Source organism: Ambystoma mexicanum, chromosome 10 (genome assembly GCF_040938575.1).
Source record: "Ambystoma mexicanum isolate Mex_15411 chromosome 10, UKY_AmexF1_1, whole genome shotgun sequence".
Taxonomy (NCBI): domain Eukaryota; kingdom Metazoa; phylum Chordata; class Amphibia; order Caudata; family Ambystomatidae; genus Ambystoma; species Ambystoma mexicanum.
In genome coordinates this window covers 1,651,574,059-1,652,150,774 of record NC_090932.1, presented here as the reverse complement: position 1 = coordinate 1,652,150,774, position 576,716 = coordinate 1,651,574,059, and the positions used below count along the sequence as shown (strand labels likewise).

The window sequence follows — 576,716 nt, the reverse complement described above, 5'->3', positions numbered from 1 at the left end:
TGTGGCACCACCGTAGGTTCAGAACCTTTATTTTGTACCCTGGCGTGCCAGTCTGTGTATCTGAAGAGATCTGGGGTAGGTGCCCCTCCTGCACTGGAGCAGGCTGGGCATTGGGCCTACGAAGCGCCGGGTGGAGCCAAGGGACACCACCCCTCGACAGACATCCCCACCCATTGTTGGCAGCCATTACTTGGCGCTACTCGCGTTATCGGAACAGTGAGGGCACCACGACTGGAATGGTTCTTTCTGACCTTTGCCTTGGACACTTTGTTCTTTTCCTCGCACTGTTTCCCAAGTTCTAGCAATTGTTGAATGTTTGCGCGTATGTCTCTAGAGGCAGTGTTGTAAACAAGTACAACTAAAGCTGGTGTTCTAATGTCTCGCCTGGACTTTGGTCATCTCCTAAAGCGATCAGGCCACAGGTGTGCTGGGGAGCCCCAAGGAGACTGTGTTCCCTAACCGGCCCAAATCCCCCAGGATCCACTCGAACGCTCCCGATCTTACAAGAAATGCCAGCGAAGCTATGGGCCTCATTACACGGATGGCGGTGAACCATGGCGCAATTAGCGCCATGGTTCATGCCGGTAAAATACCGGCACCGCCTTGGTGCAAAGGGGAATTACCGCCCCATTCCAAGGTTGGAGGGGCGGTAATTCCCCCTTCCACCATTACCCTTCCCCATTCTCATTTTTGCCCCTCCCCATTCCCATTTTTGCCCCATAGGGCATAATGGGAATGGGGAAGGCGCTAATTACGGCACCGCAAATTGCGGTACCGTAATTAGCTCCCTGGGTCCCTTTGCGGGTTGGTTTTTAATGCCTGCAAAAAGCAGGCGTTAAAATCCCCCAACCCGCAAAGGGTCCTCGTAGTAAGGCGGTAAGGATTTACCGGTACCGGTAAAATACCGGTACCGGTAAACCCTTACCGCGTAATGAGGCCCTATATGTCGAAAAGGATAGTCGCGATCGTGCCCCTGTCTCCTGAGAATCCTGACGAGGCGTTTGATGGGCACTCCTCTAAATAGTACAGGGGCGAAGCAGGGCCGCCTCCCAAGCAAGGCACAATGTCTATACGGTCAGCTGATAACACCTTCAATTATAGGTCATTCTTGGCATCCAGAGAGACCAACTGGAAGGGGGCAAATAGTCAAGCGTGAGGGGGATCTGTACTCTGGAAGGCATGGGGTTGGAGGAAGTGCGGGTGTTCCCCAGCTTCCTTTGAGTTATATAGTGCCAACCCCCCGCAGGCATGCCATGGGTTGAGAACGCAGGAGCCATTGATCCATTGGCCTATCGCGCCCTTACCTCCACACCCCACAGTTCCCCTCTGGATTATTAGAAACTGAACTACACTGTTAACTCTTTAAAACCTTCTAAGAGCCAATTTGATGGGGAAGTTAATGGAAGTCCTGGGTGTGCTTCAGCTCCACATATGCCCCTAATTAAACCCATTTATCCCAGTGGACTTCAGATTTTTTAGGGACCCATCAGCCATCACCATGGCATGCGAGGCCCCCAAGAAGAAGGGGTTCAGGTCTGCCACACCCAGAGAACCAGAGGGAAAAAAAGATTATAATGGTACAAAATAAGAAAAGATGGGCAAGAGACAGAACAAAGAGAAAAGAAAGAGCGGGAAATGAAGGGAATGAGACGGTGGAATAGATCCTGACACTCCTAGAGAAAGAAAGGGACACAAGAAAGAACCTGTACAGCAAAGCGAGACAGACACAAGACCAGAAAAGCCTGGAAACCAAGGGTGTGGGCGAAGAAAGTGCAAGAGAACCTGAGAAAAGAAAGTGAACTAAGCACGAAGAGAGGAGAGCAACTGCAAGAAGATGTCGCGATGGCTATAGAGAGAAATCAAGTATGGAAGAGAACAAGAAACGAAAAAAGATGAGTAAGAATGCGACAGCCCTGGTAGACAAGAATAAAATAAAGCCAGGTAGAGAAATTCGGGCGGAATTGACGGTAGAGCACGAAAAGCCCACTTCCTCCCCCCAAACGTAGGAGAGGGATCTGCTCTCATGGAGGTGCAATGTGGATTGGCAGAATAGGAGGAGCTGAGAGATGGAGGGGGTTGGGGGTAGAAAGGGTGGCAAGGGACGGAGCATGGAGTGGAAAGACTATCTAAGTGTGTCCTTAATGAGAGAGCTGGGGGTGGGCGGGAGAGGAGATGCGCAGCAAGGTACAGGGCAGGATCTAGGGAAGGAGGAGGGCCTTGAGAGTGAGGGCTGGCAGGGACAAGTACCTTAGCAGATGGAGAAATAGATGTTTGGAACGTGGGGACTATAGAGTGAGAGAGGCTGAGACAAACAGGGATGGAGATTAGGTGGAACCTGGGAGGGCTGGATGTGAGAGGGAGGGAACTCTGCTTAAAGCTCAGCTAGCACTTCACTTGCTTGCTAAAGAAGTAGCTGCCCTCCCCTCCCCACTTAAACCCTCCAGTGGTGCTTAATAATGTCATCTTGTATATTTAAATAGTACTCCTCTTTACTTGGAAGGACTTGCCCCCTTAGGTTAAAGAAACCTTTTGTAAGTCACCTGCTTTCCTTTCTATATTCAGAAAAGACAAAATGTGTTTGTGGGTTTGTGGCTTGCCAAAGCGTCGTTCCTTATAAATATTCCACACCATTTCACCAATCTGCACCAAATCTTGCATAGTTATCAGTTAGGACCCTCTGGGCATTACTGACTGCATGGCATTTGGCCACACCGCCCTTTCCCCCAGAGTTCAGCACCTTCACACATGACACGGTTGCCTGAAATCGGCGAAGCATCAATGTGGTCGTAGATGGACCGGTCTCGACACGAGGAACACAATTCGAGGTCCCTGCAGGACATCAAAAACCACGTTTCGTTTCAAGGCCCTAGGATGCGCAGTTTCCGAGATTTTTGCACTGCAACAAACTGCTCAACGCCAGGGTGAGGCGACAGGTCGGGAGAGAGCACATAAGGTCCCAGTATGCAGCAGCACACCAACTCTTACCTCCCACCAACTTCTGCTCCGGGTTATGTCAGCCAGCCACAAGCGCCCATTCTCAGTGCAGTTTACTTCAGAGTGCAAAGCTCTTCAAGCCTTAAGCGAATTGGAACAGCGACCTACAGGATCATTGATTTTCAACAATTGATGAGTGTTATCATGTCTTGTACTTTTTGATATATATTTCTGTTTGGTTTGTTTTGTCCCTGGTGTATGTCCCACTTGTTTACCATAACACACTGGCTTGCCGCTTCTTCTCATCTTTGGGCTATTGTACAGGCCCTCTTCGTGGGAATTCTTCTGCTGCCTGTAAATGTGTTGTTGTAAGTGATTTCTAATGAAAATTGACATCCCTGTTCTTCAACTAAATGAAAATGCAAACTGCAGGAATGAAGATAAGCTAGATCTGATAGGAGCATTGGTAGAGATGCAAGGGAGATGAGATAGAAGCTGGGAAGGTTGGATGCAAGAGAGAGCTACTGGAATGAAGAGTGAGGTCCAAGTGATGGGGACATGGGTAGAGACAGGACTAAGCAAGGCTTCTAGAGATGGGGATGAGATCGAAGCTGGGAGGTTTGGATGCAAGAGGGAACTACAGGAATGAAGAGTGAGGTCCAAGTGATGGGGACACGGGTAGAGACAGGACTAAGCAAGGCTTCTAGAAATGGGAATGAGATGGAAGCTGGGAGGGTTGGATGCATGAGGGCACTACAGGAATGAAGAGTGAGGTCCAAGTGATGGGGACACGGGTAGAGACAGGACTAAGCAAGGCTTCTAGAAATGGGGATGAGATGGAAGCTGGGAGGGTTGGATGCATGAGGGAACTACAGGAATGAAGAGTGAGGTCCAAGTGATGGGGACATGGGTAGAGACAGTACTAAGCAAGGCTTCTAGAGATGGGGAAGAGATGGAAGTTGCGCGGGTTGAATGCATGAGGGAACGACAGGAATGACGAGTGAGGTCCAAGTGATGGGGACACGGGTAGAGACAGGACTAAGCAAGGCACGTAGAGAAGGAGATGAGATGGAAGCTGGGAGGGTTGGTTGCATGAGGGAACTACAGGAATGAAGAGTGAGGTCCAAGTGATGGGGACACGGGTAGAGACAGGACTAAGCAAGGCACGTAGAGAAGGAGATGAGATGGAAGCTGGGAGGGTTGGATGCATGAGGGAACTACAGGAATGAAGAGTGAGGTCCAAGTGATGGGGACACGGGTAGAGACAGGACTAAGCAAGGCTTCTAGAGAAGGAGATGAGATGGAAGCTGGGAGGGTTGGATGCATGAGGGAACTACAGGAATGAAGAGTGAGGTCCAAGTGATGGGGACACGGGTAGAGACAGGACTAAGCAAGGCTTCTAGAGAAGGAGATGAGATGGAAGCTGGGAGGGTTGGATGCATGAGGGAACTACAGGAATGAAAGTGAGGTCCAAGTGATGGGGACACGGGTAGAGACAGGACTAAGCAAGGCACGTAGAGAAGGAGATGAGATGGAAGCTGGGAGGGTTGGATGCATGAGGGAACTACACGAATGAAGAGTGAGGTCCAAGTGATGGGGACACGGGTAGAGACAGGACTAAGCAAGGCACGCAGAGAAGGAGATGAGATGGAAGCTGGGAGGGTTGGATGCATGAGGGAACTACAGGAATGAAGAGTGAGGTCCAAGTGATGGGGACACGGGTAGAGACAGGACTAAGCAAGGCTTCTAGAGAAGGAGATGAGATGGAAGCTGGGAGGGTTGGATGCATGAGGGAACTACAGGAATGAAGAGTGAGGTCCAAGTGATGGGGACACGGGTAGAGACAGGACTAAGCAAGGCTTCTAGAGAAGGAGATGAGATGGAAGCTGGGAGGGTTGGATGCACGAGGGAACTACAGGAATGAAGAGTGAGGTCCAAGTGATGGGGACACGGGTAGAGACAGGACTAAGCAAGGCACGCAGAGAAGGAGATGAGATGGAAGCTGGGAGGGTTGGATGCACGAGGGAACTACAGGAATGAAGAGTGAGGTCCAAGTGATGGGGACACGGGTAGAGACAGGACTAAGCAAGGCTTCTAGAGAAGGAGATGAGATGGAAGATGGGAGGGTTGGATGCATGAGGGAACTACAGGAATGAAGAGTGAGGTCCAAGTGATGGGGACACGGGTAGAGACAGGACTAAGCAAGGCTTCTAGAGATGGGGATGAGATGGAAGCTGGCAGGGTTGGATGCACGAGGGACTACGGGAATGAAGAGTGAGGTCCAAGTGATGGGGACACGGGTAGAGACAGGACTAAGCAAGGCTTCTAGAGATGGGGATGAGATGGAAGCTGGGAGGGTTGGATGCACGAGGGAACTACAGGAATGAAGAGTGAGGTCCAAGTGATGGGGACACGGGTAGAGACAGGACTAAGCAAGGCTTCTAGAGATGGGGATGAGATGGAAGCTGGGAGGGTTGGATGCACGAGGGAACTACAGGAATGAAGAGTGAGGTCCAAGTGATGGGGACACGGGTAGAGACAGGACTAAGCAAGGCTTCTAGAGATGGGGATGAGATGGAAGCTGGGAGGGTTGGATGCACGAGGGAACTACAGGAGTGAAGAGTGAGGTCCAAGTGATGGGGACACGGGCAGAGACAGGACTAAGCAAGGCTTCTAGAGATGGGGATGAGATGGAAGCTGGGAGGGTTGGATGCACGAGGGAACTACAGGAATGAAGAGTGAGGTCCAAGTGATGGGGGCACGGGTCATGGCCGAGCAAGGCTGGTAGAGAAAGAGATGGAGAATACAGCGGAGGAGCATATGAACTGATCTGTAATTTGTCAGCCGTGGGGGTTCTTGTTTAATACTAGATCAATGTATTGCTCTGCCTTGGTTTGTCCTTCTTGAATGTATAGCGACCTATTGGCTATGTTAAACCAGGTATGCGCATCATAGATACTTTGAATAACATAAATATGCGTGAGAGAATAAGAGGGGATGTGAAGGAACTTGCTGAGTGGGGTAGCGATGGAGACCGATTGGAAAGGCGAGGTGGAGGTGAGGCGTAAACTGGGGGTGGAGGAGAAATGTGATCAAGAGCCAGAGAGAGCGAGTGAGGGAGGACCAGAGCTAGAGCTGGAGAAGGCGTACATACTGTGTGGTAAGTGGAACACCTAAGATTAAGAGTTAGGCAACAGCTAGGGGATGGACTGGGAGAGATGGAGGTGGGAACCAGTTTGCCGCCTTTGGAAGTATGGGTTCCAAGCCACCTTCGATCATTGTGGCTGACTCCAGTCCTGGGTAGGAGGGTCTGCTATGAAAAATGCTCCAAGACATGGGAGGCACAACCTGAATCCGCGCACTAGACAGAAGTACACATTTACACTGGTCCACGGCCCTCACCCCCCTCCCCCCGCCGCCTTTGCCTCAGCAAGCCCTTCAAATCACGGATGGAAGTGGAGGCAGAATGCTGGCGGGATAGGGAGCGGGTGCATGGCCCTCCCCACCGCCAATTAAAGGTTTATTTAACACGTGTAATTTTTTAAAGCATTTTTGATTAAACTCGGTTCTTTGTTCTATCTTTTCAGGAGCTGTCGAACTCGGTCTACCTGGTCATGGAGGTGAGATTCTAGCCCTGCTTGCTCCCTTGTTGGTGCTGGTTTGGTTTGATCCTTCCTCAGCCACGTGGTGATGAACTGGAGCTAAATGTGGTGTTCTCCGTGGGGCAGAATGTGGTCTGAAGTGGTTGGGTTCCGCGTGGTGATGAACTGGAGCTAAATGTGCTGTTCTCCGTGGGGCAGAATGTGGTCTGGAGTGTTTGGGTTCCGCGTGGTGATGAAATGGAGCTAAATGTGGTGTTCTCCATGGGGAGGAATGTGGTCTGGAGTGGTTGGGTTCCGCGTGGTGATGAACTGGAGCTAAATTGTTCTCAGTGTGGGGCAGAATGTGGTCTGGAGTGTTTGGGTTCTGCGTGGTGATGAAATGGAGCTAAATGTGGTGTTCTCCATGGGGAGGAATGTGGTCTGGAGTGGTTGGGTTCCGCGTGGTGATGAACTGGTGCTAAATGTGGTGTTCTCCGTGGGGCAGAATGTGGTCTGGAGTGGTTGGGTTCTGCATGGTGATGAACTGGAGCTAAATGTGTTGTTCTCCTTGGGGCAGAATGTGGTCTGGAGGGGTTGGGTTCCGCGTGGTGATGAACTGGAGCTAAATGTGTTGTTCTCCTTGGGGCAGAATGTGGTCTGGAGGGGTTGGGTTCCGCATGGTGATAAACTGGAGCTACATGTGGTGTTCTCCATGGGGCAGAATGTGGTCTGGAGTGGTTGGGTTCCGCGTGGTGATGAACTGGAGCTAAATGTGGTGTTCTCCGTGGGGCAGAATGTGGTCTGGAGTGGTTGGGTTCCGCGTGGTGATGAACTGGAGCTAAATATGGTGTTCTCCTTGGGGCAGAATGTGGTCTGGAGGGGTTGGGTTCCGCATGGTGATGAACTGGAGCTAAATGTGCTGTTCTCCTTGGGGCAGAATGTGGTCTGGAGGGGTTGGGTTCCGCGTGGTGATGAACTGGAGCTAAATGTGGTATTCTCCGTGGGGCAGAATGTGGTCTGGAGTGGTTTGGTTCCGCGTGGTGATGAACTGGAGCTAAATGTGGTGTTCTCCACGGGGCAGAATTTGGTCTGGAGTGGTTGGGTTCTGCATGGTGATGAACTGGAGCTAAATGTGTTGTTCTCCTTGGGGCAGAATGTGGTCTGGAGTGGTTGGGTTCCGCGTGGTGATGAACTGGAGCTAAATGTGGTGTTCTCCTTGGGGCAGAATGTGGTCTGGAGTGGTTGGGTTCCGCGTGGTGATGAACTGGAGCTAAATGTGGTGTTCTCCTTGGGGCAGAATGTGGTCTGGAGGGGTTGGGTTCCGCATGGTGATAAACTGGAGCTACATGTGGTGTTCTCCATGGGGCAGAATGTGGTCTGGAGTGGTTGGGTTCCACGTGGTGATGAACTGGAGCTAAATGTGGTGTTCTCCGTGGGGCAGAATGTGGTCTGGAGTGGTTGGGTTCCGCGTGGTGATGAACTGGAGCTAAATGTGGTGTTCTCCTTGGGGCAGAATGTGGTCTGGAGGGGTTGGGTTCCGCATGGTGATGAACTGGAGCTAAATGTGTTGTTCTCCTTGGGGCAGAATGTGGTCTGGAGGGGTTGGGTTCCGCGTGGTGATGAACTGGAGCTAAATGTGTTGTTCTCCGTGGGGCAGAATGTGGTCTGGAGTGGTTGGGTTCCGCATGGTGATAAACTGGAGCTAAATGTGGTGTTCTCCATGGGGCAGAATGTGGTCTGGAGTGGTTGGGTTCCGCGTGGTGATGAACTGGAGCTAAATGTGGTGTTCTCCGTGGGGCAGAATGTGGTCTGGAGTGGTTGGGTTCCGCGTGGTGATGAACTGGAGATAAATGTGGTGTTCTCCGTGGGGCAGAATGTGGTCTGGAGTGGTTGGGTTCCGCGTGGTGATAAACTGCAGCTAAATGTGGTGTTCTCCTTGGGGCAGAATGTGGTCTGGAGGGGTTGGGTTCTGCGTGTTTGGCCCCTTGGACTTCCATGTTTACTGCTCCAGTCTAGTGCAGCTAGGCCAGAATATCCTGAAGAAGCAGGAAACCATGCGTAGGGCGTGCCCCAAACTTCTGCTGGGTCTTGGGGGGGGGGGGGGCAGGGGGGCAGCCTCAAAGTTTGAAGTCCACTGCCATAGAGCGTGGCCCTACTAGTCCCCAGACCGCCCATGCCAGCTCCACCAGCGTGCTGTATTGTCCATGCTGCTGTATGTTTGAGCTTTCCCCTTACAGGTCAGAGGGTAGTTAGGGGATACAGCAGACGGCACAATATCCACGTGTTTAGTTTCAGCTATTGGGTGGTGCTTAGGCTCCACCCATAATCCAAAATCAGTGTATTGGGGAATAGCTAGGAAGGAAGATATGTGATGAGGGATACACTGCTTTTGGGTTTCTTGTTATTCGCCTGCCCATGGTCATTCTAATCCCTATGACCATTCCCAACTTCTACTTCACCATCCTGGGATCTCTTAGAGCTAGCTCTGTCAAGCAGTAACATCGCGTGTTGGCCTGCCGGTGTTATTTCTAAGCAGTCCAATGAGGGTTCATGGCTTAATTGCAGCTGTACATGCACTATCAGTGTAATAGCAATGTCTCAGCCGAGTGTGTCTTCTACCGCGTGATTTATACCTGTTGCTTAGACTGAAGTCCTGGTAAAAAGAAGCATTGCTAAAGCTGGCAGTGTTGGCCTGCGTATAGGTATTGGCGGGGATTTGCCAGGCCCTACTGTCATATGCCCATGTAATAACACGATTTTCCAGCTGGTGCCATATTGTGGCTAGGCTGTACCAGTGCCTGGCAAATGACTATCCCATGCCTATACAAAAACCGACACTGATGGCTTTGCTAATGCTTATCTTTTTAAGTGTACGTTTTTGTTATCCAGTGAACCATTATCCGTATTAGCGGGGTGCACTGCAAATCCATAAACCTGTTCTTGGAGGTCATGCAGAAAAATGCTCTGTGGAGCAAATGTGGTGTTCTTTTCAGACGCCTCCGGTTACAGTGAACCCCTCATCCTGATTCCGGATCCACTACGGTGTCCACCATGGGGTGCATTAGGGCCTTTGGACCCCTTACTTCTCCAACCCAGAAACTCTAACTGTAGCCGGTGTTCATGTAGTGTGCCCCTCCGCTCTCGATTTAGTTACTAGGGTAGCTCAGCAGGTTAACTTCAGGCAGCGTATTGAGTCCTGGCCATCCACCACAGCCTGTGAGTTGGGTAATAGTAACCATGTGCTGCATCGCAATGTATTCTTCTTTTGCTTTTGTTTGATGCCTCATTACCATGCTGTTGGATGGTTTTAATTCCATTGTTTTCTGCCATTTCAGTACTGCAATGGGGGAGACCTGGCCGACTACCTGCATAGTAAGTACACAAGGTCAAGCGGGGGAGGGAGTGTAAGGGTGTGCGCCTGGGAGTCTGAGATGTGCAGTTGGTATATGTCACCAAGCGACCTAGGCCACCACCTGCTGGCATCATGAAATACCCCAGTCCACATGAGACTAGGCTGTAGGGGCCTGCCTGCTGCTGTGTTACCAAATATAGGGACAGTATGAGAACTGATCTCTAGAGGGTCTGGATTCTGGGGTATAAAATGTCCAGTCCACAAGAGACTAGGCTGTAGGGGTCTGCCTGCTGCTGTGTTACCAAATATAGGGACAGTGTGAGAACTGATCTCTAAGGGGTCTGTATTCTGGGAGTATGAAATACCATAGGGACAGCATGAGAACTGATCTTGAAAGGGTCTGCTTCTGGGAGTATGAAATACCATAGGGACAGTATGAGAACTGATCTCTAGAGGGTCTGGATTCTGGGAGTATGCAATACCACATGGACAGCATGAGAACCGATCTCTAGAGGGTCTGGATTCTGGAAGCATGAAATACCATATGGACAGCATGAGAACTGATCTTGAGAGGGTCTGGCCTCTGGAAGTATGAAATACCATAGGACAGCATGAGAACTGATCTTGAGAGGGTCTGGCTTCTGGGAGTATGAAATACCCAGTCGTCCTGAGACAAGGCTGTAGGGGCCTGCCTGCTGGCGAGAGTAATAATAATTGTTCTTTTATAACGTGCCTAATACCAACGAGTGGTCCGGGATCGGGATTCGAACCTTTGTTGCGCTGCGTTTTCTTGCTTCCAAGACAAACACGTTGTCCCTGATCCATCCTTCTCACCAAACTACCAAATATAGGGACAGTATGAGAATTGATCTTGAAAGGAACTTGCTGCTCGGAGTATAACATGTTCAGCCAGAAGGAGACCAAAGAGAGGTTCCCACCGCTGAGTGAACAGAATGTACAGACAGATTTCAACCCAGAATGAGTCAAAAGGTTCTACGCCAAAGCTCACTGTGGCCTTGTAATCGAAAGGCACTCTGATACTTTGTCAAAGACTTGACTCTCGCACACACTCCCTCTTTAATTGCCCCTCTGTCTCACTCTGCCTTTCTCTCTCACTCTGTCTCTTTCTTTTTGTCTCACCCACTCTTTCTCTCTTTCCCTTGCTCTTTCTGTCTCTCACGGCCTGTCTCTCTGCCTTTCTCTCTCCCTCTGTCTCCTTTCTTTTTGTCTCACCCACTCTTTCTCTCTTTCCCTTTGCATTTTCTGTCTCTCACGGTCTGTCTCTCTGCCTTTCTCTCTCCCTCTGTCTCTTTCTTTTTGTCTCAACCTCTCTTTCTCTCTTTCCCTCGCTCTTTCTGTCTCTCACGGTCTCTCTCTCTGCCTTTCTCTCTCCCTCTGTCTCTTTCTTTTTGTCTCACCCACTCTCTTTCTCTCTGTATCTCTTACTGTCTCTCGGGGCCTGCCTACCTGCCTGTCTGTCTGTCTCTCGATCATTCTCTGATCTGGATAAACCCTTGTTCGTGTAGAGGTACTGCTTACCTCTTGGTGCCCTGCACTGCCTTCACTCTGAAGAATGGGTGATAAAGCATTACTTGGGTGTGCCTGGAACGGATAGTACCCACCTTCTGCTTGAAGCTTTTCCTGGACCCCACCTAGACTGCCTCCTCTCCAGAGGCACTGGCGCCCCCCCCCCCCCCCACTCTCACCCAGAAGACTGCGGCCTCGTGTTGTGGAGCGCAGGACACGGGCGGCCATTCATGTCAGGGCATTCATTGAAGCGACAGTGGCAGTCTTCCTGTTGCCCCTGGCTCTACGTTCTACTTGCTGTGCTAGCTTAATTCCCGGGCCGTTTCCCTCGCAGTTTGCTGCCACTGCTCATTAGTGGGGTGAAGGGGAACGTGAGGACTGGAGTAGCAGTAGCACAAGCAGGCCTGGCCGAGGACTCTTCTCCACTGCACCCCTGACTGACACAGAAAAAGTAAGACCAAATGGTTATGTGACAGACTCCACAAAATAAGTGACTCACTGGGGGCAAACTTACCAAACCTTTCAAGAAAATCTGTTTTTAAAAGAGTGTTATGGTTGTCAGGGGCAGTCCTTGGAATCTGGGATGATCCTTCACTGTTGCTCCTGGACTAGATGGGACTCCTGTGTCCGTCATACAATAGAATGTTATCAAAAGTCTCTTCTAAAATGGTCTCGGAGATGTGCACTACGTCTATAGCGCCTATTTCAAAGGTTATCTCGGCTCCCAGTCGACAGCGTCTCAATGAAGCTTGGCTTTCTCAGGTTGATCTGGCGAATAGGACGTGACATCCCAGCCTGCAGTGTTTCTGGTCATGCTTCATTTTTAGTTTGCACTAGGATTTCGAACTTGCTATCCAATCGGTGTTACAATCAGAATTTGCTTTGCTTATAATTTCGGACTTGGCTTCCCAGTAGTCGGGAGTACATTTCTTAGTCGGGGATTCAGGACTTGATACCGCAGTGCGCATCTTTTTAGTCCAGACTTACTTTCTCAGTCTGCTCTGGGATTTAGAACTCTGTATCCCAGCATTCAGTACTGCAATCAGGATTTGCTTCTGAGTTTGCTCTGGAATTTTGGACTTGATTTTCTAGTCATCGGCATTCCATTTCTCAGTTTGCTATAGGATTCTGTGCTTTATACCCCAGTAATGAGGATTGTATTCCTCAGTCCACTCTGGGATTCCGGAACTGCTATCCCACAGGTCTTGCAAATTCTTTAAATTCCCACTAGATCTGCAGATCGTGTCACTTAGCTTACCTACTCGACCTAAGAGAAATGCACTTGCCCCATGGTGTCGGGTGCCAACAGTTTAACAGTGCTTTCTGTTAAATGGTGCATGCCACCATAAGCCCACGTCCATGTTTGGCACCGAAGCTACCATCCAGAGGCCTGCCATGCTCAGCAAAACTTTTATTTAACCTTTGCTGCAAAAATAAATCTTTGCAGTAAATATCAAATAAGTTTTTAAAATATCCCAGAATGTCATTGTATTCGCCAGGAAGGTCGAGTAGTCGAGTACCATCCAGATGGTACTCGACCTTCAAAAAAACGACTTGACTATGCGAGTGGGTGAGTAGGTTTGCAGGCATGTCCCAGTAATGAATAATTTGCTCTGGGATTCATTACTTGATACCCACTGGGATGTAAGACTTGGTATCCCAATGACCGGGATTGCTTCAGAACTCTGTATCCCAGTAATTGGGTTCGCATTTCTCGGTTCACTGTAGGATTCTGAGGACTCCCTATCCCAATATGAACTTTTCATTCCCACTTTCTGTCTTCCCTAGGTGCTTTGGGCCACCTCCAGCCCAAAAGGGCAGCTTTGCTCCTTAAGTTGCAATGTCTCACTCGGGCCCGGCTCTCATTTCTTTTCATTCCCAGGTGCTTCTTACCTCTTCCATAAAATGCTGTTGGGCAGCTTTGCACCTTGGACTTGCAACATTTCACTCGAGCTCTTTTCTCCCAAGTGTGAGAATTCTGAGAGCATTCTCACAGTTACCTCCCATAGGACCCCCTCTCAGATGACCGAGAAAATGTAATTTCCTGTTGTTTTCCCTGATGTCCCCCAAAGTACTGTGAAGAAGGAGAGAGTGCCAAGAATAATGCATACTGCCTTTGGAAAACACTGCTATAGTACTCTGGCAAAGACGAAGGAGTTGGGTGGAATACAGACTTCCTATGTGAAATACCACAATGGTATCGGGATGAAGAAGATGCAAACAGAGGCACACCAGCCTACTCAATGGAGATGTCCCAATAACAAGGCCAGGCATGGTCAGGCAATGAAAACTAAGTATGCCCACCTGCAACCCATTAACCAGTCACAGGTGTATAAAAGAGAGAGGGAGAAAGCAGAAACAGCAGTAGCAGTCCTACGGTCCCGGCTAAGAGAGAGTGTGCAGCTGTTTTCTTTATACTCTGGCAATGCTAGTGTCCCGGCTGAGAGTGTGCAGCTGTTTTCTTTATTCTCTGGCAATGCTAGTGTCCTGGCTAAGTGGGTGTGTAGGTGTTTTCTTTATTCTCTTTCAATGCTAGTGGCCTGGCTAAGAGAGAGTGTGCAGCTGTTTCCTTATTGTCTGGCAATGCAGTGTCCTGGCCAAGTGAGAGTGTGCAGCTGTTTTCCTTATTGTCTGGCAACGCTACGGTCCTGGCTTGGAGTGTGTGCAGCTGTTTTCCTTATTTTCTGGCAATGCTACTGTCCTGGCTAAGAGATTGTGCAGCTGTTTTCTTTATACTCTGGCCATGCTAGTGTCCTGGCCAAGAGAGTGTGCAGCTGTTTTCCTTATTCTCTGGCAATGCTAGTGTCCTGGCTAAGTGGATGTGTAGGTGTTTTCTTTATTCTCTTTCAATGCTAGTGGCCTGGCTAAGAGAGAGTGTGCAGCTGTTTCCTTATTGTCTGGCAATGCAGTGTCCTGGCCAAGTGAGAGTGTGCAGTTGTTTTCCTTATTGTCTGGCAACGCTACGGTCCTGGCTTGGAGTGTGTGCAGCTGTTTTCCTTATTCTCTGGCATGCTAGTGTCCTGGCTAAGAGATTGTGCAGCTGTTTTCTTTATTCTCTGGCAATGCTGCAGCCCTAGCTAAGAGATTGGGCAACTGTTTTCTTTATTCTCTGGCAATACTACTGTCCTGGCTAAGCGTAAGAGTGTGTGCAACTGTTTTCCTTATTCTCGGGCAATGCTACGGTCCTGGCTAAGAGATTGTCCAGCTGTTTTCCTTATTCCCTGGCAATGCTACGGTGTGCAGCTGTTTTCCTTATTCTCTGGCAATGCTACAGTCCTGGCCAAGAGATTGCTCAGCTGTTTTCTTTATTCTCTGGCAATGCTAGTGTCCTGGCTAAGAGATTGCTCAGCTGTTTTATTTATTCTCTGGCAATGCTAGTGTCCTGGCTAAGAGAGAGTGTGCAACGGTTTTCCTCATTCTCTGGCAATGCTAGGGTCCTGGCTAAGAGATTGTGCAGCCGTTTTCTTTATTCTCTGGCAATTGTAGTGTCCTGGCTAAGAGATTGCGCAGCTGTTTTCTTTATTCTCTGGCAGTGCTGATGTCCTGGCTAAGAGATTGCGCAGCTGTTTTCTTTCTTCTCTGGCAGTGCTGGTGTCCTGGCTAAGAGATTGCGCAGCTGTTTTCTTTATTCTTGGGCAGTGCTGGTGTCCTGGCTAAGAGATTGCGCAGCTGTTTTCTTTATTCTCTGGCAGTGCTGGTGTCCTGGCTAAGAGATTGTGCAGCTGTTTTCTTTATTCTCTGGCAGTGCTGGTGTCCTGGCTAAGAGATTGCGCAGCTGTTTTCTTTATTCTCTGGCAGTCCTGGTGTCCTGGCTAAGAGATTGAGCTGCAGTTTTCTTTATTCTCTGGCAATGCTAGGGTCCTGGCTAAGGGATAGCGAAGCTGTTTGCTTTATTCTCTGGCAATGCTAGTGTTCTGGCTAAGAGATTGCGCGGCAGGGAATCGGTCTGCAGGGGTAAGGCCGTCTGATGGGAGACGCACTCGCAGTGTGCTCCGTTACTTGGAGTGAATCCGCTATTGGCTAGTAGGCCTGTATGAATGTGTGGCTGGCTGATTCATGGCGCACATCATGCATGAGTCCGTTTAGACTGAACCCCAGATTTGGAAGAAGGTTGCAGTTGGTGTTTGGTAACTCCCTCGCACGTGAAGTGCAGTCTCCACCCAGTTCTCTTTTGCTTAATCGGTGATCCTCTGGCGTCGAGTCATGGAGGGCGGGCTTTTCCAAATGCCTTCTTTTTTAAAGGGACCAACAGGGCTGGATTTGGGCCGGACGTTCCCGTATCCGGGATCCGGGTCCACAATCCGGGGAATCTATTTGCACTCTACATTTTTTTAGAGTGTTCGCATTGCTTTAAACTATGCCAAGTTTCTGTCATCTGCAATCGCTACCGCGGTTGGCGGCTCCTTCCACGTTGGAGACTGCGAACCGGCAGATAGGGATTGCAGTCCCTTCTTTGTTTCTGGGCTAGGCCTATTGGCCGGGTGCAGGTCTGCCAGGAGTTATATTCTCCTTCCTCCCGGCAGTCGCTGCCTTTCAACCTTGCTGGTTCTCGCTCCAGCTACCCTGGTTCCTTCGCTCTGTTTTGTGGCCCCTCCTGTCATCCTCTGCCCGCTTCGGCTCCTGCAGCGGATCTTGGTGCCGGCTTGTTTTTCGCTCTTCTAGCGGAACTGTTTTCTACTTTTCTTCTTTCTCTCTGCCATCACCTCCGGCAGTGGATCTCCCCTCTTCCTTTTTCTCTCGCTGATCCTGCGGCTATCTCTGTGTTCTCACCTTCCCCCTCTCGGTCGCTGCTTCGGCGGCAGGCTTTGTCTTTCCCCTTTGCCGCTTCCCTCTCCGGTAGCGGTCCTCCAGTTTTTCCTTTCGTACTTTCTCTTTCTCTCTGGGCCGTGTTCTCCGGGGCCCAGTGATTCTGCGGCTGCCTGTTCCCTACCTCGTAGGGATTCCTCAACTCACCCGCAGTAATCTCTTCAGCTACCGGAGATTTTTTTCCTCGTCGGATATTCCTTGGTGGTTATCCTTCCGGCGGACTTCTGCACATCTTCCTGCCTGCAAGTTCTGCCTTGGACTTTTGCCTGCTTACCTGCTTACGATCTCCTTACTAAGGGTTTTTTCCCCCGTGTCGGTTTTTCCGTTTTCCGGCTTGCTCCTGGAAGAGGAGCCCCGGGACGGCTGTCCAGTCAGCGGTCACTGTGGCTTCGCTCCGAGACAGGCAAGTGCCACCAAAAAAGGGAAGAGACTACCTAAGCCGGCAGAATCTACTAGACACAGACAACTCGGGAAGTTTAGGTGAGGAGAGTGTGGAGGTACGGGAGGACAAGGGGGTTCAAAAGCACAAACAGTCACAGATTTGCCCATATTTGTGTACAGCTTTTTAGGTTTAAAAGGTTAAAAGGTGTGCACCTGTTATACTTTGCGTGGAACATTATACAACAACGGGGCTATTGTCCAGGTGTTCATGATTAATCGCCTGAGGGGCTGAGAGTCGGGTGGATGTATGCCTTGCACTGGGGGGTTTCCAGCGGTGTGCCCTGTTACTTCAGTACTCTGGTCTGCAGGGGGTCTGTGTACCTGGACGCCACCGAACTCACACTGAAAGAGTTAAAAGGACTTGATTTACAGCCGCGGTGAGAGCTGAGCAGGGCAGTTTCTAGCACACATGGCGCCCAGGGCGAAACCCCAGAATATGACACCTCCCGCCCTGCACTGGGGCCCCAAATCACTGCAACTTAAATAACGTTAGTTGACATATGCAACAATAGTGCAAACAGGAATTCCTTTTCATTGTGCCCGACTTATGCTCCCTGTCTCAATGAACAAAAAGAGGCTGGATTGCCGCTAGAGGCCGAATCTGCAGACGTGGTGTGCTGGAGGGGCGTGGCCCCCACCTCATGTATTGCCTGGTAAGGAGAAGACCCCAGACACCGAAATAACAGGGGTTTCCTAAGGTTCCCGCTAAAAGATGTAATTAACAGTTTGAGTTGGTCACCCAGGCAGACCGATATCAAGGCTAAATAGTTGAGGGGTTCCCACAGTTAGTGGGTGAGTTGGAATGCTCTTACAAAAGGAAAGCAATGGGGAAAGGGCCGAACCCTGCGGATCCCTGCATGGAACAGGCAGAGGACACGTTCTGCAGGAGGCAAGAGAAGCCATTTGCACACGAGATGTCAGAATGGCATGGGGCCATTCCAAAACTGGCCCAGTCATGCCAGCGCACTCTAGCCTGGATAAAAGAAGCGTGTGGTCGATGCCAAGAAAATAAGGGCCGCCCTGGTCCCAGATAACAGTAAGATCATCCAGTACCGAGACCAGAACTGATCACAGTAAAATCATCCAGTACCGAGATCAGAACCGATTCCTCCCCGCCAGACGGACCCTGTTCTTAACCGTGACCTACCTGATCATAGTAAGATCATCCAGTACCTAGACCAGAACTGATTCTTCCCCGCCAGACGGACCCTGTTCTTTACCGTGACCTACCTGATCACAGTAAGATCATCCAGTACCGAGAATAGAACCGATTCCTCCCCGGCAGCCGGACCCTGTTCTTAACCGTGACCTACCTGATCACAGTAAGATCATCCAGTAGCGAGACTAGAACTGATTATGCCCCCGCCAGCCGGACCCTGTTCTTAACCGTGACCTACCTGATCATAGTAAGATCATCCAGTACCGAGACCACAACTGATTCCGCCCCCGCCAGCCGGACCGTGTTCTTAACCGTGACCTACCTGATCACAGTAAGATCATCCAGTAGCGAGACTAGAACTGATTATGCCCCCGCCAGCCGGACCCTGTTCTTAACCGTGACCTACCTGATCATAGTAAGATCATCCAGTACCGAGACCACAACTGATTCCGCCCCCGCCAGCCGGACCGTGTTCTTAACCGTGACCTACCTGATCACAGTAAGATCATCCAGTAGCGAGACTAGAACCGATTCCTCCCCGCCAGCCGGACCCTGTTCTTAACCGTGACCTACCTGATCACAGTAAGATCATCCAGTAGCGAGACTAGAACTGATTCTGCCCCCGCCAGCCGGACCCTGTTCTTAACCGTGACCTACCTGATCACAGTAAGATCATCCAGTAGCGAGACTAGAACTGATTATGCCCCCGCCAGCCGGACCCTGTTCTTAACTGTGACCTACCTGATCATAGTAAGATCATCCAGTACCGAGACCACAACTGATTCTGCCCCCGCCAGCCGGACCCTGTTCTTAACCGTGACCTACCTGATCATAGTAAGATCATCCAGTAGCGAAACTAGAACCGATTCTGCCCCCGCCAGCCGGACCCTGTTCTTAACCGTGACCTACCTGATCATAGTAAGATCATCCAGTACCGAGACCACAACTGATTCTGCCCCCGCCAGCCGGACCCTGTTCTTAACCGTGACCTACCTGATCATAGTAAGATCATCCAGTACCGAGACCACAACTGATTCTGCCCCCGCCAGCCGGACCCTGTTCTTAACCGTGACCTACCTGATCATAGTAAGATCATCCAGTAGCGAAACTAGAACCGATTCTGCCCCCGCCAGCCGGACCCTGTTCTTAACCGTGACCTACCTGATCATAGTAAGATCATCCAGTAGCGAGACTAGAACTGACCGTGAGCTAGTGCAGGATACAAGGCCAGGGGAAATATGGCCCTTTTTCCCCACTTTTGAAAAGACGTCTCAGCACTGAATTGTGGCCTCTTTGTGATCACCTCACCACCCTCCACAGGAGCCTGAGGTGGAGGCGGGACGACCGCCATAACCCCAGGACCAGGGTAGAATCCAGCGGGTGTTAAGCTGAAGAGGGAGCTCAGCTGGCCCTGCGGTGGAAGGGTCGGGGGCGGCGGATGGACAGCAGCAGGATGGGTGGGTCTTAAGGGAATGCGGGCAGGTCAAGGAATCGAGGCTAGAGCAGCCTCAGCATAGGGTGACCAATGGGTGCCCATCCTCACGGCAGTGGGCACGAAAGGAGAAGAACCAGGGGTGTGCGGGTCCTAGGATGATGAATGGGTGCCCATCCTCACGGCTGTGCACCAGGAGTGTGCAGTGCCTAGGATGACCAATGGGTGCCCATCTTCACGGCTGTGCACAGTGCCTAGTATGATGAATGAGGGCCCATCCTCACGGCTGTGCACCAAGATATGGAAAGGACCTGTGGGTCGGTGCTCTGCATTTTGGGAAACCCCAATGGATTGGTGCAGTGTTCATATCATGCCCCCAGCGTCTTTGGCATCTACAGGGGAACACATTAGATGTAGCACCGCGATCGAAGCCCTCCTTTGACCCTCTGTAGCGACAGCAAACATGATCCACGTAGGAATAAAATGGATAAAGGCGCTATCTAAGCTTTGTAAAATAAATAAATAGGCAGCTTTCCATGTGGCCTTTCAGCCGTGCGCCGCTTCGGCCTAACACCCCTGAAGTCAATAGTGCCAAGAAGCCGCTACAGTGCACTCTACAAGAAGCATTTTACCCTAGCTTGCCAAGTTGACCGGTTTGCGTTGTTTGTGAGGAGAGTGTGAAAAATCTATTCCATTAAATATTTTCATTTTTATTTTGGGGGAAGTAAAGGGAGCAAAGGGGCTGGTTTCGAGGGGTGGTGGAAGAGCGCTGTGGGGTTTTAAAGAAGTATGCGTTTGATGCTCACTGCTGTTTTGAAGCAAGAGGGGTATTTATCGGTGAAGCAAGGCCATCGGAGGCCCAGCATAGGCCGCTGGGTGCTAGGGGGGATTTTGGGGGGGGAGGGGAGGTTGATGTTTTGGGATGGAAGGAGTTTGTAATGAAGCAGATATGAGGGAAATAATTGAGGGATCAAAGGAGTGCGGCGTTGACTTGGGAGGCAAGGGTTGGTCTAGGCTTTCCAGATGTGTTGGGCTAGGACACCCATGAGCTCTCACCTTTTGACTGTGCTGGCTAGGGCTGATGGGACTTGTAGTCCAAACATCTGGGGAGCGAAAGGTTGTAGACCCATGGTCTAAAAATGCAAGGACCTGGAACCTTTGGTTCGCCAGATGTGCTGGACTTTAACCCCCATCAGCCATAGCCAGCACAGTCAATGGTACGGGGGCCGGAGTCCAACACATCTGGACAGACCTGGGTCTGTGGGGTTTGGTCCTGTATGACTGGCAGGAGTTCACGTGGAGGGAGGACAGGAATAGGGACTGAAGGGGTCTGGGGTCCCTGGAATGGGGAAGGGGGAAGGGCGTGCGGGGTAGCTTGCTTGTTTTGCCTTGGGGTCCATAAGAAACTGGCCTGAAGTTCTAGTGACTTCTGCGACCCTGCAAGGCTCCCCACCTGCGCCTCCTTACACCATTCTCCATCCTGTGGGAGTCAGCCTCTGTGTCCCACTGCAGTCGAGTGCTGTGGCCCGGGGGCAGGTATATATATATATACACATTTGTTTTTTTCTAAAGCAGTGCTGCACACTTGGCAGCTGCGTTCAATCCGGGAGGCCCACAGAATACTGTCCTTGCTGATCACTTGCTGATCACGGCGGGCGCATTCGACCACCTCCCTCCGCCTGCTGCGCCTGGCCCCGGCTCCAGTTTCCATGCCCGTGTTCTGATGCCCTTCTCACGCCATGGCCAGTGCGTTGCCCATCCTAGCTCAGCCAGCCCTGTGCGTGGGTGCTGCTGCCAGCACAGAGGATGTGGCAAGGTCTGCGGCAGGCCCAGGGACTAGGGCCTGACTGCACCGCACCCCCTTCCATTAAACATCCGCTTGTGCTCAGCTGCCTGTCTCGGATCTAATCCAGCCATTCTTTCCCAGGGTTTCTCCTCCACCCCAGCGCTGGCTGTGTATTCTTAGTGCCTAGAGGCGTTTCCCACCGGATTACATGCTACTTACAGGCCAGATCGAAATGATACAGATCCTCCTCTCGCGATGCTGAAGGGGCTGGCTTTATTTTGAGCTGCGGTTCACAGCGGGTGCTTCAGCATTGCTGGAGTGCGTGGAAAGAGGCACGCAATGGCGAGGCAGAAAGCATCTGCGCCTGCCCCTAGGTGGCATGGCCTTGACTCGTAGGGTACACATGATTGGCACCACACATGGAGCCTACATAGCTTGCCTTAGTTCCATCATTACTTTGGTTTACCAGTCCAGTCAAACCGTTTTGGGATCAGCTTTCGCCAATCAGGTTACATGGCACTGGGCCCCCCTTATTGTTATAAAAAACGAATCGTACACCAATATTAAGGTCATTGGAAATAATGAAGAAAGGAAAAGCTAAGTATCGAAAGTTTCTCTAAAACTTAAATTTAAAATGTGTATTGATGTAAAAATCCTTATGAGTGAAAAAGGGAACCTATCTTTTGCCAGCAACTCTATTTATTTAAATGGGGAGCAGGCACCGTACACCCAGCACAAGAGAGGTGTAGCTTAAATAACTAGTGATACTGTACAAGGTGTCCCGGAATAGGCTACTGCTATGTCCACATAATCCACAGGACCGTTCTCTTTTCTCCCGTTTTAGTTTTTGCTATTGGGTGGTGCTAAAGCGCCACTTCCAAGCTGCAACCGCTGCTTGGTTTTACAGCAAGAAGGGCAATGGGATGTGAGGAAGGGCGCACAGCTTTTGGGTGGTATTTACCCACCTATTGACTGGCCTTGGCCATGCTTATCCCCACGATAATTCCCACCCGCTACCGGCCCCTCCCTGCCCAGACGCTTCCTCCTAGTATGTCCTTGAGCTAACATTGTCAAGCTGTAACATCAAACTTTAGCCTGTCAATGTTCTTTTTTAAACCGTTTTTGAGCGTCAACAGCTTAATGTGGCATTGACACCCGACCCGGCGAGCCGGATCCGGTGTTAAGGCCATTAGCACCCTGTGTTACCAAAGCGGCAACCCGGGGTGTTAAAACAACATTTTTGTTTGTTCAAAGGGACGCCGCGCGCGTCCTGTTGAACGAAGGAAAATCCTTTTTCCAAGATGGCTGCAACAGAAAGGGAAGGCGGGGCTTCGTACAGAGCCCCTCTTCCCTTTCCATGGCAACCAACCGGAGCGCTCAGGAAGGCAGGGAGCCTGTTAAAATTGAGTATTGTTAAAGCTTACAGTATAGGCTTGTGCATAGATATTAGATAGGCATTTGCCAGGTACTGCTGTCTTTTCCCCAGGTACCCACACCATTTCCAGCTGTTCCAATCTTATGGCCAGTTGGTACCATTATGGCAGTACCTGACAAATGCCTGTCTCGGGCATACATAAAAGCCAAAACGGCTGGCTTTGCCAGCGCTTGTTTTGAGATGTACTTGGTGGTCTCCTTTAAATTGCCCCCTTTCTCTCTTCTCAGGGCCTGATTCTGATGTGAAGGCAAAAATAGAAAAGTGGTGTTCCAATCTGGGCCAACACTTAGCACAGTTTTTTAAAGTGATAAAAGCAGCAAAGCCTGGACATTTGCATGTGACTGATTTGCAGCCTGACAACAGCCCTAGCCACCATCAGGAATGCAGGGCAAGCACTGGAGGAGATTCTCCGGGAAAACCCTGCTTTTGCCTGGAAAGAAAGACATCAATGACATTGCCTGGGAGATGGTGGTAACTCAATGGCGCTGAGGTTTCTTTGGGGTTCAAGGCATTTTCCAGACAGCAGCACAACTTTTCTAGTTCACTGAAGGCTCGAGGACACTTTTTGGGAATGCTGCAGTGGCACAGGTGCACGCGTTGTCCCCTCAACCATAGGTTGGAGCAGATTTTGCTGCTGGAATGCCTGACCGCTCCCCTCCCATCCTTCCACCCACTCCAGAAAGGTGTTGAAATGGAGAATGTGGGGTTTCCCCACTACTTTTCCCCCCAGCTCCCTGGGTCAAAATCGGGCCGGAAGTAAACCTATGTCTTAACCCTATGATTTTTGGTTCTTACAATTTTCCATATGTCAAATTGAAAATACTTTTATTCATGACCTTTTCAAATTATTTTTTATCTCATTATGGTGGTGTTTTTTAAAAAGTCTATTTCAATAGAAAATGTCACAGATGGCTTAGAAATCACACTAAGTCTTGGGAGGCAATACAAAGGCGTGCCCCCTCTCTCCCTTTCTCTCCCCCTCTATCTGACCCTCCTCCCTAACCCAGGTGTCCGTGACTCAGCTTATTGCTATCGAATGTCGACCCCTACTGTCTAAAGACTGTCTTCTTCTAATGGTGCTTCCTTAGAAGGGACTTCCTAGCCCCCACTCATACTCTCACCCAAGGTAATGGCCAGGCCTCTGGAGATTTCCCTGTGGGCCTCTGCATCATGGGCCTCTTGTGTGTGGATACCCATGTTCCCATAATTGTGTTGTAGGAGAATCCGGTTGGACTTGCTCACACTGAGTAACAGAGGGACTCTTTGAGAACCTTGCCATGGGCACTTGTGCTTCCATGTCCACCCATACTGATTGGGCGTGTGCCTTGCACTTACTCAGTTGGTCTCAGTCACGTCCAGCCACCTCCTCTGGTCTGCTCTGTGCTACCACCTTCTCGCGTAAAATCCCCCCCCCGCCCTCCAGTCCTCCTATTCCAGTCCTCCTATTCCTCACCTCCACCCACTGAAGTCACTTCTCCCAATCCACGTCACTACTGCTCTCCTCCTCTCCCTACCACTTTATTCCTCCCCGCTACTACTTGCCTACTCCCACTTCTTTCACTGGGGGCCGCCATCTGCTTCAAACACTCCTAGAGTAACCCTCTTAACCAACTTTCCAAACACGTCGTAGACACTCCCTGCAGAACCCTTACACTCACTAAGCAATACCTCGCATTCGCTCCTTTCTTTCTTCGGCCTGCTGCTCTCGTGATCCCCTACCTTCAGCTCCTCTGGCCTCACCTTATTGCCCCTCCTCTGCCGGGAGTGGTCTCCTATCTCTGTCTGTCTTCCTTGCCTAAAGAGCGAACTAAGCGCCATCTATTTCCTTTGAGCGTAAGTGCAGCGGAATGGAAGGGCCCGTGATCACGTTTTCTGGTTGGGTCCATGTCTTGGGGTTCCCGTAGGTAAGTCTCTCTGTGTTGAGGGTCCCTGTGCACTCGCAGGGTCTGTTTTCTCCTCCTTATATAGCGCTGCATACTCGTTCACCTCTGTGCGGACTTAGCTGATATGACTTCTAAGCGAGGACCCGGGGATCGAACCCGTGCTCCCTCGTGTCGTCTTTCTTCCAAGGCGAGCACGTCGCCCTGAGCTATCCTCCCGGGACAGTGTGAGGTGATGACGGAAGCGTCCAGCCTATTTGAGCTCAGGATGCTGGAGTGGTGACGCAGTCTCTGGCTTTCCCATGGGGACAGGATGGGGCACGGGAAGGTCACTCTGGCTGGGCTGATCCTCTTGTTGGTTGTTTCTGGAAAAGAACAGAATGGTTCTGGTGGACATTGCTGGTTTGGGGCATGGTGTGAGACACATGGTGACTGCTAAGATGCAAGCAGACACAAAGGAACGGGGTACAGATTGGGTCCCCACCAGCTGTCTTCTCCCTCAGGGACTGGACTAGCCCTGGAGACTCCCCCTCGCCCCGTCTCTCAGCCAGTGCCCCACAGAGCCCGTCTTCAGCTTGGCCTCCCCCTAGCCTCTTGTGATGATGTTTGATGTGGTATTGAGTTGGAAACCTGGTTTCTTGGGTATCGGGTAATAAAATCGCAGTACAAATGTCACCGGAAAATAAAATTGTGGCTACCATGGTTTGACCCAGTAAAGGTGTACCCCGCTCCCCTTGAATGGTATAATGGGTCTGGAGATTGCGGGGCTGTCCCCTGCATCCTTCACATGATTGTGGCAGCAAAACCACTTAATTTTTGCCGTGATATTTTGTAAAAACTGCCATTTTTGCCTCGATTTTAAGACACAGAACCGTTTCTTGCAGATCAGAGTGTGTCCAGTTCTGAGCGGAGTGCGTGTTGTATGTGAACTCCCTGCCCTTTCTCCTTGTCCCCAGCGCTCACGTGTGCCTCTTCTCTACCCTGCAGCTATGAGGACGCTCAGCGAGGACACCATTCGGCTCTTCCTGCAGCAGATCGCAGGCGCCATGAGGGTCCTGCACAGCAAAGGCATCATCCATCGTGACCTGAAACCTCAGAACATCCTGCTCGCCTCCACTGGGGGTCGCAAGTCCAACCCCAACAACATCCGCATCAAGATTGGTGAGCAACCCTCCAGCGCACCGGCCGGCGTGTACCCTCCGAGTGTGTCTCTGCTCTGTGCACCCTCAGGGTGATACAGCGTCAGCCCCTCTGGTCTGTGCACCCTCGGGGTGATGCACCGTCAGCCCCTCTGGTCTGTGCACCCTCAGGGTGATGCAGCAACAGCCCCTCTGGTCTGTGCACCCTCGGGGTGATGCACCGTCAGCCACTCTGGTCTGTGCACCCTCGGGGTGATGCACCGTCAGCCCCAGTGGTGTGTAGAGGAGATGCACCGTGAACCACTCTGGTACATGCACTGTTCTCTAGTCCCTGCCCCTCTGTACTCTGAACTAAAGACCTGCAGGGCACAGGTTCAGCCCTGCAGACTAACATCCCTTAAAGGGTTTAGACTGGCAAAAGAGGGTGTAGGTAGCGCTGCGCCGGGTGCACCCCGCAGCTCCAAGGCGCATACCAGTAACCTGTGCCCCATGGTAGGCAAGCAAGGGAGAGGGGGCAGAACACCTCTGCTCTGTGCAACCCCCCCCCGACCCCCCCCACCCCTCCTCACTCGCTTTGTTGTCAGGAAAGATTCCTGGAGACAAGCAGGAGGAAGGGCAAGGTTGAGGTAACACCTTGGCCCATAAGCCAAGGAGGTGCTAAGCACCTAGGGCAGGGCAGGCAGGACCCACAACTAAAGAAACACTTCCGGGTGCAACTTGGGGGCAGGGGGTGAGTGGAGCTGGATAACACAGCCCCCACACAGGCAGAACAAAGCCCAGGGCCAGCCCCAGGGACAATGTAAGGGGCTGCTGCAAGAAAGCACAATTCAGTTTGGGACCCTGCACGGGGACCAAAACAACGAGTACCTTGCTTATGCGGAGTACTTTTTCTTTTCCCAAAACCCTCCCATCCAAGAAAAAGGGAGAGGAGAAGAAAAACAGGGCACCGTCGTGGCAAAAGGAAGGCGGCACGGGCCAGAGGGCGCCACCTCAGGAGCTCGTGCCCAAAAGTACTCTTTATGTGTATGGGTTTTCTGATTATGACTGTTTGTTTACTATTATATAATGATGTCAATAAAACCCCACAGCCTTTTATTGCCAACACTCACCCAATGTTTCAATGTTTCATGTGGTACATGGGGGATGGGGGGCAGGGGGAATTGTTTGCAACCGTCTAACTCTGGGTGCACCAATCCCTGCCCCCTCTGCACTCTGCATCAGAGACCTGCCGGGCATACCCTGCAGACTGTCACTCTACCCAAGGCTACATGTGGTGCCACCGCTTATCAGTGGCCTGTGCGCTAGAAATCGTTCTTGCTATTGTCGTGAATGTGCTGCACGTCTGATGCCCCCCCTCTCTGCCTTCTCTTGCAGCGGATTTCGGGTTTGCCAGATACCTGCAGAGCAATATGATGGCTGCCACACTGTGCGGCTCCCCCATGTACATGGTAAGTGCAGCGACCACACATGCCTGCTTGGTCCCCTCCCCTTATGCCGTGAGAGGGCTGCTAGCCTTTCCTGCCACCGAGGACATGCTTCCATAGACCGAGCAATGGCAGTCCCAGGAAAGGATGGCCCTGGCCCTCCCCTAGTCCGCACTCCCTTCAGGTCGCCCTTTGCCTGGTAGCTGTACTGCTTCTCTGAGTAGGTACGTGGCAAAGAGGGGTAGAATGAGTTGGCATCAAGTGACCTGCTAATAGTCTAACAATGCCACGGAATGCCCCAGTTCAGGCTCGCCCGCCACCTTCCCGTGGCTACCTGGGCAGGGACGGTGTTTGACCGATTGGCAAGTTTCATGTTACATTTGTTGCATATTCTGTTGTTTGGTTGTATAGTGCTTTGCACCACTCCGTGGCTGTCTCGGAGCGCTAAAGATGATGAGGAGGAGGAGGAGGAGGAGTGGAGGGAGCAGGGAAGTACGGAGGGAAGGAGGCCGCACCATGTTGTGTTGGCTCACTTAATGAGCGTTTCATACTCTGTGTATCAGGGTTAAAGCCACGAAGGTGAAGAGGAGCTAGAGGGATTAGGGTATAGTAGAGGCGCTATTACAGGAGTAGACACCTGCGCATCAAAGGGCCAAGAACCTGTGCCAGCATCGACCTTGTATTCATAGTCTTCCTAGGACTATCAGCCTGCACTGCTGCCAGCCACCGCGCAAGTATAACTACGACCTTACTTATTCGCCCATCAACCATGCTCTACCATCCCGAGCCTCTATTGAACCCTTACCACAATGACCCAGCCCTCTGGCTCAAGCACTTCGCTACCAAACCCACTCCAAACATCCCGTGTACTCTACAACAAAGGAATAGCAGACTTGGAACTAGACTGCCTAGACCACCTTGTATTCTGCGCAATCGCTCTGCCCTTCCACTGCCCAACCCTACCGCAACGCCTAGTCCTCTACCGTCCACCTTACCCATCGCAGCACTCAAGGGAGCCCTTATCAATGCTAGATCCCTCACGGCGCACGCCCTTGACATCGCTGACCTCATCACGGTCCAGAACCTTGACTTCCTAGCTATTACCGAAACCTGGTTACATGACGCCTCTGGCCCACTCCTCGCTCTATCCCTACCCAAGGGTTATACCATTATCAGAAACGACCGCCATTCCAACTTGTCGAAAGGAGGTGGAGTCGCTTTTATTCACAGCAACAAAATCGTTATGAGAGTTGCTCCCCTCATACAACTTAGTTCTGCAGAATCTCTCTCAGTGAAACTATCGCTCTCTCCTACCAATACAGCAACACTCCACCTTATATACAGACCTCCAGGCCCATTGGGTTCATTCACAGATGAGGTTGCATCCACCTTGTCGACTAACACCAAGCCCAACTCTCAGATACTGCTACTAGGAGACCTCAACCTAGGTCTCTCAGATCCCAAGGACCACATGGCCACTGAAGTAGACATCACCCTCTCCTACCTAGGCTTCCAGCAGCGTATTCGTGATCCTACACACATCAAAGTAAGAACGCTCGACTGGATCGCCGACCTTAACTGTAACACCAATGTCACCTCTAATGATGCATGCGCCTGGTCGGACCATCATGTTATTACCTTCCTCCTGCCAGCCACCAACCCCCAGCCCATACCTACCATAGCCCCCGCTATACCTACCAGAAATAAAAAAGATATCACCAGGGAGAAACTGCTTCCTCTTATCCTCCCTTGCTTGAACACTCTTGCTGCACAGCAGAAGGATAAGGACCCCACTGTCCTAGTAGACATTTATAACAGCCTAATGACCAACGCCATTGAGAGCCTAGCTCCACTAAAAATCCGTAAAGCCAAACGACAGTCCCACCTGAACACCTGGTTCACCCCGCAGCTCAACGCGCTGCACAAAGAAAAGCGCAAGGCTGAAGCCCTTTGGAAAAGCCACCCCAGTGCTGCCAATAAAGCCTCCCTTCTAATCACCTCTCTTAACTACAAGGAGGCCATATTACAAGCCAAAAAGGAGACATACAACACACAAATATCCCAGGCAGAATCGAACACTAGAGAATTATTCAAAATCCTTAAAGAGCTAGAATCTTCCTCACTTGCCCCGGACACGTGCACCAAGGACAGCACCTGGTGCAACAATATACAAAATGCCCTTCTCAACAAAATATCCACCTTGCAATCCAAAATCAACGCCAAACAAAATACCCTCCACACCCCTACATTTAGCAATACCAGGCCACCTAAAATAACAACCCTTGACTCCCCGGTGCCGTTCAGCTTCACACCACTCACCGTTCTGGAGGTTGAAAAAATCATCTGCAATTTAAAACCCTCAAACTGCCAAGGGGACACCTGTCCAGCCCCGATCATTAAGGAGTCGGCTCATGACCTCGCTCCTTTTATCACCTCTTTCATCAACGCCTCCTTTCAATCGGGAGTGGTCCCCAATAACCTAAAGGATGCTTGGGTTATCCCTCTCCTAAAAAAACCCACCTTAGACCCGGAGGTTCCAACCAATTATAGACCTATCACAACGGTCCCATTTCTGCTAAAGATCTTAGATAGAGCAGCCTATCTTCAGATACAGAACTATCTGGAATCAAACAACCTACTAGGCACGAGACAATCCGGCTTCAGACCGAAGCACGGTACGGAGACAGCCCTCCTCGATCTCAAGACCCAAATTGAGGATCTCAAAGACAAAGGTAAACTAGCCCTGTTACTACTATTAGACTTATCTGCTGCCTTTGATCTGGTTAATCACCAAATCCTCTGTCACCACCTGAAAACTGCAGCTCACTTCTCCGACATGGCCACAAACTGGATTCAATCCTTCCTGGATAACAGACAGATGAGGGTATTCTCGCCCGCCTCCGCGGCTGACCCTGCACCAGTCCCGTGCGGAGTCCCCCAAGGATCGTGTGTATCCCCTACCCTTTACAATGTATTTACTAAACACTTATTTGATGTGCTTGACTATCTGGGTGTCACCTACACAAATTATGCTGATGACACCCAGATACTCATCCCCATCACGGGTGATTACACATTAGACTCAAAAGCCCTAAATGACGTTTACCATGTCATTCAAACATGGATGGCCCAACATGAGCTCTGTCTCAATGACGACAAGACAGAGCTCCTCATCCTAGGTACTCAGCAAAGACTAAACAAGCTGAACCCTATGTTCAGTTCCTTTAACATCGATGGAAATATAATAAGTCTCCAAAGACACAAAAACGCTTGGAATCTACCTCGACTCCACCCTCTCCCTTCACAGACAAACTAATGCAGTTGCGGCCGCCTATACTGTACTACCCTCGCTAGGACCCTGGTCATGTCCAAACTGGACTACTGTAATGCATTGTACCAGGGCACTAATCAGGGTAACCTAGACAAGCTCCAAATCATACAAAATAACGCCATCAGGGCAGCCCTCAATATCCCCAGATCTGCACACATTTCGGATACCAGGAAGATCCTTCATTGGTTGTCAGTCACCCAAAGGATCTCACTAAAATCGCTTGCCCTTACCTACAAATGCATGAACAATCTGGCCCCCACTTATCTCTCCTCACGATTCACGCTGTACACTCCAGTTCGCTCACTTAGATCTACCCTGAACCAGAGCCTACTGATACCTAGATACAAGCTCCAAACAGCTGGTGGTTCTAGCTTCCCAGTCCTGGCAGCCAAACTGTGGAATGCTGTCCCCTTGACCATCAGAAACCTCCCCTCCCTCAACCTTTTCAAACATAGAGCCAAATGTTGGCTCGCCTCCTCCAATGCCTAAGCTACATTCTGAAAACGTGTTGCAATAACCTATGTAGGGATGTACTACTTGACAATCCATGTATCGTTGTACTACCTACCTGTGTCTATTTCTAAGCCATATTTATTGTTTGATATATTATCACTGTATGCAACTTATGTAACCATTGCCTTAAGGAATGCGCCCGGTAGCCTCTGGGCCTGGTCTGCGCTATACAAATAAAATAAATACAAATTTATGGTTTAACAATGCGGCTAACTGGGTGAACCGGCTGCTGAATGCTGTGATGGTGAGATTGGGAACCCTGACCAGAGGAAAGGGAGACTATTGCATTGTGGGAAGTGCAGTTCCCATCATTCCAATCCCTCGAGGGACGGATTGCGAATCCTGGAGGGAGGCATTGTGGGAATTGCAGTCCATGGCCCTTATACATTTCATGGAGAGGAAGTGAATGCCAAAGTGAGGGAAGTGAAACACTATTGCATTTTGGGGATTGAATCTTCTGTTGCCTATTGCTCGGAAGTAGAACTTGTGAACCCCTGAAGTGAGGAGAGTGAAAGACGTTTGTATTGTGGAATTGAATCCTACATATTTAAGATCTCTGTAGGGAGAGTTTCTGGATCCTGTCGTAAGCAAAGTGACAGAATCTGGCACTGTGGGTGCTGACCTCCATGCAGCCCCCACCTCTGAGGGAGGGGCTGGGAATGCAGGAGCAAAGCAAAGTGACAGAATCTGACACTGTGGGTGCTGGCCTCCCTGCAGCCCACGCCTCTGAGGGAGGGGCTGGGAATCCACGAGCAAAGCAAAGTGACAGAATCTGGCACTGTGGGTGCTGACCTCCATGCAGCCCCCCCTCTGAGGGAGGGGTTGGGAATTCAGGATCAAAGCAAAGTGACAGAATCTGACACTGTGGGTGCTGACCTCCATGCAGCCCACCCCTCCGAGGGAGGGGCTGGGAATCCAGGAGCAAAGCAAAGTGACAGAATCTGACACTGTGGGTGCTGACCTCCATGCAGCCCGCAACTCTGAGGGAGGGGCTGGGAATCTAGGAGAAAAGCAAAGTGACAGAATCTGGCACTGTGGGTGCTGACCTCCATGCAGCCCCCCTCTGAGGGAGGGGTTGGGAATTCAGGATCAAAGCAAAGTGACAGAATCTGACACTGTGGGTGCTGACCTCCATGCAGCCCGCCCCTATCAGGGAGGGTTTGGGAATCCTGGAGTAAAGCAAAGTGACAGAATCTGGCACTGTGAGTGCTGACCTCCATGCAGCCCGCCCCTCTGAGGGAGGGGCTGGGAATCCAGGATCAAAGCAAAGGGACAGAATCTGGCCCTGGGTGATGACCTCCATGCAGCCCATGCCTCCGAGGGATGGGCTGGGAATCATGGAGTAAAGCAAAGTGACAGAATCTGGCCTTGTGGGTGCTGAACTCCATGCAGCCCATGCCTCCGAGGGAGGGGTTGGAAATCCTGGAGTAAAGTAAAGTGACAGAATCTGGCCTTGTGGGTGCGGACCCCCATGCAGCCCGCCCCTCCGAGGGAGGGGTTGGAAATCCTGGAGCAAATCAAAGTGACAGAATCTGGCACTCTGGGTGCTGACCTCCATGCAGCCTACACCTCTGAATGAGGGTTGGGAATCCAGGAGCAAAGCAAAGTTACAGAATCTGGCTGCTGACCTATAGGCAGCCCGGCCCTCTGAGGGAGGGGCTGGGAATCCTGGAGTAAAGCAAATTGACAGAATCTGGCCTTGTGGGTGCTGACCTCCATGCAGCCCGCCCCTCTGAGGGAGGGGTTGGGAATCCTGGAGTAAAGCAAAGTGAAAAAATCTGGCACTGCGGGTGCTGACCTCCATGCAGCCCGCCCCTCTGAGGGAGGGGCTGGGAATCCACGAGCAAAGCAAAGTGACAGAATCTGACACTGTGGGCACTGACCTCCATGCAGCCCGCCCCTCTGAGGGAGGGGCTGGGAATCCAGGATCAAAACAAAGTGACAGAATTTGGCACTCTGGGTGCTGACCTCCATGCAGCCCACCCCTCTGAGGGAGGGGCTGGGAATCTAGGAGACAAGCAAAGTGACAGAATCTGGCACTGTGGGTGCTGACCTCCATGCAGCCCCCCTCTGAGGGAGGGGTTGGGAATCCAGGATCAAAGCAAAGGGACAGAATCTGGCCCTGGGTGATGACCTCCATGCAGCCCATGCCTCCGAGGGATGGGCTGGGAATCATGGAGTAAAGCAAAGTGACAGAATCTGGCCTTGTGGGTGCTGACCTCCATGCAGCCCATGCCTCCGAGGGAGGGGTTGGAAATCCTGGAGTAAAGTAAAGTGACAGAATCTGGCCTTGTGGGTGCTGACCTCCATGCAGCCCGCCCCTCCGAGGGAGGGTCTGGGAATCCAGGAGCAAAGCAAAGTGACAGAATCCGGCACTGTGAGGGCTGACCTCCATGCAGCCCGCCCCTCTGAGGGAGGGGTTGGGAATCCTGGAGTAAAGCAAAGTGAAGGAATCTGGCACTGTGGGTGCTGACCTCCATGCAGCCCGCCCCTCTGAGGGAGGAGCTGGGAATCCAGAAAGAAAGCAAAGTGACACAATATGGCACTGTGGGTGCTGGCCTCCATGCAGCCTACACCTCTGAGGGAGGGGCTGGGAATCCAGGATCAAAGCAAAGTGTCAGAATCTGGCACTGTGGGTGCTGCTGACCTCCATGCAGCCCACCCTTCTGAGGGAGGGGTTGGAAATGCAGGAGCAAAGCAAAGGGAACTTATCTGGCACTGCGGGTGCTGACCTCTAGGCAGCCCACCCCTCTGAGGGAGGGGCTGGGAATCCTGGAGTAAAGCAAAGTGACAGAATCTGGCACTGTGGGTGCTGACCTCCATGCAGCCAACCCCTCTGTGCGATGGGTTGGGAATCCTGGAGTCAAGCAAAGTGACAGAATCTGGTACTGTGTGTGCTGACCTCCATGCAGCCCCCCTCTGAGGGAGGGGCTGGGAATCCAGGATCAAAGCAAAGTTACAGAATCTGGCACTGTGGGTGCTGACCTCCATGCAGCCCCACTCTGAGGGAGGGGCTGGGAATCCAGGATCAAAGCAAGTGACAGAATCTGGCCCTGGGTGATGACCTCCATGCAGCCCATGCCTCCGAGGGATGGGCTGGGTATCATGGAGCAAAGCAAAGTGACAGAATCTGACCCTGTGGGTGCTGACCTCCATGCAGCCTACACCTCTGAGGGAGGGGCTGGGAATCCAGGATCAAAGCAAAGTGTCAGAATCTGGCACTGTGGGTGCTGCTGACCTCCATGCAGTCCGCCCTTCTGAGGGAGGGGTTGGGAATGCAGGAGCAAAGCAAAGGGAACTTATCTGGCACTGTGGGTGCTGACCTCTAGGCAGCCCGGCCCTCTGAGGGAGGGGCTGGGAATCCTGGAGTAAAGCAAATTGACAGAATCTGGCCTTGTGGGTGCTGACCTCCATGCAGCCCGCCCCTCTGAGGGAGTGGTTGGGAATCAAGGAGCAAAGCAAAGTGGCAGAATCTGGCACTGTGGGTGCTGACCTCCCTGCAGCCCACGCCTCTGAGGGAGGGGCTGGGAATCCAGGAGCAAAGCAAAGTGACAGAATCTGGCACTCTGGGTGCTGACCCCCCTGCAGTGCTCACCTCGGGTACAGGAAATCCAGGATCCCAATATCTTGCAGAGAGAAGGAGCGAATAAAATATCCCAATAAAGTGAGGAACTACTGTGAGAAGTGGAGGCACAAGTTCTAGAGCCCGGAAATGAGCAGATTGTGAAAAAAACATCCGTCCCCCGGCAACAGAGCCTCCTTGCGAGGAGGTTCCCTCACAAGAGACTTTAACAGCTCCGGCCAGAGGCTAACACTTTGTGACCACAAGTATATGCCACATCACCATATTTAAATGTTTGCATTGGTAATGTATTATGCACGTGTGCGTGAAGGCGCAACTAGGCAGGGTGGGATGGGGGAGGGGGTGGAACTCTCCTACTCGGCCGTGTACATTCAATCGTGCAAGTGCAGCGCGTGCTTCCAAGCGCGGATCCGGGATTCGAGCCTGTGCTGCTCAGCGTGGCCTTGCTTCCAAGACCCGCGCCTTGGCACAGAGGGCCGGTTAGCTGGTTTAATGCTTTATTGTGTGAATTGGCGTTTTTATAGTGCAGGTCTGCACCTGGTATGCACTTTTAGCTCTAGTTATGTCTGCTGTTATGGCGCATGTATGACTGACTGGCACATGGCTAAGGCAAGTTGGGTAGGAGTCCAGTCTTTTGCAGACACGCCCGCCTTCGATGGACCTCACCCCAGCCCTTCTAAAGGGTTCACCGAGGTCCGTCGGCCGCGGACACGCGGCCTTTTCACTTTTGACATTGGCACAGCCACAGCCCGGCTCTTTAACCCTAGTAGGGATTAGTGTCACGTTTAGCTGCTTGGAACAGGGCACCCGAGGCCAGCTAGGAGAACGTGAGGGAATAGGAGCAGCCTGTCCTGGAAGGAAGGAGGTCAGGCGAGTTGAGGCAGTCTTGATTCTGCATGTGCGTCCCTCGGATGTGTGCAGAATTGTCAGGATGGAAGCCTTGCTGGAATGTGCCATTTTAAGCAGAGTTACAGTCAGTACACATTGATCCCAGTTTCACTTAAGTGTGCACACATTCCATGCGGTGTTTTTACGGCGCTGTTGTGTCTTTACAAAAGCTTAGTCCAACCACTTTTTAAGCGTGAAGTCTCTCCCTCTTAATTCTAAGTCCTATTTTTTGCCACTTGGGGTCTGTTTTGCCGCTGCTCAGAGAAGTGAGAATATGTTTACTTGTACAGTGCTTACTCAGCCCTGACCCTGATATGTCTTTCCTGCAGGCCCCGGAAGTGATCATGTCCCAGCATTATGATGCCAAGGCCGACTTATGGAGCATAGGGACCATCATCTACCAGTGCCTGACCGGGAAGGCTCCGTTCCAGGTGCGTGCTCCACTTTCAGAGGCGCCTTCTCTTCCTGCCTCAGATGCTGTGGAAGCTCCTGTCTCAGATACTATAACGCTTGGCTCATAACCTTTATCAGTTCCTGGCTCGCATGCTATGCCATTTCCTATCTCATGTGCTTTGTCAAGTGTTGCCTCTTTTGCTGTATCACTTTCTGTTTTAGATGCTTTGTGAGTTTCTGTTTTTGTTGCCCAGGCAATTTTTCTTTAGTAGCCTTCGTCAGTTTCTGGTACACTTGTCAGTTTCTGACTCCTTTCTTCTCTGGTGCGCATGTTAGTTCCTGTTTTTTTCTTGTGTGCTTGTCAAGTTCTGTGTCTGATGCGCCTGTTAGTTCCTTTTTCACTGGTGAGCTTGTCAGTTCCCGTCTCTGGTGTGCTTGTCAGTTCCTGTCTCTGGTGTGCTTGTCAGTTCCCTTCTCTGGTGTGCTTGTCAGTCCTCGTCTCTGGTGTGTTTGTCAGTCCTTGTCTCTGGTGCGATTGTCAGTTTTCCATCTCTGATGCGCTTTTCAGTTCCCATCTCTGGTGTGCTTGTCAGTTCTCGTCCCAGGTGTGCTTGTCAGGTTCCATGTCTGGTGCGCTGGTCAGTTCCCGTCTCTGATCTGCTTGTCAGTTGCCGTCTCTGGCGCGCTTGTCAGTTGCCGTCTCTGGTGCGCTTGTCAGTTGCCGTCTCTGGCGCGCTTGTCAGTTGCCGTCTCTGGCGCGCTTGTCAGTGACCGTCTCTGGTGCGCTTGCCAGTTCTCGTCTCTGGTGCGATTGTCAGGTTCCATGTCTGGTGCGCTTGTCAGTTCCTGTCTCTGATGTCAGTTGCCGCCTGTGATGCGCTCGTCAGTTGCCGTCTCTGGTGTGCTTGTCAGTTACTGTTATTTCCTTTCTCTGCTACATTTGTCGGTTCCTGTCTCTGGGGCTTCATGACTTGCTGATTATGGCGCTGCATCGTTTTCTTTTTCAATAAAGCGTCACTAGCATTATAAAGAGAAACAATAAAATAATATAGTGATATTCAGTTCAATGGCATGCAATAATCAATAATGAAGATAGAAAGTCAGAGACATGCACCTTTTGTTACAAACTCATGCACACTTGCTACATACATCATTTTATATGAAAAAATTGCAATTTCTAACGTTTTATGGCAAACTGCTTGAGTACCACGTGAAGGGGCGTTTGAGGTTCCATTTGTTGCAAACAGTCATGGCATGTCTTGTGTGCCTCACACTGAAAGGTGAGGTTGTGTATCTGTATTGCTGTGCAGTTGTATGGGGGAAGATCACTAAGAGAGCATTGAGGAGCTGGATTGCGGCCTAGTGTTTGGGACCAAAGCAGCAGACTGGACTATTCTTCTATCCGGCTGCCGCATGACATGTGAACGGCTCCACTTTGGTTCCATGCACCTATTTCTGGGCCTCGGGCCTGCAAGGAATTCCATGGATTGCCTACTTCTCCAGTCCAATCTAAGGAGCCAGTAGAATACACAGGCCGGTGCTAGAACAGGATAGTAGTGTCTAGGAGGGAACAATTCTGCTTCAACGCCTCAAGACGGCCTCCCTGGAGGGCAGCAGTCTTGTACATTGTGCATGTGACAGTTCAACTAAGGAATAATCAACCACACTCCAATGCAGCACGTGGAATCCTGTAATCCAGTCCGTAGGTCAGGGTGACATTTCGGGAACAAGCCTCACAAGATGATGCTTTGTTCCACATAGAATGAAGCATTTCCGGCGTGATGTTCCCGATGAAGGATGTGTTCCGAAACATGTATTTGGGCAGTGCTGTACATGAAAATAAAGACCTGACTAATAAAGTCAGGAATTGGAAAAAAAGTATGTAGAAAAGTTATGTTTGAAAAATAACAGGCTACAGAAAAGGTTAGCGATGCTGCATGTGCCTTGATTCTTGGAGCTCATGACCCTGCCCGAGTTGATCACCTAAATCTATGAATGTCTTGCTCATGCGATCCTCTGATCCGGCCTCCACGTTTAACCCATTGAGCCACTCTCTCTTATGTGACCATGTTCTTCCCCATGTAATCCTCTGGACCACAGCTGATTCCCCTTGTGTGATCCTCTGGTCTGGTCTCCCCCGTGACACACCACAGCCAATCTCTCTTATGTGATCGTCTGGTCTGGTCTCCCTCGTGTCACACCAGAGCCGATCTCTCTCGTAGCAGAATTACAGCAGTCTGTCAAAAAAATAACGGCCAAGAATGAAGATCTAGAGGGACAATCGAGACAGAACAATATTGGGATCCTGGGGGTTCTAGAGTCAACTCCGATCGACAACATGGATATGTTTGTGGAAACCCTACTTGTTGAAACCCTAGGTAAACCACCACCCCCTCACGGCTATATTTATGGTGGAGCGGGCACACCGATCGCTAGCGGCCAAACCCCTCGCCCCCCCCCGCCCCGAGGCGCTCCAGAACGCCCAATCATAGCTAAAATATTCAGCTACAGAGACAGAGATATTCTGCTTCATACAGCTACAGCGAAAGGGGAGCTGCGATGTGGATCCTCGACGATTCGGTGGTTCCCAGACTTTAGCCCATCGTTTCAGGAGTAACGTAAAACCTTCCAAGCGGTCAAGACTATTCTGCGAAAAAAAGAAATACAATATGCAATGCTATATCCAGCCAAGCTTGGAGTGCAGCACAATGGTACCACCATCTTCTTTATTTCACCGGAGTCAGAGCGATTTGCGGTGAACATCCCCTATCCCAGGGGCTCGCCGAGACATTTCCCCCCGACAGCCCTAACAAATAGTTGCTTCAAGATGTAATAAGACACTGGGCCTCATTCCGAGTTTGGAGGTAACCACGCTGCTATTTGCGGCATGGCTGCCTCCAAACTCGTTCCGATTCCGGCCTGGTGAATGGAGCAATTACCGGTCCATTCCAAGGTTGGCGGGACCTGTAATTCCCCATTCACCAGGGCCCTTCCCCATTCCCATTTGAGCCCCCATAGGGCTCAATGGGAATGGGGAAGGTGCTAATAACGGTACTGTAAATTACGGTACCGTTATTAGCTCTAAAGTCCCTTTGCGGGTCCCGTCCAGGACCCGCAAAGGGAACTCGTAGTAAGGCTGTAAGGGTTTAACGGCACCAGTCTCGTTACCGGTGACCGTTAACCCTTACCGCCCTACTTGTAATGAGGCCTACTGGGTCCCAACCAAAAATGTTGACTAAGCTCCCGAGGTGCGGGACGGGGTCAAGGCGTGGTACACAATGGCCGTAGCCAATTGAAGTGTACTAGTCGTCCTTAGCCGCCCGCTTCTCACAGACACTGCGGGGTTGTTATGTTCTGTTTCGAATGGGAAGTTCTGGAATAGGGAGAGTTTGGCAGCCGGTAGGTTTTTGTTTCTGGTGTGGGAAGGTGTGGGAGGGTTTGGGGGTACGACAATGGTTATATACGCCAATGTCAACAGTTGCAAAAGATTACAGGGTAGTTTGGGGGGCTCCCATATGGTACTCACTCCAATTGTACATGGTAAAACAGAACTTCACACAACCAGGGTCCATCTACAGGTTACGGACAGACATCCCAAATGCTGACATGAGGGCACATATAAAACACACAGTATGGGATGCCCGGTGTAGGAGAGAAGCCAGATAGGGTGCTGTCAATACTGTCCTAGAACATACAGGGTCTCACCAACCAAAAGAAATCTCGCTTAATAGCAAATTACGGTCAAAAACCACAGGCTAAACATGCTAAGCTTACAGGAGACTCACCTGGCCTGGGGTGCTTCCCTCCCCAAGCTGGCCGGATGGGGAGTCCTTAGATATGACTTCTCTTATACCTCGCACTCCTGTGGAGTGGCTATTTACATGCACTTAACCCTGCAGTATAAACTACAGGAGCAGATTAAGGACGAGGAGGGGCGGTACATCATACTAGCGGGAGAGATACATGGCCCAATGCTCCTACTCATAAACATTTACGCACCCCAGAGTTGTTCCTACAATGTGCTAACCATATTCATAAATATCCTGATTATGAAATCAAATGGGTAGGAGATTTCAACATGGCCCTCATGCTGGACCTGGATAGATCCACAACCTCTCAAAAGACCCCACCCCAGGCAGTCAAAACATGGACTTCCAACGCCAAATGCCACAGGCTGCATGACCTATGACGTGGGGTACATAGCAGCTCCTCCAGGATAGATTATATCATGACCACTGACCCCATTAACAGGAAGGTCTCGGAAACTACCATACTTCCTCTGACCTTATCCAACCATTCACCAGTGCTGGTCCTCATCTCTGACCTTGCGAGACCCCAGGGGCAACTCCGATGGTGGTCCAGAGCCTCAGCCCTGGAGGACGTAGCTTTCGGTCCGAGATCAGTCAGGACAGACAGACCTTTTTTCCGGTCAAGGTAGGGTCGGTACCTGACCCAGGCATGATATGGGAAGCATTTAAAGTTTATGTGAGAGGGTGTTGCATCTCTAAAGAGGGCAGAGTACTGAAGGCACTGAGAAGGTCCATGCAGTCACTAGAAGAGTCCATCCAGAACCTAAAGAACGAACAGGGAACCCAAGACATACCTGAATTGCGCCGTGACCTGAGGGGTCATAGAGAAGAACTGCTCCAGCTGGCAAATAGGGAGGAGAGATTCCTAGCTGATTCAATAATATCAGCTTGGGACCGCCCAAGCAAAACACTAGCCTGGGCCATTAGGCGGGAACATCAGCCCACAACCATAATGGAGATTGAGGACCCCAACAGGGACCCAATTAAAGACCTGGAGGGGATCAATACTACATTCCGAGAATGCTATAACAAACTCTATGCATCGAGACCCAGCACGGGACATGATGCTCTGACACACTACCTTGATGGGATTGCCCTTGGTTTGCTGGACCAGGAACAGGGGGGTGCATTAAATGTCCCTATTTCTGAAGAAGAGGTTTGCAAGGCAATACTGTCCCTCCCCAATGGTAAAGCCCCCGGGCTGGTCGGAATAACAGCAGAATTCTACAAGTCCTTTATAGACCTACTAATCCCCAACCTCCTGAGCATTTATGAGAACGCACTGTCAGGGGCGCCCTTCCAGAATCCACTAGGTCCGCACTGGTAAAAGTGCTACTAAAACCCGAGAAGAACCCCCAGAAATTGTCATCATATAGGCTGCTGTCATTGATCAACACCGACAATAAAATACTCTACAAGATATTGGCAAACTGTATCCTTCCGCACATGCCTACATTAATCCTACCGGACCAGGCTGGATTCATCCCAGGCCGGTCAACCCAGAACAACCTGAGACGCTTGTTCACCCTGATGCACAATGTAGACCCGGGGTGCCGATGGCAGGCGCGGCCCTTGGCGCACAGAAGGCCTTTGAGTCCGTTGAGTGGTCCTTCCTTTTCGAGGTCCTTCGAAGCTTAGGATTTGGCCTCACATATATGCGCTGGGTTAAACTACTATTTACAGCTCCCAGAGCGGTGGTGTACACAAACAGAGTAGTCTCTGAGTATATTTACCACTCCAGGGGAACACGCCAGGGCTGCCCCTTCTCCCCAATCCTTGGCTTGCCACATCCGTGAACTACATGCACACCGCGGGATCCGAGTTCATTCACACCTCTCCATTGTGTCGTTATATGCTGACGATATTTCGCTGTATGTCAGACATCCCAGACAGAACCTTCCCCCCCGTGACGCAAGAGATTGTCGGATTCAGGGAATTATCAGGATTGAGAATTAATTGGTCAAAATCCGAGGAACTTCCCCTGACCCCTGGGGTTCTGCAGGCAGATGTAGGTGACTAGTTCCGCTGGTGTCCCCAAGGGATACGCTATCTGGGCATTATCGTTTCCACAAGGGTGGGCGACCTATATGGAGACAACTACATGAAAGTCCTAGACACGTTAGAGCAAAAAGTGGAATCGTGGATCGTATTACCCATATCCCAAGCCGCCCGCATTGCCCTAGCCAAAATGGTAATTTTACCTAAACTACTATACATTTTCTATAACTTACCATTAGGGGGCCCAGTACACTACCGGTCTCGGGTCAGGAGTATGATGACTCGACTAGTTTGGGCAGGGAGACAAGCTAGAGTAGACACTCTCACAAGATCCTATGAACAGGGCGGGCTAGAATACCCTGACATGTACCTATACTACCTGGCAGCACAGGCTCAATATATAGCAGAATGGAAGTCTGCCACGGCGGACTCCCCGCATTCTCTCCTGGCCAAAGCAATTCAGAACCCGAATAATCTGATGGGAATGATCTGGGGAAAGGGAGGGGCGGTACCCCGTCGCGAGATTCAACCTGTAGCTGTGACATGCAAGGCCTGGAAACAGATCGGCCGACATGCTATCCCCCCTCCTACCAGTATATAAAGTAATTGGAATCCCACTCACACATAAAAGATCCTTCCAGACCAACTTTCAGTCCCTTGGGGTTCAGGTCCTGGGGGACTTGGTACATGATGGTAATTAATAAAATGTGAGATACTCCGGACGAAGGGGGAACACAATGCTGTGACATTACTTCTGTACTACAGACTCGGGGAGATACTGAAAACCACATGGCCCAATTTCCCACGTGCTCCCACACCACACCCCGCACAATACGTGATTAACCCACTATCCACCAAGAAACTAGTCTCGACCATCGACAGGCTGGTTAGAAGGGGGAAAGCGGTGAAGGGAAAAACCATACCAAAGGGCTTGGCAGGACACACTGCGAACATCATTGCGTGAAGTCCCGGCGACTATCCCCAAATGGCCGATTCAGACTAATCCATTACAAGTTCCTACATCAGGCCTACTATACTCCCCTTAAGCGTAACGGGTTATTCCCGGAGAGAGCACCCTGAACCAGCAGCCTTTTCCCATGTAGCATGGTCCTGTCCAAACATCGGAACCTTCTGGGGGAAGATAGACAGGGCTATGACTGCAATGCTCTCCACAACACTGAGCTATTCCCCAAAACTGTGGCTCCTGGCACTGATCCCAGAGGGATCCCGCACTGAAAAGACTACTGGGAATGCGAAATCCTGGTGGGGAAACTACCGCTCCCACATTCTCGAGATGGTTGGAGACTATGAACACAGTGCAGCAAAGGGAAACCAGATCCGCTTCTACGCTCCCAGAAAGTAGCCGCCCGTTTGACCACTGGCCTCCTTTTCGTCAATGCTTCTCGGGAGCTCAGCAGGAGGCACAATCCCCCGAAGCGACTGGGCCTAGAAAGCGTCCTGCCAATGACAACCTGGAGAGATGTGCCCTCTGCCCGCGGCACGTGATACAAAAGGTGCCCACGATCGTAGGCCATGCACACCTGTGAAATGGGCATCCTCCCCGCCGTAGGAAGTCCTGGTGCGCGGAGGAAGGGGCGCTTGCAACTTCTGCTCAGTACGGCAGAAACGGACAAAAGTATCAATAGAACGCCATGAGCCGGAGGGGTGGCATATATTGGGGAAGAGACTGAGAGTTGTGGTTGTTGTAAAAAAAAATCTATAAAGTTTTAAAAAATTGAATTGCACGTGTAAACACCCCCCCCCCCCCCGGCCGGCCTCTTGACTGTTTTGCAAGATGCTACTTTCTTTCTTGTAGTTTGGCATGTGAACTGCGCCCGCTGGCTAAGCGTGATGTGCCAGTGTGTTTCCGAGGCCCAGCTTGGAGGCCTGAGCCATTTCCGGGCTGGAAACCCACGGTCCCAGACGAGGAACTTTCCATGGGGCTGTTCACGAGATGCCTTCATTAATGTTGATGTATCTGTCCATTATGCGGGCAATGTTTGTGTAGGAGAAAAGGGCCCCTGTGGGCCAAACGCTCTGTGCGCACCGCAGCCCGGGCGGCACCGTTAGCGAACTTCATTATGCGCACGTATCAGTGTGACTTCTACAGGTCCGCGTGGCTGGAGAGGGCGGGAAATAAACAGATCAGACCTGCAAGCAACTACCTGCCTGCCCCCACACTCCTTTTCTTCTGGAGGCAAGGCCTGGCTGAGGCAAACACTTTGCAAGCTCTGTGTCCAGGGCAGGTATGTTTATTATGCAGAGTAGCTGGATAGCTCAGCAAGTCCTCCCATGGTATGTGCCCTGGCCAGTCTTCGATGCCTCTCTACACTGTGCTCATACGGGGCAAGGTGTGATACTTGCGGCTAATCTTTTGCACAAGTTCCGAAGACATGTCAGCAACTCTGGAATCATTGCCCTAACCCCCAGAATGGCCATCCTCTGGTTGCCCACCTGTGTACCAATCTGATTACCATCCGATTGCAGCCATAAGGGCCCCTGTCCTGCACCCTTTGGGGTTCACCTGCCTTGGCCTCTAGAGAGTGGCTTCACACCGTAAGCGCACACAAAGCGGGGTCCTCTCTTGACCTACCAGAAACCCTCCCCATTGAACACAAAGTTTTCTTTTTGCATCCCGAATTCTGCCCTTCTCTGCTGACCAGAGTCTTTTGGCATACAAAGAGGATCCGCTTACCACCCACAGGAGCTTCACAGTCCTGTATTGTATGGCCAGCTGTCCATGATGCTGGTGTTCTGATGGACTTTGATGTAGCGTTCCTTGACGTTTGCCCGTACAGGGAAAATACTGCATGTGGGGTTCCTTGACGTGTGCCTGTACATGGAGAATACTGCATGTAAGGTTCCTTGAGGATTTGCCTGTACAGGGAGAATACTGCATGTAGGGTTCCTTGAGGATTTGACTGTACATGGGGAATACTGCATGTAAGGTTCCTTGAGGATTTGACTGTACAGGGGGAATGCTGCATGTGGGGGTTCCTTAAGGATTTGACTGCACATGGGGAATACTCCATGTAGGGTTCCTTGAGGATTTGACTGTAAATGGGGAATACTGCATCTAGGGTTCCTTGAGGATTTGACTGTAAATGGGGAATCCTGCATGTAGGGTTCCTTGAGGATTTGACTGTATTTGGGGAATACTGCATCTAGGGTTCCTTGAGGATTTGACTGTACAGGGAAAATACTGCATGTAAGGTTCCTTGAGGATTTGCCTGTACAGGGAAAATACTGCATGTAAGGTTCCTTGAGGATTTGCCTGTACAGGGAGAATACTGCATGTAAGGTTCCTTGAGGATTTGCCTGTACAGGGAGAATACTGCATGTAAGGTTCCTTGAGGATTTGCCTGTATAGGGAGAATATTGCATGTAAGGTTCCTTGAGGATTTGACTGTACGGGGGGATTACTGCATGTAGGGTTCCTTGAGGAAATCCTCAAGGCAAATGCCTGTACAGGGAGAATACTGCATGTAAGGTTCCTTGAGGATTTGCCTGTACAGGGAGAATACTGCATGTAAGGTTCCTTGAGGATTTGCCTGTATAGGGAGAATACTGCATGTAAGGTTCCTTGAGGATATGCCTGTACGGGGGGAATACTGCATGGAGGGTTCCTTGACGATTTGACTGTACATGGGGAATACTCCATCTAGGGTTCCTTGAGGATTTGACTATACATGGGGAATCCTGCATGTAGGGTTCCTTGAGGATTTGACTATACATGGAGAATACTGCATGTAGGGTTCCTTGAGGATTTGCCTGTACAGGGAGAATACTGCATGTAAGGTTCCTTGAGGATTTGCCTGTATAGGGAGAATACTGCATGTAAGGTTCCTTGAGGATATGCCTGTACGGGGGGAATACTGCATGGAGGGTTCCTTGAGGATTTGACTGTACATGGGGAATACTCCATCTAGGGTTCCTTGAGGATTTGACTGTAAATGGGGAATACTGCATTTAGGGTTCCTTGAGGATTTGACTGTACATGGGGAATCCTGCATGTAGGGTTCCTTGAGGATTTGACTGTGCATGGGGAATACTGCATGTAGGGTTCCTTGAGGATTTGACTGTGCATGGGGAATACTGCATCTAGGGTTCCTTGAAGATTTGACTGTACAGGGAAAATACTGCATGTAAGGTTCCTTGAGGATTTGCCTGTACAGGGAGAATACTGCGTGGAGGGTTCCTTGAGGATTTGCCTGTACAGGGAGATACTGCATGTAAGGTTCCTTGAGGATTTGCCTGTGCAGGGAGAATACTCCATCTAGGGTTCCTTGAGGATTTGACTGTAAATGGGGAATGCTGCATGTAGGGTTCCTTGAGGATTTGACTGTACATGGGGAATCCTGCATGTAGGGTTCCTTGAGGATATGACTGTACATGGGGAATACTGCATGTAGGGTTCCTTGAGGATTTGCCTGTACAGGGAGAATACTGCATGTAAGGTTCCTTGAGGATTTGCCTGTACAGGGAGAATACTGCATGTAAGGTTCCTTGAGGATATGCCTGTACGGGGGGAATACTGCATGGAGGGTTCCTTGAGGATTTGACTGTACATGGGGAATACTGCATGTGGGGTTCCTTGGGGATTTGCCTGTACATGGGGAATCCTGCATGTAGGGTTCCTTGAGGATTTGCCTGTACAGGGGGAATACTGCATCTAGGGTTCCTTGAGGATTTGCCTGTACAGGGGGAATACTGCATGTGGGGTTCCTTGAGGAAATGCCTGTACAGGGGGAATTCTGCGCGGAGGGTTCCTTGAGGATTTGCCTGCACAGGGAGAATACTGCATGGGGGGTTCCTTGAGGATTTGCCTGCACAGTGGGAATACTGCATGTGGGGTTACTTGAGGAAATGCCTGTACAGGGGGAATTCTGCGCGGAGGGTTCCTTGAGGATTTGCCTGTACAGGGAGAATACTGCATGTGGGGTTCCTTGGGGATTTGCCTGTACAGGGGGAATACTGCATGGAGGGTTCCTTGTGGATTTGCCTGTACAGCGGGGATACTGCATCTAGGGTTCCTTGAGGATTTGCCTGTACAGGGGGAATTCTGCGCGGAGGGTTCCTTGAGGATTTGCCTGTACAGGGAGATACTGCGTGGAGGGTTCCTTGAGGATTTGCCTGTACAGGGAGATACTGCGTGGAGGGTTCCTTGAGGATTTGCCTGTACAGGGAGATACTGCGTGGGGGGTTCCTTGAGGATTTGCCTGTACAGGGAGAATACTGCAGCAGGGATCTGTACCTCTCAGTCCATCCACTCTTCACCCTGTGAGGCTCGTCTTCCTTCCAGGGATCCAGTGGGCCCAAGACTCTCGCAGGACAATACTCACTCTCACGCGCTTTTCACTGGAGCCAGGCTCTTCAACCCGCTTGGGGTGAAGGTGAAAGGGAAGTGACTCCTTGTCCCGTACAGTGAGTGGCTTTTGGATCGTGTCTGTGGACTCTCTGGCCGCCCTGGTGAAACGTGTCTCTTGGCCGTGGGTGTTGTACATTTGAAACGTGGAACCAGAGTTACCGGGTGAAAACGCCAAGGTCTGAAGTCCAACTGATGGGAAAATAACAGCAAACATCTGGCGTAGTCTCCACAGGATGTTTGCACATCTTTGAGCCATGACAGCTCTAAATATACTCAAAGTGATCGTTTGTACTAATCCGCTGCAGCCAGATTTAAATAAAGTTGGTAAAAAAAAGTGAAGGGCTTTTGCTTATAACTTGACTTGTAATTTGAATGGACTGGGTATTGTGCAGCTCACAAGGGGGGGGGGGCCTCTGTGTCTTCTGTTGATACCATTTCACGTAGTTTTGCACCCATCTACTTAACCACTCACCCACCTTATGAGAAAATGTGGGTGCCGGGGTGAGAATTCTCCAGGTAAGACCAACTCCATAGGTCCTGAAAACAGGCATGAGAGACAGCAAAATGTTTCAGTTTGGAGACAGCTGGAAGGTTAAATGAAGAGAAATGGCATGAGATGAATTGACCGCAGGCATTTGGCAAATGTAAGCATACACTGCAGCAGCAGCATGGCGTCAGTAAGTAGCATGCAGAAGCCTCATCATGAGCATGCAGAAGCCCGCATCATCCGGCGCGGCCGGCACGAGCATGCAGCATCCTCATCATGAGCATGCAGAAGCCTGCATCATCCGGCACGGCCGGCACAAGCATGCAGCATCCTCATCATGAGCATGCAGAAGCCCGCATCATCCTGCGCGGCCGGCACGAGCATGCAGCATCCTCATCATGAGCATGCAGAAGCCTGCATCAACCTGCGCGGCCGGCACGAGCATGCAGCATCCTCATCATGAGCATGCAGAAGCCCGCATCATCCTGCATCCAGGCACAAGCATGCAGCATCCTCATCATGAGCATGCAGAAGCCTGCATCATCCGGCGCGGCCGGCACAAGCATGCAGCATCCTCATCATGAGCATGCAGAAGCCCGCATCATCCTGCGCGGCCGGCACGAGCATGCAGCATCCTCATCATGAGCATGCAGAAGCCCGCATCAACCTGCGCGGCCGGCACGAGCATGCAGCATCCTCATCATGAGCATGCAGAAGCCCGCATCATCCTGCATCCAGGCACAAGCATGCAGCATCCTCATCATGAGCATGCAGAAGCCTGCATCATCCGGCGCGGCCGGCACGAGCATGCAGCATCCTCATCATGAGCATGCAGAAGCCCGCATCATCCTGCGCGGCCGGCACGAGCATGCAGCATCCTCATCATGAGCATGCAGAAGCCCGCATCATCCGGCGCGGCCGGCACGAGCATGCAGCATCCTCATCATGAGCATGCAGAAGCCCGCATCATCCTGCGCGGCCGGCACGAGCATGCAGCATCCTCATCATGAGCATGCAGAAGCCCGCATCATCCTGCGCGGCCGGCACGAGCATGCAGCATCCTCATCATGAGCATGCAGAAGCCCGCATCATCCTGCGCGGCCGGCACGAGCATGCAGCATCCTCATCATGAGCATGCAGAAGCCCGCATCATCCTGCGCGGCCGGCACGAGCATCTAGCATCCTCATCATGAGCATGCAGAAGCCAGCATCATCCTGCGCGGCCGGCACGAGCATGCAGCATCCTCATCATGAGCATGCAGAAGCCCGCATCATCCTGCGCGGCCGGCACGAGCATGCAGCATCCTCATCATGTGCATGCAGAAGCCCGCATCATCCTGCGCGGCCGGCACGAGCATGCAGCATCCTCATCATGAGCATGCAGAAGCCCGCATCATCCTGCGCGGCCGGCACGAGCATCTAGCAACCTCATCATGAGCATGCAGAAGCCCGCATCATCCTGCGCGGCCGGCACGAGCATGCAGCATCCTCATCATGAGCATGCAGAAGCCCGCATCATGCTGCGCGGCCGGCACGAGCATGCAGCATCCTCATGAGCATGCAGAAGCCCGCATCATCCTGCGCGGCCGGCACGAGCATGCAGCATCCTCATCATGTGCATGCAGAAGCCCGCATCATCCTGCGCGGCCGGCATGAGCATCTAGCATCCTCATCATGAGCATGCAGAAGCCCGCATCATCCTGCGCGGCCGGCACAAGCATCTAGCATCCTCATCATGAGCATGCAGAAGCCTGCATCATCCTGCATTCAGGCACGAGCATGCAGAAGCCCGCATCATCCTGCATCCAGGCACGAGCATGCAGCATCCTCATCATGAGCATGCAGAAGCCTGCATCATCCTGCATCCAGGCACGAGCATGCAGCATCCTCATCATGAGCATGCAGAAGCCCGCATCATCCTGCGTGGCCGGCACGAGCATGCAGCATCCTCATCATGTGCATGCAGAAGCCCGCATCATCCTGCGCGGCCGGCACGAGCATGCAGCATCCTCATCATGAGCATGCAGAAGCCTGCATCATCCTGCATCCAGGCACGAGCATGCAGCATCCTCATCATGAGCATGCAGAAGCCTGCATCATCCTGCATGGCCGGCACGAGCATGCAGCATCCTCATCATGTGCATGCAGAAGCCTGCATCATCCTGCGCAGCCGGCACGAGCATGCAGCATCCTCACCATGAGCATGCAGAAGCCAGCATCATCCTGCGCGGCCGGCATGAGCATCTAGCATCCTCATCATGAGCATGCAGAAGCCTGCATCATCCTGCGCGGCCGGCACGAGCATGCAGCATCCTCATCATGAGCATGCAGAAGCGCGCATCATCCTGCGCGGCCAGCACGAGCATGCAGCATCCTCATGAGCATGCAGCATCCTCATGAGCATGCAGAAGCCCGCATCATCCTGCGTGGCCGGCACGAGCATGCAGCATCCTCATCATGTGCATGCAGAAGCCCGCATCATCCTGCGCGGCCGGCACGAGCATGCAGCATCCTCATCATGAGCATGCAGAAGCCCGCATCATCCTGCATCCAGGCACGAGCATGCAGCATCCTCATCATGAGCATGCAGAAGCCTGCATCATCCTGCATTCAGGCACGAGCATGCAGAAGCCAGCATCATCCTGCATCCAGGCACGAGCATGCAGCAACCTCATCATGAGCATGCAGAAGCCAGCATCATCCTGCGCGGCAGGCACGAGCATGCAGCATCCTCATCATGAGAATGCATCCCCCTTCAGTAGCGAGCAACATTATCTTGGGCAGCTGGCATCACCAGTAGCAGCAGCCAGGGCTAACAGAAATATCATCAGCATGCAACATCCCCAGCAGCAAACATCCTTATCTTGAGCAGCCTGCATCATCAGCAGTCTACATAAAATTCAGCATCACCTTGAGCAACCGGCATCAACAGTAGGCGGCATTCGCTGAATCTGGCATCGTCATTGGCAGCAGCCGACATTCATAGACTCTGGCATCATCAAGCAACATCATTATGAGCATGCAACATCCTCAGCAGCAGCCACCATCATCACAATGAGCAGCCGACATCCGCGTAATCTGGCATCAGCAGGCAGCAGCCTCATGAGCAGCCAACATCCTCTTGAGCAGCCAGCATTCACAGCATGTGGCATAAGCAAGCAGCATCATTATGAGCATGCAACATCCTCAGCAGCAGCCACCATCGCGCTGAGCAGCCGACATCCACGTAATCTGGCATCAGCAAACAGCAGCCTCGTGAGAAGCCAGCATCATCAGCAGCCAACATTCACAGCATCTGACATGAGCAAGCAGCAGCCTCTTGAGCAGCCAACATCCTCTTGAGCAGCCAGCATTCAAAGCACGTGGCATCATTATGACCATGCAACATGTTCCGCAGCAACCAGCATCACGTTGAGCAGCCAACATTCACAGAATCTGGCATCAGCCGCAGCCTCTTGAGCAGCCATCATCATCAGCAGCCAACATTCACAGCATCTGACATCAGCAAGCAGCAAACTCATGAGCAGCCAGCAGCAGCCTCTTGAGCAGCCAACATCATCTTGAGCAGCCAGCATTCACAGCACGTGGAATCATTATGTGCCTGCAACATCGTCCGCAGCATCCATCACGTTGAGCAGCCGACATGCACAGAATCTAGCACCAGCAAGCAGCCTCTTGAGCACCTAGCATCATCATCAGCAGCCAGCATTCACAGCACCTGACATCCGCAAGCAGCAGCCTCATGAGCAGCCAGCAGCAGCCTCTTGGGCAGCCAGCATCATCAACAGCTAGCATTCACAGCATCTGACATCAGCAAGCAGCCACTCATAAGCAGCCAGCAGCAGCCTTTTGAGCAGTCGGCATCATCAGCAGCCTGCATTCACAGCACGTGACATCCGCAAGCAGCAGCCTCATGAGCAGCCAGCAGCAGCCTCTTGGGCAGCCAGCATCATCAACAGCTAGCATTCACAGCACGTGACATCCGCAAGCAGCAGCCCCATGAGCAGCCAGCAGCAGCCTCATGAGCAGCCAGCAGCAGCCTCTTGGGCAGCCAGCATGATCAACAGCTAGCATTCACAGCATCTGACATCAGCAAGCAGCCCCTCATAAGCAGCCAGCAGCAGCCTTTTGAGCAGTCGGCATCATCAGCAGCCAGCATTCACAGCACGTGACATCCGCAAGCAGCGGCCTCCGAGCAGCCAACAGCAGCCTCTTGGACAGCCAGCATTCAGAAGATCTGACATCAGCAAACAGCCCCTCATAAGCAGCCAGCAGCAGCCTTTTGAGCAGTCGGCATCATCAGCAGCCTGCATTCACAGCACGTGACATCCGCTAGCAGCAGCCTCATGAGCAGCCAGCAGCAGCCTCTTGGGCAGCCAGCATCATCAACAGCTAGCATTCACAGCACGTGACATCCGCAAGCAGCAGCCCCATGAGCAGCCAGCAGCAGCCTCATGAGCAGCCAGCAGCAGCCTCTTGGGCAGCCAGCATCATCAACAGCTAGCATTCACAGCATCTGACATCAGCAAGCAGCCCCTCATAAGCAGCCAGCAGCAGCCTTTTGAGCAGTCGGCATCATCAGCAGCCAGCATTCACAGCACGTGACATCCGCAAGCAGCGGCCTCATGAGCAGCCAACAGCAGCCTCTTGGACAGCCAGCATTCAGAAGATCTGACATCAGCAAGCAGCCCCTCATAAGCAGCCAGCAGCAGCCTTTTGAGCAGTCGGCATCATCAGCAGCCAGCATTCACAGCACGTGACATCTGCAAGCAGCATCATTATGAGCATGTAAGATCCTCAGCAGCAGCGACCATCACGATGACCAGCTGAGATTCACAGAATCTGCCATTAACGAGCTGCATCCTCATGAGCAACCAAATTCTTCTTGAGCAGCCAGCATTCATAGCATCTGGAATCTGCAAGCATCATCATGAGCATGCAACATCCTCCTCAGCAGCCACCATCACGTTAAACGGTCATTATTCACAGAATCTGGCAGCAGCGTTTTGAGCAGCCAGCAGCAGCCTCGCGAGCAGCCAGCATCATCATCATCAGCAGCAGTCAGCCTTCACAGCATCTGACATCAGCAAGCAGCAGCCTCGTAAGTGGCCAACATCCTCTTGAGCAGCCAGCATTCACAGCATGTGGCATCATTATGAGCATGCAACATGTTCCGCAGCAGCCACCATCACGTTGAGCAGCCGACATGCACAGAATCTAACACCAGCAAGAAGCAGCCTCTTGAGCAGCTAGCATCATCATCAGCAGCCAGCATTCACAGCACCTGATATCCGCAAGCAGCAGCCTCATGAGCAGCCAGCAGCAGCCTCTTGGACAGCCAGCATCATCAGCAGCCAGCATTCACAGCACCCGATATCCGCAAGCAGAAGCCTCATGAGCAGCCAGCAGCATCCTCTTGAGCAGCCAGCATTCACAGCACTCTGACATCAGCAAGCAGCAAACTCATGAGCAGCCAGCAGCATCCTCTTGAGCAGCCAGCATTCACAGCACCTGACATCAGCAAGCAGCAAACTCATGAGCAGCCAGCAGAATCCTCTTGAGCAGCCAGCATTCAGAGCACGTGGCATCATTATGTGCATGTAACATCCTCCTCCGCAGCCATCATGTTAAGCAGCCGACATGCACAGAATCTAACACCAGCAAGCAGCAGCCTCTTGAGCAGCTAGCATCATCAGCAGCCAGCATTCACAGCACCTGACATCCGCAAGCAGCAGCCTCTTGAGCAGCTAGCATCATCATCAGCAGCCAGCATTCACAGCACCTGATATCGGCCAGCAGCAGCCTCATGAGCAGCCAGCTTATAACTGGAGGGACAGCCCTTGTAATGGACAGGATATAGTGGGCTGAGGTTTCAAAATATATGTATACAGTGGGTGGTCCTGTCCGCTAAAGTTGAGGGTACTGCACGTGTTTAGTGGGCAGTAAATTCTTTAAAACCTTCCTGGGTTTCAACTCAAAGATTCGAAAAAAAATAGGCATGTCAAGGCGCAGGAGGTTCTGCGGACTACAGCCCAGACAACACGAGCACGGCATACGCAGTCGAACCGTGCATTGACCCCAAACCACACAGGGTACACCTCCAGGCACCCGGATCATTTTGAGGCTGCCCACTAAAACCAGCATTTACACTGGACCCCCAGAACTCTCACGAGGTTCATTGGACCCCCACTCACCTCTGGAGCCACAGGAGGTTCCACACTGCTCCAGGGTGCAGGGAACAGGGAGACCTGAATATACTAAGGCCCCAGATGAAGATTGTAACCTTTTATCAATCGAAACGTCAGTGCTCCTAAGGGCAGCTTGTTGTAAGACCACAGCTCAGGAACACACAGAACTTTCTTTATTTGATTAACAGACGTCGGACCAGTCTCTCTCGGTCTCGGATCAGCACTAGCTGGCCATCACTATCACTTTTGTATCTTTTTCATACAGAAAATGTCAATTAATTTGAAAAAAAAGTATTGTATGTTAAGAAATTGTATTCTAAACATGATGCTACTAAGAGGCATGTAGATTGAAATATGAAAATGCTAAATCCTGTTTCCCCATTGCGCACTCCTGCGCCTTGACATGCCTATTTTTTTTCGAATCTTTGAGTTGAAATGTCTTCTCTATATGATTTCTTTTCGAATCTTTGAGTTGAAATGTCTTCTCTATATGTTTGAAAAAATTGCAAAACAAGCCACTTAAAAAATAAAAAAGGCTACCTTTACTAAAACCTATTTAACTGTCTAAGGTTGTTTTCTCACCTTATGTTAGGGATCTACTGAGCCTGATATAAGAAACCCAGGAAGGTTTTAAAGAATTTACTGCCCACTAAACACGTGCAGTACCCTCAACTTTAGCGGACAGGACCACCCACTGTATACATATATCATGAGCAGCCAGCAGCAGCCTCTTGGACAGCCAGCATCATCATCAGCCAGCATTCACAGCACCTGATATCCGCAAGCAGCAGCCTCATGAGCAGCCAGCAGCAGCCTCTTGGACAGCCAGCATCATCAGCAGCCAGCATTCACAGCACCTGATATCCGCAAGCAGCAGCCTCATGAGCAGCCAGCAGCAGCCTCTTGGACAGCCAGCATCATCAGCAGCCAGCATTCACAGCACCTGATATCCGCAAGCAGAAGCCTCATGAGCAGCCAGCAGCAGCCTCTTGGACAGCCAGCATCATCATCAGCAGCCAGCATTCACAGCACCTGATATCCGCAAGCAGAAGCCTCATGAGCAGCCAGCAGCATCCTCTTGAGCAGCCAGCATCATCAGCAGCCAGCATTCACAGCACCTGATATCCGCAAGCAGAAGCCTCATGAGCAGCCAGCAGCATCCTCTTGAGCAGCAAACATCATCAGCAGCCAGCATTCACAGCACCCGATATCCGCAAGCAGAAGCCTCATGAGCAGCCAGCAGCATCCTCTTGAGCAGCCAGCATTCAGAGCAAGCGCAATCATAATGTGCATGCAACATCCTCCCCCGCAGCAGCCATCATGTTAAGCAGCCGACATGCACAGAATCTAACATCAGCGGCATGCACCCTCCTCAGCGGCTGGCCTCATCATCTGCAGCTGCCAGCACTACCTTAATCATTAGGAGGAACCGGCCTCATCTGCGCCTGGTCTGATCGTTAACCGATGAGCAGCTGCCCTACACGTGCTACTCACCTTTTCAGACTGGGGAACCGAATTATAGCCTTGACCTCCTTAGACAGCTGGACCGTGGATACCGGCGGTGGGCCGCACCCAACCGAGGCGCCCAACTCGCCGCACTTTTCAAACTATGGACACAATTCCCCTTCAGACGATCCCAGAATCACAGCAGCTAAGCTTCCACCTGGCACCGCCGTCAAGTGCCTAGGAGTGGCCATCTGTTTATTTATTGACCTTTTATAGAGCGCACATCAGCCCAGAGGCATTGTGGCGCTGTGACAGACAAGAGGAAGTCGTTGCTGGTTACAGGAGAAAGCTTAGTTACACAAAGTGAGGCAGAATAGTCACAACATAGTTACACGGAGGAACAGTAGTATGCAGTGAGTAGGGGCAGGGGAAAGGGCAGGCAGGGGAAAGTGTTAGTTAAAGAGAATGGTTTTGAGGCCTTTGCGGAAGCAGTGAGGGAGGTCTCCGCTTTTAGGACTTTGGGTAGGGCGTTCCAGAGTTTGGGAACTAAGTGGGGAAAACCAATCCCACCTGCTTTGGCTGTTTTGATGGGTGGGATGCAGTGTTGGTTGGCGTAATGGCTTCTTTTGGGGCGCGCAGAGGACTCTCTAATGATAGTTTCTGACAGGTAAGGGGGTGGAAAGGCTTAAGCATTTATGCGTGAGGGTGAGGGTCTCGAAAGTGATTGTTCTCTCACTTGCCATGCCATGTAGTGCTCTACAAAACAAACTGTATTCCGGGGTCGGGCAGGGAGATAATTCGTTTTATGTACTAAAAAAGGAGCCTATAATGAAAGTCGGACTTTGATACTTTTCACAACAAATTAAGTAGCAACTGGGAGTGCAATTTGGCAAAATTGTGTGTGAAAACGGTGAATTTTCAAGCAGACCAGGCCAGTTACAGCAGACAGTGCACTGTCTAATCAAGCTGCCCATTTTCAAGCAGACCAGGCCAGTTACAGCAGACAGTGCACTGTCTAATCAAGCTGCCCACACTGGCCTGTCGTTGCCCCATAGGCAGCGCTGGTCATTGGACCGGCTCTTGTCAGATTCGCGATCCGGCACCAGAGGAATAGCTGGATCTCGATGGCACAGGGTGGGGGGGCGGAGCAGCTCATTGCCACCATGAGGCTCTGCCCCCCCCCCCGTCCACCAACGTGTACACAACATGACGTTCTTACAGGTCACAACTGCTGGAAAAGCAAACTAACTTCCTCTGGTGACTCGTGCAAAGGGTCACCAGAGGAAGTTACAGTCCTCAGCTACAACCCGTTTATTTATTCATGCAATATTTGTCGGATACTTGTATCCGACCAACATTGCATAAAAACATAAATATACAGGTATCCACAAACATTGCATGAATAAATAAATACCCCTACTAACATTGAAACTAACAGCCGGACAAAGTGTTTTTGGTGAAAGTACTCCCACCCCCCATCTCTTGATTGAACGCCTAGCTTTGATGCTGCTGCTCTGGCCCAATGGCCCCCGATAGCAGTGGCCCGGGCTCAGCGTACACGTGTAGCTATTGGGTAATAGTAATACCGTGGGTTTAGTGCACGGTGCCATTCCACAGCCGATGGGGCAGCTGTGGGTGGGTTTGGATGCATTTTGAGTCTGTCTGGAGTCAGGCACTGTGCGCCTAGTAAGGGGCCAGAGCCTGTGTGGGTTGCCTCTGTGGAAGGCTTGCTAACGCGTTTGTTGATCATGCATTTCAAAGGGTATGCATGTGCTTTGTAGCCTGTGCGTGCCCCAGGTGTGGGGAATCCTGGTGTGCGGCACAGAGATGGCGGTACATTTGGGGTCACCTGTATGTTGTGTTGGGGGCCTTGGATCAGGCGGGCTGCACGGGGTGCAAGGTCTGCCGGCCGCCTCGTAGGAGGCCAGGGATTGGCCTTTAGTTCTGTACTTTCAGTCTGGGTTTCCCGCCAACATGGATGGGTCCAGTTACCGCCAGGTGTGATAGTGTGAAGATGGTGACCTTGGGATTAGTGAGTGCTCCAGCTACCAGCTGGGGGCCTAGGTTGGGTTCTGAAGCAGTGTCCATGATTGCTCTAGTTCCTTGTTCTACACTACTATGCGCTATGTGGGGGGTGATTCCAGTTACCGCCAGGTGTGATAGTGAGAAGATGGCGACCTTGGGATTAGTGAGTGCTCCAGCTACTAGCTGGAGGCCTAGGTTGGGGTCTGAAGCAGTGTCCATGATTGCTCTAGTTCCTTGTTCTACACTTCTGTACGCTATGTGGGGCTTCTGCACCGAGATGGAATGTCTTATGTGGTGGTAACATGGCTTTCCTCTGTCTTCTCCAGGCCAGCACGCCTCAAGATCTCCGGCTGTTCTACGAGAAAAACAAGAGCCTGACGCCCAAGTAAGCATCCCCTGCACTCTGCTGTATTGTGTCTGTCCGCGTGTTTCTGCTGCACACCTTTTTCAGGACCACTGGCTTTTTCGGGAAAATCAAGGGTATTCCCAAGGGATCGCTGTCTCTGAAATGGTGGTCGGGCCGCAAGCCGCAATCCCTCCCGTCTTTCAGAGGCACCGGCCTCGCTAGAACATCCAATAGCCCCCCAGCCCTCCTTAGTAGAGCAGGGCATCCCAAGGGCACTGGAGCGCCCGGGCATGCTGCCCTTATGGGCTTTTTACCTGCCTGAAAAACAGGGGCATTTGCACCGAATTGATCCTCTAGTTTGTGGAAAGGATGTCTGCTGGCTGCCTTAGTAGCCGACCAGCGTCTCCTCCGTCAAATCCGCCTGAAGGCCAGGGCTTCGTTCCTCTCCCACTGCACCTTTCATTTCACACCCGAGCTTTCTGTATTCATTTACTGTTAACCCTTGGGAGGAGATACAGCGAGCAAAGATATGAGGATGGTCTTATGCATTGGATCGGGATTTATAAAGCGCAAAACTAGCTGGCATACGGCCAGGGCATCGCGTAATGCGGATGGGCTTAAAGGTAGGGGTGCAAAGGATTGGCGGCAGGGGATCCCGCTCGGGGAGGGGAAGGCAGAGCCAGCCTGGATCCAGGGGAAGATGGCCTGTTGACCTCACTGGCCATCTGGATATTGAATTGTGTATTGGTCCCGCCCCATGTTCAGGAAACGGAAGGAAAGGGCAGCGACACGTGGGCAATACGAATGGCCACATCACAGAGAGCTTCAGAAAAGTATGGGAAGCTGGAAGCATGGGTAGGCATGGGGTCAGACCAGCATGTGCCTTTAAATGCATTGAATGTGCGCCGTAGACGTGCAACTCCGCAGGTGAAATCCATAATGGTATGTTATAGGGCTTGTGTAGAGCGCCTACTGCCTATGGACTCAAAGCGCTGTGGGCTGGAAGGACCGAGGTGTGGGATGTGGAGGAGGGTTCTAGAATGCGTGGGTGCATTGTAGCCAGCACAGCACAAAGGTAGCCAGGGGTGGCTAAGTCCCTGAGAGCCACCCGTAGAGATCTGGATAGTGGCTGGGATTGTCAGGAGAGTAGACGAGTCAGGGTGAAGGGTTATATGCTCAGCTGGACCCAATCAAAGAATGACTTGAATGTTAGGGTAACCATCAGTGCTTTGGTGAGGCTAAGGTATTGTTGGAACTTGGCAGGGTCAGCAACTGAAACACCCCAGCCCCATCTGCGCTTCTCTAAACAAGGCTCCACCCTGAGAAGACCCCGAAACTCGAGGCACTTCACATCATAAGCACCAGTGATCCTGGCTGCCTCTCATATGGGGCTTATTTTCCAGCGATCCTGGCTGCCTCTCATATGGGGCTTATTTTCCAGTGATCCTGGCTGCCTCTCATATGGGGCTTATTTTCCAGTGATCCTGGCTTCCTATCATATGACGCCGATATTCCAGCGATCCTGGCTTCCTCTCATAAAACGCCGATACTCCAGTGATCCTGGCTTCCTCTCATGTGGGGCTTATTTTCCAGTGATCCTGGCTGCCTCTCATATGGGGCTTATTTTCCAGCGATCCTGGCTTCCTCTCATATGATGCTTATATTCGAGTGATCCTGGCTGCCTCTCGTATGAGGCTTATTTTCCAGTGATCCTGGCTTCCTCTCATATTGGGCTTATTTTCCAGTGATCCTGGTTTCCTCTCATATGGGGCTTATTTTCCAGTGATCCTGGCTTCCTCTCATATGACGCTTATATTCCAGCGATCCTGGCTGCCTCTCATGAGGCTTATATTCCAGTGATCCTGGCTTCCTCTCATCTGAGGCTTATTTTCCAGCGAACCCAGCTTCCTCCCATCTGAGGCTTATTTTCCACCAATCCTGGCTTCCTAGCATATGAGGCTTATTTTCCAGCGATCTTGGCGTCCTCTCATCTGAGGCTTATTTTCCAGCAACCCTGGCTGCCTCTCATCTGAGACTTATTTTCCAGCGATTCCAGCTTCCTATTTTCCAGCGATCTTGGCGTCCTCTAATCTAAGGCTTATTTTCCAGCTATCCTGGCGTCCTCTCATCTGAGGCTTATTTTTCATTGATCCTGACTTCCTCTCATATGACGCTTCTATTCCAGCAATCCTGGCTTCCTCTCATGTGAGTCTTATTTTCATTGATCCTGGCTTCCTAGCATATGAGGCTTATTTTCCAGTGATCCTGGCTTCCTCTCATATGAGGCTTATTTTCAGGTGATCCTGGCTTCCTCTCATATGGGGCTTATTTTCCAGTGATCATGGCTTCCTCTCATATGGGGTTTATTTTCCAGCGATCCTGGCTTCCTCTCATATGAGGCTTTTATTCCAGCGATCCTGGTTTCCTCTCATCTGGGGCTTCTTTTCCAGCGATCCTGGCTTCCTCTCATATGAGGCTTATTTTCCAACGATCCTGGCTTCCTCTCATATGACTCTTATTTTCTAGTAATCCTGGCTGCCTCTCATCTGGGGCTTATTTTCCAGTGATCCTGGCTGCCTATCATCTGGGGCTTATTTTCTAGCGATCCTGGCTTCCTAGCATATGAGGCTTATTTTCCAGCGATCTTGGCTTCCTCTCATATGATGCTTATTTTCCAGTGATCCTGGCTTCCTCTCATATGAGGTTTATATTCCAGTGATCCTGGCTTCTTCTCATATGAGGCTTATTTTCCAGTGATCCTTGCTTCCTCTCATATGACGCTTATATTCCTGCGATCCTGGCTTCCTCTCATCTGGGGCTTATTTTCCAGAGATCCTGGCTCCCTATCATCTGGGGCTTATTTGCCAGCGATCCTGGCTTCCTCTCATATGATGCTTATATTCCTGCGATTCTGGGTGCCTCTCATCTGGGGCTTATTTTCCAGCGATCTTGGCTTCCTAGCATATGAGGCTTATTTTCCAGCGATCTTTGCGTCTCTCATATGAGGCTTATTTTCCAGCGATCCTAGCTTACTCTTATATGAGGCTTATTTTCAGCGATCTTGGCTTCCTCCCATGTGATGCTTATTTTCCAGTGATCCTGGCTTCCTCTCATATGAGGGTTATTTTCTGCGATCTTGGCTTCCTCCCATGTGAAGCTTATTTTCTAGCTATCCTGGCTTCCTCTCATGTGAGGCTTATTTTCCAGCAATCCTGGCTTTCTCGCATATGAGGCTTATTTTCCAGCGATCTTGGCTTCCTCTCATCTGAGGCTTATTTTCCAGCGATCATGGCTTCCTCTTATCTGAGGCTTATTTTCCAGCTTTCCTGGCTTCCTAGCATATGAGGCTTATTTTTCAGTGTTCTTGGTTTACTCTCGTCTGAGGCTTATTTCCCAGCAATCCTTCCATTCCTCTCATATGAGGCTTATTTTCCAGCGATCTTGGCTTCCTTTCATATGAGGCTTATTTCCAGTGATCCTGGCTTCCTCTCAGGAGGCTTATTTTCAGCGATCTTGGCTTCCTCCCATATGAGGCTTATTTTCCAGAAATCCTGGCTGCCTCTCGTATGAGGCTTATTTTCCAGCGATCCCGGCTTCCTCCCATCTGAGGCTTATTTTCCAGCGATCTTGGTGTCCTCATCTGAGGCTTATTTTCCAGCGATCATGGCTTCCGCTTATCTGAGGCTTATTTTCCAACGATCTTGGCATCCTCTCATCTGAGGCTTATTTTCCCGCGATCTTGGAATCCTCTCATCTGAGGCTTATTTTCCAGCGATCCTGGATTACTAGCATATGAGGCTTATTTTCCAGTGATCCTGGCTTCCTAGCATATGAGGCTTAATTCCAGTGATCCTGGCTTCCTCTCATATGGGGCTTATTTTCCAGTGATCCTGGCTTCCTCTCATATGGGGCTTATATTCCTGCGATCCTGGCTTCCTCTCATCTAGGGCTTATTTTCCAGCAATCTTTGCGTCCTCTCATATGAGGCTTATTTTCCAGTGATCCTAGCTTCCTCTCATATGACGCTTATATTCCAGCGATCCTGGCTTCCTCTCATATGACGCTTATTTTCCAGCGATCCTGGCTGCCTCTCACCTGGGGCTTATTTTCCAGCGATCCTGGCTTCCTCTCATAGGAGGCTTATTTTCAGCGATCTTGGCTGCCTCTCATATGAGGCTTATTTTCTGCGATCTTGGCTTCTTCCCATGTGAAGCTTATTTTCTAGCTATCCTGGCTTCCTCTCATTTGAGGCTTATTTTCCAGCTATCCTGGCTTCCTATCATACGAGGCTTATTCTTCAGTGCTCTTGGCTTACTCTCATCTGAGGCTTATTTTCCAGCGATCCTTCCATTCCTCTCATATGAGGCTTATATTCCCGCGATCCTGGCTTCCTGTTATGAGGCTTATTTTCCAGCGATCTTGGCTTCCTCCCATGTGATGCTTATTTTCCAGCGATCCTGGCATCCTCTTATATGAGGCTTATTTTCAGAGATCTTGGTTTCCTCCGATGTGAGGCTTATGTTCCAGCGATCCTGGCATCCTCTTATATGAGGCTTATTTTCAGAGATCTTGGTTTCCTCCGATGTGAGGCTTATGTTCCAGCGATCCTGGCTTCCTGTTATGAGGCTTATTTTCCAGCGATCTTGGTGTCCTCTCATCTGAGGCTTATTTTCCTGCGATCATGGCTTCCTCTTATCTGAGGCTTATTTTCCAGCGATCCTGGCTTCCTAGCATATGAGGCTTATTTTTCAGTGTTCTTGGCTTACTCTCGTCTGAGGCTTATTTTCCAGCGATCCTTCCATTCCTCCCATCTGAGGCATATTTTCCTGCGATCATGGCTTCCTCTTATCTGAGGCTTACTTTCCAGCTAACCTGGCTTCCTAGCATATGACGCTTTTTTTCCAGTGATCCTGGCTTTCTCTCATATGGGGCTTATTTTCCAGTGATCCTGGCTTCCTCTCATATGGGGCTTATTTTCCAGTGATCCTGGCTTCCTCTCATATGAGGCTTATTATTTTGAGCTTACCCACAGCGGCCCTGGTTCGAGGAGTTGAATGCGGCCATGGACCCAGTAGACGCAAGCATCATAAAAACATGTGTTGTACATAGTGTTGTGCCCCTGGTACTCTGGGAAGTGTGTGCACCGTGTTGTGAATCTCTGGGCTTAAGCTCCCTCTGAGGCGTCCTGTCATGTCTGTTGCCGCCAGCCAGTGGCACACCCCTGGAAGTGTACGTCGCAGGCCTGGGCATAAAGGGTTGGGTGTACCTCGCAGGCCTGGGCATCCAAGAGTTGCCGCCAGCAAGTGGCACACCCCTGGAAGTGTACCTCGCAGGCCTGGGCATCACGGGTTGCCGCTAGCCAGTGGTACACCTCTGGAAGTGTACCTCGCAGGCCTGGGCATCAAGGATGCCGCCAGCCAGTGGCACAGCTCTGGAAGTGTACCTCGCAGGCCTGGGCATCACAGGTTGCCGCTAGCCAGTGGCACACATCTGGAAGTGTACCTCGCAGGCCTGGGCATCACAGGATGCCGCCAGCCAGTGGCACAGGCCTGGAAGTGTACCTCGCAGGCCTGGGCATCAAGGGTTGCCGCCAGTCAGTGGCACACACCTGGAAGTGTACCTCGCAGGCCTGGGCATCTCAGGTTGCCGCCAGCCAGTGGCACACCCCTGGAAGTGTACCTCACAGGCCTGGGCATCTAGGGTTGCCGCCAGCCAGTGGCACACCCCTGGAAGTGTACCTCGCAGGCCTGGGCATCACAGGTAGCCGCCAACCAGTGGCACACCCCTGGAAGTGTACCTCGCAGGCCTGGCCATCACAGGTTGCTGCCAGCCAGTGGCACACCTCTGGAATTGTATCTGGCAGGCCTGGGCATCACAGGTAGCCGCCAACCAGTGGCACACCCCTGGAAGTGTACCTCGCAGGCCTGGGCATCACAGGTTGCCGCCAGCCAGTGGCACACCGTCTGGAAGTGTACCTCGCAGGCCTGGGCATCACAGGTTGCCGCCAGCCAGTGGCACACCCCTGGAAGTGTACCTCGCAGGCCTGGGCATCACAGGTTGCCGCCAGCCAGTGGCACCCCTCTGGAACGGGCCTCGTGCGAGATATACGTGGCCCCGCACGTATGTATTTCTCTATCTGGGCCTGATTACGAGATTGAAATGCTGCAAACCATGCATGCATGCATCCAGTAACTTTTAGGGTCCGCATAATTCCGAGAAATGTGGACCCGGACCTGTTGGCTAGCCCTGCACTGGACCAGAAATGACTGGGGGCCCATCTATTAACCGCATTTTAATTTGACTGCCTGGAGGGGTTTTACTGCAGAGCGCTTTCCAGGGAGCCAGTAGAAGGCAGTGTCTAGTGTGGGGAAGCCAGTGGTAACGGGCTCAGAGTGGGACTGTAGAATTCGACCACCTGCAGGGTTGTTGTGCACTCGTCTGTATGTTTAAATTTTATTTGAAATTGAATGATGGTAGATCAACCTCTGGAAAATATGTGGGGCTTATCCGCACACATTTTCCTATGCTCACTGCACGACATGCACATAGACCCGTGTACTCTGGGTGGACACCGCCTACAGGGGCTGTCCCTGCTGTCATATTGCGTTGGGATAGGACAGCCAAGAGTACACTGTGTTATCTCAGAAGGGGGAGGGCAAAATCTTCCTCCTACCATGGCCAGCCTTATTAACTATCAAAAGCTGCATGGATCTGCCCTGTGCTTTTGTTGGGCCCTGCAGAATGGTGGCAGTGATCAACATAAATGGCATACTACTAGAGTATACTTGAAACAGGCCCTCTCGGGATCTGGCTGCACAGCTTAACAACCTTTGATATGCACTGTTTCAACCAGAAGCCAGCTCCCGCCCTTAGTATCAATGGACAGTGAAAGGTCATGTCTGGGACTGCATGTTTACGGTGGTCATCCCCAGAGGGGGACCTCATTCAGAAGGTACGAGTATGTGGTTTGGTGGAGACAGAAAGTCTGTTCTCGCTGCAGCTTCATGGGAGACTTGCTGCTTTTATCGGGACCCTCAGAGAGCTTCATTAACTAGAGAGACCCTTTCATCCACAACAGACAGGAAGATGGGTGGGACTTAGCATTACATGTTTCACCCCTTCACCTTTTCTATTGCAAAGCACTCTGGTTATGACCTCATGCATACAGGAGATTGTTGGTGGGGACCCAGGATTGGTTCATTAAGGTAGGCTTGCTTAGCCGACACCAATCACTGTGGCCCACTTGGCTTTAAAAGAGGGTTGCACCCCTCTTTTGGCAGATCATCTGAAGACTTTTCAAGAAGTAGAAAGAAGAACTCAGCATTGGACCCTGGCTGAAGGTACAGTCTGCCTTGCGTCTTCCGCCAGTGAATGAAGGCCAGGACCTCCAAGAGGGAAGCAAGTTCCCTCCCCTAAGCATCTCCCAGGGAACAGAGGGAGATACTGAATCCAGAGGACCCTCAGGCAGCACCAGAAACGGTAGCCAGCCAGCACACAGCGTGCGCCGCTAGTCTCTGCAGCAAACGTCCTAGGTGGGAAGTACCAGAGAGTCTCGGAATCAAACCAAGGACAAAGCAGCTGCCTGCAACACTCTCCTCAGCTTTGGGCCGTCCGCCTAAAAGGACGACACAATCGCACTGAAGAAGCTATGAGGGGTGCATCGACAAACATCTACCAACGTCTGTAGAGGACAATTTTTTTGAGTCATTCGATCCCCTCGAGCTGCAACCGACTGCACCACTGACTGTAGTTGCGCGGCAGTCGCTAATGCCGTCCGAGACACCATGACCAATGCTTCAGACCTGCCGACCAGCACTTAGACGATTCCTGACCCCGAGCCGCAGTGTAGGCCAGCCTGCAGCCGTCCATCCAGCCTCGCTCGCCGAACTGCCTGCCGCCTGATACCTGCAGCTGTCTCCCGTCTGTCGCAGAAGCTGCAAAACGCCCTGAAACCAACTTGACCCTGTTGAGCACTAAAAACGTCTACAAGCACAAGGTACATTGTGGTTCTGTCCCCCTGGTCCTTCGCTGAAGGACCCTGACATTTACGGAACCCATACTCCCTTTGTGTTGAAACCAAGTATCCTTGAATTATTGTGATTAATTTCTTTACCGACAGCCCTCCTGTCAGTATCCAGAGTGCACCCCTTTTCCTTCTTGAACCTATCAATACTCTGCATCCCTTCACAGTGTGGGTTGTAATTGTAGTGTGCTAGAACTGTCTGTTGAATAATAATAAAGTAAATCTGTTTAAACTTGACTGGACAGTCCCTTTTCTCATTGGGTAATAATTGTATTTTCGCTGCGTTGCAACTAACCAATGCTCCACAACCTTGCAGAGATAAGCCTGCCATCCGTCCACGTTACCAAAATTGGGCAAGAAGGTTTATAATTTGCTTGCGTTTCCAATCTGTTCGGATCCCTTCTGGTTTACTAGAGGTGTGGGGCTGATTGGCTTTAGAAACATGTATTCATCCCATGACCACTGGTTCCCCGGAAGTTGATTCGTCACAGGGACCCCACATGGTCGTGTGTCTTTCAGGCGTGCTTGCGATATGGCTGCAGGCAGGCTTCCATTGCTGGAAGGGAGGGTATTTCAGGAAGTAGTGTTGATAGATAATCCCCTCATCGTGCCCCCCCCCCGCCCCCATACCCTCAGCCAGGGCAGGGCTCTGGGCATTCGCACAATACTTGCAGGCATTCAGGAGTGGGTCAACCGAGGCCTGAAAAGGGCCTGCACGGCCAGCTCGGCTCCCCTTAAAATAACACATGTTTTCAAAGTAGCATGTTGATGTTTCTGCAGCAATGCAATACTTGTGCAAGAATCTCCAGGAGAAAGGAGCTGCCAGATTCCTAGAAAAATAGCTGGTGAGTCTGAAGTCTTTAAATATAGCGCCCGTGGTGGCAGCGCTCTCACTTTCAGCTCCTAAGGCGGCCATGTGCTGAGCGCTCAGCACTTTCCATATCCGCCGAGAAGCACCTCCGTTGCCACCTCCCAGACTATCCTAGGCCTGAGAGCTTGGCACTTTCCATATCCGCCCAGAAGCACCTCCGGTGCCACCTTCCAGACTGTCCTGGGCCTGAGAGCTCAGCACTTTCCATATACGCCGAGAAGCGCCTCCGGTGCCACCACCCAGACTATCCTAGGCCCGAGAGCTCAGCACTTTCCATAACCGCCCAGAAGCGCCTTCTCCCAGGCTGTCCTGGGCCTGAGAGCTCAGTACTTTCCATATCCGCCGAGAAGCGCCTCCGGTGCCACCACCCAGACTATCCTAGGCCCGAGAGCTCAGCACTTTCCATATCCGCCCAGAAGCACCTCCTCCCAGACTGTCCTGGGCCTGAGAGCTCAGCACTTTACATATCCGCCAAGAAGCTCCTTCTCCCAGGCTGTCCTGGGCCTGAGAGCTCAGCACTTTCCATAACCGCCCAGAAGCGCCTTCTCCCAGGCTGTCCTGGGCCTGAGAGCTCAGCACTTTCCATAACCGCCCAGAAGCGCCTTCTCCCAGGCTGTCCTGGGCCTGAGAGCTCAGCACTTTCCATAACCGCCCAGAAGCGCCTTCTCCCAGGCTGTCCTGGGCCTGAGAGCTCAGCACTTTCCATAACCGCCCAGAAGCGCCTTCTCCCAGGCTGTCCTGGGCCTGAGAGCTCAGCACTTCCCATATCCGCCCAGAAGCGCCTCTGGTGCCACCTCCCAGACTGCCCTGGGCCTGAGAGCTCAGCACTTTCCATAACCGCCGAGAAGCGCCTTCTCCCAGGCTGTCCTGGGCCTGAGAGCTCAGCACTTTCCATAACCGCCCAGAAGCGCCTTCTCCCAGGCTGTCCTGGGCCTGAGAGCTCAGCACTTCCCATATCCGCCCAGAAGCGCCTCTGGTGCCACCTCCCAGACTGTCCTGGGCCTGAGAGCTCAGTACTTTGAATATCGCCCAGAAGGGTCTCCAGTGCCACCTCCCAGACTGCCCTTGGCCTGAGAGCTCAGTGCTTTCTCTCAGGGTCGGACTGGGACATAAGCCTGGGCCCTCAATCTCAAATGGCGATTAGTTACACGAGCAGTAACTGAGGTTTGTTTTTGGTAACCTGTGTTGCAAATTGTGCATTTAAAGCGAATTAGTCGATCAGTAATAATGGCGACAGCAGCGCCCTGGACAGCGGAGTAACTTAAACTAGCTAACGAGCATGAGTTTCTGAGCCTGGATGGTATATTCCACCCCCACGCCCCTCCCGGAGCAGTTTATAAATAACTCAAGCAATTCACTTTGGCCCCTGAACGCTGGCCAGCACTTGCTGACTGCCCCATACACTAGTCGCAAGTACCGGCTGGCGGCGGGTGTTCGTCGCCCCCTGCAGTGACCCCCTGCCTGCCCTGTAGCCCGGCTAGGCCCAGGCTGCGGGCGTCTCTTGAGTCTGGCTGAGATGAAGGGATGGTTCAGCCGGCAGCCTTGACTTCTTTATCCGGCTGGTTGGAACCACGAGCACGCCAATGGCTGGACTCAATAGGGGGGCTGGTTCAGCACTTCGGCTTAGGCCGGGTGAAAGATCCTGTCTGACCACAGCCCTCACGGGCCTCCCCGTTGCCATCACAGCTGTAGGGCCATGATTGTGTGGGCACTGCCAGCGAGCGTTGTGGCATGGCGGGGGCAGCAGGAGTGACCCAGGCCCCGGGCCGCATGAAATGCGGAACGATAGAGGGTCTGGGAGTTTAGGCGCGGGGGGAAAATGGCGCGAAAGCGTAGGGAGGGGCGTCCGAATGGCGCCACAAGAAACAAAGGCCCAGGAAGGGCAGGAAGCAGCACCTGGGTAGGTGGGAAATATAAGAACAGGAGGTCAGGGGGTAACCCGGCCGCCCCCAGGAAGGAACAAAAGGCCGGGGGGGTATAAGTAAGCCTAGGAAAGGAGAGGCGGCACAAACCAGGTAAGAGCTCACCTCTCTCGGGTAGGCTCTTGGTACCTGGAGAAGGGAAAAGAAAAAATGTTTGCTCTTGCGGGCTCATGCGCTTTGGACCCTTCAATAAACGGAGCTTTTGCGGGTGCACGCATTTTATACAGCATTCGTCGCTTGAGACTAACGCGACAACCGAGACATAACCAGAGCGAGCGAGAGGGAGAGTCGTTGCAGTTGCCAGAACCGGCAGGATTCAGACGAGAAAGATGGCGGATGGGAGAGCGAAGAGGGCCCGGGAATTCTCAGATTGGGCAGGAAAAGCAGAGGAGTATGGAGCCCAATGGGTGCTGGAAGTAATGCAGAAAGAAGAAAGGGCGAAGGCAGCATCACCCCTACTGTTCATCGAACACAGCAGCAGTGAGGGCGAGGAAGAGGTGCCACAAGGACAGAAGAGGGAGAGAACGGAGACAGGAAGAACGGAGGAGGAGACGGAGACGATGGTCAAGAAAAAGAGAAAAGATAAAAAGAAAGGTACTGTGAATAATAATGTTGGGAATAAAATAGTAAAGATGTTAAAAAAATGCGTCACGGCTTCGGGTAAGTCGCCCAGAACCAACGACAGGAAAGGCAGACGGGGGAAGAAGAGCAAGGAAGAATGGTTGGTTAATTCGTCAGAGGAAACCAGCAGTGAGGATGAAGAAAGGGATCATCTAAAAGCTTGGGTAAAGTGGAAAGGAGTGGTGAGCAAGGAAAAGCGGAGTGGGGTAGGGGGGGCAGGGATAGAACCCAAAGAGGCCCCGGTCCCTACCCCACAGGGGGCACCAGTTGAGCCCAAGGAAGTTCCGGTCCCGACACCGCAAGGGACACCAGTAGTCCCAGTGCCACAAGGAGCGCCAATTATAGCGACGCTGCAAAGCACGACGGCAGGCCCAGACATAGGGGCAACAACAACGGCGGTAACGGTAGAGAACGGGGCACCGCTCATGACGAAGTATGGCAGGCCAACCATGGGTAAAGATGCACAGGGCAAGTCAATGAAAGCGATGGCTTGGTACATAAATGTCAAAGTAAAGGAAAAAATTTGGAGAAAGGAGTTGATCGATATATTTACATTATTAGATTGTCAAAAAAGGGGGATGAATGTGGCAGTCGAAGACATGAAAGAGGATGAAAAGAGTTTACTCAGAAAGGGGCCAGTAGTTAGGAACTTCGATAATTAGATGTCGGCCTTTACCATAATGTCGACAATCATATTACAGAAATTCCCGGAGGATGGGGTAGCGTTAGTTGCTTATCAACAGAGGGTGCTGAAGGTCCACCCAGCGTTTGGGGGGGGACGCATGGCCAGAGTACGACCATGAGTTCCGAAAGGAGATGGACTGCTTCCCGGACATGGGCTGGGACGAAGAAGATTTCAACCTTTACATCTTTAACGTGCTGAAAGAAAAATGGGATTCCAAGGAGCGGAATACAGGTGGTCAGCAGAGAAGGCAGTACTGGCAGAGCGATTACAAGACAGATTACAGATCTAGTAACCGAAGATACGACTCCAGTTACGACAGATACAGGGAACAGAGTTTTCGGAGCGGAAATTTCGGGCCACAGAGAGGATGGCAGAGCAGCCTGCCCCCAACAACACAAGGGGGGGGGGCAGTGGGAGCCCGGGTACGGCTCGGACAGAACCAGGGCAATGCAGGAGCTTTGAAAAAGGGGTACCATGCAGCTGGGGTTGGAAGTGCAAATTCAGCCACAAATGCGAGAAATGCAAGGGAGACCACAGCAGTTCCAAGTGCACAAGGGCTGCAGCTCCGAGCGGCAGAAGAGACGAGACACGGAAATAAGAACTGGAGCAGGAAAGGGGCCACGCCGGTAAAGATCGAGAGAATGGAAAAGTGGCTCCGAGATTACCCCGACCAAGAAGCGGCAGAGCAGATTAGGCGAGGTTTTAGTGAGGGGTTCAACATCCCGTTCACCGGCCAAGGAGCGCAAGACATTCCCAGGAATCTGAAATCAGCAAGGGAAAACATAGAGATTGTGACCAAGAAGATCATGAAGGAAGTGGAACTAGGGAGGGTGGAGGGCCCATTCTTGGCCCTACCCTTTGTAGAATTATTGTGCTCTCCACTAGGGCTGGTGCCAAAGAAAGAGGAAGGGGAGTACAGGTTGATACACCACCTATCCTACCCCCCGGGGGCCTCAGTGAACGACGGCATCGCGCAGAGCGAAGCAACAGTAACGTATTCAGATTTCGAAGACGCAGTGGAATTGGTCAGAAAAGCAGGGGAAGGGGCATGGATGGCGAAAGCAGACATTAAATCGGCATTTCGCCTGTGGATCACAAAAATGGCTATGTATGCACTGGGAGGGGGAATACTTCATAAACAAGTGCCTCCCAATGGGTTGTGCCATCTCGTGCGCATATTTCGAGAGGGTGAGTTCATTCTCACAATGGGCAGTGGCACAAGAGATGAGGGAGTCCATGATGGTGCATTACCTAGATGATTTTTTATTAGTCGGCCCCAAAGGGGCAGACATGTGCAAGGCAACACTGGACAAATTTGTAGAAATAACGAGTGAGTGAGGCATTCCTCTGGCAGATGAGAAAACGACGGGGCCAACACAGGTGATCCAGTTTCTAGGTATAGAGATCGACTCAAACAAGGGGAGGTGCCGGATCCCAGAGGACAAAGTGACGGAGCTAATCAAAACAATACAGGAGCTACCAGGAAGAAACGAGGCAACCGTGAAGGAGTTATAAGCACTGGCAGGGAAACTGAACTTCGCAGGGAGAGTCATACCGCAGGGAAAAGTGTTCCAGAGAAGGATCGAGCTGAAGACAAGAGGTCCTACCAAAGGGCACCACAGGGTCAGGCTAGGAAGAGGAATCAAGAAAGACTTAGAAGTCTGGGCTGAATTTTTGGTGAACTTCAGGGGTACAGTGATATGGCGCTCTCCAGTGAATGAGGAAGGTAGAAGAGTGTTATTCACTGACGCAGCCGGTGGTTTTGGTTTTGGAGCAATACTGGGGAGAAAATGGTGTGCAGATGAGTGGCCGGAATCATGGCAGGTGGCGGAATGGACAAAGAACATAACGCTACTAGAGCTCTTCCAGATATGGGTCGCGTTATGTACATGGGGGAAGGAGCTAAGCAATAAGGAGTTGGCGGTATGGTCGGACAACATGGCGGTAGTGCATGTGTTAAACAAGGGAAGTGCATCATGTAGTGTAGTGTTGGAATTGATGAGGGCAATCACATTGGAAAGCCTGATGTTAAATACATGCATAAGGGCGAGGCATATCGCAGGAGAGGAAAATGTGGTGGCTGATGCAATCTCTCGTTTTCAGTGGGAGAGATTCAGAGAGCAGAGACCGGACGCCGACAAGGAAAAGACGCCCACGCCACGAAAGGCATGGGTCCCGTTGAAGGCACTAGAAAGGAAAGCACGGTTGGCCTCAAGGTCGACTCAATAGTGGTGGAAAAAGAGTGGAAAAAAGAAAGGGTCATCGACAAGCTGACCAGGAATGCCCTGACATACAAATTGGGTAAGCGGTACGCAAAGATGGTAAAAGATGTGTTGTTGGAAACAGGTGTAAAAGTGGTGGATGAAATATCAACGGAAAGAATTCCTGTGAATTCCTGGAAGGGGCATTTGCCAATGGTAAAAAGAAAAGCTGGGCAGCAGCACATCTGGCGGCGGTGGCATATACCGCAAAAGTGGCGGGCATACCGGACCCGACTGACAACGATAAGATAAAATATGTGATGAGGGGATGGGCTAAGCTAGAGGGGAAGAAGCCAGATAGCAGAAGGCCGGTCAATTTTGGGAAGTTGATAATTTTACTGAAAGTGCTACCTAATATATGCAGCAGCACATACGAAACTGCGCTGTTCAGGGCAGCATTCGCGCTAGCGTACTACGGGGCTTTCAGAATAGGGGAACTGGTGGCCAGGAATACGATGGCAGGAGACGGCCTGGCAAGGAAAGATATCAGTATGGGCGACAAAGGTATGTCAATAATGCTAAGGAAATCTAAGCCAGACCAAACAGGGAAGGGGAGAGCGATAGATCTCAATTGCATCAGAGAGAAGGAGCACTGTCCCAGATGCATCACCAGGGAATTTTTAGAGCTGCGACCAGAAACTGACGGGCAGCTATTGATACATAGGGACGGCCGCGCGCTCAGCAGGTATCAGTTTCAAGCGCTATTGAAGCAGGCAGTGGCAAAGGCGGGATGGGATCCAGCCGAGTTTGGGACACACTCCTTCCGGATAGGGGCAGCAACCTCTGCGTGGGCGGGGGGCCTGGGGACAGAGGGGGTGAAACGAATTGGGGGATGGAAATCGCAATGTTTTAAGAGATACATAAGGGAGGAACTGATATATTTATCTCCCCCGTTTCCACAGAGGTCGGACCCTACAAATCAGCCTGGATAGTGGGGCACTCTTTTGTGACCCGGGCAGGCAGGTGGCTGGAAGAGGTGAATCAAGGATTACATTTCAGGAACACAATCACGTCATGGTGGGGCCTCCCGGGGATGCACTGGGCGGACATCCACGACAGGCTATCGGACTTAATAGGTTACAGGGAACCCCCCTGAGTACCTGGTTATACATTTAGGGGGGAACGATCTGGTGAGCACGAGCAGGGGCAAATTGCAAAGAGAGATCTGCGAGTCACTGCATAGCTTGGCTCGCAGCTGGTGGAAGACAGGGATTTTTATGTCAGAAATAATACCTAGAAGGATCTGGCATGGGGCACAAAAGAGACATGCGATCGAGACAGCGAGGAAAAAGCTAAACAAATCAGTAGAGAAGTACTGCAAGAGTACAGGTCTACATTTCATAAGACATGGTTTACACCGGAGCAACCCGGACATGTTCCACCAAGATGGAGTGCACCTATCAAAGGTTGGGATGGGGTTTTTTTCCGACAACATTTTTAGGGCACTCCAAGCAAGAGGCTGTGGGTAGGGGGCTTTTGGGGGGGACCTGAGTGGGTGTAAAGGACACCCACTCAGGTGTGGCGGCATGTGCCCAGGAACGAAGGCTCAGGGGTAACAAAGACTCAGAAGGAGCCTTGAGCGGCTTCGGAACTGGACACAATGTGCCCAAAAGCATATGTATATGTAATGTTTTGTTATAATGGATTTTCTGTAAGAAAAATAAAATGCCTATGGCCTACAAATTTTCCATACACACAAAGTTGTCTGTAACTTATTATTAGGTAGGGATCTGGTAAGAGCAGCAAGGTGAACCCACACTACTCAGCCTATGACCCAGGCCCCGGGCCGCATGAAATGCAGAACGATAGAGGGTCTGGGAGTTTAGGCGCGGGGTGGGGGGAAAATGGCGCGAAAGCGTAGGGAGGGGTGTCTGAATGGCGCCACAAGAAACAAAGGCCCAGGAAGGGCAGGAAGCAGCACCTGGGTAGGTGCGAAATATAACAGGAGGTCAGGGGGTAACCCGGCCGCCCCCAGGACGGAACAAAAGGCTGGGGGGTATAAGTAAGCCTGGGAAAGGAGAGGCGGCACAAACCAGGTAAGAGCTCACCTCTCTCGGGTAGGCTCTTGGTACCTGGAGAAGGGAAAAGAAAAAACGTTGCCACCCAACCCACCCTGCAAAAAGAAACGCAAGAGGTGGGGGTGTGCAGGCAGGAGGCAGGACGCCGAGTACTCCTTCGTTACACGGTACAAGATGGTGCAAAAGTGGAAGAAAGAACGCCGAGTACTCTTTCGGTACACGGTTCAAGAAACGTCGTAGGCGGCATGTGCCCAGGAACGAAGGCTCAGGGGTAACAAAGACTCAGAAGGAGCCTTGAGCGGCTTCGGAACTGGACACAATGTGCCCAAAAGCATATGTATATGTAATGTTTTGTTATAATGGATTTTCTGTAAGAAAAATAAAATGCCTACGGCCTACACAAAGTTGTCTGTAACTTATTATTAGGTAGGGATCTGGTAAGAGCAGCAAGGTGAACCCACACTACTCAGCCTATGAGCTGTTGCTTGTTTTTGACTCTGTTAATAGTATCCCGTTTTAGCCCCATTAGAATCCATCCCAGATTCCGCCCGCTTCTAAGCGCTCTAGATTAGCTGTCAGTATCACCCCATTTCTTTTCTATGCGGAGTGAGTTCTGAATTCCTAATGCTGTGCTCATGTGCTCATTAACAGCTTTTCGCAACATGGTGTCATTGGGATGAATCGGTGATGAATGATGGGAATAGTTTTAAGCAAGATTTTAAAGGATTTGGTACTTAAACTGGGTTTTAGTGAATTCATAATTCATTATTGATGCACATCGATCGGATCTGAATGCTTATTGTCTGATAAAGAATTGTAAGATTTGCTTTGTAAGTTTTAATACATGATTTAAATTGTTTGAAATGTAAGATGTGTTTTGTATGTCTTAATGTATAAAGGTTTGATCCAAATACCCAATTGAAAGGCTGACTGGATCGATTGGCCCTTCCGGGATGCCAACCTGTGATGGTTTCATCCTTGGAAGGTTGACGGGTTGAATTGGCCCTGCTGGGATGCCAACCTGTGATGGTTTCATCCTTGGAAGGTTGACGGGTTGAATTGGCCCTGCCGGGACGCCAAACTGTGATGGTTTCATCCTTGGAAGGTTGACGGGTTGGATTGGCCCTGCCGGGATGCCAACCTGTGATGGTATTGTCCTTGGAAGATGGCGGGTTGAATTGGCCCTGCCGGGATGCCAACATCCTAGGAAGGCTGACGGGTTGGATTGGCCCTGCTGGGATGCCAACCTGTGATGATTTCATCCTTGGAAGGCTGACGGGTTGTATTGGCCCTGCCGGGATGCCAACCTGTGATGCCTTGGATTGGCCCTGCCGGGATGCCAACCTGTGATGGTTTCATCCTTGGAAGGTTGACGGGTTGGATTGGCCCTACTGGGATGCCAACCTGTGATGGTATCACCCTTGGAAGGCTGGCGGTTGGATTGGCCCTGCCGGGATGCCAACCTGTGATGGTTTCATCCTTGGAAGGTTGACGGGTTGGATTGGCACTGCCGGGATGCCAACCTATGATGGTATCATTCTTGGAAGGCTGACGGGTTGGATTGGCCCTGCCGGGATGCCAACCTGTGATGCTTTCATCCTTGGAAGGTTGACGGGTTGGATTGGCCCTATTGGGATGCCAACCTGTGATGGTATCACCCTTGGAAGGCTGACAGGTTGGATTGGCCCCGCCGGGATGCCAACCTGTGATGGTTTCATCTTAGGAAGGTTGACGGGTTGGATTGTCCCTGCCGGGATGCCAACATCCTTGGAAGGCTGATGGGTTGGATTGGCCCTGCCGGGATGCCAACCTGTGATGGTTTCATCCTTGGAAGGTTGACGGGTTGGATTGTCCCTGCCGGGATGCCAACCTGTGATGGTATCGTCCTTGGAAGGCTGACAGGTTGGATTGGCCCTGCCGGGATGCCAACATCTGACGGGTTGGATTGGCCCTGCCGGGATTCCAACCTGTGATGGTTTCATCCTTGGAAGGCTGACTGGTTGGATAGGCCCTGCCGGGATGCCAACCTGTGATGATTTCATCCTTGGAAGGCTGACGGGTTGGATTGGCCCTGCCGGGATGCCAACCTGTGATGGTTTCATCCTTGGAAGGCTGACGGGTTGGATTGGCCCTGCTGGGATGCCAGCCTGTGATGGTTTCATTCTTGGAAGGCTGACGGGTCAGATTGGCCCTGCCGGGATGCCAACCTGTGATAGTTTCATCCTTGGAAGGCTGACGGGTTGGATTGGCCCTGCCGGGATGCCAACCTGTGATGGTAGCATCCTTGGAAGGCTGACGGGTTGGATTGGCCCTGCCGGGATGCCATCATCCTTGGAAGGATGACGGGTTGGATTGGCCCTGCCGGGATGCCAACCTGTGATGGTTTCATCCTTGGAAGGCTGACAGGTTGGATTGGCCCTGCCGGGATGCCAACCTGTGATGCTTTCATCCTTGGAAGGTTGACGGGTTGGATTGGCCCTATTGGGATGCCAACCTGTGATGGTATCACCCTTGGAAGGCTGACAGGTTGGATTGGCCCCGCCGGGATGCCAACCTGTGATGGTTTCATCCTAGGAAGGTTGACGGGTTGGATTGGCCTTGCCGGGATGCCAACCTGCGATGGCATCATCCTTGGAAGGCTGATGAGTTGGATTGGCCCTGCCGGGATGCCAACATCCTTGGAAGGCTGATGGGTTGGATTGGCCCTGCCGGGATGCCAACCTTTGATAGTTTCATCCTTGGAAGGTTGACGGGTTGGATTGTCCCTGCCGGGATGCCAACCTGTGATGGTATCGTCCTTGGAAGGCTGACAGGTTGGATTGGCCCTGCCGGGATGCCAACATCTGACGGGTTGGATTGGCCCTGCCGGGATTCCAACCTGTGATGGTTTCATCCTTGGAAGGCTGACTGGTTGGATAGGCCCTGCCGGGATGCCAACCTGTGATGATTTCATCCTTGGAAGGCTGACGGGTTGGATTGGCCCTGCCGGGATGCCAACCTGTGATGGTTTCATCCTTGGAAGGCTGACGGGTTGGATTGGCCCTGCTGGGATGCCAGCCTGTGATGGTTTCATTCTTGGAAGGCTGACGGGTCAGATTGGCCCTGCCGGGATGCCAACCTGTGATAGTTTCATCCTTGGAAGGCTGACGGGTTGGATTGGCCCTGCCGGGATGCCAACCTGTGATGCCATCATCCTTGGAAGGATGACGGGTTGGATTGGCCCTGCCGGGATGCCAACCTGTGATGGTTTCATCCTTGGAAGGCTGACAGGTTGGATTGGCCCTGCCGGGATGTCAACCTGTGATGGTATCAGTCTTGGAAGGCTGACGGGTTGGATTGGCCCTGCCAGGATGCCATCCTGTGATGGTATCATTGAATTGATGGTTTCATCCTAGGAAGCCTGATGAGTTGGATGTGATGGTTTCATCCTTGGAAGGCTGACTGGTTGGATTGGCTCTGCCGGGATGCCAACCCGTGATGGTTTGGGATGCCAACCTGTGATGGTATCATCCTTGGGAGGCTGACTGGTTGGATGTGATGGTTTCATTCTTGGAAGGCTGATGGGTTGGATGTGATGGTTTCATCCTTCGAAGGCTGACTGGTTCGATTGGCCCTGCCGGGGTGCCAACCTGTGATGGTATCATCCTTGGAAGGCTGACTGGTTGGATTGGCCCTGCCGGGATGCCAACCTGTGATGGTTTCATTCTTGGAAGGCTGACGGGTTGGATTGGCCCTGCCGGGATGCCAACCTGTGATGGTATCATCCTTGGAAGGCTGAGCCAACCTGTGATGGTATCATCCTTGGAAGGCTGACCGGTTGGATTGGCCCTGCCGGAATGCCAACCTGTGATGGTCTCATCCTTGGAAGGCTGAGCCAACCTGTGATGGTATCATCCTTGGAAGGCTGACCGGTAGGATTGGCCCTGCCGGAATGCCAATCTGTGATGGTCTCATCCTTGGAAGGCTGAAGGGTTGGAGTGGCCCTGCCGGAATGCCAACCTGTGATGTCTCATCCTTGGAAGGCTGAAGGGTTGGAGTGGCCCTGCCGGGATGCCAACGTGTAATGGTTTCATCCTTGGAAGGCTGACTGGTTGGATTGGCCCTGCCGGAATGCCAATCTGTGATGGTCTCATCCTTGGAAGGCTGAAGGGTTGGAGTGGCCCTGCCGGAATGCCAACCTGTGATGTCTCATCCTTGGAAGGCTGAAGGGTTGGAGTGGCCCTGCCGGGATGCCAACGTGTAATGGTTTCATCCTTGGAAGGCTGACTGGTTGGATTGGCCCTGCCGGGATGCCAGCCTGTGATGGTATCATCCTTGGAAGGCTGACCGGTTCGATTGGCCCTACCGGAATGCCAACCACCAACCTGTGATGGTTTCATCCTTGGAAGGCTGACAGGTTGGATTGGCCCTGCTGGGATGCCAACCTGTGACTCTTAAATTGCACCCAGATCTCGTAGTTTAGTTAACCTGAAGTCACCTACTGTGGGCCTCGTGGACTAACTGGAACCTCTGTGAACTGGACCCCTCCCCTGATGGCTCCACACATGACGCTGTCATGGTGGTGTGGTCTCAGTGTAGTCCCGCCCAGTCCTGCGCTAGTGCCTCTTTTCCTTGGATGTCGCCCACTCTAGTGTAGGTATGGCAGTGGCACTGGGGCACCTGTTCTCTGTGGCGCAGGGCACGGTGTGCGAGTGAGCATCAGTCCCCATTGGCTTGCAATGGTCAGCTGATCAGAGGGTACCGCTCTGGTACACACGTCTTTGCAGGGCGTATGGGGGAGGAGAGGGTGTACTATTGGCATCCTGCCACTCTTCCAAGGGATGACACAGCAGTTTGCAGGGTGTCCTTCATGTATCGCCTGTAGGGTGCACCTTATTCGGTTCTCCTCTGGACTGCCTCACTCTGAGTCCCTTTTAGCTACTTCCCTTCGGGTTCCTCCTACCCACCTAACATACTATTGAATATGAGACGGCACTGGCGTCTCACCCCAAACCATGCCCTGCCTGGTGACCCCAAGTGTGAGCCTTTCTCGGGTTGCCATGAAGCACCACCCGCCTCTGCCAATGGAGAATGAACCCCAGAGGGAGCTGAAGCCCGATGAGACTGTGTGATCAGAAATTCAGCTGGGGGTGGCCTGGAAGTCCTAAGCCGCCGCTTCCTTGGTAAGAATTCTCAGGTGGCAGCACTAGGACAGGCTCGGATTGCAGCTGCCAGGACTGCCATGGGTGCCAGAGGGGCTTCCTTCATACTAATGCCCTCATCCTGAATCGTGGTATTTGGGAGAGAGCCTCTTTTCCCTACGCCTGGTCATGGGTCATGAGGCAGTGTTTCGGGGAATAAGCCATTCAATAAATAGAGTATTCCTTCAAATTCCAAATCCACATATTTTAGCTCTGCCTAAAACAAAGCGGGGAAACAAAAAGCCACATTCAAAACATGCTTGGGAGCCCCCTAAAGAAAGAGAGAAAGTGCCATTAGAGTCCCGCTAGGGAGAAATGGCATAGGAGGAGGGACACACAGCTAGTACGTGTCCTTTATTTGTTTTGTTGACCACTAATTGACAGCACCTGGCCATGCTAATCCCCATAGCCAATCCTACCCTTTTCCTACCCCTCCATGTCCAAAACGCCTCCTCGTCAGAAATCTTCGATCTCTTTATTCAAGCCTTGAGGTGCCTGCCACTGTTTTTCCAAAGCAGTCTTCTGAGAGTTAATGACTTATTGGAGTTGTAAACACGTTACTGGTGTAATGAAAATGTCTTAACCAGGTCTGCCTAGAGCCACTTGATTTATAAGCACTGTGCATGCCCTTCGCTGTCATCCTGTTAAAAACAAGCATTGGCAAAGCCAACAGTTGTGGCTTGTGTATAAGTATTGGGCATTTCCCGGGCACTGTTATCATATGCCCAGGCACTCACACCATTTTGCAGCTGCTACCATCGACAGGAGTTAATACCACTATGGCAGTGCCAGACAAATTCCTTTCCCATGCCTACACTAAAGCCAAAGCCGCTGGCATTGCCAATGCTCGTTTATTGATACAGTCCATCAGAGAACGTGTGCTTTATTGTTGTCAGTTGTGCGAGTTGTTAAATGGAATCTCATTGTGTTCTCAGTATCCCCAGGGAGACGTCCAGCCGCCTGAGGGAGCTGCTCATCGGACTCCTGCAGCGCAACCAGAAGGACCGCATGGACTTCGGTAAGGGCGCTCGCTCGGCCAGCGGCGGGCAAGACCAGTAGAGCATTGCCCTGCCGCCGGCCAGTACCCTGGCATCCCCCCGCTATCCCTCCCGGCAAGTCTGCTTCAGGCGCACAGGATGGCGCCCCTTGGGGATGGAACTCCTGCCAATACAGGTGATGCTGGGGGGAGAGTGGCGCCCCTTGGGGGTGGAACTCCGGTCAATACAGGTGATGCTGGGGGGAGAGTGGTGCCCCTTGGGGATGGAACTCCGGCCAATACAGGTGATGCTGGGGGGGGGAGAATGGTGCCCCTTGAGGATGGAACTCTGGCCAATACAGGTGATTCTGGGGGGAGAGTGGCGCCCATTGGGGATGGAACTCTGGCCAATACAGGTGATTCTGGGGGGAGACGGGTGATGCTGGGGGGACAATGGCACCCCTTGGGGATGGAACTCCGGCTAATACAGGTGATGCTGGGGGGAGAATGGCGCCCCTTGGGGATGGAACTCTGGCTAATACAGGTGATGCTGGGGGGAGACAGGTGGTGCTGGGGGGAGAGTGGCGCCCCTTAGGGATGGAACTCCGGCCAATACAGGGGGTGCTGGGGGGAGAATTGCGCCCCTTGGGGATGGAACTCCGGCTAATACAGGTGATGCGGGGGATGGAACTCTGGCCAATACAGGTGATGCTGCGGGGAGACAGGTGGTGCTGGGGGGAGAGTGGCACCCCTTAGGGATGGAACTCAGGCCAATACAGGGGGTGCTGGGGGGGGGAGAGTGGTGCCCCCTTGGGGATGGAACTCCGGTCAGTACAGGGGATGCTGGGGGGAGACAGGTGATGCTGGGGGGAGAGTGGCGCCCCTTGGGGATGGAACTCCGGCTAATAGATGATGCTGGGGGGAGAGTGGTGCCCCCTTGGGGATGGAACTCCGGTCAGTACAGGGGATGCTGGGGGGAGACGGGTGATGCTGGGGGGAGAGTGGCGCCCCTTGGGGATGGAACTCCGGCCAATACAGGTGATGCTGGGGGGAGACAGGTGATGCTGGGGGGAGAGTGGCGCCCCTTAGGGATGGAACTCCTGCCAATACAGGGGATGCTGGAGGGAGAATGGCGCCCCTTGGGGATTGAACTCCGGCTAATACAGGTGATGCTGGGGGGAGACAGGTGATGCTTGGGGGAGAGTTGCGCCCCTTGGGGATGGAACTCCGGCCAATACAGGTGATACTGGGGGGAGACTGGTGATGCTGGGGGGACAATGGCACCCCTTGGGGATGGAACTCCGGCCAATACAGGTGATGCGGGGGGTAGAAAAGCGACACTTTGGGATGGAACTCCGGCCAATACAGGGGGTGCTGGGGTGGAGAGTGGTCCCCCCTTGGAGATGGAACTCCGGTCAGTACAGGGGATGCTGGGGGGAGACAGGTGATGCTGGGGGGAGAGTGGCGCCCCTCGGGGATGGAACTCCGGCTAATACAGGTGATGCTGGGGGGAGAGTGGTGCCCCTTGGGGATGGAACTCCGGCCAATACAGGTGATGCTGGGGGGAGAATGGCGCCACTTGGGGATGGAACTCCGGCTAATACAGGTGATGCTGGGGGGAGAATGGCGCCCCTTAGGGATGGAACTCCGGCCAATACAGGTGATGCTGGGGGGAGAGTGGCGCCCCTTGGGGATGGAACTCCGGCCAATACAGGTGATGCTGGGGGGAGAGTGGCACCCCTTGGGGATGGAACTCCCGCCAATACAGGTGATGCTAGGGGGAGAATGGTGCCACTTGGGGATGGAACTCCGGCTAATACAGGTGATGCTGGGGATGGAACTCTGGCCAATACATGTGATGCTGGGGGGAGACTGGTGATGCTGGGGGGACAATGGCGCCCCTTGGGGATGGAACTCCGGTTAATACAGGTGATGCTGGGGGGAGAGTGGCGCCCCTTGGGGATGGAACCCCGGCTAATACAGGTGATGCTGGGGGGACAATGGCGCCCCTTGGGGATGGAACTCCGGCCAATACAGGTGATGCTGGGGGGAGAATGGCGCCCCTTGGGGATGGAACTCCGGCCAATACAGGTGATGCTGGGGGGACAATGGCGCCCCTTGGGGATGGAACTCCGGTTAATACAGGTGATGCTGGGGGGAGAGTGGCGCCCCTTGGGGATGGAACCCCGGCTAATACAGGTGATGCTGGGGGGACAATGGCGCCCCTTGGGGATGGAACTCCGGCCAATACAGGTGATGCTGGGGGGACAATGGCGCCCCTTGGGGATGGAACTCCGGTTAATACAGGTGATGCTTGGGGGAGAATGGCGCCCCTTGGGGATGGAACTCCGGCCAATACAGGTGATGCTGGGGGGACAATGGCGCCCCTTGGGGATGGAACTCCGGCTAATACAGGTGATGCTGGGGGGAAGAGTGGCGCCCCTTGGGGATGGAACTCCGGCCAATACAGGTGATGCTGGGGGGACAATGGCGCCCCTTGGGGATGGAACTCTGGCTAATACAGGTGATGCTGGGGGGAGAGTGGCGCCCCTTAGGGATGGAACTCCGGCCAATACAGGTGATGCTGGGGGGAGACAGGTGGTGCTGGGGGGGACAAGTGGCGCCCCTTGGGGGTGGAACTCCGGTTAATACAGGTGATGCTGGGGGGAGAGTGGCGCCCCTTGGGGATGGAACCCCGGCTAATACAGGTGATGCTGGGGGGACAATGGCGCCCCTTGGGGATGGAACTCCGGCCAATACAGGTGATGCTGGGGGGACAATGGCGCCCCTTGGGGATGGAACTCCGGTTAATACAGTTGATGCTGGGGGGAGAATGGCGCCCCTTGGGGATGGAACTCCGGCCAATACAGGTGATGCTGGGGGGACAATGGCGCCCCTTGGGGATGGAACTCCGGCTAATACAGGTGATGCTGGGGGGAAGAGTGGCGCCCCTTGGGGATGGAACTCCGGCCAATACAGGTGATGCTGGGGGGACAATGGCGCCCCTTGGGGATGAAACTCCGGCTAATACAGGTGATGCTGGGGGGAGAGTGGCGCCCCTTAGGGATGGAACTCCGGCCAATACAGGTGATGCTGGGGGGAGATAGATGTTGCTGGGGGGAGAGTGGCGCCCCTTAGGGATGGAACTCCGGCCAATACAGGTGATGCAGGGGGGACAATGGCGCCCCTTGGGGATGGAACTCCGGCTTATACAGGTGATGCTGGGGGGAGACAGGTGGTGCTGGGTGGAGAGTGGCGCCCCTTATGGATGGAACTCCGGCCAATACAGGTGATGCTGGGGGGACAATGGCGCCCCTTGGGGATGGAACTCCGGCCAATACAGGTGATGCTGGGGGAGAGTGGCGCCCGTTGCATCGCTTTAGAGCAGTGGCTGGAGGATGTGGCGTTGGTTGTGTGGTTAAGGCCATAATCACATACAGTCCTTTGTAGCCAGCAGAGCAGAAGCGGTGGAAGGAAGTGGGGCCAACAAGGATGGAGTCCTTTTGTTAAAGGGGAGCTGGATCTCCAGAATATATTTTAGGGAGACCTAACTAGCCATCTGTGTGGGCCCAACAGCCCACTGCGGTAACACTGCAGCCAGGGGTCACTCGGGCAGTAGCCTCTCTTCCGGTCCGAGTTTCTTTATCAGAGCTGCACATTGTGAGTCTGACGCCCAAAGCCCCCACGCCCGCCTGTATCATGTGGAACTTGAGCCTCTCTCTATCGCTGTCTCAGTCTCTCACTCCAAGTCTCAATCGCAGTGCCTCGGTCGCTACCAGTCTTTGCTTCTCTCAGGCCTTCTCTCCCCTGTATTGCTTCTTCTGCCGCGTCTCTTCTCCCCTCTCCGTATGCTCCCCCTTTGGTGTCTTTCTGCCTCTTTCTCTCCCCTGTATTGCTTCTTCTGCCGCGTCTCTTCTCCCCTCTCCTTATGCTCCCCCTTTGGTGTCTTTCTGCCTCTTTCTCTCCCCTGTATTGCTTCTTCTGCCGCGTCTCTTCTCCCCTCTCCGTATGCTCCCCCTTTGGTGTATTTCTGCCTTTTTCTCTCCCCTGTATTGCTTCTTCTGCCGCGTCTCTTCTCCCCTCTCCTTATGCTCCCCCTTTGGTGTCCTTCTGTCTCTTTCTCTCCCCTGTATTGCTTCTTCTGCCGCGTCTCTTCTCCCCTCTCCGTATGCTCCCCCTTTGGTGTCCTTCTGCCTCTTTCTCTCCCCTGTATTGCTTCTTCTGCCGCGTCTCTTCTCCCCTCTCCGTATGCTCCCCCTTTGGTGTCTTTCTGCCTCTTTCTCTCCCCTGTATTGCTTCTTCTGCCGCGTCTCTTCTCCCCTCTCCGTATGCTCCCCCTTTGGTGTCTTTCTGCCTCTTTCTCTCCCCTGTATTGCTTCTTCTGCCGCGTCTCTTCTCCCCTCTCCGTATGCTCCCCCGTTGGTGTCTTTCTGCCTCTTTCTCTCTCTTTTGTGTCCCCTTTCTTTCTTCCTGGTGGAATGGTGCAGTGAAAGGCGACGAAAGCATCAAACACTGCACAGAGACTTTGTAATGAGCTGGCCTTTGAGTGCATAACATGCTATGCAATCCATGATAATTTCACTATTGTTTAGCTGAAGCAATCACCCTAATCTTCCATTAGTACTCGTGTGTAGTATCAGTGCAACATGGAGCCTCACTTAGTTGGAGGCTATTAACTATGCATTGAAGTTAAACTCAGTTATACAGCATTAAACCTGTAGGCAAGCACTGAGTAGAGTTATGTGAGCTGTTCCCCTGCCAGGGCCTCGCCCACTCGCCCCCCTCGAGTCCTGCGTGTTTCCCAACGTTTCCCTGCCCATGCTCGCGCTCCCCCCTCAAACCTGCCCCACTGCAACTGTTGTACTGCTCCATCTTGCCTCTAGAAACTGTGGATGTTTCCCGGCCCATGCCCACATGCCTCCCCTAGAACCTGCCCCACTGCAGCTGTTGCACTGCCCTATCTTCCCTCTAGAAACTGTGGATGTTTCCATGCCCACATGCCCACATGCCTCCCCTAGAACCTGCCCCACTGCAGCTGTTGCACTGCCCTATCTTCCCTCTAGAAACTGCGGATGTTTCCATGCCCACATGCCTCCCCTAGAACCTGCCCCATGGAAGCTGTTCCCCTGCCCCATCTTCCCTCTAGAAACTGCAGATGTTTCCATGCACTCGCCCTCCCCTAGAACCTGCCGCACAAATCTATTCCCCTGCCCCCTCTTCTCTCTAAAAATGCAATAAACAAGGGGGGTCCTGGGAATCCCTCTGCTAGACATTAGGCCTGGTTACGAGAGACTTACCCAGAGTCTTTAGCTCACTATCTTTCACAGAGAAGAAATATCCCAAACATATCAGTCTTTGTCCTGCCCGGGGGCAGTCCAGCACCGAAATGCTAGGCAATTCTCCTCTGAACAAGAGTACCAACAGCAACCCCAGACACGCGTTTCAGCCTGGTTGGACCTCATCAGGAGGGTGGAGCTGTGCCTCTCTAAGAAAAGTGAGCAAGGGGTCCACGTCTGGATTCCCCTAGTAACTTAGGGTGAGACCCAAATTTAATTAAATATGCAAAACACAAGGGGGATCCTGGGAGTACCTCTGCCGGATATTAGTCTTGGTTAGGAGAGACTTCCCAGAGTCTTTAGCTCACTATCTTTCACAGAGAAGAAATATCTAAAACGCATCAGTCTTTGTCCTGCCCTGGGGCAGTCCAGCACCGAAATGCTAGGCAATTCTCCTCTGAGCAAGAGTGCCAACAGCAACCCCAGACACACACGTGTTTCCGTCTGGTTGGACCTCATTGGTAGGGTGGAGCTGTGCCACTCTAGAAACTGCGGGCTTTCCCTGCCCACGCGCCTCCCTCTACAACCTGCCCCACTGAAGCTGTTCCCCTGCCCCCTCTTCCCTCTAGAAACTGCAGTTGGTCCACTGCCCATGCCCACGCGCTTACCTCTAGAACCTGCCCCACTGCAGCTGTTCCTCTGCCTCGCTTCGCTGTAGAAACTGCGGGTGTTTCCCTGTCCATGTGCTACCCTATAGAACTTTCCCAGTGCAGCTGTTCCCCTGCCGCTCTTCCCTCTAGAAACTGCGGGTGTTTCTCTGCCCATGACCATGTGCTTGCATCTAGAACCTGCCCCACTGCAGCTGTTGCCCTGCCCCTCTTCCCTCTAGAAACTGCGGGTGTTTCCCTTTCCGTGCCCTGCGCCTCCCTCTAGAACCTGCCCCATTGCAGTTGTTCCCCTGCCCCTCTTCCCTCTTGCAACTACTGGGGTTCCCCTGCCCATGTGCCTCCTTCTGGAACCTGCCCCACTGCAGCTGTTCCCACGCCCCATCTTCCCTCTGGAAACTGCGGGTGTCCCTGCCCATGCCCTCATGCCTCCCTTTGGAGGCTGCTCCTCTGCCGCGGCTTTACTGCCCATGCCCACTCTCTACCCTCCAAAACCTGTTCTTATGTAGCCTGCCTTTGCCTCCCCTTCCTCCAACCCGCCCGTTTTTTATAATAGGACTAAAACCTGCCGCTCTCCACCCTTGTCTTGGGCACACCCAATGCCCTTATCCTGGCTTCCTCTGATAGCAGAAGGTCGCAGGCTGCTTCGGGAGATTGCTCTCAGAAAGGCTACTACTCGCGTCCTTATGGAAAGGCCTTTCCTGGCTGCACTGGCCTCCTCCTGGCAGGGCTTGCAGGCTGGTGGTCGCTTCTTGCAACATGTTAGATGCTCTGTGCTCCTTGACTTGCTTCCCAACCAGCCTCCAAAGTTCAAACCCCTTCCGATCCATATGGGGTGGCGGCGCCGGTTCAAGGCGCACCCACAATAAAGGGCGCCTTGCCGCCAGCTCAGTATCATGTAAACAGCGCCTATTTTTGAATCACGTCGTGATTCTTTAATAGACGCTATTTACATGGCACTGAGCGGAATATTAGCCGAACAACGGAACTGGGCCCCCTGATGTCCTGAATTTGTGGTGGGCGGGACCGGGTTCGGGGGGCGCAGAAATCTCACAGAGCGTTGTGCCCGCCCCAGATGAGCATGTATTCCTGTGCCCCTTCCTTGAGTGCACAGCATTCTGACAAGATAACTGAAGTCCTGCCCCCCACCCCCAGGCCCTCCGTACACTGATGCTCCCGTGTGGAGTGCACGGTGTGGGTTACTGTTTTAATTAAGGCCGGAGCTGTACAAGGAAAGAAATGTGGATTTGTATAATGTATCGTCTTCCTACCAACTGTTTCCCACGTGATGGGCAGCAGCAGTCGCTGTGCCCGCTCTGACGCGCAGTGCCCACGAGCAGGGCATGTGCTCTCAGGTCTGCCCAGCTGCCTCCGCCAAGGCTTGCGTCTCTTTCTTTGACCTTATTTGAATCTTTGTCTCATCCTCTAAACGGGTAAGGTAGCACAGTGGGGTAACTCTCCTGCTGCAGGGAGGGATGTGTGTGTGTGTGTGTGCGCGTGCGTAGCTGGAAGTAGCTGATTCGTAACCCGACTCATCGTTTCATCCTCCCAAGGCAAATGAAATGAGTACCAGGCAGTTGATTAACTAGCACCTGTTGTTTACTGTGCTGAGGCGCGGGGGATTTGGCAGGTATAAATAAACGGCCATTATTACACCCTCGGGCTGGATTTTGCCCTGGGTTTGTTGGGGGCCTTCTCCAAGGGGTGGGGCAGAATGGACTTTCTCTGCCTTTCCGGATGTGCAGCTTTTTTAGACAGGGAAAAGAAGGTGTCCATGGAAGGAAAAGGGCAGGCAGCTGCTAGAAATATGTTGAGCGGAAATCCCATTAAAAAAAGAGAGAAAAAAAACTTTTCTTAGTCCCAAAACAACAGCACTCTTCTGGGGGAGGGGGGTCTATGGGCGCAACCTTGGCCCCCTTCACTGGCACCCATGACATTTAGGTTTCAAGCCTCAGCTACTTGCCCAGTGCTGTCATTTTCTACGTGCTGGTAGGTGCTTTGCCCATGACGGCCAGGACTGGAATCCGGATGCCATCTCGGCCACACACCCTGGGTGACACTTTTAGTTGCATGGTCTTTCCGGTTGTGTGTAGTGAGGGGGCCGGCGTTGTGCCGCCTGGTTGTACTTGCTTGACTTTTCCTTTCCGCAGTGCCAGGATGGCAAAGCTCTGACCGCAGTGTCTCTGTCCCGCTTCCTTTGCAGAGGAGTTCTTCCACCACCCGTACCTGGACGTGAGCGCCTCCATGAAGAAGTGTAAGTACAGGCCTGGCGCGGACTGCTGCTGCCGCTGGGGCTGGTCGCAGTCCAGGAGCCCTGGGTCCAGGGCCTCGGGGGAGGGAGGGTCCTGTGCAGTGGGTCCCCACCACCCCCCCCCTTACCCACACTGATTTGCCAGGCATGTGGGAGTCCCTCTACTGAGAATGAATAATGCCCAATAATGTGCTCTGTTGGATGGCTCCCAGGGTGGGGGGGGGGGGGGGCAGGTGAGGGGCAATGCTCCGAACCCATCATCCTGGCTTTTATATCCCATTGGATGTTTGAAATGGTTGTGTGTGCAGAAGCGCTCCTGACCTGTCCAAGCAGCTCTTACGAGTCACTGACGTGTCAAGTAATCCCAGGACAATCCCAGGACAATCCATCTGTGACCCGACCCCATTCATCGCGCCACCTCTCCCCTATGAACCTGCAAATGGATCTGCAACTAGCTGACTGCATTACTGTGTTACCAATGTGCCTCCCTGTAACTAAGCTCCCTGCAAGGAACAGCGCCGCCGTGCCCAAGGGCTGTTTTGTGCGCTATACAAATATAAAAATAAATAAATAGGAGGGAGACAGATGATGACGGACACACTCCTTCCGTTTCCTTTGTGGCTGGATCCCGCCTTCCAATGAGATGCCCCGTAATAGTCCAGGCCGGTTACCTCTCCCACCTTCCGGTGCTAATCTTCCTCTCCCCTCTTCTTGCCACCGGGCATCCGCGCTCCGTCACGCAAGCGTTGCAGACTTGGGGTCCTCTTCGGCAGTGACCTGAGACCCCAGCAAGAGTCAATCTCCTTAACACCAGAGATATTGACTCACCACTCGACCAACATTGCTCTCTTCCCGTCTTTAAATCCATCCAGGGTCTTGGACCCCGGCTAGCCCCCACGCCACCTCGCCACTGCATCTCCCTAGACCTTCCCCTCTCTCCTTAACCGCCCTCCCCCCAGTCCTTCCTTGCCCCCCTTCACTGGAGTGCACCCCCCGCAATCGAAACTATCCCATCATCGCTTGAACATTTCAAGACCAGGCTCAAGTTCATGCCAACCCCCCCAGTCCACACCCGACTCAGTACTCCGCCACCATACCCATTTCCTGTGTTGAGTTGTACATGTATGAATGGGGTTCATTCTATGGGTCATGCCTCTCGGCGTAAGTGCGCCAGCGCCATGTGTTGCTTCTTTATCCATCTGCCAGGTTTCTGTAGTCAGCGACCAGCTAGCGATCCCCAGGGAACCCCAATCTATTGTTTAGGTACCCTATCTCTGGACTGCCTCGCTCTTCCATATTGAGTTACTGGGCATGTTATTTCTGGTTGAAATGATACCCCAACTTTCAATAAATACAAACACATACTTCTGCACCATTTGGAGACTGTGCTCCAGTTCCCTTGATGGGTCCCACACGTGCCGAGCACAGTGAACCCCTTTCCAACTTTCAATAAATACAAACACATACTTCTGCACCATTTGGAGACTGTGGTCCAGTTCCCTTGATGGGTCCAACACGTGCCGAGCACAGTGAACCCCTTTCCTCTACTAGAACCATCGATCTGGAATTTCTTGGGGAATGAGAGACTGATCCAATTTAACCAAGCCTCATCCAAAGCAGGGAGATTAGGTTCCACCCAGAGGGAGGGTGAGTGACTCCAACCCAGAAGCAGGTCATGCCAAGCCCAGGGCATTGCCTATTAGATGAAGCCCTTGGCCTCTGTAGGTGGCCTCCTCTGGCAGTCCGATGTTGAACTCCTGTCTTCTTCTGTCTGTGTTACCAGCTGCTCCTGTGCCCATGCCCTCGTACCCCAGCTCTGGCTCCGGCAGCTCCTGCAGCAGCTCCTCCACGTCGCACTTGGCCTCGCCGCCGGTGAGTACCCATGCGGACACAGTGCATGCTCTCTTTTCTCTCTTTGGTTCAAGGGTCCTCTGGTGAGGGTTTCCACATAGCAACCCGGAGAGTTGGGCAGGGCACGGGGGCTGTGGCAGGGGCGAGGGACGATGCTAAGATCCAGCGGGTCACAGGTAAGCATGCCATAAAGGCAAGTCCATCCAATAACTTTGCTGGAGATCTAGAAAGTCAAGTATTGAGGATCATTCACACAAGAGTTAGTCCTTTATACAGTACAGGTGTTGGGGCAACGTTCTATGTTTGGAGGTCTCTTAGCCCCTTTTGGGGCCCCTAAGCGTTTTGCTTTTTACTGCTGGCTTTGCTGACATTTGGGCGTAAGTGAGTCCTTTTTAGCTTCACTCACATGTTGCACTGTCATGTTTTGTGGTCACCGGTCAGTCCCTTAGTCTGCCAGTGCAGGAAGACTGGTTCTCCGTGTGTGTTTGCTTTGTACCGCACACCATCTTGAATGGTGTATTGCAGGGGCACTTTATGTCCCTTTTTGCTTTTTATCTGGGCACATTGCTATGCCTTTCTGATGTGCCAAGGACAGGTTGGTGGCACTGAACTACCTTGCATACCTTTTCCGGTGCACAACCCCGCAGCATCTTTTTTACCCTGATAATGCCTTTTTGACTATCATATACTCTGAATCACTTTCCCTCATGGTAGAGCCCTGTCATACCGCCATCTTGCTTTTTGTCCAACTGCCTGGCCTCCCTGGCCAGAAACCATAAAATCAGGGCTCCAGGTCCGTGCTTGGTGTGACTGGAAATGGCTGAAACTATGGTTGCGGCCGTCTCATCCTCGTCGTGAGAAGGTACTTGACATGCCTTTCGACGGCGATAACCTTTTCGGGAAGGTCGTCAACGAGTCCCTTCAGGCCATCAAGTCGGATACAGAGACAGGCCGTTCCATGGGCACCCTTCAGCAGCACCGCTCTTCTTTTCGCTCCTCCAAAGGAAAGTCAAGCAGGTCTCCGAAAGGTTTCTCGTCATCGTACCATCAGCCTTCCAGGTCCACGACTCAGGAAGCCTACAGAGGCCGTTGCCAGGCCTACTGTGGCAGAGGACAGCGTCGCTGTCGCCCGCAGGGCAGGACGCCTGCACCAAAGCAAGCCTGGACTTGGGGCCCCCACCCGTGCACCCGGTGGGAGGCCGGCTGACAAGGTTCATCAGGGAGTGGAAAAAGATCACCACCGACAGATGGGTGCTGGACACTCTCGCCCCTGGACATACCCTGGAGTTTCAGCACAGGTGTCCGCTGATCCCTCCGGTGGCCCGTCAGGAACAGCACATCCCTTAGCTCTTGGAAAGGTACGGGCCATACTGTGAAAAGGGGCCATAGAGCTAGTTCCCCAGCGACTCCAGGGCTCTGGAGTCTATTCCAGATACTTTTTGGTCAGACAGAAGAGGGGGCTGGAGGCACATTCTAGACCTACGACATCTGAACAAATACCTCAAGTCCCAAAAGTTAATTATGGTCACGTTGCAACATGTGCTCGGCCAACTGGAAAAAGGAGACTTCTTGACGTCACTGGACCTGGAGGACGCCTACTTCCATGTCCCCATTCACAGGAAACATTAAACGTTTCTACCCTTTCGTAGTGCACGGACAGCACTACCAGTTCAAGATCCTAACCTTTCGGCTTGAAGTCGGCCCCCAGAGTGTTCACAAAGTGCATGGCTACGGTGGAGGTCCATCTACATCTACGGGGTATACAGGTATACCCGTACCTCGACGACAGGCTCATCCGGGCCCGCTCGCAGGGGGTTGGCCCTTGGACACACACGCAGGCGACCGTCCAGCTGCTGACAGAGCTTGGATTCTCCATCAACTGTCCAAAGTCCTGCTTGACACCATCGCAGAACGTGTTGTTCCTGGGAGCCAGACTCAATACGGTGTCCTGCCTGGCGTCACCCTCGGAGGAGAGGGTAGTGGCCATTCAAGAGAAGGTGCAGCGGCTGGTGTCGATGAAGACCCGCACGGTGCAAACCATCAAGTCGTTGCTCGGCATGATGTTGTCCTACATCTACCTCATCCGGCTCTGTAGGTTACAGATGCAACCTCTTCAGGAGTTCCTGGACGCTCGCTGGATACAGGTGTCTGGAAGCTTTGCAGAAAAGATCCTGCTCGACGAGGAGTTCCGTCGGGCGATAAGGTGGTGGGGCATCATCTCCAACATCCCTCGGGGTACAGGATTTCAAAACCCTCCATACCAGGAGACGGTCACCACAGGAAGGCTGGGGAGCCTACACTGGACTTCTGCACGCCAGAGGCCTGTGGCTGCCCAGAGAAGGATCTCCATATCAACATCCTGGAGCTACGGGCAGTGTTCTGGGCCCTCAAGTCGGTCCTTCCTTCTCTGAAGGGCAAGGTGGTGAGGATCTTCATGGACAACACCACCACAATGTTCTACATCAGGAAACGGGGGCACTCGATCCCCAGCGCTCTCCAAGGAAGCACAGTACTTCTGGCGCTGGGCCGTCAGACAATAGATGTTCCTCATTCCTATTCACCTAGCAGGAGTGAAGAACACCATTGCAGACTCCCTCTGCAGGGAGTTGTGCTCCTGCCACTTGTGGGATCTTTGGCCGGTCCAGTTGGACCGCATCTTCGTCAAGTGGGGCACGCCCCAAATCGATCTGTTTGAAACAGCGGTAGACTCCAATGGCCAGACGTTTGCCAGCAGATTCCACCAACCAAGGAGCATGGGGACGCATTCTCCTTCCCATGGGAACGCCTATTCCTGTATGCGTGTCCGCCTTTGGTGTTACCTGTTTTTTTCCCGAAACCTCTGTCGCCTGCTGAAAGGGCCTTGCACTCGGTGGACGTTGCTCGTGCCTTTAAAGTTCTACGTGACACACACAGAGTTTTCAGAAGACTTCACAACTGTTCGTGAACTTTGGTCCTCTGAACCATGGGAAGGCCTTGTCCCAGGCTTCCATTTCAAGGTGGCTCTCCGGCTGCATCATGCACTGTCATCGGTTGGCGAGCTGACCGCTGCCTGGCCGTGCGAGAGCACACTCCACCAGAGTGATCGCTGGGACAATGGCGTTCCTGTCTGGTGTGCCCCTGCTGGACATCTGCAGAGCTGCTACTTGGACGTCCACGCACACCTCCACATAGTTCTACTGCATCTACAGGGATTCCAGGGACGAGTCCAGAGTCGGCCAAGCAGTGCTACGCAACCTGTTTGCTTGAGATGAGTCTGTTCCAGAGGTAAGAGTTATTGCTTCTGTTGAACCTTGCCACCTCCTGTGGTTGTGTAATGTTGTACTGCTATGTATTCTTTGTTCATGAGCATGTGAGTCCATGCCAGCCCCCATGCTGGAGAATAAACAAGTTACTTACCCGTAACTGTTGTTCTCCAGCATGGGTCTGACATGGATTCACATGTGAACGTTCCTGCCGTCCCCTCTGCAGCTCTTCTGGTGATACTGCCACTTTACGTGCTTACCAAATCTGAAGATGGCTGCCAGAGGAGGGGCTTAGGGAGAGGACTGTCATTGGATGGGGGCAGTATGACCCAGAGGACGCCAATTGGTTTAAAGCAGAAATACAGTTTGTAAGTGGAAGTGAAACTGTGTTTTCTTTTACCGAGGATTCCAGCCTGACGACTGGGAATATTCATGAGCATGTGAATCCATGCCAGACTCATGCTGTAAAACAGTTACATGTAAATAACTTGTTCCTTCATCCATTTTATGTTTGAAACACTTAGAATCCCCCTAATACCCAGTTCTATCTCAAGAGGCTTGGTTCCCAATGGTGTCTTTTTTCACATGAATTAGGGAAAATGAGAGAAAACAACTTAACTCATCAATTGTCCATTTATCGTGAAGATTTAGACCTTTTCCCCAGGGAACTTCATTTGCACCAGAGAGCACAGGTGATTGTGACCTGTTTTCGCAAGGGACATTATCGATGCAAATATTTTGCGAGTGGCAGCAGTGGACCAGTGTCTCTTGCTCTCTATCGTCATAATGTTTGACTCTTCAGTGGAGCGGAGTCAAGGTTGGCAGTCTGGCAGTGAGCAGCTTACAGAACTTGTGGCTACACTGGTAACTGGTGGCTACCAGGAGGCTGGAGTGCACCTGCCCTTCATCTTGCGATTTAGCAGAGAAGTCGTGTGTCCTGTGTTCCGCAAAGCAGACCCTGCTGTGTTCAGGAGTAATCACATTCCCGTGACTCTTCAGGGGGGGCCCAGGTGGGGCCCAGGACATGAAACATCCTGATTTGCTCAGACGGCTCCCTTGATGGTGGAGGCCGGTCTAGCATAGAGAGAAGTCTGACATGTTGTGCACATATTAAAGCAGACCCTGCTGTGTTCTGGCGTAATCGCTTTCCTGTGACTCTCCAGTGGGGCCCAGGACCTGAAACATCATGATTTGCTGATGGTGGAGGCCGGTCTAGCGCAGAGAGCGGTCTGACATGTTGTGCACATGCACTCTTGACTGCGGGTAGTCAAGTCCTCAGACGCTGGCTATGATTTTAGCTGCATTCCTCCTGTTCACTGGACTGTACATATATGTTCCAAAGAGTGTGGGTCAGAGAGCAGAGGAAAGTATTTGCGAATGCCGGAGCCAGGGGCTCTTTTCTTCCCTTTTGACTTGACTTTCCAAGCCTTTGTCCTTTCCACATCGTGTCCGCTTCTAAAGCGTGCACCTGAATGCCAGAGAGCACTGTGATCGCAGAGAGCGTGTGGCCAGTGGGCAGTGGTCCTTCCACCCCTGCCGTGTTCACTACACTATGGACGGTTGTGGAGTTTTTAACGTTAATATGATTCTTGTGGCCTTTGTCGAGCAGTGGTCCATGACACTTCCGTGTTTCAGCTGTTATATTTGATCTTGCCTTCATCAGGACCAATAACTTTAAGAATACCAACCTTATATCAGCCATACATTTAAATATATGACTTGCCATGATCTACACATGTCAATTCGACATTGGATTGAGAGGACACCATGAATGCTCTACTTTTTGTTATGAGCTGTAAGCAGAGAACCCATCATGTGTACAGCATGGAACACGTAGTGTGCTGAACTGCAACATAGCTCCTCTGCAGGGAAGCATATGTAGTCGTGCAGAGGATAGAAACACCCTGGCAAGTAGTAATCCTCCTAGTGTGTCCAATCCAGGGAATAAGGACCCTCCTGGGATTTATTAGGACAGTATTTGACTTATTCGCATGTTCGCTTTCCATTCGCTCAGAGCTCGCCCTTTATGTGACTGTCCTTCTTTGAGTCCCTAGAAGTTATTCAGAAAGAGCAAAGCATAGGAAGGGAAGAGGACAATAGGAAGGGAGGGAAGAGGACAATAGGAAGGGAGGGAAGAGGACAATAGGAAGGGAGGGAAGAGGACAATAGGAAGGGAAGAGGACCGTAGGAAGGTAGGGAAGAGGACCATAGGAAGGGAGGGAAGAGGACAATAGGAAGGGAGGGAAGAGGACAATAGGAAGGGAGGGAAGAGGACAATAGGAAGGGAGGGAAGAGGACAATAGGAAGGGAGGGAAGGGGAAAATAGGAAGGGAAGAGGACCATAGGAAGGGAAGAGGACAATAGAAAGGGAGGGAAGAAGACAATAGGAAGGGAAGAGGACCATAGGAAGGTACGGAAGAGGACAATAGGAAGGGAAGAGGACCATAGGAAGGGAGGGAAGAGGACAATATGAAGAGAAGAGGATCATAGGAAGGGAGGGAAGAGGAAAATGGGAAGGGAGGGAAGAGGACCATACATAGGAAGGTAGGGAAGAGGACAATAGGAAGGGAAGAGGACCATAGGAAGGGAGGGAAGAGGAAAATAGGAAGGTAAGAGGACCATAGGAAGGTAGGGAAGAGGACAAGAGGAAGGGAAGAGGACCATAGGAAGGTAGGGAAGAGGACCATAGGAAGGTAAGGAAGAGGACAATAGGAAGGGAAGAGGACCATAGGAAGGTAGGGAAGAGGACAATAGAAAGGGAGGGAAGAGGACAATAGGAAGGGAAGAGGACCATAGGAAGGTAGGGAAGAGGACAATAGGAAGGGAAGAGGACCATGGGAAGGGAAGAGGACCATAGGAAGGTAGGGAAGAGGACAATGGGAGGGGAAGAGGACCACAGGAAGGTAGGGAAGAGGACAATGGGAGGGGAAGAGGACCACAGGAAGGTAGGGAAGAGGACAATAGGAAGGTAGGGAAGAGGACAAGAGGAAGGGAAGAGGACCACAGGAAGGTAGGGAAGAGGACAATAGAAATAGAGGGAAGAGGACAAGAGGAAGGTAGGGAAGAGGACAAGAGGAAGGGAAGAGGACCACAGGAAGGTAGGGAAGAGGACAATAGGAAGGTAGGGAAGAGGACAAGAGGAAGGGAAGAGGACCACAGGAAGGTAGGGAAGAGGACAATAGAAAGGGAGGGAAGAGGACAAGTAGTTTGTATCATATTCCTAAACAAACTCAGTAGTGTTGAATGGGTTAAAAGTAGCGTTTTAAGGGTTTTCCAGATGACGTGGGTCAGCAACACGTAGGTCTCTTACGTGCTTTGGCTGAAGAGCTTGAGCTAGAAAAGGGCGTGACTTTGAATGTTGGGCAACCCAGATATTGGTTGCTTGGTTTTGAGGGACCATGCTTGGGGTTAAACATGATCTATCCTGCAGGTGGCAGGGCTCTCTCCGTACAGCCCTCCTCGAATGGGATGGGTGACCGCAGATTTATACATGCTCTATCCTGCAGCTGGAAAGGCACGTAAAGCCCTCCTTGAATGGCTGCGTGTGTGCTGCCCCCTTGGCTGCGTGTGTGCTGCCCCTTTGGCTGCGTGTATGCTTCCCCTTTGGCTGCGTGTGTGCTTCCCCTTTGGCTGCCCCCTTGGCTGCGTGTGTGCTGCCCCCTTGGCTGCGTGTGTACTTCCCCTTTGGCTGCCCCTTGGCTGCGCGTGTGCTGCCCCCTTGGCTGCGCGTGTGCTGCCCCCTTGGCTGCGTGTGTGTGCTCCCCCCTTGGCTGCGTGTGTGCTCCCCCCTTGGGCTGCGTGTGTGCTGCCCCCTTGGGCTGCGTGTGTGCTGCCCTCTTGGCTGCGCGTGTGCTACCCTCTACGGCTCCAGATGTGCTGACTCTGGATCTGCTTCCCACTTGTGGGCATAGCTATGCACCCATTTCTGGGTCTTGGAGCCCTTGTTTGTGGGATCCAGGCGTTCCCCACTCACTCCCCGGGAATGGTAGCTCCCTCTGGCCTCCTTTTGGGGGACAACATTCCTAGCATTAGCACAGGCAGTGGAGTAACTTTGCTGAAATTGTTGGGGGGGAGGGGGCATGACATCAAAAGGAAATGGGCCCCTGTCAAATGAGGGGGACAAAATGGTGTGCCACGAATGTTGGGCGGGACAAACACCGCCCCCCCTTAAAATGACCCCATAAGCGCAGGCCTCCATGGCCTCTGGTGTCACACACTCTTAGCCCCAAGGAGTGCTCTCCTGGTTCCGCACAGGTAGGTCCCGCTCTCTGGCGTGGGGTCTGGCACTGCTGCATAGCAATGAAGGGTTCTTTCCTTAGACAGCTTATTGCAGGAGTGGTGATGCGAGGGGTCAGGTTATCAAGAACCCAATCAATAGATCGTTTCCCAATACAAGGCAGGCCATATGTCCCTACTCATCCCCTATAATCAACATCACCCCATGTCCCATTGAATTCTGGGATGTGTATGGTTCTTGTTCTCGTAGGGAATGTGTTATCTGAGAAAGTATTTCAAGGGGGACATTAATATGAATGAATACGTCAATGGGGTTAAATAAATGGAGCACAGTGTGGCATCTTGGCTCAGTTGCTGCACAGGAAATGGAACTTGTATTTTTCTGTTCATATGTTTGCATTTTCGTGGACTATTTTTCCTGAAATGTCTGGGTCTGGCAATGGCTGCGTTTATTGACATCTGAGCAATGCATAGGTTCGGAAGCGGCCTGCTTTAACCCCTTGTTTCCCCTCTGTCAGTCACTGGGCGACATTCAGCAGCTCCAGGAGAAGACCCTGACCTCCCCTCTGCAGGACAGGCCGGGATTTCTCCATGGATCCAAGGACTCTGCTGGAAGCAGCAGCAAGAACTCGTCCTGCGACACAGACGACTTTGTCATGGTGCCTGCGCAGTTCCCAAGTAAGGCCGTGATCCGCGGGGGTCCAGCTTGAAGGTCCATCTGAATGGCATGTCTTGTGCATCCTTGAGGCGAAGTGTTTTCCAGACCTATGAATCCGCGGGGGTGTGGGAGGGAATAGTGCACGTGTTGTGATGAATTGCCGCGAGGCCATGTCTAGTGTATCAGACTGATAATCGCTCCTGAGTGGGGGTGGGGCATTGGGCTGCAGAAGAGAAATCCCTCCTAACACGGAGAAGTGGGTGCTTATATTGTCAGGTGCAGATTGTTGGGGTAACAGTGGAGGACATGTGGAGAAGGAATGAGTGCGGGGCAGGGTTCTCTTTGCGCCATGGTGGAACAGTAGTGCCCGTGTGCAGAGATGTGGAAGGCTAAGCAAGCTGCACCTCACTCATGAGGCCCAACACGGCCAACATATTCATGGAACCCATCACTTTTTGGGTTATGGGATGTCTACAACAAGCTAAATATTTATTGTGAAATATCTGTGGCAAAGGGATCAAAGAGGGCAAATCCAAAAGCAGTATCTAGCCCACATTAAAGTGCATGGCACATGTTGCCCTGGGGCTCCAGGGGCAGCCGCAGTAGAGGGAATCGGCGCCCTCTGTTGCTCAGGTGAGGGCTCTGTTCAGGAGCAGGGTAAGGGGCATGAGCAGTAGAGGGGATCGGCGCCCTCTGTTGCTCAGGTGAGGGCATCTGTTCAGGAGCAGGGTAAGGGGCATGAGCAGTAGAGGGAATCGGCGCCCTCTGTTGCTCAGGTGAGGGCATCTAGTCAGGAGCAGGGTAAGGGGCATGAGCAGTAGAGGGAATCGGCACCCTCCGTTGCTCAGGGGAGGGCTCTGTTCAGGAGCAGGGTAAGGGGCATGAGCAGTAGAGGGAATCTGCACCCTCTGTTGCTCAGGTGAGAGCTCTGTTCAGGAGCAGGGTAAGGGGCATGAGCAGTAGAGGGGATCGGCGCCCTCTGTTGCTCAGGTGAGGGCTCTGTTCAGGAGCAGGGTAAGGGGCATGAGCAGTAGAGGGGATCGGCGCCCTCTGTTGCTCAGGTGAGGGCATCTGTTCAGGAGCAGGGTAAGGGGCATGAGCAGTAGAGGGAATCGGCGCCCTCTGTTGCTCAGGTGAGGGCATCTAGTCAGGAGCAGGGTAAGGGGCATGAGCAGTAGAGGGAATCGGCACCCTCCGTTGCTCAGGGGAGGGCTCTGTTCAGGAGCAGGGTAAGGGGCATGAGCAGTAGAGGGAATCTGCACCCTCTGTTGCTCAGGTGAGGGCTCTGTTCAGGAGCAGGGTAAGGGGCATGAGCAGTAGAGGGAATCGGCGCCCTCTGTTGCTCAGGTGAGGGCTCTGTTCAGGAGCAGGGTAAGGGGCATGAGCAGTAGAGGGGATCGGCGCCCTCTGTTGCTCAGGTGAGGGCATCTGTTCAGGAGCAGGGTAAGGGGCATGAGCAGTAGAGGGAATCGGCGCCCTCTGTTGCTCAGGTGAGGGCATCTGTTCAGGAGCAGGGTAAGGGGCATGAGCAGTAGAGGGAATCGGCGCCCTCTGTTGCTCAGGTGAGGGCTCTGTTCAGGAGCAGGGTAAGGGGCATGAGCAGTAGAGGGGATCGGCGCCCTCTGTTGCTCAGGTGAGGGCTCTGTTCAGGAGCAGGGTAAGGGGCATGAGCAGTAGAGGGGATCGGCGCCCTCTGTTGCTCAGGTGAGGGCATCTGTTCAGGAGCAGGGTAAGGGGCATGAGCAGTAGAGGGAATGGGCACCCTCTGTTGCTCAGGTGAGGGCATCTGTTCAGGAGCAGGGTAAGGGGCATGAGCAGTAGAGGGAATCGGCGCCCTCTGTTGCTCAGGTGAGGGCTCTGTTCAGGAGCAGGGTAAGGGGCATGAGCAGTAGAGGGGATCGGCGCCCTCTGTTGCTCTGTTCAGGAGCAGGGTAAGGGGCATGAGCAGTAGAGGGAATCGGCGCCCTCTGTTGCTCAGGTGAGGGCACTGTTCAGGAGCAGGGTAAGGGGCATGAGCAGTAGAGGGAATCGGCGCCCTCTGTTGGTCAGGTGAGGGCTCTGTTCAGGAGCAGGGTAAGGGGCATGAGCAGTAGAGGGAATCGGCGCCCTCTGTTGCTCAGGTGAGGGCTCTGTTCAGGAGCAGGGTAAGGGGCATGAGCAGTAGAGGGAATCGGCGCCCTCTGTTGCTCCGGTGAGGGCATCTGTTCAGGAGCAGGGTAAGGGGCATGAGTAGTAGAGGGAATCGGCACCCTCTGTTGCTCAGGTGTGGGCTCTGTTCAGGAGCAGGGTAAGGGGCATGAGTAGTAGAGGGAATCTGCGCCCTCTGTTGGTCAGGTGAGGGCTCTGTTCAGGAGCAGGGTAAGGGGCATGAGCAGTAGAGGGAATCGGCGCCCTCTGTTGCTCAGGTGAGGGCTCTGTTCAGGAGCAGGGTAAGGGGCATGAGCAGTAGAGGGAATCGGCACCCTCTGTTGCTCAGGTGTGGGCTCTGTTCAGGAGCAGGGTAAGGGGCATGAGTAGTAGAGGGAATCGGCACCCTCTGTTGCTCAGGTGTGGGCTCTGTTCAGGAGCAGGGTAAGGGGCATGAGTAGTAGAGGGAATCGGCACCCTCTGTTGCTCAGGTGAGGGCTCTGTTCAGGAGCAGGAAAAGGGGCATGAGCAGTAGAGGGGATCAGCACCCTCTGTTGCTAAGGGGAGGGCTCTGTTCAGGATCAGCGTAAGGGGCAGAGGCAGTAGAGGGTATCGGCACCCTCTGTTGCTCAGGTGAGGGCATCTGTTCAGGAGCAGGGTAAGGGGAATGAGCAGTAGAGGGAATCGGCACCCTCTGTTACTCGGGTGAGGGCTCTGTTCAGGAGCAGGGTAAGGGGAATGAGCAGTAGAGGGAATCGGCACCCTCTGTTACTCGGGTGAGGGCTCTGTTCAGGAGCAGGGTAAGGGGAATGAGCAGTAGAGGGAATCAGCGCCCTTTGTTGCTCAGGTGAGGGCATCTGTTCAGGAGCAGGGTAAGGGGCATGAGCAGTAGAGGGAATTGGCACCCTCTGTTGCTCAGGTGAGGGCATCTGTTCAGGAGCAGGGTAAGGGGCATGAGCAGTAGAGGGAATGGGCACCCTCTGTTGCTCAGGTGAGGGCATCTGTTCAGGAGCAGGGTAAGGGGCATGAGCAGTAGAGGGTATCGGCGCCCTCTGTTGCTCAGGTGAGGGCTCTGTTCAGGAGCAGGGTAAGGGGAATGAGCAGTAGAGGGAATCAGCCCCCTTTGTTGCTCAGGTGAGGGCTCTGTTCAGGAGCAGGGTAAGGGGCAGCCGCAATAGAGGGAATGGGCACCCTCTGTTGCTCAGGTGAGGGCATCTGTTCAGGAGCAGGGTAAGGGGCATGAGCAGTAGAGGGAATCTGCACCCTCTGTTGCTCAGGTGAGGGCATCTGTTCAGGAGCAGGGTAAGGGGCATGAGCAGTAGAGGGAATCGGCACCTTCTGTTGCTCAGGTGTGGGCTCTGTTCAGGAGCAGGGTAAGGGGCATGAGCAGTAGAGGGAATCTGCACCCTCTGTTGCTCAGGTGAGGGCATCTGTTCAGGAGCAGGGTAAGGGGCATGAGCAGTAGAGGGAATCGGCACCTTCTGTTGCTCAGGGGAGGGCTCTGTTCAGGAGCAGGGTAAGGGGCATGAGCAGTAGAGGGAATCTGCACCCTCTGTTGCTCAGGTGTGGGCTCTGTTCAGGAGCAGGGTAAGGGGCATGAGCAGTAGAGGGAATCGGCGCCCTCTGCTGCTCAGGGGAGGGCTCTGTTCAGGAGCAGAGTAAGGGGCATGAGCAGTAGAGGGAATCGGCGCCCTCTGTTGCTCAGGTGAGGGCATCTGTTCAGGAGCAGGGTAAGGGGCATGAGCAGTAGAGGGAATCGGCGCCCTCTGTTGCTCAGGTGAGGGCTCTGTTCAGGAGCAGAGTAAGGGGCATGAGCAGGTTAATCCATTGGAAGTGTCTGCCTTTAATGCTGGGCGGAACGTGCTATTTTTGCCAGCCACTGCTCGCTGAGTTCCTGGCCTTTCCTTCAATGAGAGGGGCATCCCTATTCCAGCCACCGCTGGTCCTCCCGGGGAGAGGTCTGCATCTATACATTGCGATGCCTTCCCACTCCTCGGGGCACTTTCAGCACACCACTACCAGCACACGGGTGGTGGAGGGGGGGCAAGCACCTCGGAGTGGGCCTGGCCACTCGTGCCAAACAGTCCATCCCAGGTGATATGCTAAACCTTATCCACCTCCTGATGGTTCTGGCAGATTTCACATGGTTTTACAATATGTCAAAACCAGGGGTGGTAGCACCAGTGCCACAGTCCCCCCCCCCCCTAAAGTGCCAAGAGGCCTTCCCTGCAAGGCCCCATTTAAGCGGACCCCTTTGAGGCAGGGGATTGGAAAAACCGACCTGTGTGTTAGTCCGGTAAAGCCAACCACACTTAGATATTCGGCGTAACGAGCTGTTTGCTTTAACTTGAGTAGTGAACAAGTTGTTCAGAGATCTGCGGGGCAAAAGTCTTGGTTAGAGTAGGATTGTGTTATCCAAGGACTCTGACCCAAACGCGCAAGGATATGGCCTTAGTCCGTAGCAAATCTAGTTGTAAAGTTGTGCTGGTCCTCGCTTTGGGAAAGAAGAAAGTCTGTTACGTTGGGATTAGATTGGGGGCCCCTGAGGAGGTGTTCTAGGGAGCTACAATCACGGAAGTTGCAGAAAGCCCTTTGCAGGCTCAAAGTGGTCTTTTTTGCGAATCATCTTGCATGAAGACTCGAAGGCACTTTAGAAAGGTTGCTAGGCAGCAGCCCATTGAGTTCGACCTTCTCTGTGCTCCCACTGGGTGTAGAAGATGCCTCTGCTGACTGATGATCTTTGCTGGCCTATTGCATTGGGTCGCGAGTAGAGAACTTGGCTTCACCCTCCCTCTCCCAGAGAACTCCAGTGCTACGCTTGAGTTCTTCCCAACTGAGCCCTGCGTGACTGCTTGCGGTTTCTTTGACTCGCTCCCACTCACTTTCCTTGGTACCCATGTTCTGTTTGCAAGGATGAGACCATCCACCAGTTCCGTAGAATTGACCCAGTGTGGCAGGTGAGCATTGATCCCGATCAGTCCCTTGGCCCGCAGAGCAGCTTTCCTGGAGGCCAGAGCATGATGGGAGTTGGGTGGTCACCAATCTGTCGCGTCGGTGGTTAGACCAACCTGTTTTAAAGAGCATTGGAGGAGCTGAGAAAGATCAACTGGACAGCACATTGGGTCAATAACCGTGTACAGTGTCCGCCGATCTCTACCTTGGTGCCGCATGTCCATCTTAAAGCTGAGGCCACAGGTTTAACCTCAAGCATAGCTCGCTTGCATTCACAGCCAGCGCTATGAGTCAAACTAAACGATCCGTGAGGTCCGGGGGCCCACCTATTGCACCCAAGGTGACCTGAACAGGGCCCCTCGGGTGAGGACAAATGAAATGCGGCTTAAAACGTGAACTCTGAAGTGCCTTCATGCATGTATTCTGAGTGAGTCATATACTCTGACAATGTGCTCATAAAGAGGGAGGGGTCCGAGGAGGTCGAGTTGCTGCCACACGAGGTCAGCGGTGTTTGGTGAAAGAGGGAGGGGTCCGAGGAGGTCGAGCTGCTGCCACACGAGGTCAGCGGTGTTTGGTGAAAGAGGGAGGGGTCCGAGGAGGTCGAGCTGCTGCCACACGAGGTCAGCGTTGTTTGGTGAAAGAAGGAGGGGTCCGAGGAGGTCGAGCTGCTGCCACACGAGGTCAGCGGTGTTTGGTGAAAGAGGGAGGGGTCCGAGGAGGTCGAGCTGCTGCCACACGAGGTCAGCGGTGTTTGTTGATGATGTCACTACTATTGCTCTTCCAAAAGGAACAGCTGAACATCTAAGAGTGATCAACTCAATAGCCCTTTACGGTCATGGGTGCCTTGTATGAATTGTCCGCGTGTGATTCCGTGAATGGGATTGCAGGTGGTCACATGGCCACTCCCATGCGCATAGTGCGCGTTTGCACCCATCTAGTAATTGAAGCATTTAAGGTTTTGCTAAATGCATTATTGAGTACTTCTTTCAGCAATGATGCGAGCCTTGTGTCTGGCTAATGTGTCCTCGTTTGAAATGAATTCCAGGTGAAATGACGGCGGAGGCAGGCGCAGTGAAACTGACCCACGACTGTCTGATGTACAGCGGGTAAGTGGCAGTGCTGCGTCATTTCACAATCTGCCAGAGTCCCCATTTGCATGGGCCTGTCCTTGCCAGATTATACACTATCGGGAGGGGCTGCTTTCTCTCTTAAACTCCCAAGTGAACGCTATGTGGCCCTGACATGGCATGTCCGAGAGGGAGTCTTAATGTAGAACAATACAAGCTTTTTGTATGTAAAAACGCATTTGTGAAGTTGCCAGCAGTGATGTAGTAGTTTCATTAATACATTGTCTGCTTCCTCTTTCAAATGAGTATTGGGAGTCCTCTGTGCCAGGGCCCGCCACCTCTGGCCCTCCAGATGTTTTAGTAGGCCACACCATCTGGTGAGCCACAGGTGTAAACCCCTAGACTAGGTAAAGATGGCCTAGAGCATGGACCAGCAGGGCCTGGGCAGGGAGGGGAATGTCCCAGCACATCACAATATATTGCAGTACAATGTGTATGCAAAACCCTCTCCAGGGAATGCACATTACAGGCTGTGAAGTGTAAACCAATAGCTGTAAAGCATTTACTCGTCATAATGAGCCTGGAGGGGTTCCAGGGAACACTCTCCCTAGAAAGGCATCTGCAAAGGCCATTCAGACCCGGTTCTGGCTGCTACAATGCCCAGCCCAGAGATGGGCATCACATCAGCACATGCTTGTCTCTGGGCGGTCTCTATCATTGTGTGTGCCTCTCTGTTTCTCTCTCCCTCTCTCCCCCTCCCCCCTCTGTCTCTCTCCCTCTATCCCTCCCTCTCTCTCTTCCCCCTTCCTCTCCCTCCGCCTCTCCCCCTCTTTACCCCCCTCTCTCTCACTCCCTCTCTCTGTCACTTTGTCCTATCTCTCTCTCCCCCCTCCCTCTCTCTCGGCTCTCTACCTCCCCCTCTATCCCTCCTTGTCTCTTCCCCCTTCCTCTCCCTCCCTCTGCCTCTCCCCCTCTCTACCCACATCTCTCTCTCTCTCTCTCCCTCTGTGTGTCTGTGTCTCTCTCCCTCTCTTCCCCTCTCCCTCTCCCTCTGCCTCTCCTATCTCTGTCATTATATCCTTCTCCTGGAGGAGTGGGTCAAATCGGATCCTATTGTCTAGCTAGGATCCTAGCTAGACAAAATGTTTCCACACAGAGACCAATAGGCGCAAAGGACTAGCTGCAGCTGGTAAAATGAGGACTTTGCTCCCAGCACCCAGCTCTCCCTCCTCCCCCAGTGACTTGAACTGATTTTACTTAAGATACCCTCCCTTGGTCCAAGTGCAAGGCATCTTTAAATTTAAAAGTGCGTGTGCTGCCTCTGCCCATGAGAGTAGCAACACTTTGTAGTCCCTGTCAACATGACACTACTATACTTTATTCGGCCACATACTACCTAGCATTTCCCCCACGCCCCAGCAAGCACTTGCTTACCAAACCCCCCTGAACTAGAGTTATCTTATACCCCACCTCCCCAGCCCACAAAAAGCTGGTGACCTTGCATGAGTCTGACAATAACACGCGTTTCTTTTTCCCCCAGCAGCAGCTCCATGGTCACGTCTGCCGGCTTGGATATCCAGGCCCGTACCCCATCGCCATCGCCCCCTTACAGCAGCACGTCCAGCCCGTCGGGGTAAGAAAACGAGCCTGATTCAGGCTGAAACAAGGCCTCTGAGAAGGCCACACCAGCACCTGTGCATAGCATCCTCCTTTCTTTGACGAAGCCTCCCTCTCTGACCTCTCCCTTTCCCAAAGAATGAGTTTGATGCAAAGTTACCAGTTGTTTTATAGCTTTGTTTCCAGGTTATGCAGCTCAAATACTCCTCCAAACCATGGAGCGTGTGTAAGCCATGGCAGAGCCTACACAGAGACATTGAAAGATCTATAGCCCCTGCTGTCTGTGAATCTCAGACATTAAGCCACTGAGCGCTTGGACACCATTCTGATTCAGCAAAGCCTGCCAGAAGAGGGGCCGAAGAATTCGGTAAAAGCGCAGGTTATGTGCAGAAGATCTAAAGAGAAGAGGATTTCAGGTACTCCGCCTGCCAGAAGAGGGGCCGAAGAATTCAGTAAAAGTGCAGGTTATGTGCAGAAGATCTAAAGAGAAGAGGATTTCAGGTACTCCGCCTGCCAGAAGACTGGGGGCGAAGAATTCTGTAAAAGCGCAGGTTATGTGCAGTAGATCTAAAGAGAAGAGGATTTCAGGTACTTCGCCTGCCAGATGACGGGGCGAAGAATTCGGTAAAAGCGCAGGTTATGTGCAGAAGATCTAAAGAGAAGAGGATTTCAGGTACTCCGCCTGCCAGAAGACTGGGGGCGAAGAATTCTGTAAAAGCGCAGGTTATGTGCAGTAGATCTAAAGAGAAGAGGATTTCAGATACTCCGCCTGCCAGAAGACTGGGGAGAAGAATTCTGTAAAAGAGCAGGTTATGTGCAGTAGATCTAAAGAGAAGAGGATTTCAGGTACTCCGCCTGCCAGAAGAGGGGCCTAAGAATTCGGTAAAAGCGCAGGTTATGTGCAGTAGATCTAAAGAGAAGAGGATTTGAGTTACTCCAGGAGATAACTGTTATGAGCGCGTGGGTAGAAAAGGGCAATGTGGACAGATTTGGAGTTAAGTATTTTTATCATGAAACGGTGCTGTGAGAGCCCGTAAGGCTTCAAATCCCAGAGATCAGAGGAGGTCTTCGGCAGTTGAGGATGGATTCCCAGAGAAATGGATCATTGTTGGCTATTGGTTTAATTCTAATGTGAAGGAAGAATGACGAGTAAGCTGTTAGATGCTGGCATCCAGGGATAGAAAGGATGACCTGTGCAGAGCTGTGCTGTGCTTAACTGCTGCGCTTATCTACCAGAGATCGATATTTCCAAGGCTTTCGTGAGCCACCTGTTACCCCTTGGAGTCTGAATTGGAGCGCTTGATTTCAACTCAAGTTTCTTTCTTTTTCTTTTCACAGCAGGGCAAGCCACCTGTCAGGCAGCAAATCCAGCCAATCGGTGCCCATCCCCGTCCCAACCCAGATTCAAAACTACAGGCGGATAGAGGAGAACCTTCAGTCTCCAAACCAGTACACACCACCCCGGTAAGTGCTCAGGAGGGTGGGCCGTAACATGATTACCAGTCTCCAAACCACTACACACCACCCCTGTAAGTGCTCAGGAACATGGGCCGTAACATGATTACCAGTCTCCAAACCACTACACACCACCCCGGTAAGTGCTCAGGAGGGTGGGCCGTAACATGATTACCAGTCTCCAAACCACTACACACCACCCCTGTAAGTGCTCAGGAACATGGGCCGTAAAAAGTGCTCAGGAGGGTGGGCCGTAACATGATTACCAGTCTCCAAACCACTACACACCACCCCGGTAAGTGCTCAGGAGCATGGGCCGTAACATGATTACCAGTCTCCAAACCACTACACACCACCCCGGTAAGTGCTCAGGAACATGGGCCGTAACATGATTACCAGTCTCCAAACCACTACACACCACCCCGGTAAGTGCTCAGGAGCATGGGCCGTAACATGGTAACCAGTCTCCAAACCAGTACACACTACCCCGGTAAGTGCTCAGGAGGGTGGGCCGTAACATGATTACCAGTCTCCAAACCACTACACACCACCCCGGTAAGTGCTCAGGAGCATGGGCCGTAACATGGTAACCAGTCTCCAAACCAGTACACACCACCCCGGTAAGTGCTCAGGAGGGTGGGCCGTAACATGATTACCAGTCCCCAAACCACTACACACCACCCCGGTAAGTGCTCAGGAGCATGAGCCGTAACATGGTAACCAGTCTCCAAACCACTACACACCACCCCTGTAAGTGCTCAGGAACATGGGCCGTAACATGATTACCAGTCTCCAAACCACTACACACCACCCCGGTAAGTGCTCAGGAGCATGGGCCGTAACATGATAACCAGTCTCCAAACCAGTACACACCACCCCGGTAAGTGCTCAGGAGGGTGGGCCGTAACATGATTACCAGTCTCCAAACCACTACACACCACCCCGGTAAGTGCTCAGGAGCATGGGCCGTAACATGGTAACCAGTCTCCAAACCAGTACACACCACCCCGGTAAGTGCTCAGGAGGGTGGGCCGTAACATGATTACCAGTCTCCAAACCACTACACACCACCCCGGTAAGTGCTCAGGAGCATGGGCCGTAACATGGTAACCAGTCTCCAAACCACTACACACCACCCCGGTAAGTGCTCAGGAGCATGGGCCGTAACATGATTACTCCACTCTCTCCTTTATCCACAGCTGGTGGAACATAAGCAAGTGTGAAGATCTAGATTATCGCCAAACATATTGGGTTCCACCATTATTACCCGATGTTGGGGGATAGGCATTGTCCTCTCTCACAGACCATTAGTACAGCGGGCACCCTTGAGGTCATAAGCATCAGACAGTGGTATTCTCCATCATCTAAGTTCTAACAGTGGCCATGGAGCCAGTGCGTGCAAGGCCTACAGAGGGCCTGCCTCTAAGACTTTGCCACGCTGTGATTGGATGGGTGGCTGGACATGCCGCTGAGCAAAAGAGATGGAAAGGGATGCGCGTGGCTCTGTTAGTAGTCTCACACCTGTCGCTGATCGGAGAAGGCATTTGGTAAGATGTTATTCATTATTTTAGTTTTTCAGAGCGATTGTGGTTCACGTCTGAGAATTACAGTGCAGCCCAGGCTATTTGGATCTGTGTGACATACACACGGCACGCCTTTAATGCGGTGTGTTGTTATGCATATAGAAGACAAGCTATGGTATCCTGAGACAGTCGTTGAGTGTCCCACAAAGGTTTGAGGCATTAAGTGCACTCCTTTAGGCTGTGTTATTGAGTGTGTGAGACAATGAGTATCCAGTGAATTCGAACCACTGTGTGGGCTTCTTGAGAGTTGCATGAAAGGATGTGTTTTCAGAAGTTGAGTCATTGGGTGTTTGCCTAATAATTTGAGTCGATGTATGAATTAATATGAATATGTAAATGTTAATACCGGCACGTTAATTCCGCACCGGCCAACTCGTTGTGAGCCCCATTGTGTCTTGTGATGTAGGTGGAGTGGATGTGTGCCCCCTTAGCTTGTCATTGAGGCTGTTCCATGTGTTAAGGCATTGAGTGCGTTTCCAGAGGTTAAGACACTGGGTGTATCCTTTGATTGTATCCTCTGAGTTGAGTGTTTCCCAGGAGGTTGAATGGTTGAATAATTGAGTGTGTCCTCTGAGGCTGGGCCATTGAGTATGTCCTCTGAGGCTGGGCCATTGAGTGTGTCCTCTGAGGCTGGGTCATTGAGTGTATCCTCCGAGGCTGGGTTATTGAGTGTGTCCTCTCTGAGGCTGGGTCATTGAGTGTGCCCTCTCTGAGGCTGGGTCATTGAGTGTGTCCTCTGAGGCTGGGTCATTGAGTGTGTCCTCTGAGGCTGGGTCATTGAGTGTGTCCTCTGAGGCTGGGTCATTGAGTGTGTCCTCTCTGAGGCTGGGTCATTGAGTTTGTCCTCTGAGGCTGGGTCATTGAGTGTGTCCTCTCTGAGGCTGGGTCATTGAGTGTGTCCTCTGAGGCTGGGTCATTGAGTGTGTCCTCTGAGGCTGGGCCATTGAGTGTGTCCTCTGAGGCTGGGTCATTGAGTGTATCCTCCGAGGCTGGGTTATTGAGTGTGTCCTCTCTGCGGCTGGGTCATTGAGTGTGCCCTCTCTGAGGCTGGGTCATTGAGTGTGCCCTCTCTGAGGCTGGGTCATTGAGTGTGTCCTCTGAGGCTGGGTCATTGAGTGTGTCCTCTGAGGCTGGGTCATTGAGTGTGTCCTCTGAGGCTGGGTCATTGAGTGTGTCCTCTCTGAGGCTGGGTCATTGAGTTTGTCCTCTGAGGCTGGGTCATTGAGTGTGTCCTCTCTGAGGCTGGGTCATTGAGTGTGTCCTCTCTGAGGCTGGGTCATTGAGTGTGTCCTCTGAGGCTGGGTCATTGAGTAAATATTTTCCAGGGGGTTGAGTTACTGTGTTTGTTGCCACGTTCAAATCAAGCTGGAGGATTGCTGGGTACCCTGGGTTAGCTAGGCTGTCCAAACAGTGCTCTTCATTATCTGTTTGGACAGGAGAGGCCTTGACGTTCCAAGTTCAATAGTCTGGCAGGATAGCTGTCCAGTTCAGGCTCCTGTAGGCTTTGCTTTAACATGAATTTGGGTTCTTCTTCTTTGACTCTTCTATGTCGACTTATTTTTTACTTTTTATATTGTTGGGCTAGTATGGGGGTTTGAGTGGCAGTGCGGTGTGGTGCGGGGCAGGGAGAAGCAGATGTATGGGGGACCCCATTAAAAGGAAAAAGTGAACATAGAAGTGTCAAAGTAGAAGACCACCAAGGAAATGTAGTTGATGGAATGCCATAGAACCCCTGCCAAGTGGCGGGGACCGCAGGAGAGCAACTCGGGGAACTCCCCCTCCCCCATTTATCCCCTGGCCAATCATCAACTGGCTACAGGAGGTATGCAGCCCACCGAGTGACCCTCCATGTGGCACACAGAGCCAGGGAGCCATGCTTGGTCAGGCACAGGGCATTGTGACTGTCTGAGGTGCTAGAGTATAGACGCTGCCACTTGCAATGATTGCACGAGCCAATGGCCTTCTTTGCATGGTCAGATGTAGGTGACTTCTGTATTGCTTGTATTCCTCCTTAGATCTGCTGTGGTTCGGAGATCAAGCAGCACAAGTCCCCTGGGTTTCGGGAAGGCCGGTGCCTCCCCGCCCTTCCATGCTGAGCCTGCTGCACCTACCTCAAGGCGCCTGTCGTTTGGAGGTGCAAAGCCTTTCGTGCCATCTCCTCAAGGTAAGACCCCCGGGTGATGAACTGAGCGCCGAGCAGTCGGAGAGGCCCTCTCTGAGTCCCTGCTACACATCCCAAGCCAGCTCTGAGCCAAGCTTCAGCACAGTTTGTAAACATCCCTGGCAGTGCTATCTATGCTATTGTGCAAGCCACAGTGAGCTCTGGGATCACCGTGATGGTGTTCAGGCGTGAACACTGTGGCCACTAGGACAGTTCCTGAAAATAATATCATAGAACTTGTCACCAGCCTATTCACCTGCTTTCTCTATGGGCGTGAGCCAGGCAGGCTCGGCGATATCTAGGCCGTGAGCCACAACACAACATCCCTTCCGGATGTTGTGCAGGCAGCTCTTCAAGGCGCTTTTTGTGAGTGTTTCAAACCTAAACCGATCTTTGAATAATGCCTCACGTTGGGGGTCACCATGAGCTCATGGCAGGTGGGGAACCTTTAGTGGGGGACGAGTAGGGCTAGCAGAAAGCCAAATCTGAGATTCTTCGTAGTCACTTTACACTACGGGAGGGGTTGGCGGTAGGGCGTTGGGGCAAGCACCGTATGTTGGGCAGCAGCCCAGACAGCTCTCAGTGGCTGGCATTTAACACTCCTAAGCCTGAGTGGCTGTGCCTATGGCTCTATGGGCCCACACAGGAGGCTTGAGTCCACTGGAGTCTGGGCTTGTGATAGGGCAGTGCCACCCTGCTCCAAGGATCGCTCTTGTGGCACTGTCCCTACAACCCGGATATGGCAGTGCCACCCTGCTCCAAGGATCGGTCTTGCAGCACTGTACCTACCACCGGGATATGGTAGTGCCACCCTGCTCCAAGGATCGGTATTGCAGCACTGTACCTACCGCCCGGATATGGCAGTGCCACCCTGCTCCAAGGATCGGTCTTGCAGCACTGTACCTACCACCCAAGCAGACTCCTCTGTGCATGCCTCTGGGGGAGCCCATTCAGATGAAATGATAATACCGCCATGGGTGTGTGCGCATGCGCCTCTTTGTCTCCGGAAGGACATCTGAAACCAAACTCAGCCTGATGCTCAATGGATAGCTGGCCACTTACAAGACCTCCGAGACCCTTTACGCTGTCAATGGGGCTCCTGCCTAGTTCCCAATCCCCCCTGTGTTAATAGAGATGGCTGACCTAGACGGGAAAGCAGAGCTACTACACAAGTGGATTGCTGATACAATTGAAAACATCGCCCCAGAAAAACCATTCACTCCCTCGAGAAAAAGAGCAATGGCAAAATGGTTCACCCCGCTACTAAGAACGATGAAAAAGAACAAGAAGAAGATAGAACTGGAATGGAGAAAAGAATACAACCATAACAAGAAAGAGAGAAAGAAATGGAAAAAGCGAAGAGGAGGCATTATGACAGAATCACCAATGCCAGCAACACACAGAAAGAAATGTTCAACATCATTAAGGAAATAAGAAACCCACCTGGCTGCGACAAAATTCCAATCCCCTCAGAGAAACTCTGCAACAAACTTGCAGGCCATTTCAAGAACAAAATCAACGATATCTGACAAATCATCCAAAACAAACCAACCAATCATCATAACACTCAACCAACTGGACCTAAAGAAGAGCCACAACACAAACTCAAAAAATGTCCTGAAATATCTGCCGAGGCATTCGCAAAGCTCGTAAAACAGAGCAAGAAAGCAGGATCACCCATGGATCCCTGCCCCCCTGACATCGACAAAGCAATCCTTACACAAGGAACACCATCAGAATATTTCAGAAACCTCCTAAACCTCTCCCTCGCAACAGGGACAGTACCAAGATCCTTCAAATCAGCATATACCAAACCACTTTTAAATAACACAAGTGGTGATGTGGAAGACCTCTCCAACTACAGACCAATTTCAAACATTCCCTACCCGACGAAACTCCTAGAAACCTACGTATACAAAGTAACCCAAGAATATGTAGAAGAACACCACCTGCTGGACCAAGCACAAGTCGGTTTCAGACCCGCAAGAGGAACAGAATCATCACTACTGTCCATCTGATACGACCTCAAGACAAACACAGATTCAAACACAACCTCTGTCCTGATCCTGCTCGACCTCTCCGCAGCATTTGACACAGTCAGCCATGACACCCTAACCAAAAGACTGGAAGATATAGGCATAACAGACCTGGCACTAGTCTGGACTAAATCATTCCTAACAGACAGAACAGAAACAGTATGGCTTAAACCCTACAAATCGACTCCACGAGTTAACGACTGTGGAGTACCACAAGGATCCTCACTATCACCGCTATATTTCAACATATACTAGACTCCAGTAATCGGAATCTTCAAAAAACACAAAATCACATGCTACAACTACGCAGACGACACCCAAATTATCTACAAAATCGAAGATAATCAAACCGACCACTCAACCCTAATCGAATGTCTAAAAGAAGTCTTTAACTGGATGAGCGCCAACAGCTTGAAAATCAACCCAGGAAAGACAGAAATCAAGATCATATCCAATAATCAAGAGAACACCACCTGCATTCCATGGCCGACAGAAGTAGGAACCGCGCCAACGCCATATAAGGTAGTAAAAAAACTTGGGAGTCCTAATGGACAACAACCTAACCTTAGAACCACAAATAAATGCAATAGTTAAGAAATGCTTCTTCCTCCTTCACACAACAAGAAGAATCCTACCTTTCCTCTCCTTCACCCACAAAACGCTCACAATGGTCGCCCTCATCATGTCAAGAATTGACTACACAAACAGCCTCTACTTCGGGATGCCAGAATACCTCATGAACTACAATGCATCCAAAATACAGCAGCCAGACTCCTCCTCAAACTGTCCAGAAGAGACCACATCACTCCAGCGCTAAAAATACTACACTTGCTCCAAATCAAACAACGCATCGCCTTCAAAACAATGTGCATAACGCACAGGGCAATCAGCGGACAGGGAGCTGAATTTCTGCAAAAGAAAGTAACAATCTACAAGCCAACGAGACCTCTCAGATCAAGCAACGAAACTAAAACCATACCTTAAGAAAAAAACTTGGAGGATCCTCCTTCTACCACCTGGCTGCAAAAACCTGGACCACCATCCCTAAAGAAATAAGAAACACCGAAGACCACCTACAGTTCAGAAAACTACTAAAAACCTGTCTCTTCAATACCACTGACACAACCTAAACAATTATAAAACGACAAACAGGAAAGACACAGAACAGGATGACAGAAACTAGGATGAGAAAGGCAACACCAGAACCGACCAAGGAAAACCCCACATTAACGAGAGACCAGAAATATCTCATAAAACACAGACTGCCACCGCGAGGACAAGTATAAAACCCCATGCTAATGCCACCAAATTAGATTGAGACTGAACCACAAACTCATGCTTACCATGGTAACAGACAGATCGGACCAAGATGGGCAGGACCAAACTCTAACATGGTCTATGATTATGGGTGGGCAACTAGTGGGAAGGCTTCAGGGGTGTCGATAGGTCACAGATCTAGATGAAGAGCTGGAAATGCTTGCGCACCCCACCTTGAGAAATACAAGCCTAGCGCCTTGCTCCCAAGCAGCCAGGCCAAGTCTACCAACCCGCTAACAATTTCACCCCTCTGCATACACCTCTCAAACTCTAAACTAATACAACCAAAACCTATAAGCACAACAACCCGCACAAACTTCACTACACAGCAACAACAAAACAAACCACACATAGACTCACACAACAGCACATGACGTCTGCCGACCAGGAAACACCCCAAGCCCAAGCCAACAGGCTGCGGCTGCCAACAGGACATCACTGCTCCCTTGCACTTTTCCCACTTATCCCCACTAACTCTTCCCCCGCATCCCCCTGCCCTCTTTATTTCAGATCCGCCAGAGAACCAGGGGACCATTCCGGTGGTGATAGTGCTCGGTATAAATATCCTTTAACATTAACATTTTTACTCAACATGTTTTTTCTTCTTCCCATTACTATGTATTTCTTTTTCTTATCCAGTCCCTGATTTATTTAATGGGTCTCGACTGTAAGGTGCTCAAACACATTGTGTTGCCCTGTTTGCATCCTATAAAAATGAATAGTAAGAAAAAAAGGAGGAGCGCAAAGGCCCCACAACCAGAACCTAAAATTAAGACCCTGTTCAGAATAGTAACCTGTGCTCATCTTTAAATTCCAAAGGCATTCAATGACAATTAGACACACAGGCATCATGCCTGGGGCATTACCATCCTGCCCTGTTCTTTTGCCACCTCCTCGTAGGTAAGCGGGTAGTTGGCTGTCATGGGTGACATCTGAAAGCGTACGCCACAATGTCGTTTGGGGCATTTGTAGGCAATATTGGTAGTGTAGCCGTCTCCAGGCTGCATAGAGCTTGTTGCCAATCCTATGAAAAGGCCTTTTCCAAACCTTCTGTAGAATAGACGTTTGGTGGGTGGTGGGGGGGTGCTCTGCTTCCCCACTGTTGCGTGTGCTACGTGTAGAAGAGCAATCTGTAACGTTGTGCTTTTTTGCTTTTGTCTCCCTTCCAGTGGGCACCATTCCGGAGCGTCCTGGCCCGTCTCTCAGCACCTCCCCAGGGGGCGCAGAATCTAGAAATAGGAACCCCGTGCCTGGTATGCACCTCACACCCTGGGATATAGAATGATCCCCTACCTTCTGCAGATGACGCCCCATAACACTGTGGTGGAGGGGGGCACACTGGACCATTGATACATGCTGGAATGCTTGGTGCACTTGCTGGAGAGCTTGCAGGCAGCCTGGATGAAGGCGAGGGCTGAGGGCAACCAGCACAGGGGTCGCTGCATGGAGGAGAGATGGTGGGGAGTGATAGAAACTCACCAGGGCGGGAACTCGCAGTGCATGCATAGAGATAAGGAGTAGCGCAGAGAGGGATCTCCAAGCAGTTGCATAAGAATGAGTGTACAGAGGACGCTCAGGTTATGGTATGGTAATGTTTATTTGTAAAGCGCCTATACACAAGGCAAGTGTTTTAAAGCCCTCAAAGAGGGAGGGAACAAGGAGAAAAAACAACAGTCATTCAGAGCCCTTGAGTTTCTGAACAATACAAGTCTGCACAGGCAGAGTAAGTGCATATAATACAATTGACAGTGTAGACAGCAGTAAATGGGCCTGACGACGATTCTGCAGTTTTCGAGGTGCATTGAGGCATAGACAATCTTCAAGGCATGGTACGTTCCGATTGTGCAAGTGCGCAAATGTGATGGAGGATAAGTGTACCTTGCAGTGTGCATGGTGGGCCCCAGGGCGGCTGCAGCATAAGTGTGAGACCGCGCTCACTGGGTGCATGCCGCGGGTAGCACAGAGAGGGCGCTCGGAGCAGGAGGTCACAGGATGCATCCAGGAGGGAGCAGTTAAGAGAGGGAGCTCCAAGCAAACTGCTAACTGAAGGAGCAGTGCAAGGAGGGAGCATAAAGGGGGGGCAAAGACGTGCAGCAATGAGGAGAGCTGCGGTGAGGGGTGTCATAAGGTGCAAGGGGAGAGGGAGGTTTTGCCGCAGCACATTTCATCGTGGAAGAAATCATTAAATGTATTCACCACAAATGTCTATGCAAATATATGGGGGTGGGGGGATTAGGTGAATCATTAATGTAGGTGGGGGCTCTCCCCCTACATATATTTATATCCAGTAAAAAACTAAATTTGGATGAATTCTACTGCGATAAAATCGATTTGACAAATTCAACTAGAAGCTGTGCAAGCCGGAGTCCTGGCGGGAGGATGAAGAGGCTTGGCAATTCTTTCCAACTACTGCTGTCTTTCTCTTTCCAGGAGCCTCCGTGCTGGAATACTCTCCCCATGACTCTCCCCATGGGATGGGCAGCCGCCTGCACAGTGCGCCCAACCTGTCTGACTTGCAGTCCGGCCGACAGTCCATCAGGAAGCAGTACTCGGACCCGGTGGTGCGGCCGGCGATGCCAACCCAGGCCAGCCAGCCCCTGCAGATTCATGGCGTGCAGTCCGGCCGGCCCATGCGCTCCTCCCCCAAGCTGTCCGAGTTCATGCAGAGAAGCCCGCTCCCCACTATAGTGGGCTCCCCAACCAAGGTAACTCGCCTATAGACTCAGTCTTCCCCTTTCCTAGGTCTCTGATAACTCTGAGCCATTCACTGGAGTCCTGGTCACCAGAACATACTCTGCGCATGAGTGGAAGCCTGTGTTGGCCAATTCCCAATGCTGATGCTAAAGTGGTTTCCCAATCCGTGTCCAGCCATTGAGTGCAGATACTGGACCAGCCCCAGGCTGACCGGGGATTAACAAGCCTGTTCCTTCTTTCCCTAAAATCCACCAGAGCTGTGTTTCCACCAGTTCAACAGAGCTGGCGGATGCTGTTTGTTCCCTTTTTGCCCTTTGTCTTGCCTGTAGGTGCAGTTACTCCTTCCTCAAGTCACCCTTGCTCCAGGCTCTTGGCTTTTCCCAACCAATAAAGACAGAGCATTTGTAAGGGTCGCCCATGTTCTCACACATCATGGCCCAGATCCTGCCTCCCTCCCTCCTTCTGTGCCCTCTTCTTCCATTTCCCGTTCTCCCTACTTCTGCTAAAGGGGATTGGACATCTTTTTAAGGGGCGTGTGAGTGAAATCTCTCTAGACCTTTCTGACTTGTGGCCTTGGCTTGGATAGTTTTAATAATATTAGGGTTTTATATAGTGATGCGTGCTGGATTCCCTGATGTTTCTAAATGCTGTCATAGTACCTGTTATTATTATTGCTGGGAACGGCAGTGTGTTGCAACACGGTCATGCTGAGAACCTGGTGTCTGCAGAAGCTGCTGAACCCCCGACAATCCACCCAAAATGTGGCACTCTGAGCTGACATATATATAACTGCTCAGGGGAAAGCGGGAAGGGACAAAGAAACAAACACCAGGCTGGAAGCTATCAACTCGCTGGTTCTTCACCTGTAGTTAAAACATAAACATGCAATACACCTCATTACTCAATGGGTTACTATACTAACCTTAAACTCTATATCCTTCACCAAAATAGTCAAAAAACCATACCTGGTACTTCTCTTCAGTATGCCCAGAGAAGTGATAAGCAGACAAGACTTCCTTACTTGTGGACCAGAATCTTATAGATCATTCAGCCTTCTCAGTAGGTCCATGAATGTAATATTTAACTTTGTAGTTCGTCTGCTCAACCCTAAGATTCTTGAACAAGGTCTAAAGTTCTTCAAATAAGTTTAAGGAAGTTCTTTTAAGTTCTTGTATTTGTTTTTATATTTTCTTTGTAGAGTGTCTTTTACTCAGGAACGAATTTTAAATTTGCGATGAAATCTTCACGTGGAAAGCCAGCACACGCGCTAAAATCCAAACCGCGGGTAAACGCAAACGCGCTGAAAATCCAAACCGCGGGATAAAACACACGCGCTTTAATCCAAGTCGCGGGAAATACGCACACGCGCTGTAAATCCAAACCGTGGGAATAAACACTGTCAGGTACTGTCAGGTTGGAGTGACATATTCTTTACATACAGTATCATATACTCATTTACATTGGGTCAGGGGAGACACATATTTAGTATAGAAAGGTTTTAGAAAGTTATTATGGGTTATATTTTTAAACAGCCAATTTTGCCCTTAACCTTCATTGCAGTCTATGGAGATTGCCCCAAGCCAAGATGGAGGTTCTCAGTCTAAATTCTGATTGGCTGGAGATTGTTTATAGGGAGGACGATGAACATTCTAAACTGCTTTTCATCGTCCTTGCCCAGCTTAGAGGTCGTGTGCCTTGTTGCTCCTGCTTAACTTTGTCAAGGGTGACAAGTTTCTAGCAGTTGAGCGGAAGATCTGAAAGTATAACAGGAGTCGTGTTTGGAGTTTGGTGGAGACACAGGACAGGAGTCAGAAACTTCCATATTTTCTGAGAAAAGAAGTTTTCAAGTCTCATTCACAAGATAAGTGACTTTTCAGTTTTGTTGAACTCTGTTAAAAGGTTATATTTATCAAAGGGATTGAAATCGCAAATCTGTAACTAAATAGATTGAAGCGCGTACGTTTGTTTTTATCGCTACGTGTCAAATCAAATTAGCGCGTGAGTTTTTTGTCCGTTACTTTGAGCCCACACGTGTGTCTCTGCGCGTGAGAGTGAAGCGCGAGCGTGTACTTTGGACTCGCGTTTACTGTTCGTTTACGCAAGGGTTTTTTCCTGTGTGATAAAATAAGCGTGTGTGTTATTTGCGCGTGTACGTATTTATTCGTGAGTTGGACTTTAGCGCAAGTGCGTTTTACCCGCGAATTGAATTGTCAGCGCGTGTAATTTTTATTGCGTCTTGGACTTTAGCGCGAGTGCGTTTTACCCGCAAATTGAATTGTCAGCGCGTGTGCGTATTCCCGCGACCTGGAGGAAAGCGTGTGTAATTTTTATCGCGTCTTGGACTTTAGCGCGAGTGCGTTTTTTCCCGCGAACTTGATTGTTAGCGCGTGTGCGTTTTTCCCGCGACTTGGAGGAAAGCGCGTGTGATTTTTCTTCCCGCGGTTTCTGGCTTTCCACGTGAAGATTCCATCGCAAGTAAAATTCGTTCCTGAGAAAAAGACACTCTACAAAGAAAATAGTAAAAACAAATACAAGAACTTAAAAGAACTTCCTAAATCTTACTTGAAGACCTTGTTCAAGAATCTTAGAGTTGAGCAGACTAACTACAAAGTTAAATTACATTCATGGACCTACTGAGAAGGCTGAATTATCTATAAGATTCTGGTCCACAAGTAAGGAAGTCTTGTCTGCTTTTCACTTCTCTGGGCATTCTGAAGAGAAGTACCAGGTATGGTTTTTAAACTATTTTGGTAAAGGATTTAGAGTTTAAGGTTAGTATAGTAACCCATGAGTAATGAGGTATATTGCATGTTTATGTTTTAACTACAGGTGAAGAACCAGCGAGTTGATAGCTTCCAGCCTGGTGTTTGTTTCTTTGTCCCTTCCCCCTTTCCCCTGAAAGTGAGGTAAACTGAGCAGTTATATTTATGTCAGTTCAGAGTGCCACATTTTGGGTGGATTGTCGGGTGTTCATCAGCTTCTGCAGACACCAGGTTATCAGCATGACAAACACACGCGCTTTACTCCAAGGCGCGGGAAAAACGCACATGCGCTGAAAATCCAAACCGCGGGAAAAATAAACACACGTGCTTTTCTCCCAAGTCGCGGGAAATACGTACACGCGCTGAAAGTCCAAGACGCGATATAAACTCACTCGCGCTAAAGTCCAACCCACAAAAAAATACGCATACGCGCAAAAACCAATTCGCGGGAAAAAGCACACGCGCTTTTATTTTATCACGTAGAAAAAACCCTCGCGTATATGAACAGTAAACGCGAGTCCAAAGTTCACGCTCGCGCTTCACTCTCACGCGCAGAGACACACGCGCGGCCTCAAAGTAACGGGAAAAAGCTCACGCGCTAGTTTGAAATGACACGTAGGGATGAAAACAAACGTACGCGCTTCAATTTTTTAGATACAGATTTGCGATTTCAATCCCTTTAAATTAATATAACCTTTTTACAAAGTTCATCAAAAATGGAAAGTCACTTATCTTGTGATTGAGACTTGAAAACTTCTTTTCTCAGAAAATTGGAAATTTCTAACTCCTGTCCTGTGTCTCCACCAAACTCCATACACGACTCCTGTTATACTTTCAGAAATTCCGCTCAACTGCTTGAAACTTGTCACCCTTGAACAAGTTAAGCAGGAGCTGCAGGGCACACGACCTCTTAGCTGGGCAAGGACGATGAAAGGCAGTTTAGAATGTTCATTGTCCTCCCTATAAACAATCTCCAGCCAATTAGAATTTAGACTGAGAACCTCCATCTTGGCTTGGGGCATTTTCCATAGACTGCAATGAAGGTTAAGGGCAAAATTGGCTGTTTTAAAAATATAACCCATAATCACTTCCCAAAACCTTTCTATACTAAATATGTGTCTCCCCTGACCCAATGTAAATGAGTATAAGATACTGTATGTAAAGAATATGTCGCTCCAACCTGACAGTACCTGACAAATCCAAAGGATTTTGGCGGTGGAAAGCGTCGCACTTTGGTGGATTCTTGGGGGTAGAAAGGTGTCGCGTGTAGCTGTATTTTTGGGTTGGGGAATGATATGATATGATAGTTTATTTATAGCGCGCCTATACAGAAGTGTTTCATGGCGCGACGAGGCAGGGGAAGGGAACAAGGGGGGGACAAGACAACGATCTTACTAGGCCCAGGGACATTGAGATTGCGCAAGTGCAGGGGAGAGGAAAGGGGAGAAGTGCCGGGGGAAGAGGAGGAGGAACAAGTGCAGGACATAGGATCGAAACATCGAGCAAAAAAAGAAGTGTGGCCAGCAGGTGGCAGTGCAGGGGTTAAGTGCAGACATCAAGTGTTAGATAGTGAAGGTAGGGGGGCTGTAGGGTTGCAGATACAGTCCCAAGTGCAGGGTTGCCAGGAGGCAGTGCAGGTGTACAACTGGGAGGGCAGGCACCTAGGCCCATGGGTCAGAGGGTAGCCAGTGCAGTATCAGACAGCAGATCTTCATGCTTTCTTTGGTCTTGCCAAGTCCACCCACTCTGGATCCTGAGCCCGAGGACTACGTGGGACCCATTCATCACTGGCAAAAAAGCTGCCTCACAAATGTATCCTGTCCACTCCTCTGGCTCCGACGCGTTACCTAGAAATCTCCAATTCTCAAATTATTGTCCTTCCCATGGGTCTGGCGGTCCCTTCTGCATTGGCATGCCATCGCTGGCTCCCTGGATGGTGGCTGAAAAACACTGACCGCATTCTGCAGAGCTGCCTGTCCAGTCACAAGGTATCGCTCGCTCTCTCCATCACCTGCAGGATCTCGCTGGAGCACAAAGACTGCATCTTTCACCAGCTGCATTTCTCAGATCCCTCTACTTCGGTGCTCCAGATAAGATTTACCAGTGGGAGTCTTTTACTCCCTATTTTTTACAGTTGGGTTGTAAAACAATTTTTTAGGGAGTAAAAAAAGTAAGTCTCTTTCCCAGTGGGGGCGGGGGGAGCACAACCATCAGAAAAGGGAGTGAGCAGTGGACAAGGTACGAATGAGGAGAGGGAGAGAAACGAGGAGGTGGACACAGAAGGAAAGGTAGGGAAGAGACATCAAGGTGAGAGGGAGAAGAGGTGAACGGCAACACATTTCTGTAGTAAGTATTAGAGGAGGTGCAGGAAGGATATGGGATGGGAGCAGGCGCATGCAGGAAAAACGAGGACGAGAAAGGAGGAAAAGCCCCAAGAAGGGGAGAGAGGGAGCAAACCTGGAAGGAAGAGCCAGACATGGGAGCTTCCCAAGAACTGGGTTTGGTGAGCGGAGAAGGAGTCCAACCGCATGCCAGAGTTAAGCCTTACACCCAACCACAGAGGAAGGTTGGCCAATAAAAAGGGATGCACAGGTACTGACTAGGAGGGGAAAGTCTCTGTTTGAATCTTGTCAGGCGCCTTATCCCGGTTGGACGATCTAGGGTAGCTAGTGAGCGCGCCTGGTAGCAGCGTCATGGGGGCCACACGGAAAGCTAGCTAACACCTGCACCATCTAAGACCGACACAGAGTAAAGGGAGACTTGTGATTTTGGGTGGGTGCTAAAGTGTCTTTTGTCCCATTAACCTCAGACAAACCTACCCCTTTGTATGAAGAGAGATAAATAATCTAAAGAACTCCCAATTGCTTTCATGTCCTCTGTTGATCCTTGGCCCCCCCACCCGCCTCCGGTGGTACTGCGGCAGTACTGTGCGGGAGAAGGCCTGAGGGCCTTTTCACCGACTTCAAGCAAGTTCAGAAATGGCAAAATGGGTGAAGCAACAATGGGAGAGGTTCATCGCCCCACTACTGTCCAGCGAAATCCACATGTTCATGGTACAAGGAATACATTACCAGAGAACAGTCCTCAGCACTAAATGTCCCAGACTTGGGCGTAGTCATAACTACTATCTGCTGACACTCACACAACCACATCCCTGCCAACGGTACACATAGTGTTCCCTGATGCTACTCACATGTGCATAGTTCTGATTTACATACGGCACCTCCATGTGCTGGAGCATAATTCCAGAGACTACTTCCTGGGGCAGTGGGCCATTCCCTAGTCACTCCCTAGACCATTCCGTAGAATGGCCCCCGCACTGCTCACTCTCAGCCCAGAACTACAGCGTAAGGGACATCAGCCATGATGTGACCCTAGTTGCACCAGCAATAGAACCAGTAGTGCCCCGGTAGAGCCTCACACTTGCACGCCCGGCTCATACTATTCGCACTGCACACATGCATTCTTCAACATTTGGGAACGTAAGGGAAACGTGTTTAATGTTGCAGGATAAGACCTGCCGTTCCCATTGATTGCGTTCCTCTTTCCTCCATTGCAGGGACACGTTTTACTGGACTGGTTTTATCTGCGTTCAGTTCTCCAGGCTACAGCATGATGCCATGCTCTGCCGGGGCTTCCTTAGGCTCAGTCTAGAAGCCTGATTTACCATAGATGCTTCGTTTGCCCAGGACCACCCATGCTTCTCTAGTGATTGGATATCTGGTCTCTGCGACCTTCTTCTCCTAGACGCACTATGTAGGGCTGAATTCACATTAACGGTAATGCAGCAGGTCTCCAGTCTCCCATGCCCCTTGTAGACTGGCATCCCTTTTACTATAGCCCACCCCAGGTCCTCCCCAGCGTGGTGCTAAAGCACAGTGTCCTCTCCCGCCAGTAGGCGGTGCAAGACTCCCAGGAGCTAGTAATATGGCAGACCTTGCTAATCATCTGAAGCAGAGCAGCCCCAGGTGAGTCGCAAATATTGGTCAGTTACTGCTACATCTGAGGCTCCCTCCTCCATAGGAGCACAGGCATGAGATCGGAAGCGCTTCAAAAGAGGGGAATGGAATATTTCACATGGATGTTGTTTGTGGGGAAAGGACAGCAGTGCCACCCAGGACAGGAGAGTTTGGCACGACTGATCCCTTCCTGGCTCTTACAGGATCTCCCAGGTTGCTTGGAAATTGAATTCCATATGCGTTACCCGCATTAAAGTCTGATGGCTGTTGGGTTGTGCGATGATCCCATGTGCTTCGTGCCAGGTGGCCTTCTCCGCCACTCCTAGTCAGTTCATCTCTTGGCTTCCATTGTCGTTTGCAGGTGGTGTCTCAGTTTGAGTTCCCCAAAACCAACAGTTCGCAGAACCTGATCACCTTGCTGGCCCACCAGGGGATGAGACTCACGCCAACTCGGAACAAGACGCTGCCCGACTTCAAGGACATGCCCTTCCACTGCCAACAGACGGGGCTGAGGGCAGTGGAGGACAGCAAGGGCCCCTGCGGCAGGTGAGAGAGAAGCTGGCACTCTGCCATTTCACTTGAGGGGGACATTTAGAAAACTCTACACTTCCAAATGTAAGCCTGCTTGACATCCATTTCCTGGCCAGCAAAATGAAAACCTGCATTCTGAGTCTACCGAATGACACAGGGGTTGCAAAAAGTCCAGTGAATGCATTGTTGCCCTGTTCCCATAGGTAAAATGCGGCACCTACTTGCCAGTAAACACAGTGCCATATTCAAAGGAGTTATGATGAGATTGTGTCCACGTTCTAGTATGAAATGTTAGCCTAGATTGCTGGTTCAAATCAAGTTCATTCTAAAATGTCATTGACAGCTGGTCAGAATTTCCAATGATTGTGTGGTTTTTCCTGTGAACTAGTCTTTGGAGAGGGACTAGAGTGTGGACTTTGGATGTGCAGAGAGCATAGAAAAGTGAAGTTTACTACTTCAGAAAGGAAAGAAGTAGACTTGCCTGAACCCTGAGCCTCTATTTTTCAGATCTTTGAGCACAGGCCGGCTCACAGACCTGCTGCTGAAGGCTGCGTTTGGCACACCGGTGTCCGAGACTGGAAGTAATGACAGCTTGAACGCAGAGAGGCCCATGGAGATAACAGGTGACTCGATCTTCCTTGATATCTTCTGCCGTCCCTGTGTGGCGCCTTCATAGCCATGAGGAGGTGACTAGACCAGACTTCACTGTGCCAGGATCCCACACTCACTGCGGCGGTAGTCTGCTGGATCTAAGGAGGGCACCGCAGGCATAAAGCAGTGTTCTGCTCCTTTAAATGGACTACTATTCAATATGTTTAACCAGGTGCAGAGGGGGTCTTAGCATTGGGCTGTCCATAGCTGCCTGCATTGTGTTGAACCTCAGTCTGGTGTCCTTAAGGATCCTGTTTCATGTGAAACCCAGTCCCCAAATTCAGGGTCTTAACCGTCATGATGATAACACTAGCTCAGACACCTTTATATTATATTATAGAGGTGTGCAGAGGCTCTCTGAAAACCTAAATATATGTTTAGTAATTTTTTTTACTTGGGGTATTGTTAAGAAAATGTGGGCACTGGATCATTCAAGCATTTGACCTGCTTTGGCCTCCTTCTATCTATGGCAATAGTGACTACTACCTCTGTGGACATGGTGGGCACCTCTATTGCCATGGTGGCTCCATTGTTTATATTGATGTTTGTGGGCATATATTGTTGCATACAGAAATTAACTGACCTCACTATTTGTGCTTCAGCACCCTTCATGGCTTACGGCGGGGGGATCCTGCCCCCTGGGATGCAGGCAGTGAGCACCATTAGTCCTGCCCCCGTCACTTTTACAGTGGGCTCCCCTCCAAGCGGAACAACGCCCCCACAACCAACCAGGACTAGGATGTTCTCAGGTAAGTGACGCCCCCTGCCTTACATGATTACTCTGTTAAGATTTTGTTGGAGGCACCATATGTCTGTGCATTGTTGTCAGAAGCATGCACGTGTGTCTGCCTTTGTGTGCAGTGTGTGTACCTTGTATGTACAGGTACTCATGTAATGTAACTGGCAGCATTGCCGCTCTTAGTTTGACAGTGCGCAATTCTAAGAATCCTTGTCTCGCTTTCTCACCTAATGCCCAGTGGGCTCCTCTAGCTCCCAAAGTTCCTGTGGGTCCTACAACGGCAGACACTTCCTGATTGGCACCGGCGGGGATCTTTTGGAAGCTCAGTCCACCCTGCGTTGCCCCTTTGCCGAAAGTTCGTCAGACGCGGTGGTGATGTTTGAAGTACCCGAGTTGCCAGAAGAGACGCTGATGGAGGTGGGTGACTCTGAAATATCTAAAATGTGTTTTAATGCTAGGAAAGTTCACCTCATGCACTGACATGGTTTGTCACACAGGCGATTGCTGGTCATTACTGCACCGTGTCAGTCTAAGCTATCTCCTCCCCTCCCAGGCCCCCATAACAACACCATCTGTGTCCACCAGTGTCCGTCTCTTTTCACAACGGTATCCATGTTAGGGGAGTTTTTCCTAAAGTCCACTTGAGGTAAGACTTAATAATACTATCCCTTGGCATACGTTATTATTATTTACACAAGCAAGGTAGATAAATATTGAATTCACTAACCAACACACAGTAATTCTTAATAATACTTTTCAGAGGCAATTCCTTCAATGGCAGTTGCTCGCTGTTAAAATTGTTACAGTTTGACACTAATGCCAGTTCTACCGTATTAACGGTACCACTGCGCACTCACGTTACTTCACAGATATACAGTGTATTTAGTTAGCAAAACCACATGAAATAAAGTCTCTAGGAAGGAAAAAGTTTGGTTATACACACTGCAGCAGAGCTTAACATTCTAGAGACACTTTTCCTAGCTTCTAATGCTTTAAAAGTCCAATCCCTAACTATACAAAAAAGTCAGTATAGCAGTGGAGGCAAAGTCTTTCGAAGTAGCTGAAATAGCTCCACGGGATACTTTCAGTCTCTATGATAAGAAGCTTAAGGATATAACACAATTTAGGAGGACCTGGCGAAAGGACTCTATAAAGGGGCACAAGCTGGCAAGCTTCGGTCAGAGGTAGAGTGGACACCTCTTCACACACTCCAGTCACTCTGGATCCACTTCTTCAGTTCAAGGTAAGTTATACCTTTCACCCCACAGTACCTTGAGTTAGAAGAAATACAAGTATTTGGATTCTCTTCTGTGCAGCAGTGACAGACCCGGTCTCCTGATTCCTCGGTCTGGTGATGAAAGGAAGGACTCTGAATGGGATGTCTTAGCAGCAGTCTCGAGAGAGCACCTTTGGCACAGATTTCTTCAGTGTCCTTGGTCAGTCTGCGGTTTTGGCACCTTTCTCTCGGCACCAACAAAGGACGGTATTTGCCTGGTCGATCTTCACATCTGAAGTCCTGCACTCTGCTGATCGGACTTAGATGAGTCGGATCGTGCTTCTGGAGTTCCAGCTGGAGCTAACCAAAGTTCTGGACAGATTCAGCCTTGCAAAGACGTTGCACTGCAAATGGATCGGCGTTCTCCTGGTATTCGCGGTCTGCTGCTCTGGAAAGGCACAGCACCTCAGGAGACGGCGCAGTTTGTAATTCGTCTCAGGGCTGGTTGGTCACACCAGCCAAAGGGAAGGAGTCATCCTCTTCAGAGCTCCTCTGTCGATTAGAAAACAGAATCTGGACAGAAGTGGGCACCTCACTGTGATTGGCAGGGTCTGCAGGCGTCTCTGGATGTCTTCAGCTTCTTCTGTTCCAGTAGTCGACTTGCCTTTCAGCTCATGAACCTCACCTTTTATTCGGTTTTCCCTCACACTCCTCTGCAAACTCTTTCAGCATTTTACAGAAAGGGGGCATGTGGCTGTCCAATCAGGACAGCCAGCTCCGCAGTGGAAACTGGTTCCATTCAGGCCAGGCACTCTGGCAGACAACGGGCAGGGGAGTGAATAACTCCTCCCCCACTTCCTGCCTGCCCAGGCACACTGGAGCCTAGGCTGGGACACCCAAGGGTTCCCGCCAAAGGCAAACCACTCGCACAGACCTCCCCCTCCCAGAATGGTAGAAGGGCTAACAAAGAACAACCACGATAGAAATGGCGAAAGAAGAAAGGAGCCACCATGTTAGAACATAGGTGGCCCTATTGTGCACAACCGAGACTGTGAAAACAGTCTCTGGTACAAAATAGCACAATAGTTGGTGGAACACGTCCACTGCCACCAGCCAAAAGTATAGGGGTTGTCTATCTGACTAAAAAGTCACAGGAGCAGAGAGAAGGGAGGGGTGCTAGCACTCCACATAAGGTGGTGTGTGCCAATCTCTCATGGTATAAAGTTTTAGGAAGGATACAAAGTATCACTCTATCCTTAAGAACTGGAGTTAGTAAGGATAAGGAAAGAGTCTCAAAGGAGAACCAAAGGGTTCCCAGCAACACAGCACAAAGGGTGCTGTGTGCTGCAAAAGTTAAACACAGATGCCTTTTAAAGAGATAGTGAGGAAGCAGACTCCATAGATAAAACACAGAGAACAGAGTTCCAAAAGTCACAGCAAATAGGGCCTACCACAAGGTAGTTGTTTTACAATACCTGATAGGACTTGGTTGGTTCCAGCTGACCATTACTGTACTGTTATTATACGTGCACTATTATTTGCTGTGTATTTTGACCTAATAGAGATTCTATCTGTGATCTTATCATTAAAGTGTATATTTTCCAGTGTACCAGTGTGTAGTGTGTAGTGTATTTGTGGGGTGGGGAGGGGTGTGACTTTTGGGAATAGCTGTACTTCACTGCCGGCCTTCCTCCCTGTCTGCTCTACTACAGCTACAATTAGACAAACTCGTCTACCCTTTGGTTGGAACCCTGTCGTACCATTACATTAGATCAGAGGTCTTCAAACTGTGGGGCGCTCCCCCCTAGGGGGGCGCGGCCGCATGCCAGGGGGGCGCCAGAGCCCAGCATGAAATGTAAATAAAAAGAATATATATATTTTTTTTTTTTACATTGGAGGAAATGGGAAGGGGCAGCTCACATGGTCAGACTGGACCATAAAACGGTTTTAGGCACCAATGAAAAATTGGCCAGCAGTTGCAAATGGATATTCAGTCCTTTAGTCACAGACTGTTTGAATATTACCCAGGGGGTTGTTTTTTGTGCAAATGTAAACAAATTGTGATTTTTAAAGAATATTTATTCAGCAACAATGGTCAAAACTACTAGCTGCATAGTGAAGTAACTCATCAAACTGGCCAGAAAAGTGGCCCATTTTCACTGGCCTACACTAGCATTTTGCATTTTTGGTACGGTCATCTCCCTATTAGACTACAGGGCAGTCCAAGCCTGCCTGCTCATCCATAATGGGTGAGGGGGCGTCCACCCACTGGCCACCTCACCCATTATGGAAGAGCCGAGGAGCCAGCCCATTGAAACACTGAGCACTCCCTCAACTGCTTTTTCTAGCTGAGAGAGTGCTCCTGGGCTGGCTGAACTGTCAAAGGCAACCATTTTTTGCCTTTGACAGTTAATTTCCCCAGCCGCATATAATCGCTGAGCCATGCAACACTGGGGGTGTTTTGCTTCGCCAGCCTTGCATAGCTCATTGGAAATGCTGGCTGGGGCACTGCATGTATGTATGTGCGAGGGGGTGCTCCAGCACCTCCTCGCACATACGGGCAGAGCAACCTGGAGCAGGGCATTTTAGCAACCACGCGCAGGCCCCTGCAGAAGGTAGGTGTATTGCTATTTATTTTTTATTTTAAATGTGTATGGATGTGTGTATGCTTGTGTTATGAGACTGAGGTGGGAGCAGGATGGGCGGCAGCACTGGGATAGTGATGGGAGTAGGGTGGGGAGAGCCAGGGTCTTTACTGGGAGTAGGGTGTAGTGATGGCATGCAAAAGTTCATAGCGATTTCTACATACTGTCCATCTGGCACTTTTGGGGGGACCCGGCCTGCCCAAACTTTGCTCGGGGGGCCCAGGCCAAAACAGTTTGAAGACCACTGCATTAGATGGTTTCACAGCCCTGCTCGGGGGATGGTTCGATCCCCGGGTCCACACTTAGAAACCTCCGGATATTAAGCGCGTTATAAATAACCAAACATAATCATCATTACAGCCTGTCCCCAAAGAAGAATGGAAACTGGTACTGAGTTTTATTTTCAGACACTTGAACCTCGCTTTTACGGTCATCGGTGGTGCATTTCTATAGTGTTGAAGGGTCATCCACACACTCGGACAGTGAAGGAATATTTTTCAAATGGCAAAACGCCTTCCTATAACACTGGTAGTTTAGTTAATTTGCTTATATAGCGCACCTAACCCATAGGTATCTGGGCGCTTTGACTTATAAATACAACTCATGTTACAGTGCCAGAGGTAGAACGGTAAAGACAACGAGAGGTAAACGAAAAATGCAAGGAGAGGTAGGCAGATAACTTGTGTTACAGATCAAGAAAGCCTTCCTTGCCTGGCAAGAGAGTAATAATTAAGACCATTGAGATGATTGTGAAAGCAATGAACTTAGGATGGTGAAAACCTAGAGATGCATATCTAGGCACAGATAATCAAATGGAATAGCAAGCGCTTAGTGTTACAGATCTAGGCGCAGGCAATCGCTGGATGCAGGCGATTGGCCGGTATAGTTGGTGATCATTAATTTAGCTGGGAGAAGAGCCACGTTTTTACTTTATTTCTGAATGACCAGAAAGAGGAAACGACTTTTAGTGCCGGGGGTTCAGGTCTTGGCTGCTAGCACTGGGAAGCTGGACCCGCCAGCTTTTAAAAGTTTGTATTTAGGGACTTTCAGGCGTGAGACTAGTTGGATCTGGTAGGTCTGGATGATTGTTTCCTGGTTAATGTATCGACCAGGTATTTAGGGGCTGAATTTGAGATGCATTTATGGGTGACCATTAGTGTCCTGAATGTTATCCTATCTTGTATAGGGAGCCAGTTAGAGTTGCGTCTTATTTGTGAGCTGTGGTTGGAGCGCGGGAGGTTTAGAGCAGTTCTGAGGGCATTGTTTTGTAACACTTGTAATTTGTTCAGGTTACGTTTACTAGTCCCTAGTAGAGGGTGTTGCAATAGTGTAACTTTGAGAGTATCAGTGCTCTAGCCAGCGTGATGTAGCTGTGAGTGGACAGGAAGGGGCTGCACACGTTTATAAGTATGGAGGTGTAAGCTGTGGTGGATTCTGTCGCATTGACTTGTCTGGAGAGGGAGAGGGTGGAGTCCAGATACACTCCTAAGGTTTTGACATCATTTGATACTGTGATGTTGTTCCCGTCCATATTGAATGACTTGTATTGGGGCCCTAGTTTATTGAGACGTGACTTGGTAGAAATATATGCTACCCCTGCAATCTCACGCCCCCCTGACCACCCATCAGTCAGTGGGTTGGTGGTGAGTATGGTCACAGAAAATACAGACTGTGTTCGACATCTGGGACCGAGGGAGTACAAGATATTTCAAACGCAAATATCCCTTATTGCCTGGCGGCTGGCTAGAAAATAAAACCAATGTTGCTTACGCTGTAAGGTGTGACTCTAAAACCCTTTCTCAGTAGTCTCATCCAGGCAGATTTTGAGATGACCCGCCAACATGTCCGAGTCAGGAAATGCCCTTAGAAGGCTACATCCGGGGCTGCTTTCTTTTCCTACCTGACAACAGTCAAGTCCTGTGAGGAAAGCCCCTTTCATGGCGTAATGCCGTTCGCATTCACCCACATGTAGGCAAACCAGGTCTTACTCTAGTGCAGCATTCTGGATTTTATCAGTGTGCTCTGTAGAGGCACCCCCAGTACTGCCTGTACCCCACATATAATTAGCTAATTGCCACAAGACAGTCAGTTGATTGAGATCACTTGCATGACAAAATAGGGTGCTGTTGTACGCCACCAGAGTGACCTAGGGTCTCAAGGGCCCATTGCCAACATTCAGGTCCTTGATACGGCCTCAGATTAGGACTAATCTAGGAAAATGACCTGGGCCCCTTGCATGGTACACACTTTAGACTTTAGTGGGTGGGAACGCGCAGCAGAGTTGCACAGTTGTATCCATGGGGCCCTAATACAGTAGTACAGCAATGGCTTGTGGACCATTTCAGAGAATTGGCTGAATCGCCGGCTGGGTTGATGTACTTAGTACTACTTACTGCAAGTAATGTCAGAGTTAATTCACATGCAAATCATTTTCTTTCAGCAAGAACACACAGACATGCTGCGCAGCCTGCGCTTTACACTGGCGTTCGTCCACTACGTCATGGAAATCGCAGCAGTGAAGGGGAGCACGAGCGAGATGGGCTCCTCCGTAGCATCAGAGTACCAACTCCAGGAGAGTGTGGTGGCTGACCAGATCAGCCTTCTTAGCAGAGAATGGAGGTATGTGTCTCTGTGGTGGTGGTGGTGTTGGGTATTCTCAGAGCACAGGCAAAATTATGCATGCAGCGGGTGTCGGAGTACACTCTGAGAAAAGTGGAGGTGCTGTAACGTACTCCACATAAAGTAGCAGCACATGTCTGTAGTGGTATGTGAGTTGCTGTACGTTGTTGTAGTTCTGGGCAGAAGTAGCAGTGTGTGTATTGGGTAGTGTGTCATAGTGTATCAGACTTTTTTCGGTATGAACCTATTATGGATTTGTGTTCTATGCGTAATCCATGCTTCTGGTGAGGGAGTCCGAGATTGCGTTTTAGTTTCAAAATTATTGACATTGATTATGGAAATTTCTGGAATGGCAGCCAGTTTCAGACCAAGGAGTAGAGCCCAGTCACAAAGCCATACGTAAATGCAGAATTGTGCCGCTGTCCAAGAAAGTCGTTTGCAATTCCCTTGTTAAGAAAGGAGAATTTAGTTTTATGCCCCGCTAGTGGAGGAACCTTTGATGTATTGTAATACGTGGGGTGAATGAAGACACCCATTCCTTACTAAACTGCTGTCACTACTTAATTTTAATAAAATAGTCAAATTGGCAGCAAATGCCAAAGATCCTGAGTCTGTGGGTGGCTGAAAGATCATGATATGCTTCACGTGTATTCACGTGTGGGGCCAGTAATGCAAGGCGGACAACTGCTTGTCGTTTTCTCATATCTTTTTAAAAATAAAGATTTTCAAACAAAGATTTGCTGGCCCTGGTCTACCGAGGAATTCCCTACTAGTTTAAAGGCTAACGGAAACATTTCTAGCATGGATACTCTGGCCCTCACTCTAAACAACAAAACATACAAAGGAAATGATATAGCAGCACAATATAACAAACTGTATTAAACAATATCTGAATGGCCTTTACCTGTCCTGGGTAAGATCCCTCCCCCAGGCTTTAAAGTCAACTTGAACATCTTGAACCAATTGTTGTCATTTCCAAATTAAAGCAAAAGGTTCATCCAACAAAAATCCACTGGTAACAACGCTTTGTTCCTGGATGGAAAGATTACTTTCCATTTTCCAGCAAAGAAAATAGCACCAATGGTAATCCTGGTTAGGATGATAAATTCTCTTCTTCAAGATAATTTGTCACAGATCAAAAGAAGAAAAGAAGGTGCAATATTTCCTCAATTGCAATAATACACAATTCTTTAGGACTTCTTCAGTTACAACTTTACATTTGGTTAGGACTTCTTCAGTACATTTGGGATATTTGTCAGGATGCCTTTCTTTGGGCTGCTGCTTCCCTTTCAACAACCACCCTTCTGTTGTTACTATGAGTACAGTCACTTTTGTCCCACAGTACAGTCACCTGTGTCCCGCAGTACGTTGCTACTTCAAACCACTTCAATGTGACATCAGCTGACAACTTAGTATACCACCACAGCATTACTACCACTGCTTCATACATTTGAGGTATTGGGCAAAATCTGACATGACACTTTTACCTCTTCAGATGGGCAAGGCGCTCTTCCTTTTAATGACTTTCTCAAAAGGGGCAGCCTGCTTGCCTCTTCCATATGTCTGACTGCCACAAGAACAACCTGCTTCAGCCCACACGACTTACTTCTCTCCATCTCCAGTAGTCTTTAGCACCACAGATTGTTATTTACTTCTGAATATTCTTCACAAGCATTTAGCTCCCCTCCCCAGCTTTACTCACACCATTTTCCCAAGGAATTACCCAGAAGCCGTAGTGCCACTCTTTCAGCTTCAGGTAACAATGCCACACTTGTATCTTAAGCCACTTGACTGTTGACTACCTCACAGTGGATAGCTCTTTAACTCTTCGCAAGACTGGTTTCACCATGAAAAGGTGTTGCCCCTTGACTTGTGTAATGCTTGTTATTCTCATCAGTATTTAGACTCTTTACATCTTGGAATTAGAAAGAATGTCAATTCTGGATACAGTATAGGATGTAGTCTTTTAAGTGAAAACACAATTGGGCACGCGCAACCACTCTTTAAGGTAGATTTTCATGTTTAAAGTTGGGACGCATGACCTTTCTTTGATATAGTTGTCACTCTGTGTTACTTCACTTGTAACTTGTATAACATCAATGTTAGGTATTCGGAAATGGTTTAGCAAGCACTGGTTCTTTTCAATTAAGGACACGCGACCACTCCGTTAATCAAAAAGGAGTTCAACAGTGGATTTAATTGCCTTTCGCTTCTCACGCCAGTGTTAAAGCTTTCACGATAAGCACGAGTGTTACAGTTCAATTGTTAACCAAATTTCAAGTATGCCAACAGCCTTTACTCGCTTAAAACAGTACGCAAGTTACTTAGGAGCTGTCTACGGTTACCGGCAAGGCTCACGGAGTGTATCTGAATGCCGTGCTTCGCTCGCCGGCTTCAGGGGCACTGCATTTGCAAGTTGCTCTGCTTCCCAGACTTCCTCGTCCACTGCTACTCCTTCTGGCCCTCTTGTGACCCACACCCTTATCCAACACGGATGTCTCCGGTCCTGCTACTTCAGTTGGGAGTTCATTTTCCTCCAGAGACCCTTGGCTTGCCTTCTGCTTCTGCCTTAGTCTCCTGCATGGTCACAGCTCTGCAATCACAGCAACTCGGCTCACATGGGGAAATCTCAGTTTCCAGCACGTCTTCCTCTGCGCAGCCTCTGCAGTTCAGGTTTTGGAAGAACAAGACCCTCTCAGAACTTGCCGGAGAAATATGCTGTCTCCACATTCCGGCATCCCTTCTGTGCTGCCACTTCCTCGTGACTTGCCAGCCTCGTGCTTCTCCTCTGCTACTACTACTGCCAACCTTCCAACACACGTTCCAGCTCCTTCTACTCCTGATTTCCTGTGGAGGCCTTTTATGCCTCACAGGTTTACTGATTGTTTTCCGGTGTGGGCGATTAGCCTCAATTGCATGACTGCTACATCTGCATTTCTCTTCAGCCCTCTCCCTCATCTCTGTCCCTCTAGGATTCTAGGACTTGTAGTTTGTTCAATCAAAGCTCGTTTTTTCTACTTCTGCAGTTTGGCAAAGAGCCATCAAATGGATGGGATTATGGGGAAAGTTAAATAGGGGGTTATCCCAGTCTTACTGGTCTGTCCCCCTCACCCCTATGTGATCCTCCAGCAGTACACCACCCCAGGGTCGGGTTCAGGAAGCATCTGCCTTTCGCTGGCCACATGAGGAGGGTCTCTGACCAGGTTCCTGGGGAGAATCCTCTCTGATTCCTCACAGTATGGAGAACACGATTGTATTAGAGACAAAACTAAAAACTTTCAAAAGATTCAATAGGTCTTTGTAGCTTTCAAATTTCCTGTTAGGGAGAGTTTTACACAACCCTCTATAGTGGGTTTGAGAACATATCAGACAGGATACCCTCAAAATCCCTCTCTGGGGTAGTAATGATAGAGCAGTCTTGTCTTCACTCATGGGAGGGCAGAAGGGTGAGAGGTAGTTCATCCCAGTAGATAACCCCTGAAATCACACTACACAGGTATGCGGAAAAATAAACACACTTATTATAGAATTGCACAATAAAGAACAATAAGTTCCAATAAGTACTGCAAGTAACACAACCCACAGTAAAAACAGTCTGGGGCTCTTATTCTATGGGGACATAATGTTAATTGAAAGCATAAGCGCAAGGATTTTACGTGTTGCATTATCTTTACCCCCATTCATTTGTATGATATGATATGATATGATAGGTTATTTATAACGTGCTTAATACCCAGAAGTTTCTAAGTGTGGATCCGGGGATCGAACCTGTGTTGCTCCGCGTTGCATTGCTTTCAAGGCAAGCGCATTTCCCCTGAGCTATCTTCCTGAGAGGAGGGTCGAAACGCAACTTGTGTTTCCACCGCCTCCCTTCCTCTCCGCCATACAAATGCTCCCGCATTGCTGGTGAGTCCTATGGCGTCTGCCAGCTTAATGGACTAGCATAAAGCGGGCAGACCCCATCGGGATCCATTGTACACGCTGCCCATCATGCTTGCATGGCAGGCAGCGTGTACTATTATTAATTAAACCCTACCAGACTTGCAAGCATGACGGGCAGGGTTTATTATATGGCAAGCAGCGCTCACCATTTAAAATAAATGCTGCCTGGCATGCTAGCAAACCAGACCGTGTTTACTCCCTTTGCAATCCGGGGTGCAAAAGCCTAGGGCCTTTTGCCATGCACTTTTACACTCCGCTGTACAAATGATAAAAATTTGGCAGATGGAAGTCTTTTACAATGCAGTGCAAATGTAGCGGCTCTTTGCTGCCAAATTACTAACTTTTATAAAATGAGCTCTTCGATGTATAAAAACAGGAAAAAGACCATTAGACCAAAGCCTTCCCTTTTCTACTGGTAATGTAACATCTTTCACTGGTGGCACAGTCTACATGTTAAAATGGTAAGGGGTGGGGAGAAAGCAATTCCTAAACACAGGTAAGCACATGCACCTATCTTGGAACCACAATGCCAGGTCATGGGTTGGAGAATCGTTCCCCGCAACCTAGAAAAGAGAAGGTGTAAGGCACAAATCATACAGGTTGGTCGAGAGTGGTTTCATCAGAGAGCATGGGGTCCTACCCCAGAATAATATGTGTGTGTAAAAAAAAAAAGGGGGCTGAGACAAAAGGTTTGAGCCAAGGCTTCTTAACCACTTGAAATACCCTTGGGAAAGCAGCCATGCTATAATTTGGTAGCAGATCTGAGCCCAGCGGGTAAAGACTCCCTGCCAGCCTGCACTGTAATGGGAAGGTCCCCTCTGAAAGCAACCCTAGGCTTGGGAGTCAGTGCTGAGGTGCAGCTTGATTACCTTAGCACAGCAAGCAGGGGACCTCAGTCTGGGCACACCCACCCCCACTTAGAGAGGCCCACTCAAAGAGTATTATGTTTGGAAATGCTGGATCCAGAGCTTTTTATCCTCTGCTAATCTCTTTTGAGTAGATTCCATTCTGTTGATTTGTAGTCCATCTGTCTGGTTACTGAAGTATAGCATCCATATGCAAGTCAGGTAGTCCATCTAGAATGGCGTGTCCATGCCCACTCTGTACAGGGGAACAAGCAACTTCAGATGTGTTCCTGCCTGAAAATGAATTCCATGTAATGCTACCTGGATGCATTGCCTGGGGCAAAAACGATTGGCGCAAGCATTTCCATCATTCGATTTTTGATTTTGCTGGTGACCTGCGGTAAATGCAGTGTGGTGGCCAGATAATTAGACTGGCTCAGTGAAGAGGATACAGTACAGACCTACAATGAGTTGTTTGCTGTGTTAAGTGCACCAGGTACCAACCAGGAGTAAAGGCTCACTCACAAGGCAACAGATTGTGCTAGTAATGTGTCCCACCGGCGCACACCAAAGTGTGCCAACCAAACGTGCGCCACACTCTGGAGGGAGCGCTGTGGGCTTGCTGAGAGCAAGCAGCCTAGTATCCTAGCCTAAAGGGATGTCTTGCTCTGCCTCGAGCACCATGCTAGCCCAAAGTAATGTGTGTCCCCTCTACCGCCGGCTCAGTGTGCCAGGCCAGAGTAATGTGCCCAACACCGCAGAGAGTACAGTGCACTTACCCAAAGTAATGTGCCCAACACCGCAGAGAGTACAGTGCACTTACCCAAAGTAATGTGCCCAACACCGCAGGTAGTACGGTACACTTACCCAGAGTAATGTGTCCCTCTCTGTAGGTGGCACAGTGGGTCAGGCAGGGAACACAGTATGCTAACCCAGAGTAATGTGCCCAACACAGCAGGGAGTACAGTGCCCTTACCCAAAGTAATGTGTCCCTCTCTGTAGGTGGCACAGTGTGTCAGGCAGGCAGCACAGTGTGCTAACCCAGAGTAATGTGCCCAACACAGCAGGGACTACAGTGCCCTTACCCAAAGTAATGTGTACCTCTCTGTAGGTGGGTCAGGCAGGGAACACAGTATGCTAACCCAGAGTAATGTGCCCAACACAGCAGGGAGTACAGTGCCCTTACCCAAAGTAATGTGCCCCTCTCTGTAGGTGGCACAGTGGGTCAGGCAGGGAACACAGTGTGCTAACCCAAAGTAATGTGCCCAACACAGCAGGGAGTACAGTGCCCTTACCCAATGTAATGTGTCCCTCTCTGTAGGCGGCACAGTGTGTCAGGCAGGCAGCACAGTATGCTAACCCAGAGTAATGTGCCCAACACAGCAGGGAGTACAGTACCCTTACCCAAAGTAATGTGTACCTCTCTGTAGGCGGCACAGTGTGTCAGGCAGGGAACACAGTATGCTAACCTAGAGTAATGTGCCCAACACAGTGGGGAGTACAGTGCCCTTACCCAAAGTAATGTGTCCCTCTCTGTAGGCGGCACAGTGTGTCAGGCAGGGAGCACAGTATGCTAACCCAGAGTAATGTGCCCAACATAGCAGGGAGTACAGTGCCCTTACCCAAAGTAACGTGTCCCTCTCTGTAGGCGGCACAGTGCATCAGGCAGGGAGCACAGTGTGTCTGTAGGTGGCACAGTGCGTCAGGCAGGGAGCACAGTGTGCTAACCGAGAGTAATGTGCCCAACACAGCAGGGAGTACAGTGCCCTTACCCAAAGTAATGTGTCCCTCTCTGTAGGTGGCACAGTGTGTCAGGCAGGCAGCACAGTTTGCTAACCCAGAGTAATGTGCCCAACACAGCAGGGAGTACAGTGCCCTTACCCAAAGTAATGTGTCCCCTCTGTAGGTGGCACAGTGTGTCAGGCAGGGAGCACAGTATGCTAACCCAGGGTAATGTGCCCAACACAGCAGGGAGTACGGTGCCCTTACCCAAAGTAATGTGTCCCTCTCTGTAGGCGGCACAGTGTGTCAGGCAGGCAGCACAGTGTGCTAACCCAGAGTAATGTGCCCAACACAGCAGGGAGTACAGTGCCCTTACCCAAAGTAATGTGTCCCTCTCTGTAGGTGGCACAGTGTGTCAGGCAGGGAGCACAGTGTGCTAACCCAGAGTAATGTGCCCAACACAGCAGGGAGTACAGTGCCCTTACCCGAAGTAATGTGTACCTCTCTGTAGGTGGCACAGTGTGTCAGGCAGGGAACACAATATGCTAACCCAGAGTAATGTGCCCAACACAGCAGGGAGTACAGTGCCCTTACCCAAAGTAATGTGTCCCTCTCTGTAGGCGGCACAGTGTGTCAGGCAGGCAGCACAGTATGCTAACCCAGAGTAATGTGTTCCTCTCGGCCAGGAGCACAGTGTATTAAATGGTAATGCGTCCCCCCTGACAGAGAACACAATGTGCTTCCCCATAGTGTTGTCTAGCAGAGCACCCATAGTAATCCCTTAGTGTGTGTGTGTGTGTGTGTGTGTGAGTGAGTGTCAGTGGGCCGTTTGTATAGTGCACACTGCAAACTCACCTGCCACCTTGTTCTCCTTTAGCTACGCTGAACAGCTGGTGCTGTACCTCAAGGCTGCAGAACTTCTGTCCACTGGCCTGCAGACCTCCATGGAACAGGTGAAATCCGGCAAGCTGTGCCTCTCTTCCACTGTCAAGCAAGGTAAGGACCAACCCATTCTCTGCAGACGCCTAGAGTGGTGCTTGCTCTTTTGCAGTCACTTTGCTCAGAGCGCGCTGGTGTCCCTTCACCATTGTTAACTAACTATGTGATGTGCGTCTGGTTAGAGCACAGGACGCAGCTAGAGTGTAGAAAATATATCCCCTGATGGTGGCAGCAGTTTTGTTTTATTTGTAGGGTATGCATAGCTAAACGCCACCACCAGGTTGAAAGTGAAGTTGAAAAGGGCGATAAGTTGAGGGGAAAGGTTCAGGAGAGTGTTTGAGGTCGATAAGCACTGATGTATAGATGAAGTTCAGGCGGTGAGGTTCGAGGGTGAATCTTCATGATGTGGGAACCTTTCTCCATGAAGTTGTTCGTCCGGCATGTTATGGGAAGCTGGCCTTCGGCGCCTGGTAGGGCAGTAGAACTTTGGTGAAGTAATGGAGCGCATGGCAGCTGCTGGCCTTGCAAGTCAGTCATGGTATCTTAAAGGGAATGTGTTGTTTCTTCTCGAGCCATTGTTGTGATTTCAAGGCCCAAGTTATATGATCAGTTCTTTTCAGGCCAAAAATGAAGTGAGGGGAGAAATCCGTCACCCAAAACATTGAATACAGTGCTTTGGAATCGCAAGATTGAATATTCATGCCATGAAGTAACTGCTGTAGTGCTGAGGGTAATTCTCTGAGGCATCAGTAGAAAATGGAGAATCGTTCTCAGTGGACAGTGAATTTTGTGACTGCAGTCATTTGACAGACTTGAAAGACAAGTCGGTCCACGTTCATTCACAGGTTCCAGACCGGAGGATTATGAGTGCACCAAAATCTGCTGGCCAATGGAAAAGTAGAGGGGCCGGATCTACATGCCCCAAAAATAGAATCTCGGGATTGTTCCTTTATCCCCTTAACCCACATATCTCCATTTCTGTAGTGTGAGTACTGTAGTGTGAGTAAAGGTTACATAAATGTCTGGATCATATGTAAAAGGCCCACAATGTTGACCAGTGGGAAAGGCCATAGCCTACAGACAGACCTGCAACCCTGTCTGTCAATGTATGTATACTAGATGCATCCTACTTGCCTGCTGCCCCTGTCCCTACTGACCCGGCAGAGGTTTTAAACCCTGCAGGAATCATTTGTATGAAGAGGTGGGCATATCCTGAGGACACATGCTCAATATGGCAAAGTTATTTACGATTTCTCTGCAGAGAACAAGCATGGAAAGTAGTAATTTCTGGGATTTAGCAGACAATTCACCAAGCATCGGCTTTCATGCCTACGTCTGCTGGGCCTCTTTCCGAAAGCTCTGACTCATTGTAGCCTTTTAGTGGCTCTGTAATGTATAATCCATGGCGATGCCCGAGTCTAGTTGTAAGTCTAGTCTGTCTCGGAAGGATAGCTCAGCTGCAACGTGCTTGCCTTGGAAGCAAGACGACGTGGAACAAAGGTTCGATCCCCGGGTCCGCGCTTAGAAACCTCTGGGTATTAAGTGCATTATAAATAACCTATCATATCACATCAAAGGTGAGGCTCTCCATCATGGTTGCTCAATATGTGGCCTACAACTAGCATGATCCTACATCACTGACTGGGCTGGCTAGAGCTGATGTTTAAAGCCCAGTAAATATGGTGGCCCACATAATGAGTCCTGTGCTGAATTGCAGGTATTTGTCCCTTCTCCCCAAGGGCAGGCATCACCCTGTGATGCTAGGGAGGTGATCCCACTGCACAAGACACTCCTTAGGGGTCGAGGCAAGTGGGACATCACTGGGAGAGGCTCCCCACTTGGGTACAAGGACTCCCGTTCCTATAAGGAACTCCCTAGACCATCTACTATAACCGTACACATGGGACGGTCTCTTATAAAGGATACTGTGGCATCTTTACAAGTGGCTGAAGGCAATGCAAAAATAAAGGAAGATGTCTCTTTAACAATAAATGTATACCTAACTGGTAGGAGTCAGAGCCGAGGAGGAGAAAGAGAGTGCTGTGCTCAGAGGAAGCCCCTGACATCATCACGCCTTGTGGAGGTAGCGAGAAGGTTAGTCTCGGAGCACACAACTTTCAACAAGCAGCAGGATGCCTTGTGTAAGACACTTGAGCACTGGCTTGAGCAACTGCGAATGAGTGTTTTGAGGAGGAAGAGAGGACCGAGGAACCAGGTGGTGGTGTGACCACACTTGCAGCGTGGTGGGGAGGCACCTGAACAATGACTACCGAACCTTGAAGCGTGAATACCTTCCGATCGACAGTGCGCAAGCACGTCAGGAACCCGGCAAGGAACCGAGAGTGGCGAGTCAATGAGCGAAAGAAGTGACTGTTGAGACTGGTTAACTGGTGTCTGCAGGAGCTGATGCTGATCCCACAGAAATTCACCGGGTGTTTCCTACTCAACCCCAGACTTTACAGCTGAGTCAGAAAGCCGAGGAAAGGGAAAGAGGTAGTGGATAAAATAACAAATGACAGACACTGCTCTCTTCAGTTTCCTGGAATCTGGTATCTGCAGAAAAATAAAGGCACTTGGTTAGTTATTAAACTGTACTAAATTGTTAACCTCAATATTTCCTATAATACAATGTGTTTCAGTTTTACCAGTCTACCTCTGCATATTGCTGAGAGGTGAATTGTGTAGTTCCTTATACTTCTTCTTGCTCCTAAGTCTTTGCTTTTGAACTAATCTATCTACTATTCCTAACTAACTGTATGTTTGTCTTATAACCTTTATACACAATTGTATTTAAGTCGTTTTCTCCTTTGCTTATATACTTGAATTTCCTTTATTGCAACTTCCAGGTTGCAGTTTTTCAATTCTTGGTAGAAACCTCCTGGGCTCAGTTTAAAATGCTGCCTGAAGTTCGTTACTTCCTGAAAAACCCTTCCAGGTGTGCGCATGTGCACTAGGTTTAAAGTCTTTTTGTTTCTTTTGCTGTAATGCGCATGCGCACGTATTGTGCCTTTCTTTTTCCCTTCTAGCGTTAGCTTCTCTTCCTGTCCTCTTACTGTCTTTATTGCCGCAATGGAATTTACATTTACGGCCCCTCTTGATGCTGTTGCGTCGCTGGGCCTAATGGAAATGGCTGGGACGCTGAGGATTTAGAAACCTGCACTTCCGATGCCTTTTGGAACAAGGCATGCTGTTGCCCACTAGTTTCGCTACTGGTGCGTGCCTCCAACTATCCGACACTGACTTTTGTTTTCCTGGATATAAGAATGAGTGATTCTACCTCACGCGTGCCACTCGTGCACCACGTAACATGGAATCTTCACGGTAAGAAGCTTGATTCCTCACAACAGTCTTTCGGAAATCTTTTAAACCAACTAGTGAGCAATGCTTTCCTTTTCCTAAGAACTTAGTATTTACAAATCCTCTGGTACACGCTGCGCTCGCTGCCTTCAGTGTCATTCAATACTATATCACAATGTCTCTCAATTCGCTGCGTTCCCACCTGGGACCTTCTTATACCACGAAGCTAATGCTTGAGGTCTGCTTCTTTCTTCTGCTGCTGCTCCTCTTTAGAAATCTAGTTTAGGCCTTGGTTACAGAGCTGAACATAAATGTGAACTGCTACGAAAAGTACTAAAGATGAAAGGCAGTCATAGAACCCTAGAGGAGTCACCCCTTGACACTTCTGCCATTGTTCTCCCAAGCAATCCGATCAATACACTATTCCTCCATCTTAGCTTGGAAGATCTACACTGACTGTAATGAAGGGATAAAAGAATCTGAACCCTTCTAACACCTCACTCTGTGTCTATGTTCAAAGCACCGACCAACCCTATGTGTTACCACTGGCCAACTGCTATACTTGATAGACCCGACAGCAACAAACCACACCCGAGCGAGAGCAGAGTCCTGCACCCGTCCCCTGCACACAAAGGGGTACCGGTGAAATTCAGTTGGGAAAGGAGGGTATCTTATGAAGAGAAAGGCATCCCATTCCTGAGGTAAGATATCATTAACGAGAACAGTTAAAAGAGAGGTGAAACACCTATAAAAGAGAGATTGGACCAACCCAGGTGGGGTAGCCAACAGAAACTAGAAACAAATCCCATGGGAGGAAGGGAAGATACCTTCAGACTTGAAGGCTGAAGAAAGTACAACATAGAAATAAGTAATGAAAGACAAGAAAGACAGTTGTCAAGTGAACAAGATAAAAATAAAAGAGAAGACAGCCTAAGAAGTAGAATCTTTGACAAGAACAGTCTAAAAGAGAATTAAGATATATCCAAATCAGGAGAGCCTGAAGTAAAATACTGGCAAGAGGGCGAGGGACTATTTGAAGGAAAGGTATTCCAAATATAGGACCACAGAAAGCATGAAACCCAAGAGTATTCTTGAAGAACTACCAGAGCTGATTACAGATATATATATATATATATTTTTTTATTGTATATGGTTTATTTAAACCTTTACAAAATACACTTTATAAGAACAGAATAAAAAAATTACAGATATTACCAGAGGAAGGTTACGTTGGAGATATCTGTAACAAAGAGAAAACATATAAACAAAGAGACTATTGGAAGAGAAGAAGAGACCTCAAGAAGAAAAGACATTCTCTTAGCCTATTTAATTTAGTAATTTCTGATGTTTGTGAATCTGCTTACATCACGTGCTGTCCATATAGTCCTACATCTAGTGGTAATCGTGGAGTATTGCATCTTTGTTTTGAAGATCGAAAAGGGACATCGACATGGGCATGACTGTAACCACTCCCACACATGACTCTGACCCAGTAAACATTTTTCTAGACGCTCCTCCTACTTTTCAGACCAGGGACTCGCGTATTGGCTGCCAAATGATGTTCAATAACCTCCTAAAGTTGGCTGCTGACCCCTCCCAAATTACCACACAAGAAGCCGTGCTTGATTCGGACTTCATGGAAAACATCCTTAAGGAAAATACCCCCGTCAGCGAAGCCATCAGTTTGTTGAACTCAATCAAGAAGCGTCTGCCCCTCTCATTGTACACACCATCGCTCACACGTGTGGTTAATCCCTGTGTGGAGAAAATGTTCTGCCTGGCTCCTTTGGGTTCGCTGTACATGAGGGGCTTGCCATCCCGGACTCCCTGACAATCACTACTACATGGAAGAGGGCTGTGGTACCACTGTCCTCATCAGAATCCCCTCCCGACAAGGACTGCAAGAAATTGTACGCCTTATCAAGCGTGTCACCACCTCTGCCCCCTTCTCCACCAGATTAGCCAACAACACCACGCTCCTAGTGACCTATAGTGACGTTCAGTGGGGTCTCGTCCAAGAAGGCCTCCAAGAGGTCCAAGAACCTGCTCGCGCATGCCTTCTGGCCCTGGTTTCAGAAAGATGGCAAATCACCCAGAATATTCTTAAAAATACCTTGGACTCTGCCGAAACTGCGGGGCATGTCCTTACCCAGGGCACCCTTCTCAAATGCCATGCCTGATTAAAAAATTCAGGCTTTGAACCGGAGACCCAAGCCACCCTCATCAACAAAGTGGAGGAAGTCAACCTTTTCGGGAAAAAGTGGTTGATGAGGCTCTGGAGACCGCGTAGAAAGAGCACAAGATTTTAAAATGGCTCTATCAAATATCAGGGCGAAGCGAATTTCAACCCCCGCCGGCCCTTTCACGGGAAGTCCTTCTCCTGCTCTTCCCAGGGATAATATGGGTCGGGGCTCCAACTGGACCTTAGGACAGGGTGTCATGATCTCTGCTTCCAAAAGGTCAGGGTTTTCCCAACTCCCTTGGAAGCAGATCCATAACCCAGGTTCCGAGTGCCAACCAGTCCCAATTGGGACCTTTTGGACCCAGTCCTGGCGCCAGTGGCACCAGGCTCATAAATATGCCCAGTCCCAGCGCTGGAAGCGCCGGGCTCATAATGCTTGGGTGGACTTACCTTCAGCAGACCATGCTGCTTACTTGCCTGCCAGTTGAGCCTCTGATCCTCTTCTGTTTGGAACTACTTTTCCTGTTGGGTGGGGCTGGAGCCACTCCCTAGATTCAGAACACTGGAACTCTTCTGGAAGGCAGGAACTCTTTTCTTACCAGGAACTCTTTTCTTACTTGGGCGTGGCTGTGGAAGGAGACACCTAAGCACTACAGGAGGCTATTTAAACCACACCCGGTGGATGAATCTTGCTTTGCGTTATTCTGCAACCTCTGCAGCAGAACGCTCATCGTGTCTTCTGCATCCGGTCCTGGGCCTAAGGAAAAAGGCTTACCATCCTGAATCCAGTCTTCAGCAACACCTATAAAGACAAGAAAGAACAGGTTAGCATTCCGGCATCTGAAAGGCAAAGGCTTACCATCCTGAATCCAGTCTTCAGCAACACCTATAAAGACAAGAAAGAACAGGTTAGCATTCCGGCATCTGAAAGGCAAAGGCTTACCTACTCTTCGTGCGCTCCGGAGGTCTTCACACTGCATTCCGGCATCTGAAAGACAAAAGTTTACCAACTCTTTGCACGCTCCGGAGGCCTTCGGCGCTGCATCCCACATCTGAAAGACAAAACAAGGTGCGTTTAAAGAGATTGGGGAACTTTAATACTCACGTGCCATTACTCCTTTCCACATCTAATCCAGTGGGTATTCCGGCACCCTGCAGCCGCTCCGAACTCGTACCTGCAAAATAAAAAGACAGTTAGAGCGCATAGTGAAGCAGGCAACAAGCGCTTACTTACGTGCTTCCAGGCGCTTCTATTCATCACACGGGCTCCATCTTCAACTCACTTCAGCCCGTCATCCGCCATCGCCGGAACCCTGCAAAACAAGAGACATCATTACTAAAGACTTTTAAAGACATTTGAATGACTCGAAACTTACCGTTCGTGCAGTAAACGACGGACAGCAGTCCTCTGAAGTCAAGAGGCCTGCGCTACCTATCCAGTGAAGAAACTGGTTACAGCACCCTGCCCTGAGGCAGATGGAGAGCTCGGCATTCACTTACCTAAGGTGAGAGCGTTAACCTTTGGGGGTCTACAGGAGAGGAGAAGAGGAAAGAGATAGGGACACCCCAATAACCCCAGTTCATTAACCCCATATTTTCTATCTGCAGACATCTTACTCTACACGTCAGGCATACAGTGCACAGAGGTCCAGCCCAAAGAGCCAACCGGATGCTACACATCACCTTTAAAGATACGGTAGTCGCCCAGTCAAGACCGGCGCCTCTGCGAGAATCAGGTGAGCGTTACACAGGGCTCCCCCCACTGGTTTCCAATCCCCTCAACAAAGAGGATTTTGTCCGGGGGAAACTACTTCCGGAGGCTTCCCGGCCTCTGCCTCCAAGTGACTTGGTGGTACAGGTCCCTTCCCACACTTCCTCGTTTGGGGGACGTCTAACAGTGTGGGAGGGGATTGGATCAGTGGGTACTCAAGACCATCGCTCACAGGTACTGCATCAAATTCCTCCCTACACCACGCTACCATCCACCCAGAAGTAGAAGACGGTCGTCAGATCATCTGCGCATCCTGTTGGACGAGGTCCAGGTCCGGCTGGAAAGAGCACCATCGAAGTCGTCCCTCATCTCCAGGTAAAAGAGGGTATTTATTCGATATACTTTCTTGTACCCAAAAACGATCTAACCATGCACCCTGTTTTAGATCTGGGCTCTGCAAACGTGTGTCAAACCTCAGGAATTCAGGAGGACAACTCTTCAGGAAATATTCCCGTTGCTGCGGCAGGGGGTTACGCGGCCGCATTGGACATGCCAGATGCATACTTTCATATTACAATGTTTCCAGCACACAGAAAGCACCTCTGGTTCAAGAAAGAAGACATGCACTATCGGTTCAAGGTTCTCCCTTCGGCATTGCCTCAGCCTGAGGGTCTTTACAAAGATACTAGCGGTAGTGGCGGCTCAGCTGCTCAGGCAGTCCCTTCCTGTGTACCCTGACAACTGACTCATGGCCGTAGACTCGAACGGAACTGCCCTGTGTACCCTTACCTCGATGACTGGCTCATAACCGTAGACTCATACAGAACATGCCTGGGAAATACCCAGAAGACTGTAGACCTCCTATTCAATCTAGGATCTACAAAAAGTCAAGTCAGGTCCCCAGCCAAGTCAAACAGTTTTTGGGGGACCTTATTCAGACAGAAAACGGGCTTGTTTTCCCCTCCAATGAGAGGGTTCAAAGCATGCTGTTCCCGATCCTTCATTATGTAGCCAGTTACCGGGTAACAGTTTTTCAAGTCCATGCAGCTGCTGGGGTGATGGCTTCCTGCATCTTCCTAGTTTCTCACACTCGTTTGCGCATGCGCCTCATGCAGGAGTGGCTCTCAAGTGTCAGCTCAACGCCCAGTGGGACGATCTAGTGGTTGTCTCGATAGACCTCGTTCAGTCTCAGCAGTGGTGGTCAAGGGAAAACCTTCTGCAGGGAAGCCCTTCACCACCCCTGCAGTAGATGCCACTCCCACCACGGACGCATCTGTCGGGTGGAGGGACCACATCCTCAAGAGACAGCGCTTAGTGTATGGTGCACATCAGTAGCATCCAATCACATCAGTCTGTTGGAACTGCTTGCAGGTTCAAAGCACTGAAAGCCTTCCAGGCTCACCTTTAGGGAAAAACAGTTCTTGTCCTTACAGACAGCACCAAGGCCATGTACTACCTGAACAAACGGGGCACTCATTCTCTAAGGCTAGCCAAGCTATCCCGGAACATCTGGAAATGGGCACTCAAACACGACATCCTTCTATCGCAGCATGTTCCAGAGGAACACAATCTTCTGGCAGACGTTCTCAGTTGAGACTTTGCCCTACCCGTAGAGCAATGGTGGTGCTTGCAACAGCACGTTCTATTCAACGTCTTTGCAGAGTGGGTTTTTTCCAGATATCGATCTGTTTGCGACTCTGTAGAATGCCCAATGCCCAGATTACGCCTCCAGGTACCCTCAGAAGGGCTCCATAGGGAACGGTCTCAGAATAACATGGTCCGGGATATTTGCCTACACTTTTCCCCCCTGATTCTCCTTCTCAACAAGATAGTGCACAAGATGCACCAGAAACCAGTCACAATGATCCTGGTGGCACCCCTGTGGTCCCAGCAGCTGTGGTTCTCCCATTTCATGAGGATGTGAGTCGCCCCCACCCCCCCTTGGAACTGCCATGCCTGTACAACATGCTATCGCAAGACTAAGGGGAAACACTGCACCGTGCCCGAAACACTCAATTTAGCAGTTTGGCTCCTGAAGTCAGAGTTTGAGCACCGCCAACTCCCTCAGAGATGTATGGGCATACCCTGGGAAGCACGAAAACCTAACACCAGGCATTGCTATGCTAAGGTCATTACATTGTCTAGCAAGCCACACCTCGTAGTGCGGGGGGGCTACAACATATATGCAAGGATCATTCGGGTAATTACAAAGTCTGGCGAGTAACTCCTCATGGTGCGGGGCCTATGAACATATATGCATAGGTCAGCCAGGTAGATACATTGTCAAGCCTCGCCTCATGGTTCTGGGGGTACAACGTATGTGCAGGGGTCAATCTGGTACGTGAGTAGGTGGCAGATTATGGTGCTGGATTACTGGTTTAGTGCAGATTAGGCTTGGAGAGAACGGAAGCTGAGCTATTTTGGTAGGAGTGCCAAGATGAGAGCATCTGGTGGCTGATGCCGGTAGTGGAGCCGTCGATGAGGCTTACCTTCCAAGACCGGGATTGCAAGCTGCCACAAGCCTCCTGGCTTGTCATGGAAGCAGTGGATGAGGTGGCAGCTGGGCAGAAGTGGAGATGATCCTATAGCAGGTTTGGATGCAGCCAGGTCACAGGTGGGTGCGGTGGCGTAGGGCGTAGCGACCGGTGAAGCAAGGACAGGCACAGACAGGCAGTAGGCCTTACCCAGCGACCTTCCCCGGTGGAGAGAACCGGCTTCTCCTGCCGGCAGTAGCATGCCCTGGATAAGGGAGCATGCAGCTAATCATCTTGCAGGTCGAGGGGCACAAATTCAGGCACACGGGCAATGCTTGGAGATTGGCCATCTTTAGAAGAGCTTACAATGCAGTACTCTTGGTCTGTATGTAGGTGTATGTCGGTGGAGGAAAGGCCTCTCCCCCTCACTCCTAGATGGTATGGAGGAGGGGGACAGGCACAGACCTGCAGTAAGCCTTACCCAGCTGCCTTCCCTGGTAGAAATGACAGATTCCTGTCATTAAGGTTTTTATGGAAGAGGTTAAAAGACTTCACCCCCCACCCCTATTTCCAACCCAACTCCCGGATGGGACTTGAATGTTGTCCTCACAAGATGAATGGGACCTCCTTTCGAACCAATGCACAAGGCTAGCCTTAAGGCCCTCACTAAGATTGCTTTCTTATTGGCCATCACCTCGATGTAGAGGGTGAGTGAACTGCAGGCCCTCTCAGTTCAGGACCCATATGTAACTATTTACAAAGACAAGGTGGTTTTTCGCACTCGCCCACGTTTTGCGATGAAATTCATCTTGAAGTTCCATGTGAACCAATCAATCGAACTTTTCATTTTCTTTCAAAACCCCACTAACCTGGCAGAAATATGTCTCCATACAGTAGATGGGGAGAGCTGTAATATACTACTTTCAAAAGACTAAGCCACTAAAAGGCAATCCATTGTTTTGTCTCTGTGGCAGCTGGTAGAGAAGGAGACCCTGTCTCTAAATAGCTATTTCAAAATGGATTGTAAATTGCATCACACTATGTTACTCTTGCCAAAAGAGATCTACCCTTTACGCCTAGAGCTCACTCTACTCTGGGCACAAGGGCTACCATAGCATTAATTGCTAATGTTCCTCTAGATTCCATTTGTAAAGCAGCAACCTTGAGTTCTGTTCATACTTTCACCCAATACTACTGCAAAAACACACACTCTTAAGTCTGGTTCTCGTTAGGGACAAGCTGTACTAAGATATCTCTTTGCTACTGTTCCTTCACACATCCCACCACCAGCTCCTGGTACTGGTCGCTAGTCTATGCATAGCATGTGATCTAAGCAGATTCACAAACATCAGAAGACTTACATTACTCACCATAGTTGTATTTCTGATGATTGTATCTGCTTAGATTCACATGCACCCTCCCTTCCTCCCCTCTTGGAGTAGAAGGAACATAGACATCTTACACCTACTGTCTTCTGTACTCACTCACGCCTCTGTGAGGCTTCTTTACGGCAGAACAAAGATAACCGGTGGGACCTCCACGACTGAAGGATTTGGAGTACACTACACATTTATTTTATTTGTTTGCTTTTTAGGCGCTTATACAATTAGAAAATACTGTTTCAAAGCGCCCACAGGGCAGGGAGGGAGCAACAGTGGGAAATACATTAAAAACACAACATTTAAGAGCCGGGGTGGGAGGTTGTAGAAGGGAAGAACCTACTATGCTTTGTGAGTATTCAGAACCTGCAAGTGCAGCAAGAGGTGCAGCAAGAGGGAAGAAGGGTAAAGTGCTGAGGAGTCCAAGCTCATGGGTGAGCCACAGATGAAGTACTAGGAAAGTTGAGTGCTACACGGACCAGGGCCGCGGGAGGGATAGTGTTACAGTCACACCCATGTCGACATCCCTTTTCGAGTTTCGAAAAAAAGATGCAATACTCTTTCATTGCCACTAGATGTCAGACTATATGCACAGCATGTGAATCTAAGCAGATACAACCATCAGATATATGATTATGGTGAGTAATGGATGTCATATAGTGGTAGGGGCAGGTAGAGTTTGGACTGAGAACTACCACATTTAGTTCCTTTAGATAGGTAGGGTTTTCCCTCTAGCAATAAGGGAAAGTTAGGCCTTAGTTTTTATAATTTCAGTAAAGATACTCCATAATGTCCTCAGCTTGTGCGACCCCTTCAGACTCGACAAAATGTCCATACTTTATCCCATAGTCAGAATGGCCATTCTTCACCCAGATTGTACAGGATTTAGAGATCTTTAAGCCAAAATTTAAATATCTGTCTAGATGCTCAAAAGCAGGTCAAGGTTACCAAGAATTGAATATAATTGCATAACACTGGTGAAAGAATCTTCCTTCTAGGCTTCTTTCACAGGGAGTCTGCAGGACCTTGAAAATAATTGGCTGTCCGTCGTCCTTTCTTTGACTGAAACCTGCTTGGCTCTTTGGAGCTGAAAGCACACAGTGATGGGGGCTTTTACAATGTGACTACTTGTTGTGATGAAAGGTGGATGGTGTGTCTGGATTGTGAGAATTGAGAAAGTTCCAGAGTCCAGTGATGCAGCCACCTGGCCTTTATTCTCTCCACAGTGGTGAAGAAGCTGAACGAGCTGTACAAGTCCAGCGTGGCATCCTGCCACTGCCTCAACATGAGGCTACAACGCTTCTTTGTAGATAAGCAGAAGCTGATGGATCGAATAAACAGTATCACTGCAGAGAAGCTAATCTTCAGCCACGCCGTCCAGATGGTAAGAGTATCAGATGATTTACAAAAATATATTGCCCTGGAATAACTTTAAAGTATTTTTTAAATTTTTTTATTTATTTTGCGCGCCAGATCCGAGGGTATAAGGGCGCCGGAGCAGCAAGGTTATTCTCAGCTTGGTTACATTGCTGTACAATAGTTACAGTGTGTACATGGTTAAGGCAGTTACGACAGATGCAGTGATAAACATTTTACGGTTGAGCATATTTACATAGTATACATAGGGTAGGCAGATAAGTTATCGGTCGTTGTCCTTTATCCACTGAACGTAGTTGCGTCTAAAGTGGGGGTAGGTTTGAGGTGTCCTTAAGGAAGTTGGCAGGGAGTTCGAATGTTGGGCTGCTTTCACCTGGAAGCTGTTACCACCTGTTTTGGTTCGTTTAAACCTGGGAACTGAGAGCAAGTTGCCATTGGCGGTTCTGGTGGGACGGTTAGGGGTATGTCTTTTTATTCTGTCGACTAAGTAGCGGGGGCTGCATTGTTAAGACATTTATGAGTTAAGGAAGCTACTTTGAGTAGGATTTTGTCGGTGGTGGTGAGCCAATTATGGGCTCTTCTAATGTTAGAAATGTGTTCTCTCTTAGGGATGCCGAGTGCTGCTCTAAGAGCATTGTTTTGCAGAGTCTGGATTTTATTAGCAACATATTTATTGGCTCCTTCGTATAGGGTGTTACAATAGTCCAGTTTTGATAGTACAAGGGCTCTGGCTAGGGTAATGCAGCTCTGGGTGGATAGGAAAGGTTTGGCTGCTCTTATTAGCGTACATTTGTAGTCTGTGGAGGAGGCCATGGAACTAACCTGTTTGTGGAAGGAGAGGGAAGAGTCTAGATAGATTCCTGGGGTTTTCACTTCCTTGGCTACCTTGATAGAGTTGCCATCTACTAGAGTTCAGTCTTGTCATCATTCAGGCATAGACTGTAGGAGGCCATCCATGCCTGGATGATGAGGTACACCCTGTTCACCAAGGCCAAATCCTTGTTGTTATCTCCTGTCAGCGGGATGATCATCAGCTATCATCGGCATACTTGGTGTAGGTGATACCCAGACCGTCGAGATCATCAAACGGGGGCTTCCTGAACACGTTGTACAATGTGGGGGAGACGCAAGACCCCTGAGGTACCCCGCAAGTGATAAGGATGGGGTCAGCAGATGCTGAGGCAGAAAAGACACGCATAGACCTGTTGTTCAGGAAGGGTTCAATCCAACCAATGGCTTCTTGGGAGAAGTGGGCTGCTGAGTCTAAGTGGTTGCAGAGAATTTTGTGGTCTACTAAATCAAATGCTGCAGAGAGGTCAAGTAGAAGTAGTAGAGCAGTTTTCCCATTATCTCTAAGGGTATCAGTTTGAGCCTTAAGATCGATGAGGGCAGTCCTTGTCCCGTGTTGGGGTCTAAAGCCTGATTGCCGGATTCCTAGGAGATGGTTTAGTTCGAGGCATTGTTGGATTTGTAGGTACGCTGTCTTGTCTAGTATTTTGAGCAAGAAAGGGACGTTAGTGATGGGTCTGTAGTTAGTAGGTGTGGACGGGTCTAGGGAGGGTTTTTGAGTAGAGGGAGAACCCAAGACTCTTTGAGATTGTTGGGGATGATGCCTGAGGAGATGGAGGAGTTAATAAGTTTGGTAATAAATGGAGAGAGGTCTCTTGCCGCATCTTTAATAATTTGTGATGTGCACGGGTCGCCTTGGCAGTTGTAAGATTTGAGGATAATTTTTTCCACTTCTAACGTGGAGACTTTGGAGAAGCTGAAGCGGGGAGGTGGGTTTGGTGTAGGGATATGGGATGTAGGGCGGGGGCGGGTGGTGCTGGTGGAATTGATCGCATTAGTTAGGTATTCTTTCTTGTTGTTAATTTTGATTTGCAGGCCTGCGACTTTGTTGGAGAGGCCGTTTTGGACACTGGTGCACCATTGTTTATCTTTCACACATGGTCACCGGGATAGGGACAGGTGTTTCTAGCTCTTTGATGATGTTAAACAATTCTTTGGTACTGGAGTTAGCTTGTACTATTCTCTGGTTATAAGAATTTTGTTTAGCGATTGTGATTTCTTTTTTGTATGTGGAGGCTATTTTATTGAGGATCAACTTGTTGTCTGTGGGTGATTGTCTCCAAGCTTGTTCCTTTTTGCATTTCTCTAATCTAAAAGCTTTTAAGTAGGGGGAGAACCAAGAGTTTTAAGTGTTTTATGGGTTTACTTTTTCTCAATTGCAGCGGTGAAATAGAGTCCAAGGCTGCACGCATGATTTTGTTGTAACCTAAGAGGTGATGAGGATTGGAGGTAGCTGAAAGTTGGTTCAGAGTAGGGAGAATGAGGGGGATGAGTTTTTCCTCTGTGATGTTTTTCTTGTTTCTCGTGGGAATAGCTGTGGCTAGTAGTTTATTGGAAGTTGGGCGGCAGGCTTCGAGGGCGAAGGTGAGGAGGTGGTGGTCGGACCACGGTTGAGGGGAGTTGGCAGTGATGGAAACCACACAGTTATAGTCTGCTACCCAGTCAAGGGTTCTCCCTTTATTGTGGGTAGGAGTGTACACTCTTTGGGTAAAGCCTAATTCTGACAAGGTGTTGTCAATGAGGGTAGCCTGGAGGTCTTTGGGGTCTTTAAGGCCTAGGTTAAAATCACCTAAGATGAGACTTTGTGAAGTATTGTTTAGGCTATTGGTGAGGATAGTGGTGAAGTCTTCCTCGAAGGAGCCTAAGGGTCCGGGAGGTCTGTAGAATAAATGTATGGTGATAGTTTGAGAATTGGCAGTAGGCAGCCTAGCTGTGAGCGATTCGCAAGATGTGAGGTTGTTTGTGGTGTCAAGTCTAAAGTTGAGGTGTGTTTTGGCAATTATGGCGAGGCCTCCGCCTCTGGATTCTATTCTGTCCGCTCGGAGGATAGTATAGTCATCAGGGATAGCTAGTGAAAGGGTTGGGCCAGCGACTGCATGGAGCCAGGACTCGATGATGGCTAGAAAGTCTAGATTTTCCTCTAGGATGAGATCTACTATATCCGTAGCATGGGCTACTACAGATCGCGCATTAATGAAGGCGCCTCTAATGGGCGGGCGGTAGTTTTTCGTACTTGAAGGTGTGGTGGCTGTATTGTGAGCCTTATATTTGGTCATATTATTGGTTAGATTGTGCTTGGGTTGGTTCGAGGGAGGGTTGGTGGGAGTGTCCTTGTACAAAGGAAGGGTTTGGTTAGTCAGTTTAGACTGGGTTGAATCCCTGGCACGAGGCTCATATATTTTGGGTAATCTGGCTCGTAATCTGATATTTCTGGTGGATAGACTGCATGGCATGGAGAGGTGGGGCAGAGTGGGTATACTGGAGAGTGTAGTCGGTGGAAGGTGAGCATAAGGCATGATGGTATGGGGGGTGATGCCTGTGGCGGCAAGGCTTGAGGTGAGACTTGGAACTCTGGATGAGTGAATGAGGTGGAGAATTACTCTCAGCAGTGCTGAGAAGATGCGTGGTAGGTACATTCTGTTGGGTATAGGTGGAATGCAACAGTCAAATGTCAGGGCATGGAGAGGCTGAATGCAACATAGATATTGATTGCCGCAATCAGATGGCAGTGCAGCTAGATACTAGGAGCAACAATCAAAAGGCTGTGCAGCTAGGTACTAAATGCAATAATCAGATGGCAGTGCAGCTAGGTGCTAAATGCAATAATCAGATGGCAGTGCAGCTAGGTGCTAAATGCAATAGTCAAATGGCAGTGCAGCTAGGTGCTAAACGCTACAGTCAAATGGCAGTGCAGCTAGGTGCTAAATGCAATAATCAAATGGCAGTACAGGTAGGTGCTAAACGCTGCAGTCAAATGGCAGTGCAGCTAGGTGCTAAATGCAATAATCAAATGGTAGTGCAGCTAGGTGCTAAATGCAACAATCAAATGGCAGTACAGGTAGGTGCTAAATGCAACAATCAAATGGCAGTACAGGTAGGTGCTAGACGCTGCAATCAAATGGCAATACAGGTAGGTGCTAAATGCAACAATCAAATGGCAGTACAGGTAGGTGCTAGACGCTGCAATCAAATGGCAGGGCCAGTGGATAAGGAATGCCGCATAGGTGTTAGATGCTACCAAAAATGCAAGCAATAGTCAATTTTACCGTAGGCTAAATGCGGTATGACTAGGGTACACTAAGTTGCTCTTGGTGAGGGGCTGGTTACAGCATAGCTAGCAGCATGTTAGATCAATGTAGCCACTGTGCGAGATGTCTTCTCTGGAGTTATAGCAGCACAGCCAATCATAGGCCACTGGGGCAGAGTAGGCATAATTAAAAGCATAGTCAAGTACAAGCAGAAGCAATTACTGGTTAGTGGCATGTAACAGACAGGATGGTTGGGCAATGTTGTTAGGGCACAGTCCGGTGAAAGTGATGATCACAAAGTCGGGTAAAGAGTAGGATGAGTAACCGTTTTGTGATTCCAATCGGTGCAGGGGAGCAATGCGTGGAGGCACGTGAACCGGAATGATTGTGCAGCGGGCCTTGCACTACAGGCAGTGCATATGGGAAGGAGGACAAGAGGACAGTTTAAGTCCGTGGTTTAGGTGCTTGTATGTGTGCAGAGCGCGGTGCACTCGTGGGGCCATTGCCAGTAAGGGATGTGGGCAGAGATCAAGAAGGCGGGCCTTGCGCGTGTTAGGGGACAAGGAGGCCAATCGTATAAAGCGGGATGTGTGCACACTACAGTAAATGGGGGGCTTACCCATTGACTCTCGGAGCTGGATACAGATGTCGGGTGAGCCACGGACAACGGCTCTTCCGGCTCCTGACTGGCTCACGACAGGGGTCCTAGCCTTAGAGGTGTGCCTTTGCTGGTGGGCTGGCGCTCGCCTGCCGGCGATATGATAGGCTACAAATGCTGGGTGAGGGCCAGTCACATTGTGTTCCTCGCAGCATGAGGAACTAGGCTTGCAGAACGAAGACAAAATCATGGGCGGCCATTTTGGAATGGCTAAGCCTCGCGGGAGACAATGGAGAAAGGCCTGATATAGTTGCTGAAGTGGCGTTAGGGTCGCCAGATGCTCGCAGGGACAGCTTCTCACGGCGATATGCGCATTTGCCTTAATTTCGGCGGCAGTGTGGATATTTTTCAAATTTTATGCATTTTTAAAATAAAAATGCTCGGGATGCAGCTGGTAAGCCTAGTGGCCTACCTTAGAAGGATGGTTGCCCCCATCTGATACTATATAAGAGTATCAGATGGCCATGAGCGCTACTAAGAAAATGTCTTGCAGCTTTGCCTACCCAGATAGCAGGAGCCCCTGGAAGTAGTGTTCCTGTCAGCTCGGCCCTGCAAAGTGCCAACACTTTCATTATATAGTGTTCTCTTTTTCCAACCGTGACCTTTATCAGTATTCTGAAAAGATGCACACATGCTTGAAGGATCAATTCTGCCTATGGCTTCCTGCAGTGAAGTAGGGCCACTTTAAAATCCCTCGCTCAGTATCATTTGCTAACACTTCCGAAATGTGGGACGGTGGCACCAGTGCTTTGTATAAGTCTAGTTCAGTGGAGATCCACATTTGAGCCCTCATGGACCAGCGCTACATATCAGTATAAAGTTGGTTCAAGGAGTGGGAGTTCACATGTGCGATTTATGAACCTTCAGATGTTTATTGCTCAAACAAAAAAAAACCTTGAAAATCATGGCAGTATTACTAAATATAAACATTTCAGTCTCATTTGGAAAAACCTGTCATATCTGCAGATGGCACCAGTCTCCCCAGCCAGCTACAGTCCCATTACAGCAGAGTAGTCCGTTCCCATGGGATAAGGAGCACCACAATGGACTGACTTACTACCTCGTGAGCAATGGAAAGAAATTCCTTCCCATTACCTTCTTCCCCCTCAAGCTCCTGCGGTTCCCTATATGGCTCATTGCTTATATATGAAAACAAATTCCCAAATGGTGCAAACCAGCTGTGCAATTCTGCCGAAAATCCCACTAAAGTGTATTTAAATACTATGTTTCAGCGAGTGGATTGTGTCCAGTGATCAGCTGGTACACTGGGCAAATTATGGGATGTTTTTACATGTTCACACCTTTTTAGCTTGCACACTTAACATATTCAAAGGGATGTGGAGTGTACCCCACTCGGGACTTTCCCTATTGCAGCCGCCTTTTCCCTACTGCCTACAGAAAGCTGCTTTCTGTGGTGCAGGTGTTTGAGACACGCATGCACAGTCGGTGCAAAACAATTCTTCTTTCCGCTGCGGCACTAACCCAGGTGCTGTGGTCTATAACTAAGCTAGGACACTAACCCAAATGCTGTGGTCTATAACTAAGCTGGGACACTAACCCAGATGCTGTGGTCTATAACTAGGCTGGGACACTAACCCAGATGCTGTGGTCTATAACTAAGCTGGGACACTAACCCAGATGCTGTGGTCTAGAACCAAGTTGGGACACTAACCCAGATGCTGTGGTCTTTAACTAAGCTGGGACACTAACCCAGATGCTGCGGTCTATAACTAAGCTGGGACACTAACCCAGATGCTGTGGTCTATAACTAGGCTGGGACACTAACCCAGATGCTGTGGTCTATAACTAAGCTGGGACACTAACCCAGATGCTGTGGTCTATAACTAGGCTGGGACACCAAAACCCAGATGCTGTGGTCTATAACTAGGCTGGGACACTAACCCAGATGCTGTGGTCTATAACTAAGCTGGGACACTAACCCAGATGCTGTGGTCTATAACTAAACTGGGACACTAACCCAGATGCTGTGGTCTATAACTAAGCTGGGCCACTAACCCAGATGCTGTGGTCTATAACTAAGCTGGGCCACTAACCCAGATGCTGTGGTCTATAACTAAGCTGGGACACTAACCCAGATGCTGTGGTCTATAACTAGGCTGGGACACTAACCCAGATCCTGTGGTCTATAACTAGGCTGGGACACTAACCCAGATGCTGTGGTCTATAACTAGGCTGGGACACTAACCCAGATGCTGTGGTCTATAACTAGGCTGTGACACTAACCCAAATGCTGTGGGACACTAACCCAGATGCTGTGGTCTATAGCTAGGCTGGGACACTAACCCAGATGCTGTGGTCTATAGCTAGGCTGGGAAACTAACCCAGATGCTGGGTCTATAACTAAGCTGGGACACTAACCCAGATGCTGTGGGACACTAACCCAGATGCTGTGGTCTATAGCTAGGCTGGGACACTAACCCAGATGCTGTGGTCTATAACTAGGCTGTGACACTAACACAAATGCTGTGGGACACTAACCCAGATGCTGTGGTCTATATCTAAGCTGGGACACTAACCCAGATGCTGTGGGACACTAACCCAGATGCTGTGGGACACTAACCCAGATGCTGTGGTCTATATCTAAGCTGGGACACTAACCCAGATGCTGTGGGACACTAACCCAGATGCTGTGGTCTATAACTAAATCCTGTGTTTTAGGCAACAGGATGGGACTGATGAAGCCAGGGTGGCCGTGGACCTGCACATGGTACGTGAACCATGCTCGTGAGGAGGTCATTGGCTCATCCCCCAGTCCATACCCAGCCTACAAAGACCCCTCCTACCAGTTCATATGAAAACTGTCAGTAGTTCTATGGAGGTTACTGGCATGCTGCTTGAAGTGTGCATTCAGAGGTCCTTAAAAGGCCGGCTGACCCGTTATCTCAGAGAAGATGCCTTTGACGTGGAGGAAAATGCTTGTGGACAAAGAGACTTTAAGACGGCATTGGCTCGGGGACCATTGCAGAGCATCCTCGCAAGTGGGACAATCTATCCAGGACTTGGTTTGCCAGAAGACAGTCGGCATTTAGCACAGTCGTCGGAAGCTGATGAAGACCTCCCCATCCGGGAGGGCAAACACTCACCCTGAGCAAGGAAGCAAGAAGGCGAGCAGTGTGAATGACAGACAGCAAACCAAAGATAGCAGCCCGACATATTGAAACCTCAGACTGCGGGGCTGCGCCGCATTAGTATGGAAAGTATAATAAGCTAAGAAAGGGGCTAAATGTGTTGGGAAGCTCTGCCGCCAGGGGTTGGAAGTTGGAAGCAGGAGAGTTCGTGGCCGTGCAGCAAGGAGACTTGAGGCAGAAATGAGGTGTCTGAGAAGGGGAAGGAAGAGGTGAAGTTTTAAGACATTGGGATGGAGGGTATGAGGTATAATGACAATGAGAGAACAGTAACGGGGAAGGAGGAGGTGAAGACCAAGCCATTTGGTGTGGAGGCAAAAGAGGGTGAGGGGCAACATTACAAGGAGGATAGACTATCGGGGGAGGCAATGGAGAAGTATAGGCAGTGGAAAAAGGGAGGAGGCAGAGAGACTTAAGGAGGAGGCACATATGGCAGCAAAGGAGGTGAAGGACAACATCAAGGAGGTGGTGAACCAGTGGTGGTAACCAGAAGAATTAAGGAGAGGGGAAGAGTACAGTCAGGTGGGTGGTGGACGGGACAGAGCCTGGCGGTGCATCGAGGAGGATGTGAAGGAGCAGACTAGAGATGAGTATGGATTCCTGTCTTAGGAGGAGGAGTTGCGAAAGTCCTTGGTTAGAAAAGAAGCTGAATGGTTGGGACGCAAGTGCTGGGAAAGTCTGCGACAGGGTGTGCAGCCAGTACTATCATGGTTTAAGGGCTTCTGGTATCTTGGTGACTTACTGGCACACGTCCAGGAGGCCCAAGGCACCAGGGATGGTGGCACCAGTTGCACATGAGGAGGAGAGCGGTATCATGCCAAGCTCCCCAAAAGTGAAGTGTCCAACCGTAGGAACCAAGAAAGAAGTGCAGGGGCACTTAAACCTAGAAATACAGTGAAGAGAGAGGGAAGGAATGACGGGCTACGGTTCTCCGGAAAGCCTCATTCGTTTATATTCTCTTAAGTAGCCCCTAAGCATTTCCCTTGGTTAAAGGCCCTTGAACCTTGAAACTTCAGCTTTCAGCTATCTGCCAATCAGCTTTGACAGGTCCCAGACAGAAATTAGCCCCTCCTTTCACTTGTGGACATATTAATAGGTGGCAGCTGTACCACGTTTATCGAATTAAAAAAGGAGGCTTTTAAAAGAAACAAATATTAATTCCCAACACAGGACAGGAATGTTTTGCTCCATAATGAAATAAAGACGATTAGGCAAAACGGTACGAACGAAAGAACATTCTTAATATTTCCCTTGTGAGCTTTAAGACTTTTTAGAAACCTAGTACAGGTTACAAAGTACATTTTCAGTCCAGCTTTCTGTATTTAAGATGTGTAGTCCTAATGCTGATCACTAGTGAGCCTGTGTCCAATGTTTCTGCTTGAAACTATTTAAAACTGTGCTCACTTTGTAGTTAACAGAAGCCACTGAGGTGCTTTTAAGTGTCCAGCGAGGGGCCTTCATGTTGTGATCTTATAGCACTTAGGATAGCAAAGCACACCACTGCGTCTCGGGAGGATAGCTCAGGGGCAACGTGCTCACCTTGGAAGCAAGATGACACGGAGCAAAACAGGGTTGATCCCAGGGTCCGCACTTAGAAACCTTTGTGTATTAAGCGCGTTAGAAATAACCTATCATATCATATCACTGCCATTTACATGATCACAAGGTGCTGCCCAGGAAGGGGCCCCGTTATATCTTGATGAGAATACGACAATGAGGCCTGGGCATTTCATATACTGGCAACGTTTGTTTGCTATTTCTCATGCATGCATGTCCCCCACAGGTGCAATCTGCAGCTCTGGATGAGATGTTCCACCACAGAGAGGACTGTGTCCAGCGCTACCACAAGGCACTGCTGCTGATGGAGGGGCTGCTGAATTTCATGACCGAGCAGGGGGACATCGATAACATCCGTAAATGTAAGCACACCCTCACGTATGGTCTTAAATTCTTGGCCAGCCTTTCTGCTTTCCTGGATGCTGCTGGATGGATGAGGAGACATATACACTGTTTGTGCTCGTGGTTGATCGATCGATTCATTTGTGTTTGAGCACACAGTTTTCAAAGCTTTGAAGTACTTGGAGATCATATTTACTGAACAAAAAGCATGACTTACAAACTGTAATTGAAATTAACTGAAATATATATTTCTGATGCTGGTGAATCTGCTTAGAATCGCATGCTGTGCATATTCCAACATCTAGTAGTAACCGCATAGTATTGCATCATTCTTTCGAAGATCAAAATGGGGGCGTCGACATTGGCGTGACCGTAACACTATCCCTAATGTGACGTGTAGTGTACCCAAATTCCCTCATGCGTCAAGGTCCCTCAGATTGTTTTTTTCCCCCAACTAGTTGGTCGCCTTATGCGGAGCTCGCGAGATAAAATATTACTTCCATTGTCCCACGACCTACGGTCATCTAGTCTCCCGAATACTTCTTTTCGATGACTGCCTCATGGGCTTCCTGCTGCCGAAGACATCCGCAACTGCTCGGCAACTGGTGAACTGATCGACATCTGTCGACCGCCTAGCCTCAGCCCTCGGGCCAGGCCCTTACAGTAGGGAGAGTGGGGCCATGGGTTATTCTTTTTCAAGAATTAATTTCCTTTTCCTTCTTCCCTATTTGGTCTGGCTGCCATCTCCCTCTGCTATGGAGAGGACACCCTTTACGTTTTGTCCGTCGTGTAACTGCAAATTCCAGTGGAAGCACACCCATCGCTGTTGCAATAGGTGTCTACCTCGAGACCACGACGAGCGTTCTTGTATGTCCTGCAAGTGCTTTCATCACCAAGACATTAAAGGACAGGCAGGCGATATTTGCCGAATGTTATTCCCCCTTTGGCGCCGTTGCTTTGGATGACGAGGATTCCAGCTGCAGCCAGGCCCCCCACCTGTAAGCCATCGACCTTTCGCCGGAACCCTCAGGTTCCCAGATTCCCAACCCCGACAGACAGGCCACCGGCTCCGTTATGGGGAGTTCACACCCCGGTGACAAGGGCACACACGCACCACCTAAGCCCAAACACACAACCCCTAAGGCCTCCTCGATGGACACGTCGAAGAAGCATGTAACGCCAACCGGCCCGCCGAAAACTTCGACCAACGACATCTTCCGATCCACGCTGTTCGGCGCCCTATGCGCAACCGTCTTCTTGGCATGCAACTGGGCTTTCCTCTCACAAGGGCGTTCCCCCCCCCAAAAAACACACGGTTGCCGACACGCTGTCCGAGGGTGCACAAGCACCTAAGGCTTCGGTAGAGCTGTCAACCGCGACGGCGACACAAGGCGCGTCGAAACCTAGTATTCAGCTGCCGAAAATACGCAAGGGTCTCGCAGCTATTTTCTCGGCAGCAGGAGAACAAAGTTGCACCTCCTCTTGTCGAGAGGAGTTTTCTGACGCCCCAGCCTCTCTCAAAGGCATTATCAGGGAAATCTCCCCCTTCTGACCAGCCTTTTCCACCTCCAGACCCCTCTGCATCTTCCCTGTGGACTAGGCAGAGATTTGAGAATTATATGGACAAAATGACCCATTTTATAGATTTTTCTGATAAATAGATTACTCCCAAGAGACCTAGGGAAGAAGACTCCTGCCCCATTCCACAAAATTTGCAGAAGCTCCTCATTCCTACACAAGTCCACCAAGAGAGGTCTTTGATTACTCAGAACAGGAGGATACATACGAGGACAATCCTTTTGATCAGGACACAGCTGACCAGCAGTATCAGTCAGCAGATCAGGGGCCTCGGCTTTCACCCACACATACCCATGACCGGGACATTATTTGTCTAGACCCATCTTCTTCACCTCAACAAAGACCGTCTTCACCTGTGGATGACCAAATGTTATTTAATGCCATTCTAAAGCGAGCCGCAGATCATTTTGAGATCGCTACACAGGAGACTGCTCCTGATGCCGACTTTGGTGAAAATATTCTCAAGGAGAAGCCGCCCACTAATCAGATTATTCCACTACTCAGATAAAGAAATGCCTAGCTCCTTCTTTATTGTCACCCTCCCTCACAAGGACAGTCAACCCTTGAGTTGAGAAATTGTTCCACCCCTCTCCATCTGACCCTATGTATATACGAGGCCATGCCACACCGGACTTCGAGGTTGTTAAAACTACTAGAAAGAGAGCAGGGGTTCCATTGTCCACTGCGGAGCTCCCCCATGTATTTGCCTCTGTTCCTTCTATCTACCCATAATCACCTGGTATTGCTTGCTAGTGTATGAAAAGCATGTGACTCTTAACAGATCGACAAGCCTCAGAAGACAAACATTTCATACCTGTAATCGTCTTTCTGATGTGTGTATCTGCTTAGATTCCCAGCCTCCTCCCCTCTTTGGAAGTAGAAGGGAACATATACGACATATCTCCACATGCATTATTCACTATGCACTACATGCAACCTCAGGTCAGAAATGAAACAATCTTGAGGGCCTCGACACGTGAAGGGCTATGGGTACTGTACATGTCACAGTATGATATGATATGGTATTTGTAACGCGCCTATACACAGGTGTTTCAAGGCGCGACGAGGCAGGGAGGGGAGGAACAAGGGGAGACAAAACAAACGATCCTACTAGGCCAGGTGTCATTCAGATCGCGCAAGTGCAGGGGTGGGGGAGGGGGGAAAAGTGCAAGGGGAAGGGGAGGGGGGGAAGTGCAGTAAAGGTAAGTGGCGTAAGTAATAAATAAAAAAGGGCCAGCTAGTGGCAAGTGCAAGGTAAGTGCAGAGCAAGTGCTGGGGGAGGGGGGGAGGGGCTGTAGGGATACAGAGACTGTCCCGTAGTGCAGAGGGGTTCCAGGGGATCAGTGACTGGGACCAGGACCGAAGGCAGTTTAGAGTGGTCAAGTTGCAGGATCAGTGCAGTTTAGTGAAGAATTTAATTAGCTGTTCAGCAGGGGAGAGGGAGAGAGAAAGCAGAAGCAAAGAGGAAGGTTTTGAGGTGCTTCCGGAACCGGAGGTGGTTCTCCTCAAGTTTCAGGGAGGCAGGAAGGCTGTTCCAGAGGGAGGCCCCTGCCGCGGAGAGAGATCTACCCCCAGCTCGTTGCTTCGAGAAGCGGCTGACCATGAGGGAGTTGGAGGCGGGACAGTAGAGCTAGTATTACATACACGCCCTGTCGACGTCCCTTTTCTAAATTGAAAATAAGTCCTGTAATACTCTGCACCAACCACTAGATATCAGTCTATGCAATGCATGTAAATCCAAGCAGATACAAGCATCAGAAAGACGATTACAGGCATGTCATGTTTGTCATATGTACCAATCATTCATGGGCATGGTCTGACTGTGAAAGGTTGAAGATATCAATGAAGCTTATGGATAGATGCTTCATTTGAACGAGGTTTAATTAAGCTCACTTTTACATTATTATATGAGCTTATGTGTGCACATAGTTACATGCGGTACAGATGGCATGGCAGTGGGTGGCAGAGACATGAATGCCTAGTCCTGGTTGAAGCGCCCCATGGGCTGGGTGATTTCCTGGTATCTTTCCAGTCTTAAGTTCGTTTTATTTTAAGAAAGTTTTTGATGATGTAGTTGCGTGGTTTTGCCCTGAGATTTAAGGGGCTAGCGGGGGGCTGCAGTGTATTCCAATTTTGGGGTTCAAGGAAGAAGAACGAGCAGGATGTAGTTGGCCCACAGGCATGGGAGTAAACGGTGTCATGTCGGGGAACTGACACAGCCACTGGGTTCTTGACATAAGATGGGGCACCGCGGATGGGGGGTGATCGGGACATGATATATAGACCATTGTGGATATGTTGCAGCTCCAGTGGATCATAAAAATGGCGGTAAAAGTGGCCGGATTTTGGACATTTAGTCAGGCGGGCTTGGGGAGCAGGGTGGACTTCACTGGTCCTCCTGCTGGTCCCGGTCCATCTGGGAAATGCGGGTGCGTTTCCGCCCGCATGTATTTTCATGCCAGTAATGCAATGAATTTGCCAGCTGGTAAAAGGAGGTGTGGATGCCATCACATCTGTGTATATCCCTCCCACAGCCGCGCATTGCAGGCGGCATGTACGCTTTTACACAAACATGGTGCAAAGTAAAGCGCAAAAGCGATGTTTGCCTCCGCTTTAAAGAATTGCGTAGGAGGGTACCTTTTGCCTGTAAGTACAAATATGTGGTCTCCCCCATGAAATTTAGGTTTTACATTAAAATGACACTCTATTAGATTGTATCAATTTATGAAAGGTATTAGCAATTTGCATTACCACGAATAACAAAATAAAAGCAAAAAAACACACCTGTCATAATTGCCATTATAATTTCAGTGTTGGAAATGGAGCGGCAAGAGGGGGCTGTTCTGTGAATGCGATTTCTAATGCGGCTTCTTTTCGCAGGTAAAATGACCATTGAAAGAAGACTCTCGGCCCTGCAGACGGGGATCTCCGCCTGATGGAGGTGTGGCCTGCAGGGACGTGAGCAAGCAGCAGGGGACTGGACCTCTTCCCGACAGGAGACATGTGGGCACGGCCCCTCCCTCGCCCGATACTAGTCCCAAGACGTTTCACGCGCTGACTAGATGGCACCGTGTCCTGCGGTGTGCAGAATTGTGCACTATATTAGTGTGGCTTCTACAGAACGCTGTGCGTGGATGGGGGTGTCGCTTCCATACACCCTCCTTCCCTCTCCACGTCGAGACCTTGAGAGCAAGCCCCGAGGGTCTGCTTCGGAGAGCTCCACAGGGGTGAAATCATTTAAACTATTTGCGAACTTAAATTATTTCTTTTATTATTTCCTTTTCCTCAAGATAAGGATCTGGCCTGTCCCAGTCCTGCAGGGGCTGACTGATGACTGCTGTTTGCACCCGGAGGCCCTGCTCGAAGTCTTGCAAAGGCCACTGCTCTTCCAGCTCGTTCCAGCTGACGCAAGCCCGCCCCTCCCACTGCTAAACTGCCAAATAAGGAACAGAGAAGTGCCTGCACTTCGAGCAGTCCCATGTCCCACTCTTCTCACCCAAGCTCCTCCCACACTCGAGATCCCTGCACTTTGTACATTCACTGTGAGTAAAGGAATCGCCATACTTCTGAACGAGCATCTACACACAACAGCAGTGCTTCTGGAGTGAAGGGGCCTGGCCATGTGTGCATTTTACGAGAAGTAAGTGTGAACATTCAGTCCATTCCAAGTGTTTCCTTGAGCGGATGCAAGGCCATCCCTGAAGTACTTCCAGTACTTCCAGTACTAGCTGGGGGTCGTGGATGTTCACAGGCAGTCCATTTCCGCGTCGTCCTTGTCTCTTGATTGTTGTTTTTCTTTCTTGACACTAACTTATCAGACGTTGCCTTGGAGCAGTTGCTTCGCTCCTCTTTTGGGAATGAAGTTTAACCTTTTGCTGAGTTAAGACTTGGAAGACCTGGCCATCTTTTGCATGGTCCTGGGAAAGGGCACCCCCTTTGCTGCCAAGCCCCAGAACTCTGTGTTTCTGAAATCATGGTGTCCGCATGGAACTGCTTAGTGATCGCCGACCACTGATGGTGCAGGAAAACCGAAGGCGTGAGAAGAGGCATCGACTTGTTGTCATCCAAAGGTCCATCGTGTGCATTTCCCGCTGCATCCAGTCTTTCAAACAGTGTCGATTTTAGGAAATCATTTTCATCAGCAAAGATTGCCTTCAGACATTGCTAGGAGTTGAAGTTTTATTTGTTCTGAAAATAAGTTTAATCACACACACACACACGCACACACACGCTCATACTCTGTTGGTGAATTGCAGGAGCACTTTACTCATGGTGTAGACTTGAAAAGCCGATGTGCATCATGGGAATGTTATTGTTAAAGATGCTGTTATTTTATGGCCTGTTTCCCCAGTTTGCTGGTTATTTTTATTGCACTACTAATGTACAGATCTGTGTATGTCGTATATTTTCCTGTACTGTATCCCTTCCCCATGATTCCTGTCGCGTTCACCGGGGCGGTGCGGCCCCTCCCTTTGCCATTGACGGTCGCAGAACGAGAATGTTTACTTGAGTGCTCTTTCTAGAGCAGGCAGTACCACTCTCTGAATGATCAATAGCAGTACATGCAGTTCAGACCGAAAATCCATTTTTTAAAGTTCTTTTTTACAAATGTTTTTTAAGTGTTTGTTCTGTTTAGTTGGGAGCGTGTTTGGTTTGCTTCCAGGAGACCTTGCATCTGACGGATGTCCAGGCACAAGAATGGTGTTGTTCAGGTTTGAGTGATTTTTGTGAGTAAGTGATAAAGCCAAGTAGACCGTGTGGGTGAGTGAAAAAATTGGCTTTCAATGTTTTTCTTGTGTTTTTGTTCCTTGTTTGAAGGCTTGATCGGCGTTACGTTGGCACCTCAAGTTGGCAAAAAGAAATCCAGCTCCATGCAATCCTGCTCTATTCTCTGTGAGGAGGAGCCACGCTAATTGGCAGAGGAGAACTGGGAGTTGGCACCTCACCGTTTTCATATGCAGTAGTACTCCAGCTCCGTACATCATAAGCTCTCCTTGGGGTCCCCCAATGTTTTTCAAAAAGTGGAAACCCATATCCCTGCTTTTTGACTGCGGTTTCCGACCACTGTCGTCCTTGCTTCCCTTACCAAATACATACTGGAGTGATTTTAACGACAGTTTCTCTGAGTTATAGGTTTGTAGAGTTGGTTGCATTCATTAGCATTGCCATAGCGGACTAAATGCCTCTAGGGTATTAAAGACTCAATATTCACATCCTGTGGTGTTCACAAAAGGCACACCAGGCTCTCATTTACTTTTGTAGATGGTGAGTGACAGTTGTTATATAGTGCGAGAACAGGTTTGCCTGACGTATGGGTGCCACCTTTATGGAACATTGTCTCTTTTCTGACAGCATTGTTTACATGTAAAAGATGAGCAAGATTACATACGCTGAGTTACAGGTAACAGACGAGCGAGATGGTATACGTTGAGTTACAGGTAACAGACGAGCGAGATGGTATACGTTGAGTTACAGGTAACAGACGAGCGAGGTTGTATACGCTGAGTTACAGGTAACTGATGAGCGAGATGGTATACGTTGAGTTACAGGTAACAGACGAGCGAAATGGTATACGTTGAGTTACAGGTAACAGACGAGCGAGATGGTATACGTTGAGTTACAGGTAACAGACGAGCGAGGTTGTATACGCTGAGTTACAGGTAACAGACGAGCGAGATGGTATACGTTGAGTTACAGGTAACAGACGAGCGAGATGGTATACGTTGAGTTACAGGTAACAGACGAGCGAGGTTGTATACGCTGAGTTACAGGTAACTGATGAGCGAGATGGTATACGTTGAGTTACAGGTAACAGACGAGCGAAATGGTATACGTTGAGTTACAGGTAACAGACGAGCGAGATTGTATACGCTGAGTTACAGGTAACAGACGAGCGAGATTGTATACGCTGAGTTAGCTTTTTAGGGGTATTCTTAATCTCCTCCCAGTCTTAGGGCTTACCCATGTGGAGGGACGGGCCTGCTCATTTCTTGTAGTTGTTATATGTGTCTGTTCCCCAAGAACAGTGGGACATATCGCAGATCACACTAAACTCAGTCATATTTGGTTTGTGGACATTTTCAAAAGCATACCTGTCCTTTAGCCGGATGACCCAGTTATCTTGCTCCAAGATCTTCACTACCATTAAACCTCATAACACACTTGGTCTGCTACCAGAACTAAGCTATTATTTAACAGGATAACACCAGTAGCCTGCTCCCTGACCAAAGCTACTATTAAACTTGAGAACACAACTTGGCTGCTCCCAGGTCTAGGCTACTGTACAACTAGCGTGCTTCCAGATCTAGGCTATTATGAAATAGGATTTCAGAACTGGCCTGCTCCCAGATCTAGGCTACTGTTAAATGAGATAACACAACTGGCCTGCCTCCAGATCCAAGCTATTATTAAATGGGATCGCAAAACTGGCCTGCCTCCAGATCCAAGCTATTATTCAGGAAGATTGCAGAATTAGCCTGCTCCAAAGGCTAAGCTATTCTTAAATGGGATAACTCAACTGGCCTGTACCCAGGCCTACGCTGTTATTTAGCACTATAAATGAACTGGCCTGCTCCCAAATGTAAGCTATTATTTAGCATGATGCTACAACCCCCCCCCCTGCGGCGCACGTATCTCTAATTCTTCTATTGTGCTCCCTCGCTGATTTGTAGCTTAAATTTGGCATTGAGAGCTCTTGAACCTTGTTTCTGCTTCATTTAATGCTTTGTGGTGCAGTCATATCCTTTTTAAGGATACCGTTAGCATGCTTAGTGTGCCAGTTCTCAAGGAATAATTTGTTGTTGTTTCTTGTAATCCTCCCAATTGTTTAAATTAGCTCCCGTGATCCCTAGTGACATTTTCTTGTAGTCCTAGAAGAGATCAAGCTGTTCAGACTGACTTAAGGGTGCCTCCAACTGTTTGAAAGGTGTAACGGGGCCACCGCTAGTTAATTTGTGTGCTTTCATGTTTTAATTTCCCCTTGAGTAGAAGGGGAGACTTCTAAAGAAAAGGCAAGAATTTGATGAAAAGTGTGGGGAAGTACATCTGGCCCAAAGTAGGGTGATCCGTTCGCAAGTCCCTGGTTCTCAGAAGCCCAAACTCTCGTCCTACCCTGTCCCCAGTGTCAGCAAATGGTTTTCCGTTGGTTGAAATGTTGAGTAGTTCATGTGAAAGATCTCACCCCCAGTTATTGCTTCCGTTTTGCGCCACATTGTTGTGCTCGTTGGCGTGCAATATTAGGGATGGCTCTTGCATCGACATGGTCAACTTGAGCGACTCAGCATTGGAGCACAGTCGCCCATTCATAGCACACGGAATCCTCTCTTAGAAAGAGCCCTGTCAGGTGCAGGCACTGGTGAAGATATCTAGAGCTTGACTGCCATCAGACAGATCCAGAGATGTGCTGTCTGAGCACGCGTTTCCTTTTGCATACAGTCTTCTTTCTCTTCGCTTCCAAATTCTAACTTGTCAAGACACGTACATCCACACAGACTGGCAGGAAGCCCTTTCTGGTGGAAGGAGGAGGCGCGCGCGCTGAGAATGCAGAATGTTTGAGGTTAGACTTGCTCTGAACATTTGACAGAGCCTGCTTCTAGGTGTTGTCTTCCATCTTTCGCAGTTTGTGTGAGGAGAGTCCCAGGACAAAATCGCAGATGGCAATAAAGCTACCATTGGACCAAAGATCTTGGTTACCATGGATTACGCAAAACAAGAATACCATTAAGCCCCAAACTGCAGACCATTCTAAACCCAGCCTGCGCAGTGATGTTTGCTGCTCTGGGCAACCTAACATGTTGCTGTTCAACACCCTTTCACAACCTCCCCCACCTCCAAACCTTCATTTTCCCTCAAAGCGCAGAAGTCGTCTTTTGCCTTTTCTTAGGTTTTTCTTAAAAATATATGCTTAAGAACCCCAGCATCAGCATGTTCTTTGAGGCTGGTCTGCTGAGAGGGTCCTGCTTAAGAGCATTTCATATTCTGCCTGGCGAGGTGTTCTGCAGCCTCGTTGCCTCATCGGCCGCTTTTGCCAGAAGCCCTTCATTGTCACAGTTAAACCTTTAGATTTGTCTGTAACTGCCCCCGCGAGAGTCTTCTTGTCTTCTGCCTAATTTGTGGCTACTGTTCCAAGATTGCACAAACCTTGCTGCAAAGTGCTTAGAGCCACAGATAGTCATCATTATGCGCTGCTCATTTACAATTTGCGGCAAAATCTTCTCTAGGCTCTTTCCTGGTTGAGGGTTGAATCCCAAATGTGCATCACCTCGATACACTTTATGGCCGACTGTCCGGCACTCTCTAGACCCTCTGACTGTAACTAAGGCGCAGCATATAAAGCGCTGCAGGGCGGCAGTCCCGAGTATATCCAGATTTTGTTATAAAGGTAGAATGAGTACACTGGACGGCTGTATATTGGCTCCGAATATTATATGTGTTGCTTGAGTTACTTAATCCTCATTTGGGAATGTATTAAAGACCAGCAAGCCCCGATCGTGCCCTTGGCGGGCAGATTCCACCCATGCGATCACGCTGACTTGGTTGGTGATTGTCTTGTTGAACGGGGTGCAGAGTAAGGGATTGCCTCAGATTTGTGTAGGCACAATTGAGTGCCCTTGAAGGCTGCACTCTGGAAGAGTTTGCCATTTTATAAACTCAGTATTAAGACTATTGCCAGCCACTGTTTCTCTGCCCACTCTCTATCCTCTATGCCCTTGCTCTCCAGCTGGTGTGCCAGCAGCAAAAGGGATGACCCATCCCATGATGGCAAGCCTCCTGCTAAATGCTGAGGCGTCTTCTGTATGTGGCCGAAAAAAGCTTGCTGTGTATCTTGCATTAGTAATCGCCTGTCTTATGCAGTCTAAAATAGTGCGCTGTTCACCGGGAATTTTAATGCCTTCGAAAAACTGAAGACAATTCAGACTATCACAAGCACCCAATTCTTGGAGGAGCACCTTCTAAAATGTGATGCTCATTTTTGTAGAAAGGAGGTATAGACTTTGGACAAATTCCTTCACTCAAGGAAAAGATCTAAACTCTTGAAGCAGGCTGGAATAATGTGTTTTGCAAAGTGACTTGTATCCTTCCCTCTTCTCGTGGCATAGTATGCTCTCAATAGCCGGACTCTCTCCTTGAGGCACTGCTGGCTGGTGCCCATTTAAAAGAGAACGGGGGGCATAAGAGAGTGCTTGTGTGAGGCTCAGGGTGCAGCTTTAGCAGATGAGGCCAGATCCAGCAGCAGAACTTGATCGGGGCTTTCCATGTTGCGAGATCCTGAAGCCGCTCAGCCTGTAGCCTGAACTTCTTCATGGTCAGACATTGAGTTTAACCGCTGAACTCCAGCTAATCTAGACGAAGAGTCCCTGGACATCCCTTACCGCCCCTTCCACACTGTCCCAATCTCCAGTCTAAGTGCTACAGGCCTGTCCCAAATCAAACCCGCAATCCACAGGTCCCCAGTGACCGGTTTCCTTTGCAATACTTGAAAGTTGACAGCTCTGCTTCTCCTAAACATGGACAGGATTTCTTTTTGCCATTTCTGCTGCGGTTTGTGTTCGGTTGCTTGGCGTGCAAGCGTGTATATAAAATGTCTGTGCAAGTGCTGTATTTATTGCTTTGTAGCCAGAGGAATGCAAAATAAAACCTTTATTAACTTAAAAAAATAAACTAAAGCAACCAAAAAGAAAAAAATGTTTTCTGTTTTCAGCTGCTGCGAGGCGCAGCCGATCTGTTACCGTTCTAGCCTTTCTATGTAGCGATTTCAAGCCGAGCGCCCTCGCCGCGTCGGTTCTGTGTGTGGGGTGGCGAGGGGGATGGACGTACGTGTGCTGCCTCACTTTTATAAGGTAATGCGGGATAATGTGTCCGATTTCTTTTTTTGTATTCTTTTTTTGTGCGCGTGAAGTAATTTATATATTTTTTTTGTTTTTAAGTTGTGTAACAGATAAGAAGGAAAATAAAAGGATTTGAAATGTTCTCACTCTTTCTTTGTGTGTAATGTTCTTGCAGTTGATTTGTAGGCCATATGCCGGTTTGGTTGCCTCATTCCGCTAGCCCCCATGCTCCCCCCCACTCTCAAAATTCCCAAACCCTCAAACGTCAGCCTTTTGTCCCATAGTTTTACACAATGAGAACGTCTCAGCCAAACCCTTGAGTGGTAGGAAAGCTTGTTTAAGGGGTCATTCAACTCTACCCGGAGTTGTTGTACATCTGAGGCAGAATTTGGCCGCTTTGCTCTTTAACTACCGACCACCAGGAAACCACATCTACTCTACGAGAGGGGCAGAAGGGTCTTCTACCCTGGAGTAGTGGCTACTACCTTGTGGCCATTTTAGCCATCTAGTAGCAAGTACCTTTGCATTGCTGGTGCTTTACACAAGGGTCAGAATTGGCAGACTGGGTTTTATTTCTCCTGGTTTGGAAGACACCCTCCTAGTTTCTTAAAGGTCGCTGATCCTACTTTAAATGTACTATAATGTACACAACAACTTTTGACTCTCTCACTTCTATTCCCTTATTCACTCTACCTTTCATTGCTTTGAACGGCCTAAACCTTTCTAGAAGTTGCACAAGTAACCAGGATTCTACCAGGATGTGCTGGTCTGTTCCAGTGAATGCCCTCCGACTGCTCCCCTCCACATGTTGCACTCTCCGGCCTCGGGCATTTGACAGCTAGCCATCCTCACCTTAGCCGTGAGCATGAGTTTCTCATGTACTCTCCTTCACTCGCTAAGGACAACACGGAGCAGCACCTTGGCATGAAAGGTAGAGCCTCTGCCGTAGGCTTGGAGGCAAATGTTGGATTGGGTGTGTGGGTGGGAGCATCAAGCGGGTAAGAGGAGAGGGCTTCTGTCTGCTCCACCCCTCCACCAGTACACAGCAGACTGCATGCTACTCCTGGCTCTCTTCTAGAAACCCCCTAAAGGAAAGGGGGATTTAGAAAGAGTTTGAATACATGAACTGAAATACACTTCTCGTGCTGCCTGGAAATGTTGTGTCGTGTGGTTGCTCAGTGTTGTTGAAAACGAATCTGTTTCCACACGTTTTTAAAGTATTTCCTCTTGGGTTTTCAACGTGTTTTTTTGAGGATTTCTCAGTTCACCTACGGCCCAAACTGCCATTTATCCTGCTGCTTTGCTCCCTGTAAAGGGCCTGTGTCATTTGTGTTGTGGCCGGTTTTAATGACAGCCTGCCTGTTGCATTTAAGGTATTTCCCGGTGTGTAAACTCCCCAGGTTACCATTTCCCTTGGCCAGGTTCTGTTATTGGAGCAAATGTATGTGCGTTTCCAGGGCCATTCTCCATTCTGGGCTTGAAGATTGTCCTGATCCTCTGCAATGCCACCTATTCGCCTAACTAGGCAACTGTGGCTCAGGTAATGGGTTTGAATAGGGGTGGTTTATTTGAAGATTATTACGGGAGGAGCCCGGCAAGGGAGGATAGCACAGGGGCAACGCGCTGGTCTTGGAAGCAAGACCACGCAGAGCAACAGAGGTTCGAATCCCCTCAGGTAGAGTATTAGGCGCATTATAAAAAAAAAATATATATATATATATAAAATAAATATAAATAGAGGTATAAATATAAGCAACCCCAAAGAGGGGCCCATTCTCTGCAACAACCCCAGAATCCTTAAAATATTTTGCAGGGCAAAAGGACTGCCTCAGGGCTGTATCCACAGCAGGGAACCTCCATACCGAAAGAGCGAAAGCCACCTTGACCTGGGAGGGTCTTCAGGGTCACCCTCATCCATACTATAGCACTGGCCGTTCGTTGCCATTCAGGGCTGAGGGGACTCTTGGTGCACACTGGTGTGAACCCTTAAGGCCCTTTAAGTGTAGTAGCGCTCTATTGGATGGATGGAGATGCAGAAGTTACTCTCGCACCAAATAATAAGACCGACTCAGGAAGTTAGCAAAACAAAACTGTTTTAATCTCAATTGTCTAAAACGGGGAGTACAACGGACATCAACGGACAACTTACAGCATAATCTCAACATTGTACATGAAAGAACATACTTTATAGCATAGACTCATCATCATTGACATCGTACTACGTGGCAAACTAAGAAAACTAAATTGGGATTGTTGGATTACAGGGAACATCTAGGACTTTCTATAAGGGATAGGATTGCGATTGGGTCTCTAGAGTCAGGTGGACTACTACGCCCACCCCTAATGCAGGTCATCTTCGTTGTCCTCAAATACACAACGTTAAATTGGTTCTCAAACTATAGCGCTCTTTGCTACGTGGACCTCTGTAATTGGTTGGCACGCTTGCACCCTTCTGGAATATTCCACTCGCTAGCAGCATGCAAGCTGGTACACCAGATGTCAGCGGGTGGACATGACCATGTCTCACCACCCAATTAGCCTCACATCCATCAACACTTATGCCTTCTGCCAATTTGAATTATCTTTGAACTGGGCCTTGCAAAGTATCACTGCTCCTGTGAAAAGAAGGGAGTGTGAGCACGATCTTATCTTTAAGTCTCGGTGTAGTTTGCCCATCTCCAGACCATGTGACAGGAGACCGTGTTTGAGCTTCTTCTGTCATATTTAATGGTATTAAATGAATAAAACTTGGCACCCATGGTATCTTTCCTTTGCACCTGAACAGGGGCTCATCTCGCTTCTCACATCTTTTATATCTTTCTATGATAGATAACTAGTTCTGGACTGCCTTAACTCTTGACACTGGGCCAGGCATCCTTCTCGATTCTTCCTTGATCGTCAGCTGTTTTCCTTTGCAACTGTGCCACACTTCCAGCCCTTCAGTACATGGGGTCCTGGTTTACTAAAATGCGATGTGTAACATCCAGATTCTATATAAAGGCAGCACCCCCTGAGTCAATTCACTACGTATAGCCAGCCTTCACAATTACTTAGTCTACTTGCGTTACGGCATCTGTACAGTTTATAAACAGGTTGCATTTTCTTCAATGCTCTCCACAAGTGCAATCTTCATTCCGAGTACTAAAGTCTTCGTATTTCTTCACCTCTTCATCAGATTCTATATGGTCTATTCATTATCTCTCTTGGCATCTCTTCTTGGTGCGTCATCTTTACTTCATATGACATCACCAATCTTCTCTTTCATTCACCCGTACTTCTTGAGGGATCTCTCCTAAGAGACTGTCGGCTCTCCTAGGTTACATGAAAAAGGCGTTCTGCATGGATATCTTGTCTTAAATGCTTTTCGTGATATAGGCATCATTATTGGTGTTTTGCTTGTCACAATTTCCGGTTCTCTACATACAGGCAAAATGGGGGCGGGACCTCTGGTAGAGGCATTTGGCTCCTCCTCTACACTCCCCCCTCTGGTTAATTCATCGACCACTCCTCCATCAATCTTCATTTTTAGACATCCTTTCTTGAAGAAGTGCTTCTTTGGAGTCCATATTTTCATCACTCCTTTCAAAGATCCTGCTGATTTTACATGGTCATCAATGTTCTAGGTCATGTGGCTACATTGTCCATTTGGGTTACAGTAAACCCATCTTCCCACATATTTATTGTGGTTCCTCAGGTATAGGAACTTCGGTCCCTCAGGTGCCTGAATGCTGGCTTCTATGTATTTTCAGATTTCTTCGTCTGTCAATTCCTTGGGTCCAAATCCAGATTCACCATCGATCATGATCTTCATTCCTAATGCCTTCCTCACTGTCTTTTTACACTGTGTGATTATTATCCTAATCATACAGAATCCAAACATGATCCTCACCAATAGTGCTCCAAGAAACTTGAAGATATTCGCCATCCATTGTGGAAGCCATGAGAAAATCGATGCAAACCACCTGTGCTCTGCAATGTCTTCCACTTCATCTTCCATTTTGTCCTGCAAGTTCATCAGCAACGTTATGGCCTCTGTCAAGGTCCCATTCCCGTCATTGTGAGAGGGTATGAATGTGCAAAATGATGGCTCAATTTTGGCGCAAACGCCTCCATCCATTGCTGTGATCATGTCCAAGACATACCTATTCTGGAGAGTCATTAATCCTATGGCTCTCAATTCTTCCTTGATTGCGTTGAATCCCTTTATCGTTGTGTTAATGGTCTGCAGGAGCTCCCATCTCGTTTTTGGTAACCATTTTGCATTCGCCATCGTCTGGATTCAAGGCATAAAGATAGTCATGAATATCGCTGAAGACTGATTGAACAACCTGTGTTCATACGGGATGGCATGAAAAGCTTCTATTGATTTGGCTGAGAAATAGTTCTCCTTTTTGTCCTTTTTTTCCGGTTGAGAAATCCAAACGATCTCTTCTTTCTCATGTGAGCATCTACTTTTGGAAACTCTGCAATGTTCAGGTCACTATTTGGAATCACTAATGCTGGAACATCAATGAATACTAGAGAGCATGTCCCTCCCCAATTCTTGGGTAGCTACATGTAGGCCCTGGATCCACAGGCCCAGTAGTGATCCAGTAACACTACTGTTCCATTCTTCATGCCTGGTACATTGAAAATTCGGTCACACTGTTGATTCATTCCCAATTTCCTTGGGCCGTTTCTGAAACACGGGGATGCACTGGCTAAAGGTACTATCTGCAACCGTCCTCCTTTGTCATCGACCCATGTCAGCAACTTCACAATCTTCCACCAGTGATGCTTGCATTCATTCTCTGCAGTATTTATAACTGGCTCATAACAGCTTGTCAATGCCAATGCTGTGCACACAATCAGGCCTTCAGTCCATCCCCCTGGAGTCAGCACTGTTCCCTTGATTTGCAGCTGACCTCTTCCTTTACACCTCTGTATTTCTTCGTTATTCTTTCCTTGACAATTTAGCATCTTGTTTTCTTCTCTTCTGGTTCCTTCTCTGGTTGTTCCTTGTTGTTCATATCTTATCACTAGATTTCTTGTTTCTGTATTTTCTCTTGTTTTTAAATCTTGCACATAGTTATCTTCTCTTGGAGATGTCTTTTCAGTCACCCATCTCAAGGATGCTGTTTGACTCTGGAACTGTCCTCTTGTTTGGCAGAGTGCAAGGTGAGTCAGGCAATGAGCTTTTTGTACTGCTACCTCTATAGCTATAAATATCATTGAGGTTCCCATAGCATAAGGAATGAGAGCACAAACATAGCAGCTATGCTTGGATGTTCTCTCTCCCACCTATTTAATGTGCTGTTACCACGTGTAATTTCCCAAATGTGCTGTACTGTCTAAATATGTGTTTATTCCATTTTTATCTTCCTCTAAACTCCTCTTATGCCTGCCTTGTATAAAGTATGTGTTTGCATAGTAGTCGAGAAGTATGTCAAAAATAGGTTTCCCTATGGGGGGAACCATAGGAAAGAACATGTGCCCTATCAGTAGGCAACCCTACATGAGCTACTGCCATGGGGGAAATCGCAAATGGCCTTGGCCTTTTAGTAAGAAGCAATTCTGTATGAGTCACTGGAGTGGGGAGAATCAAAGAGACTTCTGTTTTGTTTGGACCTGTAAAGTAAAGAGTGTGGAGCACGAGAACCATAAAAACGAGGACAAATGCTGAGCATGCATATATTATACACCAGTACATTAACCTACACCATTTACGACTTTCTGGACCTCGTTGAGCTTGCACCTTTTCCAAAACTGTACCACTTTCAACATTCCTCATTTTGCCTGTGTGCTGCTTTAAGGAAGGAAAAAACATTTTTAATCAGGCAACTCTGTTAAATCGGGTAACTGCTGGGTCTGTTCGATTATCGCCACAAGTATCCTTATTGCAGGACCATTTTTAGAATCATGCAGAAATGTGCGTATATCAACACTACGCCCAACAATAGAAGGATCAACCCGAAGAATAAAAATAAAAACAGCGAGCAGGAGCCTATGACCGTCAACATCTGTCAGAACCATTAATTCAATCAAATAAAAACTTAGTGTGAAACGAGTCTGGAAACTGCTTGCGCTTCCAGTCGTCAAATTCAAACTCCAAGTTTGGCATATTTGTAGCACGTCAACACTCAATTCCAAAGATTTCTGTGACTCTCGGCACAAACTGCACGCCTGGTATAATATCTATAAGGAGTGTCCAAGGTGAGTCACAATCCAAGTGCAAACTTGCATTTATTTAATCAACAATCTTAGCGTCCTTCTTCCTCATCATCGATTGAGTCTGCACATGCTGACGTTCTTCTTGTCTTGCTTCTGAATCGATAGTCGGGGGTCCTGCGGCCTCGCCATTATAGATGTTCACGTCATTCAGATGTATCCAAGCTCTCCTTTCTTGGACTTTCAATGCTGATGGAGTAACATTCTCCACGAGGTAAGGTCCAGAAAACCGTGGCTCATGCCACTTTCGCGTAAAGTTTAGAATCAAAATTGCGTCACCAGAATAAAGTCTGAGTACAGGTAGTAGTTCCTTAGCTCCGGTTGCTGAACAGTCTTATTTGTGTTCTGAGACCGACCCCCCCCCTGATGTTTGAGTTGATCTGAAATTAAAGAGATACTAGTGGTCATACATGTCAAATAATCACGTAACTCAATTCCTAACATTTCTGCAGTCTTCTGGGCATCACTTCTGCTCCTCGATGGAGGAGACAAAGGCATTCTCATTCGCCTCCCTGTCACTAGCTCATGGGGCGTGAGTTGGGTCCGACCTGGACTGATTCTTTAATGCATACAAGGCTAGAGGCAGGCAATATAGCCATCCCTTCTTCAGTGTTAACTTCAATTTTGCAATCTTCTCTTTAAGAAGACTGTTGAGTCACTCACATTTCCTGTTTGCTTGCGGGTGATAAGCAGAAGAAAACTTGTGCTTAATATTCAATAATAGGCTAATCTGTTCAAATACTTTATTACCAAAATGGAGCCCATTGACGGATCTCAGCACCTCACATACTCCTCACCATGGAAAGATTTCTTGCACTAAAAACTTTGCTGCGTAAGTGGCATCAGGGTGTGTACATGGACCTGCTTTGATCCATCTCGATAAGGGACACACCACCATCATCATATACCTATATCCACTACATACTTGCAGCATGTCAACATAATCGATATGTAAATGCTGAAAAGGACAATTTGAGTCGCAGAATCACTCCTCTGATTGTTCGCAGTGTATGCCCAGTGGTAAACTTTTGACATATGATGCAGTTTACTACATAAAATTCAACGTGTTCTAACAGGTCCGGTACAAACCAGTCTTCTGCAATAGTTGCAGCCAGACTCTACCTAGTTATATGCGCAGGGTAGTGCAGCTGTTTAAGCGCTACCTTTTAATAATGCTACTGGCATCACTGGCTTTCCAGTGCTGTCTTGTCACCATAATGCTTCTGTGGGGGATAAGGAGCACCCCCTTCGTTTCCACAAATCCTGCTCTTCCTGTGGTACACTGAGTTGAACTTCCATCAACTGTGTTCTTGATAAATGACTGCACCCTTCATTTACTACCATAATCGTAACTACTTTCTCATTAACATCTGGAGTATCAAAACTTGAAATATCTGGAGAATATGCAACCCTTTTGGCTTCTTCGTCTGCTGCTTCATTTCTGCGTGAGATAGTCAGTTCTCTTAGTATGTGGTGCGCCTTTAACCAATTGCAATGGCTACGTGGAGTTGTAGTGCCTTAATAAGTCTGTCCAATAATGCTGGATGTTGCACTCGAGTGCTGTCCGCTCGGAGGTAGCCCCCCCCTTTTCCAACGTGCTAGCCCTGCGTGCACCGGTGACGTCACATAGGCGGAGTCACTGTACACTGTCTCTTCTCGTTCTGCATGATCATGAAGCGCAACAATAAGTGTTACCAATTCTGCTGCTATTGCTGAAAAGTGAGACGGTAGTCTCACACTTGCTACAACCTCAAATTCCCCATTTTCTCTATGCCTCATTACAGCTGCACCAGAATGCCTTTCCCCAACTGTTTGATTGATTTTTGAAGACCCATCAATAAAGAGAATTCCCCCCCCCGATTTGTGTGTGAAAACAAAAAGAACTCCAGCATAATTGTCAATCCCTAAAATGGGAGCTGTAGAAATTGCTCTCTTTAGTTCTTCAAACCCTTCCTCCATTTCCTCAGTCCATTCTATTTCCTACTTATTCATTTGTGCTTTCTTTAGAGCCTGCAAAAGGGGTCTTGTGTATGAACTATAATCAAACACCCACGCTCTAACATAATTGTATAAACCCAAAAACTGCTGCATTTGCTTTATTGTATGCGGTTTTGCTGTTTTCATAATCGCCTCAGCTCTTTCAGGTGTAACCCTCTTTCCGTCATGACAACTGGCCTATGTACAGCACCTCGTTTTGGCAATATTGTAACTTCTCGTTGTCTACTTTGAATCCCTTGTTTGCTAGGATAGTTATTAACTGGGTCGAGTTTTGCCTGCACTCATCCTCTGTTGTGCTATAAACCAAAATGTCATCTACAAACTGTTTAACAACGCTTTTCAAATCTATATTGCCTAGGTCTATCTGGTGGACCCTATTAAAGATCGATGGAGACTCACAGTAACCTTGGGGTAAACAAGTGCTCTTCAGGTGGGTCGGGCTAAACATGAATGACGTCAAGTCTTGGGAATCCTTATTCAACAGGATTGAGAAAAATGCATTTTTCAAGTCAATCACTGTGTAATATCGTGCCTCTGCCGGAATGCTACATAGTACCGTTGCTGAATTAGGAACTAAAGGAAACTCTGCCTCTACAATCTGGTTTATAGGTCTCATGTCCTGAATTAAACAGTCTCCTCTTCAATTATTTCACAGGGTACACCGCGGTATTGCACAGTGACTCTGATGTCACAAGAATGCCCTGATCCATTAGTGCTGAAATAGTCTTAAAAATACCTTCATCCGCCTCTCGAACCATGGGGTACTGCTTTGCTTGAGGTAAAATTGCTCCTGGCTTCAGCTTTATCTTAACCTCCCCTACCTCCTTAAATAGGCCTACATCACAGGGGCCTGAAGTCCATAAAGTGCTTGGCACTTTTTCTAAATCTTTGTCAAAAAATCCTGGACGCTGCCGCACTACCATTCTTCACGGTGGGATCTTTCTTTTCTCTATCTTGATCCAATATGTTATATCCATCTCAAGTATCACTTCATCATCTGCTAGGTCATCTCTAAACATTTCATCGTCAGGGACGTAGTCAGTCTACACCCTTACCCAATAGCAATAACTGTTTTCCATGACCTGCCCTCGTCATCTGTATGGCCGAACATGGCCATTTCCTTTCGTACTATGGCTGCATCTAACTCTAAATTAATAGTCTGTCCCCCCTCTTCGTCCATAGGTATCTATGGCCAGAACAAGAATTTGTCAGGTATTCTCATAGTCTTTCCTACTAGGCCGGGTAGCCATGTCAACAGAATTCGTACCCCATAAAGAAAAACATCTGGTTTGAGTGGCACCCCTCGCAGAGCCACTTGCCCTGTAAATGCCTATATAAATTCGCCCACATTCATATAATGTATCCCTGGAGTAGAACACACTATGCCTTTGTCATTAAAAGAAATCGTCATGTTAAAGCTTTGTCATTAAATCGCGCCTCAGAATGTTAACTGGTGTCTGCTGTGAATACAATAGTGGAACAGACTGTCACACTCTCCTATAGAGACAGGTAATTCATCAGTAAAAGGAACTCGACTCGTAGCTCCAGAGAATCCCTGAGCATTCATGGCAATTCCCGACATTGGGTATTTTCCCTCTCGTATACATGAGCGTTGCACCAGTGTCTACTAAAAAGAAAAATATTTGCCTCCTATCGTTACATCAATCCTTGGTTCCTCTTGAGGGTCAGATGTCACTGATAGTACTGAACACATCAAGTCGCCATGTGAGCTGTCCTATTGTGGATACATGCTTGTTAGGCAAGATTTGGAGCAGTACCCTTTGGGTGCACTACAACAACCTTAACCACAGGGCAATAGGAACCCAACCTTTGTTATAAGTCTGTACTATACGAATAACGATCCCTTGGGCCCAGCTGTTAAGTGAATTGTGCAGAGACAATGATTATGGCCTCCGTGAATCAGCAGGGGTGAATATGGAGGGGAGAGGGGGGAGATGGAGACAGAGGTTTTAGCTTGGGGAATTGACACTGGTGTCGGACACCGGAAGTATGGAGCCTGTTGGATCGGACCGGACTCTGGGGGGGAGGGGAGGCGGGGTTGGGGTGTTGTTGCTAATATGAAAGTTTGACTGTGCGGGGTGGAGTGGGGGGTGGGAGGAGGTTGGTACTTTGGGGTGTTAGCCAAAATGTTAATAAAGAGTTTAAAAAAAAGTCTGTACTACACAGGTTGGTAGTGTGGCTGAGCAGCCAGGCTTATCTCAAGAGGGGTCAATGTGAGCAGTAGGGGAGTTACAAAGAGATTCACAGTGACTAGTATCCAAATAAACACTTACACTCAAGGTTTCTTGGTTAATCCTTTATTAATTTATTTAACAGTCAGTTTGAATAAGCCTTCTTCAGAAAGGGCAATATAATAGTAACACAAATACACTCCAAAATACACACTGTTAGTTTCTCTAAGTCAGAGCAATACTGAAAGGGATGTCAAAGAAAAGGGTTATAGAATAAAACTAGAGATCACACAATAATTCTGAAGCAGGTAAGTACTTTAAAAACCCCCAATGCAAAGTACATTAACCCTTTCCTGGAGGGAAGGCAAAACGCAAGCAGAGAAGAGAAGTCATTTAGGGAGCCAAGTCAGTCAATGTCAATTGGGCAAAAGTCTAGGTGAGCTGAAGCACTTCTTGCAGGTAAGTAAAAGTCTTGCACAATGTTTTAGAAGTCCTTGTAGGAAAAAAAAGAATCCATGTAGGTTCACACGGTGGGAGGCTTGTGAGAGGTAGAAGATGCAAGCCACTCTACAGAAGTAACCAAGACAAGTCTCAACTGAGATCACGTAAGGCTACAAGACAAGAGGTAAATTCTCTCAGACTGTACAGTACCTTTGGTTAGAATAATTGTTCCTGCTGGCTTCTGTTCCTGTGTGGCTCTGTAGATCCTGTTGTTCCTGGGCCTCATTCGTGGGTACAAGAGGGAGGACTTCTGGGGCCTCCTACAACACAACGAGATGGTCAACGGCAGAAAAGGACCAACTTCTATTTAGCTGCACTTCGCGGTTTCAGCTCCTCGCGTCTCAGCAAATAGCACCACCGCGGTCTCACGGATACCACTCTGGAGTTTCCTCTCATCTCGGGTCCAGCACTCTGTTGAGGTGGCTCAGGCTTGGTCAGTCCTGCTTACTGGGAGTCCGGAGGATCTTCCAGCAGCTCGGGTGCATCTTAAAAGTGATGCACTCCGTTTGGTGTTCCTGTCCCTGGCACTTCGGTTCCAGCAGCAGTGGAAGTACAGCCAGCTCTGTGAGGATGTCCTAAAGAGTTCACTTTGGAGTGGATTGGTCCCACCAACTGAAGGGGAGAAGTCGTCCTTGCAGGGCTTCTCTAGTGGAGGCAAATTCTGAGCTTCAGCACAGCAGCAGGGCTTCACTGGGCAAAACAACGGTCCAGGAGTTACAGCAGGCGTCTCTTCCAAGTTCTTCAGATTCCTTCGTCCAGTGGTCGACTCTGCCTTCCAATCCAAAAAGCCTTGCCTTTTATGCAGGTTTCTCCCATTCATTCCAGTCTAGCTGTCAATCACACAGCAGGGTGGATGTCCTTGTCGGACAGCCAGCCGACCAATCACCTTTGGGTGCATTCCTGTAACCAAGGAGATTAAGCACAGGGAGTTTTGGGCACCTCCCTCACTTCCTGCCCCTGCCACACATACTGGAGCCAGAGGCGGGCTTGACTCATGAATCCCGCCAAAGACAAAATGAACAAAGGGACCAAACCTGGTTTGGCGCACAGAGTAAATCTCAAGAAGGACCTTTCCAGCAAGAAATGGCGAAAAAAGATGACCTGGGCAATTTTGACAAAATGGGCACCCATGGGTGCTTTACTGCAGCTGCGAACGCAATCCCCGGTACAAACTCCCAATGGTAGTTAAATGTAAACGACTGCCAACAGCCATTAATTGTAGAAAGGGTAACATAAAAATGTTACATGATAAACTAGACAAAGGGGATACTAAGTAACCCCTCCAGCACCCTATTGTAAGATAGTGTGTGCTTGGTTTAGAAAATTACAGTTGTAAGTAAGGTCAATTTCACTTTACTGTTCTTGGAAACAGTAGTTTATCCAAGAGGAGGTATTTAAACCTTTGGGAAATCTAAGCGACTTCCCTGTGCCACTGCACTGAAGGTGCTGTGTGTCATAATGCAAAGATGATTACTATGGAGTTTGTCAGACTCCAAAACCAAAAAGAAACACAGTTTTGAATCACAGAAAAATACATGAGAGAGTGAGAAAAAAAGGTCTCACTCTCTCCAGGTTAAAAATAAAAAAAAGTACTAGAGTCCAGCAGATATGCTGGGGCTCTCTAAGGTAGAGATGAATTGGCACATATCTGAGAATTCTCCCTAACAATGCTCATCCCCATGTCTGTGGAAGGACTTTCTCCCACCGCAGTGACACCCCCTACTCTAGGTGTCAATAATTGTCTCATGTTTGCGTTCTGTTGCATCTGCATATGTGCGTGCTGTGACTGTCCTTGTGGTGGATTCAATGGTGCTTGCTGTGATTGCTGTGCCTGTTGTTTTTGTGGTGCTTGTGTCTGATACACTGTCTGATCTTGGGCAAACCCATCCCGAGCTTGTGAGCTCTATGCTGGAGGATAAGCTATCTCCCCTCTTGAGAATTGCCCATTTTGTACATACCCTTGGCTCCCACACATGCATGCAATGTGGCTGGTCATTCCACATGTCCAACATATAGCAGGAGCCCTTCTGACTATCCCCCCCCCCACCTGATTAAATCCTCCTTGCACATTCTGATTATCGTTCTGCACATTTTGAAATCCACCTTGGTTATTCTGAAAACCACCCCTTCCTCTATATCCCATTCCTCTACCTTGTGGCATGAACCCATTCCCTCCTTGGTCCATCTGGCATTGATTATTCGCCTGCGATGTACCCATTGCTTGTTGTATTCCCAATCCTTTTCCGCTTATCAATACTTCCCCTCAATGACATATTTTGACAATTTCTTCTGAACTAACTTAGCTGCCTCAAGTTTCCTAGCATCTTCCCTCTTCCTGTTTTTCTCTAGCAACAGCGATGCACTATGGTCCACTATATTACTCTTACGTCCTGTCCCCTTTCCTCCATACTGCATGGGCGTTCCTCCCTAGGGATAACAGACGGAACCTTTTTCACCAGAAAAAAACCTCTTCCCCTTTAAATTTAGAGGCACGTGGGGGTGCAGCCTTGGGAGCATACGCTACCCTGACTCCGCCCACCAGTGCCACTCCCCAGTCCCCTTTTCGGCGTCAACGGGAATGGGCCGATTTCACCAGCGCTCCTGGGTTTGGCCTTGCCATGTACTACCCGGATTCTTCTTTTTTGTCTTTTATTTGTCATCTAGGTTCTTGGTCCTCCGGCGTCACGCTCCTCCCGGGCGCATGTCGACTTTGGGTTGTTTCAGCAGGTGTCTAGCCTGCGAGGGGCTCTTCCTCACGTCCGACCCCCACGCTCTTTGCCTCTGCTGCCTTGGCCCCGACCACGGCTGGGAAGGTTGTACCGCGTGCAACGCATTGACTCCACGCGCAGTCGAGAACAGGAAGAGCGCCTCCAGAGGACCTGAAGAACTTCCTCGAGCAGAAATCGAGGCCCAAGGGAGGGCCACTATTTTCCATCGCACCCCGTAAGGGTGACTCCTTCCCGAGCAAATGCCAGAGCGGGAGGAACCCCTCGGGTCTAGTACCAGCACACACACTGAGGCTAGGCCGGCTAGCCTCAACTCAGCCCCCAGGGTATTCACCAGACTCATGAATGCGGTGGCAGCCCTCCTCAGGGCCCAGGGCCACCATGTCTACCCATGCCTGGATGACTGGCTCATCAGGGCGAGATCTCTGGAGGACGTTACCCACAGCTCCTCCGCACTTATGAACACACTCCATGAGCTGGGGTTTACCATCAACCTCAAGAAGTCTCAGCTGCAGCCCACACAGAACCTCACCTTCCAGGGCCTCATCTGAGATATGAGGTCCGAGAGGGTCTTCTCCTCGGAGGACAAGATTTCGGCCATCAAGAGGGCCACTACGCACCTCCTTAACAGGACAGTGACCTTGGCCTGGTGGTACCAGCACCTACTGGGTATCATGGCAGCGGTGCTGCTGGGCGTGCCGCACACGCGACACAGGATGAGAAGGTTAGAGCTGCACTTCGCAGCCTCTTGGAATCAGCAGAGGGTCTCCCAAGAGGAGCTGGTCAAAATACCTCCTTCTATCCACTCTGACCTCACATGGTGGTCCAAGGACTGCAACCTGCGGATGGGCAAGCCCTTTCAGCAGCCGCCCCCCCAGGTCACCATCACTACGACTCCTCCCTGGAAGGCTGGTGTGCCAATCTGGACAGCCACAGCGTCCACGGAGACCCGGCAGGAACAGGAGTCACATATCAATTGGCTGGAGCTCAGGGCCATCTGGCTAGCCCTCGGAGCTTTCCTTCCGCTCATTGGAGGCAGGACAGTCCTTATCCAGACCGACAACTTCACCAGCATGTACTATGTGAATAAGCAGGTAGGTACCAGATCCCCTCCACTGTGAAGCCCAGCTGTCAGCATGTGGGAATGGGCCCTGGAGAACAACATTTACCTCACGGCCGTCCACGTCCCGGGGGAGGCCAACTTGGAAGCGGGCAGGCTCAGCAGAGTGGGAGCGGACAATTACGAATGGCAATTGAACGGCCAGGTGCTGCAGGTGGTCTTCAACACATGAGGCCATCCTCAGGTGGATCTATTTGCCTCATGGAAGAACAGGAAGTGCCATCAGTTTGTGTCTTGGCAGGGGAAGGGACCTGGCTCCTTGGGTGATGCATTGCAGATTCCATGGGGGGGCATGACAGCCTATGCCTTTCCCCCCACACCCCTAATCCCCAGGGTAATCCGCAGGATAAAGGAAGCTTGTCACCTCAGCATCATTATGATAGCTCCCTGGTTCTCCAAGCTGCTCAGCCTCACGGACAGACTACCAATTCACCTTCCGCTGGGCCCAGCATATCTCCTGTCCCAGCAGGAGGGCAGGGTCCTCCACCCTGCTCCTCAGAAGTTGGCCCTTGCAGCGTGGTTCCTGAGCAGATCACCCTCAAGCACCTGAGCCTGTCTCAGGCCAACCTGGGGTTCATTCAGGGCACCAGGAGCAAGGCTACCAGGAGCCAATACAAGAGTAAACGGCGTAGATTCTGTCACTGGGCGAACTCGGAGATCGACCCCCTCACGTGCACGCTGGACGATGTGCTCTCCTTCTTGGCGCACCTTGCACACTCGGGCGTGCAGTTGGACACGTCGCACCTATCTAGCGGCCATAGGGGCCTACCGAAATTCAAAGGAGGAGGTCTCCTCTTCCAACCGTATAGTCAAGAAGCATTTGGCGGGCTTGTCCACGCTCTACCCGCCCATCAAGAATCCACACCCGTATGGGACCTCAATGTGGTGTTGGGCGCCTTGGCACATAAACCCTTCAAGCCAATGGCGTCCGCGGACATCAGGCTGGTCACCATTGAGACAGATTTGCTAGTGGGACTCACTCCGCTCGTAGAGTCAGCGAAATCCAGGTTCTGGTGGCCTCAGAGCCCTATACCATTTTCCACAGGCATAAGGTGGTCCTGCGAACTCACCCGGCATTCCTGCCTAAGGTACCCTCTGTGTTCCATCTGAATGAGGAAATAGTTTTGCCCACATTTTTCACTGACCCCGAGGACCAGGCTCAAAGAGTCTTGCACTGTCTGGATGTCCGGCACGCTCTGAAATTCTATCTGGACAGGAACAAGAGCTTCCGCAAGTCGGACACACTTTTTGTCAACTTCAATCACTCGATGGATGGTTGCGGCCATCAAGGAGGCCTATGAGGGGCAGCAGAAGCTGGTGCCAGCAAACATGCACGCTCACGCGGTCAGGGCCAAAGACAAGGCCATCGCCTTCCAGCGGCAGGTCCTGTGCCAAGTCATACACAGGGCAGCCACCTGGGCCACCCCTTTGGCTTTCTGTAAGCATTACTGTTTGGACGCTGGCTCTAGGTCAGACGCGGCCTTCGGACAGGCGGTTCTGATGAACTTATTTGCTTACGGAGAGTCTCCTCTCCACCCTGGGGCTACATTTAGTTGTAATCGCCCATGTAGTATGGAGGAAAGGGGACTGACATAAGAGTAATTATAAGTTACTCACCGTAGTTCCTAACATACTCTTAGTCCTTTGTCCCCTTTCCTCCATATGTCCCTCCATCCTCCCCCCCTAATAATAATGGTGTCATTAGGCAATGTTAAATGTTGTCAATGGGGCCTGAGGAGTGGCGCCGGTGGGCGGAGTCAGGGTAGCGCATGCCCCCAAGGCCGCACCTCGGCGCTCCTTTAAATTTAAAGGGGGAAGAAGGTTTTTCTGGTGAAAAAGGATCCATCTCCCGTCCCTGTGGAGGGACGCCCATGCAGAATGGAGGAAAGGGGACTAAAAGTCACTACGTGAGTAACTTAGAATTTCTCTCTGGGACTGTTGGGTATCCCTGCTTTAGGAGTCATAAGTACCATTTAGGCAGAGTACATAAAACAGAGCCACACATTTTCTCTGTTCTGGCAACCATTGACATAAATTATGGTAAAATACTTCCCCACGGTTCCTGCTTTTCAAGGGTCCATCACTCTTGAATGCTTTGAATGCAAGCAAGCAGATCTTCGTCTTCTTGCATCTTATGTGCTGTAATTGCACCCATGTCTGATGTGCCGGGATACTGCACCCTAAGCCCTCTCCAGACATCCGCTCTACAATTGTTAAATGGAGCCCCATTGTGCGCTGTGTTCTGTGCCGTGACACTTGAATAGCCTGCTCTCGTCCAAATGTCATCAGCTCTTTCCCCAAGGATGGCTGCTAGGAGACCCTTAATTTCCCCTATTGCTAAAGTGTTTCCCACTGTCATTTTCTCTAGCTCATAGATTTATTTTCCCCCACCCGCTGTTAAACTGGGGAGTTTACATCTTAAATTATCCTTATCCATCTGTGGTCACAGAATATACTGTGGTCTGGCCCCTCCTTTCTCTAATAAAGGGAACCACCTGAACCCAAATCCGCAATCGGCTCCCATTGTCTGCCTATCCATAGTGGGGAAAATGGTTTCTGATCGCCTTCTACCTGGCAATGACTTCAGCCTGTTCACATATGGCAGTGACTCTCCCTTTTTGCTATGTGATCGTCCTTTAGGATGTTCTGGATACGCTACGGGATCTGGCTTTCTATCTTTAGGCTGCTCTAGATCAGACCATCTTACTTCCTTGTCTGTCTGCAGGCATCCCTCGGGTGTGCATGCGCCTCCCCTCTTCTCCCCGCGGAACGGGTCTCGCTCCTCGTCTGACATGTCTAGCCCCGGCTAGTGTCACTCTCATAGCCTTCATCCTTATTTAATGTCAGCCTATCTAAGGACAATGCTCTGTGCTTGAGACTGAATAAGTCTCTTTCTCTACTCCGTGGTTCAAGGGGCAGGGATTGATCTCCGTTCCCTCGGCTTCCCAATTTGCTACCTTCCCTTAAGTCTTGATAGGCCTTATCGATCCTATCTCTGATGATCCCCATGTCATCATTTTCTTCTAGGGTTATCCTAGAAGACCCTAGCATTGCCTCCTTTGACGAAGAAACTCCTCTAAATTGCCCCATTGTAATACTGGATTCGGTTCCATTAACTCTTTTTGAATGTGCTCAATATCGCGTTCCCGCTGTCTTCTGTTTCGTTCCTTTATTTGTCTAATTCTCTTCATTTCTCGCCTCCCATCTAACCCTTTCCTGTTCTTGTCTTCTTTCCTCTCTCCTTTCTTCTGTTCTTCATTCTTCTTGCCTTCGTCTCTGTACCCTTTTATCCCTCAATTTCTGCTTCCTCCTCTTCTCGTTTCCTTTCTTGTCTATCCTGTTCTCCGATCACTCTCTGCCTGTTGTCATACTTTCTTTTCTCTTCTACCCTTTCTTTGCTGTTCCTCTTGATACATCTGTTCTCACCACTGTCTATTCTTTCTCTTATGTTCCTCCTCTTTCAATCTCTTCTCTCATTCCCTGTCTTTTCTGTCCTGTTCGTCTTGATCTTCTCTCTGTCTAACTTCCTCGATACTCTTCCCATCTAGTTTGATCATTAATTGTCCTCCCATCCATTCATTCTGCATGAGCGCTATTTCGTCAAGTCTATTTTTTTCTCCTTTCCATCTATTAATCTCCCGTTCTATGTCTGTAGTCATATTTGATCGCTCCCTTTCCTCCTCTTGGTTTCTTCTGGACTATCGTCACTGCTATAAGCAGGCGTTTCATATATCGGATTACTATACCCTGTTGCTGCTTTTATTTCCTTTAACGGATACAGCCCTATGTCTTCCATACTATCGCCATTTATTTATGGTGAGGTAACGGGAGCAGAAGGCTCGACACCTTCCTCCTTACACTGACTAAGCATCCATTCCTCAGGAGGCATATACTCCCACTCCTCCTGGTACATTTTCCAAAGCTCTAAAATAGCTAGCCTCTTTTCCAATTTCTTCCCCGAGTACGCAGTGTGCAAGTATGTGGTCATGTGTTGCAATACTGCTTTTGACAGCGATCCCCCTTGTGGCCATGACATGAACATTGTATCTGCTGTGCCCTTTACCCATTCTGCACTGTACTGTTTGAGCTTGAGCATGTGTTTGGGCAGCGTTTTACACAGATGCATCAGTGGAGTAACTTCTCCCATTGTGACAAGTCTCAATCAACTGTCAATACTTACCGATGTTTACACAGATACATTTAAGGAAAACAAAAAATATAAGCACTCTCCAACATATGCTGCTCAAAGCCTCTATTTCTCTATCTTTGGGTCAGCACTGACAATGAACCTACAAAGATGACAGCCTCTTATTTTTAACTTCAACTTTTACACAATTTATTCGTGTCACTCTTCGACACACATTTTTAAACATAAAACACACAGACGAGTTGATTCTTTTTACGTTAAACCATGGTACTCTTCTTCATCTAGCCCCTAAAAATACTCTGATTGGAGTGTAAGTCATTACCTATCACAGACCTGTTTATGTGCCTCCTAATATACCCCACTTGGAGTTGTGTAATGACTTCTAAGCTCCTTGAGCAAGGAAACCGGGCCTTCAAAACGCTCTTTGTTTTACTTTTACAAACCCCTGTTACTTTTTTACATACCCACAATCCCAACTCCTTAATTTGCCAATCCCATCAGTCTTCTTACCATTCACTTTTCAGCTCGAGGCCTTTGGTATCGTCTCCCCTCCTCCAATCGACCAATTTCGCCTTCCGTCCGCAAAGCGCCTGTGAAAACCAGGAGGGATTTTGTCAAAGAGAAACCCATCCCACCTATCTCGATTTTCTTGCAAGTATTCTATGTCTGCCGCTCTCGACAGGAAACCTCCCGATCTTCCGGCTAGATGGCGGAGGATGTCATGATTCATGCCCAAGGTCATCATGGCCAAACCAGCCTTTCGGCTGGGGCCATGTTACAGGCTTCCATTGTGGCCTCAAGGGCCACAAAACACTATTAGGGTCTCTCTTGGAGCCAGTCCTGGCGCTTTTGGTGCCAGACTCTTACTGTTATGTGAAAGACAACATTTGGATTGGGACTTCAGTTAACATGGAGGCACTCATATAGCTCAGTTCCAAAGAACTGAGCTATGCGGTCTAGTGTTTCGGGTGTGGCTGGGCCTGGGACTACTTTACCTGGCTTTGGTCTTGAATCTTCCATCTTCAAACTACCTCCAGCTGCTCACCTGAATACACGCGATCCGGGGATTCTTAATTACGACGCTGCATCCATCTTCAGAACGCTGCTGCAACCTGAAAAAGACAAAGAGAGACATTATTGTGAGCGCTCGCTCACGGCCACGCAAATACACCGAAAACCACTTACCAGGTGCAAACTCTCCTTGATCTCGAACATCACAGCGGCCCAGAACATCATAACGACCTGCAAAGGAAGCGGCGCAGGCACAGCTTAGCAAAAGAAAAGGCAAGAAAGCGCTGCGCACCGCGCATTCACTTACCTTGCTGGGATTCTCATCCTATACAGCACGGCAACGCCAAAACTCTCCAACTCATCTGAGGGAAAGAAACTAGAGACATTAATAACAACAAAAAGGCAAAAGAGGAAAAGGGGAAGATAAAAGATTGTAAAATAGTAGTACCTACCTCATCAAGCAATTCGGAGTTACAGCAGGCCTGGACCCGAACACGGGGCAACACACCAGTGAAGCAACTAGGTCGCCGAAAGCCCAACCCTCCAATGCGCCCCTGCACAGAGACGCAAGACGAAGAGCAGACCATACATACGATTAAGGTGAAGAGAGAGACTAGACTTAAGGGAGGAATTTGAGGCTGAGGGAGGTGGGAATCAATCCGAGAGACATTTAAGCCATATATCCAGTTCTCCTGTATTGCAGGCGCTATCCACGTCCAACACACTATCAAGGGAGAGGGTTCGAGAGTGCTAATCTTCCAGCCAGGGCTGAGTGGCGTCCCTGTGGATATCAGGTGAGCGTAACAAGGGTGTCCAATCGTCCGAAGCTCTGGAAACCTACTGCTCGTTGGGTCTTTGAACCATAATAAATAAATAATAATAATAATTAGGCTTTTATATAGCGCTACAAACCCTCAGGTATCTGAGCGCTGCTTATTATTACCCACGGTGTGTGGTGCTCATTTATCGACCTCGGAAGGATGAAAGGCTGAGTTTGGCCCCGCCGGGATTCGAACCTGCGTTAACAGGCTCTGCACGGGTGTCAAAGCGGGCGCTCTACTCGCTGTGCCACTTGACCATCCTCTCTCTTCTACCATGTGAACCCTTAAGACCCTTTAAGTGTAGTAGCACTCTATTAGATGGATGGGGATGCAGAAGTTACTCTTGCACCAAATAATAAGACCGACTCAGGAAGTTAACAAAACTGATTTAATCCCAATTGTCTAAAACAGGGAGTACAATGGACATCAACCAACGTTTTACAGCATAATCTCAACGTTCTACATGAACTTTATAGCAAAAACTCATCATCATTGATGTCATACTACGTGGCAAATTAAGAAAACTTAATTGGGATTGTGGTTGGCGTACAGTGAACATCTAGGTATACTTTCTATGAGGGATAGGATTGTGATTGGGTCTCTAGGGTCAGGTGGACAACTACGCCCACCCCTAGTGCATGTCATCATCGCTGTCATCAAATACACGTTTCATTGGTTCTCAAACTATAGGGCTCTTTGCTATGTGGCCCTCTATAATTGGTTGGCACGCTTGTACCCTTCTGGAATATTCCACTCACCACACAACCAGCCCTTCTGTTCATGGGGTCTTGGCTTACTAAAATGCCAGGTGGAACATCCCGATTCTAAATAATGGTGGCAATGCATGAAGTCTATGCACAACGTATAGACAGCCTTCACGATTACTTAGTCTACTTGCGTTACAGCATCTGTACAGTTTATAAACGGGTTGCATTTTCTTCAATGCTCTCCACACGTGCAATCTTCATTCCGAGTGCTAAAGTCTTCGTATTTCTTTACCTCGTCATCAGATTCTATATGGTCTATTCATCATCTCTCTTGGCATCTCTTCTTGATGCGTCGTCTTTACTTCATATGGCGTCACCAATCATCTCTTTCATTCACCTGTACGTCTTCAGGAATCTCTCCTAAGAGACTGTTGGCTCTCTGAGGATGCATGAAAAAAGGCTTTGTCAATGGATACCTTGTCTCAAAGGCTTTTCGTGATATAGGCATCATTATTGGTGTTTTGCTTGTCACAATTTCCGGTTCTCTACATACAGGCAAAACAGGGGCTGGACCTCTGGTAGAGGCATTTGGCTCCTCCTCTACAGGTGCTTACATTGCTTGCTTGCAGCCAGAAAGATTCCCTCTGTGCCCCTCGGTGCTGGCAGGTGGCTTGAAGCACTACACAGAATACACAGAACATACTTAGGGCCAGACAAAACATCATTATTTTATAACTCTGTCCATCGAGTTCCCTTGCCTTTTCTTACCAACAACACCACTCACACGTCCTCTTCTTGGATTAGGCTGCCTTTTACATTGGCTTGACAGCCCCAAAATGATTACTCAGGAATTTACCTGCGGTGCCGTTAAGAGACGTGGCAGGTACTTTAAACCAACATATCTACCAGGATTACCCGAGCAAGCTCTCAAACCCCTCACGCATCCAACACTACTCGATTTCTATCTTCTAGTATTTGAAAACATCCTTGGAATCCTAGTGCATATATTATTTCGACGCGTCCCTTCTGGGTCTCCTCTCCCTAGACGATAGTCGATATGTATTTATTTTTACATTTGTTAAACGCACAAAACCCCAGGGCATCAAGGCGCTGTTACAAACAGATATGTTTAGCTTGACGGGAGGGGGAACAGAGGTAGTAGCATACAGACTTCAGCGGGCTCTAGGTGAAAAGCCATGTTTTCAGTGCCATTCTAAAGAACCAGTATGGTTGTTTGCCTCTTAGATGAGGGGGTAGCGCGTTACATTGAGAGGCAGCCACTGAAGGGAAGCTTGCCCCTCCACATTTTGTTCGCTTTGACTTGGGCACAATGAGTCTGAGTGTACGCCCTCCTGACCAGCCTGTTGGAATGGGCTTTCACAAAACCTTGTGTGGGACAGAGTTAGATAGGCACCGGTGCATGATTGAAAGGGGTTTAAAGATGATTCTCTCCATGACTGGCAACCAATGTGCGGTTCTTCTTGCCTCTGAGATGTGCTCTCTTTTCAGAATGTTAAGAGCCGCTCTGATGGCATTGTTTTGAATCACTTGAAGTTTGTTGATGATGTGTGAAGAAGTGCCCGCGAAGAGGGCATTGCAGTAGTAAATGCTGGCTCTGATGGTGGCTCTAGCAATGATGAGGCAGATGGCTGGTGCTAGGAATGGTCTGGCCTCGTTGAGGAGCTTTGGAGTGTAGGCAGCAGAGGTAGTAAAGGCGTTAGCCTGGTGTGTATGGGAGAGTGAGGAGTCAAGATATACACTAAGGGTTTCCACTGAGGATACAACCGGTATTGGGAGCCCATTTTAGCGGAAATTTGCGTATTGGGAGCCAATGTTCTTGAGCATTGGGGGTTCTGACTAGCAGGGGCTTGGTCTTCTCATTTGTTTCTGATGTTGGTGGGGGGTCATTTAGCGACCCAGAAGCCAGGGGACTTTTATCAGAGTGGGTAATGATGTAGAGGGCTGGTGTGTTTGGGCTTCTTTTGCGCCAGGGTGGTTGCTATGGGCGGAATGCTCATTTGTGCTGTGCTCTGTTACGGGAGCACTAAGATCACTGGCATGGTCATTGGCTGTGCATGCACTGGCCCCTGGGGGCCGTGCAATTATCATGGAGCTGGGGAGCGGTGTGGCAGAGGTCAGCCGGCAGAGTGGGTGTGCCTGAGTGCTTCTGCGTGTCCCATGGTGGGTGCTCGATACGGCTTGCAGTGCGACTCATGCTATAGTGTGGCATGGAGCATTCACATAGTTGGGCTGATATCTAGTGGCAGGTACACATCCATTAAAGAACTTGTAAAGATAGTACAGCGGCCATATGCACGCTTACCTTGGTTTTCCGGCTCTAAAACTGCTGGATGGAACTCAGAGTGGGGCAAATTACTTCTTTACGCTACGTGCTGCGGTGGAACTCAGAGTGGGGCAAATTACTTCTTTACGCTACGTGCTGCGGTGAGCTGCTGAGAGGTATACAGGCCTTAGGAAACAGCCTTGAGAAACGGCCGGCGTTGCCATCCGGTTCAGTGAGGGCCTTCCTATTTGCCAAGCAGTGGCTGAATCATTTTGCTTTGTTGTATGCATGTCGAGGCTGCTTTTTTAGGTGGACATATTGGAGGATGCAGGAGGATATATAATGGACGAAAAATATCCTTAGTAACACAAGCACGTAGCCTTACCTAAACTCCTTTCGCACTTTCCCTATCTCTTACTTCCCCTTTGCTCATACTATTTTTAACAGCAGACTATGGTCTGGTGACCCCAGGTGGTGGCGCAGTTTGCCTCGGGCAAGGAATTGGTGCTTTGAAACTACTGCAGTGGTGAATGGGCACAGTGCAAAAGCAGAGTAACATAAAATAACCTTCAGATCTGCGCGTTAACCTAGAATTTTCCAACATATTAACAGATTTCAAAGTACACTATCTGTTCACCGTCAGCTGGTTTTTGGGTAGGTCCAAATATCCTGTGGGTTTCCTGGCTTTCCAAATCACCACAAATCTTAAAAGGTTGCCCGAGTCAAAGAAAAGGTACTATTCGAAAACAACCTTTTGCTATGGAACTCTAAATAAATCTGTTAAAAATTACATCAAAACCTCTGGCGCTTTGTGATGCTGGTGTCGGGTCATTAAGCAACTCCTACTACATTTACCCTCTCTTTTGTTTATATGCATAAGAAAAGCACTTTGAATTTCAAATTGTATTTATTTGAAGAACAGAAATGTCCATTTTAATCAGAAATCCAATGACACATACACAGATGGCAGCGGCAAAATAAAGTCTAGCATGGCATGCCCTGGATCAAACTCTTAATGTTAACCTTTTTAGCATCAAGGTGCCGAGTCTTTTTAACATGACCACTCCATTCCCTTTCCTTCCGTTACCAACAATGTCCACCTTTATGTAGTCGGTCATTGACTACGCCACGCTCTCTGCTCAGGCTTTGCCGTCAGAGAACTAAGATTCTGGAGTTAGACCTGGGGTACAGAGTATAGAGATGCACAGGTAAATAAGCCACCCAAGTTACAGGTTTGTCCAAGCGCATTATATATTCCCTCATGCATCCAACATTGCATCGGGCCTCATTACAACTCCGGCGGTAACCCTGCCGGTGCTACCTGGTGCGCCTGGCTTGCCGGTAACACCGGGGGCTTACAACCCCGGCTTTCCGGAAACTCAGGCGCTGGTAAAAGTAAATCCCCATTCCCATTGAGTCCGAAAGCACCGGCATCGTTAATAAGAGTGTCAGTGCTTCCGTGTAACTCTGCGAGCGGTAGACGTTCCGCCCGCTAGCTCTGACCCTGGCAGGTGGGACGGCACCCGCCTGTAGAGTCGTACTGTGCCGGTCCGGTAGCAATGGTACTGGTAGGCTTACCGGCACCGTTGCTACTGGACCGGCACAGTCATATTGTGTACTAATTTACAAGTCTCCAAATCTGCCATGCAAACACTACCCAATGAGCATAACACTTTTGGACAAATCTTTACTTTAATACATTTGCATCACACACCACTGACTCAGAGGCCTAAGGGCGCCCAACAGACAAAACAAACATAGACAGCAAATGCGTACAAGACGCCTAATGTGGGAAGGAACAGGTGCTAATCTCATGTAACAGTCCAACAGCATTACTCCTGCCTTATTGTCTCCTGCCTTTTACAAAACCATTCTCCTACATTCCGCTCCATTCCTCCATACTTAATGGTGTCCGTCCAAGGGCACGGGACCAGAGGCGTTGCCAAAATTATCTAACAAGTAGGGACTGAAGCTAATGTAGTTCGGCCCACCGCAGTGACATTAACATCTGTTAATGCCCGCACAGTGGGCATTTACAGATTTTGGGTGGGCCTTGCCCGCTCAAGCCCTACCCTGTCTACGCCTCTGGACGGGACCAGAGCACTTCTTTCACAGCACAAAACGATTCCTCTAACTTTGTGTTGCGCGATGAGGTGCAGCAGCATGGGTGTGGCTTGCCCCGCTGACCCCGCCCATCGGCAACACCCATGAATCCTTTTCTCTGCATCCATGGGACTGGATGCTGTTCAAATCACGTGGTTTCTTTTTCAGCATAATATTTATTCCGTCACAGGCTTGTACAGGTGCTCGCACTGAGGACCTCTCGGGTTCTTGTACCGGGTCTGTCGGACCTAAAGTCACACCTCAGAGTCCGAAAGCTACTGTGCTCAGTGAGCCAGAGGGTCCTGGCTCTGCCAGAGTACGCTACGAGGGTTTCAGTAGCTTTACCAGAAGCAATCTCTGAGGGCCTGCCTGGTCCTCTGGCACCAAGCCTCCCTGCGTCTCACTTAAGGTGCACAAGTCAGCCCATTGCTCGCAGCAACGTTACCTCACAAACCTATTCAGAACAGCATCACAACCCCCTCAAAATACCAGCAAGATGACAGGACACGCACAGGGAGGCTTCGGACTCTGTCTCTCGCGCAGGAGAGAAAGTTGCAGGAGTTTCATCCCCAAAATCACAGTCTTCCAAAGCATCAGGGCTCCGTTCTTCACAAATTCCATTGCCGCAGTGTTCAAGGAGGCTTTTGAGAAGGTGGATTGGTCACCAATCTCCACTTGGCCTACCTCATATCAGGTGCTATCTTCCTCTGTGAGGTCCAGTGCTCCACCTCCCTCAGACGTCTGACTTGTTACGCAGCGACTACCTCAACTTGGACGCCAACATCATCCTCTTCATGGATCCGGACGTCTGCGACGACGACGCAGGGTAATTGGATGAGTCCCGTCCCCGCTGCCGGTAAAGGCCTTCCACATCTGCATGTGGGTCCTTCTAGATTTTTTGAGGAATGCTTTCTCTGCACATCACAGACAAGTCGGGGGTCAGGGGTCCCAATCCAAAATTATGTGCTGGCTGAGGCAAAGAATCGCTGCAAAAACCCATACTCAGTCTTGGCGAGCAGCAAAAAGATCGACGCCAGGTCTGGGCAGCTAAAATCTGATTGCACGGTTCTGGCAACCATTCCTCAATGCCAGTCATCAGTTTTAGCAGAAGCAGTTTCATCCCCTCGGTCTTATACTCCAATGGCCATCTCCTCTTTCAAAAGAGGACTCATTGCTGCACTCCCATGATATGATATGATAGGTTATTTACAACGCACCTTATACCCAGAGGTTTCGAAGAGCGGTCCCGGCGATCGAACCTGTGTTGCTCGTATCGTCTTGCTTCCAAGGCGAGCATGTTGCCGCTGAGCTATCCTCCCGAGACATGGTAAATATATGCTAACAGGGCTTTGCATCTGCGCCTTGCAAAGTCCGATGCTCTATCGGTAGCAAATCAGCGTCTTTGGGTAAAAAACCACTCACTTTCAACAATATTTACCAGCTGATAAAGTGGCGGCTTTATCGGAAGCAAAGCTTATTGCTTAAGAGATGAGGGAGTAGTATTCACACAAGGGCTTTCCCACTATGTGTTGTTGAACCTTCCTACTAAATGGGGATTCAATATATGCGATCAAACAAAAGAAAGGTCACTATTAGTAAAAAACATGCGTACCCCTACTCACAAACAAGGACTCTGGCTATCAACCTCTAAACAAATACAAGGTGATAATACTTTGGTCAAAAAAAGATGTTTCTTATAAAAAACACATGTACATTTTATGAGTACATCAAAACGCAAGTCTAACCACCTGCTAGTTCATATCAAACACATTAAAAACATATACACAAATCATTATAATTCAATACAACCATCTACAAACAAAGTTCAAATACAAAAGTATCAATTACTCGACCCAACACAGTGATGGTTTAACTAAACCTAATTTTCCACTATGTCCATATTAGCCAGACTCTGTCCTGAATGGTTGGTATTAGCGGGACATTCCTCAGTGGCAACAATATGTAGAAAATGTGTTGCTCGTAGGTGGCAAAGGAAACTTCTCTCTGGTTCTTTGAGCACACCCGTGATGGCTGTGAGCATAGAGACTCCCTAGTTGAGTATAAAATAAGCTGTCTGTCTTAAATAGTCCCCTTTTCCTGAAAAGAAGAGAAAAGAAAAATGAAAAAGGAAATTATTTTTTCTGTTGAGGCACAGGTGTGCTCAAAGAACCAGCTTGCACTATAAGCTATTGATGCAGATTTGCAGTAACAGATATCCCTTTAAGCCATCCCAATGGCAATTGGGTATTGTGAAAGACATTCACTCTGGTGGCAGTAGCCAATCACAAGAGCGAGACCAAGAAACAATTGGAGTTGCTTTTTTGGTCTGATGATACAACGAAGCAGATCTCTTCAGGGATTCTGTGGAATAACACAAGGACCAACCAGAGGGAATTTTCCTTTGCCACCTACAAGCAACACGTGTTCTACTACATTTTTGCCTCTGAGAAATGTCCCGCTAATACCAGCCATTCAGGACAGAAACGTATATGTCGGGCTAATGGACATAGTGGAAAATTAGGTACAGCTACCAGAGCCATTTCCTTGGGGGTGGACATGCTTTGTCTTCATGTGCGAGAACAGCAGAATTTCATAAGAACGTGCAGGAGAAACCTCTACGTCTGCGCTTCAAGTGAAATGACCTTTTTACTGTGTTCCTTGGGCCACCTGTGACAGCAATCTGAAATTGTAATCCAAGGATCAATGCGCGATCCTTAGGAATAGAGTAGTATTCAGCTATGCACTGTACACCATAAATGCCAACATGTAAGCACAAACAAAAGGTCTGCTCCAATGCATTTCCCTTACAAACCCCTACTTCAAGATTAAAAATTGTTCTTGGCTCATTTGGCCAAGATTCTGATCGGGTCAACAGAATTTGACCATGCATCTTAGCTGTTGAGTTGGTAAAGAGGACGTGAGCAAAGTGAGCAATAGTTGGAGGGGTCATTACTGTTAACTTTGTGGTCAAATTATATTAATTCCACACCCCTCCAACTAGCAGGTGTAATCACATCCAGGTTCATGCTATTGTGCAATTTCAGCAGAAAAGGTGCCCACACATTTGGCTCGCTTTTAAGAAATATCAATAGAAATTGTATCTGCTTTCCCTGACTTCCGGTTCTTATGTGAAACCAGGATCTCCAAAAATGTAAAAACCGGGGGGACGTAAGCTTGTGGGCTATTCGTGGGTTAGCACACAGCAATAATGGGTTGTGGGCTAGTATTTACCTCATTGTACACGCCTAGAACATGCTTTCACCAGATTTCCCCTGGAAAGCAGGAGGTGTGTGATCAATAACAGCCCTGTGAGTTCAAATGTGCAAAAAGCTACAGAAATTGCTTGCCAGAAAGGCCCCCTGGCGGATCCCAATCTTTCATCTTAAAGGTCCTTCTTTTTGCGTTTAATCTTTAACATCTAAGTATTCCTTAGAGAGTGCACCTTATCAACATCTCTACCCAAGGTCACTTATAAAGCAACTGACAAATACTCCTCAGCCAAGTACTTAATTTAGACCAACTATTCTGACACTTGCTATTAGTTGTGCCTATGGCTGAGTTATGATGATCATTGCGCAAAGGGAAATCGCCAAGAAACAGTCGACAAAAGTGAATTACTTGTTGATCATGAGTACTTCCTAGCCATATAGTGACTGTAACATCATTAACAACCCCCCAACTTCTGATATCTACGCACACGGAATCAATGTTACTACTACAAACAAGGGTACAAAAAATCGGGTGTGCCAGCAAATCGCCTGGAAAAGGGCCAATACAAGCATGTTTCCCAATATTGTTTAGAAGGGTGGATACGCGGACATAATTCCTACAGTTAAAGGCAGGTTTGGGTGCTTGTGGAGTAAGAATACTCCATACCCTTTTTATCTGTTCCTTGATACCCTGCATTACTGCCATTGGTTTGCTCTGGAGATCACCGACCATGCGTCTTTATCCATCCCATGAATCATGATAAGGTGTTAAATATATATTGATGACTGTGTGAACGTTGGAGAAGCCTACTTGCATTATTAAGGATAGAATGCCCCTGGATCTTGTATCAACCACTTTTGAGTTCTTTATTAAGGAAATGGATTGTGAAATCAGTAACCCTCCACTTGGGTGCCCCAAACCTCTTTCAAAGTGGGGACATAGTAGGTCATGCAAACTTGTTGATGCTGTGAGAAACCTGAAGGTGTCTCCATAACTAGTCCTCGGGGATCTGTCATCCAGGTGGCCAGGACACAACCATCTCTATTGGATCCAGTTCCTGTGGGAGGAGCACCTGGATGAGGGTCCTCTTGGAGTAGAAGTGGGTCACCAACGGGTGAGATGCAGTTTCCCTCTTCTAACACTTTTTCCCCATCCTGCCACGTGGGGTACTCACACACTCTGACCCCCCACCCATCTTTCCGACACGAACACTTTCACACACCACAAAAGACAAAGTACTAACACCAAAGCCATTTACGTGACATGTCCCAACACAATGGTCAGGCAAAGTCAGGCAATTGACCAGAATCACACACACCTGTTGGCCCTTCCCTACCCCACAGGGATAAAAGGTGGAGCACGAGAGCACACAGAGAGCAAGGCAGACAGCACAACGAGACAGCTATCCCAGGGTGGCAGTTCAAGAGGGGGAGAAAGGCGGCATCGAAGGGGAAATGGGGATGGAAATGACCTTGCCCTTTCTGACCCAGACCCGCAAAGTCTCTGTGGAAGGAAACATAAGACCGTGAACAATAGCCAACGTGTGTTGCAGCAGATGCCAACGGTACACGGAGCACATCTGCGCTGATAAGCGGAACAGAAAGGGATGCTTGACTCCAGATACAAGAAAAGCCAAGCGGTTCATCACCGCCGGTGAGTCGAGGGCAGAACCGATAAGAAACCAAACAGTGTTGAATGAAAGTTGCAAAAGACAAGCTGAGAGAAGTTCAAAGAATTGTTAAAGTCTTAAGGGAAAACCAGCTGCAGAAAGGTCCGGCCCACGTGGGTGCTCATTTGAGAGATTCTGGTTGATTCCCCATTTGTTGAAACTATCAATACCAGAAGGCCTTACGAGAGCTGCAAGAAAGGAGGTCAAAGTGGTCATACTGTGAGGTACATTTACCAGCCCAGCAGAACTCCCCTACATCACCAAACTGCATTTTCAGCAGTCACAAGCAAAATGGCAGCACTGGGTCTGCTGAGCACTATTCCCTTGCATCAAAACTGCATTTTGAAGCTACAAAAATAATGGCTGTGCTGTCTTTGACGGGCACATATGGGGCGATATGAAACATAGAACACCCCGAGAATTGCTGCAAGTTATTTTCTTCATTTGCAGCAAAGAAAAAAATTCAAACGCAGCGCTGCTATGCTGCCAGCTTAAAACTTCCAACTAAAAAAAGGAAATGTTCTCAGTTTAAAATGGCTTTGCACTGGTGTATTTTTCATCCTTCAACATTACAGTTTGGTTACAGATAAGACACATTCATGCCCATCTATCTTCAGGCTATACACCAGCAAAGGAGGGTAGTCCTCCATGAAAGGCATGATGTGTCAAGTAAAATCTGGGAAATAGCAGCGAAATTCACTCCAGGCCGTACGGCAAGTGTTTTTACTTTTGCAACAATGTAATACAGGCAAACTCTTAACAAAAATCTCTCTCCTTTTGCTTGATGTCAGTTTCAAAGAACCCTTGTGTTGAACAGATTTTTGTGTATTAGAAATTGACTAGGGCTATGGAAATGTTCCGAATAAAGATGTGAGGAAAAACTGCATTTGTAAAGTGACATCCAAGAAAAATTAACCCACGTGTAAAATGGTGCTTTTGCCAAGCAAGAAAATGCCTATTGAAAGTGAAATGTTAACATGAGGCCCTGTGCTTGCATAGAAATGTGATGGGAGATGGGGGTTTGCTCTAAAATAAACATGATATTGATTCCCCAGAAATAAAGAAAGTAAGAAAAAAAAATGTGTGTTTGAAAACAGCACAATAAAGGGGCCTGGCCAGGAAATTCAAAGGCACTAAACCTTCCTGGGACAGGATTCTCCCCCACAAACTATGAATGGGCCATGGTGGAGAATCTAACTACCTCGTCAGACGCAGCGGCATTGCTGCAGCATGACACAATGGACAGCCCTGGCACAGAGGTGTAAATTCCTGGTGACACCTCTCCTCAGCTTCAATTGACTAAGATCAAAGGCAAATCCATGGCAACCCTGGGCTAAGCTGGCCAGAACCTGACATGTGGCTGGGGGTGGAAAAGACTGCTCATATTTGGAAACAAAGCCAGCCCATTTGATTTCAGAGACTGTTCAGACCTTGACATTTATTTCAATAACCAAAAGAAACAGCAAGGTGAAATTATGACAGTTTTAAATGTCATTTTGTGCCATTAAAATAAGACATTGTAGGTTTTTCTAGCATGTTGGGGATGCAAACGCCAGGAAAATATAATTTCTGGGAAAAGTGTACATGGTACAGTTTTTCAACATAAAGAAAATATGCCCAGTTATAATATATATATATATACATATAGACAATTGTAGAATTTTAGGTGAAATGTGTTCCCCGGAAATGGCAAAAGATTGCCAGAATGACTAAACAGCATTGCACCGTCTGGGGAGTTGGATCAGAATGTTTCTTGTAAAATATGGAGTCTGCCTATGTAATTTTTCTGATGATGACATTTGAAAAAATAAGTGTTTTGCTCCATAACTGATTTTGGCAAAAGTAACTTGGTGAAACAAAAGCACATCAAACTGAGTCACTTCCCTCAGTCCAATCTGCTTACAGGGAGGAGGCGACATTACAGCCTAACCTATCCGATTTAGAGGTATGTCTAGCTTAGTTCTGCCCACATAGTAGAAATACTCTGATGTCATCCGGCCTATAAAGGAGGAGACATTCAAAGCTCAGGACAGACAGATTCCACAAAGACAGACGGACATTCAAGAAGATCCAGCATTCATAAATCAACATCCAGAGATCCAGAAGATCCAGAATTCATACATCAACATCCAGAGATCCAGAAGATCCAGCATTCATAAATCAACATCCAGAGATCCAGAAGATCCAGCATTCATACATCAACATCCAGAAGATCCAGCATTCATAAATCAACATCCAAAGATCCAGAAGATCCAGCATTCATACATCAACATCCAGAGATCCAGAAGATCCAGCATTCATACATCAACATCCAGAGATCCAGGCATTCCACATTCACCCTGCAAGATTTCAGAAGCCAGGCCAGAGCTAGCTGACCCTATCCAGGCAGAACCACTGATCCAGAATTAAAGCCCTACTAAAATCCCAATAATTCAGGGAGAAAGGGGGAAAGGCTGTGGTACCCTTTTTGGGAGCATCCTATGACCAGACCGGCTTTGCCCCGCTACCTGCTTGCCCAGCTGATGCACCTTGCTGTCCCCAGTGACCAGACTAGGCCCAGCTGTCCCCTTCCAGGAGAGCCTGCTGCTGCGCAGAGGCCAGATCTTGCCTCGCTATCCAGAAACCCGGTTCGCTGTGCAAGCTACCCCATTCAAGTGCTTGTTGTAAGTATTTCCCTTCCCCAGTAACCAACAACTGCATCCTTTACTGTGTTACCTTGTACTATGTCCAATCCCACAGAAATCCTATAAATATCCTAGTAAATTCTTAAATTGTCAGAATCCTCTGTGTATCCTGTCCTTGGGAAAATCTGTGTTAATCTCCATGTGTTAGCGCAATTCTTTCCAAACCATTTCAGTCCTTGTGTAAGTCCTTAGTACTATTTTGAATCATTTAATTAATTCCCATATAGAGATGAACGCAGCGTGGATAGGTTGACCTTGCAAGTAACCTCCTCGCGTACCGTGTCTTTCTTTAACAATCTAGCCATTAAAAATATAGTCTCAGTAAAACTTATTTTTCTTTTAAAACTGATTTTCCCAGTGCAACTGCTTTCATTTTAAAAAGCCAATTTTTCCTTTCCCTTTAAGAATCCCATACTGTCATCCATCCAGAGTTACCCTTTCACGTTCATATTACAACTGTGATGTGCCTTTGTACCTTAGCATTAAACCCGCATTCAGATTTTAGTCTGTTAGCCCATTTTCCAAGCCGTTTTGCTATTTTAAACCCGTGAAAATAAGCAATTGCAAGTTCTCCACGTGTGATTTTGCTGCACTGTTTTTTTCCTTCCAAAGTCGATTTTCTGAACTGTATGCCCTTGGTTAGTACATTGCCTTGTAGTCTGCTAGTTTTCTTACTTCTTTGATACAGCCATACTCATTCTTGCCTTATTCCCTCAACCGCACATGTAAAATAACTATTCCAAGTGCTATTTTGCTCAATTTCAAGGGTTTTCAATTGGATTTTGCCTCTCATTCAGGGGTGGAAGTTCAGATTTTCATTCTGTTGATTGCCTAGTATACCTGACTCCTTGCTACACCTCTCTAACCACACAAAATCTGGTTAACTGGGGTTCGAGGGAATTTTGGAGGGGGAAATATTAACTGTGGTGCTATCTGAAAATAATACCTGAAAAGTAATCTTGCTTTTATTCAATTGTGCATTGTGTATCTTATGCTAAAAGGTCAAACTAAGTGTGTTCTATCATTTTACAGTGTAATTATCACCACACTGGTGATTGATGTCCTATATTGAATGTGTTTGATTCTTATTCATAATTAAAAATAAATAAATATTTTATTATCACACACCGGCTGGTTCATGGTCCATTGTGACACGGGGTGTACGTTAAGGGGTGTGTGAGATGGGTTGCCTGCCTGCTCAAAGCTGAATCCAAATGTATACATTTAAAAGAGTTTTAATTGTGCGCTGCATCCTTTGCCAGTATCAAGAGTCCTGGTCTGGAGTGTGACACCTCTTTAAAATCCTTAACATTACAGGGGTCTAGCAAAATCCCCTATACAGTCGAAAGTCTTTGACCGGCACTCATTTGGAAATCTAAGGGAGATGAATCCTGCATAGTGAGAAATAAGGAAGAACTGTGTCAGGCTGGCAAGAGTGAACCTGACGGAGGGATGCCGATATAAAAGGGGTGAAGCCTGATGCCTCAATGAATATTGTGTTGACAAAGAGTGAACCCGACAGAGGGATGTACACAGTGAACTTTTTAAAAAGACATTAAGACTTGTGAATGCCACACGTGAAACTGTTCTGAGAAAAGCAGTAGTGAACCCGACAGAGGGAGGCAAACATTTGAGAAGGGTCTGAGCCGGAAGAGGGGGATCCAGAGGTGAAAGGTCCTCACCCATATCCCTGCCCTCCGCAACCACTATTCTCCCTGGGAAATGTTGCAGTGCGCCTATAGGGCAGTCTAGCCCTGGCTCTCTCTGTAATAACACACTGCGAAATCCTAATTAGATACTAACCCACCAATCAAAGTTCAGATTTCTAACATGGCAGGCATGACTTGTAAACAAGATGGCTGAAGTAGCCCCTCTGAGTCAATAATCATTGGCATGTGTTAAGGTAGCAAAGCCATGGTCCCAAGCTGCTGCATACCTGGCACAAGAGAAAGTGTGAGAAACATCTGTGGAGCCAACTAAAGATATCATTAAAACTACTTTAAGCAAATAATGTTTTGACATATATTATATTGTAAGAAACAAGGCTTCCATAGTCGTTGGTGCAGAGGCAAAGGGAAGGGGTCCAGTCTGTTTGGGGTGGGCATCTTTGGGTCTTTGCTGTTGCTCTTGGCTCTTCGGCCTTTGGTAATGCTTTCTAGTGAGCATGCTATCAAAAAAAGGAATGATTTGGTCAGATAGCATGAGTAAGGTGCAATGACCTGGGGAAAGAAACAAATAAGTTCACAAATTGTGGGGGTTTATGCACATGAAGGGTCCTCAAAGTGATGGTGTTGGAGTGACATTTTAAATAGTAGACTCAGAGCTTAGAGTCCTGTAAATTCTGAATCAAAATCCACTTTTCACAAGTATGTCTGTAGGCTATGTAAAGGAAGTATGGTATCACAAGTATGACACTGACACAAAAGGTACAATTTGTAAAACCTTTGTTGAAGTTTCAGTGGGGTTGGAGAAACTCCTACTTTGCCCGATAGCTGAGATGGTAGTAGACTCGACCATCAAATAATATACAAAACAGTCCTAGTTGAGTCAGTCAAATCAAAATGGCCTACACTAACAAAACCTAATGCCTGCCCTACATCTTGTACAAAAAGTGTGAAAAGGAGAATACGTTTGTAAAGGAAAGTCAGTGTTCAAATATAAAGAATACATGTGGCTGAGTCAGCTCTTCTCCCCACGCTGGACAGCATGGAGTAAGGCGGCCCCTGTAGGCAAGATGGCACACTCTGGCTCAGGCTCTTAACACAAAGTCAGTTCAGTACATGGATTGAGGCCCGCCTCACCTTCCACGTTAAAGTCTTTCTTTCCAATTTTCAAATCAGTTCATCGAACAGTTCACGTCGGCCCCCCTCTGTCGGGCTCAGACTTCTTAAAGCAAAGTTCACATTGGTCTCCCTCCGCTGGGCTCAGTTCACATCGGTCTCCCTCAATCGGGCTCAGAACTTTCACAGCCAAAGGTTTGTCGGTCTCCCTCAATCGCGCTCAGACCTTACACAGCAAAACAAAACACTTGCAGAGGTTCCTTTCTCCAAGCTTTATTCATGTCCTTTAGGGGTTCCCTTCCCCTAACTTATAATACTTGCGGTCTCCCTCTGTCAGGCTTGGACCATTTCCTGATGTCAAAGACTTTCGAATGTGCGTGGCTTTTTCTTCAGACCTCTGCAGGACCACTTCGACTTTCCAACTTGTAACTCATACTTCTCCAGCATGGGGTCTGGCATGGATTCACATGCTCATGAATATTCCCCGTCGTCAGGCTGGGAATCCTCAGTAAAGAAAAAAATCAGTTTCAGTTTTGTTTCTGAACTGTCTTTCTTCTAATAACCAATCACTGGTCTCTGGGTCATACTGCCCCCTGCCAATGACTGCCCTCTACCTAAGCCCCTCCTCTGGCAGCCATCTTCAGATTTTTACCGCACGTTCAAGTGTTGGGAGTCCTCATGCTATAGCTCTCGAGCCTTTACTGGGTTTTGCGATTTTTCAAAGAGTTTAACCTCATTTTTTCAGTCAATCGAGCCCCAAGCTCCACCGTTTCTACTTCTGATCAACAGGGACCCGTTTCAGAATTTCCTACGCCCCTCAAGGGTGAAGTTTTCATTGAGTTTCGCTTCTTGGAGGATTCCGGAAGGTCTTTGAGGCCTACCCCGCGTGGACATGGCCCAGGAACATGTTGCCCTTATCCAAGCTGTTCAGGAGCTGCCCTTGATGCGGATTACAGAATGTCTTCAAGGAGGATGAGCATTGTCGATGCCTCTACTGCCTTCATGAAGACAAAACGCACGTGGAGAAGGACTGTGCATTTTGCAAGAACATGTCCGAACGGACTATGAAGGACCGTCGTATACGACTCTCCAACTGGCTGGAAGGGAAGAGCCCAGCAACAGGTGAGAAGAAGTCCGAGCGGTCTTCTAAGACCTTTGAGGGTGCTCTGGTGACGGGGGCCCAACAAAAGGCTAAGCACCGCGAGTCCACGGGCTCCGGGAGCGCCGATCAGTCGGGCTCCTGGGCTTCCAGGCAGGGCGCATTATCACCGACACCATCAACCACGAGCCAACCCTCTGGCTCGGGGAAGAGGAAATCGGAGCTTCAGGAGAAGCCCCGGTCGATCCTGACAGAGACAGCCGAGGGGGAGCGAGGCAGTGACCCTCCCCCCAAGGTGAAGGCCTCAGGCGCGGCCAAAGTCACGAAGGCCCAGATTCACCTGGCTAAGGCCTCGAACGAGGGAGTCATGGCGGCCCTAGCGAAGCCAGCAGAGGCTACCCCTTTGGAGGCGACCTCGGGGCCTAGAGTTTCCCTGACACCACGGAGGGAATCCTCTTTTCAGCCCATCGATAAGACCCCAGTGAAACCCCAGGCGGAAAAAGAGGGGGGGCCCGGTAGCCATTACGGAAACATATACCACCTCTGAAGTGGAGCTGGCTGGCGTCGCAAAGATCCTGAACAAGAAGTTCTAGGAGGTCCGGTCCTACAGGAGGGATCCCGACAAGGTGGACAAAGAAAGCCACAGCGGTGCCGACGAGGAACCTCGAGCTGTGGAGGGAACGGAACCTACTCCCCAACCGTCGGTCGCTTCCATCGCAGCCGGTTCCTATGCCACAGGACAACTCAGGAGCAATCTTGATGGCGATTCAGGCCTTATGTACCGAGATAAGGACAAGGTTGCCCTTACCCCCAGCGGACGATCCAGCGGAGCCTGGATCGTCGGGAAGCCCACCAAGCAAGCAGAGGAGAACTCACCCCCCCCTCCCTTCCAGCCCTCATGGCCTTCTCAGCCTTCATCTCCTTCCCCTGGTCCGAGGGATGAGACAGGAACAGAGACGGCGACAAAGGGGACGGATGACGACAGTGGTGACGATGGAATGGACCTTCCTTCACCACCCCCTCAGGCCTCCCCGCCCGATGAAATTGGCTTTTTCCATGACATGATCGCCAGGGCATCCAAGCTTTTCCAGCTCTGCCTGAAGAGCAGAAGACAGAAGGTTCTACCAATGGCGTGAGGCCAAGAGGAAGACAGTCCTCTCAGTTCCATTACTGGACGACATCTTGGACGAGGGGCTGGCGCTCTTGAAGAACCTGTCCACGGCTCTGCTAAGAGAGACTGGTACGAGAAGAAGTACCGGGTCCCGGACTCCGCCCCATGTGCCTTAGGGCCCAGTCGTCCCGGTGGTCTCTGCTGCGGCCAAGAAGCAAGCGGCAGGGGCGACGGCTTCAACTTCTACTTCCCCGCCGGACGGCGAGGGAAAAAAACTGGACGCCATGGGACGGCGGGTCATCTCGTCTGTGGCAACGACGATTAAAGCAGCCAACGCCCTCACGATTGTGGCACGCTACGACAGGGAACTGTGGTTTAAGATTGCTCCCCTGCTGGACTTCCTCCTGGACGACAAGAGGGCTGAGGCCCTGGAGAACCTACAGGAAGGTGAGGTGACCTCGGACCATGCCATCACGGTGGCCACAGACATTACTGACACCGGTTTCCGCTAAATGGGCAACAGCGTTTGCCTTCGTCGGCGCGGCTGGCTCAAGGTGACTGATTTCCGCCAGGACGTCCAGACCAGGGTTCTGGACATGCCCTTCGACAGGAACAACATGTTTGGCAAGACAGTGGACGAGTCACTGCAGGCCATCAAGGCAGTCACGGGGACGGCCCGAGCCTTGGGCGTTCTTTAACAGCGACGGCCGTCCTTTCGGAAAACCGGAGGCAAGCAATGTGCCTCCAAAAGATTCGGCGGTGGCGCCCCATCGTACCGCCAGGCAACACGCTCCGTGTCGCAGGAGGCCTACAGAGGACGCGGCAAGACAGGAGGATATCGTCATCATCACCAAGGAGGCCAAGGTGGCAAGGCCGTGGCCAAACAGGACTGAACCGGCCGTAACGTCGGACCCCCACCTGAGCACCCCAGTGGGAGGCCGGCTGGCAAAGTTCGTCAGCGTGTGGGAGTCCATCTCCACCGACCGTTGGGTGCTGGATGTCCTGGCCCGCAGGCATCCTCTGGAATTTCTAAGGAAGTGCCCCCGTATTCCACCTGTGGCCAGGAAGGAAAACCACGTCCCTCAACTTCTACTGGAGGTACGAGGGATGCTAAAAAAAAGGAGCCATCAAACTCGTCCCAAAGAGGCTCCGGGGCTCCGGAGTGTACTTGCGATACTTCCTCATAAGGAAAAAGACCGGCGGATGGTGGCCCATCCTGGACCTTCATCGTCTAAACAAGTACATCAAGTCCCAGAAGTTCCAGATGGTTACCCTCCAGCTGTGATGTGCTAGGACAGCTGGAGGAAGGTGACTTCCTATCATCGCTGGACTTGGAGGATGCCTACTTTCACATCCCCATTTTAAAAGGACATCGAAGGTTCCTGCAATTTGTGATCCAAGGGCGACACTATCAGTTCAAGGACCTCCCCTTCGGATTGAAGTCGGCGCCCAGGGTGTTCACCAAGTGCCTAGCACCAGCGATGGTGCGGCTGTGCCTGCAGGGGATCCGCGTCTACCCCTACCTGGACGATTGGCTCATCCGAGCTAAGACAAGAGAACCCTCCGTCATGCACACAGCGAAGACCGTCCAACTGCTCACGGATATGGGATTCTCGATCAATTTCGCGAAATCTCACTTGGTACCATCACAAGTCGCTCTGTTCCTGGGAGTCAGACTCGACACAGTGGCGCGATTGGCTTCCCCGTCGGAGGAAAGAACGAAGGCCATCCTTGGCAAGGTGCAATGGCTGTCAACCATCGACGCGGCCAGAGTGAGGTCCATCAAGGCCCTGCTTGGCATGATGTCCTCGTGCATCTACGTTGTGCGCCTGTGCAGGCTACGGATGCGCCCACTGCAAGAGTTCCTCGATGCCCATTGGATGCAAGCGGTGGGCAGCTTCGAAGACAGGATCTCGATCAACGAGACCTTCTGCCAAGAAATCCGATGGTGGGGCTCCTGCGCGCATCTGGCGGTGGGCATGGACTTTCAGACCCCGGCACATCAGGAGACGGTGACAACGGACGCCTCCCTGGAGGGATGGGGAGCGCACACCGGAGATCTCCAAGCGAGGTGCCTTTGGCTCCCGGACGAGAGGTCACTTCACATGAATGTCCTGGAGCTCCGAGCCGTGTTCTGGGCCCTCATGTAGTTCCTTCCATCCCTCAAGGGCAAAGTGGTAAGGATCTTCACCGACCGCACCACCACGATGTTCTACATCCGGAAGCAGGGAGGCACCAGATCCCCAGCCCTATCCAAGGAAGCCCAGAATCTATGGCACTGGGCCGTCGGCCAAGGGATGTTTCTGGTACCCGTCCATCTGGCAGGAATAAAGAACACCATCGCCGACTCACTCAGCAGGGAGCTGCGTTCCTGCCACAAGTGGGAACTGCGGCAGGATCAAGTGGATCTCCTATTCCAATGATTGGTCAATCCCCAGATTGACCTATTCACGGCGGTGACGAACGCCAAGTGCCGGAGGTTCGCCAGCAGGTTTCCCCAGCCGGGGAGCATGGGCGATGCCTTCTCATTCCCCTGGGACAGCCTGTTCCTGTATGCGTTCCCACCGTTGCCGTTGCTGCTGCGACTCATAAATCAACTCAGACGGTCCCGGTGCAGGATGATCCTCGTCGCACCGACGTGGCCAAGGCAGATCTGGTTTCCGGACCTCTGGGACATTTCAGCACCCTACCCAGTCAAACTGCCGACAGACACGGACCTTCTCGCCAGAGAAGGAGGCGCCATCCTCCACCATGACCCGGGGTCGCTGAACTTGCAGGCCGGGCTCCTGCAGCCCTAGAGTTTGGAGGGTACGATATCCCGGCGGACTGCAAGGAGGTGCTTGTAAAGGCCAGGGCGTCTTCGACTCTCAAGTGCTATGGACACAAATGGAAGAGGTTCTCTGTCTGGTGCTGTGCACAGAAGATTAACCCTCTGCGGATTACGGCCCTCAAGTGCTGCAGTACCTACTGTCGCTGGCCAAGGCGGGGCTAGCTCATGCCTCCATCAAGATCCACCTAACGGCGATTTCCCGCTACACCAGAACTTCGGGGCAATCATCTCTGTGGTCCCATCGCCTGGTGAAGGAGTTCATGAAAGGACTGTTCCGGTCATTCCCGCTGGTGAAGGCTCCGGCTCCGGCCTCGGCGTGGGAGCTCAACGTGGTGCTGAGCAGGCTCATGGGGCCGCCATTCGAGGCTCTGCATTCAGCACCATTGAAGTTCCTGTTGTGGAAGACAGCGTTTCTTGTGGCCATCACCTCCGCACGACAAGTGGGAGAGATCCATGCCTTTTCCTGTAAACTGCCATACCTGACATTCCACGAGATGAGGGTAGTGCTGAGGACGCACCCCTCCTTCATGCCCAAGGTGCCGTCGGACTTCCATCTCAATGAGCCCTTGGTGTTACCCGGCCGAGAGGACTTTGCACTCGCTGGATGTGGCTAGAGCGCTGAAGTTCTACGTGGACCGCATAAAGACCCTTCGGAAGACATCACAGCTATTTGTAAACTTTGGACCTGTGAACCAAGGGAAGGCCTTCTCGAAGGCTTCCATTTCCAGATGCTCGCCGGCTGCATCATGCACTGTCACCGGTTGGCAAACTGACTGTTGCCCGGCCGTCCGAGAACCCATTCAACCAGAGCGATCGCTGCTACCACGGCATTCTTGTCTGGTGTACCTCTGCTGGACATCTGCAGGGCTGCTACGTGGAGGTCGGCGCACACCTTCTCGAGATTCTACTGCATCCACCGCGATTCCAAGGAGGAGTCCTGAGTCATCCAGGCAGTGCTGCGCAACCTGTCCGCCTGAAGGTGGGCCTGGTGAGGAGGTAAGAGATGCTTAATGTTGAGTTGTTGACATGCTTGATGTTGAGCCTTGCCAACTCCCGTGGTTGTGCATGTGTGTACTGCTATGTATTCCTGTATTCATGAGCATGTGAATCCATGCCAGACCCCATGCTGGAGAAGGAACAAGTTACTTACCTGGAACTGTTGTTCTCCAGCATGGGTCGGGCATGGATTCACATGCGAACCCTCCCTCCTACCCCTCTGCGGCTCTTCTCTTGGTCCTACTGCCACTTTATGGGCTACCAAATCTGAAGATGGCTGCCAGAGGAGGGGCTTAGGCAGAGAGCAGTCATTGGCTGGGGGCAGTATGACCCAGAGACCAGTGATTGGTTATTAGGAGAAAGACAGTTCAAAAACGAAACTGAAACTGATTTTTTCTTTACCGAGGATTCCCAGCCTGACGACGGGGAATATTCATGAGCATGTGAATCCATGCCAAACCCATGCTGGAGAACAACAGTTCCAGGTAAGTAACTTGTTCCTTCTATACATTTTGCCCCAGTGCTTCCTGGTCTGGGTAGTTCACTGTGTTATGCACCAATAGTTCAACATTCACCTTTTTACTCTCCGCTTTTCTCAGGGCCAATTTCAATCACCTCGCTTTTGCAGTTCATTCACTTTATCGCTGCAAACTTTTCACCTTTCACAGAGACTTTCGAGTGGGCTACTTCCTTTCGCCGGACCACTACATTACTAAGTATCGCTGACTTTACAGCTATCATTAATTCAAGGTTCATTCACAGGTCTGCCATCCTTTGCATCTAATCCACATGTGTGCAGTCTTCAATTGTGCGATAATATGTTGCTACTTCAGTCTTTCTTTAGCACACACCAGTTTCTCACATCGCTTTTCAACTCACCGGTTGTGCACCTTTATTTTCTGTTCTGTGCTTTGATCCTCAAGTCAAGGTTAGTACCACATGCTTGATCTCGCCTCCCCAACTCTGCCATTCACCCGGCAGGGAGCATTGCAACACAATGCAGCTTTCTTGTTTGGCACTCAACCTTCTCCACGTGTCTTTCACAGCCTTTTGGAGGGAACTCCTGGGGTTCTCCACCCGTGGCTCTTGTCCCTCGATCCATTGCTCTGCTCCAGTAGGTTCGCCTTCGCCCCAGAAGTTCTGCTCTTAGTCGTGTTCCAATTTGCTCAGAGCCTGTTTCTACGTTCCACCTTTTATCCATGTGAGGAGAGCTAACTGGCACCAGGTGTGTATGCACAGAGTCAAGTGCCTGACTGTGCCTGACCGAATTAGTGGGGCATGTCCAATGTGATGTGTAAGAGTTAGTGTTGTTTCTCTCAGCCGGCCTCTTCCTCGGCCCAGTGTTTGTGTTGAAAGGGGGGTGTTGGGACATTGGAGAATCCTATAGATAGGAGGGATCATAGGTACATGAAAGGGAATAATACAGTGACTCACCACCAGCTGCCTCACACCCACTCCCCAAAGACCCCTCACCCAGGTGATCCTCCCATACTGGTCCAGCCCCAGGGTCTGAGTCCAAATGCGATGGCGGTGCCCTACGCCATCTGAGAGAGAGATCACCGGGGATGAGCATGTGAGACACCCTATGGTTACCCACAGCTACCACCCGTTTCTTCCACTCAGTGCAGTGAAGTCCACATGGATCAGACATGATCTGTTCCTCTGAGTTATCCACTTTGAGTTTTTAATCTTCTTAAGATCCACTCCTAGTGCTGGACTTCCTTGCTAGTTTCTGATGTGGCAACCTCACTTTTATATAACAAAACTGTCATCATTGTATTGACTGGCCTGTATGGAAAACTATAGACTGGTCTAAAGACCAGAGAGACATTGTCAGTCATGACGCATCAGAAGGATAATTCTATAAAATGTATTTATAATACAACATGTCCCTAGACACAAACTGTTATATTCTGGTTAAGCCGTAAGTGGCAAATTCTGTTCACCTGCAGAATTTAGCAACATTTGCCAAAATTCTTTAAAAATTGAAAAATCAATTCCTGGAAAATTCATGTTACAGAAAAAGCCGGATGCCGTTTCCAAGAAGAATATATTATTTCTGTTAATATTACTATTAGTGTATTTATTGAGCACAGACGTTGCTTCGTAAAGCAACGGAGCGCTTTAAAATCTTAGGGTGAAGAACAAGTTTAGGAAGCAGAGAAACAAGGCAGTGGGGATCTAACAGGGCAAGGTGGGCAATTGTAGGCAATGGGGTCTACAAGTAACCATGGAAGAAACAGCGGGGGTATATAGTGGAATCTGCATGTTTCCATTGTGGAAATCTACCTATAGTGAGTTGTTATGCATTCCAATACTTCTCCTGCTAGCATGTCTGCAAGAAAATACACTTCTCTCTGAAGTTCCAATACATATGGATCAGTCTTTCTGATTTTTATACACACAAACTGAAGTTGTACTGCAGTTTTTCTACACAACTAGAATGTTGAAACATAGGCCATTCAATGGAAAATGACAGTACGTAAAACATGTTGCACCCAAGCCTAGTCAATACACTTAGTATATATTCAAAATGTGCGCTGAACTCTTTTTGTAACCCCCGTGATGACCTCTCCATGACCCAACAGTTTGGAGAGTAGCATACCAATCTCCATTTGCCTCACCGAAACTCCCTACACTGATTAACTTGCAATGATGTTGAACGGTTCTAAAATATGCAATAAATCTTTTTCATACTCACTGTCTTGTCATTTTAGGTCATTACAAAATCTTTAATCATCTACTCCAGTCCCGTCTAAGGCCTGTGACAAAGCCCCATACCTTGCTCTGGGGACCTCTACTGGTGGGTCGGGGACCTCCCTGAGCTAGGGGATAATGGACCCGTGGGCCACATGTCTAGGATCCCATGGTCACCCTCATTTACCTCCCATCATTGGGCAGGGGACACTTACATGCTGCAGAAACATACAACTGCAATTTAAGGGCATTGCAAAGGTACCCACGACATTGGGAGGGTGTACAATTTACCATGAAAAGACAGGCTGGGGGAAAAGCAGGATCCAGCTTCACCAGAAAATGCTGTGATTGCTCTGAAGTACGTGCAAAACTCACCAGTAGTCACCAGCAGGTACTGCCACTCTTGCACAGACATACACAAGCAGGGAATCGGAGATGGTGGATGGAAACCGCGGACTGCCCTTCCCATAGTGCAAATAATACACCATCAAATGCACATGATCTCAATGCAGACATCAAGCAAGACCAAGGCTGGGGGACCAATCATTATCACACGCCAAAACCTAACTGCCAACAAGGGATGGTGCTCACAGAGTATAAAAAGGCCGGCTCAAAGAGCAGTGGTATGGCTGTTTGGAGCAGGAGGGGTTAGAAGGAGCTTAGAGTGCGTTGATGGTTTAACAAGGAGGCTGTGGAATGAGTCTGGAGAGGCAAGGAAGAGAGAGAAGGAGGCTGGAGACAAGACATCGGAGACAAGGGGTTGAGAAGGAGAAGGGTGGCGGAGAACAAGAAGATGAGATTGGAAATCATGAGGAGGAGTGTGGTGAAGAATATCTGGAGTAGATTGGAAAGCATCGGGAGTAGGTCGGTGCAGAATATGAGAAGGTGGCTGCATGTCATCAGGAGGAGGTTGGGGTGGAACATCGGCATAGAGAGAAGGGATTAGATTGCTTGGATTGTGGTTGGAGTGGTCCATCAGGTAGAATTTGGTTTGTAACATCCACAGGAGGTTAGACCAGAACATCAAGAGGTGGGAGCAGGAGAAAGTGCCAGGGGCTAGCAAAGGGGGCAGGTAGACATCACATAAAGGTACTTGAGGTAGCACCTGGCTCAAGGCAGGGGCTGGAGGTGAGAGCCCAATCTGAATGTGTTAAACACAAGGTGTGAGGACGATCAAGTATGTGGTGTTGCATCGAAGAAGGTACAAACAAGGAGTAGAGAGGTTGTGGAGAGTAAGACTCTGAGATAGAGGCGGTATAGCCCTGTTAGCATTGGATGAGGAATCTAGGGAAGATAATAAACGCCTTTTGCTATATCTTGAAGTGAAGGAGAAACTCCAATTCTCTCAAAACTGGAAATTGTGATGCCCTCTGAGTTCTGCAGCAATTTAGGAAGTGGTCATATCCCACCCCAGATGCATAATTTACAGAGGAGAAGAAAGCAAGGTTTGGACTGTGATAACATGAGTGATTGGTGGATGCTCCTCTGTAGATTGAAATTCGTACAAACCACTGTGACTACTTCAGCTTATTCTGGACAGACATTTCTGTATCCTTGTTTTGTTAGATTCCAGCACATTAGGACATTGAGAAGGTATCCTCACCATTCCAAGGAGCAAATTCTTATTTTGGATGAAGTGTTTTTGAAAGTCTTTTGAAAAATGAACTAAAGCACACAGTCCCTGGGCGAGGGCAGAGCTTATAAAGAATGGTTTGGGAAACCGACGGGGGGAGGGGTGTAGTTTTGTCAGCCTTTTCAGTCGGAGCGGGTTTGTCTGAATGATTGGTTCCTCTTTGCCTGTCATCAGAAAATCAAAAATAGAAATAAATTGTATTGAAAACATATACAAGGGTTTCAGCCTTGTCTGTTGATACATGTCCATGATGGCATACGGTGTCAAACGTGGGATCAATAGGCTTAAGTACACCAACACAGCAGCCATCCTAATGTGAAGTGAACTGTTTGGACATAAAGAAATCTTGAGAGTTAAAGAGCCCTGATGGTATTCAATTGCATTTAGGAAGGAATGTCTAGGTCTTGACTCATGTCTGTGGAGGGTTTACCTAATACAAGTATATATACTTACAGATGCACACAATAAATTAAAGAATCATAAATAATGTGTAAGATGTATTAAAAAAAAACATTTGGTGCAGGGGAGGTAAGAACAGCCCTGACACATAGGCTACATAAACTAACGTACAATGAAATGGTCTCCAACAAGACTATGGATACCTCTGTCCCCTGCACACCATAATACTGAACAATATTAGTCCGTCAATTCAAATATAGAACAATTCGAAAAGAATAATATCTCAAAACAACAACAATTCAAAATCTTTCAAACATGCACTGAAGAGTCGTGGTAGTCAGAATGATCATAGCACTTCATTATTCATTTTCTGAACAAGGACCTAAGCATGTTAGGTGAATATAATTCCCTTGATCAGGAGTATCTATTAAGAAAAAATCCATGTGAAATACAATTAATCGAAGGGAAAACATCAGATTTTGCGCACAGGAAAGATTGAATTCAATTTAACAAAGTAACCAAAAATGGAATAACATAAATCCATAGTTAAATTGCACGCAAGGTCAAAATAACAGATAAAACATTTAGTTATGGGATCGGGATGTGGTGTGTAGAGATGTATTATCAAATGCCCACCATGGGCAGTAAAAAGTAATATGATATAAAGATAATTGGGAAAATCCAAAGTGGTAACCCAGTAATCAAAAGGCGTGTGCTGCTCAAGAATCTAAAGGAGAAGGAGGAGACCCTAGGAACAGCTGTGATGTACAATCCAGGGTAAAGGATATTCCTTAAAGTTCACGTTCATCAACTCACCAGTGTAAAGGAGTACCAGCACTGGTTCCTGGCAGCCAAAAATGCATTTCTGTGACCAATCACCATGCAATGATCATATCAAGTGTCCCAGTGCCCCTGAACATTATATAGTTAATGATGCCTGATGACGTCTTCACAATTCTTTACTTTGTGGTGTGCATCTGGAAGTATATATACCTGTATTTGGTTCTGTTTGTCAGTGTGACACAACCATTACAATGCCCCCACACAACCTGTCATGTCATTCTCAAGGATTAGTGAAATTATGCAAAAACAGGCCACGACTTTAGCTTTATCAGAGGAAGAAGCTAATAGAATATTACCATTAATTAGTCACTTGGAAAGATCCTCGGTTACTAAAGATGATACTACAACGTTGGTGTCTCAATTAGAACAATGTATTAGGAGGGAAATATTACAGAAGCTACATGCTTCAAAATTGGCACAATACTTTAAAGTACAAAGGATCACCAGAGGGTTGCGGATTCGCCTACGTCCAACCCTTTGCAAAGAGAGGTTGCTTTTTTTACAGAAGTAGCAACACATTTTGAACAAATGTTTTGTTTATTTCTCTTTTGACCATCAAAGAACTTTCTAAATCACTTACATCCATAGACAAAGAAATAACAGATTTCAAAACACAACTGGACACTTTTCAATCAGAAACCGAGGTAAACCAACTCCTCGAGGATATTGATATTAAACTGGACTCCCATAAAGGGACACAGACCAAAGAAAGATAGGCATTTTTAGGCATTATACTCTTGATTACCTTTACAGTTGGCAGGAATACTATCAAACTAGGAACTCCAATCAAGAGTTTAATCAACAAAATAAAGAAAAGGATTGAACAGATCCAAGCGCTGACATTAGCTCAGGCGTCAGTGGTGGGCAGTCAAGTACAGTTACAGAAGTCGCAGAATTGATAGGCGATTCAGAGCTAGAAGAACCCAAACAATTAGCAAGAGTACCTTTGGCTCAATCAACCAACATCTCCCTCTGCTTCCTCAGATTATTCTTCTTCGTCTTCTTCTTTTGCTACTTTTTTAGACCGATGACAAATACTACAAGAGGACAAAAGAAATGTACAATCAAAAACAAAACGCAAGAAAATATTCTTGTTAATATCTCAAGTAAAATTTTAAATCATGAACAACTTTCCCTTCTTAATAGAAACCTCACATTTGTACCAACAAATAATACTCATTTATTTTCAGAACGGGTTTGCCTTTTCAAATTACTATTTAAAATGAGACTGCAGATGTTTTTTGTCACGGTCCCCATTGAAAAAAGTAGTATCACGTCCTTTTGACTTTTTGTAGGTGTGACCTAGAAGTACATTAGATCCAATAATCACAACACTGTACTTAATATGTTTGAATCTTGTGTTTTGAATCACCTTAAAACTTCTTATAACATTAAGTACACACAACCTATGACAATTGACAATCTTTCCGGAGAACTTACTACTAAATGATGATGAAGGCGGGTCAATAGTAGTTATGGATACCAGCTTTTATCAAGAAAGTGGTCTCTCACTAATGCTGTCAAACTAGACCATGATCCTACAGGTGAGATATCGAATATTATTGACTATGTACTAGAGAAAGCATTGGAGAAAGAAAGGATTTCACCTAAAACCAAGGAATTTCTAAAGTTTACATTCCCAGTGTTTTAAACATAAGACCTGTCCACCTTTTAGACCAGAGGTAGCTGGCACAGAAAGTATTGTTCATCCCTTGTCAAAATATATTGACCATTTATTACAACCTATAGTGCAGAAAACGGATGCCCACTTGAGAGACAGTACACATTTTCTGAACTGTTTCAACCTAATTACTGGCCTTTCATCTCAATGGTTCCTTTTCTCCATGGATGTTCAGAGTCTATATACAGGATGAATATTTCTAAACAAATACACATTTTGTGCTGGAACCCCTACATCAACCTATTTAATAACAGTTTTAGGTTTGATGGTACTTTTATTTACTTACAAGCCTCAGGCACCTCTTTTGGTTTGGCAATGGCACCTGCATAGGCCAATATCTTCATGTACTATTCTGAAAAAACATCTTCGATAATCCGATTTCGGCAGACAAAATAGTCTTTCAGAAATGGTACATAGATGATTTATTTGGTATCTGGTTGGGTGCAAGAACGGAATTATACGATTCTTTGAAGTTCATTAACTCAATCCACTCAAGAATTAAGTTTACAATGAAAATTGCAACATCTAAGAAATGTAGAGTTGCTGTGCCAATCAATCTTATTGAAAATGGCTTTAACATCACCATCTTGAGAAATCTACTGATGTGAACAATATTCTGCATTACAACAGTGTTCACCCTCGTTCTCTGGAAAATTGTTTACCTTATGGCCAATTTTCGAGACTCAGGAGGATTATTTCACAATCAGAAAACCTTGAAAGAGAATCCCCAGTCCTTAAAGAAAGATATAGAGCCAGAGGATATCCTGTTGAGCCTATATCGGAATTGCATACTAAAGCATTATCCATGGACAGACAGGATCTCTTAAGATCTAAACCAAAAGACTCCTATATATACTGAAAAGGGAAAAAAACAAAGACCATAATGTCGAACAAGGGGAGCGGAGGTTGCAGGGATGACCTCCACTTGCATGAGAATTAAAGCGGGGGACAATAAAGTTAAAAAAAGAAGAATAAACAAAGAAGAAAGGACCCTGCGGCACCAGCTTCGACCCACGTTATTGGGAGATAGCTGACGTCACAGAGATAGAGGGGAGTCGGCGGCACACATAGAAGTGTGCCGCTGAAAAGGTATATAAGGGGGAGAGGTAGAGGAATGCAGGATGCGAGAGAAAGAGATCTACGTGATTAGTCGCTGGGTGATTTTTTCAAATACAGCATTTTGGTTTTTGGAATTTCACGCTGTGCAGTAATCACATGGATCCAAGACTCCAATACTCTGTCGTTTTATATCTTGGGCTACTCTAAACTAAGTACACAGATTGCAATGGTGATTAGAAAGCACTGGAGTATATTACATCATGACCCCCAATTATATCAACTGTTTCCAAAACCTCCTATGGTGGCATTTAGGAGAGGACAGAATTTTAGGGATGAATTGGTTAAAGCCAAATGAATACCTGCAAAACAGAGGTTCGTGAGTAAACCAAAAACAGGTACATTTCCTTGCTTGAATTGTAGCAATTATGATAACACCATCAAAGGGAACTCGATTCTTCACCTATATTCAGGCAAGAAAATTAGGCTTAAACATTACGCTACGTATAAAACACCAAATGGTGTACATGATATTAAATGTCCATGTAGTTTAATGTATATTGGTCAAACTAACAGAAACGCTCAAGAATACACTGTTGGCCTATTTCAGCTGATACGACCTTGGCTTCTTGGCATGGTTACCTTCATCTGAGTTTCTCTCTGTCTTTAATTCTTGATTTGTTTCCTGCGATACTCTCCTCTTGAGACCTTTAGTAACCTTTGGCTGATTCTGCTCTTGTGCGTAGTGGAGGTATACTTATATAGAGTGCTCTTTTGAGGTAGATATATGTATAGGTGGTGCTTTCCGCAATCTATCTTACTACTAGGCATAAGCAAGTCTCACGATTTATGTGCTTCTTGCGGTTACTTTGCATTTGTACACGTTTAAACTAACTGAATATCTTCATCGTGCATATGGCATAATTTCTGACATCTTGACATCAATTGTTTCACTTTAGGCTCAGGATGTCACTTATCCATGGTGTTTCGTCTCCTTTGTCATCACTCTCAGGTCATGATATCCTCTATATGTGAGTCAGTCTGGATTCTCATGACGTCACCATTCGTCTTCCTTCAGTATCTTCTTAGCTTCTTCAAGTATTACATTCTGACAATCGTCATTCTGTCTCACTTGTCGATATGGATTTCTCAATGGGTACCTTACTGTCTAGGTTATCTTAGGTGTCGGTATTTCAACAGGTGCTGTTATTCTGATAGGTACTGTCATGACCCTTACAACAGACCCCCACTGGCAAGCCAGCCTGCCAGTTAGGGCCGGGTTTCGGGGTTCCATTATGGCCTCAAAGGCCTTACAACCTCATATGAGACTCTCTTGGAGTCAGTCCTGGTGCCTTTGGCGCCAGGCTCATATTCATTATGGAGAACATCTTTAAATTGGGACTATTTACTTGGGACTGCTTTCTTTGGGCCTGCAGTCAATATGGAGGCACTCACATTGCCCAGTTCCCAAGAACTAAGCTATGCGGTATAGTGTTTTGGGCGTGGTTGGCCTGGGACTACTTTACCTGGACTACTTTACTGGAAGGCTATTTAAACCACACCCAAGCAGCAGAACACGCTTTGTGTTATTCTGCAGTTTGCAGCGTAACGCTCACTGTGTCCAGTCCGGTCTCCAGTGTCCTTGATACCAGTAATCCTTGGGACAGCGAGCCTGCAGAGAGGAAGAGGAACATCGTTATAGGAATCTTACCTGTGAACAGCATCCTGTCTTCAGCCGTCATTAACTCCTGATTCTTCTTACCTGGGGACAGTCGATCCAGTGAACTACATCTTCTGGGCACCGCATGCTTTCTGGAACGAAGCAACCAGAAAAGGGGAGAGAGACGGACAGCATTAGTGAGCGCATACTAACGGCTTCACACGAACAACGGACATTACAAGATTCTCACCTGGTTAGTCACCTCTTCGTTAGCATTGTTACGGAACATTACGCCCACCGATAAAGAACATCGCAGCCTGCAAAAGAAGGAGACAGACACAGGTTAGCATATACAAGGTGAAGCAACGCTGGGCATTGCACATTACTTACCGGACAGCATTGCGCATACTGCGCCATCCATTACCAGCAAGTGCTCAACCCAGCCTGCACGAAAACGCCAAATCTCTTGCACACCGAAAGAGAAGAGAAAAGACATTACCCACAATAGGAGGATGGAAGGAAAGAACAGTATTGAATACAAAGACTGCAAGGCAGCAAGACCTACCTTAAAGACATTTGAAAGGGCTTGTACCAGTGAAGTAACTCGGTCGCCCTCGCCTGAACGAGACTACGCACCCCTGCCAAAACAGCAGGACGGAGAGCAAGCCCTCTACAGAAACAAGGTGAGGAGAGGGCCAAAGGGAAGGTTTGAATCCAAGGGAGGTGGGAAGAGACCCTACCAGAGATGGCCCAGTCTTGAATCCAGCCCTCCTGTAATTCAGGCTCAACTTCCATCGGAGGCACCCCCGGGATCGGGGAGAGGGTTCGAGGTGCATATCATCCAACCAGGGCTGAGTGGCATCCCCGTGGATACCAGGTGAGAGTAAAAGGTACTGGACAGAGCCCAACTGTGGCTCTCTGCTGGTTTATTTGCTCATCATACGTCACATATTTCAGCGTGAATGTTCCTGGTACTTCAAAAAAGGCAGTTGGGGTATGAATCATGCTTGGCACCTCCTCTATACTCCCCGCCCCCCTCTGGGCGAGTCATCGACCACTCTCACTTCTTCCTTTGTATCCACCTTTACTTCATCCTCTGGATGCACGCACAGAGGTCTGAAGAAATATCTCTTTGGGGTCCATATCTTTATGACTCCCTTGAAGCTTCCTGCTGTTCTTATGTGCACATCTTTGTTTCAAGTCATTAGTTGCCGTTCTCCACTTAGATTGCAATAGATCCATCTTCCCACATACTTTCTGTGTTTCCTTGGATACCAAAACTTTGTACCTTCTGGTGCATAAATGCTGGCTTTCACAAAATCTCTTATTTCTTCATCAGTCAGGTCCTTGGGCTTCCACCCTGACTCGACATCAATCATGATCTTCATTCCTATGGCCTTTTTTGCAGTTTTCTGGCACTGAGATATTATTATCTTGATAACACAGAATCCAAGCAATATCATCACTAGCAGGGCTTCTAGGAATTTGAATGCATCTGCCATCCATTGCGGAACCCATGAGAACAGTGATCCAAACCAACTGTCGTCATCAACTTCGTCAACTTCATCTATCATCTGATTCTGTAGGTTTGTCAGCATACCTATGGCTTCTGTTAAAGTTCCTTTCTCATCATCGTGCGAAGGTATGAATGTGCAACATGATTCTCCAATTTTTTTACAAACTCCTCCATCCACAGCTGTGATCATGTCAAGGACATATCTGCTCTGGAGAGTCATTAGTCGAATCGCCCTTAACTCTTCCTTGATTGCATTGAATCCTTTTATGGTCATGTTGATGGTCTGTAGTCTGGTTATCTGCAACCATTTAGTATTTGCTCCAACCTGAACTCTTGTTATCAGAATTGTCATGAACACTGATGAGGTTAGGCTGAACAACCTGTGTTCATACGTGTTGAGACTTGAGTGTCGTGTAGGCAGTAGAGGCCTCCGTCCCCAAATGCCGCACAGGGAGAACTTAACGCAACTCTCTGTGCAGCCGTTGAGGTCACAGGCGAAGATGTTCGAACGTCCAAGTCCGGGAACGCGAACCTCGGGGACCCCACACTGCTGCAAGAAAATGCGGATTAAGTACCAAGCAAGAAACAGTACCTACAGTATTAGAATAACTGGAAAGGTCTTACCAGTCAGGGTCAAGGAGGGGATGAGGAACCTAGTGGAGAGGTCCGGGACCCACGTGGACGGCAGTACCCCAAGAGGAGTAGGCTCAGTTGTTCGCCTGTCAGCAGGAGCTGTGGAGCTGTGAAACCGTGAGGCAAGGAGTTCAAAGAACCAGGGTGCAAAAGGGTGATCCAGGAGGCAGTCCAATAACAGTCCGTGGTCGAGAGCCGTGTATCACTGTGCAAAGTAATCCGAAGGGGTAAATCCAAGAGGAGTCCAGTAAAGCAGGCCAGGTCGATTCCGTGAGTGATCCAAAGATGATTCAAAGTCCGTAGCGCCAAACAGAATGCAGAGCACAGCTGAGAAGCAACGAATACCCAGGTTTCCGGGTTTATGTACTCGCGCTTCTGGTCACGTGATGCGTGGCATGGTCACGTGATCGGGCAAGAGCATCACGTGACCTCACAGTCCCGCGATGCGGAAGCTCAGGGTTAGCCCTTCGCGATCCTATGCGCCAAGGCAATTGCCAATGTAGGAACGGCCGTAGTCTGACAGCCGTCCTATTACGGACCAGGCGCGGGTGTGCCCGCAAGACGTGTGTGAGTCCACGTGAGTCCCGGGGAAGGGGGGAAGTGAGAGAAGGGCGGGACTGGGGATGAGGGAGTGCCCTGGGGACCGCATGATGAGGGATCGTGACAGAACCCCCCCCCCAAAGGCCCACGACCCCGTGGGCAGGAAGGGTGATCCCGGTGGAAGCGAGCCACCAACCGGGGAGCGTGGACATCAATAGCAGGAACCCAAGAGCGCTCCTCCGGACCATAACCGACCCAATCAACCAGGTATTGCAAGCGCCCCCTGCAGACCCGGGAGCCCAGAATGGAGGAAACCTCATACTCGTCTGGGGAAGCCAAGGACACCGGGGCAGCAGAGGCGCGCAAGCGGGACGGGGCCGGACACGGTTTGAGAAGGGAGACATGAAATACAGGGTGTACCCTCCAAGAACCCGGGAGAACCAGTCGGTATGTGACAGGGTTGATAACCCGGGAAATCACATAGGGACCCACAAAACGGGGCAACAACTTCCTACAACCCACTAGCCTCAAGTGACGAGTGGAAAGCCACACCCGGGAACCCACCGAGAAAGACGGAGCCAACAGCCGTTTCTTATCTGCCTGGACCTTCATGGAAGACTGAGCCTCACGGAGATGTAAAGCAGTCTGGTCGTGGATAGAGGACAAATCCCTGAGACAGGCGCTGGCGGCCGGATTGGTGGAGGCCGCAAGGTCAGGGATCGGTAATGTGCGGGGATGTTGGCCATAGAGAACATAGAAGGGGGAGAACCCAGTGGATGCATGAACTGCATTGTTATAAGCGAATTCAGCGTGTCGGAGGGCACGCAACCAAGAGCACTGTTGTTGCAGGATCAGACAGCGGAGATATTGTTCCATTGTTTGATTAGTCCTTTCGGTCTGACCATCCGTCTCCGGGTGGTAGGCCGAAGAGAACCGGACATCGATACCCAACAACCTAGTTAGAGCGCGCCAGAAGCGAGAAGTGAATTGCGATCCCCGGTCTGATATAAGGACAGAGGGTAACCCAAAAAGACAAAAGACGGTATCAAAGAACAGGGTGGCCAGGATGGAAGCAGAGGGGATACCCTTGCAGGGGATGAAGCGTGCCATCTTTGAGAAGGAATCCACCACCACCCAAATAGTGTCGTAACCCTGTACCCGAGGGAGTTCCGTGACGAAGTCCATGGTTACCGTATGCCATGGTTTCGGGGCACTGGTAAAGGGAGAAGCAGGCCTAACGGGCGACCCCTACGGGTTTTGCATTGTGTACAAATGGTGCATGTATTGACGTAACAATCCACGTCCCTCTTCATGCCCGGCCACCAACACCAACGCTTCAGGAGGGATAACGTACGGCGTTGGCCAGGATGACCATTCACAGGGGCATCGTGCGACCATTCCATTGCCATGTTGCGTGTGTCGGCAGTGGGCAAGAATAGGCGGTTCAGCACAAACGGGAGGCCATCCTGGAACACCGGATCCCACTCAGATAGCTGGTCGGGATGTAAGGACACCCACTTGCGTACTGCGTCCACTAAGGGCATCGAGGGAGTACATAGACAAACGACCTTAGTGTCGTCCAACATTGTGTTAGGGTATACGGGAAGAGAGACCCCCCCGGGAGAGCGGGACAGCGCATCGGCCTTGCCGTGCGCGGAACCAGCCCGATGCCGAATTTGGAAATCGAATGCTGCGAAGAAAAGGTGCCACCTCACCTGACGGCTGTTAAGGCACTTCAGGGAAGCCAAGTCCTGTAGGTTCTGGTGATCAGTAAACACCGTGACTCGATACTTGGCGCCCAAGAGATGGTGTCGCCACACGCGGAAAGCGTCCATAACCGCCAACAACTCCTTCTCGGTCACGGTGTAGTGTGACTCGGGGGTGGTAAACTTGCGGGAATGAAATGCAACAGGGTGCAGACGACCCGTGGCCTGACATGCTTGGGATAAGACAGCACCAAGAGCGAAGGAGGAGGCGTCAGCTTCCACGACAAAAGGGAGTTCAGAGTCGGGATGCTGAAGAACAGGGGCTGTGGTGAAAGCAGTCTTCAGTGAATCAAAGGCCTTCTGTTGTGTATCAGACCAAAGAAAGGGAACTCTAGGACTGGTTAATGCAGTGAGGGGAGACACGATAGAAGAAAACCCAGAGATGAATCTCCTGTAGAAATTCGCAAAACCCAAAAAGGACTGAAGGGCTTTCAGGTTCGCAGGAATAGGCCAGTCCAAAACCGCTTTAACCTTGGAGTGGTTCATGGACAACCCCCCGGGAGTGATACAGAACCCGAGGAAATCAACATTACCAACGTGGAACAGGCACTTTTCCGGTTTGGCATATAGTGAGTGTTTCTGTAAGCGTGTTAATACCTCACGAACGTGTCGCACATGCTCTTCCAGGGATTGAGAAAAAATTAAGATGTCATCGAGGTAAACCACGACGTAAACATCTAAGATATCGCTCAGGATATCATTCATAAACCTCTGGAAGGTCGCTGGGGCATTACACAGCCCAAAGGGCATGACTGTATATTCGTATAGGCCGTACCGGGTACAGAAAGCGGTTTTCCATTCGTCCCCGGAACGGACGCGGACCAGGTTGTAGGCTCCGCGGAGGTCCAGTTTTGTAAAAATGGTAGCGTGTGTGAGTCGGTCCAGCAAGGGCGTGATGAGGGGAATAGGGTACCGATCTTTCCTCGTGATAGCATTCAGGCGTCTATAGTCAACACATGGGCGTAGATCGCCTTCCTTTTTCGGCACAAAAAAGATAGGGCTGGCTGCAGGCGAGGTGGATGGTCGTATGTGCCCTAAGCTCAAGGACTTCCTAATGTACTCCTTGAGAGTCATTTCCTCGGATGGCGAGAGGGAATAGATCCGCCCCGTGGGAACCACTGTATCAGGGAGTAGATCGATAGGGCAATCGTATGGGCGATGTGGAGGCAGTGTTTCAGAGGAGCCACGATCAAAGACAGCTGCGAAATCTTGATAGACCTGGGGAACGTCTAGTGCCACTAACCCAACTACGTGTTCTGATGGTGTATCTTGCGGATCCTGTACTGTAAGATGAGCTATAGCCTGGGCGGGATTGTCGCTGTGTGCGTCTGTGGGAAGACAGAAATGCTGGCAGACAGCCGACTCAAAATGAACCAAACCCAATTTCCAATCAATGAGGGGATTATGTTCCTGAAGCCAAGGGATTCCCAGGATGAGCCCGAACTGTGGCGTGGTGATAAGGTCAAAACTAATGGTCTCCCTATGTCTGGATTGTATTGTTAATAGCAAAGGGGCTGTTTGTTGTTTGACTGGGCCCGAAATCAAGGACGAGCCATCTACAGCCTGTACCGGTTCAGGCCTGGTCTTGGTCAAAAGGGGCAGGTTTAACAAACGGGCCAAGGAAATGTCGATAAAGTTTCCCGTGGCCCCAGAGTCAATTATCAGAGTAACAGGATGTGAAACGGACGCTGTGGGCTGTAGAGTGGCTTGTACATGAATGGGCCGGATACGCCCGAAAGAGGGTGTAGGGTTCGGGGTGTCTGTGGTATAGCTCGATCCCGTCCCCGGTACTATGATCGAGCTATCCGAAAACCCTGTGGCTTGTTTTTGGGACGACGTGGGCATTCCTTAACAAAATGACCTAGGGTGCCGCAGTAGTAGCAAGCGTTATCCGCCCTCCTGCGTTCCCTTTCCAAAGGAGATATCGGACTCCTGACCCCCCCGATCTGCATGGGTTCTTGGGAGGAGTCAGAAGAAGGAACTGTCATGGGAGAAGGGGAGGAGTGAGTGAAACCTGCTTCCGCTCTTCTTTCGGACCTACGTGCGTCCACCTGGAGTGACAAGTCAACCAGATCTTGGAATGCAGTGGGTAATGAGGGTACTACTGATAAGGCGTCCTTCATAGGGTTGTTGAGGCCCCTATAGAAGACGACTGCTTTCTTGCCCTCTGGCCAAGAGGTTTCAGCGGATAGCTGGTTAAAACGGGTTATGTATTCAATGAGAGAACCCCTACCCTGGCACAAATCCAGAAGTTCCAGATCTCGAGATTGGGCCTTGTGTCTAGTATCAAAAACCCTGGACATCTCGGTGACGAGGAGATCGAAATCATATAATGCCGGGTTATCGTTCTCCAATAAGGGGTTGGCCCATGCAGCGGCAATCCCAGCCAAATGGGAAAGGGTAAATGCCGCTTTCGTGGTGGAATCTGGAAAAGCCTGAGGCCGGCACAGGAAATGCAACTTGCATTGGTTTAGGAAGGTCCTAAATTTCTTGGGATCCCCGTGGTATCTCTCAGGGGCCGCCAATGGGAATGGAGTAGGTAGCATCATGGGAACGGGATTCTGGGGAACAATCGGAGGTGGAACAGGTCGAGAAACAGAGGGTGTGTCTCCGAATTCTACATCTGGGGGTAAAGGGTGTCTGGTACTTTGTATGTGGTCGAGACGTTGATGGATAGCCGTGTTGGCTGCCGCCATATCGGCTCGTAGTACTGTAATGGCTTGGACTATAGCAGACATGGGGTCTTCAGCGTTCCCCTCCATTGCCTACACGACTATAGGCTTCTCAGTCTGTTGAGACTTGAGTGTCGTGTAGGCAGTAGAGGCCTCCGTCCCCAAATGCCGCACAGGGAGAACTTAACGCAACTCTCTGTGCAGCCGTTGAGGTCACAGGCGAAGATGTTCGAACGTCCAAGTCCGGGAACGCGAACCTCGGGGACCCCACACTGCTGCAAGAAAATGCGGATTAAGTACCAAGCAAGAAACAGTACCTACAGTATTAGAATAACTGGAAAGGTCTTACCAGTCAGGGTCAAGGAGGGGATGAGGAACCTAGTGGAGAGGTCCGGGACCCACGTGGACGGCAGTACCCCAAGAGGAGTAGGCTCAGTTGTTCGCCTGTCAGCAGGAGCTGTGGAGCTGTGAAACCGTGAGGCAAGGAGTTCAAAGAACCAGGGTGCAAAAGGGTGATCCAGGAGGCAGTCCAATAACAGTCCGTGGTCGAGAGCCGTGTATCACTGTGCAAAGTAATCCGAAGGGGTAAATCCAAGAGGAGTCCAGTAAAGCAGGCCAGGTCGATTCCGTGAGTGATCCAAAGATGATTCAAAGTCCGTAGCGCCAAACAGAATGCAGAGCACAGCTGAGAAGCAACGAATACCCAGGTTTCCGGGTTTATGTACTCGCGCTTCTGGTCACGTGATGCGTGGCATGGTCACGTGATCGGGCAAGAGCATCACGTGACCTCACAGTCCCGCGATGCGGAAGCTCAGGGTTAGCCCTTCGCGATCCTATGCGCCAAGGCAATTGCCAATGTAGGAACGGCCGTAGTCTGACAGCCGTCCTATTACGGACCAGGCGCGGGTGTGCCCGCAAGACGTGTGTGAGTCCACGTGAGTCCCGGGGAAGGGGGGAAGTGAGAGAAGGGCGGGACTGGGGATGAGGGAGTGCCCTGGGGACCGCATGATGAGGGATCGTGACAATACGGGATAGCATGAAAGGCTTCTTCTGATTTGGCAGAAAAGTAATTCTCTCTCTTCATTCAGCTCATCAGTTCCACAGATCTCTTTTTTTCTCTGGTGAGCATCTGCTTTTGGGAAACTGTCAATATTCAGATCACTTTTTGGAATCACCAATGCTGGGACATGGGCATTTACTAATGTACATATGCCTCGCCAATTCTTTGGTAGTCTGATATATGCTTTGGATCCACACGCCCGATAATGATCCAGGATCACTGCAGTTCCATGCATCATTCCTGGAGCATCAAAGATGCGGCCACAGTTCTGATTTTCTCCCATTTTTCTTGTACCATTGTTTCTTAAGCATAATTTAGAATTCTCCAATAGCACTATCTGTAAGGGTCCTCCTCTGTCTTCGACTCATGTTAGCAGTCTTCCAAGTCTCGGCCATAATGACTTGCATATCCTCTGTACATTTTCAATTGCTTTTTTGTAGACTCCAATGACTATAATCAAAAAATGGGAACCGATTACCCCTCTTTATGCCAATGGCAACACGGATGGTGCTTTTACACAAAGCAAAACAGCCTAATTCAAAGGAATTTATTATACTACAAAAGCAATTGAATTTGCTGGACCCAACACATATCGCTTAAAAACTGATTTATTAATTATCACATTGAATTTTTTTTTTCTTTTCTCAAAAAAGCAGAGAGGTTTGAAATTTAAACACACCTAAAACCATTTTTTTACACCACAAACATCAATGCAAAATTTCAAAAAATAGAATTCATTTTCTTAAACTAAATACAGAATTCAAAACAAGATAATTTCAACAACAAACTTAAAAACGGGGTGTACAAGAGGTATCACAAAAAATGTAGTCAATAACCATCTAGTATCAATGCAAGAACCCAATCATGTTAATACGGGTATCTTTAGATCGTCGACATGTTTCGGCCTTCTTAAACATCCCTAGTGTCCTTTTCGGTGTCATTATACTGGCCATCATCAGGACTAAATTTCTTCAGAATAATGAGCGATTCATATATACCCAGGTTGTTTATTCGTCACCCTTTCTCAACTCTCATGCTGGACTTCCTTTGCATCTTTTACTCCCATCTTCATCTTGTATCCTGGCTTGCAACATTGTGTTACTACTGACTTCTGCAATTGTATTCGCTCTCCCCTCTTGCTTCTCCACTCTTTTGGACTGCTTACTCTCTGTTCTCTCCTCCTCTCCCTTTCTCCCTTTTCCTATCTCCTCCACTTACTTTCTTCTATGCACTTACACTATCAGAATTGTCCCTGGACCTAATATGATAGCAACCTCGTCTGTTTCCTCCACCCTCCCATTACTGTTTTTTTCCTCCCCACCCCCCTTCCAGCACTATCTGAAATGTCGTCAGGCCTAGTATGATAGTCGCTTGTTTTGTTCCTCCCCTCCCTTTCTGCCCCCCTCTCCCTCCCCTTTTGTTTTCTCCGGCTCTACCAGAAATGTCGACAGGCCTAGTACGGTAGTCGCCTGTCTGTTTCCATTTCCTTCCCACTCTCCCCCTCCCTTCCTTATCTATGTCATAGCTCTTGCACTATCTGAAATGTCGTCAGGCCGAGTACGATAGTTATTTCACATTCTTACTCTTCATGGCCTGTAAGAATGTCATTGTATTTTCCCTTGTCCCCTCCCTTGCCTTGAAGTGCTTTGAAACACATTGTGTATAGGCGCTATATAAATAAATTATCATATCATATCATATCATACACGGTGTTATTTTTCGTGCACACGCTATGAGGTTTGTATTGTCACCTATGGATCATTCAGGTTGCTTATTTCCTGTTACACTAATCGGAGTTGCACTCCAAATCCAAGAAATTGCCATCAAAAGATGATATCCTTTCACAGAAAAGTAGGTGGCAATGAACGTGGTTAGAAAAATGACAGAGGTCCCAGGTATCCTCAGTGGGACAAAAACACTTCTGCTATTTTATGTCCAATTGATTTTATCAGGGCAATCGGAATAGAGTCGTAATTGTGTTCAGACTGTGTACGTCGAGATGTCACTTCCGCTGATGAGTGTGTAAATCATTGGGTGGTGAGCTGTACAAAAACCTGCTGATGTCGTTGCTATAAACCGGTCAAAGGTTGATCCACACTTGCAATGCCTGTATCCAACTCTCGATTACAATTAACAGTGGCTGAGGACGTTTGTGTAAAAGCACCATCCGTCTTGCCATTGGCATAAAGAGGGGTAATCGGTTCTCATTTTTTGATTATATGTCCCATTCGAGAATCAATCCCCCAATATCAAAAAATTGGGAAAATACCTGATTGATATAATACTGGCTCCAATGACCATCCTTGCTCTACAGATCACTAGTCCTTTCTCCCATCCGTCTTGTGGAAGCACTGTTCCCCAAATTTGCATTTGGCCTCTTTCTTTCCATCTTCAAACTTCTTCTGTAGTTTTCCCTTGGTGTTCAGTCTTTTGTTTGTCTCTCTTCAGCTCTCTGCTCCTTTAACTCCAGGATTCTCATATCTGATCACAATGTTCTTTGTTTTTCCATTGTTTCTTGTCTTTATGTCCTGGACATAATCGTCTTCATTTGGATTAGTTGCTTCAGTTGCCCATTTGAGTGAAGCATCACTTCCCATGAACTGGCCTCTGGTCTTGCACATTGCTATGTGTGATAGACAGTGTACTGTTGTGACATCTATTTCCACAGCTACGAAGATTTTCGACTTCCCCAGACTGTATGGTAAGAGTGAACAAACAAAGCATTCTTCCTCTGAAGTTCGTCTTCTAACCTCTTTCATATGTTGGTGCCATATGTTATTTCCCAAATGTGCTGTGCTGTCCAGGTAGTCGTTTAGTTCGTTATTGTCTTCTTCTGATTCTCAAGGTTTTTCTGTAGTTTGCTATAATCACACCCTTAAACGCATCCATATAGCTTCTTCTTGCTGGAGAATTCTCAGGTATCTCCATCCATGGTCCAGGCATTTTCATCTGTACATTTGAGTAGGAGAAAGTCTGGTAATTCTTTCCTTGTCCTCTTGTATCGTTTCTGCTCTAGTTATGAATTTCCATATTGATTCTGCTACTGTTCCAGCATGTGGCTGTATTGCAGGACTCAAGCTTGACCCTTTCGTCGCTGGATTAGGTGTGTTTGTCAATGCTGTCTCTGTTTCTTTATTCTCCAACCTTTAAAAGTTCAGCTTCCTCCATTTGTTTTTTCACTTCTCTTGGTGTGGAGCTTCTCATTGTTGGTTGTCCAAACTTCCCCCATTCTTTGGACAGTGGTTCTGCAGTTATTGACACTAGACCAGGTGTATATGTACTCATCGTTTGCGTGTGTGTGTTTTTCATTAACCCCCTCTCATATTTGCTTTGCCGACCCTGTCTCCGGCGGTTCAATATATTTGTTACCACATGTGTGTGTGTATTATTGCTCATCACATCCATATCAAGTTCACTCATTCCTCTGTCAGAGCTTCTAGGGACTGGAATGACTATGTAAGGTCTGGGCACCTTTGTGGGTTTCATGCTTACATCATTAGGTAGGTGCACTAGAATCTGAATGCTTTGTGCACCAATAAAAAATGCAGTTCGAATTGTCAGTGACAGTAATACAATAATGAACACTATGGTTAGGTTAATTTACAACATTTATTTCTGGGCCAATACGAGCGTCTTTCCTCCTAAGGGAGGACAATATTAATATTTTGGTTGCCCATCTCGATCATCTAAGGAAATAAGACTAACTCTTTAATACATTCTAGGTAATGTCGTTATATCTGGGTTCTACTGTTTCTGCTTGTAGGTTGCAGATACTGGAACGTTTATTCTCTTTGCCTGAATAATAGATTGTCTCTTGTCTGTGGAAACAGTTCTCTTTTCCATATACAAAAATGTCTAATAAGGTAATAAGTTCAGCAATTCTTTAAATGCGTGTTCAAAATAAACAATCTCCCAGTCGATGCCTCTTATTTGTTTCACTCCAGAAGACATGTTGTTTCTTTGTCAGCATAAGCAGGAGTGAAGTCCTCTGGCAACACTTTCGCGATCTGTCCATCGATGGAAAGATTACAATCTTCCCCGGTAATTCTGATGATGATTAGAAAGTTCGACCTGCATTACAATACCATGCAGGAGCATGCTCATCTGTGTAGAGTTTGCTGGGTCTCTGACGAAAGTGGGGACATCAACACTGACAGGTCTCCCCACAAGCTCTGGAAAGTCCTCAGTTAGGCGAAAAAACACATTGCTTGCTAGTCTGCTATCTTCTGGTGACAGGGACATTTGTCTTGTCTTCCCTGTACTCTGGAAGCAAAAGTAACTGCTCGGCAATCACGATGAACAGTCTCCTTATTGTCTTTTCAATTTCAAGATCTTGAAGAAATTCAGTGATGTTAGTGAGCCTTCCCACTAATGATGGGTATGACCTCAATACTAACTCGAAATAGATCACAACGTTCTTAGTGATGTCACTACCGCGTGACACCATAAGTGAATCCAAATAAGGCTTCTGTGTTAAAAGAGTCAGGATACTGTATTTTCTTGCAATTTATGTGTCCTCGATCAAAATTTGGCATATCCTTTTCTTATCAAGGCTTCAGTGTGCCTCAGTCCAAAGTTAAAAGTCAACAGACTATGTTGTGGCTTATACGTGTAATTTTCTTCTTCACCCTGCAACTAGGATGCACAGAGTGTCTGTGTTTATGTCCTTATCCCCTTATTTTGCTCAGAGGAAATGTCCAAAATTAAGCCACAACTTTGCAGCCTTTGCTTTGCTGGTCATGCGTCCTTCTTCCTCGTCATGGATCTCGTCTGCACATGCTGTGTTCTTCCCCATTGTCTGTAGTCTCTACGCCATGGGGTGAGGGCAGAGGGTCTTCTCCGTTGTGTGGCTTGATGTCACCCAGAAAGATCCAAGTTCTTCTTCCCTGTAACTTGACTGCAAAGGGAGTGACGTCCCCCACTCTGAAGGGACCGTTGAACCTTGGCTCGTCCCACTTTTTTCTCATGTTTTCTCACCAGGACGTGTCCCCACAAAACAATTGTGGTACACGTAAACTCTGAACTTGGTCTGTTGTAGTATCTCCTTCTGTGTTCTGTGCTGCTTTGCACGCTTCTTGTCGTTGCTGCAGCTGTCCTGAAATTACAGTAAGACAAGATGTCGTGCAATTCAAGTAATTTTGCATTTCGGATCCTAACACTTCCCCTGTTGGCTGAGCATCACATCTAGCTCTATCTCGGGGTGTTAGTGGTGTGTGCATCCTTCTGCCTGTCACTATTTCATGCGGCGTAAGATGGTGGTCAGAACCAGGCTGGTTTCTGAGCACATACAGTGCCAGTGGAAGGCAGTGTAGCCATCCCTTCTTTAGAGTAAGCTTCAACTTGGCTATCCTTTCCTTTAACAAGCCGTTGAGCTTCTCGTTATATCCCATTTCCTTGAAGATGATACGCTGAAGAAAACATGTGCTTTATACCAAGCAACAAGCTGATCTTTTCAAATACTGCATTAACAAAGTGAGGTCTATTGTCTGACCTCATGACCTCACATACTCGCCATCTGGGAAATACCTCCCCCACCAGAAATTTGCCTGCACAGGTACAGTCTGGGTGTGTACATTGACCTGCTTCTATCCATCTAGAGAATGGACACACCACAACAATTAGGTACCTGTATCCGTTACATACTTGAATCATATCGACATAATCGACATGCAAGTACTGGAAAGGTCAATTGGGCCTTGGGATGACTCCTCTAATTACACGTAGTGTATGCCCAGCCGTGAGCTGTTGGCAGATTATACAGTTCACTATAAAAAATGCAACGTCTTCTGCCAAGTTCGGTATAAACCAGTCTTCGGCAATTGTCGCTGCTAGATTCTCTGTTGTCATGTGCGCTGGATAGTGTAACTGTTCCAGTGCTATTTTCAATAAGGCTATAAGCATCACCGGTTTACCAGTGCTGTCTTGTCACCACAAGCTCTCGGAGGGATTTAAAGAACACCCTTGTCGCTTCCAGAGGTTTTTCTCTTTCTGTGGTGCCTCTCCTTGGAGCTCCATTAACTGGGTTTTCTCCATATTACTGTAACCTTCAGGTTCACTTCGTGCAACAATCATTCTCTCATGCATATCAGTTATTTCCACCTTCATTATTATTTCGTCTTTGGTCACCACACGTTTGGCTTCCGTGTCTGCTGCTTGATTTCCACTTGAGATCAAATCTGTCCCTTTCGTGTGGGTGGCGCATTTCACGACCGCTATGCCCACTCGGAGTTGTAGTGCCTTAATGAGCCTATCCAATAAGGATGCGTGTTGCACTGGCATGCCATCCGCTCTGAGGTAGCCCCTCCTTTTCCAGTGTACTAAGCCTGCATGTACTGTTGTTGTCACATAGGCGGAGTCACTGTACACCGTCACTTCCTGGTCTGCGTGATTCTCGAGTGCGAGTATCAACACCAATAATTCTGCAGCCTGTGCAGAATAATGAGATGGTAATCGTGCACTAGTGATTACTAGAAATTCTCCGTTTGCCGTGTGCTTCATCACAGCGGTGCCTCTATATCTCTGCCCATCATTTTGATCGATTCTCAAAGAACTGTCAGCGAAGACGATTTCTCCTTCTGCCAATGCATTTTCTTTCACTCTGGGAATCTCATCATAAAATTCGTCATAGTTCGCACAGTCATTGATTGGCTCTCCTTCAGTGACTGGCTCTGCTATAAACATAGCTGGGTTCACTATCTTACATCGAATTATTTTAATCGATAGATTTGATATGATCACTTCATAAGCCGAAGCTCTCTGAGATGTCAACGTGCCTTTTGGTTTCTCTAGAATGGCAAATAATGCGTGCTCGACGAACAACGTCATTCAGCATCCCATCGCAATGGTTATAGCTTTCTCTATGGCGAACGCTGCGGAAGCTAGACCCTGTTCGCACAGGAAGTGACCTCTCATCACTGGGTCCAAATTCCCACTGTAGTATGCCAGGGGCTTGTACCCCAATGTGGTTCTCAGTGTGAGTACTGCTGCCATAACACCGCTATTCATGTGTGAAAACAGGTAGAATTCCTCTGCATAACTGGGAATCCCTAAACTAGTGCCATGCAAATGGTCTTTTTTAATTAAACAAACCCTTTTTCCATGGTCTTGGTCCACTCAATGTTTTCTTTAGTCATCTGTGCTTTCTTTAGGGCTTGTAACAAAGGCTTGGCATAAGAGCTGTAGTCAAAGACCCATGCCCTGACATAATTGCATAATCCTAGAAAACTCTGCATTTGTTTTATCATGTGTGACTTAGCTGTGTTCAATATGGCGTCAGCCCTTTCGGGGTTAACCCTTTTCCCCTCATGTGAGATTAGCTGGCCTATGTACAGCACTTCTTGTTGACAATACTGTTACTTCTCTTTGTCAACTTTATAACCTTTCTCAGCCAATACAATCAATAGCTGAATAGAATCGTGTCTGCACATTTCCTCTGTCGTGCTGCAGATTAAGATGTCATCCACATATTGCAAGACAACACTCTCTAATGCAATATTGCTTAAGTCCATCTGCAGGACTCTTTTGAAAATTGACGGAGTCTCACATTACCCCTGAGGTAAACTTGTACTTTTGAGATGCATTTGTCTGAACGTGAATGACGTCATATCTTGCGAGTCTTTTTGCAATGCGATTGTGAAAAATATGTTTTTCAAGTCAATCACCGTGAAATACCTTGCCTCAACGGGTATATTTCATAGGATTGTGGACGGGTTAGGGACTAGAGGGAACTCGGACTCTACAATATCATTTATCGGGCGCAGATCTTGGATTAACCGCCAAGACCCTCCCTTTGATTTTTTGATAGGGATGACGACTCTGACGTCACTAAAATGCCCTGCCCATCATAGAAGAAATGGTTTTAAAAAAACCCTTCATCTGCTTCCCTAGACATGGGATACTGTCATGCTTTTGGTAAAGTTGCTCCTGGTTTCAATTCAATTTGTACTTCTCCGACTCGTTTCAATAAGCCTATGTCATAAGGGCCTGTAGTCCACACTGAGACAGGCACCTTTGCCATGTCGTCATCAAAATATTCAGGACGTTTTTGTGCCAGCATCATTCTCTGGGGCACTTCTCTTTTGATAATTCTCACCCAATAAATGAGATTAACCTCAACTGTCGTTTCATCTATACCTGTTTGCTCTTCAAACAGATCGTCATCAGTGACGTCAGTCAATCTGTATCCTTCCTCAATGGCGATTACTGTGCACCATTGTCTGCCTTCATCATCACAACCATCGATCAATGCCATTTTTCCTCGAACTATGGCTGTGTGTATTGCCAAGGGAAACACTTGTCCCTTTTCCTCATATATAGGTATTCTTGGCCTAAATTGAAACTCATCTGGGATTCTCATTGGTTTATCTGCAAGGCCTGGTAGCCATGACATTAATATGCACGCTCCATACGCAAATATTTCTGGTTCCAATGGAAATGCTCTCATAGCCGTTTGTCCTGCATATGCTCTAATCATTTTGCATACGTTCAAATAATGCATTCTTGGAGTTGAACATACTATGCCCTTCTCCGTGAATGAGATTGTCATGTTTAACTTTGTTATTAGGTCTTGTCCCAATATATTTACTGGGGTTTGCCTTGAATACAGCAGTGGCACATTCATGTCACATTCTCCTATGGAAACTGGAACATGACTTGTTGCTCCTGTGAAGCCCTGAGTATTTATGGTATCGCCGGACAAAGAAAACTTGCCTTCATGTATACACGAGTGTGTTGCACCTGTGTCAACTAAGAAAGAATGCTCTTTATCCCCTATAAGGACATCTACCCTTGGTTCCTCGTGAGGGTCTGGTGTCACTGATAGGATAGAACACATCAGGTTTCCCAGTGAGCTGTCCTAGTCCATATATGACTTTGTCCCATGTTGAGTGAGTGGACTTCCTCGATCACCAGTGTTATTTCTTATTCCAGAATTCAGTACCTGTCCTGTACTTATTGTTTGTAACAGTTGCATCGGCGACTGTTGAGACTGTCTTTGCGAAAAATGTGTCATATTCTGAGGTTGCAAACTTTGCTGTGCTCCCGACACTTGCTGCTTCACTGTGTGATTTTGTGCAACTCTATTTCCACCGTACTGTAAAAACACAGGTGGATTCACCATCCCTACTCTTGTTCCTTGGTCATTTTGCACCATGCCTTGACTTCTGCATGTGCGTGCTAGATGCCCTGTCATCCCACACGTCCAACATATTGGCGGTGGTCTGATTATTTACCCATTTGACATATCCCGATTGCCGTTTTGCATGTTTTGGAAACCTCGCTGATTACCTTGGAAACCTCCCTGATTACTCTGCCATCCTCTTCCTCGAAAGCCTCTCTCCCTTTGGTAAAACCCGTTATTGCCTTGATCACCCTGCTCTTGATTATTGACCTGCTCATGTTTGATCTGTCTGTGTTAGTTATCATTGCCCCTTCATTGGCATATTTTGACAATTTCTTCTGCACTAATTTTGCCTCTTCAGCTTTGGGTGCAGCCTCTTTTTTGCGAATTTTCTCTTGCAGCAGCCTGCAATAGTGCACTTTGGTCAACTGTATTTCAGACCACGGTTTGGCCTCTATTACTACCAATTTCTTGAGCTGTTTCTGTACTTGATCTGGCAGCCCTTGGCATAATATATGGTAAAACACGGGTATGGATTCCCCCCAAGATTCACGAGTTTCCAGCACCCAGTCGTCTTGGAGATTCTGGATGTAAAGCAAAGGATCCTTAGACTCCTTAATTTTACGTATCATTATAGCTCCCATGTCTGAAATATCCGGGTATAGCAATCGTAATGCTTTCCATACCGCAGCTCTGCAATTGTTAAACAGCGCTCCATCATGCACAGTGTTAACTGTAGTCACACCAGGGTAACCTGCACGTGTCCACACATCATCAGCTCTATCACCAAGTCTGGCGATTAAAAGACCCTTAACATCCCTGATAGCTAACGTGTTCCCTCCCGTCATTTTTTGTAACTCATGTATCCATTTTCTGGCTCCCGATGTCAACATTGGAAGCTTATATTTCAGATTTTCTCAATCCATGTGTGGCCATGGAATATACTGTGGCCTCAGTCCTCCTTTTTTGGGCAACGGGAATTGTAATAAATGGCACTCCTTTTCCTCTCTCATCATTTTTCTATCCACCGCAGGGGTAATATTCCTGCATCGCCATCTACCTGGCAATGTCCTTAGTCTGCTCACATAGGGTGGTGGAGACATCCCCCTCTGACAGTAAGATCCTCCTTCATGTCGGTCTGATTGTGTGGCTGACTCTGATGTCTTTGGTGCAGATCCACTAGAATCTGACAATCTTATTCCCTTTCTTCTAGAGAAGTGTTTTTCGCGTCTTCTCTCATCTTCTCTTTCCTCATATTCCTCTCTTTCTGCGTCTGATATTGTCTGTGCCCAACTCGTGCAACTTCTCGCATTCTCCTCATTTCTGGTTAGCTCAACCTATCTAGGGACAGCTCTCTATTTCTAGTACTTCGGGAGGCATCCTCAGTGTCGTACAACTGAGTGCACTCCAGACGCTTGTCCTCTCCTCTCCCTTGGGGTACCTGTTCTAGCCCCATTTCATCATATATTCTATCGATCGTCTCTCTGATGCCGCTGGTGTCTAAGTCATCTTCCATATTTCATCTTCCAGAGCTAGAAGTCTCCGCACTACTCAAAAATATCAAACCTTCCACCTGCAAAGTGGATATATGCCCACCCACTATCACCAAAGAGTGCTCAGAAGCTCTCACCCCCATCATCACAGCTTTCATCAATGCCTCCTTCTCTTCCGGAACCGTACCTCAATGCCTAAAAGAAGCCTGGGTTCCCCCACTCTTAAAAAAACCCTCCCTAGATCCCACCTCCCCTAACAACTATCATCCTATCACCATCATCGCCTTTCTCCTCAAAATCTTAGATAAAGCCGGCCATATCCAAATTCAGCAATACCTCAAAACCCACGGTATTCTAGGCAACAGACAGTCAGGATTCCGCAAGGGCCATGGGAACGAAACTGCCCTATTAGACTTAAAGAATCAAATCACCAAAATAATGGACACAGGCAAACCTGCTCTCCTCCTGCTACTAGATCTCTCCGTTTGATTTAGTGGCCCATGGCATCCTCACATCACATCTAGTCAATGCAGCCCATTTCTCTCACATAGCAACCTCTTGGATCACCTCATTTTTAGAAGGTAGAGCCATGAAGGTGTACTCTGACAAGGCCAATGCTCCAACTACCACCATAAGCTGTGGAGTCCCTCAAGGGTCATGCACTGCACCAACCCTCTACAACCTTTTCACCAAACCCCTCTTTGACCTCCTGGACTCCCTCGGCATAGCCTACACCAACTATGCCGACGACACGCAAATCCTCCTCCCACTCACTGGAGATTATGCCCAAGACACAGAAGCCCTACTCAACATCTACTCCACAATCCAAACCTGGATGGCCATCAATGGTCTCTGCCTTAACTGCGACAAAACGGAGATCATCATGGCCCCCAGCGAAATTCTTTCCAAGGTCAGCCAAGACTACTCACACATGACCATTGACAACTCCTACATACCTGTCTCCACTGCCGTGAAGACAATAGGAGTCTATCTAGACGCTACACTCCCCATGACATGACAAGTCAGCGCCATCTCCTCCTCTTCTGCATCGACCACTAAACTCATCTATGCCATAAAACCCTACCTTACCACTCCCAACTGCCTCTCCATCGCTAGAGCCACCATAGGAGCCAGATTAGATTATTGCAATGCCCTCTTAGCCAGCACATCAGCCAAAAATCTAAACAAGCTCCAAATTGTGCAAAACAATCTGCTCCGAGCTGCTCTGCACATTCCCAAATCTGACCACATATCGCAGGCCTGAAGAAATGCTCACTGGCTCCCAGTCACAAAAGAATCAACTTCAAAATACTCACCCTCACACACAAATGCATCAATCACACCGCTCCCTCCTACTTATCAGAAACCATAACCAGGAAATCTTCCCTTCGTCCTAAGAGAAGCCACCATGACAACCAACTCCAAATCCCCACCATAAGAAGAGCTAAAGCTGGAGGCATTGGCTTCCCACACTTAGCACCCAAACTCTGGAATGCCGTCCCTAATTCCCTAAGAGCAGAAACCTTTCAGAAGTCCCTCAAAACCATGCTCTTCACATAATCCTCCTCCACCCTCTGAAGGAACACCACCTTAACACCTTGACGTCTGTATTAGTAATGTATGTAACTGAGAAATGCTACTGTAAATTAAAAATGCCATGTATTCTTAACAACATTGCTTCTTGTAACCAGCCAAATTGCTTTATATGTAACAGCGCCACGATGCCCACGGGCTGATTGGGCGCTTTAAAAATACGAATAAATAATAATAATAATAATATTTGCCCTAAGTGTTCCTGGTACTAAATCGTACTCAGGAAATAATTCTTCTATGTCTTCCCAGTCTACTACTGGATAGGGTTTTTTAACCTCCCTTTCCAGACATTCAAGATCCTGTGCTCTCTGTCTTTGCTTGCGTTCTATGTCATCATCGAATTCTCTGCGCTTTCTTGCTTCCTCTCTGACCCTATCTTCTTCTTGTTTCCTCGCATCTCTTCGTTCATTTGCCCTTCGTATTTCCTCATCCCTTCGTCTTTTTATTCTCTTCTCCCGTATTTTTTGTTCTTCTTCTTCTATTCTCCTTTGTTCCTGCCTGTCCTGATCATCAGCTGTTCTCTGGTTATGATCACGTTTCCTTTCTTGCTCCTCACAATATAACTGCTCTTTTTTCTATCTAATTTCTTTCTTAGTTCCTTCGTATCTCAATTGTTTTTCTCTTTCCTTTTTGAATCGTCTGGCTCTCCCTTTTGTCTCATGTCCTCAATGCCTCTACCACCGAGTTTCAATAAAATCTGACCTCCCATCCATTCATTCTGTGGGAATGCCATCTCATCAGTTCTGTCCTCATTTCCTTTCCATCTCTTTCCCTCTCTTCCTGTATCTAGAGATGTACTTGCTTGTGCTTGATCTCCTTTTTCCTATTCATATCTCTCCTTGTCCCTCTGGACTTTGGAGGTAATATCTCTGTCTCTGTCCTTTTCTGGGCTTTCGTCACTACTTTAAGTAGGTGACTCATATGACGGAATGCTATATTCCGTGGCTGCTTTAAGCTCCTTCAATGGGTATAATCCTTTGTCTTTACTGGCTTTGCTTTTTGTTTCAGACGGGGCGGGTGGCGCAGAAGGCATTTCACCCCCCTCTGTGCATATGTTAAGCATCCAATCGACCGGCGGCTCCTCTGTTTTTTCGTCTTGGTACATCTCCCAAAGCTCTAAACTAGCTAGGTGTTTATCTAACTTTTGCCAGTATACGTGGTGTGCAAATATGTCGTCATGTGTTGCAGGACCGTTTTAGATAGAGATCCGCCTTGGGGCCATGGCATAAACATTTTGTTTGCGGTTCCTTTAACCCATTGTACACTGTACTTCTTCAGGTTAGATACATGTTTTAGCAACTGTTTGCACAAGTGTACTAACGGGGTAACGTCTTCCATGCTTAAATCTGTTTATCCTCTCCTTATTCACAAAAACAAATCAACAATATGGGCTAGCACCAATCGTCGCAAGCTCCAATCCCGTTTGTTCACAAAAAATTGTAATTTTAATTTTTCAAACAACAACCATCAATCCATGCCATACAACATTTTGTCTATTCAATCGCACAATTTTCATGCTATCTCCCCCAAAAAATGTTCTTACCTTATGACGTCAGAAAAAAGAAAAACACAAGACAGACACGACAGGCTAGACAGACTCCAGCCGGCTACATAAATCTCATGCCACCTGCTTCCTCAGATGCATTTCTTCCCCTATCATTATTCCGACATGGAATGTAAGCCCATTTCTTTCAGATCGCCTTTAATCGATTCTGGTCTCCTATATCATCCTGTTAATTCAGGCCTTTAAAAGCAGGCTTCTTCTAGAGCTATATTAAAACCTAGGTATCTGGGCGTATACTCCTCTCTTGGGTATCTTTCCAGTATCTCTCTCTATTTCTCGGGTATCCTCCCGGCATCTCTCTCTATTGCTTGGTCACCCTCAAGTCAATATTTTCCCCTTATATATAAATTATACTCTTACTCTGTCACTATTTTTGTCCCTCCTCCCTCCATTACTTTTCTAGGGCATGCAACTTTTTGCCAAAGCATTCAGTCTTGTTCACTCACCGTTCGCATTTTTTTCCTCTCCGGACGCTCAGGATCACCGCCTTTGTTATTGCCTCTCCATGCCGTTCGTCTGATCAGCTGCTCGTAGAAGTGGGAAGGGGTTTATGGGAGAAAGCAAAGGTTCCTTCAGACCTAACCTGCAGGTTTTTACTTAGGCTAACCACTATCTACAGGGAGTTTCTCGTTCTACTCAGCCAGATGGCAAAGGACTCGTGATATTGCTGAGGTCCCAGAGTTACTTATTTTGATGGCCAATGGGTGTCTTATCTAATAGATTCTAATCAAAACCATCAAACTCTGCTACCAAGTGTGCAGGATGGACCCCAGCCGGCCCATAGGACTGGGGATTTCCAAACAGCACTTTAAGGTGAGCAGCAGCACCCTGGAGATGGATGGGGATGCAGACTCTTGCACCAAATCAATAATGACAACTCAATAGTTTGGCAAAGGGAGTCCGTTTAATAGAAGTCCAAAAAACGGGGAGTTCAGTTAATATCAGCAATCGCTCGATCTTCCTTCTCGCTTCAACTTCAATTAATTTGAGAAAAAACATAACATTTATACTAAAAACTCATCATCACTGACGTGTAACTCTTAAAACCTAGCATGCAACTAGGAAGGTAACTTTAATATAGGTAGTATATCTGTATATAGTAACAGGGAGAGGGGGTTGGATAAACAATGTCAGGTGGGGCAACTAATCCCTTCCTTCAAAATGGCTACTGTAAACGTCACTAAAAGTACGACATCTCATTGGTTCTACTAACTAAAGGACCCTAGATTAGACGGTCCACTTTGATTGGGTTGGCATCAACCCCACTCATACTTTTCCACTTGCGCTTAGCAGCATGTAGAATAGCCGGCCAGGTGCAGGGAGTTTGTCTGCCCCCCAGCTCCGCTCCAATTATTGTTACAATCAGTCATCAGCTCAGTGGTCATGTGTCAATTGGTGGTTGGCCTCGAGTCTGCTTCTGGGTCTTGGAAAGTTAAGGCATCTGTGTATGGCAAAGGTCCATGCGTAGGTGTGAAAGTTTCATCCCTGTTAACGTGATTCCAACACTGTGAAATCGGCCTTTCATTCATGCAATTTTGTGTATTTAATTCAATTCTGCCAGTCGGCTGCCATCTGTAGCTTATCTTGACCTTCCCTGAACAGGATACTCTGTTCTTCTTCTCTTTATTTGTATCCACTGTTGGCCTATTTCAGCTGATACGACCTTGGCTTCTTGGCATGGTTACCTTCGTCTGAGTTTCTCTCTGTCTTTAATTCTTGATTTGTTTGCTGCAAAACTCTCCTCTTGAGACCTTTAGTAAGTATACTTATATAAAGTGCTCTTTTGAGGTAGATATATGTATAGGTGGCGCTTGCTGCAATCTATTTCACTGCTAAGTATAAGCAAGCCTCGCGATTTATGTGCTTCTTGCAGTTACTTTGCATATGTACATGTTTAAACTAACTGAATATCTTCATCACGCATATGGCATAATTTCTGACATCTTGATATCAATTGTTTCACTTTAGGCTCAGGATGTCACTTATCCATGGTGTTTTGTCTCCTTTGTCATCATTCGCAGTTCGTTATATCGTCTATATGTGAGTCAGTCTGGGTTCTTATGATATCACCATTTGTCTTACTTCAGTATCTTCTTAGCCTCTTCAGGTATTACATTCTAACAATCGTCATTCTGTCTCACTTGTCGATATGGTTTTCTCAATGGGTACCTTACTGTCTAGGTTTTCTTCGGTGTCGGTACTTCAACAGGTGCTGTTATTCTGATAGGTACTGGACAGAGCCCAACTGTGGCTCTCTGCTGGTTTATTTGCTCATCATACGTCACATATTTCGGCGTGAATGTTCCTGGTACTTCAAAATGGGCGGTTGGGGTGTGAATCATGCTTGACACCTCCTCTACAAGCCAATGGTTGTTTTTTATTGCAGTATGAACTTTGTTTAGAGTGCACATGCGGCTGATAACGAGGTCTAATGCTCAGTTACAAAAGTACAATTTGGCCGATTTTGCTTTATTCAGTGGTTACAAAAAGATGTTTCTCTAGTGCATCTACTCCGGGACACAAACGTACGCTTTGGGTGTCTGTCTTTTATTTCAGTGACTGACCTTTTGATGGTTTCTTACACGCTGTTGTGATGACACCATCACACGATTACGTGGAGATGTCATCATGCTTCATTAACTAGATAGTGTTCAGGGGCACTGGGACACTTGATATCATCATTGCATGGTGATTGGTCACAGAAATGCATTTTTGGCTGCCAGGAACCAGTGCTGGTACTCCTTTACACTGGTGAGTTGATGAACGTGAACTTTAAGGAATATCCTTTACCCTGGATTGTACATCACAGCTGTTCCTAGGGTCTCCTCCTTCTCCTTTAGATTCTTGAGCAGCACACGCCTTTTGATTACTGGGTTACCACTTTGGATTTTCCCAATTATCTTTATATCATATTACTTTTTACTGCCCATGGTGGGCATTTGATAATACATCTCTACACACCACATCCTGATCCCATAACTAAAGGTTGTATCTGTTATTTTGACCTTACATGCAATTTAACTGTGGATTCATGTTACTCAATAATGGATTGCTTGTTAAATTGAATTCTTTCTGTGTTCAAAATATGATGTTTTCTCTTTGATTAATTGTATCTGACATTGCATTTTTCTATTGCTTGATAGATACTGTTATACTACACCTGAAGAAGGGAATTATATTCATGAAACGTGTCGAGTTTCATGTTCAGAAAATGAATAATGAAATGCTATGATCATTCGGACTACCACGACTCTTCAATGAATGTTTGAAAGATTTTGAATTGTTGTTGTTTTGAGATATAATTCTTTATGAATTATTCTGTTTTTGAATTGAATGACTGACATTGTTCAGTATTATGGCATGCAGGGGACGGGGGTATCCATAGTCTTGTTGGAGACCATTTCTCCATAAAAGATTTACCAAATGTAAGCCAACCAAAGGACAGCGAGGAAGACAGGGGACTAACCACACCGAAGAAAGTTCTGATAGAAATTCAGACACTGATCTCCAAGGAAGATTTTGAACAGAGGTCTGCGTGAAGCCAGCTTGTAACCAGTGGATACCAACTCTTTTACCAGAGGCTTTAGTTACATTTCTGACTAATGGACTTGTCCCATTGAACATGTCAAGTGGCAGAACATTTCTGGATCTGAGATCTGGGAGGTTTCTAGTGGATGAGACCTGCTCCTGGAGCAGGAAACCACAAGCTCACACTTTCCAGAATCCACCATGTCGAACCCTATTCAAATCCAGATGGAGAAAGCAATATGAGCGCAAGCGGAAGCAAAACCAGAAACCCCTGCCACCATACTGGGCAAGCAAGTGGCTCTGCTGGGCCAATTATAGTACCAGACATTGGTCCCTGTTACTGCAGTATTCTCCAGGTGACGATCCTGAGGCTTTCTTTTACAACTTTGTGAGAATAGCATAAGCAGTGAAATGAGGGGGGGCGTTGGTCCCCATTATGTTGTGCCCCTCTTGACGGGGTAACTGCTAGTTGCTTATCAAATTCTGAGTACCAAAGTACAAACTGCATAGGACTCTTTGCGAGTTGTGATTATTGATAGACTGGGAAGAGACCAAGAATACCAACATCATCAACTGTGGGATATTTCTTTGCTGCCTCTGCAAACATCTTGACAGATGTCCTACAGAATCAGGTGCCTCTGAAGCAGCAACTAATCTTAATTGTTTAAAACCTCCCAAAATGTACCCCACAGGAAAGTAGAACATTTCTGGGCAAGTTCGACCCATAGGATTTCCCAAGTGTTGACCTCTGACGCAGGTCTCAAGGCAGGGCATGGCACCCACATTCCAATTGCAGTACCCTTGACTTGAGAGGGCTGTTGGACCAGCTAGTCATAGGCTTGGTCCATTCTAAAACAGGTCTGAGAGCATTTCTGCCTGTCCGCTCAGCTGCGGCACCTCACGATGGAGACCAGTATTCTGTGCACCATGAAAAAGAGGTCTGTGGATGCCATATTGGTTAAAGGTCTGTCTGCTCCCCAGAGACGTGGTGCCGTGACTCAGCTGTGTAGGGCGGCGTGATGAAGCACCTTGGGTTCACATGTGTGCAAATTTGGGGTATAAAGCAAGGGGAAAATAGAGCGAAAAAAGGGTTGCTTCTTTGATTTAAGGGGTTTTGGTAAGGGTTGACTTGGTGTGTGGGTGTGAAATTAGTTGAGGTTGTGGGGATTAGATAGGTGGATGTTTTTGACTGAGTGGTTGAACTTTCTGTCTTGTGAGCCCCCTGTATATATTTTTTACCTAGTTGTTATTTTAGAGTTGTCAGGGGGTATCTTACCCCGCTGGCCCAGTGTGAGGCTTGATACCCTTTAGTTTGCTTGTCTGGTTGACTGGAGCCCTCGTCTGAATGTAGGTTGGTATCTTAGGGTAAGTCCAACAGTAGATACCTAGTCGAAATAGTGAAAGGGAAATTTCCTGTAGTCAGGAAAAGACAGTTTTATAGTAGAGAAAGCCGGATCCGTGATAAAGAGAGTGGGAACAGCAGTGCTGTAGTGGAAAGCATTGCGCCCCTCCTATGCTCAAATGGTGGGTTATTCTTTGAAATATTGGCCGGCAAAGTGTTTTTTGATAAAAGGCTGTCTTTTGTGTACAAATGAGAAGAAGACTTGAGGTAAAAAAAGTGAAGCGGGGTAATTGCTATATAAACAAGTGCAGTGAGTGATTGTAGAGAAAGACTAAGGAACTGGGCACGGGTAAAAGGCGGTTCTTTGGGTGACATACGTGTGTGCCGCGGGATCTGCTCGACATTTTGTCTGTGAAATAATGTTTTGATAACTTGGGAAAGAGTATGGAAACTCCATTGAATCATTTGCGTGAGGTGTTGCCCGGCTATAAAGCAAAAATACCACAAGGAGTGGTTGCTGGAAACTGAGTGAAAAATGATCAATTGTTGGCCTATTGAGGGAACCTATGATATGGGGATATTGGAGAGCCTGCATACTTTTTTAACTACCAAGCACATCAGCTCAAAGTTAGAGAAGTGGTTAAACATCTTGGAATTATGGAGGATGTATGAAAAAGGTGGGAAGGGCCATAATGTTGATATTGTGGGGGGGGGCTAAAAAAGGAGGGTGCAGGAATTCCTTCTGCACCACCCCCATATGGGTGCTATATTTTATACTTCTGGGGCCTTGGGCCAAAATACCTTCAACTCTCTCTTCCTAAATATCTTCCTTCTCGAGCTCTTCGCTCATCCTCCTCCAACTCCCTCAGGGTCAGCCGCTTCTCCAAGCAACGAGTTGGGGGTAGATCTCTCTCCCCCAGAAGCTCACTTTCTCTAGAGCCCTGGTTCTCTCGAAGCTGGACTACTGTAACAGCCTCTATCTAAATCTGCCTGCCTCTACTCTCCGCCCTTCGCAACTCATCCAGAACAGGACTGCAAGACTTGTCCTTGGCCTCAAGCCCAGGGACCGTATCTCTCTAGGACTGAAATCACTACGCTGGCTCCCAGTGGCTGCAAGGATTAAGTTCAAAACCCTCTGCATTGTCCACAGGGCCTTCTGGGGCCTTGTTGCCAAAATACCTTCAACTGCCTCTTCCTAAATATCTTCCTTCTCGAGCTCTTCGCTCATCCTCCTCCAACTCCCTCAGGGTCAGCCGCTTCTCCAAGCAACAAGTTGGGGGTAGATCTCTCTCCGCATCAGGGGCCTCCCTGTGGAACAGCCTTCCTGCCTCCCTGAAACTTGAGGAGAACCATCTCCAGTTCCGGAAGCACCTCAAAACCTTCCTCTTCGCCCCCGCCTTCTCTCCGCCTCTCCCCTGCTAAACTCACTGAACCTGCATTGATCTGCAACTGGGCCACTCACCGATCTCGGTCCTTGGCCCAGTCACTCTTCCCTGCACGCCCTCCCTGGCAACCCCTGCACTGCGGGACTGTCTCTGTATCCCTACAGCCCCTCCTCCCTGCACTTACCTTGCACTTGCCACCAGCTGGCCCTTATTTATTTATCTTGTATTCTACTAACCCTGTACTGCACTTTCCCCTCTCCCTTTCCCCTTGCACTTTTCCCTTCCCCTCTACCCTTGCACTTGCGCGATCTGAATGACACCTGGCCTAGTATGATCGTTGTCTGTCTCCCCTTGTTCCCCCCGCCTCGTCGCGCCTTGAAACACTTGTGTATAGGCGCGTTACAAGACCCTGAGTTCGAACCACCATTTTACCCAGCAGCTACTTCAGTGGTTGCGAGACAGACACAGGTAAATCTTCCATCAGTTACAATTTCTAAGAACTGGGATTTTGAGGAAGGTGGAAAGATAACTCTTTAGATGGTTAGGGCTACAGGGAGGTTGAAAACAGAGAGCAGGAAGGGGATAACTGCCCCAACTGCTAGGTTAGCAGATAGATTAAGGGTGGAGGAGCGAGAAAGAGTGAGGCCAGTAGTCAGAAGAGCAGAACATGAGAAAGAAATAAGAAGTTAGGCATTTTCCTGCTAGAATAGAGAATAGGCTGTGAATAGTGGCAGATGCACAAGAACAGGAGAAAATGGAGGAAGTGCTAAGGCTAGTGGAGGAAGAGGTAATGTTGCTACGGTGGCAAAGAGATGAAGAGCGGGAGGAGGTGAGAAGACAGGTAAGGGATGCATAAGAAGGAAGGTAGAGACATGGGCAGGTTCTTGTCAGATTGGACAACTCGGTTATCAGAACAGTTGAGGTGGATATGGAGAACATGGATGGTGCTAAGCAGGGAGGACGGGAGACACTGCCCTGTGGTAAAGCTGATTATGCTTCCATGCCTGTATTAGGATCAGGGGATGTAGTAGCCAGAGTAGACAATGCAGAAGGAGAGGAATGGGATGTCGAGCAGGGAGTAGTCACCCTACCTCGTGCTCGAGTCGCAGCGATAGAAAGCACACCATGGAGCCATAGGCTGCGCCAGGGTACTCGCATGACTGTAGCAATTAGTAGAGGAGAGAAGGGGGATGCCCCACAAAAAACACAAAAGCTCCAGTAGCGGGTGGGAAGAGCGTATAACGTCCTGTGGTCACACATGAACTGGAGTAACTTGATGAAGACAATCCCTTCGCTCACCGCAGGGGCGGGGAAGTGGATTTACACATTATAGAAACACACTGCCGGTGTCATGTTGGCCATAGGGAACATGAAGAGCTTATTCATGGCCCTAATGGGGGAGCGGTCAGATGAACTCTGGAAGAGATCGAGGTATCCAGGAGTTCAGCTGGATACAAATGCCCATGGCGTAGCAGCTTTTATTAATAATCTTAGGGCACAGGTATGGGGCATTGCAGATTATGTACCCTGATATGATTGATATCAATTACATTTTAGCTAAGATGATGAAATTGGATGAAGATCCTGCCGAGCACATCCAGTTAATTCAGGAGATGTGGAGGGCAGAAACGGGAGAAGTATGGGGCAACAATGTGGCAATTATTTACCACACGCTGAAGAAGGGACTTCCCAAATAATTCCAGCATGATTTAAAATGGTAGGGATGAAGGCCAAGGGTTGGCTGGAGATTCAAACACCTATTGTGCATTTTTGCAAAAGAAGACAAGAAAAGGAGAGGGAGAGTGTAGAGCAGGCACAAAAAGCAGAGGCTAAGCTTGTTCAAAAGAAATTGGCAAAGATGTGTTTAGAAGGGGCAGTAATCATGAATTCTATGGAGAGACAGCAGGGGCAAATGGGACAACAGGTATATAGTGAACCTGGTATAACACAGGGGTGGATGGACCGGTATATCCCTGGACAAGGCCTATGAGAGGGTTTCCAAGGGGAAGGGGAGGATTTATGCATGGAAGTGGGTCATTTGGCGGGTTCGGAGGAACGGGTGCCTGGTTGAATGAGCCTACAGGAAATAATTATGGAGGATTTTATGGGATTCAGTGTTGGTCGTGTGTAAGATTGGGATACGTGTCACAGGATTGTCATGAACGGCCACAATACTTTAACATGGGAGCTCAACAGATGCAGGCCCTGACCCTGCCATATGCCCGGGGCTGTCTACAATCACAGCAGGCACGTGTTGAACAGAACCCAGCGACTGGGGCTGCACAGACCTTCAGGATCCCACCGACCATGCCAACACAAGTATCAGTGCAGACATGGGACAAGGATCCTTTACACCAAGGAACGGTTGCACACCACACTGGAATCAGTGTCTTTGGGGGAAATCCTTTTCCTCTCCCAGGTGCTAATATGTACCAGGAATAGGACAGTCCACAGGGGTCTCTGATGTGTAGAGTCCTGTCTGTTACCACCGATCCAGAAGAGGAACACAGAATAGGTGTGCAGGTAGGGGACTGAACGGTCTCATTCATGGTTGACACAAGGGCTACACAATCTTGTATCAAGGAAAGTGAGTACCCCTTGTCAAGAAAAACACATGGACAAACAGGGATTCTCGAGAGTTATCCTGTCGGTTCTTTGTACTGAACATCTTCGTATCAAGGTGGGTAATCAAAATGTATCAGCCCCTTTGTTGTATTGTACGGACATCCCAGCAAATCTTTTGGGAAGGGACATCCTGAGAAAATTGCAGATGTCGATTGCCTTCATGGAGGAAGGTATTGTATGCTCAACACCATGGTTGTATTCGGTAAGGGAAGCAGCATGCTTTCAGACCTATTGTAGCGACAGCACGATTAGGGGATTCCAGTGCATGCAGCATTGTTTCTTTATGGTGTGATGTTTTTTTTTAGTTGGGTCTCGGGGATCAGAAATCGGTCCTGGTGAGTACCATTTCAGTTCTTATTTCGACCTGATGTGCCACAGGAAGTAATGCCAGATGCCATTGTTACAATTCTCTTAGAGGCCGTTGTGATCAAGAAGAACAGGGTGGTTCTTTCAGGCACAAATGAGGAAGATGGAGAATGGCGCAGTTCTGTGCATTGATCCATTCTTGTTGTTTGATAAGGGACATGTCTGGCAAGCAATTGTTCGAAGACACTGAAGACACAGGAGAGATGGTCTTTGAAATTTGGGTGCCTTGCCAGACTGCGATAGAGCAAAGGTAAGTACCACAGACCATGCTCATTTGTTAAAAATACATAACCATTTTGGAAATGGTCCAGCAATCCTCATGATGTGGGACTGCTAAAGAGTGTTTGAGCAGTGAGGATAAAATTGAAACCCGGTGCGATCTTACTGCTAGTTAAGGAAGACCCCATGTTTAAGGAAGCGGTGAAGGGAGTTATGAGACCATTATGGCACTGTTGAAGCAAGGCATAACATAACATCCTGTGTTCCCATGCAATACAGCTATCTACCTGTGAAGAAAGCAAAGGGGTCTAGTTGGAGGATGGTCCAGGATTTGCGCACCCTCAATAATATTGTTGAGGCAGAATTTCTGGTCTTACCAAATCCTGCCAACATTCTCTGTAACATGCCTACTGGGTTGACCCACTTCACAGTAATATATTTTGAAAAAATGCACTTTTCTCTGTTCCCTTACACCCCGATTCTCAGTACCTCACAGCTTTTATGTATTGTGGTCAGAGATTCGAGCACACAAGGTTGCCCCAGCGGTACTGCACATTTCTGAGTGTTTTAACAGGGTGGTTCAGGTGGATTTGGGGAATGTACATGTGTCCAGTACCGTGATTCATTACGCGGATGATCTCTATTAGTCTGCAGTACTTCAGAGGAGCAGTGTTGAGACTCTCTTACACTCCTCACCCTGCTCGCGGTGTAAGGGTACAAATGGGGCAAGGAAATACTATCAGACAGAGGTGGTATATTTGGGGCAGGTAATATCACTTGCAAGAAGAAAGGTAATGCCGGAGAGAGTCATCGCAGTTCAGAATATGCCTAAGCCAGACGCACAAAAGACTGCAGCAGTCCTAAGAGAAGATTTTAAGGAATACCTTGGGCGTTAAGGAAAAGTGTTAAGATTATATCTTCACAGGTTGTGTCTCCTCACCAAGAGACAACAGGAGAAAACAGTGAGACTACCAACGATCAGCATAAGTCACAGCTTCTCCCCGGGGACCTTATCTACATCTGCACCTTCATGCATGGTTGTAATGAGCACCGTTTCCATGGCCCGCATAGAGTAAACTATGCGACTCCGACTGATGTGAAGATGGAGGGCAACACAAGTTGGATCCACCTGAGTGACACTCAAAGGGATACTGGCAGCCCTCCACCGGCAAAGGAGCGGGCATAGAAGTTATGTATGCACTAAGGATGCACCATTTGTTTGTGTAAAGGGAGGGTGTGAATAGGGATCTGGAATTTAAATAATTATTGTATAGGAAAAGAAATGTCTAAGATTGTAAATTGTGTACAAATTTATATTTTTCTGGTTTTCTTGGTCCTTGGGTCATCATGTCTGAAGATGACAACTAGCGTAAAAAGGCGACATTTAAAATTGTCTAGTTTTATTGAGCCCGACGAGAAAATGTTAAGAGTGAAAAGAAATGTTGATAATAATCTTTTTGATAATGACAATGATGAATTAGATCCTACAATGAATGCACATTGTTTCACAGCGGATAACATGGTATGGCCATATAGGGATGGTGGGGAGAGAGAGATCCGTAGATATTGCTAAATCTGCTCTCTCATCCTCCATGCTTCTGGTATCCCTAGATATTGCTAGATCTGCTCTCTCATCCTCCATGCTTCTGGGTTCCCTAGAGATTGCTAGATCTGCTCTCTCATCCTCCATGCTTCTGGGTTCCCTAGATATCGCTAGACCTGCTCTCTCATCCTCCATGCTTCTGGTATCCCTAGATATCGCTAGATCTGCTCTCTCATCCTCCATGCTTCTGGTATCCCTAGATATTGCTAGATCTGCTCTCTCATCCTCCATGCTTCTGGGTTCCCTAGATATTGCTAGATCTGCTCTCTCATCCTCCATGCTTCTGGTATCCCTAGATATTGCTAGATCTGCTCTCTCATCCTCCATGCTTCTGGGTTCCCTAGATATTGCTAGATCTGCTCTCTCATCCTCCATGCTTCTGGTATCCCTAGATATTGCTAGATCTGCTCTCTCATCCTCCATGCTTCTGGGTTCCCTAGATATTGCTAGATCTGCTCTCTCATCCTCCATGCTTCTGGTATCCCTAGATATTGCTAGATCTGCTCTCTCATCCTCCATGCTTCTGGGTTCCCTAGATATTGCTAGATCTGCTCTCTCATCCTCCATGCTTCTGGTATCCCTAGATATTGCTAGATCTGCTCTCTCATCCTCCATGCTTCTGGGTTCCCTAGATATTGCTAGATCTGCTCTCTCATCCTCCATGCTCCTGGTATCCCTAGATATTGCTAGATCTGCTCTCTCATCCTCCATGCTTCTGGTATCCCTAGATATTGCTAGATCTGCTCTCTCATCCTCCATGCTTCTGGTATCCCTAGATATTGCTAGATCTGCTCTCTCATCCTCCATGCTTGTGGTATCCCTAGATATTGCTAGATCTGCTCTCTCATCCTCCATGCTTCTGGTATCCCTAGATATTGCTAGATCTGCTCTCTCATCCTCCATGCTTCTGGTATCCCTAGATATTGCTAGATCTGCTCTCTCATCCTCCATGCTTCTGGTATCCCTAGATATTGCTAGATCTGCTCTCTCATCCTCCATGCTTCTGGTACCCCTAGATATTGCTAGATCTGCTCTCTCATCCTCCATGCTTCTGGTATCCCTAGATATTGCTAGATCTGCTCTCTCATCCTCCATGCTTCTGGGTTCCCTAGATGTTGCTAGATCTGCTCTCTCATCCTCCATGCTTCTGGGTTCCCTGGGGTATTTATCCCGAGTGAGGTAAAAGTAGCAGATGCACTATGCCTAGTGTGCCTAGCCCTGCGCAGGGTTCTAGGGGAGTTTCAAGGGCAGTCAATTACAGCATCTATCATACTAAGTGACGATGATTGTCGTACAGAACACCAAAATATTAGGTATTTTCAAAGAGTTCAATTGACCTTGGAGGGAGCTATTTTTTCTAGAAATCGATGGGAGCAAGGGGTGAAGCATTTCAGAGCTAGAGGAATGAGGGGATTCTCAGCAGAAAGGGTGGCACCAATAAATCAGGAGTGTGGGACAGTATGAAGAAATCATTTGCAGTATCTGACGTGGCTCAAAGAGCCAGAAAGACCCATTAAGATACAGACACATACTCATTTTACTCTGTGTTTTAAGGGCAAAGGCATGGTGCTTGTTGGCACAAATGGGAACTGCAGCCGCACGCTTCGCATCACAGACCTGGCTGGAGGAACGGCTGCTCTTCTAGACAATGTTTGGACCTGTGGACAGAATGCGCACATGTAGATGCCTTCAACCCTGGCAAGGTGTGTGCAGTCTCTCTACCCTTCATGTGCCTGTCCTCATGATTCCTGAAGAGCACCTGATTTTGGCCCGTCCAATGGCCGAAGTTACATCTGTGCCCCCTTCAGTCCCTGCGCCCCTTGCGTCTCTTCCACCATTTTTTATGGACCAATCAAAGACTATGCTTGATGGTGAAAATCACGCGCAATTGCAACACAGAAGATCAAACTACCTTTCAGCAGCACCATCACAGGCCGAGGGATATGTGTAGATTGGATTACATTGGCTATTGAGATATTTTGTGTCCAAAGGAAACCATCCAGTAGGTTTGGTTTAGCCAAAGTAACGTGTACTAATTGTATGTGCAAACTAACCATGGGCTTCTTTAAGCCTGAGGCCTTCCTTAATACACCAATTGAAAATGTGTTCACATTGTGTAAGGAATATGGCCTCTCCTGTAAAGGAAGTAAGCTAGAAATAATACAAAGGTTATGAGACCACCAAAAAGTCTCCACAGAACTAGGTATAGCGGCGAAAGTGGGTAAGATAAAGTATTAGGCACCAGTCAGAATTCCTCAGAGGATACATTTGAAGGTTCTGATGAGGAGGATGATAGAACACCCACCTCCCCGTCTCCTGTCCCTACCTTGCCCTGTACCATAACTCATGGAGTGTTCATGGAATTGAACCAAAGGACATTTCTAATGGATTATAACCTGAAGGTCAGAAAAATTGAAAGAATGTCTAAGTCATCTATGGAAAATGATTATTTGAACTGTTCTTATTTTTCAGGGTCTAATAAGTCAGAAGCTTCCGGGATGCCAGAGTTGTTGAGTCTCTGTGACAGGAAGGAGGACATGTTGTATGGCTGAAAACTTGTAAAAGGTTTGGTTTGAATGAGAGTGATCAAATACCCCGGGTTCTTTTAGGCTTCTCAAGAATGACAATTATGTGATCTTGGATATGAATGAAGCTGAAAGAGTTAATATAGCAGTGTGGGACAATCTCTCATGAAGAGATATGAGTAGAGACCTTCTCCATATCTAAACCCCTTAAGGGATTATAAGAATAAATAGGTCTGTCAGGCCCATCTCTATGTACCCTTTAGGGCCTGTTGCCAGTGAGTATAGCAGAAAAGCTGTTGTCTTAGACTCAGCTGAGCCACCTTGAAAAAAGGTTGAGTTTCTTAAACTGGAAGCCATAGAGTTCACCTTAGGGGACCCCCTGCTCAGAGATAAAAGGCATAACTTCCACTCTGTAGGGCACTTTGCTGGAAAACTTCAAATAGGGATAAAGCCCCAAGGTCCACAAAGCTGGAGGTCACTGCTGTAACCCCACCTCTAGGTAACACTGGGGTGAGAAAAAAAACTTGAAAACCCACATACAGTAGAAGTGGTTCACACTGTTGTCAAGAATGTGTTCTGTCTTGATGGTCGTGCAGATATAAAATACCTCTGTCCCCAAGTACCACACGAGTAGAAGGAAAAAACCACTACTCATGCAATCTTTGCGGCCACAGGTGTAGAGTGTTGTAGGCATGGAACCAGAAATGCCGGAAGAACCCACAACCACTGTAAGGCAAGGAATGATGATTAAACAATGACAATGGCGTTCTATGAGTAACAAAAGGACAGTATCAGGGACTTACCTAGTGGAAAAGGAGGAAGGTAATGAATAACAGGGTAGCAGGATAACCGGCAGCAGCAGCAGGCTGATGATGTCTTGTGGGCACTCTGAATAAACACCTGAGCAGGAGCAAAGCAAGATCGTGATCTGTAACCAGTCCGTAAAGCAGTCCGAGGTCGAGAACAAAAAGCGATAGCCAGAGTCCAGGGAAAATCCGAATGCAGAATCAGTAAGCAATCCAAGGTCGGTTACCAGAACAACAGATGAGCAGTATATCAAATCCAAGGGCAATCCAAAGACAAATCCAAAAACATTCTGTGGTCGTGAAAGGAGCAGAAACAAGAGCAAACCAAGACGCTAAACAGTCCTCCAAGGAAGCAGCTGTTAAGCGTGGCTTCCGTGTTACCTCGATCCATTTGAATGAGAGGGTTGTCATGTGAAGCGGGTCACGTGACCGCAAGCAGCGTGTTACGTGTCACATGTAGAGTGCAGTGATTGGTGTTGCTTTGTGTGCGTCCGTTGTTTCCGGGTCATGTGAGACTGCTTCCTGATCACATGACATGACCGTCCCCAAATGCTCGCACGGCACCACTGAGCACGGGGGAATCGCCATGGCAACTGCCAATGCAAGAATGGCCGCAAGTATCCCGGATTGCCAGCAGGTAAACCCGGCTTCCGACTAAGCCACTGCTGCTGCCGTTGGGTACGTGAACAGGAGTGGAGAATACCAGGGTTTTGGCGGGCAGTGGGTAAGTGTAAGGGCAGAACAGAATGTAAGTGTTAATGTTCAACCCATGACATTGCATAATAACCTTGTTTGGGTCACGCCACCTCTAGTTAACACTATGGTGATTGAACTCTCAGAAAACCCACATCCTGTGGAGATGGTTCATAATCTTGATAAAAACTTGAGTGTTTCTGTCAAATCAATAACATGGTGTAATGCCACTGTTCCAGTCACTGATGTGACTCTGCCTTCAGCTGAGGCTGAGGTAGCAAGCCCTTCTGAAACCTCACGGACAGTGGAGGGGTCCTAGAATCTCAAAACCTGGACTCTCGACCACATGCTATGGAGGCAATTCCTAGGGCTGACAAGAACCTTAGTGTTCCTGTCACACACCCTGTGTGGTGTATGTCGTTTAGAATAAAGGCACCATCTGTTAAATCTGAAGTGACTGAGCCTCCTGAAAACCCAAATACCTGTGGAGGTGGTTTATAAAACTCTAAAACTGGATACTCCTGAAAATCCACTTACAGTGGAGGTGATCCAGAGGGACGACCAGAACGTAGGTGTTCTTGGGCAACCTGAAAGGGCAGGGCTTGGCCTTGACCCCAAGGTAAGAATTATGTGATCTCCTTTAGTTCAGAGTGTCAAGAAGAAAGCTTCCAGGCCTGAAAAAAAACTGAAAACCAAAAAGAGTTATAAGACGTCTAAACATAGTTCTCTTACCAGTCCTTTTAATAAAATGCCAGTGATTCCAACTACTCCTACAGGAGACATGGATAGGTGTTCTGAAAGGGCTAGGGTCTCTGTTCAATAGGCAAATCTAAATCTGTGGCGTACTCTGCAGGGGACCCCACTGTAAGTCCTCATGTTAGTAGGGCAACCTCTGACAAAGGCAAATATAAAAACTAGAATTATAGGGAAATGGGAGCCTAAACCATGCTCTACCATTTCAGTTTCAAATATAACACCTTTGACCCACACTGCTTCTGAGGAAGAGGTGAATGGGAACATTGGAAACTTCTCTAGGCATTTGAGGACTGGTAATTCTCAAAGCTGGTGGAAAACCAGAACACCTAAGTCTAAGGCTAAACGCCTTGAAACCGTTGGATCTTCTACTGGAGACCCAATATTAACTCCTAGTGTTAGGAGGGAGACATCTAACCAAGGTAAATGTAGATCTAAGAGGAAGTGGAAGCATGTACAATGCTTTACCACAACCACTCCAACTAAGATACATGAGACCCAACCTGCTCCAGACGGAGAGGTGGTGAGGATCATGGAGACCCCTCTGGGTCCATGGGATTTCTTTATAAGAACCCCATTAAAAAGCCTATTGCAGGGTCAGGAGTTGTAACACCTCCAGAGGGACTGTTAATTCAGACCCCTTCTTTTAAAAAATCACATTTCCTAGCAATGATTGCAGGTCCTACATTTTGTTAATAAACTATTCAACTAATCACAAAAAGAGTTACAAAAAGATTTCTGATGGACTCCACAGTAGGTTTAACTGACTGCGACAAGAGATCCGTCCAGGAGAGGATAGGTCATCCTGTCCCTTAGTCAGGGAGGGACGAGTGTTCGGTAAGATTTTCATAATTATGATAAATCTTCCCGACCTGTGTCAACTCTAGAACATTTTGCTTGGACTTGGTAACTATTTTACCTTGTCACTGTGTAAAGGGGAATCTTTTCCCCTCTCACCTAGTCTCTTACTCTTTTTATGGGTGACTTTTTGATGTCTCTCCATAGTGTATAGTTGGAGTTATAGTTTCCTATAACTTTTGGGCTAAGGATGGGATGCCCCTTTGGGCTCCCATGTTAATGTCTCTTTCAGGTACCTGGGTGAACTGGAACTGCAGTTTCCAAGTAGTAAAGAGGGATGTCCATCCCCTTTACATTTTGTATAAGTGAGCCAGCACCCCCCCCCCCACCTTATGTGGAGTGCTGGGGGGATACAATGTATTCCCATTCTTAGTTACCTGGTAACATTTAGTTACAATTGCGGTTTGCATGAATAGCTGGTGGCAGCGGATTTACCTTTATGACTTTTAGTCTCTATTACTCGCAGGCTGTAAATTCAGCCTCAGTAATGCACAGTAGGGCCACTATTTAGCTAAAATGGTGGGCTCCTTTGTTTGCCATTTCTTGTGTCCTTGCTGTTTCTGAGGTCTTCCCCTGCCATAATAGGTGGGAACGGCCCCAGTGGAAGTTTTGTCTTCAGCAGGAATCCTTTGTATTCCCTGCCAAGGCTGCAGAGTGTCTGAGAAGGTAGGAAGCAAGGGAGGAGTCCAAAACTCTGCAGCCCTTTGTCTTTCACCTTGCCTGAAAGGAAACAACTCTAAGTGATGGGCTGGCTGTCCTGATTGGACAGCCAGACCGCCCTTTGCTGTAAAATGCATGGAGATAATGCAGACGTTGGGCTATAGTTCCTGTTAAATACTCCAAACTTAGAAGCTGCTGACAAGTCGACCTCTGAAGCTAAAACAGAAGAGGAAGATGAATAAAGGACAGCTCTAGTGATTTCCAGCGACCAGAGAGCCTGCTGTGTACATAGAGCCTGCTGTAACTCTTCCATCCTACCCAAAGGCTGATGAGATTAACTAGTCTCAGGAGCACCTGCATTTTGAGCCATCTGACAGCGTGCTGCGACCTTGCTGGGCTACAATACCACAATACTCTCAGATCTCAAGCTATTGTGCGGTGTACGGTCTTTTGAATTCCAAACTGCGCTGAAACTTTGGTGGCACCCTTCTTTGCCTCCAGAGACTTAATTGTAATCCTTGAAGTCCCCTCACCAGATCGATGGGCCAGATAAGTGACGAGAATCCGACCAGCGATGTTCAGTCTTCTCCTGGCTCCTGAAAAGTGCGCCAAAACCACAGAACTACATCCAGCCATGAAGAAACCCTTGCCTGAAGTCTTCCCCATTTATCCTTGATGAAAGTTCCCTACAAGTGTCCTGTCTTCAGTCTTCACAACAAAGAATTGATCGACCAGATTCTTGGCTTCGGAACATGAAGATGTCCTGCTGCAAACTCTTCTTCTGTGCTGGCTTGGGCACTACTTACCTTAAGCCTTTTGTGATTAATGTGAAGCTGGTTTGGTAACTATCCCTCTGAAATATGAGCAGTTACAAAAGTTCTTACTATCCTTTGAATGTGTTTTACCATTCTTAATAATATATACAAGGTTATTTAAAAAAAAAACATATTTTTATTAAACAGGTTGGGGCTAAGTATAGTAGCAAAATAGTAGGCTGATCAGGCAACAGCATAAGTAAAACCATCAACGAGGCCTCAGGCCCTCACCCCTTGCACCCGGTTCCCTCCCGCTAGAATCTTCTCCCCCCTGTGTCTCTCGCCCCCTTCCACCCTGACCCAGACACAGCCATATCAGACAGGGTTTAAAAGTCAAAGCTGGGTATCTGTCATCGTACTGGAGGAGCGGTGACCAGATTGTGTGTGTGCACTCACCCTCTCTGACACCATTATGGCCCAGACCTTTCCCCACCATGAAATCATGTCCGGGCCCTGCAGGGCTTTCCAGTGTCGAGCAATGGTGATGCGTGCCACCAATAGCAGCTGTGTGTACCCCAGATTTGGGGTAGAACCCCTCCACTGTATACCCCAGCAGCATAGGTTTAGGGCAGATCGGGGGTTTGCTCCCCGTTATATCTTCTATTGCCTCTGCGATGGATTTCCAGAACGACTGATCATAGGAGCAACTCCACCAGATATGGAAATATGTCCCTTGTACCCCTCAATTCTGCCAGCAAGTGGGGGGAATAGCTGCCTGAAAAGGGGATTCTGGGTCGGGGGATAGTACCAACGAAGTATCAATTTTAAGGTGCACTCATTGTTCGTTACACATCTAGAGGAATGAATGAGCTCTGGTCTAGATGTCCAACGACTCCATGTCATCCAGCTGTAGGCCTAAATCTGCCTCCCATCGGGACATAAAGTCCGGTCTGCGGGGGGTTAACAGGTCCAGTCTCAGGAGTTTATATAGGCTCGAGATGCCCCCCGTGCCTGTGCCCTCACAGATTGTTAGTTTGAGTGGACTTAAGGTGCGTGTGGCTTTGTATCTGGTCTCGGCGTGAGTAATCCAATGCCGCAGCTGGAGGTAGGGGAACCTATCCGACTCTGAAAGGTGAAATTCTTTCTTGCATTCCTCAAACATGCGGGGCAGTCCCCCCACATACAGTTGGGCAAGTGTTTGTAATCCTCCTGGTTTCCAATTACTAAATGCCCCCGATGGCATGCCCAGAGGGAAGGAAGGGTTGCCAAAAGTTGGGGAGAGTGGACATATGCCTCTTGGAATTTATTTCTCCCTTAGTACTTCGTCCCAGATCTTCAGTGTGACTTTAGTTGCAGTAAAAAGCAGTGGCCATTGTGTCCGCAGAGCGGTAAAAAGCTGAGACGGAGGGAGCATCGTGATTGCTCTATTTCCATCCATTTTGATGGAGGAGTTTTCTGAAGTCCATGTCATGAGGTGTGTAGGTTGAGCTGCCTCACTGTATTTTCATAGATTTGGGACCCCCAGACCTCCCAGGTGAGGTGCCCCCCATCATAACTTTTGTTGGTATTCAAGTTTTTTTTCACCCTCCAAATGAATCCCAGGACTTTCTGTTGAAGGTGGTCTATTGCCTTTTTGGGGATCACCACTGGGAGGAAGGTGCAGCAGTGCAAGAGGTGAGGGAGCAGATTCATTTTTACCACAGTAATTTGGCCCATTAAGGATATCTCCTGTTTAGCCCACCTGTCCAGGTCTTTCTCGAGTTCCTGGAAGAGAGGGGGAAGTTGGCCGCATAGAGATCCGCTGGCAAAGCGTAAGCCGGTCCCCTAGGTACTCAATTGAGTTGGAGTCCCAATGAATCAGAGGGCAGATATATCCTGCAGAGTCAAACCCACCCCCAGGGCTAATGACTTCCCATAGTTTATCTCGAAGCCTGCAACGCTACCGAAGGCCTCGAGTTTCCGTAGGGCCGCTTTGAGGGAAGGCTGGATCATGACAGAGATGGTGAGAAGCACGTCATCAGCATAGAGGGAGACCTTATGGGAGGACTCATGGATTTGTACCCCTCTGATCAATGCATTATGTCAGATATTTTGGGCTAGTGGTTCCATGACCAGGGTGAACAAGAGTGGGGAGAGGGGGCAACCCTGTCACGCGCCACACGTCAAGGGGTTTGGGGCTGGGCGCTAAAATATTTATAGAATTTGGGGGAGTATCCATCTGGGCCCGTGGCTTAAGATTTCAAGGCCTTAATGCCATTCTCCACTTCTTCTTGTCGAATCGGTGCTTGCAGGGCCTCTATGTCTACTTTGGTTAGGTGCGGTAGGGCTTCTGCGGCAATGTATTCCTTCTGTTCTGTGGTCGATCTTCCCAGATTCCGCATTGTTTGTAAGAAGTGTTCTTGTGCCAGGTGCAGTTTATCCTGTTCCCCGTAATCTGTAAAAGGGTACTTGAAGAGGAGTAGTTAGCCAAGATCATATCTCTAAATTGGGGACCAAAGTTAAAGGCTTCTAATGTCAGGCATAGGAAGGGCCAGTCTATCTTGTCAAAGGCCTTGGTGGCATCTAGCACCAATAGGGCCATTTTCCCTTTTCCCCATGTGGTAGATTCAATAAGGTTCAGAGCCCTTCTTATATTGTCCCCAGTTTTTCTCCCCATGATAAACCCTGTTTGGTCGGCATCAATTAACGAGGGGAGGAGGTGGGCCAGGCGGTTGGCCAGTACTTTTGAATAGATGTTGGTGTCGATATTCAAAAGTGATAACGTCCTGTAGGAGGCGCAGTCTTCAGGGTTTTTACCTGCCTTGAGAATCCATATCGTGGCTGAGGTCTGCATCGAGGGGGATACTGGGCGCGTTGCTCCAAACGTGTTGAAAAGAGCCGTTAGGGGGGGAACCAGCTGGGCACTAAAATATTTATAGAATTTTCGGGAGTATCCGTCTGGGCCCGCGGCTCTAGATTTCAAGGCCTTAATGCCATTCTCCACTTCTTCCTGTCGAATCGGTGCTTGCAGGGCCTCTACGTCTACTTTGGTTAGGTGCGGTAGGGCTTCTGCGGCAACGTATTGCTTCTGCGCTGTGGTCGTTCTTCCCAGATTCCGCATTGTTTGTAAGAAGTGTTCTTGTGCCAGGTGCAGTTTGTCCTGTTCCCCGTAGTGGGTGATTCCGTGCTGATCTTTGAGGCCTACGATAAAGTTCTGCTTTTCCATCTGTGTCAGCTTTCTGGCTAGGAGATGATTGGCCTTATTGCCTTTTGCATAGTAGCCCTGTTTCACCGCTATTACGAGCGCGCCGTCTCTTCAGCATAGAGGGCCTCCAGTTTATTCCAGGCAATGCAAAGGCCCGTGTGGACTTTGGGAGACCAGCCCTGGTTATATTTACGTTCAATCTCCAAGATTTCCTGGTATCAGGTAATAATATCCCCAACAAAAATATCGCCGTATATATGGCCGTTTGGTTCGCCATAGGCAATATTTTTGTTGGGGATATTATGTGGGAGCGGGGGTTGCGGGGGTGTCCCCCGCACATTAAAAAATGATGCAGGGGTTACGGGGGTGTCCCCCGCAGGGTCCATGTGTGAATTTCGCCGCAGAAATATGGCAATATTTTTGCATTGCGATATTTTTGCGGCGGAATTATCACATGGAACCGATTTCCTGTTCCAGGCTTTCCCTCTTTTGCTTCTTTCATCTATATGATGCCTCTGTGTGTGAGATCAGTAAGCCCTTGATAACTGCTTTCATAGCATCCCAAGTGATTGCTGGGCAGGTGAGTTGTGTGGGTTTCTCTTGAAAATAATGTCTAATAGCTTTAGCAACTTCATCCCGTAAGGATACGTCGTTCAAGATTGGGTCGTATGTTTGGGCTGCGGCCGGATTCCAGGCCCTGGTCTGTAGGGATACCGGAGCATGGTCCGAGAGAACCTTTGGGGCGATGATCACTTCCTCTGTAAAGGACAACAGTTGCAGGGAAGCCAGGATCAAATCTATTTGGGGTGAGGAGCAGTGGATCTGGGAAAAGAACGTGAAATCCCTATCATCTGGATGCAGAACCCTCCAGTATCAACCACATCTGGTGTCCTAAAGAGGTGCAGGATACTTAATGCCATAATGTAATCTTTAGGAGACGGAGTAGAGGTTCTGTCCGTCTCAGGGTTGGGGACCCCATTGAAATCCCCTCCGATAATGGTGAGGCCTTCCTGAAAGAGGAGAAGAGAGGTTGCAAGGCCCTCGAAGAATTCCTCCTGGCCCTCATTCAGTGCATATATGAATATCAGGGAGTAGAGCTCACCAGAGAGAAGTCCCTTTATTTCGATGAACTGCCCCCCTGGGTCCCTGATCGCGTCTAGCTCTTCAAAAGAGACACCTCTTGTCATTAGGATCGCTGTGCCCCCTTTCTTAGTGCCTCCTGAGGCAAAGAGCTGTTTCGGAAAATCCTTGCAGCAAAGACAGGTGAAAACCTCTGGGAGAAGGTGGGTCTCCTGTATGAATAACACCGAGCCCTCTAAGTCTTTCAATCATTTTAAGATCGATTTCCGCTTCATCGGGGAGCTTAGGCCTCTAACGTTTAGCGAGACAAAGTTCAGCGGCTGGTGAGAAGTCTCTGCGTTTCCTGCGCTCTTTCGCGGAGGAGGAGGGTAGGGCCACCTCAGATGAGCTGTTGCCATTGCCCGGATGCAAAGAGGTGCGGGTCAGCTTCAACCAAGATTTTAATTTTATAGTTCAACATCAACTTCAAACTATGAGGATCGAGCCCTAACCATGGACTCAAAACTATCCAACTCTTAAGAACTGTTTGGATAACTCCCCAAGGGATCCTAGACATTTTCCACCTTGGGGATAGGCTTAGGGCGCATGAAGCCCATCTTGCCATCACATGTTTTGTATTTTATAGTTCTCTCACGTGCATTCTTCACCGATGCCTTGGAGTTGAGTACTGGCCCCCTTCGGAGTCTGCTTTTCAGGAGAGTGCTGGCGGCTTATTGGGATTTCGTCCCCTCTGGGTTTTAGACCATAATGGTTGTCTTGTCTTTGGTGGGGGGTCATCTGGACCCGCCCGAGCCTCCCAGGGAGAACCAGTTTCTTTCTCCACCGACGGAGAAGGTTTAAGTATCTCTTCCGTATCTTCCAGACATCCGATCGATGGGGCGGCTCCATTATAAAAGAACCGGACAGCGTTGGGAAATAGCGAACGGTATCTGATCTTCTGGTCCCGGAGAAAGAGAGTTAGGGGTCGGAGAGATCTACATGTTTTCATCGTGACTGTTGCCAGGTCTTGAAAAATCTGGAGGGGGGAGCCCTGGAAAGTTAGTTTGTCTTGAGAGCGACCCACTAAGAGGATCTCCTGTTTCGTGGTGAAAAACGGACTCTGGTGATGACGTCAACTGGGTTTTCGGAATCCATGCCCCTTCGGGGGTGCAGCCTGTGGGTGCGGTCGAGCTATAGCTGAGATTTCTCCAGGTGTGGGAGAAGGGAATAAAATAGGTCCCCCACATATTCAGGAAGGTTACGGTCTTGAACTGATGACGGGATTCCCCTAATCCGGAGGTTATTTCTCTGAGACCAATTTTCCAGGTCCTCCTGTCTAAACTCCAAGATCTCATTCTGGTTCGTCAGAGTGCAGATCTTTTGATGGATTTCTATTAGCGAGGCCGCTTGCTTGTGGGATCAATCCTCCAGGTCCTCCAATCTTTGCTCTAGCTCCGTAACTCTCTGATTCGTATGTTCAATTTCGGTTGTGAGTTCCGACATGCAACTATGAAATTCTGCTTTAATATTCAGCATAAATACCTGGATGTCGTCTTTGGTGGCAAGTTGTCCCGGAGGACCTGACGAGGCTTGGGGTGTGGATATTCCCATTTCCTGTTTCTTCCCCTTCTCTGCAGGCGGTAAGAGCATGGTGGTGATGTCCCCATTTTTCTGCGCTTTTAAATGTTTTGACATGTTGGGGATATGAGTTGGGGGTGCCCCAAAAGGTAAAGGGAGTGACTCAATTCACGCATGATCTATTGCCAGGGAGAATCACAGAGAGTGAGGATAGGTGTCTAGGGGTTCCTCCACTTCTTTCTGCGCTTCATCGTCGCCTAGGCTGTCACCTGTGTGGAAGGTATGCAGCTGAACGATGGGCCCACAACTGTCATCTCATGTGCCACAGGGCAAGCTGACTGAAAGCTGGAATCTTGTTGTGGGCTGTTTTGGTCCTGCTTTCCACTGGAGGGGGAACTGGATCCTGCTTCGCTGAGGGGTGGGCCCTGTATGTGGGGGACCACCAGTTCCAGTTGTGCCCCACTTGCAGGGGAGTCTCTCCAGAATAGGGTGGTATGGCCCCTTTCCTCTCCTTCACCCCTGGGCTTTGTTGTGCCGTTTAAACCATTGGCCCTGCAGTGAGCACCCTCAGCTGTGCCCAGGCGTGCGCTGGTCTTACAGGAGTAGATGAATACCCAGCAAGTTCCCAGGGGGCCGTGATTGATTGTTAGATGAATCGAGAGCTGTAGGCTCCTCCGACAGCAGCGCGCTGGAGCCAGAGTCCGATTGCTGAAGTATGTTAAAATGTAGGCGTCAATCTCCTGTTATGGCGCTGTGTGCGCAGGTGGGGGCTCCTCCTCTGCCGTCCATGGGGCTCTGTGGTGGAAATCAGGTGAGCTGGGGGTTAATCCAGATTTTGCCTGCAAGCCAGCTCCAGCGTCCGGCCGACAGAGGAGGCTGTGTGCGGGAGTCTCTCTCCCGCAATGGATGGTGCAGTGAACTGGACGCCAGGCTCGAAGCGGGGCCGGCCCTCAGGACATTACCTCGGGTGCCCAGCATCTTATTTGTTATTATGGGTGCTGGCACAGGTTGGGGAGGAGCTGGGACCAGCTGCGCTCCATTGCCACCATGGATTCCCGCTGTCAGGTGAGTCGAGTGGATCACAGGTCTCCCCCACCAGCGATAAAGTCTTGACACCGGCGCCTGTATTGGAGGGGGCTGCCTGGGTGAAAGCTGTTTATTTCCAAGGCAGAGTGTTCAGAGCAGCCTCACTACCGATTCTCACCGCCATCTTGGGAGGGACGCCGTCACTCGCCCGTCACTCCTTCCCTCGCTGATTTCGGGTGGATTCCAGGACGAATCTTGCTCCAAGTTAACGCATATTGTGCTCCATAGCTTCCGGACCCACTGGAAGCACGGAGGCGCTACAGCGTTGTCCGAGAACCATTGTTTTTGTACTATTTAGATGGGCTTCATGAGGAGGCCATTAGGAGAGCTGCCACATCGGTGGCACTGCTGGCCACGCCTGATCCACAAGATTATTTTAATCACCTGTGAATTGGGCCCCCTCTTCCCAAAAGTAATGCTGTTGGCTTCACCTAACTATTTCTTTCAGAATATAAGTGTATATGTTTACCAACTGGGTCTTGCTTCCCCTGACTTGCTGTATAGCTTGGCGAGAATAGGTCTGCCTTGGGTTCTACTTATCGTGAATAGCTGTGTGCAATTCTTAATAAGTGTACTGTGGGTTTTATTAACCTTATTCTGCCTTGTGCCGTCCTAAAATAGGTAAGAGAGTTATTGCTCGCCTCAGTCTGGGTTCCACTGATTTGAAAAGCAACTGTAATTGTTTATTACAACATTAGGTCTTACTCAGCTGGTATAATTAAAGGTTATCATAAATGTAGTTACTGTCATGTTCGAGCCTGCAGGAAAGGTTTAAAGGGCAGGCCGTATGGTGGTTTACTTTGTGCTGGGTGCCTATCCGCTGGTTCTATTATTGAACATTTGGCCTAGGACCACCCTGACATTTTAGGTTGCAAAATATCTTGGTATGATCAGTCTAATTAACGTTTACGTTCGTGTTTGGACAGTTTAGATCTTGTTCTGCTAAATGGGAACACTCTGACTGACAAAGCGTCCAATTACACTTGGACAGACACTTTCTATAAATCCACTTTGGATGTTATGTTTGTTTCTGCCCATATGTTACCAACTATCCAAAACTTTAGAGTTGATCCACATACTTGTAGTGATCATTCACTTCTTAGGGCATCTTTGGGTGATGTTCATATGATGGAAAATTCTGATCAAACCCTTGACTCCATAGAGATATGGCATCAAATGCCCTTGTGGACTATTGTATATTGGCAAAACGAAAAGACCTATTAAACAAAGGATCTGCGAACATCGTTCAATGTGTGTCACGATCCATGCCCCTGACCCCCTCAGGTATAACAGCCCCCTGGCAGCAGTGGGGCTAAAGCCCTTCACACTGGCCCCAAGGGCCTTAAAACTCCATCAGAAACATACATGGAGTCAGTCCAGGTGACTTTGGCGCCACGCCAATTATCAGGAATAGAGCAATACCTTAATCCAACATGGAGGCCTAGTACCAAGCTCAGTTCTTTAGAACCAAGCCGGTCTAGTGTTTTGAGTGTGGCTGGAACTACTTGGCCTGGAACTACTTTACCTGGGTTATTTAAACCACACCCAAACAGCAGAACACACTTCACGTTATTCTGCACTCCTGCAGCGTAACGCTCACTGTGTCCAGCTCCGGAGTTCGCCGCAACCTGCAAAGGTAAAGAAACAAGGACAGCATTAATAACAATTCTTACCTGGGCAAGCAGCGAGTCCTGGCAGCACCCTGCGCTTCTCTTACCTCGCCCATCTCCGTGTTTCACCACAATCTGCAAGGGAGAAGGAACAAGGACAGCATTAACAAAGCACTTACCTGGGCAAGCAGCGCTTTGACCGCTCATCACTCCAGAACATCACCGCAACCTGTACAAAGAAGGAAAGAGAACACAGGTTAGCAATTAACACCAATAAAATGAGCAGCGCTCTGCGAATCAATAACTCACTGTGGTCTTCGCCATCGGCTCAGCAACTCCGAGATCGCAACCATCCCTCCGAAAACAAAAAGAGACATTGGGCCTCATTACAAGTACACCGGTCCGGAGTTAACGCCGCCGGTAAAACCATACCGGCACCGTTTCCACGTCCGCCCAATCATGACCCGCAGCCCCGGAAATAGCACCTCCCCCAACCGCCACCGCGGAGTTAAGGGTCCCGTAAAGTCCACCTGCACGGAAACCCCTCTGTTACTGGCAATACGAGCATCCCAACTAGCGCGGACACGGAAACACCGCCAGAAAAATGGCGTTAAAACCGTGATCATGGTGGCGGTACCGCTGCCACCGCGAACATGACGTTAAACAGTGCCTGCTGAACTGAATCATGGCACAGGTGCACCAAATCAGCCCATCTGGACCCAGCGGCACACTGGGAGCCTACAAAAGTACCACACCCAGCCCAACACAACACAGAACCATGCAGGCAGCAGCTCTAGTAGCACTTGGACTGGGCCTACTCAACCAACAAGCAGCACTGCACATGATGGCAGTAATGGTGCAGAGGAGGAGGCGGAGGCGGAGGCGGAGGCGGAGGCGGAGGAGGCGCAGGCGCCAACCAGCCAACCCTGCACCTATGGCAAACCCCATTGTCCAGCCAGCACAACCCCGCAGGCAGCCTGCAATACCACGCATCAGGGCCTCAACCTGGAACCTTACCCCAGGACAGATCCACACACTATACCGGCTGGACCGTCCAACAATCCTGTACATCACTGCCATGATTGAGGACAACATCAGCAGCCACATAGACACCCCCACCGCCATCCCCCCCTCCCCTCCTGAAGGTTGTGTCTGTGCTGCATTTCCTTGGCACTGGCACCTATCAACACACGGTCGGTGAGCTGCACGGCATATCACAACCCTGTTTTTCAAAAATCCTGGTACAGGTACTGGATGCCCTGTTGCGTCATGTGTCGGAACACATAGCCCTACCCCGTACCCTCCCCGAGGTCAATGCCACCAAGTTGGCCTTCAATGCCATAGCAGGCATGCCAAATTGCATAGGTGCAGTTGACTGCACCCACATTGAGCTGACAGTACCACGTGCAATTGAGATGGTGTTCCGCAATAGGAAACAGTATCAATCGTTGAATGTACAGATGGTATGTGATGCCACGCTACTGATTACACACTGCTGCGCACGTTTCCCAGGCTCAACCCATGACTCAATGGTACTGCAGAATTCGATGCTGCCACGGTACATGGAACGCTATGCTGGACAAAGCACATGGCTATTAGGTGAGTACAGCTGACAATGCTCCGACCCTATTGAAGTGGTGTGTGTGTCTCCAGGCCAATGAGCAATGTGAGTGTGCCGCTGTGACCGCACATGCATCACCCCCCCTGCCATCAACCAAATAGACAGCGGATCCCAAACATCACAAAGGAAGACATGACAGGTCAACACAGTGTGCCCGTACACACCCTGCCACATGACACACACAGCCGATACTGTCACTGTCCCATACACCTTGTGCCACTGCAAACACCCACCCACAAATGGAACACTGCCCTCCCAATGCACATGATGACTGTAAATGAGACGTCCTGCATTTACTACTTCATTACAGTGGAGTGATTCTGCCATGTGTGCACATCACTGCACTATGCCATACTCACAATCAAATGTCACCCGCAGGGCAGAGTACACATGCACGTAAATGTGTAGGTCAATATCCATTTGGCTGCATCCACTGTGATGGTCAATAAACACTTCCAACCACTGCATGGCACACATGCATGAATGAACAATGATACAAGATAGCACAGCATCAGATGAAGACATGATACCACAAACACTGACATGTCCCCCCATCTACATCCCATGTAGGTGATGCTTGATATGCACTCACTGGATGATGACACCTGTACGGAGACCAAGGAACAGGCATGAAGAGGCGTACAATAGGGCACATGTCCGCACATTGGAATGATTGAGAGGACATTTGGACTGCTCAAGGCCCGGTTCCTCTGTTTGAGCAGATCTGGCGGATCACTGCTGTACAGCCCAGTGAAGACGGGTAAAATCACGCTCGTATGTGCCATGATGCACAATCTGTGCCTGTGCAGGAACATCCCAATGCCACCAGACGCAGATGAGGAAGATGGGGATGGAGATGGGGATGGGATGGCACCACCTCCCCCTGGGGGTGCACTTGATGGCCAAAGAGCACGGGATGAACTGATTTGCACTTACTTTTGAGACACAGCACATTCACAGCAATGCATGGACATGGTGATGACAAGAAATGATTTGTTGTACTGCAAATGAAATGATAGATGTCCACACATGTATGTTTTGATTTCAAATGATGATATATTGATGAATTAACAACAGGGAAGGAGGTGCAATGGTTAGGGAAGCTGTACACCGTGCCCACCCACCACCCACACGTACCCACCCCCACCCAGGCCCCAATGTTCAAACACCCAAAACAACCTTACCCACCACCCAAACGTACCCACCCCTCACACCCTTCTAGTCCACGTGTGTCCTGCAGTGCCCCAAACATATGCCATCACTTCCGTGTGCGCTTCTGTGCCTGTGCAACCTTGCCCGAGAGCCCCGTTAGCCGACTCGAGCGCCTCCTTGGACTGGCAGTAGTGGAGCTGGATGGGGTGGTGGTATTGGATGGCACAGAATCAGGTATAGATGGCATATGTGCAATATTTGCCTGTTGCCCAATCAACAGGGACTCTATGAGCCTGGAGGTGTTGTCATTACCCTCCCGCACATGGCGTGCCAGGGTGACAATAGTGCTGGCAAAGCGTCCAATGGACCTTGATAGGAGACGCACTGACATGCTGTAGCACTCCCTCTGCAGCCTAGATTCCTCGAGCTGCCTCTCCACCAGCTGGGTGATGGTAGCCTGATGCTCCTCCATCCGCTGCATGCGGGAATTAAGCTCTGCCATAGATGGGGTGGGTGTCCTCATGGGACTTCGGAGTGATGTGGGGCTAAACTCCAGCTGATGGAAGGATCCGAGGTCATCAAATGTGGGCATCTCCCCTGTGGCCCAGTATCAGAGTGCTCTGCCGGGGCACTGTTGTCACTACAGGCCGCCTCCTCTGCAGTGCAGCTGCCTTCTGTGTTGGTTTGGGTGGGCATGATGGGTTCCCGTGGCACCTGTCTTGCCTCAGGCAGCATTGAGACGCTGGGGATGTTTGTAGTGATGGCCGGCACATTTGTTGCAGTTGGTACTGGGGGCAGAGATGCCGAACTGTTGGCAGCATCCTCTTGTGCAGGGCCGGTGGCTTGGACACATGCCGGTGCAGATTGCCTGGCCTGTTGTGCAGTATCACTGTCACTTGATACGGCTGTGGGGACACAGAGGACATGCAATTAGTGTTTTGGTGGTGGCTGATGGGTGCATCACATGCATCATACAGGTTGATCATTCAATAGTGTTAGTTACATGCATCTGATTGTTGGGGGTATGCATTGTTGTGATATTGGTTGCCATACGGATCATGATTGGTCCTTTGGCCCAGTCATGCACTGCTTGGGGGGGGGTTGTTTATGGGTTCTTTTGCACAGTCATGCACTGCTTGGGGGGGGGGTTGTTAATGGGTCTTTTGGCCCAGTCATGCACTGCTTGGGGGGGGGTTGTTAATGGGTCCTTTGGCCCAGTCATGCCATCAACATATTCTCATGTGGCATTCAAGTTTCACCACTTACCAGCATCTGCAGGTGGGCTCACTCCTGCCTCAGCCTCCCCGATCCCATGTCTCCCCTCAAGGTGGAGGACACTGCTGCAACGCTCCTCCCATGCTTGCAGCCTCAGTGGGGAAGGGAGTCCTCCACCTGTCCCACTGCTGCGTTAGCGGTGTGTGGAGATCAGGTTCCGAACCCTCAGCCTGAGGTCGTCCCACTGCTTGTGGCAGTCATTGATGCTCCTCAGTCACGCCCACAGCAGTGCACTTGCGTGCTGCTTCCGCCCCACACTGCCTTCCTCCGCTGCTGTGTGGCACGCCGTTGATCGGCACTGAACAGCATCTCTGCATGCTCCACTATATGCTCCACCAGAACAGTTAGCTCCACCTCACTAAAGCGCTGTTTGCGCTGTCTCTGAGCTGGAATCCTGGCAGACATGCTGGTGGTCCCTTTTGCCTTCTCACAGTGTGGATACTGCTTGTGCTGACTCTGGATGGCAATGGATTGTGCTTTATATGATGGCCCCCTCTCTGTTTCCTGTTTTGACGATCATGGTATTTCCGGTTCCGTGTCCGTGGCGACAGAGGCGGACACGGGTTTCGCGCTACTTTTGGCAGCGCTATGTCCATTTCCGTGGCTTTTTCCGTGATGGCGGTAACAACGTTTCTACGTCCGTGTGGTGCGCGTGACCGACAGCATGTAATCGGACGGTCTTTCCGCAACCTTGCGGAAACTTTGTTACCGCCGTCACGGAATCACCGCGGTCCAAACCTGACAGGTTGTAATGAGGCCCATTGTTAGGGAACAGCGTAGTGGAGCAAGGCGCAGAAAAGACAGAGAAAATGGAGGGAAAGAAAGAGACAGAATAAAATACATTATAACTCACCTGGAAGATAGCAAGCAGAGTCGGAGTCATAGCCGGTCTGGACCCGACATAAGGGCACACGGACCAGTGAAGCAACTAGGTCCACAGAATGCCCGCACCAACCACGCGCCCCTGCACAGAGACGCAGGACGGAGAGTTCAACGCACAAAAACCTAAGGTGAGCAATAACCCCAAGGGAGGGGATTTGGACCAGAGGGAGGTGGGAATCCACCCATCACAGAACCAGTATCTTAACCCTCCATTCTCCTGTTATAGGCGCTACCCAACGTCTGGCACATAACAAAGCAGAGAGGGGCCCGGGATAGCACTTAGACCTCCATCCAGTATCGTGTGGCGCCCCCGTGGATTCCAGGTGAGCGTGACAGAACGCAAAGCCTCAATTAAAACATCCACCTGGGCGTCATGGAAACATCAGAGACTGATAAACTAGCCCAGTTACTGGGAGAATTACAGGCCCAGGTGCATTCCGCCCGGCAAGAAACCAACGCCCTTACGAGGGAGTTGATTGTCACCAAGGACTGCCCCAATGAATTAGCCAGACATTTGCTCCAAACACAGGCTGGGCAGGCTCCGTTGCCGGAAGCATTCCGTCAGTTCCAGCCACATCTGTCAATCCAGTGCAGGTGGCCCTCCCTGCGGAAGTTCCTTTGGCCCCACTGGAACATTTTACTGTGGACCCAAGAAAATATGCAGTGTTCATGAACCAGTGCCGCCTCCATTTTCTTTGTAGACCCGTAGCCTTTCCTAACGATCAGTCGCGGGTTGTCTTCATTCTGTCATATCTGAGTGGCAGTGCCGCGGATTGGTCCATACCGTTAGTAAGCCAGGATGACCCACTTCTGAGGGATTTCAGGGGGTTTCAACAGGAGATGGAGAAGCTGTTCACCCGACATACCCAGGGCCAAGCTCTGGATAACAAACTTCTGTCCCTCCACCAAGGCAGGCAAGATCTGTTAACATATATCGCCACTTTTAACAGACTTGTCGTTGAAACTGAGTGGCATGAGGAGAAACAAACAATGTTATTCCATTGAGGATTACGGGGGAATTGAAAGACGTCCTAGCTCAGGTGGTAAACCCGCCAAAAGACTGTGCAGAGTTCATCAACCTAGTGGTGCAGCTAGACCACAGGCTGCAAGATCAAAGGACAGATCGAGCCAGAACGGAGAATCGGACTGTGTATGTACTCTCAAAGGAGAACATTCCGCATACATCAGAAAACACTTTGGGACCCAATCAAATTGGGGGGGGGTACGGAGCCCATTAACCAAGGCCGAAAGAGACAAAAGGAGAAAACAGCAATTATGCGGTTACTGCCGGAAATCAGGTCACTTCCTCAGAGAATGTCCTGTAAAACCCCCTAGGAGAACAGTTGGAGCTACAGAGAAAGAAGGAGAAGAACAAGAGTCGGAAAACTTCCAGGCCTGGAATCGTAGAGGTCAGTTTGTCAAGCGAATTAAAAGAGCCACAGACCTCACACCTTGCCCTGCCTGTGATTTTGATCAGTCACCAACAACCATCTCGGATGCATGCTGTGGAGGCATACATAGACAGCGGAGCCGTTGGTAACTACATAGACCAAGGCCTGGCAACAAGGATGGGGCTACCCCTCTGTCAGAAAACAACAACTGAGAAGGTCACCACTGTCAACGGCACAGAGATAGCTTCTGGTCCTGTAACTCAACACACAGCGGAATTGACCCTTCTGTGCGAAGACGGACATCGGGAAGCCATTGCCTTCGACCTTATCGAGGCCCCTCAGTTCTGGGTGATTCTAGGGATGCCGTGGTTGGTGGCTCACAATCCTAACATCGACTGGCGAGCCAAAAAATTAGCCTTCTCCTATGAGTGTGGTCATGCGTGCTACCAAGTGGAAATGCCATTGTCTGACCCAGAGACACCTGTCCAAGATAAAGAGGCGTTGGTACTAGGTGTAACAAGTACACTCCCAAGCGAATACCACAATTTCCAAGACGTTTTCCAAAAAGAACAGGTTAATACCTTACCCCCTCACAGGCAAATCGTACGATTACATGGTTTCTTCTCCGTCCTGATTTCTGACCGAGGTAGTCAGATCGACCTCATACCTGGTGCACAAATCTGGTGCACAAATCCTGTGTAGTCAGATCGACCTCGTACCTGGTGCACAAATCTGGTGCGCAAATCCCATGTAGTCGAATTTATGCACTCACCAAACCTGAAAATCTCCACTTGAAATCATATCTGGACCAATACCTGGCAAACGGTTTTATCCGCCCGTCCAAATCCCCGGCAGCCTCGCGCCTATTCTTCGTACCCAACAAGGAGGGGGACTTGAGAATGTGCATCGACTACCGTGCACTAAACCAGGTAACAGTTAAAAAACGTTATCCTCCGCCCCTTATCCCAGAACTGCTTGACCAAGTCAAGGATGCCCAAATTTACACCAAGTTGGACCTCAGGGGGGCATACCATCTCGTGCATGTAAAGAAAGGACACAAATGGAAGACCACCTTTCGTACTAAGTATGGGCTGTCCGAATATCAGGTGATGCCCTTTGGGCTTTGCAACGCTCCTGCCGTGTTCCAGTACTTCATGAATGTTGTACTACAGGAATAGATCAACGTATGTGCCCTAGTTTACATCCATGACATCTTGGTGTACTCTTCTAAACCAGACCATATCAGGCACGTTCGCTCCGTCCTTGCAAAACTCTGACAGCACCAGCTATACGCCAAACTTGAAAAATGCTCCTTCCATGTCACCGAAGTAGAGTTCCTTGGTTTTGTCCTCACTCCCAGAGGCGTCTGGATGGATATGCACAAAGTAGACGCCACCCTTAGCTGGCCATCACCGTCTTCAGTCAAAGGTGTCCAAAGTATGCTCGGCTTTGCAAACTTTTATCGCTGATTCATCCCGGGTTTCTCCCAGATTGTGCACCCGATCACTTCTTTATTATGAAAAAAACAACAAACTGTTCCAATGGACAAAAGAGGTGGAAAAGGCCTTCCAGGAACTCAAGAAAAGATTTACCTCAGCCCCGGTGCTACGACACTCTTGCCCAGATCTCCCATATGAAGTGGAAACAGATGCCTCCAGCATGGCAATCAGGGCTGTTCTTTCCCAAAGGGATCCCGAAACAGGCCAGTTACATCCCGTGGCCTTTTGGTCGCAAAAATGTACTACACCTGAACTTAACTATGCAATAACAGACAAGGAACTCCTAGGGATCAAGGCAGCCTTTAAGACTTGGCGGCATTACCTCCTAGGCGCTAGACATACCATCACAGTAATCACTGACCATCGAAACCTACAATACCTCTAGACGGCAAAGGCTCAATCATCCCGTCAACTCCGATGGGCTTTATTCTTCACAGAATATGATTACATAATCACGTACCGACCTGGAGTCCAGAACAGAAAAGCTGACGCCTTATCCCGCATGGGTATTGATGAGAACGCATATTCAACCCCAGACCCGGTGGCCATTATTCCAGGTGACAAACTACTAGGACTTACAACAACATTTTCTCTGGACGAACTCCAAAAGGAAATTCGGCTCCAAATGAACACCAAGGCTCTACAAGGCTGGACCACTCAAGGTGAACATCACACAACAAAGAACCAACTCCCGTATTTCAGAGGGCGTTTATATCTATCGAATAAGGCACTACAGGAACAAGTCATTTATGGTTATCACGACCCCCTAATAGAAAGACATCCAGGAATTGCCAAGACCCTAGCCAAGGTGAAAAGAAATTATTGGTGGCCGACCTGGCGAAAGGACATTATGCAGTTGATTCTGTCATGTGGCATTTGTGCACAGAACAAATCCCAGAAACAAAGACATGTGAGCCTTATTCAACCCTAGAAATTCCACCTGCACCTTGGCACACACTCTCCCTTGATTTCATCACAGATCTGCCTCCCAGTCAAGGGTTCAACACTATCCTAGTGGTTGTTGACCTATTCTCTAAAATGGCCCATTTCATTCCGCTTAAGGGTCTACCAAATGCATCCAGTCTGGCAAAGGTGTTTTTAGAGCAAATCGTACGATTACATGGTTTACCCTCCGTCCTGATTTCTGACCGAGGTAGGCAGTTTGTGTCTAACTTCTGGAGGAAGAGTTGTGCAATTGCCCAAATTGATATTCGTCTGTCCACTAGTCACCATCCCCAAACTGATGGCCAAACGGAGCGGACGAATCAGACACTAGAGCAATACCTACGGTGCATGTTACATCAAGTGGAAGAAAGCTGAAAGGATGTGCTGTGGATAGCCGAATATGCCTACAACAACTCGCTACACACCAATACCGGACAGAGTCCATTCTATAACGTATATGGAAGGTACCCACGTACTTCTGAATTAGATACCCCCATGGCCTTGGAAATGCCCGCGGTGAAGACTTTACATACGACCATCACTCAAGCCTTCAAAAAGACAGCAGAGCACTTGATCCAACCCAAAGAAAGACAGAAAAGATTATCTGATCAACACTGAAGAAAAGCCCCAGACGACCAAGTCAGAGATGAAGTCTGGTTGGCGTCTCGGCATGTGCCCATAAGAGGAATTCGAACATTTTGTCCCAGATATCTAGGGCCCTATACCATCAAGGCTATTATAAATCCTGTGGCAGTAAAACTAGCTCTACCACCAAATATGCAGATCCATCCTGTATTCCACGTGTCACTCTTAAAACCTGTCCAGCCTGGAACTCGGGTCAAAACACCACCAAATCTGGTACTGGTTAACGGAGAACCCAAATTTGAAGTCAAGGACATCCTAGATTCTAAACTCACCAGGTCCATGTTATATTACTTAGTGGACTGGAAGGGATACGGCCCTCAGGACAGGACATGGGAACGTAGCGAGCACGTCCATGTGCCACGCCTGGTAAGACAATTTCATCAGAACCATCCAACCAAACCAGGGCCAGATGGAGGAAATACCTTGAGAGGGGCCTTAGGGGGGAGTGCTGTCATGATCCATGCCCCTGATCCCCTCAGGAATAACAGCCCCCTGGCAGCAGTGGGGCTAAAGCCCTTCACACTGGCCCCAAGGGCTTTAAAACTCCATCAGAAACATACATGGAGTCGGGGGGCGCTGTTGAGCAGCCAAGGAAGATGGCCGCCTAGTCTGGGAGCTCCGTTATCGCCCACCAGATTATCCGCTGCATCAGCGTTCATCCGCGACATTCTTCCGTGCTGGTGCCACGATTTTATTGCTGGGGCTCTTCTGCTGCTGCGGCCGGAATTTGGGGAGAAAACGTGGCTTGCATCCTGAAGATTGGGCGCTTGGGCCCGCTGCGGCCTATCGCCTGTGTGGACGCTCTGGGCGCGGGTGCTCCGCCGGGCGCTGGGCGCGGTGCCGGCGTCCCGGGCACTGTCACCTGCCTGCTACCTGCTGCGCCCCGCTTCGCGGGGGTGCCCTCCTTGCATCGGGCGGGCCCGGGGCCTCCACGGAGTTCCTGCTCGGAGGCCGGTGGGCCGTGTGTGGGAGCGGCCTGCCCCGAGGTGCGTGGGCCGGGCTGAGGATCGGCGGTCATGTGCGCGGGCTCGCTGCCCCGCCGCTTGTGAGGCCTGGATTGCCAGGGTGGAGCGCCGAGCCGCGCCTGTCATCTTCGCCGGCCCGCGGCCCGCTGGATGTGCGGGACCTTCCCGGCTCGCCTCGCGAGCTTGCCATAGGGCCTGCTGTGGCCGCCTGGGTGAATTGATCTGTTCTTCCTGACCTGCAGGGACCCATCGGATGCCACCTACTGCGTTCAGCTTATGGACACTGCGGTTGTGAGGGGCCCTCACGTGCTGCCTTGCCTCCCGGGATTGGGGCAGGCCTGGACTCCGGCAGTGGCGCCCTCGTTATTACACGGACTGTGCTGCGTTGGAGACACGCGGGTTAGCTACCCGATGCAGTGGAGAGGTGGGTGTTCTTGGATGTGCCCCCTTCCTTCCCCTCTACCTGCCTTCTCCCAGTGTCGCTGCTTGGAGGTCAGCCTGCCCTGCCTCCCCCTGATATTCTCTGACAGTGAGTGGGTGGCTGACCCCTCTTGTGCGGGAACTGGACCAAATATTACCTCTTGGACGTCTTGATGGCTGCATGCTCGCACTTGCTGGAACGCCTGCGCCGCGCACATATTTAACTTAAAGTACTAAAGATAAGGGGAGGCAGCCTCTTCCCTAATACTTGCAGAGTGGGACAGTGTCACCTGCATACAACGGGAAGGGAATCCGCCGGCCTTACTGGGGGCGCACTGTCTGTTGAAACCAGCCGTACTCTGGTGCCACTGCCTGCGACGTTCCCTCGGACTTCTCCCCCTGGCCTGTTCCCCCTGTGACAGCTTTGGTGCCGCCACTGTTCACCTATCTTCCCGGCGGTAGGAACCCTTCCTCCACCAACACCTATATCTCCGTGTCAGCCTTGATTCTTACCCGGAACAATGTCCAACAGATCGCGTGGCACTGGCAAGATGGGCGCTATGGACAGTTTCGCCAAGGCGACGCCCAAGGGAGACCAGGCGTCATCCGCTTCAGCTCAGGAGAAGGGCGACCTCCTGCCGGACCCTCCGCAGCCGGACTGGGCCACTATGATGGAATCTATGGCCAAAAACTTTGGAGCCTTTCATGAAAAGCTAGATGACATTAATGCGAATGTGGCGTCATTAAGGGTTAAGCTTGACCAACACGGGCCTAGGATTACCGAAGTGGAGCAGAGGACTGGCACCACTGAGGACAATGTGCATGTTCTACAAAACACAGTGTCAGAGCTGGTCCGAGACATGAAACAGGTCAAATCTAAATGCGACGACCTCGAATCACGGTCGCGAAGGAATAACATTCGCATAATTGGGGTCCCCGAATCTGCACTCAAATGGCGCATGGAGCTAGCGGTGGAAAAACTCATCAAAGATCTCTTGGAAGACCCCGACCTTTCGCCATTCTTCACGGTTGAAAGGGCTCACCACTCCTTGGCACCTCGGCCGCGGCCGGGAGATTTCCCCAGGCCTATCATAGCTAAACTGCTCAGCTATAAGGACAGGGACCACATACTCCGTTTGGCCAGGGAAAAGGGGGAATTGAGGCTGGACTCACAAATAATCAGGATCTTCCCCGATTTCTCAGTGGGGGTGCAGCTGGAGAGACGCAGATTCGATGGGGTGAAAAAAATGCTACCGGATAGGAAGATCGAGTGCGCAATGCTTTTCCCGCGAACGTCTTAAAATCACCAATTGGAACAGGCTCTACTTCTTCACGGTCCCGGATGAGGCTGTAAAATTCATAGAGGCGCAGATCCCGCTGGCGGAGCCCCCCGAGGTACCGATGGACAACGACTAGAACCGGCCGCTTGCTCTCCCCTTATGATTCTGTCTTGATGCCCTTCAATACACGCATCCTTGCTTTGTAACCTCACTTACATCAGCCGATCTTCAAATTAGGTTGTTTAATAGTAATTTGTATTATTACTGGTGGGCGGAACGGCAGCGGCGGCCCCCACTGCAGCTGCAATTCCTGTAGAGTCTAAATGTTTGTGTTTTTGCCCCAGTTGGGCGCTTTTCCAGGCATTGCCAAGTTGGGGATGGCACGCATTAGTTCACTCTAAGGGTGGGTATTCACACACCGCTAGTTGGGTCAGGGCGGTGAGGGTGCGGGGTGGAAAGTTGGGGTAGGTTACAATCAAAATGGCGCAGGGGTTGAGACGGGTTACAAAGGGTGGCACAATTATGATGTGGCAGCACTCATGGCGTTTATCAGTGGCAGGTCCTTTGCTTGGGATGTCCCGTAGGCTGCCTACATGGCGATTACAATGATGTCATGGAATCTTCGTGGCCTGACGAATTTCACGAAGTCTCGTAGGATTGTGGCCTACGCACAAAGGCATGGGGTCAAGGTACTCCTACTGCAAGAGACACATGCTCTTAAATACCTATCATCGAACATTGCACAAACTTGGGGTCTTAATAGATATTACACCCAATACTCCACCCAAGCTAGAGGAGTCCTGACCCTCATCCACAAGTCAATCCATTTCACTCTCCGCTCATCCTACATCGATGCAGAAGGCAGATATGTGATCCTACACTGCACCTTGGCTCACGAAGAATGTTTACTGGTCAATGTATACACGCCCAATACTGACTCCCCCGAGTTTTTTGACGGAGTGGCGGCCATACTCATGAGATATATAGACATCCCTATAATATGGGGTGGAGACATGAACCTGATACTGGACAATTTACTAGACAGGACGACGACCACTCGCAGACCCACACCACGAGCGACCAAACGTCTCCTCTCACACATGGACTCTCTCAATTTACATGATGTATGGAGAACGCTCAATCCCCATGACAGAGACTACACTTTCTATTCAACTGTACATGACAGTTCCTCAAGAATAGATGTATTCCTCTTATCTGGCAGACTGGTGGGGAAGGTCTCGGATGTCACGATCCTGGCACGCACGCTCTCTGATCATTCCCCCGTGCTCCTGCGGATACAACTCGGCGATGCATTGCCGTCAAGACCCGCCTGGCGCTTCAAATCCACCGCCCTAGCTGACATTGGGCCTCATTACGACCCAGGCGGTCCGGAAATAACGGTGGCGGTAAACCCGCCGCCACCGTTGTTTCCGGACCGCCTGAGTCCGACCCCAGCAGGCGGGAGGTGATGTTCCCGCCAGGTCTGACCTGGCGGGTTTATCATCTCCCGCATGCAGGCGGACGAGGAAACACCGGCAGCATTACGAGATGCTGCCGATGTTTCCATGATCCCCATTTCCATCGAGTCCCATAGGACTCGATGGAAATGGGGATTTACACCATTCCGCCTCCGTGATTCCCGGAAAACCAGGGTTGTAATGCCCCGGTAATTCCGGGAATCACGGAGGCGGAATGGTAATACGAGTCCGACGTTAACCAGGCGGTTTTACCGCCTCGGTTAACGCCGGACTCGTAATGAGGCCCATTGTCTTTAAAGCCGAGATCCAAGCGGATATAACCACGTTCTTCGAAAAGAACAATGCAACCGACACATCTGAAGGGACTAGATGGGAAGCCTTTAAGGGTTATATCAGAGGGATGTGCATCTCCAGGGAAGCTGGAGTCCTGAAAGCTATAAGGCAAGCCCTAACCATCTCTGAAACCAAACTTAAAGAACTCGAACAGGAGTACCTGACCACTCAGTCCCCACTGACCATAGCTGCGACCAGACCAGAGCTGGAAGGGTTTGAGTCACATGCTATGAGTGAGGTGCTATACTATACATGCCCTGTTGCTGCCCGTAAATATGGGGAGGGGGACAGACCGGGCAGAGCCCTGGCCAGGCTAGTGCGTGCCGAGACTGGTGGGGCCCGCATTGATAACATCATAGACGGGAGCGGAGTGAGACACTGGGCGGATCAGTCCATACTAGACACCTTCACTAGCTTTTACGCCAATCTGTATGGTCCCCAACCAGAACATTCGGCCCAAGACCTAGACGACCTACTAGAGAGCATCCCTATGACCCTTATCTCCCAAGACACCCGGGAAATATTAGACGCTCCGTTTACTCTGGAGGAAATCGTTAAGGTAATATCAGACCTTCCCAAAAACAAAGCGCCTGGCCTGGACGGGCTCACGTCCGAGTTTTACCAGGAACATGTGGCTATATTGGCGCCTGTTTTACACGGGGTCTGGTCCGAGTCACTTCGTTTGAAGTGCCTCCCCCCAGGGAAGCTTTAATAACAGTCGTTCCCAAACCTGGAAAACCTCCGGATGAATGTGGGTCCTACAAGCCCCTATCCCTTATTAATACTGACATGAAAATCTTTGCTAAGATAATTGCAAACAGGTTTCTTCCTTTCATGTCCCACATGATCCACGCGGACCAGTGTGGTTTCATCCCTGGTCGATCCACGGCGCTTAACATCCGCCGCCTGTTTAATGTGGTGTCCAGAATTGATCCAGGCGTCGATGCGGTGGCGGTAACGCTGGATGCCCTAAAGGCTTTTGATATGGTCTCATGGCAATATCTGTGGGCCGTGCTGGAGAAAATGGGGGTGGGTCCAAATATGACCTCTTACATAAAACTTTTATACACGGACCCACGAGCTAGGGTTCTTGTTAACTCTGTTCCCTCCTCTCCCTTCACACTACACAGGGGCACTCTTCAGGGATGCCCATTCTCTCCCCCCCTCTTTGCGTTCGCTATCGAACCCATGGCTGACCACGTTAGAGGACGCCACAGCAATAAAGGCATTCGACTACGGGATGCACCAGAGATCATCTCTCTATACGCAGATGATGTGCTCCTATATGTCAGAAATCCCTCCACGAATCTGGACCCGATCATCCGTGATATTACCAAAATAGGTACGTTCTCAGGCTTCACAATCAACTACTCTAAATCCGAAATTTTCCCTCTTACTGTGGCAACTCAACAACCGTCTTGTGAGTACCCTCTACGTTGGTCCCCGGGTGGGGTTAAGTATCTCGGAGTGCAGATATCACTAGCCAAGTCCTCCCTATTGACAGACAATTACGAGGCCGCGGCACAACTTGTCATCTCCAGGTTCTCCAAATGGCGCAATTTACCCTTATCCCTGGCGGGCAGACTCTCTCTAATAAAGATGATAGTGGTCCCCAAGCTCCTGTACGTCTTTGTTAACGTACCGATCTGGCCTGGGATACAATACTTTAAAAGGCTCCACTCGGAGTGTGCACAATTCCTCTGGCACCTGGGTTCGGTCCGGAAAAAGTGGCAACATATGACGCTGCCCTATGACAAAGGGGGTTTCACAGCCCCAGACCTTCGCCTGTACTGGAATGCAGCACAGGCCCAGCACGCCTCCCATTGGTACACGCTCCAGAATCCGCCCATACATGTAAAACTTGAGAAACTGGTGGGAGGGGGACTAATATCATGACCCTGCTACTGCACCGCACATTCCAAACTGACGCTCAGGCAGACCTGGTGGCCACTACGCTCGGGGCATGGAAGAGCATCCTAGGCTCTGACCAGGAACAGCACCCTTACTATAAGTGGCTTCCCCTGTGGCAGTTTCCCGGACTCCCTCCCACGCCTGACCAACATCTCGTACACCACTGGGAAAACCTGGGCTACCGTGCCCTTGCTGACCTCTTCCCTGATGGTGCTTTTATCACCCCTCAGACATGGCGCCCTGAACATTCCAGCTCTCCGCTCGAAATTCTGCAGTATTATAGGCTTAGAGCTGCAGTGCGGACTATGTGGCCCTCATGCCCTATTGAACCCCCAGACTCTCCTGAAATACAATACATAGCAAACTCCGGAGGCGCCAAGGGTATAATATCCCATCTGTACAAAATGCAGCTGAGTAAATCTGCGGATACCTCTCTCAAACCACGCAAAGCGTGGGTTAGGGAACTCGGAATGGAAATTACAGACGGTCTCTGGGGCACAATGTGCACACATACACGAAGGGTCTCCCTTAGCGCTAGATTCCGCTGCATACAATTTAAGCTCCTTAATAGGCTCTACTACACACCATACAGAGTTGCGTCATTTACAGGAATCCAGACTCCCGTGTACCCTAAATGAAAATCCTGCGAAGCAGATCACATACACATGTTCTGGTCCTGCCCCGCACTCAACACGTTCTGGGCGGCCGTGACAGAGGCACTCTCCAAAATAGTTGGTTCTCCTGTGAATAGGGAGCCACTTGCCCTATTGTTTGGTGCTTGGGAAGGTGAGAATGTAAGGAAAATGTCAACATTTTTGAATGTAAGTGCTATTGTGGCCAAAAGATGTATATTGCAAGGTTGGAAGCGCCGCAATCCTCCCACTTTCACGATGTGGCTGAAGGCCCTTACCTGGACACAAATGTGCGAGGAAGAATACATTGGATCCCTGCCTTCGACATCACGACCCAAAAATGTCTGGTCAGAATTTTGTAGCTACTTGAATAGTAGAGATGAGGTGGAATTGACTCCAACTCCCTTACCAGGTCAGCCCGATATGCCATGTGAAGTCTAACTTTTCCTATTGGTTTCTCCTTTCCTGTGTGTGCTTATGGACGCCTCTCTGCGATATCACTCGTTGTTATTTTCAGATGTTCATTTTAACCATGGTGTGCTGCCAAATGTGCGGTTATGTTGTCAGCTCATTGCTATGTAGGTTGTGCTGTGCCTGTCTTAACCTTTATGCCAATAAAAAAAAGAAACATACATGGGGTCAGTCCTTGCGCACCTGGCGCAAGGCTCATTATCAGGAATAGAGATATAACAGTTTTGTACCTTAATCCAACATGGAGGCCTATTACACAGCTCAGTTCTTTAGAACCAAGCCATGCAGTCTAGTGTTTTGGGTGTGGCTGGGCCTGGAACTATTTGGCCTGGAACTACTTTACCTGGGCTATTTAAACCACACCCAAACAGCAGAACTTCGCGTTATTCTGCACTCCTGCAGCGTAATGCTCACCGTGTCCAGCTCCTCCTCATCTGCTTCTCCGGCAACCCAATCTTGAAGCCCTAGATCCGGATTCCATTAATAACCTGGAAGAACAAGAACAGCATTAGCGAGCAAGAACACTTACCTGTGAAGTAACCGGTCTTGAATCCATCCAGCGCTTCGCTTACCTCGCCCATCTCCGGAGTTCGCTGCAACCTGCAAAGGTAAAGAAACAAGGACAGCATTAATAACAATTCTTACCTGGGCAAGCAGCGAGTCCTGGCAGCACCCTGCGCTTCTCTTACCTCGCCCATCTCCGTGTTTCACCACAATCTGCAAGGGAGAAGGAACAAGGACAGCATTAACAAAGCACTAACCTGGGCAAGCAGCGCTTTGATCGCTCATCACTCCAGAACATCAACGCAACCTGTACAAAGAAGGGAAGAGAACACAGGTTAGCAATTAACACCAATAAACAGCGCAGCGCTCTGCGAATCAATAACTCACTGTGGTCTTCGCCATCGGCGCAGCAACTCCGAGATCGCAACCATCCCTGTGAAAACAAAAAGAGACATTGTTAGGGAACAGCGTAGTGTAGCAAGATGCCGAGAAGACAGAGAAAATGGAGGGAAAGAAAGAGACAGAATAAAGGCAGAAAAGACATTATAACTCACCTGGAAGACAGCAAGCAGAGTCGGAGTCATAGCCTGTCTGGACCCGACATAAGGGCACACGGACCAGTGAAGCAACTAAGTCCACAGAATGCCCGCACCAACCACGCGCCCCTGCACAGAGACACAGGACGGAGAGTTCAACGCACAAAAACCTAAGGTGAGCAATAACCCCAAAGAGGGGATCTGGACCATAGGGAGGTGGGAGTCCATCCTTCACAGAACCAGTATCTTAACCCTCCATTCTCCTGTTATAGGCGCTACCCAACATCTGGCACATAACCAAGCAGAGAGGGGCCCGGGATAGCGCTTAGACCTCCATCCAGTATCGTGTGGCGCCCCTGTGGATACCAGATGAGCGTATCAATGTGTGAAAAATGCTACTGCAGATAAACCACTTGTGGCTCATTTTGTAAAGGTCAAACACAATGAAGAATACATATATTGGTTTGTCATCCAAACAGTTATGGCCCACCCTGGAGGCAGAGATAGAGATTTGAAATTAAAACAACTAGAACAAAAATGGATTTTTGATTTAAATATGGTTAAGGCAGGGCTTAATGTCGCAATTGAATGGAATTTATTCATTCACAAATAAATATTTATTAGACATTAGAATTTTGTGAGTGCAATCCATTCACACTCTACTCATATATCATGAAGCCCCAAAATAAATCATCACTATTATTAACCAAGAGACTCCATGCTTGTCATTATGACACACATCCATTAACCTCGAGCGGCACATGACATAGTTGGTCTTTTGCATTTGTTGGCCGCACCTTTACAGGAGGGCCCCTACGCCCTCTATGTAGTTTTAGAAATCTAAAGTGAAGTCACCAGCAAGTCATATTCTAATTAAGATCAAAAATAAATATGCAGCTTTACACTCATCGCAGCTTTATAATGTTCTGCTGGGCATTTAGATGCATTTAGTATGCTTTTTTCCAACTTTGCAAATTATCTTCCATAAATGTTTTCAAGATCTGCTAAAAGCGAATTAGAACATACCTTTTCATTTAACCATTTGGGTATTTGCACAACAAATATGGACGCTTCAAATATACACAGTAACTCACCTAAGATGGTGGCCCAATATGCACATTTTTTAATGTACCGTGATGTGATAGCGGTATACAACATATACCGACATCCTACGCGATCAAACGCGTTCAAATGTCAAAACAATGGCAGAGGTTTTCCGCAACTCGTATGGAGACCACGGTTTTGAAGAGTAAAGTAAGTTGCTTTACTGCTTAATACAGCCGCTTAAACTACCGCAAACCCTTTTTGCACTAATGCAGCGCCACCAACTTGATAGTCAATTTGTTATCTCTTTTCGCCAGATATTCCGGGAACTCTGCATTCTCATTCAACTTGCACGCGTTCCATATCTACGGCATAGATGCATGGCGGAAAGACAAGAAATAATACCACTGAAAACATTACATATAGATGGAACGAAGGTAAAAATGAACACTACCATTTGCTTAATACATGCACTATGCTTTTTTCACCATCTATTTAGCCGAAAAAATGCATAAGAACCTATTCCTCTAAATGAGAAAACAAACATCCTCTCTAAAGATTTTACCTTTGAGATTGCTAGATCTTTTGATCCCCCATTGTTGCCGATAAAACACAATGAAACAATTTTAATAAGATAAACTGATAGAAAAGAGATCTGAGCAAATAGTAGTAATTCATTTCTAATTTTCTTTCTTTTTTATAGTTACAGCAAAATTGGTATTAAGTAACCAATGAATGAAGAAATATTTTTGTCACCATTTCAGACAATTCCTCGCATGCCGTGAAAGAAATTGAAAGGTCAGTGCCTACTGTTACAACATCACCCACCGATACAAAAGTTCACTATGGTTTTTAAATTTAATATTGCTTACCAATACAAATCCATTTTGTTTTTTTTAGATTGACAAGACTAGAAGATTTCCACACATTGTGCCATCTTTAATCCATATGTGCTACTACACAGTGTCCTGAAGATGGGTCCAACAGATGTTGCAGATTAGACTGAACCAGTTGCATACAGTCTTAATTTTTCGAGACCCAGAAACACATCTTAGTGTCATCCCTTCTAGGTGTTTTTAATGTTTACTGCTTACTGTTTTAAAGAAGCACATGCAAATTAACGACATCCTAAGAAAATCGATGGACCTGCCCATTTAAGCATAGCCCCCCTCTCACTTCCTAATTCTAATTGAACTTTAGAGTTGACCACTATTAACAATTCCACATCTGCAACATCATTAACAGGTGGCAGTGTTAGCCCCTGTGGCTATAACGTGGCATCCGCTGAGTCAAAAGAAGCGGGCATAGAAATCACGATAACACTCTGATTTTGGTATGTATAGACCACGAGGATCGAGTAAAAGGCCCAGTCCTGTCAGTGGCCCACATGGCTTCACCTAATCCTCTAGTACCAATGCCGTGCCCAGCCTTGGCACAGCAGAGTTTGAGGACTGCTCAGGAATCACTGACATTGACTGGGGAAATCGATGACGAGGCACTAGATTTTATGAACACCTCGAGCAGATCTAGTGTGTGCTCTCATGGAGTTCTGTACATATGCTCTAACACAGGAGATCTAATCCATCTTCATGAAAATACCATGCCAAATGCAAATGAAAACCATATCAACCCTGCGATAACCCCCATTTCAGACTTGTCTGATCCAATTCTCAACCAAAGTCACATATCAGAATCGGCTTATAAATCACACATACATTGTGTCGATGAATCAACTTCATTTATCGCCCCGACTCCCAGACGATCCAAGTTCAATGATGATATGCTCAACCCCGAATTCTTTATTCAAAAGGGTCGGTCGACTCGCTTCTCCTTCCCGGAGGCCCCCGCACTCAATAATACACTGAGTGCCATGAATACAGCTCTGCTGGCAGTAGCTGTATGAAATCATGGAGGGGAAAGTGAGTCATCAAACCACCTTGATCGAACAACTAATTGGCAATGTAGTGAACTTGGAAAAAACCATAAAAATAATCATGTACCTAATCTACACCCCAATCTATCCCATTCAACCTAATCTCCATCCAAATCAACCTTGCCTCCAGAGACAAATGTCCCATCCCCTAACCAATCCAAGATAATACTGATTAGAGAGGACCTGCGGGCATGTTCGATATCCTGTGAAATGCCAAAAAACCATAAGGAAATTAAAGACTCCAAACCAGACTCTAGCATTTCCAGAAAAGATGCCCACGAAAAATCCCCAACAAATGTGATCGAGAACTCATTTGAAACTTCCAAGGTCTCTAAAGTGACAACATATAATGTATTCTCAATTCCCAATGATAAAAGTAACGAACAAGACACTGTTACACCTAAACAAGATCGGATTGTGAAAAAACTAGAAAAATGTGTAAGAGAACACGACAAGTTCCAGCGAGAGGAAAAAATAGGCACTTTGTCCAAGCTATTAGTAAACTAAGGAAAAAGCAAAACCCTGCCTCTGCAGTCAGTCCAGACGAGTTGGCCGACCCCGATCAATACAGTTACCAGCCCCTTGAGGATCTAGTGGCACTCGCTCGTCTGGCAAATCAAAATACGGTTACTACAGTGGCCACTATTAAACCCGTAGCTATGCAGATCCTGAATCCTGGTATTGATTCTCTCAAATCAGTACAGACTATGTTTAATCAACCCATACTGACTACTCATACAACAGACCAACAGGATTCTATAAGAAAAGGCTTATTAAGAAAAGAAATTCATGCATCGATAACCGCCTATGAGAGCCAAAAAACCTCAGAAGCGGAATCGATGAGGCAACCTAGTGCTGCTATCACGACTGCTTTAAACTGTTTTTCGACTCAGGGCAATCAACTGCTCAGCGCCCAGAGCAAAGTGCTTTCTGACCCGTCTGAGAGTCCAAAATCTTACCATGCAGATCAGCAAATGAATATTTGGCTTAACAAGAATAGTATTCCATCAATTCCATCGGAATTAACAACTCACACTGAACCGAACATTTCTATTAATCGGCAGTTTTCTACTGTTGAAAACAAATCGAGCTCCGATAATCTGTCAGATATTATAAAAACGTTAATGGAAGCCTACCTCTCAGAAGTATACACGAGAGCACAGAATGGAGATAAATCTCATTCAGTGCAATTTCCAAATGTAGAGAGGCTACTCTCTGGCCCAGCATTGGCGAAACAAGCTGCGCAGCAGGTTATACAGTCAAACTTGCAGCCCCTTAAGATGGGAAAAACACAGGGCACAGGTAACCTTTCTATTCCAAGCAAGTCTTCAAGGCTGTTAGATAGCTCTCTAAAGAAGACGCAGTCACATTGTTTGATAATCAAATGTCGAGAGCATCGGGCCCCCCAATATGTTATCAATCGCGCTAGCATCCTGAATATATGTGCACAAATACATCTTTGAAGAACTTGTCCTCCATTGATATTGATCTGATAGAATTTTCAAGTGAAAACAATCTCTATGAAGCTAGTATTCATGTCCGTTCTGGGCTTGTAGCAAATATATTGTGGCAAGCCAGAATGGCCATATTTGATCTAGGTTTTTTGTTATTTCAATCCCTCGAGAACATTGTATCACAATCATCAAAAGCTTCAATCATCACCTATAATCCTTCCATAACTGTTACCTCAACTCATGTGCAGAACGCTTCACACTACCCTCAACCCATGCAAACCTACTGTATGAACGCATAATAACAAGTGAGCCAGAAAGATCTTATCTATATCACTTCTTGGAACACCAGAGGTTATTCTAACTTCATGACCTCCATGCAAAGTACGCTAAGTAAACAAGATATTGTGGTGTTACAAGAAACATGGCTAGTTTCTGCTCCGGTATGGGACTCTCACATCCTTCACATAATATCTGCCACTAAACATACATTGTTTGTTTGTTTATTATTTGTAATGTGCCGGAATACCCTAGGGTAACAAGGCGCATCAGTTACAGGAATTTGCGAAGCTTAGTTGCAGACAATAAAAATCTATACATAACATATACACAATAACAATAAAAGCAGGGAATATATACATATATACAGTTAACACATGTGAATACAGTATGTCCAAATGGCAGAAGGGAGAAGCAGATCTAGGGCTCAGTGTGTTTAGAGAGCATTCGACTTCAGCCAAGACATAATCTTGGCTCGGAAGTTTTGGTAGGGTAGGTTCATTCTGAGAGTGGGTGGTAGGGAGTTCAACAGTTTAGCTGCTTTCACTGGGAAGCTGTTGCCTCCTATGGTTGGGTCGTCCAATGGGTGGTTTAATTGTGGCTATAAAAAAAACTTCTGGGCTTGCCTGTATATCTTGCCTCACTCCATCTCCCCATTTTCAAATAGTGAAAGTCTCAAGGGGTAACATTTCATTTGCCATTGTGAACATATATTGGAGCAAGAACCCAATCACACCAGTTAAATTTTTTAAGTATCTGTCAAATACTTAAGACGATCTACTTCAGGATCAGTCCTTATCTTATACTATCCTAATGGGTGACTTTAACCTACATCTGCTCCAAGCGAACAGTGTTGACCTCCCAGATGTTGAAGCAGCCTGGTCTCACATGATGAAGGAAAGGGGTTTTATTATGTTGAATGGAGCAATCTTGCGTGATGTTCCCCCTCGATTTACATGGAACAGAGGATCCCAACATTCGATTCTCGATTATGTCTATGTGAATGCCAAGCTATTGACTCATATAATGTCATTTAAAGTGATCGACACAGATTTTAGCGATCATAATATGTTGCAAGTATGTCTCGACATGCCACGATCTCTATTTAAAGCAGAGAAGAATATTTATATTACAAATACAATTGTAAATACTAGAGGCTCACGTCTCCACTGGAACCCTAGGACCTTGACTCGTCTAGGAGATTGCATTGAGCAGACCTGTACATTTCCATGCAAAGATGGATCTGATTCCTATGTCCATCTTATGCAGTTATTTGGAAATGACAAGCCATCAAATGCCAAGTATAGGAATAATCACCTACATCGTTTTGACCCGGAGATACAGCAGTACAAATCGAAAATGAGGTCTATGTTGCGTAATCTAAAATATCATGATGAATTAATCAGAACAAGCTTAACAAAACAATTGAAACAGGCCTATAAAGTATGGCTAAAAGATCGACGTGCAATTCAATATCGTCGTGATAATGAACATATGCTTCAGCAGATCATTAAAAAATCAACTAGTGGAATTTGGCCATGCCTAAACACTGCTGCTCCACATCTCCAGGGAGCGTTACAAAGCAATGCTATCTCGGACGGGTCATGGCAGTCCTATTTTGGGAACCTTTATAGCCCATCGGACTCTTTTCCATTTGAGTGGTCCAAACTGGGCTATAATTTGTCATATACTTTTTCAATAGAGGTTAAAGATATTTTATCTTGCATTACAACCTTGAGTCGGTCAAGAGCTCTTGGGCCTGATGGTCTTCATAATGGTCTCTTAAAAGATCTCCCATTAGAGTGGGCACAAATATTACATCTGATATTTAAACATGTGTTTATTGTAGGAAGGGTTCCAAATTCATGGAAGAAGTCCATCATTTTGCCAATTTTCAAGAAGGGCGATAGACTTGATCCCAAGTCGTATCGCCCTATTGCCCTTCTCGACTGTCCTGTGAAATTTTTTGCACGCCTGGTCCTAAAGGAATTTAACATCTGGCTTGATTTAACCAACTTACGAGATCCATTTCAAACAGGCTTTCTTTCAGGTATCGGCACGGCTATCAACATAGTGACACCACGAAGCATTCAATCTCAGACAACCCAATGCAATCAACCACTCTACTTGGCGTTTATAGACTTTCGCATGGATTTTGATGCGGTTCCTCGGGAACTGTTATTTAAGAAATTACTGGACAGAGGTTGCCCCTGGCCTATCCTTGAATGGATAATTGATTTTCATACTACAACCTCCATCCAAGTTAAATTATCAAGTGATGGTCTATTGTCAAACCCAATATTAACATCTCATGGCCTAAAACAGGGATGCCTGTTGGCCTCAGCAATGTTTAACTTTTTTATTTCCGATGTTGGTAAAAGGTTTCTAGGCATCAAAGCCGATCCGCCCATAATTAACGGCAAACAAGTAAAATATCTTTTATACGCAGATGATATGATTTTGCTCTCAAAGACCCCTAAAGGTCTGCGTGAATTGTTGAATGCCTTAAACAAATACACGATCAAGAACTATATTACTATCAATGTATCAAAGAGCAAAATCATTCAATGCGGTAATGTCAGGCAACATATTGCCAAGTTACATTGGCCATTACAGAACGTGCTGTTAACCTCTGTCTCTTCCTATGTATATCTGGGGACTTTGATAACGAATGAAATAACCAAATCCCAATATGAAACATATATTCAGGTCAAAGTAAATACAGCATTGTCTCAGGCTCGTATCATAAAGAATAGGTTCTGTAAGTTTTCAATCATGCCATTAGTAATCTATTACAGACAAAAAATGGTGCCGGTAGTCCTCTATGGGTCCGAAGGTCATGTGACTAAATCATATCAATACTGGACCAAACTTGAAAGCCAATATTGGAAAGCAGCCCTTAGTTTACCCACTTCCGAATCTATCTGTTTTATCAGACACGAGTTAGGCATGGCATCTTTATATGCCTTATATAAATGGAGGATGTGTAGTCTTTACCGTAAATGTATTATGGCCAGCTCTACATCAGATTTGTTAGGGATACTTGCTGCATATCTATTAAACTCAACAGACAGGTTTCCCAGTTCATGGCGCTATCTAATTCAAAAAACAGTAGAGGATGTAGGTTTTTCGATCGAGACATTATGTCATAATCCAGACAAAGCTAAATCTCGTCTTTGGGAAGCTGATTGGATCAAGACACGAATAGCTTGCCTTAAATATCAGAAATTCAAACAAAATCCCTTTGCCCTGAAATGATATGGGTCTATGGAAAGCTACCTTGTCAAATTCCCAAATTCCTACAAGAGGAACATGTATCTACGCTTTTGTTTTAAATTATGGCCAACGTATGAATTATCATATATAAGTAGATTACATTCCAAATCAGATGCTCATTGTCGTTTTTGTAATCTGGAATTGGAGACTCTCCAGCATCTATGCACTGAATGCCCAAAATTGAATGCTAAACAATCTATTCATCTTAAACCTTTGTTTCTTGATTATTATGAACTATCGCGAGAAAGAGCATGGGGATATCTATTCCATGCTGAGAGAAAAGCACTAAGATATGCCATACTTAATTTTTTACAGTGTTTGGATCTGTCTCATAAACCTGATCCTGTCGGTAACTCTTGATCTAAACAGCATTCATTTGATATAACTATTTAACTGACAGCTCTGGTTTTATTTTTGTACTTTTCATTTGGGGTTGAATCCGTGTTATATGTCCGATTACATCAACATAAATGACAGACGTTTTATTTAATTGGTGGAATTTTATACAATAACCTGCTCGAATTGTAATGCAAAAAAATAGATGTGTGTTTTTAATATTAATATGTATATATCAGAGATGTAATTGAAATTGTCTTTTGATTTGTATTTGTTTCTTTTATTGAAATGTATGTTATTGTTGTAAAATCAAGAAATGTTCTTGATTAAATCAACTTTAATAAAAATTAAAAAAAAAAAGGTCTAATGTTTACATGTTGTGTTTATGTTTATGTTTTGTTTATATTGAATAAAATATGTGAACCTAAAGCTTTTTGCCTATACAAATGATGACATTTTCGGCTTGGTAATAGTTGTGAACGTTTTTGACCATGTACATGTGAAGGTGGGAAGCTGCTTTTTGTGGATTTCTGTATAATCCATAGAGATCAATCCACGTAACCAGGCAATAATCTGGCCCCCAAAATATGTGGCTAGATTTAACACTAAGATCGACAAAGATTGGCTGGGGGGACTTTTTGTAGATATATGTCCCTCTTTCTTTTCACCTTATTTGAAGACGTTGTTAGTGTCTTTGATTCCTTTCCTAAATATTAGAACGGTTGATAACCGTATAAGGCCAATCCACAGGTTCAATGCACGCCATGAAGCTTAAATTGAGGGGGGATATTAAGGAAACACGTAAACTGGGTCATAATGCGTATGCTACCATTGCCAGGCTCAAACAAAGGTATAGAAATTGGGTTAAGGGCCATTGTGACATATTACTGCAGAAAGATGCAGAAGCCATGTTAACAGTGTTGGTATTTCATGATACAACCAATTTCTGGAGACTCATGTGGGAGGGGGAATGCCCAAGTGCTGCAACATCAGCCGATAGCGGGTAATGCGTGGGAGAATTATTTCTCTGAGCTCTACCCTGCGGTGTGTATCGACAGAGTCGGTGCACTTGTGACACTGGGCCCATGCACTATTAGGGAGGCCTGGCCATTACTAGATATTGATTTGCAGGGTATTCAGGGTGCTCTAGGGAGGGCTAAGTCCTCAAGCGCTCCGGGTCTTGATGGGCTTTCCGCTGTAACTTTAAAATCAGCATTGTGTTTATGGGCTGAGGTGCTGTTACAGTTGTTTTCTAATGTGGTCGGGCAAGGTAGGTGTCCCGTAACCTGGAGGGAGGCCATTGTCATAGTCATCTTTAAAAAGGATGACAGGGCGAACCCGGGTAATTATCGCCCTAGGACCATTTTGGACGCCTCTTATAAGATCTTCTGCACCTTTGTGCTTCGAGCGCTAGAAAGATGGGCCTTACAGGCTAACAAGCTGGACTTAAATCAGTCCGAGTTCTGTAAAGGAACAAGCACAGCTCCGAACTGATTTGCATTACAGCTCCTGAAGAGTTAGGCTTTTGAAGCCAAGCGTACATTATATTTTTCTTTTTTGGATATATCCAAAGATTTCGACTGTGTGAATCGAAGCAGACTTTGGGGAATGCTTAGACTCTGGGGCTGTGCTGAGGCCTTGGTTCAGTTACTCAAACGTATGCATAAGGATGTAAGAATCAAGGTCAGGGTGGACAGGAACGTACATACTCTAGATGGATTGAGGTGGATCGATGCCTATGTCAAGGCTGTGTAGTAGTGCCCTTCCTGTTTAACCTACATATTTTTGGAATTAGGGCAGCCCTGGAAGGCACTGGTGTCAATCCTCTGAGGTTGGGACATATGAAAATACAATACTTCCTATACGCTAATGACCTTGTATTAGCTGATTACACTGCAATAGGCCTATAAGAATCTCTTGCCCAGACACAAGGTTTCTTTAGGGAACTTGAATTAGAGATTAATGTGCCAAAGTCAAAAATCTTGGTGATTAATCGTAGGAAGATTTTGTCAGGTAGACCAAATTTTGGTTGGTACATTGATAACAAAAAGTTAGAGGTGGTCACAGAATTCAGGTATCTTGCGGCACTGGTTAAATCAAATCGATCAGTTGTACTTGCTAACCATGCTCTGAAGTTAGATGCAGTTTCAGCCCTAGCACAACTATGAGTGCTGTACAGAAAATATGGCTGATTCTCACTTCTTCCAGCAATTAAAATGTATAACCAAGTTCTAGTTCCAAAATTATCTTATGGGGCGGAGGTACGGTAGGAGGGTTTGGAGAGGGATAAGATCGAGTCCACCATTTGGGAAAGCTTTTGTGTATTCCAGCAGGCACTCCTTTCCCGCCGCTTGGACCCATTTTGGGCACTACATCCTTGGCCACTAAGATATTTTGGAAAATAATTCTTCTTCTAAGATCAATTTTGTATCCACAAGTATCAACCCTATTTGTCCAACTGAATGCACTATATACCCAGAACAAATGTGTTGTGCATAAGGTCTGGGTAAACTCTGTATTGAATGCTGCTTCTGACAAAGCAATATTGTTGCACGAATTGGAGCATAAACCAGGCAAAGTTAAGAAATTACTATTTGAAAATGACTAGATTACCAACAGGGAAAAATTGTCTACCTAGAAGTTATTTGATCATTTTTCTTTGGATATCAAGTTGTTTAATTTTCCCCAGAAATACTTGATAAAACACGCATCAAGAGCTATTCGAAATTTCTGGCTGTGCATAAAATTAAATCTACTATCAACTAATGGTGTGATGTGTGCTCGGGCATCAGCTCCATATTCTGAACGCTATGTCGATGCTGTAGTACTAAATATGAGTCCTTGAAACATCTTGTTGTGGAATGTCTGGTTTTAGCTGCCCATCGAGATGACATTTTTAAACAATATTTTTGCACTTGCCCACTGTTAAACTGAGAGTCTTTTTGGTGGCAACTTTTAGTGACCCCCAATGATAGATTGTCAATTAATGTGATGCACTTTCTAAAAACACTCGAGACTTTGTATGAAATCTCTTTGTTCTAAGAAGGATTTTATGGAGAAACATGTATAATGTGATATGAGTTTTACGATTTTTATGAGTTTTGTGAAAACATATTTTATCGTGTCAAATGATTTGATGTGTATCTGTGTGTAAACTATATCACCCAATAAATAAAAATGTGTTTAAAAATGTAGTTCTAGGTTTATACTGTTCCATACATTTGTGTTACACTATTCAGAAAAGTATCCTAGTAACAGGGTTAGTTTACTATGTGATTTCTTAACTCAGTGTTACTGCATTACTGACCAGGTCTACTACCCTTGAATTACTGACTGTATTCAAAAAGTATATGTAACCTGGTTTTACTCCCCAAGAATAGCTGATTGCATTCTGAATGTGTTATAGGTGTACCTAACCTTGAACTGCTGACTGCTATTCCTGATAAGGTAATACTTTGGGTTGCATCCCTTAAGTATCTAGTTGTTTTGTTATAGTCACACTTATATATAATGTGATAGTACTTATTTACCCAAGATTCATCTTAGGCTACTTGTATTTAAATAAACCATTTATACAATACATAGGGCCTCATTACGACCCAGGCGGTAAGTTACCACCTGGGTCGTACCTTTACCACCATGGCGTAAACTATGTTTACGCCATGGTGGTTGGCGGACTTACCGCCCCATTCCGAGGTTGGCGGGGCGGTAAGTCCCCAATCCCCATTTACCCTTCCCCATTCCCATTTTTGCCCCATAGGGCATAATGGGAGTGGGGAAGGCGTTAATTACGCCACCGTAAATTACGGTGGCGTAATTAACATCAAGGTCCCTTAGCGCCATGGATTTTAACACCTGCTAAAAGCAGGTGTTAAAACCTCCATGGCGCTAAGGGACCTCGGAATCAGGCGGTAAGGGTCGGCGCTGTTTACGCCGCCGTAAACCCCTTACCGCCTGAGTCGTAATGAGGCCCATAGTGTTTCAGTGTTTGTTTGGACACTGTGTATGCTATAATTTCTTTTTACCAAGCTACAGCCCTCTCTCCCACCTAAGATAAGCCTGGCTGCTCTGTCTGCGCTACCCAATACTCAGGTGGTACAGCCTTATACAAAGAGTGGAGTTTTATACTGTCTCAGTTGTATAGTTTTGTGAAGCCCTTAGTTGGACTACAGAAAAACTGTCCTAACAGAGACACAAGAGCGTTAAGAAATGGAAGAAGCGCTGAGGCTAGCTGAGGAAGAGGTAATGTTGTTACAGCGGCAGAGAAATGAAGAGGGGGAAGAAGTGAATAGACAGGCAAAGGACATAGAGGAAAGAAGTTGGAGGCATGCACAAGTTCTTGTTAGGTTGGATAAATAGATTATCAATTAGTTCAATGTGGCCCTTGAGAACAGGAATGTTTTCATCGGCACAGGATTCGAGCAGGGAGGATGGGAGCCGGCACCCTATGGTAGTGCTGAGTATGTTTCTGTGCCTGTAGAAGTGTCAGGGGAAGGGGAAGGAATAACAGGAGTAGGGGACAAAGAGGAATGGGAATTGGATGTCGAGCAGAGTGTAGCAGCCCTCCCTCTGGCTCCAGTAGGAGCAACAGAGAGTACACCATGGACTCACCAGGGTACTCGTATGGCTGTACTAAATAGCAGGGGAAAGATGGGGGAAGCGCAATTAAAGGTGGGTGTAACTCACTTTCCATTTCTCCAGAAGGATCTGGAAAAGGCGTATTATGTCCCGTGGTCACACATGGACTGGACTAATTTGATGAAGATGCTCCCTTCATTCACTGCAGGGGTGGGAAAGTGGATTTAGGCAGTAAAGAAACATACTGCTGGTGTCATCTTGGGCACAGGGGGCATGAAAAGCTTATTCATGGCTCTAATGGGGCAGTGGTCAGATGAGATTTGGAGGGGAGCGGGGTATCCAGGAGTTCAGTTGGATTCAAATGCTCATGATGGAAACGTTTTTAATAATTGCAGAGCGTAGGCACGGGGGGCCCCTGCAGATTATGTATCCTGATATGCTGGATATAAATAATATTTTAGCTAAAACTATGAAGTTGGATGATGGTCCTTCTGCACACATCCAGTTAATTCAGGAGATGTGGAAGGCAGGGGCGGTAGAAGTGTAGGATAAGAATATGGCATTTTTTGTACCACATGCTAAAGAAGGTACTCCCCAAGGAAGTCCAGCACAATCTAGATAGTAGTAGTACCACAGACATTGCTCATCATTATAAATGCATTGTCTCATTGGAAGGAGGATTTGGAAAAGATGCTGGACCATTTATGGACCTGCAATCCTCATGATGCGGGGCTGCTAAAATTGAAACCTGGTGCAGCATTACCACGGGTTTAGCAGTACCCCATGTCTAGAGAGGCTGACAAAGGGATTTATGAGACCATTATGGCGTTGTTGGAGCAAGGCATAATACAATCTTCTGTGTCCCTATGTAACACGGTCATCTACCCTGTGAAGAATGTGAAGGGGTCCATTTGTAGGATGGTCTAGGATTTGCACCCCCTAAATAATATTGTTGCAGTGGATTTTCAGGTAGTACTGAATCCTGCCACCGTTTTCTGTAATGCCCCTACTGGATCAATCCACCACACAGTGATTGATTTGAAAAAATGCATTTTCTCGGGCCCCTTACACCCTGATTGTCAGTAGCTCACAGCATTTACCTATCGTGGTCAGAGATTTGAGCACACAAGGGTGCCCCAGGGGTACTTTGAATCTATGAGTGTTTTTAACAGGGTGCTTCCAATGGATTTGGGAAATGTACATGTGTCCAGTACAGTAACCCAGTACTTGGACTATTTGCTAGTCTGTAGCACTTCAGAAGATCAGTGTCGAGGAGATTCAATAACGGTCCTCACCTTACTTGCAGAGAAGGGCTACAAAGTGGACAAAGAAAAATTGCAGTACTACTAGACAGAGATAATATATTCGGCGCAAGTAATATCTCCTGCAGGAAGAAAGGTAATTGCCGTAGAGAGCCACTGCAGTTCAGAATACGCCTCAGCCAGTCACAATGAAATTAATGCAGCAGTTTTTAGGGCTCTGTAACTATTGTGGATGTTTGACAACTCTAGTTACTTGAGGCCCATACTGCAGAGACTTAAGGAAGTGCAGAAAGAGAAGGGTCCGTTAGAATGGTCTGAAGAAAGGGTGACTTGCTTCCAGGAATTTAAGTTTACAATCAGTAATGCTCCGGTCTTGGTGCCCCTTTTATTTGTTTTCTCATTCGAACGAGCAGGCAATGACAGCGGTCCTGACCCAGCAAATATCGATAGACGTCAAACCTTTAGCATATTATAGCAGCCTCCTAGACCCAGTGATGCAGGGACAGTTCCTTGGCGAGCAAGCTTTAGCAGCAGCAGCTTTTGCAAATCAAAAGTCTTCAACCATTACCATGGGTTGCCCGGTGACATTGAACGTGGAGCATGCAGTCTTTGCGATCTTGGAAAAATCCAAGTTGATTTTAACGACCCAGAGAGTTTCGGGGTACAAGGATACTTTAGCAAATGCATAGATACGTCCCGTGCAGTGTCACCTAATCAATCGTGCAACATTTGTAGCTGAGCCAGTGAAACCTGATGACAGTGTTCATGATTGTGCAACTTATGAGGAAGAAGAGGGAGAGAGGACGAATGTTAAAGAAGAGGTACTGTTTTTCGATAGGTCTTCAATAATTAATCAACTCACTGGTGTGAGACATAAGGGTGCAGCCGTTGTGGGCCTTGTGGATGGGGTATACCAGGTCAGATGGAAGAAACATTGTCTTCTCATTACTCCACGCAAGCGCGGGAACTAGTGGCACATAGAGAGGGGCTAGAAATGTGTAAGGCGAAGGCAGTCACTATTTATTCTGGAGTCAGGGCTCCATCCTCTCTCCAGTGATCTTCAATCTATAGGTGGAGCCGGTGCGAGCCCTCCTAGCCACACACAACATCCACATCCCCCAAAACACCAATGACAACCAGCAATACCTCAAGATCGACTCCATCAAGGACATCCATAGGCTCAAAACCTGCCTCTCGCTGATCCAGTCTTGGATGTCCAGTGCATACTTGTAGGTCAACCCCTCCACAACCAAATTCCTATTCCTCACCAACAACACTGAACACCGAGATATACAGACCGGCCTATCAACTATGTACTCTGAGGGCTTCACACCTGAGCTCACCCCCTGTGCCAAGTCCTTCGGTTGCCACATCGACAAAAACATCTCCTTCAAGGCACACATAGCTAAGAACACTCAGACAGCTTAGTTCCAGCTCTCCCACCTGTGGAAAGACAAGCCCTTCCTCCGTCCGGACAGCTTTAGATCCACCGTTCAAGCACTAGTCCTATCTCACCTTGATGGGGGCAATGCACTCCTCGAAGGCCTCCTGTCATCCTCTCTTGCACCCCCGAGAAGTGTCTTACATGCACCAGGATGCCTCATCAAGGGTCTACGCAAATATAACCACATCATCCCGGCCCTCATCAACCATCACTGGCTTCCACTGCATGTACGAATCACCTTCAAGTCTTGCTGAATCATCTATAACACCCTTAAATCACCAAGCAACCTTATGGGGAAACTCAGTACCTCCGGCGGACAGCACATCACCAGAAGCCAGGAAACGTGCAGACTTGAAATCCTCCGCTGCAAATAGGAAATGTCCAGAAAACAAGCCTTCTGTGTCTATGCCCCAAAACTATGAAACCTCCTCCCGGCAGCATCAGACTCGCCCCCACACTCCTACAATTCAGACATGAACTCAAGACTCATCTCTTCAAGGAATCTCACCGCCTCAAAACCTAGGCCATCACATAGGTCATCACATCCCCCCTCCCGGCACCTGACTTGCTACACACCACCTGTCCCTCTCCTCCCCATCACCCGGTACAGCTGTACACATCCTCTGAGTCACTCTGTATCCCACCTCCCACTGTATATCTGTTCTATTGTTACCTCTGAAAAGCGCTCCGTTATGCATCTCCGTTGTGAACCTGCCACCCACTAACACTTTATCTGGGGCTCCATTTCCCCCTGCGGCCCCTCCCACACTAGCTCCCTTCTCAACCACTGTGGTCCCGGCTCCCTTGCCGGCCTCGGTTCCTCTGCCCCCTTCTACTTCTGTCCCTCAGTCCCTCTTGACACTTATGGTAGGGCACTGTCCCCTGCTCCCCCGTACCCCGTAAGTCTTTCACAGATGGCAATCTTCTCCACATTGCCACGCTTAACACTTGCTCAGCTGTCAAACACTCCTCTGACATCTGCAACCTCCTTGAACTCTTAGATCTTGATATTCTTGCCCACACTGAAACTTGGTTCAAGGATAGCTCTCATGAGTTTTGACACACTTCTCCCAGAAGGCTACAAGATGCTCTCTCTGCCTAGATGAAACAGACCTGGTGGGGGAGTAGCATTGATATTCCCTGAGTGTATCCCTGTGTCTGTCATTCCCACTCAGGCCTACTCATCCTTTGAATGCCTGGTCTGCAGGCTCTCCCTCTCTCCTAGCTCTTCACTCTTGCTGGCCACCTTCTATCGGCCACCTGGTCAGCTCTCCCTCTACCTTTCAGAATTGGCTGAGCAGGACTCCTCTCTCCTTTCCTCCTCTTCTCAACTCCTCCTACTGGAAGATCTCGACATCCATCTCGACTCACCTGATTCCTCAAGACCTTTGCGCAACCTTTGTGACTCTCTCTCTCTCTCTCTCTCTTTCCATCTTACCATCTGGCCCAACGCACAGCGCTGGCCACACCTTAGATACTTTCTTCTCAACTGACATTCCACTATCTATTCCTCTCACTACTTCTCTTTCCTGGACAGATCATTCTCTCCTCTCTTCTCACTTGAAGCCCTCTTCTCCTCTGGCATTGGTAAGCCTGGCACAGCCTCTAATTTACAAGGTCATCCGACCCATGAAAAGAGTGTCAGTAGCTGCCTTTGTTTCTACCTACTCTTCTCCTTCTACTCCTGCGGTTGACACCCACCCTGACACAGCCCTCTCAAACTTTAACCTCTCTGTTGCCAACACTCTTGATATTCTTGCCCCTGTCATGAGGGTACGACTGAAGCCTACCTAAAAGTGCAACTCTTGGTACGATTCCGAACGGGCTGCCCTTAAATGCAAGCAGCTCAACAGAAATGGGATTCCTCGGTTGCACCCTCTGACAAACTGGCCTGCCGCCTCCTTCAAAGGCAGTATAGACTCTGCATCAACTCCAAAAAAAAGAGTCTTTATTCAAGCCTGCATCTCTGTGGCATCCAATAACACAGCCACACTTTTCAAAGTCTGCAAGGAACTAGCCGATCCTGCCGCAGCCTCCTCCACCATAACACCCACCCAGGCCCTTTGCTTGGCCCTGGCTGCACACTTCACCTCAAAAACACAGGATATCCTATCCTCTCTCTCTTTTCCTTACCGCCCCATGCACCAACATCTCTTGTGCCACCCTTGGCCACCCCCAGCCCTCCCCTTCTTCTCTCTTCCCTGTCACACCTGAGGAGGTCACTAGACATGTCCAGTCTATGAAAGCCTCCTCCAAACAGGTGGACCCCTATCCCTTCAATACCATCAAGGACAACATTGACTCTCTCGCCCCAGCCTTGGCCAACCTCTGCAACCTCTCTTTTGCCACTGGGGTTTTCCCAAATGCTCTCAAGCACTCCCTTGTGCACTCTCCCCTCAAAAAGCCTTCTGCTAACCCTTCCATCCTGGCAAACTATCGACTGATCTCTATCACTCATTTCCTAGGCAAACTCCTGGAGAAGTTGGCTATTTTTCAGCTCACACTGCATCTGTTGGTTGCTTCGATGACCACCCGTCTGGCATACAGAGGCACAGAAACTGCTCTTCTGAACACCCATGAAGATCTGCTCTCAAATCTTGATTCTAACTCTCCTTCTGTCCTCCTTCTACTCGACCTCTCCTCTGCCTTTGATACAGTGAACCACAAGACCCTGATCGCACGTCTCCGTGACATCCCGGCCATCACTGATCAGGCCCTGGCGTGGCTAACCTCCTTTCTCTCCGACCGCCCATCCCAGGTGGAATTGGGGTCCTTTCTCTATTATTGGCCCAGAACATGGCTGTCAGGTTCTCTTCTATACCCAGCGGCCCCCCACTTCTCGGGGCGTGGAAGGCCGCGTGGTTGGAGAAAACAAATCAAAACCTGGAGCTGCATCACTTTGTGTCCACACATAATCTGGGCCGTCCGCGTCTCTAGGAGTGTGAGTGGGGAAGATGTCCAATTAGGCTTTTGAAGAAGAGGAATCCCCTCAGAACGCGCCAGCTGATTAGATTGGACTATTTGCATATTCTTCACAATTAAATTGCCTTCTTCATTGCACACCATTTGGCTGAATGAATTATTCATGAACTTGGCTATTGGATCCACACATTACTAAATATTGAAGAAATGTTGTCTTTGTTTTACTAACCGCCCTATATATAGTGTGCAGGGGACGTGAGAATTCCAATCTTGGATCCTCTTCTCCTCTCTCCTTTCTCTCCCCTCTCACTCTCTCTACATGCAGTGTTCCCCAGGGGTCTTACTTATCCCCCTGGTTTTTCAATTGCTACATGGCCCACCTGGCCATTATGATAGCTACCTTAACCGCCAACTTTCAGTGTTACACAGATGACCCGCAGGTCTCCTTCAGGCTACCCTCGGCCTCTTCCTCTTCCTCACTCATACATGACTCTCTGTCCGCAATTCAGTTGCGGTGTGCTGCAAATGACCTATGCCTCAACGCCAGTAAGACAGAGATTGTCCTCATTGGGACTCCTGCTCCCACCTTCCCTCTTTCCCTCTTACCAGCATCCCTTGGCACTGCGCCGCCACCTACCAATGAGGCAAAAAATCTGGAGGTCATCTTCGACTCCACTCTCTCATTCTTATCTCACATTGCGGACAACTCCAAAAAGTCCCACTACCAGCTGCACCTTCTCAGAGGTATCCTACCTTTTCTCACTTTCCCAAAGAGGCTCACCGTCTCCAGAACCCGGGTCCTCTCTCGGCTGGACTAGTGCAACAGCCTCTTTCTCAACCTGCCCTCTTCTACCTTCCGTCCTCTTCAACTCATCCAGAACAGAACCACAAGACCTATCCTTGGCCTCAAGCCCAGGGACCGCATCTCTCTGGCGTTGAAATCCCTTCACTGGCCCACTGTGGCTGCAAGGATTAAATTCAAGACCCTTTGCATTGTCCGCAAGGCTTTCTGGAGCCTGGGCCCACTCTATCTGCAAAGCTCTCTTCCTAAATGCTCTCCATCCCGGGCACTCTGCTCGTCTTCCTCCAACTCTCTGTGGGTGAGCCGCTTCTCCAAGCAGAGACTTGGAGGGAGATCTTTATCCACTGCAGGTGCCTCCCTCTGGAACAGCCTCCCTGCCTCTCTCCGTCTTGAGCTGGATCTCCTTAAGTTCCGGAAACTCCTCAAGACATTCCTTTTCTCCTCCTTCTCTCTCTCCCTCTCCCCTGCTAACCACCTCTTTGTGCAAAATCGCTCTCTCTCCTCTACTACTGCTCAGTTTCGCTGACTACTACCTGGTGTACATTCAGAGCCTCGCAGGTCCCCAGCTTCCCGCCAGTCTCCTGCACTTGCCACAGCACTACTGCACTTCGTTTACCACCCATGAGAGTGTTATCTCTCTGCACCAAACCCATGTTCTGATGGCACTGGATACACTTTGTACCTTTTGCCCCCCTACGCACTTCCTGTTTCTGTTCGCCTGCATGATCTGAATGTACCACGCCTAGTAAAATCGTTTGTCTTGTCTTCCCCTCCCATGCGTGGTTGCGCTTTGAAACATTTGTATATATGTGCATAATAAATAAACAATCAATCAATCAATCTGCACTGTTGTATACTTCTGTAAAGCACTCTTATGTATCTGTATTGTTGTATACCTCTGTAAAGTGCTCTGTTGCTTCTGTATGGGAGTGAGGGGACCCCAGGCCCCCTTGCGCCATACACTCCTCAGTACAAGGCTTGGACCACGTGCCTCCGGTAGTGGGTTTGCCCCTTCCCCTTATGTAAAGTTAACCACGGTTGACTGCTACATAGATTGGACTACTGAGCAGGACACTGGGCATCCATCTTTTGTGCCCCCTTTCGACTCCATCTTGGGTAAACAGGCCTCACTGCGATAGTACAGCAATGCTCAGCTCCCCTTCCACCACAGCAGCCAAGGACAGACACACACACACACAAGGCGCGCAGGCAGCTGGCTGGCCCCCACCCTTGCACTCCCCCTGCGAAGGAAAGCTCTGCGCTCCCATTCTCACGCTGAAGCCGGAGAAAGTTGCAACAACCAATATGATACAGTTTTCTTCCTCTGAGATCACTGCTAGCATGAGAACCAGCATGTGAACCAGGATGAGCTAAGCACTTTCTGCTCGTTCGTCCCCATAAACGTGCAAGCCACCCACCCCCATTTAGAGCAATTTATTGCCATCCTGACCCTGCGCTCCCTGTAAGGTATTTCTTTCAAGTGCCAGACCCTCGCCTGTGCTGCGAAACCCACCCAACACACCCACTACTTACCTTAAGCATCTTAACACAATATATGTTTTTACTTATACTAATAGGTCTAAAGACTTAGGAGATATGTGAAACACAGCTTGATTCTTTTTACATGCACAATAAAGGTCAAGGCCTCCAATTAAAACCACGAATGACCCAATTGTACTGACAATAATTATTATGTGTGACTTGTGGAGAAATATGAAAAGTAACATAAAATGTTTAGATAATTTGTTATTTGGTGTTTTACGAATGCAACATATTAGCTTAGGTAGTGACCACAGTGACCGGACCCTGACCTGCGTGGAGCACAAGATATTTGTCGTCCGTCATCTTGTCAGCCACTCAGCCAACCAGAAGGAAGAGATGCCACCCACAACTACAGCACCACACCGCCTGGCCAATCGGGTCCATTTATTATTTTTTGTTAGAGTTACTTTAATTGATATATATACGAGTATGATGTAAATGTTGGGTAGGGTTTTTTTGGGTCATTTCCTAGCTGGAGAAATAAGCCATCCTTTGAACTCTTGCAGCGGGGTCTCAGTGCCTCCTTCCCCGACAGGGGTAGTGTTGGTTATTTTATTTTCTCTCACACGTAGTAAGCCGGGGAAAGGCACCTACATTTTTGGTGACCCCCGCAACGTGATTTAGAGAGGTACCTCGAGGCCGGCACCGCCCGGCAGCGAGATCCAGGACGCCCCCAGCAAAACCATCGCCTCCGCGGTTGACCAGACTGTGCACACCAAGAAGAAAGGGTCAAGGGTTCCCGATTGACGAATACCCGATCAAAAAGGCTGCTCGCCAAGGCAGGCCCGGCTTGGTTGGGGGACGGACCTGAGCGAGGTCCGGCCATGAGCGGCGACCCTCAGAGTACCTGACTGAACACGTGGAGTCCCGGTTGCAAAGACCCCAAAGGAAGATAAGGAGAAAATACGGGAAAAATGGAATTAGCAAACAAAGGGAAGGTAGTTAAGAATAGGGTCTGTGTGACGGTGAGGCTTTTCTGATCTATCCTTTATATGGCCATTAGGTGTTGTAAGAAATGAGAAGAAGAGAAGTGGTATCCTAGCCCCTACGGGGTAGAAGGCGGCGCCGCGTAGCTTTTGTCCCGACCAAGTGCAGAATAGAGATAAAGCGAAAATAGTAGGGGTCTCGTATATTGAGTAGACTCGGAGTAGTTTTAGAATATTCTTTTTCCGTGGAGGTAAGAAATCTTGAGACATAATAAAGGTGAAAGGGGTGGGGAGTGAATGTGAAATAGTAGATAGAATAGGGAAGAAGAAAAACCAGGGACAGTAACGGGAATAGGGAAAGAACAAACGCGCGCAGGCAGTGCATGTGTATGTTGCACGATTATATGTTTGTCGGTCTGCTTTGTGTATATGTCTTGTTGAACACGCCAAAGTATTTCAGTACAAGTAACTTGTGATTAATGAATAATAGGCAAAGAAATAAATTGTGAGAGGTGACCAGGTAACACCTCTCAGAAAGAACAGCTAATGTGACATACCATAATTGCGAGCATTGATAAAGAACGTATTTTCACATATTGTAACTGACATATCAAGTGAGAGGTGGGAAGGGACTCAAGGGTACCAGAACACACAAGAAAGGAAAAGAAGCATTACCATGGGGGGAGTAACGCCACTGGCACATATTTGCCAGCACCTTCCACTATATAGTGACAGGATACAGAAGTATCGCGATCAGTGGATCACTGAAATAAAAGGAGATGGGGTTATACCAATTTGGCCAGAATGAGGGTCATTCGACAAAAGAGTGTTGGACCTAGTATCAACACATTTGCTAGCACGATACAAAGGGAAACAGTTACAGAACCGGAGAGAAGTATTAGATTTATGGCGATTGTTCGAGGAAGTTACCTCCACGGCAGAGGTAGGTACAAGCCGAATGATAGAAAAGCAGAAAATACCTGAAGAAGTAAGCGGGACACCAAAAGGGGAGTGCTCAACAACTACAACCGAGAACGAAGTAACAAAAATCTATCCCTTAATGACCAGGCCAGCAGTAGGGTTCAGTGAGCCCCTGTATATACCACCCACCCCCACTGCTCAGTGCGGGGCAACAGCCCCTGAACTTCCACCAAATGACAAAGGAGGCCTGTACGGCCCACGAGTGCACCTCCTGTGGACATAGCACGTTTAACAGGCGATTTAAATCGCCAGCTAGCACACCACAAATGGAAATAAGACGGTTAGGAGCTCTATGTGACAAAGGGCAAATGCTGCCAGGGGGAGGGGAGGTACCCCCGCCGTCACTGGCAGATCTCACACTCCCGATAGGGGCAGTAAGCAATGCAACCCCAGCAGTCTCAGTATCAGGACAACCCATAGCATCACAAGGGACGTCATCCCAGCAAAGACAAGAACAAGAGTGGCAGTCAGGACAGTTCCTGTTCCAATTGAAAAACAAGCCAGTGAGAATTATACGGCCAGATGCACCGGAGAGTCAACAAAGTGGAGATCAGGGTGAAAGACAAGGAAGTGAACCCAAGGAAAACTGGGAGGATAATACCGAGCTAGAGTCAGAAATAGAAGAAGTATGGGATGATTTAGATGAATACGGAGAGGCAGCTGCCGCAGAAGGTTCCCCACTGCCAAACTGCTGTTACCCAGACACACTATCACCACCATTATGGCAAGGTATATTAAAACAACGAACAGGGAGGACAGGGAACATACTGGTAAGTAAAACGAAAAAAGGGAGAACGAGCAAAACAGGAAAGAAACAGAAACTACAAATGCCACTGATACATAAAGGAGCAGGTAGGCCAAACTATATTCCGTGGGCCCAAATGGACAAAAACAACCCGTTAAAACTCCTCCCCCCGCTGACGGGAGGAGCAGGTAAGTGGATACATGTATTTGAGAAGAACACAGCAGGCGTGCCGTTAGCTATAGGTGATGTGAAAAGCTTATTAGTATCAGCAATCGGGGACCAAGCAGACACAATCTGGGAAAGGGCAGGGTTCCCGGGAGTAACAATGAGCTGTGATCGCCACGATGGATCACCATTCAACAATGTTCGAGCACAAGTGTGGGATGCATTGCAGCGTTCATTTTCCAGACGTTCCTGACTTACATGCAGTGATGCAGTGCACGATGGAGGAGAGTGAGGATCCTGCGCAATTCATTTTGCGAGTGCAAGACTTATGGAGAAGTGAAACTGGTACGGCATGGAATCAATCAACAGCCTTATTTTATTTTATCATTAAAAAGGGGTTGCCGAAAGAGGTGCAGAAGGCCTTGGACAAAATTTCTGGGATCGAAGCCAAAGGGTGGCCTGAAATTCAGAGCATAATTGTACACCATTGGAGGAGGATCAAAGAGAAAGAAAAGGAGGTCACACAAAAGAGGCTGGCCGACGAAGCAAAATGAGTGCAATCAAAATTAGTGAAGGTCGCCACCATTACTGCCAGTGTAACCGCAGGCAGAGGAAACGAAGGAGAGGAAAACACGGGAGGAAGACCCGTTGGGATAGCAGCGCAGTGGGTTGGAGAGGACCAAGGACAATGGAACGGAGAGGAACAGCCATGCCAAGGATCACAGTGGCAGAACAGGCCGGCCCAAGGAAGAGGTGGGTACCGTGGGCAGAGGGGAGGATATGGAGGAATGGGAAACAGAGGGTATGGTGGGCAAGGACCAAGAGGAGGACAACAGGGGGTCATGTTGGAATCGTGGGAGGTGGGGACATTATTCACGAGATTGTAGAATGCGACCATCAGGGTATTTTCAGGGGCAGCAGCAGCCCATGAACAATGAACAGGGGTGGGGCTGCCCACACCCAGGTAGCCCTTGTGGAGCTCCAATGGGGAGAGGGGGACAACAAGATCAGTACTGCTATGACCCCCAAATGCAACAAAGACAGCCAGCCCCACAACAGCAGCAACAGCAGCAATAGCAGCAGCCACAACAGCAAAACGCACTACAGCCCATGGCAAGATAAAACTCAGTAGGGAAAATAAATAATAACCCTTTTACAGTGGCCGCAAACGGTGCCCCGTGGCGTAACGGTCGTAGGTGACAACGTTTTTTCAGTGCCAGGCCAGCAAAGATACCAAGACTAGGGCAGCCCACAGGGAGTACTTGCGTGTCCAGTCCTATCCACCACACAAAGTGCAAATATGGAACCACTAGTGGCGGCAGATATAGGAAACAAGCAGTTTATCTTTATGGTAGACTCTGGAGCAGAAAAATCATGTCTCACAGAAGGGCGGTTTCAGCTCTCGGGAAGAACTTTGGAGACGCAGGGGTTCTCTGGGGCTATTTTAAAAGTTCCTTATACAAAAGATCTTGATGTAACAGTAGGGGAAAAAAACAGTGCACGCACCCTTATTGTATTACGAAAACGCGCCAATCAATTTGATGGGACGAGACTTGCTCAGTAAGTTAAACATGACCATAGCCTTTACTGAAAAAGGGATAGTATGCTCGACGCCAGGGGTATGCCCCGTACGAGCACTCCTTATAATAAGCACGATTACAAAGGAAGTTGCAGTAAGAGGGATCCCCATTGACACGGACATGTTCGTCTATGGAATACAGGTATTAGCCCGAGTAGTGCCTGAAATAACGCAAAAAGAGTGGAGAATACCATCAGACTTCATATTCCGCCCAATCACACCAACAGATGTAGTGCCAGGCACAATTATATCTATAGACATTGAGGCAGTTCAAGTTTCCAACAAACGCATTGTGGTCATAGGCATGGACGCGCAGGGACGCGAGTGGAGAAGTGTGCTATGCATAGAGTCAAACATAATGCTAAAAGATATAACTGATGAAGAATTGTTTACCGATTACGAGGGGGATGGAGAAATAATAATGGAAATAAGCATACCATGTGACATTATGATCCAATACAGAGAAATACACAACCCACTCATGGCTAACATAAAGGCCCCACTGACAATATTTGAGGAAGACATGGCCAGGGTAGCACCTGAAATTTGGACTATAGGGCCCCACGATGTGGGATTGTTGCATGAGGTAACTCCCATAAAGATAAAACTGAAACCAGGTGCTCTCCCACCCAGAGTGAAACAATACCCAATATCCAAAGAAGCAGAGAAAGGTATTAGAGAAACAGTGAATGCACTCCTAAGTCAAGGTATCTTAGTGCCATCAACTTCCCCATGCAAAACAGCGATTTTTCCGATTAAAAAAGCGAACGGAGGAGCGTGGAGAATGGTCCATGACCTCCGCCCACTCAATGACATCATCCAAAAAGAGTTCCCACTAGTGCCTAACCCGGCATTAATATTGTGCAGTATACCAAAAGAGGCAACTTGCTTCACTGTCATTGATTTGAAAAATGCCTTTTTCTCTGTGCCACTCGCACCAGAGTCGCAGTACCTTACAGCCTTTACATTAGGAAACAGCGGATATGAAAACCGCAGACTCCCACAGGGGTATTGCGAGAGCCCAAGCATTTTTAACAGAGTACTACGAGAAGACATCAGCAACATAGATGTAGGGAGCACCATTATACAGTACATAGTCAATGTACTCGTCTGCAGCAAAACAGAAGAAGAGTGTAGAGAAGACTCAATAACATTGCTTAACGTATTGGTTGCCAAGGGATACAAGGTGGACAAAGGAAAGTTACAATACTGCCTTGCAGACGTTGTATATCTCGGCCAGCAAATATCTAAAGATGGAAAAAGAATACTACCAGACAGAGCTGCTGCCATTCGACACATTATCATACCAAAAACAGTGAAGGACATGCAGAAATTTCTTGGCATATGTAACTATTGCCGAGCGTGGATCCTCGATTATGCAGCATACACACGGCCAATGCTACAAGCACTGAAGGAAGCACAGAAGAACAGGGCCCCAAATGGACACATGAGACAATTGCCCAATTCCCCCGATTAAAAGACCTTATTGCAGACGCCCCAGTCCTTGCAAATCCAGATTATGAAAGGGAATTTTTCCTGTTTTCACACAGCAATGGATCATTGATGACAGCAGTATTGGCACAAAAGACATCGCTAGGGCACAAACCATTAGCGTACTACAGTGGAATATTAGACCCAGTAATGCAGGGACATTTCGCTTGCGAACAGGCCCTCGCTGCAGCGGCCTTCGCCATTGAGAAAAGTGCCACGATCGTAATGGGATGTTCAGTGACGCTATATGCGGAACACTCATTATTTGCTATCTTGGAAAGATCGAAATCTACTCTCGCAACACAGAGAGCATCTGCTTATGAAATAATAATATCAAGTCCAAATGCACACGTGGTCAGATGCAAGACAGTGAACCCAGCCACATTCATTACAGAGCCATGCACAACTGAAGATTTACAGGAACACGATTGTAGCACGTATGAGGGAGAGGGCGATGACATTCCCAAAGCAAGAGAAAAAGCCCTTACAGAAGGAGAAATCTATTTCATAAACGGGTCAGCATCCATAAACTCAGAGACAGGAGAGAAACATGTGGGGATGGCAGTAGTGCGCATGGAAGAAGACACATATGAAGTGATTGTTCAAAAGCGCCTCCCCTCACATTACTCTGCACAAGCAGCCAAACTGACTGCACTAATCAGCGTGTTACATACAGCCAAAGATTGTGCCGTAACAATATATTCAGACTCAGCTTACGCCACCACCACAGTTCATTCAGGGCTATCACGCTGGAGAAGGAGAGGGTTTAGAAGAGCAGACGGGTCCCCCGTACAACATGTCACATTGCTAAATGAACTAATAGAAGCTTTAGCAGAGCCATCAGTAGTGGCAGTGGTTAAATGCCAAGCCCATACCAATAACACAGACGCTGTCTCATTGGGGAACGCGGCAGCCAACACAGCAGCAAAGGAGGCCTCGTACTTCAATAAGACACCAACATCAGAGTATGTTGTAAAAACAGCCACAGCAGAACAACCAGCAGAAGCATACAGTAACACGCCCATAGCACAATTGATAGAACTCCAGAGAAGGGCCCCACCGGAAGAACAGTAGTTGTGGGGCAAACGAGGAGGTAAACAATCAGCCACAGATCTCATTTGGAGACAGGAAACAACAGGCAAGGTAGTGATGCCTGTAGAATTATTAGAAGTAGCGTTCCAACAACTGCATTTCCCAGCTCACGTTGCAAAACAACACATCGCCTCAGACATTCAGGAGGATTGGTTTGTTCCCAATCTGCACGAATATTTGTCTAAATTTGTGATTGAATATACTACATGCCAAACTTACAATTCAGGAATGACATTACAAACTCTGTGTGGCACTTTGCCACACCCTACAGGTCCATTCAGAGAACTACATATCGACTACGCCGATATGGGAGAAAGATGTAATGGAGCGAGATACTTGATTGTGGTAGTATGCCCTTTTTCGCAGTGGGTGGAAGCGGGCCCCCATCCGAATGCAAAATGTGCTGCCAAGTTCCTTGTGCGAGAAGTATTCTCGCGGTGTGGAATCTGTGACGTGATCCGTTCAGACAACGGCACGTACTTTGTGAATGATCTCTTCAAAGAAGTAACCTCCCTTCTGGGGGTGAAACATAAACTATGCTCGATTTATCATCCAATGGCCAATGGAGTTGTGGAGAGGATCAACGGGCTGCTCAAAAGCAATTTATCTAAATTATGCAGCACGTTGAAAAAAAATTGGGTATATTGTCTGCCCCTAGCACTGTTCCAATCAGAAATCAACCATGCAAGGATCACCATTTGAGCCCGCACAAAATCGTGACGGGGAGAAGAATGCACACGCCGCTCTCTCCTGTTAGGAAGGCGTCTGATGCACACAGGGCTGCCACAGTGCTGGGGGAAGAGTTTAAGGAATACCTAGCACAGCTAACACGCGCAGTACGCAGCATAGCAAAACAAATTGCTCCGCCATTTACTGAAGATGTAGCAACAGACACCTCCATGCCGGCAGCAGATAGCCCGGAAGGGCCTTTAATGCCAGGGGAACACATCTATGTTAGAAGTTTTGTAAGAAGGTGGAATTCACCAAGATTTCATGGTCCATACACAGTGGTGTACAGCACCCCAACTGCAGTTAAAGTGAAGGGACTGAAATACTGGGTGCACCTCTCGGACGTGAGAAGGGCGCGTGGTGTCGAACTCCCCCAAAATGAAACAGACTGTGTAGATGGCACCACTAACACAGTTTGACACGATGAAAACTGCAACTAAGACAGGGAAAGAATAGTGAAAAAGCAAAATGTTTTTTTTTAATATATATTCTGTCTCTCTCTCTCTCTCTCTTTTCTTTTATCTTTTAAAATCTCATATGAATAGTGTTATTTTTTCTATTCTTCTTCATTGTTTTTATGATAAATGGAAAAAAAATTGTTAAATGCCTAATTGAACAAAAAGATGAAAAAGAATGAACAATTGCAAATATATTTCTTTACATGATGACTTAACGAATTTGTCTCGCCCACATAGGTTCAACATGAGCCAATGCAATGAAACGGCTGAGCAGGCTGAAATGTTAGATAGAAATAGGGATGCCACTAGGGCCAGTAGATTGAGCAATGTAGAATGCATTATAAAATATGCTGCCATATTATTTGCAATAATGATGTTTTATTTTATTTGGTATAACGTTGTTTTATTTGTGGCAAATGAAATGAACAAAGGGGGGAGCGGGGCTAATATGACAAAACCAGGGTCTAAACTAATATGGACTGGAGTAACGACCATTTTGAAGGACACTTATAACGTTGAATCGAATAGTATAAATACAACGTCACCCTATGAACAATTGCATGCAAACAAAACTGTTATTCCATTGTTGAGTAATACTATGGCCAAGGAAATAGAGCTTGGATGGAATGTAAATGACGATTACTATTGGTTGACTAACTCCAGAAATACAAGCATGCACACACACACGGCACCAGAAACCACTACTGAATACACACATGTCACCATGAACAACATTGATGATGCATGGTCCAGAATATTCCCGCTGCAATATCAACGAGTTGGTACCCAATTAAAAAACAGAAGAAGGAGGAGAAAAATGGGGCGGGGAAAAAGCAGATATGATATTTATCACAATCTGGGGTTAGATGAAATAGAGGACCCCCGACACCCTGACCAATCAAATAAATGGTATTCAGACATGAGCGCCGCAGCGAAGCAAGCAAGTAATGAAAGTTGCTACGTGTGCTCACTTATTCCTCATGCAACTGGAACCCCAAAAATGTTAGTTCCACAGAAAGTACCCTTGTCTGAGGCCCAATGTTTGATTCATCTGATGTTGTGTAGAATAAAAAAGACATTTCAGGCACACACAGTCGCCATGGAAAAATTCGAAAAAGAACAAACATGTACCAGCAGACGACAAGGAGTAATCTGCCTCCAAGAGCCATTTTTCATCATAAAAGGGACAAGGTATGCAGACGACAAGTGGCATAATGAAACGATTAAATGCAAAGCTGAGGGGCTTTGAGGGCTGCCAGACGAAACATACGAGTGGGCAAAAGACACGTGCATCCCCTTCTGGTCACAGCATATCACCAAGCTGACATGGGTCACATCCCTGGAGAGACCCATAAAGATTCAAAGGGAAATACCGCACAAACTTTGCTTCCATGGAGAAGGGAAGGTGAATATGGTAACCGCACAGCAGTGCAATAAGACTTTAATAAGACCAGATATGAAAAAAGGCACTGCTGCATTAATGGACATATACTGGATCTGTGGCAAACGAGCTTACCTGCATCTCCCAGCATCCTGGAGGGGCACTTGTGCCCTAGCCACACTTCACTCAGCACTAATGGTGATACCAGAGAGCCACGTTCAGTTTACAGCAAGGCCTTCGGCTGACAGTTCGACAGCAGGGCAATCGGCTGAAACATCGACAGCGCCCGATGAGACAATCACGGAGCCCCCAGCATACGAACTATTGTCAGAAGAAACATTGAGAACCAAGTTGTCACGCAGCAAAAGATCCAATTATATTTCGTCCAAATCGTCAGAACTCCTTGCTGAAATCCTGCAGCAGTACAAGCTTTTCTCATCTGCAGAGACATTTTTTGCATCATTTCTAGCACCAGGCGTTCAAGCAAGGACAAACGCGAAATGGCTGCAGATAACACGCTGGGAGCTCATCCAGCTGGCTAACGACACTGAAGAAGGATTCAACATCATAAAAATAGAGCTCTGTGCACTGCGCCTGATGACGATGCAAAACAGATATGTCTTAGATCTTATTACGGCGATGGACGGCGGTGTTTGCAAAAAAATTGGGGGGGCGTGTTGCACGTTCGTACCAACTTCAGATGCTGATAACGGGACACTGTCACACGTGATAACAGCAGTGCATAATTTAGGAGAAAGAATGGGAACAGAAGGTGGAGCAGACAACAACACGTTGTTCGACAATCTGTTCAGCTGGATACCATCATGGGTGAACATAGCAGCAAAGATACTCATTCCCATTATTGTCTTTCTTCTCCTAATATTCTGTGTGTGCCAACTGGGACTAAGATGCTGTGAAAATAATATGCCTAATTCAGCGATGATGATGGTAACAGTGGGCCGACAGACAACGGTGGCTACCATGATAGATGACCAAGTACAAACTGGAGAATACACCACACTGCAGTATAGAATGACTGCCATCTATAGCCAGTATGGGGACGTGGTCGATAGTCTACATCACACTACCATTAAAGAACCAAAGAACTTGCTGTGGTATAATGAGGTTTGGATAGATTTAGATGGGGATGGTGGGATATACTTAATGGCCACCCCAGAAGAATATGCAAGAAGAGGTAACAGCTTAAGAAGTGTGTGCAAAGCATGGATGCCAATAAAGGGTACACCCACTTGGGATGAGGCTGTGGCTGAAGCTGAGCGCTACTGAAGGGAGAACGGAAAGAACGAGATAAGTAGTTTGTTACTTTAGATGTAACGAAAGGGGGGAATGTATGGGAGTGAGGGGTCCCCAGGCCCCCTCGCGCCGAACACTACTCAGTATAAGGCTTGGACCACGCGCCTCCGGTAGTGGGATTGCCCCTTGCCCTTATGTAAAGTTAACCACGGTTGACTGCTACATAGATGGGGTTACTGAGCAGGACACGGGGCATCCATCTTTTGTGCCCCCTTTCAACTCCATCTTGGGTAAACAGGCCTCACTGCAAGAGTACAGCAATGCTCAGCTCCCCTTCCACCGCAGCAGCCAAGGACAGAGACACACACACACAAGGCGCGCAGGCAGCTTGCTGGCCCCCACCCTTGCACTCCCCCTGCGAAGGAAAGCTCTGCGCTCCCTTTCTCACGCTGAAGCCGGAGAAAGTTGCAACAACCAACATGATACAGTTTTCTTCCTCTGAGATCACTGCTACAATGAGAACCAGCATGTGAACTAGGATGAGCTAAGCACTTTCTGCTCGTTCGTCCCCATAAACGTGCAAGCCACCCACCCCCATTGAGAGCAATTTATTGCCATCCTGACCCTGCGCTCCCTGTAAGGTATTTCTTTCAAGTGGCAGACCCTCGCCTGTGCTGCGAAACCCACCCAGCACACCCACTACTAACCTTAAGCATCTTACCACAATATATGTTTTTACTTATTCTAATAGGTCTAAAGACTTAGGAGATATGTGAAACACAGCTTGATTCTTTTTACATGCACAATAAAGGTCAAGGTCTCCAATTAAAACCACGAATGACCCAATTGTACTGACAATAATTATTATGTGTGACTTGTGTAGAAATATGAAAAGTAACATAAAATGTTTAGATAATTTGTTATTTAGTGTTTTACGAATGCAACATATTAGCTTAGGTAGTGACCACAGTGACCAGACCCTGACCTGCGTGGAGCACAAGATATTTGACATCCGTCATCTCATCAGCCGCTCAGCCAACCAGAAGAAAGAGATGCCTGTCAGGAATAAGGGCAAGCATGTGTACACTGGGCTCAGAGGGCTAAAACACTGAAAAAGTCCAACAAAACTACAATTCCCAGCAGTACTTGGGAGGCTGGGTAGTTTACTGCCGTGCGCGCGTGGGGCCAGCTGATCATGATTGCTAACGGTTTATGAGCGGCCCACGCCGCGCGGCAGGTGTGGCTTATTTTGTTTGGAGGTCGAAGCTGCGTCGGTCGGAGCAGCATTCGGAGAAGTCAGGAGCCGCCCGCTATGAAATTGGCAGGAACACGGAGGCGGCGGGCGTGAGCACTTTGCAGCGGGGAGAGGAGTGATCTTCACGGCTGCTACGGGCAACAGCATTCAACGTCCGGGAAGGCTCAGGAGCTTCCCGGACACAAGATAAGTGCGGAAAGGGTTTATTGGTCATTAATGAAATGCACATGTGATTACGAGCATGCTCATAGAAGTACCCAGCGTTGAGAGACTGTGCCCATTTTTCTGTTCTGCTGCAAGGAAGCATTCGACAAATCTTTATGTTCTACACGTTTAATTATTGTCGTGCTTGTTGTACTTGTTAGTTGCTATAAGTGTTGCATATACCAGCCCAGGGGGCCATGTGTCATGTCTTCATCTTGGGAGTATTCCCATCGTATGTTTCATCTGCTAATCATGCTTTGTTTGTTTCATGTCAATGACATACAGTGTGTGAGATACATGTATTAAGATGTTCTCAAGGTAAGGGTTATCAGGTAACAGGCAGTAATACCACATATGAAATCAAGTAATCAGAGTATTGCAGAGTATGATGTTATAAGTATTACTAAGTGTAGGATTTTTCCCTGTACTTTCCCCAGTCCTATCCAAAGTAGGTTTTCCTCTACCCTCTATCCGGTGTTCCTAAAACCCCTCACCCTGTCCACCACCTCTCCCTAACCCTCTTCCCCCCACTGGCTGCCATGTGGTGTCCTGTCTATATATATATATCAGGTACCTGTGCCAACCACGGTGGGAGGGTTGACTTCATTCGGCTTCTGTGGTTCGGGGGAGAGTGTCGACCTCTCCTCCTATTATTGTGTATTGTGACATAATAAGCCACCCCCATATTGGGATACTCAAACCACCCAAGCCAAATGGAAGCGACTCCTCCGCCTTTGGCCGATGTGCTAAAGGCCCTACAAGATATGCAGTTAGAATTAGCTCAGACAAGACAAGAAGCTGATAATTTGAAGACTCAAGTTCAAAGTTTGGTTGCTCAGAGAACTCCTTTGGAGGGGGTAGGTGCAATGGGAGTTGCCTCTTCTAGTCAGAATTCCACGGTAATTGTCCACCCTCCCAGTAGTGTCCCCTTGGCAGCCCCCGAGCGTTTTTCGGGGGATCCCAGAAAGTACATGATGTTCCTTACACAGTGTAGATTACATTTCCTGTGTAAACCTACGGCCTTCGAGACTATTCAAGCTAGAACGGCTTTTGTCATTTCCTATTTAACCGGGGATGCTGCAGCATGGGCAATGCCCTTGGTACAAAAGGATGATCCCCTATTATATAACTGGGATGGGTTTTTGACGGAATTTGGCCGGCTATTCGATCGCCGAGAGGTATCTCTAGCTCAGGATAAGGAATTGTTGGGATTAAAACAAGGAGTGCGGGACCTAGTAACGTATGTAACTCAGTTTAACAGGCTAGTCATAGAGACAGACTGGCCAACAGCCAAACAAACAGTATTGTTTTACCAAGGATTACGGGAGAAATTAAAAGATGCCATTGCACAAGTGGAGCCTCAACCGAGCACATGTACTGCTATGATAGATTTAGCGCTGAGGTTGGATCATCGCATGAATGAAAGGAAAGGTGATAAAAAGAGACCGGAAGTAGCACCTTTTGTACGACTAGACAGAAGTAGAGGAGGAAGGGCAAGTGAAGCAGAACCAATGCAGATTGGAAGTGTCAGAGGGCCATTATCGGCGGCAGAAAAGGAACAACGTAGGTCCAATAAGTTGTGTTTGTATTGTGGGCAAGCAGGGCATTTTATACGAACATGTCCCAATACTCCTCAGAAGAGTGGTGAAAAGAGTTCAAAGGAGGCGGGAAAAGAATTGGGCCGGCCTTGAGGGGAACACAGGTGTCAGGCCCATTAGAAGTAAGATTCCCCAGGTGGATTGCAAACACGGTGGGTGGGACAACTTCCCATTTTTACATTCTTGTTACATTATGTTTTGCTTTGACGAAACAGGAGGTTATGGCGATGGTGGACTCAGGGGCCACAGGTAACTTTGTAGACATATCACTGGCTACTCAGTTAGGGTTACCTGTAGTTGACAAGCAGCAGGTAGAAGGAGTCCAGTCGGTAGATGGTTCAACATTAATATCAGGTCCCATACGACAACAGACTGAGGAATTGGAAATGATTTGTGAAGGAGGTCATCAAGAACTAATTACCTTTGACCTAATAGCAGCCCCGCAATTTGGGTTGATTCTGGGAATGCCATGGTTAAGATTACATAACCCGCAAATTGATTGGGTACTACGGACAGTAAGGTTTGATGAACAACGGTGTCAAGAACACCTGCTTGAAACAGGCCCCACAGCATTGTTAATTGAGAAGGTAGTAGGGCCCCAAGTGGTGGGAGCAGTGGAAAAAGGAATTCCCTCACAGTACATGGAATTTGCAAAAGTGTTTGACAAAAGAGTGGCGGAGCAGTTGCCTCCTCATAGGACCTATGATTGTGTTATTGAACTAGAAGAAGGGGCGAAATTACCTTGTAGTAGAATATATGCCCTTACAGAGAAGGAAAATGAACACTTACGAGAGTATCTTGATGAAATGTTGTCTAAAGGATTTATTAGGCACTCTACTTCTCCAGTTTCTTCTCCATTATTTTTTGTCCCTAAAAAGGAAGGGACGCTACGCACATGCATAGACTATCGGCATTAAACAAGGTGACCATCAAGAATCGATTCCCTTTACCTTTGATTTCGGTTCTATTGGACCAAGTAAAGAATGCAAAGATTTATACCAAATTGGATTTAAGGGGAGCCTATCATTTGATACGGGTAAAGGAGGGAGATGAGTGGAAGACGGCATTCAGAACAAAGTTTGGATTATTTGAGTATCTTGTCATGCCGTTTGGTTTGTGTAATGCCCCTGCTGCTTTTCAGTTTTTTATGCAAGAAGTATTGCATGAGTTTATTGATCTCTTTGTAATTGTGTACATTGATGATATATTGATTTATTCAGATTCCCCAGAACAACATGTAAAACATGTAACAGCAGTGTTGAAAAGGTTACAAGAATATCAATTATGTGTGAAATCAGAGAAATGCGCATTTCATGTAAGTCAGGTGGAATTTCTGGGTTTTATATTGACAAACACCGGGATTGTGATGGACCCAAGGAAGGTGCAAGCAGTAGTGAATTGGCCTTCTCCACAATGTATAAAAGATATACAATCCTTCTTGGGGTTTGCTAATTTCTACAGACGTTTTATTGGCAATTTCTCCAAGATCGTTAGTCCAATTACACAACTACTAAAAAAGGCAGTGAGATTTACATGGAGTGTGGAGGCAGAGCAAGCATTTCAACAACTAAAAACAGCGTTTACTACCGCTCCTGTGTTAAGGCATCCTAAACTAGAGAGAGCCTTTCAGGTGGAAACTGATGCTAGTAATGTGGCAGTAGGAGCTATTCTATCACAGAAGGATGAAGAGGGAATTTTGCATCCTGTGGCTTTTTTTTCTAAGAAATTGTCAGGGTGTGAACAAAACTATTCTATTACGGATAAAGAATTATTGGCCATTCGATTAGCATTTGTGGAATGGAGACATTATTTGATGGGTGCAAGACATCAGGTGGTGGTGGTAACAGACCACAAAAACTTGCAATACTTCACAACAGCACAATCGCTAAGCCCTAGGCAACTACGTTGGTCTCAATATTTTAATGAATTTGACTTTGTGGTTACATTCAGACCAGGTAGTAAGAATGGAAAAGCGGATGCTTTGTCTAGACAACAAAATGTGGATAATTCAGTAGGGGAAATTAAAACTGTTATTTCACCTGAAAGAATTGTCGGGGCTATTACACAGAAAATCATTGAGCAGGTCAAGAAGGCTTTACCAGTTAGACAACTGCAGGAATGGTGTAAAACACATCCCGCACGTACCCTACGAGAAGGCTTACCCTATCAGCAGGGTAGACTGTACTTGCCCACCAAGGAATTACAGAAGCAAGCATTATACTGGTGCCATAATTCTCCATTGGCAGGGCATGCAGGTTTGAGAAAAATGCAAGAGATGCTAGGGAAATATTTCTGGTGGCCCACAGTAAAACAAGACTCGGAGAAGTACTTAAGGTTGTGTGAGAATTGTGCACGTAACAAGGCAGAGCATGGGAAGAAGAGAGGGTTGTTACAGCCCTTACCAACCCCAAGTCAGCTATGGACTTCCATTTCGATGGATTTCATTACGGATTTACCTCCTGATAATGGTTATGATACCATTTGGGTAGTAGTGGACTTCATGTCTAAGCAGGCTCACTTTGTTCCATGTGCAGGAATACCAGGAGCAGGAAAGTTGGCAGAGTTATTCTTGCAACATGTGGTCAGATTGCATGGGTTACCAAAGTGTATAATATCGGATAGAGGTTCACAATTCACCTCCAGGTTTTGGCGTGCCTTTTGTCAGATGCTGGGAATCAACTGTGCGCTCTCTACCAGCTATCATCCTCAAACTGATGGGCAAACAGAGCGCGTTAATCAGACCCTAGAGCAATATTTAAGAGGGTACTTGGGAGATGGCAGAGATTCTTGGGTACAAGCGTTATGGTTGGCAGAATTCACATACAATAATACCTATCACACTTCCCTGGGAATGGCACCAAATGAATGTTTATATGGACAAGTGCAGAATGTGCTACCCGAACATTTGCCAGAAGTGGAACAAATCCCCGCGTTACAAGAGCGAAAGCAGTTGCTTCTGGAGATCAGGCAAAAGGCACGGGCAAATTTAGAACAAGCCAAAAGACAATATAAAAGTCAAGCTGACAGACATAGACAAGCAGGTCCTAAATATGCAGTGGGAGATAAGGTGTGGTTATCCACACGAAATTTAGCCTTGATAGGCTCGCGAAAATTTCTGCCTCGTTTCATTGGGCCCTACGTGATAATTAAATGTGTGTCAGCCACTGCAATGAAATTACGTTTGCCAAAAAATGTACCTATCCATCCGGTATTCCATGTCTCTTTACTTAAACCCGCAGCTCCGGGGATGACTGCTAAGAGACCACCAGCCATCATGAAAGAAGGTCAGTTGGAGTATGAAGTGAAAAGTATTCTGGATGCAAAAATAAGGAATCAACGGTTATGGTACCTGATTAACTGGACAGGTTATGGGCCGGAGGACTGTTCTTGGGAGCTGGCGGAATCAGTACATGCTCCAAGGTTGGTTAAACAATTTCATCGACAACATCCGGGTAAACCAGGTCCTGGGAAGGGCCCTCGGAGAGGAGGTAATGTCAGGAATAAGGGCAAGCATGTGTACACTGGGCTCAGAGGGCTAAAACACTGAAAAAGTCCAACAAAACTACAATTCCCAGCAGTACTTGGGAGGCTGGGTAGTTTACTGCCGTGCGCGCGTGGGGCCAGCTGATCATGATTGCTAACGGTTTATGAGCGGCCCACGCCGCGCGGCAGGTGTGGCTTATTTTGTTTGGAGGTCGAAGCTGCGTCGGTCGGAGCAGCATTCGGAGAAGTCAGGAGCCGCCCGCTATGAAATTGGCAGGAACACGGAGGCGGCGGGCGTGAGCACTTTGCAGCGGGGAGAGGAGTGATCTTCACGGCTGCTACGGGCAACAGCATTCAACGTCCGGGAAGGCTCAGGAGCTTCCCGGACACAAGATAAGTGCGGAAAGGGTTTATTGGTCATTAATGAAATGCACATGTGATTACGAGCATGCTCATAGAAGTACCCAGCGTTGAGAGACTGTGCCCATTTTTCTGTTCTGCTGCAAGGAAGCATTCGACAAATCTTTATGTTCTACACGTTTAATTATTGTCGTGCTTGTTGTACTTGTTAGTTGCTATAAGTGTTGCATATACCAGCCCAGGGGGCCATGTGTCATGTCTTCATCTTGGGAGTATTCCCATCGTATGTTTCATCTGCTAATCATGCTTTGTTTGTTTCATGTCAATGACATACAGTGTGTGAGATACATGTATTAAGATGTTCTCAAGGTAAGGGTTATCAGGTAACAGGCAGTAATACCACATATGAAATCAAGTAATCAGAATATTGCAGAGTATGATGTTATAAGTATTACTAAGTGTAGGATTTTTCCCTGTACTTTCCCCAGTCCTATCCAAACTAGGTTTTCCTCTACCCTCTATCCGGTGTTCCTAAAACCCCTCACCCTGTCCACCACCTCTCCCTAACCCTCTTCCCCCCACTGGCTGCCACGTGGTGTCCTGTCTATATATATATATCAGGTACCTGTGCCAACCACGGTGGGAGGGTCGACTTCATTCGGCTTCTGTGGTTCGGGGGAGAGTGTCGACCTCTCCTCCTATTATTGTGTATTGTGACAATGCCACCCACAACTACAGCACCACTCCGCCTGGCCAATCGGGTCCATTTATTATTTTTTGTTAGAGTTACTTTAATTGATATATATACGAGTATGATGTAAATGTTGGGTAGGGGTTTTTTGGGTTATTTCCTAGCTGGAGAAATAAACCATCCTTTGAACTCTTGCAGCCGGGTCTCAGTGCCTCCTTCCCCGACAGGGGTTATTTTATTTTCTCTCACACGTAGTAAGCCGGGGAAAGGCACCTACACTTCTCAAAGCTAGGTCCAAATACAACAATAATAATAATAATAATAATATTAATATCTATTGTGGCTCTGCGTATGCAACCTCAACTGTATATTCAGGGTTATCAAGGTGGCACAGAAGAGGGTTTAGGAGATCTGACGGGACCCCTGTCAGGCATGCTGCGCTGCTGTCCAGATTAATTGAAGTGTCAACCCTGTCCAGAGGTAGGCCTTGCAATGTTCATACTAATCGTACTAACCCCATAGCCCTTATGATGCAGCAGACAGGGTGGAGAAGGAAGCTGGTTTGGGTTGATTTGATCAAAAATATTTGGTCTGTGGTTGCATTCTTTGTTTGTAAGGTGCATTTCGCTGCACATATACATGTCAGGAGAGTCCCCTGGACACCCCATTAAACTCTGTACATTAATTATTCCCTAAACCCACCCCCACATATATATATATATGCAGCAAAATATGTTGCAAAAAACATGCCAAAATCTCCTCCGACCAAATGTTGCGTGCAGTAATCTACCATGCCCAGGAAACCGATTGTATGCCATTTACAGATTTCCAGAAAATGGAAACCGTGTTCCAGCAGGTACAGTTGCCACCCCATGTACTGCAGTCCTGGTGCTTCAGATCATAGGAATGTAAGGAAAAGAACCAAGAGAAGAACAGGAGCTCTGGAAAAAGAGAGGATGTAATCTCTCAACCACAGATTTGCTGTGGAGACAGGAGCTGACAGGTAAGGTAGTAATGCCCGTAGAACTGCTCCTTGTGGCTCTAGAGCAACTACATTACCGGTCACACACTTCTCGATGACAAATCACAGCAGAGCTCCAGGAGGAATGGTTCATACCAAACCTCCAGGAACAGGTAGGTAGATTTGTAGGAAACTGTATAGTTTGTAAGTAATTCAATCCTGGAAACGCCAGGAGGTCAGTAAGGGGAGTTTTGCCAAAGCCATTTCGGAAGATCCATATAGATTTCATGGACATGCTCACCAGTTGCAACAATTACTGGTATATTATTGAGATTGTGTGTCCATTCTCATGGTAGCTTGAGGTTAGTCCCTGTTACATCCTGATGCTAGGTCTGCATCACAATTTCTGGTGAGAGAGGTATTTCCATGGTGGGGAATTTGTGAGGTTTTGAAATCTGAAAATGGATCCCTCTTTTTTTAGTGCCTTGTTGGCAGAAATTACTTTTTTTTTAGTTTTTGGGAATCAAGCACAGGTTGTGCTCTGTGTATCACCTACCAGCCATTGGGATTGTGAAGAGGTTTAACAGCATACTTAATACCCGGTTGGCCAAAATATGCAACGATTTAAGAAAGTCATGGAATTACTACTTGCCTGTTTTATTTGAGAAATCTGCCAGGAAAAGAGCACCACCTCAGCACTCACGAGATCGTAATGAGGAGTAGATTACACACACCACTCTCACCTACACACACTGCATCAGGCGCACAAAATATCTCAGAGGTCCTAGGTGACAAGTTTAGGGTGTATCTTAAGGCTTTAACCAAAAATGTCAAGATTATATCTTCACAGGTTGTGTCTTCTCACCAAACGTCTACAGGAGAAAGCAGCAAGGAAACAGACGATCAGCGCAAGCAACCTCTCCTTCCGGGTGGCTGGATCTACATGCTGATGTTCATTCACTGCTGGAATGAGCCACATTTCTATGGGCCGCACCAAGTGATTTATGTGACTTCAACTGCTGTGAAGGTGAAAGGCAACAAGGGCTGGGGACACCTTAGCGGCACACAACAAGATACCGGTATCCCTCCACCGGCATAGGAGCAGGCTCAGAGTTAAGTATGCCCTAAGGATTCGTGGTTCATTCCAGTGGAGTAGGGTAGTGCGGATAGAGGTCCAGGAGCTAAATGTCTGTGTTTTACGAAAAAGAAGAAAACTGTGAATTTGCATAGGATGATTGTGTATATGTAATTTGTGGTTCTTCTGTCATCATTTTGTCATCCTGTTCAAAATGTATCCAGTTTCACAGAATATAACAATTTATTGCTAAGGTCAATAATACATGATGATGTTGTTTTCTTGAACAATGAGGACTGTGAAATAGACCCAATAGTAGATGCACATGGTTTCACAACAGATAATGCTTGGTACAGTCACATGAGGAAAGTTGGGAGAGACAGATCTGTAGGATATTGCTACATATGCTCTCTCATCCTACACACTTCTGGTGTCCCAATGGTGTTTATCCCAAATGAAGTAGAGTTAGCAGATGCACTGTGTCTAGTGCAACTAGCCTTCTGCAGGGTCTGAGGGCAGTTCAAAGGGCAATCAGTCACAACATCCAGTCTACCTATTGACAAAGATTGTTCAGCTACAGATCGTAAAGAGCAGAAGAATGTTCGGGTACATAAAGAGTTGAACTGAGTTTAGAAGGGGCTATTTTTACCAAGAACCGATGGGAGCAAGGGGTGAAGAGTTGCAGAGCTGGAGGAATGAGGGGTTTCTCAGAAGAAGGGGTGGCACAGGTGAATCAAGAATGTGGAAATGTGTGGCAAAATTACCTGCAACATCTGATATGGGTCAAGGAGCCAGAAAAACCTATTAAGATACAGGCACTTGCCCATTTTTCTCTGTGTTTTAAGGGTGATAGCAGAGTGCCCTGTGGCACAAATGGGTACTGCAGTCGCACACTTTGTATCGCTGCTTTGGCTGGAGGTACACTGCTATTTTGGACACTTTTTGGACATGTGGAATGTATACCTATAGGAATTTGCCTCCAACCTGGTGAGGTGTGTGTAGTTTTACCACATTGCACATACCTGTCCTCGATATTCCAGAAGAACATTTGGTCCTGGCCCCCTATAGACCCTGTGCCCCTTGAGTCCCCTGAATCCCCTCACATGGACAGATCAATGACTTTAGTTGACAACGGAAAGGAGACACTATTCAGGTGAATCAAGTAGTCCAATTACATCTCAGCAGCAGCAACTAAAGATTTAATGGACATTCCTGAACAGTCACACAGAGACTTTCTTCACATCTCTCCTGGCGCCTGGAGTCTAAACTACGGCAAGTAACAAGTGGCTACAGGTGACCTGGTACGAACTTCTACCAGTTGTCAATTCATCTGAGTCAGGGTTCAGTGCTATCAAAGACAAACTCTGCCCCTGAGGCCTATAATCTTACAAAATAGGTACATATTCGACCTCATAACAGCTATGGAGGGAAGGGGTTGTCAAAAACTAGTAGCATGTGTTGAACGTTTGTGCCTCCCAATGATTTGGATAATGTGTCCCTAACTCAGACTGTTGCTGCCTTGCATGAGCTCAGAGTGATTATGGAGAATGAGGCAGGGATCACAAATGACCCGTTGTTGTTTTGTTCCTGCGTACCGTCCTGGATGAGCCTTGCTGACAACATTTTTCTATCTATTGTTATCCTTTTTCTTATCATCTTTTGTTCCTGTCAAATGCTATTATGATGTTGTTCTGCCCAGGTACCAAAAGCAGCTGCTATGATGGCTTTGATCCTGTCCAAGACTAGAATCACTGCCATTTCATCTTGCATGGGTACTTAGACTGAAGCTGTCTTGTGTCCTCTACCAAGTTGGGACGATTGTGTGGAGCAGTGGGTAGATTGTGGAAATTAGGTGGAGTTGAGTTGGGGTTGTTCAGCAGAGGAGTATGTCCATATTGGGACTTATATGAAAGGTGAGTGTAGGGTTGATCCCTGAGAAGATGGTTTTAAAGAACAGGAATATGATTTGTTAGTTTAAGTATTAACTAAAGGGGGGAATGTTGGGGTGGTCAGGAAAAGTCTCAATGATAAAGAGGGGTACACGTTGCGTGCACCATTTTGAGACTGGGGATGCAGCAAAGTTAGGGTGATGTTACAATTTATTTATTTTTTCTTTATTTGATTTAGTTGAAATACAACTTTACAAATATATGATTATCATTCAATTCAATAAAATGTCTTAAAAAATATATTTTCTTTATTATCAATAAACCACTATAAGAAATTGCAAACATGTTAATAAAATTACACATAATACAATAGAATCATATCTTTTCATTACAATCATATGCCATACAAGTCTGGTATGTCTACCTGACAATTCAACTCGGAAACACCTTTGAGGTTTCTAAGATTCCTATTTTCTCCAAATAACCAATCATTGCTATATTCATGGATATCCGTCGTGCTTCACACATTGTTGCCGACATGATATCTTGATTGGCTAAAATGTAATCCTTAAAAAACCTTGCAAATAATTCATGCCTAATGATGTTACATTTTTTGCATTCAGCATAACATGCCTTAGCATTTCTGGTTCATTAGTTTCACAAAACCTACAGATGTTACTTACTTACCAGGGCTCGCAACATGCCTTCGCTTTCTGCTTGGATTCTATGCACTCTATGTTGTTTAATAAAATGTCTATATTTAGTGTTGATCAGAGCCACTTTTTTTATTATAGTCACTGGTACTATTTGCTTTGATATTTCTTATAGCTTTCTTTTTTCTTTTTTTTTCCTTATTCTAGAGTCAAAAGGTATTACTATTCGTTCTTTACAGCAATTTTTACCAGATTCTATCGGCTTGAAACAGTGCAGTACATCAACATACTGTTTATGAGGAACAAGCTTGATCTCATTTAATAGTTTGTCCAGTTTTTCCCCACACCATTTAACATGATTAAGGCCCTGATTTACATTTATTTCATGTTTATACTATTTTCTAGATGGAGATTTAGGCATGCTACATGTTATAACTAGAATATTATGGTCGCTTACGTCTGACATAACAACAGTAAAGTCCATAATCATGTCTAGAGATGGTGTTGACGTGAATCCATAATCAATGATAGCTCTCGCGTTTTCCTTCTTCCATGTTGATTGAGGAGGGACATCTCCTTGAATACAACCTTTGAGCATTAGCATGTTACATTGTTTCATAAATTCCAGCCATTTTTCAGCTCCAGTTGTCAGGACTTTTCCCCAGTATTTATGACATTTTTGTTTAAAACTCCTGCTATTAACGTTTGAGTAATAGTCGGATCTCAGTCTATTTCTTCAAACAATTGCTGAGTAACTTCATAAATTTGTCGTCTGTAATATTAATTGGATTCCAAAAAGGTATTGATGATTGCATCACATTGGATGAATTCTGGATCTCATATCTGAGCAATTGTAACCCAGGATGTGGATTTTTCCACTCAGTCAAATTGCCCACAGAGTTCATTTTTAAGACCCCTAAAAGGCCCATCATTGGTCAGTCTTTTGGCTTTTTGATGACAGGGACCCAACAAATCTGACGATTCGGCCAGACTGGCTGTTTAGTAAGCCAAGTCTCTTGAAGTAGTATCAGATCGTATTTGTCCAATGTGTGTAAATTATCCGGTGACATCAAGTGTGAATGACCCCTAGTATTCCAAATGGCTATTTTGATATTTGAACAGTGACTGGTATCTCAATGCTAATCCTGTGATTTCTGCTTTGTTTCCTCTCGAGATCTTGACAACCATGACCATGTAGTAGGGTGGTTCACAATCAGGCTAGGTTTCTCATTTTCATAGTAAACCTCTCTATACAACTTGACCAAAGTACCTTGGCAGTGCATTAATAGTTTTTCATCTTTGCTCTCTACATGTGTCAGATGTTCTAACTTATTTGTTTAATCCACTTTAGAAGAGACTTCTCTTATTTTCCTTGAATACTGTTTTAATTGTCATTTGGTATCCCTTGGCATTTAAGGTCTTCTTTTGAGCCCATAATAGTTGTTTGACTATTAATGATGACACATGTAAAATCGCAGTGTCAAGATATTTATCTCTGACAATTGTCACACTGTCTATATCACGAGATCTTATCGCATGCAACAAGCTATTTTTGTGAAATATCTCTAACAAGCCAGATCTATTTGGAAATGGATCCCTCTTCCTTTGACCAACCATTGTTATAGTTAAACATTCACTACTTAGGATATCACTATCGTCCTGGTCATCAAGCTCTTCGTTCCTTTTTTCCTTCGTATTTGCATCTTTCTCACATGTCTCGACTATGTTTCTATCATTTTATCTATCTTAAGCAAACTCTCTTTTGTGCCAAGGTTTGCAATTGATCAGCTATAGATCCAAAGTTTGGATTAACTTTTTCAGAACTCTGTAGAGGCACTCATTCAGGGATGTGTTCTTATTCATCATCATTTGATATCGAATGGGTGGTTAAATTCAACAAGATACTCATATTTTGGTCATGCTCTTTACTCGTTGTCATGCTTAAGTTTTGTATTGATTCCACTTCAATATCTGTATCCAATTTACAGTCTAATTCAATCCTCTTTTGAGGTTTCATTCTTTTTTCTTTCTGTCTCTTAGTTTTCTGGGGTGTAGTTAGAGCCTTTACAAATGTATGTTTCTCTGATGTCTGGTTTGAATTTTTCTGAACCTTCTGATTTTTTTGTTTTCTTCCTTAGTTTGGAGCTACCCTTTTTGGACCCCTTCTTGCGTTGGTAAAACATGTAACATATTTGGTCCTTGTCCATTGTACCGCTATGATCCATTTCAATCACACTTGGATCATCTACACAATGTGGTGTGGAACCTTCTATCATCTCTACAACATCCTCATCTACATGTAGAGGTTGAACTACTACATCAGCAACCAAGTGTGTATCTGTCTGAGTTTGAATATTCGTGTGACTATCCACCTAACAAGCATGACCATAGGTCAGACCAGTCACTTCTTTTATTTATTTATTTATTTATTTATTGTGATATAGTTTACATAATACACTTTACACACAACATAACATAAATGGCATATTGATATAACATAATCCAAATTCATATCATAAAGGTAAAACATGTAGGAAAAAATGTTAAAACATAAAAAGATCATCTTCATATATTAAATATACAACAAACAATTATCAATAGAATAAAATATTGGGGTACAATTGTTCAGTCAGTTCAGTTGCTTAGAGTGTTATATCCAATCTAACTTGAATCCTCAGCCAGATGGTATACAAAGCTGTCAGCAAACGCATACTGTTGGAATTGATGCAGTGGTGCCAGCCACTTCTGCAGCCTTTGGATGTTTGCAGATCATGTTTACATTCATAAAGATGTTTTAAAGTCAAAATGTGTTTGCTTATTTCTTTTTTGATGTTTAGCATAGTTATATTAATATGACGAATCTCCGCGCAAATATTCGATCAAAATTATTCTGAAATGAACTCATAATGTCCATATTTTGCTCATTTTCTTTTCTCCATATGTCCATAAATGTTTGTGAGGTTGAAAATTCCTGTGTTCATTGCCGCAAGAGTAATGTCAATGGCCGGGATATTATTTGGTTTGAACACAAATGAAGGTCTGGGTGTCGGTCTGACATATGATTCCTCTGATCGAGCAGTTGAATTCAAAGAGTGAGCCACTGATCTAGATATAAAGAACGGAGATTCTGACAAATATTGTCTATGTTATGGATCGGAACATCAATCCCTTTTTTGTTAGTCATTTGAGTTTCTGGTACTAAGATGGTATTTACTAGGGCCTCCTCACTTATCACGACTATGGGGGAGGTATCCTCCTTGCGAGGGTGGTCCTTATTTCCCACTAGCATGCCTCGCGAGGGCCTATCTCCCATATAGTCCCCTCTCTGTTTTTGTGTGTCACATTCAATTTGTATTTCACTAGTGATTGGATCTTTAATTTGCATACCCTGTGTCATAATGAGATTGCCTTGGGCCACAACAGCATCCACATTATTCACTTTCTCTAAAACCTCTTGTCCATTTGTCAGCAGTACAGTAGATTTGTCTTGAGCAGGGAGAATAATCACATAGCTCCTTTTGATGTGTAGGCAATTCATTACTATCAACATTTGCTTCAAAGGCCTCCACCTGCAAAGCCACAGATTCTTGGGTGGGAAGGACAGTACAACTTAGCAGGACGGAACCTGTCGCAGCCTGTGAGTAGAGTTTGGGAACATTCATACTTTCATTGGCGTGAATAATGGGTTGAATTACAATATGATTCGCTGGCATAGCACACAATTTGTTACATGTCGCACGGCATACGGTTAAAGGGCTGTGAGAGCAGGTAACCGCTCGACTCATTTCAAAGCAAAAATATCTACATCAGTAACATGCATAGATTGCTTAGGATTCAAATCCCTGGAACTATCACCTAGAGTCTTTTTTTATGCCAGTTGAAAACAGTTTGGGTGTGCCCAATCGCACCGATAAAAGAGTTCTGGTAGGAGACCACAATCTCCTTATATCCGTTCCAGCCGATTTGGAGGGAGTGCGGTCTTTTAAGTGTTGCAATTTCATATGTATCCAGTGTAGTTAACTGTGAATGGAATATGTTACTCAAGAATTACATATTAGGTCTGCACGCTCATAGAAAGATAAAATGCCAAAACCTTCAAATGAAGTGTAAAAACACGATTCAGACATGGGGCCTCATTACACGGATGGCGGTAAGGATTTACCGCTACCGGTAAATCCTTACCGCCTTACTGCGAGGTCCCTTTGCGGGTCCCTTTGCGGGTTGGGGGATTTAACGCCTGCTTTTTGCAGGCGTTAAAAACCAACCCGCAAAGGGCCCAGGGAGCTAATTATGGTACTGCAATTTGCGGTACCGTAATTAGCGCCTTCCCCATTCCCATTGAGCCCTATGGAGCAAAAATGGGAATGGGGAAGGGCAATGGCGGAAGGGGGAATTACCGCCCCGCCAACCTTGGAATGGGGCGGTAATTCCCCTTTCCGCCAAGGCGGTGCCGGTATTTTACCGGCATGAACCATGGCGCTAATAGCGCCATGGTTCTCCGCCATCCGTGTAATGAGGCCCATGGTGTGCTATGAAGTGCCTAGAAACTGGGCAACACATAGTTTTTCATAATGAGCATGTAAGGACATGGACTGGTCACAGAGAACCCATTGTGAAGAGAATATGACAGATATTAAACACGCATATGCATTAATTTATATACACAGGGAATTAACAAATCTACATATAGTGGGCTTTTTTTACAAATGGATTAAAACACAGCAGTCAGGTTTTTGAGAAACTGGTTTTGCAGAGTTTCAGGGCCAGATGAAGGGTAAATGAGTAACTACGACCTTATGCAGATGGTCAGCTCAGCTAATAAACCTGTATCTCAGAAAGAAGATGTAATCTCTTAAGGGCTTAGGAGCTTGCAGGGGGTTTCAGCTGTTTGTTTTGACCAGCAATAAACATGGGGTTAAGTACCAATATTCAGGAGTTTCGATTGTTAACCAGGAGGTGCCATGCGTGTTGAAATGGTAGTCGCCAGATTCAAATTTTCCAATGACGCCAAAGCAGGGGTGGAGGAGATGGCTATCGACAGTTCAAAGAGAACCTGTTTATTCTGCTCTCTCTCTAATGTCGTTTGAAGTATTCATGAAAACCATGTGCAAATTACATTAAAGATTAAGAGATCTCAGACCAGCTGGGACTTGTAATTATGATGTCTGTAGGTGAATGTTTAATTGTGTGATGATGTCATGACCTATCACTGACAAATCCTAAAAGGGCGTGTGTTCTACACATGAGCTGAAGATGGTAGTTAAGATAATGGCTACCAATGAGAATGGAGGAATTGGAGAAAGATGGGATTTCCTTGTATGGGTTTTGTCCAACCACATGTTGGAGGTGGATTGTAATAAAAAATATGGGAGCATTTGAACTGCTACAAAAATTGATATAATGTGTCAATTTATGTGGTTCGGCGAGACTTTGGTTAGTTTGACTCGACTGGGTCATCTTGCTCTTCCCCGGACGATTATACAATAAACTTGCTTTACGATCAAACGTGCACTCGCTTCTTAAGTGGTGGGCCTGCTTGGTTAAGGTAATAAGGGGTCCATCCATATTAATCATCCATTTGCTTGGAATACATTTTTGCCTGTATAACACAACAGATGTTTGCTAAAATAAATAGTGGTTTCCGGTACCTGTTTCGCAGAGCTTTATAATCATCACAATAAAGCATTAACTGATCTATTGTTTCAACCACAAAACCGCAGACCGGGCAGCTTCTTGCGTTGATACTGCACCATTTGGTAGTATAGCTAACCACGTTTAGGGTGCTTGCCCTTAACTTAATGTATAGTGCTCTTGCATAGGGCAGAAGAATATCATAGAGATGTGGTACGGATGTCCATGTGAAGTAGTGGCGACTCTGAATTTTCCAATGGGGATCGGATCAAGGAGGCCAACAAGCCATCTGAATTCCAATTCTTTTGGCTACAAAGGCCTAGGGCAGTACGTCTATTGTCAACATTACATCAAAGTTGTCATTAAATAGAGCTTTTGATGTCTTTTGTGATATTTTGTGACACACTCAACATAGTCCACCATAGTGGGCTGGCACATTTAGAGGGACATAACATGTCTGATGTTGTGGGCTCTGCAGGCAAAGATGGTGCTCCAGCATGTCCTGGGAACATCTGTAAATCAGCAGGATTCTCTGGTGTAGTGGTGCTGGATGGTGGAACAAATTTGCCAATTGCCTGCAGTTAATGGTTGGGAGGCTGCACTGTTCCCTTGCCTTTTGCCATGCATGTGAATGGTGCCGTCTCATGTGGGCCCACATGGAAAAGGTGCCAAAATGGTGCCCGGTTTCCTGCGCAAGCTACTTATCTCGCATAAATGGCAGGTGGCAGATGAGCTTGTTGCTTTTCTGATGTAAAATAACTCCACACTCCTGTTTTTCTGGCAGAGTTGAGATGGGCCCCTGCCTCTTCTTCTTGGAGTCTGCTCCGTCTACTTTGCAGTATATGCTGCGTCGGTTCGGCAGACTGAAGAGTCAGTGTGGTTGCTGAGACTGACTGCAAAGATGAACTACCACCAGCATGCATTTTGTTTTTGGAAGTGACTGGACACTGGCACAAAGAGAGAGAGTCTGAAATTGGCTTCCTGTACAGACGATTGCATGGGTTTGTCAATCCCTCGTCTTCCCCCTCCCTCTCTGTCATATCGTCAAAGTAGAGGTGTCTCAGTCTCGATCTTTGAATCAGGAGATGAAGCATGGTCATTGTCCTCTTCTTCACTGACATCTGTTTCCAAGGCAATCAGAGGTGTGGAATTTTGCGGAATCGCATCTTCTTCCTTATGCGTGGATTGCTGTTTGTTGTTGAGCTTCTCCTTCTTGAACCCGTGGTTGTTCATCTTACTCCTGGACTCCACCCTGTTCCACTGGATGCATGTGCAAAGGCGCTGCATGCACAATAATATTTTTTCCAGTTGCATCAGATTCTTTTCAGACTGATACCCCGGTTTTTTGCACAGAAAGAGATCTGCGGAAACTAACAGCCAGCGTATACAGCACAGAACCATACATACTATCTCAGCCTCGCCAACACAAATGACTGTAGCAAGTGGCTGTAGCAAGTGAAAAATGGTCAACAGACATATTTGTCTCCTTATGTCAAGTGCTTGGTCACCGGAGCGTTGCTTACCAGTTCCTGGTTGTGAGGTTCCCTTCCCTTTCTTTTTGGAGGCACTGGCTCGCAGGGTTACCTGGATGAATCGGGGTCAGTGGTGCAGGCAGGAGACACAGTCCGCTTCCAGTCGAGGTGGTTGTAGACCAGGATAAGGTCATGGACCGGTTCCCCCACACCACGGGCTAGGCTACTCCCCGGCTTCACGTGGTGTGAAAGTAGGGGGGCCAAAGGAGTCCCACTGGGCAGGGGAGCGCAGTTGGTGATGCAATCCATCAGAGGATCCACCCACTGGCAAGTCTCAAAGGAAGGAGAGGTAAAATGGAGAACAGGAACCAAAGAGCTGGCAGGGCAGAGACGTAAGAATAAGAGGAAGAACTAGTTAAGACTGGACTGGTGAAGGCAGACAGCATGCAAGATGCAGGAGGGAGAACAGGGTACTGTAAGGAAGCTCAGCAGGACCAACAGACCATGTAGAGGCAGGAGAAAATAACCTAACTCATGAGAGCGTTAAGACGCACTGAGAGAGGAAACGCCAGCCTTTTATCCTGAACATGGCGCTCCTCCTGTGTGAGTGGCTTCCTAGGAAACCCGACGCCACTGCCCAGCATTCAGTGACATGAGCACAGCTAAGCAAAAAGTGCAGTGACGGAGGCACAGCGCGGCCCTGACCCCAGAATAATCCTGTGCTCTGCGGGTCCCTCCTGGAATCAGCCGCCAGTGCCATCCTGCACCCGCAAGCATCCCATGGCTTTCAAATGCTGATGCGATCACCCGCACCATCGGGAATACAGGTGCCAGGAACCAGCAGGTAAGTGTTGGGGAGCGACGTGGGAGTTGATAGTGACAATGCGTAACACCTTACAGTATTTGGATACTGCGGTAGGTTTGTACACGTTAATTTAATTCACCAATTACCTTCAATAAATGTACATGGTGTTCTCAGTGCTTTGGCCTTCTCCTTAGCCTAAAAAATGCATATGGATTCTCAGCGCTTTGGCTCTCTCCTATGTCCCCTAAATGCATGTGTGGTTTTCAGCGCTTTGGCTCTCTCCTATGTCCCCTAAATGCATGTGTGGTTTTCAGCGCTTTGGCTCTCTCCCATGTCCCCTAAATGCATGTGTGGTTTTCAGCGCTTTGGCTCTCTCCTATGTCCCCTAAATGCATGTGTGGTTTTCAGTGCTTTGGCTCTCTCCTATGTCCCCTAAATGCATGTGTGGTTTTCAGCGCTTTGGCTCTCTCCTATGTCCCCTAAATGCATGTGTGGTTTTCAGCGCTTTGGCTCTCTCCTATGTCCCCTAAATGCATGTGTGGTTTTCAGTGCGTTGGCCTCCTCCCACCTACAAAATGTATATGGATTTCTCACTGCTTTCGCCCTCTCCCAGGCCTATAAAACGTACTTGGAATTTACAGTATTTTAGCTTTCTACGCTTAGTAAGTCCACATGGGATTCTCAGTGTTTTTGCCTTCTCCTCCACCTACTAAGGATACATATGGTTTTCAGTGGTTTGGCCTCCTCTGCCTACAAAACGTGCATTGGATTCTCAATGCTTTGGCTTTCTCCCACGCCTAACAAATTCTCAGCACATTGGCCGCCTTCTCTGCTTACTAGGTACATGTGGCATTCTCAGTGGTTTGGCCTTCTCCTATGCCTAGCGAACGCAAGTGTGATTCTCAGTGCATTGAAATCCTTCTCTGCTTACGAGGTACATGTGGCATTCTCAGTGGTTTGGCCTTCTCCTATGCCTAGCGAACGCAAGTGTGATTCTCAGTGCATTGAAATCCTTCTCTGCTTACTAGGTACATGTGGCATTCTCAGTGGTTTGGCCTTCTCCTATGCCTAGCGAACGCAAGTGTGATTCTCAGTGCATTGGCCGCCTTCTCTGCTTACTAGGTACATGTGGCATTCTCAGTGGTTTGGCCTTCTCCTATGCCTAGCGAACGCAAGTGTGATTCTCAGTGCATTGAAATCCTTCTCTGCTTACGAGGTACATGTGGCATTCTCAGTGGTTTGGCCTTCTCCTATGCCTAGCGAACGCAAGTGTGATTCTCAGTGCATTGAAATCCTTCTCTGCTTACGAGGTACATGTGGCATTCTCAGTGGTTTGGCCTTCTCCTATGCCTAGCGAACGCAAGTGTGATTCTCAGTGCATTGAAATCCTTCTCTGCTTACTAGGTACATGTGGCATTCTCAGTGGTTTGGCCTTCTCCTATGCCTAGCGAACGCAAGTGTGATTCTCAGTGCATTGAAATCCTTCTCTGCTTACGAGGTACATGTGGCATTCTCAGTGGTTTGGCCTTCTCCTATGCCTAGCGAACGCAAGTGTGATTCTCAGTGCATTGAAATCCTTCTCTGCTTACGAGGTACATGTGGCATTCTCAGTGGTTTGGCCTTCTCCTATGCCTAGCGAACGCAAGTGTGATTCTCAGTGCATTGGCCGCCTTCTCTGCTTACTAGGTACATGTGGCATTCTCAGTGGTTTGGCCTTCTCCTATGCCTAGCGAACGCAAGTGTGATTCTCAGTGCATTGAAATCCTTCTCTGCTTACGAGGTACATGTGGCATTCTCAGTGGTTTGGCCTTCTCCTATGCCTAGCGAACGCAAGTGTGATTCTCAGTGCATTGAAATCCTTCTCTGCTTACGAGGTACATGTGGCATTCTCAGTGGTTTGGCCTTCTCCTATGCCTAGCGAACGCAAGTGTGATTCTCAGTGCATTGAAATCCTTCTCTGCTTACTAGGTACATGTGGCATTCTCAGTGGTTTGGCCTTCTCCTATGCCTAGCGAACGCAAGTGTGATTCTCAGTGCATTGAAATCCTTCTCTGCTTACGAGGTACATGTGGCATTCTCAGTGGTTTGGCCTTCTCCTATGCCTAGCGAACGCAAGTGTGATTCTCAGTGCATTGAAATCCTTCTCTGCTTACGAGGTACATGTGGCATTCTCAGTGGTTTGGCCTTCTCCTATGCCTAGCGAACGCAAGTGTGATTCTCAGTGCATTGAAATCCTTCTCTGCTTACTAGGTACATGTGGCATTCTCAGTGGTTTGGCCTTCTCCTATGCCTAGCGAACGCAAGTGTGATTCTCAGTGCATTGGCCGCCTTCTCTGCTTACTAGGTACATGTGGCATTCTCAGTGGTTTGGCCTTCTCCTATGCCTAGCGAACGCAAGTGTGATTCTCAGTGCATTGAAATCCTTCTCTGCTTACGAGGTACATGTGGCATTCTCAGTGGTTTGGCCTTCTCCTATGCCTAGCGAACGCAAGTGTGATTCTCAGTGCATTGAAATCCTTCTCTGCTTACGAGGTACATGTGGCATTCTCAGTGGTTTGGCCTTCTCCTATGCCTAGCGAACGCAAGTGTGATTCTCAGTGCATTGAAATCCTTCTCTGCTTACGAGGTACATGTGGCATTCTCAGTGGTTTGGCCTTCTCCTATGCCTAGCGAACGCAAGTGTGATTTTCAGTGCATTGAAATCCTTCTCTGCTTACGAGGTACATGTGGCATTCTCAGTGGTGTGGCCTTTTCACGTGCCTAGTAACTGCATTTGAGGGTGTCAGTGCTTTGGCCTCCTCTTACGCCTAGAAAATAAACATGGGGCTGCATTCTAAGTCTGGCGGTCCAGAAATAAGGGTGACGGTACGTTGCTACTGGCACCCTTATTCCTGGACCTTCCGTGTCCCCATTCCCGTGGAGTCCTATGGGACTTACAGTTCCCGCCGCCTGACATTACGCGCTGCCGCAGCTTGTTATGTCCTGGTGGCACCGGGATATCAGGCGGCGGAAACGGCATTACGAGGTCGGCGGCGACCCGCCAGCAGCAAGGGCGGGTTACTACCAACCTCGTAATGAGGTCCATGGAGTTCTTAATACTTTACCCTTCTACACCTAGTAAAGGCATGTCAAATTCATATTGCTTTGGCTTCTCCTCTACCTACACAAGGCCCATGGCGTTCTTAGTACTTTGGCCTTCATCACCTCGTAAATGCGTTTTGTGTTCCCAGTGCTTTGACCGTCTCTTATGCCTATATAAATGCGCGTGGAGTTCTCAGTGCTTTGGCCATCTCCTCCGCCTGCTAAGTGCAGATGCAGTTCTGAATGGTTTGGCCTTCTCCAGGTTCAAAATGCACATAGCCTTCTAAGTGCTTTGGGATTCCTCCTACGCATAGTAAATGCATGTGGTGTACTCAGTGCATTGGCTTTCACCTATGCCAAGAGGCATCGTTGCTGGGGGGAAGGGGGCTTAGAGGACTATAGCCCCGGGTCTTTTGATTGTAGCCCCGGATAGAATCTCAGGGTCTACAACTTGAATGCTAGCTAGCCCTGAGTCCTGACAATCCCGATATTAGTGTAGCCCCAGATCTTTTCCAGACCTAGCAACACCCCTGCCTATGCCTACAAAAGGTACGTGGATTATACTGCTCCTCCACCCACAATTCTCACCACATCCACCCAGAAATGATGTACCTCAAACCACTGTCCCCTCAAATAAATTCCAACCTAATTCCCGAACTCTACCCAAGACCTAATATTGATTTAATTTGACTTTAAGCTACACCATCCTGCCTAAAATCCCTCTCATTACGCTGGCTCCTGCCTTTTTAAATGCCAAAAATCGACTACTGGCACAGGTTTCTATTTGATATGATATGATATGATATGATATGATATGGCATTTATAACGCACCTATACACAAGTGTTTCAAGGCACGACGAGGCAAGGAAGGGGGAACAGAGGGAGCACAGAGACAACGATCTTACTGGGCTAGGTGTTATTCAGATTGCGCAAGTGCGTGGGAAGGGGGCAGGGACAGTGCAGTGCATGGGAATAGATAATAACAATAAGTAAGTGATGGCCAGCATGTGGCAAGGCAATGGGTAAGTGCAGACATCAGGTGTGAAGAGCTGGTAGGGGGACTGTAGGGATACAGAAACATTCCCCAAGTGCGGATGTTGCCAGGTGGGCAGTGCAGGTGTGATGCTGGCGGTGGAGGGACCTGGGCCCGAGATCAGAGGGTGTCCAGGTACCCAGTGCAGTTCCAGTTACAGCCAGGAGGTCAGCAGAGGAGAGGAGGAGAAAAAGCAGAAGCAAATAGAAAGGTTTTGAGGTGCTTCCGGAACCAGAGATGGGTCTCCTCAAGTTTAAGGGAGGCTACCAACAACTTGTTGCTTGGAGAAGCGACTGACCCTGGGGGAGTTGGAGGCGGATGAGCGATGAACTCGAGAAGGAAGATATTTAGGAAGAGAGAGTTGAAGGTATTGAGGCCCCAGTCCCCAGAAGGCCTTGTGGACGATGCAGAGTGTTTTGAACTTAATCCTCGCAGCCACTGGGAGCCAGTACAGAGATTTCAGTTCTGGAGAGATACGATCCCTGGGCTTGATCTTGCTTGTCTTTATAGAGATCGAGCCCAGTAGACCCTCATACGTCTTGGGAGAAATTGGTAAAGTTCATCTTAGGTAAACCCACTGAAGTTCTATGGGTTTGATTGTTGCACAAACCGTCTGGGCCTTTGAACAGGCCCTGATGGACCAGATGGGCCTCACTGACCTTGGAACAGTTTTGCAACACCTTGCCTTGGTCAGTTCAGCAATCCCATAAATTGGCCCTGGAGTCCAGCTTGCACAGAACTGCAAACAAGGAGATTGGGAAAGATGACTCACACAAATAAGGTGAGCACTGTAACTGGACCACAGAACCCACTGGAATGTGGCCCTATAGTTGGACATCATCCAAGAAACCATCAAGCTTGGTGGACATGAAGAAACTGATACCCATTTCTGCCAAGAAATTAGTGATCAAGGGCTATGCCTATGGAAAGCCTGGTCATATCGCTTGGTCATGTCCGACAGGTCCAGCGCTAGAACTGATTGTGTTTCAGATGAAGCAGCAGAGTTCAACAAGGTCTAGGGGTTGAGTCACTTTGAGGTAGCCAATGAAGCAGAGATACACTCCTTAGGGAAGTCGGGTAAAAGCAATTACCTCCCGATCAAACTGAAGGGGCAGTAAATAATAGTCCATCCTGATTCCGGGTACTGCCAGACCATCATCTGTTCAGAGCCAGTGCTTCCTTAGTAGGTGAATATGCCTACATTGGTCATGTCACTTGTCTACACAGTGGTAGGGGTGTCTATGCCAAGGTCTGGCTGCAATCCTCCATCAGGAATAGACAAACCTGGAGCTGAAGCAGAGGTGTATGTCCTCCTTGCATTGTCAGAAATAGTAACCCTAGAAACAGACCTACCCAAGTTCGAAACCTGGTTTAAAGAGGCCCAAGTGAAAGGAACTACAAACTTGAGCAAGGACCTGGTGGGCTGGCTGTGGCAATCTCAACAGAGTTCGGGATAGCCTTGGGATTTTTTCGATGGGAAAGACCCGGAACCTCCAGGGAAAGACACCGCCCACATCTGATCTGTCTAGAGAGGGGATCGTTGGAAGAGGGGGGGGGGGCTATGCAAAGAATTCCCATGTCTTACTATGTGGACAGCTAGTAGGGTGAAGAAGGGGTCTGGGGGCCTCCTCTAGCGATAGGAAGATGGATGCCAGGGGTTGGAATGTAGAGAATTACTGGCTACCCTCTCTTAGACCCCTCATTGGGCTAGGAACAGTACAATGTCGCAGGAAGATACCACCACTCCTTCAAGGGCATTGCAAAAGGATCTGTGCCTTTGTCTGGTAAAATGTACATCCTACCTGAGGCAGCCTTGGGTCTGAAGTACTTGCCACAATCGCAAATTGTTCCAATGCAAATGCGGCCCTGCTGCAATAACTGGGTGCAGCCGCACATGCATGGTCTGATGCGAACAGGGAATCTGAGATGGCAGACTGGCTTTAGGAAGCCACTGCTCACCTATCCTCTAGCCCATCCGCTACACTTCCAACACACATGCTAGCAATGCTAAGTCAAGCTAGACCAATCCCGGTCCCCAATTATTATCATGTACAAGTGTAAACATGTGGCGCAGGTGTTTGGAGAACGAGGTGGTGTCAGGGGTTTGGAGGGAGTTGTCAGATTAGGAAGGAGTTTGGAGAGACAAGGAAGTGTAAAGTTGAGTCTGGAAACAAGAGGGGAAGAAGAGTCATCTGAGACAGGAGGTTAAAGAGACAAAGGAGGGGTTTGGCAGAGAGCATCAGGAAGAGGTTGGGAGTTATCAGAAGGAGGGCGATGGAACACTACAGGAGGGGATTGGCAGTCATAGGGAGGAGGGTTATGGAAAATATCAGGGGAGGATAGAAATCATTAGGTGGAGGTTGGTGCAAAATATCATGAGTTGGTTGGAAGCCATAGGGAGGTTGGGGTAGAATATCAGGAGAAGGTTGGAAGTGAGCAAGAGGAGGGATTAGAATCGTGGAAGGAGTTTTAGGGGAGTATTAGGCAGAGGTTGGTTTAGAACAGCAGTAGGTGGTTGGTTTATAACAGAGGTGGGCAAACAGCATCAGACAAATGAGGTGGGAGTGAGGAGTCAGGGGGAAATTGCAGAGGCGGGTGAGCTGGAAGGTCGCAAGAACATGAATGACTAAAAGACCACACTTGGCCCAATGCAGGAGATAAGGATCAGACCCCGATCTGAAGGGGTTAAATCCATGTTGGGTAGAGGAAAGCACGTGACATGGTGTTGAGGAGGAGCAGGATCAAAGGAGAAGTACAGACATTGTAGAGAGGGGAGAAATCAAGAGCCTGAAAAAGAGAGGTGATGAGCTCATCTTAATCCCGCCTGTGGAAAATGGGGAAGGGAAATCCAGTTGGGTCGATCTTGAAGGCATCAATAAACTCCAAATGTCCCCGTACTTGTCGGAGAAATCACAGTGCCGCCTGATTTACTTGTAGAAATCTAGAAGTTGGTTGTATACAGAGGAACACAATTTACAGAGAACAGAGAAAGACTTAAATTCTGAGAATGTGAATGACTCTGCAAATTGAACCTCTTGTGGACCAACGCTATTGTGGCCTACACAACTTTTCTTTATAGCTTTATTTTAATTTGTCTTCCTTTTCTTTAACAAAAAGCAAATAGTCATATCAATCAAATGACAGGTTGGCTGCAAATAAATACAAATTATGCAAGGAAAAAGAGCACAGATGCAGGTGAAAATAAGCAGTCAGTAAGAAGTTTGTAATGGGATAGAACCAAGGGCATCCCAGCATCCCATTAAGACCAAAGAAGGCATGCAATCAAACCCTTCGGATCCCAGAATCTATGAAGCCACGTGCTGTGTCTCATAAACTGCACCGATGAACAACATACAAGAGAAAAGTCCTTTAACAGCATAGGTCTGTATAATAAGTGTGCTCTGAATAAACGGAGTCCATATATTCAGATATTCTGGAGTATTATTTGTCTGCATTACCATAATAATGTCCATTCTGAGACCTTTACCCAGCAGTGAGCCATGATGGGGACATGTGCCCACTTCCGGAATTGTGCCCGGGCAGCCTTCAATATATGGGAAATAAGTGTAGCCATCGATCCCAACATTGGATAACCCCTCTCCTTCCTGTCCCCTGGCAGAACTACCAATGCGCACAGGAGGGAGTTGAACCCCAGGAATCTTCCTGATATGGCATAACACCTCCTCCCAGTATTCCTGGAATCGGGGATCGTGCTGGCGTTCTTTGCCACATCTTTCACTGTGCTTTTTATGGGGGTTAGCCCCCCATGCATCCCTTCTAACTCCCCCTGAACCTCCCGGACCCTCTCACTACCCCTAAAATCAATTTTAGACATGAGGAGTACCACCACAACCACCAGGGTGTACTTATGTTGTGCTACAATTACCACCAAATATCACCACCCTCAGAGACAGTAAAGTCTGACTCTGCCCGGTATGGATTTTGTACTGCAATCTGAGTGCCGAGCGCTGTGGAGAGTGTGGTTATCCGTGCATGGAGTGCCCTCTGTCGAGTCTTTCTGCAGTTGCTAGCGTGTGATAGCACTGCAGAGAGTGCTGTGTGCAGAGTGTGATAGCGCTGCGGAGAGGGTGGTTTGCCGCGGGAAGCTGAGAAGCTGTCGTACATATTTTGTCTGGAGCAGACTTAACAGCAAGCTGCTTGATAACTGTCATTTGCCAACTAAAGGTTAGCGATACTCCGATTGAAATACAGAGACTCCTTGCTCACGTTCCCTTAAGATTTGCTAAAAAGGCAAGCAGCTACGGCTGTGGGCTGGTGTAAATAAGACTTTGCCCCCCTGGAAAGCTGCAAAGGCTGGGCCTTGTGTAGAGTAATGCACCCCGCGAGAAGACAGAACACAGTGAGAGGCAACGACATTCGTCAAAGCACCATTCTGAGTGCGGGGAGCACGAAGGATGCCACGGCAGCCCCAGCACTCCTCCTGACATTGGCTTAGCACCAGTTGGCAGCTACCTCATCTGCTTTGCAGGTCCCATCCCACTCAGATGATACCTACCTGCTTAAAGGAAAGTAAGAAACGATATGTATTCATGTGCACGTTGGCAATAAAGGTCCTGATATAAGTTACCTATCCACGCATACTTATTGAGTAGGCCACAACATAATTGGCAACAATGATCCACAGATAGCCCACGGCCATCAAGATGCAAGGAGCAACACCACCCCTGCCATTCTTACAGGCTCCGGGTAAGCCAGTCATTCCAGGGCTTCAGTGGGAGCCCCTGTGTCAGAGGTATCTGGAGGCGGTTGGAGGAACTGATGACCCTGCGGCACGGAAGAAGTCCATGCTCCTCAATGCACTAGGAATCGAGGGCCAAAGGACTTTTGCGGGCCTGAATCCAGAAGCACAGTATGGGTAATGATGCCGATGCATATAAAGAAGCTGTGAAAAGGATAGCGAAGAGGCTTTCGTCCAAAGACAACATAGTCCTACACAGGATCAGGTTCTACAGCAGAAAACAAGAGCCAGCAGAACCTGTGGATGACTACGTAGTCAAGCTAAGAGAACTGGCAGCATGTGTGCATTTGGCAGCACGTCAGAAGACAGGCTTTATGGCATGCTCATCATGCACACCCACAAGGGCAAGGTCCAGGACAAATTCATCCTCAAAAAGGAGCTTCAACTAGATAGCACCATCCAGATAGCGAGAGCAGTAGAGGAAACATCCTGTAGGTGCAAGGAGTGGGCAGGTAGTGTTTCAGTACCCGAAGTGCAGGTCGTACACTACAAAGGAGGGCGAGATAGATGGGAACGCAAAACCAAGGAAGATACCACAGGAAGATGTGCACCGCTCAAGTGCCAAAGGTGTGCCAGCACCACCCATTTGGTGAATAGCAGAGATTGCCCTGCAAGGAACAGGGAATGCTCCAAATGTAGAAGGTTCGGACATTTATCTCGGTCTGCACGTGGAGAGGTAAGAAAGCAGTGAAGGCGGTGCAGAGTGAGGAGGTCAGGCATGAGGCCTCCTCAGAATAAAAGGTCTGTCCCACAGTCATCATGGTCAACAGTGCCACAGCTCTCAGAGAAAATCCCCATTGCATCATCAAGGTGGACGGATGTGAGACGTGAGTGATGGCAGATTGCGGCTCAGATCTCACCATATTGCTATTAGACACGAACAAACGCATGGTCAGCAAGAGAGAAAGTGGAAGTATGCAGGACCAAGCACAACCTCACAGTCTTTGGTGGGGCCACAGTGAAATTACTGGGATACATCCGAGCAACCGTAGAGCTCAGAAGAAGAGTCACAAAGACCAAGATATACTTTGCAGAAAAAGGCCCAGCTCTACTGGGATGGGATGACCAAGCCATCCTGCAAATCAGACTGGATCCTAGTGTGGAGGCACAGGTTTTGTCCATAGCCAGAGGAGGAGTGTCAACCACCAAAGAACAATCCTAGAACTGTTCTCCGACACACTGGGGAAAATCAGGAAGTAAGTACACAAAATCAAACATGCTTTTCAAAGCACGATGGACTCCTTGCTGAGGAACATAGGGAACGTGTCCTACTTTAAGGACGACATCCTGATATATGCCGAGGATCAGGAGACACATAACAAATTCTTCACAAAGTACATGCCAAGTTGCAGGACGCGGGTGTCCCGCTACGCTACAACAGGTGCATATTGCAGGCTGCAGAAGTGGAGTACCTGGGCTACTTGATATCCAGGTCAGGGATCAGCCTGAAGAAGGTTCTGTTGCAGGCCATAGTGAAGCCCCTGGCACCCCTCCCAACAGTAAGGAGGAGTTGAGGTTGTTTTTAGGCCTTTCCGAGTGCTATGCAAAATTTGTGCCTACCTTCTCGGAAACCACAGCCCCCATGAGGGAACTATTGAAGAAAGGAGCAATGAGCCATTAGGGGGTGCTGAGATGTGCTGACACCTCTCAGCTAGTCTCCTCCACGAGGGCCGAATTATGGGAATGAGCCCCCCCATAGACCTGTAGGAGTGACTATCTGACCCCCCCCCATGAGCACCCTGAGGAGATGAAGAACCGGAGGGGGCATTCTCAGTCCTCCTAAGTGCATTGCAAGCAGACATCGAGGCATCCGAGCTGGAGGTGGTGATCCCGCATCTCCCAACCTGCAAACCGCTTCCAGGGGAGCGGCTGGTGCGGGCAGAGCCGAGAGGCCAACACAGAGTGCGCCTTGGCTGGGACCCTGAGGAGACCCCACTTCACTGCCACCCGGACCAGAGACCCCCCGGAGATCAACTCCCTGCAACGGGGGTGCTTGAGTGCCTTCGCACAAACATTTTGAAACTCCACTGAAGGAGGCAAGCCCACGCCTCTCCTGCCCTCTGAGGGCCCTGCAATACAGTGCAGCTAGGGAGATCCCACCTACAGATGGAGGTTGTGGGCAGCCCCCTCCCCAGAGCTACCTCGGAGATTGCCCTGAGCTCGGCCCCCCGCCCAGCCGACATGCAGAAATAAATGGTGATCCCTGTGTCCCATGTAAAGTGGCCTCTGCTGATAGCCCCATACAGCAACTGCCACATACCTGATCCTGCACCCAGGGACCCCTAATGTAGGTGCCAGAGGAGGGGGCGACCTGAGCTCCTCACTCGGGAACCCGGGGGAGCGGCACACCTGCTCCCGCCTTCCCTGCAGCTCTCTGGCCTGCCTCTCTTGGCCCTCTTCCTGCCCCCACCTGCAAGGCAAAAAACCTCGGAGTCATCTTCGACTCCACACTCGCCTTCTCTCCTCACATCTCTGACATCTCTAAGAAGTCACGCTACCAGCTGCACCTCCTCAGAGGTATCCTTCCTTTCCTCTCCTTCCCACAGAAGCTCACTGTCTCCAGAGCCCTGGTTCTCTCTAAGATGGACTATTGTAACAGCCTCTATCTAAATCTGCCTGACTCTACTCTCCGCCCTCTGCAACTTATCCAGAACAGGACTGCGAGACTTGTCCTTGGCCTCAAGCTGCGAGGATTAAGTTCAAAACCCTCTGCATTGTCCACAAGTCCTTCTGGGGCCTGGGGCCGCAATACCTTCAACTCTCTCTTCCTAAATATCTTCCTTCTCGAGCTCTTCGCTCATCCGCATCCAACTCCCTCAGAGTCAGTCGCTTCTCCAAGCAACGAGTTGGTGGTAGATCTCTCTCTTCAGCAGGGGCCTCCCTCTGGAACAGCCTTCCTGTCTCCCTTAAACTTGAGGAGAACCATCTCCGGTTCCGGAAGCACCTCAAAACCTTCCTCTTTGCCTCTGCTTTCTCTCCCCCGCTAAATTCTTGGCAGAAACGGCACCGGTACCTGGCCACCCTTTCTGAATCTCGGAATCAGCCTGGCCCAGCCAGTTGCCCACCTGCACTGCCTCCCAGGCTACCCCATGCGTTAGGCAGAATCTTGTGCAGTACCCTTAGGGACCACTACACAAGATTAAGACTACAAGTGGTAGTACAATTTCATCTTGGGTACAAGCCTGTACTACACAAAAAAGTGGTAGCAGTTGCTGAGCAGCCAAACCTCAAGAGCAAATGAGCAGTAGTAGAGATTACACAAAGGACTACAAAGGACTACAATTACTGTGACTCAAGCAAACACTGACTCAAGGTTTCTGTATTTTTGGACCATCTGTTCACAAAACACTTCACTTCTACTAAATTGAAACCACACTTCAAATATACTACACACAACCAATTCCCCTTGTGCAGAACAATTCAAGGTAAGTACCTTTGGATTTGACAGACCGGTGTTGTGAAACAAAGACATTACCCTTGGTTATTATGCAATCACTTTTTGACAGTAATGACAGTTCGGTCTTACGAAAAAAAAAGCGTACCCGCGAGAAGAAATGTTACCATAGTCAAAAACACTTAGCACATGAATTAACACAAGAAAATTGGGGATAAAAATCATAGGCAATACTTTTGTGAAGGCAGATAGAATCAAAAGACACTTTCTAAAACGTAGATAAAAGTCAATAGTCCTGTGCCAGTGTCAAATGGAACAGGGCCCTGTTGTCGAGGATCACAAGGTAAGAACAGTTCACGATTCTAGATTGCCAGGAGTACTTAGATATTGTCAAAAGGGAAGCAAAAGTTATAAGAGGGAAGGAAGACAAGGACAAGCCTTGGGTGAGGAGAAAGGGTTCACCCCAATTCCTCGAAGCTGGACACAGTACCTTATTCGTATGAAGAAAAGCAAGTGCTACGGCAGTTGTTCCTGGTAGTTCCTGCAGACTCACGCTTCCTGGAGCTTCAGTCGTGGGGACAAGAAGGAGGACGTCTGGATTGATCTGCACTACCCAGGGATGAGGCCAGCAGCAGCGAAGCAACGGTGAATAAAAGGTGCGCTCCTTTAAAAGAGGAGAGGTTCTTCAGATGGCTATCCGGACTACTATAGCTGTGTGCAGCGATTCTGACCAAGAAGAGCTTCCTCTGGCTGTGGAAGGTGAGCTGGTTGATCCCACCAGGCACAAGGGAAGAGGACTCCGGACTGGATCTTCTCTTGTCGTTGAAGGGTAGATAGCTTAGGACTGCAGCAGGGCTTCACCGGGACTCGGAAGTTGCAGCAGCCGTCTTCTTCTCCGCTTCTCTCTGGTTCTCTGCAGTTCCAGTGGCGACTCTGACTTCCAGCCCAAGAGTCCTGCATTTTAATGCCAAAATCCCCCATTCACACAGCCTGGCTGTCAATCACTCAGCATGGGGTTGTCCGGCCTGGACAACCACCTTAGCCAATCGACACAAAGTGCGACTTGGGTCTCCAAGGAGACCCTGTGTAGGGGGAGACTAAAACCCTCCCTCACATTCAGCCCACCTAGACACCCAGACGCCAAAGGAGGGCTTCTGGACAGAAGCCCGCCAAAGGTTGGCGAACAAAGAAGGCAAACCTGGTTTGCCGCGCAAAGTAAAACTCTAGAAGGACTTTAACAAAAAGAAATGGCGATAAAACCCAACCGGAGCCGAAATAAAAAGTATTTGATCAAGCGGGTTTAAGTTCAAGGCTAATATAATAGCCTAAAACAGTACCACGTTTATGTAGTATAATCGCGGTAGAAAGAAAAGTTAGGGTAGATACCACTGCCACCAGCCAAGTCAAAGTGTTAAGAGAGCAAAATAAAGCTCAGCGAGGCATAGACAAAAAGGGGTAGGAATTAACCCTTTCCAATACTCCATGTAAGATGGGGTGTATTGGGTCTGCAGTTTAAATGACTACATAAAGTAAATGGTAACTTTACCTGTTTCTGGGGGACAGTAGTCAGCCCCAGAAAAATGGAGTTAGAGGGAAGTCTTAGAGACATCCCTGTGTCACTGCACTGAAAGTGCTGTGTAACACACACAAAAGTGGGGCTCATGGAGTGGTGTAGCTCCGAAGCCAAAGATCAGACAAACAGTTGAAATGCACATGGCAAAACACATGTAAGAGTGGGAAAATGGCTCACACTTTTACCAGGTGGAAAACATAAACTCCGGAAATCCAGCAAAGCTGCTGAGGGACTCACTAGGTGAGGGAAATTAGCCATAAATGAGAATTCTCCCTAATACCCTGCACCTGAGGACTGTTTTCTGTATCCCTACAGTCCCCCTACCAGCACTTATGTCTGCACTTACCTTGCACATGCAACCAATGGACGTTTTTATTTATCTTATTTACTCTACTAACCCATGTACTGCACTTTCCCCTCTCCCTTCCCCACACACTTTTCCCTTTCCCCCTCCCCATGCACTTCCGCGATCTGAATGATACTTGGCATAGTTGGATCGTTTTCTGTCTTCCCTTTGTTCCCCCTCCCTTGCCTCGTCGCGCCTTGAAACACCTGTGTATAGGCACGTTATAAATGCCATATCATATCATATCATATCACTGGCACATAACGGACGGGTCCGGTGAAACTCCTGAAGTCATCCGGGCGCACGCATCTGCTTCTGAGGTAGGCTCGGCATCAATCAAGAGCTGCGCGGACACTGCGGGCGGGGAACCACTGTCTTCTCTGAGACTTGCCTTGATGCGGCTGGCCCCCTGTGACCTTCCTGAACACTCGGGTGCATCTGGTATGCCGTTACGCTTCCTGCTCCTCTGAAGCTCTGCCTGACCCCAGCGCCTTCTCGGCTGCCCCCACCCCCGCCTCTGGAGGCTTGGTTATCCCCTTTCTCCCTGTTAGAGTAAGAGGTCCTGAGGGACAATGAGTTAATCCTAGGTGTATTGACCTCACCCCAGCAACCAGCTCCTGCCAGCCTTGATGCGTTCCATTGAGAAGTCCACTTAGAGGATCACACAACAGGCCACGGAGCTACCCTCCACTATCAGCTGAGTTACAGGAGCACCTGTTACCAGGAGATTAACAGGCTTTTGGTTAGCCTACCCGAACCCACCCATGTGACAGCAGGGTAAGACAAGATGTTGGTCATCCCTATTCCCTCCTCGGAGCCCAGGATATTACACTGACTAAGGACGCTGTCCACGCAGGCCCTAGATTGGGAGCCGATGCCCCATACTCCATACTGAGACCCCCGAAGGAGCGCAGAGAGAGGCGATAGGAGGGAGAGGACTCCTGACCGGATCAGGCATCTGATACATTTGTGAATAGGGGGCGTAGATCCCCCAGCATTTTTTGCATACCCGGCTGGAGATGAGGAAAAGGGCCTGGTCATTTGGGAAGATGCCACGGTTACGATCTATCAAGACCACTCGGCTCTCCCCCTGGCAAAGCGACGATTGTGCGGCCCCCTGACGAAATGGCTTCAGCCCAAAACTGTGAGATATTGGTGGAGCCACCCATTCTCCCTCTCTTTTGAATATGACGGTTACAAATACTCCTTGGTTACAGAGGACGACATACAAAGGGTGACCCATGAACTCTTGGACGAAGCCTCCCTTGGCCGCGACCAAGAAGATAGAGGATAAGGATCACTGGCACCCCGAAAAACCAGCGGATTCACTGAAAGACGCAGAGTCTGTGGCAATAGAAAATTCAGGAGGGTGGCTCCAGCCTCCCCCAGACCTGCCAATGAGTGACCACAATCTTGCCTCACACTGCAGCAGAACAACGAAGAGAGAGGTGTGGTTCTTTCCATTTGCCTCTGAGAGTCCGAGGCTGACCCTGGTCCCTTGACCTGGGATGGTCCTGGTTACAGCGAACAACACCTTATCCGATGACTGCTGCAGTGGGAGGGGGAAGGGGTACTGGCGTACAAAGTCTTGGTCTGAACTTCGGGATAGGGGGGGCTCAAAGAATTGATATTTATTTTGCTCATCTGCCCGATGGAGGTATGCGCTAGTGGCCTGGTCAGGCGGCATCTTCTATGTCGCAGGCAGTCCAGGTGCCCAGGTTGTAGGGGGGCTTGTTGTGGGTTTGTTCCTTGTTGTCTATGAGTATCCTTTGACACTCCCGAGTGGGGGCTTGGTTCCTTCAGGAATCACTTCATCAGACTGGGATCTTAGTACACCGATCTGGAAAGGGGGCATGGTACACATGAGCACCCCTAGAGGGAATTTGAGAAAATGTTGTACCCGTGATGGCTGACGCAAATCAATCACTGACGTTGGGTTCGGTTAATGCCCGGGGACTGAATTCCCCACAAAAGAGATCCCTAGTGGTGAGGGAATTTAATAGGTTGAAACTCTACTTTTTATTTCTTCAAGAAACTCACTGAGCAAGGGGAAGGGAAATGTCTCTCAGGGCCAAGTCAATACAAGAAGTCTTCCACGCATTGTTATGGGCTAAGAAAAGGGGAGTAGCAATAGTTGTGTCCCCTAATGCTCACTTTGTACCACGAGCCCAGCGTAAAGACCCAGGGGGTCGCTTTGTAATGGTCAGGGGGGAAATCAGGGGTAACAAGGTTACATTGGTATCGATTTATGGACAGAACAAAGCACAAGACCACTTCTAAGAGGGATTGAAAACAAAGATAATGGCATTAATGGGGGGGGGGTCCTCCTTATTTATTTATTTTTATTTATTTTAATTTTTGTAACGCGCCAACATGCCCGTGGGCCTTGTGGGCGGGGACTTCAATATGATTCTCCATCTCAAACATGATAGGAAGACTGATTTCCCTTATGCAGACACGCAAATACAGAGGAGGATGGCCACCTCCTTTCACAATACTAATGATGATGAATTGGGGCGTTCAAACTCCCACTCGACACGGCAGGGTCGTGACCCCTTATTTACATCCCTCTCTAGCCCTCATTCCACCTTCTCCAGAATTGATTATGTACTAGTCGACAACTCACTTAGAGAGAATATCCGGCTTCTGTGTGGAGTTAATCCTGTGGTCAGATCACAACCTAGTTAAGGTTCAAATAGGGATGCTTCCGAAAGCCTCTGAGGGCTCAAGGTGGTCATGTAACGCCCTCTTGTTGCGCGACAAAGAACTGTCTCAGGCCCTGCTTGTAGCTATTAAAGACTACTTCAAAATCAATGACAATGGTGAGGTAGGGAAAGCCGGAGTCTGGGATGCCTTTGAAGCCACAATTATGGGGGTTCTTATCGGTATGGGGGCAAGAAGGAAGCGGGAAAGAGGTAAGGAAGAGAGGCTGCAGCGATAAATTAGAGGCTATTCAACCCAGGGGGCAAACTCAGGTCCCAGATGTTCCTGGGTAAATGGGTGGAACTCCAACAGCTTAAGGAATAACTGGCTGCCCTATTAGTTGGACAAACTGAGAGAAAATTGGCCTTTCTAAAGCAAAAATGTATGGAGAAGGGAGAGAAGGTGGACAGGATACTCGCTTGGAGGTTGCGAGAACTAAGGAACAGTAGACAAGCCGATTCATTGCAGACACCTGGGGGGGGATAAATGTCTAGACGAATCTGGGATAGCGCAGTAATTCCGCCTATACTATGAACACCTTTATAAATCGCAATATTCGGGGGACAGGTCTGATGCTGACAAGTTCTTGGAATCTCTCCCAATCCCCCGCCTCCTCCCTGAGAAAACAAGCCCCCTTGAAAAACCCATTACACCCCAGGAGGTTGTGGACCTTATATGCACTATCGAAGGAGGTACCTCCGCGGGCGATGACGGCTTCACTGTTTCCTTCTAAAAGACTTTCCGTTCCACTCTTGCTCCTTTCCTGGCTAAGTTATTCAATGCAGCCCTAGAATCCAGGGCCCTCCCCCAATCCATGTTATCGGCCCTCATAGTGGTGAGCCCAAAAGAGGGGAAAGACCCAACACAATGCCAATGCTACCGCCCCTTTTCTTTACTTAACACAGACGTGAAGATCTTGGCGTAGCTCCTTGCTAATAGGTCGGCCCAACACCTCCCGTCTCTGGTCAACAGGGACCAAGTCGGATTCATCCCGGGCAGACAGGGGTCTGATAATATCAGAAAGACTTTAGACCTTATGCACGAATCTTCAAGTAAGAACATGGAAGCTTTTCCTTTCATTACACTGAGAAAAGGCCTTTGATCGGGTCGAATGGTCATACATGGGCAAGGTCTTGCAAATAATGGGTCTGGGCGAAAGATTCCATGGGTGGATTGCTTCTGTGTACAGTGACCCCTCAGCTAGAGAGGCTGTAAATGGTACGGTTTATGCTCTGCTCCTCCTCTCTAGGGGATCCCGGCAGGGCTGCCCTATCTCTCCCCTCCTATATGCACTCGCAATGGAACCTCTCGCTATAGCTATAAGACAGCACATGGGTATCACGGGGGTCAGTGTGGGGATCTCGATTTTAAACTGTTGCTCTTTGCTGATTATATCTTTGCCTACCTAACTAATTTAAATGCCTCACTATCAAAGCCCATGGACCTGATACAGACTTTTGGTATCTTCACTGGGCTGAGGATAAATTCAACAAAATCGTGTATAATGCCAATGGGGAAGGGCGACAGAGAAATTGAGGGGAGGGAAACAATATGGGATATGAGAATCAAATGTAATGCCACCCGTACCTCGGAATCCTCCTTCCGAGGGACTTGGAAACTCTTTTTGAGCTGAATTTTCCCCCTATCCTCTCCAAGATAAAAACAGACCTCATGCGATGGGCTCATCTGACCCTGTCATGGTTCGGCTGCATGGTCTCTGTTAAAATGAACATCCTCCCCGTCTCCTCTATCTCTTCACGTCCCTTTCGACTACGGTCCGGATGTATACTTCAGGACCCTACACGCCCTAGTCCACCGATTTATATGGAATGGCAAGGAACCGAGGGTTAAGCACGCAACCTTGACTCTCCTGAGGTCCCTGGGGGGTTTCGATCTTCTGGATTTCTGCCAATATCACAAGGTGGCCCAGCTCAGGATAATGCTGGAACATAGGAGGGACGAGATGCGTACCTATTGGTCCTACATTGAGGACACCCACACACACCCTAGGAAAGTAAGAGACCTTTTATCGTCCCCGAAGACCTTCCCGACCACGTAAAAAGTCACTCAACATTATCAGTCTTATGTGCTCTATAGAAACGCAACAAAGAGAATTTGGCCCTTTCTTCCTGGCCCTCCCCTTTGTCCTCTTTATGGGGTCCCCCCCTCCTAGATCTGGGTAAGAAGGACAAAGGTAGTCGGACATGGGCCTGGAATGGGCTGCCCAACTCTTCCTCCAGGAAGCCTTCATCGAATATGATAAACTGGCAGAAGCTATGTGGGAAAACACGATTTCAATCTTTGAATACCTTCATGTTAAAGGCATTTTAACTAGTCCCCATTGGAACGAGGACCTTGCTTGCCCTCTTAAGCCACTCGAGAAAGTAATAGTAGAGTCCTCTTCGAGGAAGGGATCACTGTCTAGGATCTACGTGGTCTTGGTCACGGCGCAGTTGCAAGGTAGACAAGGATTCAAGCAATTCTGGGAAGAAAAACTGGGGATGGTCTTGGAAGAGTTGACCTGGGATAAACTCTATGGGGTTCTCTTTTCGGGTACTCTGTATACCTCAGCTATGGAATATAACTTCAAGGTTCTTCATGCAAGACACCTCTCCCCGGATAGGTTGTCTAAAATGTTTCCCTGGGTATCTCCTTTGTGCCCCAGGGAGTGTGGTCAACAGGAAACTTGGTACCATCTGTGGTGGGAGTGTCCATCTGTCTGTCCATTTACTGTCCATTTACTGGTCTGAACTCTTGAGTTGGATCAAGGACATAGTGGGCATCTCCCCCGATTTGCACCCCCTCAAGCTTCTCTTTGGTATCCCCTCCTCTGAATCGGATTCGAGAAGCTTCCCTAAGGTGGTCTAGGGCATGTTGAGAGCTGGGAGACTTGCCCTAGCCCAGAAATTGAAAAATAATTTGGTGCCATCCAACATATGAGAAATTATCAGTGATGGCCCATGACACAATGGAATCTTTTTTACTGGACTGGACAATGGTGCTTCTGCACTAGGAATGTGGTGCATTGACACTTTGATCATTCCCCCTCTGTAAGACCCCATATTTTTGATTGGCTCGAAATATGGTCTCTGCCACCTACTCTTTATGTATTTCTTGAACCCATCTTGTCAGACTAATCCCGATACATGATAGGTTATTTATAATGCTCTTAATACCCAGAGGGTTCTAGGCGCGGACCCGGGGATCGAACCTGTGTTGCTCTGTGTCGTCTTGCTTCCAAGTCTAGCACGTTGCAGCTGATCTATCCTCCCAAGACTAATTTGCTTGTGCTTGTGTTTCTCCCCAACCTCTGGTTGTGCTCGGTAGTCTTTATGCAGGGGGTGGGAAAGGGAGGGAGGGGTTGGGTTATTTCAGATGTTCTTTTTGTAGATTCTCTGCTTGCTATTGCATTCTGTTCAATCTGTCTAATGTAAAATGATCAATACAAAACTAAATAGAAAACAAAAAGAAAGAAATGAGCAGAGTATCAATGGAGAGAAGAGAAGTCAAAAGCCTTTCAAGATGTCAAGGAAGGTATCACGCATGCGCCGTGCCTCACTGGAAAACGATTATCACCACTGACGCCAGTTCATATGGTTTGGGGGCGAGGTTAACCCAGAAGAAAGGTGATGAGGAGCACATAGTGCAATTCGCGTTGAAAGCACTGTCACAAGCGGAAAGTAATTACTCTACCATACAAAAGGAGATGCTGGCATGTGGCTGGGCAGTAGACTACTTTCAAACGTTTGTGTGGGGCATGAAGTGTCAGTCGGTAACTGACAACAAGCCCCTGCTACACTTGCTGAGTCTAGGAGGTACCCGAACATCCACTCCCTGCCTGGCCTGTATTGCAGCAAAGTTGAAAGAATATACTTATGAGATACAGCATATCGTGGGTTGGAAAAATGCCCAGGCGTACTGCATGTCCAGGTTGCCTGAATGTAAAGAAACAGCTACCAGCTTTCTCAAAGATGAATGCGTAGTTGCATCGCAAGGCGACCTCAGGAGCCAGGAATTCCTGCCGATGAGTGAGAACCATTGGTAGGCGGAGGCTGCTAAAAAAGATACCACAACAAAACAAGTCACAGAATGGGTTAGAAAAGGCTGGCCGGACGAGAATGCAATCACTGAAGGCCTGCGTCCATAATGGAAGGTCGCGGATGAGATTTGTGAACATGAGGGGATGCTACTGAGAGGTGATCAAGCCATTCCACCAGTGACACTGAGGAGAACCGTCATGTGCAGGGAGCAACATGACGAGCAGGCAGGTGAGAGAATTGTATTGGTGGACTGGTATGGACCTGGACATAAGAACAATGATGGAAAGGTGTCATGAATGCCTCAACAGCGATAAACGACTCAAAGTCAGGCAAGCTCCATTAAACCCAACGGAGGTGCCGGAAGGGGTATGGCAAAAACTAGAGCTGGACTTTATAGGCCAATTAGATCCAATAGATCCAGAACACAAGCATGGCATTGTGTTGGTAGACTACCTGTCAAAGAGGGTGGAGGTGGAGTTTGTCGCAGACATCACTACACCCACTGTGATAAGCTTCCTCAAAAATATCTTCCCAAGAGAGGGGTTACCAAAAGAATTGGGCACAGACAATAGAGTACAGCTTGTCTCAAGAGAAATGGAAATGTTTCTGGAAGAAAATAATGTCTACCAGATAAAGGCGGCCCTGTATCATCCCCAGGTAAATGGCCTGGTGGAATGCACAAACAGGTATATCAAAGGGACCATGCAACCAGCCACAACAGCAGGATTGAACCTTGATTAAACAGTTAAGGATACTGTGGCAGCCCATCATTTTACCCCCAATGGGATCACAAACATATCACTGTTCCGCCTCCTCAGAGGCTGCAGAGCAGCATCCACGTTAGTCCCGCCATAGCTGTAAAAACTAAGGGAAGATAACACAGTGGACATGGAGGAATTTGTCTGGTGATTGAGGCGAAGCAAAGAGAGCATAAAAACGTGGAACGACAGGAGGAGAGCTCCACAGCGAGGGGATCTCATCAAAATCAAACTGCCACATAGAGACCCTGTGGCAGAATCCAAGTTTAGTCGTCCAGTGAGAGTGCATCAGCGAGGGACTAATCGTGTGCACACCCAAGATGGGAGAAGATGGAATCTAGAACGTGTAGCCCTATATGAAAAGAGAACAGCAGAAGTGCACAATCCAATGGTCCAGGAACAAGACAGCAGTGGGAGAGGTTCTGGAGGTGACAAGTCGATAGATGAAGAGCGGCCTGAACAGGAAATAGAGAAGTATGAAGGAATTCAAGCTCAAGAAGGGGACAGCCCAAGGAGAGGGGAAGTATGGCGTGAGAGAACAGCGGTGATGGAAACCTCTCCACATAATGGAGAGGTAGGAGGAACCATGTCCGCAAAGAGGAAGGAGAAGACTGGTCGTTTTGCAGACTATGTAATGGTATAACTCTTTCTTGCTCAACAAAGGAGGTCTGTAGAGTAGCGCAACCCGCGGGAAGTTGACAGAAGTCGGAACACGGCGAGAGGCAGCGACTTCCCGCAAAGCGCCATTATGAGCACAGGGAGCTCGAAGGATGCCACGGCAGCCCCAGCACTCCTCCTGACATTGGCCTAGCACCAGTTGGCAGCTACTTCATCTGCTTTGCAGGTCCCATCCCACTCGGATGATTACCTACCTGCGTAAAGGAAAGTAAGAAACAATATGTATTCATGTGCACGTTGGCAATAAAGGCCCTGTTGTAAGTTACTTGTCGACGCATGCTTATTGAGTAGGCCACAACACCTTGTGATATTTGTTTGGAGCCATAACCGAAGAATCGTTCACTTGCAGCGACTGTGGGCTTTGCTGTCCCTAGAGCTGCTGGTGTTGAATTGTTAACTGACTAATAAGGAGCAACAACCTTTTGTACATTGTGAGATTGTGTCTCGTGAGCTGCTAAGTAGCTCGACAGGGGAGTTGCTAGGTCTAAAGACCCGGGGCTAAGCTGATGTCGGAACTGTTGGGACTGGGGGCTAGCTAGTCTTTTGGCTGTAGCTCCTGAGATTCTATCTGGGGCTACAACCAAAAGATCAGGGGCTATAGCCCCCTTAGCCCCCCCTAGCAACGCCCCTGTAGCTCGGTAACAAAAAGCAGTGACTGCGGGCTAGGTTGGCCTTTGAACTGCTTGAGTTGAATTGTAAGCAATTTCATAAAGTGCACCGGCGGACGGCTTGTTGTGATTTCAGTTTGGTGTGGAATCCGAGCTGAACACCTGGGAAAATGAGCCTAAGTAATGGCAAACACAGGGTTGCTGCCGAACCAAAAAAGACCCCAGCAAGTGCAGAGACAATAATTGGAAACTAAACCGGAATTGGCTAAAATGGACAAAATAACAGGTTTTCTGTAAGGGCAGATCATTGACATACATCCCACACCGGAAGCATGTGAAAACTTGAACAGTGCATTAGCCTGTAACACGGCTGCATTTGACTCTTTATTGAACCTGTGCTATACTCTACATGCGGAAATTATGGATCTCGAAGCGGGGCTGAATACTATAGACTGGTGTAAATACTAATGAAAACACAGTAATAGAGGCGAATGGGCAATTACCTGCTCCCACTTTGCGACGTTCCTGCTCACCACAGAGTACAGCGATTTTAGATGAAAGTCCTAAAATCACTAGCGATCTTCTCCTCCCTTCTCTGCTAAACTTCACAGCTCCTGCGATTGGTGACCAGGGCCCTTCTGGGTCCTGGCCTCCTGCACCCAATCGCCTACAACCTCTGCCCCTCCCTGTGCTTTGCCATGGCACCCACTGGCCTGTGACACCACAGGCTTGCACATACCTATTTATTGGTGGTATATCACTCCACCCGGGCACTTACAGCTGCTCACTCCCTAGTTCTTCCTACATGATACACCTAGCACTTACCCCCTTCCCCCCACCCCTTCTCTCTCTCTGCACGTGCCCGTTCTGAATGTTCACAAGGCCTAGTAGGACCGCCTCTATCTTATAGTGTTATATCTAATTTTACTCCCATGTTATAATAGGTTATTTATAACATGCTTAATACCCAGAGGTTTCTAAGCCCGGACCCGGATCGAACCTGTATTGCTCCGTGTCGTCTTGCTTCTAAGGTGAGCATGTTGCCCCTGAGCTATCCTCCCTCCTGCCCTGTGTGCACTTTGAAACTCCATTTACTTATTGTATGAGCGCCTTACAAATGCACAGTAAATAAATAAAATTGCAAATTGTAAGAAAATGTAGGGAGAGTTAATAAGAGAACACTTGATCTTAATAGATGATTCAAGTGGTTTCTGAAAAGCTATCACGACCGTCTACTTGAAGCCTTCCCCTTGCTCTAGGATTATTCCTTTACCTGGGGGCTCCATTGCCTTCGTCTGCCTCTCCATTTCTGCTTTGTTGGAGTCTTCTCAAGATAAGGGGGCAATTAATCAGTTCAGAGACCACTTCCACTTTGGTGATAGATTGTGGTAGACTGAGAGTGAACAGGAGCTTACATAGGTGCCCCATCTGTATTTGATATTGTTGTCTCTGAGCCAACTTGACACTCCCCTTAACCTCTTCCTTTTTATTGGAGCAGCTTATGCCAGATATTGGAACATTAGAAGGATGGCCATCTCTGTACATGATTTGACCAGATTGCTTCGCTGCAGCCATTACTTGCTCTTTCCACTGGTAGAAGTGTGCATGAGTCAAAACGTGAGGCTTCAGCATCTTTTGTTGATAGACCAAAGAGGAGACCCCATGTGTGCAGCCTAAGGTCATCTGTGGTTCACTGGAACTATGAGGATGCAGCGTAAGTGCCCTTGAACAACTTCCTCCAAATCGTGGTCTTGAACATGTGTAGGGATCCCCATAATTTTGACACTCTTTCAAACGTCAGCGGTTCTCAGTGTCCTCCTGTTTGGTTAGGATACGCTACAATTGAGCCGCAAGTGAGCCCATCCTATCTGTCAGGATTGCCTGGAGATTTGCTTGTTCAGAGGTTAATTTCAACTTCTTCAAGACGCTTTTCAGCAGCAAGGACATGTTTGTACAGGCCAGGGAGTTAGTCGGCACAGTCTTCAATTTCCTGTTTTAGCTCTTGCAGCATTCATTGTTGGCAAGTCTTTATGGCGAATGGATGTGCTTGTTCCCATGTTCCTGCGCTTACGTGTACTTGTTAGCTGTGGCTGTTTTTTGGCTTCTTCCTGAGCTTGCAGAAGGACCTTCATATCTGCTGACGCGGGGGCCTTTTATTTGCCTAATTCCATTGCCATGAGGAATGGTCGAGGGAGGAGGATGTTTCAGTGCACTGCTTTCCGTCAAAAAGGCAGTGGTGAATTCTGTCCTCTCGGTTCAGACTAGCAGTGCCTAAGGGAACCCCGGGTGATACAGGCAGGGTTCAATTATTATCAGAGTGAGTAGGGTCGCTGGCCAAAGTCATATAGTGTGGCCCAGTGACTTTAGCTTGAGGGCCATATGACACCGGGAAAGATGGCCCAATTGAATTAATGTTGTGAAATGTCAGGTAAGTAGATGGGAAGAGACCCTTTATCTACCCCTATAATAGCGAAGACCTCTGCAGCTCAACCAGAAGAATAAGAGTCATGTTCAAAAACTCTAGAGAATTCTCTAAGTGCCTTTGAGTCAACGCCCAAGTTGACCATCACTTCGTGGAGCGTGTGTGGCTTCAAAAATCTGTTGAAGGCCAATGACAGTGACACTTATTTCTACACCAGGAACTTTTTCATGCTTCAAGGAACTATGGCCATGAGTCACATTGGCATTGAAGAATTTGTACCTTTCTAGAAGGTTGCAAGGAGGTGGATCAAAGGCAGACGCAGTGGTGGTTTGCTTACCTCGGTGGACCTGAACCTAAAAGCAGTGCACCGAGATAGCTACGGCATCTGACAATAAACTGGCGGTTCAAGCTGCTTTGGTTCCATGGGGTAGGTCTCTCCTGCTTGTTAATGTCTGCTGGAACCCAGCCTCCCCCGCTAGTGTTGGTTTGTGTGAAGAAGTGGGAGGTATTATAGCTCAGTGGCTCCCGCATAACATCATAGTCGGTAGCGACTTTAATTCAGATTGCCACGCGGAATGAGGTAGGGAAGTCTCTCTTATATGGAGGGATTGGATTGCTTGGGGATATGGGGCGGCACCATTGTGATTAAGGTACCACACCATCTTGACACAGTAGGGCTTGAACATTTGTTTTCCAGAGGATCTATCTGATGCTGGGCCAACCTTCCGCTGGCATAGGGGACAAGCAAGGTTGTGGATCGATTACATATATGTCTCCAAAGAGCTGGATGGCTACTGCTCACCTGTGAAATTGGTTGACCTGGGGACAAGTGATCATGTGGCTCTCAGCCTCACTTGCAACCTCTGGTTAGGTTCCCATGTGTCCCACCTCTCCTATGCCTTTTTGGATGTGGGGAGAGAGGGGCTAACTATAAAATGGAATATCTCCAATTGTTCTGCTTTTGTGAGGGTGCTTCGAAGGGCAGTTGATAGGGAGGGGAGAATTGAGGTGGCAATATTGATTGAAAAATTCAATGACCTGATCCTACAGTGTTTGAGGGCCGTTTCTTTTGGGGAGGGAGTCCTTCAGGCCGGAGCAGGGTTGCATGTCCCGGATGCTAGGCGTACAGCGGCCAAACGAGAAAAGAGAAAACAGTTGAGGGAACTGAGGAAGGGACACCTCACGGATGACATTTACGACAGGGCTAAGAACTAAATTCAATCTAGTTATAGGAGTTATGTAAAATCTATCAAGTTGACCAGATTAAACGAAAATTGGTAGATGCTCAAAATACTCAAAGATCGCAACAGTGTAGACTTTTGGGGTCATCCTAAATCATAGATTGGCATTCGTGGATCAGAGCTAGCCAATATGATTCCATAGGAAACCTGGGTCAACTACTTCTCACTGAAGTATGGGGCCCTGGCTGTTAACCCTAGGTGGGACAAAGTCACTTTGGGTAATGAGACCTCACTTCCTTACCCTTGGTTGGAGGAGGATGTAATCTGGGCTATTAACAAGGCAAAGGTTTTGAGGGTATCGGGCTCAGATGGTCTAGCGCCTTTGGTACTCAAAGCCGATCCCCAAACATGGACCAGAGTGTTGGGCACCTTGTTTAGGGAGATTTGGGAGGCTTGTCCGATACCGCCAGCTTGCCGGGAGTAGCTCATCATTCTACTCTTCAAGAAGGGGGATTCTAGGGATCCGAATAACTATTGAGCCATTTCATTGTTGCATGCCTCGGGCAAAATCTTTGGGACTCTCCTACTTAGGTTAGCGAGGCTCTCTCGTGGCTAGTGGTACTTTCTCAGGCTAGGATGGGCACAACTCTAAGCACATTGGTTCTAGCGCATCTCAGGGCCTTGTTCAACAGGGGCGAATGGGGTCCGGCATATATAGCATCTCTAAATATGAGTTCTGCCTTTGATCGGGTCAATAATACATTCCTGTGGAGAAAATTACAAACTGGCAAGTACCTCTCCATCTGGTACTATTGCTGAAGAGCCTCCACAAAAATACATCGATGAGAGTGAGGCTCACTAAGGAGGGGACCTTCTCAGGGGCTGTTCCATCTTATGTTGGAGTGAAGGAGGGGTGTGTACTAGCCCCAACACTTTTCAATGCCTACATTTCTGATATTGACTCACTGTGGGTGGAGGAGACTACTTTTCCGGTTACAATGGGACACCTGAAGCTTTATTGACTGGCCTTTGCGGACGATATAGTCTTCTTCAACCGTACACTAGTTGGGCTACAGCAAAACCTTGACCTATTTTCGACCTATGCAGTTAAAAATAACTTGCTAGTTAATGGCTCGAAATCCAAAGTGGTGGTATTCTCCAACAATCTAAAGCCCAAAGCTATGTGCTGGGTAGTGGGAAAACGAAGACTTGATAGAGTACTGAACACCCGCTACCTGCAGTATAACCTAACACACTCTAGGCTCCTTGGCTGAAACTGGTGCTTGACTGAAGGCGAAGTCTACTCTGTTGGTCTCCAAACTAAAAATGATTTATTGCACACTCAGTAGATTCTCTCTTCTGCCCTTGATTGAATTTTATTGGGCGAAGATGGAACCTATTCTCTTGTATGGTCCATACCTTTCATTGCTAGACAAGAAAGCTTCACTGGACTCTATACAGGGTATGGGTTGGAAAAAGACTTTAAACTTACCTCAGGGCACTCCTAACTTAATAATAAGGCACACATTGGGTCTGACCTCATTGAGGTCTAAACATCTCTAGAGAAAATTGAGCTCCTATGCTAAAATAGTTGACCCTGTACCACAATCGTATGAAGATCTGGGGACTATGGGTCACCAGGAATCCGTCCCTTCTTTGGCTTCCTTTGAAAAATGTATGATGAGTACTCTCTCTGCTTTTAATTTGACAATGGAGGAACTGGTCAACAGGCCACATAAGACCAAGCAAAAGTTCTTCATGTTTGAATAGTGTCGAACTATTGATATCTGCACCTACTCTTCATACTGGGAATATACCACCTTCCAGAGACAAGTGGGTGGCCTGCCTAAATACCTTTGTCTGTTTCCATCACTTGTGGCTAGAACTTTAAACCTAAGGTTCAAATTAAACATACTTCCCACAATGGATCGCACCAGCAGATGGAACGGTGATGCAATGGGCCCTTTGACTTGCCACCTCTGTAGGCAGACTGCTTCTTTGGAATCACTGAAACACCTCATACTCGCTTGCCCTTGTCTGTCAGAACATAGAACTTTTTACTTCAATGGGCATTTGGGTGTGGATCTCATGGCAGACTTGTTCTGGGCTAGGCACATTTGGGGGGCTATCCCCCTTGTTTTAGCACGCTACAACTTTTTAAGAGAAATCTCGGACAAGCTCAAATTCACTTTTTGTCTTTGTTTTTTCTCTTTTTCTTCTTTTTAGGTATTAATTGATTTGGGCGCTGATGATGACTTTTATATGTTGTGATGGATGATCAATTTTTTGTGTGAAAGTCTTGATTGTACTTCTACTCTGACAACACCGTAACACAATAATGATGAAAATCAAAATCAAAAAGATTACGATTGTGCTTTTCCTCTCACTGTATGAGTGCTGCTGAAGTGTGTATCTCTCCTCCAATCTCCTCAATGTTCCCTGCTGATGGGCATCCCCCGCCGCGTCGCACGGGGAAGCAGCGACACGTTTCTTAGCGTTTCTTTGCACGCCCCTCAACCTTGTTAAATCCATGGGTGGGTGAAAACAGATGATTTCATTTTGGGCAGGTGAGAGCCCATTAACGTGTATGGAAGCATTAGGAGCTTAGCCGGTGAGAGAACTGATTGCATGGTGGGTAGCACCCACCACAAGCATGCAAGTTGGGAGGTATGCATTGGACCCACCAAGGTGTATCTTGGGCACTGGAATTGTGTTTATCGCATCTCCAGCTACGGTACAGAAGAAGTCCTCATCAGGATAATTTCAAAATTCCTGGTGGAGATTGTTAATCTGGCTGCGAGGATCGTCCGCTTCCCCCTCAGTGCTTCGGTTACCAAGGTCCCTTAAAGCCTCTGCGAGTGAGCACAATGTTGGAGCAAGTAGTTCAAATGGTTTGGGTTCCTGAGTAGTGTCATGTACCCCGCCACCAGTAAGTGATGCTAAGTCTCCAGTCTCAAGCCACCAGCGCATGCCCTTCCGGCATGGGAGTGGGATCATGGGTATTCCAAATAGGAAAACCTCATTATCGGCCCCTATCTCCAAACCTCTCTGTTTCAGAGGGGGGCCTGGTGTCTATAGAAGTGCACTCAGAAGTGTGGTCACTCCACAAATTGACCTACAGTGCCATGTTAGAGTTGGGCCTTACAATTTCCAGGGTAATTTCTCTTAGTTCTGCAAGCAATGTGCATGATTGTTTCCAACAAGACTTTTACGCGCAGATGGTAGGGGTTCCTTAACTGGGCTTGTTGGTGGGGGAAAGGAAATTCAGGACCACTAGAACTACAGAGCTCACAGAGAAGCCATCTTCGTGTTTCACTGCTCGCCCCCCACCTTGTGCCACTTTGTCATATTTGGGGTGGTGCACTGAGCTGTGCCTGGTGGCATCATGACATGCTTCCAACATGTGTTACATGAGTAACCAGACATGGTTTGCATTGTGCAAAACCTTTCACATTGTGTGGCTGTGTGATGGAGTTGCACAGGGATGGTCAACAGTGATTTGTGGAGTGGTTTGTGGGTCACTGGATGACCAGTGTTAGATCATTTCTTAGGGCCTCATTACGGCTTTGGCGGTAGCCATGCCCTTAATAAGGGCATGGCTGCCACCAAAACCGGGTCCGGGTTCCCTGAATGGGGAATTACCAGGCCATTCCGAGTTTGGAGGGCCCGGTAATTCCCCCTACAGGGAACCTGTGCCCGGACCTTCACCATTCCCATTTGAGCTCCCATAGGGCTCAATGGGAATGGGTGCAGGGAGCTAACAACGGGCCGATTACGACCGGCCTGTTGTTAGCTCCCTGGTCCCCTTGTGTGACCCGGTAAGGACGTCTGGTAAAACCAGAGGTCCACATCGGGTCCCGCGAGGGAACCTCGTAATGAGGCGGAATGGGTTTAACGGGTCCGCCACCCGTTAACCCATTCCGCTGGGTCATAATGAGGCCCCTAGTGTATTTTGTGCTTGTGTCATTAGTGGCTAGAGTTGGCACATATCTGTCTGCACACTTCCCTTGTCTTTGTTCTGGTGTGCATGCTGTGTACATGTGTAGGTACCTCACTAACCTGGGTCATCCAGGCCGGTGATGCACTCAAGTTCAATTAGGGGGAGTACTGTCATGATCTCTGCTTCCAAAAGATCAGGACTTGCCCGACTCCCTTGGAAGCAGACCCATAACCCCGGTTCCGAGTGCCAGCCAGTCCCAATTGGGACCTTTTGGACCCTGTCCTGGCGCCAGTGGCACCAGGCTCATAAAGATGCCCAGTCCCAGCGCTGGAAGCGCCGGGCTCATAATGCTTGGGTGGACTTACCTGCAGCAGACCATGCTGCTTACTTACCTGCCAGTTGAACCCCTGATCCTCTTCTGTTTGGGACTACTTTTCCTGTTGGGTGGGGCAGGAGCCACTCCCTAGGTTCAGAACACTGGAACTCTTCTGGAAAGCAGGAACTCTTTTCTTACCTAGGCGTGGCTGTGGAAGGAGACACCTAAGCACTGCAGGAGGCTATTTAAACCACACCCGATGGATGAATCTTGCTTTGCGTTATTCTGCATTCTCTGCAGCAGAACGCTCATCGTGTCTTCTGCTTCTGATCCTGGGCGTAAGGGAACAAAGGCTTACCATCCTGGAATCCAGTCTTCAGCAGCACCTGTAAAGACAAAGAAAGAACAGGTTAGCACTACGGTCTTCAGTGGCAGCGCATCTCTTACCTGGTCCATCGGCTGTCACCAACGCCTCGCGCTGCATTCCGGCATCTGAAAGACAAAGGCTTACCTACTCTTCGCATGCTCCAGAGGTCTTCGCACTGCATTCCGGCATCTAAAAGACAAAAGCTTACCAGCTCTTTGCACGCTCCGGAGGCCTTCGGCGCTGCATCCCGCATCTGAAAGACAAAAGAAGGTGCGTTTAAAGACATTGGGCAACTTTATTACTCACGTGCCATTACTCCTTCCCACGCCGAATCCAGTGGGTATTCCAGCACCCTTCAGCTTCTCTAAAGCTCCGAACTTGTACCTGCAAGATAAAAGGGACAGTTAGTGCGCATCGTGAAGCAGGCTACAAGCGCTTACTTACGTGCTTCCAGGCGCTTCTATTCCTCAAGCGGGTTCGATCCTCAACTCTCATCAGCCCGCCATCCGCCATCGCCGGAACCCTGCAAAACAAGAGATATCATTACAAAAGACTTTTAAGACATTTGAAGTGCCCAGAACTTACCGTTCGTGCAGTTAACGACGGACAGCAGTCCTCTGAGGTCAAGAGGCCTGCACCCTTATCCAGTGAAGAAACTGGTTACGGCACCCTGCCCCGAGGCAGATGGAGAGCTCGGCGTTCACTTACCTAAGGTGAGGGTGTTAACCTTTGGGGTTCTACAGGAGAAGAGAAAGGGAAGAGGAGAGAGGCACCCAATAACCCCAGTTCATTAATCCCATATTTTCTATCTGCAGACATCTTACTCTTCGAGTCAGACATACAGTGCACAGAGGTCCAGCCCACAGAGCCAACCGTGTGTTACACATCACCTTTGAAGATACGGCATTCACCCAGTCAAGACCGGCGCCTCTGCTGGAATCAGGTGAGCGTTACAACTCTGGCCCACTAGGAGTGCACACCTTTAGTCAACCTTTCATTCAGAATGTTCATATAAAACCAATTGCACCAAGCGTCTCACTATAACCATACACTATAATTACCATCAGAAACGCTTTATCGCTAATATACATAGTTGCCTGTCCATTGACATTATCCGATACATGTTATACAATCCAGAAAAGAAAAGCTCAAAATGCAACAGCATTTGTTTATAGCCTTAATACAATCCCAAAAGACAATTTCATCAAGAGGGAGGAAAATTGCAGGGCAATGTAATATGCACAAATCTATTGTTGTGCATTGCAAGTTCCCCGAGACTCAATCACCCTCAGTTGCTAATACTAGTGGAAACCTGCTGGGGGCCATGTTTAAATACACCATGGTGCTCTTAAAAACTGCAATGTTCAGTGCAAGATGCTAGACTGCCCATTAAGCATAGCTGTGACATTTTCAACCAACTCGACTTAATCACAGTCACTATAATGGCAGTCCCAACAATAGCATGTCATCCTTGCCCAAGCCTGCCCCTGTATGACATCTTCTGATGTAAGTGCACTCTCAAATCCACTGATAATTCTGTGTTTAAAGATAACTTTATTCGGCTATGAAAACCATAAAAGCATTTCCTTGTCATACACAAACATATATACACATTATAATAGGAGTACAATAGACATACTCAGCCAGAAAGTGCATCAGGGAAGGATAGAATAGCATTAAAACATTAAAGCAGCCAGGGACTTCAGGGGCGATTTCATTCTGCAGCCATTAATCGAGATCTGCGTAGCCAGGCTCTAAAAACATACTTCGAAACGAAGTAGACTGCATTAAGATCCGCGGATGTATACTAATTGACCTTTTCACAATTGACCTAGGGAGAATTTACCTAATTTAAAAGGTCAATTAGGACATATACGCGGGGGGAAACCCCTCGCAACCCCCACCCAATCCAAAACCCCCTGCAACCCCCTGATATTATTTATAATCCAAAACCAACCCAATACATATATAAAATAATTAAAATAATATAAAGGTCAATTGTGCAGAAGGTCAATTAGGACCGCTATAATTAGGTCAATTAGGACAAAAGGTCAATTGTAAAAGGTCAATTTGGATAATACCAGATCCGCAGATTGTTTGCATAGTTCAACAGCCATTGCAGTAGAGTCGACAGCCCTACTTCTAAACAATGGCGGTAGATAGTAGTGCCTTGGGTCCATAGACACCGGGCGAAATAGAAGGGAATGGATCAGTGCACATATCATGCAGCTGTAATCATCATCGGACCTTGACCATTTGGCAGTGAATGTTGCTAATTTTAGGGAGTTTTTCCGCAACTGGATGAATAATGCCCGGGCATAGGCGTGGCCTACCCACTCAAGCTATGGCTCGAACCCTTCCCCAGGCTTCAAATCCAGGAATAAAGTACCTGTGCTTCGTTTTTGGCCAGCTATTTTCATACCATTATTTAACAGCATACAGCAGTTGAACTTAACCCTTGATTTCACATCAGGTGGCATTCTTTCTGGAACGAGCCAGGTGTCTGTGTCATATCCAACCCTTCCAGTCGACTATGTACAAATCTCCCCCAGGGCAGGGAGCGTCAGCCGGAGACATCTAGCAGACCTCTAAGTGCATTTCTATAGGCTTCAAGTTCCGGGGTGCTCCACAGTCTACACCAGTACATTAATGGTCTTGTCGCCAGTACCTCAGATATTGGTTTTAAGTCGCATTCCCACCGGAGACTGGCCAGAGGTGCACTTTTGGGCTGCCGCAGAAGTGCTCTAAGGAAGTTGTCATCTGCTCTTTGGAGTGCTGGGACTTTGAGTACTGCCCACAGCTCTGCACCATACATTGTAGCTGGTAATCCTTGGGTTTTGTAAAGCTGGATTGCCGGGGAGGTTGATCCTCCGCTGTGGCTGTTATAGGAACGGCTGACCCCCCACTGTATTTTTCAAGGGTAATTCTATCATATCCCTTCTCAGCCACCACAGGTAATGTAGAGCCTTGCAGGGGTTGCAATAATATGCCAAATGCAGCTTCAAATGCCCCAGTAAAGCCATGCTGTGGTTGGAAGGGTCACCATATGTAAGGTAGAGCCCCACACGTCCAAACTCAAATGACCCAACATCACTACCACCCATATCATAAGCCCCACTCCTGGCATCCTGCTCCCCACCCCCTAGAGCACAAGCCATATACCTGGCATCCTGCCCCCACCACCTACAGCCTAAGCCCCATACCTGGCATCCTGCTCGCCACCACCTAGAGCACAAGTCCCATACCTGGCATCCTGCCCCCACCACCTACAGCCTAAGCCCCATGCCTAGCATCCTAGTCCCCACCACCTAGAGCACAAGCCCCATACCTGGCATCCTGATCCCCACCACCTACAGCCTAAGCCCCATACCTGGCATCCTGCTCCCCACCACCTAGAGCACAAGCCCCATACCTGGCATCCTGCCCCCACCACCTACAGCCTAAGCCCCATACCTGGCATCCTACCCCCACCACCTAGAGCACAAGCCCCATACCTGGCATCCTGCCCCCACCACCTACAGCCTAAGCCCCATACCTAGCATCCTACTCCCCACCACCTACAGCCTAAGCCCCACACCTGGCATCCTACTCCCCACCACCTAGAGCCTAAGCCCCATACCTGGCATCCTACTCCCCACCACCTACAGCCTAAGCCCCATACCTGGCATCCTACTCCCCACCACCTAGAGCACAAGCCCCATACCTGGCATCCTGCCCCCACCACCTACAGCCTAAGCCCCATACCTGGTATCCTGCCCCCACCACCTACAGCCTAAGCCCCATATCTGGCATCCTGCTCCCCACCACCTAGAGCCTAAGCCCCATACCTAGCATCCTCCTTCCCACCGCCTAGAGCACAAGTCCCATACCTGGCATCCTCCTTCCCACCACCTAGAGCACAAGCCCCATACCTGGCATCCTGCTCCCCACCACCTAGAGCACAAGCCCCATACCTAGCATCCTGCCCCCACCACCTACAGCCTAAGCCCCATACCTAGCATCCTACTCCCCACCACCTAGAGCACAAGCCCCATACCTAGCATCCTACTCCCCACCACCTACAGCCTAAGCCCCATACCTAGCATCCTACTCCCCACCACCTAGAGCACAAGCCCCATACCTAGCATCCTACTCCCCACCACTTAGAGCACAAGCCCAACTCCTGGCATCCTGCTCCCCACCACCTATAGCCTAAGCCCCATACCTGGCATCCTCCTTCCCACCACCTAGAGCACAAGTCCCATACCTGGCATCCTCCTTCCCACCACCTAGAGCCTAAGCCCCATACCTGGCATCCTCCTTCCCACCACCTAGAGCACAAGTCCCATACCTGGCATCCTCCTTCCCACCACCTAGAGCACAAGCCCCATACCTAGCATCCTACTCCCCACCACCTACAGCCTAAGCCCCATACCTAGCATCCTACTCCCCACCACCTAGAGCACAAGCCCCATACCTGGCATCCTCCTTCCCACCACCTAGAGCCTAAGCCCCATACCTAGCATCCTACTCCCCACCACCTAGAGCACAAGCCCCATACCTGGCATCCTCCTTCCCACCACCTAGAGCCTAAGCCCCATACCTGGCATCCTCCTTCCCACCACCTAGAGCCTAAGCCCCATACCTAGCATCCTACTCCCCGCCACCTAGAGCACAAGCCCCATACCTGGCATCCTCCTTCCCACCACCTAGAGCCTAAGCCCCATACCTGGCATCCTCCTTCCCACCACCTAGAGCACAAGTCCCATACCTGGCATCCTCCTTCCCACCACCTAGAGCACAAGCCCCATACCTGGCATCCTGCTCCCCACCACCTAGAGCACAAGCCCCGCTCCTAGCCCCACCACCTAGAGCCTAAGCCCCATACCTGGCATCCTGCCCCCACCACCTAGAGCCTAAGCCCCATATCTGGCATCCTGCTCCCCACCACCTAGAGCACAGGCCCCATACCTGGCATCCTGCCCCCACCACCTAGAGCCTAAGCCCCATACCTGGCATCCTACTCCCCACCACCTAGAGCCTAAGCCCCATACCTGGCATCCAGCCCCCACCACCTAGAGCACAAGCCATATACCTGGCATCCTGCCCCCACCACCTACAGCCTAAGCCCCATACCTAGCATCCTACTCCCCACCATCTACAGCCTAAGCCCCATACCTAGCATCCTACTCCCCACCACCTAGAGCCTAACCCCCATACCTAGCATCCTACTCCCCACCACCTAGAGCCTAAGCCCCATACCTGGCATCCTGATCCCCACCACCTAGAGCACAAGCCCCGCTCCTGGCATCCTGCACCCACCACCTACATCCTAAGCCCCATACCTGGCATCCTGCTCCCCACCACCTAGAGCCTAAGCCCCATACCTGGCATCCTCCTTCCCACCACCTAGAGCACACGCCCCATACCTGGCATCCTGCCCCCACCACCTAGAGCCTAAGCCCCATACCTAGCATCCTACTCCCCACCACCTAGAGCACAAGCCCCATAACTGGCATCCTGCCCCCACCACCTAGAGCACAAGCCCCATACCTAGCATCCTGCTCCCCACCACCTAGAGCACAAGCCCCGCTCCTGGCATCCTGCACCCACCACCTACATCCTAAGCCCCATACCTGGCATCCTGCTCCCCACCACCTAGAGCCTAAGTCCCATACCTGGCATCCTACTCCCCACCACCTAGAGCACAAGCCCCATAACTGGCATCCTGCCCCCACCACCTAGAGCCTAAGCCCCACCTGGCATCCTACTCCCCACCACCTAGAGCACAAGCCCCGCTCCTGGCATCCTGCACCCACCACCTACATCCTAAGCCCCATACCTAGCATCCTACTCCCCACCACCTAGAGCCTAAGCCCCATACCTAGCATCCTACTCCCCACCATCTACAGCCTAAGCCCCATACCTAGCATCCTACTCCCCACCACCTAGAGCACAAGCCCCATAACTGGCATCCTGCCCCCACCACCTACAGCCTAAGCCCCATACCTAGCATCCTACTCCCCACCACCTACATCCTAAGCCCTATACCTGGCATCCTGCCCCCACCACCTAGAGCACACGCCCCATACCTGGCATCCCACTCCCCACCACCTAGAGCACAAGTCCCATACCTGGCATCCTGCTCACCTAGAGCACAAGTCCCATACCTGGCATCCTGCTCGCCACCACCTAGAGCACACGCCCCATACCTGGCATCCTGCCCCCACCACCTAGAGCCTAAGCCCCATACCTGGCATCCTGCTCCCCACCACCTAGAGCCTAAGCCCCATACCTGGCATCCTGCTCCCCACCACCTAGAGCCTACGCCCCATACCTGGCATCCTGCCCCCACCACCTAGAGCCTAAGCCCCATACCTTGCAAACTGCTCCCCACCACCTAGCGCCTAAGACCCATAACTGGCATCCTGCCCCCACCACCTAGAGCGCAAGCCATATACCTGGCATCCTGCCCCCACCATCTAGAGCCTAAGCCCCATACCTGGCATCCTACTCCCCACCACCTAGAGCCTAAGCCCCATACCTGGCATCCTGCCCCCACCACCTAGAGCCTAAGCCCCATACCTGGCATCCTGCCCCCACCACCTAGAGCCTAAGCCCCTTACCTGGAAAACTGCTCCCCACCACCTAGAGCCTAAGCCCCATACCTGCCATCCTGCCCCCACCACCTAGAGCACAAGCCCCATACCTGGCATCCTACTCCCCACCACCTACAGCCTAAGCCCCATACCTAGCATCCTACTCCCCACCATCTACAGCCTAAGCCCCATACCTAGCATCCTGCCCCCCACCACCTAGAGCACAAGCCCCATACCTGGCATCCTGCCCCCACCACCTACAGCCTAAGCCCCATACCTGGCATCCTGCTCCCCACCACCTAGAGCCTAAGCCCCATACCTGGCATCCTGCCCCCACCACCTAGAGCCTAAGCCCCATATCTGGCATCCTGCTCCCCACCACCTAGAGCACAGGCCCCATACCTGGCATCCTGCCCCCACCACCTAGAGCCTAAGCCCTATATCTGGCATCCTGCTCCCCACCACCTAGAGCACAGGCCCCATACCTGGCATCCTGCCCCCACCACCTAGAGCCTAAGCCCCATACCTGGCATCCTACTCCCCACCACCTAGAGCCTAAGGCCCATACCTGGCATCCAGCCCCCACCACCTAGAGCACAAGCCATATACCTGGCATCCTGCCCCCACCACCTACAGCCTAAGCCCCATACCTAGCATCCTACTCCCCAGCACCTAGAGCCTAACCCCCATACCTAGCATCCTACTCCCCACCACCTAGAGCCTAAGCCCCATACCTGGCATCCTGCCCCCACCACCTAGAGCACAAGCCATATACCTAGCATCCTACTCCCCACCACCTAGAGCCTAAGCCCCATACCTGGCATCCTACTCCCCACTACCTACACCCTAAGCCCCATACCTGGCATCCTACTCCCCACCACCTAGAGCACAAGCCCCATACCTAGCATCCTGATCCCCACCACCTAGAGCACAAGCCCCGCTCCTGGCATCCTGCACCCACCACCTACATCCTAAGCCCCATACCTGGCATCCTGCTCCCCACCACCTAGAGCCTAAGCCCCATACCTGGCATCCTCCTTCCCACCACCTAGAGCACACGCCCCATACCTGGCATCCTGCCCCCACCACCTAGAGCCTAAGCCCCATACCTGGCATCCTGCTCCCCACCACCTAGAGCCTAAGCCCCATACCTAGCATCCTACTCCCCACCATCTACAGCCTAAGCCCCATACCTAGCATCCTACTCCCCACCACCTAGAGCACAAGCCCCGCTCCTGGCATCCTGCACCCACCACCTACATCCTAAGCCCCATACCTAGCATCCTCCTTCCCACCACCTAGAGCCTAAGCCCCATACCTAGCATCCTACTCCCCACCACCTAGAGCCTAAGCCCCATACCTAGCATCCTACTCCCCACCACCTACGGCCTAAGCCCCATACCTGGCATCCTGCTCCCCACCACCTACATCCTAAGCCCTATACCTGGCATCCTGCCCCCACCACCTAGAGCACATGCCCCATACCTGGCATCCTACTCCCCACCACCTAGAGCACAAGTCCCATACCTGGCATCCTGCTCACCTAGAGCACAAGTCCCATACCTGGCATCCTGCTCGCCACCACCTAGAGCACACACCCCATACCTGGCATCCTGCCCCCACCACCTAGAGCCTAAGCCCCATACCTGGCATCCTGCTCCCCACCACCTAGAGCCTAAGCCCCATACCTGGCATCCTGCCCCCACCACCTAGAGCCTAAGCCCCATACCTGGCATCCTGCTCCCCACCACCTAGAGCCTACGCCCATACCTGGCATCCTGCCCCCACCACCTAGAGCCTAAGCCCCATACCTGGCAAACTGCTCCCCACCACCTAGAGCCTAAGCCCCATAACTGGCATCCTGCCCCAACCACCTAGAGCACAAGCCATATACCTGGCATCCTGCCCCCACCATCTAGAGCCTAAGCCCCATACCTGGCATCCTACTCCCCACCACCTAGAGCCTAAGCCCCATACCTGGCATCCTGCCCCCACCACCTAGAGCCTAAGCCCCATACCTGGCATCCTGCCCCCACCACCTAGAGCCTAAGCCCCATACCTGGCAAACTGCCCCCCCACCTAGAGCCTAAGCCCCATACCTGCCATCCTGCCCCCACCACCTAGAGCACAAGCCCCATACCTGGCATCCTACTCCCCACCACCTACAGCCTAAGCCCCATACCTAGCATCCTGCCCCCCACCACCTAGAGCACAAGCCCCATACCTGGCATCCTGCCCCCACCACCTACAGCCTAAGCACCATACCTGGCATCCTGCTCCCCACCACCTAGAGCCTAAGCCCCGCTCCTAGCATCCTGCACCCACCACCTACATCCTAAGCCCCATACCTGGCATCCTGCCCCCACCACCTAGAGCCTAAGCCCCTTATCTGGCATCCTGCTCCCCACCACCTAGAGCACAGGCCCCATACCTGGCATCCTGCCCCGCCACCTAGAGCCTAAGCCCCATACCTGGCATCCTACTCTCCACCACCTAGAGCCTAAGCCCCATACTTAGCATCCTCCTTCCCACCACCTAGAGCACAAGCCCCATACCTGGCATCCTGCCCCCACCACCTACAGCCTAAGCCCCATACCTGGCATCCTGCTCCCCACCACCTAGAGCCTAAGCCCCATACCTAGCATCCTCCTTCCCACCACCTAGAGCACAAGTCCCATACCTGGCATCCTCCTTCCCACCACCTAGAGCACAAGCCCCATACCTGGCATCCTGCTCCCCACCACCTAGAGCACAAGCCCCATAACTGGCATCCTGCTCCCCACCACCTAGAGCACAAGCCCCATACCTAGCATCCTACTCCCCACCACCTAGAGCACAAGCCCCGCTCCTGGCATCCTGCACCCACCACCTACATTCTAAGCCCCATACCTAGCATCCTCCTTCCCACCACCTAGAGCCTAAGCCCCATACCTGGCATCCTCCTTCCCACCACCTAGAGCACAAGCCCCATACCTGGCATCCTGCCCCCACCACCTAGAGCACAAGCCCCATACCTGGCATCCTACTCCCCACCACCTAGAGCACAAGCCCCATACCTGGCATCCTGCTGGCCACCACCTAGAGCACAAGCCCCATACCTGGCATCCTGCCCCCACCACCTACAGCCTAAGCCCCATACCTAGCATCCTCCTTCCCACCACCTAGAGCACAAGCCCCATACCTAGCATCCTCCTTCCCATCACCCAGGGCACTTAAGGAAGGGAGACCCAGCTCTAATCTCAGAGCTTCAACAGGTACGGATGTCAGTATTTCAAGTATAGATCGAAGGAGCTTTGCCTCCAATTTCTCCAGCCACGTCATGCTAGATTCAGGGAGTACAGTCAATCCATAGCAGATTGCAGGGACTTTACTAGTCCTGTAGATGAAGATGGGCCTCATTACACAGATGGCGGTTGGGATTTAACATTACCGGTAATGGAATACCGGTAATGTTAAATCCCCATGCGGATCACGACCCGGCTCACCGCTATTAGCGGCACCGCTAAGTACGGTGCCACTAATAGCGGGCAGGCCGCGTGCCCGCGACCCTCCATCCCGTAAATTACGCCATGCTGCTATTAGCACAGCATCACAAGGCCAGTGGACATGCTAATAGCGGCATGGTAAAGTCCCCTAAACCCCTTACCGCCATGGTGCTAATACCGGCATCGCGAACCACCCGTTAAGAGAACTGAGCAGTGTTCCCACCTGCCACAGGTGGACAAAATCAGCACAGGTGGAGGCAATGGAGAATGTGGCAGCTCAAAAGGAGCACACCACACCCCTTCCCACACCCCTTCCCACACCAAGATGGTTCCAATACTGGCAGCATTACATGGCCTGGAGGACCAAATTGCAGTGCAGCTGCAACAACAACAGGCAGCACAAAGGAGACGCAGGAGGAGGAGGAGGAGGGCAAGACAGGCACAGCAAGCACCACCACGGCACCTAATCATACCACAGAGGCACCCACCAATCCCCAGGATCAGAGCCAGTCCATTTAACCTAACCCCTGAGCAGATACACACCCTGTACCGTCTGGACAGGGTTACCATCACCAGCATCGTGGACATGATCCACGACGACATTGTGAGCCTCATAGACATCAGAACTGCCATCCCCCGCTACTGAAGGTGGTGAGTGTGCTCCACTTCCTGGCCACAGGCACCTACCAGCATACAGTGGGACAGATGCACGGCATCTCACAACCAGTATTCTCCCGCACGCTGAACCAGGTACTCGATGCCCTCCTGAAGCATGCACCTGAACACATATCCATGCCACGGACTGCCCAGGAGATTGCAAACACAAAAGTTGGCTTCTATTCACTGGCAGGCAACCCAAGTTGCATCGGGGCCATCGACTGTACCCATGTGGAATTGGTGGTCCCACATCACAATGAAGTAGTCTACCGAAACAGGAAGCAATTCCACTCTATCAATGTCCAAATGGTATGTGACGCCAACAAGATAATCACACATTGCTGTGCCCAATTTCCCAGATCAACCCATGATTCCATGGTCCTGCGGAACTCAACTATCCCACGCTACATGGAGCGACACACCGGACAACGTTCGTGGCTATGTGGTGAGTAGCAGGGCAAGCACATGGCAACGTGATAGGGGGGGAGAGATACATACTCCAACTGGGTGTGAATGGGGGGGGGGATACATACTCCAACTGGGTGTGATTGGGGGGGAGAGATACATACTCCAACTGGGTGTAGCTTGTCGTATGTGGGCAAAATGCACATACAGATGTACGGCAATGTCCATCTGGGAAGGCGGCAATGTACTTGAGATGAACCGACATGCAAGTATAAGCTACACAACACAGATGACATTCCAGGTCTAGTAACATTAAACATCCATCCACATACAAATTGCACAACATTCCACGCCACAAAATACAAAAATTTCACACATGCCATCAAGATAGTCATCCTGAATTAGTCCAGCACAACATCAATAATGCTATGTGCCCTATAATGCATGCAAAGGGATCACCCCTAGCCATAGCATTTCACCACGCACCTATTCCACCACTGAAGTGATGCCTCTCTGCATGGCAACATCAATGTTGGAATGGCAGTACACCAGCAGTGTGGAAACATATCTGCCTGGGCCCAGGGACACCGAAGACCTCGCCTCACCCAGGACATGTCAATTACTGTTGGAGGCATTAATGTGGCATGTCTACTTGCAGGGTCGACCTCCCCCTTGCACGTTGCTGTCACAAAGACCATCTGCATGTATGCTGTCAATTGTGTACTTGAATCACAATGCAATGTCAATTTATGTGATATGAACAGGCCGCTCTTGAGGTGAACAGTAACAGGACCCCGTTCGTTCCCCCATACAGGTGATGCGGGCTATCCCCTGAAGACCTGGCTCCTCACACCTGTACGGAACCCACAGAACAGGCACGAGGAGGAATACAATCGTGCACATACCCGTACCCGCATCGTGATCAAGCAGACTTTTGGCCTTTTGAAGTCACGGTTTAGGTGCATTAGCAGGTCTGGTGGTGCTCTCCTGTATGGACATGAGAAGGTGGCCAAGCCAAGATCACCATGGCATGTGTCATGCTACACAATATGTGTATCAGACGGAATGTGCCACTGCCCCCTGAGGTAGAAATAGAAGCACCTGATGAGGATGATGATGGTGATGAGGACGGAGGTGAAGGGGATGCAGGGGTTGCAAGAGGGGATGGGCAGGAGGGACGTGCTGTGAGAAAGCATCTGATCAACCAAATATTCTGAGGAACATGTTTTTGTACTGTCACATGGATATGGGTATTAATGCACTGGTGTATGTTTGGAAGCACGCAATGGACCCTGTCGCCAATAAAGTACACAAACACAATAAAGATGTCCAAGCCTGTGTTTTGATCAGAAACCAGTGTATTGAGTAACAGAAAGGTGTAGAAGTGCAGGTCCCATAACATCCCACCACCCTATCCCCCATCCCCCACAACAGACCCATAACACCCTTCACCCCTCCCCCCACAACAGACCCATAACACCCTTCCCCCCACCCCCCACAACAGACCTATAACACCATTCCCCCCACCCCCCACAACAGACCCATAACACCCTTCCCCCCACAACAGTCCCTCTTGTGTCTGCCATGTTTTCCCTGGCCAATGCACACGGAGGAATCTCCATTAACACCCTATTTGCCATTGTCTTTGGCAGCATTTTGAGGATGGTCAGACGTGCGCCTGGTGGTGCGTGTAGAGCGCCGGAGGGGGCTTGTCTGTCTCGACCCGGAAGATGATGATGGGGCAGACTGGGCTTGTTGTGAAAAGTGGCGGTCCATGGTGTCGGCCATGCGAACAAGGACCTCCCTGACCCTCGCGATCTCGTTGCATAGCCTGTCGGTGTTTGCATCCATCCTCTCAGTGGAGTGCCTCGCCGTCTCCACAATGTTCTCCCTGAGATGGGCAGCCTCCTCAACATGCTGGCCAACCAGCACAGTCAGCTCGTGTTGACGCTTCAGGATGGTGGTCAGTTGGGGGGCAGTGCTGGTTGACCGTGCACTGGATGCTGTGCCCTCAGATGCACCCACTGCAGCAGGTGAAGGTAACATGGGGGACATAATTGCTGGGTAGTTGTCCTCAACAGTCACATCAGACCCAGGGGTCTGGGATGGGGCTGGCACTGGGGATCTTGGGGGGCTTGGGGTGTGCATCTCCATAGGCTCCACTAGGGTGTCCTCCGGATCGGATAGGCGGGCAGTGGCGGCTGCCTCACCAGCAGAGCTTGCCGCAGCTGATGGTGGGCCCTCGGTGGCTGGCATTGGTGCCAGTGGGTTCACCTCCGGTGGTGGGGCTGCAGTTTGTGGTGCAGCTACTACTACCCTGGCAGTGGCACTCTGACGATGTTTCCCGCTCGTCAGGTGTGACCTTCCCCCCTTGCCCCTGGATGTTTTTGGGGTATCCTCCGGCTCCTGTGCCCTTAGCCTCTTGCACGTAGCTGGTGCCCGGGATGCATCAGTGGCATCCTCCCCATCTATTTGTGAGCCTGTCAGGGACGAGAAGGGGGATGGCATTGGTTGCGTTTCAATATACCTAATGCAGATTACATAAATGATGCAGTTGTGGCCATTGGGACTTAGTTGTTGTGGATGCAGGTGATGTGCTAGTTCAGTGCCTCATCCATGCATGGTTGTGTTTGGAACTTGTCTCTGGTGATGTGTGCATGTGTGTGTGTTTGGGTCTGACACTGACATGGTGAGGGATGGATGCATGTGTGGATGTGTGTCCATGCATGAGAGGAGTCTGTGCTCACATATGGGGGGAACAGTACATTCACATCGCATCCTGTCATGTGTTCACTCACCTCCAACTGAAGTGGTACCCACACCGAGCTCCATGCTGCCTACTCCCTCAATGGATTCAACAGCAATCAGGTTTGAACATGCCTCCTCCCATTCTTTCATTCTGATTGGTGAACTATCTCCACCGGCACTGGCAATGCGGTGGTTTTCAGCCAGGATGCCCCTCACCCAGTCTGAGGTCGTCCCACCTCTTCCTGCATTCACGCACAGTGCGCGTGCTGGTGCCCACAGCACTGACTTTGACTGCTACCTCCTCCCAGATGGCTTTTTTTTAGTAAGGTTGGCCGGCGCATGTCGTTTGCAAAAAACGACCTCTGCATTCTCAGCCAGGGTCTGTGTTAGCATGATCAATTCCTCTGCTGTATATTTCTCCTTGCGCTGCCTGTCAGTGGTTTTTTTAAATGCCTTGGGCATGATGCAGGTGTCCCAGATGATTTTGCACTGCTCACAACTCAAAACAGGTCCAGGGGGCAGAGGATGGCTATGGATTGTGTTTTTAAAGATGGCCGCGGTGCTCTTTCCCGTTCCTGTGCGATGACGCTATTTGCGGTTCCGCATTTTAACGGTCACCGCTAATAGCAGTGACCGCTATTAGCATGCAGCTCGAAGGCGGAGGTGCTATCTGCACTTTCATGGAAGCCGGTAAGGGACTTTTTGGGGACTTTAGCGGCATGGCGGTATGGTCATTAACGGCATGGCGCTATGCTTGTGTCAGCATACTCGTAATGGTACGCTATAAGCGCCCTCTTGCGAGGGCGGACACGTTAATAGCGCCATGCCGCTAATTTGCGATTTTTACCACACAACATGTAATGAGGCCCGTACGTTAAAACCTCCCTTGTTACTAATACAGTTTTTTAAAACAAAACCATTCTTAAAATGTTGGGCATGATAAAAACACCATAGAAATTACTTTGCGGGCGATATTGGACCGGGACCCCGAGATATATATATATATATTTCTCACCTATTTCAAGAGGCTTCCCGTCAATGTTCCACCTAAAAAGCCTCATACCTGCCATTGTACCCCCCACCCCTCCCAATGACCCAATGCACAAGTCTGATTCCTGGCAACCTGCCTCCCACTACCCAGAGCGCAAGCCACCTGGAATCTTGCCCCTCTCACCAGCCATAGCATAAGCCCCATACCTGGCCTACTGTCCCCCAACATCCAGAGTACAAGCCCAATGATTGGCATCCTGCCCCCTAGCCCCCATAATCCATCCTGCCTTCTGACCACTCAAAAATCAAGCTCTATACCTGCCATCCTGCCCCCCCACCACCATGATTGCAAACCCCATAGCTGGCAACATGCCCCTCCAACACCAGAGCACAAGCCCCACACCTGGCATCCTGCTCTCACCACCTAGAGCACAAGCCTCATACGTGGCATCCTGCCCCCCACCAGAGCACAAGCCCTATACTTGCCATCCCGCTCCACGACAGCCGAGACCACAAGCCCCATACCTGTAATCCTGCCCCCTACCATCAAGTCTGCAAGGCTCATAGTTGGCATCCTACCCTGTACCACCCAGAGCACATTCCCATATCTGACCTTATTCCCCCCACTTAGCAGAGCAGAAGCCCCATACCTGGCATCATGCCCGCCACTACACAGAGCACAAGCCATATACCTGGCATCTTGCCCCTCCCAACCCAGAGCACAAGCTCCATACCTGGCATCCTGCCCTCACTACCCAGAACACAAGCGCCATACCCAGCATCCTGCCTCCCCACCAGCCAGTGCTCAAGCCCCATACCTGGCATCCTGCCCCCACCACCCAGAGCTCAAGCCCCATACCTAGCATCCTGGTCCCCCACCACGCTGCGCACAAGCTCCATATCTGGCATACTTCCCCCACCCAGAATACAAGCCCCATACCTGGCATTCTGCCCCCACCACCCAGAGCATACGCCCCATGCATGGCATCTTGCCCCCGACCACCAAGAACTAAACGGCCATACCTTGCATCTTGCCCCCACCCCCACTTCCCAGAATACAAGCCCCACCCCAGATATTCTCCCCTCCCACCACCCAGAGCACAAGCCCCATACGTGACATCTTCCCCCGACCACCAAGAACTCAACCGCCATACCTGCCATCCTGCCCCTCCCAAGACCAGAGCACAAGCCCCATACCTGGCATCCTGCCCCCACTATGCAGAGCAGTATCCCCATACCTGGCATCCTGGCCCCCACCTCCCAAAGCACAAGACCCATATCTGGCATACTTCCCATCACCCAGAATACAAGCCCCATGCCTGCCATTCTCCTCCATACCACCACCCAGAGCACAAGCCCCATACCTGCCATCCTGCCCCTCCCAAGACCAGAGCACAAGCCCCATACCTGGCATCCTGCCCCCACTATGCAGAGCAGTATCCCCATACCTGGCATCCTGGCCCCCACCTCCCAAAGCACAAGACCCATATCTGGCATACTTCCCATCACCCAGAATACAAGCCCCATGCCTGCCATTCTCCTCCCTACCACCACCCAGAGCACAAGCCCCATACCTGACATCCTGCCCCTCCCAAGACCAGAGCACAAGCCCCATACCTGGCATCCTGCCCCCACTATGCAGAGCAGTATCCCCATACCTGGCATCCTGGCCCCCCACCTCCCAAAACACAAGACCCATATCTGGCATACTTCCCATCACCCAGAATACAAGCCCCATGCCTGCCATTCTCCTCCCTACCACCACCCAGAGCACAAGCCCCATACCTGCCATCCTGCCCCTCCCAAGACCAGAGCACAAGCCCCATACCTGGCATCCTGCCCCCACTATGCAGAGCAGTATCCCCATACCTGGCATCCTGGCCCCCACCTCCCAAAGCACAAGACCCATATCTGGCATACTTCCCATCACCCAGAATACAAGCCCCATGCCTGCCATTCTCCTCCCTACCACCACCCAGAGCACAAGCCCCATACCTGCCATCCTGCCCCTCCCAAGACCAGAGCACAAGCCCCATACCTGGCATCCTGCCCCCACTATGCAGAGCAGTATCCCCATACCTGGCATCCTGGCCCCCACCTCCCAAAGCACAAGACCCATATCTGGCATACTTCCCATCACCCAGAATACAAGCCCCATGCCTGCCATTCTCCTCCCTACCACCAGCCAGAGCACAAGCCCCATACCTGCCATCCTGCCCCTCCCAAGACCAGAGCACAAGCCCCATACCTGGCATCCTGCCCCCACTATGCAGAGCAGTATCCCCATACCTGGCATCCTGGCCCCCACCTCCCAAAGCACAAGACCCATATCTGGCATACTTCCCATCACCCAGAATACAAGCCCCATGCCTGCCATTCTCCTCCCTACCACCACCCAGAGCACAAGCCCCATACCTGCCATCCTGCCCCTCCCAAGACCAGAGCACAAGCCCCATACCTGGCATCCTGCCCCCCACTATGCAGAGCAGTATCCCCATACCTGGCATCCTGCCCTCACTACCCAGAGCACAAGCGCCATACTCAGCATCCTGCCTCCCCACCAGCCAGAGCTCAAGCCCCATACCTGGCATCCTGCCCCCACTATGCAGAGCAGTATCCCCATACCTGGCATCCTGCCCTCACTACCCAGAGCACAAGCGCCATACTCAGCATCCTGCCTCCCCACCAGCCAGAGCTCAAGCCCCATACCTGGCATCCTGCCCCCCACTATCCAGAGCACAAGCTCCAAGGCTGGCATCCTGCCCCCCACTATCCAGAGCACAAGCTCCAAGGCTGGCATCCTGCCCCCACCACAGAGAACACAAGCCATATACCTGTCATCCTACCCCCACTATCCAGAGCACAAGCCCCATGGCTGGCATCCTGCCCCCCACTATGCAGAGCAGTATCCCCATACCTGACATCGTGCCCCCACCATCCAGTGTACAAGCTCCATACCTGGCATCCTGCCCTCACTACCCAGAGCACAAGCTCCAAGGCTGGCATCCTGCCCCCACCACAGAGAACACAAGCCATATACCTGTCATCCTACCCCCACTATCCAGAGCACAAGCCCCATGGCTGGCATCCTGCCCCCACCACCCAGACTTCAAGTCCCATATCTAGCATACTGGCCCCACCACCCAGAGCTGAAGCCCCATCCTAGAATCCTGCCCCCCACTACCCAGAGCACAAGCCCCATACCCAGCATTGTGCCTCCCCACCACTGGGAGCTCACGCCACATACCTAGCATCCTGGCCCCCACTAACCAGAACACAAGCCCTATACCTGGCATTCTGCCCCCCACTGCAAAGATTGTAAGCCCCAAGCCTGGCATGCAATCCCACCACACAGGACACAAGCCCTATACCTGGCATTCTGCCCCCTAACACCCAGAGCACAAACACAATACCTGGTATTCTGCCCCCCCTCTCCCACACCAACATTCCAAGCCCCATACCTAGCATCCTGGCCCCCACTAACCACAACACAAGTCCTATACCTGGCATTCTGCCCCCTACCACCAAGAGCACAAACATAATACCTGGTATTCTGCCCCCCCACCAACATTCCAAGCCCCATGCCTGGCATCCTGTCCCCTAACTCAAGACTGAAAGCCCCATATCTGCCATCCTGTCCCACAACAGCCTCCTGTTGGTCCCAGGGTGTCATCCCGGGAGAGCATTCCTCTTTTGTTTTATGCTGGATTTCTCCATAGAGAGCCAGCAAGCACTGCAACCTGAGCCCACGTCACCTTCTGTGGAGGGGAAGAGGCACACCGGTACCATTACGGTATGGTAACGGTACCGGTGCTGCAGTCCTGTTCTGCTTGCGGGTGCCGGTATGGCCACATAGTCAGATCTGGTGGCTGCAAAGGCACCCGCGAGCAGAACTCGTAGTATGGTGGTACGGTGGCAACGGTCCCGGTAAGGATACCAGCGCTGTTGATGTCTTACCGCCATACTTATGAGTCCCATTGTCTAGATATTTTGTTGAGTGCATCAAGAAGATGGTTCTCTGATCAGGCAGAAACAAGATCCTAAAATAGGTGATTGTGGCTTCAATAAATACATCGATCTGTGGAATGGCAGGGCAACAGCTACACAGCTGTGGTCAGTATAACAGAGTCCGAAGTGTGGACGGCCATAGAACCCCAGTGTAAGTAAAATAGAGGTATGCGTGGCCCAGAGCCCGGAGGGGGAGAGTTCCGGAGGAACTTACTTGTCAACAGAAAACAAGTAAGCAGCGGCATTTGCAATTTCTTATGTTTGTTACAAAAATTGCCCCATGACAATAGTGTTTATTATTTACTTTAAATCTCAGAGGGCTCTTGGTTGGGATGTCCCAATTTTATTGGCACCAGGAAATGCTGGTAGCCGCCATTAATGAGCAGCACACCGCAATTAAAGAAGGCTGGTTCTGGACTCTCGTCCTGTCCGAGGTTACTGGGGCACGTTCACTGACTCAGTGTCAATGGATCTGGCTGGACTGAATCTGTATACACAAGAAGGCCTTTTTCCCATACTGGATGTCGTCAGGGAGTGCCGAGGACAACGCCCCTTGCCTGAGGACGACACTCCCGGAAGACCCATAATCGATGCCAGTTTCATCTGGAATGGATCAGTCAGGAGGTCCATTAGCGGCATGGGCATAAATAAGGGAGTATTCCCAGGAGACAATGTGGGTCATTACGAGTACTCCAGTCCAGAGAAAATGCCGGTAAACTGGCCGGTACTACCGACTCTGTCATCTTTAACAGAATGCAGTACTCTGAGTCTGCCGGTAGGGGCTGTGAACTACGGGCAATCCCGTCCTGCCTGGAGTTCAGGGCCCTACTGGCAGAAAAATGACTGAAGCACTGGCACTGTTAGCACCGGTGCTGATGCTTCAGTGGTTCCCAGTCCACGGAGTCCGTTGGGACTCTATGGAATGGGAGCTTACTGGCAGGATATTGGGTGCTGGTAACAATAAGAGGAGTTTGCCGGTAACCCGCTGGTGCTGAGGGACAATGTATTGCTTGTTTTGGGCGAGGCAGGAATAGTGAACCGGAAGGCCTGGTGAGTGCTTTTCAACATCGAGGGGTCAATCGTCTGTAGCACACAAACACAGCCGTCATAGAGGGCTTAGGGGGTTAATTGGCAGGGAATGGGTTAATGCTAGTATGCTGTCTGGTTTGTCTTGCAAGATAAAGGGCCTCATTACAAGTATGGCAGCATGGCTAAAATAGTGGTAATGCAGAGATAACTCTGTTACCGCCATATTACTGCTGCATTGCCGTACCACAAGTGTGGTGGTAAGGACTTGTATTTACCTCCAGAAAAATATCCGAATTAGCGCCCAATGGAGCCCCATGGACTCCAAAAATGGGGATTAACAGCGCCCTACCACCACTTGTAATCCATTGGTCAATCCGCAGAACCAAGTGACGGTAACAGTAATCAAGTTGGTCGGGAATTTGGCTGATTTACTGCCGAATTACCACCAAACTCGTAATGAGACCCCAAAATCTGTAGTGAACCTTTTATGGTCATCCTAATTAGAGACATTTTAACTTTTCCTTTCTGGTGTTCACAGAAGCCAGCTATCAGAGAAAAGGATTTGCAAACAGAGGTGGTTCCACTGGACAACTTTGCTCACCAGAAGAAAAAGGGACTCATATCAACACCCTCAACCCGTTGCAAATATGTTCGTATTAGGAATTTAGGTAAAGGCAAGGTCCCGCTCACAGTCGTGATGCGAATGGTTTGACAAGACTCCTTATAGACTATCTATGGCCCTCATCATCTAGCAAAACAATGTGGTTACTTGCCAGAGCGAGGCTCAGGTAGTCCATGTTCTAGGTACAGTGAACAACATTGCAAAGTGGTACTCAAGGAACTTCCGGGACCTCGCTCATCCCCCTCTCGGCCACCAGATGTTTTTTTCTGATTAAAATAAGTGGGGCCCCTGTACACTGGATCTCTGCTCAGTCTCCAGCAAGGGGCATTTGCTTTCCTCTGGACCTGAAAACACACCTGCTTTATACTTTCCTGAATTTTGATTCTAATGGCACTGTCCTAGGTAAATCCAACTTGGAAAACTGAGAAAACAATCTTCTGGGAAAGCGTATTCTGTAAAGGATTTCCTGTCTTGTGTTTGTTTAAGGGTCAGTAGATATTGACTTTTCCTAACCCAAGCCTACGCTATCACTAAAAGTATTATCCCACATTGTCTCATTTCACATCTTTAATTCAGTAGGTGTTCTTTTAAAATTACTCTTTTTCTTTTCAATCTTTCTCAAAATTAAACAACAAATTCGGAAACGAACATGAACTCTCGTAATGTTAGTACAAGTGAAAGTATTTAAAACAAAATCCACAACCATTTACACAGGTCAGAAACTGTCTTAATTATACTTATAGTCAAAATAGAGAGCTTATATACACATTTCACAATCAGTGCCAATTGTTTGGATGTACGTAGCACACCAGGGATAGTAAGCCACCTATATTTGTACACTCCCGCTGTTTTCTAAAATCAGTAGCGTCGTTGACACAGTGTTTCGGCCTTTTTTACTGATGGCAATGTGCACCAATGTTTATGCGGGCCTTAATCAGGACAAACACCATTTTTTCACATGATTTATTAATTGATGATTATTAATTAATTTTAGGTTAGGTGCCTCCTTCAGGTTATGCATTCTTGTGGGATCTAGAACCTTGCTAGTCTCACGTCCTTTCTTAATACGGGGAGAGACGGGCGTCTTGATGCAGATTTCTCTGGGCTATTGGTTGCAAACATGTTCATGCAGGTGCATTGTTTATTCTTCTGGGTACTATTCATCATAGATGCCAGGACCTGCTAATGATATTCCTTGCCCCACATTGTGACAGTAAAGGAATCGCTGTCAACCTCCACCAGTTCAAGGTCCAATGGTGCCTACAAAATTGAGGCTGGGGAGTGTTTTTTCCTTTCCTTGTTCTACCACTTCCTAGGTTCAGGTGAGGCTTTTTTCCCACACATCAGCCATTATCCACTATCTGGTGGAGTCCTGCAGCTCTCTACCATGCATAAGGGTATCTGTCTGTCATAGCTGAAGCCGATATCTATTTAATCATGAAACATGGCAGGTGAGGACACACTTTCTCTGCCTCCCATTGAGGAACGTTTGTATATATTATGTGTTTACAGAAGAATATTGCCTCCCTGTGCCCTGTTTACTTTATGTAATTCTGACTCAATAGACCAGGGTGTGTTATGGATCACCCTTGATTCCGAATATGTCGTAGGTAATCCACAAAGGATGCAGGTGGTCTCGATGGATATTGTCAGGTCTTCTATACTCAATGATTCTTCACCTCCTGGGATTATTTCCAACATTACTTCCTCACAAGGCCATGTTGTAGTTCAACAAAGAGGTAGTGGCACATCCGCCTCTACTTAAAGCATCCTTTGGATGGCACCTGAGATGATTTAATGGGATCCTGAGAGGTCCCAGCAGCAAGGCTTCCACATTTGCCCTCCACTCTTGAGCATTAGGGGATTAGGAATTTGGGACACTCATAAAATAACATACAATAGCATGTGCATTTATAGAGTGCACATTCCCTCCAGTGGGGCATCTTGACACAGATAGGAGATGTTTTAACACAAGTGAATCCTACCCATTTAGATGGACTAACTGAGGCGTTGAATAAACTCGTTTGTTTGAATAGATGGCCATGTTCAAGGGGTATACAGTGTTTATATTGAATCCTTTATATAGAATGCCCATATATCGAATATTTTATTTTTAAAACATTCATAGTGAATGTATTTAGGGTGGCGTTAAGGGTTACATTTTTTGGGAAATGGTCGGGCTGGGTTTTTAGGGTTGGGAAACAGGGGTTTGGGGGACGGAACACTAAAAATAAAATATAATATAAAATATACAATTTTTTTATTATAAAAGATTCGATCCATGGGCATTGTTTATACATTTCTTCGATATAACATGGAACCATTGAAGGTTCGTATTGGGTTTAAGTGGGCATGTGAATTGGGCAGTTTAGGCCTTAACTAGACAATCCCTCTTTTTTTACCCGGCGGGTTGTAAAGAACTTGCTGCTGTTTGTGGCTTTCACCCACACAGCGTGGGGCAGACATGGCCGGTAATGGCCCACCAGCCCTCGCCAAAGTCCTCTGCCAGGGCTGCGGGCTGCTACTGGACATGTCAGCCCCCCGCTGCCAAGCGGGTGAAAGCCATTCGCACCCTGGGATTTCACCCGAATACAAATTGTTTTCTATTTCTTTCTCTATGTCGGGAGATGAGCTCAGCACAGAGTGCACAAGTCCATCTCCAGATAGAAAAAAGGAAAGTAAAAACATGTCTGGCACCATTAAAATGGAAAAGGGACACGGTCCCTTTTTGCGGATGACAGCGTCGTCATCCGAAAAGGAACTGTGATGGGATCAAGTTGAAGGAGCCAAACAAACGCTGAAGGAAAAGAGGCAGCACAGAGAATCACCTCAAAGAAGGGGTGTGAGGCTGACTGGAGGAGGAGAGACAAAGGGACATGAATGAAGCAAATAGCAGCGAATCAGGGAGGAGCAGTGAGAGGCTGACATGCTTTTCTCTAACGTTTCTGTATGTGACAGGAAGTGCAAGGAGCCCATGAAGAAAAACCGTCAAAAGGGCCATTCAGGAGGGAGAATCCTGAGACAAACGAGGCGTGTTAAGGGAAGAAAAGAAACAGACGCTCAGTCTGACACAGAGTATGAACTAACACATACTGGTCCGAGAGTCACAGAGAAAAGGACTAAGCCATATGTTAACAAAAAAGAGAAACAGACATTTTCCCACAGTTGTGTTGGTCCCCACCAGCTCACGTTAGACTGGAGAGTGTTATGAAATACTCTGAGGAAAAAAGATTAAGTTTGCCTGAGGAACTTCAAAGTTTTGTTGTTACTCCCACATTGAAGGTGTGACAGGGACCTAGTCCCTTTTCTATTTTATGTCGCGGGTTTGGGCGTTGACTATAGAATCACGCCCTAAAAATACAAGTTATGATTGGTCAATCTGTCTTTCCCGAGTGCGGATTGGCCCCTCTGTCCCATCTCACCTGAGCCACAGTGAGTGAGAAGAAATCCATGACCCTGCCTGCATTTTAGGATCCACAGAGCTTCTCCCATAGCAATTCCTGATCATCATCAGAACAAAAGACTTTGGGAATTCCAGGTTGGAGGCCTAGAGCGGGAGATTTTTATTTTGTGAATTTTGGGAGACTAATTGTAAAAACCCTTCCTCTCGGGAAATAGTTACTTTTATAGCCCCATTTAATGGCATGCAAGTTATTATTTTTCTCAAGCAATGCATGAGCATTTCCCAGTATGAGGTATGTAAATACGTTTTTCATCTAAGTCAACATTTCTTATTGCAGGCCTACAAAATACTGGATTGAAGATTTGGGTTTTTGCAGCTTGAAACAATCTCATCTCATATTATCAGACATAAGAATACATTGGCCAGTAGGAATTCCAGATGTGGACTGAATTCTGGAAAGTCATAGCTATCTGTTTTCCAAGCAGGTAGGGGGGCATTTATCATTATCTCCTGTTGTATTTCCTGTACGTATAGAAAAAAAGAGGATGTTGAAGTTCAAGACACCCTAAAGGTGATGAGTCCACCCTCCAAGCTAGACATGACCTGCCTCAAGGTACACCATCTGGCTAGAAATTACTTCCAGGTGTGTTTGGGGCCAGATACATGTCTGGAACTTAGAGGAAAACAATAAATGACTAACTAGGCATAACTTTAGTAATAACAATATGCAAATAATACAATACAGCTGAAGAAAGCACCCATAACAATTGTAGGGAGCAGTTGTAAATTGTGCTAGCTTCAAGGATAGGCTACAATTAACAGAAAAGTGCTAATTATAAATCCCATCAGATGGCCACGAGTAAATAAAAGTACTATTGGCAAATCCCTTCAGGACTCCAGATTTCATCAATGATTCTCCAGTAGTTCAGAACCATAGCTATGCAAACTCCAGAAGGGGTTCACCAGTACGCAATGGGCCATACAACAGAAGCGCATAATAATGCACTGTCTCGCTTCCGGGTAGGGAGTTATGGAAGCAATAAACATGTTGCCTTCCTCAGGAGGACTTCATTGCATATGCCCAAAAGATAAGTAAATAAGCATCCTTGTTAGGTCTAAGGTCTTGCATCAATGCCCGCCACTCAACTCTGAATCCCCAAAACAGCGGCACCCACAGCTCTCACCAACTTTGTAATTTTGGTCTCTGCTGGCATGCATATCTCTGGCACATTTCTTGAAGGCGTGCCACTCCTCATCCATGGATAATCTTGCATCATGCTGCCCCATGGAACCCCCACATCACATTGCATTACTGAAATGGGCTTCTAGACCTCCACAGAAATTGATGGTCTCAGCATGAAGATTGCAATCTACACCTGGTTGCAATCTACACCCCAAGAATCCTTTAAGAAAAACTGGATCAGAGGTATGTGCCACACTTCTGATGTATACACATGCTGCTAATAAGCAGGTGTAGGCACGTACTGGACTAAAAAAGGGGGTGTCTTACTTGTTTATCCGTCCAAACCCCCGGCTCATGACAGATGACCCTAGCTTATATGTAGAGTAATGGGTTCTATGAGACAGGGTGCCACAGCCCAATGTAATATTGCAGCCATGCTACTATGGCTTTAGTCGAGAATTCAGTGTTCTGTGGCAAAATGTCAATTTCGAGAAATCTATTTTCACTGTAGGCTATTCTTTGTGAATTAGTCAGTGAAATCTTAAGTCAGTGATGATAAACTTAGTGTGTTTAAATAACTGTGAGCCCTTGCCATCACTGCACCCTGTTATGGGTCTTACCTCTCCATGTGGAATCTTTGTCTGTTCCATGGCACATGTGGAGCAGAGTGATGGGCTTCAGTGAGTCTGGAATGTGAATCAGTGAGAAGTGGGTGAAACAAACACTGAAATTTGGCACCAATAGAGGGGGGAAAGTTTGAGAATGAACCAGTTGGAAAGGAGTTTGTCTACACAGTGGTTTCCAAAATATGTTTCTGCTGAGCCCTACCCCCGCTCCACCTTGAGTAGAAATAGTATTAGCCAGCACCACTAAATGCCAGAACTGCTTATATTTTCTATTAAACAAAGTTTTTGTCCTCCAGATCGAAAGGTCCGTGTGCCCTCTGTGGACATCCTCCAGGCCCCCCTAGGGGGGAAACCACTGTTCTACACAGGTAATGCCGTGAAGCAAGGATGGCTGGACCGGATTATATATATGCAATGGGAGGGCCCGGGATAAGCTTGAAAGAGAACTGCAAGATGGATATCGGGCATCCCTCTGCAGTGATATGGGGGTGTCTCCATAGGGGATGGGAGGCAGAGCCACAGTGAGAATGTGGCAGGATCCAGACTGGCAACTTTTCAGTTATAGGTATTGAACAGTATATGTCAGTAGGTAGCATGGACGAGGGTAGGGTCTTCCAACCAGAAGGAGCACTATCTGGGCGCAATGCAAGGGGAATTGGGCTTTCCCAGTGGGTAACACATTGAGGAACTGCAGTGCCTTTAAATTCCATTACATTTTCTACCCACTTCTCTGTACCTGGATGGCTGAATACAGATTGTTTTAAAAGTGATGTGTTTCGATTGCTAAAATGAACCCAAACCCTATTCTGAGTTGCTGTTGGTATCTATGTACTGGCCAAAAAGTGACAATGTGTATTTTTGTGTACTCTATAGCACCACTAGATGCAACATGAGCTGCATGTTTCTACAATCTCTTAGTAGCAAAGTGTGAACCTCTGCAGGGTCTTTATCAGTGCTACAAGCTGGCCATGTGTAGGTGCTGTCTTTGCAACACCATGTGCACTGTCTATATGTGAGTTACCTTGGCCCCCCAAGGGTGCCAACATGCGTGCATGCGCTCATAGCTTCCGAAGACAGCAATGGGTGACTGCTGCGCACTCAACTATGCATCCAGTCATTACCCATAGTGCAATGCGTGCGTACTGTCTCACCACTCAAAACGCCAACATGTACGATCACCCATTCAGTACATCACATGTGGGTGCTTCCTCAACATGCCAATGTGCCTATGTGAACGACCAATGTGTTAACGTGCATGAACACTGTCATAAAACCCAAGTGCCGTTATTGTTGGCATGCATTTGCAATACTCATTGATTCTTGTCCTTCCTTGTATAGGTTTTAAAGTCAAATTCTGCTGCTCTATGGAAAGGCCCTTGACAATATCCAATATTTAAGCAGATGCCAATACAGGATTTGAAGGGAAAACTGCATTGTCCTTCCATGGAGTGCCATGATGCAGGAGAACTTCAAGGCAATGATAAAGGAAAATCATATGCTGTTATCATATGCTGTTATCAGATTGAAGACCCATTGGCACTGGCCATGCATTAACACAGAGAAGTTCCAGTCTCACTCTCCATTAGGTGGACTGAAGACACTTACGTAAATGGGACAAAGGAAGTCGGTTAGCATCTGAGTGATGTTACACCGCAGATGCTATAGTTGTGAGCAGCAGATCCATCCCAAAGCTTCCTTTCAATGATGAAGCCAAGGCTAAACCTTATCCTATCCATTCAATGCCCCACCCTTTCATCCCACGTACAGAGAAAATGGCAACATTTTACGATTTTGGAAAGATTTCTTGGAGACAAGTCATGCTTTATTGCACTGAAAAGCGATGCTTTGTGGGTCAGAAATTGAGTCTCTTCCCATTGTGATGCATCCAAAGTCTAAGAATCCGATGAGGATTGTTTACATGACACTGAATTTGATTTCAAAGAATCGTACATCGGACACAGATAATCCTCAAAGTATTGGTAACTAGCTCCAGAAAATATTTATTTTGATGGCACCGTGGTACTTGAATCATAATAATTATAGTGACACAAGGGAAGTTGACATACCAGTAAACACATCCCGCGATACAGCCCAAGAAGAGCAAGAGCAGTAGGCTAATGGAGATCCCCTCAATGGCCTTCATCGGTAACTTAGTCTTTACGTGGAACCACTGGATGTTTTGGGCAAACTTCAAGAGTTCTGGGTCCAACTTGCTCAAGCACTTTTTCTTTTTCTTCGCGAGGTCCTGAGACCCCGCAGCTTTCTCTTTTTGTGCAGTGTTCTGGTTTTCTCCCACCGGCGTCTGGGAATCCTGCGTAGACATCTCTGCTGCTAATCCTTCCTTTTCTTCACTCAGCTGGTCTTTGAGCCTCCTCGATGAGATATGTGGCGGCCCCTTTCCTAAAAGTACCAAAATGGGAATCTGCTGTTAACATGGCGTGCAGTTATGAAGGAAAGGCCATTGGTTAAGTGTCTAAAGGATTACCAGATAGGCAAGGTTCAGAGCATACCTAACCGCTGTGGCCCAAAGCACACTCTGACAGGAGAAGCAAACTGATGAGCACCTGACCTCGCGGAGGAGCCCCTGACGTAGGCGAATCCAGAACCTGATCTAATGTGTGCTGGTTTTTGTATTCCGACCCAAACCGCTTCAATGCCTCCATTTCCTCAGAGGTAATGTGCAATTGAAGAAGAACAGGGGCAGACAATCCTTATAGAAAATGAACAAATCTTAGTAACATCCTGGCATTGCAGGCTCACTCTTTTTCTGTGAGGTCGTTATCCATAACCAAAACACCTCAAATAAAACTTGAGTGACAGCAGAAGTGCTACAGAAACCTGCAGATAATTCCCTTGTTATCCCCCACTTGCGCAATCAATTATATTAAGTCAAGAAATGTATTTACGGCATTGAGACATAAAATTATAAAACAAGTAAAACCATTTTTGCATTAATGCGTGTTAACAATATGAAAGGTAAGGCTTTTGTGCAGTAACGCATAAACTGGCCTAAAGTGCCAGTACATTCAGAGTATGCGTTCCAATGGCAAGTTAAGAATAAGATAAAAACGGTGACATCATCCATTGTACATGCTAAAATAGGCGGTGAGCATAAAGTGCCAATGTGTGCCAGAAGCATGTAAGTAGGCAAAGTTTCATGTCAGTACACAGGGGAGGGGTATATACATTACATTGCTCTTGATTTCAACTGTATAGTTCTTCTCAGCCACGAGCTATATAAAAATGTAGTTACAGCAAAAATGTGTGCAATATTGTTCCACCTTCTACAAAGGGGCATCGATTCTCCTGTTGTTATTATTCCCGAATGACAAGAACATTAGCCTCAGTACATTTGTACATTTCTATGCGTTCATGGATTGTGGAGCCTCACCTACTCCATAGGCGTCATCTTTTTACTGTGTGTCACACAGCACCTTTAGTGCAGTGACACAGGGTTGTCTTTTTCAGACCTCCCACTCTGAACTCCATTTTCTGGGACAAACTACTGTCTCCCAGAACATGTAAAGTTGCCATTGACTTTATTAGTCTTTTTAAATTCACAGACCCAGTACAAACTATCTTCCAGAGAGTACTGGAAAGTGTTAATAGTTATCCCTTTTTGTCTGTCTCTCATGGAGCATTATTTAATTCCCCTTTCGTTAAGATTTGGTGGCAGTGGTATCTATCATTTATTTCCTACCGCGGACTACGTAAATAGGCCTGGTACTGTTTTAGGCTAAGTTAGTAGCCTCGAACTTTAAACCCGCTTGAACCCTTTTATTTTATTTCTGTTCCGGCTGGGTTTATTCACCATTTCTTTTTGGAAAGGTCTCTCTCGTGTTTTACTCTGCGCGCCAAACCAGGTTTGGTTCCTTTGTTTGCCGTCCTTTGGCGGGCTTCTGCTCAGAAGCCCTCCTTAGGCACCTCAATGTCTGAGGGGGACAGGATGTGAGCGAGGGGTTTGAGACTCCCTGCACAGGGTCTCCTTGGAGACCCATGTCGCACTCTGTATGATTGGTTGTGGTGACTGTCCCGCTAGGACAGCCACCCTGCTTTGTGATTGACATGGGGGAAAACTGCATATAAAGCAGGTCTCTGGGACTTGGAAGGCAGAGTCGCCACTCGATTGAGAGAACTGAAGAGAAGCTGACAGAAGAGGACCTCTGCCATGACTGAACCTCCCGGTGAAGCCCTGCAGCGGGTCTGAATCTCCAAACTTTGACGACAGGGAAGATCTGCAAGGAATCTTCTCCCCTTGAGCTGGTGGGACCAACCAGTTTGCCAAACTGCAAGCCAGGCCTCCCTCCTCTGGTCGAATTTGCTGTGCACAGCTACAGTGAACCGGATAGCCAGGAGGACAGGACCCTACATGAGTTTTAAGGATCGCACCTTTTATTCGTCGCTTTGCTCTGCTGCTGGTTTCTTCCCTGGGCAGTGCAGGACCCTCCAGTATTCCTCCTTCTTGTCAGTCCAACAGTCGCTTCAGGAACCGTGAGCCTGCAGGTCCTGCCTGCAATGTCAGCTACAGCATTCTTCAGCTCTAAAGGTACTGTGCTAACCCGGTTGTTTGTTCCGTCCGACCGCTGTGAAAGTGTTTGAAATCTTTCGCCAATCCGAGGGCTTGACCTTCTCTACTCTTTAAAGTTACTTTTCTTCCGACCAACTTCGTTTCGAACTCTTGGCAAAGACTCAACCACAAACTACTCTGAACTGTGTGATCCTCTGCAAAAACTCTGGGCCATTGACTTTGGCTCAGGACTTGATTTGATTTCCTCACCGTAGTAGCCTTTTCTAGATTTCCCTGCCTACTTACTTTTTGGTGCTGCTCTATTGTGAATAACCTTGTCTTTCCCTCCTTTTTAAATTGCGGGAGTGCCATTTTTGCCCACACAGAGAGCCCCAAATGGGAAATGCTAAATGCTGCGTTGTTTCTGCCTGAATCTGCTTTCCCATTTGGGGCTCTCGGGCTCTCCGTGGGGAGCCCGAGAGCCCCAAATGGGAAAGCAGATTCAGGCAGAAACAACGCGGTTGTTTTCCGCAATTCTGCGTTGTTTCTGCCTGGATCTGCTTTCCCATTTGGGGCTCTCGGGCACCCCACGGGGAGCCCAAGAGCCCCAAATGGGAAAGCAGATTCAGGCAGAAACAACGCGGTTGTTTTCCGCAATGCTGCGTTGTTTCTGCCTGAATCTGCTTTCCCATTTGGGGCTCTCGGGTGCAGAGCCCGAGAGCCCCAAATGGGAAAGCAGATTCAGGCAGAAACAACGCGGTTGTGTTGGAAAACGCTGCGGTTTTTCTTTCCGAGTTTCCCAGGCTCCTCCGAGCCGGAGGAGCCTGAGAAACTTGGAAAGAAAAACCGCAGTGTTTTCCAACACAATAACGTTGTATTTATGTTTGCGGTCGCTTCAAAAGCGACCGCAAACCTAAATACGTTTTTAAAGCTGTGGTTTTATTTCTAAGTTTTCCGGGCTCCTCCAGCCCGGAAAACTTAGAAAAAAAAACCCAGCTAGTGCTTATTTTTTTAAAAAAAATAAATAGCACTTACCGAGATTCAGCTGCAGCTTTCCTGCTCTGGTCTCCGGTCCCCGTCCTCCGCGTACAGCACTAATGAAGGAAAAGCCACCCAGCGGTAGCCTTTGTTTACTACAGCTGGCTGGCTTTTCCTTCATTAGTGCCGCAAAAGCAAAAGCCAGCACAGGAGGGCATCCATTTCACAAAATGGATGCGCCCATGTGCTTGCTTTTGCGAATTTTGAGCTTGAATAGCTCAAAATTTTACATAGGAAGTTTTAAAAAAGAGAATGCTAGTATTTTTTTTATGTTGCCTATCTATTTTTTAAATAAAACTTTTTACTAGACCATGCCTTTAAGAGTGTGATTTTCTGCTGCTTTACTTAAGCAAATTGTTTTACAAATGATGTGTAAATAAATGTATATTCTTTTACTCAGAAACCTTGCGTCAGTGTTTGCTTGAACCATAGTAAATTGCTGTCCTTTGTGTAACTTCTGATACTGCTCACTTTACTCTTGAGTCTAGCTGCTCAGCCATCGCTACCACTTTACTGTGTAGTAGAGGCCTGTAACAAAAGTTAATTTGTACTCTCACTTCTAGTCTTAATTGTGTGTGGTGTTCCCAAAGGGTACTGCATATGATTCTGCCTAACACAACGTTAAGACCAAAGGATCAAGTATTAATGTATCATAATGGGAGTCATCATTGGACAGAACGGGGAGAACACTTGTCTCTTTATAGCGCTCACAAAGATGGGTATACCAGCAACTTTCGGGAATATTCACCTGTAAGGATCTATCAGTATTACTATTGGGCTCTGAGATTAGCTTCCTGAATTTATCACATTCCTTTGTTTTGTGAAGTTCAAGTAAATTCTACCAAATTCATCCAGTTTAAGCCTTTCTTTCCTCTGCTATTTTGTTTTTGTATGCACGTCTTACTTGTCTAAGCTCTCCTTTCTTTATGTTGTCTCTGTTTTTGGCACACCTTAAGAGCTGTTTTTTTGCTAGCCTACACTCGTCATCAAACCATGTCTTGGTTTTAATGGCTGACCTCCTTATGGCTTTGGCTGGTTTCGTGAGCATTGCTCTCACTTTGTGTCCAATTACCTGGAAGGATGCCAGGATATCGGAATCACAGAGGTTCGGATTCCACAGCACACACTCAAGAGGTTCCAGCAGTTCCCTATACAAGCTAGGCAATAGGATTTCGTGGTCTAAAATAGGCCACTTCAGGGATCGCCTTGAGTGGCCAACCATGTTGATTGGGTTGCATTTAAGGTCGATTTCTGAAGTTTGCAATGGCACAGCTTTCATTGTTGCTACTAGTGGGTGGTGGTCGCATTCGCACCTACTGATTACCACAACGTCCTTAAACATGGGCCATGAGCAGCGGTTGAGCATGATATAATCAATATTGCTGGAACGACCACCTGACACAAAAGTCGGCTTTGCTGGCGTATCTATTTCATACTGCCATTACATGCCCTAAGATTCTAATTTAGGCAAAAGCGAGGAACCTCTAGTGGACGTTTATGCTGCATTTTGGGGTACATGCCCATTATGCCAGGAATACCCCAGACTTGATCTTCCTCCTCAGTTAGACCATTCAAGATATAAAGCTGTTCGAACTGCAAATTCAGGTTCCCATCTTTCATAATAATGGGCGGCTTTACCTTGCCATGGGTCCATGAACAGACTTGTTTTTCAATTAGGACGATATTTGAGATCCTGGGCCTCATTACAAGTCTGGCGATCTGGAAATAGTGGTGCCAGTAGCAACGTACCGGCACCCCTCCGGACCGTCAGACTAGGAGGTTGCCTGCAAGGGCCAGATCTCCCAACAAGTCTGACCTGCCGGGAGTACCGGCCCCTGCAGGCATGGTTTTCACAGAAGCACTGGCATCGTTAGCAATGGTGCCAGTGCTTCCGTGTCCCCATTCCCGTGGAGTCCTATGCGACTCCACTGGAATGGGGACTTATAGTTTACACCGCCTGACATCCCGGCCCATCGCCACCTGTAATATCCCAGTGGCACCGGGATATCAGGTGGCGGAATGGTGTTACGTGGTCAGTGGCAACCCGCCGGTACCACCAGCGGGTTACCGCCAACATCATAATGAGTCTTCTTTAGTCTGATTGTTATAAATGTTAAATAATAGCACGGGGAGCGATCTAGTAGAGTTCTTGGAGATCATTGCTACTGCAATCTTCCGATCCAAGTCCCCAATCCTCCACTAGGTCTTCCTTCTTTGCCCTTTCTAGCCTGGATATTATAAGAAGTATAGCCCTGTAACATGCAATTTGTAGTTGCCCACGTCTACTGGAGCCAAATGATTTGATGTAATATGAAAGAACACCAATCGTTATCTATGTAATATGATGAAAAGACAACAATCGTTATCCGTCATTTCTTTTGTCAAGCCCGCTATATAACAGGAGAGCAGATGCACCTCATGCAACATGGAAGTGCCCTCTGTCCCACTCAGGTGGGTGTCATCCAAGAGCACAGGGTACTCAGGGAGTCAATCTACCTCATCCAAGTTGGTGGATATATTTGCTTCATGCATCACAAAGTGCTCTTGCCTAAGGCGGATAGGTGGAAGTTCTTGTACAACAATATTCACTCCCCACAGTGGAAGGGTTTCAAGTTTGAGGGAAAAAAGACCTTCGGCTAAGTGCTTGCTAAAGAATGTTACCCTGATAAATTCTTTGAGTAGTGTCATTGGGACAAGGGAGACGGATACACTTTACAATGTCTTCTCTGATTATTGACAGGCATCCTCTTCGATCCCTAATCCAATGAGTAACCTTTTTTATCAATGATTCTTTAGGTTCCGTTGAATCCTGCATTTGTTTCGGTACATTTGTCAAATAGACAGAAAGTGACAGACGCTCCAGCAAACTGTCACTAGTAGGCAGGTTAGTCTGTGACCCTCTATAAGTGATTACTGTATTGCCCAATAATATAACCCTGCGAAAGCCCTGTGTATTCAGGTGATGCACGCCAGACCCTTTTGGTATCTATTTGTCATGCTTAACAGTGTTCTTGTTGTGTTATGTTAATTTATAACTGTGTTAACTCTTGACTCCAGGGATCAATATATTACAGTACTTCTGGGCTCCGAAGAACCCCCTAGAGGCCTGGAGTCTGCAATGACTGCAATGGTGCCCTATTAGGTCTATTTTCAATGTATCTAACACCTGTTAGGGCTCTGCTTCCCTTGCCATTTGCATGGGTAGAAATTGATTTAGCGGGATCAACGAGTGTTATGCAAATATTCAAACTAACAGTTGATATATCTTGGATTTTCCCAGCTATAATCCAGAGTTTATCTTTGATTAGTGGCAACTCAAAGTGTACTTTAGCTGTTCCCAGCATAACATACGCCGTTCTAGTCTATCTTCAAGGTCAATATCGGCCGGTAATTCATAGGGTCACTTCTGTCTCCCTTCTGAAATATCAGAATTACCACTGATCACTTCCAGGAAGAGGGCGTAGGTCCCTGTGACGTATCAATGGTCATTGAAAAGGCTTAAAGTATCAGATGGAATGAGAGGTATGCACAGTATAAGAAAAGTATCTAAGTTCCATCAATCACACGGGCCTCTATGATGTGTCTTTGTTGATGCATTATTGTCAAACTTGTTCCATTGCAGAGTCCCTGTGATGGAATAAGATTGCATAGTAGCATAATTACAGCACCTACTTTCAGTTTTAGCTTGTGAGGAGGCATTCGTCCTACAGCGTTTCGCTCTTCATACCCTGAAACATTGAGCCGTTAATTAATGGCTCATTGATACTGTAACTGCTGTGCCCTGTGTGAAGAGAAAAGGGGGTGGAAAGAAGTAATTTCTGAATGTTTGCGATAGTAGAAGGTGAAGGTGACCGTGTAGAACCATGCTCATTTTGTTTGTTGAAATGGTAGCTGTTGTTGAAGTGGGTGCACTTTGCCATTTGGACAGCTGAGGACAACAATACTGACACGTGTCCTCCCGTGGTGATGGTGCTGCTTTGGTGGCTTAAGTTTTCTACTCTATGGGTATCCATTCCAGGATTTACTTGCTCCATGACATCAAGTGATCCCTCTTTCCACCGCCTCCCACACTTGGGGACAGACCAGACTGTGCCGAGTTGTCTGATGATAACACTTCAAATTTATTTGAAGTAAGGATTTTAAACTGGGCATCGGTATTTCATAGGTAACCGGGGGGATTGTATTTTTTGTACTTACATAGGTCTCTACTGGGATGACATAATTTTTCACACCTGTCTGTGCATCTTTTTTTGGGACTTCAAAGGGTTGCACGTCTGGGCACTAAGCCCCCTATCTGTTCTGAAATGGTCTATGGGTCATTGCTTCCCAGCTATGGACGGTGCAAATGATTAGGGTTGTCTGTGTAGGAATTCCTTGATGGGGTGGCTTTGGTCAACTGCTAAATGGTGAATTGCATTTTCGGTTGTGCAGTTAGGGCCATCTGAATGGGATTTCAGGGGTTCCAGTATGGATGAAGATGGTATGTTCAATGTCAAATCAGACAAAGGGAGAGTACTGAGGAGGGCTTTAATCTCCCCTATTAAAATATTAGCATCCTCTATTGCTTTGGTAATTATTGCAGATCTTTTCTAAGCCTTGGTTGCTGATAAAGAGGAGGTAGCCTTCCTTTTCATCATTGTTTTCAATTGATATTGTTCATCTTGTGAATCAGGGGTAAACTATTTGAGTATGCAATGGAAGAATTATTAAAAATACATGATGAAAAATGTACAAAATACTTTAATTCAAACAACATAATCTATCATAAAAGCATAAAAACTTTAAAAGCATAAAATTGCACAACCATGGTTGTTTGTTAGAAAGGTGTGCCTTCAGCTAATGTGGCGTGAAAGATGCCCCAGGGTAAAAAGTGGAAAAATGTGAAGGATACTCTAATCGATTAAAGGTGCAGCGGGGAGATGCTGATTAGCATGAGCCATTCGTGATGATTCACGGGTTCTCGTTACTTCTCCCAGAGGGTAGCCCTTCCCTGTGAGGCTAGGCAGGTGAACCTGCTACGCAATATTCCCCCTAGTGCTGGCGGTAAGCAGGACCTCACAAGGAGAGACTCCCCTCTTGGGAACAAGGACTCCCAATCCATCAAGGAAATTCCCTAAATCCCTCCGTGATGAACCATAGCAACCATCAAGGCCTCAGGAGAAATATCCTCCACAAATCAATGTTTGTTATTGTAATATTACACCAACTCTCCATCAGAGGAACAAACATACTGAGAAGAAGAGGATACCAGAAATAAAGAGTACACCGTGGTTGGCCAACAACCATACTGGGACTAAGAAGATTGAGAAAGTGAGGAAGAGAGCTCAGATGAAAGAGACAAAGGATTATGGTTCTGCGCTGGGCAGGGGCCAGTTCATCCTCTTAAAAACAGAAGAAGGACCAATGTATGTTGTTGGTGGAACCGGGAGATTCAAAGCTGGTGAGAGACCAGAGAGCCACGGAAGGTCCTCAGTCGAGAGCAATCCGGCAACCACGAGGAGGAGGAAACACATAGAGGGCATGGAGCCAAACTGTGTATTCCCAAGAATGAGAATCAAGGTGGTGGCGTGATCTGGAAGAGGTGGACCGACTGGTCCACAAACAATGCCGAGATCACAGCTGGACAGACTCTGTGGTGCCGCGTACTACAGCGGGAAGACAAAAGACATGCTGGATGCGCACAAGATATGAGAGGCATCCCGACCCCACAGGAAGAACCAGTGATGCCAATCCATCAGAATAGAGGTATCGGGAACAACGGGAGATCTGGGAACTGAACCTGGCAGGAAGAGGGACTAATCATTCTTATCTCAGTGGTTGTGAATACCCTCATGAAAGTGAAGAGTACAAAGGGACTCATCATGCTCGTACCAGCATGAATACCTTCAAGAAAGTAAAGAGAACAACATGGCTCATCAACTCGTCCCAGTGTTTGTGAATACTTTAAAGTAAGCGAAGAGTAGAAAGGGACTCATTATACTTGTCCCAGTGGTTATGAATATCTTAATGAATGTGAAGAGTACAAAGTGGCTCATCAACTCATCCCAGTGATTGTGAATACCTTTAAAAAAGTGAGAAGTACAAAGGGACTCATCATACTCGTCCCAGTGGTTGTGAATACCTTAAAGAAAGTGAGGACTACAAAGGAACTCATCATACTCCTCACACTGTGGTTGATGTGTAAACCAAACACCGAAAGCAATATAGAGACACTGCAAGTATTTGAAAGTAATAAGGGTCCAAAAACTATCATGGGAAACCAAGGAACTGTGTTGAACGCACTACAATGGGGACAGAAAAGGTGGAAAAGTCCCCTAGAAGAATTAAAGGACTTGATTCACAAGGTTATCAAGAATTATTTGGAGATAGACTATTTCGGCTGGAAAAATCCTGTCCAGGAGAAGGGAGTCATTCTCCTGGACCTCTTCTTTTCTTTTCATATTTGATTAGCGGTAGGGTTGGAATAGATTAGGTTTTTGGATGGAGGACAGATCATGGTTTTGGGTAATTTTACTGACAATGCGATCCATAGTTAGTTTTGCGTTAGGTAGGGGAAACCCTTGTGATAGGGATAGTCAGGCCTTTTTTCTATTATTGTAATAAAAAGAATTGTAGGAATGACACCCTTTGGTACGCCTACTTCTTCTGACCTACCACACATTCTATGGCCAATATAAGAGGGTTACACAATATCTTTTTGGTAGGTTTGCCAGGTGTTTCTGCTTTATAAAAGGCCAAAAGACTTGTACAGGCTTAATATCTTGTGCAATGTTGACCTTAAGTAAAATTGCCAGTTTTTCCATTTCCTGGAGAGTTGAAGAACACATGGATTCCCCGCCGCCATAGTTGGTATAGTTGAGGTTGAAAATGACCCAAGATTAAGATACTGACCAGTGCAGGGCACGCTTGACTGCTCATAGGGGCACCCTTAGTCCGTCTCCCGCTCCATGCAACTGATAAGGCTGGACGACACTCTATTCAAGTACAGGGGTAGAAAAGCTGGACAGGTTTATTTTATAGCTCTTATACTTGGATAATAGCTGTGGTCGGCCAACCCAACTCCTTAGCTATGTGTTAGGTTTCAATGCCTAGTTCTATTGCCTGTGAATAACACTTTGTTGCTTTTTATTGCACCCTTATGGGTGCAATATAGCGGGATGGTGTTGGATAAATACAGTGCGTAGCATCCCTGCTGCCTCTCCTTAGACCGTTTGGTACTTTGTAGGAGTGACCTGTCCTCAAAATGGCCTTAAATAACTTCCCCAAGGGGCACAAAGTTCCAGTCATTGGTTCCAGAGCTGCTGCATGGTACATGCAGTCATATAAGTTGACGATAGTTCCAGCATCTGTTAGAACATGCTCTTTGGTCATGGAGAGCCTGGCCACTGGTCAACATTTAATGGCCTTATCAGACTCTTTAGAGCTCCCATAATGCCCTATGCTTGCTAATGCAACTCCGTATCCACACATTTTTTTGTTTTTTTGTAATTTATATAGCGCACAAACTGCCTGTAGGCATTGTGGCGCTGTTACACAGATAAGTAGGCTGCTTAGATACATTGGTACAGACAGAGAGTGTTCACAATATAATTACAGTGGTGTGTTGGTTACAGTGGTACCAGAATATTTACATTGGTGCATGATGCGGTGTAAACAATTCAAAGGTTGCAAGTGACATGGGTACTCATGCGGGAGGCACAGGGTGAGGGAGGGTCAAGGGTTAGTTAAACAGCCACATTTTGAGTGCTTTGCGAAATGCAAGGTGTAATGGTTCATTTCTGAGGGTGAGTGACAGGGAGATCCATTGTCTGGCAACAATGAAGGGGAAGTTAGTGCCACCTGCTTTGACTCGTTTGACTCTGGGAGTTAGGAGTCGGTGAGAGTAGGGTGTTCTCGTGGGTCTGGATGGGCCTGTACTCGTTACTTTCGAGGAAAGGTAGGGAGGGCTGTGTGCTTAATGCACTTGCGAGTGATGGCAAGAGTTTTGAATAACACGCATTCTTTGATGGGGAGCTGGTGGGCTTGGCGTCTGGCAGCAGGTATGTGTTCTTTTTTAGGGATGTTGAAAGCAGCGCAAATTGTGTTGTTCTGGATTATTTGGAGTTTCTTTAGGTTCTTTGCTGTTGTGCCAGCAAGGAGGATGTTGCAGTAATCCAGTCTTGACCCTATTATGGCTCTGGCCGTGGAGAGGCAGTTTTCAGTGGAAAAGAATGGTTTGGCTGCGTTAATCAGCCTGGTGTAGTAGGCAGCTGAGGAGGCGATGGCGTTGACTTGCCGTGACATGTGGCATCGAGGTAGACACCTAAGGTTTTGACTAATGGGGAGACGTGTTGTCGATTGGGAACATAGTATATTGGTTGGAGAATTTATTTAAGGTTTCTTGGGAACCTACTAAGAGGATATCAGTCTTATCGCCATTGAGGTAAAAGCGGTTTGCCGACATCCAGGCATGAATAGTGGAGTAGACTATGTTAAGGGCTTTGGCGTCAGTTTTGTAGTTACCGGTTTGGGAAATAAGGACTTGAGTGTCATCAGCATAGCTGGTGTAAGCTCTGCCAATGGAGTCTAGGATGTCAAATAGGGGCTTAGTAAAGATGTTGTAGAGTGTTGGGGCGAGATACAGGAGCATTGTGGGACTCCACAGTTGATGATGGCGGGAGCTGCACAAGCCTGATCAGAAAAAACTTTAATGGGTCTTCCTTGCAGGAATGATCTGATCCAGGCTGTGGCATTAGGTGAGAAGTGTGCTGAGGAGGTAAAGTGGTGACAGAGAATGTTGTGGCCCACTTGATCAAAAATGGCTGATAGGTCCAAGAGTAATGCAGCTTGCCTGCATCCTTTATGTCATCAAGTTGGTTTTTTATGTTAAGCAGAGCAGATTCTGTGCCGTGACCAGGGCGGAGTCCAGATTTATGTAGACCCAGGATATGGTTGGTTTCGAGGATAAGGTGAACCTGAGTGTAGGCAGCTTTGTCGAGGATTTTTAACAGGAAGGGGACTGTTGTTATGGGTCTGTAGTTGTTTGGAGAGGGAGGGTCAAGCGACAGCTTTTTTAGAAGCGGTCGTACCTAGGCTTCCTTAAGGCTAGAGGGGACCAGACCTGCTGCAAAGGAGGAGTTGATAAATGCTGTGAGAAATTAGGTTAGTGTGATAGCACAGTCTTTAATGATTGCAGCTGGACAGTCATCACCTTTCTAGTTTAAGGGTTTCAGGTGTTTCAGTAGGGCGAGGACTTCGAGTTCTGTGACATCTTTGAAGGAGAAGAGGGGGATGTCTTGGGCAGGGGGGTCAGTGGTGTCTCTGGCTGAGGGTAGGGGCCCAGTGTTGTGGTTTGGATTCTGTGCTGCAGAAGGTCAAGTTTATTGAGCATGGCAGTTTGCATGTTGGAGCACCATGATTCGTCTTTGATTATGACTTGCGTGGTGGGAGCTGGTACTTCTACTTCCCTGAAGATGGCAAAGGTCTCCTTGGTTCCAGAGTTTGCATTGGTCATCCTAGTGTTGAAGGAGGCAGATTTGGCCGAGATGATTGCTTTTTTGTATTGGGTGGCTATCTTGTTGAATTCTAGTTTTGTAGATTCAAGTGGGTTGGTTTGCCAGGAGGAGAGTGTGGTGAATTTCAAGGAGCTGAGTTCCATTAGCTCTGGGGTGAACCAGGCTTTGCTTGTCTGGTGATTTTGGCTTTCCTTGCTAACAGTGGCTATACGCCATTGACAGCATTTTTCACTGTGGAGTTGTATAGATCTGCTACAATTATGGGATTGTTGCAGAAAGGAGGTTTGAGTGCAGTTTCTAAGTAGGGCATTAGCCTCTCTTTGTTAGTTTCTTTGAGCTGCGAGCTGGGGCTGGTGGTAGTGGAGTGGTGAGAGATGTTTACTTTGTGGGTAAGGGGATGGAGAAGTGGATGATGTGGTGGTGAGTCCAGGGGCATTGGAACAGATGGATAGAGAGCAATTGTGGTCAGCTATCCAGTCTAGAATGTGGCCCTTGGAGTGGGTGGGGTTGGTTATTGATTGGTTGAAACCCAGGATGTCTAGAGCTTTAGATTTTATGTGTGAATCCACAGGGTCGTTGAAGCCGAGGTTCAGGTTTCCTAGTAGAATGGACTTCAAGGAGGTTTTTAGGTTGTTAGATAGTAGGTGTGTGAGGTTTTCCTGGAAGTCAACCAGGAGGCCGGGGCTTGGGGGGCGGTAAACGGTATGTATGGTAATGGTGCAGTTAAGGGAGGTGGTGAGTTTAAGGGACGGGACGTCACTGTTACCTTCGAAGGAGCTGGTGACCTGTTTTAGGAGGAAGGATTCCTTGAAAATGATGGCAACTCCACTGCATTTGGTGTGTCGGCGGTCCTGATGCCTGATGGTAGACTTTGTAGCCTTGTGGAAGGGTTAGGAATAAGGCAGTGCCGGAGGCTTCAGATATCCAGGTTTTACAGATGGCAAGGAGGTCTAGATTGTGTGCGGTGAGCAAATCATGTATTTCTAGATTGTGTGCTGGGAAAGGAGCAGGCATTGATGAGGGAACATTGGAAAGCTGCAGATGGTTTGGTGGGCTGCATGGGGGTGCTGATGGTGGCAGAGATGATGGCTGGGAGAGCTGTACTTGATTTAATTTCAATGTGGATTGAGGTATTGCTGCTGGAGTTTGTTAGGCTCACCTGGTATCCACGGGGGTGCCACACGATACTGAATGGAGGTCTAAGCGCTATCCCGGACCCCTCTCTGCTTGCTTATGTGCCAGACATTGGGTAGCACCTATAACAGGAGAATGGAGGGTTAAGATACTTGTTCTGTGATGGGGGGACTCCCACCTCCTTCTGGTCCAAATCCCCTCCCTTGGGGTTATTGCTCACCTTAGGTTTTTGTGCATTGAACTCTCCTTCCTGCGTCTCTGTGTAGGGGCGCGTGGTTGGTGCGGGCGTTCTGTGGACCTAGTTGCTTCACTGGTCCGTGTGCCCTTATGTCGGGTCCAGACCGGCTGTGACTCCGACTCTGCTTGCTGTCTTCCAGGTGAGTTATAATTTCTTTTCCGTCTTTATTCTGTCTCTTTCTTTCCCTCTGTTTTCTCTGTCTTCTCGGCGTCTTGCTCCACTACGCTGTTCCCTAACAATGTCTCTTTTTGTTTTGACAGGGATGGTTGCAATCATTGAGTTGCCGCCCGATGGCAAAGACCACGGCGAGTTATTGATGCGCTGATTATTGGTGTTAATTGCTAACCTGTGTTCTCTTCTCTTCTTTGTACAGGTTGCAGTGATGTTCCGGAGTGATGAGCGATCGAAGCGCTGCTTGCCCAGGTAAGTGCTTTATTAATGCTGACCTTGTTCCTTCTCCCTTGCAGGTTGTGGTGGAATTCGGAGATGGGCGAGGTAAGAGAAGTGCAGGGTGCTGCCAGGACTTGCTGCTTGCCCAGGTAAGAATTGTTATTAATGCTGTCCTTGTTTCCTTACCTTTGCAGGTTGCAGCGAACTCCGGAGATGGGTGAGGTAAGCGAAGCGCAGGATGGGTTCAAGGCCGGTTACTTCACAGGTAAGTGTTCTTGCTCGCTAATTCTGTTCTTGTTCTTCTAGGCTATTAATGGAATCCAGATCTAAGGCTTCAGGATCGGGCCACCGGAGAAGCAGATGAGCAGGAGCTGGACATGCTGAGCGGTACGCTGCAGGACTGCAGAATAACGCGAAGCATGTTCTGCTGTTTGGGTGTGGTTTAAATAGCCTAAGTAAAGGAGTTCCAGGCCCAGCCACACCCAAAACACTTGACAGCATGGCTTGTTTCTAAAGAACTGAGCTGTGTAATAGGCCTCCATGTCAGATTAAGGTCCAAAACTGGTATTGCTTTATTTCTGATAATGAGCCTGACTCCATGTATGTTTTTGATGGAGTTTTAAGGCCTTTGGGGCTGGAGTGAAGGGCTTTAGCCCCACTGCTGACAGGGGGCTGTTATACCTGAGGGGACCAGGGGCATGGATCGTGACAGCACTCCCCCCTAAGGCCCCTCTCAAGATAATTCCTCCGTCTGGCCCTGGTTTGGTCAGATGGTTCCGATGAAATCGTCTTGCCAGGCGTGGCACATGGACGTGCTCGCTAGACTCCCATGTCCTGTCGTGAGGGCCGTATCCCTTCCAGTCCACTAAGTAATATAACTTGGACCTGGTGAGTTTAGAATCTAGGATGTCCTTGACTGCAAATTTGGGTTTTCCGTTAACCAGTACTGGATTTAGTGGTGTTTTGACTCGAGTTCCAGACAGGTTTTAAGAGTGACACGTGGAATATGGGATGGATCTGCATATTTGGTGGTAAAGCTAGTTTTACTGCCACAGGATTTATAATAGCCTTGATGGTATAGGGCGCTAGATATCTGGGACAAAATGTTCGAGTTCCTTTTATGAGCAGTCTGGGGCTTTTCTTCAGTGTTGATCAGATAATCTTTTCTGTCTTTCTTTGGCTTGGATCAAGTGTTCTGATGCCTTTTTGAGGGTTTGAGTGATGGTCGTATGTAAAGTCTTCACCGCGGGCATTTCCAAGACCATGGGGGTATCTAATTTGGAAGTACGTGGGTGCCTTCCATATACGGTACAGAATGGACTCTGTCCGGTACTGGTGTCATGTCTCACAGAAGGAGATGGTCGTTGTGGCACCGATGGTCCCAGGCACGGACTGCAGCCATTGTTTCTCCCAAGATGGCGGCGCGGGCAGATCGTGGCATTCCAGCCTTACAGCAGATGCCTGTAATCATGACTCCGCCCCCTCAACAAGGTTCCGGTTATCTGACGACAGGCACAACGCTCGAGTGCGTTGCTACTCCTATCAGCCAGCGCTCCGTAAATTCGCCTCTAGGCTTTACCACTTGCTACATTCCTATTGTGCTACTCTAACACTCCTCTGTCTTTGTGCGTTAGAGGTTTCTGCAGTGTTCCCCTTGGATAGGGGCTCCGCCTCATCACACATGTTCTTTTCGAGACAGCGGTCGACTCCGACCTGATCCTTTTCCTGCCATCCGGGATCGCTTACCTCCAATCCGCTCTGAAAGCTTGGTGCCCGCGAATTCAGTCCAGTTTCTTTGGATGTTCCCTGGCGTGTTTACCCGGAACCATATCTGACTTCTCTCACGATTGAAACCTGCTTATCATGTATCTTTTTACAACGTTCCGTTCCATTCCTACGCCTTAGCTAGCACTGTTTATTCTTACCACGTCTTTTCTTTTCTTTTCTGACTCAGTCGATTCTGGAACTCCCATCACAAGGGTCACATGAAATTTCTTTTCGATTGAATTCTGTCTCTCAGGCATTGAAGATTCCTATTCTCAATAGATTGAACATACTACATTTCAGTATCCCAATACTTTAAACCTTCTTTCTTCTATATTTCTGCCATTCAGAAGGAATTCGTATTCCCGTAATTCTGAACACTTCATTGCACATTTCCTTTTCCACAGGGTAATTATTTCCTTATCACTAGCCAGATTATTTCACCTCTATTTTTACTTCTGAATCTACTGTTCTATAATCTTTTCTTTTCTTACCTCCTTGTTGTATTTGCATTCAGTCACCTGGAACTGCAACGGAAACTCGCCCCGTCCGGTGCAACATAGAAGACGGACATCTACTGAGGCGGTCAGGGTTTTTTACCCCAGAGGGTTTCCCTGGAGAGCTCATTCCCTCCTGATTTACTTATCTAGGGAGAGGAAGAGGTTCCCCAGGGGGTCACTCATATTCAGCACATTACATCTACTGGAATAGGTCAGTGGGTGCATGTTTAGAGGGAGATTATTTTTCCTGGAGATTTCTAAATTACTCAATAAACATCACAACTGGTGTGTAGCGAGTTGTTATAGGCACATTCGCCTATCCACAGCATATCCTTCCAGCTTCCTTCCACTTGATGTAACATGCACCGTAGGTATTGCTCTAGTGTCTGATTCGTCCGCTCCGTTTGGCCATCAGTTTGGGGATGGTGACTAGTGGACAGACGAATATCGATTTGGGCAATTGCACAACTCTTCCTCCAGAAGTTAGACACAAACTGACTCCCTCGGTCAGAAATCAGGACGGGTGGGAAACCATGTAATCGTACGATTTGCTCTAAAACACCTTTGCCAGACTGGATGCGTTTGGTAGACCCTTAAGCGGAATGAAATGGGCCATATTAGAGAATAGGTCAACAACCACTAGGATAGTGTTGAACCCTTGACAGGGAGGCAGATCTGTGATGAAATCGAGGGAGACTGTGTGCCAAGGTGCAGGTGGTATTTCCAGGAGTTGAAGAAGGCCCACGGGTCTTTGTTTCTGGGATTTTTCTGTGCACAAATGCCACATGACAGAATAAACTGCGTAATGTCCTTTCGCCAGGTCGGCCACCAATAATTTCTTTTCACCTTGGCTATGGTCTTGGCAATTCCTGGATGTCCTTCTATCAGGGGGTTGTGATAACCAGAAATTACTTGTTCTTGTAGTGCCTTATTCGGTAGATATAAATGCCTTCTGAAATACGGGAGTTGGTTATTTGTTGTGTAATGTTCACCTTGAGTGGTCCAGTCTTGTAGAGCCTTGGTGTTCATTAGAGCCGAATTTCCTTTTGGAGTTCGTCCAGAGATAACGTTATTGTAAGTCCTAGTAGTTTGTCACCTGGAATAATGGCCACTGGGTCTGGGTTGAATATGCCTTTTCATCAATACCCATGTGGGATAGGGCATCAGCTTTTCCGTTCTGGACTCCAGGTCGGTATGTAATTATGTAATCATATTCTGCGAAGAATAAAGCCCATCAGAGTTGAGGGGATGATTGAGCCTTTGCCGTCTTGAGGTATTGTAGGTTGCGATGGGCGGTGATTACTGTGATGGTATGTCTGGCGCCTACGAGGTAATGCCGCCAAGCCTTAAAGGCTGCCTTGATCGCTAGGAGTTCCTTGTCTGTTATTGCATAGTTAAGTTCAGGTGTAGTACATTTTCGCGACCAAAAAGCCACAGGATGTAACTGGCCTGTTTCGGGATCCCTTTGGGAAAGAACAGCCCCCATTGCCATGCTGGAGGCATCTGTTTCCACTACATATGGGAGATCTGGGCGGGGTGTCGTAGCACCAGGGCTGAGGTAAATCTTTTCTTGAGTTCCTGGAAGGCCTTCTCCGCCTCTTCTGTCCATTCAAACAGTTTGTTGTTTTTTTGTAATAAAGAAGTGATCGGGTGCACAATCTGGGAGAAACCCGGGATGAATCAGCGATAAACGTTCACAAAGCCGAGTATACTTTGGACACCTTTGACTGAAGACGGTGATGGCCTGCCAAGGATGACGTCTACTTTGTGCATATCCATCCGGACGCCTCTGGGAGTGAGGACAAAACCAAGGAACTTTCAAGTTTGGCATATAGCTGGAGCTGTCGGAGTTTTGCAAGGCCGGAGCGAACGTGCCTGACATGGTCCTGTTTAGAAGTGGAGTACACCAAGATGTCGTCGATGTAAACTAGGGCACATACGTCGATCAATTCCCGTAGTACATCGTTCATGAAGTACTGGAATGCGGCGGGAGCGTTGCAAAGCCCAAAGGGCATCACCTGATATTTGTACAGCCCATACTTAGTACGAAAGGCAGTCTTCCATTTGTCTCCTTTCTTTACACGCACAAGATGATATACCCCCCTGAAGTCCAATTTGGTGTAAATTTTGGCATCCTTGACTTGGTCCAGCAGTTCTGGGATAAGGTGTAGAGGATAACGGTTTTTAACTGTTACCTGGTTTAGTGCGCAGTAGTCGATGCACGTTCTCAAGTCCCCCTCCTTCTTGGGTACGAAGAATAGGGGTGAGGCTGCCGGGGATTTGGATTGGCGGATAAAACTCTTTGCCAGGTATTGGTCCAGATATGATTTCAAGTGGAGATTTTCAGGTTCGGCGAGTACATAAATTCGACTACACAGGATTTGTGCACCAGGTACGAGGTCGATCTGACAGTCATATGGCCTGTGAGCGGGTAAGGTATTAGCCTGTTCTTTTTGGAAAACGTCTTGAAAATCATGGTATTCACTTGGTAGTGTAGTTGTTACAGCTAGTACCAATGCCTCTTTATCTTGGACAGGTATCTCTGGGTCAGACAATGACATTTCCACTTGGTAGCACGCATGAGCACACTCATTGAAGAAGGCTAATTTCTTGGCTCACCAGTCGATGTTGGGATTGTGAGCCACCAACCACCGCATCCCTAGAATCACCTGGAACTGAGGGGCCTTGATAAGGTCGAAGGCAATGGCTTCCCGATGTCCTTCTTGGCACAGAAGGGTCAATTCTGCTGTGCTTTGAGTTACAGGACCAGAAGTTATCTCCGTGCCATCGACAGTGGTGACCTTCTCAGTTGTCGTTTTCTGATAGAGGGGAAGCCCCATCCTTGTTGCCAGGCCTTGGTCTATGTAGTTACCAATGGCTCCGCTGTCTATGTATGCCTCATGCATCCGAGATGGTTGTTGATGCCTGATCAAAATCACAGGCAGGGCAAGGTGTGAGGTCTGTGGTTCTTTTCCTTCGCTCGACAAACGGACCTCTACGCTTGCCGGGCCTGGAAGTTTTCCAACTCTTGTTCTCCTCCTTCTTTCTCTGTAGCTCCAACTGTTCTCCTAGGGGGTTTTAGGGACATTCCCCCAGGAAGTGACCCGATTTCCCGCAGTACAGGCATAATTGCTGTTGTCTCTTTTTGTCTCTTTTGGCCTGGGTTAATGGGCTCCGTACCCCCCCCAATTTGCATGGGTTCCGAAGTGTTTTCTGATGAACGCGGACTGTTCTCCTTTGATCATAGATACACAGTCCGATTCTCCATTCTGGCTCAATCTGTCCTTCGATCTTGCAGCCTGTGGTCTAGCTGCACCACTAGGTTGATGACCTCTGCACAGTCTTTCGGCAGGTTTACCACCTGAGCTAGGACATCTTTCAATTCCCCCCGTAATCCTCGATAGAATAACGTTGTTCGTTTCTCCTCAGGCTACCCAATTTCAACGACAAGTCTGTTAAAAGTGGCGATATATGTTAACAAATCTTGGCTGCCTTGGTGGAGGGACAGAAGTTGTTATCCAGAGCTTGGCCCTGGGTATGTCGGGCAAACAGCTTCCCCATCTCCTGTTGAAACCCCCTGAAATCCCGCAGGAGTGGGTCATCCTGGCTTGCTAACGGTATGGACCAATCCGCAGCACTGCCACTCAGATATGACAGAATGAAGCCAACCTGCGACTGATCGTTAGGAAAGGCTCCGGGTATACAAAGAAAATGGAGGCGGCACTGGTTCATGAAAACTGTATATTTTCTTGGGTCCCCGGTAAAACGTTCCAGTGGGTCCAATGGAACTGCCCCATGGAGGACCACCTGCACTGGATTGACGGATGTGGCTGAAACCGACGAATACTTCCTGGCAACAGAGCCTGCCCAGCCTGTGTTTGGAGCAATTGTCTGGCTAATTCATCGGTGCGGTCCTTGGTGACAATCAACTCCCTCCTAAGGGCTTTGGTTTCTTGGCGGCAGAGTGTACCTCGGCCCATAATTCTCCCAGTAACTGGGCTAGTTGGTCAGTCTCTGATGTTTCCATGACGCCCAGGTGGATTTTTTAATTAAGGCTTCGCGTTCTGTTACGCTCACCTGGTATCCACAGGGGCGACACACGATACTGGATGGAGGTCTAAGCACTATCCCGGACCCCTCTCTGCTTGATTATGTGCCAGACGTTGGGTAGCACCTGTAACATGAGAATGGAGGGTTAAGATACTGGTTCTGTGATGGGTGGACTCCCACCTCCCTCTGGTCCAAATCCCCTCCCTTAGGGTTATTGCTCACCTTAGGTTTTTGTGCGTTGAACTCTGCGTCCTGCGTCTCTGTGCAGGGGCGCGTGGTTGGTGCAGGCGTTCCGTGGACCTAGTTGCTTCACTGGTCCGTGTGCCCTTATGTCAGGTCCAGACCGGCTGTGACTCCGACTCTGCTTGCTGTCTTCCAGGTGAGTTATAATGTCTTTTCCGTCTTTATTCTTCAGGGGGTTTCAACAGGAGATGGGGAAGCTGTTTGCCCGACATACCCAGGGCCAAGCTCTGGATAACAACTTCTGTCCCTCCGCCAAGGCAGCCAAGATTTGTTAACATATATCGCCACTTTTAACAGACTTGTCGTTGAAATTGGGTAGCCTGAGGAGAAACGAACAACGTTATTCTATCGAGGATTACGGGGGGAATCAAGTCTCTTTCTTTCCCTCTGTTTTCTCTGTCTTCTTGGCGTCTTGCTCCACTATGCTGTTCCCTAACAATGTCTCTTTTTGTTTTCACAGGGATGGTTGCGATCTCGGAGTTGCTGAGCCGATGGCGAAGACCACGGTGAGTTATTGATGCGCGGAGCGCTCCGCTGTTTATTGATGTTAATTGCTAACCTGTGTTCTCTTCTCTTCTTTGTGCAAGTTGCGGTGATGTTCCAGAGTGATGAGAGATCGAAGCGCTGCTTGCCCAGGTAAGTGCTTTGTTAATGCTGACCTTGTTCTTTCTCCCTTGCAGGTTGCGGTGAAACCCGGAGATCGGCGACGTAAGCGAAGCGCAGGATGGGTTCAAGGCCGGTTACTTCACAGGTTAAGTGTTCTTGCTCGCTAATGCTGTTCTTGTTCTTCCAGGCTATTAATGGAATCCAGATCTAGGGCTTCAGGATTGGGCCACGAGAGAAGCAGATGAGCAGGAGCTGGACATGGTGAGCGTCACACTGCAGGACTGCAGAATAAAGCAAAGCGTGTTCTGCTGTTTGGGTGTGGTTTAAATAGCCTAGGTGAAGTAGTTCCAGGCCCAGCCACAGCCAAAACTCTAGATCGCATGGCTTGGTTCTAAAGAACTGAGCTGTGCAATAGGCCTCCATGTTGGATTAAGGTCCAAAACTGGTATTGCTTTATACCTGATAATAAGCCTGGCGCCGAAGGCGCCAGGACTGACTCCATGCATGTTTCTGATGGAGTTTTAAGGCCACTGCTGCCAGGGGACTGTTATACCTGAGGGGGGGGGGTCAGGGGCATGGATCGTGACAAGTTGTTGGTGCTCGGTGGGAGGGTGGCTGAGGCAGGAGCGGCACAGGGCAGTTGGCTAGGGATCCCTGTGAATGAGTTTAGGCATGGAGACAGTTCTTTTTGTGTGGGTATGGGTGGTGGTAGCTGGTGTAGAACTGTGACTGGAGTGGGTTCGGGTGGGGTTAATGTGTACTGTGTTTGCTAGGGGTGATGGGGGTATATTGGGTTGTGGGTGTGCAGTTTGGGAGGTATTAGGTTTACTGTGTGTGTTTGGCTGGTGAGGTTTGGGTGCACAGGCCGAGTAGATGATTTCTTGTGGATGTCCTTCTTAGGTGAGAGGGGCGGTGAGTTGGTAGCGTTGGGGTGAGCAACATTGTTAGTCTACGGTTTCATGGGGAGTGGGAAGGGGGCATGCAGTGCTGGCTGGGAGGGTAGAATGTGATGAGGTGGGAGGGGAACATGGGGGGGAGTAGGAAACTGAGTTGAGGCTTGGTGTGCTTAGTGGAGGCATGGGTGCAGGGTGTGTTGCGTTGGGCTAGCTTGAAAGGCGACGGGATGAGTTGATGGCGAGGATGGTTGTTGCTTTCTAGGATGGTATGGGTGAGTTGTTGTGGGTCAAGAGTCATGGGTTGGATTGTGTGTGGAGGATGGGTAGTAGGTAGGAGAGCAGGGGCAAGGTAGTGATGGTGGTTGTGTTGTTAGGCTTGGCAGTGTAGGAACCACCTTGGTGGGGGAGGTGGAGGGGTCCAGGTTTAAGTGTAGTTTGATATACAGATTCATAATCTTGGCTGGCCGACAAGGGCAGTGCATATTAGTAGGCTGGTGGTATTTGGGGGCCGCAGCGGCGAGGCAACAAGGAGCAGCAAGGAGTTTTGTGATCTACGCTACTTCTCTTACTGGGCTGGGTGGTCAGCCGGTGGATGTTTGAGTGTGAGTTGTGAACACAACTAGAATCAATTTAAAGCACGGCTAAGTTTGATTTACAGCACAACTAAAATCAATTTAAAAACATAGCTAGATTCAATTGAGCTTAAAGATACAGCTCGATTCAATTTAATACAGATAGAGTTTGGTTATGGTACACAACTAGATTCCATGTACACACATAGCTGGAGTCATTTGGGAAGGTGCTTGTGAGGCACTGCCGTGGATGGGTACAGAGCCTATGTGAGTGCAGGCTGGGGAGCACATTTGTGTGTGATATTGTCTGCTGGGCGCAACAAGTTCATCTCATTGTTGTAGGTGGGCCCTTGTAGTGGTGCCGCAAGTAGAAACATTAGACTGAAAGGGTACAAGGTTTGTGCTCCTTGTGTTAGTGAGGAGAGTAGTGCTTTAGGCGGTTTGAATACATCTGGGTGTATATATGGAGACAGAATCTTACCAGAAAAGGGGGTGTTTATCAGTGTTGTGGTTAGATATACAGTTGAAAAGGAGAGCCAGTTTTATCGTGGCTTGTGCATGCTTGGACAGGCTCAGACAGGAGCCTTAGGAGTGGGGCCCTGGTGAGGGGGGGCCACAGTTCGCCTGCCAGCTACTCCATTTGCCAAGATGAAGGTGGCTCCAGCCAATCAGAGCAGCATTAGGCTGCTTTAGGTGTGGGTTTACTGCGCATAGATTGGGCGGCCATTTCTGAAAGTCCGGAACAAAACTTTGAAAGAATGGCAAGTGTAGAAGTGATTTGCTTTGTTGCCACTGCACTCTCAGTGTAGCAAGCGAGATAGTGATCAGTGCTATTTCTGATGAAATCGCCTTGCATTAATCAGATAAGCAGCACACAGGAGATTGTGTGGACCACTGAACGTTCTCTGTGAAGTTTTTATTTTTCAAATTCTATGTTGGTTTTTAACAAGTTTTCACGTTCGAATCACATACCCTTTTCCTTATTGTTTCTTGTTTTTTTTCTGGTCCTCCTAATGTGTTTTTTCCGCATGGGCCATATAGCACTAATAAAGCCTCTCTGGAACCCGAAGATCATAGTCTGTTCTTCCAAAGCATGTATTTTACGCAGGAAATTGGTACGCACACCCGAGATATTCGTCACCATGCTCCCATACAAATAATATTACATCTCTGTTCACTAGAGCACTGGCTCTATGTCACCAACATCATGGAATAGTGGTGATATAACACAACCTTTGACCCCAACCTGATGAAATCACAGGAAGTGGCAACACTGACCTTTGCCATGAACACAGAAGAGTCTGTTGTGCCTCCTTGCCCCTTGTTGAACTGCCTGTCTGCCCCCTCCCTCCTCCACGAATCCCCCCTTCCTTTTGCTCCTTTCCTACTCTTCACCCCACTCTTTTCTCCATCATCTCCTACTCTTCCCTCCTCCCCGCCCCCTTGTTAACTTCCGGCACTACCGCAACTGCCGTAAGGTTTACTAAATCCATAGCTGCCTGTCTTTGCAGCCACTTTGCCTCCCCTGTCCTATCCCCCTTTTTTCCTTTTCCTGTTAAGCCTGGCACTATTCCAATTGCCGTCAGGCATAGTAATCATAGCTGCCTGGCTTCGCAGCCTCCCTGCCCTCCCTTCCTCCACCCCATCTTTACACTGTCCTGTGTACTTACTCTTATCATTTGTCCCGTGCCGTTTGATAGCAGATTGTCTGTCTCCCCTCCTTCCCTCCTTGTCTTCTCCGACCGCCCCCCCTGCTCTATAAAATTTGTCTCTGACCTATTTTTGCTAGTAGCTTGTTTTGTTCCTCTCCTTCTCCCTCACTCCAATCCCCCCTTCCCCTTAAACTTGTTATTTTTCATGCACTACATCAATTGTCGTCAGGCATAGTAATGTTACTGCTTGTTTTGTTTCTCTTTCTTTTCCCTTCCCTCTTTGCCTTAACTGTTCCATGCACCTGCACTATCTGAAATGTCGCCAGGCCTATTACGATAGTTATTTTTCTCATTCTGTATTGTTTCAAGGACTTTAAGAATGTAACTGTATTCTCCCATGTTCCCTCCCTCCTTGAAGCACTTTGAAACACATTGGTTGATTGTTTATCTATATAACAATCAATACAGAAGGTGTGATATCACATAACCTTTGAAGCCTGAGGAGTAGGAATATATGTATTAAGAATATCGCACACCATCATACAAATGTATATGAACAGCATTCAAAAGAGCCCCATGTGACAACATTGGATTTATCGATGAGCTCTGAATTGATATACCTGCCTGCCTCAGGAGGCCAGGGAAGCAGTAGCTCCTTGTTGGATCCTGTAGTAGATTGGTCCAAATAAGGTGTACATTTGGCAACCCTGTGTGACTCCTAAAGAACCCCCATGATGTTGAATCAGTCTTCCAACTTCCTTGCCAGCCATTCAAATGATGGTGGATTTGCAGGTTGGAATTTAAATACCTTCCCAGGAATCATAAAAGGTGAATTATCCTCCAGGACAAAACTAAGAATTAAAGACTGCACCCATGACACTGGGGGTCATTATGAGTTGGGTGGTAGGGGATACCGGACACCGGTAAGGAGACTGGTGCCGGTAATCACTTACCGCCCAATTCCGAGGTCCCTTAGCGGGAACCGTAAAGGACATGGGGTCTGACCACACATCCTTTACGGGTCCCTCTAAGGGACCAGGGCGCTAATTACGGGCCTGCTATTAGCAGGCCCATAATTACTGCCTTCGCCATTCCGATTGAGCCCTATGGGGGCTCAATGGGAAAGGGGAATGGCTGGTTGAATGGGGACTTACCGGGTCCTCCAGGGTCGGAATGACCCGGTAAGTCCCCATCCAACCGGACCTGGACCCGGCGCCATGGCTACCTCCAATCTCGGAATGAGGCCCACAGTTAACAAATGATGATGCAAAATGTAAAAATTTATCACACTATGAACCTAACTATGAAAAATGTGATTAAGTTTTGTTTTTACCTTTTGCTCCATTTTTCGGGTAGACGTGGACATGGATGGACGGAGCCTCCTTGTACGGTTCGTCGTCGAGAAACATCTTGACCTGGTAGGTGCCGCTGTCGTCCTCTAGTGTGGGGTTGATGACGAGGGAACAGTTCTTGTTGGGTAGAAGGGACAAGAACATCTGAGCTCTCTCGGCATAAGGGTTGGGTTGCGACAACGGTACCACGAGTGAGTCTAAAGCCCGGATCACTGGAAGGTGCAATCCATCGTCAGCCTTGATGACGTCCCACTCTGCCCGCACAGCACCAGGTGGCACCACGCCGTCTGTCTCGTAGTGGCAGCGGATGAGAAGTCTGTCCTCTGTTTTAACAGCCACTTTATCCTCGTACAGTTCGAGGTTTTTGATTTTCACAGCTGTAAAGTAAATGGAGAACCGGTTGGTACTCTTCACCATTGTGCCATGAACTCCTTGATAAAATGTATCTCATTCAATTCACCTTCATCATTTACTACTGTCTTCTGCCAGTTAGCTTATTATTTGTCTCCTTTCATAGAATTCAGAGCCGGTGCCCCCCTCCAAATTAACTTTTACACATGTGTAAAAACAAAATGTTTTCTTTCATGAACTTCAACATCTCACCCTTCCAACTTCTGTTGATGGTCGAGAGCTATGGGTAAGGGCCACTTAGGCATGCATCAAGTATAACTTCTCTCCCTCACAATGACTGTTCTGACAATACAGCACCATTAAGTTAGGGTGGCCATCTTGCCTTGAATCATTCTGAAAGAGGTCTCCCTGTGGACTCTGTAAAAACCATCATCCATAAGATTGTGCACAAAGATTAAAATTAACTAGTTTCTTGCCCTAACAGGGCCTTGGATAAGACAATAGTAAGCAGCCATTTGCAACAACATCAAACGAGAGGGCCAAATTGGTTCTCAAATTGCAAGTATCAAATGTGGCTACATTGCAAGTGGCAGAGGGAGCAGAAAATGGCACTTGGCCTAAGGTGGTAAAAACCGCCACATCGGCCCTGAGCCACAGTAACTCCAATGTGTTCAGGTCCGAGCTCCGCTCTTTCAATCCCATGTAATGAAACTAGTCCTTGCCAGCGTGACTCATGCCATTTTGGCAGCCCCAATGTGCTAATCGACTGGACTGGAGCATTTGTCAAAGCATGTTGAATAAGTATTTGGGACAGGCTGTTAGTGCAGATACAGTAACAATAATAGCCAGATAATGGAGAGGAGGGGATAGTACAGTCAAATGAAAACAAAAACGACCCTTTTGGATATACACAGCTTCAGCACTAACTCTGTCAGGCATGAACAAATATTTATAGCATCACTTGCGGCAATAAAAACATTTTATACTACACATGCACAGCCGAGGAACTGGCCTGACAGCTCAATACAGGAGTCTCTTCTGACCGTCCCTTTATATAAGTCCATAGTTTGCAGCACCAGGATGAACAACCTCTTGAGCATGAGTTTAGATGTGTTTGGGGGTCTCCCTTCTTTGACTGATGGCCCCATGCATGAGACCAGCCAATAGTAGAGCAGATGTAGCACAGGAACACAAGGCTTGAACCTCTGTTAAAAGGTTGGATTTACTGTCGGGTTAGGAGGACAGTTCTGGCTCTTGTTATGAGCACCATAAGAACATGTCTTAGCTACTTTTGGGGGAGCTGTAAGAGTTGAGGGTATCGCCCATTCTTCATTTAGATTAGGTGTAAGGGCTTGTGACCCATACTCTTAATCTCTCCCACCCTTATGGGCCCATAAAGACTTAGCCCCTTCAGAGGCTGTGAGCCCTGTAATGGAAACCTTTTGAGAGGCTTATACACCTGTGCTCCTGTCCTCAGACCTCTTTGATAGCGCTGTAGGTTTGGGGTGATCTCCTTAAACCACAGAGAAAAGGCTCCAGGGGGGTCCCACAAAGGGGGAAACCTTTGTTTGGGGGTAGTGCAGCGTCACAACCTTATCTGAATACTTGGCCTGGCTTCGGGAATGCATCGTGCACGGGTATGGAAACCTCTTGGGGTGAGTCTGGAAGAGATAAACACTCAGACTCAGTCTGGGTTAGCTGTAGTGTGCTCCTCAGCCTACATATCATATCCCAAGGAAACCAGATCCTCCCCATATTCAACTGTCCTGTCCCCAGGAGCAGCGAGACCCTCGCCACAGCTATAGACAGTATATGCAATAACATTATTCAATGAGAAATTCATAATATATTATTCAGCACTAGTTTATTTAGGGTTATAAAAAGAGTTACATTCATAATGAAAAATATCAACTCCTGCCTTCCTGAGGACACATGTATCCTTAGGTTACAATTTTAAGAAGAGTAATTCTTCAGGACCTGTTGAGTCACGAAGAAAACATCTCATTAATAACATACCATAAAGCTGGCATACACGCGTGTATCACTGTCTAGTATATGAACTATATGTGTGAGCTTCTTCAGGGCCTCCAAATCATTAATATGTTAGTTTCTTAAACTTGTCTAGTTCGTATCTTACTCTCCAATTGTGGTTTGATGTACTTGCGGATATCTTACTGGGAATGGTGAACAAATGCCGTTTGTATCCACAACAAAAGTATATCTGGACATCTGTCATCTCTGTGCATATGCAAATGCCAACCACATGCAGTCAACAGGCCGCTGAAGAGCTGGCATGCCCTTTTTCCAGATTGCTCCTTCAACATATCCAGATCTAAGTCCATTGACCACAACCTCTCCTCTCGAACACCTAGGTCCAGACACCCTCCAGTGCCCACCCTACCTAAGACTGGCTACTCTGCTTTCCAAGGTTTCCTCCACTGTCTACTTGTAGATCCCTTGCTCCACCGTGCCTACCCTCCCGCTCCCCTGTTAGCTCCCAGCTTCCTTGTTTCTCTGTTTCCATCACCAAGTTCTTCCCTCTATGATTGTTCTGCTGCTTCCTGAAGATAGGTCTGTGCCCAATAAATTCCATGATAATAATAACCAACATTTAAGAATGGAATGCCCTAAAAGTATGTAGCATTAATGGACCAAAGCAAAGGAAGGCTTCCTGTATTAAAGGCCAAGCCTAAAGATAACAGAATTCAAGATGCACTTCTACATGGGTGCAGGTCAAGTGCATAAAGAGCCAGGTGGGGCAATTGGACAACCACAGGCCATGCTTGCACCTGGAGAAGTAACTGCATAATAAGATGCTGTGCACATGGTTGCAAGTGACAGGACTGATCAGGGCATCAGCAACGTAGTTAAGAATGTCAAGGGCAGAACTCCCAGAGTGGCTGTAACTGACAGACGCACTGCAACAGAGACATGCGTGAAAACAGGGGAAACCAATTTGCTGGCAGACACTGAGAGGTGAATTGTTAAGGGTACCCACACACAGTCACATACTCGAGATGCAGATTTTCATTTGTGCATTTAGACAACCTTTCTTTTCAAGCACAAGCAAAAATATGCAAACGATTATAAAACCTTTACATTTGTATTTAAGACTGATAAGGTTAACACATGCTCACTGCAAATGACATGAGAGGTTTCTGACTGAGCCAGAAAAGCTCTGAGGGACTCATGTTCCTAAAATTAGTAATTTGGCAGAGGAGAGCCGTTACATTTACATTGTAATGTAAGCGACTCCCCACCGCCAAGTTCTCGTCATTTGCACTGCAGGGTGCAAATGTAAAGGGCAAAAGGCAGTGTACAAGCGTGTGTCCACCGGTTGCCCTTCAAATATGCAGTACACATTGCACAAGTGGTGAAACGCTGTCCTACATGCTGGACTGCCAGGCAGCGCGTACTTTTCATTGTTAGCGCCGCTTGCCATGTTTGCATGGCAAGCAGCGCTCACAATTACAATGAAACCCTCCCTGACATGTCTCCCATACTCGCATGGCAGGGAGAGCTGTCCAACGGATCCCTATGGAGTCTTCCTGCTTTATGCTAATGCATAAAGTAGGCGGAACCCATGCACGGGCATGAAAATCCATGCCGGTGCAGATACACGGTAGTCAATGAGAAATAGGACTGAACAGCGCAAACGTTTAGAGATATGGTGAAAGCAGCCAGGGATGGGGCAGCACTGGTTTTCAGGAGCTGTTTCCAAGACGGAACACAATTGTGCCCAGTTTTCTCGGCCAGGTGTCAGATTAAATGTGTGCATGTAACAAAGTCAAATTGGCTTCAATTTCAGAAGCATTAACCTAACTGTTTGTTCCTGAAGAAGCCAAAGCTTCATAAATGGGGACAAAAAAGGAAAGCAAGCACAACTATTAAATGAATGACACCCACATGCGGCTAATGGGGAAGCTGGGGTGAAACAGGCGACCCTGAAGGGGGATGTTGCAAGCCTTTCTAAACCAGCTGTACAGCACAGAAGGAGGAGACGTCATAGAAGCAGCTGGAGGACACAACACTCCAGATCTGAAAGGGGGAAGAGCTTAGAGGACCTAGCTGGCCCCGCAGAACTTGACTGTAGATAGAGCGAGCAGCTGTTAGGAAAGATTTCATTTATGTGCAATTTTCCCTCCTTTTATGGACCCCCCCCCAAACTTTTTGCTTTTATTTGGCTATGCTATCCTGACTTTTACGTGGAGCCCAGCCTTCAGCTGAACTCCCCTTGGCTTTTGCTCATCTTTTATGGGGAAACTGACACGTTCTTCAAACTGTCAGTACTAGGAAACTATGTTTCCCTGAGTCTTTGACTATGTTGCTATTTCTTGGTAACCTTTTAACAGTGCACAATGTACCTTCCAGTACAGTGTGCTGGGGTCCCTTTGTGTTTTATGGTCCTAGACACCCTCAAAGGATTTTTTGGTGATTGTACGAGTGTGCCTGGGACAAACCTGTGGCAGCAGTTACTTTTAATAATACATTACTTCTTTTTACTGAATCTCAACACGTTTATCGCGTTTGGTTCAAGACTGTGGCCAGGTCCGAAAATGGCTGAGCCACAAAGTCTTTTGCTCTGTCCCATGGCCATTTTGTCCTTTGCCTTCACCTCGGTCGAGTAACCCGGGTTTTCCTCATTTTGGCATGCAGCCTCCTGCAAGATAAAAAACAATCGCTTTCACGGGCTTCTGCCTGTCGCGTGTGTGTGTGCCCAAGAAGCGGGTTGGGACTGTCTGGTCCCAATTCACACTACCAGTGCCAGCATGTCTGTAGTGCCTGAATTACTGAGACCACCGTGAACCATGATTGATCCACGACTGGGATGCCTGCAAGAGAGCAGATCTTCTATTGGAAGTCCTCGGCGCGAAGCTAATCTTGGATAAGAGAAGGGGCTCTGCATCCATTCCAGGTCAATCACCTGAGTTCTCACCGAACTACAGAAGGAGCCAAGCTCCTACACAAAGAAACAGACTTGTGAAACGGCTGGGAGGCTTTGGAAGGTTTTGGCACCCTTCGCCCTCTGCTGTCCTGTCGGGTCCCTGCTTTCTTCTTCGATCAAGAAGGCCTGCCAAGGTGCTTCGCCCCTTTGGAGTAGTGGTAACAACTACTCTGCGCCATCTGCTTACCCACCAAACATGCCACTTTGGAACTTTTCCTAGTCCATCCAGTGTACTGTCCAGCTCTACCGCAGGGTATCCTGCAGAACCGCCGCCGTCTTGAGTGTAAACCCAAGACTTGGGACATTGCTTGCTTGTGGTCCCATGCATTCTCCTGCCGAATTTCACATGCCTAGCTACTCTGGATCCCAGATTAGGAGAGTGCGTTAAGGTGCCCGCATCTGTGTTTCCCGCATCACTACCTGTTGGTGATGGTCGCTGTAGATCCCTAGCTGGTCTGCTCTCCTGTGCCCTGAAGCCTGCTGCACCAACATTTTCTTCATACCTCCTTCAGAAGCTGACAAAAGGCAACTGTCCCGCTACAGACAATCGTTCTCCCCCGCAGCCGCTGACAGCCAAAGCGACGCAAAACTGCAGGACTCGAACCTACTATCAACCTTGAATAAACTGGCAAAGTTTGGTCCGGACTGTGCCGAGGGTCGGTGAGTACTTTCATCACTTACTGGTGGACCCCTGTTACAACCAATCACTTTTACGCACAAGTATCCCTTAAAAGGTATTCAGACTTGGCTGGGTTAGCCTGCTCTCCCTAGCTATTCTCGTCACTTGAACACTGCTTTGCCAAGGGCAGGGCCTACTAGAATAGTGGAAACCAATTCTTCATCGCCTCAAGCCCTTTCCTGACTTGCTAAAGCCCTCAGACGAAGACCCTCTTTTTGCTTCACCTGTGCAATCGTGCATTTTTACGCACAACTGTACTGTTGAGCACAAGGCTCCACTCTTCTTAGGGTTGAACTCGAAAGTTAGGGAATTAACTCTGAAGAATTGCCTATTTCTATAACTCTGTTATCTCAACCCCCTCCTTTACAGGTTGTGGATAGATTTCACCACTAGATTTCACCACTGTAGTGCATTAGGAAACGTAATGTACAAATATTGTATAGTATAAGGATTTTGTGTGATAAGTGTTTTTTCCCATTGCTAAAGTTACTTCTGTCTATTGGTCCGGCCGATGACAATTGTATAGATATTTCTCATATACACTTGTCTAAGAGTAATTTGTGGTTCGGTGCTGTGTGTGCTCACTGTGGGCTTCCGATCACTCTCACCCCCCACTGAGACTTAGTCTTGACCGCCTGCCAAGCTATCTAGATTGCTCTGAATTGTCTAGAAGGTTCTCCTGTTTTACTAAACTGAGGCTGGCCTCCTAAACCTCTTCCCACCAGTTCAGAGTTTAGCAATCAATCTTAACAGCAGATTAGTTAATGGTTAGGTCATTATTGTAGTTCTAGTCCACAGGTGTAATAGGAACGTTGCTATTTGTTCCAAATTCTAAATGTTCGTTTGTTTCAATATTTAGAAGGCTGAAATAAGCCCCTTTTACCAATCTTTTGCAACATATATCTTTCTTTCCCATGGTTACACCATGAAGAGACACAATGATGTATTTTTGTTAGGTATGCCGTTCACTTTTCCCTGTGCTGGTGTATCACTGAGTTTAGTATGTTGCTGAGTTTCTGCACGGCACATAATATCGGCCTCTGCTACTGCTTGTACTACTTTGGCTAGGATAAATGGATTCACCATAGTACAGTGGCAGGAAGATAGAAATTCTTGTAGGAACATTTAAAATGATTTACCTGTATTTTTATGCACACCTTTATTTCGTTCTCGGGTAACTGCCCATAGGATCCATGGGCAGTAACAGAAAGTCAGGCCCACTGGGGAGTACACAACCTCTTCCTAACCACAGAAGCCGAATGGAAGTCGACCCTCCACCCTAGGTTGGCACGGGTTCCTGATTATTATTAACAGGTCACCATGTGGCAGCCAGTGGGGGGTGGAGATGGTTAGGGAGAAGTTGTGGATAGGTAGGGGGAGTTAGGAATGCCGGAAAGGGGATTAGGAAAAATGAATGGATAGGGATGGGGAGGTAGGGAAAAAAACATAGCATAAGTAACCCAAATGCCTTGTATGAAAGTATACACTGAATTGGCTGCCCACAGCTAATCTCTCCAAGTCAACCCCTGGAGCTCCTGCCCACCTGTGATACCAGAATGCCCGTCCTTAATCAAGACCCCTGGTACTCAGCATCTCACTCTCCTGTCCTCCTGTCTAGCAAACCCATACATACTCAGCCTGATTGGAAGCCCATGGGGGCATGACAATGTAACAAGCATGAGTAAGCACATGAACTGGTCCCTTAAGACACAGAAGCAAGCAGCACAAAGAACATGTGACACTAAACAACATAGAAGCATTAGCAGTGAATTAGCAGCAACAAGGATTCCTTTATTCCATCCTTTCCTTGAACGGTTCCCCCCTGCATGTGTAGGCAATTGTCTCTAATGAACAAAATCCTTCCTTCTGGTAAGCAATCACTTGTTAAGAAGTTTGCGGTTGTGTCATAATCCTGATTGACATGTCCACATAGAATAATAGTTCACGTTAATCAATACACGTTTGCTGTGGTACTTATCTGTGGCCCGGGGATCCATCCCAGGCTTTTGCAGTGAGCGGTGAAACAAAATGAGGGGACGCCAACCCGCTGTGACGTCCCACTCCACTGCAGTGTGCACCAGAGACTGCATGTGTGCAGAACCGGCATGGAGCACCAAAAGCACACCACTGGCTCACCCACTCTCCTGCTGCCTCCTCTGTTGTTCACCTCCAGTCCCCCACCTTAGTGTTCGCAACCGCTCCTGATCTCGGTCCATGCCTGCATAATCCAAAATCACCAGAAAGCAGCACGGGCTGAGGTGGGGCTTAAGAGGCTGCAACAGCTGCCTCATCTCAATGTGTCTTGTCATGTGAATGCTGCCCAGCCTGCTGACTATCACAGGAAATGTAGTTTCCCCGTAAGGAACAGGACCCCAATATCTGGCACCTCTGGACTTGTTAGCGCTAACACTGTGACTCCTACCACAAAGCCCCAGTCCAGCACCCCACTTCACATTCCTTACAGTATCCCGCTCCTCAGGACCCCTTCCAGGTGTTGGTTTGTCCAGATGCTATTGATTAAACAATCTTACCATTCTGAGAGCATGAACTACATCTGCCAGTTGCCATCAGTTAGCTTCAGGACCATACCCTGCCCATTCAATGAGATATCACAAACGACTGATTTCCTTCCTGGAGTCCAAAATTCAGTGTACCTCATACTCATCTTGCCCATTCTTCAGTAATACCGGTGGTTCCTGGGTCCGGACAGTATCAACTGCAGGTTTCTCTAAAGAAACTTGAAAGACAGGATGTATTTCCAAGGTTGCTGGAAGCTTTAATCAAACTACTGTTCGAAAGACACATTTCAAAGTAGCATAAGGACCAATGTATTGTGGTAAAATCTTTCAAGACCCTGCCAACTTAATATTCTGCATAGCCAACTACACCTTATCTCCCATAAAATACTTTTGACCGTCCTAATGCTTCTTGTCAGCGTATTCCTTATAAGATTCCTAGGCCTTCACCAAGTTTTGTTGTGCCCTTTGATCTCAGAAAGCTCCTGCTTGTGCTCCATTACTGCTGGTATCTTGTTACTAGAGTGTAGCACCTCGGGTAACATGTTTAACTCCTAACCATATAAGATGATATTGGATGACATACCCAGCAATGCATGATCTGAATTATTGTAGCAGAATTCCGCTAGCCATAAGGCCTGCACCCACGATTTAACTCCATCTGCAAAAAAGCAATGCAACAACTGTTACATGATTTGATTTACTCTATCAGTTTGCCCATCGGTCTGGGGATGGTAACTTGTGGAGAGCCCGTAGGAGATTCACAAAAACCGTGCCAAAACCTGTGATACACGATCAGATAATACAGGCCATGGCAGACCATGCAGCCTCACGACAAATTAGCAAACTCCCCCGCATTGGGCACCCCAACACAAGGAATAAAGTGTGCCTGCGTATAAATGTAATCCACCACTACCGTTATGGTGTTGTATTCTCTGTCCTTAGGGAGATCTGTTACAAAATCCGTGGATAAATGTGTGTAGGGTTCCTCTAGGGTCGGGAGAGGCTGAAATAACTCTACTCTCTTGGAGTGATCATTCTTGGGTCTCATACAAGTGTCACATCGCTGAATATAAGCATGTGTATCAAGGTTCATTCCCAGCCACCAAAATTATCTCTAACATTTTCAAGGTTTTCCATTCAGCTGCATGACCTGCAAATGAGACTTGTGGCACCAAAACAGAGTTATCTCTCTCAAAGATTGGATAGGTAGATATAGGGCCTCATTATAAGTTTGCTGGTTTGGAAACAAGGGTGCCGGTAAGCTCACCGGGACCCTTTGTTTCTGGACCGGCAAACTACATGTCTGCCTGCTGTGACCACTGGGCCCGACCGGGCGCAGCAGCCATGGTAGGCAGATGCCTCACGGAAGCGATGTCACCGTTAACGGTGTCGGTGCTTCCATGTCCCCACTCCCATAGCGTCCTTTGGACTCTATGGGAATGGGAACTTACATTTTACCGACGCCTGACTTCCTGGGCCACCAGAGTTGTAATCTCCTGGTGGCACCAGGAAATCAGGCACTGATAAAATATTACGAGTCCGGCGGCAACCAACCAGTACCACCAGCAGGGTTACCGTCGGACTTGTCTGCCTGTCTGATAAGGCAACCCATCCCATACAGTCCTTTTCTTATTCCTGAACTCCCAATTTTGCAATTCCTTTGCAGAGATACTCCTCCGAACCTCAGGTAAGATGCCTCTAGTAACTGCCTCAACTATTCTGTCCACCGCTACGATATTTTGATCGTCTTGAATAGCAAACTCAGTATTTTCCTGTCTGATTACGGCATCTGCCTTTCTGTTATTCTTTCATGTCAGGCAAGTGACTATGTAGTCATATCCCTGAACAATCTGTGACCAAAATAACTGACGTAGACTTAAAGTCTTGGCTGAAAAGTAGAGGAGATTGGTGACTTGTAGTGTTGATTGTACCCGCATGCCATCATGGTGTCTAAATATTGTTGCAAGTGTTGTGTTTCCTTCTCAGAGAGGGCATAAATGCGACTGCATGGTAATCTTCGCATTAGGCTCAAGATCAATTACGCAATCGTACGATCTATGCAGAGACAAGCCCTCCATCTTCCCCTTGTCAAAAAGCTCTGCAAAGTCCTGTTATTCCTCTGGCAGGGATGTAACCACCGCCCCTATGTTTGCCTGAACCACAGCTCCCTACACGAAGAACTCTCTAGGGCGCAGTGGCTCTCTTAAATGGGTACCACACCTTAGGGAGTCAAATGTTAAGGTATGCTCCCCCCAATCGATCGTTGGATTATGTGTCACCAACCATGGCATCCCTAGGATCAAACCAAATTGAGGTGCTGCATCAAATCAAATGTCATGGTTTCCTCATGTTCTGCTACACAGAACATCCTAGGAGTTGGGTCTGCGTAGTGATTGTTCCTGAGATCAAACAAGAACCATCAACTGCTCGTACTGGTTCTGCCACACCCTTCAGCATAGTGGGAACCCCCAACTTGGTTGCAAGAGTGATGTCTAGGAAATTCCAATTCTTTGGGTAAGTGAATAGCAATGCCACAACCAAATACAAATGAGGGGTTTTATTCTGAATTGTGTTTGCCACCAAACCCGGGAACTCTAGTGCAGTAAGGCTCGGTGTAGTCGTTCCCCCATCTACCGAGCCAACTCTTTTGCCGACTCTTTTTCTTGTCTGTGCTACATGCCGGAGTATTAGGACAGATTATTATTATTTATTTTTTTGCTTGTTAGGCGCTTATACAGCAAGTAAAATACGGTTTCAAAGTGCCCACAGGGCCAGGGAGGGAACAAGGGAGTGAAACACATTACAAAACCCAATATTGGAGAACAGTGGGAGGAAAAAAGAAAAAAGGACGAACCTACTATGCCTTGCAAGTATTCAGAATGTGTAAGTTCAGCAAGGAAGGGGTGGTAAGTGCTGGGGAGTCCAAGCTCATGGGTGAGCCACAGATGAAGTTCTAGGATTGTTGAGTGCTACACGGTCTGGAGCCACTTTAGGTGTAAGTGCGAACCTCCAGGGCAAAGGGTGTGCCAATGCAAGTGCTGAGGGTAGACAGGAGCTGGGCCGATTGGGTGTAAGAGGTCAGGAGCCTCAAGGATGCATAAGGGTCCCGGACACCAATCACAGCAACTGGGATTAGCAGGGGAGAGAGCACTGGAAGGAGAAGGTAAAGAGGAAAGTCTCAAGGAGCTTCTGGAATTTAAGAAAGTCCTGCTCAAAGCGCAGAGAGAGGGGCAGGCTGTTCCACAGGAGGGAGCCTGCTGAGTAAAGTGAACAACCACCAGCCCTCTGTTTAGCTACATGCTTTTCACACAAAGAGTTGGTGCCAGAGGAACGTAGAGGTCTAGATGGAGAGTATTTAGTAAGATAAAGTTGAAGATAGTGAGGTCCCCGGGCCAAGACAGCCTTGTGGATGATGCAGAGGGATTTGAATTTAATCTGTGCAGCAACCGTGAGCCAGTGAAGATTTTTTAGTGCAGGAGAGATGTGGTCCCTGGGTTTAAGGCCAAGGATATGTCTTGCTGCCCTTTTCTGGATTAGTTTAAGGAGTCGCAGAGTGTAAGATGGTACATTCAGGAGGAGGCTATTGCAATAGTCAAGCCTAGAGAGAACCAGAGCTCAGGAAACACTGAGCCTCTGGGGGAAAGTAAGAAAAGGGAGAATTCCTTTGCAAAAGAAGAGCTGAAAATGGGACTTCTTGGCAATATCCTGAGTGTGAGGGAGGAAGGAGAGAGATGATTCGAGGATGACTCCAAGGTTTTTAGCTTCAGAAGAAGGAGCAGGAGGAGAGTCCAAGGGGGAAGACCAGAGAGAAGGGAAGAAGGCGGGAGCAGGGGGTTCCAATGGGAAGGATCTCAGTTTTACAGGTGTTGAGGCAGAGATTGTTGCAGGTGCACCAGGACTGGATGGCAGATAGGCAGTCAGGGATGATGGAGGGTGCAATAGGGTGATCAGGAAGTTTGAAAAAGAGCTGTGTGTTGTCTGCGTAACACTGGAAGGCAGATATGAGGCATGCAAGTAGAGCAAGGTAGATGTTAAAGAGCCAAACAGAGAGGAAAGAACTCTGGGGCCCACCACAGGTAAAGAAGGAAGTAGGAGAGGAGAAGGTGCCCAGGATGACTTGGGAAGAGCAGTCAGTAAGGAAGGCTGTCAGACAGTCCAGTGCCCGTTCCGAGATACCAAGGGTATTGTGGAGTCTTTGTATGAGGATAGAATGGTTGACTGTGTCAAAGGCAGAGGAGAGATCGAGAAGGATGAGGAGAGCTGGGGAATTGGAGTCCAGAGATGCGAGTAGTTCTTCACAGGTGTTCAGAAGAAAAGTTTCCTTAGCTCTGGATGCTCAGAATACAGATTGATGGTCGTGGAGACCATCAACAAGTTGGAATAGGCCAAAATGACTGTATCCAAATTACCGACCCCAAGAAAATACCTGAAAACACATACCACAAAAAGTTTGAACTACCAAAAGTTCTAACTTATTGTGGTATTGGGTCTTTTGTTGAGGTCAGTAGAATAAAAACACAAAGGCTGCGGGGGTTGCGGAGGTGTCCAAGCTCCCGCTCACTATACCAGCCTCTTAGAGATCCACTGTATACATGCTCAGCCTTTTTTAGGCATTCCTCAGACTATTGTATATACCTTGTTTTGTTTCCTTTTTTCGACGTTTATGCCTGCATACAGCATTGTAACCATGGCTGTCCTGTATATATTATGCTGATTCTGTAACTCAAGCTGAACAACCCTCTTCATGCCTTCGCGCCCAAATACCCCTGGGTCTGGTGCGCTATATAAATAATAAAAGAAACAAACAAACAAACAAACTATACAGCATAGTGAGCGGGGGATGCGGGAACACCCCTGCAGCTGACCCGCTAAAAATAAAAAAATAGATAAATAAAAGCCGGGGATGTTTTTTGGGTCAGGTGAGCTGCGGGGTTGTCCCCCGCAACCCCCAGTCACTACACTATATAGTATAGTGAGCGGGGTTTGCGGAGGACACAGCACACCCGATCAAAAGTAAAAAACAAAGAAAAGGACCCTGCAGTGCTGGTTACCGATCACGGAAGGAAAGGTAAGTAGGGGTGTGGGGTGTTGGGGGGTGGGTGTTTGGGTAGGGGTTTCTGCACATCAGGAATATTCAGGGGAGAAATGACCGAAGATTATTTCGAGCAAATAATCTTCGGTCATTTCTCCTTCAAAAATTTCTGTTCTGTACTAATCACACAGATCCAACAAGTTCAGTGTGTGAGTTCAGTTGGGGCAATGCCAGCTTCCACAGCAGCTTCCCCAGGAAGGCAGTGATGGAAAAAGGGTGGTGGTTGGCAGGTAGGGTCTGCTCAAGGATTTTTCAGGAGTGGGCTTACAAGGGAGTGCTTAGGGGAGGTTGAGCAAGATCCAGTGTCAAATGAGTGATTGCAGAAATCAGCGAGTGCAGGAGCAAGAGAGCATATGTTATTCTTGATGGTCCTGGATGAGCAAGGGGAAACATATTTAGAATAGACCTTCATGGAGCGGACAACTCTGGCAACTTCTTTAGGTGCATCTCACACACCACATGACACAAGAAGAGTTCCCACAAACTTCATTGTGGAACTATTGGAACTAGCACTGACCCAAAATTACGTATCTTTTGTTGAAACCTTTTATTTACAAACCTGTGGCACTGTGATGGGGGCAGCTTTTGCCCCTAGCCTAGCAATTATATATATGGCAGAATTCGAAAGAACATATGTGATTAATGAGATCAACCCATTTCTGAACAACATCACAAAATGGTGAAGGTACATAGACGTTGTGATCTTTATCTGGCAAGGGGATCAGACCACATTAGAGAATTTTCATGCCTGGTTCAACTCATGAATCAATCCATCGAATTCACGCTGGAAACCAGAAAATATTCGATCAACTTCCTTGACCTAAACATCCAGGTGAAAAACGACCGACTGATGTGCACCCTATTTAAAAAGAGCATAGACAGGAACACCCTGCTCCATTATAGAAGCAGTCCTCCCAAAAATCTCAGGAACAACCTCCCGTTGGGGCAATTTTTACGACTTAGAAGAAATTGCACTGAAACACCTCAATATCGCCACCACGCCCGGGACCAGGAGAAAAGACTACAAGACTGTGGCTATCCTAAATAATGTATTAAAAACAATTACAAACAAGCATTAAACACCCCCAGAGAAGCATTTCTCGAACCAAAGATCCACAATGTCAAAAAAGAGATAATTACCTGTGTGACAACTTTCTGCCCAGACACTACAAAAATCAAGCACATCATTAAGAAATTCTGGCCTTTGATCCAACTGAAGATGCCAGATGAACCATGTCCACCTGTTCCTAACTTCGGAGCTATATGCTGGAGGATAAGCTGTCCCCCCTCTTCAGAATTGGCCATTCTGTACATACCCTTGGCTTCCACATGTACATGAAATATGCCCTGTCATTCCACATGTCTAACATACAGGAGAGAATCTTCTGATTTGTCCCCCTTGCATATTCTGATTATCATTCTGCATATTCTGAAACCTATCTTGGTTATTCTGAAAACCACCCCTTCCTCTGTAGCCCATTCCGCTGCCTCGTAGCATAAACCCATTCCCTCCTTTATCCATTTGGCGTTGATTATTTGCCTGCGATGTACCCACTGCTTGCTGCATTTCCAATCCTTCTCTGCTTGTTAGTACCGCCCCTTCTGTGGCATACTTTGACAATTCTTTATGAACTAACTTGGCTTCCTCAAGTTTTCTAGCATCTTCCTTCTTCTTATTTTTCTCCTGCAACAATCGACAGTGATGCACTATAGTCAAATGTATGTCTGGCCATGGCTTTGCTTTCATTCCTACTAATTTCTTGAGTTGTCTCTGTACTTGTTCCGGCAATCCCTGACATAGGATGTGGTAAAATACTGCCACTGATTTCCACCGTGGCTCCCTCATTTCAAGAGTCCACGGTTCCTGAAATGCTTTGAATGTAAGCAATCAGATCTTAGTCATCTTTCATTTTAACGTGCCATAATTGCACTCATATTTGACGTATCAGGACACTGTGCCCTGAGCGCTCTCCAGACATCTGCTCTACAATTGTTAAATGGCGCTCCATCGTGCTCTGTGTTCTGTGCCATGACACTTGAGTATTCTAATCTTGTCCAAATGTCATCAGCCCTTTCCCCAAGAATTTCCCCCTGTCATTTTCTCTAATTCATAGATCCATTTTCCTGCACCGCCGTTAAACTGGGATGTTTGCACCTTAAATTATCCTTATTCATTTGTGGCCACAGAAAATATACTGTGGTCTGGCCCCTCCTTTCTCCAATAAAGGAAACTGCTTGAACCCAAATCCACAGTCGGATCCCATCATCTGCCTATCCATAGTCGGGACAATAGTTCCTGATCACCTTCTTCCTGGCAATGACCGCAACCTGTTCACATATGGTGGTCACTCTCCCTTCTTGCTAATCGAGCGTCCTTTAGGATGCTCTGGATATGCTATGGGGTCCGGCTTTCTATCTTTAGGCTGCTCCCTCACAGGCCATCTAACATCCTTGTCTGTCTGCAGACATCCCTCAGAGCCGCATTCACCTCCTCCCTCTTCCCCATGGAAGGTTTCTCTCTCTTCATCTGACATATCTATTCCCCAACTAGTATGGCCCCCTTCTCTTTTGCCCTTATCTAAAGTAAGCCTGTCTAAGGGCAAGGCTCTATGCTCGAGACTAAACAGGTCTCTTTCTTCGCTCTGCGATTGAAGGACCAGAGATTGTTCTCCCTTCCTTTGGCTTCCTGATTTGCTGCTTTCCCTTAAGTCTTGATATGCCTTATTGATCCTTTCCCCAATGCTCCCTACGTGAAAAATTCTCCTCTAGGGTTACCTTAAATGGCCCTGGCGTTGCTCCCTGTGATGGGAGGAACTCCTCTATGTTGCCCCATGATATAACCAGACTCAGTTCCATTAACTCATTCTGAATGCGATCAATATCACGTTCCCTTTGTCTCCTTTTTCGCTCAGTTTCTTCGTCTAATTCTCTTTGCTTTTTCACTTCCAATCTAACTCTTTCTTGTTCCCTTCTTTCATTTGCCCTATGCTCTTCTTCTTCCCTTCGTCTGTGTATCCTTTTATCCCTTAATTTCTGTGATTCCTCTTCTTCTCTCTTCTTTTCTTGCCTATCTCGTTCTTCAAGTGCTCTCTGTCTGTTGTAATATTTCCTTTGCTCCTCTGCCCTTTCTTCCTTCTTTTGCTGTTCTTCCTGATACATTTGTTCTCGTTTCTGCCTGCTCTTTTTTTTATGTACATCCTCTTTCAGTCACTTTGCTCTTTCCTTATCTTTTCTATCCTGCTCATCTTGATTTTCCCGTTGCCTAACTTCCTCGATACTTTTCCCATCAAGTTTGAGCAATATTTGTCCTCCCATCCTTTCGTTCTGCACGAGCGCTACCTCGTCAGCTTTATCTTATTCTCCTTCCCATCTTTTAATCTCTCGTTCTATCTCTGTTGATATATTCGATCGTTCACATTTCTCTTCTCTGTTTTGTACGACCTTAAAGGTCTCTTCTCTCTTTCTCTGGACTATCATTACTATTATAAGCAGGCGGTTCATATATCGGATTAGTATACCCCATCACCGCTTTCAATACCTTCAATAGATATAATCCTTTGCTTTCTGTACTAACGCCTTTTATCTCAGGCGAGGCAAGGGGAGCAGAAGGCTAGGCACCTTCCTCCTTACACTGATTGGCAAGGGGAGCGGAAGGCTAGGCACCTTCCTTCTTACACTGATTAAGCATGCGGATCCTCTCTCTCTGCCTAATACATCTTCCAAATCTCTAAAATAGCTAGCCTCTTCTCCAATGTCTTCCTCATGTACGCAGCATGCACGTATGTGGTCATATACCGCTTTTGACAGTGATCCCCTTGGGGCCATGGCATGAACATTTTATCTGCTTTACCTTTTACCCATTCCGCTCCATACTGTTTGAGCTTAGGTGCGTGATTTGGCAGTGTTTTTGAACAGGTGCATCAATGGAGTAATATCTCCCATTGTGACGAGTCTCAATTGACTGTCAATACTTACCGTTGTTTACACAGATACGTTTCAGAAAAACAACAAATATTAGTGCGCTCCAACCTCCGCCGCTCAAAGCCTCTACTTCTCAATTTATCTCAATCTATCTTTTCAGTCGGCGCTGACAATGACCTAAAGTAGACAATTACTTTTTATCTCTTCTTTAACCTCACAGTTTATTCTCGTCGCTCTTTGACACCTTTTCTTCATTTGCAAAAACTACACATACAAACAGACAGACTGGTTGACTTTTCATATCTACACCACAATACTCCTTTTCTATGAGTCCCTAAAATACTCTGATTGGAGTTTGAGCCATTTCCTATCATAAACCTATTTATCTGCCGCCTATTTACCCCCTTGGGGTTTTGAAATGACTCCTTCTAAACCTGCCCTGAGGTCAGAAACCGGGCTTCACAAAACGTTCATCGTTTTCACTATAACGCTCCTAGTTATTTTAAACAACCCCACGTTACTTTTTCTACATTACCACAATCTCATCCCCTTATTTTGCCAATTCTCCTCAATCTACTCACCATTCGCTCTTCAGGTCCAAGATCTTCGGTATCGTCAACTCCTCCAATCAACCACAGTTGCTTTTTGTCTGCTTAGTGCCCTTGGAAACCAGGAGGGATTTTGTGAAAGAGGGACCCGTCCCACCTGTATCGATTTTCTTGCAAGTTTTCTATATCGGCCGCTGTCCACAGGAAACTTTGCGATCTTCCTGCTAGATGACAGAGGGTGACCGATTATCCGAAACACTAGAAATCTACTGGTCGATGGGTCTTTGAAACCATCCTATCTTTGCTACCACGTGAACCCGTAGGCCCTTTAAGCGAGGTAACAAATTAATAGATGGATGTGGATGCAGAATTTACTCTGACACCAATAATAAGGCTGACTCAGGAAGTTGGCAAAAACATAACTGTTTTAATTGCAATTGTCTAAAATAGGGAGTACAGTGGTCATCAACAGACGTCGCACAAGCATTTTCTCAATGTTTCACATGAAAAAACACATATTTATAAATCAGTAGTGACGTCATACTACGTGGCAAAATAAGAAAACCTACTTGGAGTTGTGATAGGCTTAAGGGGAACATCAAGGTATACTTTCTATGGGGGATAGGATTATGATTGGATCTCTAACATCAGGTGGACAACTTATGCCCGCCCCTAGTGCAAGTCATTTTAGCTGGCATAGAATAGACAACATTTAATTGGCCTTCAAACTATAGGGTTCTTTGCTATGTGGTACCCTTCTGGAATGTTCCACTCGCTAGCAGCATGCAAGCTGGTACCACAGGTGGTTGTGAGTTGACTTGACTATGCCTTCGTACCTAATTAGCTCATCATCCATCATCACTTCTGCTGTCTGCCATTCGAATTGTCTTTGAACTCGGCCTCGCAACTTTCACTATGCCTGAGAATAAAAGGGAGTGTGAGCATAGCCTTATCTTCAGTCTCGATGTGGTTTGCCAAAAGTCTATTTTCATCTTGACCATGTGACAGAAGACCGTGTTTGAGCTCCTTTCTTCACATTTAATACTATTAAATGAATAAAACAAGGCGCTTGTAGTGTTTTTCCATTGCATTTCAACAGGAGCTTGTCTCGCTTCTCACGTTCATTGCATCTTCTTGAATAGATAACCAGTTTCTTGACTGCCTCAACCCTTGACACTGGGCCAGAAAAGCCTTCTTGAATCTTCCCTTATCGTCAGCTGTTTTCTTCTACTGCGCCACATGTTCAGCCCTTTCTCTCTTGGGGTCCTTATTTGCTTAAACACGACGAGGAACATCCAGATTCTATACACACAAATATATATATATTGGTGGCACCGCCTGCAATCTAGTCACTAAGTAAAGCCAGCCTTATGATTACTTAGGGCCTCTTTACGAGGCTGGCCGTAGCCGTGCCTGTTATACAGGCACGGCTGCCGCCGGTATTCATTTTTTTCCAGCGGCGCCCAGAAATGGGCAATTACTGGGTCATTATGGCTTTGCTGGACCCGGTATTTGCCCATTCCTGGGCGCCAGAAAACATTCTTCCCCATTCCCATTGAGCCCCATAGGGCTCAATGGGAATGGTGAGGTCGAATACACCGGCACCGTTTATAATGGTGCCGGTGCATCCGACATGCTGTGCTCGCGGGTGACTTTCATTCCGCCTAGTCAAGGCACCTGCAAACACAACTCTGAGTTTGCCGGTCCGGATACAATGGTACCGGCATGCTTACTGGTACCGTTGTATCCGTGAGGCCCTTAGTCTACTTGCGTTAAAGCATCTGTACAGTTATAAAGCGATGTGCATTTTCTAGAGTGCTCTTTGCATGTGAAATCTTCATTACCGCACATGAATTGTTGCTCAACTCTTCATTTCGTCATCAGGATCTATAGGATCTATGTACTTTTTTCTTCGGCATCTCTTCTTGGTGCGTCATGTCTGCTTCATGTGAACGTCACCAGTATCTTGCCTTTATCAGTTCACACTTCTTCAAGAACATCTTTTAACAGGCTGTCATTTCTTCTTCATGGATGCGTTACGTAGGGCTTTCTTAATGGATACCTTGTTTCAAAAATCCCTCGCGGGATAGATACCAATACTGCCGTCGTGTATGTCGCAATTTCCGGCTTCCAACATATAGGAAGAATTGGGTCAGTACATACGGTAGAGGCATTTGGCTCCTCCTCTACACTGCCCTTTCCTTGAACAGTTCCTCCCCGCATGTGTAGGGAATTGTCTCTAATGAACACAACCCTTCCCTCCAGTAACCAATCACTTGTTAAGAAATTTGCTGCCGTGCCATAATCCTGATTCACATGCCCAAATAGAATAATAGTTCACGTTAATCAATACACGTTTGCTGTGGTACTTATCTCTAACCTGGGGACCCGTCCTCAGTATCCCCAGATTAGTTGTAGGTAGCTTTAACATTTTAAAATGAATCGAAGAGTAAGATGCTGGGTATCTACTTAACTACTTTATTGCTAATATTGAGAACTGTATATTGTTTGATTATACAATTCTTTATGATCATATATTATCTCCACACGAGAATTAATAAAATAATATGCTAAACGAGCAAGTAAGAGCATTCTTAATCTGTTTCTATTCATGAGTATAAATGACAGTATATTGCAAGAGCAAATACTAGATAGTTTAGTGATAAAACTGTGTAGGACAGGTATTGATAACATCTTTTTTTTAAAAGTATTTTATTGGTTAAATATAACTTTTGAATACCAATGCAAAATGTATAACATTATAAGAGACATATTTGTTAATTCAGATAACATCATATTCATAAAAAGCATCTCAACAAGGTTAACCTTAATAAAAATAATAGAAACTTCAATACAATTAAAAATCTTTTGCCATATATAATAAAAAGTAAAATTAATTATCACGTTTTCACCAGCATAAACAAGCCCCTAAAAGTGATCAGTGAGAAAATACCGCACATTTTAGGGAGGGCTCTTAAATACCCGTTCATATATATCCAAACGGGGACAACAGTCCGTTAGCAGGTGGCGTGGGGTTTCCCCTTCTAGTTTGTATAGTCAACATAATCGTTCTGTTTATGGGATACGTGTCCAGGCACCCGTCCTCGAGAGAGTCAGGAGTTGTTCTAGTCTAAGCAGCATAACACACCAAACTCACTCTGGTATTTTGTAGTTTCTTGATGTAACTACAGGGGGTGTTAATAGGAAGGCCTCGCCTTATGTATAAAGTAGGTTGATTTCCTAGACAGCCTGGCTAATCAGTTATTACTATGCCAAATAGCTGCCTTCTCTTTCATCTCTTTACAAATACTGCCAAAATGTTCAGACATGTCCACTCTATATCCTATATCTTTGAAGAACCTGGCATTCTCATCAACCCAAAAATGTAGGACACTGCTAGGGGCAGTACAGTCTTTTTGACCTGAGAAAATAGAATACACAGACATATGGTTGCTCATATCTCCCAGCATCTAATCCAACATCTAAAGTTTATCATACACACAAGCTTTGGTTCTTAGGTACTACAGAGGTAGAACCACAACAATATTGCTGTCCAATAGTAAGCTTGCCGGATGCTCAGGGGTAGTTCTTTCTCCTTCACTAAGGCCAGGATTAATAGTTGTCCAGAGACTTGTCGGGTGCACTACTATTTCTGATACAAAACCTGCAACATGCCTACTACTAAAACCCAAGTGAGAGCCTTCTTAGGCCTTCTTAGGCCGCACTGGTTATTATAGGAACTTCATAGAGAACTATGGGTCCACAGCTTCTCCCTTGAATGTGGTCTCCTCGTCCAAATTCCCTAAAAATGTCAGGTGGAATGAGGAGTGCACTAAGGCATTTGAAGGATTTAAGAAAACCCTTTGTCAAGCTCCAGTAAGAGCTCCCGACTACAGCCAAACCTTCATTGTGCAAATAGATGCCTCCAATACAGGTATAGGTGCAGTTTTGAGTCAGCTGGATGCGAAAGGTAGGGAACACCCCATCTGCTTCATCAGTAGGAAGCCGAAGGAACCTGAGACAAGGTGGGCAACCATAAAACGTGAGTGTTTTACCATTGGACACAGGTCAGGGTGTAATCACCAAACGCTGATGTTCTCTCCAGAATGTTTGACCGACTGGAGTAAGGAGATTCATCCAAGGGTGGATTAAATCCTTCTATCCCTTAGTCTGGGGGGACGAGTGCTAGAGAGAATTCTCATAAATGTGCTAATTAGCTTCACCTTAGAGACCCCAAGCAACTTTGCTGGATTTTGAGGAAGGACTTGATTTTTTACTTGGAGAAAGTATGAGCCTTTTTTCCCACTCTTTCATGTATTTTGATGTGTGTTTTACTCTTGTGTTCTTTGATTATGGAGTTTTAGACATCTCCATAGGCATCATCCTTTCATGTGAGTCACACCTTCAGTGCAGTGACACAGGGAAGCCTTTCGGGCTCTCCCAAGGTTTAAACACCTTCTCAGGGATAAACTACTGTTTCCCAGAGAATATAAAGTTAAATTGACTTTACTGGTCTTTTTAAATTCCTAGACCCAGCACACACTATCTTACAATAGGGTGCTGGAGGGGTTACCTAGTATCCCCTATCTCTAGAAACTCATGTAGAAGTCAAATGCTACCCGTTCCTATCGAAATGGCTGGTGGCAGTGGTTTTACAACAAACTACCATGATTCATCCCGACCGCGAACACCAGTAGCTAAAAATCGCTGGACCCATGTTTTTCAAGATGGCGTCTGAGCCCCCTTTGTTTAAACAGGTCCCGGCCATTTCGTTTTGGAAAGGTACTTCTAGAGTTTGTCTCTGCGCACCAAACCAGGTTTGGTCCCTTTGATTCTACGTCTTTGGCAGGCTTCAGGACTGAAGACCGCCTCTGGCGCCCGAGTGTCTGGAGTGGGCAGGAAGTGAGGGAGGTGCCCGAAACTCCCTGTACTTAGTCTCCTAGGAGACAAAAATGCACTCTGGCGTCATTGGCTGGTTGACTGTCCGGCAAAGACAGCTACCCTGCTGGGTGAGTGGCAGCTAGGCTGTAATGAATGGGAAAAAACTGTTTCAAAGGCAAGTCTCTTGGCTTGGAAGGCAGAGTCAACCACTGGAACGAAAGTACTTAAGACGAGCTGGAAGAGGACGGCTGCTGCAACTCCTGGACCGTTGATTTGCCCGGTGAAGCCCTGCTGCAGGTCCAAATCGCCAAGTTCATCTCGACAGAGAAGCCCTTCAAGGACGACTTCTCCCTTTCAATTGGAGGGACCAATCAACTCGTAAGCCACCTGGACACCATTCTCCGAGCTGCTTGTATTTTCCTCAGAGTGCTGCAGGAAACTGAATAACCAGGGAGAAGGACACCAGTTTGTGAGCTTGACGACAGCTACCGGAATCGAAGATTTGCCAGTTTGTCAGCTTTGAGACCAGTTTCCGTGCAGTGCATGAGTCCCCTGACGTCCTCCCTCTTGTCCCCACGACTGAGGCTCAGGAACAGCGAGATCTGCAGGAACTGCCAGGAACAGAAGTCTTCAGCTGCATCTTTTTCTTCAATATAAGGTACTGTGAAACCCGACCGAGAGAACTTACCTCTCACTGTGAAAGTGACTGAAACTTTGGCAACTTACAGGCCTAGTCAGCTTGTGACCTGACATATGAACCGTTCTTCCATGAAATACTTCTGAGAACCGTGGCAAAGACTTTTCCGTTTAAACTACCAGAGCCGTTTTTACCTATACAAGACTCTAGTCCATTGACTTTGGCCTACCTATTGCATTGAACTAACTCCTCTGGTGAACTCAAACTATTTGCACTGTTCAAGAGTACTGTATTATTCATTTTATTATCTTATGCCTTTTTGCTCCTACTTCAAATGCTCTGAATGCCATTTTGCTCCTCCTTCAAAGTAGTTTAAATGTCACAGAACCGGATAGTGTGAAGTAATATAGTATATTTTTGTGTGATATTCATTGCCTCCTTTTAGTGAATGTTTTCTAACTGTTGAAGGCAGGCGTCCCCAGCCAGCACGATCCTCCCCGCAATGAGAGACAATGAAGGACTCTCCCAAGTAGGGAATAAGGCCAATACAGAGTGCGGGTGAGCTTAAATGGGAGTTTATCAATCAGAATATGGCATGCAAAGAACTCTGCAAACTCCGAGAGCGCTCTGTCTGACAATAGCAAAGACAGGCGTATATATTTACAAAAAACGTCATAAGAACCTACATACTATAGGGGGCACAAGTTCAATGGGATTGGGTGGCGATGACTAGCTATAGGTGCTGCTGCGATGTGGTTGGCCGTGGCTGAAGAACGTCACTGGTCAGCCTCGTGGGTTGGGCTGGGCCTGGCAGGTTGGCAGAGTTCATCCGGGCGGTGTTGTTGTGCCATCGCAGCCAGTGTCAGAGATGAATGTCTTTTCCTGACTTATTTGCCCTAGGCCATGCACACTGCAGTCATTCAGTCATTGCAATATTATCTTCTTTTAGTAAATCTTCCAATAGGTTATTCTACAGGTTAATGCAACACAGGAGGAATGCACCTTGTGAGGGGCCTAATGGTCATTCATCAGGGCATGGTTACCAGTGTCCTGTTGACCGGAGTCATAGGTTGGGGGGCTAAGCTTCAGGGCATGGGACGGACGGTACAAGCCTCCCTGTCTTGTTAGATGTGGTTATAAATGTGCCGCTGTGTGTTGCCACAGTGTTGGGTGTCCTGATTGTACAGGGCCATAAGTCTGAGATGGTCTGGTGGGTTGTGGGGCTTACGAGGGGGCGCCTTTGGAAGTGTGGGTTCAGGCAGAGGTTTACTGCTGTGCTGTAAATAATGCAGGTGGCGGCCCGTGGCCTTGGGTGCTGCAGAGGGGGCTACACATCTTTGAAGCGGCTCCAGTCTAGTTGGGGGAGGCCTCTGCTCTCATGTTTGGCAGTCTCCAGAGGGTGGGAAGGGAAATGGCCTTGCACATATTTACAAAGGTATTTTCCTCGCGTGTTGCCGGTTTTTGGAGGCGAAAACATCACAATCATTAGAACACTTTATAATATTTGTTTGAATTCATACATTTCATTTCGCTGGAGGCGTTTAAATTATATCCAGTCTGAGCACCTTATTCGTACACTATGCTTCAACGATTACAGTATTTAGCTATATGCATATACATCTTGCAGTAAGTGAGGTAGCATTGCGGTTGGTGTAGTACATAGAAAATGAACCGCCACCGTATGTGACGGTGGTGGCACGCAAGGGGCTTTAAACATACAGGCGTGACGAGTGCATTCTCGCACACCCTTCACAGGTGCCCCCTGTATGGTTACATTTGTTTTCTTGTGTACTCTAGCAGCATTAGTTCAGTTATGGCGCGGGACCACGGGGTGTACGGTTTTCAATGATACATCTAAGGAACACTCCCCCGGAATGCTTTTGTCATTTGCACACCCCTGCAGGGGTGCGGGTCCTTCATGGCTGGTGTCATGTAGAATAACTACACAACTTTACAGGTTTCTTTAGTATAAGTGGTTGTATAGAGAGGATACAAAAAGTGGTTTTTGACATTTATATTTGGGTACCTTTCTGCTTCCATCCGATGACCATTCTACAGACCTTCCCATCACCCAGGCCTTGCTGACCGGGTCATTCTGGGAGCAGTGATACACTGCGGATGGTGAAATGTTACAGTGCTAGTATCTTATGCTAGCTCATGTCCGTCCTGCTCGTGGGAACGTGCTCACAGCGGATCTGCCAGGGTGCTGCGGCGACAGGGATAATTGAAACTCTCTGAGGGTGGGGGCCGCGCTACAGTGCGCTATGCTCACACCATCTTTATTCGACAAAATGGTTTCTGAGGCCTAGCTAAATTCAATACGTGTGGGCAATGTCTTCAACAGGTGAGCCATCCACCACCTGGGCCCGGGTGGTAAGGAGGGGGCACCCGATGAGCCGTGGCCCTCACCTGTGGGGGAGATATAGGCGAGGGGGTCCCTTGGACCACTCCTCCCCTACATTTCCCCCCTTTCGTTACTTAAGTAACGAATACTTTAACTCTTCCAGCCTTCTGCATTCTGCTTCGTTCAACACTGCCTCATCCCATGCAGGTGTGCCTTTTATGGGCATCCATGCTCTACACACCCCCCTTAAGCTTTCCCCTCTTCTGGCATATTCATCTGGGGTTCAAGTCAGGTATATACATCCGCCATCTCCCGCCAGATCTACCCACACCTCTTGGTACCATTCTAGTACACGGGGCTCTCTAATGGTGGTGTGCCATGCTTTATCTACGATATCTTTGTCGTGATAGATAGGCACCAGCTGATATCTTGGTGTGGTACCTGCACTTCCTTCATATTATGCATTGCCCCACGGGTGTTGCCCATTGTCACCATCATCATTGCTCCATTAGGTACTGCGTTAGCACAACATCGAAGACCCACCTGGCACAGGCAAAAAATAAAAAGGAGGAACACCACAGCTGGCATCAAGAATTTCACAGTTGTTCCAAGCCATGAGGGGACCCAGGAGAAAATGTTGTCGAACCACGTACTGTCTTCTGCTCCACCCTCCATTTTCATTTTTTCTCCTAGGTTGTGTACTGCTTCGATCACATGGGACAGGGAGCCGTTTTCTGCATCTTCGGAAGGTACGAAAGTGCAGCAGGCACTTCCAATTTTTCGGCAAACACCTCCATCCATCGCCGTCAACAGGTCCAAGACATACCTGTTTTGCATTGTCATCAGCCGTAAAGCCCTTAGTTCCACTTTGATTACGTTGAACCCTTCTTCAGTGTCATTGGCCAGCTGAATCAGTTCCCAACGTGTTATCTGGAGCCATTTTGCGTTTGCCCTTGCTTGGACACTTGAGATGAGTGAGGCGAAGAATGTTTCTGCTGAGCTGAATAATCGATATCTGTCTGGGATCTGGGCCAACAGTTCTGATGATGCCTTTGATATGTAATTTGATGCCCTTCTGTTGCGGGTCAGCATCTCTCCCTTGCTTCCGGAAGACAGGACATACATTTGTGACTCCGCAGTCGGCTGGGCTGCACTTTGTTGTATGCGTTCCTGTGTCCTTTTGCTTCCATCGATGTGGCTTTCTGGTATTACCATTAGGGCTGAGTGCAGAGTGGCCATTGAGCAGCTGCCACTCCAGGACGGGGGAAGGTGCAGGTATGCCTGATTGCCACATACCCAGTACGTGTCCATTAGGGCCGCTGTCCCTTTTCTCAGATCTGGGATGGTGAGGGTCTTGTTACAGTTAGCGGTTTTCCCCTCTCCTTTGAAACATAGTTCATAGTCTATTTCGCTCTGTAGTTTGAAGGGTTTTTCAATGGCGGTTACCCAAGTTAGTTTTGAAATGTGTTCCTTCCATACTGGTGTGCACGTTTCTTCTATCCACTGCAGTTTCTCTGGTGCCACACCTCTCAGTGCTTCAGCTTTACACATTACTTCTTCATCCTTCCACTTGTTGTCTGAAAAAAGTGTCCCTTGTATTACAAAAAATGGTTCCTCCAGACATACCACCCCTGCCGTTTTTGGGTAGCAAGTTTTCTCGTTCTGCAGCATTTTAAAAGTAACTTCATGTGCCTTCATGTGCCTGGAAGGTGTTCTTAATCCTGCATAACGTGAGATGAAGGAGACATTGGGCATCTATAATTGGCAACTCTTTGGGTAGCAATACTTTGGGTGTACCTGAAGCATGAGGAATGAGGGAGCAAACATAACAGCTCTCATTTGTTGTTTGTTTTGCGGTGGCACTCATATCTGCATATCACTTATTTGTCTGGTGGGGGTGTCGTGGGTCTTCCATTTTATCTAATCCTAACCCATAATACTCATCATATCTCCTCCTCCCGGTGTCCCTTCTCCGTCTGTTGTTCTTATTCCTCATGTACTTCCCAGCCTCCTGGGCGAGGGAAAGAATAGACCCCCCTTTCTCATTCCCGCCCCCTTGGCCCAATCATCGTATAATATTTCGTGTGCTGCTAGCATCTTTTCCTTTTCGTCCCTGAGTTTATCTTGCAGGTTGTTTTTTAAGACGGGGGCAGGTTGACTGGTGGGGGTATCATACAACCACGATATAGCAGACGGGTTTCGGTCATTTAAACTGCGAGCATTATACCTATACATCAGTGGTGGAGACACTGTGTTGTTTTGCATTCCACCCTGTGGCTCTTTCTTTTCTGATATGACAGCATTGGATGGTGTGGTGTGATAACCCCATACGAGTTTAGTTCCATCCCATACCAGAAAATCACCTTCCCTCATATTGGCACTTGCAGTTACATTGGTCCCAGTGGTGCTGTTAATCCCAGTGCTGTTAATCCCTCCCCCCTCGTTCATCTCGATAGAGATGAACGCTACAAACCAATATGTAACCAGACCAAACATTAGCATAAAAAACATCGTAATACACACAGATAATCCGCACTCATACGAATATATGCAACTCTCATTTACTAATTCTCTCATTGTACTAATTCTATCCGTTGCAGGCTGCCTGTTAGATGCCATGGTAGTTCCTGTTTGAGATATAAAAGTGCATTAAGTGCATGCATGTAAACATTTTTGTTGGCACCATTAGTGCCAATATATATATATTGACGGGTAACGGAAGCGGGTAGGGTTGCAGGGAAGGGTATTCACAGACAAGGGTGTCGACATGTCATAATTTGATCACTTCATTAATTACATATAAGTCCAAACCCCCCCCCCCCCTTTTTTTTTTCATAATATATAAAAAGAGAATGCAGGTATACTTTATCAGTCACTTTCCCATTCACGTTCATTGCTGACGCACATACACAAGTTAATATTCAGACATTCTGTTCAGTTGCATCTGTTGCTGTTGTCTGTGCCTCCTCATCTGCCTCCTCTCGCACATTGCTATATGCTCTTCGCACATCTGTCAAGTGTACCCAGTACCTCAAGCCCTTCACTTTTACAGCTGTGGGCGTGCAGAACACTACTTCGTATGGGCCGTGGAACCGTGGTGCATTCCATCGACGCACAAAACTCCTGACATAAATTAATTTGCCCGGCATCAGCTGTAGCTGTTGCTCAGGCTCTGTGACAGACCCTGTTATGTTCCCCTACTCTCTAGTGAAGGGTGGAGAGAGCTGCTTTGATATTGCGCGCGCTGCCCTTGTTAATTTTTTCAAATAGTCTGTGAATTCTTCTCCCAATATCGCGGCGCTCCTGTGTGCATCTGAGTGTTCGCGCAGTGGAGAGTGTGCTGTGTGCATTCGTCTCCCAGTCACTATTTCGTGCGGGGACAAATGGTGATCTTTACTTGGCTGATTTCTCAGTTCAAATAGTGCAAGGGGCAGACAGTAGATCCAATTCTTTTTCAATGAAAAGCATAGTTTTGATAACCTACCCTTCAACAGTCCGTTCATCTTTTCCACTACGCCATTACTTTGAGGATGATAAATCGAACACAATTTATGTTTTATTCCCAATAATGTAGTGACTTCCTTGAAAAGTTCATTCACAAAGTGAGTGCCGTTGTCTGAGCGAATCACGTCACAAATTCCCCAGCGCGGGAACACTTCCCTCACTAGGAACTTTGCAGCGCTTTTGGCATCAGGTCGTGCACATGGTCCTGCTTCCACCCACCTTGAGAATGGGCACACAACCACGATCATGTACTGTGCGCCATTACACCTTTCCCCCATGTCCGCGTAATCAATGTGCAGTTCTCTGAATGGGCCAATGGGTTTAGGAATTGTTCCCCGGAGCGTGCGTAATGTCATTCCTGAATTGTAGATTTGACATGTTGTGCATTCCATTGCTAATCGAGATACTTGCTCCTGGAGACAGGGTACGAACCATTCTTCATGTATTTCTGCTGCAATATGCTGTTTGGTATTATGTGCAGGGAAGTGCAGTTGTTGAAACGCAATTTCTAGTAACTGGATTGGCATTACCACTTTTCCTGAGTTATTTTGCCGCCACAGCAAGTCTGTTCCCGACTTGCTGCACCCTCGTTTTGTCCACATCAATTTTTCGTCTTCACTAGCTCCGTCCTGCAATTCTAGTATTTGTGATATGGGCATCACGTTGTACCCTTCTGGGGGCTCTTCGTTTGTCTTGTGCTGCAGCATGTACTCACCTGCTTCATATTTCTGAAAATAGGAAGCCTCCTTGGCGGCAGCGTCCGCTGCCGCGTTCCCCAAAGACACAACGTCTGTGTTGGATGTATGTACTTGGCACTTAACTATTGCTACGGCAGTGGGGTTTTGTAGGGCCTCAATTAACTCTTTCAATAATTCTGCATGCTGTACTGGTGTTCCGTCTGCCCGTCGAAATCCCCTCCGCCCCCATCTTGCTAAACCTCCATGTACTGTTGTTGTCATGTAAGCTGAGTCCGTGTATATTGTCACTGCGCAACCTTTTGCTGCATGTAACGCTTCTATGAGCGCAATCAGTTCTGCTACTTGTGCGGAGTAATGTGATGGGAGGCGGTACTGCACTAATGTTTCATACTCACCGTCTTCTAATCTCACCACCGCCATACCAACATGCTTTTCTCCCGTGTCCACATCAATCGATGCAGACCCATCCACGAAGTACACTTCCCCCTCGCTCAGAGCGTTCTCACACACCACTGTGTCCTCCTCTCTCTCTCCTGTGTAGGTTGCGCAATCGTGGTCCTGCATGTCCTCTAGTGTGCATGCTTCTGTAATGAATGTCGCGGGGTTTACTGTTTTGCATCTCACCACATGGATGTTGGTGCTGGACAATATGATTTCATAAGCTGTTTCCCGCTGTTTCGTCAGGGTGTTTTTTGACCTCTCAAGTATTGCAAATAATGAATGTTCCACAAACAATGTTACAGGGCAACCCATTACTATTGTGGCACTTTTCTCAATCGCGAACGCGGCTGCAGCGAGCGATTGCTTGCACGCGAACTGGCCTTGCATTACGGCATCCAAAGTGCACTATAGTAAGCCAAGGGCTTGTGTCCTAGGGACGTCTTTTGTGTCAGAACAGCTGTCATGAGTGTTCCCTTGCAGTGGGAGAATAGGTAAAATTTGCGTCCATAATCAGGGTTGGCTAGCACTGGAGCGCTTGAAATTAACCTTTTTAATGATTTAAATGACGTGCTCATTTCTTCTGACCATTCGATCTTTTTATTTTCCTGTTGTGCTTCTTTGAGTGCTTGTAGTAGGGGTCTTGTGTATGCTGCATAATCTAATATCCATGCTCGGCAATAGTTGCACATTCCCAAGAATTTCTGCATCTCTTTCACTGTTGTGGGTTCCGCTACTGACCTTATCGCTTCTACCCTGTCGGGAATTATTCTTTTTCCATCTTTTGATATCAGCTGTCCCAGGTATAAGACCTCTGTCAGGCAGTACTGTAGTTTCTCCTTGTCTACTTTGTACCCCTTATTGGCCAACAGAGTCAGGAGCGTTGTTGAATCCTTTCTACATGTTTCTTCGTCTTGTGCACACACTAACAAATTGTCTACGTACTGAATGATTGTACTCACAACTGATAGGTTTCCCAAGTCTTCATGCAATATGCGGTTGAATATGCTCGGGCTCTCACAGTATCCCTGTGGTAGTCTGCAGTGTTCATATCTTTTACCCCCCCAGTGTGAATGCTGTAAGGTATCTACTCTCTTCAGCCAGGGGTATTGAGAAAAATGCGTTTTTCAAATCTACTACTGTGAAATGTGATGCCTGCTTCGGGATGCTGCATAATATGGATGCAGGGTTCGGGACCAAAGGGAACTCTTTCTGAATTACATCATTTAGGGGGCGTAAGTCCTGTATCATCCTCCAAGACCCTCCTTTTGCTTTTTTGATAGGATAAATGCATGTGTTACATGGGGAGGTTGAAGGCACTATTATCCCTTGCACTAGTAGTGCATTTATGGTCTCTTTTATCCCTTCTTCAGCCTCACGGGACAATGGATACTGTTTCACTCGGGGTAAAATTGCCCCTTGCTTTAGCTTTATTACCACAGGTTGTACTCCATGAAACAGCCCTACATCATGGGGGCCTGTCGTCCACAAATTATTTGGTACAATCCTCATGTCATCATCGAAAAAGGACGGCGGTGCTCCTACCACTGCCATCAGTTGGACGGGGGTTTCCCTGGCTTGAATCAAAATGTCACAGGGCATCGCTATTTCCATTACTATCTCACCATCCCCTTCTGTGTCTGAAAACAGATCCTCATCTGTTAATTCTCGTAGGGCGATGTTGGCATTTGTACACAGCACTGTACGCCACTCACATCCTTCCCTATCCACTCCAATCACAGCGATCCTTTTTGCTGACACTTGTACAGCGTGCAAGTCTAATGATACCACTGATCCTGGTGCTGTGTCGGGGCACACTATGGGGCGGAAGAGGAACTCCGCTGGAATCCTCCAGTCCACTCTTCTTAGCTCTGGAATTATGAGGGCCAATGTCTTTAGCCTGTCAATAAACATTTCCTCATTTTCCGGCATCCCTCGTACTTCTTGTGTGGTTGTGTGGGCTTGCACTACCAACATTGCACGCAAGGGGCATATCCCGGGTGTAGAACACACTATTCCTCTCTCGGTAAATGATATGGTCATGTTAAGTTTACTCAAGAGATCCCTCCCTAATAAATTTATTGGTGAATGTTCGTAATACAGTAAGGGTGTCTTTACAGTTTTACCCCCCACTGTTACATCCAATGCTTCTGTGTAAGGAACTTCAATTACAGCCCCAGAGAACCCCTGTGTCTCTAACTTCCTATTAGATAACGGGAACCGGCCCTCCCGGATACATGATTTTTCCGCTCCCGAATCAACCATGAATATGAACTGCTTGTCTCCTATCTGCGCCCCTACCAATGGTTCCTCTGCTGCATTGTACGTTGTAGATAGAACTGGACACGCAAGTGTTCTCTGTGGGCTGTCCTATGCGTGGTGTCTCATCGCCCCCCCTGATTAAAGACACTTCCTGAAACCACCCACATGCCGTTGTAGGGTGATGGTGCGGGGGCCCCGGTTGCTGTTGTCGCGAAAGGGTTGCCTGGCGTGTACTGCATAGTGTCATTGTTTTGTGGGTGGTTCTGTGTTCTATACTGGTGCCCCTGTTGCTGCTCATTATTACCCTGGCCTGGGTGTCTCGGTTGTTGCTGTCCCATTGGAAGACCATATGGGCTCCCCGGGTGGGGGTGGCCATACTGTTCTACCTCTTGGAACCCGTTGTTGGGTCTGGCTCTGCACTCCCTAGAGTAATGCCCCCATCTTCCGCAGTTCCAGCAACTCCCTTGTGCACCTCTAGGGCCCTGCCATCCATTTCCTCCCATTCCTCCGTATCCCGGTCCACCTCCTCTTCGGCCCCTGTACCCACCTCGTCCCCCTCGAGGGGTCCACTCTTGCCACTGCGGACCTCCACCTTGTTCCTGCTCGTTCCACTGCCGCTGTCCTGCTCCAACCCAATTAGTTTCCACCCTTCCTTGTATTGCTGTCAGCCCCTCCTCCTCCTCATCTCCCTCCCTGCTGTGGGGGAGTGCGGCTACAGCCGCTGCGACCTTCACCAACTTTGTCTGCACTAGTTTTGCTTCGTCTGCCAATATCTTCTGCGCCACCTCCTTCTCCAGTTCCTTTATTCTCTTACAATGGTGTACTATTATGCTCTGGATCTCAGGCCACCCCTTTGCTTCAATACCAGCTATCTTGTCGAGCGCCTTTTGCACTTCTTTGGGGAGCCCTCTTTTTATAATGAAATAAAATAAAGATGTCGATTGATACCAGGGTGTGCCCGTTTCTGCTCTCCACATCTCTTGGACCCGAAAAATGTAATCCATAGCCTCCTCCCCATCATTCATTGTACACTGCATTACTGACTGTAAGTCTGGCGTGTCTGGAAACGTTTCTCGCAAGGCATCCCACACCCTTGCACGCACTGTGTTAAAGGAGGCTCCATCATGGCGGTCGCAGTATAATGTTACTCCCGGGAAACCGGCCTTGACCCATACTCTCTCGGCCTGATCCCCACTGCTGATACAAGCAAGCTCTTCACATCTCCTATTGCTAGGGGTACCCCGGCAGTGTGCTTCTCAAAGGCGTATATCCACTTACTTGCCCCTCCTGACAACGGGGGTAATAGCTTTAATAAATTGGCTTTATCCATCTGAGCCCATGGGATATAGTTAGGCCTCCCTCCCCCCCTATGTATCAATGGGAGCTGTAGCCTTCCTTTTGTCGTTACATCTGGACCCGTTTTAGCTGCTGATGTTCCCAGTGATGCCATTTTCCCCACCCTGTTCCTTAATCGCCCCGTCCACTCATCGTCCAATGTTCTCATTGAACATGTACCATACCCCCCTTCGCTTCCCCCTCCCATTGCCATACTCAACCTGTCGCTTTCTTCTAAATCGTCCCTTATATCACATAGTAATTCCTCTCTGTCCCCCACAGGCCTTTCCTCATTATCAACATCTCCCTCTCGTGTCCCTACTTCTATTATTCGTGTCGGTTCTTCTTCAATTCTGAACAGTATCTCGCCCTTTTTCCACCCCTCTTCAGGTTTTCTATTTTCGCCTGGCGCTCTAGACGTGCGCCCTGATCTAGCTGCATTAAGTGCTGTTTGTTCGCATATGTCTTTTATCCTCGAGAGCTCATCTTTTGCTATTGAAAGTCTTGATTGTAAATCATCTGTGAGCTTCTCTATGTCCACCCTTTGTGTACCCGCCTGGGCTCGCTCCCTTGTGCTTTCATATGGCGGGGGTGCCGTGGGCCGGCGGGGTGTGATAGTTGTCGGGGGAGGCACGTAAGGGGGGTCACTGTACCCTTCTGCAGGCACAGGCTTGTTTAATATCGGGTACAAACTTATTACCTCTATTTGTGGTGCTACACTTGACTGATTTTTAACATCTTTCTGTATCATCATTGGATTGTCGGTGGAGGACGGGAGGTCAGGATTTAATGCTGGCGCTTTAGGTGGTGGTATCTCCTCAAATAACCTCCAGAGATCTAATACTTCTCTCCTATTTTGCAACTGCTTCCCCTTGTACTTCAAACAAATGCATGTGGCCACCATATCCAGAACACTTTTATCAAATGACCCTCCCTCGGGCCATATCTGGGGTAACCCCTCTCCCTTCAACTCGGTTATCCATTGGTCATGATATTTCTTAATTCGCTCCGCGTAGCCTGGTAGGTTCTTACAAATATGTGATAAGGGTGTTTCGGCCCCCATCTTGTGTATTTTCCTCGTACTTGTTTCTGTCTGTGTGTCCACAATTGCAATGTAAACCTCTTACCAATATTGTTTTCGTTTTTTACCTCACAGTCAATAATGGGCTCCTTTGTGCTCTGCCCCCTGCCTGCGCAATACAAAACTGGCTGTACACAGTCTCTATTCTCTTCTCTTTGGGGGGCACATACAAGAGCAAACCATCAGTTATTATGACAACATTGACCCGGAAATCAAATAGGCACACACTCACTCCACCTTGTCGTTTTTCTCTTCAAAAAAGTTCTATCCGGTCACACTTACCATGACCATTCCATTTCTATACATTTATAGCCATTTTACACACTTACAACATCAACTTGTCGTCTGACACATACGAGGTGCACACACCTCCCAGTAACACTCTGTTCACAATTCAAGCTGCCCTCCCTTTCCTCCCTAGCCGGCTGTCCCTATCCTTCTTATTCCGATATATGGATGCGCATGTATATATGTATTGGTCTGCTCTTCCCTCTTATAGTAGGACTCTCTCCCTCTTACTTTCTCCCTGAGTTTTGTACTAATCTCACTTTTATTTTCCCCCTAACCCTAAAGAAAAGAAAAGAAGTAATAGCGGTCACTAATATATTCTCAGTGCCCCCTTTTGCTGGACACTTTTTATCTTATATTCCACTTCATATATTCCCAGTACTAGTCAAGATAACACTATGCGGCGCCGCCTTCCACCCCCTTTCGGAGCTAGGTTCCCGTCACTTTTATCTCTTATTCACCTCTTAATCCTAATGGCCATATGCAAAGAAAAAGCAAGGAAAATTTTAGGATGATCCTTAGTAGATCTGCGTACCCCCTCTTCGTCCCCTGTCCTACACTTCTTCCCCCACTCCCTTTACAATCGCTCGCACTCAATACTCACGTGCCCGTCTTGAACCGATAGTCTCCGAAACTGGGTCCGTCCAGGCAGTGTTGCCGTCAGCTCAACAGTCAGCCCCGGCTCCGGCGAGCGGTACTTAAAGGGGATTTTTCAACTGGGATCCCGTGCCCTCTCTCTTTTGAGTGCGCACTTCTTAGTGTACCGGTCGCCGTTGGCGGCCAGCCTCCCGTAGCCGGCTCACCGTGCGTATCCCTTTTCGACCGGAGATTCTTGTGCAAAAAGGGGACGGTAATGTTAGATCGGGGAAAAATAATAGTAATAATCACGCTTTCGGGGTCACCACTGAAGGCAGGCGTTCCCAGCCAGCACGATCCTCCCCGCAATGAGAGACAATGAAGGACTCTCCCAAGTAGGGAATAAGGCCAAGACAAAGTGCGGGTGAGCTTAAATGGGAGTTTATCAATCAGAATATGGCATGCAAAGAACTCTGCAAACTCCGAGAGCGCTCTGTCTGACAATAGCAAAGACAGGCGTATATATTTACAAAAAACGTCATAAGAACCTACATACTATAGGGGGCACAAGTTCAATGGGATTGGGTGGCGATGACTAGCTATAGGTGCTGCTGCGATGTGGTTGGCCGTGGCTGAAGAACGTCACTGGTCAGCCTCGTGGGTTGGGCTGGGCCTGGCAGGTTGGCAGAGTTCATCCGGGCGGTGTTGTTGTGCCATCGCAGCCAGTGTCAGAGATGAATGTCTTTTCCTGACTTATTTGCCCTAGGCCATGCACACTGCAGTCATTCAGTCATTGCAATATTATCTTCTTTTAGTAAATCTTCCAATAGGTTATTCTACAGGTTAATGCAACACAGGAGGAATGCACCTTGTGAGGGGCCTAATGGTCATTCATCAGGGCATGGTTACCAGTGTCCTGTTGACCGGAGTCATAGGTTGGGGGGCTAAGCTTCAGGGCATGGGACGGACGGTACAAGCCTCCCTGTCTTGTTAGATGTGGTTATAAATGTGCCGCTGTGTGTTGCCACAGTGTTGGGTGTCCTGATTGCACAGGGCCATAAGTCTGAAATGATCTGGTGGGGTTACGAGGGGGCGCCTTTGGAAGTGTGGGTTCAGGCAGAGGTTTACTGCTGTGCTGTAAATAATGCAGGTGGCGGCCCGTGGCCTTGGGTGCTGCAGAGGGGGCTACACATCTTTGAAGCAGCTCCAGTCTAGTTGGGGGAGGTGGGGCAGCGCGGCGCGGGCCTCTGCTCTCAGGTTTGGGAGTCTCCAGAGCGTGGGAGGGGAAATGGCCTTGCACATATTTACAAAGGTATTTTCCTCGCGTGTTGCCGGTTTTTGGAGGCGAAAACATCACAATCATTAGAACACTTTATAATATTTGTTTGAATTCATACATTTCATTTCGCTGGAGGCGTTTCAATTACATCCAGTCTGAGCACCTTATTCGTACACTATGCTTCAACGATTACAGTATTTAGCTATATGCATATACATCTTGCAGTAAGTGAGGTAGCATTGCGGTTGGTGTAGTACATAGAAAATGAACCGCCACCGTATGTGACGGTGGTGGCACGCAAGGGGCTTTAAACATACACGCGTGACGAGTGCATTCTCGCACACCCTTCACAGGTGCCCCCTGTATGGTTACATTCGTTTTCTTGTGTACTCTAGCAGCATTAGTTCAGTTATGGCGCGGGACCGCGGGGTGTACGGTTTTCAATGATACATCTAAGGAACACTCCCCCGGAATGCTTTTGTCATTTGCACACCCCTGCAGGGGTGCGGGTCCTTCATGGCTGGTGTCATGTACAATAACTACACAACTTTACAGGTTTCTTTAGTATAAGTGGTTGTATGGAGAGGATACAAAAAGTGGTTTTTGACATTTATATTTGGGTACCTTTCTGCTTCCATCCGATGACCATTCTACAGACCTTCCCATCACCCAGGCCTTGCTGACCGGGTCATTCTGGGAGCAGTGATACACTGCGGATGGTGAAATGTTACAGTGTTAGTATCTTATGCTAGCTCATGTCCGTCCTGCTCTTGGGAACGTGCTCACAGCGGATCTGCCAGGGTGCTGCGGCGACAGGGATAATTGAAACACTCCGAGGGTGGGGGCCGCGCTACAGTGCGCTATGCTCACACCATCTTTATTCGACAAAATGGTTTCTGAGGCCTAGCTAAATTCAATACGTGTGGGCAATGTCTTCAGCAGGTGAGCCATCCACCACCTGGGCCCGGGTGGTAAGGAGGGGGCACCCAATGAGCCGTGGCCCTCACCTGGGGTGGAGATATAGGCGAGGGGGTCCCTTGGACCAATCCTCCCCTACACTGTCTGTAATAAATTAAGAAGTGTTATAAAGAAGTGTTTTACCATGAAACCTTGAGTATAAGTGTCTGAATACCTGTGATTGTAGACCTCTGTGTAACACCCTTACAAGCTCACATTCCCTCTTGAAATAAGCCTGGTTGCTCAGCTCGCTACCAAAAACTGTGTGGTACAGACTTATACCAAAGGTTGGTTTTGCTTACACCTGTAGTCATAGTTGTGTGTAGTGGTCCCAGAGGGTACTGCATGTAAACATTGCCTAACAGTCCTTTAGACTGCCTTTGGGCCATAGGTTATTAGGCTCTGGCATGCAGAGTATATTGAAAGTCATGACAACACAGCCCATGCAGACAGGCTCGCTGGAGCCAGTGAACTTTGCTATGTGAGCCCGGAGCTGCATTCTCTCATAGCATCTGCAAGACATGTAAGCCCCACAATCGACAGCAATCACAGTGCGACCCATCAGAAGACCCACTGTGACATTGTCACAATGGTAAAGGTATTACTGCAGTGGGACCTAGAAACACCCAATGTTGGATACTCTCACCAAACTTTTGCAAGCCCAACTGAGAAAGTATGATTTTCTAACCACCAGTTAGACCTCTGCCTCAAACAAGGCAAGCAAGGTAGATGTAGCCACTGAAATGTAAGCTTGGGGAGTACTGAGTCTGGCGGTCTGCCATCGGCGAGGGTGTAAACGCTCTAGCTTTTTGACTGCTATTAATATCAAATGAGGCGGGTCTTTCTGTTTCTGAAACAGGAGTCTGCTAATCAGAACCTAATTCAGAAAGATCCAAGCAAAAACCTTACTGTCCCATGAACCTTTGCTACACTGGTCTCCTGAAAATCTAGGCCTCCATGTTCCACAGCCTATTTTGTTCCGATATTCAAACAAGGGAGACGGAGGTAATCATTTTAATAACTGTTGCATCTCCCTTTCGGATGTATCGAGTAGAGAGGTGGAAATGCAGGCCACATCAGTAAAAATAATTTCTAGGCTTCAGAAAATACTTGGGAACTTCTCTGAATGGTTTAATGCTAGCCATTCTCCATGGGATCTCAAGAGGGACTTGTAAACAAACAATGTATATGGCTAGCACATATAGGTCCCCTGCTTGGGATCGGGTTGCTAAAGGGATCCTGTGGAACAAAAAAGTGGATCAAAATCCCTGATGGCCTATTGAAATGACTAATGAAGATGCACGAGCACAGAGTTGTACAGATCAGGCATAATAAAGATGGAGACCTTTCAGCTCCTATCAGAACATCAAAAGGTTAACTCCAGGGTTGTGTGTTGGTGCCAACCTTATGAAATCTGTATGTATCAGACCTAGTTGACATTTGGGATAAAGGTCAAGTTAGCGCTACTGAGATACAGCATCATAAATTGTACTGGCTTGCCTATGGTGACGATTTACATGTTTACAGTCTTCAACGTAAGCTTAAAGTCTTTGCAAAATAGGCCCAAAAAACAACTTGGTGATCAACATCAAAGTCAACAACTCTTGTTTTCCCTAACCGGAGGAAATAATAAATTGGCAACGAATAAATTGTGCGAGTCAGTGAAATTACATACTTGGGGTATATTCTATCTAATTCAACCTCAGAAGTGGAGACTAACATTGGGTGCAAGTTAGAACCTTTAATTGCACAGCTAAAACGAATTACAAGCAGGTATTGTAAGTTCTCCATAGGGCTCCTTATTACATGTTAGAATACTGAATTGGTCCCTTCCCTGACCTACGGCCTGCAACAAAAACCGTATAACAGCTGGAAAAGTGTCATAATAGCTTGACATTGTTTAAGGCCTAATTTAGAAAACTGTGCTATGCTTACCCCAGTGTTTACCGATTGCAATATTAAGTCAAAAACTCTATTTAACTTTGCTGAAGGAGGATATTCAAGGGAAGAAATTAACTTTGTATGCAAAAATAGTGCAGCCCCCTCTGAATTCCCTGTTTAGTGATCTCAAATGGATACTTCGGAATACATTGGATTCTTTCTTGAAGAATCTTGGAGATATGATGAATCTACTACTCACTGAGGTGATCGCCAGTCATTTGTTAAAAGAGCCGATAGCTGTGAACAAAAATTATATGATGGTGTGGATTAAAGAATCGACACCTATTCGCTGCTCTTGTAATTTGCAAAAATTATCATGATAAGATGGGCCTTATCTCCATATTTGAGGAGGTATCAAGGCCCTAGTCGCAGAATGCTCCACTTGAGATTCAAAGTTAACCTTGTCCCTGCTATGGAGGTACTTGGTCCAAGAATACACAAAATTGGTCATGCAGGCCGTGTCGTGGTAACCTGCGAGAGCCAATCAGGCATTTGCTCATGGTTTGTGTTGGAATTAACCAATTGCGAGTTCTATATTTTTCTTAAACATGTAAACGGTACACCAGCAGTAGTTTCGGATTTCTTTTGGAATCGTCTTATGGATGGGGCATTATCCCTAATTTCGAATCTGACAACATTTTTAATAAAACTCTATGAAATGCTAACTGGAGCTTATTAATGGGACGGAATCAAATATGAACAATATAGTATAATGATGAAATATTTAAGTGTTTGAATATGTTTTAGTATTTTGGATGAATTTGTATAATTTCGTAACACTTTGTACTATTTTAGGTGTACTTTGTATAATGCAAGTTCCTGCAGAACAAGGCACTCTGAGTATGATGAAAGACGGTAAGGGTCAATTGTTATCGTTACATGAATTGGCAGTCTTGCTTTAGGCCAGTGACAATTTGCCTTTATAACGAAGAGGTCTCCCACTCCTTCCTTAATTCTTCTTTGGACTTTCAAGAAGACAACATAAATTCACTAGACCTGCATTCCAAAGTCCTCTGGCATAGAGGTGAAGGCAGAAGTTATCAAAGGTAGAGGGGAGCTCTGTCCCCTAACCAGCCCCAGGGAACATTGGGGGTGAACTGCTGTAGACCAAGGACCTCCACCCTGCCGGCTGCACTAGAACCAGACTCCTCATTGGAGGTGAAGTAGGCCCTGTAGGTGCCATATAAACTCCAATGACTGGGAGAGCAGAGCAGGAAGGTCCCTGGATTTGGACTCCCAGCCACCAGAGAGCCTGAGCACAGCTGGTGCCCTGTTTCTTAATAGCTTCAAAGTGTATTGGAACTGCGTTTAGCCCCCTTCGAAATGACACCAGACCTGCAGGGGTGCTTTTGGCACTTTACCACTTTGAACTCCTCACCTGCATCTTTAATCCGGCTCAGCGCTTCTTCACACCAGTAGTGCTCATCGCCGCCTTGACTTGAACGCCGGCTCACCACTACAGAAGTCTTTGACTCGTTGCATCTTCGAACACTGCATTGAACCAAGAGGACCTTGCCTCGACCTGACTCAAACACTGACTCAAGCTGCTGGAAGCCATCATGTCACGCACCGACTCAATCCAGCGGTAACATCGTCTCAAAGTGACTCGGCCTCCGATCCTAACCTGTTGGACCCTTCAAACAGTATTGCTTCGAATGCTGACACGGACCACACAGGGCCCCGTCTCTAAGCCGGCTCGCTGCTGACTCACAACTGGATCAATGAGGCTTGACACACCTTCGAATGCAATGAAAGTGTAGAGAAGCCCAGTTTGTCACTGTCAAACCAGTGCCAAGTGGCCTGTGTCCCAATTTTAGCAGTTTCTACACGCGTGCATAGATGGGTGCCTTTCTTTATTTCAAATGAGGAAAGCAGTGATAAGCAAGACATAATACAATAACAAATGTCCTGTTTAGGCGCACAACTGATATATGTGTAACAAAAGAACAAAGCGATATGTAAATTGACACTTCCAAGTGACCAATTGCTGTGACTGTAAACCACATGTTGTGAACAATGAACAAACAGTCAGGTATCTACTGGTGGCGAAATATATGAAACAATTAGTTGAGCGCTTTTTTGGGACAGACACATTTTGCTTGGATAAAGAAATGACAAACAACACCATCATTGATGACCGAGCCATCGTGTCCTGCCACCTCATTGATTGCCTTCTGTGGGGTCCTCAGGTACCCATGCTTCAGATCCAGCTTAATGCACCATCTTCTTGGGTTTTTCCAGGGGTGCAGGAAGGCAGTCACCAACCAGGACTTGAGGGGGTCATGCCCGGTCACCTGCATAATAGAACAACTCACAGCACTGTGTGGCGGCAGAGCACACAGGAGGGTAGGCAAGTGGAGGCAACAATGTACACATCATTGGAGCATCACACACTCAGCGGACAGCATGTCACTGAGACACAAACGTGCCTCCCATGACACATATGCCACCCATGTAACACCACAAGACAGGTAGTGCTGTAGACTGCATTACCTTATCAAGCAGTCAGATCCGCTCATGACACCGCTCTGGGACCTTGCTGCTCCTTAAAATGAATGCATCATGCAGTGAGCCAGGGAATTTGCAGAAGCAGTGTGTGATTACTAATTGTGCATCACAAACCACTTGGAGATTAAGAGAGTATGTCGGCGTATTGGGAGAAGGTAAGGGGTTGGATTGCTGAAGTCTCTGAGGAATTAATCCCCCAGAACCCTCTGACGATGTTGCTGGGTCTCCTTCTGGAGGACACGGAAATACACAAGTACCCTAGAATGTGGGAAACAATGCTGAGGGCGGGCAGGGGGGCCCTGGCGCAGAAATGGAAGAGCCCGGACACCCCCTCAAAGGAGGACTGGTTGAAAAAAGTGAAGAATATGTTCTTAATGGACAAACTAACGGCAATGATGAACAATGACTCTGGCTCATTTCAAGCAAACTGGAATGGGGTGCAGCAGACCTGGGGATGGGACGTTCATTAATGTCTGGTCGGGCCCCAGCAGGGGCGGACAGGGATGGGTTCAGGGATGGCCTAAGGATAGACCGGGCGCCCACGGCCCGGGGGATGGTGGACGAAACACAGCCATAGAAGAAGTCAACAACCATATTCACTCCCAAGCTCTGGACACAAAGAGGTTTCAAGGAGACTCCCAAGATCACGGTTCAAGTTTGACAAGGTTATAAGGGGGGTGGGTTTGTATTGGGCTAGTGTTAAGAGGGGAGGGGGGCAGGGGCTATTGGGCCCGTCGAATGTATATCCTTTGAACATGCATTGAGCCAGTTTTTTATATTAAGAAAATGTTAATAAAACCAAAGTAAAACAAAAAACAAAAAAAGAGTATCTCATCAGTTGCAGTGCATCTGTTTAGTGACCTTGCAGGGTAGTATCCAATGTGGGTACAATCCATTGCCACAACCATGTTGGGGAATCCAGCTACAAGAATACAAATCCAACTTTGAACGCAGTAACTCAGCATTCCTCTTCGGGGATTGTATGAATGTATTCACATTTGCATCTCAACTTGGCATTCAACAAACTGTGAATAAAAACACTGCTGTTCCATTAATTCCTCCTGCTCCCCATCTGCTATCCGCGTGCTTCTCTTCAGTCTGATAGGTCTGACCGCTTTTGTTTAGTGTAGTCTGTCTTGTCAGCGCTCCTGTACCTACGGGTCTTGTTTCAGCGCTTTAGAAATAATACAATAAATAAATAAGTCTTGAAAATGTGGGCTGTGACAGTCCACCCGCCACTGCCACTGTTCCATGAAACCAACCGCAAAAGCAGCACAGACAGTGGGCCTCATTACGAGTCACCCGGTATGGAAATAACGGTGGCAGTAAACCCGCCACCACCGCTGTTTCCATACCGGGTGATCTCGAGTCCTGCAGGCGGAGGTGTCATTCCCGGCAGGTCTGACCTGGCGGGTTTAACACCGCCCGCCTGCAGGCGGACGTGGAAACACCGGCACCATCACAAGATGGTGCTGGTGTTTCCATGGTCCCCATTCGCATTGAGTCCTATGGGACTCAATGGGAATGGAGATTTACCGAATTCCACCTTCGGAATTCACGTGTTACCAGCGTTGTAATGCCCCGGTAATCCCGGGAATCACAGAGGCGGAATGGTAATACGAGTCCGGTGGTAACCGAGCCAGAAAAAATGGCAGGTTACCGCCAGACTCGTAATGAGGCCCTGTATCTTCACTAAAGGTGAGACGGTTGTCGTGCTGTTACTGTTTGGTTCTGCGCTTCCTTCAGAACATCAAGGAGGTACAGAATTGGCTCAGTACGGAGTCTGTACCACTAAGTCACTTAATCTTCTGGCATATCCATAAGTGACACAAAATGAGTCTGTATATCCTCTGCCTCATTTTCTGTCTAGGCCTTTGGGCTTTTATCATAGCCCCCTACATGTGCTGTACTCATGTGTTGACGCACAATGAAAACTTCTGCTTGTGCCCTGGACACTCTGCAACAGATGCCAGCCGGTGATCCTCGTCCCGGGTTCGCCCCAGGGCTCTCTACTCACTCAGTGCTGCTCGATGCTGCTTCCCCAGCTGCATGGTGTCTTCTGCAAAGTATTGGCCTTATCTATGCTTTACTGAGATTCAATTCCAGCTGCAGAGCTCTGTGAGTTCTTTGCACGGGTGATTTACTGACCTATAGGACTACTCAGGATTTCGTAGGTCTGACATTGTTCAGGACACTTACTTATACTGCACCATCAAATTTAAAGATTCAGTACTGAAACTCATTATAATCCAGCTGATTTTGCATGAAGGAAATTTCCTCCCCATAAAACCACTACTGCATGTGGTAATTACTCATGCGGTAAATAATGCATTTCCCCCACCCTCCAGTGGAGTCCTATTCCACTACAATAACTGAAGGGTCCACATAACTCTGTATTGTCCAGACCCTTCAAGCTAGCAACATGTTTCCTGCATGTAGTAATCCTAAATCCATTTGGCTGTATCAACAAAGCTTATACTGCCAAACTCTTAATGAATCCCTGAGCCTTCACTCCCAACTGAGATTTAGTTCTCTGTGACTTGGTGGGACGGCATGGTGTTTGGGTTCCCCCTGAAACTTTGTTTACAGTGTAGCATTCAGTTTGTTCTATTCTTACAGGACAATGGGCCTCATTACGACTCACGCGGTAAGGGGTTTACGGCGGCGTAAACAGCGCCAACCCTTACCGCCTTATTCCGAGGTCCCTTAGCGCCATGGAAGTTTTAACACCTGCTTTTAGCAGGTGTTAAAATCCATGGCGCTAAGGGACCTTGATGTTAATTACGCCACCGTAATTTACGGTGGCGTAATTAACGCCTTCCCCACTCCCATTATGCCCTATGGGGCAAAAATGGGAATGGGGAAGGGTAAATGGGGATTGGGGACTTACCGCCCCGCCAACCTCGGAATGGGGCGGTAAGTCCGCCAACCACCATGGCGTAAACGTAGTTTACGCCATGGTGGTAAAGGTACGACCCAGGCGGTAACTTACCGCCTGGGTCGTAATGAGGCCCAATTACTCTAAAAATGATTCCTGGTGAAATGAGGCTGGTGTGACAAAGTACTGCAAGGCACAGAGACTTACCACATACTTCCCAAAATCAGCAGACACCCGTCAAGATATTAGCCGAACATGCAAACAAGTACCAGGTTGCTCAGACTGCCCGAGAGGATCCATTGAAGAGAACTGGTGGTCCATGGAGGAAAGGTGTTCACAAATCCACACACAGCAGAGACTTGTTCAACAGCATGGAGTGGCCAAAGAAGGCCAGAGCCACAAGCTCAGGAGCCACACAGAGAAGAAATGTACAATGGCAGTTGACATCTGGATTAGGAGATAATCCAGGCCTGAGCCTAAGAGGTATGATAACCTCATAACACTTGAACCTGAGAGGTGCTGAAAATAGGATCTACGTGATCCGACCGTGGCTGATTTGCCAGCGGCCGGAAAGTTTGCATGAGAAAGGTGCAAACCACCAAAAGTTTGCACCTTTCTCATGCGAACACACGTAGATACCCACACCCCCACCCATACCCACAACACACCCATGACACCCCCCACCCACACCCTCAACACACACCTACCCACACCCCCAACATAAACAAACCCCATTTACCTTTTTCTTCACACTGAGTCCCTGCGGCACCAGTTCCCTTTCACTTCCGTGATCGGGAACTGGCACCGCAGGGTCCTTTTGTTTTTTTCTTTTACAGGGGCTGCAGGGGTTTCCCCCACTATCCCCACTCACTATACTGTGGGTTTTTTTTGCGGGTGTGCTGCGGGGGTGTGGTATGTGAGAAACCTGAAGGTGTCTCCTTAGCTGGTTCTAAGTGATCCGACCGCAGCTGATTTTGCCGCAGCCGGAATGTTCGCATGAGAAAGGTGCGAACCACCAACATTTTGCACCTTTCTTATGTGAACACACGTACATACTATGGGAGCTGCAGGGGTTCCCCCTGCAACCCTCGCTTACTATACTGCTAAGTATAGTGAGCGGGGTGTTGCGTGGGACTCCCCCGCAGCCCCCGTTTATTTCTTTTTTTAAAAAAATTATTTTTGCGGGTGTGCTGCGGTGGTGTTCCCCGCAACACCCCGCTCACTATACCACACAGTATAGTGAGCGGGGTGTTAAGGGGGACTTACCTGCAATGCTACCACCAAAGGTTCGAACCTTTGGCGTTCGAACCTTTGGTGGTAGCATTTTTAGAACTTTTTGTCCTTGCAACCATTTATAGTCGGTCAAAAAGTGCAATTCCTCCCTAGCTAGTCCCTGTGGATCTGTTGTCCAGGTGGCCAGGACACGGCCAGTTCCCGGGGGTGGATCAGTGAGGGAGAATCACCTGGATTGGGGGTCCTCGGGGAGTGGGAGTGGGACACCGATGGGTGAGACGCAGTATCCCCATTTCTTTTGACCCCTTTTCCCCATCCTACCATGTAGGAGAGAGGCGTTGCTAGGGGGTAGCTGAGGGGTCTTGTAGCCCCGGATAGAAGCTCTGAAGCTACAAGCAAAAGACTAGCTATCCCCGAATCTTGATAGTCCCGACATTAGTGTAGCCCCGGATCCTTTCCAGACCTAGAAACAACCCTGATGTAGGACATTCAAAACCATTGCCCCCTCCCCCCTCTGCGATAAGAATACTGGTCCTTCCCATTTGTTGCACAGCTCCTACAAACCTGACTTTTCTGAATTACCTAACCATTTTCTTTCTTGTGAGTCCTTTTCCCCATCTTACCCCGTAGGACACTCGAAATCTCTAACACCCTCTTTCTCCAACACAAATACTTTTTGTTACTGTGATAGAAAACAGACTAGACTAATGATGAAACTGTTTACCTGACATGTCATAACCCAAGCTGCGGGAAGCAAGAGGGTGGCGAGGAGAGAAGTGCCCTTGCCCTTTTTGTCCCAGACCCATGGAACCTTCGTGGAGGAGAGCCTAAGACCGCTGACAATAGCACAAGTGTCTTGCAGCAGATGTCAACGGTACACGGGGCAAGTTTATGCCGATAAGCAGGGCGAGGGAAGCTCCCACGCCTCTGGTACTGGCCTTGACTCCAGAAAAGCCAAGCGGTTCAACACAGCCAGTGATTCGAGAGGAGGATTGATAAGAACCGGGCTTTGTTGAGGGAGAGAATTGCAAAGTGGCAAGTTTGAACCAAGTTCAAGGAACTGTGAATGAACTGTAAAAGTGTTAACAGGGAAATCAGCTGCAGGGGCAAATCAGCACAACGGAGGTGCTTACTCAAGAGACTCTGGTCGAGCCCCATATGAGAGAAACTACAGATACCAGAAGGCCTTAGGAGAGCCGCAAGAAGAGGTCAAAGTGGTCATACTGGAGGTCTAGTAAAATCCTTGTACAATCAATAGACTTTGATCTACACACATGAGAAATTAACAGGGAAGTGAATTCTGTATGGTGAAAGCAAAAAGGGGAACGTGAATCCTGTGAACATTACAAGTTAAAGCGAATATGAAGTTGACAAGAGCGAACCCAGAAGAGGGGTGCTAACAAGAAGGGGCATAGTCTAAAATCCTGATAAACCGTATGTCGACAACGCATGGAATGTCCACTTTGAACTGTTTGAAAAGACGTTGAGATGCTAAGGAGGGGACAGGAGAAGTACACTGTCATTTTGGAATCATAGTCCGACGGAGGAAGAAACCAAGAGACACCGTAAGACAGGAGAAGTACACTGTCCCGCTTATCAAAGAAGGGCCAACGCCCGGAAGAGGGGGACCCAGAGGTGATCCGTTATCACCCTGATCACATGAACCCGAGAAATGGAGGTTCACAGCGAACTGTTGAACAGACCTTTTGTGAGAACAATAGCAGAAGACTTGTATTAGTTGTGAGGTTTGGCAATAGGTTTCTTAGTATACGCCCTTATTATTTGACATGACGCCACAAGGACTGCATTATTTTTCATTTGATGGTCGACGCTTGCTCCCATCTTAGTTTTAGGTTTAGAATAGGCGTTTTTCCAACCTGCATACAGCATTTCATTGTTCAATAAACACCCTTGAACTGTGATCACTTGTGTCTGTCTTACTTGTTGCCACCATGAGTTTCTCACAGGTAGGATTGGGACAGTACCCCTAAAGTACTTTACCTGCCTTCAAGCCTCTTTAAGTGCATCTCTTCCTGAACTATTACTCACCTGTTGGACGTGCCCCTTGTTGCCCAGAGATTTTAAGACACCCACCTCCCACCTCCCCAAGGCGGGTACTTACCTAGGACCTTGATTCTTTCAGAGGCACTTTGCATACTTACCTGGTAGGGAAAGACTTCTTAAATTGTAGGTGTCTTTTATTTATAAGGCAGGGAACATGTGTTCATATATGTGCTCATTGCAATTAAACAGTTTTCTTCACTTTAGTACATGCTTCAATATTCTTGAACTCTTTCTACCGTTTAAAGTGTAAAGTGCAGGTGTTCCCTCTTGGAGGTTAGTAAATGTGTAAATATAAATATATATGTATATATATAAATTACAGGGCCTGCGGTAGCAGCCATGTAGTTATGGTTAAGTTGCTCAACTCATAGAAAGAGCACTTTTTTTCGGTGGCTTATAACTTTGCCCCCCCTGACGAATCCTAACCAAATGTTGTCCCCTTAGGATGTTTTTGTGAAGTTTGGTGCGATTTCATCCAGGGGAGGGGGGCAAAGCTAAAGGGGGTCACAAAATTTGTGGAAATCTTCATAGACGCAATGTAAAACATGTTTTGCTTGCACCTACAGCCGAAACTGCTGGACGGATTTGTACCAAAGTTGCGCTAGAAGCTGCGGCTTAGCCCGAAATTTGGTGTAAATTTGTCCAGTAGTTTGAAAACAATATTGCCAAAAAGTAGGTCAAAACAAATTAGTGATTTCTGGGTCTGGTCCACGGGCTCATTGTCTGATTGGGCATCCGCGGATGCCTCTGGACCAATCAGGATCCGGCGTGATGTCCGCGGAGATCATATGCGCCAGCCAATTGGATGGTGAAAAATGTGAGCAGCGTCATGTTTTTGAAGACGGTCGCATGTAGGATACCCTTACAATTGCCCGTTTCCGCAGATAGCGCAATGACGAAAAAGTGCGGGAAACACATTTGGAGTTATTTGGTGGCCGAAAGAGGGCCTGGAAAGGGTGGAGAAGTGGATGGAACTGTTTTTATATGTGTAAAAAGGTGTACAGGTGTCGCGGAGTCCGCAATCACTTTTAGTGTCCATGGACATCATTTGGATTGCAGGGGGTTTAGGGCGAGTCTTGTTATTTGAAGGTGTATTGTAGGTACGTATTATATGGTTTAACACTATTGTGGTGGCTGTAGCCAGTGACCACATTCATGGGGGCATGGCCAGAGTACAATTGAGGATAGTGCTTGTGGAATATGTATTTGTTTATACTTGGTACGGTTACTTAGTTGCATACAGTAATGAAGCTGGAATCTCTGGTTCTTTTTCTGTGAATAAAACCAGTATAATTTGTTAAGCAGGATAGTTTAAAAGCTTTAACTGTATACAATTTTATACATACATTTACTTTTTTGACCCTCATAAACAGAACATTCTATGTACTATGTTTGGTACAACATTAGTGTGTTCAACACTGTTGTATTGACATGAAATAATCGTTGGGTCATTGGGGAAAAAATCCATAGAGGATTAAAATAAAATATTATAATTATGTGAAAGTAAGTCTAATAGTATGTTTGTTTGAAGTGTGTTGTAATTATTTATGTATTTATTTATTTTGCATTTATTACAGTGCACAAAACCCTAAGGCATCTAGGCGCTAGTTACAGAGCCTTCTTGTCACATTTCTTGGGAGCAAGTACATACAAATAGGTTACAATAATATGGTGAAGGTGCACTGACATGGCTCTCCTCTTGTTAGGGGAGGCTACTTCAGGCATTTTCACACCATAGGACAGATAGGTGCAAATATGCTGATCAGCAGAGCCATGCCTCATGTTAGTGAAGGGCTACAGCAGTCATGCAGACATCAAAAGGCAAAATAGTGGCAGGTATGCAGACTGGCAGAATCACACCTTAAGTTACAGGGGCTGCAGCAGTCATGCAAATATCATAGGGCGAAATCGGTATAGGCATGCAGACTGGCAGAATCACACTGCATGTTAGAGGGGCTGCAGTAGTCATGCAGCCATCATAGGTGGCATAGGTGCAGGTGTGCCGACTGGCAGAATCACACCTTGAATTGCAAGACTATGACGGTCACGCAGACATCATATGATCAGAAAGGTGCAGATATGAAGACTGGCGGGATTACACCTCATGTTACAGGGGCTGCCGCAGTAATACAGATATCATAGGGTGAAATAGGTGTAGGGATGCAGACTGGTAGAATCACACCTCATGTTACAGGAGCTGCAGCAGTGATATAGATAAAGGGCAAGATAGGTGTAGGCATGCAGACTGGCAGAATCACACCTCATGTTACAGGAGCTGCAGCAGTGATATAGATAAAGGGCAAGATAGGTGTAGGCATGCAGACTGGCAGAATCACACCTCATGTTACAGGAGCTGCAGCAGTGATATAGATATAGGGCAAGATAGGTGTAGGCATGCAGACTGGCAGAATCACACCTCATATTACAGGAGCTGCAGCAGTCATACAGATATAGGGCAAGATAGGTGTAGGCATGCAGACTGGCAGAATCACACCTCATATTACAGGGGCTGCTGCAGTCATACAGATACCATAGGGCGGGAGAGGTGTAGACATGCAGACTGGCAGAATCACACCACATGTTACAGGAGCTGCAGCAGTCATACAGATATAGGGCGGGAGAGGTGTAGGCATGCAGACTGGCAGAATCACACCTCATGTTACAGGGGCTGCAGCAGTCAGACATATATCAAAGGGTGGGATAGGTGTAGGCATGCAGACTGGCAGAATCACACCTCATGTTACAGGGGCTGCAGCAGTCATACAGATATAGGACAATATAGGTGTAGGCATGCAGACTGGCAGAATCACACCTCATGTTACAGGAGCTGCAGCAGTCATACAGATATAGGGCAAGATAGGTGTAGGCATGCAGACTGGCAGAATCACACCTCATATTACAGGGGCTGCTGCAGTCATACAGATACCATAGGGCGGGAGAGGTGTAGACATGCAGACTGGCAGAATCACACCACATGTTACAGGAGCTGCAGCAGTCATACAGATATAGGGCGGGAGAGGTGTAGGCATACAGACTGGCAGAATCACACCTCATGTTACAGGGGCTGCAGCAGTCAGACATATATCAAAGGGTGGGATAGGTGTAGGCATGCAGACTGGCAGAATCACACCTCATGTTACAGGGGCTGCAGCAGTCATACAGATATAGGACAATATAGGTGTAGGCATGCAGACTGGCAGAATCACACCTCATGTTACAGGAGCTGCAGCAGTCATACAGATATAGGGCAAGATAGGTGTAGGCATGCAGACTGGCAGAATCACACCTCATATTACAGGGGCTGCTGCAGTCATACAGATACCATAGGGCGGGAGAGGTGTAGACATGCAGACTGGCAGAATCACACCACATGTTACAGGAGCTGCAGCAGTCATACAGATATAGGGCGGGAGAGGTGTAGGCATGCAGACTGGCAGAATCACACCTCATGTTACAGGGGCTGCAGCAGTCAGACATATATCAAAGGGTGGGATAGGTGTAGGCATGCAGACTGGCAGAATCACACCTCATGTTACAGGGGCTGCAGCAGTCATGCAGACATCATAGGTGACATGGGTACAGGTATGTGGACTAGCAGAGTCACATCTTAAATTACAGGTGCTACAACGGCCAAGCAAACATAATAGAGTGACATCATAGTACAACATCAGTGCAGGCGTACAGACTGGCAGAATCATCCCGTTTGTTACAGGCTACAGCAGGCGGATAGTTAAAAGTATTGCATGGATAATCGGTGGGCATGTTAAACAATACTTCTAAGTTCGACCTTTAGGCAGAGTACACAGTGCAAGTGAAGAAGCTTGGTAAACAGATTTATGACATTGTCAGAGTCCAAGATTTTGCTGGACATAGAAATACCACATAGAACAGAAGTGAACAGGTTGAGAGGTGCGTTTAGGACAAAGTCAGGAGTCATTGCTGGGCGTCCCATTCACAACTAAGGTGATTGCTGGGTATACGCCAGACAGCAGCAACAGCTGCACGACCGTAGCACTTGCATTACAAGCGGGGTCAGGTGTTAGAGTATACTTAGGTCTTCGGAATGGAACAGTGAAGCCAGGCAAACAGGAGGTCGGAAATACAGCGTGGTGCAACAGCGATATAGAGTAACGAGGTGGGTGCAGTTAAGGTTCAAATGTCTGCGAGTAACAGAAGGCTAACAAATGGTATTGTGCCTTTAGAGAGTTCAAGAAATGGCAATGTGGTGTCTGTGGCGATCAGAGGCATCTTCACGCTTGAGGGCAGATAAGAAAAAGGTAGAGTGTGAGAAGGCGAAATCGGTGATTGCAACGGGGCGCGCATCAAGAGTATGGAAAACAGGAAGGGTACATGGTGTAGGACTCGCTGGCGGGTGAGGCACGTCGGCCGACTTTAAAAGAGGGGTATAGGGATTCGAGCACCTCTTACCTTCGGGGTGAACCTGCTGTGTAGATGTAGGTGAAATCTCGAAGGCCACGAGGTTGTGCAGGTGCGGCATGCATGGGAAGGCACCCGGCATTCGTCAGCTATGGTCAGACAGGCACAGACAGGGGCATTTGTATCAGGCCTTTGGGAGAGGGGCCATCAATGCCTGCCGGCTATGGCATCCGGTGTTTAAGAAGCCCAGCCAATCCAGGGGCAAGTAGGCGGTCTTCATGCCTCTGTAGTCCAGCAGTAACATCTGAGGCAAACCGGCAGCCATGATGGAAAGGCCATGCCGGGTTGCTGAAGAAGGAGCTCACAGGCTCTGTAGTGCAGCGATGAGCCTCCTTTGAGGTGGAGAGGGGGCAAACAAGGAGGTATGAATGCAGAAACGGCCCATAAGAGAAGGCTTCGGGACAGGGATCAGCATCCCCAGCTGGCTATGGGCATCCAGTGTTTACGAAGCCCAGCCAATCCAGGGGCAAGGAGGCGGTCTTCGGGCCTCTGTAGTCCAGCAGCAACATCTGAGGCAACCCGGCAGCCATGATGGAAAGGTCATGCCAGGTTGCTGAAGAAGGAGCTCACAAGCTCTGTAGTGCAGGGATGAGCCTCCTCGGAATGTTTGAAGTAGTTAGATACCTGTTGGCTTATTCAAACTGTTTATTGCACTATAGTTTAGTAAGTAAATTTGGGGAGAAGGAATATTAAGTAGGTGTTTGTTAGATTTGGTGGTAACGTTGGCGTATTGCAATTATACTGGATTTTACAATAAGTATTGCAGTAACCAGAACTCTGATGGCATATTTGAAATGTATTCAGAGCAGCAAGAAGTACAGAAGCTGCTGTCCTCAACACCCCTGAAGACTTTCTCTCTAATATTGACTCTAACCTTCATTCTGTACCCTTCTCTGTGATCTATCTTCTGCTTTCGACATGGTCAACCACGCCATCCTGTTCAATTGCCTCTGTGACAAGCTGGGTATCACTGATCAGGCCACGATACTGTAGAAATCACCAAACACTATTTTACATAAGGAGTAGTGAACAAATTTATTTCACCGAAAACGGAAAGTAAAGTGGTATATGTATAGTGCAGAATAGGTGGGGTGTGTGGTAAGGGTATACGTTAGTGTAGGGAGGGGTGAGGGATGGGATGCTGCGGGGGATCTCCCCCGCATTATTAAAAAAAAGTAGAAAAACCAAAAGTTAATTTTCGTTTTTCAGTGAAATAAATTCGGTCGCTCCATTGGGTAAAATATTTTCTTCCCAGGTCCAACTGGGGTCCTTTCTCTCTTCTATTTCTCTCTACATGTGGTGTTCCCCAGGGGTCTGGCCCACTGCATCTCTACCTTCTGTTCTAACTTTCAGTGTTATTCGGATGACACCCAGCTCTCCTTCAGGCTCCCTGCAGCCTCTTCTGCTCCTTTTCTCATACCTGACTGTCTTCAACTCAGGAATGATGTGCCTCAAACAATCTCTGCCTTAATGCCAGTAAGACTGAGATCCTCCTCATTTGGACACCTGATCTCGCCTTCCCTCTCTCACTCTGGCCGCCCACACTGAGCCCTCTACCTGCACCTTCCTGTGAGACTAAGACCCTTGTTGTCATCTTCGACTCCACCCTTTCTTTCTCTCCTCACATCTCTGACGTCTCTAAGAAGTCATACTATCAGCTGCACATCCTCAGGGCTATTCTTCCTTTCCTAACTTTGCCCCAGAAGCTCAACGTCTCCAGAGCCCTGGTTCTTTCTAGGCTGGACTACTGCAACAGCATCTATCTAAATCTGCCTACTTCTACTCTTCACCCTTTGCAACTAATCCAGAACAGGACTCCAAGAGTTGTCCTTGGCCTCAAGCCCAGGGATCATATCTCGCCAGTCCTGAAATCTCTCAGTTGCCTCCCTGTGGTTGCAAGAATCAGGCTCAAAAGCTTCTGCATCGTCCACAAGGCTTTCTGGGGCCAGGGACCTCACTACATCCAACTTTCTTTTCCTAAGCATCTTCCTTTTCAAGCCCTCCACTCATACACCTCCAACTCTCAGATACTTCTCTTTAGGGTCAGATACTTCTCAAGGCAGAGAGTGGGGGGTAGATCTCTGTCCTTGGCTGGGCCTCCCTCTGGAACAGCCTCCCGCCCGCTCTCAAACCTGAGCATGACCATCTAAGGTTCCAGAAGCAACACAAGACCCTCCTTTTCGCTTCTGCTTTCTCTCTCCCTCTCCCTTGCTGATGGCCCTGTCAGTTGCGCAAACTGGTTACCTGACCACCCACTGTACTTACAGGACCAGACTCCTGCATGGCCAGTTGCCCTTGCACTGCCTCTGTGCCTCCCAACCACTTAGGGACTGTATCTGCAACCCTACAGTCTGATGACTCCCTGCACTTATAAGCCACCTCCCTGGCAGCACTTAGGCGTTCCATTGCACTCTCCCCTCCCCCCACCCATCCTCCTAGCACTTCTGCCCCTCCATCCCCCCATCACCTGCTCAATCTAAATGACACAAGGCCTAATACGATTGTTGTTTTGTCTTCCTTCTGTCTTCCCTTCCTTGTCTTGTCGTGCCTAGAAATACTACAGGCGCGTTATAAATTACTTATCATATCATATCATATTGCAATGGTATTTCTGAAGTAGTTAGATACCTGCTGGTGTATTCTAACCGTTTATTGTGCTAGAAATTATTGACAAAATTTGGGTTGTAGGAGTATTAAGGAAGCATTTGTTAGATTTGCTGGGAACATTTGTTTTGAAGTAACAGAGGTGTCGCTACATTCAAACCAACCACTTATTTTTTGGAAATATCCAGCATAGTGGCCTGAAGTGGTTGTGGCACCAGAGTGGTAGATTATGCGCACCGATGTGAAGGTTTTATGCCAAGAGATACTTGGCCGTGTGTGAAGCGTGTGAGTTTACAGTTGTTATAGTACCATCTGCATTGTACCTTAGAAGCATTAGTATCACCTATTGGCCATGTGAGTTTATTGGTATGCTGGAATGATTGAGAAGAGCATAATTTGCCATGTTGTGCATTCTGTCGGAGCTTGTGAAATGGAATGGATATATGTTTAAAGCCATGTTCAATTTCCCCAGTGACCTCTAGATAAATGATGAGGTGTTCATCATTTAGCTGTGATTTGAGCTCTGACAAGTCTTCTCCAATTGATACATGGTATTTTCTACCTCAGTCATAGCTATTTCTGCTTCATTTAAAATGAGTGGTTCTCCAAGGGGTTCTTTTAGCTTCCTTACATAGTTATATGTTGTCTTAAATGCATTGTACCCGTATATATGAATATGCTCCTAAACTGTGAGAGAATATATCAGTATATGTGGACGAGGTATGCTTGTAAAATTATGAGGCAAAGTTGAATTCTACTTGAAACATATTTAGTATGCAAACCCTGTAATAGTGTGTGATTACAGGATTACACAACCAATATTGTATATAAAATCATCTCTGTGCCTTGGGAAAGCCCTGTAAGGGCGAAACTAACGCATGTGCCTCCAAACGGAGTATGTTGGCACCTTTTACCTTATACTACAACTATTGGTATACAACCAATTATAAAAAATAATTAACAAACTCTGTATCTTAAATCTTATTTGTGAACTAAGAACATATCAAAGATTGGCGCAAATAACCTAATAAACCACCCATTGCCCATACCTTGCTACATTGACAGGGTCAAGAGAACAAAGTTTTCCTGGTCTTTTTATATCTATTTCCCCCTTATTTTGGTTTGCAGTGCGTAAGAAGGCGAGCAAGTCAACCCATGTATATTCTGCACAACGTAAAGTAACAAACCATGTGGCGGGGGCTAAATTCCTAAACATACAATGCACATCAGCATGACGTCGGAACCAGTATTCTTTTGTACCACGCATGTTTGCCAAGAGATTTGTGATATCTGACTGTAAAACTTCATCTTTTTCTTTTATCTTTTGAAGCAGTTGGGTAGCGGACATGTTTAAACAATTAGAGCCTGTTTTTAATGTGTATGCAACTCCATAACATAGAGTTGTTAGTTCACTTTCGAACAAGTGGTGAAAAATGTATTCTACATTTTGTCTGAATCTGGGGTCTTCAGAATACATTCGTAAGGAGCGATATTCTCATGCACTCATGTGTATGGATATTTTGTCATATCTTCCTCCTTTTCCTGTAGGAAAGAGTGAGGAAAAGAACGGGCTTCTACACTTTTCTCCCATAGGCTCATTGGGGGATCCTTTGGCTTGAGGCATTTGATATGTTTCTTTTTTTTAAAAACATTTTTAGTGAGTTTTGACAACACAATTAACTTGCACTTTCCGCCCCCTTTCCAGCCCTCCCCCCTCCCCACTGAGGTTCACTTCGCCGGTCCGGGTAGTTGGGATCATATTGTGAATTGTTTTTAGGACAGTTCCAAAAGTCTTAATCATTGTGGACACCACTGGACTCTGTAGTCTTCTTTTAAGAAAGCCAGGATCTCCCCCCAGTCTTCTGCAAATGTAGGCAGGTCGTTATTCATTGCATAGGTAGCCGATCCCATTGCCACAATGTCCCAGACTTTGTGGATTGAATCTTGTAAAGTAGGAACTACTGATCCCTTCCACCTCTGCGCAATTAGCAACATCCCCACCACTGTAAGGATAACTCACACTTTTGTATGGCCCCTGAATCCCCTTTCCTCCCTTCCTCCAGCCCCAACAGAACCAACTCTGGGGAGCCCTTTGCCCCCTCCCAAAAGACCTGGGTCTGTGCCTTCTGTACCTCTTTCCAAAAGGATTCAATTTACAGGAATCTCCATCAAATATGGGACCCAGTGCCCGTACCCCCACATCCTCTCGAACATTCCTGTGAGGCCTCAGGGTAAATCTTGTGCAGTCGAGCTGGCGTATAATGCCAGCCATACAGTATTTTATGCCAGGCTTCTTATAGCTGAACAGCTTTGGCCACCTTTGGAATCAACTTCCATAATCTTTCCCATTCTTCCTTGCTAATTTCCTTCCCAATGATCTTTTTCCACCTAGTGATTTATGGCCACGAAGCTCACGGAATGGCATTATCCAAGATTTTGTATAGGTTTAACACCGGACCCCTAGATCCATCGTGAGTATTTAAGAACTTTTCAAAACGGGTAAATTGACTGCTGGCTGCCGCTTTAATCTCATTATTCTGCAGCCAGTCCCGCAGTTGAAAGTTTCTGAGCCTTTCTTTTTCCTCAACCCTAAAATCTTGCTTGCATTCTATGAATGATCTAATGTTTGAGCCCTGGTACATGTCCTGAATGATCTGGCACCCTCCTTCCTGCCACTGTTCAAATGCCCCCTCCTCCTTTCCTGGGGTGAATTCTGGATTATTGAAAATGGGGGTGAAAGGGTATGGAAAGGTTGTAATCCCGTATTTCCCTACTCACATGTCCCAAGTATCAGCCATTAGCCTCGTTATTGCACTCAAGTACATGTGCCGAGTTCTATATCGGTGGGTAAAGCACAGGATCACCCTCAGATTATGTCTTGCTACCGCCCGGTCCATTGCCACCCATTGTTTCCCCTTGCAGGGTGCGAGCCACTCTCGTATAATTCTCAGCTGGGCTGCCTCGTAGCATAACTGGAAATTGGGGAGTGCCATCCCACCCTCTCTTCTCAGGGATGTCAGCTGGAATCTACTAACTCTCGGTTTCTTCCCTTCCCAGAAAAAGTTCCCTGTCATCTTCCCCAATTCTCTAAAGAGACTTGCTGAGACGGCCAGTGGGATCGCCTGGAAAAGATATAGTATCCGAGGTAGGGTCACCATTTTGACTTCTGCCATTCTGCCCACCCAGGATACCTTAAGGTTCCTCCACTTCTGGAAGTCCTTCTGGATTGCCTTCAACATGGTTGGGTAATTGGCTGGTTACCAGGCTGTGAGCGAGGGTGTGCTTCACACCCCCAGGTATTTAATACCTCATGGGTGTCATATGAAAGTTGAGACTGCCTTCACTGTGGTCAGTTCTCTTCCCCTCACCGTTAGGTTGAGCATTTCTGACTTGGTGAGGTTGATCCGAAAACCTGATGCCTCTCATAATTTCTCAAGTAGCTCCTGCAAAACCTTAGTGAGTCCTCCAGCCTAGTGAGTGACAGCAACATGTTGTCTGCAAATGCCGCGACTTTGTGCTGACCTCCCCCGAAGGGTATACCTTGCGCTTTCTCGGCATCCCATATCGACTGTAATAAAGGCTCCAAGAATATTGCATACAGCAGGGGGGAAAGAGAACACCCCTACTTAGTGCCCCTACACAGGTGAATGACTTGGGATAAGGACCCGTTAATCACCAGTCGCACCACCATGGATTTATAGTTGACCTAGATCATTCTCAGAAAATTCCCACCCAGACCCATCTTTTCCATTGCCTTGAACAGGAACAACCACTCCACTCGGTGCCTTCTCAGAATCCAAGGAGAAGAGGACATAGGGGGGTGCCCATCTTCTGTGCCTTCTCTACCAAGTGTGCCATGAACCTAATGTTGTCAAATGTCTGTCTCCCAATTACAAACCCCGACTGGTCCGGGTGTTTAAGAGTTGGAAGAAGCCCCTCTAGTCTGTTGGCCAAGATTTTTGTCTACACCTTGGCATATATGTTTATCAAGGCTATAGGCCTGTACAATGTACATCTTGTGGGATCCTTGTTAGGCTTGGGAATGAGAGTTATTTTGGCTTCTTCCATGGATGAGGAAATCCTACCCGTCTCCCTGAAATGATTAAATAGGCTTGTTAAGTGGGGAGCTAGTACCCTGCATAGGTTTTATAGAACGATGCTGTGAATCTGTCTGGGCCCGGGGCTTTTTTAGTGGTGTTGGCTGCTATGACCCTCTTCCATTGAAATTTCCTGATTTAACATCTCCTGCTCGTCCCCTTTCATTTTAGGCAGTTGGATACCCTCGGGAAAGTCTAATTTTTGTTGGGCCTGAGGGTCTTCAGTTGAATATAGGCCTTTGTAATAGTCAGCTAGGCAATTTTGAATTTCTTCTGTTCGAGTGTGACAGATCCCCAGGTCATCCTTTATTGCCCCAATGGTGCTACTGCTTGCACCCCCCCTTAATAATGGTGCAATAGGCACATATGCCTTATTGGCCTTTTGAGTAATAGTTCTGCTGGATGAATAGTATCGAGCCTTCTACTCTTTTTGTTCTGAGGACACCTAGTTGACTCGCCACTCATCTAAACATCCCCATTACGTTCCTCGATGGGACCTCTTCCATCTGCCTCCTAGCTTCCTCGACCTCCCCCTGAAGTTGGGGTTCCAGTGTCCTCAGCTGACTCTCCCTTTTTGCCTTTACAGCTATACACTTCCCTCTTATTGTTGCCTTGAATGCGTCCCACCAGATGCTCTCTCCTGTGTCCGAGCTCCTATTGAACTCAAAGAAGGCCTTGATCCTTCCCTCTAGGTCGTCCCTGACAATTTGGTCCTACATCAGCTCCCCCGGGAACCTCCACCTCCAGAGCCCCGATATGTGCATCTTCATTGACACTACCTCATGATCCGCTATTACCAGGGCTCCTACACTCCACTGCCCCCATAAACTGGGCAGAGACCCATATATAGTCACTATTCACTATGAGACCCATATATAGTCAATACGGGATTGTGTCCCAGGGACACTGGACAGGAATGAATAACCCTATGTGTCCCCCTTCACCCCTCTCTAGACGTCATGTAGTCCAGGGATCTTGAACCCCTCTTTCAGGGTGACTGAGGCCACTACCCCATACGTTCTGCCGTCTGAAGACCTATCTTGATCCCTATCCCAGGCCAAATTTAAATCTCCCATTAGTATTATATGGCAAATCCTTCCAATATATTTAGGAGTTCCCTCAGAAACGCCTCCTGCCCCGAGTTAGGTGCGTAGATCGAGGTCATTGTATATGTCGTTCCAATAAGGTCTCCCATTATTAAAATGTATCTACCTCCTTTGTCCACCTTAGTTTCTTCCACTTTAAAATCACCTCCATTCCGGATGGCAACTCCCGCTGTTTTAGTGGGCCCAAGTCCTGAAACATCTGTGAGAATCCCCGCAATCTAAGTCTTGTCTGATCCTTTTCCAAAAGGTCTCCTGAATCACCAAAATGTGTAGTCCGGAGGATCTAACAAAATGCTCAAATGTGTTCTTCTTGAGTGGGGTATTCAAGCCCCTCACATTATGCATTGGCCACTTGAATGGGATCTAGTCTCATGCACTGCATCATCCTGTCCCTCCTCTCTTCTCCCCCTTTACGCTCCTCAGTGCCTCCAACCCTTTCCCCTTCCATGTAACCTTTCCCTTGTGTCCAAACCCAGAGCCCATAAACCCCTTCCGCCCTCCCCAACCCCTATTCCAAACCCCTCCCCCATCCCGGTCCCCAACTTTTGGATGTCCCCCGCAGTCCCCTCCCCCAGCCTGTCAATGGTTGTCTCCCCTCCCGGGCCCCCCTTCCCATACTGAAACCAAGATGGAGCGTCCTCCTGCGCTCCCTCTGCTTAAGATCACGTCTTCCATTTCACCACCCCTTGCTTTTATATATGAACCAAATCCGATGGTCAGGCTCCTTATCCATTCTTTGGGCCTCCGCCCTTGGCCTCTCCTCCCTGTTTTGCTTGTGGGCCTCTGAGTGTGGCTCTCCTCCTTTCCACTTGCATCAATCACTTCTATGGTGTGGGCCTCAGGCAGTTCTCAGTTTGGGATGGGCCCTCTCCCTGCAGATCCAAAGTCACATCCAATTGTAGGGGATCAATTCCCTCCTGTGGTGAAGTGATCCACTTCTGGGCTCCCTCCCATTCAAACAAGAAACCAAACAGGAAGCCCCATCTGCATCGAATTCCCTTCTGGGCCAGGACCACCGTGCCCATTCGCCGTCTCTTGAGTAGGGTACTAGCGGCCAAATACTGAAATAGGGAGATCTGAGATCCGTTATACATTACTGGCTCTTTTGCCCTGGCAGTGCGTAGTATCTGTTCCTTTTGGCGATATCTTGCTAGTGCCGCCAGAACTTCTCTCGCTCCTGCATTCAGGCCTTTCGCCACTCTGCCTGTTCTATGAATCCGATCCAGTTCTATTCCTTCCGGGTCTATCCCTTCTAACCGTCCTGCAAATATGTTCTGGACTACTTCCTTCAACTCTCTGTCCCCCACAGTTTCTGGCAGGTCTTTAATTTGGATATTGACCCTCCTTGATGTATTATCCATGTCGTCCATTTGTATTTCTAGGTTAAGGGTGGCCACACTGAGTCGGTCTATGGCTTCTGAGTCTGATGTGGTGTCTCTGTCGACCTTCTGAAGTCCCCTCTCTAGGAGATCCATTTGTTCCCCCAGCTGGCCCACCTCCTGTCTGATTTCCACCAAAGCTGAATTCAAATCAGAGGACATCAGCTGAAACTGGTCTTGAAAAGCCTCTGTGAGTGTGATTTGGAGTTTCATTATGTCATTGTGGAGATCCTGCCCCATTATGGATGACCCAGTTTCTAAATATGGGGGCTCCCTTTGGTCTGTTGGGGTCAGGATAACCGTGCCCGCTTCTCTCGCCGCGTTTGGGGCCCACATAGTAGAGAGGGCTCCCAGCACACCCCCGATGCCTGCTTTGAGGCCCTCAATGTAGGCTTGGATATTCGCTTTGCTGTCCCTGGGAGCTGGGCCCACATTGGTCTGCCCCCATGTTGGGCTCTTTTCCAATAATGGACTGTACCCCACTTCTGCTTCTCACTGCGGCCCTTCGATTTGAAGCTGGGCCTCCTGTCCCTATTTGTATTCTGTGGGTCCATGGTGTTTCCTCACCCCCTTAGCTTCCCCCAGTTATGTGTCTCTCTTTCATGGGGGGGGGTTCTCCCCCGGCGGTTATGTGGGCACCACTAGCCAATTCTCCACAGCTGGCTTGAAAGTGCAGATTGTAATTTTTATTTGCAGGATCCTCCGAACCTGCAAGTCAGTGGAGGCGTACGCATCCCGGGCCCTCTGAGAGCTCTGTCCCGCGTTTCTGGGGGCCTCAAAGCCTCACCCGAATGATGCTGCCTCCCTGATGCCGGGCCCTGCACACTCCGGCTGGAGTGTTTCTTTTTGATGGATACCGCCCCTTCGCCTCTGCTCGACTTCCCACCTGGGGGCAATGATCTTGTGTCTCCGGTCCTCTCAGTTGCTGTGCTGAGGCCCAGGAGGCTCCTCTTCCTCCCTCTGCTGCCCGCTCCACTTTCCAGCTCTCTGGGGGTGGTGGATCTGCTGTTCGCTTCTCAGCAGGTTCTGGAGCGCCTGCCGACATGTCTGTCTGGTGTTGGTGGCCATCTTGCAATCATTTGATATGTTTCTAATGAATCTTCTCTGGTGTCTTTGGAGTGTAGTGGGTGAATTGTATACTGGTCTCAAATGTTGGCTGCAATAACAGAATCTACATGTTCAAATTGGCCAGTTGGTGGTGAATTTTTAATTATTTGGGTGGTTTCTCTTAAGTTTTCTTCTATGTTTATATCTTTGTAGTATTGTTTGTTTTCCTTGAGATATTGTAGGGCTTGTCTAACTTTGTATAAGTCGACTAGTTGTTGCCCATTTTGTTTTCTTCTTTTGCTTGTACACCAATAACTTGTACAATCAATGATTGATCTATTGTTAGTCGTACTCCTAGAGTTTCTACATTTACTTTAAGATCTAATGGCAAATATACTACTTTGCCATGAATGCCTTTTAGTAATTCTGATGGAGGCAATTTGGCCAATTGCGGTTGAAGGCGAATTGTAGCTTGAAATGGGTATACTGTTTGGATTATAATGCTCTCATACAAGTTAAGTTGATGGAGAGCTTTTGGAAGTGGGAAGATTTCTAAGTTATTAGTAATAGCACGTGATGGCATTTGGTTATTGTCCAGCCTTGTATTGTAGTACGTGCAAACTATTGAGGGTTCATTTTTCATTTATTTTCTGTAGTTAGATATAAAGCTAATTGGAACCATTGGTATTCCTCATTGTCTTCGATTTTGTAGGCAATAGTTACTATTTTTGTCCTTTTTTTTATAAAAGGTCTGTGACAACAGACACATACTTGCTCTGGTATTACAGCAGATGCGTTTTGAAACATTAGCTATTTCTTTTTTGTATGTGTTTGTTAGGAGGTTGGTGTTTGTGAGGCGTTTGCTAATGTTTTCTGAAGTTACTAAACTTTCTAAGTCAAATTCAGTTCCAAAACATTTACTTTGGATGTGCTCTATTTCTCAAATGAGTTCTTTGGCTGTTCTATGTAGGAGAGTGTTACTTAAATTTTTGAGTTCTAGAGCAGGACTTCTTGCAGAGTACAGTTTATGCACAAAATTTTGTATAGCACAATGGTCTATTGCTAACATCTGTATGTGGTGGAAGGTGCTTTTGCAAGCAGTTCCTGAAATACAGGTTAATTAATGTCTTCGCAGTCCATTGAGGCAGTGCAATGGGCCAGTGTCTATGGCCGTAAAGTTTTCATTTTACTTTTGTCTTTTAGTTTCACATAGTGATTGAAGAATTGTCGTAAAGATTTGAAGGATTGCTGGTGTACATTACATATTGAGCTGCATGTCCATTTGTACACTGGACATTTTGTTTGGGCAAAAGGAACATTTGGGTGAAAGTTTGTTGGGGAAGAATTTTCTATAAGGAATTCTTCGGCCATAATGGTGTCTCTTATCATTTCATACCCTCGGCCATGGCTATCTATGGCAATGGTTTTTTGTTTTGTTCTTATTTAATAGCCTCTTCATCGAAATATAGTTCTGTGCTGCTTGTGTGACTCCATTCACCTTCACAGATGTTTGAAATGGTATCTATATTGTTATTGTGCATGTTTAAGAGAACTTTTTGTAATTTATTGATTCATTTAGTTAGTAGTTTCATTCTATTTAAAATCAATATAAACAACTTTATCTTTAGTAGAAATGCGTTGTCAATGAGTTCTTTGAGGATTAGTCTTCTGCAGCAGTTTTTAAAGGCAGATTGTGACTTTTCAGCTGTCTTTATAAGATTGTGAAGAACCCTATGGTGGAAAATTGTATGTAAAATATTTGTTTGAAATGCCGTACTGTGGATATGTTAACATTGGTAGATAGTATTAGGTTCATTAGTAGGTCTGCTTTTGTTTGTACATGTTGTACTTACTTTGTAAATGGTGAAGAGTGTTATTTTTTCGGTAGCTGTCTTCTGCAATCTTGTTCTTTCCTATAATTGTAAAAGAAAGTTAGTGGGTATGTGTGGTAATGGTGAAGAACTTTTAGTAATGGAGGTTGTTATTTATGAAGGTATGAGGAGTTGTTGGGGAAAAGAGTTAATGAGGTTGTGTTGTTGGTGGTGTACTAAAGTGTGTGAACTATTCTGTTAGAACAATTGCAGTATGAGTAGTGCTGTTTGGCATATTAGAAGAAACAGGGCAAAAAGTGGTGTGAGAAAACGGTGCATATTGAGGTTATTTGTGTGCTGCTGATTTTAATAAAGAAGTGCTGTATTTGTGGTGTATGTATTTGTAATGTGTTGCAGTGTTTTTAAAGAATAGGGAAACTGTGGCGTAGTGGTAATGCAATGGAGGATTGTTGTTCCAGCAGTGTTTGGTGTCTACTAGTAGAGTTTGAAAATGCTCCTGAAAACAAATATTTTGAAACACACAGCATTTTCCATTTTGTATTCCATATACATGTCACACTTTCAAATCTTCTAGCCCAGGCTTGTTTTTTTGTTGCATTCTGGGCCTTGTAGTCTGAGTGGTGCAATGGGAGAAGTGGTATTACAAGTCACAGAATGATAATAAAAAAAAAACAAGACTTGAGAGCACCTATAGATTAGAATGGATCATGTTGGGCAGTATGCTTGTTAAACACAAATTGAGAGTTAATGGGTGCTTATCATTTGTATAACTGGGCTATGTATGTACTGGCAACATGTTACACCAAGTACCATTTGAAAATGTTGTACAAATCTTTTGAATCTGCTTTTCCTTTCTTTTAGAAAAAAATGTTACACACTGTGCTGCTATAAATGCACTTATGCATTTTTTTTACTTTCAACAAAATGCTCTTAAAAAGAAACATTTTTAAATGTACAGCATTGTAAGTACCTGCCACTTGATGTAAGCAGGTGCTAAATGCTGCAATACATGGCATTTTCTAAAGTGGTTAAAAAAGAGAATATGCTTATTGAGAAGCTTATAACAGGGTAAGTGGCAGGAAACCCTGTATATAGATACATTTGTAAAAGAGTTGAACAAAATACTTTAACACATATATGCATACCTGTACTATGTCTTGTTAGATGCAGATGGTGTTGACTCTGCAAATAGAAATCTTGGAGAGTGTTACAGTAGTTCTTGATGCATGTGGCTGTGAGTATCAGGAGACATGTACTCTGAGAGTTCAGGTGTACATCTGAAGTGTTGAACTAAGATGACAGGGTTATATGTAGAGGTCAAGGATGTGGTTGGTGGATGGATGTGGGACTGTTTGAAAGCAGCAGAGCTGGGTGTTCCCAAACAGCCCTTTAAGATGAGTAGCAATTTCCTGGAGATGGATGGGGATACTGCTGATTTTATTCATACATCATTAATCAAGATGACACAAATAGTTTGGCAAAGTTCATCTGTTTTAATGTCAAGTATCTAAAAAAGGGAGTACAACGAACATCAGCAATAGCTCAATACTTTGACTCTACTTACTTCATTAAAAAATGGGGCTTTTGTACCTAAAATTGGTCATCACTGACGTTTTGACCTGCGTCATTACCAACGTCATCCTACGTGGCTGTTTTGGCTCTCCTTCTTGTATGTGTACTGAGCCAGGACTGATGTCATCTGCAGAATGTTGGTTGTTAGTGGTGAAAGTGAGGTTAGAATGTTTGGACTTGAATTGGTTCTAACCCAGGCAGTTAGAATATGTGAGCCTGGGTGGTGGGAGCCTGTGGGCTCTTGTCCCTTATCCCTCTTGATCTCTTAATGACTTGATGACATCTAATTCTGTAACTAAGAAGCCTAATAAAGTAACCAGTAAGAGTACCTGGCCTGAGTATCTTGAGTGTCCTTGATGAGTGAACCCTATGACCAAGAGCTGGTCATAACAGTGGCAAACTACAAAAACCTAATGGGAGGTGGGATTGGTTCTAAATGAATAACTAAGCATAGGTTCCATATCTGTATAGGGTAACAGAGAGAGATAATTGGATAGGTAACATCAGGTGGGACAACATAGCCCTCCCTTCAAAATGGCCACTATGAACGTCACTAAATGTACGATGTCCCATTGGCTACACAAGCTATAGGACCCCCCACTACGTGGTCCCCTAAAATTGGTTGGCTTCTAATCCCTGTCAGTACTTTTCCACCTACATAAGCAGCACGCAGAATGAACAACCCGTTGTGGGTAAGCTCGCCTTAGCGGTAGCTTCCCACCAATTAGCATATCATCCATTATCACCTCAATGGTCCAGTGTCAATTAGTGCTTTGAAGTTGGCCTTTAGTTTGTACTGTTCTCTGAGAATTTTTAAGGAGCATGGGCACCAGCCGGCCTCCGTGCGTAGGTGTGATCATCTCGTTCATCCAACTTCCTTCTATCACATGATTGGACACCATAAAATTGAGCCTTTTCGTGTATTTGATTTCATTCTTCAATAGTCCTCTGACGTTTTTTGTTTTTGCTTGACCTCTCTGAACTGGAGCGTCTGTATTCTCACGTTAATTGTATCCAATGTCAACCAATTCCAGTTTGATAAGACCTTGGCTTTCTTGGCTCAGTGAACTCCTTAGCTGAACTGTTTAATTTAATTGCTTTTCTTAACTGCAACACTGAAATGAGGCCTTTTTGCTTTGTTCAGTACTGCTTATATACGTAGTGGAAACATCCATCCTTTACTTGTCCATATGTTTCTATAGAGGGATATATGTATATATATAGTTGGCGCTTGCTGCAGTCTAATCAATTTAAAAGCCTGTGGCTAGCTTCATGATTGATTTGCTGCTTGCGTTTTCATTGCATCTGTACACGTTTAAACTAAGTATCTTCATCAGGTTTGTGGCAAAAGTCTCTTCATCGTGATCCCAAGATGTCACTCATCCTTGGTATCTCTTTGTGCTTTATAAATCGTCTGCCTCTCTAGTCCGGTTATCTTTCTGTATGGTTGTCGATTCAACTTTGTAAAACGTCACCATTCATCTTTGCCATTTAGTTTCTCTGCTTCTTCAGCAATCTCGTTCAAATGACCATCATATTGTCTTGTATGCAGATATGGTTTTCTCAATGGGTACTTTACCGCCCATATTCTCTTAGGTATAGGTATTCTTATGGGTACTGCACAGAGTCCACGCTCTTCTCTTTCCTGGTTTAACTGTTCAGTATACGTCACATACTTTGGTTCAAACTTTTCAGGTAATGTAGGCGGAGCAGTTGGAGTGGGTATACTTGGCTCCTCCTCTACACAGCCAATGAGGGAGTGTTACAAACATGAAAGTAGAAAGGGTAGAATGGCTGCCCCGTGCTATGGTGTCCATGAACAACACAGTAGTCTGAGGACCCGCACGTACCATCTGAGTCTTTTAAGCATACCAGGCATGGAAAAGGGACTGTGCAGACCGCAGACAGTCGTGGATGTCCATGGACATCGGGGATCAGCCAATCAGGTTCCGTGGGTGTGGTGTACAGGAAGAGTGGGTAGCAGGAGTTTAGTGTGGTGAGTATACTGAAGATGGCTATGGCCATGTATTTTAGGAAGCAGAGTGTATGGATTCTGGGAGACTCTAGGATCCAATGGCTGAAGGTGTATTCTGAGCACTGTGGATTGTCTGAGAATCTTGGATCAGATGAATTTCAAGTGTCATAGTATGGAGTTTGAGAAATGAAGTGAGAGGAATTCCTCCCGTTTTGTGAGAATATGGTTCATTTGAAGCATCCAGACATCTTTATAGTTCACAGTGTAGGCAACAATCTGGGCTTTGTTACCGGAATTTCATTACAGTTAGCAATGAAGGATACATTTGGAAAGTTGATGGAACTGTTTTCACATTTGAAAAAGAAATGTTCTCGGATAGCTCCGAGACAAATGCGGATGCATTCAAATTTATTTTGTCCACAAATTGAGAAAGCAAGGTGCAATGTGGACAAAGGTGTATGTGCTTTTTTCGGGGTGTTGGCATGATATCTTTTCATAATGAAAACATCAAATTTGATATTATCAGCATTTTTCGAAGAGATGGCATGCATCTGACTGATGTGAACAATCAGATTTTTCTTGAAAACTTTCAAAATGCATTGAAGCAGTTTCTGTGAACACATAACATATGGATTCAAGTATTCTGTAGTAGTTTAAGTAAACAAAAAATAAAAACAGAAAATTAATTAGAAGCACTTTTTGTGAAAGTTAGAAAAAATAATTACGTTCAGTAGAACATTTGTTAGTTCAGTACATAAAACCAAGTAATCAAAAAAATATATCTAAAAGCCAAAAAGAGATTTTATTTTTCTTTTGAGAGCATTTTTGAATGAAAACAATTAAAATGATTTTCATTTCCCCACCCCACACCTGGAATTTTCGAGGTGTTCGCTGACTATCGCACTGTCTGCGAACTATGCAGGCTGCAAACAGTGCTTTGATATCTTTTTTTTTAACTGTGAAATGTGGCCCCTAAAGGAACAGGTTTTTTGTGTTTTTGTATTTTTGTGTGTTTTTTTGTTTTTAACAGCAGAGTCAAGGTAAGGTGGGGGAGGGAAGGCAGGAAAGGGGCACCAACCACAGAGACGGCGGGGCAGATGGACAGGGGAAGATGTTTGTCGGTCCTTAAACATAAGGTAGGTTGGCAGTATTTCTCATGTTCCTTGACCGTGGCCTCGAAAGCACTACGAAACTGCTCCCCCTGTAGATCGGTGCATCTCAGTAGAAACATAGTACTGCGATCATCGAAAGGTAAGGGTCAACAGCGTTCTGAATGGCTTGTGAGGAGGCCTGGGATAATCGGCCCCACAGGAGTAGTCTGTCTGGTGGCTGGAGCTGCCGAGGAAGATGGGGTAGAGGCCGTCAACCTGCTTTGCTTCTCACTGAGAAAGGAACAGCTCATCAGTGATGTTATCAATGACATTTGTGATGTCATCTTTGATGCTCTGGGTGTTAGTCCTAGGAGTGCACAGTGGTGGCGCAAGTTATGGTTGCTTAGCTTACCATAACTGCCGAATTTCAAGGGTTTTTTCGTATTACTTGTAACCATAACGTCCCTTTAACAACATTTTTCTCACTGAATTTGATTGGTTTTGCGTCTGAGTGCCCATATCCAGATTTTCTGGGCAAGCTTGGACAGATTTGGCGAACGAGTCCCTCCTTGCTTGTTCAGGTAGAACATGGCTGTTGTGCTGTCCGTCCGGATTTGCACTGACAGGTTTAGTAGGTGGGGCTCGAACGCTTGAAGCGCTCTGAATACTGCCAGAAGCTCTAGCAGGCTGATGTGGTACTTGGCCACTGAGGGAGACCAGAGATCCTGAGCTGTGTGGTGGAGATGGTGAGCTCCCCACCCCGTCAGACATGCATCGGTAGTGACTACTGCCTGTACTTCGGGATCGTAAAAGGGTTTCCCCTGTGCGAGATTCTCTCTTGTCCACCAGTGAAGGCTTTGTACTAGTGTTGGCGAAACGACCACTTGATCGTCCCACTGACCACTTGCTTGAGACCACTGTTTCGCCAACCATTCCTGCATGGGACGCATGGGCAGGCGCACGTGGGGGACCAGGTAAATACATGACGCCATCATGCCCAGTAAACGCATTGCTTTGCGTACCGTTATTTGGCGACCGGACTGATAATGCGGAATTTGCAGTGGTATATTCCGAATTCTTTCCTCTGAAGGAAAGGTCAACCCCTCTTGAGTATCTAGGATTGCTCCTAGGAACTGTTTGGAGGTGCTTGGCACCAGGCTTGACTTTTTCTCGTTGATTGAGAAGCCTAACTCTTGGAGGAGGTCGATAGTCCTTTGAATGTTTGTCCTGCAAATTACTGAGGTTTCCCCCGTTATGAGTCAGTCGTCCAGATAAGGGTACACCGGGATTGCCTCCCTGCGTAGGTGTGCAGCCGCCACCGCCAGTACTTTGGTGAATACCCTTGGTGCTGAAGCTATCCCGAAGGGCAGTACCTTGAATTGGTAGTGTCCACTGTCCACCTTGAAGCGCAAGTACCTTCTGTGTGCTGCTGGGAACATGGAAATATGAAAATAAGCATCTTTCATATCCAAGGTTGCCATGTAATCCCCCTTTTTTAGGAGGGGGATTACCTCTTGTAGCGTAGTCATACGAAACCTTTGGGGCTTGACATACTTGTTGGCAGGCCGTAAGTCCAATACTGGGCGCATTGTCAAATCTTTCTTTGGCACAAGGAAGTAAGTTGAATAAATACCCTTGTTTACCTGGTGTCCCGGGACGAGTTCTATCGCGTATTTCTAGCAGAATGGCGAGCTCCTCGAGGAGAATCTTCTGATGTTCTGAAGAGTGTACTCTTTGTCGTGGAGGATGGTTCTGGGGACGCTGCAGTAGTTCTATACAGTACCCTGTGGATACTGTTGACAGCACCCATCTGTCTGCTGTGATCCCTTCCCAAGCCTGGGTGAAGTTGGAAATGCGTCTCCCTACTGGGGTTGCGTGAGAAGGGACCCTGAACTGAGTGTCACTGCTTTGGTGGAGGTGTATCCGCCTCCCTTGCTGGGGCTGCCTCTGCCTTTACCCCGTCCTCTCCTATTACCCCTGCCGTAACCCTGGTTAGACTGTTGGATGTTGTTCCACTGTGTACCCTGCCCCTGGGAATAGTTAGATCCTCTCTGGGAATTTTGGCCGCGTGGGCGACGAAAATTATTATTCCCTCTCTGGTTAGGGGGTTTATTGGTTAACTGGCCAAGGGACTTGAGTGTCTCATATTCGTCCTTGGCATTCTTCAGTGCGTCTTTGACCGCCTTACCAAACAACAGATCGGCTTCCACCGGTTTGTCCAACAATGATGCCTGGGTTTCTGCCTTAAAACCAGACTGCCGTAACCACCATGTCTCTTGATAACCGTGCCTTCTGCTGTCAATCTGCCTGCATTGTCCGCGGCATCAAAGGTTGCTTTCAAAATGCAACCAGACACGGCTCTACCCTCTGCGGAAATCCGAGCTAACTGGCCCTTTAAAGGTTCAGGAGCAGAGGCTATGAGTGCTGCGACTTCTTCCCACTGATGGCAGTTGTAGCTGGCCAACAGGGTGGTGGAGTTTGCAATCCTTGCTTGATAGGCGGACGTTGAGGCTACTTTCCTGCCGAAACCATATAGTTTTTTGCTCTCCTTGTCGGGAGGAGCTTCGGACGATGACAAGGGTGTTCCAGCCCTCTTACGAGTGTTAGTGACAACTAGGGAGTCTGGCTTCAGATGTCCTCTTATATAGAGAGGGTCAGACTGGGCTGCCCTGAAAAGTTTTTCAACCCTGGGATTGACTGCTCTGGTGAGGTTCGGGTTCACCAGGGACGGGTCTATTCTTCACTGAATGGACTTAAGGATCGGGATGGTCTGGGCACCAGGCCTCCTTTCTGCCACTAACTCCTCTGCGAAGTCCCTCTACTCCTGGACACCGTGGGTGTCAATATGGAAATGTTCTGCTGCACGTGCGAGAACCTCGTTTAGACATATCAGCAGACCTGGTCTTGTCTGTCTGTTTAGGGGGAGTGGTGTGTTTCACAGGTGTGGAAGAGTGCAAAGGCTGCTTCTTCTGCTGCTTTCCCCCCTCCCCGTGAGTGGAAAAATGTTTTCACCGTCCTTTTGTGGCTCCGGAGGTTTTCGACGCCTGGCGTCGAGGATCGGGGGTAGGGTCCCTGCCTTCGAGCGTGGGGCCTCGCTGATTTGTTCTGCGGGCTCTGACTCCTGGAGCGCGGCCTGGGGTTGGAAGTCGATCGAACTTCTGTTAGCCTAGGGAGCGAGGCACTCTTGGCAAGAGTGGATGATTGCCTGGAGTCATGCGGCGATCTCGATCGAGAATGGCCAGAGGACACTGAATCGGACCGTTCTGTTTGTGCCTCTTTCCGAGAACTCGACGTCGTCGAGTCTCGGTTGGACTTTGTGTGTTTAGTGTGTGTGGTGTGTGAAGCGCTTGTGTCGCCGGGGGTCTTCCCCATAGCCGCCCTGCCGGACGACCTTCCGAGGTCGGGGACTTGCGCTCGGCTGTCTTTCGACGCCGTAATGCCCTCGCCGTCCGAAAGTACGGAGTTGCTGCCGTCGCTGAAGGCACCCTCCGCTGCCATGGCCGCTTGCCTGGTGGGCCCAACGCTTCGTCGAACGGTCCTTAAGTGTCTTAGGTTTAAACCTACTACACGCTCTGCAGTTCGCTTCAGGGTGGACTTTGTGTGTTTAGTGTGTGTGGTGTGTGAAGCGCTTGTGTCGCCGGGGGTCTTCCCCATAGCCGCCCTGCCGGACGACCTTCCGAGGTCGGGGACTTGCGCTCGGCTGTCTTTCGACGCCGTAATGCCCTCGCCGTCCGAAAGTACGGAGTTGCTGCCGTCGCTGAAGGCACCCTCCGCTGCCATGGCCGCTTGCCTGGTGGGCCCAACGCTTCGTCGAACGGTCCTTAAGTGTCTTAGGTTTAAACCTACTACACGCTCTGCAGTTCGCTTCAGGGTGGTCCCTCGGCAAGCAGAGATTGCACGTGGCGTGCCTGTCGACCCAAGGGTATTTGCGATTGCAATTGGGGCAGAATTGAAAAGGGGTATCCTCCATACGCACCTTGAGGCAGCGGGCTGTTAAGTGTAGGAAATGTATAAGGTGTACCTATATACCAAGAGTGTAGAGTATGTACAACCCCCCACTCTCCCTACTTGCAGGGCCGAGGCCAGAGGCCTTCCAAGGTCCGGGCCAAGGCCAGAGGCCTTCCGAGGCCCAAATCCGTCATGCGGCAGCCGACGGTCGATTTCTTCTCCAGCCGGCTTCGAGTGTCGAAGTTCGACGTTGGGATGGGGAAGGATGTAAATAAATTAATATTTTAGCAAAAGTATGGGTAAGGCCAGGGGACTCCGCAAAATGCTTCTGACCAGTATGGCGGAAAAAAACAATCAGAGGATCCTAGACGCGTGAGGGATCTTGGGTACAGTGGACGTCACACTAGGGATAGTATTACTGGCACGCCCTGTGTCGACGCCCATTTTTCGAGTTTCGAAAAACAAACTGTAATACTCCGCAGCTTCCACTAGATGTCGGCCTATGCACAGCATGTGATCTAAGCAGATTCCACAAGCCTCAGAAATATATATATATTCACTAAAGATTTTTTTGTTAAAGGGACGTTATGGTTAAGTTGCACTACTAAAAACATGTGAAATTCACAAAAAATACTTTATAGACGGGACATTATGGTTCAAAGTAAAACTGAAAAACCCCTGAAATTTGGCAGTTATGGTAGTCTAAGCAACCATAACGCCCCCCACCAACGTGCACTGCTAACAATAACACCCATGACATCACAAATGTCCTGAATGACATCACATGTCTGGCTCCCTCTTTTTTTGTTCACTGACATATCTAGGCCAGGTGACTTTCTACATTGTCAGGCACAAATTAAAAAAGTAAAAAGTACTATATGTGAAGACCTTACCCTTCTCATATGCTCATATGTTGTTAGACTACTCTCCTTAGGGTACAGTCACATCATATGATACATATACATTATACATAGGAGAAGAAGGAATCCTGAAATACAAGAATCGTCTCTGTGCATGAAGTTAATTAGGTTATGAACACTTTCTGGTAATACTGCAGTTTTTTTGCTTACTTTACTTTCCTGGCACATGCTTTGATTTCTATGCATTGTGATCTCTCATGTTTTGTGTGTAGTAGTACAATTATGCAGTAAGTAAAGCATTGGTAGGTACTTATGTTTCACATATGCAACATTTTGAAATAAAGCATTCATCATTTTACTATCCAACATGGGAAGATTTTGAATATTGGACCTCTATGGTGCATGCTGCAGACAATGCCTACGTTTCTTCATGAGTTCGTTCATGTACTGATAGAAGTTAGTAGTGCAATGGTATTTATAGCAATGCATTTCCTAATGAACAATTCGGCATGTGATAGTTCTTCAATGATCTCTGATACCTTTCTGCCAACATTATAATGACAATCCCTTGTGGAGGCTGTGCATGAAAACTAAATGCACATGTGATGTCATCAGTGATGTCATCAATAACATTTGTGATGTCATCTTTGATGTCCTGGGTGTTAGTGTTAGCAGTGCACAGTGGTGGGGGGAGTTATGGTTGCTTAGCCTAGGGCAACTTAATCATAACATCCCTTTAACAAAGTTCTTTTATTGAATATACACTTTCAGCATGTGCATTTGGGAGATATGTACTATAATTCCCTTACTTTATATACATGTAACATAGAACATACTGAAACCCCCGCTAATGATATTTGAAGGACACGGACTGAGCGTCTGTCTGCGGACGGGCGCGGACGAGATCAACACTACCCAAACAGTCAGGGGGTATCTGAAATTGCTCTATTATGCCATATGAAAAATGCACAAGTTTAAAAAGGAGCACATAAACACATTATAAGTAGTAACCATTCGAACCTACACGTCTCACACATTACCCATTCAGTTAATTACCATGTAGAATAAAATGGATTATACCATAACAAAAAAAGATATGCCTCCAACGTAATTACCTCACAGAAACTGTGCAGCTAGGAGCGACAGTAGACGAACATAACACAACGAAGACAAATTATAAGAAAGGAGTAAGTGAACTTCATTTTTCTTATATGTGTGTATACTTTTTGTATGACCCACAGAACAAATAATGTAATTTGGTTGTTTTGATACAGAAATGTGCAGTACTTTGGAGTGGCTGGAGGAGAATTTTCCGCATGGCGAAATGTCGGAAGATAGCGATAATAATAGTACACACTTCTCTGCATAAGCAAATTTAATAGTCAGTATGTTATGGGCATTTAACATATATATATATATATGTATTTTTAGTAGAACAGTTAAAAAACGAAGAAAGTACACCAAAGTACGCAGTGGAAGACACCCTGAAACGAATAGAAGGCAAAGTGGACATGCTAAAGGAGAATTTTAATGGACTAAAGCAATTTGTGGAGGAATTTGTGAAAGGAAAAATCAGATATCACTGTCCCACCTGTACCTGTCCCCCTTCTCCATTTCCTATTGAACTATCCCCAAACCCTCAAGGACAGCTTAAACGTTTTGACGAAACTTCCATTCCTTCATCCCCTCACAAGCAGCCTGTGCAAAACATTAAATCCTCTATATTTTTTCAGTATCTGCTTCCCCCTCTCTGTCTCTTGATTGATGTTTATGCGTTTAATAAAAAAAAATTGATGTTACTTTTAGTGGAGTGGTTTGGATCTAATTTTTTTTTAAAAAAGAGTTAAAATGTCTGCGGACAGCGTGCATGTTCTGCCTGTCCGTAAGCAATTAAATATGGATATTCTAAGGACAATACTCCTACCCGTACCATTCGCAACCAAGATGGAACTGTTGTTGGAATACACCAGCTGTCCAAGATGTCCGTAAATCAACAGTATGGGGCCTCCTAAGGACATTATACCTCTCTGTTCTGTTCACAACCAATATGAAACTGTTCTTAGAACACACCAGGTGTCCGGGATGAGAAAAATGAACAAAATGGGATTGTCCTAAGGACACTATACCTGTCCGTACTGTCCGTAGCCATGATGCAACACTGCCCATAGAACAGGCGCAGTGGCCAGCATGTCCGTAGTCAAACAAAATGGAGGTGACCTAAGGACACTGTACCTGGCCATACAGTCAGCAGAACATCTATGAACATGCGCACCATACCCGTAAGTCTTGCGAACAGCGCGCCTGTCTGCAACTGTCCGTCTCACTTGTGTCGTACTTTTAATTAGTTTCAGGACCCGAACACTGTCCGTAGAACACCCGCGCGCATGTGCACGAACGTTACTCTGCATTTGGTGTCCTGCGGGCACTCATTTCCTTCGCGGATGTGTTCACGACGTCATCATGTGACCGCACCCACGCTGAGCGTGTATCCTAATTTGCGCACTTTGTCCGCTTCTGCAACATTTCAAAAGATCTTATGTAGACATAACAAATTATTTTACAATACAAAATCACCATTTCACATGTCCCATACAATGACCCTAGCTTTCTACATATTGTTTAGAACTTTTTCAACGCATTAGAGTGACCCCTCCACCCCTATAAAAGACCACACTCCCGAGCTCATCTTCGTTGTACTTCTGGCTATAGCAGATTGAGTTTTGCTGCCTTTACTGCTGTAGTGAAGATTATCTGACCAACCCTAATGGCATCCATGGCTGCTGTTTCTTCATCAGCCTCAGCACCACCCCCAAACCCTCCACCGCCACCACCTCCCCAAGGGCCTGCAGAGGGAAATACGCGTGAGGATGTAGAGAGCGAGGAAGAAGAGGATGAAGAGAATGAGGTGGAGGAACTCCGTACTACCAGCACTCGCCGGGAGTCGTGGGTGTGGCGGTTGTTTACCGTTTGTGGAAACGTACCAAAAGCACGTGCGAACCAGGTCATGTGTAACCAGTGCAAATCGGTGCTGAATCGCGGGAGACCTGGTGCGTACAGCTTTGGTACGACAACCATGAAGCGACACCTAACTTTGTTCCACAGTGCGGCCATTCGCAAGGTGGTACCAAGTGATGAACGTAGTAGGTTGAGTTCCTTTGCAGCATACTCCGTGTCTGATCCTCTCACCACAAAAGACACTCCTGTGGGAGAGCACATCCCTCCAGCTGCCTCACAGGCCATTTGCGATGCTGTTGACCCTTACCTTTCGAGGGTCACAATATTGTATATGTACTGTGACGCAGTACTCTGCAGGGGGGAGATTCTTCTAAGTGCTTTCGAGACTACGGTGACGGAGCACCAGATGAACTGCTACTTACCTAAGTAACACCCACCCTACATCTTTCTCTCTCCACCTGCTCTTTCTTATCCCAGTGGTTGGTGTCCCTTCCTTACCCTCCTTTACCCTCCTCTCCTAGTGTGTCGTGTGTAAAAAAATCAAAGAAATATAAAACAACATTTTTTAAAAAAAGGCTATTTTCAGAGCCACCTTTCTCAGTTTAACAATGGAACTATCAAGTGACCGGTGTAGGGCCCCGCGCATTTTTCAAAAAGTCAGCGGACAGTCATTGGACGCACAAAAATGGAGGGTGCAAGCGTTGCAAAACCAATGCACTTTTCGCTGGGTGTAAGTGGTGGCTCTGAAAAGAGCCTTTTGGTGGTGTTGTGTGTGTTTGAAAAACTGTGGATTCCAAAAAATGTAATGAAAAATATGAATCCAAAAAAAGTTGCAATGCATTTTGTACATTTCGAATAAAAATCTGATGCGAACATATGTGGGATGGACTCCATCTCTACAAAAAATGAATGTGCGCGAAACAAAATGTTTTCAATGTGGAAAGAGGACATGCCAACATCTCTTAGAAAGGCACAAACAGCCTTTTTGACATTGCGCCTCGCTTTCTCAATTTGTGGACCAAATGAAGAAGAACGCATCCACATTTGTCTTTGTGCAATACAGGAAAAAATTACTTGGCAATTTGGAAACATGTCCATGACCTTCGCAAGTCCTTCCTTTATTGCAAATTGTAAAGACATTCCAGAGATACGCCCTAAACTGTTTCCTCTACAATGACAATGAATGATAATTATATCAGGATGACGCTCTGTCTGTAATGTAGCACAGAGTGGTACCAAGTCCAGCCACTTCATTCCACGCACTGCATGCCAGTGCACTTCCACATGAGAAAATCCAAGATCTGCAGATATACCGCAAAGTTCTGCATGCACCTTCAACCAATGTATCCATAAGTCTCCCAAAATCCTGATAATCTGTTTTCAAGCACATAGAGCCATAGCTGTCTGGTCTCCTCTCAGGAAAAAGACATTCTCACTAAATCTCTCCATTTACAACACACCCACTGAACGTTACTGACCAATCCCTACCTTCGCTCATTCTCATTTGCATGCGTCTCCACCCCAGAATCCCTGTTGGTAATACACGCTGCCTGCAGACTACCGCCATGTCCACGGACACATAGAGGATCTGAGAATGGCGACTGTACATTTAAATAGTATTCCCCTTTTCCCCTTTAAGGTGGGCTCTGAAGAGCGTTTTTTGTTTTGTTTTTTGGGCAGATGCCTGACGGACACCTCTTATTTTGTGTTTTTTTAATTTTTTTTCTTCTTACTTTACTCCTGCAATCATCACAGAACCTTCTCCAAAGCAAGCCTTGCATTCCAAAAGAACATCTGCTTCAAAATAAGCCGCATTACTGGAAACAATGTTCTTGTGGCTGCAGAAAAACATACCAGCTCGTAACATGAAAGCACGCATGCCACGATTGATGTTACACCTCCCAATACTTTGATCAGGACAAAAAACAGAACTGTTGTCCCATTTTGCTCTAGGGAGTAAGCCAGAAAAAATTACTACACAGTTGGAAAGATGTTAATGACTGCTTGCACTAACTGTTCCAAATCTTCCAACAAAGTAGGTGAACTCACGTAGCCCAATGGCATAGTGCAAAACTACCACATGGGGACTGGTCATCCTACGCATATCTCTGCAAACTTGGAGAATTGCCACTACATTGCAATCAGTCGCAGCGCTCCACACCACCTCCACTCCTCTGACATCGAAATTGTTTGCCACATGCCTACTTTCGGAATAGTGCTGTAAACCATGGACAAAAATATCTCCGAGCACCAACACCCTGACTGTCTCCACCTCTGCCATCTTCAATACACACACTCTCTTTCGACACAAATCAACAATGTCATCATCTGATTGGCTGATGACTACAGTCCCCTTTCCATGCTAGATTTGCTCTAGAACCCCGTATGTGGCATGCCCTACCCGCGGACAAGCGCGGTGTCCATGCGGCACGTAACTCTTAGCCAGTCCTTCTACCCTTTCCACATCACTCGCGAATCCATTCCCTCACAGCTAAGCAGTCACACAACCATCCACCAATCACATCCAAGACCCCTACATTTAACTCCGTCATCAGAGTTCCGCACTTCAAATGTACTATTGATCACTCTGAATACAAATTGCATATCATAGCAAAGCATCTACTTCAAAAACTACTGTGCAAATGTCGCGGATTTCTACTTACAGCTCCATGCATGAGTACAAAGTACAGGTATGCATATTTTATACAGAGAACATGTACAACTCTTATGATTCCATTTAAACAAATGAATGGCACCACATCTGCATAGCCAATACATACCAACGCTCCCGCTTTAAGTGCAAGACTTCCGATTTACATTCAGAAATCGCACTTTCTTACTGTCTCCCGCATAACCTATACATACGTACCAACCCTTCGGATTCAAGCGCAAAACTCGATTTTCCATTAGAAAATGTCACATTTTTTTACTGTCTTCTGCCTAAATGAATGCTACTTCCAATGCGATCGTATGAGAAAAATAAACGTTCCCGATTGCTGTGGTGACATGACATCTCCCTCTGAGGTACTCACGATTTTTCGCATTCCTACTTATAATATGAAAGTATTCAAATTTTTACCATCTACTATAATGACCTTTCACTTCCAAACCTTTCTGCTATAGACAACACAGCTTAAAAAAAACAAGGGAATTCCATGAACTGAAAATTGTACTAATTTGCGAAGCAGGTCCAACTAACATACTGCAAATAACATATAAATGCTGCACATGGTGAAATGAAATGCACACATACACTGTGTTGAGATATCAAACGAGAATACTCTGACGAAAGATGCAAAATGAACGTGTACATTAACATCACTGCTTTATACACACCAAGTTACTAACTTCTTCCTTTTACAATTGCAGTGAAGACTACTCTCCTGAAAATCAACAGCATCTACACTGCAAACAACATATCTGAAGAAACCTGGTAATTCCACAAAAAAAAGTAAGTACCGTACTACCTTTATATTCTTATTGTTCTTCAAAGAGACTGTGTGTGTTATTTATGTAATTTGCGCACACAAAAAAACATTGATTTCTGAACCATTCTGCCCACAAATCCCCATTTATTAAACAAAGATTAACAGGCAGAATGGCACACACATCCCTGTGTTTTTGAAACACAAATAACATACAGAAGCCTTAAAATGTTAGTACTACAAAACAAATAGCTGTTTTCATTTTATACCATTACGTTTACTATTAATGCTTCTCCTCACCAGTAGCTCACTTTCTACTCTCATCTGAAGCACAGTGTAGTAATATGCAAACAGAAAAATAGCCTTCCCAGCTCATTGTAACTGCCCAATGCACATTCAGACACCACCACAAACAGCTTTCCCATCAAACTCATACATGCATGCACACAGCAGACATACATTATAAAACAGACCAAACCATGCCTTCTTTTTTTTCAACAGACCCCAAAGAATGCCAAGCAAAAACCAAGTCCATAGAAAGGAACGCAGAAATAGAGCAAATGAAAATAAAAGTGTCCAAAGTAAGCATCCAATCTTTAGCAGAGTGTGTACAGAATGTTGAAACAAAACAGCTAATACAGTCATTTAGGGAAACAAAGGAAGCTTCAACTACAGAAACTGTGCCTCCTCTGTCAAAATGTGTCACGAAACAGAAAATGCTTTACAAGAATTCGGCTACCAGTACGGCTAACAATGCTCCTATAAATCCTGATATACTAGCAAGAACCCATAGTAAAAAAAGTATTTTAGCAAAAATGTTCCGCCACAGAGTCCTTTAGAATATAATAAGAAGAGGAGCGAAATCATCCTCAACCCTTAAGACCTACCTTAGAAAATTAATCCTACAAGCTCTCGTAGACAGTGCAGTCCTTCTTAAAAGGAAGTTATTTATTTTAGTGTTAATAGGATGAAACCACTAACAAAACTAAGTACTAAACTACAAAAGAAACTTCTCGATAAACGCAATGTCAACAAAAATAACTTCTTAAATATTTGTGGAGGTGAATGGAGTCACACAACGACCACAGAACCATATTCTAATGAAGAAGCATACAAACAAAATCAAACAAACACAATTGCCATCCATAGCAGTGGACGAGGGTATGAAAAAATCAATAATACCATCATGGAACAAGAAACACTGCTTACAAAAGTATCCCCTGAAAACTCAGAAGTACCTCTCCATTCGACTGAACCAGACCATCCAGTATACACATGGCCGTGCATGTCAATGTGTAACATTCCTAAAAATCTTTCAAATCTTTACATCAGTTCCTCAATCAGTATGTGAAAGGTAAAGACAAAATCAAAATGAAAGTGCTGCAAAATATGGATACCTGTCCAGTGCGCAAATACACAGTACTATAAGGACATTCATTTGCCTGTATTTCAGGACCTATTTGCAAAAGCACCTTCCATGATATCAAAAGGATATCAACACATCATTCAAATGTAAGGAATCTGGTGTATAAACTGTACTATGCTAAAAGTCCAGCTTTAGAATTAGCCAATTTAAATAACACTCTTCTACATGGTACACCCAAATACCTACAAGAAGAAATCAACCGTATCCAGAGAAAATATTTTGGAAGTGAAAGCCACTTACAAAATGCAATAGTTTTAGAACAGACTAGCAACAATTCTGCACCTAGTAACCATCTATTACGCACATACAAAAAAGAAATACTAAAATGTAAAAGTACATCGGCTGAAGTACCAAACCATGTGTGTGTGTGTTGCCACAGAACGTTTTCCAAAAGGAACACAAAAACTAACTATAGACGTAACATACAAAATAGAAGACAATGATTTGAATTAGCTCTCTACCTTTTATCAGAAAACAAATACCAAATAAGTGAACCCCTAATATGTTGCAGTTACTGCACTACAAAACTGGACAACAACCAAACTCCTTCACGTGCTATCACAAATAATTTGGAATTATTCCCACTACCAAAACCCCTGCAACAACTCAATCTGTATGAGAGCATCATAATTCAAACAGTTCACCCATTTCAAGCAATAATACGTCTTCAACCAAAAACAGCAAAATTACCTCACTCTGAATTGGTGAAAGGCATTCGTGGCAAAGTAGTTTATTTGCCATTAGATCTGACAGAAAATGTGCACACTCTAGGAGTGCAACGTCCAATAGAGCATTATTTAATTGTCTTAGTAAATGGTGTACCAACAAAAGACAAAACAATTTGGCAACAACTCGTGGACTTACATAAAGTTAGACAAGCCTTGCAATATCAGAAAGAAAATAATGAATACTACAAAGAAATAAATATTGAAGAAAGCTTAAGGGAAACAACTAAAATCATTCAAGAGTCATCAGAAACTGGTCAATTGGAACTTCTGGATTCTGCTGCAGTCTCCACTCTTTTGGACAATTACACAATTCATCCATTGCACTCTAATGAGAGCATAGATGATGCACTAGAAACTGACCAAATGCGACAAACCAAAGGGTCACCAATGGGACATGGGAAAAAAGTATAGAAGCACATGGTTTTCCACTGTTTCCTACTGGCAAAGGCAGGAGATACGATGATAGACCCACTCAGATTACGGCATCAGAATACCGCTCATTACGAATGTATTCTCAAGATCCCAGATTTAGACAAAATATGGAATACTTTTTCCACCTGCTCTTTAAAAGTGAACTAGCAACCCTATGTTACGGAGTTGCACACATATTGAAATCTGGAACCCACTTTCAAAATATGTCAGCTACGCAATTAATACAAAAAGTGCAAGAAAAAGATGAGGTTTTACAATAAAGTATAACAAATCTGTTTTCAAACATGAGTGGTACGAAAGAATACTGGTTCCGACGGCACGGAGATGTATGTTGTATGATCAGAAACCTTGGACCACCCACATGGTTTGTTACATTAAGTTCTTCAGAATATGCATGGGAAGATTTACATGATTTCCTACGCATATCAAACAACAACAAAACCAACATAGATATACTAACACCTGGAGAACTTTGCTCTCTAGATCCTGTTAATGTTTCAAGATATTTCCACCATCTTTTCATTGCTATGCTACACTTTATTTGTAATAAAACTGTTCCTCCCCTCGGAGAAGTGCAACACTTCTTTTGGAGAAAAGAATACCAAGCCAGAGGAGCGCCACATATCCACATGTTTTGTGGATCAAAGGCGCACCTAAATTTGGTGAGGACAGTGATGCCACTGTTTTGCAGTTCATCCAAAAATATGTCACTTGTGAAATCCCTTCACAAAGGACACATAGTGACCTTCATGGACAGATTGTACAATTTCAAAGACACAAATGTGGCAAATATTGTCGTCGCAAATACAAAAGCAAAGGTAAATAGTACACAAAATGCCGCTTTGGCTTCCCTAGACCAGTTACAGAAACTGGTGAAGTGAACAACTTCATGTCTTCAGTTCGACATAGTGTTAAAGGTAAATCACCTAAGAACATGTATTACATGAAAAAAACTGAACAATCAAAATATATCAATGATTACAATGCAATCATTGCCCTCTTATGGAATGCAAACATAGATGTGCAGTACATTGCAGACAATTCCTCTGCAGTTGCACTATATGTTACAGCTTTTACTTAACAAAAGCAGAAAAAACAGAACTTCAAAACCTCTGGAATGACCTATCATCAGACAAAACAGTATCTCAAAAATTGTACAGCCTAGGCATAAAAATGCTCTCCCATAGAGAATGTGGCACCTATGAAGCTGCAGATCGTTTAACCGGTAGTGCTTTGTATGGAAAATCTGACAATATAGTATGCCTAAGTCTTGGTCCTGCTAAATCTAGAAAAAGAGTTCTCAAATCATATGAGGACATAGAAACAATTGCCAAAAATGATCCCAACAGCCAAGACATTTTAAAAAACAATTTACTAGACACATACTACCCGAACAGGAGTACCACTTTGGAAACCATGTGTCTATACCACATAGCCCAAAACTTTGCATACAAAAATAATATAAAACCCGATGAAAGCAAAGGTAGATTGTGAAGGCAGCTTAGTGAAAATTATGAAACAAAGCTTAATTAATCATGCGAAATTGTCATTAAAAACTATGACTGCTATGAAGACGCTTTAAAAGAAAATGAAAGCGCTATCACCGATGTGAACTTTAGGCAGTATAAAACAATGTTGCACAATGAACAGCAACACGAAGAAGAACTCCAGGCCCAACTAGATAAGGACATTTCCGACAGTAGTCAACCTTCTGTAACAGGAAGTCAAGAACCACTAGGACAGCCACTAATAGCAAATGAAGCAGAATTAGCTATGACAGAAGTGGAAAACACCATGGGGCCCATTCATGGAACAAATGTGCGCTGAAAATCCCAGCGTAAGCTGGCGCAAGCGTGAAAAAGCAAGCACATATGCACGCGTGCGATTCAAGGAAGGGCCTGCACATGTTTTACCCTGGATGTGCGGCAAATCCGTGCGTGGTGCACACGTGCGCACATGTCATTTTTAACATCCCGAACGCCTTGCGCGATGCACACAGGGAAAGCACACAACGTTGGCGCACACACCAAAAAGGGGGCGTGACACGGGGCGTAACACGCGGAATGGGGAACAATGCGTGAAAAAGAAGGCCTAACTGGGGAAGTACTGCAGGGAAATAGCCGGAATGCCCACACGCACGCGAACAACACGTATTCATGGAATCGAATACGGGAAACACGCGCATGCTAAAAAACGCACACAGGTGTCAACATGTCTGCCACAGGAAGGCAGGCATAAGCGTCCCCGCGCACAGTATAAAAGTGCACGCAAACAACAAACATGTATATACAGCTACGATGAATGCACCATTTGTCGCAGCACTGATCATGGGACACCGCAGGAGGAGGAGAATAGCCAGGGCCCGCATTTTTTTCCCCCTGGACCAGCCTTTTTGGGATGCCTGACGACCAGGTCTATGGCAGGTATAGGTTTCCACCTCGTATCATCCTAGAGTTGGTCAAGCAGTGGGAAGATGACCTTACATCTCCCACCCTGGGCTCCCAAGGATTGAGCCCCTTGTTGAAGGTGCTCAATGTCCTGCATTTTTTGGCCACTGGGTCATTTCAGCGGACTACTGCCATAGTGGGGGGGGTCCCACAGGCCACGCAGTCACGCAGTCACGCTGCCTACACCAGATGTTGGCAATCATGACTGTACACCCCTCAGTCCGCAGGCACATATACATGCCCGGAACACCTGCAGAAAGGCAGGCCGTGGTCCAGGACTTTTACAGGATGGCACACTTCCCCAAAGTGCTCAGTGCCATAGATTGCACGTCCACCTAGGGCCACTGAGCACATCTATCAAAACCGCAAGCACTGGCATTCCATCAATGTGCAGGTCGTATGCGATGCAAAGGGAATCATCGCCTCTGTCTATGCAAACTACCCTGGCTCCACCCATGACAGTTTCATATACAGAATGTCCGCCCTGAGCCGGGCACTGGAAGCTGGGCAGCATGGCGACAAATGGCTCCTAGGTGAGTAAAAATGCCCGTGCACATGCATGCATGTCACACACAGACAAATACACAAACCCTAATAATCACAACCATTATCACCACCCCAGGGGACAGTGCCTACCCTCTGAGCAACCACATGATGACGCCAATCCAGAACCCGACCACACCATCCCAGGTGAGATACAACGCTGCCCATATTGCAACCAGTGGCATAGTGGAGCGCACATTCGGAGTGCTCAAGTCACGCTTCTGCTCCCTTGACCGCTGTGGCAGGCAGCTACTATATTCCCCCCCAGTAGTGTGCAGGCTCATTGTGGCAGCATTTGTCCTGCACAATGTTGCAACACGGCAGGGTGTACCGGTGGACATGGAGGTGCCCCCACATCCCCAACCGCAGGCGCTGTCCATGGGAGGGGATAGGGCACATGGCGAGGCAGCCCAGACCCAGTTTGTGGCCACATTTTTCACCTAAACCCCCACCTCTGCGGAGTGCACACAGGCCTGGCACATACCAGGTGACAATCGATGATGACAACTGTCACAACCTTACCACCCTGAGAATGTTGCCATGGAAGTGCTACATTGTGTGCATCCCTAGCTACTTAAACCTAACCAATCCTGTGTGACCAAAAGGAACACATGCAAGGTGTGTATCACACCCCCCCGCAAAACAGCCCATGACAATCCATGGTATGTCACCCAAACCCTCCCAACCCCCATCACCCTTGTCTGCCACACCATGACATGGCAAGCAATACCAAAAGGCCAACACATGACCAATAAGATCCGAAGTGACATGTGATAAATGGAAAGTGGCTCCAGACAATGACGCCTGACATGGAATCCCATGAAATGACTGACCAACAACCTCCCACCCATACCAAGTCATACACAAATGCATTTCACCAGTCGTAGCATGAACATAACACTGAATGTCTGTTCACATGCACATTGGGCAAGGCAAAATCCCTACTCCCAAACCTGTGTGGTGTGTGTGTCTCCTGCAACACACTGCTCAGCACATAGCACAGTGAGCAGCGTTGTGTTTGAGATATACCTTGAGCATCACATGAAAAGGACAAATTAAAAAAATAACCAATAGATGTGTACAGCATCCCCAAATGGCCATAGATCATGTGCTGCAGGGACATAGCGGGCCCCAGAAGGCAATCTGTGTGCACCAGTGGCCATAGAAGGGTGGTTGTACATGTGGTGGATCATTGTGCAACTGTGTGTGTCATTAGGGACATGCACTCAATACATGCATGTGAAATCAAGTGATCCTTAGTGTCCTGTAGACATCACATGTGAACATTGCCCATCTGTACACCCCAGCATGTCAAACCACACCAATCCCCTCACACCTGAAAAGTAAAGACAACACAGGAACAAGCATTGACCAGCAGAACACATCATGTACATAGTACCCCACAATTACAATGTCAGAGTGCACAAAACACTGTAGCCGAAGCCAACTGTCCAACAACAAAAGGCCCTCCCTCCTTCACACATCACCATGACCTACTGAACAACTGTGTCTGGGGTATGTAGCCTTCTTCCTTCAAGTATACCTGGCCACAGCATCACCCTACCCCTTGGTCTCCATGTTCTACCTTGTGTGTAAACAGGGTCCAGCCCCCTCAGAGGTTACCTTGACTGGCAAAAAAAAACAATCGCAGAAAACTCCAAGAGCCAAACCCACACACCATGGAAAAAGCCTGTAGGCAACCACAAACCCTGGAAGAGTCTCCAGTAGATGACTTGAAGTATCAGAAAATGTCCAAGCACATGTCAAGCACAATGATAAAAAAACCAGGGTAGCACAGTTCAACAATGCCACAACAGGATGGGTACTGTGATGTAGGCCTGCCGGACTCGGCAGGCGAGTCGGACGTGGAGCGAGGCCCTCGCGCGGGGGTTGCGCTGGTGTCGCAGTGCGCGGGGGCGGCGCAGCAATAACGCACACGACCACGTTCATAGGTGCCTAAACCCGGACTGGCGTTAGACCGCCAGTTCCGGTGATACCTTTATTTTTACATCCGGCTGTAGTGTGTCACGTGACCCTGCTTCTTGGGACACGTGACACCACATTCCTCCCCAAGTTGGAGGCAAAATTCCCCCGTGTTAACATGACATTTTACATTGAGTCTTACTTCTGAATGGGTGAATGTCTCTGTCTCTGCCGCTGTCTTCTTTGGCATATTTCGTCTACTACATACCCCTGAAGGCGGGAAGACGGTCTGGGCCTTTCTCTGAGGCTGTATCGGGTGCTTCTTTCTCGTGGCGCATCTTCCGTGGCGGCCTCCACTTCACCATTTGCCTCTTCCGGCACTTCGGTGGTCTGCTGTGGTATGGGCGTTTGGGGTGAGTGTATCACTTCTCCCCTCTGGGGCGACCTCTGTTCTTCCCACATTTCTTGAGGTACTTTCCTGAAGTGGGAGACGTTTCTGGTTACTGTCTCTTTTCCGCGGGTTGCCGTAATCATGCTGTGGTTGGTGGTCGTGACCGTCCACGGGCGTGCTCCGAAATTGAGGGACATTTTCTTTGGTGTTGCCCGGTTCTTGACGAGGACTGTGTCCCCCGGGTTTATTTCTCTGTGGTGTGCTCGTCGAGCAATGCTCTCTCGCTCGTTGTGTCTTTCCCGTCTTGCTTCCATCTCGACGATGTCCGGGTCTGGCGCTGTCCAGTCTGGGTGTATCGGTAGCTCCGCCTGGATGGGAACTCCAAACATGAGGGCTGCCGGACTGACCCCTGTGGCTGAGTGTGGGGTTTGTCGGTGTGTCCTCAGGAACTGATATACCGCCTTCAACCAGGGGTGTCCTTGATTCTTGGCGATCCTGATGATCTTGTTCAGTGATCCCATGAAGCGCTCTGCGTCACCGTTTGCCTGAGGCCATCTAGGGGTGATGCGTTGATGTTTAACGTTGACTTCTTTGAAAAATTCCTTTAGTTCTTGACTGGCAAACGATGGGCCATTGTCGCTTTTGATTTTCTTGGGGATGCCGTGAATTGCGAATATTTTCTCTAGTGTGAGGATGGTGGTTTCTGTGTTTGTCGAGGCCACGTGCTCTACTTCTGGGTACCTGCTAAATTCATCTATTACCACTAGCAGGTATCCTTCTCCGGCGATGGTGCAGTGGTCCATACTGACGGCTTCCCATCGTTTCGTGCTTCGGGGGGCGCAGCTGAGTGGTTCAGGGTTTGCTGGTCTCTGTGATGCTTGGCATGCTGCGCAGGATTCTACGATCTCCGAAATTCGCTGGTGCATGTTTGGCATCCACATTCGGGACTTTAGGTAAGCGGTCGACTTGACAATCCCCTGGTGACCAGCTTGAGCGCCCTGGCCTCGAGGGATTCTGGTAATATGATCCTGTGTCCTTTCAGTATGACTCCTTCAGGTGCTACCGATAGTTCATGTCTGACACCGAACAGGGCCCTGAGTTTGGCTTGGGCAGTGGTTGTTCGGTGAGACATTGACATGAGGTAGGTTTTCCAGTTGCCTGACTGTATGGCTGCGGCTGTATGTTTCAGGACTGTGTCTTCTGCTGTTTCTTGTACCACTTCTTGCAGTGTCAATGCTCGTGGTCGGGCACAAGCTATCACGTGACAGACGTGTTCGTCCGTTTCTGTTGCATGGTGCTGTTCTTTGTCAGTGGCTGGCCGCGGATGGCGGGACAGGTAGTCCGCCGGATTATCCGATCCTGGGCGGTATTCTACTTCAATGTTGTAGGGTTGCAGCTGCAACATCCACTTTTCAATGCGGGCAGGAGGGTGTGGGGCGGAGCCTCGGAATATCGGGACCAGGGGCTTGTGGTCGGTGAAAACTTTCGCCTGTTTCCCCAACAGGTAGACTTTAAAGTGGCGACACCCCCACAGAATGGCCAGGGCTTCTTTTTCGATATGTGCATAATTTAGTTCAGGTTTGGTGAGGGCTCTGCTGGCAAACGCGATTGGAAATATCGTGCCATCTTTATCTGTTTGGGTCAGCATGGCCCCTAGGCCGACCGGGCTGGCGTCGACAAGAAGTTCGGTCTGTCGGTCTACATTGAAGAACGCCATGGTGGTGGAGGCGGACAGGGAGTCTTTTATCAGTTGAAAAGCCTGTTGGTGAACTTCCGTCCACTCCCACTGTCGATCTTTCTTGGTTAGATCCCTGAGCGGGTTGGCGATGCTTGCAAGATCAGGGATGAACCGTGCACAGTAGGTGGCCATTCCCATAAAACTTCTCACTTCCGAGGCTGATTTTGGTGGTTCGAAGTCTTTTATGTCTTGTACTTTTGATGGGTCTGGGGACACTCCGGCTGCACTGAAGATGTATCTGAAGAAACAGAGTTCCTTTTTGTTGAATTCGCATTTGTCTGCGTTGAGGGTCAGTCCAGCATCCTCGAGTCGCTTTAGGACTGCTGCTAGGCGTCGGTGGTGGTCGTCTTTGTTCGATGCATATACAAGGATGTCATCACTGATGTTAGTGGTTCCCTCGAGGCCCGTGATGACTTTCCGGATCTCATGCTGGAATACTTCCGCCGCCGATGATATTCCGAAATTGAGTCTCTTGTATCGCATAAGGCCAAGATGGGAAGAAAATGTTGTGATGTATCTGGATTCTTTCGATAGTTTTAGTTGATGATAGCCGGACCGGAGGTCGAGCTTGCTGAAGATCGTCGCTCCCGTGAGATCTACAATGAGCTCGTCGATGGTGGGAGTGACATGGAGCTCACGGCCGATAGCTATGTTGGGGAGCCGCATATCGATACATATCCTTACGGCGCCTGGTTGTTTTGGCTTTTGGGCTACTACCATCGGCGAAACCCACGGGGTTGGTCCAGACGTCTTCTCGATGATCCCTGCGCTTTCGAGCTTGAGTAGTTCCTTTTCTACGGCCTCTCTCAGGTGGAATGGGATTCGCCTGTGCCGAACTGCTTTGGGTTCAATGGTGGGGTCTATGTGTAGCTTGACTGTTCTCCCTTTTAGGCGCCCGATGCCTTGGAACAGCTTTTTGTGTTGCCCCAAAAGGTCGTGTAGTTCATCGTGTTGCGCACTGAATGCGAAGTGTATCAGCTTCAACTTTTCGGCTGTTTTGCAGCTTAGGAGGGTTTCACACCCGGCGTCTACTACATATATTCGGGCTCTGCAGCTGGCGTTACTGTGGGCGAAGCTGGATTTGAACGATCCTCGCACCGGCAGGGGCTTCTTTGATCCATAGGCGTATAGCCTGACTTTCCTCTTGAGGAGCTCTGGTCTGGGGTTGAGACTGTTGAATGCCGTCACTGGCATGACATTTACTGTGGCACCGGTGTCAATGATAACTTTCAGTGGGTTTCCATTGGACAGGATAGTGCATGTTGGTCTCCTCTTCTGTCGTGATTTCCGTGGGTCCACTGCTGATATTAGGTGTACTCAGTGTGTTCGCCTTTTTCCTTTCTTTCTCCTTTCTTTGCCTTGCCTTTCAGGGGATGAGTCGCTGTCACTTTCGTCGCTTTCGCTCGTGGTTTGGGATCTTTGGGATTCGTCGACTGCCCTAGCTTTTCCTCTCCGCGTTGGTTGGCGGGTTTCCTTGGCCGCGAATCTCCTGCGTGGTTCTTGTGGTGGCCGCGGGTCTGCATCACGGTCATTTTTGTTTGGTGGATTTAGGCATACTGCAGCGTAGTGATTCAGGCGGTTGCATTTTCTGCATGTCGACCCCCATGCTGGGCAGGAATCCCCTTTATGCCATGGGCCTCCGCACCACTTGCACGATTGGTCACGCCTTGGTGGTGGTTGCATTCTCGGGTTCTGTTTCGGGCGGGTGCCCTGGTGTCGGGAGATGGCTGCTACGTCTTCTTTTGGTCCTGGGTTGTCCAGCGGAAGCTTCTGAATGGCTGCTTCCATTACTGCTACTTGGTCCTCCGTTTGCTCGCGGAGTCTTGCCATCTCGAGGATGCGTGATAGCCGTACATTCTTCTCTGACAGTATCGCCCTCCTCAGCTTCTCGGATGAGATACCGTTGATGATTTGGAGGCGGATGGCGAATTCCTCATCTGGAAATTCGCAGCCCACGGCCATTTCGCGAAGGCGAGCGTGAAACTTGTCCACTGTCTCCTTTTCCCGTTGTCTCGCCATGCAGAAATGGAACCGCTCGTAGTCGGGGTTGAGGTCTGGCTTGAACATGTTGGAAAGGGCGGCTTTTGCTGCAGCGTAGTTGGCGTCACTACCTCTGTTTGGCGTGGCGTTGAATAGGCGCAGGGCGGCAGATCCTATGTTGAGGAGGAGAAAGGTGCGCATTTTTTTGGGCGCAGTGATGTCTCTCGCGTCGAGGTGCATCTCGAACTGTTGTATCCATATTTCCTATCTGATGGCCGCTCCGTTGGTGAACGGGTCGAAAGGCGGCATGAACGTGGTTAGCGAGGGGTCTGTGCGTTCCTCGGTGAGGCTCCTCCTCGACGTGGACCTGGCGCTGGTCTCTGATGGGCTGGATGTTGGGTCAGACATGTTGTGTTGTGCGGTGTTACGGCGCTGAGTTGCAGCTTACCGTGTGGTGATAGTTGGGCCTGGTGGGCATGCAGCGCGTGGTCTCACGTGCGGTGCCTTGGCTGGGTAGGCCTGCGTGTCTTGCTTCTCCCTCGTCGTAGGGTAGTGATTTGCTGCTGGATGCAGCTGCCAGGGTTGTTGTTAGATGTGAAGAGAAGAAAAAAATTTTTTTTTTTTTTTTTTTTTTTCTGTGTTGGGGCCCTAGGTTACTGGGGCCCCACTTCGCCGCTGCTGGGCGTTGATTCCAATGGTGGGCGGGGCTGGCGTCGCTGTCCTGCCGGCTCCGCGAGTGTGTACGCGCGGGTCCGTGGGTGCGAAGACCTCCGTTGTTGTCGGGGCTCGCAACCCACTTACCGCCTCGTCGCCAGTGTGATGTAGGCCTGCCGGACTCGGCAGGCGAGTCGGATGTGGAGCGAGGCCCTCGCGCGGGGGTTGCGCTGGTGTCGCAGTGCGCGGGGGCGGCGCAGCAATTACGCACACGACCACGTTCATAGGTGCCTAAACCCGGACTGGCGTGAGACCGCCAGTTCCGGTGATACCTTTATTTTTACATCCGGCTGTAGTGTGTCACGTGACCCTGCTTCTCGGGACACGTGACACCACAGGTACCATGTTCGGTACAAAATATAAAATGATGATGCACCAACTGATGGGTAGTGTCACAGCTCCGGTGTCCAGGCGCAGGAGTGGCACGACCCAACCACCCCATCCGTGGTCTGGGCTCCTGCAAGTTCAAGCTTACACAGGCCTCTGAGACCCCGGTGGGGAAGGAGGGTCAGGGATATGTTTTTTGGACAGGCATTGGTATTCAGGATAACCGGAAAGAGGGGCAGGAGAGGGAAGTAGGATTGTCAAGGGAAAGTAGAGAAAATACAAAATACAACTATTCACAATAACACAAACTCAATCAGACAAAACATGTTCATCATGCACATTGTACCAAATGAGTCAAATGCAAGCCAAAGAGAGACTTATCTCTAGGGTGAGTGCTGGCCTCCTGCCTGCACTCTCTCATGTCTGGTAACAGGAGCAGTTCAATGCTGCAAAGAGAGTATGAGTTACTAATCTGTGTGTGTCTACAACACACACACGTAACACCATAAATGCCTCAATGTAAGTGACTCCTCCACAAACAAACACTCTTGTCTGCTGCTTTGTACCCATACACTGACTTGCCCCAGTGAAGGTCCATACACTGTCAATGCAGTAAAGCAGGCGCACGTGGGCGCACGGCAAATCAAAGACCAATGCGTCAAGAATCACACATCATACAATGGTCCCTGGGTGAGCAGCTAGATGCGTATAGTGAGATGCGACTCCAGTATAAGTTGTGTTCTGGCATCCGCAGATTAAAATAGGTAGTGCATGTGTCAATTTGCACATGTAAATTATATGCACTGCACACGAGTCTGTGCCTCACTGGGTGTCCCTGTGCACTGCTTCATTTACTGGCTAGGTACGCTACTGCGCCAATGACTCTGCTTCTATGGAGCAGGGTGGACCGGAGGATATGTGCGACAGCCCCTGCGTGTGCCCCTGACAACTTGGTAAGCAACTTGCCATTTGTCCCCCAACGCATCTTAGCTGTACTGTGCACTTCAACAACAATATCTGTCCTAGCTCCCCATCAGTGGCGCTACTTAGCATGCATGTGCAAGTGGCCTGGTGGAAGTTTGGCTGCGGTGCGGCCCCCTTGTGATGCTCACCTTGCCTGGAGCTCCTGGAAACACGTCTGCTTCTGTTGGCTGTCTGAGCACAAGCCCTGTGGCACTGCTTGCGCACGCATGTGCATGTCTGCCCCACCGAACGTGGCCAGCTGTATGTCGTACAATGGCCCATGTCTGCTGGCAAAGGTGGCTCATTCTCCTGCAGAAAGGGCACAAAACATATAATTAACACAGAAAAGTTCGCTGTTTGTGTCTCTTCATGCTGGTTGTGACTGGGCCATGTCAGACACCTACATCAGAATTCCTCCCACCATCAGTGTGACTTTGACAGGCAAAGGGTGCCGGCCACTGTCTACAGCATCAAGTGCATGAAGCACATGTACAGGAAATAAAATAAACATACAGCACAATGTATATCAATTAATGGACACATCAATCATGAACCCACCCAATTCTAATGCAGACATGCCATGGATAAAACCCCCACAATCCACACTAGGGGTGTTAACACAAGTAGTACATCAGCAGACAGGCCACAGATATGACAGTCCAAAGCCCTTGTGTAAATGACTGTAACACCAAACCATCCTTGTGAGCCCATGGATAAGGGAAGCAGGAGTGGCCTATATGAGTCAGGACCCCAAGCTGCAAACATATACACGAGACAAGCTTGAAGGGCCCAGCTGGAACAGACACTGGATGCTTTCAAAAGCTACAAAGCACCACACCGTCACATGAATGCACAATAGACAAGCAATTTTAAAGTATATTAACTAATTAAACTAACTATAAAAAACCTACATTACCTAATTAAACTAACTATCAAAAACAATGTTAACTAACTAAACTAAAATGAAAAATCAAAAATGCCCACATACGACCCGGGGGGGCGCACCCAGGAGGGGGGAGGTACAGGGTGCAGCTCAACACCACATGCGATGATGTTGAGTCAACAAAAAAAAACCTCCATGGGCTCAACGCCTGCACAGCCCGGCCTGTGTGGGAGATATCTCGCCGTCTGAGTTAGCCTCTTCCTGAAAAGGTAGACGTGGTACAGGAGCCTGACCATGCCTACACGCATCTTGCCCCTCGTCGGCAGCAAGTCTGCCAGACGGGTGAGCCTGGTTCTGTGTGGCGATGACACGTAGGTCAGCATGCAGAACCTCTCGTGATACGCTTGCTTCCTCTTTCAAGGTAGCACGTGTAACACAGAGTTCTTCCTGCATGGCCTGGCTGGACAACTGATGCACCTCCCGCCAAGTACGTAGCTCAGCCGAGATGGTACGCTCAAGCTGCGCAAACCTCTCTTCTGACTGCGCCCTCTGGGACATCAAGAGGACACCCAGAGTGGATCTGAGGGATTCATTCTCAGCCCTCAGAGCCTCCATGTGTGCCTCTGCGTGAGCAGCAATTGCTTGATGCAAAGACAACATTTCAGCCTGGCGTGCCCTGTCTGAGGCCGCCATGACCACCCTGAGCGAGCGGGCCGTGGACTGTGCCTCCCGCTGCTGGAGAAGCATCTGCCTAGCAGGGGGAGCATGGATTGGGCCACACGCTCCATGCTCACTGTCAGGATACCCCAGGTGGTTGGAGGGAGCATGCAGCACCAAAGTACTGTAAGTGGTGGCAAGAGGTTAAAACCCCTTTATTTTAGGACCTTGCTTTGTGTCCTTTGCAGGCAAAGGGCTAGGCGTGGACAAACCAGCCCCCTAGCCCTTCCAAAACAAGGAAAAGAGGCACCGGACTACATTTCCCAGCAGCCTCGCGTGCAGGAGAGACACTGGAAGGCTTCTGGACCCCGCCCAGTACAAACGCGCATGCGCGCCCGAAACACGTGGAGCGCTGCTTGCGCTACGGAATTCGAAGAGGCAAGACGTGTTTCCAGCGGGCTCCTGCAGGCAGCTATCAGCGGGGCCACACCCCGCCTGCGAACTCTGCAGGCCCCGCTGAGTCCTACAGATAAGTGCATTTAATTCTTGACACTCGTTCCGTGTGCATTACGCTTGTAGTCAGTGGCGTTTCGGAGTCCGGCGGCATTGTGATATTTGAAGCCGCACAGCTCCACGCCAAGTAGCGAAGCGCGGAGTCGGGCTTCCCGACTTTAACCCTTGCAGTCCTTACGGCCGGAACTCCGGCACAGCTAATTCACGAACGGAGCGCCGGCATGGCTCATTCGCTACATTGCGAGCCGGAGCTCAGTCACTCGTGTTAGATCTAACTGTGGCAAACATTTATCAGACACGAGTTATTTGTATTTGTGTACCTGTAACGTGGCTAATGTTTATGCCGGGTTCCGGCGGTATGTCATGTCAAGAGCGCTCCATATTTTAAGCGTATGTGTGCTCACTCCTGTTTTTTGGTTCTTGTAGCGGAGTTCCGTTGTTCGCTCAGCAAGAAAGAACACTGGTGAATTAACCCCGAGTCTCCTGCTGACACCCGAAGCTAAGTGCTTTCCCTTGTTACCTTATGGCATTGTGATTCCTATGTGTGGTGCTCATATGTTCTGTAGATCAGTGGGTAATATGCAAACTGCTAGATAGCGTGTTTCTTAGTGTGTGCAGTGTTAATTGCTTAAGCAGAACCCCCGGAGGGGCAACACATCTAATCATTCAGCTTTCCCTTATCCCTCCTCTTCCTTTCCCTACCTTGTTACCCGGTTTTCCTAATCACCCCAACCTAACCAACCAGCGGACCCTAACCCTCTTTCCCCGGAGGGTCGCGGAAGCCTGTGTTGTAAACACTCCCAGGCCCCAAGACCCAACGGGGAGGTAGGTGTACGTGCTACCTCCGCGCAAGGCCAAGATCGTGACAGGAGCGCAAGCCCACGTATCATTAAGCGCCCAGGTAGCATGTCACCATGGAGGAGGTATTGCAAGCCCTGAGAGACTTGAAATCTGATTTGCTTGCCACAAGGCAGGACTATGTAAATTTGGCTGGCCAGGTCCATACGTTAACAGTTCAGGCAAATGCACAGGCCACCCCGTTGCCCGCGGACCATGCACCACCCATCCCAGTCCAGGTACAGGTGTCCGCCGAGCCTACACTTCCTTTGTCAGCTCCAGAACGTTATCATGGGGATCCCCAAAAATTTAACCAGTTTGTAATGCAGTGCCAATTGCATTTCATCACCAAACCAAATGTGTTTCGCACGGCTCAGTCTCGCACAGCCTTTATGATTTCGTATCTTGGGGGTGATGCAGCGTCATGGGCCACTCCGCTGGTTACGAAAGATGACGCGCTTCTCTATCAGTGGGACTTGTTTTTAGAGGAATTTGGGAAAAGATTCAATCGAAGGGCTGCAACTCTAATTAAGGACAGGGAATTGCTCACTTTACGTCAAGGGGGAAGGGATTTGGTTTCCTATGTAACCACCTTTAATCGGTTGGCTGTGGAGACAGACTGGCCTCAGGAGAAGCGCCTAGCACTATTCTACCAAGGACTAAGGGACAAGGTAAAAGACTTAATAGCTCAGGTAGATCCCCAACCCGAAACATGCTCCGCTATGATCGATCTGGCCCTGCGGTTGGATCAAAGACAATATGAGAGGAGGTTAGATAAGCGTAAGTGGGATCCCAAGCCCATGGTCCGTCTGGATCACCAACCGAAACCAGGTAAGAGCGAAAAACCCTTAGATGAACCAATGCAAATAGGGACGGTTCGAGGCCCTTTAACCCAGGAAGAGAAAGACAAACGACGTCGAGAGAAGCTCTGTCTTTACTGTGGGAAGGCCGGACATTTTGTTCGAGAATGTTTAGCAAAACCCAAGGGTGAGCAGTCGAGAAAACGCGAAAGCTCGTCAGTAAGGGTGGCCCCGGCGAGCCAATCCGAGAACACCCCTAGTTCCTTAGCTAATACCCTGCAAAGCAAAGTAGCACATGTGACCGTTTCAGGTCATATCTCCTGGCAGGATCATCGGATACCAGTATCATTGATGCTGGACTCAGGTGCTACTGGAAATTTTATCGATGAAACCTTAGCAACACAATTAGGGGTTCCGTTACTGTTCAAAGAACGGAGTGAAGAGGTAAAGTCTGTAGATGGATCACCCTTGATTTCAGGCCTAATTACTAAGCAAACTCAGTGGGTACGTTTAGAATGTAGTCCACAACACTCTGAGAACATCAGCTTTGACGTAATAGCAGCGCCCCAGTTTGGCATGATTTTAGGTCTGCCATGGTTGAGGACCCATAACCCCCAAGTTGATTGGACCCAAGGAACTGTGCGTTTCGTGTCAGACCATTGTAAAACAAATTGCCACCTTGAGGAGATCAAAGGCGTAATGCCCTACGAAAAACATGTCATTGGGAGTGTTGAAACTGGCCTCCCATCTGTTTATCAAGACTTTAGGGACGTTTTTAGTAAGGCCGCTGCAGAAACTTTGCCTCCTCATCGGACTTTCGATTGCAGAATAGATCTGGAACCAGGAGCGGCCTTGCCCTGTAGCAGGATTTATGCACTGACAGAATCTGAAAACGAACACCTTAAAGACTATATTGAGACGAATCTGGCCAATGGCTTCATACGTCACTCTAAGTCACCAGTGTCATCCCCTTTGTTCTTCGTTCCTAAAAAGACCGGGGACCTAAGAACGTGTATAGACTATAGGGCTATTAACCGAATAACCATAAAAAACCGCTACCCTTTACCGCTGATACCAACTCTACTAGACCAGGTGAGGGACGCCCAGATTTACACCAAGCTAGACTTAAGAGGAGCGTATCATCTGGTGCGGGTGCGTGAGGGGGACGAATGGAAGACTGCCTTTCGAACCAAGTTCGGTCTATATGAATACCAAGTCATGCCATTCGGCCTCTGCAACGCGCCCGCCGCCTTTCAGCATTTTCTGGACGAGGTCTTACGTGGATATTTGGACGTATTCACTATGGTCTATATTGACGACATCCTCATTTATTCACGCAACATCGAGGAGCATCAGGCTCATGTAAAAGCAGTGTTACTACGGTTGCGTGAGCATCAACTCTATGCAAAATTGGAAAAATGTGCGTTCCACCAAACCTCAATAGAATTCCTAGGGTTCATTTTATCACCCAAAGGCATTACAATGGATCCGAAAAAAGTCCAAGCCATCATGGAGTGGCCGTCTCCCACATCTGTAAAGGAAGTACAAACGGTGTTGGGGTTTGCAAATTTCTATCGTCGGTTCATTGAGGGATTCGCAGCCAAAGTACAGCCCATCACCCGTTTACTAAAAAAAGGCGTAGCCTTTCAGTGGGATGCGGCTGCAGAGACAAGCTTTGTAGCTTTAAAAACTGCATTCACAACTGCTCCTGTGCTATTTCACCCCGATCCCACGCGTCCTTATATCATAGAAACTGATGCTTCCAGCTATGCTCTTGGTGCAATTTTATCCCAAAGAGACGACTCCGGGCAATTGCACCCAGTGGCCTTCTATTCGCGTTCCCTGTTACCAGCTGAACGAAATTATGTGATTGCCGATAGAGAACTCCTGGCCATCAAGGTAGCATTTGACGAGTGGCGTCATTACTTGATGGGTGCTCGGCATACGATCACGATACTGACGGACCATAGGAATCTTCAATTCCTAAAATCAGCCAAGGCTTTGAGTCCCCGACAACTGCGATGGGCGATGCACTTTGCCGAGTACGATTTCGTGGTAACATATCGTCCGGGTACGGAGAACAGAAAGGCTGATACACTGTCTCGTTACCCGGAACCCGACCCTAGTCAGGGTAAAAAAGAGGAACCAAAGCCAATGGTACCACTCACACGTATTGTGGGTAGTATTGTGGTGGATGATATGTTCAATAACATACGAAAAGCCATGTCAGCTCAAGAATTAGTGCAGTGGAACAATCCAGGGAAAAGACAAACAATCAAAAATGGTTTACCCCTCTTTGGATCATCCCTGTACTTACCAACACCTGCAACGCGGAAACAAGCCATTAAGTGGTGTCATGACTCGCCCTTTGTAGGGCACCCCGGAATGGTCAAAACCCAGGAACTGGTAATGCGTCATTTCTGGTGGCCTCAAATGAGGAAAGACATTCGAGAGTATGTGCATACTTGCGAGTGCTGTTTGAGAAACAAATCAGACCACCAAAAACCGGCTGGCATGTTGCAACCCCTACCCACTCCTCCAGTACCCTGGCATACTGTTTCCTTGGACCTGATCGTGGACCTACCAGCAAGTCATCATTTCACCGCCATAGTGGTGGTAGTAGATTCTTTGAGCAAATTAGCACACTTCATACCATGCAAGGGGGTTCCCACGGCAAAAGAGCTTGCAGACCTTTTTCTCCAGAATATTGTACGCCTACATGGCATTCCACAGCACATCATCTCTGATCGGGGTGCACAGTTCACCTCTCGCTTCTGGAGAGCGTTCTGCGAATCATTAGGAATTACCTTGCGATTGTCCACCAGTTACCACCCCGAAACCGATGGGCAGACCGAGCGAGTAAACCAAACATTAGAACAATACCTACGATGTATGACCTACGACAATGATTCTTCCTGGGTAGAAACCCTTTGGTTAGCTGAGTTGGCGTATAATAATGCCATGCATTCCTCCACTAAAGTGACACCGTTTTATGGCACCTATGGGTATCATCCGCGGTTCCAGCCTGTGCCCCATGTTACAGACTCAGTACCAGCAGTCAAGAACCATAGGCAACATTTAACAGCAGTATGGCATGTCATCAAAACAAACCTAGAAAAAGCTAAACAAACATATAAGACTTATGCAGACCGGAAAAGACGAATTAGTCCACCATATAAAGTTGGGGACCGAGTCTGGTTGGCCACACGAAACTTACACTTGCAAGGCCCTAGGAAGTTCCAACCCCGATTTGTGGGCCCTTTTCCCATCGAAAAGATCATAAATCCAGTGGCGGTTCGCCTGACCTTACCACCCAGAATGCATGTACATCCAGTTTTTCATGTATCCCTGTTAAAGCCAGCCTCACCCTTAACACGCCTTAATAAGCCCCCACCTATCATGGTAAATAATGTACCAGAGTTTGAAGTGAAATGCATACTAGATTCTCGTGTTGTGCAAGGAGTTTTACATTACCTGATAGATTGGTTAGGCTATGGTCCCGAGGAGCGCTCATGGGAGCCGGCTACTAATGTCCATGCTTCTCGTTTGATTCGAACTTTTCACCTGAACAATCCCTCTAAACCAGGACCTGTTGGGAGGGGGAGTACTGTCAGGATACCCCAGGTGGTTGGAGGGAGCATGCAGCACCAAAGTACTGTAAGTGGTGGCAAGAGGTTAAAACCCCTTTATTTTAGGACCTTGCTTTGTGTCCTTTGCAGGCAAAGGGCTAGGCGTGGACAAACCAGCCCCCTAGCCCTTCCAAAACAAGGAAAAGAGGCACCGGACTACATTTCCCAGCAGCCTCGCGTGCAAGAGAGACACTGGAAGGCTTCTGGACCCCGCCCAGTACAAACGCGCATGCGCGCCCGAAACACGTGGAGCGCTGCTTGCGCTACGGAATTCGAAGAGGCAAGACGTGTTTCCAGCGGGCTCCTGCAGGCAGCTATCAGCGGGGCCACACCCCGCCTGCGAACTCTGCAGGCCCCGCTGAGTCCTACAGATAAGTGCATTTAATTCTTGACACTCGTTCCGTGTGCATTACGCTTGTAGTCAGTGGCGTTTCGGAGTCCGGCGGCATTGTGATATTTGAAGCCGCACAGCTCCACGCCAAGTAGCGAAGCGCGGAGTCGGGCTTCCCGACTTTAACCCTTGCAGTCCTTACGGCCGGAACTCCGGCACAGCTAATTCACGAACGGAGCGCCGGCATGGCTCATTCGCTACATTGCGAGCCGGAGCTCAGTCACTCGTGTTAGATCTAACTGTGGCAAACATTTATCAGACACGAGTTATTTGTATTTGTGTACCTGTAACGTGGCTAATGTTTATGCCGGGTTCCGGCGGTATGTCATGTCAAGAGCGCTCCATATTTTAAGCGTATGTGTGCTCACTCCTGTTTTTTGGTTCTTGTAGCGGAGTTCCGTTGTTCGCTCAGCAAGAAAGAACACTGGTGAATTAACCCCGAGTCTCCTGCTGACACCCGAAGCTAAGTGCTTTCCCTTGTTACCTTATGGCATTGTGATTCCTATGTGTGGTGCTCATATGTTCTGTAGATCAGTGGGTAATATGCAAACTGCTAGATAGCGTGTTTCTTAGTGTGTGCAGTGTTAATTGCTTAAGCAGAACCCCCGGAGGGGCAACACATCTAATCATTCAGCTTTCCCTTATCCCTCCTCTTCCTTTCCCTACCTTGTTACCCGGTTTTCCTAATCACCCCAACCTAACCAACCAGCGGACCCTAACCCTCTTTCCCCGGAGGGTCGCGGAAGCCTGTGTTGTAAACACTCCCAGGCCCCAAGACCCAACGGGGAGGTAGGTGTACGTGCTACCTCCGCGCAAGGCCAAGATCGTGACACTCACAGCAGTGTTTTCTATAGCTGCCCCCTGGCGTTCTGAATTGGCAGTCATGTCTTGCTCCCACTCAGTATACCTCGGTGGCGCGCGGCCTCCGCATTGCTGGGCTTGACAACTGTGGGTCCCAAGGACCGGCCATCCTTGTTGGGTTGGCACCGCCCGTGGCTGCAGAACTACATGCCCACGTCGACATGATGTCCCAGGCACATCAGCGACTGGTGTGGAGGTTGACCCTGCATCCCGATCCACCACAGACGGAGGTCCCACCACCGTCTGGCCCCTCAGTGCAGGTGTCGTGGACAGAGGAGCGCTCACATCAGAATCACTCACCCCAGATGAATGGACCCGATGCACATCCAACTCGACATTGTCGTCAGAGTGATCGTCCGGGCTTGACTCATTGCCTGCCACAGACAAGATGGTCTGTAACACATGTGGGTTTTCATGGTCTACCACCCACGATCCCCACTTGTGCCGGGTTGCTGGTGTGATAGCAAACCTGTGTCTGACATGACAACAGCATCCTCTGGCTCCATTGCATCTTCATCTGGAAAGTGGAGAAAATGTACATTAGTACACATGTCAGAAACACATAACACACACACAGACATCACACAGACTGACAACACATGAAGCACACATGTCACACACAAATGTGAACCTGGCATGCATGCAAGGTCACTTTGACATAGCATCAGGGACTAGGCATGTAGAACGGTGTAACACGGCTCAGAAGTGGGTTGATGCAGTGCAGGACATGTGTACGTTATCCACTATCTACATGAACAAGTACATCATGATGTGTATCAATTGACTTGAAGGCAGTGCAAGGGCAAGTCCAGGCATCACATACAATGTGCATGCAATGTGTTGCATGGCTACAAGCAAACCCCCCCTAAGTGAAAATTTAGGGATGCATTGTATGCAGCGAAAAGGGCGACCAGAGACCTGTGCATTGGCAGACAGTGCTGTCTAGCATCAATTGCATCATCTGAGTCAACTGACAACACAGCAGATGATGATGGGACAGAAAGCAGGACATATGATGACCCCTCATTAGTACAGACATGTGGGCAGAAGCCCCTACACCAGTTGAACAGAGTCAGTGGGCCTGAAACGAGGGGAGGGTTGTGCCCTGCACAGACTGTGACACCCTAAACATGTGTGTGGTGCATGACTGAGCCAGAGTGGGCATGAAATGGATGATCAAAAGCAAAGAAATATAGGTCATCCTGGACACGTACTACAATGATCATCCAGTTAAGGACACATAGGGGCATGCATGGAATACACATGGAGCATGAATGGGAAATCATGTCCCAGCGGAGCATCTGCCATCTGAATAGTCCAAATGAGACAACATGCATGAAGTGCAGAGGATATACACCACTGCATGTGTCTGGCAGGTTGGCTGGTGGAAGTTTGCATGTACACAGGAGTCTTGAACAGGGTATTGCAGTACGCCAACGTGATGCACACCTGTACAATGTTGAAATTGGGGCACAGGGTTGGTGGAGGGGCAAGGGAGCATGACTACGTGGAGTACCCGCATGCATGCAGAGGACACATGCACGTCAGTCATGCAATGACATAGCCCCAGTGCTGAGAGGAAACCCACCCCAGGCTACATGCAGAAGGGCCATTGAGCTGGAACATGGACTGTAGGGGCAGCTGGGTGACTAGCTTGTGATTAGGGTGCAAGTGTGGTGGTGAGGACAGTCCCTGTCTGCTCTACATGTCCACTATCCTGCACAGCAGGCGCGTATCATAGAAGCATTGCATTACTTGCACATAAGAACCATGTACACCTGACATGCTGTGGCAGTGAAGCACAACACATCACACAAGCAAAACACATATGCCGTCGACCAACAGGCAACAACACTCACTGGACGGGGCATCAAAGTCCGGCATCTCTCCCACTCCTTCGACCAATTCTGTTGGTATGAACTCCACAACGAGTGCCTCGTGCGGAGTGAGGTCTTCCTCCTCAGGTGCTGGCCCACCGCCAGTCACCAGAGTCATGTTGTAATTTGAGGCACGCTTTGCCTTAGTGCTGCGTTTGAGGTCATTCCAACGCTTTTAGCACTCTTGCGCTGTGTGCACCTCATGGCCGAATGCACTCTCATCATCCGCAACTTGCTTCCAGTGGGTATTACGATGGGCAGCCGTAGTTTGACAATTCGGCCCCACTAGCATGTCACGGTTGTGTTCCTGCACGTAGTCCACAAGGAGGTCCAGTTCCTGCTTGCAGAAAGGCTTCTTCCTCGACGTGCTGGAGACCGTAGCTGTGTCTGGGGTGCCAACCTCTACTGCTGGTGCAACCTTCCTCCTCTTGGATGCTGGTCTGGACCCTGGCTGGCAAATGCCTCCCTGATCGGTATGGGCAGTGCCGCTGGTGGAATGAGCCGAGGGAGTGGCAGGTGGAACATGGAGTGAACCCCTGACTTGCGTCAGTGGCTGCTGGGTGCCCTGGAATGGACCCTGCACAGCAACATCCGCTGTGCCAGGGTCATTGACCGGGACTGTCCTGGTTGGTAGGCTCACAACCGGGGTCGTATCGGCTGCATCTGCCCCTGCACTTGCCAACACCCGGGTGGTCGGGTCAGCAAATGGCATTGCTGCCCCAGGGACACATACTTCGGTCAGGGCAGCCATGCGTGCACCTACGGTGTGCCTCCTGACCACCTGGAATTCTTCCATGGACTCTTCAAGTGCCAACGCAGCCTGAGCTGGCAGATCCTGAGCCTGGGTGGTGGTGTCCACAGCTGCCCTTGGGCCAGTGGCAGTCGATGAAACGGACTGCCGGGTCACATGGGCGCCAGTGTCAGATGCAAGAACTGTAGAGGGTGGTGGCATGACGGCACCAACATGTGGCACAACATCGTGCCGAGCTGGCGCACCCCTGCCTCTTCTCCCTCGCCTCTTCTCCCTCTGCAGCCACCCTGGACACTCTAGAGTCCCCCTACTCCCTGGTCATCACGGCCACGTCCCTGACCACGCCCACCACATGGAGTACGCCTAGCTGAGGCACCCCTCACCTTACGTGGCCTCCCAACCATGGCACAGATGGAGTAGTTCCGGCACAGATGGAGTACTGCCAATGGGAGGTGTACACAACAATTGTCCTGGGCAATTGGGGTGAAGGTGGTGGGATACAACATGTTAACAGCATCCTTGCACCTGCAAGGCTGTATGTGACGCTGGTGATTAAGTGACGGATCACGCAACGCTCAGGCACCCCCAAAACTGCAGTAAAACCGTGCACGCAACCCCCGGTAGCCCTCGTGTGTGGAATTAACCTCCCACAGTATGCAGTGGTGCCCAGGGACACGAAAAACACGTACGCGTGGGACACACAGGGTACTATGACCTCGAAAACAGGTACACGATACACAGGGGCATCCGCAGTGGAAGAATAGCATGCGTGACTCACCGTCAGACTAGTGTGATAATGAAAAACACGCATAGCCAATACCCCCCACCAAAAGAATACGTCCTTGATCCGCTGTCAAGTTGTGATGGCGCGCGAAACAACACGAAGTAGCAACACACATGTCGGTCTCCACGAAAGGACACGCCCGCCTTCAACCCATGCTGAGGGACACGTGTGTGCACCGCTTCTCTTACGCGCTTAGGCCCTTTCCTCAGATCACACGCATTCACATGCGGACGTGTCTTTTTTTCACATGCTGGTTCACTACGCATCCGTCATGAGGGGAATGCCCGCGCATGTAACCTCACAGATGCGCTTACGCGCTAAGGGCCTTTCCTCAAATTACACGCTGACGTGCAGTTTTTTCGCGTGCCAAATCACTCCGTATCAAGCTGGTCACGCGACAACACACGGAAGACCACACTGCCCCCCAGAGCCCTGAACAGCCTCCCACGAGCCATCTGCTGCTGCCTGCCTGCTTGCTGCCACCGTGCCCTGCCATTTGGTGCCTGCACATCTGCCATCTGCAGGGGTCCAGTTGCAGTGACCACCCCTGCTGGAACAGAAGACTCCCAACTGGTGTTCCATCACTCCACAGCCCAGCCCCAGGACCCAGTTGCCCACCTACACCTGCCTCAGGGGTTGCCATGTCCGACACAACACCTTCCGGCACCAGTGGCGACCCCCAGCCAGAGAGGCAGAGGGCTGCCAGCTTCACTTCCGAAGAAGTTGGCATCGTGGTGGAGCGAGTCCTGAGTATGATGCCCTCTTCACACCATCGCACGCCGACAAGGAAGGACGGAGGAGGATCTGGACGAACATAGTGGGTGCCATCAACGCGGAGGGGGTGTCACCCCGCGACATGAAACACGTCCAGAAGCGCTGGGAGGACTACAAGTCCAGGACCCTCAAGAAGGCCCGGCGTCTCTTAGAGGCAGAGGATGCAGTGGGGCGCCGGGACCAGCTTACCAACCAGCAGATGAGGGTCCTGGAGCGCATTCGCCCAGTGCTTCGCCACCAGATCCTCAGGATGCAGGCCCGTCTGGAATTGAGCGGTAAGTGCCCATGCGTTGCTGTGTGAAACAGGGCATGTTGCAGTGTGCTGGTTGTCAGCTACTTGCCTGTATGTGTGACATTGGCCATGTATGGATGTGTGTGTGCAGGGATATCATGGTGATGCATGTGAGACCAGTCATGCATGAACCACATGGATGGTGCATGTGTTACAATGCTACATGCGGGGCAACATGCGGAATGCACACATGAATGCATGTCTGTCTGTTGTTGGACATGGATGGGGTGTGAGAGATGGGTGCAGCTGTCAAGGACCTGTATGGTGTACATGTCTATGTGTCTGAGTAGCGTGTGTGTGACTTGTAAACACCATGGATGCATGACACATGTCCGTGACTATGTTGCGATTCACTGTGGCAGCCTAGTCATCCTTGTCTCCACTGTGTCTGGGGTGTACGAGGCCAGATGGATGAAACAACGGTGATGTGTGTGCATGTGATCAGTATGAGCCATGATGCATGTGAGTTTCGAACCACCATCGTATGTTTGCATGTGTGTTGCCTGCACTGACCCATGTGTTGTGGAGGTACATGATGGAAGTGATGTTTGACAGTGCCACTCATGTGCTATTGCTTCCTGTCTAAGGGACTATTGTACAGCACCCTTATGCTTGTGTTCTATGTCCCCCTCTACACAGCGGCGAGTGAAGAAGAGGGGTAGACGGCGCTGTGGAGCAAAGTGGCAGGGATGCCTCCACCGGCCTGCGATGCAAGGCCCAGTCACCCTCCCAGGAATTACCATCATCCGTGAGCGAGGGGACTGGAGCCGCGTCTGGCACTACGGCTGCAGCAGAAGGGTTGGGTGAGCCCCCACAGGGGCTTGCAATGGCGGAAGACGGTGTGGAGCCATCCAGGTTGGTGGTTTCCACAGAGGAGGAGGAGCCTGGTGGGGGTGCAGTCCAGGGGCAGGAGGCAGCACAGGTCGTCGTGGAGGGGCCTGTGCATATCACTGTCCCTGACACTGTGACTGCACCACCATGCACCAGCAGGGATGCCCCATCCCAGGGACGTCTGCCGGTAGGAGGGAGGTCCAAGTAATCTGACACTCCTCTACCTGCGGACGAGGGGACCCATGACCGTATGGAGACCGTCCTGATTGGTGTTGCGTTGCGCACGCATGACATTCGTGATGACGTGCGTGCTTCCTGGGGGGAGTACGCACGTCATCGCGAAGAGCTGCGTGCCAACGTGGCCCAGTTGGGAGGGGCCTTGGTCGGGGGTTTCGTACATGTGTCGGGCACTCTGGCGGCCCTCTCCTCCTCTGTGGAGACTATGCGCCAGTCGTTCTCCATGCCGTCTTCCGGCCCAGGTGCCACCAGGGTCCACTGTGGACCTGCCCTGACCAACGCAACCAGCTCAGTGGAGATCCCATCCCTGCCACAGTCGGGAGTCGGAGGTCCAGCAGGGGTGAACACCCCAGCAACTGGACCCCAGCAGTTGGAGGATGTACCGGCAGCATGGGGCAGGGAACGGCAGAGGCAGTTGCGTCGGAGGCAGCGTCAAAGTGGGAGGCATTATGGCTTGGGGCCAGCAACATCAGAGGGGCAGGCATTGGCCGGAGGGCAGGAGGACCCTGGAATGTCAGTGTCTTCCGTGTGGCAGCGGTTGGGCCAGCGGATAGATGCGGAGCGGCGGCGGGCGGATGAGGCACGGCTCACAATGGTCAGGGCGGAGAACTTCATGCGCAGGGCACTGAGGCGGGCCTCAAGGGAATTCGCAGGGAGTTGGAGGTGGACATGGCGTAATCTCTGCGAGACCTCAGGGCCGGGGAACAGGCCCACCTCCAGGACGTTGAACAGGAGTTCGATGATATCCTGGCCCGGGAAATCAACTAGTGAGCCGTAGGTCTTGCCCGCCGCCATTGTATATAGTTAGTTAGGGTTAGGTTTCATTTATGTTTTTCTTTCATTTGGGGCACTTAGACTATGCCCCACCTTTTTGTAGATAGTTCTTTATTAGATAGTGTTTTTGTAGGTTTCCTTTCTATAGCTGGGCTTATGGACCCTGGATTTGATATTGTATATAGTTGGAGACTGAATTTCTCATAATTTTCTTTGGGGTCACCATGGAGCAATGGATTATTCTTATATTTTTTGGGGGGATTTGGTTTGCTGGACGGATACTTTGGACCCATTTTCATTTGGATTTATTTGGATCGTGCTTCAATGATTTAAAAAAAAAAATGTTTTGGGGCATGCTGCTTTTTCTTTATTATTTCCATTGTTGTGTGATTTCATTTGATCCCCTTGCTTCCGTGTTCAATACATATTCTTTTTCTTACTTCAATACATGGTTTTCTGTCATTGGTTTCATGCATGCCACGATGTGTGTTTTCTCATTCACTTGCAGCCATTGTGTGTGTGTGAGACAGACATGTGTTGATGTGCATACTTGCCATTTGGGTTGTATCATGTAATTGGCATTTCTATGTGGGGTGGATGGAATACTTGGTTGGGTGTTTGGACAGGGGTGGCGTGGGGTGTGATTTGGGTGGCCATAAGGCCCAAGATTGTGATGACATGTTGGGGGGACATGAGTCGGGGCCTGCTGGCAGGTGCCTGTCAATGCTGGGGGGTGGGGGTGCAGGGAGACATGAGTCGGGGCCTGCTGGCAGGTGCCTGTCAATGCTGGGGGTGTGGGGGTGCAGGGGGACATGAGTCGGGGCCTGCTGGCTGGTGCCCGTCAATGCTGGGGGGGTGGGGGTACAGGGGAACATGAAACGGGGCCTACTGGCAGGTGCCCGTCAATGCTGAGAGGGTGGGGGTGCAGGGGGACATGAGTCGGGGCCTGCTGTCAGGTGCCCGTCAATGCTGGGGGGTATGGGTGCAGGGGGACATGAGTCAGGGCCTGCTGGCAGGTGCCCATCAATGCTGGGGGGTGGGGGTGCAGGGGGACATGAGTCGGGGCCTGCTGGCAGGTACTCATCAATGCTGGGGGGTGGGGATGCAGGGGGACATGAGTCGGGGCCTGCTGGCAGGTACCCGTCAATGCTGGGGGGTGGGGGTGCAGGGGGACATGAGTCGGGGCCTGCTGGCAGGTGCCCATCAATGCTGGGGGGTGGGGGTGCAGGGGGACATGAGTCGGGGCCTGCTGGCAGGTGCCCGTCAATGCTGGGGGGGTGGGGGTGCAGGGGGACATGAGTCAGGGCTCATTAGTGCATGGTGCCATTTGTACTGGATGCGGGGCATGGCCAGGGTGTATGGGCTGCCTGAGGGGCATGGGCAGGGGAGGTTGCATGCGAATTTGCTAGCGCAAGGGGGTACGTGTATTCCTGGGGTTCACGGGGAGTTTTACATGCGAATTCGCTAGCGCGAGCGGGGTACGTGTATTCCTGGGGCATGCGGGGAGTTTTACACGCGAATTCGCTAGCGCGAGCGGGGTACATGTATTTGGAGGGGTACTTGTATTCGGAGGGATGCGCTGGGAGTTTTACACGTGAATTTGCTAGCGTGAGAGGGATATGTGTATTCTGGGGGTGCGCAGAGAATTTTACATGCGAATTCACTAGCATTAAAATTATCCTTAAATTGTAGAGTAATGCTTAAATGTAACCTTGACGTGGAGCAAGGGCTAGTTAATGGGGCACTGGGTACAGTTGTTGGCTTTCAAACATACCCACGTGACAACAATAGGGCGCTCAACAGCTCGATTCCTTCTCTTCAAAGACATGTATGTACATAGAGAACACATTTTTCTAACTCTTGCATATGCAGTCACCATTCATAAATCCCAAGGTCTTACCCTAGACAAAGCATTGATAGATATAGGGAACACAGTCTTTAAAGAAGGCATGAGCTACGTAGCACTATCGCGCTTATGTACACTTGACAGTCTATTTCTAATCAACTTTGATGCAAGTAAGGTGAACGCTGATATTCCTTGCATTTTAGAATACAATAGACTGCGATCACTGTACACCCCCCATCTGAATTCAGAAGCTGAAACTTGGTATTTGGTTGTCATGTACTGGCACAGTGTTTGGTGGTATGCACCCCCCATTCCCACCCAGGTGGAGTATGCACCCCCCCATTCCCACCCAGGTGGAGTATGCACCCCCGCCCATTCCCACCCAGGTGGAGTATGCACCCCCCCATTCCCACCCGGGTGGAGTATGCAGCCACCCACCTCACAACCCCGATGCACTGCTATGGACCAGTCAGGCAACTCACCAAGCAGCCAGGCACATCGTCCAGCATGTCGTTCCATGTAGCGTGGTAGCGTTGAGTTCCGCAGGACCAAAGAGTCCTGAGTTGATCCGGGATATCTGGCACAGCAATGTGTGATGATCTTGCTGGTGTTGCATACCATCTGCACATTGATGGAGTGGTATTGCTTGCGGTTGCGATATACCACCTCCATGCCATGTGGGACCACCAACTCCACGTGGGTGCAGTCGAGGGCACCTACACAATTTGGCATGCATGCCAGTGCATGGAAGACAACTTTTGTATCGAATATCTCCTGAGGAGTCCGTGGTAGGGATATGTGGTCACGTGTGTGCTTGAGGAGGGAATCCAGCACTTGGTTCAGTATCCGGGAAAATAAGGGTTGTGATATTCCATGCATGTGCCCCACTGTGTGCTGGTAGGTGCCTGTGGCAAGGAAGTGGAGCACAGACACTACCTTCAGTAGAGGGGGATGGCAGTACGTATTTCTATGAGGCTGACAATGTTGTCATGTATCAGGTCCACTATTGTGGTGATGGTGTCACGGTCAAGCTGGTACAGGGTGTGGATCTGCTCAGGGGTTAGGTTGAATAGACTGGCTCTGATGCAAGGGATTGGGGGCTGCCAGGGTGGTAATGGTGGCTGCACTGGTGGGGCAAGTTGGGCCTGTCTCATCCTCCTTCTCTTCCTGCGTCTCCTCTGTGGTGGCGGATGTTGTTGTTGTTGTTGTTGAGGCATTACAAGTTGGCCCTCCAGCTCCAGTAATGCTACTACTATTGGTATCATCTTGATGTGGGAGGGGGTGTGGTGTGTGGGTGTGCTCCTTTTGTACTGGCCGAGACTCCATTACCTCCACCTGTGCTGATTGTGTGCACCTGTGGCACTTGGAAACACTGCTCAGGGTTCTTTACGCCTGGTCGGCGATGCCGGTATTTACACCATGCCGGTATGCACTTTTTCGGCCTTCAGGCTTCAGGAGGCCGTTATTTGCATGTCCGCCTCACTTGTGATCATCTCTAGTTTACGGCATGCCGCTAATGCCAGCATGGTGCGTCGCGTGCGCGCGCCCAGACCGCTATTAATGGCATTGTACTTTACGATGCCGTTAATAGCGGTCTGGTTGGTCGGAATAGCCCGTAGTGGTAAGCGATGCTGGTAATCCCTTACCGGCATCGTTTTTCCCTTACCTCCAAACTCAGAATGAGGGCCTATGTGTCCGTTGTGAAGGGATTTCACAAGTGACATATTTTTGGATAAATTGCAAAACAGTGGCATCACTGTCCTGACCAAATTTAGGTGCACCTTTGATCCATAAAAGCATGTGAATATGTGGTGCTCCTCTGGCTTGGTGTTCTTTTCTCCAAAAGAAGTGTTGCACTTCTCCGAGGAGAGGAACAATTTTATTACAAATAAAGTGTAGCATAGCAATGAAACGATGATGGAAATATCTTGACACATTAACAGGCTCTAGAGAGAAAAGTTCTCCAGGTGTTAGTATATCTATGTTGGTTTTGTTGTTGTTTGATATGCGTAGGAACTCATGTAAATCTTCCCATGCATACTCTGCACAACTTAATGTAACAAACCAACTGGGTGGTCCAAGGTTTCTGGTCATACAGCGTACATCTCCGTGCCGTCAGAACCAGTATTCTTTCGTACCACGCATGTTTGCAAACAGATTTGTTATACTTGATTGTAAAACCTCATCTTTTTCTTGCACTTTTTGTATTAATTGTGTAGCTGACATATTTTGAAAGTGGGTTCCAGATTTCAATATGTGTGCAACTCCGTAACATAGGGTTGCTAGTTCACTTGGAAAGAGTAGGTGGAATATGTATTCCACATTTTGTCTAAATCTGGGATCTTGAGAATACATTCGTAATGAGCGGTATTCTGATGCCGTAATCTGAGTGGGTCTATCATCGTATCTTCCGCCTTTGCCAGTAGGAAATAGCAGTGGAAAACCACGTGCTTCTATACTTTTTTCCCATATGCTCATTGGTGACCCTTTGGTTTGTCACATTTGGTAAGTTTCTAGTGCATCATCTATGGTCTCATTAGAGTGCAATGGATGAATTGTGTAATCGTCCAAAAGAGTGGCTACTGCAGCAGGATTCAGAAGTTCAAATTGACCAGTTTCTGATGACTCTTGAATTATTTAAGTTGTTTCCCTTAAGCTTTCTTCAATATTTATTTCTTTGTAGTATTCGTTATTGTCTTTCAAATAAACTACTTTGCCACAAATGCCTTTCACCAATTCAGAGGGAGGTAGTTTTGCTGTTTTTGGTTGAAGGCGTATTATTGCTTGAAATGGGTGAACTGTTTGTATTATGATGCTCTCATACAAATTGAGTTGTTGCAGGGGTTCTGGTAGTGGGAATACTTCCAAATTATTTGTGATAGCACGTGAAAGAGGTTGGTTGTTGTCCAGTTTTGTAGTGCAGTAACTGCAACATATTAGGGGTTCACTTATTTGGTATTTGTTTTCTGCTAAAAGGTAGAGAGCTAATTCAAACCATTTGGAATCTTCGTTGTCTTCTATCTTGTATGTTACGTCTATAGTTTTTGTGTTCCTTTTGTAAAACGTTCTGCGGCAACACACACACACATGGTTTGGTACTTCAGCCGATGTACTTTTAAATTTTAGTATTTCTTTTTTGTATGTGTGTAATAGAAGGTTGCTATGTGCAGAATTGTTGCTAGTCTGTTCTAAAACTATTGCATTTTGTAAGTGGCTTTCACTTCCAAAATATTTTCTCTGGATACGGTCGATTTCTTCTTGCAGGTATTTGGGTGTACCATGTAGAAGAGTGTTATTTAAATTGGCCAATTCTAAAGCTGGACTTTTATCATAGTACTTGAATTGTGTATTGATATTCTTTTGATATAATAGAAGGTGCTTTTGCAAATAGGTCCTGAAATGCAGGCTAATGAATGTCCTTGTAGTCCTGTGTATTTGCGCACTGGACAGATATCCATATTTTGCAGCACTTTCATTTTGATTTTGTCTTTACCTTTCACATACTGATTGAGGAACTGACGTAAAGATTTGAAAGATTTGTTAGGAATGTTACACATTGATGTGCACGGCCATTTGTATACTGGACGGTCTGGTTCAGTTGAATGGAGAGGTAATTCTGAGTTTTCAGGGGTTACTTTTGTAAGCAGTATTTCTTGTTCCATGATGGTATTATTGATTTTTTCATACCCTCGTCCACTGCTATGGATGGCAATTGTGTTTGTTTGATTTTGTTTGTATGCTTCTTCATTAAAATATGGTTCTGTGGCCGTTGTGTGACTCCATTTACCTCCAAAAATATTTAAGAAGTTATTTTTGTTGACATTCCGTTTATTGAGAAGTTTCTTTTGTAGTTTAGTACTTAGTTTTGTTAGTGGTTTCATCCTATTTAACACTAAAATAAATAACTTCCTTTTGAGAAGGATTGCACCGTCTACGAGAGCTTGTAGGAATAATTTTCTACGGTAGGTTTTGAGGGTTGAGGATGATTTCGCTCCTCTTCGTATTACATTCTGAAGGACTCTGTGGTGAAACATTTTTGCAAAATATTCGTGGCACATTTTGATAGAGGAGTCAAGGTTTCGGTAGTTGAAGCGTTCTTTGGTTCGCTAAATGACTGTATGAGCTGTTTTGTTCCAACGTTCTCTACAAACTCTGCTAGAGATGAATGCTTTTATTTTCATTTGCTCTATTTCTGCGTTCCTTTCTACGGACTTGCTTTTTGGTAGGCATTCTTCGGGGTCTATTGAAAGAAGGCATGGTTTGGTCTGTTGTACAATGTATGTGTGCTGTGTGCATGCGTGCATGAGTTTGATGGGGAAGCTGTTTGTGGTGGTGTGTGAATGTGCATTGGGCAGTTACCATGAGTTGGGAAGGCTATTTTTCTGTTTGTATATTACTACACTGTGCTTCAGATGAGAGTACAATGTGAGATAGTGGTGAGGAGAAGCATTAATAGTAAATGTAATGGTATAAAAGTAAAACAGCTATTTGTTTTGCAGTACTAACATTGTAAGGCTTCTGTATGTGATTTGTGTTCCAAAAACACAGGGATTTATGGCTCTTCTGCCTGTTATTCTTTGTTTAATAAATGTGGATTTGTGGGTAGAATGGTTCAGAAATCAATGTTTTTTTTGGTGAGCAAATTACATAAACAACCCACACAGTCTCTTTGAGGAACAGTAAGAATATAAAGGTAGTACTGTACTTACTTATTTTTGCGGAATGACCAGGTCTCTTCAGATATGTTATTTGCAGTGTAGATGCTGTTGATTTTCAGGAGAGTAGTCTTCACTGCAATTGTAAAAGGAAGAAGTTAGTAACTTTGTGTGTTTAAAGCAGTGATGTTAATGCACACGTTCATTTTGCATCTTTCGTCGGAGTATTCTCCTTTGATATCTCAACACAGTGCATGTCTGCATTTTATTTCACTATGTGCAGCCTTTATGTGTTATTTGCAGTATGTTAGTTGAACCTGCTTCGCAAATGAGTACAATTTTCAGTTCATGAAATCCCCTTGTTTTCTTTAAGCTGTGTTGTCTATACCAGAGAGGTTTGTAAGTGATAGGTCATTATAGTAAATGGGAAAAATTTGACTACTTTCATATTATAAGTAGGAATGCGAAAAATTGGGAGAACCTCAGAGGGAGATGTCACCACAGCAATCAGGAATGTGTACTTTTCTCATATACGATTGCATTGGAAGTAGCATTAATTTAGGCGGTAGACAGTAAAACATTGTGACATTTTCTAATGGAAAATCGAGTTTCGTGCCTAAATTGGGAGTGTTGTTACGTATGTATAGGTTATGCGGGAGACAGTAAGAAGTAGTGTGGTTTCTCAATGAAAAATCGGAAGTCTTGCACTTAAAGGGGGAGCGTTGGTATGTATTGGCTATCTAGATTTAGTGGCATTAATTTGTTTAAATTAAATCATAAGGGTTGCACATGTTCTCTGAATAAAATATGCATACCTGTACTTTGTACTCATGCATGTGCGTATGCATGGAGCTGTAAGTAGAAATCTGCAACACTTCCACAGTAATTTTTGAAGTCGGTGCTTTGCAATGATATGCGACTTGCATTCAGAGTGATCAACAGTACATTTGAAGTGCAGAACTCTGATGACGGAGTTAGATGTAGAGATCTTGAATGTGATTGCTGGATGGTTGTGTGACTGCTTAGCTGTGTCCAATGAGGGAATGGATTCACGAGTGATGTGGAAAGGGTAGAACGACTGACTAAGAGTTACGTACCACACGTAGACCGCGCTTGTCCGCGGGTAGGGCGTGGCACATACGGGGTTCTACAGCAAATCCAGCATGACTGTAGGCATCAGCCAATCAGATGTTCACATTGTTCATTTGTGTCGAAAGACAGTGCGTGTAGTGAAGATGACAGAGGTGGAGACAGTCAGGGTGTTGGTGCTCGGAGATATTTTTGTCCATGTTTTACAGCACTATTCCGAAAGTAGGCATGTGGCACACAATTTCGATGTTAGAGGAGTGGAGGTGGTGTGGAGCGCTGCGACTGATTGCAATGTTGCAGCAATTCTCCAAGTTTGCAGAGATATGCGTAGGATGAGCAGTCCCCATGTGGTACTTTAGCACTACGGTGCTTGCCATTTGGGCTACGTGACTTCACCTACTTTGATGGAAGATTTGGAACAGTTGGTGCAAGCAGTCAATAATATCTTTCCAACTGCGAAAGTCATTTTTTCTGGCTTACTGCCTAGAGGAAAATGGGACAACAGTTCTGTTTTCCTTCTTGACCAAAGCATTGGGAGGTGTACCATCAATCGCGGCAGGCGTGCTTTCATGTTACACGCTGGTATGTTTTTCTGCAGCCACGAGAACATTGTTTACAGTAATGCGGCTTATTTTGAAGCAGACAGTGTTTTATTGTCTTTTTTTTGGAAATGCCACGTTCTTTTGGAATGTAAGACTTGCTTTGGAGAAGGTTCTGTAAAGATTGTAGGAGTAAAGAAGAAAAAAAATCAAAAAAACACAAAATAACAGGTGTCCGTCAGGCATCTGTCCAAAAAACAAAACAAAAAAAGCTCTTTTCAGAGCCCATCTTAAAGGGGAAAAGGGGAATAGTATTTAAATGTACAGTCATCACGCTCAGATGCTCTACGTGTCCACGGACATGGCGCTAGTCTGCAGGCAGCGCCTATTATGAACGGGGTTTCTGGGGTGGAGGCGCATGCTAATGAGAATGTGCAAAGCAAGGGATTGGTCAGTAAACTTCAGTGGGTGTGTTCCAAACTGAGAGATTTAGTCAGAATTTCTTTTTCCTGACAGGAGACCAGACAGCTATGGCTCTGTGTGCTCAAAAACAGATTATCTGGATTTTGGGAGACTCATGGATACATTGGTTGAAGGTGCATGCAGAAAGTTGTGGTATATCTGCAGATCTTGGATTTTCTCATGTGGAAGTGCACTGACATGGAGTGCGTGGAATGAAGTGGCTGGACTTGGTACCTCTCTGTGCTACTTTACAGACAGAGCGTCATCCTGATATAATTATCATTCATTGTGGAGGAAACAGTTTAGGGCATGTCTCTGGAATTTCTTTGCAATTTGCAATGAAGGAAAGACTTGCGAAGGTTATGGACATGTTTCCAAATTGCCAAGTAGTTTTTACCCGTATTGTACAAAGACAAATGTGGTTGCATTCTTCTGCATTTGGTCCACAAGGCGTGGCGCAATGTCAATAAGGCTGTTTGTGCCTTTCTAAGAGATGTTGGCATGTCCTCATTCCACAATGAAAACATTTTGTTTCACAGCACTTTCATTTTCGCAGAGATGGAGTCCATCTCACGTATGCTGGCAATCAGATTTTTCTTCGAAATGTTCAAAATGCACTGCAACCTTTTTTGGATTAATAGTCACATATTTGGCAATCTGTTTTTTTGAATCCACAGTTTTGTAAACACATAAATCACCACCAAAAGGCTCTTTTCAGAGCCACCACTTACTCCCAGCGAAAATTGCATTGGTTGTGCTCCGCTTGCACCCTCCATTTTTGTGCGTCCTACGACTGTCCGCTGACTTTTTGAAAAATGCGCATTTTATTTTGTAACACATGACACACTAGGAAAGGAGGGTGAAGGAGGGTAAGGAGGGCACACCAACCACGGGGATAAGAAAGAGCCGGTGCAGAGAGAAAGATGTAGGGTGGACTTTACTTAGTTAGGGAGCAGTTCTTCTGATGCTCCGTGACAGTAGTCTCAAAAGCACTTCGAAGAGTCTCCCCCTGCAGAGTACTGCGTCGCAGTACATACACAATATTGTGACCATCGCAAGGTAAGGGTCAACAGCATCGCAAATGGCCTGTGAGGCAGCTGGTGGAATGCGCACTCCCACAGGAGTGTCTCTTGTGGTGAAAGGATTGGACTCAGAGGATGCTGCGGAGGAACTCAACCTACTACGTTCTCCACATCTTCACATGGTACCACCTTGCGAATGTCCGCACTGTGGAACGAAGTTAGGTGTCGCTTCATGGTTGTCGTACCAAAGCTGTACGCACCAGGTCTCCCGTGACTCAGCACCAACTTGCACTGGTTACCCCTGACCTGGTTCGCACATGCTTTTGGTACGTTTCCACAACCGGTAAACAACCGCCACACCCACGACTCCTGGCGAGTGCTTGTAGTGTGGAGTTCCTCCACCTCATTCTTTTCTTCCTCACTCTCTACATCCTCATGCCTATTTCCCTCTGCAGGCCCTTGGGGAGGTTGTGGCAGTGGAGAGTTTGGGGGTGGTGAGGCTAATGAAGCAACAGCAGCCATGGATGCCATTAGGATTGGTCGGCTAATATTCGTTACAGCAGTAAAGGCAGCACAACTCAATCTGCTATAACCAGAAGTACAATGAAGATGAGCTCGGGGGTGTGGCCTTTTATAGGGGTGGATGGGTGCGCCTCGTGACCATATCGATCACTCAAAAGCATTGCAAAAATTTTAAACAATACGTTGAAAGGTAGGGCCATTGTATAGGACATGTGAAATGGTTCTTTTATACTGTAAAATAATTTCCCATGTCTATATAAGTTCTTTTGAAATGTTGCGGAAGCACACAAACTGCGCAAATTAGGCCACACGCTCAGCTTAATCTCTTCTGTGAAGGACATTCACGGGACAGGAGGGCTTCTTGACATATGGAAATAAATCCTTACCAGAAAACCTACCTGTTGTCATGGGAGTCTATGGGCCTCATTACGAGGAAGGAGGTAGCCATGCCGCTTTTTGCGGCATGGCTACCCCCATTCCGGGTACCCGGTCTGGGTTCCCTGAATGGGGAAATACCGGGCCATTCCAACCTTGGAGGGCCCGGTATTTCCCCATTCGGTGAACCCAGACCCGGTCCATCCCCATATCCCATTTGAGCACCCATAGGGTTCAATGGGAATGGGGAGCATGCTAACAACGGGCCCGTTAATGAAGAGCCCGTTGTTGGCATGCTGGACCGCTCGCAGGACCCGCTAAGGACGTCTGGTAAAACCAGGCGTCCTTAGCGGGTCCCGCGAGCGGACCTAGTAATGAGGCGGTACGGGGATAACAGGGCCGGCAGCTCTACCAGCCCCGTTAAGCCCCTACCGCTTTCCTCGTAATGAGGCCCTATAACTTCAGAGATGCTGCTTCATGCGTGTGGAAGCAGCGACAGAGAAGAAGTGACAGCAGTGCACTGCCCTACTAACCGAGTGGACCGAGTTGTTAAAAGTAGGGCCAAAGGATCCATGGCGGCTTGTGCATTGTACATTGAAGAGGACCGCAATCAGAGAACCGAAGGAAGAAGGTGACGGCGGAGAAGGAAATCCAGGAGAATCCCCTTTTTTCACTGATAGCACAGAGACACTGCGGAGTGTGTTGAAAACAGCAAGAAAGAGAAACCAGAAAGCCATGATGACCGAATATGGGAAACAGAAAAGAAATGCCAAACCAGCATTGCAGCCAGATAAAGGGAGAGCAGGAGACTCAGGGAGAGTGGCGTAGAGAGTCACTAAAGGACCCTGTATACTCGTCCAGTGACTGGCAAAGATATAAAGAGAGTGAAGATCACTCTGGGTCACTGCATACTTGTCCCAATGAGTGGCAAAGATGTAAGAGTGAAGATCTCTCCAGGACCCTGCATAATCGTCCCAGTGAGTGACCAAGATATGAAGAGAGTGAAGATCACTCCTGTGTCCTGCATACTCGTCCCAGTGAGTGGCAAAGTTATCAGAAGAGTAAAAGTCACTCCAAAACCCTGCATTCTCGTCCCAGTGAGGGGTAAAGATATAAGAAGAGTGAAGAGTCCTCTGCAACACTGAATACTCATCCCAGTAGTTGGAACGAGTACCCAAAGTGTGGGAGTCATACAGGAGCTCACAATATTTTCTGTAGAGAAGATCAAGATGTGCAGTAGCACCTGGGGAGTACCATGTGCTGGACGGTATTACCAGAAAGACTGAGTTCATGCCCAAAAAACCAGGCAGACTCAAAGAATATTGCAAAATACTACTTTATTCTCAACTCAATGAAGTAGGGATATCTGGCAAGCATAGCAAGTCATAGCTCACACACTCTCACAGCATTTCTATCACCCAAAATACTTTATACTTCGAGGTACATCCTATGTGGCAAACAGTCAAAACCTATCGGGTGTAGGGATTGGTTGAGGGAACATTTCATATAGGCACGCCTTAAAATACCTCTAACTTATACAGATAATAGTAGAATGATTACAATGGATTTGCTTCTAAAACAATGTATTGTCCATCACATCGGCCATCCTGAATGGTTGGCACTCTCCTCCAACCTTGGACATTCAGCACGTAAGAAAAACGAACCCGAGGTGCACGGACCAATGTCAGACAACTGCCCACTTGGCTAATTAGCCTACCATCTCTCATCAGTTAGGCCCTAAGCCAACGCTTCTTCTTTGTAGTTGACCTTGCTGGCCTTTCTCGTTTCCAGAGCATTTAAGGGAGTGAAGGTGCATTGCTATCTTCATCTGGAGCCTTCATGAATAGGCTTTGTTTTATGGTCTTGCACCTACTGTGAGGAGACCATGATTTTGTCCTCTTGTCCTTCTATTTAGTGCTATTTGATTCAATTATATGGGTGCTATTACTCTCTTCGACCTCTTGAGATTTGGATGCTCCGTCTTGCATATGCTTTCTGCAACTTTGATTGTCCAATACTTGAAATTTGCAAATGATTACTCCTTTACTTAATCTAAGAGAAATATGTCCTACATACATGGCTTATCCTCTTCGACTCCCCTTGTGCCGTGCACTTGCTTCTTGCTTTGGCATACTTGATCCTGAGCCAAACAAATATCCTTTGTTCTTGCACAAATCTGTATTCCAGTGCCTTTCAGCTCTGCAGCCTTAATTTTCTCCTTGAGGCTTCTAGCTTACTATTATGCGAAACCGATGTCCATGTTCTCAACATGGCTGATTTATCCGTGTTATATTTCCGATGTTTAGCAAGCTTCTATATGTCTCATCTACCTTGCATTTCTGTGTATATACATCTACTGCATTTCTTCTCATTACTCCTCTCAGCATATATGATTTCTTGGTATTTGCATATCAGTTTACTTTGTTACTTCAGTTACATCTTCATTCTTTAAGTACTTGTATATATTGTTTCAGTGCTCCCTTGTCTCTTATCTTCATGGCATCACTTTAGACCTGTCAGATTCTACTTTGAGCTCTTCTATGTCCACTGGTGTCTGCAGACTTCCTTCTACTACATTAGCTCGAGGGAACCTTCAATACAGTTGTCTGAGCACATAACGTCTTTCATATATGTTTTGGGATAATACCAGGTGTCATACACAGTGCTTTCTTGCTGTTCTAATATGACAGAGGTGGGGGGGTGGGCTCCATTAGTGATGTGTTTATCTGCTTCTCTTCAAAGAGTACAGAATACGCCAGAGTCAGAGATGTTATCTACATTTCTCAGTGTGAAGAGAAATAGTCAGAAGAGTGCAGAGAACAAGTATAGAAGGGCCTGGGGAAATCCATTGAAGGAACTGAAAGAGCTATTTAGAGGAATAGCCAGAGACTATTTGAAGATACTTTATTGAAAGGAACTGTGCTGAAATTTATCACAAGAGAAGAGAGTCATTCTCCTGGTCTTTTTTTCTTTTTGTCTTAGTGGTAGGGCTAGAGTAGCTTAGCTTTTTGGACGGAGGATAGACCATTTACTCTGGACTTTACGACTTATGACTAGCACCCTAGTTTAGTTATGTTAAGTAGGGAAACCCTTAGCATAAGGACAGTTAGGCATTTTCTTATTATCTAAATAAAATACTTATCAGCATGGCACATAATTGTCTGTCTCCTTCTTCTGGACTGCCACACTACTCAGTCTACTCTTGCCTTGATAGAGTATGGCTAGTCCGAAAGTGTCAATTATCCTGCTCAACTAGGGAGGCCTCTTAGAACCCCACCTCACTAGTGCTGTTTCTGTAAAAACCCTGTTAACAGCCTGTATGTAACTTAGACAACCAAAATTGGGTATTACCATCCTCGGCGGGTGCAGCAGCCAATCAGGTTGCTCCAAACCAGGACTGAATCTACCAATGCAAACCCGGGTTCAGAGCCACCGGAGTGGTCCCTACACCCGGCGCTGCAGTTTTCCATCCTTCAATGCCTCCCAAATCCAGACTTTCCACCCTCCCCCAATCCTCCTACCTCCTCACAAATATCCTTTCCATTTAAGGGCTCCTCCACCCGGGCAGCACGGATTCCTGTTGAAGCAACGGAAAAGAAAGAGTGGCTCTGAGTGGAGGCCTGCCTTCTATTTTCATGGAAACCCTGACTCTCCCCAGCCGCTGCTGTGAATGAAGCAGCATGGCCGGGTTCTTCTATTGCTTTTAGCACCGCAAGGGTTTGCCTCCAGTTTACCGACCAGTGAAGCCTGCAGAACACAGGTCTATTGCTTAATTATGATTTGTAAAAGAAAAAATATGTATCTATCATGTTTGGGTATTTGTATAAATCATAGCTTTATATGACATGATAGGTTTTTTATAACGCACTTAATACACAGAGGTTTCTAAGCACGGACCTGGGGATCGAACCTTTGTTGCTCTGTGTTTTTTTATTTTTTATTAAAATGTTATTGTCTGGAATCCAATCCTTTCATTTTACATACATTCTAATTCTATTTCAGTCGGATTCCAGTCTTTCTAGTGCATCATTTCTATTTCTCTGTTCATTTTCCATGGTTAGGCCACTTAAATTATCATACAGGTTTATTATGTTCTGTGATCTTCTTCCAGAATAATACTATTGTGTAGATCATTTTATTTTCATTCCCCAGCAGAATCTCAGCCCATCTTTACTCGGGAGACAATTGCATTTGGTTTTCACAGGAACATCCTCTGCATAGAGGATTAACAGATGTCTCTCCTCTGCTAATGCAGGACAAGTCATTATGTTATGTTGCAGAGTTTCGATTGCTTCTTTATTACTGCAGAATCAGCAGTTTATTTGATCTTTTCTAATCATTTTCCTTGATGCCATAATTTTGAGTGTTGGTAATATGTTCAACTGGAATCTCAAAAAAGTCTCCTTTATGCTATTCGATGGAAATCTCTTTAAATAAGATGGTAACATATTTAGCGCTATGGTGTCAAGCTTACATGGAAGGTCTAATTGGTATGTCGCTTTTAGAGCGATTGTCTGTATCCAGTCATTCTCAGCATTTCTCTTTTTAGCTTTCTGTGGTCTATTCAATAACATATCCATGGATATGTCTGCTGTTATTCTCTTATTATCCACATATCTTTTGCAGACTGTTAAAGAATGGTTGTTACTTCCATTTTGTTCACACTGGAAAATCTCAAGTGCTGGTACACTTGTTTCACTAGTTATTTTCCGGAACAGGTCCAGTTGTTTCCATTCTATGATTGAGGCTTTTCACTAGTTATTTTCCGGAACAGGTCCAGTTGTTTCCATTCTATGATTGAGGCGATACACTGGAGTGCGAGCACAAACCGTAATCGTGGCATCGGACACTAATGTGGCAGTACTAGCACTTTCCTCCAAAATGCACCTTCTATTTGTTGCCAGGTGGAGTTTTCGATGTTAATCATAGTCTCACCTCAATATGTCAGGATAGGAACAACTTTTTGTCTACAGAAAGTTATCAATGGCAATAACGAGAACTTTCCAAATTTTCCATGCAATATTTTCGCTTGTTGAGCAAATGAAAGTGCTTTTACTTTGAGATATTGCGACCATTCTTTCTCTTTTGCAGATTGTGCTCGCCATACTCCAAGATATTTTATGGTCTTTACTTGTTGTAATTTTTGTTCCCCAATGTGGTATTGGAAGGTATCTGTTTTCCATTTCCTTTTACATATTGGGGCATAGTTTTTTGTGCATTTATTTCAAGTTCATTTGTCTGCATGCAATCTTCCAATTTTGGTAATGCTCTGTAGGCCTCGTGGTGTTTTGGCAAGTAAAACAATATCATCCGCGTACATAATAGATGGCAACCCGATGTTATTTATGTTTGTTTTGGATTCATCAATGGAGTCAAAATATGTTCCTCAAAATCTTGCTTCCAAGGCAAGCACGTTGCCCCTGAGCTATTCTCCCGAGCCCTTACTTAAATGTCTATAGTAAATATTTCATAATGGAATAATACATCTTCAAATGTTTGCATCATCTTAGTTTAGGTCCAAAGTGTAGAGGAGCAGCTGCCTGCCTCTGCAGGAAATAGCCTCCACCCCTACCTCCTATATGTTGGAAATCTGAGACTGTGCCATGTTTGACACCAGAAGTTGTGCCAATACCACAGCGAGTATTCGAAAGAACATACTCACTGAGAAAACCCTATCGAATGTATCCCTGAAGAGACGATAATCTGAGGGAGGAACTCCAAGAGGGGATATGAAATGAAGCAAAAGAGAGAAGCTAATAACGTCACAAGAGACGAGCGTGACACCCTGAGAATAATGGCTGAACAGAATGCATGGATCTTACAGAAATTGATGAAGATAAAAATCAAGTAAACCTTTGTATGCGGAAAAAGATTGCATGTGTGCAAAGTGCTACAGACAATCAACCGTTCAATAATTGTACAGATGCTGAACCACAAGTAGACCAAGTCATCATAGAAGCTGGCTATATGTAGTGAATAGACTGTAGGCAAAGCCGCCATTGTATAGGAGCTGGACATCGGTGTCATGAATTTAGTAAGCCTGGACCCATGGAGAGGAAAATCTGAGAATTGTGTTGCAGCAAAAATAAGCTTAGATCGGGGAAATGCCTGGTGAGGCTGTCTGGCCTGGTATCAAAAACAGAAGTAGCCACGGTCGGTTATCTATTCTTGAAAGCAGTGAACGTGCGAAGGATGAATCATCCCTTATTAAGGGGCTAAGAAAGAACACCAAGTGTGCCAAGTTTTATTAATTTATGACATATAAATGCTGCTGAATGGACCAAAATCGTTGTTTACTGTCACGTGAAATGAGGATGGAAATAGAGTTCAGCTTGGAGTCCTAGAACAGTGATAGTGAAAGCCTGCCCTCCCATATATTCCCAAAGACAAAGATACTTTGCAAGGCTAAGTTCAAAGATAATCTTCATGGCAGAAGGCATGGGTCATGAGAGATGTTGGGCTAATTGGGTTGGGAGGTAAAGTCAAGTCTGCCTCCTGGCACCTGGGTCTGAGCTTACGTGCTGCTAAACGAACCAAATGTTACAGACATGGCACGAGCGTGCCAACCAATTGTAGCGGGCCATATAATGAAGTGCCTTTTAGTTTGAGAACCAATGATAAACCGTGTACTTAATAGTGATAGAGATTACATGTTTTAGAGGTAAGCATAAGTTGTCCACCTGACAGTAGGGCAACCAATCGCTATGCTAGTCCCTATAGAAAGTATACTTAGATGTTCCCCTTGAACCAATTATAATCGCTTGAGGTTTTTCTTATTTGCCATGTAGTATGACGTCACTTCTGACATAATTTTAGTATAAAGTCTATGTTTAATGAGTAATTGTTGAGTCCTGGTGAACATCCGTTGATGTCCATTATAACCTCCCTGTTTTAGATAATTGTTAATAAAACAGCAACCATTGCCATCTTCCTGAGTTGGTTCGAATATTTGGACTCAGAGTTATTCTGCAACCCCATCCATTGCATGCATGTTACTAAAGAACCATAAGTTCAAAAGAATTCAAGGCATTCATCTAATTCATGATTACCTGAAAGACAAAATGGACCTCTAATCACAAAATTAATCATGCCAAAAAATAGCTTCCAGTGACTGACATTCAGTTAAACTAAGCTATCAAAACTAGTGGCAGTTGATCAACCAATTCTGGATTTTCCACCACTGTTTTGGCCATGTTGGATCATTTAGGCTGGGTGATTTTCTTTTTGAATTAGTGATGCCCAGTTCAATGTTGTATATTGTTTGTTCATTGTTAGGCAGAATTATATGCAGTACCCTTTGGGAACACCACACACAATTAAGACTACAAGTGACAGTACAAATTCACCTTTAGTACAAGTCCGTACTACACAGTAAAGTGGTAGTGATGGCTGAGCAGCTAGACTTAACTCAAAAGAAAGTGAGCAGTATTAATAGTTACACAAAGGACAGCAATTACTATGATTCAAACAAACACTGACTCAAGGTTTCTGAGTAAAAGAATATATATTTATTTACACATCAGTTATATAACATCTCACTAAAGTAAAGTAGTTGAAAAATCACACTCTTAATACACCACTCCCAATAGATTCTGGACAAGTTAAACTCAAAACGAAGTATGAGCAAAATGGCACTCCAGTAATTTAAAAAGGGAGGTAAAGACAAAGTTAGGTATAAATTGAGCAGCACCAACAGGTAAGTAAGCAGGGCAATCTAGAAAGAGGAACTACAGTGATGGAATCAAATCAAAAAGGCTTAGGGCCAAAGTCAATAGGACAAAAGTCTTTTGCTCAAGATCAGGGTAGTTCGGTGTTAAGTCTTTGCCAAGAGTTCCAGATGAAGTTGGTCAGCAGAAAGTTTAGTTTAAAGAGTAGAGAAGGACAAGCCCTCAGTTTGGTGAAAGGTTTCACACACCATCACCGCGGCTGGACGAAACGAACAACTGGATTTGCACAATACCTTTAAATGGAGAAGAAGCTGTAGCTGAGGCGGGCATTCCTGGCAGTTCCTGCAGGCTCACGGTTCCTGAAGCAACTGTCGGACTGACATGAAGAAGGAAGACTGGAGGGTCCTGCACTGCCCAGGGAAGAAACCAGCAGCAGAGCAATGCAACAAATAAAAGGTGCGCTCCTTAAAACCCAAGCAGGGTCCGACCTTCCTGGCTAACCGATTCACTGTAGCTCAGTACAGCAAATTCGACCAGAGGAGGGAGTCCTGGCTTACAGTTTGAGCAAACTGGTTGGTCTCACCAGCTCAGGAGAAGAAGATTCCTGGTAGATCTTCTCTGTTGTTGGAGTCTGAAGATTCGCACCTGCAGCAGGGCTTCACCAGGCGTTTCAGTCGTTGTAGGGGTCCTCTTCTGTCAGCACCTCGTCGGTTCTTTCGTTCCAGTGGTAATTTTGCCTTTCCAATAGCAGAGACCTGCTTTTTATGCAGTTTTCCCCCATTCACACAGCCTGGCTGTCACTCACACAGCAGGGTGGCTGTCCTGCCGGGACAGTCACTTAGCCAATCAAACAAGAGTGTGACTTGGGTTACCAAAGGAACCCATGGCAGGGGTCCTAAAACCCCTCCCTTACATCCTGCCTACCCAGACTTTCTGGTGCCTAAGGAGGGTTTCTGTGGAGAAGCCTGCGAAAAGACGGTGAACAAGGAACTAAACCTGGTATCGCGTGCAGAATAAAACATGAGAAAGACATTTTCAAAAAGAAATGGCAAATAAACCCAGCCGGAACCGTATAAAAACGTATATGGTCCAGCGGGTTTAAGTTCGAGGCTACCAAGATAGCCGAAAACAATACCAGGGTTATTTAAGATAACCGCGGTAGGAAAAATAGGGTAGTTACCACTTCAGCCAGCCAAGTCTTGATGAAAAGGGAGGGAAACAATGCTCCAAGAGAAACAGACAAAAGGGGATAAGTATTAACCCTTTCCAGTACTCTATGTAGATAGGGTGTACTGGGTCTGTGGATTTTAAAAGACTAATAAAGTTAATGGCAACTTTACATGCTCTGAGAGACAGTAGTCAGTCCCAGAAAATGGAGTCTAAGTTGGGAAGTCTAAAAGACAACCATGTGTCACTGCACTGAAGGTGCTGTGTAACACACAATAAAAAGATGGTGAATATGGAGTAGGTGAGGCTCCACAGTCTATGAACACAAGAAAATGTTAAACACACACACAGAAACACCCATGTAAGAGTGGGAAAAAAGGCTCACACTCTTGAAAAAATAAATCCTAGAAATCCAGCAAAGCTGCTGAGGGACTCAGTAGGTAAGTGAAATTAGCCATTCTTGAGAATTCTCCCTAACATTCATCTATCATGACAATATGCATAAAATGAAACACTTTTTGTCGAATCCCTTTACAAAACAGTCACCCAAGAGATTAGGCCCTGAAGAAGCTCTGCCCGCTGAGTCTCACTGGTGTCACCAAAAAGCAAAACTTTCTCCGGGAGGAACTGCTGAGCTCTGAAGGACCCAGAGTTTTATCCCTGCAATTTTGCTTCCTTGTCAAGGCAAAGGATCTTGACATGCGAAGGTATGGTATTGAAACCATATTTACCGTACAGTGCACAGTCAACATGGTTTGATAAATCCTAGTAGTGGATACGGTATGGCGTAGATATAGCCCAGTAGTGGAAATGGTAATGGCATAGATATAGCCCAGTAGTGTGTATGGTATTGCATATATATAGCCCAGTAGTGGATATGGTATGGCATTGATATAGCCCAGTAGTGGATACGGTATGGTGTAAATATAGCCCAGAAGTGGATACAGGATGGCGTAGGTAAAACCCAGTAGTGGATAGGATATGGCATAGATATAGCCCAGTAGTGAGTACGGTATAGCATAGATATAGCCCAGTAGTGGATATGGTATGGCATAGAAATAGCCCAGTAGTGGATATGGTATGGCATAGATATAGCCCAGTAGTGGATACGGTATGGTGTAGAAATAACCCAGTAGTGGAGATGTTAATGGCATAGATATAGCCCAGTAGTGGATATGGTATGGCGTAGATATAGCCCAGTAGTGGCTACGGTATGGTGTAGATATAGCCGTCTAGTGGGTATGGTATGGTGTTGATATAGCCCAGTAGTGATATGGTATGGCGTAGGTATAGCCCAGTAGTGGATACGGTATGATGTAGATATAGCCCAGTAGGGGATACGGTATGGCGTAGATATAGCCCGGTAGTGGATATGATATGGCGTAGATATAGCCCAGTATTGGGTACGTATAGCATACCCATAGCCCAATAGTAGATATGGTATGGCATAGATATAGCCCAGTAGTGGGTACAGTATGGCATAGATATAGCCCAGTAGTGGATACGGCATGACGTAGATGTAGCCCAGTAGTGGATATGGTAATGGCATAGATGTAGGTCAGTAGTGGGTATGGTATGGGATAAATACAGCCCAGTAGTGGATATGGTATGGCATGGATATAGCCCAGTAGTGGATACGGTATGGCATAGACATAGCTCAGTAGTGGATATGGTAATGGCATAGATATAGCCCAGTAATGGATACGGTATGGTGTAGAAATAGCCCAGTAGTGGAAATGGTAATGGCGTAGATATAGCCCAGTAGTGGATATGGTATGGCGTAGATATAGCCCAGTAGTGGCTACGGTATAGCATAGAGATAGCCCAGTAGTGGATATGGTATGGCATAGAAATAGCCCATTAGTGGATATGGTATGGCATAGATATAGCCCAGTAGTGAATACGGTATGGTGTACAAATAGCCCAGTAGTGGAAATGGTAATGGCGTAGATATAGCCCAGTAGTGGATATGGTATAGCGTAGATATAGCCCAGTAGTGATATGGTATGGCGTAGGTATAGCCCAGTAGTGGATACGGTATGTTGTAGATATAGCCCAGTAGTGGATACGGTATGGCGTAGATATAGCCCAGTAATGGATATGATATGACGTAGATATAGCCCAGTAGTGGATACATTATGGCATAGATATAGCCTAGTAGTGGATACGGCATGACGTAGATATAGCCCAGTAGTGGATATGGTAATGGCGTGGATATAGGTCAGTAGTGGGTATGGTATGGGATAAATATAGCCCAGTAGTGGATCTGGTATGGCATGGATATAGCCCAGTAGTGGATACGGTATGGCATAGACATAGCACAGTAGTGGATATGGTAATGGCATAGATAAAGCCCAGTAGTGGGTATGGTATGGCATAGATATAGCCCAATAGTGGATACGGTATGGCGTAGATATAGGCCAGTAGTGGATACGGTATGGTATGGTGTAGATATAGGCCAATAGTATATACAGTATGGCGTAGATATAGGCCAGTAGTGGATACGGTATGGTATGGTGTAGATATAGGCCAATAGTATATACAGTATGGCGTAGATATAGCTCAGTAGTGGATACGGTAATGGTGTAGATATAGCCCAGTAGTGGGTATGGTATGGCGTAGATAAAGCCCAATAGTGGATACGGTATGACGTAGATATAGTCCAGTAGGGGATACGGTATGGCGTAGATGTGGCCCAGTAGTGAATACGGTATGGAGGCGTAGATATAGCCCTGTAGTGAATACTGTATGGCCTAGATATAGCCCAGTAGTGGATACGGTATGGTGTAGATATAGCTCAGTAGTGGATACAGTAAGGCATAGATATAGCCCAGTAGTGGCTACGGTATGGTGTAGATATAGCCGTCTAGTGGGTATGGTATGGTGTTGATATAGCCCAGTAGTGATATGGTATGGCGTAGGTATAGCCCAGTCGTGGATACGGTATGTTGTAGATATAGCCCAGAAGTGGATACGGTATGACGTAGATATAGCCCGGTAGTGGATATGATATGACGTAGATATAGCCCAGTATTGGGTACGTACAGCATACCTATAGCCCAATAGTAGATATTATATGGCATAGATATAGCCCAGTAGTGGATACAGTATGGCATAGATATAGCCAGTAGTGGATATGGTATGGCTTTAGATATAGCCCAGTAGTGGATACAGTATGGCGTAGTTATAGCCCAGTAGTGGATACGGTATGGCATAGATATAGCCCAGCAGTGGATACGGCGCAGAGAGGAAACAGATATCTGACATATGAGATGGGAGAGTCTATGTCACCAGAGGGCAAGGCCATGAAAACCAAAACCAGGCCGAAAACAACGAGTTTTCGAATTTATGTTGGATTTTGGTAACCCTTTTAAATAAATAGACAGGGGTGGGGTAAGGGTATATATTAAACGTAGGGGAATGTGGTATGGGAGGGCTGCGGGGGTCTCCCACACAATTAAAATAATAATAATTTTCTGAATTCAACCCAAAAAAACCCTGTTATTTTCAGCCTCGTGCTTTTAATGCCGCTATTTTAACCTAGCACCATGCTGCCCCCTTAGACCATATGAGCAGGCCGAGTGCCTAATGCGAAGAACCCACTTCGCCATCATTTCCTTTTCCTCCAGCTTCCCAAGACCACCCATGAGGCCAAACGCTGCCAGCACTAGTTTGATCCAAGATGAAACCACGTCAAGTCACGAGCAACTCTAAGTAATCTCTTCCACTTTCTTTCTTTTCCAAATGTCCTTTGCCTTACCTGAGAGGAGATGGAGGCTGAGGAGGCAGCAGGCCCAGACGGAAGCGGTCATCGTCTTCCTCCTTCATGGCGTGGCAGAGTCGGTTTCCTCTCCCAGGCTCCTAAGAAGGCGAGGCCTACACACATCTTCTAATCTTCACCCATCCCTCCAGCACTTCACCAAAGGCACCCCAAGGCTTTCCCTCTCACACGCAGAGAACACAACGTGTGATAGAAGCAGCCGGGCCATCATTGATGGGGTCCCATTGGTTACTCGGCTGTGACGGTCCAAATGATGTCATAATGGCTTTCTAGTGGTTTTTCCTTCGCATGGAGCGGTGGCTAGAGCCTAATTTAAGGAAAGAACTCAGACCAAAGGGCTCTGTTGTCTAGTAGATAACCACTGCCCAGCTTGGCTGTGAAGGCAAGGGCCGCTAATGAGGACAAAGGTCACCTAGCACAAAATAGAGCCTGATGATCATAAAGGGTCTATAATGCTATTAGTGCGTGTGCAGGGGGGTAAAAGAGAAGCCTCACCCGGCCCTCCTGTCACCCACCATGCCCATGGCTCCGTGCTCAGTGCCCAGCATGCCAACATTACACAGGGAACCTTAGAATGCAGGCTTTTACCAGTGGTTTGAGCCTCCATTCTATGTTTTCTGATTGGCTGGAGAGCTGGAAATAGAAAAAAAGAGAAGCATGGAATCAAATGCGGGCATTACCAAAGACATCTATTGTGTGGTACGTGACTGATGCTCAAATGAGTGGTCCTGGATGCTAGGGCCGCTATGAAGGCAAAGGTCATGTCACAGAATGATATTAGAGCTTGGGCAGGGGTAAAAATGGGCAGCCCCGTCTTCAGCTTCCTGTGACATAGCTTGTCCAGGCCTTCTTGCCCACTATGGACACGTGACAAAGGGAAGCTCTGAACGCAGCCTTTACCAGCGACTGGAGCCTCCATTCCCAGCCTGCTGAATGGCTCGTGATATGGAAGCTGCACGAAAGCATTCGGTGCAGGCTTCTACTGACGGTTAGAGCCCGGAGGCTATCATTTCTCGTGCTCTAATGAGTATTACTCGCACTGCGTTCCACAACTTCAGGTTGCGCAGAGGGGTTCTTGCATAAGAGATTACTACCAGAGTGAACAAATACACACCGGTGTGCGAATCCTTTGCCTCACAGCCAGATCGCACACGGTGACGTCATGATAACCTGTTCAGTGGTTATTAACCACATTGAGAGTTCACAGCCATTGCTTTTTGCTCACTGTACCTTTCACAGATGGGAAATATCCATTTGCATATCAGTCTTTGTCCCGCCGACAAGGGCAGTCCAGCACCGAAATGCTATGGCAATTGCTCTCTGAGCAAAAAGCAATGGCTGCGAACTCTCAATGTGGCGAATAACCACTGAACAGGTTATCATGCCTTGTTCTTTCGAGAGAGGGGCGCCTGCTACCTTTTTTGTATTTTTGAAAGGAACTTGGGGTGGTCACCCTAGGTTACCTGAGGGCAACCAGACGTGGACTCCCTGCTCACTGTGCTCAGAGAGCAGGGGAGTTGCTAGGTCTGGAAAAGACCCGGGGCTAAGCTGATGTAGGAACAGTTGGGACTGGGGGCTAACTAGTCTTTTGGCTGTAGCTCCTGAGATTCTATCCGGGGCTACAACCAAAAGATGCCCCCTTAGCCCCCTCCCCTAGCAACGCCCCTGTCAGGGAGGCACAGTGCCACCTCACTGATGATGCCCAACTAGGCTGAAACACCTGTATGGGGTTGCTGTCGGTACTCATGTTCAGAGAGGAATTGCCAGAGCATTTCGGTGCTGGACTGCCCATGTGGGCGGGACAAAGACTGATATGCAAATGGATATTTCCCATCTGTGAAGGTACAGTGAGCAAAAAGCAATGGCTGCGAACTCTCAATGTGGTTAATAACCACTGAACAGGTTATCATGCCTTGTTCCTTCGAGAGAGGGGTGCCTGCTACCTTTTTTTTGTATTTTTGAAAGGAACTTGGGGTTGGTCATCCTAGGTTACCTGGGGGCAACCAGACGTGGACTCCCTGCTCACTGTACTTAGAGAGGCTCAGCTTCATCTCACTGATGATGCCCAACAAGGCTGAAACACGTGTATGGAGTTGCTGATGGTACTCTTGTTCAGAGAGGAATTGCCATAGCATTTCGGTGCTGGACTGCCCATGTGGGCGGGACAAAGACTGATATGCAAATGGATATTTCCCATCTGTGAAGGTACAGTGAGCAAAAATCAATGGCTGCGAACTCTCAATGTGGTTAATAACCACTGAACAGGTTATCATGCCTTGTTCTTTCGAGAGAGGGGCGCCTGCTACCTTTTTTTTGTATTTTTGAAAGGAACTTGGGGTTGGTCATCCTAGGTTACCTGGGGCAACCAGACGTGGACTCCCTGCTCACTGTGCTTAGAGAGGCTCAGCTTCACCTCACTGATGAGGCCCACCAAGGCTAAAACACGTGTATGGAGTTGCTCTTGGTACTCTTGTTCAGAGAGGAATTGCCATAGCATTTCGGTGCTGGACTGCCCATGTGGGCGGGACAAAGACTGATATGCAAATGGATATTTCCCATCTGTGAAGGTACAGTGAGCAAAAACCGTGTGCTGCAAACTCTCAATGTGGTTAATAACCACTAAACAGGTTATCATGCCTTGTTCTTTCGAGAGAGGAGTGCCTGCTACCTTTTTTGTATCCTTGGTTTGTTATATCTCATAAGTAACAATAATCTCTTACATGTTTTTGAAAGGAAGATAAATATTTTAATGGCAGACATAATTCTAATCCGATGCAGATATTTGTGTGACCAACAAACTTAACCAAATTGAAACTAACACAACAATATATGTAAACCCACATAAAATTAAATCAGCTTCTGTGTTTCTTCAAGTTACCTGCATTAATTGTGCCAGTTTTCAATGTAAAAAAAATCAACTTAACACCAAGCAAAAGAAAGGTAGAGAAAAGAAGTGAAAAAGACCTGGTTATAATGCAGATGTTGGCTTATTATGGCATCTCTTGATGGCTACCATTCTAATTAAAACTCCATATAATGTGAGTAATCTTCAGTAAATCATACCTTCATCAGGTCTATCACTACCAGGACTACAGGTATCTGGAGTGTTCCGGGGTATCTGAAAAGATCATGTGGTATCAGTTTAACACACAGCTAGTGGTGTAATATGCTTATATAAAAACTGATATTATAGTTCAAAAGGGAATATTTTCCAAAGGGACCTTTTACCAGAGTCGTGGTGGAGATGAACTCTACTATCCACCAGCAGCAAACACAGCGAGGGCCGTGCATCTCGGGCACCACCTTCCAATTGACATTGATTTTTGCTCTGATATTTTCAACCTTACATGGGAGAAAGGGCTGTTGGTGGTTTTTGCATTGATGGTTGGCCACCATAAGGCTATTCTTGAGTTGACCATCATTGCTTGTGTTATGGATTATCCTGAAGGGTTGGACGTGCCCAGAATGCATGAAAGCCTCTGAGATGGATCCTGCAGTGCACTTGATCAGTTTCTGACTCTTGATTTCCTTCACAAATTGCTTTGATCGCTTTTTGATATTTGAAGTGTTTATTTATTACTTTATGTCTAGAGTTATTATTATTATTATTATTATCATTATGGTTTTTATTGAGTGCAGGTCTAGCTTCCGGAAGCAGCAGATCGTTTTACAAACATATGGGGAGGAACACAGTGAGGGAAGCAGAGAAACAAGGAGTGGGGAGCTACAGGGGAGGGCGAGGGTGGGCAATTCGCAGAAAGTGATCAACAAGCAACCGGGGGGTGACAGTGGGGAGCTAATCACTGAGTCTCCAGTAGGGTGGGGAGTGCAGGGTGTACGGACCTGGGTGTTAAGGGGAGGGGGGCATTCCTTGAAGAGGAAATACTTGAGCTCTTTCCTGAACTGTAGAAGTGATGGTGTCATGACCCATCGGACACGCCCCTTCTGGGCCTCCTGGTCCCTATCACGTCAGGGCTTTCACTCTGTTGTACTACCAACATGGCCGCAAACACTGAAGGCTGCCTGCCAGCCTTCACGTTCATTCCAGCACGCTTGATAAAATAGCCACACCCCCGCGCTTCTGCATGTCTCAACGCTACTGTTAACTGTGTCTAGATGTGTGCTCCGTAGTTCGCTTTCTCGGAACTTTGTTGCTTTCCTGGTTCCCGGACCCTTGCTTCATTCTATCCCTTCTCCTTCTTACTCAACCTTCTCCCGGAATCCGTGCACCCGCCTCTGAGTGCTTTTTCTTATTTTTCCCGGATTTCCAGGAGTTTACTATCAATCCTAGACAAGAAGTTGAATGAACACTGGAAGCTGAAGACGGCCGAGCGGGCTTGTACAAGACCCGAACCATAAGGAAGAAACCTTCTACAACGGCATCCATCAAACAGCGAAAACAGGTGAGAAAGGGGGAAACCTGTGACAGATTGAGACGCCACCTGATCGAAGTCGATACAGACATGGAGGCGGCCGTTCAGGATCTTATGCGCGGCATGCAAGAACTAACGACCGAAGTGCAAAACCTAAAGGCAGAGAATGCCACGCTAAAGCAATTGGTTTTATCCCGCGATTCTGCCACAAAGGAGAGCGTACTATTGGGAGGCATTGTTGACAAATACGATGGGTCAGCCAAGAACCTTTGTGGATTCCTGTTTGGTCCACTTTACTTTTAAGCCCTATTATTTCTCCACCCCCAGGGTTAAAGTGGGCTTTATTATTTCACACCTTACCGGGAATGCATTAACCTGGGCCACACCATTAGTTAATGCCGGAGATGCCCTCCTGGATGATTATGACGGATTCATTCGAGCACTTAAGACCATGTTTTACCACCCAGATCAGGTCTATACTGCTCAGGAATGCCTTCTCGATTTCCAGCAGGGCTCCCAGGATATGCTCACATATGTTACACGATTTAAGCAATTGGCTAAAGAAGCAGATTGGTCCTCTGAAGCCTGTTTCACTCTCTTTCGAAGAGGGTTGAACTAAGACATCAAGGATGAACTTCCCAGGGTGGCACGTCCAAGTTCATACCAGGCCCTTATGGATCTTGCTCTACAGATTGACTTTCGCATACAGGAAAGGAAGGCAGAGAAAAAGAAAACCAAGTTACCCTTCCAGAAGAATCCCATAGAGACCCCCACGAAATCCGAAGACAGTTCTGCCCCCATTAACCAACCTGAACCCATGCAATTAGGGGCCTTCCATGGACCAATATCCCCCCAAGAAAGATTATGAAGGACCAATACCGGCTTATGCATGTATTGCGCATCGGACAAACATTTAGTGAGAGAGTGTCCTATAGCTCCTCCACGGCGTTCGGGAAACGCCAGCTCCCGATCCTAGATGGAGCGCAGTTTCGGGAGAGAGATGTTGGCTCCACATCTATACCATCCTTGAACTCTCCTAGACAGAACAATCTTGGAAATTTTACAGGCCTTCCTATCGCCATCCAAGAAGAACACCTACCCCATTCTGGCATTAGTGGACTGTGGGGCCATGGGAATATTCATAGACCAAGAATGGGTCCTTAAACACCATATTCCCTACAAATCCCGGAATTTCATACAACCTGTCGAAGCAATTGATGGGAGACCCCTTTCTTCTGGGCCAATAACCCTCCAGACTAAGGAAATCGAGCTAGCAATAAACCACCATCGAGAGAAGATAAGGTTTGACATCATAAAGTCCGCCTATTACCCATTGGTTTTGGGAATGCCCTGGCTACAAAGACACAATCCATACATCAATTGGGCAGCAGGTTCCTTGTTCCTGGGTTCCGAACATTGCATGTCTCATTGCCTACCCCTGGACCCCGCTCCGACACCAGCAGAAGGACTTTCAGCAAACCATCAAGGTCCACTCTCGGTCTCAAACATCATCCAGGTTCCTAAAATCTATCAGGAATACTCTGATGTGTTTTCTTATGCTATTGTTCAAGCCTTACCTCCTCATAGACCAGAGGACTGTGCTATTGAAACCGAACCCTCAGCTGTGATCCCCTTTGGGAGGATGTTCATTTTATCCGAACCCGAGAAAAAGGCCCTCCGTGAATACCTAGATACTAACCTTGAAAATGGCACCATACGACCATCCAAATCTCCAGCAGGAGCATCACTGTTTTTTGTTCCAAAGAAAGACACCAATGAGCTCAGACCTTGCCTTGATTATCGAGGCCTAAATCAGTGCACAGTAAAGGATCGATATCCATTGCCCTTGATCTCAGACATCCTGGAGTAAGAGGAGCTGTAGTAGTCACCAAATTGGATCTTAGAGGTGCCTGTCATCTGATCCATATTAGAGAAGGTGACGAATGGAAGACAGCGTTCAGAACACCCTTTGGTCATTATGAATACTTGGTCATGCCTTTCGGACTTGCTAACGCCCCGGCTTTCTTCCAACGTTTCATGGATCGGGTGTTTTCGGATATTCTATTCCTTTTTGTCATCGTGTATCTGGATATCTTAATATTCTCGAATGACCCACTCAAGCATGAGGAACATGTTAAGGCAGTGTTACAATGGCTACGTGAACACATGCTCCTGGCAAAACCCGAGAAGTGCCTCTTTCATGTCCCTACTGTCCACTATCTAGGATTTGTTCTTAGCCCAGAAGGTATTGGAATGGATCAATCCAAGGTAAAGGCTATACAATCCTGGCCAAGTCCAACCACCGTGAAACAGATCCAGTCCTTCCTGGGTTTAGCTAATTTCTATAGGGAATTTATACCTTCCTTTTCCGAGATAGTCCAACCGATTATTGCCTTGTTGAAGAAAGACGCTCTCTTTCATTGGGGAACAGCTAAGGAGGAAACCTTCCAACGCTTGAAAACAGAGTTCACTCAAGCTCCCACCCTGGCTCAACCTGATATCAATCGGCCCTTCTTAGTGGAAACAGACGCCTCTAACTACGCCATTGGAGCAGTTCTGAAACAAGAATTTGATGACAGACTGGAACATCCTATTGCTTATCTTTCACGGACCTTAACTCCCAGTGAAACCCACTACTCTGTTTTAGAAAAGGAACTGTTAGCCATCCGTCAAGCCTTTACCGAGTGGCGTCATTTACTCTTAGGGGCAAAACATCCGGTCCAGGTGCGCACGGACCATCAAAATCTTCAAGTATTACAGGCCCTGGAATGTAGAAATAGCCGTCAAGCCCGTTGGGCCTTCTTCTTTACCCAATACCAGTTCCAGATTCACCATGTCCCTGGAACGCAGAATATAATTGCTGACGCTCTGATTATGAACCTCCTGAAGACCGGACATTCCCTAAGATGTTTCCCCATAAGATATTTTTAGCTCACGCAATCAACCTCCTGGAAGAAATTCGCTTACAAACCCAGTCCTCTGAACTCTGGAAGAAAATCTCAAGGAAGAATCAATGGAATCTGAAAACCAAGGACGGATATTTGTTCAAAGATAATGCCTTAGTCATTCCCACACAGAAACTACAACAAAGGATAATAAACCTTTGCCACAATACACTTCACTCTGGACATTGTGGCATTACCACCACCCTCCGTCTCATACAAAGGCAATTCTGGTGGCCTAGAATGAAGACTGATGTTAAGCTGTACGTCCAAGCCTGTTCTGTCTGTAGTCAGAACAAACATGATAACAAGAGAACAGCGGGTCTCCTACTGCAGCCTACACTACCAACAAGGCCCTGGGAATTTATCGCTACAGACTTCATTGTGGAATTGCCAGCTTCCAGGGGATACACGGCTATCATGGTCACCATTTACTTGTTCACTCATTTGGCTCATTTTACACCCCTGTATAAACTACCATCCTCATCGGAACTCACTGGAATTGTCCTGGAACACATATTCCGGCTTCATGGTCTCCCTTCCAAGATAATATCGGACAGAGGACCCCAATACATTTCTCAGTTTTGGAAATACCTTTGTCGAATACTAGGAATTCAACGGGCTCTCTCCTCAGGCTATCATCCCCAAACCAACGGAACTATTGAACGTGTGAATCAAACCTTAGAACAATATCTTCGATGTTTTGCTACCAAGGTCCAGGATGATTGGTCCCTTTTAATACCTGTGGCTGAATTCGCTTAATAATAACTCGGATCACTCAGCTGTTAAAACCAGCCCTTTCTTCTGTAGCCAAGGGTTCCACCCTTCGGTTCTACCTTCTGTCCTCCTCCATCCAACACCGGTTCCTACAGTCGATTCCTGGATTGAAACACTTATCAATGTACAAAGAGAAGCCAAAGAACAGCTAGAAAGAGCCCGGAATCAGACCAAACATTATGCAGACTCAAAGAGAAGACCAGCGCCCTCCTACGCAATAGGCGATAAAGTATGGTTACCCTCGAAACTACTGCCTCGACATCTACGGCCAAATAAACTGGCTCCCCGATATTATGGGCCTTTTCCTATAAAAGAAATCATCAACCCAGTGGCCTTCCGCCTCAAATTGCCTGATTCCTGGAAGAAGATCCATCCAGTTTTTCATACATCTCTAATAAAGCCATACATCCAGACCTCTCGGATTAACCTCAGACCTAGCCCTGTCCTTGTCAATGACCAACTGGAATATGAAGTCTCCAGAATATGTGACTCCAGATATAAACGTGGTCAGCTCCAGTACCTGGTGGAATGGAAAGGATATCCACCCAGTGAACGCACTTGGGAACCCGTCTCCAATTTGAATACCCCCAGGTTACTTCGAAGGTTCCATCTCATACACCCGGGCAAACCTGGCGGGATGGGTTTTCGGAGGAGGCATGCTGTCATGACCCATCATACACGCCCCTTATGCGCCTCCTGGTCCCTGTCACGTCGGGGCTTTCACTCTGTTGTACTAACAACATGGCCGCAAACACTGAACGCTGCCTGCCAGCCTTCACGTTCATTGCAGCATGCTCGATAAAATAGCAACACCCCCACGCTTCCGCGCGTCTCAATGCTACTATTAGCTGTGGCTAGACGTGTGCTCCGTAGTTTGCTTTCTCAGAACTTTGTCGCTTTCCTGGTTCCCGGAACCTTGCTTCATTCTATCCCTTCTCCTTATTACCCAACCTTCTCCCGGAATCCGTGCACCCACATCCGAGTGCTTTTTCTTATTTTTCCTGGATTTCCTGGAGTTTACTATAGATCCCGGACAAGAAGTTGAACGAACACTGGAAGCCGAAGACGGCCGAGCGGGCTTGTACAAGACCCGAACCATAAGGAAGAAAACTTCTACAACGGCATCCATCAAACAGCAAAAACAGGTGAGAAAGGGGAAACCTGTGACAGATGGAGCAAGTCTGATGTTGATGGGTGGGAGGTTCCAGATTCTTGGAGTGTAGACAGAGAAGGCCTGTCCTCTGGTTCATTCCTTTCTGCACCATCGTAAGTCAAGTCTGCACATTTCCTTACTTCTGGTGGATCGTTGGCCTCTGGAGTTGCTGTGATATACTCATGAAGGGGTGTGGATAGTACCTCCTCAGGTGGGGATCGGGAGAACGGTAGGTTCAGAGAAGTCTTCAAGCAAAGGTTTATTAGGGCCTCGTGAACAGAACCCAGCCGTAATGTCAGGCAGCCCTATACCACATTCGCTTCTGCATGTAACATAGGCTTGATCAAGATCGACGAGCAGCGTCTGCAAATAACACCAGGGATGGACAAAATGAACAGAGAAAAGAGTTCGATGCTGAAGACGAACCACGGCCAAAACCTTGACCTGCATCCCTTGAAGGTGCATGTAGGATTCAGCTGATACGAGTCCTGCGACGGACTGTAGGGGAAGACCCCCTCTCATCTGTTACTTGCTAGATTCCCAGGCCACTGCAACTAAGGATGAGGGCACATTCTTTGTGGACAGATGGCACAGAACACATGCTTCAGGGATAAAATGGTTTGTAGGTGTCAGTGTTCTGGACTGCCCTTACATTTAGGGTGGCCAACGTAAAGGAGAGGAACATACTTCTCACGGAGGAAAAATAAAAATGAATGCTGGAATACAAGAGCCATAAAACCGATCTTTCCCCAGATAAGGGTCTCAAGCGACAAGGAAGAGGAGAGGATTAAGCAGAACCAAGAAAGAGACCATTTCTGGCATTCTTGGATGGCCTGCTTCTGAATGAAATGAAGAACAAAAAAATGAATGATCGACAAGAGTGGGAGATGTGCAGTCAGTGAAGCTGGCGGTAACAAGGAGGAAAATAGAACACCTATTCTGGAATCCTAAGAGGTAGGCAATATTATCAAACCTTGTCCTGAACTTTCCTCTGCCGTGTTGGTGGAAGATAACTGAAAAAGGCTAAGAACCGGTATCACCCACACTTGGTTTACAACAAATTAAGAGAGTGTGTGTGTGTTTGTGTGTGTATGTGTGTGTTGTATGTGTGTGTGTGTGTTTGTGTGTGTGTGTGTTGTGTACACGTGTGGGTTTGTCATCATCATCAAACATACTTTTATTCCGCATTTTAACCTTTAAGTTATAAAATCCAATTCATACAAAAAGAATACAAATGTAAAAATATTCACAGTTGATAAAAGATTTGTGTTACTAGCCTTGTGGGGTGTGATAACATTCACACACTTTGGGGACTTGATTTCACTGTGGGGACCTGAACCAAAGTCCCCACATTGTAATGTCTTTCAAATGATTTAAAACCACTTAAAAAACACCTGTTAATTTTCGCAACTTTTGAAAAATTCACCTTGTAGGGACCTGTGGTATGTGTATGTCCCCATGTCATGCCCCCATCGCCTCCCGGATTGTCACAAAGGATTCTGTATATTGTGGTTGGTGACATGCACATCAATCAATATATAAATAAATAAAAGTAAAGGTTACTTGCTGTATGCCCTGTGCCAGGTTTATGATGGTGGCCTGCTGTGTCGGGATGGCCTGGTGGTGATGTTTGGTGGGTTTAGGGGTGTCAGGGCTGGAGCAGTGACCTAGGTTGCCAGATACATCCCTGCACAGCAAGCAGCATTGGTGTTTGCGATGGCAGCTGGTGTATGCGGTGTGGGTTTGAATCAGGCTTCTGCCATTTTAGGTTTATTTATCATTTCAAGATGGCTGCTATTGTTCATAAAATTGCTTTCTCTTTAGGTGGATGGCTGGGAAGGAGGCCCAGGGGACCATTCCCACTGCACACGTTCCTCCTGTCACGTGGCAAGTCAGCAGCATAAAAGAGTGCCCCATCAGAAGGAAGTTGCATCATAGCTCTGTTCTTTGGCAGCTTTCATGGTCTCTGCTGAGTTGGTCCTATGATCTTGGACCAACAGGCTTCTAGGGAGTGAAGGTTTTTTTCCATCTGGTGCTTCTTCTCACCCTTGAGACACTCCACACATCTCTGTGTCTGGTTCAGAAGAGGTGTGGTGGCATCAGGGAAGGGGCACCCAATTCTATACACCAAGAAGGAGTGCGGGAAGTCTCATAGACCACAACTCCATAGAGGCCACTGGTTTCCTAATCACCGGAATCCCATAACCCACACTTTGGGATGGCCAGGCCCTCTGCACTGGAGAAAGAACAAGTTATTCAGCTGTAAGTACAGTTCTTCAGGATTGGTATCTTTCACAGGGCCCCATGCTTTAAATGTTCCATATCGTTGTGCAGGGAATCCATGATTTCAGTTTGACATTAGCAGTGACAGTAAAGAGCGACTGCAGCACTACCAGCAGGCTAGCCTCCTTTTTCCCATTTCTCCCACTTCTTTCTTTCTTTCTTTCTTTCTTTCTTTCTTTCTTTCTTTCTTTCTTTCTTTCTTTCTTTCTTTCTTTCTTTCTTTCTTTCTTTCTTTCTTTCCTTCTTTCTTTCTTTCTTTCTTTCTTTCTTTCATACATTAGCATGCTTTGGTTAGACTATTAAGCAGTGTCGGTAAGCTCACCTGTACCCTTGTTTCTGGATTGGCAAACTCATTGTCTGCCTGCCGTGGCGGCTGTGTCCGACAGGTCTGACCCTGCTGGACGCAGCGGCCATGGTACGCAGACTCTTCACGGGTGCACCGGCACCGTTGCTCCCGTGTCCCCACTCCCATAGAGTCCCATGTCCCATATCTCCACTACCAACCTGCACATGATAGGATATGATATGATAGTTTATTTATATAGCTCCTATACACAAAGTATTTCAAAGCGGGAGGAGCTGGGAGGAGATATTGTCCCACTGGCATATCTCCATGAACAGCTTTGTTTGACATGTCCTATGTTAGAGCCCACTCCCATATTGCCACTATAACCTGCCCAGGGCAGGAGATCTGGTCCCTTTTCCATATCTCCACTACCAACCCGCACAGGGGAGGAGATCTGGTCCCATTCCGGGTCCTAATTCCATATCTCCACCACCCAACTGCCCTGGGGAGGAGATCTGCTCCCATTTCCATATCTCCACTACCAACCTGCACAGGGGAGGAGATCCGGTCCCATTTCCATATCTCCACAATCGACCTGCACCGAGGAGGAGATATGGTCCCATACCTGGTCCTATTTCCATATCTCCACTACCCAACTGCCCTGGGGAGGAGATCTGGTTCCATTTCCATATCTCCACTACCAACCTGCACAGGGGAGGAGATCCGGTCCCATTTCCATAGCTCCACAATCGACCTGCACTGGGGAGGAGCTATGGTCCCATTCCTGGTCCTATTTCCATATCTCCACTACCCAACTGCCCTGGGGAGGAGATCTGGTCCCATTTCCATATCTCCACTACCAACCTGCACAGGGGAGGAGATCCGGTCCCATTTCCATATCTCCACTACCGACCTGCACAGGGGAGGAGATCTGGTCCCATTTTCATATCTCCACTACCAGCCTGCACAGGGGAGGAGATCCGTCCCATTCCTGGTCCTATTTCCATATCTCCACTACCCAACTACCCTGGGGAGGAGATCTGGTCCCATTTCCATATCTCCACTACTAACCTGCACAGGGGAGGAGATCCGGTCCCATTTCCATAGCTCCACTACCGACCTGCACAGGGGAGGAGAACCGGTCCCATTTCCATATCTCCACTACCGACCTGCACAGGGGAGGAGATGCGGTCCCATTTCCATATCTCCACTACCGACCTGCACAGGGGAGGAGATCTGGTCCCATTTTCATATCTCCACTACCAGCCTGCACAGGGGAGGAGATCCGTCCCATTCCTGGTCCTATTTCCATATCTCCACTACCCAACTGCCCTGGGGAGGAGATCTGATCCCATTTCCATATCTCCACTACCAACCTGCACAGGGGAGGAGATCTGGTCCCATTTTCATATCTCCACTACCGACCTGCACAGGGGAGGAGATCCGGTCCCATTTCCATATCTCCACTACCGACCTGCACAGGGGAGGAGATCCGGTCCCATTTCCATATCTCCACTACCGACCTGCACAGGGGAGGAGATCCGGTCCCATTTCCATATCTCCACTACCGACCTGCACAGGGGAGGAGATCTGGTCCTATTTCCATGGCACTTAGCACTTTTTAGTTAGCACCTTTATATTGACTACTGTACACTGCTCATGATATGTAGATGGATATGATTTACATCTAGCAGTGTCAGATAGGTTGCTTTTAGATATATTTTTCTAGATCTTTTCAATGTTTATATACATTTATATGCATTTTATGATGTTCTTGTGTGAATTATTGTTTTACCTTATTATGATAAATAATAAAATATGTTGATATATCTGTTTATCTGAGCCTCTCTTCCCTCCACACCTATCTGAGTCAATTATTAATTGAATAATTTTTGTATTTATCTGTGTGACCCCTTGCCTTGCTTTCTCCACTACCACCCTGCACAGGGGAGGAGATCTGGTCCTATTTCCATATCTCCACTACCCACCTGCCCTGGGGAGGAGATCTGATCCCATTTCCATATCTCCACTACCAACCTGCACAGGGGAGGAGATCCGGTCCCATTTCTGGTCCTATTTCCATATCTCCACTACCCACCTGCCCTGGGGAGGAGATCTGATCCCATTTCCATATCTCCACTACCAACCTGCACAGGGGAGGAGATCCGGTCCCATTTCCATATCTCCACAATCGACCTGCACCGGGGAGGAGATATGGTCCCATTCCTGGTCCCATTTCCATATCTCCACTACCAACCTGCACAGGGGAGGAGATCCGGTCCCATTTCCATATCTCCACTACCGACCTGCACAGGGGAGGAGATCTGGTCCCATTTTCATATCTCCACTACCAGCCTGCACAGGGGAGGAGATCCGTCCCATTCCTGGTCCAATTTCCATATCTCCACTACCCAACTACCCTGGGGAGGAGATCTGGTCCCATTTCCATATCTCCACTACCAACCTGCACAGGGGAGGAGATCCGGTCCCATTTCCATATCTCCACTACCAACCTGCACAGGGGAGGAGATCCGGTCCCATTTCCATATCTCCACTACCGACCTGCACAGGGCAGGAGATGCGGTCCCATTTCCATATCTCCACTACCAACCTGCACAGGGGAGGAGATCTGGTCCCATTTCCATATCTCCACTACCAACCTGCACAGGGGAGGAGATCCGGTCCCATTTCCATATCTCCACTACCAACCTGCACAGGGGAGGAGATCCGGTCCCATTTCCATATCTCCACTACCGACCTGCACAGGGCAGGAGATGCAGTCCCATTTCCATATCTCCACTACCGACCTGCACAGGGGAGGAGATCTGGTCCCATTTCCATATCTCCACTACCGACCTGCACAGGGGAGGAGATCTGGTCCCATTTTCATATCTCCACTACCAGCCTGTACAGGGGAGGAGATCCGTCCCATTCCTGGTCCTATTTCCATATCTCCACTACCCA

At 47.9% G+C, this 576,716-nt stretch overlaps 2 protein-coding genes across 4 annotated transcripts in view; one reads left to right on the top strand and one right to left on the bottom strand.

The window, feature by feature from the left end:
• Positions 1-173,353, top strand: part of ULK1 (unc-51 like autophagy activating kinase 1) — a 278,755-nt gene extending 105,402 nt beyond the window's left edge. The window contains exons 4-28 of one of the 2 annotated variants that reach the window (XM_069620071.1): positions 6,522-6,554; positions 9,851-9,887; positions 25,321-25,494; positions 26,847-26,920; positions 35,541-35,642; positions 57,252-57,310; positions 79,788-79,870; positions 87,973-88,023; positions 89,804-89,892; positions 97,868-98,027; positions 104,132-104,192; positions 105,697-105,786; positions 107,109-107,234; positions 110,824-110,972; positions 115,492-115,575; positions 116,753-117,027; positions 124,099-124,283; positions 124,776-124,891; positions 125,522-125,668; positions 125,897-126,075; positions 131,960-132,138; positions 139,525-139,643; positions 151,856-152,013; positions 161,691-161,826; positions 166,265-173,353. In XM_069620071.1, coding sequence (XP_069476172.1) covers positions 6,522-6,554; positions 9,851-9,887; positions 25,321-25,494; positions 26,847-26,920; positions 35,541-35,642; positions 57,252-57,310; positions 79,788-79,870; positions 87,973-88,023; positions 89,804-89,892; positions 97,868-98,027; positions 104,132-104,192; positions 105,697-105,786; positions 107,109-107,234; positions 110,824-110,972; positions 115,492-115,575; positions 116,753-117,027; positions 124,099-124,283; positions 124,776-124,891; positions 125,522-125,668; positions 125,897-126,075; positions 131,960-132,138; positions 139,525-139,643; positions 151,856-152,013; positions 161,691-161,826; positions 166,265-166,320 — 2,922 coding nt within the window. In that variant the 3' untranslated portion in view covers positions 166,321-173,353. Of the gene's footprint in view, positions 1-6,521; positions 6,555-9,850; positions 9,888-25,320; positions 25,495-26,846; positions 26,921-35,540; positions 35,643-57,251; positions 57,311-79,787; positions 79,871-87,972; positions 88,024-89,803; positions 89,893-97,867; positions 98,028-104,131; positions 104,193-105,693; positions 105,787-107,108; positions 107,235-110,823; positions 110,973-115,491; positions 115,576-116,752; positions 117,028-124,098; positions 124,284-124,775; positions 124,892-125,521; positions 125,669-125,896; positions 126,076-131,959; positions 132,139-139,524; positions 139,644-151,855; positions 152,014-161,690; positions 161,827-166,264 lie in introns of both variants that reach the window. The other variant, XM_069620070.1, reaches the window with a different exon arrangement.
• Positions 173,354-221,760: 48,407 nt separating this feature from the next.
• On the bottom strand, positions 221,761-562,153 carry LOC138493377 (uncharacterized). 2 transcript variants are annotated; one of them, XM_069620417.1, is made up of 3 exons: positions 561,918-562,150; positions 429,005-429,400; positions 221,761-222,016 (listed from the first exon to the last, which is right to left on the bottom strand). In XM_069620417.1, exons 1-3 carry the CDS (start codon positions 561,967-561,969, stop codon positions 221,991-221,993), a joined length of 474 nt encoding a protein of 157 aa, XP_069476518.1. In that variant the 5' UTR covers positions 561,970-562,150; the 3' UTR covers positions 221,761-221,990. The 2 variants fall into 2 exon arrangements, with proteins under 2 accessions (XP_069476518.1, XP_069476517.1); XM_069620416.1 differs by lacking the exon at positions 221,761-222,016 and adding an exon at positions 402,373-402,987 and having other exon boundaries at positions 561,918-562,153.
• Between the last annotated feature and the right edge of the window lie 14,563 nt (positions 562,154-576,716).

Excerpts from the sequence above, each read along its gene's own strand:
- LOC138493377 (XM_069620416.1), bottom strand. The coding sequence starts at position 561,969 with ATGACCGCTTCCGTCTGGGCCTGCTGCCTCCTCAGCCTCCATCTCCTC. Across the intron at positions 429,401-561,917 it reads CAGCCTCCATCTCCTCTCAG|CTGTGAAAATCAAAAACCTC; the intron begins GTAAGGCAAAGG and ends TTTACTTTACAG. Across the intron at positions 402,988-429,004 it reads CCCGAAAAATGGAGCAAAAG|GAAAGGGGCCGCCACATATC; the intron begins GTAAAAACAAAA and ends TGGTACTTTTAG.